The 562,380-nt window shown below is 59.2% G+C and overlaps 4 protein-coding genes across 8 annotated transcripts; 1 reads left to right on the top strand and 3 right to left on the bottom strand.

Moving 5' to 3' along the window:
- Positions 1–64,614: 64,614 nt before the first annotated feature.
- MEGF6 (multiple EGF like domains 6) lies at positions 64,615–102,359 on the top strand. 5 transcript variants are annotated; one of them, XM_060079399.1, is made up of 34 exons: positions 64,615–64,855; positions 71,811–71,933; positions 80,717–80,842; positions 81,763–81,885; positions 83,210–83,332; positions 83,682–83,819; positions 84,856–84,975; positions 85,298–85,420; positions 85,951–86,118; positions 86,481–86,612; positions 87,366–87,494; positions 89,155–89,283; positions 89,920–90,054; positions 90,131–90,265; positions 92,377–92,502; positions 93,090–93,221; positions 93,355–93,483; positions 93,611–93,742; positions 94,280–94,408; positions 94,499–94,627; positions 94,815–94,943; positions 95,318–95,446; positions 95,752–95,880; positions 96,279–96,407; positions 96,575–96,706; positions 96,821–96,949; positions 97,492–97,620; positions 98,618–98,746; positions 99,021–99,149; positions 99,383–99,511; positions 99,598–99,726; positions 100,333–100,461; positions 101,841–101,888; positions 102,214–102,359. In XM_060079399.1, the coding sequence occupies exons 1-34, from the start codon at positions 64,687–64,689 to the stop codon at positions 102,270–102,272; spliced, it is 4,308 nt and encodes a 1,435-aa protein (XP_059935382.1). In that variant the 5' UTR covers positions 64,615–64,686; the 3' UTR covers positions 102,273–102,359. The 5 variants fall into 5 exon arrangements, 4 of the variants coding, with proteins under 4 accessions (XP_059935382.1, XP_059935401.1, XP_059935392.1 ...); XM_060079418.1 differs by lacking the exon at positions 90,131–90,265; XM_060079409.1 differs by lacking the exon at positions 92,377–92,502.
- A 7,777-nt stretch (positions 102,360–110,136) lies between these two features.
- On the bottom strand, positions 110,137–123,868 carry ARHGEF16 (Rho guanine nucleotide exchange factor 16). The gene is made up of 14 exons (XM_060079386.1): positions 123,284–123,868; positions 121,387–121,432; positions 120,104–120,273; positions 118,418–118,474; positions 117,813–117,973; positions 116,616–116,768; positions 116,310–116,439; positions 115,463–115,537; positions 115,044–115,136; positions 113,057–113,208; positions 112,687–112,875; positions 111,735–111,808; positions 111,054–111,155; positions 110,137–110,276 (listed from the first exon to the last, which is right to left on the bottom strand). Exons 1-14 carry the CDS (start codon positions 123,866–123,868, stop codon positions 110,137–110,139), a joined length of 2,127 nt encoding a protein of 708 aa, XP_059935369.1.
- Positions 123,869–148,099: 24,231 nt separating this feature from the next.
- On the bottom strand, positions 148,100–468,616 carry PRDM16 (PR/SET domain 16). Its single transcript, XM_060079376.1, has 17 exons — positions 468,505–468,616; positions 361,699–362,048; positions 309,089–309,139; positions 193,878–194,012; positions 182,793–182,895; positions 176,543–176,756; positions 174,584–174,731; positions 173,991–174,144; positions 167,820–169,233; positions 164,304–164,391; positions 161,282–161,451; positions 160,546–160,623; positions 154,970–155,139; positions 154,512–154,686; positions 150,470–150,697; positions 149,413–149,587; positions 148,100–148,234 (listed from the first exon to the last, which is right to left on the bottom strand). Exons 1-17 carry the CDS (start codon positions 468,539–468,541, stop codon positions 148,100–148,102), a joined length of 3,825 nt encoding a protein of 1,274 aa, XP_059935359.1. The 5' UTR covers positions 468,542–468,616.
- Positions 468,617–514,461: 45,845 nt separating this feature from the next.
- On the bottom strand, positions 514,462–515,595 carry ACTRT2 (actin related protein T2). Its single transcript, XM_060079367.1, has one exon. It carries the CDS (start codon positions 515,593–515,595, stop codon positions 514,462–514,464), a length of 1,134 nt encoding a protein of 377 aa, XP_059935350.1.
- Between the last annotated feature and the right edge of the window lie 46,785 nt (positions 515,596–562,380).

The following is a 562,380-nucleotide window of genomic DNA, read 5'->3' as shown; positions in this document are numbered from 1 at the left end:
GCAGGAGCCAGCTTTGGGGCTGATGCTCTGGTGTTCCTGGTTCACCACACGGACAGAGGCACTGGGCCTCATCCAGGGCTGCATGGCAAGTCAGCAGAGGCGTCCTGACCCCGGCACCTGCTCCGGAATCCACCCACCCCATTCCGGCCCCCTCACACGGCCCAATTTACGTTTGCGTTGATGGCTTCTTTGAGGTCAGTTTCTCTTCGGGGATGAATGAGGAGGTGTAGAACTAGACTCCAGAACCAGAACCGGAAAGCTTCCCATCCAGCTGGCAAAGCGTTTGGCATAGGGCTTTGGATGCCAAGCTTAGCTCATCATTCATCTCCAGCCAGGAATGAGGCTGGATTCACGGTCCCCTCCCGGTGGCGCCTGTTTGTGGGAAGCGCTGGTGCCCCCCCCCACTATCATGGACGCAGAGACCCCTGTGGACACTGCCTGCACGAGGCCCTCTCCTCTGGGACCTGGAAATGCCTCTGGTGCTAATTAATTTGCTTGCTCTCTTGTCAACGAGAAGTGTCTATAAAAATTCAGACGGGGGCTTCCCTGGTGGCGCAGTGGTTGAGAATCTGCCTGCTAATGCAGGGGACAGGGGTTAGAGACCTGGTCTGGGAGGATCCCACATGCCGCGGAGCAACTAGGCCCGTGAGCCACAACTACTGAGCCTGCGCGTCTGGAGCCTGTGCTCTGCAACGAGAGGCCACCATAGTGAGAGGCCCGCGCACCGCATTGAAGAGTGGCCCCACTTGCCGCAACTAGAGAAAGCCCTCGCACAGAAACAAAGATGCAACACAGCAAAAATAAATTAATTAATTAATAAACTCTCACCCCCAACATCTTCTAAAAAAAAAAAAAATTCAGACGGGACGCTGGATTCTTCTCTTGAACCGGGAACAACATTAGCTCAGGGAGCGTCAGAGGCTGTGCTGGGCCGGGACCCTGTTTTCCAGTCCCCTGGGACTGGGCAGGACCACGGAGGGGAGGGGCCACAGCTCTGGGAAAGTGGGAGGGAGCGGTTTTCTGCTCAAGGGACCAGCCAAGCTGGTGGCACACGTCTACCTCCTCCCCACGTTAATTTTCCTTGGTCCGAAGGCTATTTTTTTTTATCATTTCCAGCAGAGAGTGAGACAAAACCATTAACAAGCAGTGTCTTTATTTTTTTAATATTTATTTATTTGGTTGTGCTGGGTCTTTGTTGCGGCAGGTGGGCTCTTTAGTTGCAGCAGGGGCTCCTTAGTTGCGGCCTGAGGGCTCCTTAGTTGTGGCTCACGGGCTCCTTACTTGAGGCTTACGAACTCTTAGTTGCGGCATGCATGTGGGATCTAGTTCCCTGACCAGGGATCGAACCTAGGCCCCCTGCATTGGGAGCAAGGAATCTTCACCATGGCGCCACCAGGGAAGTCCCCAAGCAGTGTCTTTTAACCATGCTTTTCATAAAAGGCTCACCTTCAGGGCTCTCTTCCAGGCCTGAGTGGCCCCGCAAACGCTCCAGATCGGGAGGACCAAGCTGTGTCTGTATCTTATAAGTCAGGCCAGCGAATCCCAGGGTGGAGTCGGGAGGTTTTGCTACAGTCTGGCTAAAGGCCTTGGGGATGGGAATTGGGGCTAAGAAGCATCCTTCCTGAGCTCCAGCTCAAAGGGATCTGAAGCCTTCACTCACGGAGGCCCCGTGGGTTCGTTGTGGGAATCCGTGGGCTTCAATCCCCATCCTACACATGGCGGTGCCCCACGGTGTGGGCTGCATGCCCCTGCTCCACCGTCAGAGTAAATCTCCCCTGCCCACCCCCATGCTTCTTGCCCTTCTCAGAGTTGGATCACTGTGGAGATGCCAGTTCTTCTGGAATTAATGAATACATTTAATGCAATTCCAATAAAAAGTCCAGCGCAGCTTTGAAAGTGCTGGACAAAGGGGCTCCAGAGACCATTGGGAAGAATGATGGGTGAGAATTCCCAGAGTCATTTGCAGGTAAATAAAGGACTGATGGGGAGGTGCTCCAGCCCATCGCCAGCGAGCATCACGGGAGGGTCTCATCCCGGTGGTGCAGGGCAGACGGTAGAACCACTGGGGTTGGAATGGAAAACCCCACAAAAACACGTTCTACTTGCAGCTCGTCTGGGCTGAAGATGCTGTGTTGCATCGGAGGAAGCAGGCTGGCCAGCTAACAGCCCTGGGACAACTGGACAACCCACCAGGCAGAATCTCCCTTTCCAGCACACAGCCAGGTAAATTCCATATGAAATGACATTTGCATGCCCAGATGTCGTAAAGAAAGAAGAACGTATTCATGATCTTTCCAAGCTAAGTGCCTACAGTATTTCTAGGCAAGAGGGGAAACAGCAGTGTGACCGCCTATAGGTTTGAGGACACAAAACTAGGAACTTAGATTGCCTGGAAGAAGCATCGTTAAACACCTTAAGACTGAAACTACAGACCAGGAAAATGTTTGCAGTGTCCGCAAACTGTCACTTTATAATAAAAATGGACAAAGAGAGAGAATTCTCAGGGGATGTTTACTGCATTCTGCTTACTTGGGTTACTAGAAAAGTTGTCTGAGTTAAATCCACTTATGAAAGTGTATTAAATGGGCTTCCCTGTGGCGCAGTGGTTAGGAATCCGCCTGCCAGTGCAGGGGACACGGGTTCGAGCCCTGGTCCAGGAAGATCCCACATGCTGCGGAGGTACTGAGCCCACAAGCCACAACTATTGAGCCCATGCGCCACAACTACTGAAGCCCGCGCTCCTAGAGCCTGCGCTCTGCAACAAGAGAAGCCGCCACAATGAGAAGCCCGTGCACCGCAACGAAGAGTAGCCCCTGCTCGCCACAACTAGAGAAAAGCCCGCGTGCAGCAATGAAGACCCAACGCAGCCAAAACTAATAAATAAATAAAATAGATAAATTTATTTTTAAAAAGTGTATTAAACATGTGTACTGTTTGATTACTTGTTTCAAATATAAAATCTAAGCACGCCCTCATGGCATGTTGGTGGCCTGGGCAGCAACACACACTGGAAGTTAAACGGTCGGATGCTTGACCGTTCCCATGCCCCCAGGGTTCAGGCTTGGGGGGAGACGGGTGAGGGTGCTGGGGGAGCATCAGGGGTGCCAGACAGTCTGCGCAGCTGGTGCTTTGTTTGGGGAGGTGACCTCTATACTGTAGGTTCATGCATCTACACCTGAGCCTGAGCCCTCCCGAGTGTGTGGGGTGTGGTAGGTGTCCTAGGAATAGGGACGTCCCGCAGGAAGTGCCCACCCTCTTCCCACCTGCCTTAGGACCATTCACCTGACAGCTGAACTTGGTGCTGGCCGGGTAGAGGTGGATTACGGTGGTGCCAAAAACGTTTATGCTTCAGGGGCCCTTCCAAGTTAGGGCCAGGAGTGGGGATGGAATGTGCGCACAGGTTATGCATTTTTGTCAAGTTAGCAAAATAACTTCTTTTTACATAACTCGTCTTCAAGAGGGCCCCCGTTTTACGTTTCAGGCCCCACCAAACCTTGATTCCCCCCTGCGAGCAGCTTCCATTTTAACCCACAGGACCCATCTGAATCCTTTCCTTTTTCCCTCCAAGAAGCAGGAGAATGTTCCTAAAGAATGGGGCCCCCTCGGCCCACGTCGGGGGACCGGGCGGGAGTCCCCGGGGTAGCTGGTGAACATTTTAAGCTGCTCACTCATTCATCCAGTGCACGTGTACCCAGCACCCATTTCGTGCCAAGCGCAGCTCTGGAGGGGAAGGGGTCAGGTCTTTAAAGATGGGCAGCGGGTAGACCTCTGGGAAGCTCTCGGGGTTGGGGGGGACTTGCACCCCAGGGTAGGGCCCCGCACTCACACAGGCACTCTTGGGCTCTCTTAGGGCAGGCCCTTGGGAGACCAGGAGGAGCATGGACCAGCCCTGCTTTTGGGAGCCCAGTGGGGGGCTGAGGGGTGAGATTGAGAGGTTGGCACACCGGATCGTGTCGGGGCATCACTGAGCAGGGGAGTCAACCTGTATTTGGGGTTTCAGAAGATGGTGAAATCACCCTGCTGTGGACAGAATTGTGTCCCCCACCAAATTCATACGTTGATGCCCGTACCCCCAGTGTGACTGTATTTGGAGATGGGCCTTTAAGGAGGTGGCTAAGGCTACATGAGGTCATAAGGGTGGGGGCCCTGATCCTATAGGTCTGGTGCCGTATGAGACGAGTAAGAGACACCAGTGCTGCGGTCCTGTCCCATCTCCCAGGCCCACCAGGCGAGCACACACCAGGAGGCAGCGTCTGCAGGCCAGTCAGCGTCTTGACCCTGGGCGTCCAGTCTCCAGAACGTGAAAAACCAAACGTCTGGATGTGTTGACTGGGACACCCCCGAGGGGCCGTCGGACTTGCGGACCTCCGTCTGCTTTCCACGCGTGATCCAGCGGTTTTCTTAGATTGACAGATTGAGTCCAGGTCCGCAGAGCCAGCCCGCCTTGTTCAGTTCCCGGATCTGCAGTTTACAAGGGGCGACTAGGGGCGCTGCTCCTACCCGGACCTCAGTTTCCCCATTTGTACAGCAGGGTGGCAGCAGGGCTGGGCTGACAGAGACCCCCGCCCCCCCGCCCCCCCCCCCGCCCCCGATAGGATGACAGGGGTGTGGGGTCCGGTGTCACGGAGGACTGCCTTAGCAGGGGATGAGGGGCGGGATCCCTGGTGCCCCGCCCCTTGGTCACTCGTGTCGCAAGGGACCTGGGACTTTCATCCGGAGAGGAGCCGGGAGCGCGAACGGGCCGCCGTGGGTGGGTGGGTGGGGCGCCGGGGCTGAGGACCCAAGCGGGGGTGTGGGCGGGGGTGTGGGCGGGGGTATGAGCCGGGGAGGGGCAGGGCCGGGAGTGGAGCATCCGCGCGGGGACGGGCTGTGGGCCGGGGTCCGGGCCCGGGGGCGAGCCGGGGGCGGGGCGAGGTCGGGGTGGGCGGGGTCGGGTCGCGCCGGGCTGTGGGCGGAGTCTGGGCCGGGGTCGGGGCAGGGGGCGTGGTGAAGGCGGGCCGGCCTCTCCCGCGAGGGGCTCGGCGCACGCTGGGCTTTCTGCGCCGGGGCGGGTGTCTGGCGGCGCTCACCCAGGCGCGCAGCGCTTTGAGCTGCCGTCGAGCGCGGGCAGGAAGCCGGACCCTCGCCACCTGAGGCGACCTCACGCTCGGCGGGACCCGGCGCGGCACCTGTGGCTGCGCCCCGTGCGCCCCCCGGGCCATGGCGCACGTGGAGACGGCGGCTCCGAGCGCCCGTCTGGGCCGCCTGTGAGCCGGGGACCGGAGGAGGGAGCGGCGCGGCGCCGCAGGCACGATGCCTTTCCTTCCGGAGGCGGGGGCGGCGGGGCGCGCGGTGGCCCTGGCCCTGGTGCTGCTGCTCCCCGCCGTGTCAGCGGGCGCCGGCGCCCTGTTCCGCCTGCAGCCCGGCATGTGAGGAGGGGGAACGGGAGCGGGAGGGCTGGCGGGACGCCCGGAACCCCGGAGCCCTGGGCGGCTTGATCCCCGGGGCCCTGAGAACACGGGGCTCTTTGCCTTAACTGGGGAGGGGGAGGTTAAGAGACAAGGGTCAGGGGCTGGGTCTGGGGGCGCTTCCGTGGCAGGACTACCCGACCTCTCGCCTTCCCCTTCCTCCTCTGTCTTTTAAATTTTAATTTAATTTAATTTAATTTTATTTATTTTTGGCTGCGTTGGGTCTTCGTTGCTGCGCACGGGCTTTCTCTAGTTGCGGCGAGCGGGGGCTACTCTTCATTGCGGTGCTTGGGCTTCTCATCGCCGTGGCTTCTCTTGTGGAGCACGGGCTCTAGCCGCGCGGGCTTCAGTAGTTGCAGCATGCAGGCCCAGTAGTTGTGGCTCACAGGCTCTAGAGCACAGGCTCAGTAGTTGTGGCACACGGGCTTAGTTGCTCTGTGGGATCTTCCCAGACCAGGGATCGAACCTGTGTCCCCTGCACTGGCAGGCGGATTCTCAACCACTGCGCCACCAGGGAAGCCCCCTCCTCTGTCTTAACTCTGCATCGTGGGTTTGCAGGCTGGGTGGAACCTGCATCCCGCCGAAGTGAGGGAATCTGGGCAGGGTCCGGCCAGGGAGCTTGGAGAAGGCCAAGAGGAAGCAGCCTGTGCCCACTTCCTTCCAAAGCCTGTCTCCTGGGTCCTGGGGGCTGTGCCCGACAGGGGGCTGCTTGGGCTTGGTTTATGTGTTAAACACGTGGGCTTTGGGCCTGGGAGACAGGAGAAGGCATTCAGTACCAGAACGGGCAGGAAGAGAGGGTCAGGGAGCCAGCCAAGATGAATTTAATTTTGAAAGATGATTCCCCAGTGGGCTGTTTAGCGGTCTCTTTCAAACAGCAAATAGATCCTTGTGTTGGCCTTAAAGGAAAACTGGTGCGAAGTGAGCCGGTCTGGAGGAGGAGGGGTGGGGGAGAGCTTGCTGGCAGCCCCCATCCCCGCGCTCCCTCAGGGTGCTGGGCCGGGGGCCTGCAGAGCTTGGAAAGGCTGCTGAGGGGCTGCAGAGGGGCAGCGAGGGGCCCAGGCTGGGGTTGGGGCTTACTGTGCAGGGCTGGCCCCAAGGGCCCCGTGCACCTGGCCATACGGGAGGAAAGGACAGGCTTCCAGGCAGAGCTGCGGAAGGGACAAGTCCACGCCCCCTGGGCCCCGGGTCTTGCTTTACTCCAAGAAGGAAGGTTCCTCGTGGCCTTTTCAGAGGAGCGTGTGGTCTGGGGCCCCGCGTCCCGCCTCTCCGTGTGACTTCTGCCCAACCTTGCTCTTTGCTGTGATCCCAGTGAGTTTAGTTTGTCCAAGGGAAGCTGTGGCCTCAGAAGGGATTATCACGGGGCGTTTGGCCGCTCAGCCTGCCTGCTCTTCACACGGTTGGCTGGGGATGTCCAGAGGCCCAGGCTCCCGGGAATCCCAGGGTGCTGGTCAGGGTGGACAGCTGCTCAGCTGGTGAGGCCGTTGGGGATGGAGGGCTCTGCTCTAAGAGGGGCTTCTGCCCCAGTGCGCTTGTGGGGACCACTGGTCGCCCTTCCTGGCCCCCGGGACTGAGCCTGTTCCCTGGGGTCTGCCCACTCACCCAGGGCTCTGGGAGGCCACTAGCCAGCCTGGGGAGGGCTTTCCACCCGCCGCTGGAGGATTGCAGGAGAGGTCGGCCTTCCTGCTGCTTGCTTTCCCCAAAGCCCCCTCCCCCCTCCTCCCCCCTTCCCCTCCCCCTCCTCCCTCCTCCTCCCTCCTGCTCCTCAGATCCTTCAAGGCTCCTGTTCCTCCTCCTGGGGCGCCTCCCACCTGCCCTCTGGGGGCCTGTGCCCCTATTTCTCGTCCTGGGGCGTCGTCCCTCCACTCTCTGATGCCCTCCTCGTGTTGAGTTCCGTGCCGCCTGCGAGCACACCTTCCCATTCCTGTCTGTAAGCACCTGCCACCTGCCTGGACCTGTGGTGGGGCCGCAGTGGGCACTGCTGGCTGGCTGAACAAGTGGGGGGCTGCTAGCTCTAGCTGCTGGACCCCCGAGAAACCCTGTGAACGGGCCCATTCCGCAGCTTGTTCTGTGCAGAAAGGAGGCGGGAGCTGGTGGACTCCTGGAGGTGCCGGACTTGCCCCTTCGCTCCCTGCACCCCAGAGGGACAGGGGAGGGGCCCTGAGAGCAGTGAGGGTCCCAGAGAGTCCTTTTCCTCGAAGGTCCCGTCGCCTGTGCCGCCCTTCCCTTCACGGGCAGCCCCACCCTCTCTGGCTGGCTTAAAACCTCCATGGTGGGCCTGTGGGGAAGCAAAGGGGGAGGGTGCTCTACGGGGTCCCCCACTGCCTGGCAGCCCCAGGGGTTCTGGGGTCCCGACAGCTGGGACGCGGGAGTGATGTGGCTGGTCCTTTGGCTCCTGCTGGCCCACGTGTCCAGATTCCAAACCAGCCAACGCTTACTTATTTATTTATTTACTTACATCTCTGAAATGAATCTCTGCTGCCGTGGAAGGGTGCTGGCCTTTCTCCCTGGGGCCTGGACTGACAGCGTGTGGGGCTGGTCAATGCAGGGCTGTGGGAGCAGCGCCTGGCCACAGGGAGCTCTGACCAACCTGAGTCTGAGACTGCAGAGCTCGGAGGAGACATCAGCTCACAGCACTGCTTCCCCCTGGGCTGGAGTCCTCTGGGCAGCTGTGCTAGGAAAATGGCCAGTGCTTTGCAATCAGTTCATTACATTGGCCTCTCCCATCCAGAGAGGGACAGACCCTCCAAGCTCAAGTCCCTGCTTGCAAGTAACTCTTGGACCCACTGGCCCTGAGGGTTGGAGCAGCCCCCATTCGCTGAGGCTGAGGCTGAGGTTTCCTCTGGCCATTCAAAGGACCCTGCTCACTGGTCAGGGAGTTTGAAAGCTGAACTGTACTTTCAGTGGCCCGTGGGCCACTCCCAGTATCTGGATCCTGCTTCCCCGTCTCTCCTGGGGCTGAGGCTGTGATGGATGGAGGGAAAGGGCAGGGAAGGAGCACACCTATGGCCAGCTGCCTCATGCCAGGCCCTGCGTTTGCTGCTGGGCACGTGCCTGGCACTGTGATCAATTGTCCACTTGTCTGGTGGGGAGACCCGGGTGTCCAAGAGTGATCTGCCTGGGTCACGGCATCCCTGGGACCCCGGAGCCTGTAAAAACAGACGTGACGGAGACGCTGCTCAGCAACGCGGCCCCCTTCCTGGACCAGGGGTGTGTGTGCAGCCAGGCTTCCCCAGCTGCACAAGGCCAGGTGCCCCGCTTCCCTGCCCCGGTGTTCCCCATCCTCACCCTGGTTCCTTGTGGGCCCAGGAACCGCCCACCCTGGAGGGACGCGTCTCATGCCCACCCTCACCTCCAGCTCCAGGCGAAGGAAGGCCACCAGCCTCCAGGAGCCCCGCTCTGCCCCGGGGAGTGGATGGCCCGACAGCTGGATGAGTACCCCCTCCGCCCAAGCTGTGTTCACTCTGTAGCTGGGAAATTGCCTGCCTTCCCCGCAGATGGGCAGCAGGGTCCATCGTCAGGAACAGAGGGGCCCGAGCAGTGACCTCTGCTCCTCCTCAGGGGTCTTTCCTGTGCCCTCGTCCGACTGGCCTCTTTGTTTCCTCCTCAGCTCTCCCTCCCCCATCCCACTTCCTCCCTCCTTCCAAATGGAAAAGCCAGCTACTCTGTGCTTCTCTGAGGTGCCGGAAAGTTCCCAGAGGAGAAAATCATTCCAGCGCCTGCCCCTCCCCCCTTTAACTGTTTTCAGGGATGTGGGAGCGGGGTGCAACCAGAGGGAAAACCTGCCGTCCTGGAAGCCAGGCAGCCCTGCAGGCCTGGGGGGCCAGAGTCACGCAGGTGCCTTGGGGGGGCGGGGACAGGGTGGGCAGCGGACGGGAGAGTGACCAGAGCACGCGTACCGGAAAGGCTGCTGTGCGGCCTCGCCGTGGTCATCTCGCTGGTTAGCGGCGGCCCTCGTGGCTGAGGTCTGAGGGGTCCAGGAAGGAGGGGGCCCTTCAGAGGAGAGCACCAGCCCCTACTCTGGGGTTTTCTGCCAGGCGCCAACTTCCCAAGCTCCGTGCGGGGCGGTTCTCCTGCTGACCGAGTGGCCAGACCTGCTCCACCCGCAGCACCCCTGAGATGAGGGACCCCTGTGAGCCATGGCGTGCCCTCCCTAAGGCCCTGACAAGGCATCCTGCATGCTGAGCTGGGTTGGCATATGTACGAGAATGGTGGTGACATCCCAGGGGATGTGGGGCCTTGTGACCCAGAGACACAGGGACTTTCTCTGAGCCAGGGTTGTGCCAGATTCCAGACACGCGTGATCTTGTGTCAGGAGCCCTTGAGGCACCTGCTGCCCCCTTTATAGATGCTGAGGCCGAGGTGCAGAGAGGGTCAGTAACCATCCTCAGGCTGCATAGTGGGCTCCAGGCCTGGGTTGTGGGCTCCAGAGCCTGTGTTTGTAACTGTCCTCGGAATGTGTCGCCTGCATCCTCACAGGCCACCCACGGCTCGGGGGGCTATTTCAGGGTCCAGGCCAGGCCCTGCAGCCAGGAGGCTCAGAAGCCATCGGGCCTAAGCCCTCCCCTCCCTTCATCCTCTCCTCCCTGCCCCCGCGGGGAGAGAGCGGAGACTTGATGTCTGCGTGCTGGGCAGAGGGGTGGGTGAGAGTTCGGAGCAGACATGATGCTGCGCCTGCAGCAGTTCACTTGGGCCTGATCTCGGTTTGCAAATGGCAGTTCCTCCTGGGCCTGTCTCTCCCGGAGGCACCTACGAGGTCACCTGCCCTGGCCGACAGGAGCCCTTTCTGTGCCGGCTCAGTGAACCCTCACGACAACCTGTGAGGCCAGTGTCGTGAGTCCTCACCTGCCAGGGGGGCACCCGAGGCTCAGGGAGGTCCCCTGGCTTGTGTGTCTCATGCTTGTGCCCCAGCTTGGGGCGTCTCGGAAGCAGGCAGAGTCGGGGCTAGAGAACGCCAGGGTCAGAGTCAGATGGACTCAGGGTCAATTTGTCACTGTTCCCAGGACCTCCACTTCCCCTGTTTGCAGGGCAGTGGCCTCTACGCTTTGGGGTCTTGGGAGGGTTGGAGGGATGCTCCGGGCGGCGTGGCCCATATGAGGGGGAGGGTCAGACGTGGCCCTGTGAGCCCCTCCCTTTCCCCCTGAGCATCCGCTCCCTCGAGGCCAGGCCTGTGCAGGCCTGGGGTGGGCACTGGGCTGGGTGCCCTGCTACGGGGCCCGGCCTCGGGTCTGGACAGCTGGGTACCTGAGGGTGAGCATGCAGGGGGGTTGGTGTTGGTGACAAGGGTGCTGACCGTCTGTCTGTGTCCCAGGCCCAACGTGTGTGCACAGCGGGAGCTGACCCTGGTGGGCCGTCGCCAGCCCTGCGTGCAGGCCTTCAGCCGCATGGTGCCCGTGTGGAGGCCGGGCTGCGGGCGGCAGGACCGGTGTGTCGGCCACAAACGCAGGTGCGTGCAGGGCTCCCCGGGTCCCACGGGGGATGGAGGCTGCTCACACGCAGAGCAGCATGGACCACTCAGGCAAAGGGGTGGCCGGGCCATCCGGGTCTCAGGGCACAGGCACCGCCCCCGCCCCGCCACTGAAGCCCCACATCTGAGGTCAAGGCCTCTGACACCACCCTTGGGGTGTGGCCGCCATGGAGGCTATTCCCAGACTGGAAGTGCCTGCTCAGCGGCCACCTGGGGCCCTTGTGGGTGGGGGAGGACCCCGTGGGGAGGAGGCCTCTGAGGGGAAGGGAGAGACTCTACGGGACAGGAGGGGACCCTGCAGGGAGAGGTACTGACCACGCAAGAGGGTGAAAAGTGGGGCGCCCAGGCTGCCGAGGTCCTGGCTGGACGCTGCTGCTGCTATCTGACCCCAAGCCCGTGTGAAACCTTTATTGCTCAAGATTTTATTTCACAATGAAACGGAGGAGTGCCTTTGCCTACCTCTCTGCTTTTTATAGACTCGGGTTCTGGCATCTGCCCGGTTGCAAAGCTGGGTGGGGTGGGGTGATGAGGGGATTCCATCGTTGGGGAGGAGGGCTGAGTCCTCCGATGGGAGCGTGCTGTCCAGCCTCTCGGCCAGGTCTTCGGGCCAGGTCTTCAGTACGGGAACCTGCTGGGCCTGCCCCCAGGAGCGGGCGTGGGGGGCGGCCTTAGTTTTAAACGTTTGCTGTATGATTCGTACACGTGCAGAACGGAGAGAGACGGGGCAGTTACGTCTCAGCGTGGTTCTCAGCTGGTGGCGGTTCGTCTCCCTGCTGGCGACCTTGGCGGTGTCTGGATAGTTTGGGTTGTGAGAGGTGGGCTGGAAGGGGGGCAGGTGGGGGCAAGGATGGCCCTTCCGCCACGAAGGTCCCGCCCCAGGGTCAGGAGGTCCGAGGCTGGGCCACGCCCGACTAGGAGGAGGAATCACCACCATCGTTTCCCCAGAGACGTGCATCTTGCAGTCTGTCCTTCCCAGCTTCCACACTCGCGTGGATGTAGGTGGATTTGCTAAACGGGAATCAGGTCACGTCAGCTGCCACCTCCCCTCCCGCGCCCCTCCCCCCAACCTGTGGTGAAAGGGCGCTCTTTTGGAAGCAACCAGAAGCCCTGTGGTCCCTGGGCTGGAGAGGGGAGTGGGTGGCCGTGCTGTGGAGGCCCCTGTGACTGGCCGTCAGACCATTTCTCCAGGCTGGCCTGGGCAGGGCGGGGGACAGCGTTTCCAAGGTGGCTGGTGCCTCAGCTTCCTGGTGGGGAGTCCAGGCGCTGGGGAGGCCATGTGCAGCCGGGGTGGGGGTGTGTGTTCTGGGTCGCGGTTTCCTGGGAAGGCCCGGGAGGGCCTCTGGGGTCCTGTCCTTGCACTGCCCAGTTCGGGCGTCAGGGACCCTCCCAGTTCTGCGGGAGCAGTGCGGGCCCCTGGCTCCGTGGCGGCCACCGTCCCGTCCGCCTGGCTCTGGGCTGGAGCCGGGCTCCACCTTCCTCTGCTGGGCTGTTCTCACTCCAGGTGAGCGAGGTTGCCTCCCCGCCTCAGTGCTCATGGCGGTCAGCGTCCTGCAGCGTTTCCTGGGGTCAGTGGCAGGTGTTTGTGGGGGTCCCGGCCTCATTTCCCTTCCAGAGGGCCCCCGGCCTTGTTAGCGTGTTGTGTGCCCCCCATGACGCCTGTGGCCGAGCCCACCGTTCCAGCTGTGCAAGGTTTCCCAAATGCCTCGTGCAGCTGGCCCTCCAGTGGCCGTCGGGGCTGTGGGCTCCGTCGCGGGCCCGCTCCTCTCCGTCCTTCAGTGACCCACAGAGGCTCCGGCTTCCCCGTGAAGCCCGCCCTGAGCCCCAGCCCTCCCTCCTCCTCGGCCAGACCAGCGTCCAGCCCTCCTTGGTCCGTGTCACTTCTCCTCGCCTATCAGGCGCGTGTCCACAGAGGCCCCAGCATCCCACGTGCTCTGGGAAACACCGGGCACGCGGGTGTCGAGCCACCCTCCTGCTTCTGCCGGCAGCTCCCCTCGGCCCATGCCCGCAGCCGGGGCATGGATGGGGGAGGGGCCAGGCTGCATCTCAGCAGCGAGGGCGGGAGGCCGGTCCCTCCGCTCCCCCCACACCCCAGCCAGTGTGGGTGCAACCTCTGAGGGCCCTGCCGTCTGAGGAGCTGCATTTAGAGGCAGCACGCTCTGTACCCCACGATTTGACCGCACCCCAACTTGCACCAGCTCAGGGTCACCCTCCCTGGACAGACAGGAGGCCCCTCCTCTCTGGAGCTCCCAGGGGGCGGCCAGCAAGCGAGGGCTCACAGTGGGCCAAACCTCGCCCTTGGGTCAGACCCTGTCTGAGCCTCTGTTCCCCGACTGCAGAGCGGGGGCATCAGGCCTGGATTGCAGCTGCGGGAGGATTATGTAACCAGCCACGGGCCAGGCCACACATGTGGCTGCTATGTGGCAGCTGCCATTTCTCCTGCAGCCGCGGTGACTCCCATTTCTGATTTCTGGGCTGGTGGGCCTGCTGCGTGGCCCTGGCCGGGCCATGTGGGGTGACACGGGGCTCTCTCCTGGCCCAGAGCAGGCGAAGTGATACCTGACAGACTGGACGAGGACGTCAGGGGGCTTGCTGCCCCTCTCCCCATAGCGGGCGTTTTCCCAGCAAACCCGCCAGTACAGGCTGCCCCAGGGTGGGGGAGCTTGGGCCATGAGCCCTCTGGGGGGCAGGAAGGAAGCGGGGTGGGGAGGGAGAGGATGCTTGGAGCACGCAGCCCACGTGTGGGCTCCCACCAGGCCCCTCCCCCCGATCCCGCTGCGCTGGGGCCTGGGCTTTGCAGAGGTGTAAGGTGGAGGAGTGGACACCAGCCTGGTAGCCACGCCCCCCTGTCCACCTGGCCCTGCAGGAACCAGCTCCTGGCCGTGGCCAGAGCCCCCATGACTCTCCCATGGGAGGTGTCCCATATGAGCTGCAGGGGGCAAGGGCTGGCTCTCAGGCCCAGTGGGGGCTGCAGGCTGACCCGCTGTCTCCAAGGATCACTAACTTTAGGGGATGCTGGGGAGGGCGGCAGATGGGCCCAGTTGGCCCGTCTTCCCGATGACGGGGAGGAACAGCACGTAGCCCAGGGAAAGGGGAAATATTTACGACGGAAGGGCCCAGACACCATCCGCTCTGCCAGACATTGTCCCCCACTGTGGTCGGTCTCTCTCCAGGCAGCTGGTTTCATGTCCTGCCAGAGTGGGTTGTGCAGAGTCCCCCGAGCTGCCCGTATGCAGTGACATGTGCGCGTTCACACTTCCGGGAAGCGCCCTGGTTGGTTGGTGGGGTCCAGGTCCCCTGGCGGCCACGGGCTTCATGCCACTCCCGAGGGCCAGGAAGAGCAAGCTGGGGGCAGGGGTGTCCATGTCTCCAGGTGTCCATGACCTGGAGACAACAGCCCAGCCCCTCCCGCTGCTCCTGGGGCCTCCAGGGCCCTCGACCCAATTGCTGTTGTAGGTCGCCAGTCCTACAGATGGCAGTGGGCGCGGGGGTGCTGTGCCTGGAGGGTGGGCCCCGGGTTGTCCCCTCCCCTCCTCCCGTTCCTCCGCTCTCTGTCCCTCTCCCTCCCGCCTGCCCCCAACATCCCCTTGACCAGGCTTGTCACTGTAAACACAGGGACCTCACAGCCGTGGACCCCAGGGCCTGTATGAGTTTCCTGTTGCTGCTGTAACAAATTATGACAAACTGGGGGCTTAAAACAACAGGGATTTACGCTCTCAGTCTGGAGGTTAGAAGTCTGAAGTCAAGGTGTGGGCAAGGGTGGTCCCTTCTGGAGGCTTGGTGGGAGGGTCTACTCCAGGCCTCTCCCCGCTCCTGTGATGACCGGCCATCCTTGGCGCTCCTGGGCTGGTGGCGGCATCACCCCAGCCTCTGCCTCTGTGGTCGCCTGGCCTTCTCCCTCTGTCTGTGTCCACAGTTCCCTCTTCTTATGAGGACACCGGTCACTGCACTAGGGCCCACCCTAAGCCAGTGCGCTGGCCTCATCTTAACTTGAGGACATCTGTCAAGACCCTATTTCCAAATAAGGCCACCTTCACGGGTTCCGGGTGGGCATGGATTTGGGGGACTCTGCTTGGGGTCGGGGCAGGCGGGGCAGTTAGCCGTCCATCTTCCTGACCATCACCAGATGGGGGTGGAGGTTGTCTGGGCTGGGGTGTCAGGAGGGGCAGCCAGGGTGGCTTCCCCGGGAGGTTGGCAGGGGTGTCAGGCAGATCCTTGCGTTGCTTCACCCACTCTCCAAAGAAGCAGAAGCAGAGGTTTCCAGAAGGGACCCAGGAGCCCTGGCGTTGGGGTGCAGCTAGAGCGAGGTGGGTGGGGGGCTGGGGGTCAGTTTGATGGGGCTGAGTAGGAGCGGGGCACCCCCTACCCCCCACCCTGGCTTCTGCTCCAGGTTCATGGTTGCAGGCGAGTCCAGGGCTGGGCGATGCCAGGAGAAGCAGGGTGGAGGCCAGGCTGCACTGGCAGAGGTGGCCCTGAATGGCTGGGCTTACAGGGGCCTCGAGGCTCAGGTGGCCAGGGGCAATCTGGGTTTGGGGAAGGGATAGCCAGGAGGCCCTTACCCCTCTGGGTGGTGAGGCCGGTCTCTCTCTGGTGCATGGGCACCACCTTCCTGCGGCCACTCCCCATGCCAGGCCCCAGGCTGGCTGGATCAGCTGCCTATTTCCAGCTCCTGCGTGGGGCTCCGCCTCCCTCTGCTCAGCCTTTGTGAGGCCGTACCTCTCCCATCAGAGCAGGAACCAGCCTTGGACCCGGGCCACCCTCCTCCAGGAAGCCCTCCTGCCTGCTCCCTTCTGACCTCAGGGCCGTGTGCTCACACACTCGGGTCCTCCTGCTGCTGCCCACCGTTGCTTCACCCCCATCGGCCTGTCTCCCTCGGGCAGCCCTTGGTGGGGGAAGGGATCCCTCCTCAGGGATGCCCCAGGACAGGCCCGCCGCCTGCCTCCTTGGTGCACGGGTGGGCTGAGAGCCTGGGGCACGGCCCGCCCAGCGCTGGGCACCTCGGCCCACTGGGCTCATTCCAGGAGCCACTCTTGCTCCCAGGCTGGACACTCTGAGTCTGAGCCCCAGACCCTCGCAGACTGGCTTGGCAATGAGAGCCACGTGTGGGGCACGATGCCTGTCCTGAGGCCGGCTCAGAGCCGGGACCACCCTGGGGGCGGAGAGGGAGCTGTGAAATGGGGACAGTGGGAGAATCGGTCTGGGGGACTGGGTGCGGTGAGAGCCGAACGCATTGGGCAGAAGTGCCTCGAGCCTGGGCCCTTGATGGTAACGCCCCCCTTTTCCCTTCTCTCCTAGGACCGTCTACTACACGGGCTACAGGCAGGTGTACGCCACGGAGGCCCAGACCGTGTTGCGGTGCTGCCCGGGGTGGAACCAGCAGCCCGGAGACGAGGGCTGCCTCTCCTGTGAGTGCCCGCCGGCCCCGCCCGCCCCCCTCCTGCTGCAGATGCTGCAGCCTCCCGTCCAGTCTAACGGGATGTGGCTCCTGCGCAGTGTGGGAGACCTCAGGGCCGCTCTCTTGGCCACTCTGCTCGCCAGAGGCTGCTTGCGTGACATAACGAAAGAGAAGGCCCAGTGAGTCCTCCAGCCCCGACGCTGGCCAGAGCCACCGAAGGAGAGGCTGGCGGGGGCGCCGAGCTGGAGGGTGGGGGGCCGTCTGCTGGTGCCCAAGTGCCCGGCACCGGGGAGGGGTCCGAGGGCAGCCCCGGGACCGTGGGTTGGCGCCAGTGGGCTCAGACGCCCCTGAGCTTGGTGTGGTGTCGGCGTTATGGAGCGTGAACCCCTGGCCCGACTGCCCACGCCCCACCTGCCCGGCCTGCCCACACCCCGCCTGCCCACGCCCCGCGCTGCGGGTCCGTCCTTCCCCTCACCGGCCTCTTGGGCCTCAGCCTCCTCATCTGTTGCCTCCTTCAAAGAGGGAGGTCCTGACAGATGCGGGGGTGGGGGGGGCAGCCCCTGAGCATCTGCACGTGGCCGTGGGCAGCCTCTGTTGCAGACTCGGGGACCGGGGACCGAGAGGGGCTGGAATCGGGTTCTGATCTTAGCAGCTGGCTGTGAAGCCTTTACTTCGTAAAAGGAATGGGCATGGCTTGGAGTCCAGCTGTAGGGTGTTTGGGAAGGGCTCCCGGCCTGTGGGTGTGGGCACAGGTGGGCCAGCAGGGGAGGCTGTGTCCCTCCTCTGGAGAGGTCTGCCCACCCAGGGGTCAGGCCTCCTCTAAAATGGCGCCGTGGCATCTGGACAGGGTGAGACCGGGCTGCACTGTGAGGGGTGGCGGGTCACCGTTCCCCACGGCCGGGTTAACCGTGGGTGGGCCGTTCTGTGCCTGGGGTGGGAACCGGCCTTCAGGGGTCACGTCCCCGCCTGTTCTCCGGCCCCCGGGGGCCCATAGACGGAGGCCACAGACGCCCTTTGTGAGCTCTCGCGGGAAAGGGGGGAAAGTAAAGGGTGTGGCCATGTTTGTCCAGGAGAGGAAATGAGTAATTCTCCCCAGGAAGGGAGGCGGGGGAGAGGACCAAGACGCGCCACAGGAGGGACGGCGGGGGACCGGGTGGACGCCGGCCAGTGGCCCCTGGGTGGGAGTGTCCAGCTCTGACGGCAGCCTTTCTCTCTGTGGCTCTCATCTCTACAGCGATGACCTGTGGAGGAGAGGAGGTGGGGTCTAGGCCTGCGTCCCCCCGGGTTTGTGAGGGAGGGTGTGGCCTCTCGCGCCCAGGGAGGGATGTGGGTGCACCTGCGCGTGTCTGGCCTGGGGTGGGGACCCTCTGGGCTTGGCTTCCTGGGCAGGGGGAGGGGCAGGTGCAGGTCCAGGTTCGCCTGGCAGTTTTCCCACGATGATCATCCGCTGCGCACCCCTGAACTGGGGTTTGGTGACCCTTGGGGTCACCTGTGCCTTGGAATGACCATCCCAGGGTTGGGTGAGGGGAGCGGGAGGGCCAAGGGCCGTCCAGACCCCAGGAGGCCCACTGCGGAGACGGTCCAAGTGCTGGCTTTTCAGGAACGGAGGCGAGCATTGGGTCAGGTCCGTAGTGCCCGGGGTCACGACAGTCTCACCCCAGCCTGGGGGGTCCGTCCTGTGGTTCTGCCTGTGGCCCTGGCCACAGTGGTCGAGTTGGCTCTGCCCTGGCCTGGCCGGCCGGCAGGAGGGGAATGCGGCCACGCCGCTCGGCGGGTGGGTCCTGAACCAGCCCAGGACTGGCCTTTGGGGTTTCTCAGCCGTGGGGAGGGGTCTCGGCCGGGACCCTCCCAGGGCAGCCTGGGCCTTGCGGCTGGCTGGGGACAGGGCTGGCTGGGGTGGTGGGAAAATGGGGGGATCTCGGCGGCTGGGTCAGGCCCTGGGGGTCCAGGTTGTCACATCAACCAGGAGACACAGGACAGGGTCCCCACGTGTATCCTGAACTTGAGGCTTTGACTTTCTTGTTGTTTGTTTTTAAAAATTCATTTTTAGGGCAGGATTTACTTATTTATGTATCTGGCTTTTATCTGGTTTTTTTTAATGATCTATAGGAAGAGCCCCGTGATCTGGCCTCTCGGGGCACACACTTGTCCCCCAAGAGTCTGGGTGGCCAGCGTGTGAGGGTAGGTGGCGGTTCACACGGGGCAGGGCAGGAGCCCAGGATCCTGCCCTCAGCCCCGGCTCATTGGTTCATTTGTTCAATTTTTCACTCATTCACTTGTTTGGTTTTTGCTCCGCTGCCCCCGAGCGCTGGGGATTCAGCGGGACCGGGTGGGTCAGTACCTGCCCATGGGGAGCTCAGGTCTGTCAGGAGGCCAGCTGCTGCTGGCGGACACTGAAATGACACTGATGCGTGAGGATGGGCAGACCAGGCCAGCCAGATGGGCTCTGGGGTGTGGGGGGAGCCGGCTGGAGCCCAGGAAGAGGAAGTGGAGGCAGGGGAAGCAGGAAGGAGAGGTGGGCGGCCAGGGGCCCTTCCTTAGCTGCCCCACATTGTAGCTGAGCCCTTGGCATCACTCTGCCTGTAGCCCCTCAGGGCTAGTTCCCAGCTGGATGGAGCTGGAGCCTTCCAGAAGCCTGGCTCCAAGCCCTTTGTGCATTTCGCACCGGGAGCTCTTGCAGGGGGCACTGGGGGCAGGTGCAGGGTCGCATCAGGCACCGGTCTTGGGGTGGGGGTCTTGGGGTCCCGATAGGTGCCGGAGCCCCCAGTCCCTGGAAAGCCCTGCTTCAGGGGGTCAGGTGTGAGTCCAGGGTGGCTGCCTTTGGTCCCCTCCCGGCTGCATGCCAACAAGCGTCAGGCCTGCAGACGGGGTCACGGTCCTCCGAGACCCTGAGAGCGAGGAGAGGGGATGGTGATGAGGCAAAGGGCTCCCGCCCTCCCTCTTTCTCTCTGTCTGTTTGCCCCTTTCCTCATTTCCCCACTGTCCCCCTCGCCAGCCTGTCTAGCCCCGTCCCTTGTCCCCCGGTCCAGGCTCTCTGCAGCCAGGGGACCCGGAGAGGTAGGCAGGCGGGGGCAGGGCCCTGGGACGCTGACCCCTGCTGGCCCCGCCCCTCTCCACCAGCCACAGTGAAATGTCCTCCCTGGGATGTGACCTGGAAACTGGGCTGCGTGCGGGACAGTGTCAGGCCCCCGTGGTGTTTGTGCAGGAAGCTTCTAATGGTGTTGGTATTCCTCCGAGACCCACTTAGCAGCGTGTGTGACCGGGAGGTGACCGAAAAGAAAAAGTGCCAGCTGGGTGGGGTGCCTGGTGACCAGGGCCTTCCCCAGGACCTGTGGGTCCAGAGCACGTGTGCCCTGGGGGGCCCCTCCTGCTGTTGGGGTGCCAGTCCTGCTCAGTGGCTCTCTGAATTCCATCTCTATCCCAGTCAGGTGGCAGATTTTGCCTGGACGCTCCCAATGTTTCAGCCATGGTCACCCTGGGTCCTGGCTCCCCCTTATCGAAGCAGGGACCCGAATGCGCAGATGAGGTACCTGGCCTGGAGCGGCTCAACCCCCCAGGCACCCTGCACGCGGAGCCTGAGATGGAATGGGTGTCGGGAAGACTGTCTGTAGCTCCGTGTTGAACTCTCTCCATGTGGGCTGGGCTCAGTCCATCAGAGGAGGCCACGGGTCGGAGAGGCAGTGCCCGAGGAGGGGCCGGGGGCTGCACTGGCTCCGTGGGGTGTGAAGAGAGCCCTGGGAAAGGGAAGTTCTGTGTAAAGCACATTAAGCAGGTTCTGTTTTTGCAGGACTTCCCTGAGGCTTTGGTATGCCAATGTGTGCTGCAGGCTTCTGACAGAGACTGTGTAGTGTTCTCCAGACTAATTCTTTCTTAAAAAAGGAAGAAAGAAAAAGAAGCAAAAAGGCAAAACAATAAAACGCTGTCCCTAAAGCATGTACTGGGAAGTGTGTAGGTGATCCATTCGACCAGCGTCTGTGGAGGGCCGATGGGGTGCCGGGCGCTGCGCTTGGGCATGGGAGGGGCCTGAGCAGAGGCTGGTACCTGCCCTGTTCTCATGGAACAGAGGGGGAGGGAGGGAGGAAGGAAGGAAGGAAGGAAGGAAAAGTGAGGTGGGAAGGGGCTGACCGATGGGTTGTGCCGGCTTAGGTGGGGTCTGGGAGGCCTCTCTGTCCAGGGCGTTGGTGGCCTGTGTGATGTGGGTGGTGGGCCTTGCTCGTGCCCAAGGAAGAGCCCCACCGCAGAGGGAAGGGAAGGTTCCAGGCCACAGGAACAGGGAAGGGCTGAAGCCGTTGTCCCCACACCGGGAGCCCAGACCAGCCCTGGATCTGGGTGCCAGTGTCATAGTCAGGGCCCCGGGGTGAGGCCTGGGCTCGGCGCCCCTGCGTCCCACTGTCGGACCGCCAGGCAAGCCTCCCTTCCCTCCCACCTCCTCTGCGGTCCTGCGGCGCTGGGCTTGGCGCTGGGCCTGGCTGGTCGGGGCCTGCGGGGAAGGAGCTGCAGGTAGGCGGCCGTGAACCCCCAGGGAGGGCCGCCCTCGGCTTTCTGGCCTCAGCCTTTCACTTTTCCTTTTCCTTTTCCGTTCTGGATGCAACGCAGCAGCCCTGTGCCCGGCGTGGGAATTTGCAGAGCTGGCATCCCGGCTCTCCTGTCCTCGACGTGGACGTGAATGTCCCCCAGGTTGCCGGGGGAGGGCATGTTGTCCTGCTGTGTCCCGCACACCCCAGGTCTCTCCAAACCGTGAGTCACATCCAGACTGGCCCGGCCCTGTGCCCAGCACACGATTACACACCCACTCACACCCAGAGGGGCTCACCACACACAGCCTCACATACACATGCATGCACACACGTGTGCCTGGATTTACTCACAGGTATTTGACCTACTCACGTGCGTTCACTCACACGTGTACACACATGCTCATGAGTGCACACCTACATGTACACTCACGTGTGCACAATCGCTCACACGTGTGCACGAGCTCCCACTCCTATGGGTGCGCAGACGCCCACACACGTGCTCTCACTGGGGCTATGATGCAGTGGGGAGCACCGGCAATGAGGCGTGGAGGTGCCACCGTCACCCGGAGCCCAGAATGATCCGAGTGCCAGGCGGAGCAGGGGCCAGGTCCAGCCCTTCTGGAAGGTTCTGGGTGCACAGCGCCCACCCCACCCCGACTGCCTTCGGGAAGTGGACGTGATGGGGGCAAGGAAGGATGCTGCCCTGTCCAGGTCTGCTCTCCAGGGGTTCTGCAGCCCAGGATGGGCCTGGAGGGGACAGCGGGCATCTGTAGTCCTCAGGGTCCGTGGCCCCTTGGCCTCCCACTTCTCTTGTTGACCGGACACGGTCTCCCAAAGCCGGTGTGGCTCGCCTGTGCGGCTCGCCTGTGCCCGGACTTGCCACCATGCAGGGGCTCTGGGAGCCGGGCCCGACTCTGGGCAGTGGGTGTCTGTCTGCCTGACTGTCTCCTGGGACCCACCACACGGGGGGTGGTCTAGGCACAGGGCACCGGGCAGCCGGCCTGGAGGGCTTGGCTCTTCCTCAAGCACTTGGAGCCTGAGTGCCCAGCATGGAGCTGAGGTGGCTCCCTCCCTGCCGCAGGGGTCCTAGCAGGGGAGGTTGGAGTGGGACGTGTGATCTGGGCCCCTAGCCCTCGGCCAGCGTTGGGTGGAAGGCCGGCAGGAACAGGGTCAGAGGGAGAAGACAGGAGGGCTCAGGGCCTGCTCTGTCCCCTGGGCTCCCGGGGAAGTGGCCTCCCTTCCTTAGCCACTGTCAGCTTGAGCTGGGCACCCACGCCCGCCCGTGCACCGGCAGCTCTTATCAGCGACTTGGACGAGGCTTAGGAAACGCTGCCCTGCAGCCTGGGCGATAAGGAGGGAACCGCCCCTGTGTCCCCGTGACCTTGAGCTGAGTCAGCCCGCCCTGCGGGGGTCTCTGGGCGGCTTGGGCGGAGGTGCCTGCGGAAGCAGAGGGGCACTCGCTTGCAGGCTGGCTCCCGGAAACACATTCGGTGACCTCGGTGTGTGTTCGCAGCCTGTGGGTGGGTGGGTGGCTTGGCAGGCTGGACAAAGGTGTCAGCCTGGGTCACCCTCTCCTGCCTGTGGTCACTCAGCTTTCCACTAGCCCCTTGGGGGGTGGAGAGAAGGAGCCGTGGTCTCAGCCAAGCCCAGGTCCAGGGAAGTGGTCCAGGGGCTGAACTTGCAGAAACTGAGCCCTTGGAGAGCAGTCGAGTCCCATTTCCATGGCCAGCCCATCCTGGGACAGCGCGGCTGCAGCCGCCACGGCCAGTGGGCTTGATCAAGGTCCGGCCAGGCAGGCACAGGTGTCTCCTGCCTTTCGCCGTGAGAGGAAGTGGCTGGCATCAGGATGCCACTGGCGATGCCTGGACATGGTGTCCTTGCTCTGGGGGCTGTGCTGCCTAAATCTGCCGTCCCGCACCCAGGCCTGGCCAGGAACACCCTCGGGACTGGACACGCCTACAGACCCTCCCAACCTTTGGTTCTAGGAATGTGGGCAGATGCACCTAGCTTCACCCCAAGGCGAAGGCCTGGCCAACGTGCCCGCACCTCGGCTCCCGGTCTGTAACGTGCGGAGATCGTGGTCCCTGGACCTGGGCTGCTGGGGGGCTGTGTGTGTCTTCAGCTCCAGGAGATAGTGTGGAGGCAACACGCTGAGAGCATGAAGCGTCCGTGAGGATATTGCGTTTGACATGTATAAGGGAGTTTAGCCCAAATTTCCAACCACTGATAAGTATTAGGGCTGGGACTTGAACACGGATCTACAGAACCTGAGCTGCCTTGCCCTGCGAAGGCTTCAGGGCGGCGGGAACCAGCGGGGTCTGGGGAGGGCGAGAGCATCCTGTAGCCTCGGAGGACGTGGCCGCCTGGCAGCCATAGACCTTGTGGGCACTGTGCCCCCACCCCCGGGCTTACCTCCACCTGTTCTTGCATTTCTCACACTCGTGGGTTCTGACAGTTCCTTCTGGGGCCCCTGAGGGTCCTGTGGGTTCAGTCCCAGCCAAGGGCCACGAGCGTGAGTCCCCAAACCAGCCCCCTGCCGTCCCCCTGGCATACAGTAGGCTTTCATAAAGTTCATCAAAAACGTAGCTGATGTTAAGTATAAAACACATCTGTTACTTAGCAATCTGTAAATTGTTTTCAAAGCATCTAACGTTCATTTAACACCTGTATGTGGAGTTTTCATGTTTTTTATTCACGCATCCCACTGGGTCTATTTTCCTACCTGCCAGCTCTTTTCTCACACACGGCCCCTCCCTTTTCTCTTCGAGGAAAACAAACATCCTTATATGAAGCCACAGTCTGCTGCTCCTGAGCTCCATTTCCAGGTTTTGGCTGTCCTGTGACTGTCGCCTGTGGCCCTTCCTCAGCTGCGGTGGGGTCTTTTGGGGGGTGCTTGTCCCTCAGGTGACTTGAGTGACAGCGGGAGGGGTGGCTGGGTTGCCGGGGGCATCCCTGACTCCCGCCTGGCCTGGGGGAGGGATCACACAGGGCTGGACCCACAGGTGCTCTGCAGTGATGCCCCGTCCCTGTGCCCTGGCTGCCCGTCCTGCCACTAGGCATGTGTGCCCAGTGCCACCCCGTGCCGCTGGTCTCAGGCTTCCCGCCACGGTAACCCCATCTTTCCCGCGTCCCACGAGCCTTGGGACCACAGGGAGTACCCGTTCTTGGTTTGGGGTGTAGCTTTGTGCATCTTCGTTGTGAAACCTTTTCTTTTTTCATCTAAGGATGTGCTGCCCTGTGCACCCCTCTTGCATCCTGAGTGCCTGCCTTCCCCCCCGAAGGCTTCCTGACAAGTAACTGTCTCACGTCCCGCTTGGCCTGACATTTAATTATCTCTTTACTCATTCATTCAACAAAGTTTATGGAGCCCCTTCTAAGGGTCGGCGTGTCAGTGGCTCCAAGGAACGTGATGGTGATGGAGGCGCGGTAGCTGCCTGCTCCTAGGGAGCCCAGGCCTGGGGTGGGAGCTCAGCTGTCGTCCCTGTTAAGGGCTGGCTACACTCAGAGGTGCTGCGGTGGGAAATGCAGGGCGCTGTGAGCGCTGATTCGGCTGGGGGCTCGGAAAGGCTCCCTGAGGAAGTGATGACTTGTCCAGGTGGACAGCCGCTAGGGTGTGACGTGACGGGTGGCTAGGGGGCTCTGTGTCAGGCCGATGGAAAGCCACAGAAGGGCTCTCAACCAGGCGCCCGTGGTCCGCTTCCTGTTGTGAAGGATCCCGGTGGCTGCAGCGTAGAGAAAGGACGCGGGTGAGCGGGACCGGCTAAGAGGCGTCCGCGGGGATGCTGGTGGCGGTTTTGTCCAGCCTTGAAGTGGAGAGAAGGGTGGGCTCAAGGGGCATGCGAGGTAGAACCGATGGGCTGGCTTTGGATTGGATGCGGGCCGAGTGTGAGGACGGCTCCCGGGTTTCTGGCCTGAGCCTCTCTGTGCATGTGACACCATGTACCAAGTTGGGGAAGGGGAAGGGGAGCACGCAGTGGGTGGCTACCTCCCCCTGAGCTCTGGAACTGACCGCAGAGGTGGACGCAGGCGGGGTGCTGTCCGTGGGGACCCCCAGGCTGGGCCTGCAGAGGCTGCTCGGGGGCAGAGTCCCAGGGTGGGCTCCAGCCTGGGCATCCGATTCCCCCCGGAGGCGTGGTCCGTTGTGGTGGTTTGGGGCTGAAGGTCTTCAGGATGGTGCAAACCTCTTTAAGATGTGAAAAGTAAACACAGCTGGTTTCTCTTCCTCCGCAAAATTGCACAAGTCAACAGGTTTCGGGCCCTCAGGAGTGGGGACACTGGTGCACAGCCCGGGTTGGCCCCAGGCCCGGAATTACCTGTGCGGGTTCCAGGGTCACCGTGCATTTCCCCTTGGCTCCCCTGAGGCACCCGCTTTGTCCCCCAGCCCCCCACTCCCACTGCATTTCAGAAACATCCTCAGGGAGCTTTTCAGGTGTGAGTGAGTGCCAGCTGGGACACCGGCAGGGTGGCCCAAGGGGAGGGACCCCTCCGAGGCTGGGACAGCAGCCTGGTTATGGGACAGAAGCGGAGGAAGAAGCTCCCTGCAAAGACACCCCGTGTCTCCCCCGGCAGGGTCCTCCTGACTCTAAGTCAGGAAGCCCTGGGCCTGGTCCCTCCTCAGTGGCTTTGTGACCCCAGGCCATGTGCTGTGTGTCTCTGAGCCCTGGTTTCCTCATCGGGGCAGTGCCTCGTCTAGGGGGCTGCTTGGACCTGTGTATCTGGCCGGCATCCCCCCCTTGGGCTCTTCCACCATCCAGCTTCTCTCCCTGCTCCTGGTGGGAATGCTGCCAGCGATACAGAAGCTTGCTGAACCTGTGGGTTACGCCGGGCTCTGGGGTGCGTGGCGGGCGTCCAGGCCACTGTTCAGAGTGTCCACTCACCCAGCAAGCACTCTTGAAGCCCTTGGACTCAGGGCCCGGCTGTTGGGGTCACGGGGATGGGGGCAGAGCCCACCTGCCCTGGCCTTGCCCACCCTGTGTAGATGTAGGGGTCATGGCTGCGGGGCTGAGAAAATTGGTGCTGAAGGCCCCCCAGGGGCACCTGGTCCGGCGTGGGTCAGGGTCCCTGCTGTGACGGGGCTGGGACTGCATCTGCACTTCCCGTCCAGGGCCCCTGCCTCCTGGGCCGGCTGAGGCCTCCCCCACACTGTGGCCAGGAGCCGGAGGGGGCTCAGTAGCCCTAGGGCACCACAAGACAGTGGGTTCAGGGTGCCTTGTTGAGCCCAGCTGGAGGTGGGGTGTGGGGAGAGGGTCTGGGAGCAGGGAGTCTCCTCTGGAGAAGGTGGGGAGGCCAGCCGCTCGCAGCCCTGACCTCCCTTCCTCCGCTCCCAGGGGGCCTGGGCTGTCACTGCCCCTCCTCGAGGGTGGGACCAGTCTGGTCATTTCCACCGTTGGGGTCTTGTGGGGAGGGGGCCTTGGCCAAGCTCTCAGCCCCCTTTAGCTGTGGGCTGTTCCCCTGCACCCCGTGCTCTCCACCCTCCTCCCCCGGCCTCCCGCAGAAGATGCCCTGGAGCTCCTTCATGGCCCATTGAAGGGAGTGGGGTTTTTGCCCCTCCCAGGGGGGCTTCACTGAACCCAGACCCTGGGGTGGCCCATGTGTGACCCGCCCTCCCTGGGGGCAGTGCTTTCCCTGAGGGTCCAGGTTCTGTCCAGGCCTTGAGGCCTCACCTTGTGGAGACACTTATGGGGGGGAGGTGTCTCCGGGGACCTTGTGTCCTGGCGGTGGGCTGGGGGTGCCCCCAAGCCCCTGCCCCTCCTCACGCGTCTTCTCCCTCCCTCCACAGCCCAGTGCAGCCCCGGCCTCTGCTTTAACGGCGGCCACTGCGTGCCCAACTCGGCCCAGCTGTGCCACTGTCCCCGCGGCTTCCACGGTCCCCGCTGTCAGCACGGTGAGTGGCGTGGCATCCCCTGCAGGCACCGAGGCCCTGGTGGTCCGTGCGGGCGGGCCAGGCGGGGCGGCGGAGGAGGTAACCCTCTCTCACGGGATGCCTCTGCACCCTGCCGTCTCCGAGCGCTCCCTGTTCGATCGTGCCCTCTGCGGGCAGGGATGGGCTGGGGTCCCTGGGCCGGCAGGGAAGCAGCACGTCCCAGGGGTCCCTGAGCTGCACCCCTGCCCCGCCAGAGGCTCTCGTGTCCTTCAGGTTGAAAGTTGGGGGACACCTGGGGTCCTACCCGAGGGGACCGATTGAGTCAACATAACACACCTGTAGACTGGAGTCTGACACGCTGAGGATCCAGCCTCAGATGCCGAGGGGCGCTGCGGTTGTAGATGGGCTTAAAGCAGGTGCTGGTGGGGGTGGTGCAGACGAATGCCCAAAAAGTCCCCCAAAGAACCCCTGCAGACATTCCTCCTGACTTCTTGGCGTGAGGGGAAGGCGTGAGTATCCCCGGTGGTTTTCTGCTTTGTCCAGAATTTCTTTGCTGACCGTGTAGCTCGCAGGTCCTGCCGGAACAGGGCATAGAGCCACGGCCGTCATTGAAATGAAACACTCTGGACAGTTTCCGGTGCTTTGAACTTGCTTCTGGTGAGCAGCTGGGGGCCTCTTCCAGGGGGACACGGGGCGTACATCCTGCGACGCACTCTTTAAGGCTCTGGATGCCCAGTAAACGACAGGAGGGAAACCAGGAAACTGGGGGGAATTGAGGTTTGTAGAGGGGACCCATGCGCTCTTGCCGTTCCCTGTGCATTCACAAGTGTGTCCCCCCCAAAGCGTGGCTGAAGGCGGGGCTCCTGGGGAGGTGCTGGGTCCCACAGCTCAGAGCCGGGCGCTGACCCAGGGGTGCTGACCTTTGTCGGGAAGGCTCTGGCGGCTCTGCTCATCGCATGCCCTCTGCGAGCCGGAAGGCTCTGTGCTTCCTGGGCTCTGGGCGGCGGGGGGCGGGGGGCGGGGGCTGCTGCCCGGGCCACGGAGAGGGGAGTGCTGTCACCGCCAGGTGCTGGGGGCAGGGGGTCCCTGACCTGTGCCCTGTACCATCCAGGCTCCAAGCCTCAGCCAGGCCTCCTCGTGGTTTTGATCCCGAGCCCCTCTGTGGGCTGGACAGAGGTGACCCCATCCCACACCGTTGCAGACTGGGGTCCAGGCTGGGATGCAGGCGCCCAGCTGCCACACTCCGCCTCTTCTCGGGGTCTTTCATGACGGCCGCAGGTGGGTGTGGAGAGATGCTGGACTGTGCGGGGTCGGGCTGGGAGAGACGTCCTGGCCTCCAGCTGCCTTTGGGGATGTTGCTGGGACTGGGTTGTGGCCTGATGGGCAGGAGCATGAGGACGTGACTCTGCAGCGCGGCCTGTCCTTGGTCTCGTCCTCGGGAAGCAGCCGGGACCCCCGACTAGGGCCAGTCTTTCTATAGCCCCTCGCCTTCCACCCTGCTCCCTGTGGCCACCAGCCCCCACTCTCCGCCTGGTACTCTTTCAGGCGCCCAGCTTGGAGCATCACTGGCGGGCGCTCCCATTGTACTGAGCAGCGCCCCTCCCATGAGACCCTGACCCTCGGTCTCCTGGGCACCAGAGGGTACACGGGCTGGCAGGGGCGCAGTGGGGAGGGCTAGACACCCAGCGGGGCACTTTGCACCCAGCTGGATGGGCGCCTGGGGCAGCTGCTGGGCTTGGAGACCCACCCTCGGTGCTGCGGGGAGGTGGTGGGGCCAGGTGGGAGCCACGGTCTTGCCAGCCTCTTGGGGCCTGGGCTCCAGGCTTGGCTTTGCCTCCAGAGCAGCCCTGCTCCCCACGGTCCCTGTGGGGACGGCCTCTCGGGCGGGCGCACCTGCCTGGCCCTTACCGTGCTCTGCCTGCGTCGCCCCCCGAATCCTCACTTCTTCCGCTTCGTGGAAGAGGAATCTAGGGTCAGGGAGGCCCGGCAGCTGCTGACTGCTCAGAAGAGCTGGGGCTGGAAGCACAGTCTGGCCCAGTGAGCACCTGGAACCTTCCGGCCTTGCAATCTCTGGGCGCGGTGCCAGGTCTTGTTGGGGGTGGAGCACGGTTGAGATCTGCTTCGGAGGAGAGAGGGCTGGATCCCCAGGTCCCCACCCTGCCCACCTCCCAGGCAGGAGCATCTGTACTGGGGGGGGACTGGGCTCGTGACCAGTCTGTGGCCCTCCAGGGTTGGGGGCTTCCTGGAATGGCCAGCTGGGTGGCAGATGTGGCCTTCAGGGAGCAGTAGACAGAGCTGGAGGGTGGCCCCTGGGTCTCCTCCTAGGGCACCATCTCCTGGAAGAAAGGCCTGGTGTTCAAGGGCTGGTGTGCAGAGCTGGTGTGCAGGGCTGGGTGTACAGAGCTGGTATGCGGGGTTGGGCGTGTAGAGCTAGTGTGCAGGGCTGGGTGTGCAGAGCTGGTGTGTGGGGTTGGGTGTGCAGAGCTGGTGTGCAGGGCTGGGTGTGCAGAGCTGGCATGCGGGGCTGGGTGTGCAGAGCTGGTGTGCAGGGTTGGGTGTGCAGGGCTGGGTGTGCAGAGCTGGCGTGTAGGGCTGGGTGTGCAGGGCTGGTGTTCAGTGTTGGGTGTGCAGGGCTGGTGTGCAGAGCTGGGTGTGCGGGGCTGGGTGTGCAGAGCTGGTGTGCAGAGCTGGTGTGCAGGGCTGGGTGTGCAGGGTTGGGTGTGCAGGGCTGGTGTGCAGAGCTGGGTGTGCAGAGCTGGTGTGCAGAGCTGGGTGTGCAGGGTTGGGTGTGCAGGGCTGGTGTGCAGGGCTGGTGTGCAGGGCTGGGTGTGCAGAGCTGGCGTGAGGACTGTGCCCCCTGCAGAGGCTGCCCCTGTTCCCTTCCGGTCCCTCCACACTGGGTTTGGGGCCGCCAGACCTGAGACCTGGCACAGTTGGGCATGTGTAACTCACCCCCCAATTATAACTGATTCCAGTTTTGAAAATAAAAGCCGTATTTTTTCTGGTTCCCCCAAATTCTTTCATTTGAACAAAAGAGTGGGGGAGGGAGAAGGGGACTCTGCTGGGTTGATGGTGGAGAGCAAAGGGGGAGGGGGGTGCTTAGGAAGAGCCCCTCTCCCGCCTGGGTGCCCCCTCCCTCTGAACCTGCCCACCTCTGCCTGCCGCCCCCCCGTCCCCCCCGAAGGCTTTCTGTAGGAGATACAGGAGCACAAAGGGAGCCTGTGCTGGTGGGGCCTGGGGGAGGGGGGGGAGGGGGTGCCCAGCACAAGGCCTCGGTGCAGTCTGTCCAGTGCGGCTGTGCGTCCAGGGCGGACATCGTGTCATCCGACGTGCCTGTGGGCCTCAGGGTAACGTGCCGGACCCCACTCCCCGCGCTGTTTGGTGGGGACAAAGTATGGGGGACGTTTGTGCAGGTGAGGCTCAGGGTGCCCTGGGCGGGGGTGGCGACCTTCGCCCCCCAGAGGCCCGCCCTGCTGAGAGATGTGACGGATGACAGGGGTGGGGGGAGGATGGCCCCATGTTCCTGGGGTCCCCGCATGCACAGCGTGCCCGAGCTCCCGTAGGGGGTAGCGCCCACGAGGCCTCTCCCTTGGGGTGGCCTGGGGTCGGGATGCTCCCCAGCACCGCCGGCCTCCCTACCCTGCAGGCCGGCACCTTTGGGGAGCCCCTGACCCTTGGCGGGCTCCTGCCCGGAGTGAGAGATGGCAGAGGCCTCCCCCGACCCCCCGCCCCCCCCAAGATCTGCTGGGGGTGAGTGCTTCTCATGGCCAGCTGCCCTTGAATCTTACAGGAAAAACAGGCAAGAAAAACGTATGCTTCAGAGCATAGTACGTCTTAATTTATCTTCCTTTTGTATCATAAATGGTGACACAATGGACGCTGGTCATTTCTCGTGACCTGGTCTCTGCTGACCTCGGGGAACGAGAGCAGACTCTGAGATCTGAGGCCCGGATCACCTTAGGTACTTCTTGGTCCAAGAAGCTTTGGCCCTGGTACCCTCTGGGCCTCAGTTTCTTCACCTATAAAATGGGCAGGTTGGGCCCATCTCAGGCAGTTCTGGGACTCACTCCGGCTCCACAGAGCTCTCAGGGCGTCACTGCTGACGCCCAGGAGAGGGCCGGGTGGTCCGGAGGGCTTCCTGGAGGAGGGCCTGTGGGCTGAGGAAGGCTTGGAGAGGTGCAGGTGGGGCAGGGTGGGCTTTTCCAGGTGGGAGAAAGGTGGGGGCAGAGGAACAGAGTGGAGGGAGTCAGTTTGGCCCAGAGGGGCTGGTGGGGATGGACGGCAGGGAAGGTGCAGCCTGGAATCTGAGGAGACTGAGCGTCCCCCTCTGAGCTGGTTGGAATGACCCGGAGCCTGTGCGGCCTGCCCCTCCAGCCCCACCCCACTCTGCGGGGAGGGACCTCGGTGGTCCTGCCTGGAGCCTCCGTGCCCAGGCCTGTCCCTTTGAAGGAGCCTCTTTCCCCACCGGAGCAGGGCGTCGGTGGGTGGGGTCGGGGGAGTGGGCAGGCAGGGCTGCGGGGCTGTGGGGGACCCCGGGCTCTGCCAGGAGGCAGCGGGAGCAGGCGGCCGCCCCTGAGGGCGTGCGGGCAGGACGCAGGCCCCGGCGGGTCCGGCGCTCCTGGCCTTGGCTCAAGGGTGACTTTGTTTCTAAACTGGGATAATTGATTAATGGAGAGGAAGCAGCCCTCCCAGGAGGCCCTTCAATGCTGCCCACTGTGTCGGAGGGTGGGAATCTGACCCCTGGCCCGAGGTCCAGACACCACCGAGGGCTGCTCTTGGCTACTGGCCGCGGCCAGGCTGGGACCTGGCTCTCCTCTCCCTGAGGGGTGCGCAGAGCTGCCCCGCCCGGCCAGGCCTCTTCCTCCACTGTGCCCTGCCCTGCCCCGCTGCCCCTGCCCTGGCGGACAGTGTGGCCTTTGGCTTCTCCACACGCCGGATTTAGCTGCACTAAACCCCTCCTTTTTTTTTTTTTTTTTTTTGCGGTACGCGGGCCTCTCACTGTTGTGGCCTCTCCCGTTGCGGAGCACAGGCTCCGGACGCGCAGGCTCAGCAGTCGTGGCTCACGGGCCCAGCCGCTCCGCAGCATGTGGGATCCTCCCGGACCGGGGCACGAACCCGTGTCCCCTGCATCGGCAGGCGGACTCCCAACCACTGCGCCACCAGGGAAGCCCTAAACCCCTCCTTTGAGGAAAGTTCCCGAAATCTCCAGCGAGCCCCACGCCCTGCAGGAGCTGGCACTGGTATCTTCTGCTGCCTGGGGTGGGGGCCGTCTCTGGCCAGGGGTGGGGAGGGCCTGCTGGGTTGAATGGAGATGGTGGGTGGCTTTGACCCTGCCCTCTGCCCTTGCCCTGCTGACCGTGACAGTCGGCTGGAACAGGTGTGGCCTGCTGCCCTGTACTCGGTGGTCCGCGTCCCTTCAGGGCAGCGGGTCTGCAGACCGCCTGCTCCAGGACAGCCCAGGGGCTGCCCACACACAGAATCCCAACCCTTACAAAGCGGCCGACTCTGGGAAGGGCATTCATGTTCGCTCCGTGAATCGTTAATTACCAGGTTTGTCCCCCAGATCCCACCACCCACAAAGGCGTCTCTGTCTTTCGAGATGACTGTGTCCTCCAGGCCTGCTCCGTGCACAATGGGCTTCTCCCAGGCTGGCTTCTGAGACGGGCTGGCCTTCTAATGACATAATTACAGCAGGATCCACCAAGAGGCAGACCCTCCGGGCCTGGGGGTCTGTGAGCTCGCCCCACCTGCCCCCATGCTTCCTGGCTGGGTTTTTGGTGAATAGGCCGCTCCAGTGCCCCTGCCCAGGAGGGGCCTGCCTTCCGGGCAGGATCGAGGCTGGGTCTGTGGAGAAGGACAAGGCCCCGCAGCCTCCCCTCCCCACGGCTGCCCCAGGCTGGAGTCCCGCCCATCCTCCTGGGTGGTTTCCTGAAAGGACCCTGTGAGTCTGCCCTCTGCCCTTCCCTTGCCTCGGCCCTAGTGCCCTGTCCACACCCCCGGAAGCCAGTCCAGACTCTTCTGGTGAATTGCCCTTCGCTGGGCTGCAAGGGCAGTCCTGGGCGTGGGCTGGGTGCGTGTCCCATTATACAGATGAGACCACTGAGCCCTGGCAGTTTCTGATTTGCTGGGGTCAGTGATGTGCTCAGTGCTGGCACACGGCCTCTTGGACCCAGCAGGGCAGTGCGGGGTGCACGTGGAGTCCCCGCTCGGGTGGGCGAGCCTGGATGGTGTCTGGGGAATCTGTGCGGCCCACGTGCCCTGTGTGGGTCCCTGGACCGTTGCCGCCTCGGGACTGACAAGAGTCGGGGTGCGGGAGTTCCCCGGACGTGTTTGGGGCCGAGGGGCCAGTGCCCGGCCCTCTGGCTGACCTTTTTCTGGCAGCCCGCTGGGCTGGTGAAGCCAGGCAGCTGCCCACTCGCAAAGGGGCTGCGGTGCCCCATTTTCCAGCCCCTGGGCAGCTGCGGTGGGTGGCTTGGCACTTTCTATTCTGGACGCAGGAATGGCTGGGCCCAGACGGGCGGGGCAGTGCTGCTGGCCCTGGGACCCCACTCTGCTGGGAGGCCTCTCACCTTTCTCTGCAGGGGAGGGGTGAAGGGGGGGCTCGATAAGACAAGTGCCTGCCCCCCGAGTGCTCACAGCCCTGCGTAGTGGGGCATCGGGAGCGGGGCATAGGGCAGCGGAGGGGGCTGGGGAGGGGAGTGCGGCATGTGCGGGTCCCTGCACGTGGGTGGCTCGGCCTGGGTACAGGGGAGAGGTCCTCACAGGCCGGCCCGGGGCCCCTGCCCCCGAGAATGGCGTGTGGAAGGGGACTTGTGCACGAAGCCGCCTGAGCCTGCCCTCCGGCCCCGTGTGGACGCGCCGTCCTGCTCGGGCCAAAGGGGCCGCCTTCTGAGGACCCGTGGGGTGTCTGTGACCACTGCCGACGCCACCCCCACTGTGTCGGGCCCCCTTCTCATCACCCCAGGAGCCTGCCGCTTCCCACACGGCGGAGTCTCCGTGGCTGGCGCTCACCTCTTACCCCAGGGCCCTGGCACCTAAATGATTCAATAAAACGTAGCCGCTGCCAAGAGGAGCCCTGAATCTGAATTCCTGGAGAATTCCTGCCTGCGGCCATCTGTGCTCAGGAGCCGTTTCTAGGGCTGATCCTGACCCTGGGCTCAGGTGGCCACGTCCCTGTCCCCCAGCCCGACAGTGCCCTGAGACTTTGTGGAGGGGGCCTGGGGCGGTGGGCCCTGGAGAGCCGAGAGCCCCGGCTCTTCCTGGGCTCCTGGACGGGCATCTCAGCCTTGTGTCCGCTCTGCCCGCCGTGCCTGCCCCCAGAGCTGTCGCTGTTTGGGGGCAAATCCCAGGAGAGGCCCCAATTGCCCACTTTCAGTTCCTGGGGCTGTGCCTGCCTCTCTGTCCAGGGTAATTCGTGAGGGATCTGCAAGCAAGGGAGCTGGCATTGGCCTCCCGGAACCTGCCCGCGGGTCCCGGCGGCTCCCGGCATCCCAGAGCAGGGCCTGGCCTCTGCGCCCCGGTCGGATTGCGGCCTGGCCAGCAGAATGCGCGGAGCCAGGCCAGCTGACTACGGCAGTTAACCGCCGGGGGAGGAGGTGGCGGCGGGCCGAGGGTGCTGACAGCCTGCGGAACTGGTCTCCAGCCGGCGCTGGCTCAGGGGGAGCTGCCCCCCAGCCAGTGTCGCAGCGATCAGTTCTGCTGGGGACCAGGAGGGTGGGGGCGGGTCACCCCACCACTCAGGGTCAGGGCGAGATGAGCCTGTAGGTTAGCCCTCCAGCAGCTCCCCTGGGGTCCAAGGTCTCGGGGAGGACGCCCCAAGATTCTGCCTCCTGCTGTGCATCGAGGTTCCACAGGGCCGGCCCCGAGGCCAGAAGGGGGTGCAGGCCAGTTCCCGGAGCAGGACCGAGCCCAGGTGTCCCACATGTTCGTGTGCATCCGTGCTCTCCCCAGGGGTTGTGGCCACCCCAACCTGGGGACCCCTCGACCCTCCCTAGGAAACCACAGTGCATGTTGGCGTGTGCAGGCCCGTGAACCCTTGGGACAGAGAAACCCAGACAGTTTGGTTCCACGGGTCAGTTTGAAATGTTCTTGGGCAGCGGGCACCTCTGTGTGGAGTGCAGATTCCTGCCTGTGGAGCCCGCCCCCCTCCCCAGCCTGGGCTCAGACAGAAGGGGCGCCCTGCGCTCCTCCCAGCTCCCTGGGCAGCCTGACGCTGCCTAGTGTGGCCTGGGCTCTGCGAGGGCAGACGGCTCTGCCGAGGCTGGCTGGGCCTCGGAGGGACCCTTGAGTCCACTGGGCCTTTCTGCCATCCCTGGGGACTCTGTCTCCGGTGTCCCTGGCCTTGGATCTGCCCTCCTGGAGGTCAGGGCAGCAGGTCTGGGAGCTGATGCTCCCGAGGACGTCTGTCACTGCGTGGGCTGAGGGGTCGGGGAGGGGGGCCCTGCTCTGGCCCATCCAGCCCCAGCCCACGCCGCTGGATCGGCCCCTCCCAAGGGCTGTCCTCTAGGCCGAGGGCAGGGCAGGCTGGGTACAGGTAGGTTCTGGGCGGCTCTGGGCTGTACCCAGGACAGACCACCGCCTCCCGGGGCGGTTGAGCTGCTCTCCCCCTGGGTGGGCCTCTCTGGGTGCCCCTGGGGGATAGGGCCCACGGAGAGGGGAGGTTCCTCGGGACACAGTGGCACAGACAAGGTGGCCAGTACCTACATGGCACTCAGTGCCCAGCACAGGCACCCAGCCCATGCCAGGGCCTTCCTCTCACACCCCTGCTGGGAGGGCGGCCGGGCATCCTGGGCTCACACCGCCTGTCCCTGGGTGGAGCTGTGTGCATGGTCGCTGCCCTCCAGAACCCCTGTGAGAGCTCGGGGACTGGGGGGGTCCGGGTGCACGTGGGCTCGGGGGCGCCCACACTTGCCTGGGAAAACTCCAGCTTGACCAGCTCCCTGCCCTGCTTTGCCGATGGGGATGCTGAGGTTTCTGAGGGGCCGTCCTCCTGCCCGCCCTGCCTCTGCGGGACTGGGTGCAGGGCTGAGCCGGGCGGCCTGCTTGTTGCTTGGCTGAGCTGCTGGGGCAGCAGTGGGCACAGGGGGTGCTGCAGGCCTTGCCGGCCGCTCTGCTCACAGCCCCCCGGCCCTCTTGTCTCCCAGGAGCGCACACAGCGTTGGCTGCATCGTCTGGATTCCCACGTGCGGGGGAAGGTGTCAGGGTTTCTGGCTCTTTCTGCAACTCGAGGCCAGAGGACACGCTACCTTGGCTCAGTCAGCCCCGGGATCTACCTGTTGGATCCACAAACACAGAGCCGTCAGGAAGAGCCCTGAGTGCCTCGGGCCTTCAGGATGGACCCAGCCCATCACTCTCCCCCTGTGCCGGCCTTCCTGGGTAGACTGCGGGGCCTCTGAGAATGGTGCATGTGGCTTCAGGATGAGACCCGGGGCTTGGCGGGGGGCGGTGAGTGGTTTTGACTGTGTCCCTCTGTCCCTGTGGCCAGGGGCTGGGCGTGATGACACCCCCAGGGACTAAGATGGCTGTCCTGGGAGGGCGGGGAAATGCTGGCCATCATGTGGCCAAGTGCCTGCCGTCACGCCCAGGAGGCAGGAGGGCTCTTTCCTAGACGCTGCGTCCATCTGGGAGCCTCTAGGGACCGTGCTGGGAGGGTCCTGGGCAGTGTGCCCTGTGTCCTGGGAGCCTGGCACTGTTGGAGTGCCTGGAGGTTGTCCGCCTCCCCTGACCCTGGGAGGCCGCAGACACACCTGCACTCCCGGTGGGCGTGGGCGGAGGCACTGGGGAGGGGGGCGGCATGGGTACCCGCTCATCCTCATTTCAGAGCCGCAGCCAGATGGGGACACAGGGAGGGCAAGGGTGGGGCTGCAGCTCAGAGACCAAGTCATCCCACCCAGCTCCTGGTGGCAGGTATGGAGGGGCCCGACTCCTACCCATTGCCAAGGCCAGGGCTCCGGGAGCGGACAGACACCCGGGCCCCATGCCTCAGACAGCTGCCCGGTCCCACTCTTCTGAGCAAGGGCATCTCCCCAGGTGAGTGGGGACTTGGTTTCCCCGATGCTGTGAGATGCTGCTTCTGCCGGGCGGCTGCCCCAACCTGAGAACCCGGTCTCCAGGGTCAGAGACAGCTGACAGACATTGTCTGATCCAAGCCCTTCCTTTTACAGACTGAAGTGTGGCCTAGAGAGGGGCTGCATCTGCCTAGGTCACCTCCATGTGTGCTCTGTGAGGGCAAGCAGTCCCTCCTGGGCCCTCCACAATGTTTGGATGGATGGATGGATGGATGGATGGATGGATGGATGGATGGGTGGGCGGATGGATGGGTGGGCGGATGGATGTGTGGATGGATGGGTGGGCGGATGGATGGATGGGTGGATGGATGATGGATGGATGGATGGGTGGACGGATGGGTGGATGGGTGGATGGATGGATGGGTGGGCGGATGGATGCATGGATGTGTGGATGGATGGGTGGATGAGTGGGTGGATGGGTGGATGGATGATGGATGGATGAATGGATGGATGGGTGGATGTGTGGATGAGTGGGTGGATGGGTGGATGGATGATGGATGGATGAATGGATGGATGGGTGGATGGATGGGTGGATGGGTCGATGGATGATGGATGGGTGGATGGATGGATGGGTGGATGGATGGATGATGGGTGGATGGATGGGTGGATGGATGAATGGGTGGATGGATGAATGGGTGGATGGATGGTTGATGAATGGATGGATGGGTGGATGGATGGATGGACGGATGGATCAATAAAAGACATGGGGATCCGTGGCCAGGCCCACCGCACACCTGCTGACACCCTTTTCTCTTCCTCAGGACCTGCTAGGGCAGACAGCTCCCCCAAGGGCCTGGAAGGTAGTGGAGGCGCCAAGGCGGGTGGGTGAGGTCTGACTCCGGCCAGGAACCTGCTACCCACGTGCCAGGGGCACAGGCCCAGTGGGATGGGAGGGCGGCAGCTGGCCCTGTGCACTGAGTGGTGTCCACCCAGGCTTCACCCCGTGAGAGGCAGACGTTGTGCACACAGGACCAGGCTGTGTGTCACCTGCCCTTCTCTGTGCTTGCTACTGGCCTTGGTCCCCAGCTGGTGCTGACTTCTGAGGGCGGTCCTGGCTCTTGGAGCCCCTGGTGGGGTTGGAGTCCCAGAGGCCAGCAGGGAACGTGGGGCCTGGGAGCCTCCCCTCCCCCAGCGGTGGACCCCACCCCCAGCCTCTTAGCCCGGGCCCCGCCCCCAGGGGCTCCCAGCTCTGCCTGCCCTCCCAGAGCCTCCGAGTGCTGCAGGGAGATGCCCAGAGAACAGCCACGGGGCGTGTGGGACCCCAGACCTCTCCTGGCAGGGGCTCCTGCCCTCCCCCTCCTGAGCGCTCAGGGCGGGGCACCGGCGCCCCCTGGTGGCAGCGAGAGGCCAGCGCAGGGGCAGAGGGCTGCCTGGGATCTGCGGTCAACACCGTGGGCGCCGCTGGGGACAGAGAGCCAGCTTCAAGCATTTCCTCCTCCACTCCCTTCGCCAGACCCGCCGGGGATGTCCGATGTCACCTGTGACGGCTGCCGAGGCCTGAGGGACACAAATGGGAAAGGGAGGGTGAGACCCTGGTGAGGGGTCCGGGGGCATGAATGGGGAAGGGGCGGCCTGTGTGCACTGCCTGCGTTCATTCACTCACTTGTTCATTCATTTATCTGCCTGCGCATCACTGAACCCCGTGTGTCCAGGCCCCGTGCCAGGGAGTCGGCTGCCTGCCAGAGGCCCGCATCCTAGTGGGGAGATGACAGGAAGTAAAGAGAACGGGTTCAGGAGTGGTGGCCATGGGGATGGACATCGAGAGGAGGGAAGAGAAAATGATGGGGGCGGCGTGGCCTCTGACCTGGGGCGGGTCCAGGTGGGTCGCATCCAGCAGGGGGAGCCCTGTGGGACAAGCTCGGGGGCCAGCGAGGCCGGCGGCCCCATCACCAGGGCTCTGGTGGGGCACGGCTGGGGGATTATTCAGTGACCTTGCCTATTGCACGTTGTGGAGTGTTCACTTATGTCAGGATGCCAGGAACTTTAAGCTGGGAATGGGAAGCAGGCTCCCGAGTGCCGAGGCTGGAAGCCAGGCAGCCGTGGTGGTTCGTGCCAGGGCCAGACTGGTGGCCGGGGTGACGCCAGGCCAGGGCAGAGAGAGCGAGCCAGTGTGGGGGGAGAGGAGGCTGACTGTGGGTCCAGGCGAGGGGAGGCTCCAAGTGAGGGAAAGAGGTGGCTCCCAGGGTCTGGTCCAGGAGATGCGGTGGGTAGCGGGGGTTCCTGAAACCAGGAAGACCAGGGCGGGAGCAGCCGGCAGGAATGTGGGGCTTCTGTTTAGGCCTCTGTGCCAGGAGGGGCAGGTGTGGCAGGGAGGTGCCCTCTGCCCTGGGGAGTGGTGGGTATCTGGGTGGGTGCCTGCATGAGACCACAGCCGTCCCTTCTCAGAAGTGTAGGCACCACAGGGCCCGGGCCTCCGTATGCTCGGGGTGGCTGCACCCGCCTCCCTCTGGTCTGTGCCCCCATCTCTTGGAATGAGGCTGGACATGCCAGCTCGCTCAGGCCTCTCGAGTTCAAACGCTGGGAGTGTCAGCCTCGTTTCTCCTCCTCGGGGCTGCCTGCAGGCTGGAGGAGGGCTCTTTGCAGAAAACATAGAACTTACACTCAAATCCAGATTTCAAATGAAGTAATCATCACTGTTGAATGTTCCTTCTTTCAGCAAGCATTCTTCCAAAATATATTTGCTGACCTTTACCGTGCGCCAGGCACAGCTGGGGGCTTGCCACGCCGTGGCTGCTGAGCAGACGTGGCCTGATCTCAGGGTCTTTCAGTCCAGGGGGAGTAAGGAGTCCCACCGCCAGAGGTGTGATGGGGCCAGGAGGGGGGACGTGTAGGCTGACCTGGCCCAAGCTGGGGGGGGGGCAGCCGCCCTATGGGGTGGCTCTGTGCTCCTCTGTGCTTACCCAAACCCATTAGTCTGTCTGTCTGTCTGAGCCCATAGTTCTGGGATCCTGTTGGCACCCAGCGTGGGGCTCAACACCGGGGCCTGCAGGGACGCCTCTATGGAGAGCTTTCCCGGTCAAGCCCCCAGAGCTCTTGGGGAGAGCGAGCTGCCCACCTGAGGGTGAGGCCTGGGAGGGGCCAGCTCCCCGATCAGGGGCCAGCCTCGTGTCCTGGGCAGGGGCAGGTCTGGCGGAGGGGCTCCCAGCAGGGCAGGTGCTTGGCTGGCCAGAGGCTTAAGAGTGTCCAGTCCCCCGGTTTCACACCAGGCCTGGCTGAGTACTCTCACCCCAGGGTGACTGGGCTCCCACCGAGGCCCAGCCCCATGCCTGGTAGGGTTCTGAGCTCCGCTTCAGGAAATAATAGAGAAGTGCTAGTTCCCACGCCCTTACCCCCCTCCCCTCCCCCTCCCCTCCCCCTCCCCCTCCCAGTTCTTCCTGATCTTGGCTTAGAAACAGAGAAAGAGGCAAAGAGAGGGCATCACACCCTGTCGTCCAGAGCAGAGGGTGGCGCCCGGTATTGAGGCCATCCATGGTCAGGATTGCACTGGGTGGGCCTCGACTGTGCATGGGATTAGAGTGACTCTGGGGGACCCCACGTGAGCTCAGGAATCAGAGTTCTTGGTACAGAGAGTGTGAGAGAGAGAGAGAGACACACACACACACACACACACGCACCACATGCGCATACACCCACACGCACACACACAGAGGAGATGAGCTGAGAGAGTGCTTGGCTCGGCCCACACCAGCCCTTCCCGAGCCTCACCCCTGCCGTGGGGGCAGCTCAGAAGCAGAGGCGGGCGCCCGGCTGCAGGCCTGTCTCTCCGCCAACGCGTGAAACGTCCCAGGAACTCAGCCTCGGAGGGGGAGTGGAGACCTGGACATTTGGGGAACCAAGGAATGTTCTTGGCTCCCTTCTGGGCCTTTTACATTTTGTCTTGTTTTCTGGGAAACAAATGGAAAAAAAAGCCCCATTCCCACATTTTTGGAGGCTGATTTGTATAAACAGACCAAACCCGATAACTTTCAGAGTAAACAGAGAAACAGTCCGAAGTCAGGCACTGGGTCTTGGGCCGAGGGCAGAAGGTGATGGAGCCCTTCTGGTCCTGCCTGGGCCGCTCCACGTCCTTCAGTGCCTTTAATAATAACTTCATGCTGACTGCCTGCTGGGGTCCTGCTTGGGAACTTTCACGGCCCCCGTCACCAACTTGGCCTGATCTCCCTTGATGCCTGCCCCTCACCCCATCTTGGGCCTTGGTGGGGGGGCCTGGCTGGACTGGCAGTGGGAGCCCCCCCTTAGCCCTTGCGCCCCCTCCCTTCACTGGTTCCCCAAAGCTCCTGAAGCCTGAATCCCCTTCTTTCTCCACGAGCCAGTGGCAGGACGTGCGGCCTCCTATTCTGGAAGCTGTCTCTCCTGCCAGTGGGGTCTCCTCTGCGTGCCCCCCATCTGCTTGAGGCAAGCGCTTTGTGAGAACTCACAGCATCACCTGACCCTGGGCCACCTCTGTGCCTGGCCCTGAGGATACTGAGGGGCTAAGAGCTGACTGCTGCCCTGCAGAGCCTCTGGACTCCGAGAAAGTGTGGGCTCTGGTACAGGAGGGAGAGCCCAGCGGTGAGTGACCTGAGCCGACCACCCCACCCCCGGCCTGCCCCTGTGACCTTCTCCTGGAGGGGACCACCTGGTGACCCTGGAAATCCAGAGCGGGTAAGGCCTGTCTGACTATTTCTAGGTGACCCACTCTTGGTTTCCATGGTTGCCCTGGAAACCACAGATGGGGAGGGGGTCGACAGGGCCCAGCCTCTCTTGGCCCTGGGAAGGAACCCCGGAACCTGGAGAGCTTTCCTCTAGGAAAACCATGTGAGCAGCTCCGCGCCCTGAAAAGCATATTCCTAAGTGAAGAAAGCCCGTCTGAAAAGGCTACACGCTGTATGATTCCAACTAGTGACATTCTGGAAAAGGCAAAACTATGGAGATGGCATGAAGGTGGTGGGTGCCAGGAGCTGGGGGAGGGGGATGAGAAGGTGGAGCACAGGGCCATCTAGGGTGGTGAAAGTCCTCTGTACGATGCTGTCAAGGTGGATGCACCCACAGGACAGCGAGAGTGGTCCTCGTGTCAACCGCGGGCTTCAGTGAATAATGACGTCTCGGTACTTGTCCGTTTATTGTAATAAATGTAGACACGAACGGAGGATGTTAGTAATAGAGAAGGTCGTGTGTGCTGGGGAGATGGGGGCACACGGAGATCTCTGTACCCTCTGCTCGATTTTTCCGTAAACCTAAAACTGCTCTACGAAATAACATCTATGAATTCCAAACAAAAGATGAACCAAACGCAGCCTCCTGAGCCTTTGGGACTGGCCTCGCCTGAGCTGGTCCCGAGAGTGTCTCCCCACTCCCAGGGTTGGGTCGGCTCCTTGCTTGCTTTCTCTGCTTTATTTGGGTTATCTTGGCGTATTGCTTAATGCACCTTCAGAAGCCTCTCCGTCCTTTGTCCCCTGAGGACGGGCTCCGTGGTCCCTTTCTACCTGCCCGGTCCCCTCACTCCTCATGAGCCGTTTGGTTTCTCATCGTCATCGTTACAAATGTTTGGAAGTTGATCTGAAGGGTCAAGCATCCAGGTTCCCCGTGCCGTCCATGCAAAGCTTCTGAGCAAGAGGGGCCCCTTCTGTGGCAAGGCCAGTTTCTCCACCAAACTAGGAGAAACCATCCCCTGGAATGCAGCAGCCTTAAAATGATGGTCAAGACTGAGGTCCCATTAAGGGGCAAGGAGCCGGGCCTGATGACTGGCCCCATCACGCTCCAAGCCCACAGGGTTCTTCTTCACCCTCTGGGTCCCAGGCACTGGCCTTGGACGGAGTTGGGTTCATTCCAGACCTTCCAGGTGCGGCAGTCTTGGCAGAGAGGCAGAGAGAGGTCTTATAAGGTATTCAGTTTTAGAAGGAAATGAGAAAGGAGGCCGAGAAGTCACATGTGTATTTATGAGCCAATGCCAGGGCAGCAATGTCCAGAGAGAGAGGCAGAGACAGAGAGGAGAGGCGATTGCAGGAGGGCCACCCCCCCGGGGCTGAGCTGCCACCAGGGAGGGGCACTGAACCAGGTTGTTTGCTGTCCAGGTGAGGGTGGGAGGAAATGTGTGTCCTTCAGACAGGTCCAGATGAGAAAGCCTCGCTTTAGCCAAGACAGATGATAAATCCCAAGCTTTCAGAGCCAGCAAAGCAGGGTGGTGGTGGTGGGGATGGCTGCCTCGCAGAGTATCCGTCCTGTGCAGGGGGACCCGTGGGACTCCTTTAGATGACACACTCGCCACGAACCCAAAGACAGGGCTTGGCGCTCAGCTATTATCCTTGGAGCAGTGGGACGCACGGCCACCGCGTCTCCTGCACCTGCCCCAGCAGCACCCCTTGGAGAGACCGATGGATTCCTGGGAGCCTGAGTAGTGTCGGCCCTGGGGAAGCTGCTTCCAGGAGGCCTCCCGGGTTTTCCTTTCTGTGCTTCTCCCTTTGGGTTGCTTTCTCGGGCTCCCTCTCCCTGCATCCTGGAAGTCCTCCCTGCCCCCCTGGATGGTGGGGCCCTGCAAGCAGAGACAGTATGTCTCACGGGGGTGTTGGACGCTGGTGGATGCTTGTTGTGGGTGTGGATGAGTGATGTGTGGGCCCCTCATCCCTCTGGCCTGTGCTGAGCTGGGGTGGGGTATGATGGGAATTGCATTGGAATGTTCTGGCTGCCCCGGCTGGCGGACTTCTGAGCTGCAGGAGAGAGAGAACCACCCAGCCAGGTGGCAGCAGGTTTACAGAGCAGCTCCTCCCAGGGCGGGGGTGCGCCTCCCCGGGCTGGCCCAGCTGGGCGGGATGCCCTCTGGCCAAGGGCAAGTTGCAGCCCTGGAGCAGCGTGAAGAATTCTTCTCTAAAGAAGTAGTTTTCTTTCTTTCTAGTTGTAAAGGTGACACATGCCCCATGACTGTATTCGTTTTCTTTTGCTGCAGTGACAGATTGCCCAGACTTAGGGGATTAAGACACACATTTATTATCTCACTGTTCTGAGGTCACACGTCCCACATGGGTCTCATCGGGCTCAAGTCAAGCTGGGGGCAGGGCGGGCTCGTCCTGGAGGCTCTGAGCGAGAGGCTGCCCCTGGCCTTTTCCAGCTTTAGGGGTGCCTGAAGTTCTTGGCTCGCGGCCCCTTCCTCCACGTTCAAAGCCGGCGGCGCCTCTCCCGCCCTCACCTCTCTACTCTGACTCTCTGACCCTGTGATGACACTGGACCCGCCCACATCGTCCAGGACGTGCCCCTATCGCAAGGTCAGCCCGCTGGCAGCTGTAATTCCACTTTGCCCTGTTGGGATCTGGGGATGAGGACTTGGACATCTTTGGGGGCCCTTATTCTGCCTGCTCCAGTAACTAAGTATTGGGAAACAGAAAAAAGCGATTGCAGCCCCGCCACCTGCACCCAGTGGGCAGGCGGCGTTCTGGAACGTTCTTGTACCTGGGAGCATCTGCGTGGTTTGTGCTATTTTCCTGGGGCCTCGTCTACTCTCCGGAGCGTCCCATTGTGGACGACAGGTCACGTGCTGCCCGCCCCGGGCCGAGTGGGTCTTGCGTGTTCCCTGAGCAGTGGGTGGTCCTCTTGGTCGTCCTCCATGGGGCTGCAGGCTGTTCCGGTGGGGGGATGTCCCCTAGCTGCAGAGAGGGCAGTGCCGGGAAGCCTGGTGTGTGTGCTGGATGGAAGCTGCAGGCGTCTTGTCTTTACAGGAGTCTCTCCCACCCCTGTTTGCTCCTGAGCCGAGAGGGGGCAACTGCGAATTTAATTCCCTCCGTCAAACAGCTTTGGACCTTCCAGTTTCCCCGGCGACCTTGTAAAGCGTGTGTGACATTTTCTGCCCCAGGTTGCTCCTTGGGGGCTCTCTGGACTAGGGTGGTGGAGATCAATCTGGAAACAGGCTCTTCACACAGGGCTCCAGGTTACACGGGGGCTGACAGGCCCCACTCCCTGTCCTGGGAACTCCTGGCGGGGTGGGGGGATGAACACTGACCCGCAGGGTGGCCCGCCAACATGGCCAAAAGCAGTGCCCAGACCAGGGAGGCTGCTCCCTCTGTGACAGGCTGAGCCGAGCCGTCTCCGCTGGCCACAGCCCTGCTCCGGCCGGTTCCCGCGGCGCTGGGATCCTGTCTTCCTGTGCAGGAGGGTGGACTGTGGTGGGACCGCTTTTTGAGCTGGGGGCTTGTTTCAGACCATTTGCACCTTGATGGATGTCAGAAGGATGCTGGGCAGGTCCTCCACGGTAACTGTTTCCTCAGCCGGGGGCAGGGGTGGGTCTGCCTTTGGCCATCGGCTCTGGTCCCCCCCCCACCCCACCTGGCCGACTCTTCCCTGGGAGCCAGGGAGCCGGGAGGGAATGTGGTCCCGGAGCGTCTGGGACAAGCTGAGGCGGGTCGTGGCCTGGCAGCACGGAGAGGCGGGGAGGCGCGAGGAGGGGGTTCTGTGTTGCCCTCTGGGGCCTCTGCGTTTTTGTGATGGGCCCAGGCGGCCGCGAGAGTGAGCTGGAGTCTGGCTTCGGCTGTCGTGGGCCTGGGTCCTAGGCCGGGCCCGGGGGCTATGCTGCTTTGGGCTTTCATCTCTGACTCAAATGGAATTAAGTCCCGACGAGGGGTCCGTCCTCTCCGGGGGGTCCCTCGGATCCCCTAGCCGTTCTTCTCTGCATTCATCTCTCGGCCCGTTTTCGGGATGAGGAAACCGAGGCCCGGAGGGGTTTTGCGATGGGCCATGTTCACCCAGCGGCCAGGAGGCCGAGCCAGCCCAGACCCTAGGCTGGGCCCTCGGGACCCCAGCCCTGCTTTGGGCGCTGCCCCACCCAGCTTCTGGCTGAGGGGAGCGCAGGGTGGAGGGCACTGCTGTCCAGGCCTGGATGTGAGGGTGGGAGCCATGCGGCCACGAGGCCAGGAGCCCCGGCTCGTGGACGAGGCCAGGGGAGGCTCACCCCTCGGGCCTCAGGATGGAGCTTGGCCATGCTGACGCTTGTTTTCAGCCCAGCGACGTTGATTCTGTTCTCGTGATCCCCAGAACAAGGTTGGATATCTTTCTGTTGTTTAAGCCACCAGATCTGTGATCCTTTGTCACTGCAGCCCAGGACACTACACCAGCACCTCTGACTGTGGCCCGGACACCCTGGGGCCGCCTGCCTGACTCCAGGTGAATTTACAGCTCCCCTGGGTCAGAGCTAAGGCCCCTCCTGAAGCTCGGCCCCCAGCCCAGCCTGCTGCGGACCCCTCCTCCTCTGCCTGCCTGGTCTTCCCGATGCCCCTGCCTTCCCAGCCTGGTCCTTGCTGGGAGCCACCTTCTCTCCCACAGGCTGATGGCGAGGGCCCAGCCCAGTCCCGTGTTTTGTCGCTGCTTTGTGGCCCCCATGGCATCTGTCCCCCGAGGCTGGCTCAGAGCCCCTGCAGGGTCCTTGCCTCACTTGTCTCGGAGGCCGCACCCCTGCCTACGACATGCAGTCGGTGCCCGGGAAGGGGGTCTCTGGGGTGGGGCGGGGTGCACATGCTCTGAGGCAGGCCCAGACCTGCACTGGCCGGGGTGCCGAGCAGGCGTGTCGGCCTGCAGAGCAAAGCTCACTCAGGGAGCCCCACTTGTCCGGCTGCCCCCCGGGGGCACTGGGGGCGGTGGGGGGAACATTCCTGGGGAGATAGACTCGGCAGGCCGGGGAGGGGGTTCCCCATGCCGGTCCATCTGTGCTGGCCGCAGGGATGCTCAGGACACCCCTGTCCCCAGACGTTGCACCTCCTGCCCTTCAGGGCTTCCCCAGGGAGTTGCCTCTCCAGGCCCCCTGAAGCTCAGGGCCCTTTGTGAAGCTGCACCCCCTGCTCCCCGCCATACACCGAGCTCCTCTGTCTCTGTGTCTGGAGCCCTGCACGGCTGACTCCGGTCCGGCTGGTTTTTGTCAGCCCTCCCGGCTGAGATTTTGGGAGCAGCCCTGACCTGTCTGGGTGACACCTGGCTGCAGGAAGGCAGGATTCTTGGCCTCCTGGGCAGGCAGGGCCTCGTAAATCCTGGCTCCTGACAGGTAGCCTGAGGCCTAGGTGGGCGGACGGGGATGAGGGCTGACTGTCTGCAGAGCCAGGGCCTGGCCATGTCCTGGCCTGGTGGGCTGGGCGGCCTCCCTTTGGGTGGTCTCAGCTTCCGTTCTCGGGGTGAGACTTCCTCATCCTCACAGGTGGCACGGGGATCCCTCGGCCTGCCCTATGCCCTGCCCTGGAACCATGTGCCTTTTCTCACCCACTTCACACCTGGGGGACTTGGAGGCCCACCACTGGCCGTCCAGACCGGGCCGGGCTGGGCTCTGGTTCCAGCCTCGTGTGTACCTCACAGTCACCCTCAGAGCCCCACTGTCACACCCAGGCTGCTGGTGGATGGGCAGGGGGGTGTGCAGACCACCTCTCTCAGGGGGCCCCTCATGTTCCGCCGGGGTCGGGAAAGCATGCTCCACGCTCTGCAGCCCCTGGTGGCCGCGTCAGCTGGAAGAAGGTCAAGGCCTCCGGAGCCCTTGCCCAGGCTGGGTGGCCGCTGGCTACTTAGGGCCTTTGTAGGCCGAGGCAGGGCCCTGTGCCGGGGCCAGAGCTGTCCGGGAGCCGAGGCCCAGGCACCCACTTCCTGCGGCACCGAATCCCTGGAGATTGGCCGTGTGGGGGCCGGTCTGAGGAGTGCTTTTGAAAAATGGAGGTGGAATTCATGCGACATAAAATCGACCCCTTTGAAGTGCGCAGTTCAGTGACATCAAGCACGTGCACAGTGTGGTGTAACCACCTCCTCCACGAACTTCATCCCGAAGGAGGCCCCAGACCCATCGGTCCGCCGCTCCCCACCCGTCCCTCGCCACCCCAGCCCTTGGCTTCCACTCGTCCACTGTCTCTGTGGTCTTGCCTGGTCCGGACGTTTCCTCTAAATAGAATCACACAGTGTGAGGCTTCTGTGTCTGGCTTCTCACCGCACAGCGTGTTTCTGAGGTTCACCTCGCGGCCGCCTGTGCTCCCTTCTGTGGCCGAATGCTGTCCGGCGGCAGGGCTGGACCACGTGGGCTTATCCCCTCGTCTGTCGATGGACACGAACTGTGTCCACCTGCGCTGCTGTGGCCGCGCCTGCACAGGCGTGCGTCCAAGTCCCTGTTTAGGTTCTTTCAGGCAGATGCCTGCCACAGGCTTGCCGGGTCCCGCGGGGACTCTCGGCCTCGTCGAGGTCTTCTGGCGGATGTCCTCCCCAGGGAGTGGGCTGGGGCAGCCGCCTCCCCCTCAGGGCCCTTCAGCCCGGCCTTTTGCTCTGTGTGGGGAGGGGGTGGGTGAGAAAGATGGAGGGCCAGCTCTGGGGGTCAGCGTCCACACTCCACGCTCACCAGAGGCCTGGCTTGAGGGCCAGAGGCCACTCCGCCCTGTAACCTCGCTGCAGAAATGGGAGGAATGCACCCTGGAACCCCCGGAAACGCCGCCTTCCCTCGGGTTGGGGTGCTCCTGCGCTGGTTGCCCAGGAGGCCAGGGTTTTGGGGCGCCTGCCTCCTGAGTGCGTGCTGGAGCAGAGAGCCCTCCACCACCGCCAGGCCCCAGCGGCAGCTCCAGGCAAGGACTTGTCTCAGGGCAGGCCAGGACCTGGCCTTCGACCTCCTGACCTTGCCTGGGCTCAGGCCACCCCTGCGACAAGCTGGAGCGTTGGGCCCGTCAGGCGACCAGGCCACTGGGCTCCCGGTCACCACCACCCCCGCCCCAGACTGGCTTCATGAGCAAGAAAGGCAGTTAGACCCTGGGTGGTTACCTGGGCTGTGTCGTTGCCCCCGTAAAATTCCGGTCCACATGTGATGGGCCAGTGCTGGATGCGGTCCCTGAGGGCCGGCCAGCTGGGTCCCCTGCAGGGAGGGTGGGGCTGCCGGGAGTAGCCGTTGGAATTTGGCTCAGGGTATCCCGTGCTGGGGTCCCTGGTGAACTGATGGATCATTCTAGAAGCAGGAGGTTTGTGCTGCCCGCCACCCTGGGCCAGGACTTCCCAGGATCTGCTCCCAGAAGCCCCCAGGTAGCCCTGGTCTCCCCACCCAGACCTGGAGCCCCAAACACCCGGTCTTGGGGCAGGAAGGAAAGGGGGGTGTCTCTCTGTCTCTCCTTCCCGGGCCTGTGCAGGGAGCTTCAGGCCCCTCTGCCACTGGCCTCCCCGGGGCTTCCAGCCCAGGCCTGGCTGCTGGGCTGTGGCAGTCCCCTGTCCCCCACCCTGAGGCTGGCCGGGGAGGGGTCATTGCTGGCCCTGCCCTTGGCAGGGCTGCTGAGTGTCCTGGGGTACCCACAGGGTGCACAGCTGCCCCCCAGCCCTGAGCTGCCCCCAGCCTGAAAGATGTGCTGTTTACTTTGGTTTTTGAATCAGCCATACCGATTCACGAAGGATGTAGGGAGTCCCTGCCACCCCTTCCCCAGGCACCCACGAGGCACCCGCGGGCACCTACTCTTACAGATTCATTCCACAGCCGTGTGTGGGCTTGTTCTCGGTGCTGGAGTTATAGCGAGGAGGCGACGAGGTCAAGCCCCCGTGCCCACGAGGCTTGGGTTCTGGAGGGGCTGCGGGTCCAGTGGTGCTGGTCCATAGGTGCTATGCATGAAAAGCACAGCCTCTAGCTGCTGGGGGTGGGGAGTTAAACAGGTGATCAATCTCCCCCCGCCCCGCCCCAGCAGGTGACTTGAACCTGATGTGCAGAGTCTGGGCCCTCCCCCGGGTTCTTTACCACTGTATCCCTCACCCCTCACCCCTCACCCCTCACCCGTAGCTGTGTACCCAGCAGGTGGTCAGCAGAGGGGCTCCTCCCTGGCCCTGGGCAGGGTCACCTCCTTCTCAGTCTGGGCTGCCACTGCCTGGGGAGGGGTCACGGGGAGGGCCAGCCCCCTGCCCGCTCCGCTTCTCTCCGGGAGGCCCCGGGTGTGATGTTTGTGCAGTGGCAACTGAGAGCATCCTGTGGCCCCCTGCCTGCCTGGCCTGGGCTGGGCCCCAGGACCCTGAGGCCAGTGGGGCCCAGTTTCCATGCTGAGGCTGGCAGGGTCCAGCTGTGAGCAGATACAGGTGCTGAGCAGCCCCCAGTGCAGAGACACAAGGGGCTCAGCTCAGCCAGGGGGTGGAGGGGGCTGCCAGGGTGCTGAGCCTCGGTACCCAGCATGCAGATACCGGGGGGCAGGGGCAGTGAGGGCCAGGCAGACATGGCGCCCCCAGGATGCCATCCAGACTGCGGGTGGAGGGACACCTCAGGTGCCATTGTGAGTTCCAGGCCCTGCAGCCCACGGTGCTCTGTCAGCCAGCAGGGCCTTTCTGCGGGCGTAGGAGTCCCTGAGGCTCCAGGCCACAGTGGCCCCCTGTCACCGGCATCCATGGGGTCAGGGCAGGGCGCGGCGCTGTGAGGCTGACCCTGCCCTGGCGGTGGTGTGGGGGCCTTGGGGACCCTCCTGTGTCGGCAGCTGTGGGAGGGCGCCCTTGGCCTGCGGCCCCACTGCCTGGCCGCCTGCCCTCCCTGCTGCCCGGGGCACAGCCCAGAGATCAGGACCGGCCCTGGGGCTTCGGGGGGCTTGCACCTGGCTGCTCCCCTCTGGAGCCTGGGCACCCCGGCTCTGACCCCCGGGCTGGGCTGAACCTGGTCTCACCCTGTGTAACTCTCTAGGAATTCCCAGAAAATTCCCGATGTTAACCTTGTGGGCCCGGGCTGACGGCTGCATTCCAGCACCGCCTTTCCTGTGGGACCGTGGCCTCCCCGGCAGCCTAAGCCAGGCTCGGAGCCTCGCAGGGACCCTCCCGAGGAAGTGCCAGCAGAGATGAGTGCCGAAGCCGGGGGCGGGGGGCTTGGCCTTGGGTGGGGCTGCAGCCCCTGCTTGTCTGGGCCAGGAGCCTCCAGGCGAGGGTGGCGCTTCCAGCAACTGCACCGGTGAGCTGCGCTGGCACCTGGCCATCCATGGCCTGCAGCTCATTGGGGTCTCCGCTTGGCTCCGGGTCATATTCCCCATGAGACCAGGAGAGCCGCTGCCTTTGGCCTTGAAAGGCTGGGAGGACAGAGCAGAGCCCCTCAGACCTCGTGCAGGCAGCACAGTGTGGGGCTGGGGGCAGGCAGAGGTGCCTGGTCCCCTTGTCACCCCACACCCGTGAGGTGTTCTGGGAAACGAGGCACCTGGGTCCTCCAGGCCCCGGCTGGTGGGCTCGGGTGTGTGAGGCCATGATGCCACCAGCCCCAGGTGGGTGTCTGGCACTCCAGCTGGCCACATGCCCCGTGCCAGGGGAAGCACCATGATCCTGCACCCACAAAGGCGGAGCAGGGGCAGGGGCAGCTGTGTGTTCAGCAAGGTGGCCTCGTGCTTGGGGTCTCCTGCCTGCTCCGCCCCGCACGCCAGAGCCCAGCGCCCTGTCCAGGCCTGGCTCGTGTGCCACACGATCCCAACAGACCAGAGAGTGGGGGGAGATCTGGGCCCGGGGGTGAGGGGTGGGGCTGTACCAGGTCTGGGGACAGCTGTGAGGGTGACAGTGGGGACTACTCTGGCCTCAGTGCTGGGGGGGCCTGGTTTCCCCAGCAAACCGGCAGCTGGATGGGAACACACGCAGAGGCCATTCTCGGGGGAACTCGGCTCTGTGGGGAGCGGGGCCCACTCCTGTGCCGAGCTGTCCCCGCGGGGCATTCCTGCCAAACCGCACTGGAATGCCTTCGGCCGGGCTGCTGGTCCTGGGTGCGGGGAGGACCTGGTTGGCAGCACAGCCCCCCTGCTGTGGACAGGCCGATGGACACGTGGGAGCTGTCTGGGGGGTGAGGGTGGCCCGTCTCTGCCAGGCCGTGTCATCCTGTGTCGTGGGAGTCCTGAGCTTCGCCTGGCCCCGCGCCGGGCTCACTCGTGTCTCCCCCCTCGCAGACGTGAACGAGTGTGCCACCGGCAATGGGGGCTGTGAGGGCCAGTGTCGCAACGCCCTGGGTGGCTTCTACTGCCGCTGCCCCCCCGGCCACCAGCTGCAGGGAGATGGCAAGTCCTGCCAAGGTAGGTCTGTGGCCCCCCCAGCCCACTGCCACTGCCTGGCCTGCGTCTCAGCGCCCCTGCCCCCCCGGCCGGCCCGCTGCCACTGCCTGGCCTGGGTCTCAGCGCCCCTGCCCTGGCCGGCCCCTGGGGCCGCCTGCCCCCCACCCCGGGCTGCTCGAGGAGGGCCACTCGGGGTCCTGGGTGGTGACGCCCAGCTCCTTGGGGTCCCGTCCCGCCCGACCTCTCCCCACACCTCTGGGGAGTCCACGCCTTGCTCCTGAAACTAGCCTTGGGGGAGTCAGAGAGCCTGACGTGGGTGGAGAGCACCGGGGGGCCGTGCAGGGAGAGGGAGGTTGCTCTGCCCGGGGAAGATGCAGCTGGCGGCGGGGGTGGGGGGGCGGCCAGCTGACTTGCGTGCAGCTGCAGGGCCCCCCGTGAGGGGCGGAGGGCGGGCTGTGTGGCCGGGCTGCACGGGGACACCCTGCCCTGCCAAGGGCTGGCTGAGGTCCTCAGCTCTGGGCGTGTACCACCGCTGGCAGGCAGTCAGCAAAATCAAGAACAGACAGAGGAAAATTCCTGGAGAGGAGAGAGGGGAACAGGTTAGCGCTGAGGCGGGGAGGAGGCGGGGGAGGGGGTGCGGGGGCTCACGCCGCTCCCCGCATCTCCTGCACCCTCCTGCACCTGCGCCGCCCCTGCCTGGCCCCCGGCCCCAGGACTGGGTGGGCAGCTTGGCCCTCCTGAGAGCACAGGGGCTGTGAGCCGGCGGGCATCTGCATTGCCTCCCCAGAATAGCATCAGACAGCTGCGGTCATCCCAGAACACTGTCTCCAGCTTTGCCAGAGGCCAGCTGTGAGCCATTCCTCAGGCTGGGGGCAGCGGTGGGTGGACAGCCCCTGGACTGGGGGTCTGGGCGCCGGGGGAGCCTGCCTGGCCGAGATGGTCTGCGAACGGGGCTCGCTTCTGGCATGTTTTTGTCAGCGGCGAGGCTGGGGGAGGGGGCGAGCGCAGCGGAGAGGCGGCAGTGACCTGTGGCTCACAGCCCGGGACCTGGGGACCCTGTGCCTCTGCGGAGGTGGCCGAGCAGGAGCCAGACGACAACGTCCCCCACCCAGTCCTGCTGCTGGCTTTGGTTTCCCCTTCCATGAAATGAGCCCCTGGGAAGTAGATGACAGAACTCACCAAGGCCCGCAGCCCCGCCCCAGGGCACACCAGTGCAGGTGCAGCTGGGGGGAGGAGTAATCCTCCCCAGACCTGTGTCCGCTCTCCTGTGAGCGCCCCCTAAAGTGGGGGTGGCTGCACTGGTGTCGGGAAGGAATCAGTGGCCTTGAACTTGCCAGGCCCGGGGCAGGCCCCCTCACCTGCCCCCAGCCTCCCCACCTCTGCGAGCCCCAGGGATGCCCGCACACAAGACACGTGCTCCTGCATGGAGGTCTCCTGGCCTTCGAGCCACGGGAGGTGCCCGTGGAGGGTCCCGTTCCCCACCCACGTCTGCTGCTGGCACGCTGCTGCCCTCGCGGCCTCTCTGAGCCTCTTCTGCATCCGGCGTCCCTGCCGTGAGGTGTCCCCAGCCCAGTGGCCTCCAGATTGGGGCTGCGTTTCGGGTTTCCCGTTCCCTGCCCCTTCTGGTCCTCAGCCCCCAGAACCTGCGGCTGGGCAACCCAGCCCCTTGTTGGTGCCTGGGAGGCCCTGGGTCTCCCAGGTCCAGGGCTCATGCCAGGCCCTGAGGGGGCATGCTGGGGCTGCCCCTGGGCTGGGCGTCTTCTGACTTGTGCTCTGGGCTCCCAGTCCTGACCTGGGGCCCAGAGGCCAGAAGCGGTCCTGGAACACAAGTCCACAACTTGGCGACAGTGGAGGGTCAGCAGGCATGGCCTTGACGGCGTTCCTTGGGAGGCTTTGGAATCCCTTAATCCAGAGGGTCCCAAGGACAGGCAAGGTGGTTGCCAGCTGGCTGTTGGCTGAAGGCAGGGGTACCAGCGATACGACCACGGAGGGGGCCAGGCAGGAGGGATTGGCCTCAGACCCTGCACCCCGCTGCGCCTGCCCTTTCCTCCCTCCCGGCTCCTCCCTGGCCCTGGCCCCCCGGGAGCTTGCTGACCCTGGCTCTGCGTGTTTGGGATGGCTGGGGCTCCGAGTCACCGCGTGGCCGAGAGGGCTCTGCTGAGAGCCAAGCGCCTGCTGTTTCCTCTGTCCCCCTGCCAGCCCTGCCGCCCCTGAAATCGCAGCTCCGGGGAGTGAGTGGGGCTCTGGCGGTGGCCGGCTGGCCTAGTGCAAGCAGAGCTGACAGGAAATCAAGATGTTACTGCAGAGGACAAGACGGCTCTGCCGCTCACACGTGGGCGCCGGTGGGGTGAGCCCAGAAACCGCTCCAGTGATGACTCGCCGCGATAAGACTCTGAGCGCTGGCACGGGGGCCTGGCCGGAGGGCGCCTTGGCCCCCGACCTGGGGAGAGTCGCCAGGCCGTGTGTCTGTCATGTTCTAGAGGGCCGTGCATCTGTCATGTTCTGGAGGGCCGTGCTGGGCAGGAGCCGTGCTTCCCTCTGCTGGGGGGTCAGGTGCCTGGGGGCGGACACATCAGCCAGGTGAGGCCTCATGCCTACTGCTGCTCCCCCGGCCACCCCGGTAGGACGTGGCCTCTGACAGGTGCCAACCCTCCCCCCAGACCCGAGGGCAGGTGGGCTCAGACCTGTGGTTTATGGAGGTGGCGGGCCCTGGGGAGAAACGTGGGCTCCACCGTAGAGCTCCCGTCCAGGACCACCCAGCTTTCCATGTCAGCTGCTCTGGGGAGGTCACGCCAGGGTCTGACTCTGGCATCAGCGAGGCCCGGGATGAGCCTCAGCTCAGCGCCTTGGGCGGCTCTGAACCTCAGCCTCTTCCTCTGGAAAGTGGTACTTATAATGCCCTTGCCCCTTAGGGCACCTGAGGGGACGCGGGGGAAATGCCTTGAGGCCCATGGCCCAGCGCCCGTGGCAGGCTTCCCGCTCCCTAGGCTGGCTTCAGGGGGGCGCCAGGGATGGAGAGAAGAGGGGGCCCAACCTGAGCTGAAGCCCTCCCCACCCTGGCCTCGGGCCACGTGCCCTCCTCCCCAGCCTCCCTGCCTTCTCTTGACCAAGGTCTGCAGGGATGAGCCTGGAGATCTGGGGGGACCAAGACCCCCTTCAGGCCTGGGGGGGGCACCCTGGCAGGTCTCCGCCCACCCCAAGGCCCTCCCAGTTCCCTCTCCTCGCTTTCTCCCCCCACTGCTGGCTAGGTGGATGCTTAGTCCATGTGTGAGGTGGGTCCAGTCCTTCCATCGGGCCGGATTGTGTGGCCTGATGACCACAGTGACATTGGAATGGGGAGGACGTTTTTGGTCCCATTCTCAGGGGGAAATTAATCCCACCGGTTGGAGAAAATCAGGGCGTCTCTGTAGGCGAGACTTGAGGCTTGGAGTGGGGCCTCCTGGGTCCAGGCCTGAGGGCCGGCCTTCCCATGGTGCTGGGGGGTGGAATTATGCCTGAGGCCGTTCCACCCTTCCCACCCCTGTTGCCTGCACCCCCCAACCCCGCTCCAGGAGAAAAGGAGGGGCCTGGAAAGCGGGGCGGGGGGGTTGCTGGGCAGGGAGCAGCCTTTGTCGGGTGAGAGTCCTCAGCCCAACATGAAAGCGGCTGGCTCCTGCCTGGGCGCCCGGCTTGTTCCCCCCTGACACCCAGCTCCTCCCTGGCTGTGGGGCATCCAGGACAGAGCTGGGGTCGTTAACGGGGGTCTGTGAGAAGCCCATGGGGGATCGAGGCTTCGAGACAGTGGGGGCGTCCCTGTCTCCCAGCCCCTGGGGGCCCGGCATTGACGTCTGCGTGGCCCCCGCCGTGGGACTGACCCTTCTCAAGGGCGAAAGGGGCTGCTCTAAGCCCCTGTGCTCAGGATGGCGCAGGCCGTGACCCCCACCCCGCCTGACTCGGCCGTTGCCGTGGAACTTGTCCCGTCGGGGTCCGGGTGGGAAAGCAGCGGAGCAGCGTCCGGACCCAACGAGGGTTCTCTCCCACACCCACCTGGCCCGGCTGCTGCCAGGTTCTCACCGTCCCCAAGGGAGAGGCAGGAACGGGGGAAGTGACGGGCCCTGATTAGGAAGCCCCTGGGGCTCCAGCCCTGGGCTGGGAGGGCCGTGGGCTGACCCGGGCCAGCTGTGTTGTCCTGTGGCCATGGGGGAGGAGGGCAAGGGGACCTGCTAGGGACCCTCATCCTGGCGCCCTGGATGGGTGGGTCCTGTCGGCGCTTCCCCCGGCCCTTTGTGGTGGGCTTTCTCTGAGCCCCCTGCTGTGGCAACACTTGGTCCCCGCCCCCGATGGCAAGACCCCCTAAATGGGGAGTTTCGGGAGCCTTTAGGAGGACTCTTGCACTTCCCGGGTAACCCAGCTTCCCCAAGTCAGGAGAGCGGGAAGGGTGGCAGGACCCTCGTGCGGAGGTCAAGAAGGCCGCCCGGGCTGCTCCAGCCCACACTCCGCGCCAGGCTCCGGCTGCAGCCGCCCTGTGTGTACTGGGCTGCTCAGCACTCACACTGCCCCAGAGCCCCCATCTTATAACGAGGAGTGGGAGGCCCAGAGAGGTGCAGGAGTGCGTTCAGGGTCACACAGCTAGGGGGTGGCAGGGGGGAGGGATGAAACCCAGAGCGAGGTCATGGGCCCCCCTGGCCCCAGGCCCCGTCTAGGGGTCGCCTGCCAGCATTCAGGCGCTGGAGCGGGCTACCTGCTCAGTCTGCACGGCCAGCACTAGCAGTGCAGGCACAGAGGGGACATCCAGCAAGTATCTATTGAGTGACCTGCCCTTGCAGATGCAGAGACTGAGGCCGGAGATGTGGCCCGGTGGGCTTGTCGTGCACCTGTGGACCGTGGATCCCGGCGTGAGTGAACTTGGGCCTTCAAAGCCCTGGCCTCATTCCTGTGAGGGCTGGAATCTGGGCCTTCCCTGGGCCGGATCATCTAGCTGGCTGTGCTCCGGACACGAGTGAGGAAGCCTGGCCCCGGGCTGCGGTCTCTCCAGGCAGGATGGCACCATTTCCGACGAGGTGTCTGTGCCAGAGGCCTCCTCTGTCAGAGGTGCTGAGTTAAAAGCTTTTATTTCCCGACTCTGGCTAGTTCATCCCTCTAGTGAGCAGATTCTGGCAGGTTCATTTTTGGTGAAGGCCAAGGCAGGAAAGACAATAGCCCACAAAGTCAGCAGTGAGAGCCAGCCAGGGACGGAAAGACAGGAGGCCTGCCTGGACCCCGGCCCTGGACAGTTTCCTGGGAGGAGACCCCAGGATGTGCAGCCTGCAGACATCTGAGTGGCTACCATCTGGACGCCCGCGGGGCCTGCAGGACTGGACTCAGGGGCGGCAAGGCTGGCTTCTCATTCCTGAGCCTTGACCTAGTCCAGGTGTGACCCTCGGAGGCCACAGTCCTCAGAATTGGGGCTCAGTGAGAGGAAGCAGACACGTCCTAATGGTGAATCTCAACACACCGGGAACCGTGTGGCTGGGGCGGCAGCCATGGGGAAGACGAGCCCTAGGCAGAGAAGACGGAGGGGACCCAGCAGAGGAGTCAGGCTGGACCTTGCCCCCATCATGGAGGCCAGGGCTCCTGGGCCAGGGAAACGGAGGCTCCAGGCAGCCACTTTCCTCCTGAATCGCAGGGGTCCCAGCTTTGCTTCCCAGTGGTCCAGGGGCTGCAGCTAAGCAGCGGGGGCCATAAGGGGTGACTTGGAGCTTGCTGGCGCCCGTGGCCTCAGGAAGGCAGACGCTTCCTCTGTCTGTGTGGCTCTGGAGAGTAGAAGCAGCCCCTCCTTGGCCGGGCTGGAGAGGGGCTCGCAGGCTGGCGGGGTGGGTCGGGCCCCTGCCGCCTGCCCTGCCTCTCCGCCTGGCAGGTAGGTGGGAGAGTTCTCATCTATCACCACTGGTCCCCGCAGGCCTCTTCCATCCGAATTGGATTCTCCTGCTGCCTGTGTCTCTTGCGGCGTCTTATCTCTGTCCCTCCCAACGGTAATGAGGCTGCACCTTCCCCACCACCCCAGTATCTTCTCCAGCCTCCCACCCCCATCCTCTCATCCCCTCACTGCTCCCGACCCCGATGGGCGGCTGGGCTCCCGACCCCACGGAGCCCTCAGCCAACCCCCCAGATCCCATGGTCAAATCCCATCGTGCCCTGTTCCCCGGGGTCTGGCCGGAGCAGCTCTTGGGTGGGGTGGGAGCCGTGCCAGAATGCAGAGGGGAGAGTTTTCCTTCTGCCTGGAGAGGAAACAGTTGAAAAGATCCCTCGAGATGCCTGTACGATGAGACCTGTGTAAAGGCCTTGGGGGAGGTGGGGGAGCTCAGGGCGGGGACTGGAGGTCCCATGGCTTAGAAACTGCTCCTGCACTTTACGTGCACGGTGGCCACATCAGAGCTCCGTCTGTGTGGCAGGTGGCCTTGAGGACTTATGGGCGCCATCAGGGCCTCAGAGGCAAGGAGAGGCCACAGGAGCCCTGCCAGCTGCAGCCTGGGCACCAGGCGGCGTGAGTGCTGTCTGGCCCCGGGTACCCAGCCGGACCTGGCTGCCGCCTCCATGACCCCAGTGTTCTGTGAACAGGTCTGGCCTTTGGGTGAGAGAGGATAGCAGGAGTGGCCAAGGGGGCCCAGCAGGCTGTGTGGGTGGCTGGCAGTGGGCCGTCGATGTGCTGCTTTGTTCAGGCCGGCTGGGCGTCTGCTGTGGGCCAGGCCCAGGCACACGGCTTTGGCCAAACTCCTCGCCTGGCACTTACCTCTCTTGGGCCTCTCCTGCCTCTGCACCAGCAACCCTGCACCTGCCCCCCAAATCCTCCAAGTCCGTCTTCACCCCACGCCCCACCCACACCTGACCGAAGGCCGGCTCAGGCTCACCTCCTCCAGGAAGCCTCCCCATCACTCTGCCTTCACCATCTCCCCTCCACTGAGTACAGCACGAGCTCCGGGCTGTCCGTGTGCCCCTTCTGCGCTCACTGCTCCCAGGAAGCTTGGATGTCCCCAGGGAGAGCCAGGCCTCGGGGGCCGTGCCCGTGGCAGGGTTGTGTCAGCATTCCAGGGCTCAGGCACCCCCCGGGGCTGGACCCGGCCTCACCCTGGCCTTTACACAGCCCAGGGGAGTGAGTGGAGGCTGCAGAGAGGGGCTTGTCATGCGTGCACACACATGCACACGTGTGCAGGGGGCCTCTGGTGCGGCTCCATGTCCTCCCCGGGAGTAGCCCAGGCCTTGGGTTCCCTGGCGCAGGGCAGGGTCTGGACGCCCCCCAGCCGTCTGGTCTCTGGAGGAGAGCACGTGTGACGGCGGCTGCTCCATCCTGGGCTCTCCGGGGGCCCGTGTGTGAGAGGAGGGGGCCTGGCCCCGGCCCGGGGCCGCTGCAGGCAGGAATGGCAGCTGGGCTCTTGGAAACAACCGAGGTTTTCATTTTCTTTCCCTCGGCTCAGGTGAGGGCCCAGGCGGGTGATGGGCTCGCTCTGAGGCTGATGCTGGGACGGCTGGAGACCAGGCCTGGCCTCTGCTCCTGAAATAGCGCTGCGGCGGTGGCCCTGGGACAGGCTAGGAGGGACATTTGGGGGCAGTTCTCCTGGGCCTGCGTGGGGGCAGGGTGGACCCAGGCTGAAAACTGACCTCCTGATCTGGGCTGGGCTCTGGACGTCCAGGGTGGAAGCAGCCAGGAGGGACGTTTGTCCCCGGGGGGCGGGGCGGGAGATGGCGAGGAGGGCTTTTGGGCTGAGAGGCAGATTGAAGAGAAGCCTGAAAGAGAGGCCTCCTCCCAGCACCTTCCTGGACCTGCAGCTGGGGCCTGGTGGGGGCCATCCGATTGCCGGCCGGTCCTGCTCACGGCCCCCGTGCCCCTAGCAGCCACCTACCTGCTGGCTCCCACGCTGCTTTCTCGGCCGTCAGGGTCCTCGAACCAGCCTCTGCCCCCCAGCCTCGAAGCAGTCATGTGACACCCGACTTCAGGTGGAGGCCAAGCCCAGGCCTGCGGCTCCCCCCACCGCCCGTCCGCAAGCTTGCACGACCTCCTTCCGGGTCCTCCCATCCACGTGTGAGCGGGCCCGGTCCGGCCCCAGCCCCGGGAAGTGCCTGGCGCAGAGGCTACTGCGGGTGGTCAGCAGGTGGCCAGCAACTGCTACCCCACCCGGCGTCTGTTGTGCCCATAGACCGTCACCCTCGACACCAGGGCACGGGGGGTCATGGCGGTGACCTCTGGGAGCTTCTCTGAGAGTCACTCCTCTCTCTCTCGCACCCCCGCCTGCCTTCAGAAGCCTTAGTTCCTCCTGAGAAGCTGGAACCCGGGAGTGCCCTGTCCCCCAGCCACACGGGAAGGGCCAGGGTTCCCCCCTCGGGCTGGGCAGGGCGACCAGGCTTGGTCTCCTCCTGTCCCGCTGGAGGGCCTCCTTGTCCCACGCCTTGCCCCCTAGGAACCTGGGGGGAGACATGAGGCAGCCCCCCGGCCCCTGCAGGCATCTCAAGCTCCCAGGCCCAGCCAAGCTCCCCCAGCTCCCGCTCTGCATCCAGAGGCCGAGGCAGTCTGCACGGGCACCACCTCCCTCTCAGCAGATTGGCAGCATGTGGTCAGGTTCCCTAACCGTGTGGCAGGGTGAGGCGGAGGGCTTCACGGAGGAAGTGTCCGTGAGCACCAAGGGACAGATACCACACGGATGGGGGAGGGGAGGCAGCTTGGTCTTGTCCTGCTTCCTGCCAGCCCCAGGAACACGGCAGTTCTGCCCCTAAAGCCCCAGGGTCATGGGCCTCTGGTGGGATGGGCCCAGCACTGAGGGGGAGCCGTGGCATTGTAGGGGCGGCAGCAGGGGGCCCTCGCCCCAGCCAGGGCCCTGGCAAAGGAGCTCGGTGGCCACCCAGCTTGGAGAGGAAAGCTGGAGCCGGCCCGGCGGGTGGAGGGTCAGCCCCTTCTGCTGACACAGACATTCCACCGGGCAGAGACACCCAGCCCAAGTCTCCGCATCGGGAAAGCATTTCCCAAACAGCTTCCAGACCACAGCCGTGGGCCTGGATGTGCTCGGTGGCACCGAGGAGGCTCTGAGCTGCTGGTGGCATTCTGCGCTTGGTGGCCTGCTGCCATCACGGCTGTGCCAGAGTCCCCACGCCCAGCCTAGTGGGGATGGAGGCCCGAAGCCATCTCCCCACCCCCGGTCCTTAAGGGAGGTACTGCCCACGCTCATCCATATCACGAGCTGTCTCGGGCTCTGGAGACCTGAACGTAGCTCTCAGCTGGGTGGGGAGACGTCACTGTTTCTCAGAACCATGTCCTGCCCAGAGTGGGCACACAGGTCCTCGCGGAATGAAGGGAGGGGGTGAGGGAGTGAGTGAAGGCTGGAGTGTGAAGGAGGGATGGGCCGGCAGCGGGGGGAGCACAGAGGCGGAGGAGGCTGGCGCTGGGAGTGAGCGGGCTGGGGAGCTTTGAAGAGACGGGCACCTCGACAGATGCATAGGAGCTCACCGTCCGCAGGCGGGAGGAAGGGTGGGCATCTCGGCTGCTGTAGAAGCTGGGGCTCTGGGTGGGCCAGGCCGCCCAGAGATGGGTGGAAGAGCCGGGATCTGGAGCCAGTACCCCCTAGAAACGCTTTGCCCAGGGTCCAGCTCTGATGCTGGGAGCCCTTTGGTGGCCTGGCCTGGAGGAGCCCAGCACTGAGTTCTGGCTGGCAGTCCGGGGCCCCTGTGGTGAGGGGCAGTGGAAGAGCAGGAGAAACCCCGTGGTGGCCCGATGACTCAGGTGCACCTCCTCCTGCTCGGCTTCTGCCCCCCGCCGCTCAGAACCCACTGCCTCCCAACAGGGAGCCACAGGGCACCTGCTGAGGCCATGTCTCCAGGAGCCTGGAGGAGGGTGCACAATGCGGACAGGATTTAGGTCAGACCTGGGCCCCCTCCGTGGCCCCCTGTCCTGCGTGACCTTGGGCAGGTCATTTCTCCTCTGGAAAAGGACTGTACGAGAACGTCCGGGCCCCCGTGTGCCAAGGGCAGGGCCCAGGGATGCCAGAGGAGGACGCCTGGCTGGTGGGTTCCCATCTGGGCAGAAAGAGGGTTTAATTACAGGCGTGTCTGGGAGGGACACAAAGGAGAGGTGGGCGGGGCGTGCCTGGCGGGAGAGGAGGAAGGAGGCGGGAGGGCCAGCGGCAGCCCCCTGCTGGCCGGTCGGTGCGTGAGGAAGGGTGCTGAGGCCACACCCCAGGCCTCACTGTAGCCCTTGACGTCTTCCAGGGCAGAAAAGTCAGTTTTCTTTACCCAGATTTGAGGTGGCGAAGCATCTGAGAAGACTCCTTGTGCTTCAGGAGCTGCCCCTGGACACTCAACTGGCTTTTGTTTTTTTGGGTGCGCTGCGCGGCATGTGGGACCTTAGTTCCCCGACCAGGGATTGAGCCTGTGTCCCCTGCAGTGGAAGCGCGGAGTCTTAACCGCTGGACTGCCAGGGAAGTCCCTCAACTGGCTTTTTTACTGGCCGATTTCCTCCTTCCTGGCCCCTGTGGACACACGGCAGGGGACATACCTGGCCCCGTTTTTCCTCCCCGTGTCATGTGTATTGCACAGCTGCAGGCCCACAGGCCCCTGAGCTGGTCTCCTCCGGCCCCCTGCCCACTGTACAGATGAGGATACTGAGATCCAGTGGGGGCCTGGGACTTGTCTGTGTCATCCAGCTCTTCGGTGGGCTGGGACCCACGTCTGCTGCCCCCAGACCGCTCTGCTGTTCTCCAGCCCGTGCCCCCTTGCCGTGTGCTGGAGACGGGGTCTGAAGCAGCCCGTCCCTGCCCCAGGAAGGCTGAGGCAGTGCATGACCCCCCTTTTCCCCCCGGCTCAAGCCAGGATGTGAGTTGGAGTCCAGGTGGTATAATAGGGTGGTGGCTTCCCCGGGCTGGGACGAGAGGCCAGAGGAGTGATCGCCGGCCGGCATGTGGGTGCTCGGGTTGGGGAGGGTCGAGGGGTACCAGGGTGGCGGCTCTTGAGGGAGAGGGACAATCCTTGGGTCCCTTGACCCTTCCCAGGCCAGCCTGGCTGCATCTGCCACGGAGCAGGGTTCCAGCACACTGGCCCTGCGACACTCTGCTCTGGACATTGCCGTGGGTCCTGCTGCTCGGCCTGGGGGTGTCTGCCTGGGCGTAGGGCCTGGCAGGGGGTCCGGGATGCCAACTCTTAGTGACTCCCAGTGAAGCGCTTTCCTCGCTGTCTCACAGTCCCCATATAAAGCAGGTCTGTGCTGACCACCCTGCGTTACAGACTTAGGCACAGAGCAGTTCCTGGCTCTGTCGAGGCCACACAGCACCGCCTGCCCCTTACTAGTAGAGCTGGGGCTAGGCAAGGGGTTGACCTGCCTTGTCCCATAGAAAGAAAAGTGGAGCTACACACACGAGAGCCATAAAAATGATTAGGGAGCTAGTTCACCTTTTCATATTCATACCAAGAAAGCGGTGTTTTACTCTCAGCCCACACCTCAAGGGGCCACTTCAGGGAGACTGTCCCCCAGGGCGGGTGCTGACGTGGGAGCCCAGGCCCTGTTGTCCGTTGGTGAGGGTGATCTCTGAGTCAGTGTTTCCCTCTGGTGTCCCTCTGCACTTCCCTGAGGGACAGGGCTTGTCTCCACGCCCCCTGCCCCCTGCAGCCTGGCTGGTGGCTGCACAGGCATGTTTCTGTTAGCACCGTTGGCAAGCGACTGAGATGCACATTGCAGTGTAAACAGTGCTGGCCTGCGTGGAAGGCACAGCTCAAACGGCCACCCAGCAGTGTCTATCAGCGGGATTTATGGAGGCTCCCCTGGGTGACAGTCTGGGGCCCACGGGCTGCGGTGCTGCCCAGAGGGAGGGCAGGAGAGAAGCTCACCCAGGAGGCCTGGGCAGGCAGGCAGGCAGGCCCATTTCTGCACTGCCGGGCATCTGGTGGGTGGGGGATGAGGTGCTTCTGGGCTGCAGACGGGACCCAACAAGGAGAGATGGTGCCTCTCTCCCGTGAGCTCGAGGTCGCCACCGTGAACCCTGCCCACAGGTGGGCTGCGCAGAATGCTAGCTAACACTGTCTGGGGAGATGGAGGGCTGGGTTAGGCGGGGTGCCGTGGGTGAGCCATCTGGGGTCAGCACAGGGCTGCCCGAGATGAGGAGCTGGGGGCCAAGCTCCCATCAGACCCGAATGCACAGGTCGCTCGGATGCACAGCCCTTGTGACCCCAGCAAACTTGGGCAGGGCTGCTTCAGACACATCTGGGACCTCAGGCTGTGCCCCTGAGCAAAGAGGGGTCCAGGGCTCTGGTGCAACCTGGGGCTCAGGCCCCCCCCATCTGCCGTAGGGGTGCAGTGGTCCCCTTGCCCAGGCTCCCTCTGGTACCGACCCTGGTCCAGTGGAGGGCATGGCAGTGGCAGGTGCTGGACACTGGGCTTGGGGGCTGCAGGAGTCTTCACACCCAGGGTTTCCACTACGGTTGTGTGGCCTCAAAGTGCCTCCACGCCCCACTCTCCCCAAACTTTGCGGAGCTCAACCCCATCACGCTGCCTCTGCAGAGCCCCGGGCCTTGCCAGGGTGGCCTCCATCTGTGCTTTGGGTTCTTTCACGTGTTGCTGCCGGGACCCGGTCCGTGCGAGCGCCTATGTGCATGTATGTGCCTGTGCACGTCTGTGCAGGCTTTTGTGTGTCTTGTGTGCATGTTGCACACATGGGTCTGCCAGTGCACGTGTCTGCGTGTCCACGTGGGGCTGCGTGCGCTTGTGGATGGGTCAGGGTGTGTGTCCGGGTGTGTGAGCGAGCGCGTAGGAATGCGTGGGGCGGGGGGGGGGGACCGCCGAAGCCCGTGGGGCGGGAGCAGGGCGGGGCCTGGCGGCAGCGGGGATTTGGCCTTTACCTGCGAGGGGCGGGGGGCGGAGGGAAAGCGGGGAACAGAAAGGCGAGCGAGGGGCGGGGCGCGCCGGCCCACAGCGGCTCCAGCGACATCAGAGGCGCCCGCGGAGCGGAGCGGCGAGCAGAGAGCAGGGGGCGTGTGCCGTCCGGAGCCGCGAGGGAGCGGACTGGCCATGGAAGCGCCCCGGGGCCGCGGCGGGCTGGCGGCGCTCTGGTGCCTCGGGCTGCTGGGGGGCCTGGCGCACGTCGCGGGCACGCACTACCGCTACCTGTGGAGGGGCTGCTACCCGTGCCACCTGGGCCAGGCCGGCTACCCCGTGAGCACAGCTGACCGGAGGCCAGGTGGGCGCGGCGGGCGCTGCGCGGGCGGGCGGGACCGGCTCTGATGCGAGGGCGCTGCTTTTGTTTCCTCTTTAAAGTTTGCGCCCCGGGGCGGCTGACAGCGCGGCTGGAGGGAACGGGGCTGGGACAGGGCCCCCTGTGTCCTGAGTCTTTCGACATTCCTGTCCCCTCTCTGGCCTGGCTGCGGGGGCAGCTGACAGCAGATCGGTCTCTTGACCAGAGGGAGGAGAAACATCTCCCTGCCTTTGCTGGTGGGCACAGGGGCTGCACTCCCCCACGGCGCTGGCAGCTCTGGGGGTTAAGCAGGAGAGTAGGGTAGGCTCAAGAGAGAGGCCCTTGGGTTTCCCTTTCCAGGGTGCCCAGAGCCTAGGCCCCTTGGGGGAGTGTGTGTGGGTGTGGCAGGTGATGTCCTGTCACCTCTCCCCAAGGCTTGGGAGCATGGTCAGCGCAGTGGGCTGCTGAGTCAGCTGGGAGGACCCCAGCAGCCCACGGGAAGCGGCTGCACCCCTGTCCTGGGTCCATCCTGCCTCTCCCTGCAGTTCAGATCTGGTACCCATGCTGGGCCAGCCTCCTGCAGGGAGCTCCTAGGAGTGTCCATGGGATCCATGGAGTGTGGAGTCTGGCAACCTCAGATGCGAGGTGGGGTGTGGTGTGCAGTGAGGCATCACTTGGGATGCTCTGGAGGACACCCAGCTTGGGGCAAGGCTGCATCTCCCCGTGCAGCCTGAGGCCTGGCCACCATACCTGCCACCTGCGCCGGGGCTCTGAAGCCTCAGAACTGTACCTGGGCCAGAGCCATCTGGCCAGCAGGACCAGGCAGGTCCAGAGCGGGGCTTTTTTAAAGAAAAGCAGGGCCAGGATTGGGCTCCCCTCCAGGCCCTCACTGGCCCCTGAGCGTGGCTCTATACGGGGCATCTGGTCTCCTTGGAGATGTGAGCCCTGCTCAGCTGTCCTCTGGGCCGGTCTGTGCCGCCCTCTGCCAGAGGACACACAGGTCACTGAGCTGCAGGGCTGGACTATGACAAAGACCCCTGCTTCCCCTAGCTTTGTCACTTGGCCAGCGGGGGCCCAGACCCCATCCCCACAGGGGAAGCAGTCCTCCCACTGGGTGGCTCAGACAAAGCTACACTGTCACTCCACCACTGGTGGCATTAAATGCTGTGGAACCGTGTGACATCCAAGGGCCTGGTGCTGGGTGGGGCTGGGCAGCGCTGGGCTTTGGGAGCTGGGGGCCCCCACTCTGTTCTGAGAACTGCTTGGGCTTGTGGAGGGACCGGGAGAAGGGCCTGCGGATAATGGGATGCGCTCTCCGGGGTGAGGACCCTGCGGGCATGTCTGGGGGGAAGCAGGACTCCGAACTGGTAACCACCGAGTGGCGCTTTCTGGCAGGATCCCAGGGGGCTTAGATTTTCCTGTAAGTGTGGCTGAGATTTCAGAAGGGGCTTACTTGGGGTGGTCTCCGCAGAGGCTGCATGCTCCTGGGTTCCCAGCAGTGTCATGATGGGTTCCCTGAGGCACTGTCACCAGCGTCCAGCTCGGCAGACACCAAAAGTCCAGCGGGCTCCCAGGGGAGCTGCCCCTGTGTCTGTACAGTGATGCGTCCCTGCGTGCCAGCGTGTAACACAGTCCTCGTCGCCGGGCTGCCAAATCCCCAGTCACACATCTTAGCTGAGGGTAGCAGTGAGACCCCAGGGGCTGTCCTGCTGAACCCCGGCCTGGCTGTTCTTTAAAATAGCCCTGCTCGTGGCCTGCCTGCTCCCATCGGCCAGAGCGCTGTAGCCCAGAGGTGGTCTCAAGGCTTCAGAGCCCTGGGCTCTCAGACAGTGCCCCGGTGCCAGTGGGAGCTGCACGGGGTGAAGCGTCTTTACCCCAGGCTGGGTGTCGTCCCCTGACTCTCTGGAGACAGCCTCCAAGCTCCCTTTCAGCTGGGGGTGCCCGCGCCACCTTGGGGACCAGTCCCCCTCCGTCCTGTCCGGGGGAGCCATCCGTGTGCCCTCTGGCATGGAGAACGGCACAGACTGGCCCAGAGGATGGCTGAGCAGGGCCGATGTCTCCAAGGAGACCAGATGACCGTACGTTTTCTGCTGTAGTTTCAGAGTCCAAGGGGCCAATGCTCGGCCGGGGTCTCAGGGCAGCGGTCCCACGGCCGGGGTCACCAGGTAGAGGCAGCGCGGCATGGTGGTGAGGGCAGGCCTGCATCACGGGACCCAGGGGACTGCCGCCAGCCCCTCGGAGAGCACAGTGGCCCTCACCGCGGGCACCAGGAGGCCAGGCTGGGCAGAGCGGACTTTTGGGAACCTGGATTTCCAGCTTGGGTGGTCTGAGCCTCCGGGACTCTGGAGAGACTGCTAAGATGGTTATTCACTCTGTGTTCATTTCCCATGGCTGCTGGGACACATTACCCCAACCTGGTGGCTTAAAACCACCCAGGTCTGGTACCTTACAGTTCTTGAGGTCAGAAGTCTGAAAAGGGTGAACGTAAAGGTGCTGGCAGAGCTGGTCCCTCCTGGAGGCTCCAGGGGAGCTTCTGTTCCCTGCACTTCCAGCTTCTAGAGGCGCCTGCATCCCTGGCTGTGGCCCCACCCTCCATCTTCAAAGCCAGCAGTGCAGCATCTTTTTCTTTTTTGTGGTTTTAGATACTTTTATTTATTATTGAAGTATAGTTGATTTACGATGTTTCAGGTATACAGCAAAGTGATTCAGTTATACATGTATATATATTATTTTTCAGATTCTTTTCCATTATAGGTTATTACAAGATAGTGAATATAGTTCCCCATGCTATTACAGTAGGTCCTTGTTGTTTATCTATTTTCTATATGGGAGCGTGTATCTGCTAATCCCAAACTCCTAATTTATCCCTATCCCCCTTGCCCCTTTGGTAACCATAAATTTGTTTTCTGTGTCTGTGAGTCTGTTTCTGTTTTGTAACAGAACATATAAGTTCTATTACATATAAGTGACATATAAGTGATATCATATGGTATTTGTCTTTCTCTGACTTACTTCACTTAGTATGATCATCTCTAGGTCCATCCATGTTGCTGTAAATGGCATTATTTTATTTTTTTTTATGGCTGAGCAGTATTCCATTGCATTGGGCCCTCCTTCCTTCCTGTCTCTTATTTGTAAGGCCCGTGTGATGACGTTGGACCCACCTGGATACTCCATGATAATCTCCCATCTCACCTGCAAAGTCCCTTTTGTTGTGTAAGGTTCCAGGGATTAGCATGTGGTCCTCTTTGAGGGGCCATGATCCAGCTGCCCACACCCTCAAAGAGCTGAGCCTGTGCTCCTCCGGTCACAGCATGACCACAGTCACGGCCACAGGGTCAGCGGCTATGGGTCATCGGAGGTGGCTGAGAACAGCTCTGTTCTGCCACCATGTGGCCCGCCTTGGGAGTGGGGCCGGCAGGGTTTCAGAAACTCCGTCCTGCCTTGCTTTCTGAGTGTAAGTCATTTCTGTGAAGGGGCCTCGATCTCAGAGCTGGAGGGACCCCAGCAGAAGGGCGTCTGCCCGAATGCCCTGCCCGCCCATGAGCAGGGAGGTGAAGGGGGAGGCCTCAGATCCTTCAGCCTTCAGCTGCCCCACTGGGTCCAGATATTCAGACAGGCTGACAGCAAACCGTGGACGGGGGGAGCCCTGGCTGGGCCTCGTGGCCTCCCACCTTGCTGGTGGTCACGGTCCCTGTCACTGCCGGTGCCCCTTTGGAAGAGGGGAGGGCTCCTGGGGTGCCGAGGGGCTGGTCCGTGTGATTTAGGCAGAGCCTGGGAGCACCTCTCGGGTCTAAATGTCCCGTCCTCGCAGCAGGAGGACGGTAAGAGCGTGGTCACATGGGTGAGGTTGTGGAGAGGGCCCAGTGGTCAGGGCTGTTGCTGGAGGGGCCCTAAGGATGGCAGCCTGCCCCTGCCCAACCCCCCACCTGCTTTCCCGACTGTCCATCAGTTTGGTGTCTTTGTGGCCCCCAGGCTGCTGGGCTCCCCACGTGTCCTGCTCAAGGACACAGCCCCCGGGGCGGGCTCGCCCCACGGCCAGGTGCCCGAGGGCTTGGGGGTGCAGTGCCTCTGCGGTCAGCCGCTCTCTGAGGCCAGTGTCTGGGGTGAGCAGTGAGAGCCGGTTTGGAAGCCAGCGTCCCCTCTGGTGTGCCTGCTCCGCACCTGCCTCTGGGGCCACGTCTGGGAACGACGGCCCCTCTGTCCTTCTCTCGCGGCTTTACCTGCCTGCCCGGCGAGGCCACTCGAGACACACCGCGACTCAGTCCATCCACCCGCCCCCTCGGACGGCACACGTGGCGCCTCTTCCCCCGAGCCACGCTAAGCCCCTACTGTATGCCCAGTGCTGGGCTCCGTGCAGTCACTTTACTTTTCAAGGACCCTTGAAGGGGTCGCAGAGAGAGGGATCTGAGCTCAGAGGGGATGGGGTCTCCTTTCTGAGCGCCCTCGGATGGCCCGTCCTGCCGTGCCCAGCCGGTGTGGGTCTGCCTACTGTCCCCCACATCACCCAGCTGACTCTCCCACAGGAGGGCCCTGGGTCCTGAGACCTCCCGCCATGCCCTGGGTCCCTTTGTCCCCCAAGACTCTTTGGGGCTCTGTTGAGGGCCGTTAACCCTTTGCCTTCAACCTTCCCCCTGCTAATCATCCTGGTGTCGTTCCGAGGAAGCCCCCCCAGGTCACCGTGGTTCCAAGGAGGGGTCCTCTTGGTCTCATCTCGTCTCTGAGGCAGCCTCGGGACTTGGGGGCACTCTGGGGGTCTCCCCAGGGTGGGTGTGGCTTGTGCATGGGCCAGAGGCCCTGGCCTCCTGGGTTCGTCTGGGTCATTCCTGGAGGGCCAGGCACATGCTCAGGGCGTGGACTGGAGTCAGGATTTCTGTCCGTGGGAAGCACAGCCTGGCAGGCAGGCTCTGGGGACCCTCCAGGAGGAGCCTGGCCGCCGTGCCGCCCTCGCTACCCTTCAAAGGTGTGCACGGATGGCTGGGGCTTTAGGACGGGAGCCTCGAAGGCGGGCGGTTTCGTGGGGACGGCGGGTGAGAGCTGGACAGTGGAGTTGCAGCAAATAGCGTGGACCCTCGGGATTATTAAGCAGAATTAGAGGAACCTCGGCTCCGCGCAGCCCCTGGGAACCAGCCAGGTTTCCACACAGCTGCAGACCTGCCCCTGAAGTCACTAAACTTCCTCCCAGTGGAGCCATGCAGAGGGGAATCTTCCACCCGCACTTTGAGCTGACCGTGGCCGCCCCTGCGAGGCTCGGTCAGCAGTCAGGGCCTCTGTTGCCGGAGGTGCCCCAGGTGCTCGGCTCTTAGATGCTCGGGAGCGGAGCACGTCTGTGTGTCTGTCTCCCCTTTTCCTGGTCTGGGAAGCTGACTGCCCTGTTGGTGAGGCTGGCGTCTGAGAGGTGTGGACCGGCTGAGGACCAGGCGTGTGCTTGTGTCCCCGTGCCCAGGGCCACTCGGTTCTGTGCTGCCCGAGCAGCGGCCTCTTCCCTCCGTCTCTCCGTGTCTCCCGGGCAGTTGGGTCCCTCCTGACGTCAACCTCGCACACAGGTATCTGAGGCAGCCTGTTGCCTCCTGCCTTCCTGCCTGGCCTCCCCTGAGGTCCAGGGTGGTGGACGTGGGCCTGGAGGGAGGGCGGAGGGGGGAGGGGCAGCCGGAAGCGTCTTGGTGTCTCTGCATTCTTGCAGAGGTGACCCAGGCCAGGCCATAGGGCCTGGTGCTTTGGGGTGGAGCCCCTGGGCCTCCACTCCTGGGAGGGTCTTTCTCACCCTCCAGCTTCCAGCTCAGCTAGTGGAGTGGCCCCCGGGCCTTTGGGCCAGCCCTGTCTGCTTCCGGTCAGCGCTTTCCTATGGCCTGAGGCACAGTGCCGTCAGAAGGGGCAGGCGGGCACAGGTCTCCTGCACAGTGGTGGGTGGTCTCAGGTGTGAGGTGTCCTGGAAGGGGAGTGCCCGGGACTTCCACTCGGTCCTGCCCTGGGGCTGTCTGCTGTGCTGGCCTCCTGAGTCGCTGGCACAGGGACCCCAGGCTGACCACCTGCACTGGTTTCCTGGAGCTGCCGAAACAGATACCACAGACCAGGTGGCTTTAGCAACAGCCATTTATCTCTCATGCTCCGGAAGCTGGAGGTCAGGCCAAAGGGTCAGCAGGGCCGTGCTCCCTCGGAAACCCGGGGGAGGGTCCCTCCTGCCTCGTCCAGCTCCTGCGGGCTCCTGGCTTCCTAGGCTGTGGCCGCCTCCCTCCAATCTCTGTCTCCCTGTGTGTCTCCAGGACCCCTGTGTGTCCCCGAACGGGGGGGCCACCCTTCTCCAGTATGACCTTATCTCAGTCCTTAACTAATTACGTCTCAGAGACCCTGCTTGCAGATAAGGTCACACCCTGAGGCTGTGGATGGACATGAATTTGGGGGACATTGTTCAACACAGAGCATACCCCCCATCCTGCCTCACTCAGGCTCCCCCACCCCGAGGCCTGGGCAGGGGCATCTCCCGAGTTGCCAGTTTCTTCTTCTGGGCTTGTGGGCCCCCCGAGGAGCAGCTAGCCCTGCCCTGAGAGCATTTCTGGATTTGGAGTTCGGAAAAGAGCACGGGCTCTGGGTTCAGTCTTGAAAGGCGCTAGGATCTGCCCCGCCCACCTGAGCTTGTCCCCCGAGATCTGGCCGACCCCCGCTGCTCCCCAGAGCCGGCCCCAGAGGTGGTGGCTCTTCCTCCCAGGGGCCGTCAGACGTTGGAGACAGGCCTGCCTTCTCTCCACTCTGCTCTGGCACACCGGCGAGGGTCTCGGCACTGTTGCAGGCAGCGCGGCCTGAGAAGGAGGGTCCCAGGTCTGGGCCCCAACACCTGGGCGGGGGCACTGTCCTGAGAGAGGGGGGCTGGGCTGGGCTCCCCGGGGCTAGTGCAAGGCCGGGGAGAAGCGGGCGGCCTGGGTGGGTTCTGGCTGCTGACCCCCGGCCCCATGTCCCCACGCAGACGTGGACGAGTGCCAGGTGCACAACGGCGGCTGCCAGCACAGGTGTGTGAACACGCCAGGCTCCTACCTCTGTGAGTGCAAGCCCAGCTTCCGGCTCCACGCGGACGGCAGGACCTGCCTGGGTAAGCACCCCTGCAGCCTCCTGGGACCGCTGCCACCTCCCTGCCGGGGCTCCTGGCCTCAGCCATCCCCTGGCCCTTCTGGGTGTGCCCAGGTCTGGGAGGGGCCCGGGGCCCCTGCACTCCTGGGCTGAGAGGCCTGATGGGGCCCCGTGGGGCCTGTCTGCTCAGTGCAGCCGCCGTTACAGTTGGCTCCGTCCTGCTGAGGGTGGGATGCCGAGAGGCCCTTGCCACCCATCGTGGGCCCTGGCCAGCACCACTCACGCCAGGTTGCTGGGGCCCAGGTGGTGAAAGGGCGTGTCCTGGGCCCGGTGCTCTCCATGGAGGCTGGACCCTGGGACCCTGAGCCCTGTGACCTGGGCTGCACCCTCTCTGTAGCCACAGCTGAATCTGGCCACTTCCCCGGGGGACTTGCGTGACTGGCAGGAGCCCCTGGCCCACCATCCTCTCCAGGGCCCTATGCAGCAGGAGCTGTGGTCGTCCATCGGCAGGGACACAGGTCCGGCCGTGCTGCCCCAAACTGGGGAGACTGGGTGCCTGCTGGGTGGTGGGGAAGGCCCGGCCTGGGGCGGGGGCAGCATGGGGCTGCTCTTGGCCTGCAGAGTTGGGCTTCCCAGGCCCAGGTCCCCCACCCCAGTCTCAGGGAGCCTGGGGGTGGGGCTGAGGCTCGGGGGGAAGGGGTAACCGAGAAGCGGGGTGTTAGCCCTCAGTTCCTCTGTGGGGCCTTTTTGCCATGCAGGACGTGCTTGATGGGGCCCCCTGCCGGCACGGGAGGCTCCAGGGAGAGAAGGGGAACGCTGGCGCCCACTAGATGGAGGGTGGAGGGTGGAGGCCAGGCATCTGGCTTTGGGCCGTCCGCCGCCGTCCTGGCTGCTCTGGACACAGGTGCCATGGGCACAGGGTTCACCCTCCCTGCTGGCTGCTCTGTCTGGGAGGCCACGTGGGGGTCATTCTCTGGGGGCTGGGCCAGTGGTCACCCTCACGGGCCGGTGCTCTCTCCCTGGCTATGGGGGGCTGCCTCTTCCTTCCACCCTGCAGGCCCCGAGCGGGCCCGGGAGGGCTCTGAGCAGCATCCCTCCTGCAGGCCCTGCTGCTATGTGGCAGGGCGGCCCGCCAGCCCTGGGGGGCCCTCCCCGGCACAGGCACTCTCATATGTCTGGGCCGCCGCTCAGGGAGCGAGGCAGCTGCCCTGTAAAGTTTCTCTGGGCTGGAAAGTGGAAACAGATGCAGGAATGTTGTGATGTTCTTCAGGACAGATACAGTAGGGTGCAGCCCCAGTTGCTGGTCCCCCAGGTCCCCAAGTGTCCTTCATTCTCCCTTCCTCTGGGGCAGGTTCCCCTTGGAGAAGGGTGTCCCTGGAGGCTGATCCAGGGTGGGCTGGGTGGTACCCACTGCCCCCTCCCCTGCTGGCTCCTTGGTGAGGGGCCTGGGCTGAGACACCTTCCTGTCTCCCTAGGCGCCCCCTAGTGGTGGCCTTTACTGATGGTGGCCTTTACTGAGCTGCCAGAATGGGTACACAGCACGCAAAGGGGAGGGTGCCCTTCAGGGCTTTGGGAGGAATTATGGTGGCCTCTAAGAGTGGCCTTGAGCTGCTGGCTTCCGGAAGCCCAGGAGGGGTGCTCCCCAGCCTTGCCCCTGGCCCCCAACCCAGCCCACCCCTCCGCTACACTGGAGTCCCTCGCTGGAGCCCCTCCCTGGAGCCTTTCTTGGGAGATGCCTGTGCCCGGGGCCCCAGAAGTCTTGATTTGTGGCACTTGCTTATTTTAAAGGGTCTTTTCGAGGTCTGATCCCAGGGCCCCCGGCGTGGCCTGCACAGCCTGTCAAGAGGCTGCTGGGACCTCACCGCACTCCCTGCCTGCCACCCCCAACTCTGCACACCCAGACCACGTGGTGTGCCCCAGGGCCCCAGGAGGTCTGCAGCTCTCTTGGGTGCTGGTGCCCACTTCCTGGTCGCTCCCACCAGAGGGCGCCGTTGAGACCCACCTTGGGCACCAGCCTCTTACCTGCGTCCCATGGCTGGAAGTGCTGGTGTTTGGCCTGGGTCTGTCACTTTCTCTTTCTTTTGACGGCAACTCCCAGCGGGAAATGGACACTGCATCCCCTGCACCCACGCGCAGTCACGCACACTTGTTGGTGAATTCTGCATATCTGGAATTCCTGGGAGCCCACATGTGCAGGGCGGTCCCCAGGTCTCTTGGGAGTGGTGTGGGTTTGTCGGCTTGGGTCTGTTGGGGGCTGCCTTCCCTGTGGGGGGCCTGGGCTTTACTGAAAAGCTTCCAGAGTGGATAGGGGTCTCCTGGTGGCTTCTTCCCAGGCAGAGCAAGAAGCGTTTGCTCTAAGGGCGCCCGGCCCTTCTCCCTAAATGTGCCCCTTTTGGATGCCGAGGGACCCACCCCGGCTGTAGTGCACCTGACCTACTGGTCTGGGGTGGGTAGGGCGGCCGAGCCCCTCAGATCCCAGATGAGGGGTTCCAGGTGGGGGCCCTGCCAGGCTGCTGGACTTCCTGCCTCTGGGAGGTGTGGCCTTCTCCACTTCTGCAGGACTCCCAGGGTGCAGGGCGTGGGGAGGAGCTGGTGGCCTTGTCCGTGGTTCACAGTGGCACCCTCTGAACCCAGACTATCCTAGGGTCTCAGCAGACATTTATGGGACGGTCAGTGTAGGAGCTGTGCCCCTCCCCCTCCCTCCCTTCCCCCACACAGGCCAGCTTGCAGGGCAGACTGCACAGCTGGAGCACAGCTGCTCTGGACCCCTCCCCGGGGCCTACTGGGATCCTCTGGGCAAGGGGAGGGGTGCTGTGAGCTCTCTCGGGACTTTGCAGGCAGGCAGGGAACAGGCCCGGGCACCCCCGCCTTCAGAGCTTGGAGTGAGGATTATAGAGATGCTGGAGGGTAGGAATAGAGAAGGTGCCTGCAGATTGTGACAGTCCTTCCTCAGTACAGGGTGGGAAGGTCCTCTGTGCTGGGAGCTCTCAGGTTGGTGCCACATCATGGGGCCCCAGGGATCTGGGAAGTCTTTAAAGGTGGTAGTGCTTGCGGGGGTGCTTGAAACAGGTAAGGGGAGCCTTGAAACACTCTTCGAAGTTGCCTCAGGCAGGAAGAGGACAGGAAGTGCATCCCTCCCTTGCAAAAGATCTTATGGAAATAAAACACAAAAAGGTTCAATTCTTTTTTTTTCTAAATGTTTTGTTGTTGTTATTTTTGACTGCTTTGGGTCTTCGTTGCTGCGTGCGGGCCCTCTCCAGCTGTGGCGAGCGGGGAGCACTCCTAGTTGCAGTGCGCAGGCTTCTCATTGCGGTGGCTTCTCTTGTTGTGGAGCACGGGCTCTAGGCGCGTGGGCCTCAGTAGTCACAGCTTGTGGGCTCAGTAGTTGTGGCTCACGGGCCACAGTTGCTCCGCAGCATGTGGGATCTTCCCGGACCAGGGCTCGAACCCGTGTCCCCTGCATTGGCAGGCGGATTCTTAACCACTGCGCCACCAGGGAAGTCCCAAAGGTTCAATTTGTAAAGTGAGAATTTGCAGGAAGGATTTTACCATCAGCCCCGAGGCCCCTGAGTGGCTCACATCCCACCCTGGCTGCCCTTGGCTAGCCTGGCCCCAAGAGAAAGAAGCAGAGGCAGCCGGGCGTGCTGGGGCGCTCCATCGCCAGGGTGCCCTCCTGGGTTTCCTCCCACCCCAACCCCCAGGCTCTGGGGGGGGAAGGGCGGGGCCAAGTGAGGCCCAGGGCTGGGCTGGCCTGCTTCTCACCCTGGCCCTCTCCTTCCCCAAACTGTGGGAAATGGGGCTGCCAAGAGCAGTGCTGGGCGGGTGTCTGGGAGTGACGTTTTGGCTTTCCTGCGCCATCTTGCAGAGTGCCCCAGGCAAACCCACAGAGACCTGCTCCCAGTCCTTTAACACTTGGTGCCGGGAAACCCTCCTCTTCTGGCCCAGAGAGACTGCGGCCCAGGGGTCCCTTCTGGACCCTGGCCTTGGACGTGGCTGCTTCCCCACATCCCTCGTAGTGGTGAGCAGCTCGCCCGGGGCCAGTCTGAGGGAGCACAGTGTCACTGGCCCAGTGATCAGAGGGTCCTGTGAGATGCCCCAGGCTGGCCACTTGGAAGAGGTGGGCTCTCCATCCATCTCCTCCTCCCCTCGGCCTCAGGACTGTTGGGCCTTTTGGATGGACGCTGGGGGAAGGATTCTTCTGTCAGCATGCACCCCCTGGTGACCTGGCTGCCCCTGCCAGAGTGCCCTGCCCCTGGAGTTAGGTGGGCCCTACTGAGTCCACAGCACGGGGAGGGTCTCCGCGCCCCTGCCTTCCTGTGGGGTTTTACCACAGGTGCGCCATGTGGCCTCCGGGCAGGTGCTCCCCCAGGCCCGGGTCTTCCCAGTGAGGTGCTGCACAGGGCCTTGCAGGCCGTTGTTCCCCAGCTCCTCGGAGGGGAGGCCGCCTGGGTCCCTGGAGGCTTTGCTGACAGCATGCGGCGTGGGTGCCAAAGCCGCAGGCAGCAGAGGGACGGAGATTGCCAGGCTTGTCTGCAAAGCTCATCATCCCTGCAAACCACAGATGCAGTTCTGGGAATGTCTTCCAGTCCCCTCCAGACGCGGAACAGACTGCAGCTTCTAAAAGGGAGTGTGTCTTCCCTGCCCCCAAGGGGCCACTGAGTCCGAATGGGGAGTGGGAAGGCCAGCCCTGCCTGAGGACCACCCTGGGAGGTCATGGCTGTGCCTGAGACCAGGCCCCCGGAAGTGCAGGCTGCCGGCACCCATGGGTGATGGGAGGGTCACACCCCAACCTGGGGAAGCCAGGGGCAGCGGCCCAGACCCAGCTGGATGCAGAGGCCCAGTGGGGAAGCGAGGGCAAAGTGGGGCCGTGGCAGACGGCCGGGCGGGGGCTGGGGGGTGTTTAGAGTCAGTGAGCTTGGCAGAACCAAGCGGGGAGCAGGATTGGAGCAGCGGCGTGGGGCGGGGGAGGTGTGGGAGGCGGGAGGTGTGGATGACATGGGTTGGGTGCCGGGGCCGCAGAGCCTGGGTTCTCGCCTGCGAGTGCTTCATCCGAGGTGGGCGGGCACTGGGCAGGGCAGCCGCAGGGCCTGGGTCCAGGCTGGGCCTGGGGAGCAGGAGCAGTTGGTGGAGGGCAGTCTGTGATGTTGGGACGGTGCCAGTCCCTGGCTCGTGGGCAGGGCAGTGCATCCACGCTGCGGGTGAACCGTGTCCCCGTGCAGTGTGGAGGCCCCAGCCCGAGGGTGGGCGCGGGGGGCAGGACGCACAAATCAGAGTAGGCAAACCGAGGGCTGCCGAGGGGGGCAGGAGTGGGCAGGGCCCACGGGAGTTTACCCTCCTAGCCAAGCCGGGGACCACCCGCTTCCTGTCCCGCCGTCCTGGCCCTGTCGCCAGCAGAGGGCTTCCTAGAAGGAAGGGCTGCAGGTTGCTGCTGACCCCACGTGGTGTGAGGCTCTTGGGACCTAGAAGCCAAGCCAGTTGAGGGCAGGAATTACAAAACCCTCGAAGCCGCCCTCGAGCCTGCTCCCAAACCGCTGGCTGGGGTTGGCGTCTGGAGCAGAGTGGGCTGGGGGGCTCGGCACGCTGCTGATATACTTGTCCTCACCCCACCGGCCTGCCAGGCACAGCCCCTCAGCTGACCAGCTCGGGCAGGCCAGGCTGCCAGGCTCTGAGACCAGGGCCTTGCCAGAGAAGCCGCCTTGGAGGTCAGCTCTCCAAGCTCCCACCTGCCGCTTCCTCCATGGCACTCATACGCACCTGCTGCTGGGCTCCAGCCTTGAATCCGTGCCCAGGTCCCAGGTGCTGCCACCTGCACCTCCAGGAGTGGAGAACCGCTGGCATGGATGGAGCAGGCCCTCCACCCTGTAGGACAGTTGATTTCTAGAACGTCCAGTTTCCTGCTCAAGGAAAGGCCCCACTCCCCTTGAGGAGCTTGATGCCTCACCACTGGCTCCCGGCTAGACCAACTCCTGCTCGTTGAAGTTGAAGTTGAAGTGGAGTTGTAGCCCAGCTCTGTTAGAACCCACGAGTCCCCTGGCCTTGGCATTTGCAAACTGGGAAGTGAAGGTGCAATAGGCAGCTCAGGCTGCTGCAACAAGTACCACAGACTGGGCGGCTTTTACAACAGCTGTTTATTTTCTCACAGTTCTGGAGGCTGGCAGTTCTGGATCATGGTGCCAGCCAGTTTGGTTCCTGGTAAGAGCCCCTCCTGCCATCCCCTCATATGGCCACGGGGACAGAGACAGAGAGAGATCTTATGTCTCTTCTTATAAGGACACAAATGCTGTTTGATCAGGGCCCCACCCTGTTGACTCCATTTAACCTTAATTACCCTACCCCCAAATACAGCCACATCGGTGGTTGCAATTTAGGAGTACACATATGAATTTTAGGGGGATACAAACATTAATTCCAAACATTAATTAATTAAACATTAATTCCCTTCGGGGCTATGGAAACCCCTTGTCTCCCATTTTCTGATGGGCTGTCAGCTTTGCTTCAGGTCTGAGCCTGGTTCTGATTTGCGGGACCACCCGGGCATGGGTCAGTGGTATGTGGGTTCCATGGCCAGGTCTCACAGTGACCCGAGGGGCCTGGAAGCTTCACCCCCAGCTTTGGGCACTGGTCACGCAGAGGCTGGCTCTCTCCTGAGCCGCACAGCCCAACGCCTGAGAAAAACTGCCTTGTTCAGCTTTCCGGCAATCCAGGGCACAGGATGCTCAAGGTGATGGCATGGGGCTTGGCTTCCTCGTGTGCATAGCTTGGGAGCATCTGGAACGCTGGGACTTGTGCAGCAGAGCAGTGAGAGACAGGCTTGGGACGGTGCGAGGCTGCATGGGGAGCCGGACCCCTCCGTAGCCCCCACCTGCCTGGGGTTTCTCCCCCGGTGGGCTCCTGTGGGCCCGGAGCTGGGTTGCCCTGGGCCCGTCTTGGGGCTCTGCTGTCTGGAAGGGCTGCTTTCCAGCAGGGCCACAGCTCTGTGGGTCGTCCTTGATGCTGTGGTGTCTGCCCAGCCGGCTGCCCTGCCCGGGGCTCCGAGCCCCTCTCTCGATGTGCCTGCCCGGCGCTGCCAGGAAGGGCTTCTGATTCCTATGATGAGCTCTGAGCAGGGATGCAGTTGGTGTGAACACAAAAGGGGCCCCAGGAATGGGCCGGCTCAGGCCATGCTTGGAAGCCTCTCTCTGGAGTTGATGGCAGTGCCTTAAGTAGAGCTATCTCAGGAGAGGCAGGCAGGGCCTCGGGGGTCAGCACAGAGTCGGGGGTGGGTGGCTGGACGGGGGGCCCAGAGGCTGAGCGGGGTGTGAGACGGTGGCCGCCCTGTTTGCCTCCGTTCCACCTGGGACTCGTGTCTCTGTTGCGCCTCCCCGACACGTGGCAGGGCCAGGTGCAGCCAGGAGACAGACCCGGCCCCGCCGCCCTGGCTACCCTCCGCCCCCCAGCAGGGCTGGCTCGGCCCCGGAAGGGGACCTGGGCACAGGCTTCTCACCCACTCGCCCCATGTGGGGAACTGGCAGGATCGTGAGTGCTGTGTCTTGACTTTGGGGGAACATACTTGCTTTGAAGGAAGCTCTGCTATTGGCAGACAGCGTGGCCCTGGGCTGCTCTGAGCCCTGAGGCTGCTCACGTGCTCCGCGTATCGTCCGGCTGCTCCCAGACCCACTGGCGTCAGTGGTGTGGGACGTGCCACTCCTGGCCCCCAAAACCCAGGACAATAAATGGTCTCTCCAAACTCGGGCCCTGAGGCCAGTGGCGCCCTGCAGTCTGTGATGACAGCACAGATGGCATCTGGGGGTGAAGGCCTGCCCCCCGGCGGTCGCAGTGTTTTAGTACCAGGCCTCAGGTTTGCTCTGGTCCAGGCCCGCTGGGCAGTGGTCCACGCCTCCCCAGGGCACAGACAGTAACACATTCTCAAAGCTTTGCTCCAGAGCACAGAGCCTGTCCCTCCCTGACCACGAGGTCGCTACCAGTGACTTGAAGGAGGCACCAGAGTCCAGGTGCCCTCTCTGGGTGCCCAGCCTCTCTGAGTGCCCACCCCCCACACCAGGCACAGCCCCAGCCCATCCACTCAGTACCTGGGCACCCGCAAGAGCCTTGCCCTGTGTGCGCCTGAGCGTGAGCACCTGGACCCCTGGCATCCCGGGAACAGGATGCAGGTCCCTGGCTCTGTGGCCTCACCAAGTGCTGTCCCCACAGCTGCTGGGAGGAGCGGGGACTGTGTGAGGTCAGGTCGGGGTGGGGCCTGGCCTGGGGTGGGCAGGAGCTGCACTGGTCCGTCAGGAGCTGGGGGCCAGGCCTGCAGGTCATGGTGGCCGTCCACGGAGGCCCATGCCTGCCCCTCTGGCCTGGCCTAATGACCTAGACAGTGGAATGTCGGGGTCTTCGCCAGCCCTTGCTGGCCTGCCACCTCCTCCAGGGAGCCTCCCAGCCTGCTCGGACTCTGAGCCCTGGACGCCTTGGCTCTTAGGGGACCCCGGTGTTTTGCATTCTGTGCTGGGTGGGGCTGGGCTTCCATCGGGGTGGGCGGCCTGCTCTGCGGTGCCTCCCTACACCCGGTCCTGGGGCAGACTGGGCCGGAGGATCCAGATTTGGACCACGGCCCTGTGTATCCTGTGTGTGGGCCGAGAAGCAAAGCCAGGCCCACGAACTGGACAGGAACAGTGTCGCCCTCTCAAAGCCCCTGCTTCTGGGATGTGGACAGAAAGGAGGAGGGGCTTGGAGGGGCCCGGAGTCTTCCTGCAGGAGGTGCTCTGTGCCTGCCCGGGGCCAGGCCGCCGTCCTGGGCTGACCTGGCTCCTCTCGGGTCCCCAGCCATCAACTCCTGCGCCGTGGGCAATGGCGGCTGCCAACACAACTGCATTCAGCTCACGGTGACCCAGCACCGCTGCCAGTGCCGGCCCGAGTTCCAGCTCCAGGAGGATGGCAAGCGCTGCACCCGTGAGTGGCCACCAGCCGGCGGGAGGGGGAGGACCAGGGCTGGGACTCCCACTGGGACCCCCGTTCTCCACGCACCCACAGACCTGCCTGGGAACCCCACAGCCTGAGCCCCTCCCTGCTTGGCTGCTGGTGCTGGAGGGGGACCTCAGGGGAAGCAGGGGCCCCCTTGGCTGCCAAGAGGCTGTGGGGCATCGTCCAGCCCCTGCGGGCACCAGGGAGGAAGCCTGTCAGGCTGTCCTCTGGGGTCACACATCTTCGGTGGGCAGGAAGCTCAGGATAGGGGTACAGGGATGAAAAGGAAGGGCATCCTGCATGTCCCCCAGTTCTGAGGCCCACCTTGGGCTTGGCATGGGCACGTGGGTCTCCAGCCCTGGCCCTTGGGCGGAGGGGGCTGCTCAGGCCCCGTCTGACACCTTGCCCTGGGGTCTCAGGACTGCCTGTCATGGAAGGGGGTGCTCTTCTGATGGAGAAGGTAGAGCAGGTCCGGGAGACCCCTGAGAACTGGAGATGGGGGCTGGGGCAGGGCAGGTGCTGAGGGAGTAGCTCCTGACCCTACCCGGCCTCGTGGCTCCCGGGTCAGGAGTGTGGGTCTGAGGGGCTGGAGCCAGCAATGAGGGCAGAGCGGCACAGGGTCACGGGGCTGGGAGTTCCAACAGAAGAAGAGGCACTGGGGGAGCTGGCCGTGAGCCTGCTGCCTGACCAGGGCTGGCCTGGCCGGTGCCCTGCTGTCTTCTCTGCAGTTGTTTGGGGATGCCCGGGGCTAATCTTACCCCTAGTCCACTGCCCAGCCCGTCAGGCCAGAGCAGGAGGGGTGAGAGCTCCAGGTGGGGGCCTCACGAGAGGCCCCGGAGAAGGTCCCCGAACTGCCAGAGCCCCCCATCTCCTGCCTTTGCCTCCATGCCTCCTGGCTGCGACCGTAGGGAGGAACCCATGTATGGACCGGAACGGCGGCTGCATGCACACGTGCCGGGCGCTCCGGGGCCTTGCCCACTGCGAGTGCCACGCAGGATACTGGCTGGCAGCGGACCGCAAGGCCTGCGAAGGTAAGACGCCCTCCCTGCCCTCGGGCTGGTCCAGGTCAGCTGTGCGGGGCTCGCCTCCTTGCATCCCCCTGCACCGGTCTATGGGCGTGGGGCGGCCCCTGTTGTCACCCTTGGCTGACCTGCAATGACGCAGGTTTATCTCCGGGGCTGGGGGGCAGGGTAGGGTGGAGGGTGGAGAGGAGGGACAGGAACCCAAGGAGCTGCTCCCAGAGAGAGTCTCATGTCAGCAGGAAGGCAGATCTCAGGTTGCCTTGTTATTTTTGTATGTTTCTCGTGTTACCTAAGTAGTACCTTGCTCGTTAGGGAAACAGGAAAGGGTGAGGGAGGAGAGAGGAGGAAGCGTCACCGTGACCCGGGTGGCATCCCCGTGTCGGCTTCCAGGTGTCTCTACAGCTTGTTTGTTAGTGGGCACATTTAGCATCACCCCAGAGCCCAGTCGGGCGCAGCTTTTCTAGAACGCGCTCCGACCTCCTGGCTGCATGGGTGTCCGCTGTGCGATGTTTGTTAGTTTCCCAGTCACGGGACTCAGGTGTCCCTGCTCCTCCCTTTACAGGCGGCTCTGGACGAGCAGCCTTGGGGAGGGGTCTGTGCGCATCCCCCGTAACTCTGAAGCGATACGGTGTGTCCAGGGCAGGCAGCGGTCATTTTCCCAGGCATCCTGCCGGATGGCCATCAGAGAGACGGGGCCCGCAAGGGTGGAAGCTTGTGGTTCCATGTCACCACCAGGAAAGCATTTTAGGCATCGTTGCCAATGTGACGGGCACGTCCTAGCACTCTGGATGCAGGTGGCTTCAGAGGGTGAAGTGGGAGACGGGGCTGAGGGTCAGCTTCGTCCCATGGACTCTTAGGGGTGGGACCAAAGCAGTTGTCGGGGACACTGGGGTTTGGGTCCTGAGGCCAGTGCCACGTGGCTGCGGGGAAGAAGCTGGTAGCCTCTCCCTCGATGTCAGCGTGCGCTTTCTCTGGATGGCCCCCCAGAGGCTGGTGGTAAAAGGCCCCTCCTGTGCCCGGCCCTGGATGGGGGGAGGCTTGGCGAGAGCGGGACATGCACACCTCAGAGACCGCGGGCTCAGAGAGGTAGAGCCCCTCGCCTGATGCTGCTGGTGGGGCCTGAGCCCAGACTTCCAGCCATGCCTTCCTCGCCCTGGGAGGGAGCTCGGCTGTACACCTGGAGTGTGATGGTGAAAACACAGGTGCTCAGAGGGAAGGCGGGAGAGGGCCCTGGGGCCCTGGGCCCTGACCCCTCTGCAGAGACCACCTCTGGGGGCGAGTCTCTCAGGCCAGTGGCCCAGAGCCCCCCACCCCCTCCGTGTCTCCCACCCAGATGTGGATGAATGTGCCACGGGCCTGGCCCAGTGTGCCCACGGCTGCCTCAACACGCACGGGTCCTTTAAGTGCGTATGCAACGCAGGCTACGAGCTGGGTGCCGATGGCCGGCAGTGCTACCGTGAGTGGACAGTGGGCAATAGCAGCACGGGGCGCGGAGGTGCCTGCGGGGCCACATGGCTCCCCGGTCCCAGCCCGCCGCGGCTGCCAGCTCGCTTTGGCCGAGGGGCAGAGATTCCTTGTCGATCAAGGGCAGTGCTGGGCTTGGGGGCTGCGTGTTGGCCCCGGGAGGGTGGGAGGAGGACGGGAGACCCCAGGAGGACAGAGGGTTCCAGAGCCCGCCTGGCCCAGGAGCTCTGTGCTGCCTGTTTCCCAGCAGAGTGGCAGCGGCTGGGGCCGGGAGGACCCTGCCGGCTCGGGGTGTCACCCCAGCCCCTGTCCCACGTCCCTGGTGGCGGGTCTCGCCACAGGGATCGAGATGGAGATAGTGAACAGCTGCGAGGCGGACAACGGCGGCTGCTCCCACGGCTGCAGCCACAGCAGCACCGGGCCCGTCTGCACCTGCCCCCGCGGCTACGAGCTGGACGAGGACCAGAGGACGTGCATTGGTGCGAGCCACCTCCCTCCCGAGCGCCCCACCCCCGAGCCAGGGACTTGCTGCCGCCCTGGGTCTGCACCTGGGTTTGCTGCCGTGACGAGGACGCGCCCTCCCATCGCCCCCAGTCCTGCCCTGGGCGGAGGCGGGAGTGGTAGGAGGGGCCTAGTGGGAGGCGGCATCGCGGCCCACCCTGCCAAGCGCCCGCCACACCCCCACCTCTGCTCAGCCACTCGGTCGGATGCCCACGTGCCGGGAGTAGCACCCGAACACGGTGGTGTGCGAGCACGCCCTCTGACTCCCCACTACCCTCCAGCCCCCAGTCTGCCCCCGCAGCAGGCGGGACGGCCCTGGGGCCGTGACCTGTGTCTTGCGTGTGTCTGTGTGTGCAGGACCAGGACATGAGTGCATGTGTGATTGTGTGCGAGGACATGCAACTCACATGCAGGTGTGTATGTGGTTGTGTGCATGGGTTGCATGAAGGTGTGTGGGAGAGCCTGCAGGTGTGCATGGGTTGTGTGCAGGTGAGCATGTGGTGTGCAGTTGTGCGTGTGGTGTGCAGGTGTGCGTGTGGTGTGCATGTGGTTGTGTGCAGGTGTGCGTGTGGTTGTGTGCAGCTGTGCGTGTGGTATGTGCAGGTGTGTATGCCGGTGTGCGTGTGGTGTGTGCCAGTGTGCGTGTGGTGTGTGCATGTGTGCATGTGGTGTGTGCAGCTGTGCATGGGGTGTGTGCAGCTGTGCATGTGGTTGTGTGCAGCTGTGCATGTGGTTGTGTGCAGGTGTGCATGTGGCTGTGTGCAACTGTGTGTGTGGTGTGCAGCTGTGCGTGTGGTTGTGTGCAGCTGTGCGTGTGGTGTGCAGCTGTGCGTGTGGTTGTGTGCAGCTGTGCGTGTGGTGTGCAGGTGTGGTTGTGGTTGTGTGCAGCTGTGCGTGTGGTGTGCAGGTGTGCGTGTGGTTGTGTGCAGGTGTGCACACACTGGTGTGCTGTGGAAGGGTGCACATGTGGGCGGGCGCCTGGGTGCCAGCCGGGCTGTGGTGTGTGCCCCACAGATGTCGATGACTGTGCCGATTCCCCGTGCTGCCAGCAGGTTTGCACCAATAGCCCTGGCGGCTACGAGTGCAGCTGCTATGCTGGCTACCAGCTTGGTGCCGACGGCTGCGGCTGTGAGGGTGAGCGGTAGGCAGCTCTGTTGGCTGGGGAGTGGGTGCTGGTTGGGCACCTGCCATCGGCAGGGCTGTGGGACCTGCCCACTCCCTCCCCGACCTGAGGTCGCTGTCTTCTTCTCGGGCTGGGCCTGCACCCCTGGCTGCTCCCAGCCTGGCCTCCCTCGGGCAGTGCACCCCGTCCCTCTGACCCTGGGGACAGGAGGATGGCTGTGGCGTGGGTATCACCCAGCAGGCCCCTGTGCAGTGGGCAGGGCTGGGGCAGAAGGGGCCCCCAAGACCCTGACCCCCGGAGGACAGGCGCCAGCCGCCCTGGATTTGCCCACAGACATGGACGAGTGCACCTCCGGCCGTGGCGGCTGTGAGCACCACTGCACAAACCTGGCCGGTTCCTTCCAGTGCTCCTGCGAGGACGGCTACCTGCTGGACGAGGACCGCCGGGGCTGCAGCCGTGAGTCTCTGCTGGGCACCACGGGGACCCCACCTTCCCGGCTGGACAGACCCCACTTCTGTCCTTCCTCTTGCTGTGGGACAGGCCGGGGGCAGCAGGGTTGGGGGGAGGGGCCGGACAGACAGGCGCCCCCAGGCAGGGTGTTACTCAGGAGCCCTGGAGTCGGCTCCTGCCCTGCCCAGGTGAGAGGAGGGACATGGTTCCCGGGACTGAGGGCAGCATCCAGAGGGCCAGAGAGCTGTTCCTGTCCCCACACCCACTCTATGCTCAGGGTCCCTAGGGCCAGCATGGGAGCCGGGACAGGCGGGGTAGACGTGGCATGGGTCAGGGCCTCAGAGCCCGGAGCCTCCTCTGTCCTGAGAAGTCGGGTCAGGAGTGCAGCGGGGCTGTCCTGGGTGGCTGGGGTGAGGAGGGGCCCCGGGGTGGGGCTCAGGCCTGGAGCTGCTTCTGGGCACCAAGGGGCAGAGAGTCCCAACCCCGGGGAGGCCAGGGGGGCGGCAGGGGCTCAGGGCCCTCTGTGCTCCGCCCAGCCCTGGAGATGCCCGAGGTGGGCCTGGACGGCCACCTGCCCCTCGTACGGCCCCTCCCGCACGTGGCGATGCTCCAGGACGAGCTGCCCCACCTCTTCCAAGATGACCACATCGGGGCCGAGGAGGAGGAGGAGGCGCGGGCCGAACACACACTGCAGGAGAAGTTTGGTGAGAGGTCGCCCGTCCCCAGGGCTTCTCTACCAGCGCCCCCTCGGCCCGGCTGCTGCCCACCCTGCGGTCTTGGGTGTGAGGAAGGGCTCCCGTGAGGGCCTCGTTGGACCAAGGTGCAGAGAGGCCAAGCTACTTGCTCAGTTTGCCCGGCGCGCCCGGGGCTGAGCCTGGGATGGGGCCACTAGCTCTCTGCTTAGAGCCCTTCCCGGCCCCCCATCTGGGTCCCACGTCTCCGCTCGCCCACGTGGTGCCTTCACAGCCTGAGGACATCCCTTGTGTCCCCTTCTCTGACCTGATGCTGGGCGGGGTCCAGGGCCAGGGGTCAGGCTCTGAGGCCCCTCTCCCGCTGCGTCCCCCAGTCTGCCTGGATGACTCCTTTGGCCCAGATTGCAGCTTGACCTGCGCTGACTGCAGGAATGGGGGGACCTGCTTCCCCAACCTGCGTGGCTGTGACTGCCCCGACGGCTGGACCGGGCTCATCTGCAATGAGGGTGAGGCTGCTGTGAGGGCAGGGTGTGGGCGGGGCCCCTGAGCCCCAGGACCTGTGCAGCACACACAGTTTACGCCTCTCCGCCGGCCCTGGGCAGGGGCTCCACAGGTCCATCCATTCACTCATTCACTCGTTTATTCAGGGTCTCTTGGCTTCCTGCTCCTTGCGAGGCCCTGTTCTAGGCGCTGGGAGACCCCAGGGGCTAGCAGGGCCTGCTGTCTGCCCCTCACAGATGTCATGGTGGGCGGGGGTCCGGCGACAAGCCAACAACTAAGACATAAAGGGGTCTGATGAAGAGCAGTGAGCGGGTGGGCCAGTCATGCCCGAGTCCCAGAGGAGAGAGGTCACCTCCCCAGGCCACGCACCAAGTTGGTAGCCAAAGCACATTTGAAAGCTGCTTTCGCAGGCTCTGTCCAGAGCCTGTCCACTCCCTGCCTAGTGACCCCAGTAGTCTCAAGGGCCGTAGTGACCGTCTCTGAGGGGGTCTGCCAGTGACCCACTCTGAAAGTGCTGGTTGAGAAGGTGGGCGTGTTGGAGTTCAGAGGGAGAGGATGTGGCAATTGATTAGAGATGTCTGCCATGCCTGTGGACAGGGACAGGCAGCATGAGTGCCATCGGGTGCTGCTCTGGGAAGTTGCTTTTGAGCTGGGTGGCTCGACCCCCAGGAGGGTGTCTCAGTGTCTCTGGAGGGGCTTCTGGGCCCCGAGTCCTCCTGCAGGCCAGTGACCCTTGTGCTTCTCTGTGTCCCCTGCAGCTTGTCCCCCAGACGCCTTCGGGAAGAACTGCAGCTTCTCCTGCAGCTGTCAGAACGGCGGGACCTGCGACCCTGTGACGGGGGCCTGCCGCTGCCCTCCGGGTGTCAGTGGAGCCCGCTGTGAGGACGGTGGGTGCAGCCCCTCCTGTGCCTCCAGGGTTGTCCTCTGGGCGGAGGGGAGAGGTGGGCACTACCTCTCAGCTCCTAGTCCCCTTCCTTCTGGGGGAAGGATGAGACCCTTTAGTGGAAGAGGCATTGAGTTTTCTACATCTGATGATTCTCCTGGGGCCTGGCTACAGCAGGTGGTGAGGACTTGTTGGAAGAATAGCACTTTTGTAACAGGAGCCCCAGGGAGGGAGTGAGCTCCCTGTTCCTGGAAGCATTCAAGGAGAGCTATATGATGACTGGGTGGGATTTGCAGAAGGGAGCACGCCTGGGCTGCAGCCGCATGGGACGACATTACCATCCTTTTTAACTTGGAAGTTGCAACATTTCTGGAGGAACTAGAGTCCACATAAGTTTCCCAGGTGCTTGATGCTTTATCTTAAAGTCTTCAGAACTTTAAGTTTCTGCTTCTTTTGCTGGCGAATGTAGCTAACATATCAAGGACTTTGCGCCTTAGCAGCAGATGGCAGCAATCGGTGGACCTGTCCCCAGTGCCTGGGTGGTCCGTGGGAGCGCTGGGGGGCAGGTTTCTAAGTCCCGGGGCGGCCAGGCAGGGCTTTCACCCCCTCCCTCTGGTCACCTTCTCGGCTTGGTTAGCATCCCTGCCTATCTTCCCCTGTGATCTGCCATCCCTGTTCTGCCGAGGCTGAAAGCCCACTGCCTGTTGGGTGCTGTATGTGTGATGGGCCCTGAACGGACCCAGGGGACTGCCGGCAGATAAAGCGCCTGCATTTTAGTGCTTCTGCTCATGACGTGGTGTGGCTCCTGGAGACCGGGTCTCAGTCGGGGTCCTGTGGGTAAAGTGTGCCCCTGCAGGTGAGCTTGAGGACGTTCGTCCCAGTTCTCAGGGGCCCCGTACTAGTCTCCTAGACTCCAGGTGCCCCAGGCTCGTGGCTGCTTCCCCACAGTCTGTGCCTCTGTCTCCCCGTGGCCTCCTCTTCTTGTCTCCGGCCTCCCTCTCCTTTCTCTTCTAAGGACACTTGTTGGGTTAGGCCTGCTCCGACAGTGCAGGATGGCCCCGCCTGGTGATCCTGGTGGATAGGATGTGGACGTACCTTGGGGTCACCATCCAGCTCCCTGAGGCCCTTCAGTAGGCAGGACGGGGGCAGGGCAGAGCTGGAGGGGAGCGTTTTGGGAAGGAATGCCTGAGCCCTGTCCAGGTTGTCCTCGGGCTCCTGCTCCTGGCCCTGGGCCCCCTGAGCTTGGGCCCGTGTCCTTCCCTCTTTGAGGTCCAGAGGTCAGCCTAGGTGACCACCGAGGGACAGACGTCAGGACGCTGCAGGTGCCGGTCAGACGAGGGTGGGCTTTCTTTGAGCGTCTCCCACGTGTGTGCTGGGGACGTGCTTGGTGTCCCCCTCTGGCCGCCATCCAGGCCACAGACCTAGGAGCACGGGCCAGCCAGGGCAGATGGCCGCATCCATGGGGTGCACTTCGTTGCTGCTCTGCCCTCGTGATGCCCTTGCCGCACCCCTCCCAGGACCCTCACTGTCTGGGGTGCAGGGTCCTCAGGCTGCTGGTGGCCCAGGCCTCTCCTGACTCCTGTGCTGGTCCTGGGGCCCCTTGGAGCATCTCCTCGGGCGGGGGCCGTGTCCGGGTGGGCAGTCAAGAGGCTCCCTTCCCCCAGGCTGCCCCAGAGGCTTCTACGGCAAGCACTGTGGTAAGAAGTGCCACTGTGCCAACCGGGGCCGGTGCCACCGCCTCTACGGGGCCTGCCTCTGCGACCCGGGGCTCTATGGCCGCTTTTGCCACCTGGGTGAGTCCCACTGCCCGCTGGCCGTCCGTGTCCGGGGGGCGGGGCCACAGCATGGGCCGGGTGCTTGCTGTCCGCGGTCCAGCTTGTGTTGGACTGTCACCGTTTACAGATGAGGATGCGGGAGCTCAGCAAGTGCCCCGGCTGGGGTGTGGGGTCTGTGGGCTCAAAGCCACGTCCTCTGGACTGCACTGGCCGCCAGGGCGTCTGTCCGGGTGGGCGGTGCCAGCCCCAGCCAGGCTGGTGGGTGGGCTGAGCGTGGACAGGGGCAGGCCTCCCTCGGAAGCTCCAGGACATTCCTGGCAGCAAGTCCTGAGCCCCCGGTGGGGTCACCCCTCTCTGTGTCCATAGACACCTGGGATGGGAGAGGCAGTGGGATGCTGGCTAAAAGCAATCAGACTGCATCCTAGGAGCTCTTTGTAGAAGGATTGTATAGAGGGAGGCAGTGAGGATCCCGAGCGTTTCCTGGCTGGGAAGTGCCTCTCTGAGACCCTGTTTCTCATCTGTGGAATGGGCACAAACCAGCGGCTCTGCGTGGGGTCCCAGATACAGCTCGGTGGATGGGGCCGGAGAACCTGGGCTGGGGAGGGTGGGCGCTCGCAGGGGGCAAGCCCCCTCACGGTTGGTTCTGGGGTGCAGCCTGCCCACCGTGGGCCTTCGGGCCGGGCTGCTCGGAGGAGTGCCAATGTGAGCAGCGGAACACGCGCGCGTGTGACAGGAGGGACGGCAGCTGTGCCTGCAAGGCGGGCTTCAGGGGCGAGCGGTGCCAGGACGGTGAGTGCAGGGCTGTGGAGGGAGGGCCTCAGGGCCGGCGGAACCCTGCAGACCCCTCTCCCCTCTCCCCCTGCAGAGTGCCAGCCGGGCTTCTTTGGGCCAGGCTGCCGGCAGGCGTGCACCTGCCCCCCGGGCGTGGCCTGTGACCCCATCAGTGGCCAGTGTGGGAAGCAGTGTCCTGCCGGCTACCAGGGGGAGGACTGCGGCCAAGGTGAGCGGCCAGCCCTGGTGTGCGGGTGGGGTGCAGGTCGTCTGGTCCGTGCTGGGCGCCGGGCACCGTAAGTGCTGGTCCTGGCAGCACCTTGACCTGCCATGTCCCCACCCTGGTCACGCGGTGGTGACTCAGCCACAGGTCTGCCTGTCTCTGTGCACCCGAGAGGGCGGGAACTCGTGTGTGTGTGTGTGTGTGTGTGTGTGTGCGTGTGCACGTGCACGTGCACGCACGAGCAGGGCGGCCTGGAGAAGGGCCAGTGCCTCTCCAAGATCGTCCCCTCCCTCTGTCACTTGCTCACTCACTCTGTCACAGGATACTCTAAGTGAGCTTTGTGCTGGAAGCTGGGCCAGGGGGCTCCTTCCTGGTGGGTCTGAGCGAGAGCGGCACTGAGGCAGCTGCTCCCAAGGGTGGTGGCTCGGAGTGAAGTCTGGGCCCGAGGTGCCGGCGTGGGGCGCGGGGAGTGACCAAAGGCCCTCCACGTGGATGCCCGGGCCAGGGGACAGCATGAGTGGGCACCAAGCACGGGTGAGGCTGGAGGCTGGGGGCCCCTCGTTTACATGGGGGAGCCCTCGCTCTGAGCAGTGGGGCTGCCGTGGCCGCCGACGGGGCGCAGGCAGGTTGGGACCTCCCTTGGCACACCGTCCTCACCCGTCAGCCGGGGGGCAGGTGGGAGCCGAGGGGGCCTGTGGTGTGATTGGTGTGACCCCGACCGGGGCAGCGGCTCGAGTTCCCCTCAGCCAGAGTTGCCCGACCAGCTGCCCCTAAGCGGCCTGGGGGCCACCGCCCAGCCCCAGCTGAGGGGTCAGTCTCCCCCTGAGCCCCAGCACACGGCAGGCCTGCCTGCACCTGCCCTCTTTGGCGGCCTGTGTGCTGAGACTCGGAAGGGCCTTCACCCCCAGCGCTTCCCTGCTGGTTTTCTTTGTCTTTCTTTTCCTTTTTTCTTTAAAAGCCTCCAGGGCCCCAAGGATGAGCCACAGGAAATGACACACATATTTTTTACAGCAATAATGGGCTCCCCGCTGCTGTTAGGTCTGGAAAGTATTAACCCCCAAACACGTGTCTGCCCCTAGTCAGTGGAGCGGGGGCTCCCCTAGGTGGCGGGACAGCTCCATCTGGCCCCGCTGGGCCTCCCTGCCCGCCCCGGTCCGCACTGCGTGGGTGCCTGCGTGCGTGCGCTGCACCTGGCCACCTGGTGCGTGCCCTGCGCTGCACCTGCGGTCCAGTGGGCGGGCCTGTGCCCGCACAGCATGGGCCCTCATGGCAGCAGTTCACCAGGGTGTGTCCTTTGTCCAGAGCTCATCTCAGGGCCCAGGGAGACCCCAGGCCTGGCACCCGCCCACCCTCTGATACCTCACGCCCCTCAGGCAGGGAGCGACCTCAGTCTCAGCCCCGCTGGGTGTTTGGGTGCTGGGCGGGCTCTGATTCTTTGGCGTGGAGGGTGCCTCAGCCCACCCTCTCCAGGTGCCGTGCTGGCCTTCCTGAGCTGGGAGCTTTCCCTCCAGCAGCACTGGGGCGGCCACACGGTGCTGAGGCTGGCAGGGCCCTCCCTCCACCGCGTTGCCTCCCCAGCCAGGGCAGGTGTGAGGTCTGGTGCAGTGCCCTGCAAGGCCACCAGAGCAGCCACTGCAGCCCTCACAGGTGGGGCGAGGCTCCGTGGCCCCTGCATTCTTTCCCGAAGCCCTGTTGTGGGCCCAGAGCCGCCTGGCCGCTCTCATTCCTGAACATGGGGGTGACCAGCAGGGGGTCCCCAGGGTGCACCAAAGTGGGAGGAAGGCAGAGCCAGCCCTGCGCCCCGCTCTCCAGGGCCCTGGCTGCCCGCCTCCCGAGCCCTGCTGGCCTGTGGTCTCCAGGCCGCCGCTCCCCGCCGCCCCCCAAGGCGGGTCAGCCCAAACAGGCCCCTCCTCGTCCTGCCCTGTGCCCCCCCGTCTCCTGCCCACTCCCGTGACCGCCCTCGTCACCCAGGGGACCGCGGCTGTGTCCAGCAACGCTGCTGGGGCAGGGGGCAGGTGCCGGGGGCAGGTGCCAGGGGCGGGGTGGGGCGGGGCCTCAAGGGGAGGAGGGCAGCTCCTCGTGGTGGTGGCTGAGGCCCCCCCCCGCACCCCCCGCAGAGTGCCCGGCTGGGACATTCGGCAAGAACTGCTCGGGCTTCTGCTCCTGTGAGGGCGCCCCCTGCGACCGGGTCACGGGGCGGTGCCTGTGCCCTCCTGGGAGGACCGGGGCTGACTGTGGGGCAGGTGAGTGGCAGCCTTGTGCCGGGGTCTCCTAACTGCCCTGGGCTGCATGACTCCTGGCGGTGTTTGGGGAGCCCAGCCTGGATCCCATTTGGGGACCCCAGCTCTGGGCTGTGTTTGGGGACCCCAGCCCTGGGCTGTGTTTGGGGAACCCTGACCTCAGCCCTGGAGCCCTGCAGACCCCAGGCCAGTCCACAGCAACTGCGAGAGCTCACACCAACCAGCCTTGGGTCTGGACGTGGGCATCTGTGGCTGCCCTGTGGCCATGCCCACAGAGGGTGCTCGCACTAGGAACTGTCAGCCATGGAGACAGGTTGACCAGCGGCTCCCAGCCCTCCCTGGGCCTGTGGCTTGTCCTCTAGGCACCTGTTCACTCTGGGTGCCCCCCTTTTGCCTGTTGAGCCGTTCTAGGGCAGGGGCTCCGTTTCTGGGGGTGGACGCCCTGTAGCCTGCAGCCCATGAGGAGGCTGGGGGTTCCCGTGCCTGTTCCTCTCCCTCCTCCGGGACAGCTCAGGTGGGAACAGAAGTTCCTGCTCCCCGAGGGGCCCAGCAAGGCCCCAGGGGAGACTGACTGGCTGTGGTGGGGCTAGATTGTCCTGAGGGTCACTGGGGGCTCGGCTGCCAGGAGATCTGCCCAGCGTGCGAGCACGGTGCCTCCTGTGAGCCTGAGACCGGAGCCTGCCTGTGCCGCCCCGGCTTCATGGGCAGCCGCTGCCAGGACAGTGAGTGCCCGCCGCCCCGACCTCGGCCCCACCTGCGACCCCCGTGTCCCACCCCTGTGTCCCATACCTGTGTCCCCCTGCCCCCGGCCCCGTGTCCCCTGGCCCCAGTACGCTCACCCCGCCCTCCCTGCAGCTTGCCCAGCAGGCTGGTTTGGGCCCAGCTGCCAGATGCGATGCTCCTGTGTCAACGACGGGCTCTGCCACCCGGTGACTGGCCGCTGCAGCTGCGCCCCAGGGTGGACCGGCCTCAGCTGCCAGAGAGGTAGGCAGCCTGGTGTGCAAGCATCCCTGCCCTGCCCTGGGGAAGCCTCCGCCCAGGCCCCGGGGAGGGCCCTGGACCCCAACGTGGCTGTGGTCACCTGCACAGGGTGACCCGGCCCCTGTCGCAGCCTGTGACAGCGGCCACTGGGGACCAGACTGCAGCCACACCTGCAACTGCAGCGCAAGCCACGGGAGCTGCGACGCCGTCAGCGGCCTGTGTCTGTGTGAGGCCGGCTATGTGGGCCCGTGGTGCGAGCAGCGTGAGTCCCGGCCCACACACGCACACATACGCACACGCGCCGATGCACACCCGCATGCGCACGCACATGCATACTTGCACGTGCACATGCCCAAGTGTCGGGGACCTAGTCCTGCCCTCCTGTCCCCAGACAAACAGGGAGTCTCCTCGCCTGAGCCCACCCCCCTCCCTCCCCAGCCTGGGCCAGGCTCCACCCTCCCACCTGCCTGGGCCCAACAGAAGGCCCACCTGGCGCAGCAGGGAGAGGTGGGGCCAGTTGTGCCCCACAGGACCCCTGGCACCTGGAGAAGGGGAGAAAGGTGTCTGCTAAGGAACGAGGGCCTTGCCCTGGCTGGGTGGGTGGGTCTGGGTGGGCCTGGGGCTCCCTCCTCCCCAGGGCTCGGGGCTCGGTTCCTAGCTGGGGGACGGGTGCAGAGGCCTTGGGTATGGAAGGGGTCCTCCCGCCCCACAGTCCCGGGCCCTGGCCCAGTGGCGGTGGAGGCCTGGGGAGGATTGGGTCAGGCTCACCGTCCCCACAGCTGATGGTCTGGTGTCTCAGGGTGTCCCCAGGGCTACTTCGGGCCGGGCTGTGGGCGGCAGTGCCAGTGTGAGCACGGGGCAGCCTGTGACCATGTCAGCGGGGCCTGCACCTGCCCGGCCGGCTGGAGGGGAACCTTCTGTGAGCGCGGTGAGCCAGGGTGCAGGCCGGGGTGGCCGGGCGTGTGGGTGGGGGACCCATGACCCCTGGCCATCTCCCATCACCGCCCCCTGCCTGCAGCCTGCCCTGCCGGCTTCTTCGGAGTGGACTGCCACCGCACCTGTGACTGCAGCCCCGGGGTGCCCTGCGACGCCGTGGACGGCTCCTGCCTCTGCCCTGCTGGCCGCCGGGGTCCCCGCTGTGCCCAGAGTGCGTGAGGCCCCCATCAGCCCTGGGTGCTGCCCGTTAGGGCTAGGGTCAGTCCTTATCTGTGGCCACCCTGACTGGTGCCCAGGCCAGAGGGAGGGGCAGATGGACCACAGCAGCCCGGGACCATCTGCTGCAGCCCCTCCTGGGGTCCGTCCCCCCGGCCCCTGACCGCTCCTCTCTCCTGCAGCCTGCCCAGCCCACACGTACGGCCACAACTGCAGCCAGGCCTGCTCCTGCTTTAATGGGGCCTCCTGTGATCCTGTCCACGGGCAGTGTCACTGTGGCCCTGGCTGGACGGGGCCCACCTGCCTACAGGGTGAGCCTTGCCCAGGACTCTGGGGCCAGGCAACCTGCTTGCCCCTCTCTGGGCTGTGCAAGGTCACATGGTGTGGGGCGCGAGGTGGACATACAGCTCACTGGGAATGAAGGGCAGGGAGGGTGGGGGCCCATGCCCCCGCCATGGGGCACCTGGGGCGGGGAGGAAGGCTTAGGACCACACCCTTCAGCCCTGAGCCCCCGGAGGCTGGGCAGGTGGGCCCGGGGAGCCCTGGAGCAGGTCGTCCTAGAGGCAGCCCTAGGTCCCTGCCCTTTGGGGCGGGCCTGCAGATCCAGTGGGCTGGCCCTCCAAGGGTTCAGGCCCCGGGCCTGGCTGGCGGGGATGCTGCAAGTCACTTCTCTCTCCGTCCGCAGCCTGTCCCGCGGGCCTCTACGGCGAGGACTGTCAGCATGCCTGCCTCTGCCAGAACCAGGGCACCTGTGACCCTGTCTCAGGCCACTGCACCTGCCCCGAGGGCTGGGCTGGGCTGGCCTGTGAGAAGGGTGAGCGCCAGGCAGGCGGAGGAGGAAGGAGGGACCCTGGGGGTCTGGAACCTAGGGCCAGCACCCCGGTGTGCCTCGGTGCAGCCCCCTCCCCCTGTGGCTGCCTGGAGTTGAGGGTCAGGGTCCTGGGGTGTCGCCTGCAGTGTGACCAGCCCACTGGACACCCCTCTTTCCCAAGGACACGGGATCCGAGGCTCTGGGTGTGGGAAGCAGTGGCGGGGCAGGGGTGTCCTGGGTCCCAGGGGCATCGCCCTGCTCCAGGGCTGGACCCTCACCGGTCCCCTCACCTGTCCCCGCCTCTGCAGAGTGCCTCCCGGGGTTCTTCGGAGCCGGCTGCCAGCACGTCTGCGGGTGCCTCCACGGTGGCCTCTGTGACCGGCACACAGGCCACTGCCTCTGCCCGGCCGGCTGGACTGGGGACAAGTGCCAGAGCCGTGAGTGGGACGGGTTAGGGCCCCCTCCAGTGTGGCCTCGGCTCACGCCAGGGTGTGGAGGCCTCCCCGGGGTGGGCAACGGACGGGTAGGGGGCAGGGCTGTGGGCTGAGCTCCCGGGGCCTCCCCACTTCCGTCCAGGGAGCCGCCCCAAGCAGCCCCCCGCCCGCCTGCCCGCCTCTTTCCTCGCAGCCTGTCCCAAGGGCGCGTTCGGGGTTCCCTGTAAGAACTGTGCCTGCCGCCGGGGGGCCGCCTGCCACCACGTCACCGGGGCGTGCCTCTGCCTGCCGGGATTGAGGGGCTGGCGGTGTGAGAATGGCGAGCCCCCAGCTCCGCTGGTGCTCCGGGTGGGGTTGGGCCCTTCACACGGTGACCCTTCCGGGCCCATGCCTCCCTGCAGCCTGCCCGCCCGGCTGGTTTGGAGAGGCCTGTGCCCAGCGCTGCCAGTGCCCACCCGGCGTTGCCTGCCACCACGTCACCGGGGAGTGTCCCTGTCCCCCAGGCTTCACTGGGCCCGGCTGTGAGCAGGGTAGGTGACCAACCTGGGCGGGCCCTGGGGCAGTGGGTGGCTCAGGCCGCACGTGCCCCCGTGCTGGGCCCCAAACCTCTACCCCCAGGAAGGGCTCCGGGAGGCAACTCCTGGGAGGCTGCCCGCTCCAGGCAGGGCCGGCACTGACCCCTGCCCCCTCACCCCAGCCTGCCCGCCCGGTGCCTTTGGGGAGCGCTGTGGGCAGAAGTGCCAGTGCCCAGGCGAGAACCAGGCCTGCCACCCTGCCTCGGGGGCCTGTGCGTGTGCCGCTGGCTACCACGGTGCCGGCTGCCAGCCACGTAAGTGCTGCCCATGCTGCCCGCTAGGCCCTCGGGAAGGATGATGTGGGAGGTGGGAGGTCGGGGGCTTTGTGAGCGCCCCCGGCCCCTGGCAGCTGGCCCCTCCCCCTGCAGGGTGCCCGCCCGGGCGGTTCGGGCCCGGCTGTGAGCAGCTGTGTGGGTGTCTCAACGGGGGCTCCTGTGACGCGGCCACAGGGGCCTGCCACTGCCCGTCCGGTTTCCTCGGGACCGACTGCGGCCTCGGTGAGCGGCCAGGGTGCGGGCGGGGGCCGCTCCTCCCTGCGCCTCGGTGGGTAGGCTTAGCCAGCCCCTGACCACCCCCCTTCTTGGGCCCGCCCCCCGGGGCCTGGCCGCAGGCCGGGCTAAGCTGGGGGTTCCGTGAGACCAAAGCATCCCTGCCGGCCAGCTCTGCCTGGCCGTGTGCTGTGCCCCCCGCTCAGGCCGTGTCCACCAGGGGCCGTGCAGAGGCCAGCTGGGCGTCCTGCCGAGAGAAGGGCCTTTCCCTGAGCCAGGTGGGGCCTTTCCAATCATCTGGAATCCTGGCTGGGCTGGCGGGGTGGGCGGGGGGCCGCTGTGACTCACTGTCGCTCGCCTCCGCAGCCCGGCCGGCCCCCAGCAGAGCCAGCGGGCAGGGGGCGTGGCAGCAGGCAGCCCTGCCGCATCTGGGCAGACACGGGACTCTCCCCACCCTGCCCTCTCTGGCCCATCCCGCCCTGTCCCTGGTTGACACGGCAGAGAGGGGGAATCCAGCCTGGAGTGGCCACCCTCCCATTTCCTCCTGGCAGCCTGTCCACACGGCCGCTTTGGCCCCCACTGTGCCCACGTGTGCAGGTGTGGGCAGGGGGCGGCCTGTGACCCCGTGACCGGCACCTGTTCCTGCCCCCCCGGGAGGACCGGCGTCCACTGTGAGCATGGTGAGAGGCTGCGCCCCCTGCTGCCTTGGGTACTTCACGGGTGTCACTCCGTCAGCCTCGGGGGCGGGTGATGTGGTGAAGCCCTGGGGTCACTGGGGGAGAACTGCGTCCCCACCGTTAATCCCCCAAGTGTCCTGAGGATGAGAAGTGAGGGTCTAGCTTGTGTTGACTGCAGTGCCCACTCGGGTCATCCAATAGCATCCCACGCCTTGCCTTGACCTGTGATTCCAAGGCTCAGGCCATCAGGTGACCTGTCCAGTTTCCTGTGGCCAGTGGGGGATGAACCCATTCTGACCCAGAGCCCCCCCCAGCAGGAGGGGGTCAGGCGGCTGTTTCATCTGAGGACGGAGCCAGCCTTCTGGCTGATGTCCTCTTGGGATGGGGTCCCTCTGGCCTTTCTACTGGGCCCAGTGGCCAGGGAGCCCACAGAGAGGGAGGCCTGGAGCACAGCCCATGGTGGGGAGACGGGGCGGTCCCTGGGGACAGTGGTGGGGCTCATGCTTATGATGGCATGCATGGTCCTTAAGGCCCTGCTTGGCCTGGCCCCGCACCCTGGTAGGTCTGAACCCCCTGCCGCCCTCTGGTCCTCATCAAGGGGCGGGTCACACTCCCCTAGGCCCGCAGGGAAGGACGGAGCCATGGGTCAATCAGCATGTGAACAGGGGCCACCTGGGGTGCAGGGTTGCCCAGCCTCCTCTGCTACCACCTCCAGGAAGACTTCCCTAACCCCCTCCCGCCAGCTGGGCAGGCACTCACAGCCCCTGGAGGGCCCTGGTCCCTTTCATCCTGTGTTATCCTCAGCGCGGATCAGGCCCGGCATCTGTGGAGGATAGACGAACGGGCAGGATGTGGTTGTTGTTGTTTCCTGGCGCGTGTGTGCGCAGGGGCAGGGACTGGTTCTCAGAGGCCCGGGGAGTGTTTGTTGAATGACTGTCAGATCTGGGGTGGGGTGCGTCCCTGGGCCAGAGCTCTGAGCAGCGCCCGACTCTGTCCCTAGGTTGCCCCCAGAACCGGTTTGGTGTGAACTGTGAGCACGTGTGCTCCTGCAGAAATGGGGGCCTGTGTCACGCCGCCAACGGCAGCTGCTCCTGCGGCCTGGGCTGGACGGGGCTGCACTGCGAGCTGGGTGAGTGTCTGTCTGGGACGGGGCCACATCGCCGTGTGAGCTGGAGGGTGGTGCCTGCAGGGGAGCGAGGCTGTACCCGGTGTGGTGGTAGTGGGGTGGGGGGCCCTAGGCTCCCGAGGAGGGCCGTAGCTCGAGGGCGTTTGCGGGGGCCGCAGGCTACCGTCGGGCCGGGCGAGGCTGCTGGGCTCACACGGATCAGGCTAGTGCCCAGGGGCCAGCTCTGTGCCCCCTGCTCTCCCGTGGCAAGAGGCTGACCCGCCGGCCTTCTCCCCAGCCTGCCCCGCTGGGCGCTACGGTGCCGCCTGCCTCCTGGAGTGCTCCTGCCATAACCACGGTGCCTGTGAGCCCTCGTCGGGCGCCTGCCACTGCAGCCCCGGCTTCTACGGCCAGGCCTGCGAGCACCGTGAGTCGTGGGGTCGGCCCCTGTCCTGGCATCCGCTCCTCTGCTTTCCGTGTCACTCCCCGCGGGGGCCCGATGAGATGAGGCCTGACCCCAGCTTCGGTGGGGCTCCCGGGGCAGAGGTCCCAGCTCAGGGCCGGGCCTGGGTGGGAGGACGGGGGAGCTGGGCCCCTGACCCGGTCCTTTGCTAACTCTGGGCAAACTGAGTCAGGAGCTCCAACCCGGGTCTCCCTCAGCCTGTCCCCCTGGCTTCCACGGGGCTGGCTGCCGGGGGATGTGCGAGTGTCAGCACGGCGCCCCCTGCGACCCCGTCAGTGGCAGGTGTCTCTGCCCTGCCGGCTTCCGCGGACAGTTCTGCGAGAAGGGTGAGTGTTCCGTGAGCCCACGTTCTCCATCCGGCCCCTCACCCTGGGTACGGGACAGGTGATGCTAAGCCCACTGCCCCCACCAGGGTGTGAGCCAGGCTCATTTGGAGAAGGCTGCAACCAGCAGTGTGACTGCGAGGATGGGGTGCCCTGTGACCCTGTCACCGGCCACTGCCTATGCCCCCCGGGGCTCACGGGGGCCACCTGTGACCTGGGTGAGTCTGGGGTCCCGCTTGGTGGGGGGCATGGGTGCAGGTCTCTGTCAGTGGTATTGACCGTGTTGACGGAGCCCCATCTGTGCCACGTTGTGGCCTGGGCACCGTGCCCAACCCGTCCCTCTGCAGGGGCCCCAGCGTGGAGCTCCTGCTCGGGGTTGTCAAGGCCCGTCCTGCCCTCTGGCCCCCACCTGAGTCCCCGGTTAGCCTCTCCCTTGGGCGTGGGCTGCAGTCCTAGAGAGAGGCCCCAGTTAGGTGGGAAGGAAACGTGCCAGCCTCCCAGACGTGCCAGGGGAGGAGGCGCCGGCCCTGGGACCTCCACACACGTCCTCGTGGCTCTTGGCCGCGTCGCCCTGGAGGGAGCATCCCTGACCGCCAGCTCACCTTCGCCAGCCGGGGGCTGGGCGGGAAGGCGGGCAGTGACTCTGGGCTGGTGCCTGGTGCCTGGTGCTTTCCCACGTGAGAGCTCCTGCAGGACAGGGAAGCTGAGGCCTGAGGTCCTTGCTCCCGCACATTCCCCACAGGGTGGCCCGAAGCCTGGGGTCCCGGCCCCAGGCAGACAGGAGTGGCACTCAGGCCCGTCTCTCCTGCGTCTTGTGCCCTCAGGCTGCAGAAGGGGCTTCTTCGGGCCAGGCTGTGCCTTGCGCTGCTCCTGCGGGGGTGGGGCTGACTGCGACGCTGTCAGTGGGCAGTGCCACTGCGTGGACGGCTACATGGGGCCCATGTGCCAGCAGGGTGAGTCAGGCTCGGGGGAGAGAGGGAGGACTCTGTGCTGGCTGGGCCAAAGGTCACCAACCCAGCGCGGCGCCTGTGGTATCTGCAGGCCTCTGACGGGCCAAGTGTGAAACTTCCGGCCCTTGGACCATGGGGCCGGACTCGGCCGTGGGCCAGCCTGCAGTGCCCTGCTGACTCCAGGCCCAGACAGCGGCTGGGGTGGGCTCAAACTGCAGAGGGTGGAGACCCCACGGGCAGGGCTGGGTGATCCAGCGTGGGTGGGCACAGACACAGCCCACCGCCCCACCCGTTCCTCGCCCTGCGTGTGTGTGAACCAGGGCACGACAACGGTGCACCTGTGCACGTGTGTGCAGTAGCACAGGTGTGTGCTCCGGTCTGTGCACACTAGCACCTGCGTGTGTCCCAGTGTGTGCGTGCCAGTGCCTGTGTGCGCTCCCGTGCGCACGTGTGCTTCACGGCATGCCTGTGCTCCAGTGCATACATGTGCCTGTGTGCACCCACGGGCAGGGTCGGGGAAGGTGCCGTGATGGCACCGTGGCCTCTCAGCCCCTCAAGCCTCTGGGGGAATGTGCTGTCTGCAGGCAGATCTCGGGGTTCCCTGCCCCTCCGGCCAGCTGTGCCCCTCAGGTGTCCTGGTCACCTCCCCCAGGCCCAGCCTGCTCCTGGGAAGAAGCAGCACCAAAAGGTCGTGTCTGCCAAGCGAGGCCAGAGGCTGGCTTGGGGCCTGTGCCGGGCAGGCCCTGAGGTGGGGTGAAGGGGGAGCCAGGCTGTGAGCGGGGATTCCAGTCTGGGCCCCTTGGCTTGGGGACCCCAGACATGGTCTTCATATTGTGTGTGCATCTTTTCGAGCCTCGTCAAGGCAGCCCTGGCCCCAAACTGCTAAGCACCTTTAGGGGGGTCCCACCTCCTGCAGAGGCGTGGGGGTGGGGCAGGTGGAGGCAGAACCTGGGGGGCTGGTGCTGGGGTGAACGCTGTCCACGGCGGCACCTGGTGGTCAGGTATGGTACTGCGCTGCAGGCGTCCTGGGCGGCCTTGACCTTCAGCGAGGGTCAGGAGCTGGGGGTTCACCTGCCTGAGGCCCCGTCTGCTGGAGCAGAGCCCTGCTGGGAAGGAGGACAGGCAGGGCCTCGCTGCCCCCTGTCCTGGAGCGGACCCTGCTTGGTCCCTCCCCATCCAGCCCAAAGTCCCACCTCCCGGCCCCTCTTCCAGCAGGCAGGGCTGGGGACCTTCCTTTGGGGAGCGGGAGAGCCCCATCACTTGCATAGGAGTGAGGCGGGGAGAGGCCATGCAGGGTGGGACTGGGGGTCCCTGCAGGCCTCGCTGCCCCGTTTCTGTTGCCCACCAAAGGGTGGGGCAGTAGCGTGTCTGTCTGCCTTCAGGTGGGCCCTCCCAGTTCCCGGAGACCCCAGCCCCAGCCCTGGGTCCAGGTAAGGGGGCCGGGGGCATCCCCACATTGCCAGGAGGGTGGCATTTGGTGGCATCGCGTGTTCGTTACCAGCAGACTAAGGCCAGAGGAGGGATGAGGATCGGGCACTTACGTGTGATCTGGGCCCCACTGGGTGGCGGGCATTCCAGAATCTGGACCTCGGAGAGGAGGTGTCGGGGGCGGCTGCGGAGGAGCGGCTGGGCTGTCTCCCCGCTCTGTCGGGCTGGCGCTGGAAGGACGGGAGGGGAGTCCGGAGCCCAGAGCTCTGAACACTTGGAGAGTTTGCGCCTGCGCCGGGGCTGACCTGCTCTTCTCCTGCCCTTCAGTGGCTTCGCCGTCAGCCTCTCACGGCCCCGGGCTCAGCAGCAGCGCCGAGAAGCACTAGCTCAGGGGCAGTGCCCGCCGAGGCCTGTCTCCCAGGGGCCGCTGAGAGGACTCAGGGGCCTTGGTGACCACTGAGGAGAGACGCCGGGGGCCGGGACTCCAGCCCTGCTCTTGTCTCCGAGGCCTGGGGACAGTCGTGCAGCTGCAAGGATCGTCTGGCCACGAGGAGGGAGGCCCTGCCCGGCCGGGCTCTGCAGCACCGGGGCACCGGCGCGGGGACCACAGTGTGCAGGAAGCCCCCCGACCGGCGCCCTGGGGCGGGACTGTGGGCAGGTGTGGGTGCAGGTGCGGGTGTGAGGCCCCTGCCCTCGGAGCAGGTGCTTGTGGTGCGAAGCCCTGGGACTGCTGCAGCTCAGCCTGTTTACCTGGAAACAGCTGGGCCGTATTTATGGAAAGGTATTTATGGGCAGCCAGACATGCCCACTGCACCCCTGGGTGCTGGAGGGCTTCCCGCCTCCTGCCCAGCCCGGGAAGCCCTGACTCGGGACTGCGGGGCCTTGAGGAGCCTCTGGGTGGGCGCTTCAGTACCATGTGAAACCCAGTAAGTTAAGAAAGGAGCAGCCACTTTCTCAAGGCCTGTGTGTTCACTGCTTTGTGTGGGCCCCGCGGGGTGGCCTTCTGGGCCTGCCGGCATGAATGCACCTGACCAGAGAGGCCCGTTTGGCCCCTGTGCCCCTCTGGGGACAGGGGGTGCCACACAAGCAAAGTTGGGGTTTATCCCAGTTCCCGGTGCTCTAGAGGGGCATGGTGCCCCAAGACCGAGGAAGCACTGAGTCCTAGAGCCTGCGTGGGGGAAGCATGGCCCCGAGGGGAGGAGGGCAGGGGTGCTGTTGGGGGCACCCTGGGTGCCCCCCTACTCCTACCCCTGCCCTATCTTCAGGGTAGAGCCAATGGAGAGGGCAGGACCCAGATTGTCACGCCGGACACTTAGGTCTGGGCTGTACCCCCTCTCCCCTCCCCTCCAGCACCAGCCCAGGTAGCTGATGCCTCCAAGGGCGAAGGATCTCATGGGGCCGAATAGGGTGGGTTCTAGAAAGCCCTGTCCCCTTAGACAACTAGTGAACAGCCAGTAGCAGAGGAAACCGAATTAATGGGCCACCGTGTTAAGACTCTGAGGTACATAAATATAATCCATACCCTGGAAGAGGTTGGGGATGGTGGTGGTAACGTGATGTAGGAAGAAGCAGGCCGAGAAGGACCAGCGTCAGGACTGAGCAGGAGCGTATGGGAGCTGGAGTCGGAGGGAGGGCGGCAGGAATCAGGCTGAACAATGGGTTTTCCAGCTCAGGACACTCCCAGGAGGCAGCATGGAGGCTGAGAGAGAGAAGATACAAAGGAAAGATCGGTAGAGATGGACAAGGGACGTGTTAACACCCGTGTGCCTGAAGTCCTAGAAAAAGAAGGTAAAAACCATGGACACAAAACAGCAAGTTCTCAGGTCCAAAGCTGGATGATCTCAGATGGAAAGCACTCAAAGTGCAAATAAAACAAAATAAAAAAGCCCTATAGTCCAAAGCACTTAGAGAATAGTAGAGGCAAGGAGAAATCCTGCAACGCCCAGAAAACACAGACAGGCGTCAGGAGTGACATGTGACTCCACAGCAGAAACACGGAAAGCGACAAGATGGTGACGTTGATTTCAAAGTGTTGAAGAAAAGATGTCGAAATTTGAATGTCATGGCCTTGAATCATGTGTCCTGCTAAACTGTCACTGAGAAGCAAAGTGGATGTTTATTCTCAGGTGTCCAGGGCCTCGGTGGGCACCGCGCGAGAACCAGACGTGAAAAATACACTCAGAGAAGTTTCCCAGCGAGAAGGGGAAGTGTGAGGTAGTCACTGCATTTCCCACGTGACCTAGTGGTTAAGAGACTCAGAACAATCACAGCGGAAGCCAGGTGAGGGGAGAGCTGAGGCAGGCGGGGAAGAGAAAGACACGGATATAAGGAAGCCAAACCCTAGTGCAGTTGGAGCTGAATAAGAAACTGTGACCTCCGCAAAAATGCTGGCAGGACGTTTAACTTTCAGATGGGAGGGAATTTCACCTCTCCAATGGACGGCAGGCAGGAAGGAAAAGTCAAGCAGAATAAGAAAGTAGATTAAAGCCTGATTGAAGTTGTTACAGATGATCAAAAATCAGATCCCTAGACTGCATTAAACACACTTTTTTTTTTTTTTTTTTTTTTTGCGGTACGCGGGCCTCTCACTGTTGTGGTCTCTCCCGTTGCGGAGCACAGGCTCCGGACGCGCAGGCTCAGCGGCCATGGCTCACGGGCCCAGCCGCTCTGCGGCATGTGGGATCTTCCCGGACCGGGGCACGAACCTACGTCCCCTGCATCGGCAGGTGGACTCTCAACCACTGCGCCACCAGGGAAGCCCTAAACATTCTTCAACAGCATTTTATTTACGAAAGACATACCTGGAAGGACAGAAGTATATGCGTACAAAGTAAACAGAAAGAAAGCTGGGCCGTGAGTTTTGCTATTTCAGGGTGAAAAGCATCGTATGTGACTGTATGTAAATATACACACATACGTGCACCAACAGTCGAGGCTCAGATTCACAAAGCTGTGGTGGGTGTAACAGGCAGAAATGATTAAACTGGTGATTTTAATATGCTATTTATAAAAGCCAATACAGGGCTTCCCTGGTGGCGCGGTGGTTGAGAGTCCGCCTGCCGATGCAGGGGACACGGGTCCGTGCCCTGGTCCGGGAAGATCCCACATGCCGCGGAGTGGCTGGGCCCGTGAGCCATGGCTGCTGAGCCTGCGCGTCCGGAGCCTGTGCTCCGCAATGGGAGAGGCCACAACAGTGAGAGGCCCGCATACCGCCAAAAAAAAAAGCCAATACAAAAGCAAGACACAGCAATGATAACATTTTAATCATCTTTACACATGTGCTGTGTATACCTGTGCCTATATTCATTTATTTATATTCACATATGTACACATGTATGTTTAAGTCTATGAACTTCACACTCAGTGAATGGAGGATAATGGAACATTTAACAAACCTAAAATTCCGTCTTTGAAGAGTAGTAAAGAAGAATATTCTAACAAGATTGATGATTTTTTTAAACATGAAGCAGGAAAAAAAATACAGAAGATGGGAGGGTTAACTACAGACACAGAGAATAAGACATACAAGAGAATATTAGGAAAAACTACGTACTAGTAACTTTGAACACTTAGCAAAATGGATATGTTTTGGGAAAGTATAAAATGCCAGGATCAGTGTAAGTAGAAATTAAAAACATGAATAAACTAGTAACAAGTAAATGCAAATAGTAGTCACAGCTCCGCCTCCCCCTCTGTCCCCAGGAATACCTGGGACAGGTGTCGGTAAAGGGGGCTGGGCCAGACTTCTGAGACACAGGAACTTGTCTGATGTGAGATGTTCCAGAAACATTAAATAGAGGAAACGCGACTCATTTCAGGAGGCCAGTCCCACCTGGGTTCTACAACCAGGTGAGGGCAGTACGAGAAAAGGAAATTACAGACTCGCAGCACGTATGCAGAAAGCCTGAGCAAACTATGCCAGCGTCTCAAAAATACTTAGAAAAACCCCACTTGATCCAATGGGACTTGGACCTGATTAAAATGAGAGGACAGTTTGACATCAGAAAATGTGTCCACGTGTTTGGGTGACATGAAAAATCACGATGGTCTTGCTAGAAGTAGAAACAGCATTCGATAAAGTTCAGCTGTCTTTCGGGTGTAAGTTCTTGGAAAACTGGGGACAGAAAGGTGCTTTCTTGGCAATGGTCATGTGCTAAGAATGTACTAGTTGAGCAGGGAAAGTGATGGATTCCAGCAAGTGGCCCAGGCCTCCTCGACCCGCAACCTGGGCTCCTGCCTCCCCTCCCTGGCGTTGCTGGTCTCCGCAGCCCTGATGGGACAGCCTGTATTTCTGGCCGTCCTTCCACATTAGAACTGGGGGCATGGGCTCGGCTTGCGTCATGCTGGGCCACCTGGACAGGACCTGGGTTGGGCCCTGTAAACCTCGTGGGAAGAAAGAACAAATTCCCTTAAAGATGGAGAATCAGGTCGTCACTCACTCCTCCTGACCCCAGCAGAGCTTGGAGGACCCCAGGCCATACCATCAGGTGAGCAAAAGAAGTAAGAGGTGTTCAGACCTGCGGGGAAGTGACAGACCAGCCTGTCGCTATAGGAAAGCTGAGAGGGCCAGAGACAGATGAGCACAATTACAGGAATTTGGCAACGTGGGCCATAAAATCATATAGATAATAGGAAATGTATAAAACCTATAAAAATCTGTAGCTCTAAAATACTGCCAATGACCCACTAGAAAACAGAGTACAAAATAGGATCCTGTTCAATGTGGCAACAAACCCCGGAAATACCGGAATTTATCTGGCGAGAAGATGGGTGAAGCCCTTCACGGTTTCAGATCTTAAGGGCCAGAAAGTGAGGATGCCGGCCCCGGCCAGCCCTCAAATGGACTTGGTTCCAGTGACGGGGTAGATGGGTGACAACTGGGGGGGGGGGTTGGGGCCCAATGTCAGGAATCCTGACAAATAACAGAGAGCCTGGAGGTGGTGAGTGGATCTGCACGTCCAAACACTGGTGCACAGCGTTGCTCCCAAGGGGCAGAGACGGCAGTCCAAGGGCTCTACGTGAGGCCTGGGGATTGGGGTCCCCCAGGCACCGTTGGGTCCCAGGGGCCTGGGGGCCTTTGGATGCAGTGTAGGCCCGAGGGCTGGGCCACAATGCCTGTGCCGGCCACCAGGGGCGATAGAGGGCAGCCTGGGCAGGGTGGGGGTGGGGGGGTCTCCCAGCAGGAGGGACCCGTCAGGGATGTTCCCTAGTGGCTGGGAGCAGCCAGATGTGCAGAGAGATCCTAAAACTCAAGTTGAGTGCGGTGAGAACGAGGTCACGGGGACATACACCCTTTATGTAAATTATGTCCCCCTCTCCATAGAGGGAAACTGATTTACGAGGACATTCAGCACATGGGAGGGGGGCCTCCAGGCCCTGGGGTGATGAGCTCAGCTCAGCCCCTGATGCTCCCCCAACAGAGGGTTGGGGGGCCGTCCAGCTGTGTGCCGCCCACCCCTGGCCTCTTCGCTCCCGCGAACCACACCCCTTGTGCTCCCACCTCTCCAGGGAGGGCGGAGGGTGCCCACTGCCCCTCGGGGCTGGGCACTGAGGTGCCCGGCAGCTCTGGGGAAGGGCCCCCACTCCTCCACAGTCACATCCACCCTGGTGCCCCGAGGCGAGAGGGCCCTGTGGAAGGGCTGGGACACCACAGTGTCATTCCCACTGGACCTCGTCTGGACATAGACTTTGCTGGAGTCAGCTGGGGTCCTAGGAAGCCTCAGTGACCCCCCGCAAACCCTTTGACCTCACCAGTAGGCAGAGGGCCCTTGGGCCTCTATCTCCCCACTTTGTAACAGGAGGGGTCGGGCTAGGTCCATTCCTGGTGTCGCCCCCTCCCCATTGGAGCGGGTGTGACAGCCTCCTCCATGGGACCCCCTGTTATCTGGAGGGGGGAGTGTCACTAGGCACCAACACGGAGGACGTCTGTGGTCCTAAGAGAAGCAGCTCGGCAAGAAGGCAGGTCCGAGCGCCCTCCAGCTGGGGGTGGGGAGGGTTCCGGCTGGCCCTGCCCTGGGAGGGGGTCACGATGATGGGGTCATGACACCAGGGCCCACAGGGCTGGACCGCAAGCTGAGCAGAGAGGCCCCTCGGAGGGGCCCCCGCAGGCACAGGTGCTGGGGGGAGCCTGGGCTTTCCTCTCACTGCCCACAGCCCACCCTTCTAGGCCCCTCCAGGCCTCACCGCAGCTGGGGCCCTGTGCTTCCCGATTCTGCTGGGAGGGTCTTTGTCTCGAGCTGGCCTGGTCTGGCCCTCCCCAGGTGGACCCAGCCACCAGCAGCTCTGTCTCCAGTGACAGCCCCTCCCCAGGGTCCCGGGATGTCCCTCCTGCAGGCTAAGCATTCTTAATCTCTGCCTCCGAGGTTGAGGCCCTGCATCCACTTTGCAGAAGGAAACTGAGCTGAGGTCGCCGACCCCAGGTCACTAAAGCTAGGACGTGGCCCAGGGCTTTTCCAATTAACTGAAAACATACCTGGCAACCGATGGGTGGTGGGCTGGCCTGCCCTCCCCGAGAGTCAGGGGTCAGAGGTGAGAAGGAATAGGCGGACTGCAGGCAGCTGGGCTTACACACCGATGCTGCCCACCTGCTCCTGCCCAGGGCACGCACACACATGCGCACACACACACAAACACACACCTGCACCTCACCCTGGTCACTAGCTTACCCCACAGCAGCTCCAGGAAAAGAGCAGGAGTTAGCTCACAGGTGGGAAAATGCAGGCCCCAGATTTCCACCTGTCCAGGAAGTAGGAGGAGCTGGGCCTGATCTCTGGCGACCCCACTCCCCAGATCATGCCTCTTTCACTGAGCCTGGCCCCACGCCATCCCCCCCGACCCTGCAGAGCCCCCGCGCAGAATGTGCCTTCCAGCTGCCCCAGGCCATGGAGGTCACCCTGGAGGTTAAAGGGAGGAGCTGCCCCTCCCTCTGGTGCTGAACCCCTCCACCACCTGGTTCAGTGGGCGGGGCTGGGATAAGCTCCACCCCACCCAGGCCCCTCCCCCTGGCCCAGCGCACTCCTCCACTTCCTCCTGCAGCCAGCCCCAGGGATGGAAGGGACACAGGGCTGGCCTCCCCAAGTCACCCAATTCTGGTCAGCAGGTGGGGATCCACACCCCAGCTTTCAAAGGAAGACAGGGCCCCCGCAGATTGTCAGGAGAACCCTGGGAGCCCCACCCCAAGGACAGCACTGCCTGAGACAAAAGGGCAACGGGCATGGGTGTGGGAATCGGGAGGGCTAGCAGGGGGCTTCCTGGGGGAGCAGACCCGTCCTCCTCGCGCCTGGCCCAGCAGCGCCCTGCCACCCAGCTGGCCATCACCCTCTCCTGGGAAGCAGGACCCTTATTCCCCAGCCCAGAGGCCAGGCCAGCCTGCCTCTCCCCACCTGCGTGTCCCAGGGGATCCTCGCGGAGCAGACCAGCTGGGAGGTGAGGGATGAGAGGACACCCCAGAGGGGTTCCCACAGCCTCTGCCATGTCCCCGAGTCCCCCAGACCCACCGGCCAGGCTCAGCCTCAAGGGGCTTCATGGGGATGGCCTGGCCCATGATGCTCCAGGTGGACAGATGGGGCAGGCCCAAGGACTAACACAGGGCCCAGCACAGGTGACCACACAGAAGGGGACCATTCCTGCCCACAGCATGTTGGGAATTTCTCAGGGACTGGTATGGCCTTCACTGGGGCTCACAAATGTGCAAATCCAGGTGTTAAAGAAATACTTTAATGTCTCAAAGTCACAATTCCAGTGCTGGCACTGCAGGGTCACCTGCTGGCAGCTGGCCCTCCTCTGGGAACATGGGGCAGCCCTGGGTACTCAAGGCTGGGGCAGGAGGGGTGCAGGAGGGAGAGCCCTCCAGGTCATCCCCGCTCTTCTCAGGGCCATCCGCCTCAATCACACACCCATGGCATAACTGCCCTGTGGGTGCATAGGGAGCAGGGCGGGGCAGCCAGGAACTGGGGGAGGGCGTAGCCAGCAAGCAGGCCTTGCTGGGCTCCTCCCAGGGACGCAGCCTGGGGTCAGGGCTGGCGTGGCTCCTGAGCTTGCCAGGAGGATGCTCCCCCTGAGGGCATATGGCCTTCCTCCTTGGAAGTGTCCAGAGCCTGCGCTGCAGCCCATGGGGCCTTGGGAGGCCAGGGACCTTTCAGGCCCTGGGGGCAAGTCCAATGCGCTCCCTGGGGATGGACCCCACTTGTTGGAGTGTGGATCAAAGCTGCACGGCCGCAGCCTGGCCTGGCGAGGTGCCAGCAGATCCGGCTACACGTCCGTCTCCACCCGCAGCCGCTCCATCCTGCGCATGTTGCCCTCCACGGCCACGCGGCTGGTGATGCTCCGGGCTAAGTCCTCAGGGAACCAGCCCGTCTCTCCATCCCGTAGCCTCTCGCCATAGAACCATCCTGGACCCAGACACGGGGCAGGTGAGAGCAGGGTCCTGGGCGCCAAACAGGGGCCCCTGTGTCGGCTCCCCCTCGGAGCTGCTGTTCCAGAAGACACCAGGGCCAGGCATCCCTTGGAGCAGACCCCCCTCCCCGTCTTGCCCAAGGTCACGTGGGCACCTGGTCTTCCATCAGGTGCTCGGCCCCAACACTGGACTCGGGCTGAGCTCACTCCAACCAGCTTGGTCCATCCTGTGCAGGTTGCAGGGGCCACCCTCCCGCTTAGGATACAGAGTGACCAAGAACCCACTTTTTTTTTTTTTTTTTTCTTTTTGCGGTATGTGGGCCTCTCACTGTTGTGGCCTCCCCCGTTGCGGAGCACAGGCTCCGGACGCGCAGGCTCCGGACGCGCAGGCTCAGCGGCCATGGCTCACGGGCCCAGCCGCTCCGCGGCATATGGGATCCTCCCAGACCGGGGCACGAACCCGTATCCCCTGCATCGGCAGGCGGACTCTCAACCACTGCGCCACCAGGGAGGCCCAAGAACCCACTTTTGATCCTGCGACTCAGGGACATTTGAGACGTCCTTGAGGGAGGGTACTGAAAGGGGCCCTGGAATCAGGCCCACTGTGAGTTCATGCAGTGTCTACTTCCGGGGCGGGGGCACTCAGGGCAGCTGCCCATGCCAGTGTGCTCTGGACCCTTGCTGCGGCCCCCAGACTCTCACTCAGCACCAGCCTGCCCGGCCCCTCGCACCTGCCCCACGTGCATCCCCCAGGCCCATTCCCCTGTGCTCACCGTCCTCTTGCTCCAGGATCAGGACCACATCTGCCTGCTGCAGTGTGATCTCGTCTGCCTGCTTGGCCAAGTAGGCCTTGGTGATCTCCACCTGGAGCAGGTCTGGCAGGGAGGGCAGGCATCAGGAGCAGGACTATTCCAGGGAGGCGGTGGGCTGGGAGCCTTGCAGGCCCGAGAGGGCACGGCTCCAGTCCCAACACACCCCCTGTGGCTTCTTGGTTTCATTGGGGCCCAGGGGCCCCCAGGTGTCCCAGCACACGGTCACGTGGCAGCTTCCCTCCGGCTAAAGCTGGGACCCCTCCAGAGGCTGCAGGACCTGCTGCTCCCACTTTCAGGGCCCAAACGCCCAGCACCAGCAGAGGGTGCACCCAGCTTCTAAGGGGCCAGGCAGGGCCCGAGCGGGGTCACAGCTCTACGGGCCAGCCCACTCCAGCTCCTTGGCCTCAGTTTCCCCAGCTACCGAGCAGCAGGGAGGATGAGGCCCTGAGACAGCGCTGGGCCTGTGTGTGCAGATGGACACACACGTACCTGGGGCTGGGGCCCCTCACCTGGCAGGTCACCCTGGGGGCAGGCTGTGGGGTGGACAGAGGGCTGGACAGCACCTCTCCCCTCCAGGCCCATCCCCCACCCCAGGGCCGGGAAGGGGTTGTGAGCCCTGCTGCGCTCGGGGCAGGCGCTTACCTCCTTTGTTAGTGGGGCCCAGCCGCTGCCTCTCCCAGTGCGTGAGTGCTGTGATCCACCGCGCGCAGTCACTCCTGGGGGCAGAGCCCACGTGAGTGAGGCCCGAGGCTGATCCTACCAGCTCACAACCTTTGCTTCACACTCCCCACCCAGTGTGGCACGGTGGGAGGGTCGGGGTGTCCCTGAGCCCCCCACAGGCCTTCGAGGTGGGAAGGCAGTGGGATGAAGGATTACGCTGCCCGGGTACACTTTGGTGAGCTGGCCGGGAGCTGGAGGTGTAAGTGGGCGGCCCCTCTGGTCTCCCTGACCCACTGTGCTGGGGGCCAAGGCACAGGAAGTCACAGGCTCAGGAAGGAGCGGCAGGCAGGCCTCCCCCAGGCAGGCTGACCCTGAGTCACATCTGGCCAGGGACATGGAGTCAGACAGCGGCTGCACCCACAGGACGCAGGCTGCCGTTTCCCGGCGCTGGACCCCAAGTGCCCTGTCCCGTCAGTTTGTTGTTAGAAACACTCAGCCTCAGCTCCCCACCTGGAAAGGGGGCTGTGCTGGAGGAAGTGTGGAGACCCAGCCAGCACCTTTCTGTGTGCTGGTACCCCCACCGTCTGCCCTCACTGCCCTGCATGGCCCCCACCCTGTGCTCCAGCCCCAATGTCCTCCTGGCAGGGGCCTCCTGCCTCAGGGTCTTTGCACTGCTGTGCCTCTGCCGCAGGCCCCTCCCCAGGGCCCCCACCCAGTGCTCCCTCCCCTGCCTTGTTTCTCCTTAGTCCTCTCCCCTTGGACACACAGGACAGTTCAGCCGCACATTTTGCAGCTGGCGTGTCCCCCTCCCGGGAGTGTGAACTGCTTGAGGACTAGGCCGTCCCTGGCACAGTGCAGTGCCCAGAACCCTGGATCAGGCATCCCGTCCCCACGGAGCTCTCAGGACCGCCCCCGTGGAGCCCTCCCATCTTACGCGGAGTCAGAGGATAGCAGGATCTTCCCCTGGCGGCCCTCGCTGTTGTGCAGCAGGGTCAGCTGGAAGGCATGTGGCACGAAGGAGCTGCGGTTGCCGCCCCCCGGCAGAGAGGCCTCCGAGGGCTCCATCTTCTGGACCTGGATGTGGTCCAGCTGGGCGTAGTCCTGGACCACGAAGCTGTCCTCACTGCAGGGAGACAGGCGGTTGGCCAGATGCTGCAGAGGTCTGTGGGCAGCCTGAGGGCCAGCCAGCCAGAAGGATGCTCCCGAGATCTGGCCCCAGCCCACCTCCCCAGCTCCAAGGCCACGGCTGCTGCCTGCTCCCCATCGCAAGGCCATGCAGCCTGGCGACCACGGGCGGGGCCCACCTCTTCTTCTTGGTGACCACAAGGACGTCGTTAAACAGGAACAGGTAGCATGTCGGCCGGCTGGAGAGTTTTCGGAAAAGCCCGGTTTCTTCCACCACGAAGAGCTCCCCGCGCTTCAGCAGCCAGCGGGAAGCAGAGATCAGTGGGAGGGACTGGGGGCAGAGCGGGGACAGGGATGAGTCCCGGGGGGGTGGCAGGGATGTGCAGCCATGGGGACTGAGCCCTGCCTCTGGGAACGGGGTGACCAGGCCTCCCTGGGCTGCACTGAGGAAAGGAGTGTGACTGTCCAGGCCTCAGACAAAGGGCTGTTCAGGCCGCGGACAGGAGCTCAGGGGGCGGCTGCTCTGTGCCTGGCCCGGGCCCAGACCCTGCGCAGCACCCAGGACAGGCCTGTCCTGCTTCCAGCCAGGCCCAGGGGCCCACAGGGCACCTACCGAGGGCTCCCCTCAAACCAGGGGGCGAAGGCTGCTCTGGGGAAGCCTCCTGGCCCACCTCACACCAAGCAGGGGGCTCGGATCAGCTGCTTCTACGCAGGCTGTGAGGAACCCCTGATCTGCGGGGCCACCTCTGGCATCCAGGGGCCTTTGCTGCAAACGGAGCTCCCTCCCCTTCCGCGGCCTAGAGAACAGGCCCGGCTAAGGCAGACACCCCGGCCCCCGCCATGTGGGTCCCATGTTGCCATGGCCGGTGCTCAGACAGCCTCCCGCCAGCAAGGCTGGCACTCTGGCGTGTCAAGCCGGAAGGGGAGGGGCAGGCAGGGCAGGCATGGTGGGGACGGAGCCAGGAGGCCCTGCCCACCAGCCTCTGCTACCCTGACACGCCCCACCAGACACCCCACCCCTCCTGGGGCTCTGAGCTCCCGCACCCCGACCTGGACCAGCTGCTCTCCTGCCCTCATGCCCTCCAGTTTCGAGACATGGGGGTAGAGGGGTGAGATGCCCGCTCAGGGGTCAGCCAGGCCCAGGGTTGGGTCTTTGCTCTGGTCGGGGGCATATTTCACCCCAAACGTGACATCTGCTGCCCGGCCGAGGAGAGGCTCAAGACCCCGGCCAAGGGTGTGGGCTCGGTGGGTCCGTGGCCGTCATCACCCAAATGCCTGCTCTGTGAAGTCACCCTGATTCACCCCAAGGAGCCTGCTGCTCTCTCTGCTCGGCCCTCCAGCCCCGCCCACGGAACTGGTTCCCATCGGCTCCGGCCTGCCGGGCCGCCTCTGGGGGCTAGAGGTCAGCAGCTCAGCCTGATTGATGATAAGCTGAGGCTGGGCCCACAGAGCTGCCCCAGAGACCCTCCGAGTCTCCTGACCACCCGCACGCCCACAGGGCTCTGCTACAGCCAGGCCAGTGGGGGGAGGGGAGAGCAAAGGCAGTGGGGCGGGGCAGAGGCTGCCTCCAGGCCCCGATTCCAGAGAGCAGCTCCCACTTTGCAGGACGGCCCACCCGAGTTGCTGCTGGGGCAGCCCCTGGACAGCACAAGGATGGGCTAGTCTGTAGGATGGTGGGGGAGCCGTGTGGGCAGAGGTCTGAGCTCTGCCTGCTTGGGAGGAGCTGGAGGCTGCCTAGACCCCCGCCCCCAGGACCGACAGACCCATCCTGGCCCCAGCGGGAAGGCTGAGCTGGCCCTGAGGTCATCCAGCCCCTGCTCCCAGCACAGCTGTTGAGAAGCCTGGGCCCAGGCTGAGTCCTGGCTCCCCCTCACCGGCCCCGGGGTCTGCCCTCTGCTGCAGCTCTGGGGATGGGGGGAGGCCAGAGAGAGACCCACCGCAGGCAAGGCGGCGGTGGAGCTGAGACCTGAGGCCAAGGGGCACGCCCTCAGGTGGGAAGAGGCCTGGAGAGGTCGAGGCAGAGGCCCAGCCCCAGGCTTCACCGGCGGGGGGCGGGGGGGCACCCCCAGAGGCCTCTCTCCAGCCTGCATGCCGGGGGGCGGTGACCCCTGGCCGCATACAGAGCCGGGCCTGGGGACAGGTCAGGGGCCGGTGGGGCCCGCCTACCTTGACCTTACTGAAGTCCAGCTGTGTGTGCAGCGTGTACATCTGCTCCATGCGTTCCATCTTGTGGGCCCCCTCGTTGCACTGCTTCACCAGCTGCAGGACGCGCATGCGCGAGCAGGTGCTGAGGGCCGGCCCACAGCCTGGCGCCAGACCCCAGCCCCACCCCATCCAGCCCAGCCTGGCCACCCGCGGCAGCGGCCCTCACGGCTGTCCTGGTCCTTGCCCCGCCCCGGGCTCACCGACTTTGTGAGCGGCCCTCTCTCTGAGCCTCAGTTTCCCCACCGCAGCATGAGGAGCTCGGGAGGGACCGTCTGGAAACCCTCTCTGCCCTCAGGGCCTCTGCCGACGGGTGGCCGTGGGGACAGAGCTCGGGGCTGGGCTGGGGCTGGGTGCCGCCTCCCCTCCCCTGGACCCCTCACCTTGCTGATGGCCTTGAGCGCACGGCTGGCGGCCTTGTATCTCTCGGGGTGGCCCTGAGTCTTGAGGCAGAGTGTCTGCAGGAAGAGACCAGACGTGAGAAGCCACAGGTAGCCTTCTGCACCCCAGCTCAGGGGCCTGCCTGGGGCAGGGGCTCCCCTACCAACGCCAGAGCCCCGGTGGGGGCGGCACCCAGTCCTTGGCTCTGGTGCTCCAGCCTGGGAGGCCCCCGAAGCCTCTGTTTCTCCACTTCCCAGAGGGCCCCAGAGGGTCTGATATCCTGTCTGCCTGGGATGCTGACCCGCTGAGCACAGGCCACAGGCTGTCTCTCAGAGCTCAGCTGGGCTCTGCCATGTGTGGGCTCTTGTGTGCATGTGTGTGTATGTGTACCTTTCACCCCACAATGCCCTCTGCCCCATGAGCTGGCATCTCAGAGCACAAGCCACTCCAGGAAGCCCCTTGGAGCCCCTCTGTCCACAAATCGGGGACGGTGACGGTGCCTGGGTCACCCCAGGCCCACGCCCAGGACAACTGGCCGAGGGTAGGGGGAAGCAACAACCCTGACTGATGCTCGGCAGGGGTCTGGGCAATACCGGATCAGACTCAGGACATGAACGAACCCCGTAACCATCAAGTCAGTGAACAAAATCCACCAAGTGCTGGAGCAGCTCCCAGCAGAGAGAGTTCTACGGGCAGCGCTGCTGCTGACAGCAGCCATGGTCACTGTGGCGATTAGAGCCGTCTTGTAATTGTCCTCATAACCATACAGAACAGATGGAGCCGGGGGGAGAAGGTCAGGAGGGAGTAATGCTCTGCCTGCAGATGGACCCCGGGCCACCTCCCACTCACGTCCGTCAGGAGGGGCAGCCGGGTCACCCTCTGCATGGGCAGGATCAGGAAGGAGATCATGGGCAGACCCCCGCACGCCGGCCGCTGCTCGATCTCCCTCAGGGCCTCTCGGAAGGCGGCGCTGCTGCTCCTGCAACAGAGAAGGGGGTTCTCAGCTGCAGCGGGAGGCGTGGCCCGTCCATCAAGAGAAATCGGGCGGAAGCTGCAGAAGCCGGGCTGCGAGCAGCAACGTGCCCCGCGACGAGGGGCCGGATCCTCCCGAGGCCACCCCCGCCGGCCCCGTCCCTGGCCCTGGGGCCGGCTCACGTCAGCCGCTGCAGGGCGCGCTGCTGGTAGACCTCGTTGGAGCAGTAGGAGACGTAGGGGTGGAAGTGCCGCTCGGCGTGCTCTTCCAGGATGTCACTGATGTCCTCCACACACACCTGCGCCTTGTGCCGCCGCTCCAGGTCCTCGAAAAACCTGTGGAAGCGAGGGTGAGGCCCAGGGGCTGCTGGGCTGTCCATGGCCCTGCACATGTGAGGGCACACGCACACACACGCACACAGCAAGGCTCCCAGATGCACCCACGCCAGGTGCTGGGTGGGTCAGCTGCTAGGGCCCTCCCAGGAAGACCCCAGGACAGATCAGCTCCTTAAACCTGAAATAACTGGGCACGTACCCATGGCCAAATCCAAGGCCACTTCCTGCTAGAGTCTCGCAGATTCTAGCCAGCATCATGGGGAGCAGACAGGTAGGACAAAACATTTGCCACTTTGACTGGATTCCCTGGGACTTGGGTCAGAATTGCCAGCAGCCACCTGGAGCCCCGGCCGCCTCTGCCCAGCGCAAGGCAGGGGCAGGGGTTCTGCTCCTTGCAGGTGATTGGGGTCTGACACCTGATCGTCTCCCATGCCTCACCCCAGTCTGCAAGGGAGCAGGTATGGGACCCACCCCCTCAGGTTAGGGAGGGGACGCTGAGGCTCAGGGCAACGCCAGAGGGTGTTATGGGGTCGCCTAGGGCGCAGGGCAGTGAGGGGCTGGACCCACACAGGTGCTACCTGGACCTCGCCCTCCATGGGAGTAAACACACACATACACACACACATACTTGCTGCCACACACGCATGCACATGAACACACACACACACCCAGAGGCCCTGGCAGGCCTGCAGCTACACACTCGGCCCCTCCTCCACCTCCTGGCCCTGCAACCAGAGCCCTGGGCCAGGCACCAAACACCTCGGCGCGGAACACGACCCGGGGCTGCAACTCAAGGCCGCCTCCAGCCTGCTCCGTCCCGTGGGCACCTCACGCCTTGTCACTGGCCCTCTGCGCTTGCACGTCCCCAGGGCCGGCTCTTGGTGGCCGCAGGCCCCGTGAGGTTCTCGCGCTCCCTGCCCCCCAGGGCTGCTCCAGACCGTCCATCTGCACTCGCAGACCAGGGTCACCCAGAGCCCCAGCCTTCCCACCCTCGAGAGCCTGCGCCGTCAGGTGCCGGGCCAGCGGGCTGGTCCCAGGCCTGACCTCCGGCTGGCGCTCAGGACGTCCGTGATATTGGAGAAGAGGTGGTGGTGCTCTGTCTGGGTCATGGTCGCCCGCAGCTCCCGGGACTGCAGGAACTCGGCCACCAGGATGCCGAGGCTGTGCTGGTACGAGAACTCGGACGTGAGGATCTCGAAGATGGCCTGGGGCAAGAGCAGAGCGGATGTTGGGGCAGCCGTGCCCGCCAGGCCCTGCCCAGAGCTGCCCTGCCACACACAGGGCCTGGCCCAGGGTGCGTGGGTGACAAGTGCTCAGGCCACGGGGATATGATCGGGGGGCAGGGGGCAGGTCGGGACTCGGGCCCCCTGGACAGGACGCTGGCTGGGGCTGTCAGCACAGCCGTGGGGAAGTCCTGGGCTTGCACTCTGGCTCGGCCACTGAGGAGCTGTGGCGCCGGCAAGGACCCCCACCCTCGCCCGGAAAGTGGGCAACGGTAGCCCCCCCAGCCCCCACCCCAGCCAGGGCATCAGCCATCGCTGGGTACCGGGAGGCAGCTAATGGGTGAGTGGGCGACGTCGCCATGGCTGTGGTCCCCGCGCCCCCCACCGCGTGTCAGAAGCAGGGCCACGCCCCCAGCCCCCCCTCACCTCCTGCCTCTTGTGCTCCTCGGTGGGCAGCTTGTCCAGGATGCCCGACTCCACCACCTGAGGACGGCACGGGCTCGAGTCACGGGAAGCTCATCCTGCCACCGGACCAGAGACGGAGCCAGAGACGCCGGGCTGGCTGGGCAGAGCCGCTCCTCGTGGGACACCTGGGACTGCCGAGCTGGCCTGTCCCTGCTCAGTCCCCTCACTCAGGTCTCTCTTCTCCATGGACACCTCCCCCCTCAGAGGGGCCCTGGGGCAGCCAAGGAAGGGCATGGGCGCCCGGAGGGAAAGGCCGCTCCAGGGGTGGGAAGGGGTCTCTGTCCCACAGAGCTGCCGGGGGCTGGGAGGTGGTGGAGGGACTCAGAACCACCCGGGGAAGCTGAGGGGCGTGCTGAGCGCAGGGCCACGACTCGGGCACACCTGGGCCAGGTGAGTGAGCACCCTGCCCGGAGGTAGGGGTGACGCTGTTCCAGCATGGCGCGCTGCCCCGCTCTCCACCCCTCAGGCCCCCGGCTGCCCCGGCTGGAGCGTGGCTCACTCGGCCACAGTATGCCTGCCGAGTGCCCGCAGGGCCTGCCGGGGGCGACCCTCTGCAGGACCAGGGCCACCCGATTCGTGCTCCCCGCCCCCACCGGGCTGGGCGGAGGCTGCCAGCAGCGCCTGAGCTGGGAAGGTAAATCCTACGCCTCATCGGACCCAGAGGCTTGGCCGAGACACCTGAGCTCAGGTGACGGGAGCAGAACCTCCGGAGGCGTTTCTAGGATAAACTGTCCTGGATCCTACCCCCAACCCCGGAGGTCGCGCACACACACCTCCGGGCATGCAGCTGGCACCTGGCAGGTGGGAACACATGTGCACTTCTGGAACTTTTCGTCTGCCTGCCCTAACCCCCGCCCCGTCTTGGGCCCTCCCTGGCCGGCGGCCCCATGGCATGCAGTGTCCTGGAGCTCTGTGGGCGGTCACGGTGCCTCGGCCCCTCTCCTGCCCCACTGGATGCAAATGAGGAGGCCTCTTGTACTGCAGACAGAAGGAGCAGCCAGATGCCCCTCCCTGCTGCCCACCACGCCCACAGCCCACACTGCAGCCCCGTCCCTCGGCTCCCAGGGGACGGGGTCAGGAGTCTGTCTGCCCCACGGCCAGCTGCGCCCTCCTGGGGTAGCGAGGGCTGCCTCCCTGGGTACCTGCTTGGAGCACCAGCGCCTGTGTCCCAGCCACACTCTCCACCAAGAACCCACAGCCCTGCGGGGCAGGGACCAGCCCCGTTTTCAGACGTGGAAGGTGAGGCGGCACCTGGCAGTGGCACGCAGCTCTGGCCAGGCCTCTCCCCTCCCCTCTGGCCTCCTCACTTGGACCCTCCTGGCACTTTCTGGGCACAGCGCCCTGGGAGGAGGTCCCCTGTGCCCCCAGCTCCCTACAGGTCAGCCTGAGCAGGGAGCTCAGGGAGGGTGAGGGGCTCACCCGTGGGACGACCGTCACACACACACAGATGACACATGCCCCTAACCCCTCTCCCCACCACCAGCGACCACCCCCACGGGGCCCCGCAGGGCAGGGCAGCTCTGAGACACCAGGAAGACCCCCCTGCCGGCTGGGCGCAGACGGGGCGTTTCCAGGAGGCCCCTCCCCTCACCGGAGGACCACCCACGGGCTCGGGAGAAGGGCCTCTCCCCGCCATCCCGGCCGCACCTCTGGGAGCTGGCTCCAGGTGACCTGGGGGGGCCGGTAGCTCTTGACCACGATGCAGGCATCCACCTTTTGGGTTCCGTCAGGGCTGGAGGACTCATCGAGCAAGTCATCGTCGGACTCGTGGCTGGTGTTCAGGCCTCGCTCCCGGATCTCCTGGTAGAACCGGGGATCTGGGGAGACGGGGTGTGCGTCACCTGCAGGCCTGGGGGCTCTGAGCGGCCCTGGCCCCCCGGGAACCCGCACGCTGAGTCCTCCCGAGGAGGCCCTGAGAGCGTCAGGTAGTACAGGGACCCCCAGAGCAGGCTCCCCTCGGGCCGGCTGGCTGCCATGGCTGAGCTGGCCGAGCCCAGGGCAGGGGTGGCATCTCCGTGTAGAAAGTGGCACCTTCAGACCAGGGCTGAGCCCACACATCAGAGAGTGGCACGGGCCCAACTGCACGGCCGTGGGGAGGGGGACCGGGCCGCGGCCGTCCCCAGGTCGGCCGAGGGCGCTGGAGGCCGCCTCCTGAGAGCCCCCCCAACCCGAGGTGAGGTTTCCCGCCCTCCGGCTCTGCAGTGGCCACGCGCTCAGCAGCCCCGCTGGGAGGCTGCGTGGCTTGGGAAGGCTCTGAGGCAGCCCCTCCTTGCTGCTCCTTCCCGCCCTGGCTCCGAGACCTGGGGCATCACTGCTGCTGTCCTGGGGCACGAGGCCCGATCCTGAGGCCTCCCCGCGCCCGGACCTGTGGCTGTCCACAAGGTTGGGGCTGGCAGGGAAGGAGCCCTTTCTGGCTGGGGTCCCTTACACACACTGGCTGCTCCATCCAGGCTGGGCGGGCACCTACCCTCCAACCCCCATGGGGTCCTGCCGGCATCCCACCCCTCGGCAGGCTGAAGGCACTGCTCCGGGCCCTGCCACGGCCCAGATGTCACCCACAGCCCCTGAGACTTTAACACTGGATCCCTGTAGCCTATGTGTCTGCACCCCAGGCCCAGGGCCCTCTGCCTGGCCTTGGTCCCACCAGCAGGGCCTGGCGCACACAGTGTGTTTGACAAACATCTGCTGAGAGAGAGTGTGGAGGGGAGGCTCCGTCTGCCCGCGGCCCCTGGACAGCACAGAGTCCAAGGGAACTTTCTAGGCCCATCAGAGCTGCAGGGTCGGACGGGCCACCAGGCCCTCCAGTCCCCGGGGGGAACCCATCCAGCACGTAGTTCTCCATCTCCCACAGGAGGCCCAAGTGAGACCAGCCTCCCCAGGGCCCAACCTGGCCTCAGTGCCGCCCGACGGCGCCCCTTGGCCACACTCACCGTCCTTGAAGGAGCCCTTGTGTGCGCGTTTCCGCCCCAGCGTCTTCTGTGCAGAGAGACCCAGAGACACGGGCAGTCAGCAGGGAGGAGGGGCAGCGGGCAGCAGTCCCCGCACCTGGGCCCAGAGACCAGACCCTCCACATGTGACGCCACGCCCAACACGAGGGGCCTCTGCTGGGCATGCAGAAGGTGCTTAATAAACGTCGGCTCCACGAGGAGGCGGGGCCCCCAGGCAGAGGCCAGGGCAGGTAGGACGGAGTGGAATGGGGCTCAGAGCAGGCAGGGCAGGTGACCAAGGGCTGGGCAGGCCCAGGAGGGCTGCCGAGAGGGGATGCTCAGGAAGGTGGGCCCGGAGGGAAGCCGAGGCAGCATGGGTGTGGCTGGGAGATGGCCTAGAAGGGACACTGGGCTGGGAACCGGGGCCGCACGAGGGCCCCACGAAGCCGGGACCTGGGGTGGCAGGAAGAGCAGAGCCTGGCAGGTTGGCGTCCAGCCCCAGCACAGGCCCGGGGTCCCAGCAGCTGCTGGTGGGGCTGCAGGGGTGAACTGGGGGTGGCAGGGCTCTCAGGGCCCCATACCCTGGTCCTTCCAGTTGCCACTAAGAGCCCGCTTCCTTGGCTGGGACACCATTTCCCCTGACCCACAGGTGCACGGGTTCCAGGAAAGCGGGAGCTGGTTTCTCAGAACAAGCTGGAGCCTGGAACTCCCCGTGCTGGTCTGGAATGTGCGGTGCTCCCAGGCGCACCCGGCTGCTCCCTGCAGCCTCTCAGGGCGCTGGAGGCCACCTCCTGAGAGCCCCTCAACCCTGCTGCTCTCCGCACCCCCCAGCGTCCCCACCCCTTCCACCTCCAGGCCCGGGCACCTGCTGTCTCCGCAGCCCGTCCTCCACCTGGCTCCCATCCTGTGTCCACGCCTCTACTTTAACCCTCTCTTTTCCGGGACCCCTGCCCCTCCCCAGCCCTGAGCTCCTGGGGATCCCCACCTCTGTGCGCTCTCAGCACCCTGAGCACCCCCAGCCCAGCCCACGGGGCCCCACCACCCTGGGAGCTCTCCTGGGGCCTGCTCACTGGGTGCGTGAGGCCTCGGGAAACGTTGGCCGGCTGCATGTATCAAGCATGAATGAACAATGGACCCTGCAGGCCTGGCCCTGGGTGGGCGTGGAGGTGCCGCGGTCCAGGCTCTCCGGCGTGCACGGCAGGGGCTGTGCCCTGCCCCGCAGTCCAGGGGTGTCTCTAGCCCAAGGACAGTGGTCCTCCCTGCCCTGCCCCTCTGCACGCTGGGTCACCAGCATTCTGACAGGTGGTCTGGGCTTCTCCCCAGATCAGGGCCAGGGCTTACGGTCTGGGCAGAAGCCCGTGGTGGAGGAGGCCACCGGGACGGCAGCTGTGGGCGCAGAGCGCCCTGAGCCGGCGGTCAGACAGGGCAGGGAAGGAGAGCGTGCTGGGGAGCATCCGGCTTCTGAGCTGCCACAAGCCCTCCCGAGTCCCCGATGGGGGCCCCTCGGCAGACAGACCCCAGGCCAGTCCATGCTGCAGAGCCATGACTGAAATCTGTCCTTCAGATGGGCTGGCGCCCCCTCCGTGCTCAGAGGGACTTGGAAGAAGGGCTGGTTCCTCCCCGGGCTCTGCTCTCCACTGTGGCTGAGAGCTGGGGTCCTGGGCAAAACCTTCGATCTTCCTGAGCCTCAGCTGCCTCATCTATAAAATGGGGACATTCACACTCTGCTCACGGCCTGACTGTAGAGCTTAACTGGAATAAACCCTCCCAGGAGCCTGCACAAGGTGCGCGGCTGCATGATGATGTGAAGGTGTGTTCGGGCCCCTTCCCTGCCCACAAGCTCCTGAGGCCCCTTGAGGCACGGCCCCCGCCCCGTTGCCCAGGCAGACGAGCCCCCTACCTTATTTTTGGCCGCGGGCCAAGCAGGAGGCTGGCTGGGCTCCTCGGCCAGAGCCTGGATCTTGGGGCTGAGCTGGACGGGGCCGCCCTCGCCGCCGGGGGTCCCCAGCCCCTTCATGGCCGCCCGGTAGGATTGGTTCCTCAGATTTCGTCTCAGCATCCCCCCAGGACCCGTGTCCACGTCCATGTCGTCCAGGGAGAAGCTGGGGGCCGAGAGGAGCTGGGGGTCCCGCCGGGCAGCCTCTTTGCTGAGCATGGCTGCCCCAAAGCTCTGATGGCGGGCCGGGGTCTTAGCCTTGCTGGACACAGCCAGGCTCCGGGGGATCAGCTGCTGAGTGCCCATCTTGAGGGCTGCCGGGCTTTGCGTGCTCAGGACGATGGTCCTCAGCTCCTGGGACTCAGGGGACGGCGACGGGGGCACCGGGGTGTCAGGCTGGAAGGCGGCATTGCTCCTGCTTTGCAGGGAGCCCCGGACCATCGGGAGCCCGGATGATGGGTTTCCCTCGGTGTCGAGCTGCAGCTCTGAGTGGAAGCGGTATTCCAGGAGCTTCTCCTCCAAGGAGCTGTCCGAGTGCTGCTGGGACATGCTGAGTGGCCGTGGGGACCTGGGGGAAAGGACAGAGGTGAGGGCAGCCCTGCTGCAGCCAGAGCCCAAGGTACGGCTGCCAGGATGCGGTGCTCAAAGGCTGGCTTCGCAGCCAGGAGCTGAGCTGCTACGCCCTGTGCCTCACTTTAAAAATCTGTAAAATGGGTACAATAATAAGCACCCAGCTTCCTGAGGATGCTGGGATAGGTGGGGAGCTCATACAGGTAGCGCTTGAACAGGGACCTGGCCACCGAGGGGCTGTGTCACCGGTGCCGAATAGAAGGTTATCTGTGAGCCTCACGAGGAGCGGCTGAAGGTTTAGAACTTCATACGATCAAACCGTAACATGGAGAGAACTCACTCCTTTAATTCTTTCCCATTTACTTTTTTTTTTTTTACAACTTTATTGGAGTATAATTGCTTCACAATGGCCCATTTACTTTTAATAAGAACAAGGATAGCCACCACTTATACGCTTCTTATAAATGCAGAACGTCTGAACGTTAAAATTACAAGGGCCGGGTAAGGGTGGTAGACTTTTTCAGATGGAGAACTAAGATTCTAAGTCACCCACCCAGGTGGCCCCACTGGGAGGGAACCTCAGCTCAGAGCTTCACCGCGGCGTCCCGTACCACTTCCCCTGCGGACCTGGGGAGGACCGCGGACCCAGGAGTTTATCCAGCAGCGCTGTGGCGGGGGAGGGCACGCCCTGCTCTCTCCCACCTGGGTGCACGCAGCCGGAGGGGGCCAGGCCTGGGATGGTCGGCGCCACCAGGGACCCACTGTCTGTCGTCCCTGGACCCACCCGGCGGGTTCCAACCCGAGCACACCTCACACACACAGCCTTAGGTCCAGGTGCTTCCCCCTGGAGGTTCTGAGCTTCAGCCCAGGAATCCCTCTGACAGGAGGCCGGGAAGGTCTGGCCACATGGGGTGGCCTAAATCACGGCACAGTGGAGGCGACTCAGGGGCCCCCAGAGGCCTGGCTCTCCGCCCGCTCTGCTGCCCCAGCTTCCAGATTCTCGGCTAAAACCATCCCAGGAAGGTGTGTGCAGCCCCGTCTCCCGGGCAGCAGGAGCTGGAGCCCTGGCCACGCCCACAGCGGGAGGATGGCCCACGCATTCCTGGGGACATTCTGAGTCCCCAGGCCGAGGATGGCAGCAGCCATCCCAGGCCTCCCTGGGCGCTGGCAGCCGTGGGTGGGTCCGCACCTTCCTGGGTCACCCTCCCCGTGTTAACTTGGCTGCACTGTACCCAGGCCTGGTAGAGAAATGGGTTTCTTACAGGTTTCCATCGATGCAGGCCAAGCAAATGCACCCCGGTGGGCATGCAGGAGACGTCTAGCTCCTGAGTCCTTTTTTCTAGCCACCGTGTATTTCCCATGGGGGTGGTTTACACTGTAGGACATGCAGGCGGCACTTAGAAGCCCACACGGAGACCGTGGTGCCTGTGACCCCTGCCCGCCCCATCCCCTCCGTCTTCCTCCTTCCTCTCCCTCCTCCCCGTCTCAGGCCCCAGGCTTGAGTCGCCTCCTGTGAGCCCAGGTCCCAGACCCAGCCAGTGGCACATGTCCTCTCCCAGGAGAGGGCAAAGGCTCTTCCGGAGCAGGAAGGTGCCGGACGGAGCCTGTCAGGCCAGCCCTTGCTGGGTGTGATCTCAGTTCCAAACAAGGCAGCCGCACCCACAGGCCTGGGGCGCCACCAGCCCGGGACCCAGGCCTGAAGGAGAGGGGGCACTGTGCCAGGGGCGTGGGCCACTGCCCTGCTTTGGCACGAGCTCCAGGACCCGGGCCCGGCTGGAGCCGACTCCTGGGGTTGCAGCTGTCGCAGGACGCCTGTCTTCATCCTCCCACTGCTTAGCTGATCACAGAGCTACCTGGGCATAGGTTCAAAGGTCAAACAGCACCAAGAGGCTTATCATCCAAGATAGGCGTCCCCTCGTCCGCGCCACCCTGTCCCCCACGAACCACCACTCCTGGCTTTTCAGCTTTCCCCCAATTTCTAAACAAGCCCCACTTGCTATTTTGAGATCTCCTAGCCTTGAGCACCACCCACCCTCTCCTGGCTGTGTGAATGAGGCTCCGCCCCCGGCTCAGCCATGCCCGTGGGTGTTTGTGTTAGCCTGGCCCGCCTGGCCGCCCTCTCGTTAATAATTCTCTCTTGTTTACTGGCTGGCTTTCTTCCTGTTAATTTTCCCCCCGTGCATTCCAGCGTCCCTGCCCTGGGCATCTGGATCGTGGCTCCATAGGGTCCAAGCATCAGTCCTCTCTCCCCAGGCCCTCCCTTCCCAGCTCTCAGGGCAGGAGCTCAGCCCCCTGACCCGCACCCGCATCCTGGTCCTCCCCTTTCCTTCCTCCCTCCCCACTGAGCTTTGGCCCACCCCCTGGCACCTTCCCAAGGCAGCGTCACGGGAGGGAGACCTCTGAAAATGTCTTCTTTATGCCTTTAGAGTTCCACTGGAGATTATCTTCTTCCAGGATGGAGAAGCCTTCTTCCCTTGCCTTCCAGCTTTCACTGCCGAGACATCCGACGCCAGTCTGACTTCACCTACTTGGTCACAACAGGAGGCTCTCTTTCCCCCTGCTCTGCTTTACCACCTACGGGGATGGATCCACGTTCAATCCCTGAGCCACAGGCTTGTGCATCCTTCCCACCTGTTTTAGGTCCGCATGTTTTCCAGTGCTATTTCTTTGATGATTTCTCCCACCTCCGTTTGCTCTGGTCTCTTTCTGGAACAGCCTTTAGTGAGAACCCCTCATTTCCGACCTCTTCTCTCCTTCTCCTTCATCTCTTGTGGGAGATTCCCACCTTTCCACCAAACGATTGCTGTTTTCATGGTCCCACAAAGAGCTCTCTCTTGCTCTTTTTGCAGAGCAGCCTGTTCTTGTTTCACGGATGCCACATCCTCTTTCAATGTCCCAGTCAGCTGTCGGCTCCTATTTAGGAGACAGGCATGTTCTGGTGGGAGACCTGTGTGCCCTGTGAGCACACACACGTGAGCACACATGTGAGCACATGCTTCTGCCTGGCAGGCTCTTTGGGACTCCCCACAGGGTCCATGTCTGGAGGCTTATCCTCCAGCCAGCTGGCTCTAAGAGCATCTCTTTCAGCTTCCTCACAGGATGCTGGCCCTTGCCTGGTGTCCTGCAGCCAGTGCAGGGGAGGGCTGAGAGCACAGACTCAATGGCGGCCATGTTGTGTGGGCAGCAATGCCATTGAGAGAGAGACCAGACACCTTGCAGTGACCACTCGAGCCACAGAGGCAGGTCTGCTGCCCAGCAAAGGCAGCCCTGGGAAGCTCCCCCACCGATGCCCACGGCAGCGAGGGCCGCGTGCTGTCTGTATGTCCCTCTGTCTCCCCGACGAGACTGTGCGTCCTTCAGGAGCAGGGATGATTTCCTGTTGACGTCCCCACAGACAGTTGGGCTCAATTCGCAAACTGGTGTGTGAACGCTGATATCGTGGGTACCTGCCTGGCTCTGCGCTCCCTGGAACTGTGTCTTACTGAAGAGGCCTGGAGGTTCCATGTGAAGCACTGACCCACTTGGTACTTTGCTTCAGGCGAGCCGAATCCACCAGGGCAGCTCCACAGGAGCTTCTAGACCCATCTGTGCCCCCTCCTGGGTGACGCCCTGCTGTTTCTGCTCAGGGTGGGCTGGGGAGGGTCCCTTACGGCTGAGCCCTGGGAACCACAGCTTCTCCCTTTGCCGCTAAGCAGCCCTTCCTGGTGTCCCCAGCACACGTGCAGGGGTGGGTAAGGGACAGGCGGGGCTTGGGTGGGAGGAGCGGGGGCTGGGAGTCCACAGGTAGAGGTTGGGGAGGTCTCTGGCAGCCTCAGGTGACCCGACCCAGCCTGTCCGGTCCTACGTTGCACTTGGCCCTGCGCTGGCTCTGCATTTCACGCTGGCCTGGCCCAGAGGGCCCCTTGCAGCCCATCACCCCTGGAGACCTCGTTCTGCCTGACAGATGGGCTTCCCAGGACCCCGGCAGGCTCAGCACCGTCCCTCCCGCTGCCCTGAAGAGCACAGCCCTCCTGGCCTGGGCCTGGGGCTCTGGTCGCAGCAGCTCTCACAGCCACCAGGACCCAAACCGCACCAAGTATGGGACCTGCCACCCCTTGGGTGACGTCACCACAACACCTCCATCTGTCGAACGTCTGTCCCTCTAGGTCCAGCTGACGGGACCCTGCCTGGTGGGGCTCGGCCTCCCTGGCACAGTGCACACGACCCCATCTTTGCTCAGACAAACTTGACCCACAATGATGGCCTTGTGCTCGGGTAATTCTGCCCGGCCTGGTTCCAGACTTGGAGTCACATGGAATTTGGGGCAGGATTTGGCTACGTAAACCATGCAGCACGTAGCAAACAGTTCTGTCTGCAGGGTGGCCAGGGGCAGCTGGGGGCTCTCAACCAGAGCAGCTTGGCCCCCCAGGGGACACTTTGCCGTGTCCGGAGACATTCTTGGTGGTCACAGCTGGGGCTGAGCTACCAGCCTCTTGTGGGCAGAGCCCAGAGACACTGCTCAATACCCTACAGGGCCCAGGACCGCCCACGACAAGGAATCATCTGGAACAAATGTCTGCAGTGCTGAGGTAGAGAAGCCTTGGTTCAGCTAACTGGAGATTCACCCGCCTCCCTGGGGGTTGGGAAGACGGCCTGGCCGCCCTCAGCCCCGGACACAGCCTGGCAGTGGGAGGGGCAGTGGCAGGTCTCGTGCTCCTCCCACCCTGAGCAAAAGCCTCCTGCTGTCTTCTTCCTATGATGCCTCCGGGCACCGGCAGGCTCAGCCCGCAGTGCCCACCCAGACAGGCCCACCCGTGGTTCCCACTCCCGGCTCTGAATCCAGCCGCCCCATAAACCCAGCCTCCATGCCAGGCTTGGCTGGCACACACAGTGTTTCCCCAGAGGAGCTCCGGATCAGAAATCAGAGCCCTGACTCCGCCAGGTAGCCTGGGTAGGTGACCCACGGGTGTCCTCTAAACACCTTCTCTCCCTGTGTGTCTAGCCCCTCAGGGATCTTCTGGAAGGCAGGCATTTCCCTGCTCTGCTAGGTGAGGAAACCAGGGGCAGAGGGAATGTGACCTGCTGAGGTCAGGCTGCCGGTCAGCGGAGAGCTGGGCAAGGAGCCAGGCCCTGTCCTGACCCAGATCACTGCCCCAGTGGGCCAGCTGGGTGAGTGGTGACTCTCACTGGAAATAAAGATGCTGGTACAGGCGGCCGGTCGCCCGAGCGCGGCAACTGCCACAGGCGAAAGAGAGGGGCAGCTGAGATCCATTCAGAAACTGAAACTAGAATTCCAGGACCCAGCCGCGGGGAGTGGCCGTGCCCATAGGGTCACGCACAGACTGGCATCTCAGGGGCCCCGCCGGCAAGCCACGTCACGCCACCTCACTCTGCACCTGGTTTCCTCTCGTGTAGGTGAAGAGTGTCTCCTGTGTAGGGTGAGAGACACCCCCCTGCCCCGAGCCCCTGGGGAACCAGAGCCCTTGTGGAACAGAGATGCCCCTGCCTTGCACAGATTCCTCCCCTGCAGGTGCCCAGGTAGGAGGGGGAGGGGCCTCCGCCAGCTCACTACCCCTGCCGGGAGAGCTTGGGAAAGCCCTGGGCAGTGCCCGTGATGTGATGCTGGCTTCTGCGGCCCATGGACATCGGCAGGGCAGTAACCAGAAGAGGATCCAGCTGCAGCTGAGTCAGCACCCTCTAACTGCTCCCATTTCACGGAGCAGGAAACTGAGGCCCAGAGGGCTTAAGTAACTTAGGTTACACAGAGCCGGGATTTGCACCTGGGGTCCCCGCCCTTAAGCACTAGGCAGCAGGGGTGCAGGGTAGACTGGTCGGCCTGACAAGCACCCACTGAGCTGCCACACCAGGAGGTGCAGACTGTTCACCTCCAGGTCGGATGCAGAGCTCCCGGCCGCCCCCCGACCCCGTGCCCGCAGCTGGGCTGAGGTCCACACAAATCTCAAAAAGGATCCTTGCTTCCCGGATGCAGAAACGGAGGGTGGGCAGCTAAGCCAGGTGTCCTGGCAGTAAACGGGACCCACAGCTTTGGGAGCCGAGCCCCGCCCTCCTCCCTTCCCCCTCCTTCTTAGCGGGATGGGACGCCGCACACCAGGACCCCTCCCTGCTGCCAGGTCTGCCTACTAGAGTGGGGGAGGAGTTTGTTCCCAGTTTGATGTGGGGAGGGGGTCCTCATTCTTGGGGCTGCTACTCCTGGTGCCAAAGCAGGTTTGGGCAGCAGATTCTCCGGAGTTGCTGGGAGAGTCGTTCCGTGCGCACCCTGACCCACCTTTTCAAAGATCCTGGGGCTCCCTAGGGTCTCTCAGCCCTGATGCCCCAGTGGGAGCTCTGGCTGCAAGTCCCGTCCAGGGCGAGGGAGTGTCCCCTAGGGCTCAAAGGAGGGGGGGCCAGGGAGCTGGGACGCCCGAAGCCCAGGGGAGCGGGGTGGGGGGGTCAGAGGTCAGGGGCTCTAGGTCCAGCCAGGCTCTGTCCCCTCCCACAGCCCCCCTGGGCTGGGCAGCCACCGCGGAGGCAGGCAGCCGCTGAGTGACGCGGCCCCCGGGGCAGGGCTTGCGGGAAAAGTGAAGCGGAGGAAGGGCGCCCTCCGCCTTGCCAGCCCCTCCCCAAGGCTCATCCCCACCACCTCGCTCACCCGTCCCTTCCCAGGCCCACCTGTCTCCCAGGCTCACCTGTTTCCCCGTCACCTGTCCCCCAGGCTTACCTGCGCCGCGGGGCGGAGGACGGAGCTACGAGCTCGGCGGCCGACGTGGGGCCGGTCCACCTCCAGGCTCTGCAGGCCCCGAGCTCTGTCCCGGTCGCTCGGTCCCTCCCTGTCCCCGCCCCCCCACTTCCTGTGCGGCCCTGCAGGAGGCGGCAGCGTTCCGGCCCCGCCAGGTGGGCGGCCAGGTGGGCAGGGCACGCGCCAGGCGGCTCCGGCTCCGAGTGCTGGGTGGGAGGGGCCGGTGGGGCGCGCCCCAGGTACCTGGCTGCGCAGCCTGCGTCACTGTCCCCACCTGGCCAGCCGGCGCCCACGTGACCTGCAGCCGAGCTGGCTCGCGCCTCCGAGTCCCGGTTGGAGTAGCCCTTCTGGGACCGCCCTCTGCCCTGCGCCCTCCACGCCCACTGCCTCGGGCCTGGCGTCGCCTGCCAGGGTGACGCCAGGGCTACCCGGCTTCACCCCACTGCGACCCTGCATTTCTCCTTACAGGCCCGGCTCTGTTGCCCCCTCCTCCAGGAAGCCCTCCTAGAAGCCGACCAGCCCAGCGGGGAATCAGAGGTTTGCAAGGCCTCCACTGCTGCGGAAATGGCCCCACCTTCTGGATTCTTTGTAGAATGGCGGCCAGAGGGCAGCCCAGGAGCTCTGGCCGCCTTCAAGGTGTTTGGTTTGTTTCCATCACCCCCATTCTACAGATGAGGTTCCTGAGGCCTGGAAAGTAAGGCGCTTGCCAGCCGGCACAAAGCTGAGTCTGGACTCCAAGCCTGCCCTTTCTAGGTCTTGTTTAGGGTGGGTCCCCTGGGCAGAGGCTGCAACAGCCCCCCAGCTGGGGTTTCAGGAATCAGGCTTCCTGGCGCTGCAGGAGATGCTGTGGGCAGGGACAGGCGGGTTTCCACTCTGAGCCTGGGCTGACCTGCCAGTCAGCCAGGCAGGGAACCCCGCTGCCATCCGACCTGCCCTATGTCACCATCACCCCAAATCCCAGCTCACACCAGCCCAGAGTGGCAACAGTGGAGCCGGCTCTCAGCCTACTCAGGGACTACCCGTGACTTCCTCCATCAAGGGCAGAGGCCTCAGCTTCCCCATGAGGCCCACCCCATGGCCCACACTCTGCCTGTGCAGCCCCCAACTTCCCAGCATTCCCTGCTCTGCAGGGGGAGAAGGCAGCCCAACCCAGGAGACCTGCAGCACCACCTCCTTGTGCGAGGAGCATCCTTCCTGCCCCACGGAGCCAGGTGAGGAGCTTTGGCCCAGGAACCTGGAGCAGAAACTTCTAGAGCCATTGCCTGTGCCTGCTGGGTCCCCCGGCCTTTGCTTCCTCCAGGAGAGGGTCTCCAGCCCCAGAATGAGGAGCCGAGTGGGGCAGAGCCACTGCCGCTGTTGGAAGCTCCTGACACGGGGGCGTGTTTGTTACAGCAGCACAACCTGCTGGAAGCTGGTTGATGTTGATGCCTTCCTCTGGGGCCAGCCCAAGGTTCGTCTCCAGCAAGCCTCCTCCTCCTTCCTGCTTTCCTCCTACTTTACTCTTAGGTATTTATTGAGCAGCTACTGTATGCTGACTACTGCGCAGGGCATCAGAGATACAGCCATGAGCAGAAGTGCCATGATCTCTGTCCTCATGGAGCTCCCTGTGGGGAAAGACAGACAAATGTAAAATGACAGCCACTCGGGGTTCCAGCAAAGACACAGTGATCAGATCTGGTGGAAAGACCCCTCTGGTAGTTGAGGAGAGTGGAGGGTGGAGGGGCCAAGACAGATACCCTGACCCCCAACCCAGACCAAGGAAGCTGATATCATGCCTCTGCTTGAATACTTCCAGGACGGGGAGCTCACTACCTATCAAGACCAATGATTACATCGTCCCTGGTTTTCATGTTCTTCAGTCATTCTTTTTAAAATTTATTTTATTTATTTATTTTTGGCTGTGTTGGGTCTTCGTTGCTGAGCTCAGGCTTTCTCTAGTTGCAGCAAGCGGGGGCTATTCTTCATTGCACTGCGCGTGCTTCTCAGTGCAGTGGCTTCTCTTGCTGCAGAGCACAGGCTCTAGGTGCGTGGGCTTCAGTAGTTGTGGCACACGGGCTCAGTAGTTGTGGCTCGCGGGCTCTAGACTGCAGGCTCAGTAGTTGTGGCGCATGGGCTTAGTTGCTCCGCGGCATGTGGGATCTTCCCGGACCAGGGCTCAAACCCCTGTCCCCTGCATTGGCAGGCGGATTCTTAACCACTGCGCCACCAGGGAAGTCCAGTCATTCTTGATATGACACAGAATCCAAATCATTTGTCATCCTGGCATGTTCCCCCAAGATGCTTCAAAATGTGCGAAAATCCCCCTTAAAATGCGGGGGGAACACCCACCTCCTCTCTTCTGGATGCTATTCCTCTGTTAATACAGCCCCTTCCTGCCACAGCCCTTGTATGTTCATCCCACGGCACAGAGCCCAGGGCCCTGTATACAGCAGGTGCTCAGCAAGGGCCTGGTGACTCACTGATGTGACCTGAGATCCCAGGACTCAGCCCTGGAGGTGCTGGGTGTCAGCCCCCTTCCCACCTGTCTTCAGGTCCCTTTTCCAGGAAAGGCCCATGGCCAAATGTGCCACCCAGTGTGATTGCATTTGAGCCCCATGCTGGGCTGTGCATTTGGGTGAGCTTCCAGCCTGCCACAGTCCCTTCGCTGACCCCAGGGGTTGGCACGGAGGGCAGGGTGCAGGGACATGCCAGCTGGCAGGTCACAGTCTAGCCTGGGGTGCATGCCCGCCCTCTCCTGGTGCCGCCTTCCCATGGCTGATGGCCCTGTGAGCTTGCTGCTCTCTGCAGGGCAAGGGGGCACCGCAGGCTTGGGGGCCTGGCTGGGCATTTTCGTGGGTGTCGTGGTTTGCAGGGCAGGCCTGCTGGGCACACCTGTGGCCTTCCCAGTCCCTGCCTGACATCAGTGCCCCCACCCCCGACAGTCGGCCCTTCAGCCGGGGCCTGGCTGCCTGTGAGTGGGATGGTGCCCCACAGTCTGCCAGGTGGCAGGGCCCAGGCTGGCCACAGGAAGTGCCCACCAGGGCCATCGGTCCCATCTGTGTGTGTGTTGGGGGGGTGGGGGCTAATGGCTGACCCCTGTGGGCCGAGCCCTCGGCCCTGCGGCCACCTAGGTTGACAGACTGCTTCCAGGCAGCTCCTGGGAAAGGTGGGCACCTGCTGCCCTCCAGAGGCCATAGTGGGTACTACACCCACAAGGCCCAGAAAGCAGGTGGGAGCGGCTGGGGGAGTCTGGGAGGGTCTTGGCTGGTGGGGAGACCCAGGCCCCGTGGGTTCCCGACGGCTTCCTATAAAACCTTCTTTCAGAACCTGGCTTGGTCACTGCAGAGTTAATCCCCACCCACCCCTCCAGCACCCTGAGTCTGGCTCTGCCCCCAAACTGGGAGGCTTTGGGGGCCATCTCTCCATCTCCAGCTGGCTCAGTGTGTGGTTGGGGACAGGTGACCCGGAGCACGTGGCTTGGCCTGTCTGGGGCTCTGTATGCTCAGCTGTAAAGTGGATATTTGATGAAGATGTGAAATAACCCGCAGTCCACGCTCAGGGCTGGCGGCTGCAAGGAAGCAGCTCCAGAGACCGAAGCCATCTGTGTGGGGAGAGAGAGGGAGGGCTGGCCGCACGGCCCTCCTCCTCTTGCTCACCTGCCAGCAGGGGCGGGTCTGTGGAACTCTCCCACCCTGTGGCTGGGACCAAGGGCATGGGGGCCGGGTCAGCCCAGAGCAGATGGCCCTTTGGGATGGCGCCCAGGCCCCTCCTTCCCTGCCTTGGGCCTCCAGCCTGGCTGTGGCCCTCACTGAGTGCCGAATGGTGCTGTGAGGTACACTTATTTGGAAATAGGGTCTTTGCAGATGTAATTTAGACAAGAGCATACCAGATTAGGCCAGACCCTAAATCCAATGGCCCTAAATCCAATAAAAAGAGGGAGATCTGGACGTACAGACAGAAGGAAGAGGGTCAGGTGTCGACGGAGACAGGTCGGAGTGATGCGTCTGCAGGCTCAGGACGCAGGGGATGCCGGCAGCCACCAGAAGTCGGAAGAGGCAGGTAGAATCCCGTCCTAGAGCCTTAGAGAGAACATGACCCTGCTCACACTTTGATCTCAGACGTCCGGCCTCTAGAACTGGGAGAGGATGCATTTCTGTCATTTTAAGCCCCCGGTTCGTGGTCATTTGTTGCGGTGGCCCAGGAAGATAACCGACTGTCTCCTGTCTTGTCTTTCTTCAGGGCTCCTCTGCCTCTGATGAGCCTCCTGCTTTGCTGACTTGTTTCTGTCTTCTTCTCTGCCTGCTGGAAAGCACACTCCATGGGGTGGGGGACGGAGTGCATCTGCTCGCCCTCTCCCATGTGCAGGGGTGTGTCTGTGCCTGGCCTCACTGAGCACCGTCCAGCAGGCTGTGGGGAGGAGGCCAGGCGGTGCAGCCCAGGAGTCACCTACGTAGCCGGCCGGAGCTCACCCCGTACGTCCAGGCCTCCCCACTAGCCGGGGGAGATTTTCAGCTTTGAGAACTGAAAGGTAGAGGCCTTGCGAGGGTGGCTGCCATGTGGCCCTCCCTCCCCCTCCCCCATGGGAGCCTTGGCGGGGACATCACAGTCCCATCATGGGCTGGGGGCCTTAGCTCCTAGCGCCAGGGTCCCGGGGGTGGAGCCTGCACTGACTCCACGTAAGATGTGGGTCAGCGGCGTGCCTGGCCTGCCCAGCACTCATGAAAGGAGGGCCCTTCCCCCTCTGGGGTCCCTGACGGGAGAGGATGTGGACCCCTGATCCCATGGCTATCGGGATTTCCTACAAAGAAGCTGACTGTGGCTCCAGGGCTACTTATGGCCCAGGAGGTCTCGCTCTGAGTCTTCCAAGCTTTTGCTCAGCTGCTGGGCCACAGCCCAGAGAGGCAGTATCCTGAGGCCAGCAGCCCCCCAGGAGGCCTTTGGGTCTGACTGTTCCAGTGCCCAGGGCTGAGGACGAGCCAGGCTGCCAGGGACGAGTGGGCAGTGCCCGCTGCCCTCCCTTCCCTCCTGGGGCCGCAGGGAATGTGGGGGGTGGAGGGAACGGGCACAACAGCTCTCCTTTCTTCTCCGGCCCTGGCATCCGGCTGACCCATCCCTCACTGCAGGGTCCCACGGGTGCCCAGTCCAGCCGGCGGGCAGCTGGGAAAGGTCTCGCTGACCTCGGATGGTGCAGCGGCTGTGAGTGGGCCTGAGGACAGAGGCTCCTCTGTGCTGGGGGCCTAGAGTCCCAGGCCGGGTGGGGTCTGCAGAGGGGCACGGGGGCGGCTTGGGGGCCAGGGTGCCGAGCAGAGCTGGCTGTCTCTCTGGTCCATGGGGGTGGCTTTGCTGAGCAGGACGCTCAGTTCAGCGAGCACACGGTCACTCCTCTTGTGCCCCAGGTAGCAAATGGTTGTTACCTCCTGTTAAGCACCTACTGTGTGCTGGGCCCCCGCCTCACCTTGAATTCTTACAGAAATTCCCTAAGGTGTCAATGTCATCATCCCCATTTAATCCAGAGGTCAAGTGTTTGTGCTTTGTCACCTGGCTTGTGAGTGGCCCGGCCAAGATGAGAGCCCAGGTCTGTCTGACTCCAAAGCCCAGGGCCCCTCTCATAATTAGGGACATTTTCAGGTTTCCAAAGAGGTAAATAATTTTTTAAAATGCATGTATCTGCTCCAATTGAGAATTCAAAACATTATAGACATTTTGGCGTGGATACATCTCCCACCATAATCAATAGAAATCTGGACAAAACGACTAGAAGCAACCATTTTAAGCTTTGGACAGCAGGTGGCTGAGAAGAGTGGGGGGAAAGGAGCCAATGAGCTGAGCCCCACGACTGCCCAGCTTTCTTCTAAAAGGCAGAACCAAGCAGAGCACAGTGACCTCACTGAGCTGAGGGGACAGAGATGGGGTTTGGGGAGGCCGAGGGGACTGGGACTTGTGGGCAGAGCCCTGGAGGGGAGGCAGTGATGCCGAGAAGGATCTCCAGCCGAGTCTGGTCAAATGCTATGCTGTGCATGTGTAGAGTGGGATCCGGGAAGCCAGGCAAAGAACAGCTCCTAGCATCCACGTGGGCTGAGAGATGCTTGAAAGCCAACTACCAGGATGACAAGGCCTCGTGGACCCCATGGCATTGGATGGATATCAAAGAAGGCTACTTCTTGGGTGTAGGGTAAGCTAACCCTGGGGTGAAGGCTCTTCTACACCTGACATGTCAGAGCTTTGAAACAAGACTCGCAGAGACCAGGCTGGCCTCCAAGTTGTTAACTGCCCTTTAGCACGAAACTCAAGATTCTTAAAAGAAGGCCAACAAGATCTAGGGTCTCAACAATTTTGCATTTATAGCCTCCAGCACCCAATTAAACGTTACTAGACATGTGAGGAAGCAGGACCATGTGACCAAGCAGAAAAAGCAGCCAACAGAAAGAGACCCAGAAATTACAGAGACAATGGAATTAGCAGACAAGCATTTAAAACAGATATTATGGTATTTAAAATGGATAACAAACAAGGACCTACTGTATAGCACAGGGAACTCTGCTCAATATTATGTAACAGCCTAAATGGGAAAAGAATTGAAAAAGAATAGATACATATATGTGTATAACTAAATCACTTTGCTGTACACCTGAAACTATCCCAACAGTGTTAATCAGCTATACTCCATATAAAATTAAAAGTTTTAAAAAAACCAGATTTTATAACTATTCAGAGGATATAAAAGGAGCCTTGACCATAATCAAAAGAGAAAGTGTAATACTGAATCAAATGACAATTCTAAAGACAAAAATATACAAGATATGAAAATTTAAAAATGTACTGGATGGAATTAACAGCAGATTAGACACTACAGAAGGAAAGATCAGGGAACTTGAAGACAAGACAACATATGCTATCCAAACTAAAGCACAGAGAGAAAAAAGCCTGGGAAAAATAAGCAGAGACTTGCTGATCTGTGAACTGATATCAAGAAGTCTAACTGTATGTGTAATCAGAGGCCCAAAATGGTGAGGGGGAGAAGGTTTGTTAATTTAAAAAATAGCTGAAAAATTTCCCAATGGGATAAACCCTCAAGCCCACAGATCCAAGAGCCTCAATGATCTCAAAACAGCACAAATACAAAGAAAATCACACCAGGACACACAACAATCAAAGGGCTAAAAACCAATAATAGAAAATCTTGAGAATAAAAATGAGAATAACTGCTGATCCATATCAGAAACACTGCAAGCTGAGAACACTGGGACATCTTTAAAGTGACGAAGGAAAACAAAACTGTCAGCCAAGATGTCCATTTCTAGCAAAACGTCTTTCAAGAATGAAAGTGAAATCAAGACATTTTAGGACAAAAGCTGGGAGAATTCATCACTAACAGACCTACACTACCATAAATGTCAAAGGAAGTTTTTTGGGCCATAAGAAAATGATAAGAAATATAAATTCAGGTCTGCACAAGGCATAAAACCCACTGGAAATTGTAAATATGTGGATAAATATGACAGATTTTTTTTCTGTGTGTTTTTTTTAAGATTTTTTTTGATGTGGACCATTTTTAAAACATCTTTATTGAATTTGTTACAATATTGCATCTGTTAATTTTTTTTTTTTTTTTTTTTTTTTTTGGCCCTGAGGCATGTGGGATCTTAGCTCCCTGACCAGGGATCAAACCCGCACCCCATGCATTGGAAGGTGAAGTCTTAACGACTGGGCTGTCAGGGAAGTCCTTCTATGTGTTTTAAACAGATTCTTTTCAAGATAATAGACTATTTAAAGCAAAAATAATGACAGTGCACTATGGAGTTTTTAACATATGTAGAAGTAAAATATAATAAAAACCCAAAAGACAGGAAGAGAGCATAGAAATATGCAGTTGTAAAGTTCATATATTTTACATGAAGTGATATACTGTCACTTGAAGATAGATACTGATAAACTGAAGATAAAGCCCAATCCAATATTTAATAATAAAAATCTCAGCCATATAGGAATAGAAGGAACTTGCTCATCCCAGTAAAGGCCATCTACAGCTGACATCATACCTGATGGTGAAAAACTGAGACTTTCTCCTCCATCTCTGGAACGAGGCAAAGGTGTTCACTATCACCACTGCTATTCAGTGTTGCTCCTGGCCAGAGCAATGTGACAAGAATAAGCAATAAAAGGCATACATTTTGGAAAGGAAGAAGTCTGTTTCTCTCTCTCTCTGTGTCTCTGTCTCTGTCTCTGTCTGTCTGTCTCTCCCCCATCCCCCCTCTGCCTCCCTTGCTTCCCAGAGGAAACCACTACTTTGAATTTGGTGTTTATCCAACTCATGCATGTTTTTGCTCTTTTCCTACACATGTGTGTCACCATAAATAGTCTACAATGTGTTTCCTTGAACTTCTAAACTCTGTAAATTGTAGCAGGCAGAAGGCCTGTACTCATGGGCTCCATGCTGGGTGGGTCCTGGCAGGGCTCGGGCAGCTGAGTGTTGGAGGGGGGGCCCACCCCAGATGCCTGCAGCAAGGCCAGGCTGGGGGCCCCGAGCTCGGCCTGGGCTCGGCCATAGGCCCCCTGCTCCTTCCATCCCCTGATCCCAGCCTGGACGCCATGGGGGAAGGGCTCCGCCAAGGGCAGGCTGGATGGCCTGGGGGCGGGCACCGTGGCGGTGGGGACCAGCCTCACCAGCCTGGGCAGAAAGCGCTTGAAGGTGCTCCAGGGCCTCCAAGACTTTGAGCTTCGTGAAGGACCCTTTCCTCAAGGCGGGGGTGGGCGGGACACACTTTTCGAAAACTCATTGAATTGAGCTATAATGTACATAAAACAAGATTGCCCCTTTAACATGTACAATTAGATGAGTTTTCAACAAATGCATTGCTGCATAAACACGATCGATGGGGAACCCTACCTCACCCCAGGCGGCTTCCTCACGCCCGTGGCAGTCCAGCCGCCCTCCCCAGCCCCAGCCCCAGCCCCAGCCCCGGGCACTCACTGGCCGGCTCCTCCTTGCTCAGGGATCCTGGCGCCTGCAGCTTCCTCCACGGGGCCTGGTGGGGAGCGCTGGCTGTGAGTTTTGTTGGGTGCATCAACAGTGGCTCCTTTACTGAGGAGTGGAATTCCTTCCTTGGGTGCTCCACAGACGGTTTTCAGAGACAGACTATGCAGACGACGGCCGACCAGACATGAAAGAGGACTTAGACCTCTGCCCCACGATGGAGGGGAAACAGCTCAGGCAGCTGAACCAGAAGCCCCAAACCAGTCGGCCAGATCAGCCAGGACCTGGTCAGGCCAGGCAGCTCAGTTTGGTCCCTGCTTCCAACTCAGGACCAGCCAGAGAAAGCCAGGTGTGACCCCAACCAATCCCGTGGGGCGTCCCTATTATAGTCAGTGCCTTCAGATCCCCCAGGCCCTCAGCCCCCATCAGGGCACACCCAGAACCCCCCCTGTCCGCCATGAAGCTCCCCCACTCCTCTGCCCACCTTTGAGTCTCTGCCAGCGCAGGCCTGGCCAGGTCAAGCTATGAGTAAATGGCCTTGGCCTCTTTTCATGGAGGGGGAGCTTCCTTTATTTCCACGGTTTACATACTCACTCACCAGTGGATAAGCTTCGGGTTGTGTCCAGCTCAGGCTATGATGAATAAAGCTGCTGAGAACAGGGACGCACAGAGGTCTGTGTGACGGCATATTTTCAGTTCACTGCCTTTTAGAGGCCGGTTCCTGCTCTGGATGGACTCTTAAGGCCTGGTGGGCTCAGCAGTCTGGGGGCCACAGCTGGATCCCAGGAGAGAAGAGCTGACCCCTCCCTTGGGGTTTTGGGTGGGCCCCAGGCCCTGTGCGGGGCCTCAGCTGGTGCCCGGGCTTCCCCATCCTGTAACCTTGGAAACCCCGCTTCCCTTTCCTGAATCGGGTGTGAGTTTGGGGGAGGATGTTGCCAGGCGTTGCTGAGCAAATGCTCTTCCCTTCATGGGGACCGCAGTCCGGGCTGTGGCTGGAAGCCTCCTCCCACCCCAGAGTCCCCCTCTGAGCATATTCTTCTCCTGGGCACCTCTCTCTGGTCCCTTTGTCCCCACAAAATCCAGCCTGCATCTGGCCATTTTACCCTGAATTAGGACACTTCTCAATTTGGGGGAGACTTTTGCTGTCCCAAGACATAAAGTTAAGGATTCTCAGAATAGCTTCTCTGCAAATAGCTGACAGTCTCACTTGGCCCAAAATGAATCTGAAGGGGAATTCAAAAGCATCTCTTTTCCCAGAAAACAGATTTCTCATTGACACATTCTTCTCCTGTTGATTTTTCTCCCCTTGTTTCCAAAATGGAGCTTTCTTCTCCATCCTTTGTGTCAGGAGCTGGGCTCCAGGGAGACCGAGTCTGCTTGTCGGCCTGTTCTGTGTATCTCTGCTTTCTTTTCCTCTAGGGTCTCCCTGACAATAGGGCTCTTATCAGACAGGCTCGTGTCCCGGGATACTCCTCTACCCTCAGCGGAATATGGAGAAAGGCTGCTGGGCTGAACAAAGATGGGAGGGCTGGTCCCCTACGGCAGCCCAGCTGGGAGCTCCGGCAGGGTGTGACGGGGTGTGCTGGAGACCAGCACTCAAGCTTTTGGAGGTGTGGCCATGCATCTGTTCTGTGATTTACATCATTTGTCCTCCGAGAACGGAAGTGCATTTCCCAAAGGGTCTCTGTGCCCGGAGCTCTGGGGCGAACCCCACACCTGAACATGGGCTTCAGATTGCAGGATGTCAGTCAAACCAGGGAGAAAATCACCTTGAAATGTTTCACTGATTCCCCCAACCAATCCCTCCCTGGGAACATGCACTTACTTGACTGTGTGAAGAAAGTAAAAAGGCTCAGTGCCCAGATTTAGGTCCAGGAGTCCTGTTCCAAGATCAAGTGCAGTTCCTTCCCTTTGGCGGTTCCTGGCACTGCTGTTTAGGGACACGAGGCCTTTCTCCCTCCCGTTACCTCCTCAGAGTATGTTCAGACCCCTCCGGAGGCACTGGAGGTCCCAGAATCCATGTTGAGTGAGGGTCCTTACAGCAAACCATCCATCCATCCATCCATCATCCATCCATCCATCCATCCATCCACCCATCCATCCATCCACACATCCATTCATCCATCCCCGCATCCATCCATCCATCATCCATTCATTCCTTCATTTCTTTGTTCAAGCTGCCTTCTACTGAGTGTTTCAAGCCAGGCTTTGGGGATGGAGACATAAATCAGGTCACTTTCCATCTTCACAGTCCCCAAATCCAGTGCATGTAATAGTTTCTGACTCTGTGGACAGAGAGAGGCTAACGGGCTCCTGCATGTTCTGGGAGCCTGAGATGTCATCTGTGGGGGAGACTCTGGACCCCAGGCACTTGAAAGCCATGGGGAGAAGGGAGATGCTGCCCGATTTCTGTTTGACATGAAATCTTGTTTTCTTCCTGCCTTAAGCGTCTGGGGGAGGACCATGGGCCATCGTGGCGTGGGTGGGTTGTTTTGTCAGAGAGGCACCTCATCAGGCCTCTTTGGGTGAGGAGGGTGCCGCCCACCTCGATCCGTGCTCTGGGGAGGATCGGCCACTGGTGTGAGCGTGCTCGGAACCTGAGAACCATCTCCTGTGGCTTGAGTGGGTGAGGGTGGTGTGTAAAGGGGGGACAAGGAGCTTTGGGGATGGAGAGGAGGCCGGGACTGTGGGCCAGGGAAAAAGTTACCTGTGGGATTGCTCAGGTGAGTCAGCAGTGGAGGTCTTGCTTATGAGCAGGTGTCAGGCCACATAAATGTCGCCTGCGGAAGCCCCACCTGGAGATGCTGGAAGGCCGGCCACGGGTGTCGACTCTCCAGGGAAGCTGCCTTTGTCCTGATGACCCTCCACCACCCAAAGCTCCCAGCCGAGGGTTTTCCAGGCATGTCACCTCCGGCCTGGCACCCTCCAGGTGTGTCCACCTCCAGGCAGGGCTGCCCCTGAACGTGCCTGCGTTGGAGGAGTTGGGGGGTGCGGGGAGTCTGCCAGCAGGAGGTGGCAGTGGGGAGTCTGGGAGAAGTACAGGGACCCGGGCCAGGGTGGGGGCTATTTGTATGTGGCAGGCGAGGCTGGCCCAGAGGCTTCAGGCCTAGAGGACACCTGAGTGACACTAATTAACCTCTGTGTCACCAGAAAGTAGAGTGGAGACACCCGTGGGTGAGAGGGTTTGAGGACCCCCCCCCCCAGGGTGGTCCCACAAGGCCTAATCCGGCACGGAGCATTCACCCTTTGTAGTTTAACAATTCAAGGCCTCTCGGTCAGAGCAGAATCAGGTTGTGGGGCCCCTGTGAAGAAGGTCGCCAAGAAGGAATACTCAGAAGGAGGGGTGCCCTGAGGGCTGGGCCGGCTCCCCCTGCAGCCTGGGCGTTTGCTCAGCCTCTGTCCTTCGGCCGCCGGCCTGTGGGGCAGGCTCAGGTCTTGTTTGGGGGCAGTGTGAGGGGGGCAGGCCCAGCTGCTGTGGAGGGCTGGCTGGAGCGGAGGTCCACCCTCAGCGGGGGCAGATTTGGGGCTGGCCTTCCACGATGATCTCCTCCACCACCAACAGGCCCTGGGCAAGAGTTCACGGGGGTAGTCTCTGGGGTCAGGCACACGTGAGGGTGGGCACACCAGGAGGGTGCCATGCCTGGAGGTGGGCCCACCTGGAGGAGGACACACCTGGAGACCACCGCTCTCACTGCAAGGCCATCCAGGGTAGTTGGTGCCCTCTCTGAGCTTGTTCTTTTCTGGAAAACGGGAACAGCAAGGGGACCTGCCCTGGCGGTGGTGTCGGGAAGATGGCACAGGGGGGTCTCCATCAGGACTGGTGGAGAACCCCGCCATGCCCCAACTCTCAAGTCCGTCGTCCCCCGCCCTCCCCAGAGGCCTCTGTTCTCCCTGAATGAAGCATGAGGGCGCGGAGGCTTAGAAAAGCACACAGATTTATTGCATATCAATCTCATGTATAAATTCATTGTAGCATCGGAAAGATTACATTTGGTATACAGTCCTAGACTACAGCATCAACCTCAAAATCAGCTTCTCCTAGGCTTCATCTTAAAGACGTTTCTCTACACAAGTACATTTGTCTTTATCACAAGCATCAAAATGAAATCTGCAGAATCGCTCTCTGAATGATTCCTACACTTGGTGTCTTTTTTATTTCCTTCTCCCACAATGATTTCCGTATGAATTAAGAACTGCATCTTCCACGTGGGCAGTTCGGGACTTCTAGTCTTGAGGACGTAGACCCTAATCACATATTCAGTAAGTGCATCTACGGGATTTTCCTTTTTGTAAAAATTTCACGAACAGACACGATAATGACTGCTACACACGAGCCATGCACAGTTTACTTAGAACAGAAGCAATTTACAATCGGGGGACGTGGGACACACACCAGCCTCCTTCTCAATGGTTTTTTTTTAAAAAAACATTATATGAAAACCAGACATTTACATTTGATTTCTTTTTCAACATTATATAGCTCTAAAAGAAAAAAAAGAAACTGAATCTGTAATGTAACAATGGTGAAGGGTGACACGGATGCACAGGTTTGGAGTGTCACCAGCGTACACACACAGATGCTTTCAGTGCCGTATTCTGACACGGGGCTCAGCTTCCCTCGTCTGGAACAGAACAGAGGATGCAAAATGCACGGAAAGGAACCTTTAGGGTTACTTTGTTCACAAGTGAATTGCACATTTGGAAACTCAAGCTGCCTTTTCATTTCAACTTCTTTTGTTTTTTTCCAAAAGTGGTAATATGAATCAGTGACAGAAAAGAAATAAAACAAGAACACTGGAATGGCAGGAGAAAAGGATCGCTCCTTGGAATAACGCGAGGACGTCTTAGTCACAGTATCACTCATTGCTACAGAGACACAGTTTCATGGCTTTTGAGACCCGGCTGACCTCCACCGACCAGGAGCAGCTGTATCTTCGCGTCCCCAGCCGGGAGGGGAGCGAGGTGCCCGGCTCCCTGTCCGTTCCCCTACCCCGGGCAGCAGTGCGGGGTGCTCTCCTGGGGGGTGCTGCCCCTCGCCCCTCCCCAAAGACAGCACAGTGAATACAGCTCAGTAGATTTCAGTCACTTGGCCAGGGGGGCCGGGGCACAGGGGCTCCATAATCCAGTGCTTCGAGGCTTCGGGGCTAACACGAGGGATGTGTATTCAGGCAAGTGCTTTGTGAACTGAGGAAGCAGCCAGGACAGAGAAGGCCAAGGGCCCTCAGGGTTTCCAGGGCCGGTCAGGGTCTGGACACACTGGCTGCACCCTTGGCTTTGTGCAGGAAGGCCACGCCGGACGGGCAGTCTCTCAGGCTCACCCCGTCCATTCATCCAGGGTCCCAGGCCGGATGCAGGAACGCACGCCCCTGGGTTCAGATCAGGGGGCTTGTGGGTCCCACTCATGAAGGGCTGGCTGGCCAAAGCCCTGGGATCCTATCCGATGGTCCTGGGAATGAGAGGGTGTGGGTCCTCGGGGGACTGGGGTTTGAGGGGCGGAGGAGGGAAAGGTGAGGGGGCTTCCTTTCGAATTTCCATTTGGGGGTAAGTGTCCACAGTCCAGAGAGGGAAGCAGTAGAGGCTGGACTGAAGGGCCCTGGCCCAGTGGGTCACCTAGTCCACAGCCCTGACCCTGGCCACCCGCCCACGGACACAGTGGTCAGCCAGCCAGCTGCCTGCTGCGTCTGTGCTCCAAAGCTGGGATCTCGGAACTCTCCAGCCCGGGCTCCCTGGCTCCCAGACCCCAACCCCAGAGGGTCCCCCAGCACGTGGAGGTGTCTGGGCCTAAGCAAGCGGCTGGTGCTGGAGCCCCGGGGGCAGAGAAGGACCGGAGAGCGGGCAGCTCGCTGTGGTTGGGAGCAATGCTAAGCTTTGAAACCAGGCTTCACGGACACACCAGGCATAGGAAGTGGGTGCTCTCTTTGTCCAGGGGCACAAGGACAGACCCCACCCCACCCCCCAGGCCGACCAAGTGCTCAGGCCAGAGGAGAAGCTGGGCTTGCTCTAATCGTTTTCAGAGGGACAAGAAAATAGGACTTCAAATGTGCAACCGGGGCTCTTGGGGAAGGGGAAGAAAAGACGGAAAGGGAAGAGATAATATTTAAGATCGCCCACCGAAGTCCGACCGTGACGGTCACAGAGAGACCAGAGGTGAACGGCAGGGCCGGGCCGCAGGGAACAGACCCTCGGGTCTCCCCCAGCCCAAATGTCCTGTTTTGGACTGAGAAAGTCATATCGCAATAAAAAGCACACACCTTATTCTTTAGCAGAAGAAATCATATAATTTGGGTTTACAGAAATGGGGAGTTGGTATCTGAGGTTGACTTTTCAAAGGGGTCCCATCTCGGCGGAGGGGAAGTTGGAAATTCCTACACACCAGCCAGGTCTGGCCGAGGCGGGTCGAGGATGCCTCCGAGCAGGTGTGAGCCGTTGAGTCTGCAGATCCTCATGGGTGTGGCCACAGCCCGTCCTCCACCAGCAGCTTCTCCGGCTGCCCCGGGGCAACCTTCCAGCCGGCGCCCACGTGCCAGGTGCTCTGAGCCTGTTACCTCGACTGGATCTGGGAAAGGCCAAAGCCCTTTCACTGGGACCTGCAGGTCTGTGCGCTCCCGGGGACTCCCCACCGCAGGTCTCCAGCGCGAGGCTGGACCCCCAGTGCCCAGGTGGACGATTGTCTTGGCCTGGAGTGGCCGGACGGTTGGCCACTCCACAGCCGTTTGTATTTTCACACTTTTTTGAGGGCAACTTGGGAGATTTTTTTTTTCTCTTCTTCTCAGGATGCTATTCTTCTTTTTATCTTCCAAACAAGAAAAGAAATAAATAGAGCACTTGTCTTAAATGCAGCTGAAACTCAAATTTAACAGAAACACATGATTGTCTGGAAAACGGGCAGCAGGATTTGTTGGGCGGGGGACGCGGGGTATTTGGCACATTCAAAACGGCCCCACTCCCTGGGTATTGATCACACATCACACGACCTTATTACACGGTTTTGGTCCTTCACTAGATACTTATATTAACATTATTTCTTCACAATAAGAATGTCTAATGCCAAAAATACTGTTAAGGAAGAAATAAAATAAGAAAAGAAATGAATTAGAAAAAATTACAAGTTATATACAGATTAAGGTCAATTCCATCAGGGAAAACAAACGATTACTCGAAATTGGCCCCTATGGGAATAATTTAAAGCCCATCCGAGTGGAGAAGTAGCCTGGTCCCCGGGGAGGCGCGTCCCCACAGGGCTGTGCTGTCTTTGCTCTTTGCAGTAGGTCACGTCTGGACACCCTTCGTTCTGGAGCCGGGTCCCGCCCGCCAGGAGCCCCCACAAAGAGCCAAGTGGCAGTCGTGTCCTGGGGTGTCAGGTGCACGTGGAGCTTGGCGGCTTGGAGCAAGGGAGCCTTGGAGTGTGGCCCCCGGTGGCCCCCGAGGAGGCCCGCTTCCTTCCCCTTGTCCGTCTGACCGGGGGTGGGTGAGGGTGAGGCCCGGAGATCCGAATGTGACCAGCAGGCCCTGCCTTCTGAAGGATGGTGGAGGGCGGGCTGGCGTGGGGTGGCCGAGGCACAGCCCTTGTGGGGAGAACATCAGGGGCCCAGCCACCGCTCCGACCTCCCCCATACAGTTGGGCGTCTGGATGGGGGCCACGGGCACGAATCACATGGCACACAATGACAGGCACAACTCCGAGTCCCAGCCTTGGGCCAGCCCAGGACACTGTATCTGATTCCCGGACACAGTCTGAAACTGCTCATGGGAGTCAGCCCCCCAAACTCAGTTCTGCCCGGGGGGGACCCCAGAATCACCTTGGCTTTACAAATATGGTCAGAGATAGAAAATTTCTCCACATCTACAGTATAAAGAACACCCCCAAACACAGTGCCGGCTCCCAGGCAGGTTTGGGTTCGCAAATAAGCTGAGATTTCAAAGCAATGCAAAATTACTTTTAAAAAACCATTGGCAAGTCATGTTTTGATTTTTTCTTTTTTAAAAATACTGTCTATTTTTAAAACCACATGCTTAAATAGACTCTGTCGTCAATAAGATTACCAAAAGGGTCATTCTTGTAATCTTCATTATAAAAATCATCTGGGCGATTCCCTCTTTAGAGCACACCCAGCTGTCCGTTCCCTCTCGAGACACCACGCGGGCGCCTGGGAGCGGCCCGCCGGCCTCAGTTTGGGGTTCAAATCCCGCCCTCGCCCACGGGCTTGACTCTGCGAAGCAGCCCCCCTGCGCTGCGCCTGGACACTGTGAGCTGAACCATCTCGAACGCCGTCCTCAAGACCAATTCTTAGAGCCGGTGAAACCCTACGACGGCTCCAAGGACTCCGGGTTCTGAGTTTTCGTTGGAAAAGTTAAAGTTGGACCGTGGTGGGGGGCACAGACGCTGAGAAAAGACGCAGGTGACGAGGGGTCTCCTCGGCCCCGGGCCGCTCCGGCTCCCCGAGGCCCTGGCCTCCATCTTCCGCAGCTGGGATTTCTGTCGGGATGTCGGGGGCCCGTGGTGGCCTCGCTTGGACTCTGACCCCAGCCCTTCGGGGGGCGGTCAGAGGTGGTTGATGGGATTGAAGGCTCCGGACTCTGGCGTGGCCCCCGTGACGTTCAACCAAGCATCCAGAGGACTCTGGGAGGAGGTGTGGAGAGGAGCGTCCTCGGAAAGGGACAGCATCATTGCGTACGCCTGGCGGGGGGGAGGGCAGGGCACACACAGGACGAGCAGGTGAGCCGTGCGGGTTGCGGTCCTGCAGACCCCAGGCCGGCCCCGTCCCCTCCCGGCCTCCCACCCGCTCTGGCTGGCCTCAGCTCCAGGTAGATGAGGGCAGAGGCACGGGGGGCCGGCCCACAGAGGAGGAAGGCGCGGTGGGGGGAGTTCTGTCAGGCGCTTGTGCAGAGTGCCACCAAGACCCTCAGCCTCTTTGGGGCACATCCCCCCTTGCAGTCGCCTCCACATCCCCTGGTGATCACACGCGTTCCCAGGCAAGCGTGCTCTTTGGGAGGGACTGGGAATGCTGGTAGTTATCACTCAGACCCTGTCAACGAGGCTCCGGCCCTGCCTGGTGGGGCCTGTCCCCTGTGGATGACCACGGTGGCAGAACAGAGATATTCTGGGGAAACGACGTGCAGTGTTTCTGAGACGTGCCTCTGGCCTGGAGCCCGGCTTAGCCCACAGGGCGTGAGTAGACGGGAGTGGGGGCCGCTCAGAGCAGGCGGGCTGGGGGGATGTCCACCCGAGTTCACGCTCCGGACAGCATTAGTAAAAAGACGAAGACAGACACGCAAACGGCTTTTGCTGAGGCTCAGGTGGGCTGCAGAGAGCTGAGTGAAACCCCGAGCCCCCCAGACTGGAGAGAAGCAGGAGGCAGGCTCCTGCGACACCTATGCTGAGGAACGAGACGTGCCCAGCCAGCCGGGTGCCCGCTGACCCCGTCACAGCTGCAGCTTGCCATCCTGACCCCCGACGGGGCAGCGTCCCTCGAGAAGACCCTGGGCTGTCCTCATCCCTGCTCGGGTAGAGGCAGAGGGAGGCCCATGCAGCCACGAGGGCACCTGCTGTGGACGCCTCCCTCCAGGGACGTGAGGGCCGGGACCCACGTGTCCGCGAGCACTGCGTGGGGAGCACCCCCGTGACGGTCCCGCTTGCGTTCATCTGCCCTCAACCTCTCCCTGCCCCACCCACTTGTGGGCAAGGGCAGTCATCTGGGGGTCTCTCTAGCCGAGGCAGTGGGCACGGGAGGTGTCCCCCAGGAAGACATGGGATGGCCACAGCGAGAGGTGAGGCTGTCCCTGGTGGAGGGGCGTGGCTGCCGCCTGCCGTCCAGCCTGGGGAAGGCGAGGGGGTGGGCTCTGGCGGGTACCTACCTGGTTCTTAGCCTGCCTGTACAGGGTCTGTTTTAAAGTCTCAGAATCTAAGGTGGAATTAAGCACATCTTTAACTTCCAATGCTTCCTCAGCTGCTCTGCGGAGATCCAGCCCCTTCCCAAAAGTCGGCATCGGCTCCAAAGCCAACAGACCGCCTGGTCGCTCCTCAACACACCTGCACCAACGACCGGAGAGGGGCCTGCCGTTAGCCGGCCTGGCCTCTCGCCACCTCTCTGATGCCCCACGGCTGGCTCCGTGCCTGCATGCACACCACGGCATCTCCACGAGCCACATGCACGAGGAGACAGACACACGGACACACGGACACCTGGACGGAAGCCACACGGATGCAGGAGAGCGACAGAGGGAGGGCACGGAAGGAGGTGAGTACGTGCACACACGGCAAGCAGCAGGCGGGGCGCTTGGGTCTCAGGGATGGGGGGCAGCCGGGGACGCCTCGGTTCCCGAGAATCCGGGCAGCTCTGGAGAGGCCCGGGGCTCCTGCCCCCAGGACTCAAGGGTGGGAGGAAACGGGCCATCTCGGAAAGGCCTCCGGGATCTACGGGCCTCCCCCAGGAGGATCTTGGAACGCCGGCAGCATCACCGGTGCCGAACGTAGGCGGCGAGCGGTCGGGACCTGGGGGACGTGGCTGTGGTCCACCTGCTTCCAGAGCTGTGGGTGCTCAGCCCCCGCCCCTCACAGCCCGCTGGAGGCCAGATGTCACCGCTCCGGGTTCTTCCGCAGCGCCGGACACGGCCCGTGGGTCCAGGACCAGCTCCCTCTCAGCCTTCCCCTCCCCCACTCTGCTTCCGGGCCTGGGGAAGTGTGTGTGTGTGCGTGTGCGAGTCTGGGGGGCTGGGGCCCTGACCCCCTTTCCTGGGGCCCGGCCTCACCCTTGCCTGCACACAGAAGTCCCTGCAGTAGGAACGCCTGCTGGGAAGGAGGGTGAACCCCGCTGGGCGGATGGCAAGTGTGGGAATGAGGTCCCCCCACGGTGCTCGGCCCGGCCTGCCCGGGTCCCCCGGCGCGCAGGCCCCCCAGGGGGCCGGCGCCCACCTTCGGGTGTGGTCGAAGCCCATGGCCAGGGAGGCGGGCCCGTCCTCCTCGTCCTCGTAGGCGCCCTGGGGTTCCGGCGTGGGGGACACGGTGTCGTCCTGGGACTTCCCCGCCAGGCTGTCGTCGTCCTCCTCCAGCTCGTCCTCTTCCTCCTCTTCTGCGTCCTCTGGCTTCCCGCCGGCCAGGCCCGGGCACTGGGGAGCACCGTCCAGGTCCTGGACTTCCGGCCTGAAATGACATGGACGGAGTTGGCCACAGACGCCCAGAGGCCAGCGGGTCGGCACCGGTCGCTTCAGCGCCTCTGCCTTCCCTGATGGCCCCCCGCCCCCTTCGAAGGCAGCCTGCCCCCCGCGGTCACTGAACCCTCAGAGCCGGGGTCCTGGGTGGCTCTTGCGCACCCTCGGCCTCGGCTGCCATCCTTGTGGAGTGAGTGACTCAGGCAGAGAAGGGGGACTGCTGAGGGCTGGGCAGGGGCTGGGCAGGGACCGCTCGGTGGCAGGGCTCCTGTTATGCCAGCGAGGACAGCGGGCCACTCAGGGGTTCAGGGAAGGAAGCCACGGCCGGCCCGGTGGGGAAGGGCGCTCTGGGCTTGGGCACCGCACAAGGGGCGCCCTCGGGGAGGCTCAGAGCACGGGAGGGCTGCTGGCCCAGCCCTGATGGATGCTTGCCCCTCCCCCCCCGCCGTGAGGACACGAGGAAGGGGCGGCCCCTCCGCAGATGGAGCGTCTGGGATCCAGGGTCCCACACCACGCGGACTGGGCTGTTGTCAGCGATGGAAACCCGCCAGGGGGGTCTCTCCTGCAACCCGGACCCCACCTCATCTCCCTCGGGGTCCCTGCAGCCGGGCGAGCCTTTCCCACCCTGGGTCCTCATTACTGAAAACAGAAAACAAGCAGTGAGGGAGACGGTGCTCATTCTGTTCAGAAAACGCCACCAGCTTTGTCTGGTTCGTCTGCAAGTCTCTGACCAGGGGCTGTGGCCACAGGTGGACTGGGCCCGAGGCCATCTGGGCAGGGGGTCCGACACGTGGCCGGAGGGGGCTGGGGAGGGCGAGGCACGCGCTTCCGGAGCCCGAATTCGGGGCCCCCGGTCCCCACTCTCCTCCTGGACCTCACACAGCCCACGAGGGTCTGTCCACTGCTGTCAGGGGAGACTCGGGGTCCCACTCGGGGCACCAAGGAGAGAGGACACGTTCCCCCCGAGTGGTCACCACCTCCAAATGCAGAGAGGGTGGGGGGCCGGACTGGGCTGGGGGAGACCCCGACGGCTCTCGGCCGTCCCTGTCTTCGCTTCTTCTCTTTCCACGGGGAAGTATGTGGATGCTGAGAGCTGACCTGCCCTCCAGGACCCCAGCACGTTCCCCTTGTCACCAGGTGCACGCCCGTCCACCGTGGTGAGGACCCCAGAGCCAGGTCCTGCCTCCCACTCTGGGTCGTGGCAGGGTCCCCTTGGACAGGGCTTGCCATGTTGGAGCCCACACCCTCCCAAGGACGTGAGAACAGGCCCCACGCTGAGGGCTGATGCACAGCGCAGGTTGGGGGCCCTGGGCCCCAGGGCTCGGATCAGCGCGAAGCCCTGTGTGTCAGTTAAGCAAACCTGAGCTCTCTGTGCAGGTTTACACATGAGCCCCTCTCTGTAGGAGCAGCAACCTTGAGCGCTTTGTCTCTGTGTCCCCAACCCCGCCCTGCACAGAGGGTCTGCTCATTGGTGGGAGGCCTGCATCAAGCACCAGAGCTCACTGGGTGGGTACAGGGGCGGATACGGCGGGGACAGAGTGGGGGGTCTGGCTGGAGACGGCTTCAGACAGAGAGGACACCAGGACGAGTGTCCAGGCCTCCACACAGCTGCCTGGGGTGGGGGAGTCTCCCGGAGGCCACCGTACCAGAGCAGCACAGCCGCGGCTCAAACAGCGGGGATCCATCCCTCCCTGTCCTGGAGTCTAGATGTCCCAGATCCCGGTGTCAGACAGGGCTGCTTCTCCTCCCGGACCCTCCCCTGGACTCCAGTGGTCTGCTGGTGATGCTTGGGACTCCTTGGCTTGTGGGCACATCACCCGACCTCTGCCTTGTCCTCACACGGTACCTCCCTGTGCGTGTGTGTGCCCCAATCTCCCCCTTTTCTAAGGACACCAGTCCTATTGGATATGGGCCACCCGACTCCAGTAAGACCTGATCTTAACTAATTACAACTTAAGACCCTATTTCCAAATAGGGTCGCACTCTGAGGTGCTGGAGATTAGGATTTCAACATAGGGATTTGGAGGGGAGAGGATTCAGCCCAGGAGTTTCTGGGATTGTAGGGCCAGGAAGCCTGGCAGACCCCGAATTCTCACTGATGGTCAAGAGAAAGATGCTGTTTCTGGATGATGTTAGTATTGGCCCCTAATAGGACCGCCAACGTCCTACCGCTTCCCGCATATCAGCCGACAAACGTCAACCGTGACCACGGTCTCCATTTCCAACAACGATGTGCAGGCACCTCCAGTGGCTCCCGGCTCCCGGGATGCAGCGTCGGCAGGCGGGGCCAGCCGAGGGCCTGGGTTGGCACGGTGGCTCTGCCCTGGCTTTCTGAGGAACGTGAGGCCAGCCTCCTCTGAGCCCCACGGACCACCCCCCAGGGGCCCTGGTTGAAATGTTCTGCTCCGTGGGGTTAGGATGTCGCCATCCCCTCTTCCCTCTGGGGACAACCCCTCTGTCTGGTGGCTCTCCTGGAGTGTCCTCCTCGTGGCTGAGAGCTGGGCCTGTCACCCAAGCCTGAGGTGTGGGAGCCACCCAGCACGGCCGCCCACCCCAGGGAGGATGCCCCAGGCATGTCCTTGTCAGTTCTCGTCTGGCTTTGCCCTGGGCACAAAGGGAGAGTCTTCAACAGCCAGGACGTGCCTCGTGGCCCGGCCCCTGGGTGCTCAGGTCCGTGACTTTCTCTGAAGGCGGAGATCACAGAGCTTGAACCACGGACAGCTCTCAGAGCCGTGGGGTGCTGTCTGAGCACAGCTCCGCACCCCGCACGCCGGGAGCAGATGGCAGGGGCTGGGTTCCCATGACACCATAGTGTGCGCCCAGAGTCAAGGATGGACATGGGCACTTCGCTGGCTGTGGAGCAGGCAGGGCTGCCCCCAGGAGTGAGGTCTCCACTGCCAGCCAGGGCTCTGGGATGTGCAGCCCATGGCCAGCCTCTCCCACGTCCCCTCCTCTGAGCCCACCCAGGCGCCAGGTGAGATCACCTTCCCGGGCATAGATTCGGGACTTAGCAGAGCCAGAAACAGTCCAAGTGTCGTGTCATGCCCACTTGTAGATTCGACAGGTCTTTTTGGTGCCCCTGCTCTGCACTCAGGGGCACTAGTGATGTGGGAACAGACAGGATCTTGGGGAGCTGGGTGTCCTGGGGGACCCTCGTCACCTTGCTGGGGATGGGTGGGGAGGGACCCGGGCCCTGGGGCCGCAGAGCCACAGCCCACCCACTCCTCTGGGCCTCTGCCGAATTAGGGGAGCACATCCCTGAGGACTCTTGGAGCTTGGGCGTCTCTGATTCTCTGCCAGCTGAGCCCTGGAATGGAGGTTATGCAGAATACCCTCTGTATCCTTGAATTCCCAATTCTGCTGTTCTTGTGCCTCTGTGTGTGTGTATTTAAAGGGGTAGCACTCCTGCCAAGAAACCTTTTGTGCCTGGGATTAAATAAGAATGTTCTGGAGTTTCAGAGGCACGGGAGACCTCATGGCAGGAGCTGTCACCTGGCCCAGGTTTGGCTGCGCGTCTCTTAACCGTAAGGCCAAACTGTGCCATTTAGGCCTGTGTGCTGGCACTGCGCTGAGTGTGTGACACATGCCATCAGGCCAGGGTGCTTGTTCTAATCACCCTCTGCAGGTGGAGAAACCGAGGCAGAGAGGGGCTGGGATGGACACCGGCTGCAGAGCCCACGGGCCTCGCCCTCTGCGGTGGGCCTGGGGTCCTTGGTGCTGGGACAGGGGACCCTGCTGTGGGCGTGACCATACAGGTGACCATGCAGAGTCCAGACCTTCCTGGGGCCCCGGGATGGATTTCTTACCGTTTGTCTGTTCGCGTCGTTGCTTGGTTCATCTCGCTGTTGGCAATAAAGTTTCTGATTTCTGAGAAATAGGAGTCTTCCTTCTCATCTAAAAGTGCGTGGTGGTCCGACTCGGAGGCGGGGGAGGAGGTGCTGGTCCCCAGGTGGTTCGTGAGGACCCCCGAATGCTGGCTCACTGCAGCGAGGGGGGGCATCAGAGGAGGGCGTCCCGCAGCTGAGCCCCTCCCTCCGTGGCGCACCAGTGCTGGGGCGGCAGCCAAGGAGGGTGCGCATTTGGGGTGCTCTTAGGGACCCCACTTCTTAGGAAAACCCAAGAGTACAAGATTCTCCGTAATGAAAACGGTTTGGGGGGTGACTGCAAGCTCTCCCACAGAACTAGCTTGCGTTCCCTTCCTGCCCCTCCCCTCCCTCTCTCCCCACACCTCCCCCTCGCCCCTCCCCACCGGCCAGACCCCCACCTGGTGCGTGCTCGTGCTCGTGCTTCTTCAGGTGTCTGTCCAGGTTGGTCTGCTGCCCAAAGCAGCGGTTGCACAGGTGGCACTTGAAGGGCTTCTCCTTGTTGTGGATGTTCCGGACGTGCCGCTGGAGGTTGGAGGAGATGCTGAAGGACCGGTCGCAGTACTTACACCTGTAAGACACGGCGCCTCAGCGGAGCCCCTGGCCTTGAGGAGACCCCCGAAGCCACTGGGAAGCGGTCCTGGCAAAGCTGCCCCTGGAAGCGGTGCTCCTCCCCAGACCCCTGGGCGGTGCATGGTGTCGGACTGCGCCCTGAGCAGGCGGGGGGGGGGGACCCTCTGGGGCCTGTGCCCCTGGGTGGGCAGCACCGGGACCCTCTGGTGTCTCCCCTCATCTCTCGCCCTCTCTGCTGTCTGGGTCCACCCAGCGTGGAGGCCAGGGCCTGGCGGTCCACGGCAGAGGGCGGCGTGCTCCTGGCGGCCTCACGGGGGCACCCGCGCACCAGGAAAGATGATCCTGGCAGGTTTTCCTGGGAAGGAGCCCAGACCCGCTGCCTGCAACCTTCCTCCCTGGTGAAGAACCCTACCCTGGCCTGGTCCCGGCCCCTCTCCACAGGTCCTTGGGCGGACCGCATCTCCCTTGGGGCCTCAGCTGGCCAGTCCATTAGCAGGGTGCGGGGGCTGCCCCAACTCTCTCGAGCATCCTTCACTGCCCTGAGGTGAAGAGGGCTCCCAGCCTCACCCCGTCAGGTGGCCTCCGTCCACAGACCCCCTTCAGTGGGGGGCGCCCTCAGCCCCTCTGCAGGGGCACCTGCTGCCAGGCTGCACGGCCCACTTGGGAAATTAGAAAAAGACGCTCTTCCCTCCAGATGCTTCTGTTGTCAGAATATCGTCGTGGCCCCCCAAGTTTACCAGAGCAAAGCGCTTTACTGACGGGAAGTTGCCATGAGGCACGATTTGAGACGCCTACCACGTGCAGGTCCCTGTGGGTGTGGACCCTCGTGCGGGCACAGCCTTCACAACCACCCTTGGAGGCCCCGAGGGCGGGGAAGGGGAGGGTGATCACCCACGGGAACTGACAGAGAGGGCCTGAGCAATACCAGCAGTGAGAAGCGAGAAACAGAGAGAATGAGAGAGAGAGAGAGAGAGAGAGAGAGAGAGAGAGAGAGACCTGGGGCCGGGGGACGGAGGACCCACAGCCGCCAGCTCTGCAAACAGTGCCACCTCCTCCTGGCGGCAGGAGTCCGGGCCAAGGCCGTCCACCGCTCCCACCCACTCTGCATGTCCAGCTGGGCCATGGCAGAGGGACTCCGGCTCAGGCGTCTCCAGTCACACACGTGTGTGAGCATCTCGGAGTGCTCTTGCACACGCATGTGGCTATGTGCACGCTTGTGGGTGCGTGTGTGTGTGCACACATGCTGGTGGGCACGCTCGTGTGCACCTGGCCTCAGAACTCCTCCAGGGATGCTCGTCCAAGTCTCAGAAGCACAGGTGTACCGAAACATCCACCCCTGTGCTCAGGTCTCTTTCTGCTTTGGAAACGAGCTTCCATGGAGCGACAAGCAGACAGGTGAGCACGGCAGAACGCTGACTGGCCGAGCCCTTCAGGAGGCAGAGTCTATGCAGCCAGTGCAGCGGGGCGTGAGCTCGGGACATGAGGTTCACCCAGAGGGCGTGGCTGGAAGGCGCGGGGACCTGTCCTGAGGACGCGGCCTGGCATTCCTACAGTGGCCGGTGGCCGTGCTCCAGCACAGCGCACTGGTCATGAGCACTCAGTCATGTGCACGGGGACGTGCCTGAGGACGCTCTGGGGCCCTGGCTTCCCATCTGGGGCCCGGCTGGCGGGGGCCTTCCCAGTGCCGCCCACCAAAACCCGAGGTGCCCGCCTGACACTTGACATTCAGAGGCTGGCCCTGCCCGGGGAGTCAGGGCAACCTCAGCGTTCCCAGGGCCCCCGAGGAAGGAAGCCTGAGGCCCCCACTAGCCGCCGCTGGGACCCAGGAGTTGAGCTTTCCCTGCTCGAAGGGGTGGCAGCTTTATGAAGCTCTGTCCTGGTAGGTTGAGAGGCTCCAAGTTACCCCCACCTCTCCTCCTGTGGGATAGCCCCCGGGGAGAGGGGCCCAGCTAGAGGGAGCCCCTGCAGCTCCCCTGGTGTGATTCTGGGGCTTCATTTACTCAGTTCCAGAAGCTTCCAAATTCTGCCTGAGGCCAGGCTAACGCTGGCTCCCTCCACAGCAGATGGGCTAAGAGCCATCCGTGATCTACACACTGACCCCCTGGGCTCCCCCTGAGCCACCCTCAGCCTTCTCTGCTCCTAGGTGCCAGGCTGGCCTGTTGGGCCAGCTGAGCTGCCTCCGGGCCCCTGGGTGTCCCTGGGACGTGGGGCCTTGGTCCTCCCACAGCCTCGTGACTTGGACCCACGTCCTGGCTGCCAGCACCGGGAAGGTGGCTATCTTGTCTTTCTCAGCCTGCGGGGCCAGAGCAGTTGGGCTGGGGCTTGAGCCCTCTCCCTGGCTGGGCTGCGTAGAGATGCTCGGGTGTCCTCTGGCCTGGCGCTCCCCTCTCAACGGTCCAGAAGGGAGGACTTTTACGTCCCAGCCTGCACCGCCTCGCTCCCCCACTCCGCCCGCAGCACACCCCCAAAGTTACAGAAACCCTCCACCCTCAGTGGTGCCAGGCTCTCCTGTAGGGCAAGTGCAAGGCCAAGCTGGCCCCAGCCTGGGTCTGGGCGTTCGCCCCCTGCCTGTCCAACAGGCTTCACACAGGCTGCGTGGTGCACCCGCCTTGGTCTACACAGGTGCCTGCACACTCAGCCTTCCTTCCCTGTATCTTTAGAAATTCAGGGACCCTCTGCAAGCTCCACCAGCGGCCGTGCATTATCCCAGAGCAGTGGGAACCCTGAGTACGAAACAGGATTGGATGAGGAGCTCATCACAGACCTGAGACCTCCCACCCCCAACCTCTGTGGGGCTGGGAGGGGCTGGGGAGGGCAGCGACGCATTCACTTTGGTCACAGAGTCCTGAATCTGGCCCTCTCCTGGTCCTAATCTAAATAAATGGCCCAGAGAAGTACATTGGAAATTTAGGGGACTGGTGAGCCCAGGGCTGCGAGGGAGCAGGGCTCTCAGAGCAGCTGGGATTTGCGTCGTAAATAAGCTGACAAGTGGCTAGTGAAATTTATGGCCATGCTGTCTAAAATAACACATCATCGCGCTCCAGCAGGGGCGGGAGAGCAAAGACCCGCTGGCCACGGCGGCGGCAGGAAGGGCCTTGAGGGGACCTTGCTGTGACCGCATCCGCCGCTGCCCTGGGAAAGCCAGCCGCGGTAGAGACCCAGCACCACGTGGGGAGGGTGAAATGGCCCTCGGGGGGCTGGCAGCCTCCTCCCCGGGCCACACCAGCCATCACAGGGAGAAACGCCTTTGGTCTTTGTAAAAGCCAGGAAAGGAAAGAAAGAAGAGATTTTGAAACCCAGCCCTAACAATAAAACGAGCAAAGAAAGGACACCTATAGGCCACCCGTAGCCCCAACGGAAATGGTAACAGGACCTTGCTGGGTGCTTTGACTTAGCACCGTTAGCGAGACGGGGAGCCAGGGAGGAAACGCACTGCAGATGGGGAGGTGAACATCCTTAAAGCCGGAATCCCAGGTCCTGCCAGGAGCCCACGGCCAGTCCACGAGCGCTCGCATCCAGAGTGTGACTCGAGGCCCCCCACCCCTGGGCAGCAGCTGGGGGGACCCCTGAGCACGGCAGCTGCCAGGACAGATGAAGGAAGCGGCCTCCCTCGTTCCCAATCCAATTTTTATATCTCTCCTCCCACATCTCAATAAGCCCTCCGGGCTGGAGCTTGAAGGAATGTGTCTTCAACTTCCCCTCGCCCCGCAGCTTCACCCAAAGATCTCTAAGCCAGGACACGGGCTGGGCCGGGCAGAGGTGTGACCTCCTCTCCAGCAAACGTATCAGTCACACTAAGGGGTCTGTCTTTCTCTTGCTTGTGAGGGGTCCCCTCCCAGACGGGCCTGTCCGGGCACACACGCAGCACACACACGTGGGCTCCGGGCAGGCGGCGGGTGGTTTTCATCAGACCTCGCCTGCGCCGGCAACGGGCTTCTGTGGACAGACCTGCACGTTTTCCTTCTCCAATTCAAGCCCTTCTGATTCACAGAGTGAGCCCAGAAGCCTCGGTGACGTCACAAGCACAGTCCCACACCCCAAACTCCTCATCGTAGGCTGCCTTGAACCAGACGTGGTCAGGATTTGCAGCGCAAACTTTCAAAGCAATCATTGTTACCCACGTCGAAACTCACAGATTGGAAAGAGCAAAGGAAATCGATGAGAATTAAATCCTTCTATAAACACGGCCCCGACCCCCCCCGGGGCTCTTACACGCAACACTGTCCAGAAGTTGGTTCTCCTTTCAGAAAACACACATGGCTCCTTTTCAGGGAGGGAACCTGGCCAAACCAGCCTCTGTTAAGTTGTAAGTCACTTTCTGAGGGGAATGGGGGGCTGTGTGTTGTGGGCAGGCCGAGGGCACTGAACAGATGACGTGAGCTGACGCTTACCCGGCCAGGACAGGGCATGGGGACTGTGACACTTGCAGGGGTCCCTGTGTGGCCGCCCGGCCAGCTCTGTGCGGCGGCCAGAGGACAGGAATCTCATGTTGCCAACTTAAAACCACACCAAATCCCCTCCTCCTGGTGGCTGCTGTTCACCAGACAGCCCAGAACGTTGTCCCGGCATTGGGACCAGCATTTCCCCAATTTGTCTCATGCTCACCATTCCCTGGGACTCCCAGGGTTCCCCGGGGTGGGGTCCCCCAAAGCCAGGACACTACCCTCAGCTCTTTCCCTGCCCGACAAACGCCCCAGGGACCAAGGGGAAAGGCCAGAATGGTAAACCACCACGGCCATGATCTCAGACCCCTGGCAGGTCAGGGGCGTCCCGAAGCCTGGGGCTCCAAGTCTTAGAAATGGGGTGGTGTCTCCACTAGTTGTGAACCCGAAATGCACTGGCTCTCACACCCCCCAGGCGCTTGTGGCCACACCTGTGCAGGCAGGAGCCCAGGCACCGCGGAGCGAGGCTGGGGGCAGAGGCGGCGTCCGTCCAGGGTGGTTGGGGGGATGTAGGAATCCCTCAGGACGCCCCATGCTTGGGTGAGACCCGAATTTGCATGGAGCTCCTTTTCCTCTGAGACCGGCCCACCCCGCCTTAGGCGCTTGCCCTGGTCCCCTGTCCAGGGCTAGGTCAGCGATGGCTGCCGGCCGTGGTGAGGGGAGCGGAGGGGGGCTGGGTGGTGGTGAGGCTGAGGCTCCCCCCGCCAGACCACCCCTGGGCCTGGCTTCTCCGCTCCAGTCGACACCCCAGCGGCAGGTGGGAGGGTTGCTCCTGGGCACCCTTCTGGGTCGGTAGATGGGAACCTTCCGGTAGCCTAACCTTTACGACGCCCCTGGGCGCAGGATGGCTGAGGGGCCAGGAGGGAGGGGCGCAGGAAGTGAGATGGGCAAGCATGCTGGCTCCCACCCGCTGCCCTCCCTGTCTGCCAGGAACCTGCACCCCCTACCGGGCGGGCTCCTACCTGTACGGCTGCTCCCCGGTGTGTGTCCTCAGGTGTCTTGTGAGGTTTGCTGATCGGGGGAAGATCTTGCCACAGTACCTGGAGTGGAGGGGTGGGTGAGGGATGTGTGAAGCAGACGCGCCGCCAAGACCCGGGTGCCCAGGTGCTTTCCTGGTGCTGTTTCTCCCACACCTGGGGGCAGGTGGCCCGCCTGCACACCCTGGATTTCAGTCCCTCCTCAGTCCCGGGGCCCAGCTGAGCCTCACAGAGAAGCTGGACTCGCACCACAGGGCAGACGGCACTGGCCCACCCTGGCCCGCTCGGGGCCGTCTCCCCCCGTAACCCCCCCGCTGCCAAGCAGTTTCTCAGCCCCGGAGCCCGACCTCGGCCGAGCCGGCAAGGACTGGCCTGCACAAGCCTATGCACCTGGGGACGGACCATGTCTCCCCAGCACTGGGCTCCCCACCGGCCCCAGAGCTGTGGTTAAACACTGACCACGGCGCCTCAGCCTCCGGCCTTGCGAATTCTGACCGGCTGGCCAAGGTTGCACTTTCTTGTGCTCACAGGAGCACAGCTTGGTGGGGGACACGTGCATATCTCTGGGGAATGACGTCAAGGGAACAACGGGCCATCAGTTGCTACCACGCTGTACCCTGGCTGAGACTGAGAGCTTTCTCCTGCAAGTGCAGGCACACGGGCCAGCGTGGCACCCATGGCCACTTTGCCGGGGCCGCCCCAGGGGCTCTCAGCGTCTCACCTGCACGTGTAGCGCTCCTTGCCCTTCCTGAGGATGGGGTCCGAGAGCGTCGGGGGCGGGGACCGGAAGTTGAAGGGGTGGGGGGGGAGGGGCTGCAGGGAGCTGCCGGATTCCGCCTTCATGGCCGCGAAGCTCTCCAGCTTCTCAGTCATGGTCTCGATGGCTGACATCTGTTGGCAGGAGAGCGGGAGAGACTGTGGGGCACCCCCGAGCCGCCCCTTCTCTTGACGCGTGGGAACCCGCCCCCATGGGCATCTGGGGGTCCTGGATGACCGAGCATGTCATGGGCCCCCAGGACAAGGAGGTAGTCACTGGAACCCGTGGTCTCCTCCTTCTTCTTGACCACTGGGCTGGGTCCTTTCACTTTCTGTGGCCAGCCCTGCTCTTGTCCTTGCCCAGAACGCTGTCACAGTCCAGGGTTTAGGCTCGGGGAGCTGCAGCTGACCTTCCCCAGCCAACTTGTGCTGGCTGAGACGTGGGTGATGCAGGCTGCTGACACCTGCAGTCACACAGCCCTTTACTTTGAAACAAGCCAGCAAGGGCCTGCTGGCTCGACCCCTGGCCAGCACTCCTGATGGCTAGTTTGGGTTAAAGACAGAATTACATCCAAGTTTTTTCGTTTTGGAGTGGTGAAAAATTGATAGCTACCTGAATCAATTTCAGGTTAAAACATGAATCACGAGCCTGAGGCGCTACCAGCACCTAGTGGCAGCAGGCCATAATTGCAGGCAAAGTGCTAAAAGGAAATTCAACAGCCTACGGGTGGATTCCACTAACTAAATGCTCGGAATGATAACTCCAACGTGACACAGCACAGGACACGGTGACACAGGCAAGAGGGGCTGCCTCTCTGCTCCTTGGAGATGCCAAGGCATTGCCTGGGGAGGAGAAGGGAGTCACCTCCTCCTGGCATTGGTCATTTCCAGCTGGCAGGCAAGGTTCTGATCAGAATCCCAGGCTGCACCTGCCCTGAGGCCCTGGGGCTGGGGGACAGGAGAGGGGAGGGGGCTGCACAGGCCTCAGCAGTACTTCTCTCCCAGAGAGTGCCCGCTGCAAGCCAGGCCCCGTGGGAGACTGGGATGAGACCAGAAAAGGAAGAGCTTTCATTATGCCCCGAGCCCCTCAAGGTTTAGGCAGGGGAACAACCAACTGGTTACAATAAAACACCAGAAAGGGGTTTACAAACAGAAAATGGGGTCCATCCTAGTGGCTGAGGCCTCCCTTGACCCTGGGCTGCTGCCTGGGCCCTGGCCAGCTCCACCCAGTTGCAGGGCTTTGGGCCTCGCCATCCTTGTGGGGCAGGCACGCTCCCCATCAAATGCACATGATGCTTCCAGCCATGGGTGGCCCCACCCATCCCCACTGATGTACAGATGGACACGGCCTTGCCCCTCAGCTGCCGTCCAGCCTCTCATTTAGCCCCTCCATGGCCTGGACGATGGGACCTGGGCATACAGACTGCTGTTCATCTGCTTGTGGGTCTCAGTTTTAGCCACAGCCATGGGAGGCTCTGGGACTCTCCACCACCCCAGACTCCCCAGGACCGCAGAGATGGTGAGGGGCAGTGGGCTGGCAGGACTGCCTCGCCCTGCACCCCATACACCTGCACGTCGGGCCTCAGCAATGAAAGGCCCTGGCAAGGTCCTGCCAGGCAGCTGACCAATGCAGCCTGGCGTCTTCGTGCAGTGGTGACCCCTAGACTTTGTAGAGGTCACGAGTTCTCCTGTCCGAGTGATGGTCTGACCTCAGACCATTTAATCAGGTGACTTACTAGTCCTCTCTCCCGCCCCCACCCCTGGCTCTGGGCCCACGGGCAGGCAGCAGAGGTGGCAGGTGGGGGGAGCGGGCAGCAGGGACAATGGGCAGCCGGGCCCCCGCCAGGCCCCTCTTCCTCAGGCCTGGGAGGGTCCGGCCTGCCTGGCCCGCTCCGCCTGATCAGATATTCCCGGCCGAGCTCCCGCACAAACACAAACACAGGATGTGCCTGGCTGGCCTGCTGGCTTTTTCCAGCCAGTCCCGAGGAAATCAGGGGAAGTTCTTAACCAAACTCCGAGGCCCCAGCAAGACAATGGGAGGCTCTAAGTTTAGCTGTGAACCCAGGCAGGGCACAGGTTCCACAAACCGGGGGGTTTGTCCCAGGCGGGAAACTCGGAGCAAGAGAACAATGCCCGGGTCTGGAGTCTGGGTCCAGGCCTGTCCCACAGCTCAGCCCCCGGCCCCTCCGGCTGGGAAAGGGGAGGCCCGTGGCTCTGGGGAGGGGCCTGGGCCCCAAGCAGTGAGGACAGGTGGGCACCAGGGCAGGGAATCAGGGGCACTCCGCCGGCCCTGCTGCTTACCCCTACTTCTGCCACCTCTCTGCGCCCACCCCTTGGGAGGATGCGGCCAGGGGGACACAGGAGTGCCTGTAGGCTTGGTGGGGTCTGCGGCCACTGCCCAGACTTGGGGATTCTCTTTCCCAGACCCCTGATTCTAGTCTTGACAGGCGGTCTTTCCACCCTCTGCATCCCCGGGTGAGGGCGGTCCCCCTGCCCCCTGCCCTCTGGGACGCCCTGCCCTCGACGTCAGTCCCTCTGCTGCTGTCCTGCTCCCTGCCTCTGCCCCCCTGCACTCAGGCCCTTCTTCTCCTGCTCTTTTCCCTTAAAGATCCCCGAGTCCCTCGTACCAGAGAGACTGCTGGCATCCACACCTCCCTGGCCCTCTCGTGTCTGTTCTCCCTACATTCAGAATTCTTGTGTTTGCTCCATCCAAGCTGCTGCCCACTGCCCCATGCAAGTTCACTCCCCCTCCTAGAGCTTGAGTCACAGGTCAATGGGGCCCCTTGTGGACCGGGGTCCTTGGCTGCCTCTGAGGGACCCACAGGGTGCCCCCACAGAGGACCACCCTCCTTCCTCACCTGTCCTGGCCCTTCCCATCCTCCCCAGCCTCAAAGGGACCTGTGGGTCTGCAGGGACGGGAAGCGGAGACCCGCCTGGGGTGTGCGCCTTGGCCCGTACGGACCTTGGGGCTCCTGGCTGGGCCTTACCTGGGGGTGGAAGAGCAGTGGGGACGGCCGCAGGTACTTCTCCTTAAGGGCTCCCACCGGGTCGGTCACCTTCCGCTTCTCCACCCTGCTGGACAGCAACACAGAGGGTTACGGACCCCACCGAGCGGCCCAGCGCTGCACGGGGAGGGGCTGAGACCCCCGCCCCTCTGGGCGCCCACCTATGCCCCATCGGTCACGAGGTGGGGGGCCACCACAGTGGCCCAGCTTCCATGTTCCCTGTGGCTACGTCTCACCTGACGCTGTGGGGACGTCTGTGACCCAGCCTCACAGTCGCCTGCCCGAGCATGAGCTCCCATCACCACACCCAGGTCTGGACCCCTTCGAGTCTCCCCAGCGTCCGCCCCCCTCCCTCCCCCCCCCACCAGCTGCTGGCACCCAGGCACGTGATGAACGCTTGATGCTGGAGCCAGGAACCTTCTGAAGGGCCCGCGTGCACCAGCCTCTGCCAACTGGCCTGTCAGTCCAGCGAGAGCTCCCCGAAGCAGAATGTGGAGCACATGGGGGCTGCCGCCTACACCCCACGTCCCTCTCCCTCCTGGCCCATAGCACGGGCGCTCTGCCCAACTGGGCGGATACACGTGAGTGACCGGTAGGTCTCTATCCTGGGGACGCTGCAGGGCCTCCCCGCGGCAGCCAAGCAGGATCTACCTAAAACCTCAAGATAGCTACTGGAGGTGACAATTCTAGAACATTCCCCAAATGCCAGGACAACTGTCAGTCACAAGCGGAGGAGGTGGCCATCCCTCCTCTCCCTGACCCCTACTCTACTGTGTCCCAAGGACACCTACCTCAGTTTCCCCTGGGGGGGTCGAGATTTACAAAGTGGGATTTGGGGAGGCTTGCCACTTCCCCACAGGCAGCCACAGCTGCGGTGACCCACCACCTCGCTTGCCCAGGGCCACGCTCCCATCCCTCTTAGGCTCAGCTCTGCCCCCAGGGGACTGGCTGGGGCCTTGACCGGAGCAGGACGGGGATGGCCGCAAAGACAGGGGCCCAGAGGCGGGAGCACCCACGGAGTGCAGGCGGCCACAGGTGACCCCACCGAGACCCCAAGCCGGGTCCAAGGGGAGGAGGTGGTCTCTACGTGGGAAGTTGGCTTGAGGGGCACCTCGCTTTACAGGGCTTAGCAGAGGCCCTGTTCAAAGCTGGACTGAGTTGGCCTTTCAACAAGGCCCCCTGGGGGGCGTGGTGTGGGCCGAGAGGAAGGGGCCCCACGTCGGGGGGGTGTTAAATGTCTTCTTCTGCCTTTTCCCGACTTCTGTGTCTAGCGACAGCCCAGCGGGCTGCTCCAAGCGACCCCCGCCAGCTGACCCCACAGACCCCAGTGGACACGTGCTCTTCCAAGGCGCGTGGTTTTTGTCACCACACCGTCCCCAGCCCATCTCGCAGAGATAGCAGCACGTGGTGGTGAGAGGGGCTGGAGGGCTGGGGGGTGGCCAGCCTGGCAGTGTTAGGGTTCCTCCAACCTGGTGGGGGAGGATTGTGGGTATACGTCCACAGTCACTGCCGGGGCATGGCCTGTGGGGAGTTTCGCTGGAGTCACCCCAGAGCCATCCAGGAGCTGAGGGGACCCTGTCCCCTAGCCCTGGGCCAGCCTGTTAACAGGCAGTGACAGTCGCCCACACCTTCACTTGGAGGTGAATCTTCCCAACACCATGAGTGTTTATCTTGACTGGGCTTGGGGGGCGGTGGGGAAAAAATTTGGAGCTAATCCACTCTCGGGCATTTTGCTGGTGCCTGTGTACAAAGTTGGCGGCCAGGCAGCCCCTCCACCAGCCACTGTACTCTAAATCCTGAGGGCAAGAGCCTAGCACATGCCGGGTCTCGGAGGAGCTCGGACAGGACCCGGGTTGGGGGCGCCTGTGGCCCGTTCCCGCCTCGGGGCCTGACTGGCTGCTCCCCAAGCTTCCAGGAAAAGGCCCAAGGCCCTAAACCAGGCCTGGAAAGGGGAGGCAAGGGGCACAGGAGGGTTGGGGTCCAGGAGGAGAGCTGGGAGGGGGTGGACAAGGAGGCCAGGGACTGAGCAGGAACAGTTAACCGAGACTCTCTCGCAGGCCTGCTGGCTCCAACTCTGGAGGCCTGACAGAAGCGTCCCTCCCTAGGTCTCCAGTCCTGCCCCCATCCTGTGCACAAGGGCGGCTCCTCCCGGGGGGGGGCATCCTCCCTCAAGCCCCAGGTGTCTCCTGGCTCCCCGTGGGTCCCGGAGATTCTCATTCTAACTGGCAGATGCTCCCTGGGCCTTTGATGGCCATGTTCGCCCCAGAAACCCGATGAGCCGCTGTCAGCAAACCATCCATGGATGGCGTGTTCTTAAAGAAAGACCCAAGGGGGGCATTTTTCATGTTTCCTGTGATGACGCCAGCAGGACCTGGCAGGAAACGGGACCGGCAGCAGACACAGGCCGGCCAGGGCCCCGGGTGAGCGTGGAGGGCGGGGACCCGAGTGGGCGCCAGAGGGCGGGGACCCGAGTTGGCGCCAGAGGGCGGGGCAGGAGGCTGGCCCATCACCCTCGCTGGCAGCTCTGCCATCATTTCTTTCCACTGCACCTTTAGCAGAGGTGACCTCACCTGCACACCCATCCCCAGGTCCTGCCTGGCCCCTGGGGAATAGCAGGCACGCAAGCCCTCAAGGCGGCCACATGCTCCCTGAATGTCCGTGTGGACACACTTACGTGTGTGCACACGGGCCCCTCCCACACAGAGCCGTGGGCCTGTATCAGGGGCTGAACCAACACGCCTGCCTGCCTGCCCCTCCAGGCCCCCTCCCAGACCCGTCCACGGGCACAGCCCCCTCCTCAGGGCTCAGCCTGCCCAGCACCCCCGGGACACGTGTGGTGGGAGGTCAGACCCCTCTCACCTAACAAACCCACCTGATCAAACCGTGCCCAGAAACCGGGGAAGGGGATTCAATTGGCCCCTCACTGGGAAGGTACCAGGGGAATGGGACACTGGTTTGGGGCAAACCTTCCAAAGCTTCCTCCTTCCCTCCTCTCCCTCCTCCCACTGGGGACCAGCAGCTCCTCCTCTGGTCTCCCCTGGGCCACCAGAAGCCCCAGCCGTGGACCAGCCACAGGGAAGCAGGGGGAAAAGCCAGGAGTGTCATGGGCAGAGTCTGTCCAGAGAAGGTGGCTGGAGCCTCCAGCACGTGGATGTCTGGGGTGGAGCCTGAGGGCAGGCTGTCGGTGGGGGTGGGGTGGGGGGACGTATGGGCTCGAGAGAGGACGGCGGGGGTCTCCCAGCGGCTGTCAGCGAAAGGGAGCCAGGGGTGCCCAGGAGACCCCACCAGCTGCCCACCCCAGGAAAGGGCCGAGCCGGGCATGGGCCCCAAGGGGCACGGACACCCCAGAGCCGAGGCGCCTGCTGAAGCCGCAAAGGCAGAGGAACGAAGCCCTGGGGGGGCAGGCGAGAGCGTCCCCTCCCGCCGCCGCGCCCGCCTGGCGGCCCACCTGGGTGGCGGCCCCTCTGGAGAGCGGGTGAGGGCGGGGCAGGTTATTACCTGTAGATGGGGTCCATGAAGAAGGGCGACGGCCTGGCGTAGTGCAGGGACGGCTGCTGGGGCAGCTGCGCCGGGCACGCCTTGGGCGGCCCCTCGCCGGCCCCCAGCCTGCGCTCGCCGTACACGTGGTTCTTGCGGGGCTCCCGGGTCCCTCCGTTCTGGCTGGCCCGCACGCGGCTGCCGATGCTCAGGTCCAGCGGCTGCTCCTCGCCGGACGCCGGGGCCGGGGGCGCCTTGGGCGCCGGCAGGACGGGCTTGGCCTCTTTGGGTTTGGTGGTGAGGTCGAAGGGTGACTCGGCGCTGGGGCCACCGGCCTTGAGGGCGTCCCGGGGCGACTTTGGCTCGGCCTTGACCAGCAGGCTGTGCGCGAGGGCGCGGTCTGTGAAGGGGTACAGGGAGTGGGGGAAGTTGGGCAGGAGCTGAAAGGGGAACACGGAGTGGTAGGGCAGCGTGCCCAGCGTCTTCTCCTGCATGCCCATGAAGCCGGGCCCAAAGTACTTCTCGGCGATGGACGCGATGGCCTTGATGGAGTCGCCCGCGGCGCCCGACGCTGTCAGCAGCTGCTCCTCGGGCGGCGGGAAGTAGTGCTGGGAGTAGAAGACGGGCACCTCGCCCACGCTATTCGGGGCGCCAGGGGCAGCCACGCCGCCCCCGAGCTCGGGCTTGCCCTCGGCCGCCTTGCCCCTGTCCTTGGTCTTGTCGCGATCACTGTCCACGTCGCTGTCCAGGTCGGAGCCCGTGCCCGTGGTTGTGTCCAGGTCGGTCCCGGTTGTGGTGTTGATATCCTCGAAGTCACTGCCGTCGGACAGGTCGCTGCCCCGGGGCTTGAGCTTGTGGGCGTACGCGTCCTCCAGGCAGCTCTCCGGCTTCTCCTCGGGCCCCGCGGCCGCCGTGGCACCCTGCCCGCTGCTGCCGATGGCGGAGACGAGGGGCAGGGCCGGGTTGCCCATGGGGCTGGGGAGCTTGGCGTCCTGCGTGTGGTTCCGGGGGCTCTTGAGCAGCGGCATGGGAGGTAGCAGGGGCGGCCGGGGGTACAGGGACGGAGGGAAGACGCCCGGGAAGCCGGGCGTGAGCGCGGGGAAGGCGGGGGGTGCCGTCGAGAAGGGCAGACTCCCCGGGTGCGGCCTGGAGGGGAAGTACTCGTTGAAGCCCAGGCCGGCGTGGTTGAGGCTGGGGGCTGGCCTGGCCTTGTCCGTCACGGGGCTGGGGGTCAGGGGCAGGCCCGGGGCGAAGACGCCGCCCGGCGGGTAGTGGTTCCTGCCCTCGCAGAAGCGCCGGTGCTTGTTGAGGGAAGAGGTCGTGCTAAACATCTGCCCACAGTCCTTGCACTTGATCTGCGTGCGGCAGTCGGCGTGCATGCGCTTGTGGCGGCACAGGTTGGAGAACTGCGTGTAGGACTTGTGGCAGACCTCACCTGAAACGTCAGCAGAAGCGAAGACCGGCAGCTATGAAATGATGGAAAACCTGTGCTGCAGGGTCCCGGGGGGGGACCGGGGCGCTCTGGCCTCGGTGACGGGGAGCAGCATGCGCTTAGGTACGTGAGCATCTGTGTGTGTGTGTGTGAGCACATGGGCATATGTGTCACTGTGTGAGAGTACCTGCATATGTGCTCACATGTGTATGCGTGCATGCATGCGCATACACGTGTCAGTGGGCACATGTGTGCTTGTGTACACACGCATCACACACGAGTGTGCATGTTCACACACGTGTGTACATCGTAGTCATACACGTGTGCCCACACGCACGTGTGCACACATACGTAGAGATGCCTGTGCACCCTATCTGGGACTGGCCTCTGGTGACCAGCACGGATTAGCGAGGACACTCCCGTGCCTTCCCTGGGGTCCCTGGGCCAGCCTGGGTAGGTCTCCAGCTGCCTCAACCTCCTCTGCTGGAGAAAGGGGCCCTGCTGCTCTTTGTGCCCTCCTAGCCCCCATGAGTTTGCCATGTGGCGCCAAGGCCTTCAGAATCGTTCCCAGAGATAGACAAAGTCGTGGCACACCATCACGTCTGCAGCTGCACCAGCCGCCCAGAACGCCCATCCACCCTCCCTGCCATGTCAGCCACGCTGTTCCAGCAGCGGCGAGGGAAACACCGACCCCCGGGCTAGGTCTCGCACTTTGTAAAGTTTAAAATGCTCTCAGCTTTCTGCCCTCTTTCTGTCCCAGGCCCTGTGACCTGCACCCAGGACAGGAAGGCCTCAGGAGGGACCGGCCCCTTGGGGTTCTTAGTCCTGGAGGCTGGGCTGTGGGAGCACGGGTCCTGGCTGTGTGAGGTCACCGTCTGGGGGTGGCCTGAAGGTGGAGATGGGAGGGGAGCCACGTGGAGAGGGCTAGTTCCACGTTTGAGAAAATCGAAACCTCTCCAAACTGGGATGGAGAGGCCACAGCAGCTTTGGTTGCCAGACGCTGGCCTCTGCTCTTAACGGGAGAGGGTGGTGGCGTCCGGGGCCGAACGCCAGGACCCAGAGGCCCTGGGGACCCAGTCTCGGCCATTTTCCCAACGGCCTGTGAGTTGAGTGTCGGCCAACTGCCCGTTTTTCTTTCTGCTCTTGTTTTTCTAACCAACAAGGGAGGAATGAACACACACACACACACACACACACACACACACACACACACACGCACACACATTGTGTGTGTCTCTCTCTGCAGGACAATTTGCTTCTTAAATGCAGCCCCAGTGGAAACAATGATTTCAGTGCGCTTCTTGCTCACCGCACACTCTCCGCTGCCTGATGTCCCGCGACTCCAGCTGGGAGTGCTGGCCTCAGACGATCGCGTTCTTTAATCACAATATCTATTTATATGAACGGCTCTGCCCTCCTGGTCGTCTGGCTTGGCGGGACGTTTTCAAGGCTGAGGGGGAAGAGTACTGCCTCATTTGATCAAATCTGCCCATTTTGGGAGGTGGCTGGTGCAGAGAGGCTGCTCCACAGATGCTCTATAAATACCCACAGGCCTCTGCCAGCCCGATGGGGAGAAAGGCCGCTCCCCAGCTCAGGGCACCTGGCCAGACCAGTGATACCTTGCTGTATCCCCGGCCCCCGAAGAGGCTCTGTGACACCCTCTGCCCCGCAGAGCAGGCCTCTGTGGCACCTCGTGAGTGGCTGCTGCCATCCCGAGCTTGGAAACTGGCCTTGAGCAGGCTCCCATCCAAGGCGGCTCTCAGGAGGGGCCCCTGGGGCCAGTGGCCATGCTTGGGCATAGGGAGCCTGGGACCCTTGCTTCCCACTCACACGATAAAGGGATCCTGCAGAGATGCTGGGGCTACAGAGAGGCCTCTGGGAGACTGAGGTCCTTGGAGAGGCAGGTCCTGGCCCTGGGAGGGCTGACCGCTGGCTTAGAGCCGGTGACGGGAGGTGGCTGCCTGCAGGGGCTGGGAAAGGCCTGGGCAGCCCACATTGAACTGGACGTGGGACCAGCGCCTGGTGGCTGGTGCCCCAGGCCCTGCTGGGATGCAGAGGGGCCCTGGCCAGTACTTATTCTGATCAGCAGTTTCTTCTCCTGTAGGGTATGTGCAGGGATGCACACATACACATGCACACACATGCACATGTACATACTCACTCCTAAGAAGGTCCTTTCTAAAAAGTGCCCACAGGAGCCTGTCTGCCTGTGTGCACGGATACACCCTCGCCCCGACCCCTCACACTTGAGTTTCCCTATGCAAGACACCCCACCAGGAGATTATGCTGCCTTGGGCTGTGTGGTCAGTGAGGCTGGGACTTGGGCAGGTTTTGGTGCCCATCATGTGTGTTGTGTGTGGGCGCCCAGGGGCCGCCCAGTGGAGGATAGAGTCTGTGCACGAGTGACCGGCCGCTGTGAGCCCTTGCTCCCCCAGTGGCCCATCTTTTCTCAGAAGCGCTGTATCATTTACCCTCTGCTCATTTGTTCGCAGTTTCCTTTCCAAACCTGACTCCCTTAACTGTGGGCCAAAGGATGCTCTGCCCTGGTCGAGAGGATGCGCAGGCTGACGTTCACATCTAATCTAACTTCTAACATTTGCATCTCCCTCTCATACATGGCACCTGGCCAAGTTTGGGGTTTTCTCTTTCGCTTTACCCCCTTGGCCAAAAGCCAAGGCCCAAGGTAGGCACCGGGCACAGACGAGAGGCAGAGGGCTGCTGAGAGCCGGTGGGGCCCGTCCAGGCTGCCCCGTGTCCTCCCCACCTGCACACAGAGTCCGTGCGGGCAGCGGAAACGGTGGGCTTGGACCCTTCCCGACTGCTGAGGTTCCAAGAACTTACGTTGTGACTACAATCCAACAAGACTTTGCAAAGCCCATTTGCACGCCCAGAGAAGCAATGACTTGTAAGCCTGTGTGCAAGTTTCCTTTCCAAGCTTGCTGAAAAGCTTAGAAACCTATGATAGATGCACTCACGTGTGCTTCCTCCCACAGGGGGACTTGCTGGGATGCTCATCCTGGAAGCAGGATATGCACCAGTCCCAAAGTCCCGGCCCCCAGCCTACTCCCACCCAGCTCATTCCTTCCTGGCCCCTCCCAGAAGGAATGGGCCCTGCCCCCATCGAGACTCGGATGCTCTTTCCAGGGTCTGCAGGTGAAAGGGGTGGTGGGTAAGAGGAAGATGGCCCCAGTGAGGTGGCCACCAGGCAGAGCGCTCTCTCCCTTTGCTTCCTCGACCGAGGGAGCAGGTGACCCAGGCAGGCTGGGGGCTCAGTCACCTCTAGCAGGATAGCTGGAAGCTTGGGCTCAAGGCAGTGGGCAGGAGGGGGGCACAGCCTCAGCTATTCAACAAAGGCCCGAGAAGCCAGTCAGCATGGCCTCTTTGGGGCAGGAGTCCAGCCCTGCACAACCCCCAAGTCGGTGAAAACACCCAGAGCCAAGTCTTCAAGCTCCCAGAGTTACCCCTGACACACACAATGACGTGCTGGAGCCCGAGAGGCCCCAGGCTGCCCAGTCTGGGGTCAAGAGCCAGGTCCCTTGAGCTGGAATCCGGGCTCTGCAGCCGAGCCTTGAGGGCCTGGTCATTTAATGTTTCCACGCGTTTCCTCCTCTGTCAGTTCCCTTCAGTTGGACATAGAGCGACCCCGCTCCGGAGGATTTTGTAAGGATGCTGTGAGGTCATGTGTGTGAAATGATGGCTCAGCACAATCTCGTGTGGACAATGAGTCAGCACGATGCTGGTGTGAATGATGAGTCAGTGCTGTGTTGGCATGAACAGTGACTCAGCAAAACCTCGTGTGAAATGAGACGGTGAAATGCTAGGCAGAGAAGAACCTTCCATATCTTCCAAACTCTGAGAAACAGGGTCATGCCCCCGCGGTGGCCCACCAGAATCCCAGACCCAACCCCTGTGACCTCTGACCCCTCTCTCCCCAAACGCACCCCAACCTCAAGGCCTCTGTGCTCACAGCCCCCTGTCGCGAGCCCTCTCCCCAGGCACCCCCTTGGTTCACCCCCATGCCTCCTCCAGCCCTCTGCTAGGACGCCTCTCGCCCAACAGACCGTCCTAACCTCCCAGCACGTGGACAGGGCAGCACCCACCTGGACACCTGGAGAGCCTCCTGACCCTGCACTCCCGCCTCCCCACCCCCACCGTGATGTGCCTGTCACGTGTACCGTTATGATCTGTATGGCTTAGCCTCTGTCTTCTCCACTGGCAGGTAAGCTCCATGAGGACAGGGGTCCAGTAATTTACGGCTGGCCCCTGCTGCCTGGGCCAGGGCAGGCACACAGCCCGGGCTCCCCAAAGGCCGCTGGGGGGTGAGCAGCAGACCCTGGAGGGCAGCACTGGGACTACCATACCTGCTGGAGCTCAGGGTGGCATGTGCGCGCGGGAAAGAGGAGGGGCGTGGGGGACGGGGGGCTGCTGGGTCCTTCTGCAGGACCCGGATTTCCTCACCACCCGCTGCCCACCTCTGGCCACTGGAGGGGCGAGCGAGGGGGAGGAACCAAGGAGGGCACAGCAAGGACGGGCGAATCACGGAAGGAGAGGGTGCGCGGGAGCAAAGCGATGGTGAAGCGGCAGCAGGAGGGCAGCCAGGCCTGGGCTTCTCGCAGCAGAGGTGTCAGCAGCCGCCACGAGTGTTTTCGGGACAAACGGGGTCCCGCGAGAGGGGAAGAGCCTGGGGGTTTCAAACCTTGGCCTGACCCCCAACCTCCCCCACCTCACGGGCTGGAAGCCCAGGCTGGGGGGCCACTCACATATGAAAGGTTTGACGGTGCTGTGGATGTGTTTGTGCTGCTTGAGGCCCGAGGACGTGGCGAACGTCTTCCCGCAGTCGGGGCAGGCGTGGGCCCGGGCGCCCACGTGCTGGGAGCGGATGTGCCGCTGCAGGTTGCTGGGGTCCGTGAACACCTGGGGACACAGACGCCGCCGAGTTACTCCCCACCTGTTGCTTGCTGCCCTGCGGGCCTGGGTCTGGCCACGGGGTGGGGGTCTCCCTGGCTACTCTGCCTCTGCACTGAGCCTGGCCCGGCGGGTGGCCCCCTGCATGGCTTTCAGTGAGCCGTCAGGCCTCCCTTGCCTGTGTTTCTTCAACAATAATTCTCGAGAGAACTGTGACCCTGAAGATGCTTGAGACAGGAGCTCAGAAGCGTTCTTAAGCTCCAGTACTTTGACCCATGACGGCCTGTCCTGCCACGTTGGCAGGAACCCAGAGAGGACCCAGGTCTGGCCCCGGGCCCTCCCCAGCTGTGCTATCCAGCCCACTTCCTCTCTTCCCCGAACGACGACTCAGGGGCCCGTCACCTGCACCTCGACAGTAGGGGCGGGACCGGGCTCGCGACCACGTTACCTTCACACAGTTTTCACATTCGAAGCGCTTGCCGCTGTCGTGGGACATCTGGTGGCGGATGAGGTTGGACTTCCAGTTGAAGGCCTTGGGACACTGGTCACACTTGTACTCTCGCTCCTCTGTGTGGACGATCATGTGCTGCTCCAAGCTGCGCACAGTGGACGCGGGTCACCGTGGGTCCCCCACCCGCCCACTGCCCGGGAGGGAAGGGCCTCAGCCCAGCGCGGCCTGTTCCCGGCAGCCCCTTGGGGCCCCTGCCACTGCCTCCTGCTCAGAGGGCAGAGTTAGGTCTGGCAGCCGGTCTGTCTCTCTCCCGCCTGGACAGGACAAGGGGATGGACGGGAAGGCACGGCCTTCCCACGTGGGATGGGGGGGGGAAGCCAGTGCGTGGACAGAGCTCGGGCCCTCACCCAAGACCACCCCCCAGGCACCCAGCGGCAGGCGGGGTCCCAGCTCAAAACAACCCTCACCTTGACGCTAATCTCGGGCCTAAGCAAAACGGGGTCTGGGAACTTCCAACACTGCCACGAGCCCCAGAGTGGGGACGAGGCCCAGGAGACCCAAGGCCACCCCTCTGAGTGACCTGGGGTCGCTCGCCGGCCAAGCCAGACTGAGAGGCTGCCCGCCACGCACACACCATGGAGGTCAGCGGGGAGTGAGGGCCGGGGTTCTCCAAAGGAGATGTGATAGGCGGGGCGGGCACAGCTGCTGGGCAGGGGCTGCTGCACTTGGACGAACCAGCAGCTTGGAGCCCCCTCCTCTCGGGGGACATCCTGCTTCTCCTCCTGTCCCAGGTATGACCGTTAATCTTCATGAGCAAGGCAGCAATACATCATGGCCCGTTAATTACGGGGCCCAGCCATCCATTTAGATCAGAAACGCCTGGTTCTCGAGCACCCGGCAGATTGTAGCTTTTCCCCTGTTGTTAATTGTGATTTATGTGTTTATGTAAAGAAAACACGGACCCTCTTGAGCGGCGCTTACCGCCAAGGGCCTCAGTCGGGATTTGCCCAAACTCTTATTTTCTCAGTCATCCGTTCAGGGTGGAGGGTTTCCCGTCCCCAGGGGGCCGTGACGGGATTGGCATCAATTCTCCGCTATCCCACAGCCAGTTAGTGACCTGATGGGGTTTTACTCTGACTTTGAAGGGCTGCCCTGGAGGGTATTCTCAGAGGCAGAGGAGGGGCGCACACTGGGAAGGTCTTCACTGGTCCCTGGAACACTGGGACTGCCCAGCCTGCTTCTCCCCGCATGGGTCCCCGGGGCCCTGCTCCCAGGGGCTGGGGAGGCCACGTCCAGCCATCACACAGCTGGCCTGGCATCTGTGCCCACGTCTGTGAAGTCTCCGGGACAGGTGGGGGGGCCCAGGGGAAGCAGAGGCTGGAGCCTGGGGTGGGGGTGAGGGGACCCCTGGGGGGCCCTTTCCTGCTCCTGCCCACTGTCTGAGAAGTGTGTCCGAGGGCCAGGCACTCCAGGAAGCCCCTGGGCGGCCTCCCCCAACCTGGTCCTGGACCTCACCACGGAAGTGGCCCCGGGGCCTGACCCCTGCACGTCTGGGCGCCTGGCCTGTGTTCCTGACTTCCTCCACGTCTGTCTCCACAACTCAGCCCTGACGCCAGGATGGTGGGGCCGGTGGTGGCTCAGCCTGGTGACTTGCGGCTCCTTCGTGGATGGGGGGCTCAGAACAGTGACCACCGGTGGCCTCCAACCGCCAGCTGGCGGGCCTGCTCTGTCCCCAGGGGCGGATGAGCAGGCCAGGGTACCTGCCCCTGAGATATGTCTCCACCTGTCCTTGGAGCTTTGGGCCTGTCAGCCTGGGCAGGCCTGAGGGGTCAGGGGTGACCTCTGCCCTTCTCAGGGCTTCCTCTGTGCCCCCAGGGCCCGCCAACCCTGCCGCCCTTGACTGGCTCCTGGGGGCGGGATGGGGCAGGGCAGGGGCGGGGCGGGGCGGGGCGGCACCTGTACTTGGTGGGGAACATCCGCTCGCAGTCCTTGCACTCGTGGGCCTGCCCGTCGCTGCCCCCGCCGCCCAGGCCCTCGGGCTTGAGCTCGTCGGCCAGGCCCTCGTAGAGCACGGCCCCCACCGAGCTGCACGCGTACTTCTTGTGGCGCCGCAGGTCCAGCTTGGACGGGAAGAGTTCATCACACGCGTCGCAGCGGAACGTGGGGTCCTCTGCGAGGGAGAGAGGGCGGGCGGTGGGCAGGCAGCCCTGGACCTGCCCCAGGCCCACCCCAGGCCCGGGGCTGCAGGGGGTGCCTCCCTCACCGGCTGTGCCCCCTCCCGCATCCTCCCCGCCCTCCTCCTGGACCTGGGAGAGGCTGCCCCGTGGGACACGGAGGCGGCAGGGACCTGCCTCTGCCCCACAAGAAACACCGAGAAGCGCTGGGCCCCGCCCCGCGCCTCGGGAGCAGAGAAGGAAGGCTGGCCAAGCGCTTTGTGTATGAATCAGAAGAAAGACGGCACGGCTCCAATGCGTATCATAAACGATTGTCGTCAAGGTCAAACAAATAAAAGGGAGGCGGCTATTATGAAGTTTACGAGGGAGCATCCTGAGGACCCTGCCAAGCCAAACAGCTCAGAGCATGAGTCCCCAGGGAAGGACCTCCGGGCCCATCCCCAGCCCGTGACCGCCCCGACGCAGCTTTTCCCTGGAGCAGGGGTCCCCCTCCCTGCCGAGGACCACCTCGTGTTCCCCGCAGGTCTGAACAGAGAACCTGCGTGAAAAGCTCCAGCACAAATGAATCGAAAGGTGTGCTGAGTGGCTGTGTGAACACGTGTGTGCTCCTTGTGCACGGGTGTGCAGCTGTGTGTGCACGGGTGTGCACGTGGGTGAATATCTGAGCACGTCTGCCTCCTTATCAGGGCACCTTCGCATGGATGTGCAGGCATTTTTGTGCATCTGCACTCGTGTTTGTGCTGGTGTCATATGTATTCCTGTGCACGTGTGCGTGTTTCTGTCTGCCGCCACAGGTGTGAAAAATGTGCGTGTCCGTATATCTGCACACTTGCACGCAGGTGCATGCAGGTGTGCCTGAGTGGGCACATCTGCATTTGTGCACGTTTGTGTGTTCCTGTGTGTGATTACCTGGCACACGTGAATGGATATGTCTGTGCACACGTGTGTTATGCGTGCACACGCACATGCATATTAAGTATACGAATTCGTTTGCATGATTGACCATGTGTTAAGTGTGTTGGGTGTGCATGTGTATACGTGAGTGCATGCACATTTGTGTGTGAATATGCACTTGTGTGCCTTTGCGTGTCTGTAAATTGCGTGCAATTGTGTGTGTGAATATGTGTGCATGGGTTTGTGTGTGAATGTTATGTGATTGTACTTGTGCGCATGAGTTAGTGTGTTTGTGTGAACGTGGGTGGGTATATGTGCATTTTTGCGTGAGTGTGAGTGTGTGTGTGTGTGTGTACTTGAACAAGGACCTCTGGGCCTGGCAGTGAGCAGAGCCTTAACCTTGGGCTGGATGCTGACTGTAAGGGCCTGACCCTAAGGGGTGCAGAAGCCAGGGAGGTGGGGGAGATGGGGGCAGGCAGAAGGGGTGGTGCCCCCTCCTCGTGGCCAAAGGGCCACCATCAACATCTCAAGACAGGGGGCAGCTCTGCAACCTGGGCCTGTGGGCTGGGCGGGGAGCACTGCGGGGAGGACGGGGGGATGGGAGGACTCCTCAAGACTGGAAGCTTCCCTGAGCCTGAGGGCGAAGGTACTGCTCCCAGCGTCTGGCCACACCCGGTGCCCCCACTGGTGGGTACCCATAGCCCCCCACGCCCAAGGGGGACACTCCTGTGGGACCCGTCTCTGAGATGCCCCCAGGCCTTGGATGACGGCCTTGGACACACACAGAGGCAGCTGTCACCTTCCCTGGGTGACAGGGGAGAGCTGCGGGGGGGAGAGGAGCCTGGGGAACGCGTGTGTGGGGGGCAGGCCAGGCGGGCCCAGTGCTGGTCAGACACAGCCGAGTCCCAGCGTCCTGGCCTGCTCGCCGGCATGAGGCTGCTGTCAAGAAAGTGCGTGAGCAAGAAGGGGAAAAACCAGCTCATGCTCAGAGTCTTGGGAATCCAGTTACAGCCCCAAGCCCCGCTCTGGGTGCGGGGACCTGAGCTTAACTCGGGGCTTAGAAGGCCCTGCCCCCACCCAGTATCCCAGAAAGGCCATCCCTGGACCTGCCCCTGACACGTGCTGAGCCACAGAACAGACTGGAAGGAGGCAAGAGGGCCAGCCGGTCCTCAGCAACCACAGAAGCCCAGGATGGAGGGCGGCCGCGCCAGTGATGCTTGAGCCAGCGTTTGCGAACACAAGGCCAGCAGGACCACGGCATCCCCACCAGCGGGCAGCCCCACTGGGCAGAAGGAATAGGAGGCGGGGGGTTAAGTCAGAGAAGATTCTAAAACGAGGCCCACTGAGGCTCTGGGCCGGTCCTCGGGTGCTGGGGTGGAGCCCCAAACAATCCCGGGAGGGGGCCGGTGGACAAGGAGGACGCACATCACAAACTAGTCACCTGGCACGTCTGCAAGACGCTGCCTCTAAAACAGGAGGGAGCCGGAACGCTGCTTTCAGGGAAATGGCCGCTGTGACGTGGAGGCGGGGACCCTCCACGTGGCAGGCTCCGTCCCGGGAACTTTATACGGTGTCCCCTCCTCCGAGCCCCGCATCAGTCCGCATGCTTTGTCACTGGTAAATGGAGGAGGCCGGGGGAGGCTGCCTGGGGAGGCTGCCTGGCTCCCCCCGGGGCACCCAGAGGGGAGGTGTCAGAGCTGTGTACGTGGAGCCGTCGCTCTGCTGGGTGCCCAGGGCAGGCGGTGGAGTCCCACCTTCCCGCTGAGGGTATAAGCAAGGCACCCCATGTGGCGTGCGTGTGGGCACGCACTGTCATCCACCCGCCCCCGCAGGCCTTCCCTGTCCTTAGAAACATGGATTCCTTTCCACTGGGTCTGAGTACCAAGAGCACCATTTTAGAACAGAACCGGATGCTTAGACCCCGCAAAACTACTCTCGTGGGCTTGTTCGGACTTCCTGGGCTGGAATGAGGCTGAGGGGGGCCCCTCCCACCAGCATCAAGATGAAGTTAGAAATGCCAGTTTGTATCTTACTCTTTCTGGACCCACCTAAGAACAGTCACCAAAGTTGAAATTTGCAAACAAAGACAAGAAGAAGAGCCAGCCCCACCCATCCACAGCACCGACCAACTTATTTTTCCAGTTTGGATCTGGAAGTTGGATTTCAGTGAAAATTCAGCTTGTTTCTCCCTCTGAAGGCATTTGAGGGCGTCCTGGAGGCAGTGGAAGCAGCCGTGGGGGGCACCCTCTCCTCCACGCCCTCATCCCATCACCAGCGCAAGCTCGCTCCTGTCCAGGGACAGAGCCAAGGACAGGACACGTCCAAGTCTCGCTCACCTGTGCCACGGCGTGGACAGGTGTCCCAACGACTTCCACGCAGGTAAAGCTGGCATTGAATACACACCCAGGGCAAGCTGGACGGGGCAAGAAGGATGTGCCCAGCCCACGTGGTTTTCACTTTCCCAGCACAAGCAACTCCATTTTAAAGAAATACTAGAGTATGTTACACTCTGGTTACATTATGTTTATTGTGTTGTATTGCTATATGGTATGATATTATATTATGCCTGTCTCACGCTTTATACACAATACAATGCATCCTCCTGATCTTTTCTGGAGTGGGGGAAAAGTTAATAAATTTGAGCCTTTCTCAAAAGAAAGGCATATTTGAAAGGAAATGATTTTCTTTATTTTCTCCCAAGAGCAAAGAGTTCTCCTGAAAGAGACATCTTTCCCCTCTCCCTTGAAAGAGTAAAAACAAAATAAGAAGTCCCTGGGACTAATGAATCTGAAAGTGGCTTCCCTCTGTTCTGAATCACTTGTAGGTAAATGGGAACTGAATTTCTTTACAAAGCTGCAGCTTCGAAAGAGCACTGCCAGTCCCAGGTCTGCAGGACCGGTGCTGTGTCCCCCAGCGAACTGGCAAAGCAGCCCCCACCCCCATTTCTTCCATGATACCTGGACGTTGTCCTGGCAGAGCCCCGGCCCCCAACAAGAGCACGCAGAATTGTGATTCAGAACTGAAGTCTCTTCATCTAAACCTGGGGAGGCCGTGGACCGGGGCTGAGGCTCTGTCTTCTACCCGAACCAATGTAAACCAAGGCCATGGCGGCCTGATGTTTTGTCAAGTCTCAGCCCCACGTCTCTCTGAACTTCTATCGGCAACTTTTCAAGGCAAAGCAGGAATGTAACAGAAAAATACATCAGTGCCTAATGGCTTCAGGGAACCCAGGGGGACACAATTATGTGGCATCTACATGCTAATCTACCAGACTGGAGGCTCAAAAGCCCTCAAGAGCACACTCCAAATTCCTGCCGTGATAAGGGGCCCACTGCATTTAGCTGGGGCTGGGATAAAAGATTTTTTATGATAATTATCTTAGGAACATTTTTACATTCTCTTTTTGTGTGATTCAGAGTTAACTGGGCGCGGGGTGGGGGGGTGCGGGGGGGATACTGTTGAGAGGTGAAGGAGTGATCTTGACAGCAAAGGGTGTGGAAAGTCAAATATTTGATGTTGGACTATTATGTGTGGAAAGCAATGAGCCCACAAACGTCTGATAAATTATTAGGAAAATGTAGACCCAGGTTATTTAAGATCGGGCGTTGGAAGGGGGACAGGAATCAAGGTTTTTAAAACCTTTTGGAAGAAAGACATGTCATCGTACAAACGAAACCCCATCACCGAGCGCACTCCTTGGGTTAGGCGGATTTATCTCTCTGCGTTCTTGTGCATTATCTAAGATTCACAGGTCTTTTCAACAATTATTTTCAGTAAAATAAGACCACCCCTGTGCTAGCCAGAGCTCAGCCATTCTTTTCTCCATGGCCTAATTAAAAACAAAGTCTAGAGGAGAGCATGCGTAGGGCCGTCTTGCAGCATCGTCCTTCTGTGGAGATACAGCCTTTGGAACACCTCACGGGCGCAAAGTGCCGCCCCACAAAGGTGGGCCACGCTCGGGACCAAAAAGGTTTCTCTGCTTCCTGCTAATTCCAACGCCCAGCTCCCTGGCCTAGCCAACCTCACCCCCGGGCCATGACATTGGAGCAGTTCCTTAGAGAAACCTGCAGTAAGTGGCATTAATCATTAACCCCTGGAGTGTTTGGAGGGGAGGGGAAGAAAGACAGGAAGAGAAAGACCAACCTCCCCCCTTTCTCTAGCAGGAATGGAATCATGAGCTCCGGAGATGGCCAGAAGGAGAGGCTGCCTTTCTGCTCATTTGTGGGGTCTCATTCAAAGAAGAAACACGGTCTACTCAGCAGCTGCACTTAGGGAGTTAACGGACCAGCTGGTACTCCATTGCCAATGCAGCTTCCTCCAACTGGACTTTTCCTCAGCGGCTTAAAAACTCTTCCAGAATCCCAAGGCTTAACAACGTGGATGAAGGAAAAGAAATCTGGATTTCAGAAATCCGAGCTTATATGAGACTGTGATTTTCTCAAGCATCCTCTGAGATGTGCCTGAGCACGGATGAACAAGGAAGGGAAGTATGTCTACTGGACAAATGCCAAGTGACCCACCGAGAGGGAAGGACATTTGGGACGCTTCCCGCAGTCCTGCTGAAAGAGCTCAGCGGCCGCCGTACCACCGCAGAGCCCACCGAAGCCCTAAATTTTCCCTCTCACCAAATACGTTTTCCCTTAACCTGTCTCCAGGACTTTTTGCTTTCAACTGCAGATGGGCGTTACTTTCAAAGACACTTACGGCATCAGTGCCCTCTCTTAAATGAGACCGAAACTTTCCCCTGGCACAGACGCTGGAGGCAAAGTTTTCCAAGCTGCAAAATGGTTTTGTTTGTTTTTAAGTCATGTAGAGAACAGGCAATGCTGCAGCTGCTAATACTAATGATACAGTTTTTAAAAATCCCCTTGGACTCTACCACTACAAAGCTGTAAGGCGGCACGACACTCATTCACACGTGCTGTCTGAAGTCCTCTCGAATTCAGGGTGTGGCCCATGCAACTCAAGGAAGGAGAAAGCAAAGCGCTTAGGCTGAGAAGTTGTTAAGAAGAGGCTGGTTCTCTCATTTGGGGTCCGGGTGGTGGGCCTTGGGCAGCAGCCGGGGGACCCCCGGCCCCTGTCACGTGGCCCAGAGTGCTGGGAGCTCCAGGCCTGTGCTCCTGTAGGTGGGGGCTTACCATCCAGGCTGGGGGGCACCGTCCCCAGGGAGTACGAGCCTTCTTTCACGTGGACCAGCAGCTCTTCTCCTGGCTCAATGTCTTTAATGACTTTATAATAAATCTATGATGGAGAAACCAGGGAGAAAGGGTCAGCATTGTCGGCCTTGCTGCTTTAAAAGCCACATCGCGCACACCCAGCCCGCATGCCATTGACACTGCTCATTGGGGAGGCTGGCCCGCTGGGCACTTGACCTGCCTTCTAATTGCTGCTAAGAGGTTCCCCTTTGGAACTTGACAGAATACACTCAGAAGGACTAGAGTCTATTTTTAACTTGTTTGATCCAGATTTTGGATATTGATAAAAGGGGTGCAAAAGGAAATAGGTGAGGATGAGCCCCAAAGTTCCCAAGCAGGGCGGGTCCTAGAGGGAAATATTAGGAAAAGTGGATCTTTTCATCAGGAGTGGAGCCTGGGTTGATTCCCAGGTTCCTTTTGTCAGTATGTATGTAAGACACCCTTTGCCGTCTGGGGCCGGGGTGGGGTCTTCAGGGGGCTTGAGAGTGAATTTGGATGTTTACGAAAGTGACTATGAACGCAGACGTGGCCCGATCAGCAGGTGTGAGTCTCAGGTGAGTGTGGACGCCACCTGTGCCTGCCGCAAGCTCGGTGCCAGCAGCTGTTGGCGGTCTGAGATGGGGGACACCTCTGAAAACAGAGATGGGTCGGGTGGGGCCCAGGGTAGAGTCTGCAGCCTGGAGCAAGCTCTGAGGGTCGTCCAGCCTCAGTACTCCGAGCAGCCCCGTACCTTGCCAAGGGGTCCCCTGAAAAAACACCGTCTGCATGGGAGGTGGCAGCCACGATCTGGAGAACCCCAGCCACTCAGAAGGGCAGCATGACAGGGCCCATCGGGGGTGGAGCCCAGGGACCAGGCTCCAACAGCCTGGGGGGCTTTGGGAGAGGATGGGGCCTTCCTTGCCTTTGCCAGACCCTACCTGGGAGCCCCTTCCCTCCCTGGAGACCAGGGACACAGCTCCTCTGGGTGGGGGCACCCACTCCTCACGTGAGCAGGGCTGACACCAGGAACCCTGCATCTTAAATGTCAGGCAGCAGGGTGCATTTCTCTCAGGCCAGTCCACTGCTAGCATGCTGGCACGTGGTGTTTGGGTCTTTCTTCAGATAACAGGAACCAAGGAGCTTCCAGGAGCCCAAAAGCTCGGCCACAGGACTGGCTGGGGGGCCAGAGAAGGACCCGAGACGAAGTCCCTCTGCCCTGGGAGACCTGGGGGCTGAGGCTTCTCCAGGCCATTTCCATCCGAGGTCCTCCAGCACCACCCTCCCCATGGAGGACCTGGCGGTTAGGTGTCAGGCCAGGCTTCCCAGAAGCAGCTGGCCTGGTTGTGGCCCCAGGGACTGAGCTGGGCACCGGCCTGCCGGTCTCCCTCCCCCTGCCCCCGGGTCCCGCCCTGGGGAAACATCTGGAAGGCTGAGCTTCCTCATCTCTGGTGGGGCCCCTTTCCCCCTTTCCCCCCTCTCCCCAGGCCAAGTCCAGCTTGGACGCCCTCACAAACTGCCAGTCTCGACTAATTGCAGAATGACACCAATGTGGTCTCAAAGGGACAGCAGAGCCACACTGCGTCCCCAAACGCCCAGCCGAACGCTTGGACTGCGGAACTGCACCCAGTAGAAGAATACGCACATGCGCAGATGGCTTATCAATGTGCAGAGTTCCTTTCCCTGTACTCGTTAGTAATTTCATTTGGCAACTATTCCCTGGCACATCGCTAAAATAATGATGAGATTTTGAAAATGGAGACTAGAAACTGTACCATATTACCTTCTGTAATTAAATCAATTGTTATTAAGCTCCCAGTTTTGTATTACTTTACCTAAAAATTACACAGTGGCTGAATCATTGTTTTAAAAAATCAGATTCGAGTCACTGTATTTTAAAATCGGACCCAGAGTGAACCCCACGCTTCAACAAAGCTCGGAGGAGCCCCTGAGCCATCCCGGGGAGGTGAGTCAGGGCTTATTAATACGCAGGAACGATCGCACTTTCATGCCGGCGGCGGTGAGCGAGCGCATCCAGCAAGTGCAGGCTTAATGCGCCCGCGGGCCGCTGAGTTCCTGCGCGCAGGCTGGGGCGGGCCCGGCAGCGCGGCGTCTTCTCGAGGGTCCCCGTTAGAGGGCAATGTGGACCCGCACGCAGCATCTTTCCCGGCCGCGCCCCCCGCCAACCCCCGCCAGCCCGCGAGGGCCAGGGACGCGCGAGACCAGCGGTGCTCTCAGACCCGGTCCCGGCTCTGCGGCGGCCGCATCCTCCCGCGGCCGGGATGCTGGGCTCGTGCTCCAGCCAGGCTGCCGGGGCTGGCGCGGCCCGCCTCCCTCCTCCGCCTCCCCCTCCAACCCCCTCTGTGGGCCACCCAGCCTTCCAGGACCCCCACCCCACCTCTCCGAGGGCCCTCGGACCTCCAGCACCCCGCCCACCCCTCACTGGGAGGCTGCCCGGGTCCCCTCCCCCACACCCCTCCCAGCTCCGAGGGCTGCACGACCTCCTGCCCCCCTCCTCCCACGCCCCACCCCGCTCCGACCCCCTCGGAGGCCGCCTGGCCTCGGGGGGAACCGACCCTTCCCAGTCGCCGCCGGAGGGTCTAACGCGCTGGCCGTGGGATGCAGTTTTGTGCGCAGCGGGCACCCCCTCCCCGGCCTGGGACCCTCGGGGCAGCCGCCCGGGCGCCTAGCAGGGGCCGCCTCGACTTTGAGCCGCAGTCGGAATTAATCGCTATTAGCGCTGATCGCAAGGCCTGGGGCGGGGCTGGGGGCGGTGGGCGTCCCCGACCTGCCTCCACCTTGAAGACGGGGCGCGGCGGCGAACCGGAGACCACTCGAACTTTCCCAAGCTCAGCCCGTCCGCCTTTGCCAAGGGCGCCGGGGTGCGCGGGCCGCCCTGGTCCACACAAAGGCCGCCCGCGCTTTTACGACCTGTTCCCAGTGGCACCAAGGTCTTATCAGCCAGACGCGCAGAGAAAGACCGGGTTCCTGGTCTGCGGGGTCGGGTGACTTCCCGGGACAAAGGCCGGGCTTAGGTGGGACTGAGGCCTGGGCGGTCTCCTGGCTTACAGGGCACAATTACAAATTGCGCATTTACTGTACCGGCGGCCCATTCCGTTCGAGGCCCGTAATAAATTATTATTGCAGCCCCTTAAACATTCCTAAAGTCGCTTTATAACCTGCCTTTCATTGTGTGCCCCTCCGTGGGTCATATTCAGACCCCAGGGCCAAGTGGGCATCACGGACGGGCTGAGTCCTAAGGCTCTGCATAAGAGTGAAGACAGAAGCCTGTTCCCCAGGGAAGAAGGAGCCCTGGCCTCGGATGCCCTTTCGTTCCCAGGCTCAGGGCAGTCCTGCCTTTGTCGGCATGCGAGTACCCAGGCCTGTCTCTAAACAGCAGCATCCCTGCCACTGTTTAAACTCGCCTCAGTCCTTGGACTGTGTGGCAAGGCAGAGCTGGAATTTTCTCTCTGGTTTCAGGATCTGAGGGCGGGGGCCGGCGGCGGGGGGGAACCCACAGCAACAGCTGAGTTTACTAGCGCCAATAAATGTCTGCTCTAAACGGCTTTAAAAAATAACAATGCCAAACAGACCTGATCCCAAGTTAAGTCCTTGTTCAGCATTTCAGTTCTCTTTGGAGCAGCGAGACCTGATTGAACACGGGCGGGCGACACCAGCAAGGGGGCCTCGGGATTCTAACTGTATTTATCCTGACCTGGCCTAGTTTCTTCCCCTTTTACAACCTCGAGACACAAAGAGACGGCTTCTGGTAGGTGAACAGAGCTGGGAAAAATAAGTGGCCACGTTCTCAACAAAAGACGGAGAAACTGCCTGAGGAAAGTTGGGTTTCTTACGGGCCACATTCAGCGAGACCCAGCCTTTTGAGAAAATGAACATCGTTTTCTTTTCCCCCAGCAACATTCTTTAAGACAAAGAAATATTTCAAATTGATGATGGCTGACACTTTGGGATATTTTCTCCTTAGAGTTCCTTAAGTTTGATTCTGTTTTTAATACCAAGTCAGTTTCACAAGGATAGACACTATTTTCAAACATGAAGACTTACACGTTCCACAATTTTTATTCCTCCTTACTCTTAGAATTTTAAAATTTGAATAGGTGAAAAACTCCATCCAACCTACACTGGGTAGAAATGACTAGACTGCAGACTTCCAGCCTGTAGGTTGAATTCAGGCCAAAGCCGTGCTCTCCCCTCCCTGGAGCAAACGGTTTTCTTAAAAAACATGAAAGTGAGAAGTGAACTGGACCATGTTTCCCCACCACCCCCCACCCCCACCCCACCAACCAGTTTGAGAAATTTTAAAGGCATATTTGAGTAAAATAGGTAAAATCTCTTTCACAGTGCTTATCTTAAAAAAAAAAATTTAAACCTCTCTCCATCCTGGATTTCAGAATTCACTTGTGCTTGCATTTGTGAAGGCTTTCGGTGTGGTGCACAAGGGGCTTTTCACGAAAGAGAAGCGCACAGCGAGGGGAATTTGCATTGCTCTAAGATCTTGATGAAAAGCAAATTCGCCCAGTGGCCAGTCTGCCTTGGGAGAGAGGAGGCGGGCCTGAGGGTTATCCCTGGGCGTTTTTGGTCTCTCAGCATCCCCAAAGTGGTGAGGTGGCTCCCAGCGCCGCCTCATTGCTTCAAGACCTTTGGAAGTGTCACCATGTTTCTTCATTACTTGCTGTCCCCAAACGTGGACCATCTCTCTCTGGGAAAGTTGTGGACACTGGAGTCCTGAGGCTGGTGGAGGGGTTGAGCATTTGGAGTTTAAAAAACAGCCCAGGTGATGCTCCAGGATGAAGCAGGAAAGCAAGCGTTTGGAGCTGCCGAGGGTCTGGGCAGGTCTTTATTTCCCTTTGCCTTCACTGTGGCAACCTTTCCCTGACTGTTTCAGAGCGGGGTAGGAGCAAGGGGACGGCCAGCCACTCTGGGTTCCTTCGGCACTACCCGCAGGCTCCAGGGACAAGCAGACAATTCTTTCCTTAGGCCGAGAGAGGGGAGAAAGCTTGTCGTCTTTGGGATTTGCCCCTTTCCTCTCTTCCCAAGTGTGGCTGAAGCAGTTTGTGCCTAAATCTTTACTTTTTGCTGTTATATATTCTGTCACCTTCCCAGCAGTTCAACATTAAAAAAATCTCTCTGTATATCTCTTCTTAGTTGTACAGTTTGTACCTGGATGTTACAATTATATTTGTTATCTATGAATTATTATATTTATATAAATATAAAAATATATAGTATACAGTTTGTACCTAGATTTTGTTTATATATATATATATATATATATATAGTATAAATGGTTGGTCACAGTTAAATTGTCTTCATCATTCTTAAGTGCCTTCTTCTAATAAAGTATCCCACTTAATTAAGAAGAAAAAAATATAAATTCTGGTAAATGATGATAGCCAGTATCGTGAATTGATACCTTGCTCTTTGCCCCAAACGGGGTCAATTTGCTCCAAAGAGTAAAATGCAACAGCTTTCTGACTCAAAACAAATTTGCTATATTTTTTAAGTCTTTTGTAAATTGGTTAAGAAGGGCTAAAATGAATTCCCCATCCTTCTCATTTTCAAACGGAAAATTGTATCTAATTGTTTGGAAGCCGCCATTTAAACCGGCCCATCCATTTACGATTTTTAATTAAAAAAAACTGTGGAGGGCGTGATGGGCTGTCCGGCGACAGGGCAGAGCAGGGCGGTGGACGTTGCCTGCCTGTCGTTTAAAATCCTAGCCCTGGCAGATCGCTCGCCCTGACATGGGGGCAGGCGGTGGGGGAGGGGAGGTGGTCCACACCGGAGCAGAGGAAATGAAAGCAAAAGAAAATGCCTTGAGCTTTGGCCCGGGAACACCAGGTTCTCATTAGAAACAAGCGTTGGCTCTCAAAGACAGGGTGCTGCGTGGTTATCCGTTGGCTCATCTGCTAATGAAATTCCTTTGTTTAACACACTCTGCGAAGGAGATTAGCCTTTGTCTGCTTCCACTTTGGGGAGACTCGGCCCCTCTGCTCAGGCTGAGCCCCTCACTTGCCCTCGGAAGGTGCTGGCAGTGGTGGGTTTTCCTCATGCCCGGCCAGCTCCGGCAGTGGGGGTGCAGCGCCGGCCTCGCAGCCCCTCCGAGGTGTGCTGGGGGCTCCGACCCCCAAGTCGCGCTCCCCAACACGTGTGTGTGTGACCCCAGCATCATGTGGTACCATCTTCAGCCCCACCGGCCACCTGACCCCCGGCCACCGCCATCCTTGCCCTGCTGAGGCAACGTGGGAACAGGAGAGGGAGCTGGGCCGCGCACTGGCCTCTTCCTGCCTTTGCTTCCTCGGGTTGGCACTTCATTTCCAAGCTCCTGTTTTCTTTCTTACCATTAAAACAAATCCAAGAACAGACCCTGTCTGTGTCTTCTGAAACATCTCAAACCAACTTGTTTGCTCATAATGGTGGGAGAAAGAACCACCAGGGGTGATCTGAGGGTCTCGCGTTTTCCAAAAAGAAAAGTGGGAGTTGGAGGATGCTGGGGCAACGGTCGAGCCTCCAGGGTGAACCAAGCCTCCCATGGGCTCCTTGCCTTCTCTTCCTGCTAAGCTGGGAAAGTAAATCAAAGCACCTCAGGCTCTACAGCTATGGTCTGACGACCCCCCAAAAATCCCAGAGCATGACATGTTCCGCCACAGCTGTCTGCTGTGGATGTTTTGTTCCTAGCACCTGGGCCGCCCTAAAGCTTGTGTGGCCTCAGGACCGCCTGTGGGTTCTATGCAGTAGCAAACCACAAGTCACCTTTAGGTGACGCGCTGGGTTCAGGGGGACATTCACAGCCCCCCTGGCCTTTGCTGCCTGGGGCTCACCCCTCCAGAGCTGCACAGAGGAGGGCTGAGGCTGGTGCTGAAGCTGGCACCCAAGAAGCAGGAGTGACGGGCCGGTCACCTCTCCCCGAGGTCTGCTGGGGCAGAGACTGCTTAGAGCCACAGGGCTCCAAGAGGGGCACAGATGAGGACCTGGGGGAGGGGCCCTGAGCACGGCCCTGCAGTCCCACGGCTGGGTGGGGGGCACGTGGTCAGTGGCCTGAGTGTCTCCGGGGAGAACAAGGCCTGACTGGATGGAAGGAGGCCGGCTTGGGGGGCTGCACTGCCCAGTGCCTGGGCTCCCCGAGCGCCCACGATGCAGCTGGAGGGCCGCCAGCCGCTCAGAACCTCACAGGGCATGGGGGGTACGTCTGTCCCCACGGCCCGTCTGGCCACCGGCCAAGGCCGTGCTGGGCTGAGGGGTATGAGACCCCCTGACCTCAGCTCGCTGCCCCATGTGGGTCTCTCCGGAGGACTCGGGACCATCCAGGAGGTCCGTCCAGAGCTGCCTCAAATCCTCTGGCCGCTGTGGCTTCTGGAACGTTCTCTTTAAGACACCCTCTCCTGCCTGGTCTCCTTTGTCCTCTGGACATGGGGGCTCAGGTCATGGTTACGAACTTCAAGTTAGTGCTCTTCTGACGGAAGTCACTTCTCTACAGAATACCATCTGGAAACACACTGTTTCCAGAAGCCGTTTTTATGGATCTGAGATCTTCAGCCCGGTTCCCTCCCTGTGTTTGTGCTGTGTTGGGAGGAGGTGGTGTGTGTATGTCTGTGTGTGTGTGTGTGTGTGTGGTGGGGAGCAGAGAGAGAGAAAGGGAAATTGTTCACTTAAGTGTGTTTGTGTGTTTGTATGAGTGTGTGTCGTCGGCGAGGGGGGGAGGGGGAGTTCCCTAAGTGCCAGGAAATCCGGGTGGAAACTCTTGGGATTATGGAAATCTGAGAAACCCCATTAATATCGTGTAATGTTTCCTTCTCAAAGAGAGGCCTGTCTTCAAAAATCTTTGTTTTATTATTAATATTTCAGGGACGTTTTTATTCCAGCTCTACACAGGGTCAAGCCGGCCGCTTTGCAGCAAGCTGAGTTGCCAACGGTCAGGACTGGGGGACGGAAGGAAAGACTTTCTGCTGGGCTGCGTGGCCATCTGAGAGAGAGCACGTCAGCTTCTGCGAGACTGTCTACAAAATAGTTTGAAGTCTAGCACACCCCTTTCGAAAACGTATTTCTAAAATTCACTTCATTCAAACCAACAAATACTGAGAATCTATGTGTATTTCAGAGCAGTTTTCCTATTATTATTACAGTTTAAAATTGTGTTATTTCTCAAAGGAAAATAAATCCCACCAATTGCCCATCTTCCTTTGAGATCTGGGACGGGGCCGCCCCCTCACACCTCTTGGCTCCTGCTTTCCTGGGGGTTTGGAGGCCACTGCCACGCCGTTAAGTTTGGAGATGGGGACATTGGCGGGAATCTCGGTTGCCCGGTGCCAGCAGGAATCACCCACCATGGTCCCAGGAGGCAGGGCAGAGTGTCCTCTCTCCCTTGGAGGATGCAGGGTTTGAAAGGCCCTGGGTGGAGAAATTTGACTGCTTCCGGCCATTTCATTTTTTTTAAAATAATTTTTTTATAGATTTATTTATTTATTTATTTTTGGCTGCGTCGGGTCTTCGTTGCTGCGCGCGGGCTTTCTCTAGTTACAGTGAATGGGGGCTACTCTTCATTGCGGTGTCTTCTCTTGTTGTGGAGCATGGGCTGTAGGTGCGCGGGCTTCAGTAGTTGTGGCATGTGGGCTCAGTAGTTGTGGCTCGCAGGCTCTAGAGTGCGGGCTCAGTAGTTGTGGCACATGGGCTTAGTTGCTCCACGGCATGTGGGATCTTCCCGGACCAGCGCTCGAACCCGTGTCCCCTGCATTAGCAGGCAGATTTTTAACCACTGTGCCATCAGGGAAGTCCCCAGGCCATTTCACTGTTGCTTTTGCTTAAATAGGCACTGAAGTCCTCTCCAAGCCTGTGAACTAAGACGGGGATAATAAATCCCCCATTTTTAGGCTGTTAGAAACATCCAGCAGGCAAGGATGAAATTCTGATGTTACATTGGGTTTAAGTATTTGAGCCAGGTATGGTTCCGAATGTAGGATGGAGCTTGGTAAGCACTGGAGGATAAAAGTGGGGTTAAATGAAAGGGAACCCATGAGTTTAGGGTATTCCTATCCACTGGTCCTGAAGAAAGAAAGAGTTTGCTGCAAAGTAGTTAATTCCATTTGGACCCTGCGTGGAGCTGAAATAAAAGCTAACCTGAAATATAAATAATAAAACAAAGATGTCGGAAGACAGGCTTCTCTTTGAGAAGATGCTACGCCTGCATTTTCAAAAGCTTGCCACATAAAGGCACCTACCAAACATTTCTTTTTTAAATAAAAAATCTGGATCCGTCATTATTTTATGCTGCATCTCACAAAAGAGCAGTCCTGGCCCCGGCCTCCTGGTATTTTTTTCACTGCCCCTCGTTTCCCAGACACACAACCAAGGACACACGTTCTTTGCAAAGACAGACAACGGAAGGACCATCTTCCCATGTGCCTGAACCCCAATTCTCCTTCACTCACATTTCACGTTCGTCTGGAAGGGGGAAGTGTCTTTTCTTTTTAATTTTTATGATTATTCTTTTCCTTTATTTCCTCAATATATTTTGCAATTAAAAAAACCCTTTTTTTTTTTTTTTCAAAATATTGGGTTCTCAGTGGAAGCTGTAGTCCTCTCAGTAGCAGAGGTGGATTTGAGCATCACCAGATCGTGTCCAGTGGAGGGAGGGCTGCTCGGTCCAGGCTGAGCCCCACGGCCGGGGACGGGGCTGAGCAGATGAGGGCGAGGTGCTTGGCAGCTCACGCGGGTCCCGGGGCCTCCTGGGTGTGTGCTGCCTGCATTTCTTTATGCAAAACTGTCTCTCTGGGCTTCCTTGGTGGCGCAGTGGTTGAGAGTCCGCCTGTCGATGCAGGGGACACGGGTTTGTGCCCCGGTCCGGGAAGATCCCACGTGCCGCGGAGCAGCTGGGCCCGTGAGCCATGGCCACTGAGCCTGCGCGTCCGGAGCCTGTGCTCCGCAACGGGAGAGGCCACAACAGTGAGAGGCCCGCGTACCAGAAAAAAAAAAGTCTCTCTAAAGGCAAGAGCCTCAAACGGCTTTTAGAGGTTTGCACTGGCAACTCGAAGCTGCACCCTCTGTTATGTGGTCTCCACAAACTTTTTTAAAGCAATGGAATCCTTTTTGCAAATGAAATCTCACGAGTAACCCCAAGACCGAAGCGAAAGCAGACTCCTCTGATGGAAGCGGCTGGGCCCCCAGGCACCTCGAGGAAGCTGTGCCCTGGGGACCCAGTGAAAGCGTGGCCTGAGGGGCCTGGCTCTGAGCAGAGTCTCTGGGGGCCACTTGCAAAGTTGTAATTAAAGACATTAAAGGACTAAGGCTCCTTTGTGGTGGAAACTCCGAGTGGCATCTTCTGTCCTGATTGGTTCCTGATACTGGATGCCTGCAGCCCTGGGCTGGCACGGACATGGAGCAGTGAGAAGGGTCCAGCGTGCCGAGGGGAGTCTTCGGCCTCTTGGGGGCTGGCAGCAGAAGCCAAAGCATCCCTTGGCCCTGGTGGGGCCTGGGCTGAAGTCAGGACCACGCAGCTCAGGAAAAATATCAGTTGGCTCCCAGCAGGGCCAGGATTTTGTGCCAAAACAGGGCTAGTCACCTCTGCAGGCTGGCTGGGCTGCCACAGCTATTCTTGGGGGCTCTGGGCAGCTGGGGCCTCACCTCAGCCTTCCAGACAGCCAGTGCGGACCCTTCCGGGCAGCTTGGATAAACAGCCATTTAGACACGATTCTCAAGGAGAGGGGTCCGGTTCTCCACTTCTCTCACGGGGGCGGCGTTTGTCGGAATATGGACCCTGAAGTTTCAGACCCTGCCCGCTCCTGGCCATGTTTCTTCCCATAAGCCATCATCTTTTGGCTCTCAAGCCCCGTCAGCCCCGGAGCAAAGGCTCTGATGGAGCATTCGGGGGTGTTGCTGAGTTTCCGGAAACTCAGCACTGGCCAAGTGTCAGATAGCCCCCTGCTGCAGGACGGGCTTGGTAGAGATGTGGCTAACCCTCCACCCTGGTGGCTCCACTCCCATCCATCCTGGCGCCAGGGCCCCAAGGACAAGGCTTTGTGCGAGCCCTGGACCTACCTGCTCGTTGATCTGACACATGGTGAGGTTCTGGTCGTCACAGGAGCATGCCACGCGGATGTACTTGAGCCAGCTGCCGGCCCCGGCCTGAGTAGCGTCCATGCAGAACTTCCCACTGCCCAGGTCTTCGGAGATCTGCCCGGCAAGAAAGAAAACCAAGAAAGGTCAGAGGCATCCTGTGCGCTAGAGCTGACACACTCTACGTTTGCCCAGCAAGAGAGTCTGCTGTTTGGGTGCAGAGTAGGAAGGCAGGCCAGCCTCTGGACATCAGCCGACCCTCCGGGCATCAGCCAGGCCCTCAGCCCACCAAGCCCACCGATGCCCAGGAGTCTCCGGGAGGGAGCCCGACGCAGAGGTAGGAGGACGGCCCTGTCTATTCTCACCGAGCAGATCGCTGCCCTGGCACAGCCATAAAAGTGCCACCGGCGTTGTGAAAACTCCCCAGCAAGCGGCCCCACGTGTGAGAACGCAGAGGCCGCTGTGTCCGAGGGCAGAGCCCTCTGCTGGGAGCACTGGGTTGGGCTGGGGGTGAGCGGTCTCGAAGGTGAAGTTGTGGTCGGGCTGTGGCTGCGTGCGAATCTCGACGCGTGTGCGCCTGTGTGTGCACGTGTGCCAGCATGCACGCTCACAGCAGCGTGCATGTCGCCCTGCGAGAAGGAAAATCATTTGGTTTTCCTAAAAGTGGAAGTTTCCATCTGACGCTGGGTGTTTGCAGACGCCCAGCCGGCAGAGGCCCCATGGGCCCGACTGGCATCAGGTATTTTGCTGCTGCTCTTGTGTCCTGAATGCCCTCTGACAGGCAGAGGCCGGGAGCTTCTCCAGCGTGCGCACCTCTGAGCAGGTCGTTTCCCAGAAGACCGACCTGACTGCTGTCCCTGCTGAGAGGGGGATGCCCCAAAGCCGCCGGGCGCCGAGGTGGACGCTGCAGGCAGAGTCCCTCCCACCTGCTCTGATCAGTGCCTGCTCAGGGGCCCGAATCCAGAGACGTGGAGGCCAGTGGCATCATGGGCCAGCTTCCTGAGCAGCTGAGCTGGGAGGCTGGGAGGGAAGGAGGGAGGGGCTGAGGCCACCACCACATTGAGGGATGGAAGTAGGTGTCCAGGTGGTCGGGAGTGTCCAGGTGGGCAGGGGTATCTAGGTGGGTAGGGGTGATGGGAACAGGGTGTCAGAAGGACTCAGTGAAGTCAGGGCAGGGGGTAGTGACATGTCAGCACAAACAGAGGAGACCGACCCCAGGTGCATGGCCCCTGTTCCCCTGGGGGGTCTCCCCAGTGCCACCTGATGAACAGGTAAGGACCCAAGAAGGGAGGGAGGCTGCCCCTGAGGCCTGGAGAAACCCACTTCTGGCCAGAGAACCAGGATGCTTTGTAAACAGCTCAGGTGCCTCCCAAACGCCCATGGACACTTTCTAAATGGCCCAGGGTCCCGCCCGGCCTCTGAGTCAGTGAGGCTTCAGGAAGCGGCCGCCTTGCTGTGGGAGGGCCTAGAACCCACCTCTAGTTCTCCTGTGCCTCCAGACCCCACGGGCCCCTGGAGCCCACGGCAGCCCCATACTGTCATGATGAGTCTCTGAGCGGCCACTGAGCTGACCTGGAAGGGGCTGTGAGCGCAGAGGCCTCTGTTCTGACGATTCTCCATTTTGGGGACTTCAACCAAATGGCCCTAATTCTGAAAGAGCACCTGGGCCAGTGTGGCCACAGGGAGGCTGCCCGACCCAGCCTCTGGTCCTTGGCTGCCAGGGGTGAAGGGACATGGCCGCTCTGGGCCCCATCGGGACGCCACTGTGGGCTTGTGGGGGGCAGGCCACACGGGAGAGGTCCCTCTCCTGATGCTAACGCCTCTCACAGGCCCTTTCTCTTACCTCTCACCCCCAGTGCAGGAAACCTGCAAGAAAGACCCACCAAGCAAAGCTGTGGGTCGTGGCACCGTCACTCGGCGAGGCACCCGGCCGCCTGGCTCCATCACAGGGAGGAAGAGGGGCTGGCTGGCCAAGACCCAGGGCCCCACCCCCCCCCCACCCCATCCCTGTGCCTCCCACCCAGCATGTTCACAGGTGGGTGTAGGCGGGCGGCTGGCAGTCTCTGTCTCTTGGCCTGTGTCTCTCGGTCTCCTCCTCCCACCCATGGTCCAGTCTGGACTAGCAGAAACGGTCGGTGATGCTGTGAGCTGTCACGACCAGCGCAGGGGGGCCCCCACGTCTCCCGTCCCCCCAGAGAGCGTGCTTGACCCTGCGGTTCTCAAAGGACGTGTGGGGTTGGCCAGAAAAGCGCGGGAGGCCGGATGCCGGCATGGCCCGTTGCCTCTCAGTTCCGGTAGATTCTGCGACACTGCAGGGCAGCTGGAAGACCCCCGGCTCATCCCCCAGCCCCACACCCGAGCCCTGCCTGACCTAGGAGCAAACCCGCACTTCTGCCGGCACAGCTGTGGGCACACGCACAGACCCGCCATGGCAGCACAGTAACTTGTGCGTGGCCGGGCCCCCCCCCCGAGCGTCCCCTCTCGGCCCTCTGGGAACGGGCCTCTCTCTCCTCCACGTGACGGCCCTGCAGGTATTTGGACACGGCCCTCGTTCAGCAAACAGCTCCAGGCCTCTCAAGTGCGTCTGAACGTGGACACAGCCGGTGGCTAACCTGCACGGACACTGCTCTGGGGCCTCCGGCCTGTGTCCGTCCTTCTTGGGGTGCAGGGCCCAGAGTTCAGAGGCAAAAAATCCTCCAGGGCCCCCCTGCCCAGCTCCAGGGGATGTCGTCCCTCTCTGGTGAGCAGCCCCTCCCGGGAAACATCCCTCCTCCTCACCCCCAAGGACCTGGTCCCCCAGCCCCGACCATCTGGACCACTGCAGGGGGGCAGCTACTTCCTGAAGGTCCCTAAAGGTCCGGGGGCCCCTTCTCCCTCATGGGCACCCTGGCTGGCTTTCTGGGTGACAGAGGAGGCCTTGGTTAATGCCTTCCACCCACAGAGACCAAAACTCTCCCTCGGAGTGGTAGCAGGGAACGGCTGACCTCTCCTCCCGGGGAGGCACGAGAAGCCCTGGTCTTGGGGCCCTGAACCAGCCATGCGGGGCCAGGTCGGGCCGTGGGCCTCACCCCGATGCCAGGACCACGTCTCTCTCCCGTCTTTGTGTAGAGAGTCCAGCCCTGTGGGGCACACTTGGGCCTACCTGGATGATGGAGCCGGGGCAGGGGGCAGGGGCGGGGGCCGCAGGCAGGAGCCTGGCCTGGAAGCTGCTGCTTTTCTGCTTCAGATCAGAGAAACACTCCCAGGAGTGGGCCTGGGCCTCGGGCCAGGTGGACAGGGTGCCGTAGGCTTGGCCTCTTGTTTGGGGCGGGCCGTTTCTGATGACAGACGGGGAGAAATGGGAGCAACGTTTGTCTCTCTCTGGCCTCCTTCCCTTCTGTCTCTGGCCTTCTCTCCAGGGTCTCCGCCGTGGCCAAGCTGGGGCCTCTGGGGCGCTCACACCATGAGCCGTGTGGGCTCAGGTCTCTTGGTACCAGCACTATCCCTCCTTCTTCACTGCGGACCTCCCAGGCAGGGGCTGTTATTGTGCATTTTCAGGACACGAGACGGAGGCTCCAGGAGCAGGGCTGGGCCCAGCCCAGGGCCCCCACATGCTGTCTGAGCCGGATCGAGGACCAGAGGGAGGGTCTCCGTCTCAGGTCCAGGACGCACAGGACTCGGCACGCCCTGGGATCCAGAAAGCAGGCCCGGGCCGTCACAGGTCCCCCCTCCCGCCTCTCATGGAATGAGACTTTCCAGGGCCCATAAGGACGGGTCATGTCACTCTCTGCCCAGCTCAGCAGGGCCTGAGGCCTGGTTTGGTCTGTGCTCAGAGCCGCGCCCCAGGAGGCCAATACAGGTAGAAGTGGACGGAGCAGGAACGGGTGACTGCAGAGCCCCCGCCCCAGGCTGCGAGCTCGGTTCCGCTTCTGCACAAGGCATGAACCAGGGAGGGTGTGACGGAAGGAAGGAGGTGGCCCAGTTGCCCCCTAACCAACCTCCTAGGGCAACGCAGGCAGTGGCCTGGAAGCTGCCATGGCCTTGGGGCTGGGTCTCTCTGCATATCTGAGGTCCGGCCCCTCTGCCTGATCGCATCCAAAGCCTGGCTCTGGGCAGCTTGGGGCTGAGCCTTGGGGGTCCCGGAGTCTCCAAAGGAAGCTGCCCTCCTGCCTGCTCTCCCCGACTTGGCCTTCCAGGCCTCTCCACCCCTCGTCCCCCCACCAGCTTCCCCAGCTCATAAATCACCCCCACCAGAAAGGCCGAGTTATGAAGCAAAGGCATGGAAAAACTCTCTTCACCTTGACAATTTTCTTTGCACATCATTTGAGGTTTCCTGCACCTTGAATTTCTGGGCTCACTGCTGGGCTGCCCTCTCACGTTTAATGGGCATGGCCAGCCTCTGGCCATCTGGGGTGTGCGTGCTGGCGGGAATGCCAACGCATCTGTCGTCAGCTGCCTAATGGGTTCCGGGCAGGCGGGAAGGAATGGGCCTGGGAGCCGGTCCCTCGGCCACGCGTCCTGCCTCTGCAGCTCGGCTCCATGGAGGGCTGGGCCTAGTGTCCGCTTCCAGCTTGGGGAGGACCCAGGGGGCAGGTCTCATCCTTCTCACCCTGACCCCTTCTTTAAGCTGATCCAGAGCCACGAGCTCAGCCACCAAGCTGTGTGGGGCTGTCCTACCCACATGAACCTGCACGTGAGTAACACACACACACACACACACACGCACACACACATGCCAAGATTTATGGCATCCACGAGCAGCTGAAACAGAAAGTCCATTCTTGTGATGGAAGGAGGTGGGGGAGAGGCTTTCTGGAAACACCTCTGCTGGGTGCAGATGCGGAGCCTGGATGAGCTCGTAAATCCTCTGTCCTGACTCTCATTATGGGGCTCTGTGGTGACATGAACAAGCACCAAGGAGAAATGTGGCCAGTGGGAAGGGGTCGCACGGCTGCCCAGCAGACAGGAGTCCTGGCAGGAGGGTCACGGGGCCCCACCTGCTCAGGCTTAGAGGAAGGTCGGGGGTGGGGGAGGAAGGGGGGGAGGAAGTGGGGGGAGGGAGGGAGGGAGGAGGGGGAGGGAGGGAGGGGGAGGGAGGGAGAGAGGGAGGGGGCTGCTTCGAGGAGGAACTCATGGACGCTGTTCCTCCAAGACGGAGGCCAGTCTGTCTCTGAAGCTCACGGCGGGGGGTGGGTAGAGAGAGCCAGTGTCCATGGGGCTTGTGCCCAAAGGAGCCGCGTGGGGTTCCTAGGACATCCCTGCTGACCGTGATCTCCGTGGGACAGTTCCAGGGCATTGTGAGGGGATAAGGGCCGGGGTCCCTCGGTCTCAGGGACCCAAGAGCACGGCCTAGGATGGAGATTCTGCAGAGGAAGCTGAGTGCCCGACAGGCTTGCTGATGGTGCAGCAAGGCCATGGCCCCAAGACCCTGCCTGGGGGAATCCACTCATGTCAGCGATGGGCAGAATCTCTCAGCTTTAGAGCCAGACCCCAGAAACCACACTCTATGTGTTCAGGGGCCACAGATGCCTTCAAAGGTCAGACCAGAAATCACTCACACACCCAAGTGCTATATAAACACCCCCGGGGTTCTCAGATCCTCTCCCCTCAAAATCCTGACACCCAGGTGCCCCGGTGCTCCCTGGGGTTCACAGACCATCTCCCACAAAACACCCAGATATTCGATGCTGCTATGTTCCCGGGGTGCGCGGCCCTGGGGGCCCAGCCTGGAGCCCAGGAAGCAGAACTCACTGCCGCTGGACTTTCCTCTTCCCTCCCCATCTCCTTCTTCGGCCCCTCCTCCCCTTTCATCGGATTCTTATTTTACGTCTCCCTGTTTCTTCTTTTCCTCCTCAGGCCAGGGGCTGCACATGAGAGGCCAACTCTCCCAGCAGCGTCTGTGCAGTTTGCAGAAAACCAAAGGGTGAGATGGCGGCAAAGCGGAGAGGTTTGGTCTGCTCCATGCATCGCCTGGGCTGGAGCAGGACTTAACATGCCTGATCTTGCCAACTGCACCCAGGGGACAAGAAGAGAGGCTTTGGCGAACGTGGGCTCTGTGGGCTATTCCGAGGGTCCCTGGCCCTTGGTGTGGCCTGAGCACAGCCCTGCTCTTGGCCCGAGTCGGGTGTTTGGGGGCTCGGCTTCCTCCCAGCCTGTCCCGTCCATCACGGCAAGTGTGCAGGCTGTCTCATCGGCCATGGGCCATAGCCCTGACCCATCAGAAATAAATGGGCAAATTGGTGATTGAAACTAGTGCCCTTAAGTCTGCAGGGAAATAAATGAATGAGAAACTTGCTCAGACACAGAAACCCCTCAGGGTGATCGGCAGCCAGAGGGGTCTGAGGAAACCTCAGGATCAGCAGCTGAGACGCCCCTATAGGCAGCCTGTGGGGTGGGTGAGAAGCCTTGCAAAGGGCTGAATGCCCCATCACTGTGGGGATTCAAGGACCATCCCTTCAGGGTGCTCCAAAGGGAGACCGGATCTCTGACCATAGGTGCATTTCCAGCCCTGACATGAATTCCGAATCTGACAACGTGGGGATTTTCTGGGCTCCAGCCTCAATTCCCCCTTTGGAACTAGAAAGCCTCTTTCCTGCTTTCCAGCTGCATGGAGGCCTGCGGCTCCTTGCAGGGAGAGCACCCACCATAAGAAACACTTGGCTTGTTCTTGGTAGCTCCTTGAAGACACCCCGAACAGAGCCCCACTCCCACAGCTCTGCTGGCTTCAAGGGCACGTGTGCTGCGGGGCCGTATTTGTGGCCACGATGGCTGTGGGCACCTGCTGCTTCCCCGGCCGTCTGTACCTGCCCATCTGCTCTTCAGAAATGTGCCAGGTTGGGGGTGGGCTGTGCCCACTACAGGATGAAGAGGGTGCTGGTCAGAAGCAGGGCCTCTTCCTGGGTCTGCTGCGTAGGTAAGAAGCCCAGACTCCTGGCCAGTCGGGAACCTTCCGTGGGCTGCCCGGGGCCCCCGAGAGACAAACCAGCCCTGGCAGTGAGTAGGAGAAGGCCCCCAGCAAACAGGCTCCATCCTGTGTCTCCTCCTTCAAGAATCCCTCTGCCCTCAGTGCTCACAGCAGCACCACTTACAATACCCAGGATGTGGAAGCAACCTGAGTGCCCGTTGACGGAGGAATGGATAAAGAAGATGGGGCATGTATGTACAATGGAATACTACTCGGCCATAAAAAAGAATGAAATCATGCCATTTGCAGCGGCATGGATGGACCTAGAGATTGTCATACTGAGTGAAGTAAGCCAGACAGAGAAAGACAAATATCATATGATATCACTAATATGTGGAATCTAAAAAAATGGTGCAAATGAACCTATTTACCAAACAGAAATAGAGTCACAGATGTAGAAAACAAACTTACGGTTACCAGGGGGGGAAAGGTGGGGGTAGGGATAAATTAGGAAATTGGGATTGACATATACACACGACTATATATAAAATAGATGACTAATAAGGACCTACTGTATGGCACAGGGAACTCTACTCAATACTCTGTAATAACCTGCATGGGAATAGCATCTAGAAAAGAGTGGATATGTGTATATGTATAACTGACTCACTTTGCTATACAGGAGAAACTAACACAACATTGTAAATCAAGTATACTCCAAAAAAATTAAATTAAAAGAAGAGAATCCCTCGGCCCACCTGTGTGTGGGGCTCTTGTATCACAGTCCGGAGGTTCTTGGGGTGTCCCCAGAGAGGAAGCCCCTGGTCCCTGCAGAGAGCCTGGGCCCGGCCTCAGCCCCCAGCAGGAGGGGGCCCTCCTCGCAGACCCAAGCCAGCGGCTGAGCCACGGGCTGCCGGGCGGAAGTCCCTGGCCCCTCTCTCAGTGGGGTGGTGGGCAGCCTCGGCCACCCCCAGAGGACACTTTGGCCCGGAGGCTTCATCTTCAGCATAATGCTGGTAGTAGATGGTGGTACAAGACTTCTGTGGCCTTTCTGGGGCATTTCTCACAAGCACTGAGATGGGAGTTCAGTTGCTGTGTGGACACCAGGGTCAAAGCAAGAATTTCAGGCTGAACTTGGACCTGCCAAGGAGGGCAAACAACTGCGGACCCCAGACCTGGTCCCAGATCCCTGGCCTCCCTTTTACTCAACGTTGAGGAGATGGCTGGTGTCGCCAGGGCAGCTCCCTGCTAGATGGGTTCTTGCAGAAGTTTCCATCCCCAAGTAATACAGGTGCAAACCCCTGCCCTGGCACTGCAGTGGGGGACCCACGAATGTCCTATGGAGGCCCCTGTGCAACCATGCAGCAGGGGTTCCCAAAAAACACCAGCACAGACGGCCCAGCCTTGCCCAGCTCCAGCCTCAAAGGGTTCTGCTTCTTGCTGGACCACATCTGGTCCAGCCAACAACGGCTGGACCTGGGGGCTGACCAGAGAGTTTGACACTCAGGGAAGGGTAGAATCATGAAAAGCCATCCAGGTGCCAACACCCAGGATGGTTTGGACAGGTAAAGTCTATTGGTTCAGAGAAGCCTCCCCAAATCCTGGCCCGGTTTGTAAAGTCCCCCCCAGCTAGCAAGTTCCTGGCCTCACCACAGGCTGCAGGCCTGCCCCGCTCCCTGGGCTGCCATGGTTAAATCGCTAACAACCCAAACACATTTTCAAACCCTGATCTGATTTGAATTTGGGTCCGGAGCAGAAGTCTCTGAGCCTAAAGTCTGCACATAAACGCAGACTCAGCTGTGACATTCTGAAGTGCCACACTTGTGTTTGTTTCTTGATCATAAAAAAGAATGGAAAAAAAAAAAGCCCAAACACCCCAAACCAAATGTTTATGGCAGCATCTTTGCGAGGGCCGAGGCGGGAGCCCGGGGGCTGCCCACAGGAAGCGGTTTCTCTGTCGTTGACTTAATGCGAGGCCCCCGGGAGGTGTCACATTCATAACCTTTTTCTGGCCACATTGATGGTGACAAACTGCAGAGCTTGTGACGGGGCACCCCCCCGCCCCGCCCCCTAGCAGGTGCAGGAGGAATTCCCACAATGGCTTGGCTGCTGTAGATCGAGGGGTAGGAGTTTCCAAAGAGAGCAAGCATGCTCCCTGAGGCCAGGCGTAGGGGGGCTGCTGGCACCCTCTCTTGGCCGGACAGAAGCCCCAAGCATGGGAGCCGAACGCCAGGCTGAGGAGCCCACCAAGGATACCCCGGGCTTCCTCACCCACCTCTCTGCCCCTTGGCTGGGATTCTGCTCCCTCTGGCCCACGACCTCAGCCCAGGGCCTTGTGACCCTCAGACTCTCTCAGACGACCCCGTCACCGTGGACAACAGCCAACACAGGCTGCACCTAGGAGTGACGTCCAGATGCAGCCCTCAGAGAAGCAGACACATTTGGGCGGAGGAAGGCTCAGTCTTCCCCCTGCCTTCCTCTTAGACATCCTCTTGTTCTCTGGAGGGCAGTGATGTGCAGAGCCTGCCCTGGGGCTCTTTCCACCCCACCCTTGGTCAGGAGGAGGCCACTACAGACCGCTGACGTTGCCTCACTGCTGGCCACTGCTGAGTCTCATTACTGGGTCCCTAGATGCTCCCCTCCCTGAGGGGGAGCCTCTGTTGTAGCCACATTTGTAGATGAGGAAACTGAGCACAGAGGAGTGAAGTAACTGGGCTAATGTTGCACAGCTGGAAAGGAACAGATCAGCTGGACACTGTGCACTGGCTGCCTGTCTTGCCCCTTTTATGACTTGTGGGGACCACATATCCTGGCCAGTCCTCCCCTTCTCACCTCTGTTCTTCCTGAGGATGGTGGCCAAGAGCAACTGAAGCTTCCCTAGAACCTCACCAAGGACAAATGTTCACACAGGGCTCACTGAACAAGTCCATGGAAGGATGGATGGTGGATGGATGAGTGGATGCTTGGATGGATGGATGAATGGTTGGATGGATGGATGGGTGGATGGATGGATGGATAGACGCATGGGTGGATGGACAGATAGATGAATGGTTGGATGGATGGTTGGATGGATGGATAAGTGGATGATGGATGGATGGATGGTTGGATGATTGGATGGATAGATTGATGGATGGATAGATGGATGGATAGATAGATGGATGGATGAGCAGATGGTTGGATGGATGGAGGGATGGATGAATGGTTGCATGGATGGATGGATGAATGGTTGCATGGATGGATGGATGAATGGTTGTATGGGTGGTTGGATGGATGGATGGTGGATGGGTGGATGAATGAATGGATGAGTGGATGGATGGGTGGATGAGTGGATGGATGGTTGGATGAATGGAGGGATGGATGGATAGATGAATGGATGAGTGGATGGATGAGTGGATGAGTGGATGGATGGATGGATGAATGGATGAGTGGATGGTTGGATGGATGGATGAGTGGATGGGTGGTTGGATGAATGGAGGGATGGATGGATAGATGAATGGATGAGTGGATGGTTGGATGGATGGGTGGATGGATGAATGGATGAGTGGATGGATTAATGGATGGCTGGATGAAAGGATGGGTTGATGGATGAGTGGATGAATGAATGGATGGTTGGTTGGATGGATGGATAGATGGATGAGGCACAGAATTCCCCCAACCTGCCCAGACACTTCTGGCTTTCTCCAACTCCCAAGGTGAGATATAAGGATACATTCTACCAAGAGTTGTAAAGGTGGCAGAACACGGGGACACCTCTCCCAAGAGGACTGCCCTGATCCCAAACATTGGTGTGGGACCCTCTGAGGGGCTCTCACGTCCCCTGCCCCATCACAGTAAGGATGATGGTAGACCGTGGTGGTCCTGTCCACATAATTTCTTTCTCTTCCCCTGCATGCTGAGGGCTTCGAAGGTTTCATCTGGCCGATTCCCATGGCCAGGCTACAGTGGGTGCTCAATAAATGTTTGGGCGACAAATAATGAGTAGGTGCCTCAAGACAACGGAGAACTTCCCCCAATATTCCATAGGCCTTTCCCCAAGGGTCTTTCTTTCCTCACATCCCCTTGTTGCATTCCGGACCCTTTTCCTTATTCTCCCACAGATTCTGCTGAAGGACATACAAACCCTCCTTTTAGTTGCTCTCCCTCTCTGGAAATCAGAGTTGCAATTTTTCCTAGATCCAGTGTTACAGTGTTTCTCTCCTGTGCACAGAGTTGCAGTGTAATTTTCCCCGAAGTCACTGTGGCAACATCCTCTTTCCAGGACAGAGGCCAGGCTGGCTTGTCTATCTCAGTACCCCATGGGATCTGGCACACAGTAGGTGCTCGTAGAAGGTCTGGCGGTGGCCAGGACGCATCCAGCAGGGTTATATTTAGTGCCTCCCCTGCCACTGACTCAGTCCCTCCAGGCCCATTCTTCTTCCTTCTCTGGGGGACACGTCAGTCTGGAGAAGCTCCGTGACTCATCGCCTCTGTATCAGGCCTCATGTTTTGAAATCAGCCCCTGCAAATAGCTCCAGTCTCAACGGGACGAATCTAAGCCCCATCACGAGCATTGCTCATTGCTCTTTGATGGACAAAAATGGCCACGGGAAGAGCTCCTGGTGCGGACGGCGTCTGAATGCCTGGCTAGAGGCCAGCTCTGGTTTCCTCCCCCAGCGCCCGGGTGCCACATGTGAGAGCGCTGGCCGGGGCCTGGGCCTTGGTTTTGGCTTTACAGAGAGAGGAGGCGTGTTTCTCTCTGAACAGTTGGTTGTAATCGCTCCACTTCCTAGGATTCAGCCGTCATCTAGTGGCTGAGTGGGGAGGGGTCCTGGGGTCCTGGAACTGTAACCCAATGGGCTCATCCTTTCTCTTGCCCTCAACCCTCCTAGCCCACTGGACGTGGAGTGTTAAGAGTCTGGGGTTGTGATGTCATTTTTCTGGAGCCTGTGGTCTCCTTCTGGATTCCTCCATTCTCGGGAGCTGTCATCCTGGCCAGAGGTCATCGAGTTGCTCACTGATGGACCTTGAGCCTCACGCCAGGCCTGCTCTTGGATGTGAGCTCAGCCTGAGATGTTGTCCTGGGAACCCAAAGCCGGCTTCCTTCCCAAGCTGTGGGCATGTTGGGTCAGACCAGCAAGTTTGAAAAAGATTCATAGGCAGAGGTGAGGCAAAGTCAGTCCTGAATGACAAATGGAACCAATTAAATTCAATCGCTCTCCTTCCCTCCCCGTGTTCCAGCCAGTTCCTACAGCCAGTCACCTTTGACGAAATATATTAAAGGAATTAAGAGTCTGTCCCCCACAATGATATTACCTGGACCCCTTTCAAGTCCACACCAGTCAAGTGCAAACATCTATTCAAGCCCAGGAAATAGAATTGAAACGGTTTATTAAAAATCTAATCACCAGCATTTCTATGACACAAATGCTTCTGAACAGCACCCACCAACGCCACAGCCCTTCAGGGGCGGCACAATGCAGCCGATTACCCAGAATTTAAATGGGGGTGTTTAGGAGCCTTGGAACATTTTAATAGGGATCTTTCTTTGTGGATTCTGCTATTGTATTCTTCTCTTTGGAAAAAGGCAAAGGATGGGAGGACACATTTTCTTTCCTCCTTCGCTTATTCTGGCAGATCTGTTTCCATTGATGTTGTCAGGACGTGAATAAAATCCATGGGAAAAGGGAACACCCCGCTTTGCTTAATTAAAGCAGCGTGGCTCGCCCGGCTGCTGTCCTGAGTCGGGACACCTCCCAGGTGACCGGATTGCAGCTCTCTCAAGATGAGGGGCTGCTTGCGTGCAGAGACGGCTCCCTTCTTCCCCAGGGTGGAGGCGGCTGGGGCCTCTGTCTCTGGGGGAGGGGTGGTTGGTGGTCTCCTTTGCAACTTGGCTCCCTGGATCTCCGGCTCCCGCACAGACGGGCAGAACAGCTGTGGGTACAGAAGGGTTTCCTCTGAAGCCTTCCTAGCCAGCCGCAGGCACCCAGAGCTTGATCACAGAGTCTCCAGGGGCCGAGACCCCCCCAGACTTCCTCCAGGTGGACGTGCTGCAGACCTGGTCTTTGGTGTGACTTCGGAGCTGGGAACTATGTCCTGGAGACTCTTTGCCAGAGGTGCCCCACGTGGTGACTGGCCTCCAGACCCACGCGGCAAGGTCTGGGGCCGCTCTGGGCAGGCAGGTGGTCCTCAGCCATCCCTGGGAGGTTGAGAATGCTCACCGAGCTGGTGGTTTCCCTAAGTGGCACACGGCTCTTCCCCTCTGTCAGGGCCTGGGCTCTTTTCTAGAAGGTTCCCGGCCTCTGTGAGGAGATTCAGCCCTTAGGGATGTCAGATGGAAAATGTCCCTCAACCCCCTTTTCCTTCACCTCTCACTCTCTAAACATACATTCCTTTACTTTTATTTTAAATTCTTTTTGTTTAGTCTTCCTCTCCAAATGACGACTATTTTAAAATTATCTTTTAAGGAAAAATAATCACTTTGATTCTTTCCCAAGTGTTCTTTTTTCTTTGAAGACGTGTGTTTTTTCCCCCTATTTAGTGCCTAATTTAATTTTTTTAAAAGTAATGAAAAATATAACAGAATCAAAACATTTAAAATAAGTACACTCACTTCCTAGTCCACTAATTCTTTGTTATATCAACTATGAGTTACGAAAAATAAGTTCGTAAATGTAATTACTTTAAAATGCGTGACTATTTCCACTTTTGTCAATATTTTACATTTATGTATATATTCCATGGTGGAAACTCTCTCTGAAGACAGTATCTCCTTAAAAGCTTGAGGAGCACTTTAGAGGCACAGTCAATAGCTGACATATAAAGTTGGAGTACAGGCCTTTGGAATTTGGCTTCTCGCTGGTACAGTACAAGGACCAAGGTGTATTTGAAAATGAATCTCCAGCTGGGTAGGCCCCATGTTATAGCATCATGGTGATTTTCTTTAGACTCATATTTACAGAGGGGCCTGATTCTTGGGGTGCCCTGCATAATAGCCTGCAGGGGCTGAGAGGGCATCAGATGCATTTCTTATGCATTGCTTTTGTGACTGAGGACTCTGGGGCTGATCCTGGCAGGGCTGGGTGGCAGGTCCTGCTTGGGGTCCTGGGCTGTGACCCCTTGGATGCCATCTCTGGGAAAGGCACACCCTGCCAGGTCCGGGCCTCTGCCAGCTGCACCTTGGGGAGGGCAGGGCAGGAGGCAGTGGCACGTGGAGATGCGGCCTTAGGGTGACTGGTTGCTTGGCCGGGTCCACTGTTGCTGTGGCCCCAAGGCACGTGGGTGTGACCCCTCACAGAGGCAGCTCTGAGTCCCACACCCAGGACAGGGTCCCTGCACGACGGCTGGGGAGAAAATCCACCACACGAGGGTTTTCTGTAGAGGCTGGGGGAGGAATATCTGGATTCACATGGAGCTCAGACGCTAGGCTATTTTCATGACCAGCTCCCTTGCAGACAGTAACTGGGTTTCATTTTGGGGGTGGGGGTGTGTCTCTCCCGCTTGCCAAGGCCCCTCTCACTTGAGGTTGGCTCTTTCTCCTCCAGCGACTTGAATAGGACGAGCTTTTTTCCTTTTCGTGTATTTGGGTGGAAGAGGATCAAATTAGGTTTGACCTTCATCTCGCGCGGCTTCTGGAGGGCCGTCCGTTCACGGGAACCTCGGGGAGTAAGCAGTCTCTTTGGAGAGCCCGTAAGTGGACACATGGCCCCAAGACCAGGGCGCCGCGGGGCTGCATGCGAGTTTCTGGGCAACGGACACGTGGGTGCAGCTCTCAGGGAGGTGCTGGGCTGGTGGCCCCGTCAGGTCCCTGCGTGTCCCAAAAAGCCACGTGGCTGTTGGTGAGCCAGGCTGGTGGTCAGCCGAAAAGGAGCTTCTCCCGTGTCCCCACCCTCCTGGCAACAGATTGCATTCTCTGCCGGTGGAGACCTGCCCAAATCACGCCCCGCCGTGCAATGCACACGCACAACCTCCTGCCACTGGAAAAGGAGAGGCGACCCCCCGCCCCACGAGAGCTAGATCCCCAAGCCGCAGGCACCCCTCTGCTCATCGAAGGGCAAACACCAGAGATGCCTGCTCCTTCTTAAACGGGTCGACATCTCGAAAACAAAGCAGAGCAAAATAAAACATGCCGGTGCCACCCCTCACTCCCCTCCCCCTTGCCACAAGGTTCCCTTTGTGCCCCGGGAGCCTGGGTTGGACCCGACTGGGTGTTCGAAGACACACTTACAGCCTGATATTATGCAACAGGATGGTAACCGCACATTCTAATAAAAAAATAAACTAAATAATAATAAACATTTGACCTAGAGTAAAGATCTTTCACGAGACGCCCTCATCACTTTTCTGCTCCGACCTCAGTTTTTTCTGGACCGGCTCCAGGGAGCCCGGGGTGGTGCGACAGCCTTTTTCTTGGAGGGAACAAAAGGTCTTTTTTAGTCCTAAGGGCTGTCAAGTTTATCCAAATATTCTCAGCTTACTACTAGCCCCTTTCTGAATTGATATTTCCAATAAAAGGACACTTTGTATCTTTAAGCCACTCGGCCTGCCGAGCGAGGATGCCGAGGGCAGGGAAGCCCGCTGCACAGCCCCTTCGGCCACTTCCTCGGAGACAGGCGGGAAAAAGGAGGCCCCAGTGTGATGGGGTGGGAGTGGGCTGAGCGCAGGGGTCCAGGCTGTGTGCCGACGGACGGAGAAGACGGAACGCACAGAGGGTCCCCCCTGCACCACACCCCGAGCCACGGCCCTGCGTCCTCCAGCATCTGTTCCTGTTTTGGCCAGGCCCGTCTAGTCTGTGATCAGCTGCCAAGCACGTTAAGTCGTGAGCACGCTCGGTGACGGAGGGAGAGTTCGTTTCAGCCAGGCTGAGCTGTGCTGTGCCAGGCCTGTGTTCCTGGCGGTCAGCTCTCCGGCCTCACTGGAGCCCACCTTTCACGAAAGGCAAGGGCTGTTCTTAACACTGACCGGCTCCACCCCATCTGCCAGACCGCCTTCCACTAGCCAGCCCCGGGGCCTGGTCTGGCGTGTGCGTGTGCATTCGAGTGCGTGTGTACAGAGGATGTGTGCATGTGTGTGCATTCGAGTGTGTGTGTACGGTGCCTGTGTTCATGTGCACACGTGTGCACTCCATTGCATATGTATGGTGCATGTGTGCATGTGCATGCGTGTGCACGTGAGTGCACATGTGAGCATGTGAATGCGTGTGCACAGTGCACGTGTGCACCCCCACGCGTGCGCTCACCCTTCAGAGTGGCCTCCGCAGCCCCACAAAGGGCACTTCCTTCCCCCCCAGCCTCCTCCAAACGGCTCTGATTAGCGTTAATGATAATTCTCATTAATCACCTTTGGCTGCTGCAGATGGAAGCAAGGCTGCGGCGAGGTGACAGGAGCCACTTAGGCGGTATTTACGACTTGCGAGCACAGCGGCAGCACCGGGCCCGGCACCTCTGGCCCGCGGCGACATCAGGGCTGAAACTTGGGGCGGCCGGCTGCCCAGCACAGGGCCTCAGGATGCCGCCAGCCCCAGGCCCCTCCTCCTGCACAGGGTGGCAGCTCCTTCAGGGCCGATGGCGGAGGGAGGGGGCCTTCGGGGAGTGGGCAGCCTGCCCCCGGGCCGAGGAGGAAGCAGCAGCGGCGGCACGCGTATCTGCCAGAAGCCGCCTCCTTCCTTCCCGAGGACAGCCGCCCCCCTTCCTCTCCCTGACCCCGGGGGGATGGTCAACTGCTCTGGTGTGCGCTCCCTTGGACCCCGGCACACATTCCCCCGCGCAGGGGTGGGACTGTGTCTGCTCCACTTGGGACCCTCGACAGCACACAGTAGGCGCTTGGGGGCTGAGCGCGCAGTGGGAGGGGCTACATTGCCCTCCCAGGAACCTGACCGGAGCCCGCACCCGACACCCTGGAGCTGCCATCCCGTGCCCTCAGTCATTGCCGAGCCCGGGGGACCTTGCAACTCAAATCACTCATTCCCAGACAGACCACAGAGAACCCTCCCTCCTGTGACTCAGGGTTGCCTCCAGGGGACCCCCTCCTCGTACAGCCCCATCCACCGCGTCACCCCCCACTGAGATGCACCCAGTTTATTCTGGGGACCCCTGCGCGTTTCCTGTTATCTCCCTTGTATGTCCACTCGCAACCCTGCCCTGGGGATGCTCCCTGCGGGGTCAGACGGCAGTGGCACAGGAGTGGGAAGAATGGTGCTGGTAAAGGGTCGGGCCGCCCTAAAGCGCTCCACTTCCCTCAGGAGCAATAGAAGTGTCTTTCTCGGGGCTCTGGGGGCAGGGGGATCGGCCCTACTTGTCAGCTTCTGGTCCCCCGGCTGGACCATGATAATTAAAACTGTGCTCCGGCTCTGGTTTCTATAAGGCCCACCTGTCCCCCTGGGCAGCTGGGGGAGGGGGGAATAATTGCCCAGGCAGCAAATAACTATGTTGCCATCAGTGGGGTTTAATTTTGCCCTGGCACCAGGGGGCCACATGCAGGGGCACAGGGTCATTACTAGGCTGTTGCTGGGGGAAGGGGCGGGCAGCAGTGGCCCCAGGCGGTGACATTTTGGATGTAGACATTTTCGTTAAGGTCAGGGTTGAAATGGAAAAGGAGCCATTGCCGGGACCTCTCCAGAAAGTGCTGGATGGGTGGGTATGGCTGACAGATGAGCAGCTCTGATCCACTGTGCTAACCTGGGTCCTTCGAGGCTGCGGCATCGCCAGACCCGTCTGTGTTCCCGTTACAAGGTCAAGTTGAGCTCTGCGAAAGCTGCTCTGCAGGGCTGTTCGGGGTCCACTTAATGACAAACCAGGAACCCCCGAAGAGCCATTAAACCGCCTCCACCCCAGACCTCACACCGGGAGGAAAAACTTCTAAAGCATATGAACTCCCACGCCACGCAGAGGACAGGGTGGGTTTGACCGCTGTGCCCTTCCAGAAGCCCACCTGAAGCTCTCGGAGAGCTGAAGCCATATAGCAGCCTGGTGGGAGCGGACGGCTGGGAGAGCATCACTTAGACCGTCATCTGGGAGCTTCTATGCCCATGGCCGCGTGCAGCCTAAACCATGCCCCGAACCCATGGAGAAGATAAAGGAATTCATTCACATTTCCAAAGACCTCCAGGGCTGGTTCCAGTGGACGTTGCTGATGTGGGTCCTTCTGGTCCCTAATCCAGTAGCATCTGCTTTCAGTTCAGTGGTTTTTACTGGGGGCGGGGATGGCATGGACCTGGGTTTTGTTTTGTTTCGGGTTTTTTCCCTCCCCCTCCCCCTCCTCCTTCACTGCTTCTCGTCCTTTCTCTTCCTCAGGATTTTGGTCCCAACATGGAGCTTCATGAACATCTCCTCGGGGAGTCTGTAATCACTTCCTGCCACGTGCAGGCCGGTGTCGGAGCTTGTTGGAAGGTGGCCTTTTGCGGGGGCGCTAGGGGAGCTTATTACGGATTTTTTTCTTATGAAATCCATGGTGGGTCACACTCTCAGGAATGAAGACATCTGTGAATGACACTCAGGCCCCCTGGGAAAATCCAATTGCTTCACCGAGGGGCAAAGCAGCCTCGTGTGAGGCTTGGGGTGGGTTTTGAAGCCATGGCTGCCCGGCCTCGCCTGGATTCCTCGGCTCTGAGCTTTCCTGGGCTGTCAACCCAGTGATTCCTTCCACAGTGGGAGGAATTCCCCAGAAATGAGGCGTCCCCTCGGATGTTTAATTCAGGACGATGTAGCGTGTCCATTTCACGTAGGTGGTTAAACTAGTTGTCAGAGGAGAACAAGAGTGGACAAACCGCAATTAATCAGACACGAGCCCATTGCCCACGGGCTGGGCAGCCCCTCTAACACGGACGGTGCAGCCTCGCACCTCGGGCTGGGTGGGAGGTCTGAGGCACCTGCCTTTGGTGCCTGACTTGTGAAGCTCAGGGGTCCCTGTCTTCCCTTGGGGGAGCAGTCACGAGGGGGCCCTTCACTGGTCCCTGAATAATGCGGCTACAAGTTTTGGGATCTTCAAGGGCCTGCTTTCCAGAGAGCTCTGAAGGCACACAGTCCTGTTCCTTAGAAAGATCTCTGTATGTTTATATCTATCTAACCATCTACCTACCCACCTACCTATCTATCTATACTTTAAATCATGTTCTCAACACCCTTTGCAACCCAAGGTGAGGCTGTGTTCGTAGCCCCATTTCCGTAAGTGACCGGGGGCTGGTCTTCTGGTGACCGTCCAGCCCCCGCCCTATGTCCCTGCTTCCCTGCCAGCCCCCATCTCCTCCCCTCCAGGGAGGCCCCTGCCCACCTGCACAGCCACGCCTCCTGTTGAATTCCTTCCCTCCTGTGGCAGGACCCACAACTTGCGCTGATGCACACCTGTGTCCTCTTCCTGGTTCTCAGGGGAAGGACTCCCGGGGCGCCCCGTGCACAGGGTGGGCGAGCCCTATGTCACCACATCCCCTCTGGGTCACGGCGTTTTCAGACAAGATTGAGATAAGCACTACAGACGCCCAGACAGGGACTGAGGCTTTTGCTAGGAGAGGGCGGCCAAGCTCACCAGAGCCAAGATGAGGCTACTCCAGACCCTCGGACAAAAGTCCACCCGGAGGTGGGACTGAGTCCAGAGGGGGTGCCTTCCTTCACACCTTTCCATCGGTGTCCCGGGGCTCGCTGGCCACCGTTTGGGCCCATTTCCCAAAGTCCAGGACACACCCGCCTTGTTCCCGCCTCCGAGGAAGTTGGGGTTTGGCAGGGGTTCTGCCCGGATGAACGTCAGGGTGGCACCCGGTGAGATTTGGACACCCCGTAGACCAGTGTGTGGCTATGTTCCATGAACCCCCCCTCCCCCCCCAGCATTTTTCTTTCCTTAACCAAACAATGATTTTCCTGGGCGACACGCACCTGGGTGGGGTTGTTCTGTGTGCTTGAAACAGGGGCTCCCAACTGCCCGCAACATGGAGAAGTTCTGGGTAGCTAACACCCCCTGCTGGCTCTGGTCCCACAAGGCGTCACCATCCACAGAGACCCCGTCTCGGTCCCCTCACCCTGGTCTCCCACTCCCTTGGGGCGATGGGTGCGGGTGAGGCGAGTGGGCTGAGGTGGGGCCCTGCGGCGTGAAGCGGATTGTGCTTCAAAGGCAGGGGCTTCTGAATGGGCATCCGTGGCCCTGTCCACCCACCGGGTCAGAGCTGAAATGTGGGACGAGGGACGCTCTCTTCAAACCATCCGCACTTGAAAAAGGCTTTTCACACGGCTCAGCGGCACACGGTTCTGCAGACACTGCCCTGATTGTTGTCAGTGTCTTGGCGCAATCGTCCAGAAGTGGCTGGTGGAGAAAAGGAAAGTGCCCAGAAACCCCGGCCCGCAGCCCTTTCCCTCCTCCCTGCAGGGGGACAGTGCCAGCATGTCTAGCACTGCTTGGGGGAATTTCCAGGGATGTTCCACTTTGGACAAACGGAGCAGTTTGGTCCACAAGGGAACTGGGAGGTGCGGGGCGCTGGGGCCGTCACCTCCTGTCACCCTGGGGCAGTCTCCCCTCCCATCGTGGCCCCTGCCCTCGCGGCCCCGTCGGACGCAGCGTGGCCCCACCCTTCCCCCTTCCCTTCCCCCAGAAACCGGCGAGGATGCCCGAGCGGCGTCTCGTGCAGACAGCCAAATCTCCAGAGGTCAAAGGGGGCGCCCTCTCCAGCCCCTCATCCCGGAGCCTACGCTCAGGGCAGACCCGCTTCTGCGGGGGCTGATTCTCAGTCCAGGACCCCAAAGGCCAGGGCGATGGGGGCCACCACGACCCAGGTGAATGCCCCCCACTCGGTCGTCCTTGGCCTCCGCTTCCCGTCGGGGGCCTGTGCCCGCTGGAGAGGAGGCTGCCTGCCACAGGGCACGACGACCCGGTCTCAGAACAAAAAGTAGCTCAGGGTCTGGAAGGATCGGCTGCTTCCAGAGGTGACCGGCCACCCTTGCCTGCAAGTCCTGTCCACCACGTTTGGGCACCAGTGGAAACATCCCCCTGGACTCACGTCCCCGGTCCACCACATCTGGTCATCATTACAACGCGGTGTCCTGGACGATGAGATAAAAGATGCGTTTGATTCAAATATGTGACAATCAGGGGCAGGGGACCATGACCGTGCCAACAGGAATGCATGGCGTTAACTACATTCGCCTGTTGCTTCTCGCTGGCCGTGGAGCCATCAAAGGGGCCCCGCTGCACCCGGAGGGCTGGCAGCCTTCTCGACTGAGCCAGCTGCGTCTTCAGGGGCTGCCTGGCTGCACGTGGTCATGGCCCCTACAAAGGCACACGCTCACGGCCTCAGTTTTCTGAGAGACCTTCCACATTCCACATCCAAGGCCCCTGTCTGATGCCAGCTTCTAAATAAACACACCTTCTTGCAAGGGTGGTGCTTCGAATGGGGGCTTGTTTCCAGGCTTCTGGCTGTCGCTGTTCCCTTCAGTTACACGGACACGGTTTCTTTTTTTTTTCCTCTGGGGGAAAAACGTTAAGATTGCCAACAGTTTTCTAAAGACCCTTTAAAGGAAGACCCGGGGAGATGGAGCTGTGAAAGTCGGTGAGGGTAAACCATGATGACAGGTGGAGTCGGGGGTGAAATTCGAGCCCCAGAGTAACTGCACGAAGAGATTCCTTGCAGATGGCGCGGACAGCCCTGCTTCAGGGAGGTGGTGGCGGCCCCTCCGACGGGGCCACGGGAGGCTGGCTGTTGGTGCCTCTTCCGGGGACCCTGTCTCCAGCCCTGAGAGCCTCAGGGGACGGAGGGGAGACCCTCATGGCCTTGAGATACACGTGGTCAGGGTGGCCGTGTTCGTGAACTTTAACACCAGGGATAAAGGAGTCCTCCTTCCCGGGACACCGGCCTCCGCTGCGCGAGGGTTTGACTTGTGCCCCCGATTCTCTGAACGTAGAAAAAGATTCTGAGTTCAAAAAAATGTATGCATAATTCAAGACTCCAGTGGGCAAACGGAGGCGGCCTACGTAGCTGAAAGACGACCCTGATGACCGTATTCGCTGCAATTGTGGTAACGTTCTTCTGCCGACAGTTCACGGGGCGCTGGCCCTTGTTCAAGGCTCCACGATCCTCTACTGTCGCACCAAGGGATGTCCATTCCCCTCAAAATGGTCTGAGCTGGGAGTGAGCCCACCTCCTGGCTTGTCATGAATTATCACGCACGGAGACTGTGCAGTCTCGGAATACGGTGGACATCAGACCTAATGTCCATTCGTTGGGTCCTATTACCTTTGGAACTACTTGCGCAAGCACGGCGGTGTTTGCTTCTGGCGCCCCATCTGGTCTGCAGCCCCTCGGAGACCTTTACCCTTGTTGTCACACTTCTAAAGATGTTCGAGGGCTTTCAGCAAAGGTTGGGGGCGGCGAGAGGGCGGTCCCTCCCTGCCTCTTCCCAGGGCTCCGCCCTCAGGCCCGCAGCTCTCTGAGGCCACAGCAGGGCATCCGGAGGCCGGCAGCCGGCTATTTCCTACGGCCGCCAAGGTCTTCTGCCTTCGAGCCCCTGGCTGCCACCCTGCCCAGGCTGAGCCTGTGAGAGGCGGGACCCGGAGTTTCACAGTGACTTTTACCCTCGTTCAGAGACGTGGGACAAACTGCCCTTCAAGGTGGAAAGTGGCCCACTGCACTGTGTTCCTGTTGTCCACACTGACCCAGGCAAGGGGCCCCATCCCTGTCCTGGCCCTGGGGACAGACTTGTGCACGAGGGCAGGACATGGGGACCGTGGACACTACTGTCACCTCCTCCTTCAAGTGAAAGAGCTTCTGTGTACTCAGATTCTGGCATCATCCGAAGAGCACAGCGAGATTTACCCACCCCGCGCCTTTCTGCAGCAGCGTGAATACGTGTTAACGGCTTTGTTCCGTTAGGATCACAGACTCAGCAGGTTTCTCCACCTCACCACTGGGGACACTGGGGTCCCATCACTCGCTGCTGGGGGTGGGGTGCCTCCGGGGCACTGCCGGCGTCGAGCAGCACCCCTGGGCTCTACCCACCAGCTCCCAGCGGTGACAGACAGAAATGCCTCCGGATACTGTCGATGGCCCCTGGAAGGCAGAGTGGCCCGCGGGGGAGAACCGCTGGTGGGAGGCACAGCTGTGGAGGCAGGAGGGGCTCTTTGCCATTGCTGCCAGGCTTCTGGGAGCCTGCGGCGGGGTCAGCAGCGAAGCGCCTCCATCATCAGAATGGGTCTGGGTGAGATACCCCCGTGAAAGGCACCTGCACCTCTCCTAAGGGCACCGGTCCAGGGCCCACGGGGAAAACTGCTTCCTGGATCCAGAGAAGGGAGAAGGCGGTCTGGGCGGGGCCTGGGGCTCTAGAAAACTCTGCAGGTGAGCCGTGCGGAGGGGATCCGCCCAGGCACCTGGTGGGTTTTCTCAGTCCTGCCGCACCGACCGCATCAGGTTGCCCATGGCTGATGCCTGGGGCCCAGGATGGGGAGAAAGCTGCGGAAGCTTCTCCAGCTCAGCCTGGGCTGGTGTCTTAGGAAGAGACGGCCCTCCATCTGGTGCGTGCAGTGCCGAGGGTCCTTGGAAGGAAGTGTCTTATCGATTCAGAAGGCGCAGGCCCCAGACGGAGAGAGGACGCTGCCTCTGCTGGGCCATGGGCTGAGTGGGAGCCCGGGGACGGTTGGGCACAGGATCTGGCCTTCCTCCTGGGCCCAGGCTGTTTCTGGAGCACAAGCCACTCCTCTGTGCCCAGTGCCCAGCTAAGGATGGTGGTGGATCTCGCTGGGTGGGGTGAGGGTCCCCTGGTGTCCCCACGCTGGGTCTGTGTGGGCAAGCTGCAGCCAAGACGCAGGCTCTGGATCCGGGCCAGGCGCTGGCCGGCATGTCTGCTCCAAGTCTGGAGGGATGGGAAGTGGAGCCGCCCCACCTGTTTGGAGACCAGCATCCCAGCCTCCTGGACCCAGGGTGGTGGCACCGCCTCAGTTCCCTGAGCATCCCTGCAGTGTGGAGACTTTCTCCGCTGGGGGTGGCCCAGCTTCCAGGACCCTGCCTCCGAATCTGGGCATCAGGGAGAGTGGCCGACTCTGTCCAGCAGTTGGGGCAGCGCCCCCCGGAGCTCCCGGCTCCACCCCCTCCAGCTGCCTGATCTGCCCACGTGACTCCACTTTCCTTGCCATCAGCGAGCTCGTCTGTAAAATGGGTATAAGGGCACTGCCTCCCTCGGGGGCTAATCTAAACCTTAACCAAGAGCACAGATGGCACCTGGACATAGCCAGTGTTCAGAGGGCTGGCTCTGCTGCCACTGTTTTTATTTCTAAACGCTCTGCAAGCGGTCAAGGGGCAGGGGCAGGGGATATCGTCCTCTGGATTTCTCTCCGCCGTATTGCCCTGCTGGAGAATGAGGACTTCAGACACCTCCTCCCCCTCCTGTCTCCTCGGAGGGGCTGGGGGTGAGCCCTGACGCAGGCCTCCCTCCGGCTGATCAGACGGCAGCCGCACATCCTAAAGTGGACAGCCACTCGCGTTTGCCCAGAGCTGCTCCCCTGGCTGAGAGATGACGGCTCGGCGGAGAGGGGCTGGGGGGCTTTGGAACAATTCCACAAATACCAGACACGCTGGGCCTGCTCAGGGCTGGTGCGACGATCCATCTGCCCGCAGCATGCTGATGTGGGCAAGGAGATTATTTGCTTAAGATTAGGGAAGTTTTGCTAACGCCACCATGGGAGTTATGGGAAGAGCATACGACCCTGTTTCCAGAAGAGCGTGGAGGGGTCTTGGGCCCTGAAAATTGCACTTGATTCAAGGCATCGGTGGCAGCTGTCACTTTGTCACCGACAGGCCAGTTGTTCTTGTCGGGAGGTGCCCGGAGGAGCTGGTACTCTGTGTCTTTGGCCACGTTATTCTCTGATCTCATGGCCGGGGTGATGGGGCAGGGGAGAATTGGGGATCGCAGGCGCCCTGATTTCCAGAGGCGGCTCGTGGCCTGGAGTCTGGGAGGTCAGCCCGGCATCCTGTCCAGTTCTGTCCAGGGGCCTAGCTTCCTCCTGCTCTCCTCTGCGTGATCCAAGGGGCACTCAGGGTCCACAGTAGAGCGAACGCCACCCTCATTTTATTGCCGTGGCCTCATCCTCCCTAATCAGGGTCCCTCCCAGCCACCCCTTCAAGCAAGAGCTGCTGCTGGAAAAGCCTCTGAAACCGATTTCCTACGAGGAAAGAGAAAGAGCCATGACGTCCTCTCTCCCGGGCCTCCTGCATCCCAGCCACGGGGAGCAGTCTCTGTGTGGCCTGTGAGGTGCGGAGGGGGCTGCGTGGGGCTCCGGGCGCCGGCAGGGCTCCAGCACCCAGACCCTGGGGCACTCGCAGCCTCACGCACACCCCGGGGAGGCTCAGCTGGATGGGGCAGTTGAGCTCTCATTTGCCGGGCACAGAAAGGAGACCAAGATGCTCCCACCCAGCTGAAGTCATGGAAATGAAGGTGTGGGGTGCTGGAGCTCTGTTTGTGATTGGAGGACTGCGGGCGAGACCAGGGGCAGAGCTGGCTGAGGCGAGGCGGTGGGTTCAGAGGAGAGCCCGCGTGCGGTTTCCCCGCCACGGTTCAGCCCTGTCGCCCTCGGCCCACCCCTGCTGGTCTCCCACCCGCACCCCCTTCAACCTCAGCCCCCCTCCCTGCCTCAGGACCGCTGACCCCAGAGCTCCGCGTGCCCCTCCCACACCTGCAGGTCTGGGTGTCCTGAGGCCCTTGCTCCAATCCCCCACAGCTGGCCCCCCCAGCTGGTCCCACTGCAGTGCCCTTCTCCCTCTGGTCATGCTTCCCCAGGCTGTGGGATGCCCGCTCTGGCCAGCCCAGACCCAGCCGTGCAGACCTTCCTCTCGCCTTGGTACACACGGTGCTTGCCTCCTGGGGCCCCACCCGCACTTTGGACGCGTGGCCTTGGCCATCGAGAGGTCCCCGCGCTGCCCAGCCCATCTGGGTATCAGACACGCGACCTCCTGCCTTCTCTATCCTGAACAGTCCTTGCTGGCAGGTGGGTCAGGATCTCAGAGGTCCTGGTCCCAGCAAGCACCGTGACAGGCAAAGTTGCTTTCTCCTTAGATTCCCTCCCATGTCCTGTAACTCGTAATACCTGGTCACCTGACTTTGGATTAATTCTTATCCATTTACGGTGTTGACCGGAACAGTCTCTGGAGACAAGCACCTCAACTAGGAACCAGCTCCATGAGCGTGGAGAGCCCCTGAGAGCCTGGAATTCACTGGGCTCCACATCTCTTGGGACCCGGTGGCCAGGCCAGTGGGCTGAGCAGCCCAGGCCTCAACTGCGTGTGGTCGCCAGCCCTCTTTGGCCTCTGGAAAGGCCACAGGGCTTGCAGGGCTGCCCTCGGCTGCTCCGGGCGGCACTGCCGGCTCAGCTGGGAGCCGGGACATCTTCCGGGGAGGGGGTCCACGGTTCGGGGCAGCACAGAAAGATGCGGACCCTGGAGGCTGGAGGCCTGGCCTCAGTGGCCACCAGCTCAGCTGTTCTCTGCGTGTCTGGCCGTCCCCAGACCCCTAGCAGCCTGAGCTTTGGTCATCTACGTCTCTGCAGAGCTCACGGGAGGCCAAGAGGATGAACTGAGGAGGGAGGGTGAGCAGCTTTGCGACTAGAGTGTTCCGCCCACGTGGTCCAGGTCACCCGTAGATTAGGACCTTGGCCTGTGGTCACCTCAACACTTACATGGAGTGTAAGTGGCTGACCAGTGAGAATATCCTTGAAGATGGCGTTTTGGGGCAACCCCCAGGACAAACGCAGGAGGCCGCCGCACGGCCTCACGCTGGGCACCCCTGGGCCAGGTCCACGTCCACGGTGTGACCGGAGGTGCCCTGGGCCTCCCCCGTCTGCCGTGCGGGCACCCTGGACGCCGCTGTGCAGGTGAGCGGAGCCCGTGCGCTAAGTGGATCACAGCAGATTCCCCACCGTCGTAAACTTCTAGCACACCCCACTCAGCGGCATTTCACACGTGGTTAACTTTTACGACAAACTCCAGGAGGAAGCGGGATGCGGAGCAGAGGAAGGCGGGCGGGTCCCAGCCTGGGGGCGAGGGGGGCTGGTTCGGGGCCAGTTTGCGAGCTCTCGGGGCGCACGGTGGCTGCCTCTCCCGCCTCGTTCTGGTTCCTCCTCGGGGGCTTCCCAGGCACAGCCCTGAGCCCGGCCCCGCACAGCCCCCAAGGAGCCCCCGGCCACTCCTGGGGATAAGCCTGCAGGCTGAGCGCCCCAGAGCCCGCCCTCTGCCCGCACTCAGGTCCCGCCGCGGACGCTGCTGTCCCCTCCCCTGCCTTCCATCCCTCTGCACAGGACGCGGAACTTTTATGTCTACCAACTGCGGCCCGACCTCCACCCTGAGCTGTCCATTGTTCATTAAACTGGGCAGAGGCCCTGGTGGGGACCCTGAAACTGGGGGGTGGGGAGTGGGGACGGGGGCTAATGTCTGTTTTCAATATGCGGCCAATCACGGCCTCTTTTTTTCTGTTTAGTATAATTTTATACTGGGTGGATGTATTTAGGGCCTGAATGGCTTGACAGTGATGATTAATACCGTGCATTAGGAGATTCCAGAGCAAGTATTCGGGGGCTGGCTGAGCAGCTCCGTTCTCATCAGATGGCCGAGCCCGCAGGCTATTAAAAGCAGCAGGAGACCTTGAGGCTTAATCACAGAGGCTGGGCCCGTGGAGGGAGAAGAAAGGGAAAGGAAAAGAGAACAAATGAAATGATAGAAGGAGAGGGAGGAAATGCTACTGGAATCCCGTCCCCCCACTACGCGCAGCCAGCGGGCAGGGGGGCCGGGGGAGGCAGTGAAGGGGAAAGGACTCAGGAGGGCATTTAGGGGGAGAAAAACAATTAAAAACTGCAGCCACCGCCAGAGACCACAACTCTGTGATGGGAAGTCTGCAAGGGGCGGCGGCACTGGGTTAGGGGAGACAGAAATAAATCAGCCGGTGAGCGGGAGGCACGGCCCTGAGCTCGTGGCGGGAGAGGGCACCGGAGGAGGTGGGCGCTCCGCTCGCCGGGTCCCCCTCCCGGAGGATGGCCACGTGCACCTTCCCTCCCAAGAGTGTCCCCTTTGGATGCGAAGCGTGGGGTCATCCTGCTCTCGGGATCTGGAAGGGGGGCCAGGGCAGGGCTGACGTTGGCACATCTGGGCCACCCTCGGGCATCAGCTCCTCCCGCTCCAGGAGGCTGGATACCAGGTCACAGCACCGTCGGGGCCCCCTGCTCGGGGAGAGTGTGTGCCTGAGTCCCCATCAGGGACCAGAGCCCCACAGAGTGGGCTGGGTGGGGCGCTGGGAGCATGGTCCAAGCAAGGTGCTATGGTGCAAAGTAGGACACGGCGTGGCCTGGCGCTGGGAGAGCTGTGGTCTGGGGACAGCAGCCAGGGCTGGGGAGCCCTCCTGTGCCTCCCATCTGGGAAGAAACCCTTCCTGATTGGAAAAGGTGAAGTTCCACGCAGAGGGAGGCTTGATTCTGTCCGAAAATGAAGCTCGCAGGAGCATTTTCAGAGCCCCTCTGTTTGGCGGGGGAGGAAAGGGTCCGTTTTGAGCCAGAGGAGCCCCGCCCAGCAGGGACCTGCCCCCCTCGTCAGCACGGGGCGTTGATGGACCCAGACCCTCCAGGGCCAGTGCGGGAAAAGATGAATAAAAGACAGTAACAGTCCTCTGAACTTTTACATCAAAAATACGGGTCGCCGGCCTAACTGAGGTCGGAAGTCAGGGTGCTCCTTGAGGACTGTGTGCTGGCCGGCGGCGGGGGCGGGAAGGCGGGGAACCAGCAGCCCTGGACCTCGCCAAGCCCCGTGGGCCTGCACTGCCCTGGGCACCCGGCTTCAGGATGGGGGCGGGGAGGTGCCCTGGGACCCCACGTGGCCCCCACACACAGTTTGCTCCCTAAACCCAGCCCAGGCGAATGTGCCTTCCGGTCCAAATCTCCAGGTGGGCCTTCAGACTACCTGTCCTGGGCGGGGTCTCTTCCACCTGAAAGGCCGGGGGAGGGGGCACTCGTGCCCATCCCTTTTGTGGGTTCCCTCTGCCTGCCCATTGCCTGGTGGGCTAGGGTGTGTCCGGCAGCAAGCAGCTGCCGGTCAGGGCCGTCGTGGACCCTGGGGGGCACGACCCTACTCGGACACCCCCAAGTCAGTGGACACGCCCCTCCCCCATGACGCCACACCTACCCAGAGAAGGACAACCGCCCCAGGGCTCAGGGCCCCCCCCGGTCCGTCTGGTCTGGGAGACCTGCCACACCAGCTCCGCGGTCCCCAGAGGGCAGCCTACACCCCACCAGGGGGAGGGGGCCGTGCAAACGCGCAATGGCACAGACAGTTCCCGCTCCCTGCTGGCTATTTTTGGAAATGGTTTTCTGATTTGTTTTTCTCCCAGGCTTCAGAATAAGAAGAGCTGAAGTGGAGCCCTGACACCTCCTTCAGAGCTGGCCCTACAAGGACTGGGGCCGTGGGACCCGGAAGGGCCAGGACTGGCCGAGCACCACCCACCTGGGTACAAAACGCGTGTGAGTCCCAGAAAGAAGAAAACACCGGGCGCTACGTCGGGAAGACACAGAGCTCTTGCCAGGGAGGGAGCCACGGGTCTGGGCTGCCTGACTCTGCTTTCATGTTGGAGAGGCCCACGGACCCCCAGGCCTACGAACCCGCAGGCCTACGACATGGGCCCTACCGAGGGCGCTCACTGGTGCAGCCATCCCGAGGCCCTGGACGAAGCCCAGCTGTGCCTGAGACCCACCAGGGTGGGGACACCTCCCTCTGCTTCCGGTGTCCCTTCATTCTCCTGACGGAAGCCCACTCCATCCACAGCCCAGTGTGAGGGGCCCCGGAGCAGCCTGGGCTGCTGGCGTCCTGTGGGCCACGCCAGACCCTTGGCGCTTTCCCTTTGCACAGACACACACCTCGCCTGGGCCGGAGCTTGACACTCAAATGCTCACTGAGCCCAGACCCAGCCTCTGGCCGCGCAGACGAGGAAATGGAGATGGAGAGTGGGCGGGGTGGGGGTGTCCATCCAAGGGCACCCAGCTCCAGAGTGGAGGGGCCTGGCACCCTCATCCTCTTCTCTGGAGGACGAGCATCTCAGGGTGGAGGCAGGCCCCTACCTTCTGTTCTCCCTTGGCGCTCGGCGCTCGGCACTTGGGGCTCAGGGCCGGGCCAGGCAGAGAGCGAGCCCTGGGCTGGACTGAGCCGAGCTAAATGTTCATGGCAGAGGGCAGCTGAGCAGACCCAGACCCAGGCCACTGGGGCCGCCGGGCTTTAGGCCCCTCACTCCCCACGCCCATCACAGCACCTGGCAGCACCCGGGCCCCACGAGCGTTCTGAAGAGCAGAGAACCGCCCCCCAGGACAGATCCTGATGGCACGTCCGAGACTCCCCGAGACAGGGGAGCTACCCTTGACCTGGGAGGCTGGAGAAGGCACAGCCTGACCCAGCAGCGAGCCGGTTGGGGCTTCCCCTTGGCTACGCTGGGACAGGGACGCCTGCTATGTCCAGGATGGCTGGCTGACATGAGTGGGTGCTGGGCACCGACGGGCGGCGACAGACGGCTTGCTTCCCGCGGCTGCCACTTGCTGGGGCCTGACCTCCAGGTTATCAGGGGCCGCAGCCTGGGCGATGACCTCATTAAGCGCGGTGGCCACGTCAGCACCTTTCTGAAGCCTCTTTTATCACTCACAGCGTGCCGGGGCGGCCCCGTCGGCACCTCCTCCCTGACACGGCTCTATCTTATCTCCCTCGGGCGAGGGACCCTCACTGGGAGCCAGCGAGCAGGTCTGGGAATGCCACGTCCAGACAGCCCGGCCATTGGCCCCCTTACAGGCGGGGGCAGGGCAGCGCCTGTGGACTGCGGGTTTCTGGCTGGCAGGATTGTGCAGAAACGCATTGACTTCTGGCTCCTGAAATTCAATAATCATTACGGCGATTATGCGCGCGAAGCCCCAGGCTTTTCCTCCGCAGTTCTGCACACGGTGCCGGCCCCCATCACTCCGCGGCTCACCTGGGCCCAGGCCCGGTGGAGAGGAGGGTGACCGTCCCTGGGAAGAGCCCAGTGGCTGGTGTCAGGAGTCCTGCCTGGGGCGTGGGGGCACCCAGCGTTCAAGGCCACCTCCCAGGAGGGACTTCTTGAGTCCCAGGAGGAGGGCTTGCAGAGCTGGCTCGTGCGCCCCCGCCGCCCCGCTGCGCCCCGCCCCGCCCTCCGCACACACTAGGGCTGCCTCTGCGAGGGCAGCCGTGCCGCAGCTCTGATGAAGGGGCTCTTTGTCCCCTGCCCTTGGCCCGAGAGTGGAGGCCCGGCGCTGAGGGCCGCCCCTCCTGCTGGCCTCTCTTCACTTTCCTTTCGCTTCTCCCGGGGCCTCCATTCGAATACTAAAAAGGGGCCCAACCGGGCAGCGAACGTTTGCCCCAGAAAGCACAGGCCTGGGCCCGTGTTGATGGAGGGCGCTGGGGGCCAGGTGGCAGGGAGAGCCCGAGCGAGCGGGTGGCCCCCCGCGCAGCCAAAGCCAGCCCAGAAATGCCTGGGGGCCCCTCAGTGCTCCAGTCGCACCCACTCCGTGTGGGAGCTGGGAGGGGGGCTTTTCTCCACCCAGCAGTCCTGCAAGAGCCCTGAGCAGCCTAACCTGCAGCTCGGGTCCAATCTAGGCGGGATGAGCCACTGAGATACTCAGCTCAGGGTCCAGATCGTCAGGGGAGCTCAGGGCCTGGCACAGAGGACCCTGCGGCCACAGGGGCTGGGCTCAGGAGAGGCTGCTGTGCAGGACGGGGCGCTGCCCCCCCTGCAGGGGGCCCGCGGGGCCAGTGCTTGACCACAGAAAGTGTTGGGGCGTTTGGGGTGGTGGCCAGGCCCAGGTCTAGGTTGGGGCAGGCGGCAGCTTGCTCGCACTGGGGCCCTGCTTCTCTGCCCGGGACCTGCCTGTCCACAGTGGGGACACCCGGTGTCCGAGAGGCACCAACTGCCCATGGAATGGTCAGTGACCCTTCCCCGTGACTCAGGCTCAGCAGCCGAGCCCCTGCCTGAACCCTGCCCAGCACGGGGATGCTCTGCCTTCCCGCTGCCCCACCCCAGCTGGCCCCTGGCTGCGTTCACTCCACAGGCACTAGATGAGCACCCACTGTACGCAGGGCTCAGCCCAGGGTGCAAAAGGGAGAGGAGTGGACCCCCCAGAAGCAGGAGGACAGCACTCATCAGTGGGACTTCAGTCACGTCCCCAGAACCAGGCCCAGACGTGCACAGCCTCTAAGGGTCTCTCCCTCCTCGGCCTTGTTTCCCACCTGGAATACAGCCCAAGGTCCCTTCCAGCATCTGGGCTCACTCCTGGCTGCCTGGTGCCTCCCTGCACGTGCCCTTGGGGTGGAACCTCGTGTAAGATGATAATTCTAGGGCCAGTGGCATGGGAGCTGTCCCCAGCCCCTCCTGCTTTTCCGGGGCCATCGTTTTGGGCTCCCTCCATGCTCCCGGGATGAGATTTGGAAACTGGATCTTTTGAGGTCCTCGAGGAGACCACAGGGAGGCTGTGAGACGTTTCCCCAGGCCCCCCAGAGCCCAGGCCTCCCGGCCAGTGCTGAGCACTTTGGGAGGATCCGGTTGCAGCCCAAACCCCTGAGACAGATGTCACGGGCATCTCAGACGAAAACACGGATGCTCCAGGAGACGGTGGCAGAGCCACACAGAGACAACTGGCAGGACTTGAGTCAATCCAACTGGCCGATCAAACGTTCTGTCTGTCCAGCCGCTCCCCACACGTGTGCAGCACGGCGCTGGCTGGACACCAGGGTCGGGCGTGCGTCTGTACCACCAACCCACACCTCAAAGCAGAGGGGGTGCTGTGCGCAGGCACCAGAAGAGACCCCTGGCCTGGTGCAGCTGGGGCAAGAGCGGACACTGGACACCGTTTTGAATTTGCTTGGAAGACAGGGGAGTGGACCTGCTGGCCATCAAGACGTATCTCAGGGAGGAGATGGCTTTGGCATGGCTGCCGGGAGACCGGGGTGGGTGGAGCTGAGAGAAGGAGACCCCGGGACAGAGCGGCGGTGGGGAGGGTCATGCAGGACCCTCGGGCGTCCTCAGAGGAGCACAGGCTCCCCAAGGAGAATGACGGGGAATCCAGCTGGGGGCACATGGGGGGAACAGCAGCCCCTCCTGAACGTCTGACTGCGATGCAGATGGTTGCCACCTTCCATCGGGCAGGCCCCAGCATCCCGCCCAAGACCCGGCACTCTCCTCGGCCCCCTTTGCCAAGACAGCCACATCAGCCGTCCGAGGCTCATCCGCTGGAAAAGCCAACGCCCCCCGCACACTTCACACAGAACTCGAAGCACAGACACCTCTGCTGACGTGCTGGGGGAGGGCACCACCCCTCACCACCGTGGGGCAGAGCTAGAGGGAGAAACAAAAAAGGAAACCTGATAAACAGTTTCCATATCCAGCATTTTCCACATTCAATTAGTTTTAAATTAAATAATCTCTCCCTAGGAGAAAAAGGAAAGTTCCCGTTATGCTCAGCCCTGCCAGGCCTCACAAAGCCCACATTGTGGGGCCCTGGTGGAGAATGAGTCTCCTTGGAGCCCGCCCCTCAATGCCCCCTTTCATATTCACGCTCACAGGCAGCCCCTCATACTGCCCCTGCACGGTGGAGACCCTGGACCACAGCCACATGGCCTCTGTGGGGCTCTTGTCAGCTCCCGGGAGCCCGGGGGGTGGGCACCGAGCAGCTCTGGGTGGAGCGAAAAAGCCGCCAAGAAAAACCAAGCTACAGGAGGCAGCATGGAGAGGTGGCCGGGACAGGGGGTCCCGCTCTACCCGAGTGACTCATTCAGAGCCAACAGCTGGAAGGGCAGGGGTTTTGCAAGCAGCCCGTTGGCATTCATGGCCCGAGTGCTCTTGCTACCAGTTGGGTGTCCTTAGGTGAGGTACTTAACCAGTTTGAGCCTCACCTTTGCCAGCTGTAAAATGGGAAGGCTATGTCCCCGGGCTGTGGTGAGGATAACGGAACAAGGGCACCCGGACATGCATGCGGGGGCCCTGGAGGCTCCAGTTTCAGGGATGGCAGAGTAGCTTGTGTTAGACTCACCCTCCTGCAGACACAAATATACACTGTGGACAAAATAGTAAAAAAAAAAAAAAAAAAAAAAAAAAAGATCCGAAGGCATTAGAGGTGGAGTAAAAGCCTTGAAAGAAGTCCGCAATTCACTGGCTTTTCCCTTGAGGCCCCCACCCAGTCCACTTGGCACAGGGCAACTCGAACTCCAGCAGAAAGCTTCAGTCTTATTGAATTTGGGTGTCAGAAGCTGGGGTTGGCGGCTGCCAGAGCAGCTGGACATCGAGAGGGGGATTCCTAGAGAGGACCCAGCCATAGACAGGGGACCCTCGGTGTGCATCTAACCCTCCAGAGCTTGGGCTCACCCATGCATTGCCCATGCGTGGGGCATACTACAGGGAGCACAGGGGAAAGCGATGGCTGGAAGGCCAAGAGGGCTGAGTAAAGACTTCGGCTGCTGCCCACCACAGCAGGGGAGGGAGAATCAGGAATTTGGGTCTCGTCCACTTGGAGTGGCTTGGTGAACACTTTTAATTTTCCATTAAAATTCTGGGAGGGCTATGCTTTTAGGGTAAAGCCTGCATCCTGAAACTAAGAGCAAAATTGAAACAGACACACCCTAACCAAGTGTTAGTCAAGCTTCTGCAAAATGAGCTCAAGATGAGCAGCTGGTAACTGAAAGGGCTGTTAGAACAAAAACCAACACTCTCTGGAGAAAGATCACAGAATCTAAAGTTTCTACAATGTATCATCTATAATACCGAATTCAATAAAAATTTTAAAATTGCTAAGTGTACAAAGAAATAGGAAAATGTGACCCTTAATCAAGGGAAAAATTAGTCAAGACAAACCATCTCTGATATGACCCAGATGTTGGCATTAGCAGACAAAAATTTCAAAGCTGCTATTGTAAGTATGTCCAAAGACTTAAAGGAAAATATGACCAGAAGGAGTGAGTAGATAGGAAATGCCAAATGGAAACTGTATAAAGAACCAAATGGAAATTCTAGAACTAACAAGTCCCTGGATGGGCAAGTTGGAGACGGCAGAAGGAAAGGTAAGTGAACTTAAAGACAGATCCATAAAAATTATCTAATCTAAACAAAAAGAAAAAAAATGAAACAAAATGAACAGACCCACAGTGACCTGTGGGACAATATTTGGTATATGTGTAACAGGTCCCAGAAGGAGAGAGGAGATAGGAGATGGAGCAGGAAAATAACAAAAGAAAAGCCTGAAAAAGCACTAAATGCACAGAAATTTAAAATATCCACTAATCGAACAACTCAGCTAAGGAAATGAAAAGGCAAGCCAAACACTGGGAGAAAATACTAGCAATATATATAAATAACTAAGGAATTGTATCCAGAATATATAAAGATCTCCTAAAAACGAATCAATAAAAAGACAAAAAATCCAGTTAAAAAATGTGGACAAAAGACTTGAACAAACATTTCGCGAAAGGAGTGACAACCAAGGCTAATAGGTGCATGACATGAAAATATGCTCAAATATCCTTAGTCATCAGGGAAATGCCTCCTGAAACCACAGTGAAATGCTTCTTCATACCTGCTAAAATGGTTACAATTTAAAAGATTGACAACACTAAACATCACAGAGAATTGGAGCAACTGGAACACTCCACCATCGCTGGAGGGAAAGCAAAATAGTTCATCACTTTGGAAAACAGCTTGGCAATGTCTTATACATTTAGTCATACATTTACCCTATGACCCAACAATTTTAACTCCTGGGTAACTTACACAAGAGAAATGAAAACTTAGGCCCAGAAAATGGTTTGTACATGAATGCTCATAGCAACTATACTCATAACAGCCCAAATCTGGAGATGACCCAGAGTGCCCATCCACAGGAGAATGGATATACCTGTGATCTATCCATACCATGTGATACTATTCTGTGATAACAAAGAATAAACTTCTGACAAATGCAACAACATGGAGGAATTTCAAACACTATTACGTTGAGCAGAAGAAGCTACCCAGGAGTACAGACAGACTGTGTCAGCCTCCTTTTATGAAGTTCAAAGACATTTAAAACTAGTCTAAGGTGACAGAAATCAGAAGGGTGGTTGTCCGTCTGCCCGTGGGCAGTATTGACGGGGTGGGGGGGGGCGCTGAGAGTGACGGTAATACACGCCACCTCGGTCCTGGTGGTGGTTACATCAAAGTCATCCAAGTGTACACTTGTGACTCGGACAGTTTATCATCGTACACCCCACGTACGGGGGCTGTGAGGCCGGGCCACCCGGGTTTGAGTCTCCATGGGAGACCGTGCAAGTCTTAGACCCTCTGAGGGCCTCAGGTCTCCAATCAGCACATCAATCAACAGTGAGGATTGTGTTACAGTTGAATGAGATACTCAGGTCAACCCCTAGAACAGAGTTGGCACCGAAGAAAATGAGCTTGTTAGCGCTTGCTGCTTTTTGTATAGGGTGGGCTGGAGGCCCATTTAGCACTGAGAGAGTTTTCAGCATGTTCAGGAGCCATGGACGCTTCACCCCGTAAGCTGCCTTCAGGAGGGGGGAGGGGATTCTCTTCGGAAACACTCGTGAACTCCCCAAGGACGAGGACGGTGTGCACTGGGGATTCCAAGGGTATCTCTGGGGTTGTGGGGGAGGGCGTCGGGGGGAGCCATGCAGACCAGGGCGGCCCTCGGAGTCCCCTGGGTGTGCTGCTATGGCGGTCTCTTCCCTGCTGAGCGAAGAGGCTGCAAAGCATCATAGTAATTTTGGCTGGAAGTGGGGCTCACTCTGGTTTTGAATTGTGATATTTCCAATCTTCAAGTTAAGAAAGTGTGTGTGTTTTCTGACATCCTGGCTCCCCCGTTTTTTGTCTGCTCCTCCTGGCGGGCCGCACCGGCCAGGCCAGCCTGATACACGGATGGGGACTGTTGGGCTCCCTGGCCTCCCCGGCGACTCTCCCCTAGAGGCGGCCTCCAGGGCCGCACGCGCCTCCCTAGTTGGACTGGATGCTCCCCGAGTCTCCAGCCCCTGCTGGGCTTGCGGGGCAGGAGTGAGTTCCCGTCGCTGCCTCTGTGGCTGCCACGCAGCCAAGCCTTTGCTCCCGACGGTTGGTTCAGGCCTCACGACGTGAGACAGGATGGTGTCTCCTTACAGCAAAGGGGAAGTGAGGCTCAGATGGGGCCACTTGGCTCATGAGGACGTGAGGTCACACGTGACCTGCTCCCCAGCCTGGGGCCTCCGGCCCTGCCCTGCCCGGCCTGGTGTGAGGGTGGCCTGACGGGGTCTCACCGGGCACAGGCTCGCTCACCCCAGCACGGGCTGGGTGGTTCCGTCCTGCGGCTGCCCACCCCCAGGGCTGGGCTCTGCCCTTCTGCCCATCCGGAGGGCACAGGGCACCGTCCTTCGGCCACCGCGTCCTCTGTTCCCGGTCCCTTCGGTCCCTTTGGCTGTTAATTCCATAAAGAGGCCATTGTTCATCTAGATGGTCTTTACAGAAGCACGTCCCCGGCGAGGGGAAACATTTAGTTAATAATTTAACACTGTGCTGTCTGCTGAATTTTCAGGCCCCCAAATAAGATCGATGAAGCTAACAATCGGCTTATTGAGTTTGCCGGTCGTTTCCTGAAGACACAGCCCAGCGCAGAGGGATGGTCACGGGCCGGGGAGTCGGGGCAGCACCGTGCAGGGAAACAAATGTAGATGGTATTGATGCGAGTTGTCAAAAATAATTGTTTTATTTTCCCTGGGAATGTTCCAGATACCCCCGGACGCGCTGAGCCGTGACGCTGGCTCTCGAGAAGCAGGAGGCTGGTGTTTGTCGCCATTTTGCTGCCCCTCCCGAGATGTTCATCCCATAAATGATCGTTATGTTACCATCCGTCTCCAAAGTGTTTCAGGAGGGGGCAAAGGGAAGGAGAGGCAGGGACCCGCACCCCCTTCTGTTGGCCTTGCAGGACGCTTCCATGTGCCAGGCTTGGGGGGCTTGCCTCACAGGGTTGGGGTGTCCGAGTCTGTCCAGAGTTTGGGGGAGGCTCTGGGACACATGGAGCCAGGGCAGCCTCGTGGGCATGTCCACAGCCTGGAGACATGGGAGACCGTGAGGCTCGGGCAGGGGGGGCAAGACCCCAGTCAGAGCACAGCCGCCACGGCTCTGCTCGGGACCCGAGGGAGGCCCCAGCCCAGACACCCCCCCAGCCTTTTACTAGAAGAAAAGGGGGATCATGCTCTGTCCATGAGGACCCTGGATGGCAGACTGCAGAGCATCTCTGTGGAGCACAGCTGTCTGCCCTGGGGACCGTCCGGCAGCCCCGGAGAGCGAGGGATGCTCAGGGAGCATAGGCTCCCCAGTCCAGAGCCTGCCTAGCAGTTTTTCCAGCTCCAACCTGCTGCCCAGAAGAACCACATCTTCCCACAGAACGAACGGGGGAGACTGCCTGTCCCCGGGACCCAGCCCCCTGGCTGGGAGGGCTCCTTCTTCTGGGAGTGGACAGCTCTCGTTGCTTCCGGCAGTCGGGGGAGCACGCCGGGCAGGCAAGGGGGGGCTCAGCCCCATCTCCCACATTTCTTCGGGGGGCGGGGGCAGGAGGCATCAACTGAGCCCGATGAGGTTGTCACCTTCACTGTCACTTCAGGAGGCAGTGGGGTCCGCGAGAGCAAGATGATGGCCTCTCTGAAGCCCCACCACCACCTGTCTGGCCTCCTTGCCCATGTCCCTTTGCCAGAACAAAACCTTAGGGTCCTCTAAGTCCCAGCCCAAGCAGCACCTCCTCCAGGGATCCCCCGAGGATCTGCCTGGTGGAGGTGGACACCCTCTCCACCGTGCTGAGCCCTTTCTAGGGTCCTGCTGACCACCTAGGATGGTCATCACTTGTCCATCCGTCTGTCCATTCATGTTTCCACGGCACTGATGCACCAAGGCCTGCTGTGTCTCCCTCCAGGCAGGAGCCAGGGATGCAAAGATGGGTGGGACACCTCCTGTCCCTGGGAAGGCTGTTCCACTGGGGGCAGTGTCCCACAAAACATGGCTCGACTATCAGCGGCTGGAGGACAGCATGGCCAGGAAACTGTGCTCCGGGAGGAGAAAGATCAGGAGACAGCTCTGAGTGCCTGGAAAGGCAGGGCCTGGGAAGGGCAGAGAGGGGTAAACTGTTCAGAAGCCACCTGTTAACAGCCTTCAAGCTGCAAATCTCCCCAGGGAGAGGAGGGCTCCAAGGCTAATGGTCACCCTCAGAATTGGGGTCTTCCCCCCTCTGGTGTTTGGGGGAGCTTGGCACAGTCCCAGAAGAGGGGCAGAAATGCTTCAGTGGCTGCCGTCGGATGGGGCTCCACTGCTGCTAGTCCTGTGGGCTCCATCAACCCTCGCTGGCTCCAGATGCACCCCCCAGCCCCCAGCTGGTGCATGTATGCACGTTTACATGCATGCGTGTACATGTGTGCCTGTGTGCGCATGCATATGTGTACATGTGTGTATGTGCCTGTAGGCCTGCGTGTATGAATATGTGTGCCTCTGTGCATGTTCATGTTCATGTGTGTGCATGTGTGCTTTGTGGGGCTGTGTGAATGTGCACACGTGTGTGCACACACGTATGTCTTATGTGTGCAGGTGTGTACGTGTGCCTGCATGTGTCTGTGCATGCACGTGTCACATGTCTACAAGGCTGTCTGTGCACACACTCCTGCATGTACACATGTGTGTGCACATGTATCTGGTGTGTGCACGTGGGCACGTGTGTGTTTTGTCTCTTCCCCTCCTCCTCCCTTTCCAGCACCAAAGCTCAGGGTCTCAGGCTCTAGATCCCCGGGTGAGAGGGGGTGGAAATGCAAACCAGTGAGAAACTCTACCTCCTGGGCCACCTGGCATCCCCAGGCAGAGGGCAAATGGAAAAGTGTCCCAAGTCATCGTCTGGAACCCAGAAGGCTGTGTGGTGTGTGTCCACAACGTCCACTGCCCTGGCCTGGCAGCGCCCAGGTCCTCAGCCCCAGAGTGGACACGTAGCCATCCTCTGGCCTCTCCACTGGGAGGGCCTCCAGCTAAGAGGTCCCTGCCCTCAGAATCAAGGACCCTGCAGGGGTGTCTGGGGAACCCAGCTGGGTCTGGAGGTGTGCTCTGCCCCCAAGACTGCAGCTTCAGCAATCAAAGTCCTAAGAACTCAAATGAGGACTGTTCTCCTGAAAGGAAGGGAGGCTGAGGGCTCAGAGAGGCAGCAACCGGATGCTTTTAGCACAGGCGGTGCTGGGAGCGCTCAGAACATCGGGGGAAGCACGTGCCTGCTCCCAGGCAGTCCCCGCCTCTCCTTCCTTCCAAATTAGACTTCCCAGCGGGTGTGCACATGTGCACACACACACACATGCATGGATGCACAGACGTATGTGGGTCCACCCCCCCCGCCACATGTGCACACAGGCATACAGAGGCACACGTTCACAGATGCACACCCCCCGCCCAAGCACACATGCCCTCATGTACGTGCCTGTATACACATGTACACACACATGAACACCCTCCCCATGATCCGGGTGTGTCTGGAAGCCCCCCTGCAGCAGTTCAGCCTGGTGTCGGGCCCTCCGTCTTCCTTTTCCGGCCACCGTCCTCCAGACGGTGTGTAACTGGTTTAGTAACACTTGGGGGTACCTTTGTTTAGACCTGTCATAGTTTCCTCTGCCCGCTGCCCTACGGGATCAGGGAGTCAGGAATTCCACGAGGGAGATTCACAAGGATGTAGGTCCTGAAGGCCAGAATGAGATCGGTGCCGACCCAGCTCACCAGGACCAGACCCAGCCTCCGCCACCCCGAGCACTCGGTGGCCTGGCCCGCACGGCCCCTGTGAGCCTGTGAACCTAGCAGGGGCTGCAGGGGCACCTGGGGCAGGGCGGGCAGGCAGGGCCCAACACGGGCCACGCTGGCGCTTTCTACCAGGATGTGGCACGGAACACGGAATAATGGTGGATTTTGAAAAGAGATGTTTTACTTTGGAAAGTTTATTTGCAGATTTATGTCCGAGGGCGTGTTTTTTTTAAACCTTAGCCAGAGGTTAGATTTCAGATGTCCTCTGACTTCTCAGCTTCTTTGAAGTCCTGTTTATTTGTTTGGATTGGCCAGCCAGCAGCTCAGGCACACAAACCCTGCTTGGTTTAAGGCCTCGTTCAGCGCACATTCGGACACGCGCTGCGCTGGTTGTGACTGGGTGAAGATCGCGCCCTCGACGGGTGGCTTTCCCGCGTCCTCTGAGGTTTCACGTGGTCCTTCACTCTCAATAACATTCTTTCATCCACTTTCCAAAGCGGAAGCTCTGAGAACGGGCTGCCTGGGAAGCGAGCTTCCTCCTGTGGGACCTGCCCCGCGCAGGCACGCGCCCGCCACCTGCCTTTGCAGAAAGATGCTCGGTGCCCAAAACGCAGCCTCTTCTCCAGCCTCTGCATAGGGCGCTGGGGGCTTCACGCACCGTGGCTCCTTCTGGTCGGGGCTGCAGCTTGGCGTGAGCCCGTGGACCTCTCCGGGGAAACACCCGGCCCCGCTCCTCCGGCCTGTGCTCGTGTCACGGTGGGGCCGGGTCTCTGGCCCTGAGTGCACAGGGCACATTTCTGCTGTTGGCGGCCACACTGTTTTTTGGGGCTGGGGACGGAAGCTGGGAGCGGAGGGCACAGGTCTCAGCTGCCCTCGTCTGTGGAATGTGTGGAGTTTGCTGGGAGTGACGAGCTGGCAGCCCACTTCCCTGTGGTCCCTCCGGGGTTATCGTCCACGGCAGAGCATGCAGTGAGCCGTGGAGACCTCGGGTGAAGCTGGAAGTGCCCAAGGTGGTGGTGGGCAGGGGGTGGGGGCGCTGAGTCCAGGCGGCTCTCAGCCATCTCCTCCCACGCTGGAGCCTCGTGGCCTCGGCTTCGTGGGCCTGGTGGACTTGGTGGGCCCGTCCTGTGTCCAGCCTTCTTTCCCAAGCACAGGAGCTGACAGAGGCTCCAGCAAGCAGAAGGGGTGAGGTTGGACGGGCTAATATTTGATGGTGAACCTGGAAACCTCGGAGACACCGTGGTGACCAGAACTGGAGGGTCTGGCCTGGCCACCTCGACTTCGGGAATGACCTGAGTGATGTCTAAGTGCCCTTCAGAGAAGGGGAGGGCCGGCTTCTGGGCTGACCCGCTGCTCTTGGCATCCCTCTTGGGCTCCGTGGCCTTGTGATGGGAACCCCTGGGCCCGGGGCTGGGACCTGGGACTGGGGCTCTTTATGGGGGAACTTCCGGGCCTTGAGATGCTCCCTGTGTCTGCTCTTGTCACTGTGACCTGAGCTTCACGTCGTGTCGGGCGTGGAACCACAGAGACTCCCATCCTCACGTGTAGGATTGCTCTGTGAACCTGTGTCCATCCATTCGACAGCTGAGGAAGCAGACACTCGGGACTGCGGGCAGCCTAGTCCCACAGCTTGTAAACAAAATGTGCACCAAGTCAGTTAGACTCTGCGCCTGGGACCTGGACCGCGATGGCTTCTGGCAGAGAGAAGATTCCAGAAGGTTCCTTTGGAGGAAGGCACTCCAGGGGCAGGTCTCTCATCCTTAATCTTGCAGCTCAGGTCTGAGCCCCCCATTCCCATAATCCCAAAGTGAGCTGGGAAAGCAGGAACTGCTCCAGAGTCTGTGTCCTGGGGTGCACCGGTACAGATGTAGCCCTGGGACCCATCCTTCTCCATCCAGGCTGCTGCACCTGGTCCTGTGAGCCTTCCTCTGGGGAGACCAGCCCCTCCGCTGCACACAGGGTCCAGGGCCTCCCAAGTCAGACCCCTACACTGCCTTGGGGGGACCCTAATGCTCCTGCCTCATTTGCTCTGGCCCCCACCCCAAGGGTCTACCAGCATCCCCGGAAGGACAGGCACTCACATCCTCAGGACACCTCAGCCCTCCTGCCCACCACTTCTGCGCCAGCCTGGTTACACTTTGTCACTATAAGACTACAGATCTTCCTTGACTGATGATGGGGCTATGGCCTGATAAACTCATCATAAGTTGAAAATATCCCAAGTCAAAAATGCGTGTAGTTCACCTAACCTACCAAACATCCCAGCTTAGCCTCGCCTACCTTAACCATGCTCAGAATACCCACGCTAGCCTACAGCTGGGCAACATCATCTTACACAAAGCCTATTTTATAATAAAGTGTTGAATATCTCTTGCACTTTACTGGATATTGTACCGACAGCGAAAAACAGCATGGTTGTCTGGGTATAGAATGGTCATAAGCGTATCCATCATTACCCTTGTGATCTCAGGGCTGACTAGGAGGTTTGGCACTGCCTAGCCTCACAAGAGAGCATATGCCCCCCACCGCTACCCGGGAAAAGGGCACAATTCAGAATTCAAGGTACGGTTTCTGCTAAATGCACATCACTTCCGCACCACCAGAGAGTCAAAAAATGGGAAGTCGAACCATCATAAGCAGGGGACCATCTGTAGTAGGTAGATCATAAGACCCAGCAATTCCATGTCTAGACACGCACCCTAGAGACCTGAAAACAGGTATTCAAACCGAAACTTGAACACAAATGTTCGCAGCAGCACTGTTCACAATAACCAGAAGGCAGAAAACCCCACACGTCTAGCAAATGAACAGATAATCCAAACGTGATTTATCACACGATGGAATATTATTCAGCCATAAAAAGGAATGCATTCCTGACACATGCTGCAACCAAAATGAGCCTCAAAAACACTGTGCTGAGAGAAAGTAAGCCAGACACAAAAGGCGGCATAATGTGTGATTCCATTCACAGGAAACGCCTAGAAGAGGGAAATCCATAGACAGGAAGTAGATTCATGGTTGCCAGGGGCTGGGCAGTGGGTAGGGGAAGTGGCTCTAGCGGGTACGGGGTTTCCTTTTGGGGGGATGAAATATTCTGGAATTAGAGGTGACAGTTGCACAACCCCGTGGATGGACTAAACACCTCTGAACTGTACACTTTAAAACGGTTAAAATGGTAAATTAATGTTATGTGTAATTTGCAACAATAAAAAACCCAATTCTTAACACTTCGGATTGATTTAGGAAAAAACAAAAAACACCAAATTGAGCCTCATAAAGAGCTCCAGGACCCCATCCTCTTCAGCCCGCCTTTCTCTCCCTCCCGTGGACATGTCACACCACTGGACCCTCCCAGGCTGGGGTGTGAGTAGCCCGGGGGCCCCCAGGAGCCTGTTTTCCTGCCAGGGTGGGGAGTCACCCTCCCCGCCGTCCAAGGTGGAGGCAGGAGGCTGCGAGGCCCCGAGAGGAAGGACGGGGCTCCAGCTCGGCTCGGCTCACGGGAGCGAGGCCTGGCCTTGCTGCACCCAGCGGCCCGCGCCCGTCTGTGGGCTCCCGCTGCAGCCCCGCCGGCAGAGGCGCCATGATTGCTTGTCTAACCAGAGCTCCGCCTGTAACTACAGGGCCGCCTAATTGAAATGTATGAGAAACAATTAAGAGTAATTGGAATCAATTAATAGATGATTTTCTTGGGAACTAGTACACAATGTGCGGCAGAATCTAATTACAATTTCCAAGTGCACACATCTCCCCAATCAGGAGCGAGCGTGTTCCGTCGGCGGGCGGGAGAGGCCACCTCTGCACGAGGACCGCTGAGCCGGCGGGTAGGGGGGCAGCCAAGGCTGGACAGAGGCGGGCGGCCCCTCCCGAGCAGGTGGGTCTCCAGCCTGCCCACTGTCCAGGGGGCGCCCGCCCAGCCCCACGGCCAGGCTTTATTTTTCAGGGATGCGGTTGAGCCAGTGCCCGGGCGGGGAGGCCACCCTCCCTCGTCCCTTGAGACTTGGGGACATCCGTGTCAAGTGAAAAAAGACCCCAGGCCTGGAGTCCCAGAGCCTCTCTGCAGGGGGGCTGGGGTGACAGCTCGCCGCTGTTCCACGGAGCAGGGAGATGGCAATGAGGGGCCAATTAGCCCAGAACAGAGCCTCTGGGAGCCCAGGACGGGGGACCCAGGGGTGACGCTCCTCAGCCTGTGCCAGAGCCTCTGCCCAGGGTGCCGGGCAACAGAGAAAGGCCGTCTCTGCCCGTTCCCACTAAGGGGTGTCCGGGCACCACGATCCCGCTAGGCAGCTAATTAGGGGATTTGGACAAATGTGTTTTTCCTTCAGGATCTGGCTTACTTCTTAAAGAAGAGGCCCAGAGAAGCCCTTCCCCCACCTCCCTCCTCAATTTTTGTCATCTTTTCAGCCGTCTCTGAGCCTGGACACAAAGCCTGGAGCGTTCGTTCGTTCGTTCGTTCGCTCCTTCCTTCCACAAAGGTGTCTGCGCACCTCTGGGCGGGGGCTCCGGTTTGGGGGATTCCGCTGAGGGGCCACGCCCTCTGAGGAAGTACTAATCAACAGACGGGGGATAAAGGGGGTTGACAGGACCCCCACGAGCTCCTTACTCTGGGTGGTGGGGAGAAGCAGCCCCATCAGGCCGGCCTGGGGGCTGCTTGGTTCACAGGGCTGAAGCCCACCCAGGCAGGGGTGGAGGCCAGGGCGGGAGAGAGCCCGTCCCTGGGGAAGGGTCCCCATGCTGGGCCCGTTCCAGGCTGGCGGGCAGAAGCATCCTCCTCCTCTCCTCCAGGCTGGAGCCCGGGCAGGCGGTGGGCGGCGGCGCCTGTCAGCGAGGGTTCAGCGTCCTCCTTATCAGATGCAACCGGGCGCTGCTCGCCACTCCCCCCGTCCAGCGCTATTCTCCCGCATTCAGGCCCACTTCCTGTGAGCTGAAAGCCAAGCTCTGGGCACAAAGGGCTGGCTCTTATCTCCTCACCCCCTGACCCCAGGTGGGCACACGAGGCAGCTCTAATTTCTGCCCAGAGCCGCAGGTGACAGAGTCTCTGGAGTGGGGTGTGGGGGCGGGAGTGGGGGTGGGGAGTGTCTTCAGCCCACCCGCAGAGGAGGTGCTCTGATCTGGCCCAAGATCTGTGGGTCTTGCGAGGTCCCACTCTTCCTCACGGTCGTGGTCCGAACGTGGGTTGGAAAAGACTTTCCAGGCACAAGGCCGAATGTAAAGGAGACAGAATTTATTAGAGGGAAGGGTCGCGGCACCACACTCACGTGCTTCTCAAACAACCCCACCTCCCCCTGCCATAATCCCCCTGGTTGTTGGTTTTCTCTGATTGGACCCTTGTGCCCCACGCAGCCAATTGACACTCTATCTGCTCCGCTGTGGAAGGCGGGAAGAGTGCGTGCTGCGGAGGGGGCTTTGACCGGGGGGGTTGGGGCTGGGGGCTGGCTGGGGACAAGGCCGAGCCTGAGACCCCAGGATCAGGACAGCGACCACCAAGAGGGTGGGTAGAGACAAAGAAAGCTCCACACTTTTTAGAGTTAAAGGGGATCGAGGCTGGAGGGGCTGCTTGGAAGCAAGAGACCAATGAACGTAAAGGGATGAGAAGAGACGGGGCCAGGCTGGGCGTCTGCAAGGTGGAATGTGTGCCCTCTGCTCAAGGTCACCACCGCTGGCATTCGGGAGACTGAGGTCTGCAGTTCTGGCCAGGCAAGGGTTAAACACTGCCGCGTGACTTGACAAGTCCAAGGTGAAGTGGGTGGCCAGAGTCTCAAAGGCATCCTTAACCCCTCTTGGCTGAGAATTCTAGCTGTTGTTCTCCGGATAGACCCTCCCATGTCACTTGTCTGGGGAACCAGAGATGCTGGCAGCCAGGCGGGCTCGCGCTCTTAAAGGGACAGTGAGCCCTAAACCTTCCTACCGAGGGAACTTCTGTGGTTCCCCCAACTCAGCGCCTGGTGCGTTGCTTCTCAGCTGGGGGAACTCCACCCAGCCCAGTGCAGATCCCAAGGATTGCCTGCTGGGTGGGTGCAGGGTGGGAGCAGGAAGAATGGCTGTCATTATGGGGGGGGGCACTTCACCACAAGGAGCCTCTCCAGGGTCCCACACAGGCTAGTGCTTCCCTGTGGATGCTTGTTTTCCTACAGCCAGAACAACTCCCAACCCACTGGGCTGGCAGTGGATTGAGTGAGGGCCCGCCTGAGCTGGTGAGCCTCTGCCCTCCCTGGGGGCCTCCCAAAGACGGGAGGGCTATGCTGGCTGGTGGCCACCTGCCTTGGATCCTCCCCAGCCTCCTCGGGTCTTAGCAGCATCAGGCAAACAGGGCTCCTGCCAGGGCCCCCTCCTGGTGAGCCCCTTTCTTGCTCTGGTTTTCCTTTCTGAGGTCAGGGTAACTCTAGACAGGCTGTTCAGTGCCTCAGCCACACCAAGTCCCAAGGGTCAAGGGCGAGCCGTCTGTTCCCTGCCAGGCCCTGTGAAGGCGCAGCCTTGACAAGCCAGCAAGGTCCCTGCCCTCCCAGCCCACCGTCCAGGGCATCATTGACCCCACTCTCCGCAAACCAGATGCCCAAATCCAGACAGGGAGATGCAGTGGAGGGGAGGTGGGTTGGTGGGTCAGAGGGGGTGTGCTCTGATGCTTAGCCCTTTAGACGAAGAAGCAGGAGGAAAGCCCCCGCCCTCAGACCCTCATCGCATCTGCTTCCCACCCCAGAGCCCTGAGCCCAGGACTACCCCATCGCCGAGAATGTGGGTCCCCTGCCTTACACACAGACCCCCAAGCTCCCGCCTCCCTTAAGGTACAGCCGGAGTCCAGCCCCCAAGCCACATGCTCCCCCAGCCCGCCCCAGCACACGGCCACCAGGAATAAAAACACTGGGCTCCAGAACGGGCCCCTGGGTGAGGACGAACGGGGGAGCAGTCTCCCAGGCTGTGCCATGTGGGCTCCTTAGAGGCTGAGGCTGCAGCCACGCCCACAAGTGCACCCCGTCCCCTCCAGGCAGACCAGCTACATCCAATCTGGGGTCCCCCCTTGCATCGGCTCCGTCCAAGCCTGCAGCCACACCTGACTTGAAGGAAGTGCGTTTAGGTGCCTTGGTGGACAGCTTGGGACGAGGGGAGCCAGCTGATGGGGGTGGGGTGCACGCTCATCCTCATTTTCCCACCAGAAAACGGGCACAGGGAGCAGGCCCTGGAGAAAGGGGGGCACAGAGGCTCAGGCAAAGTGCCCGTGAGCCCGCCTGGCTGCAGAGCCAGCCCACGGGTTCCGGGGCCTCTGGAGTCCCCACCAGGCTCCGACGCCTGAGCCTGGTGCCAGGGTCTGGTAAAGCCCACTCCCAGTAAGAAAGCCTCTCTGCCTGGGACCCTCTTTGTCCCCGAGGAGGGGCTGTACAGTCTGGGGGGGTCCTTGTGACATGGGCGCCCACCGTGTCCCGTTGGCACCAGGCAGGACCCCGGGGCTGCTGTCCTTTGAAGCGGGAGGGTGTCTGCGTGTTTCCTACCAGCCTTTGCAAGAACCCTGCTGCCGGGCGAGTGATGAAACCTCCAGGCAGGCCGTCAGCCCCCAGGGAAGGCAGGCCGTCGGCCCCCAGGGAAGGCAGGCCGTCAGCCCCCCGGGAACGCAGGGTTGAGACAAGGGGCTTCGGGGATTTTGTCCTCCTTCCCCCACCGTGACCGTATGGGACAGGTTTGGTTGTCGCTGTCATCTGGTGGGCAGAGGCCAGGGATGCTGCCAACACCCGACCCCGCAAAGAACAGCCCCCCAGGACAGATGATCTGAGCCCAATGTCAACGGTTTCCAGGTTGAGAAACCCTGACAAGGAAGCAGAGTCCCATAGCAGCTGTGGGGGTGGGGCTGAGCTGGGGAGTTTCTTGGAGTCTCTCCGGGACCAGTCAGGTCACTGCCCAGCCCACACAGATAACCAGCCCCCCAAGGCTGGAGATGTGGACCCAGAGGCAGCCCCCAGGCTCTCCTGTTGGGGTCCCATTTCCAGAGTCCCTGTTCCTGTTTCCTAGGAGTCCCCAGGAACCCCCAGAGGTTTCCAGCTTGCTTTTTCCCATGAAATGTCTTTTCTGCTCAGTGGACTAGGGGACCCTGTGCCCTGGGCACCCTGGGTCTCACCCCCACCCCTGCCATCGTTGAAATGGGGAGAACGGACCATCTGCTGGGACCTGGGCTGCGAGGGGCTGCCTGGAAAGGTCTGCCGAGAAGCAGGGTTCCCTCTTGAAGCTCAGAGACCCCCACGTGGGGCTGCCCTGACCCTCTCACTTCCCTTCCCTCTGGAGCAAGTGGGCGATGGTGCCCAAGCATCTGGGGACCTCGGCGCCACCCCCAGCACCCCCCATCCCCACCACCGTGACGTGGCTTCTCAAACGCAGCCGGGCTCCAGGCCCCAGATGTCTGCGAGTGGCAGCCGTGTGCAGCCGCGAGAGCCGACATGAGGTATCAGTAACCAGATCAGCGCCCGGGTCAGATAACTTACTGTCGGGATAAACAGAATTCCTGCCGGGACCCGCCGCGATTCTCCATCCCATGTGTGGATGTGGGGACGGGGCGAGGGGGTGGGGGTGGAAAGATGACTCCAGGTGTGCGATTCTGGGGGTGGGGTGAGGGGACCGAGGGGACGGATGTCCGAGGAGACAGGGAGGCACACAGGTGGCTGTGGCCCAGGCAGGGGCTGGAGGCCGGAATCCCAGGTTGTCCTCGGGAACGACCTCCCTGACCTGGATTTGGGCTACTTTACCCCTGAAATCTCAGGACGTTCTGGGAGGTGGCTTTTAGGGGACTCTGCTGAGTGACAATTCAGAAAGAAAAAGAAGGAGAATAGAGACAAAAGGATTTCAAATTCCCAACGTCAGCTTTGCAGAGCCTCCCAGGGCCTGCCTGCAGCGCCCTCAGGCCGTGTCTTCCCTCTGGACTCAGGGGAGTCTGGTCCCGGCCCTCCCAGGCTCCCAGCCCTGTCCGAGAGGCCCTCTCCTGCCAGGGTGGGTGTCTGCAGAGGCCCACAGCAGCCTGGGGGGCCAGAGAGCAATTTTCTCTGAGACTAAGGAGGTGTTAGGCCCAGAGAGGCCGAGTATGTCCTGGTGTGAGCAGGAGACCCCCTTCTCTGTGCCACTCCCGGGGCCCAAGCGGCCTCCCCTGCAGTCTGGCGCTCTGGGAGGCCGGTGGGAGGTGTGGGAGCAGAGAATGCTGGGAGAGACAGCCGTCAAGGGCCTGTCTGGTGTGTGATGGGACAGGCGGCCATGTCCCCTTCCTCTGCCCTGGGCTCTGGCTCCCAGGCAGTGCAGAGACCTTCTTTCTGCTCCTCCGATGAGCTCTCAGGGGGCTGCACTCGTGTTTGGAGATGGGGTGATGACGGAGCCTGGGGGCTGCACCCAGGGAGGGAAGCCCGCCCTGGCCATCAGCCATGGTCAACGGGCCTCTGGGAAGGGCCAAGGTTCCAGCGCCAACCCGGCAGCACCCACCCTCCCCGAGAGCTGACCGTGGTCCCTGCAGTGGGTTCAACAGTGTCCCCCTAAAACCCACATCCCCCCAGAACCTCAGAACATGCCTTATTTGGAAATAGTGTCCTTTATTCTGGGGGCACAGTAGGGGCCTCCACCTCCATGCAGGGACACTGCCCTCCACCCCCAAGGGGTGTCCCTGCTTTTGTCCCCCAGGGAGAGTGCTGACCCAGTAGGACTGCGCCGGCCCTTCAGCTGTGCCTGCCGGGTGGCCTGAGCCTGTCCCGAGAGCCAGGGGCCACCAAGGCCGGTATCCTCTTAGCTGCCTCGTCCTGCTCTGAGCTTCGGGCTGGGGGGAGCGGAGAGCCAGCTCCGGGCTGGGGCGTTGGCCGCTCCCAGAGCCGGGGCTCCCCTCTGTGTGTGTGCAGGAGTGTTTGGAGGCCAGGGTCTGGGGAGGGGCGTAAAGTGCTGCCCCCACCGGCTGGCCGGGGGCTTTGCCCAGACCTCTGGAGCATCCGTCCCTGGGGGCACTTTCCCAGGGACTGGGGTCCAGGCCCAGGGGACAGCTGACTGCCAGGCCTGGACTTGGTGTCACGCCGGGTTAAGTCACATGTGGCCCCAGGATCCCTCACGGGGTTGAGAGCAGAGGGTGTGGGAGTGACAACAGATTCAAGGGGACAAGCCCCGTGGATTCAGACCCACCTACTCCCGGTGTCAAGTCCAAGGGCCCCTCTAGGGCCTCAGCGCTTGGGAGGGGTCTGCCTGCCCAGCTGAGAGGCCATGCCCGGGAGGGACACGACGGCCTGGGGGAGACTGTCTGGCTTCTCGCCTGGGTGATGAGGTCCTTTCAGTCTTTCTCCAGGGAATGAATGAAGGAAGGAATGAATGACCTGTCAGGTTTGTGTCTCACCACCACCCGCCTGCCGTTCCACACAGCAGCAAGGTGGGGCGTGCGTGGGGAGATCGGAGGTCATAGGAAGAGGGTGGGAAGGTGACCGTGAGGGTCCAGGATGGTGACAGGGTGTCAGAGGATGTGGCAGGGGTGACCTCAGAGAGGGGACAGCGAGCAGGTCGGTGTGGGGGCAGCCCTGCAAAGCAAGTCCCTTTCCTTGGGGTTCTGAGCTCCCCCCAGGCCCCGCTGGGAAGTCCTGCCCTGTACCCACTTTGTAGAGTGGCCGGAGGGGCCTCCGTGACCTGTCCTGTTGGCACGGGGTCCCCACCAGGCCTTGCTTCTCTGGCCGAGTGTCCAGGCGTGGCCACCCCTTCGGGCTTCTGACTCGAGGGTCATCCTTCAGCTACAGACCTTCTGCCCTCCCCAAGATAAGGTGGGGGGGATGGAGACCCCCCACCTGCCGCCCTCTCCCCCCACCCCCAGCAGGCCCTTTCCTTTCCATTTCCTGGGAAGAGAAGAGGCTGGTCCTGGAGTCCCTCGCCCAGCCCCGCCTGCGGCCCCAGCCATCAGGGGCTCTCTAAGCTGAAAAGCCTCTTTGACATCATTACATAAGCCATCACATTGTTACCGGCCACGCCAGAAGTTGTAAATACTCGCGGAAAAAGCCCTCTTTGTTGACGAAGTTCTGGGATGTGGGGCCTTGCAGTTTTTACTGCTTTGGATTAAGGGCAATCAGGCCTGATAGAAAGTGCGCAGCCCGGGCACTTCTGTGCCCCTGATGGGGCTTTTTATGACCGCACGATCGGCTTCCAACGCCGGCAGCAGGGGCCCAGGGATTCCCTGTCCCAGGGCTCACAGGCTTCCCCGGTAGCTGGTGGCAGGTGGGGTCACCCCTGGTCCATAGGAGCTTCCTTCTCCCTGGGCCCCTGGGGGATCCCAAGACAGAAGCCCGCAGCAGGAAGGAGATGCTTTCCTAGGAGGTGGGCAGGTACAGCTCCCATTCACTCGCAGCCCAGGTTACGCCCCAGCTCCGGCTGTGTGTGTGGCTTGGAGGTCAGAAGCCCGGAGACACCCTGCCCAGCTCTCCTGAACTTTCTGATTTTCCCTGAGTTCTTCCAAGTTCAGGTGGCCCAGCTTTCAAAGTTGCCTTGGGGATGGCAGATATCTTGTCACCCCCAACCTCACGATTTCCCGCAGCCGATACCAGTGAGGGACAGGGCTGCTGGTGGGTGCTGATATCTATATCAAACTTCTTAACCTCTGGAATATTTATCTCTTCATGCCTACAAATTACTCTCTCTCTCTCTCTCTCTCTCTCTCTCTCTATATATATATATATATATATATATGACACCAGACACCTCACGGAATCCCAAGCTTGAAAAGATGACGGTAGCATCTCATTTCCCACCAAAGGCACGCAGCGCTCTAGCAAAAAGCTCACGGACGACTGTGGTCCGGCCCCCGTACGATGCCGGGATGCCCCAGAGCCAACACACGAGCCCCTACCCGGGAGCCCGACAGCAGGTCACAGTCAAGTTTCCCACGAGGCGGGGGGCTACCCAGCCCCCCACACACGTGGGTGCCCTCGGCACCCACAGGCCCACTCAACCCCACCACCGCTTGGAACACGGTTTGTTTCTCAGCATCGTTGGAAACTCAGGAGAACCACTGCCAGGTAACTGAGCCACAGCCAGAAAGGAGAAAGTCCAGAACACAAGCAGCCCCCACGTTAAAAACTACAGTGCAATTTTCTTTTGTTTCTCCCCAGGTCCTTAGCAGGGGGCAGGTTCTGAATGAAGAAAGCAGATGAACGGACACGGTGCCAAGGGACCGGCGTCTGGGTGACGAGACCCTGTGCCCATCCAAGAGGGCCGCCGGGGGAGGGGCACTGTCCCGGGACCCGGCCCGTGGGGCTGGAGGCCACGGGCCACCAGCCTGTGACATCTGGGCCCGCCCAGGTCTGTACAGCGGGAAGGAGCCCAGAAATCAGCAAAGGCCCTGGGGTGTGGCATGGTGCCCTCCCCACCCCCGCCCCAGCTCCGAGGTGGGACCCGCCCACAGGCCGCAGGGGCTGGAGCCGGGTATGTCCAGGAGTCTCAGTTGTTTTAAATTCTGTTTCTACAAGGTGCGTGGGATTTATAGGCCCCTGAGGGAAGAAGGTGCTGTAACTTGAGTCCATCAACAGACCGTTTATCCCGGCCCGTTTGTTCTGTCTCCGAGCTCTGGAGATGCCCCGTGAGTGGGCATGCGATCTTCACAGAGGCCCACACACCGCACACGCCCACACGTGTACCGCTCACTCCTGCTTCACACCCACAGCCAGGGTCACTGGCACACGCTCCCGCCCCACCACACGCACGTGCAGGCGCAGACACACAGGGAGTCCCCCGACCCCTGGTGCAGGCCTCACGGAGGAAGCTTCCCCACGCTTCCACGTGCTTCTGCCCTCACACTCCCCCTCCCCTGATTTCCCCGCATTCTCTTACTTTGTGAAACCCCAAGGTGCCCCTGTAGTGTCTGACTTGTCCCCTTGGGGCAGAGAGTAGGGCCCCCTGGGGAATGATGTACACTGTTACTCTGCGGGGCCCTGCCTAGCTGGGGTGGGGGTGGATGCCACATGCAGGGGGGCAGCTGGCTCTGTCCCCTCTGAACTGTGACTCTCCCTGGGGCCTGGCTGGTAACTAGAAGCTCTTCCTGTCACAGCCAGGGCTGGGCAGGGCTGGGCAGGGCCCCTGAGTCACCTGGGCTTGGGGAGAAAGCTTTGGAGAGATGGATGGAGATCCGAGCACTGGGTTTTATCTCAGCAGGACCACTGTGCAGAGCTGGGGAGCGTGGCTGCTGCGGGGCGGGGCGGGGGGGCAGTGCGCACATGTGAGGTTGCCTCTGGATGGCAGGTCCGCACGACCATGCCCGCCCCTGCCCCATTCACGGTCAGATGCAGACTTTGTGTCCTGAGGTGACAACAGCAGTGACCTGGGCCCCCTGGAAAATGCGCCTGTTCCCTGAGAACTCAGGTGCCCAGCACCCCGCAGGCCCCGCACCCTCCCGGGAGACAGCCGCAGCTGGACGCTCACCTCGCACACACGTGTGTGACCACACGCACAACCCCATGTACCTTTGGGCTGGCCCATGCAAAGGCCACTGCCTCATACTCAAAGCCCCAGGGGCCTGTAGGGTCTGGTCCCTCACAGGCGGCAATGTATTTTCCTGTCTTGGCCCAATTTAGGTTTCTTTTAACTTGGCACACTTGTGCATTTTATTAAGGCACTGCAGTGCAGCTAGATGACAATAGAGGGGGTGAGAATATGAGCGTACACTTTGCATTGCGCTGCATCCAGGAAGAAGGAAGCAGGTCTCTCAAGAGATGGTACCTGGCTGTCGTGGCAGAGTGAGCGCTAGGCTCCTTCCTCTGAGGGCAGCCTTGCCACTCCCTCCCTTCCTAGTCACCTGTCACGTGTGACCAGCGCGTTGCTGACTGACTGGGGTGCTCAGCTGTGCTGTCCATAGGCCAGAAGGTCCATCAGTCTAACCCAGCTGGTCCTGCCTTGCTTTCCTGCAAGTGTGGGCAGAAGATGCCAAAGCTCAGTGGAGAAGCCATGGAAAGCCATAGGAGGAAAAGGTCCCTTCTCAGGGACAATGGCTTCTAGTGCCATGTGGGCGAGCTGGGGTGGCACTGGGAAAAGACTCCCCCCCAGAGCGGCAGCAGGCTCTGCCCCCACTTTGGGGAAGCCAGTATTACACCTCGGCCTCAGTTTCCCCAACTGCCATTGAGGCTGGAGGTCAGACAGGTGCTCAGAGCCCTCCCTACCCTCCTCCCAGCCCTGGAGTCAAGGGCCAGCCAGCAAGACGCCCGCCCCCCCAACCCTGGGGGGCTTCGCCCTCGCTCGCCCCACAGTCTCCCTCGGCCTCGGCTCGGCTGGGACCAGGAGGCCCGTCATCCACCCCTGCCCCAGAGGCCGACACTCCCAGGCTGGAGGAGGCTGGACTGTCTGGGGCAAATGCCCACGCTTGTCAGAAGAAAACAGTGGCTGCCTCTGACTCGCCTTCAAAGGTCGAGGTTCCTTGCTGGCTCCTGCACAGGGAGGAGGACCCGTACGCTGGACCTGAAGGGGCCGCACAGCCTAGCCTCCGCCCAGCTGTCCTCCCGCTGGGCCTTGGGACCAGCTAGACCCCCGATGGCTGCAGTCCTCGTGCTTGCTGGACACCACCCTCCATGGGTCCTGAAGGAACAATCTCCTCCCAGCTTCCCCGACAGACATCAAAGCGGGACTCACGGGTCAGAATTCCCGGTGTCACTTCAAATGTCACGGCATGTTTGTAGCCATTTACGGCATTAAAAATGTAAATGAATTAATTATAGAGCTCGGGGCCTTTACTTTTCATTCACAGCTGCATTTTTCTAAGGAAAGTGGGGAGAGTGCTGGCAGCCACCGCAACTCTGTTGGCGTTTTGATTACTTTTTATTGTTACAAATCTTTCAATAAGCGGGGGAAAAACACCCTCTATTGCTTTTTGGCATGCCTGAAATATCCAGATGATGCTCGGAATTTATAAATTTACTTTGTTACTTGCAATTTGGAAATGTGGTTATTGAGATTCCCCATCCTTCAGGAGAGTTCAAGGCCATGAGCGTTTGTCTGGCAAGGATGGAACTAAGAACCCCGAGTTGGAAAAGAAATTATACACATGGGCCTCCCCACACACACACCACATACACACACACACACGCACATGTGCACATACATACACACACACACATATTGTCTTGACACTTTCTTCCCCACATTTTCTGGTTTAAATTGTAGAAGAATAAGAAGAAAAGTGACATGGAAAAAAGTGAATTTGAGCCAGATCCTTTTCTTAAAACACACACACACACAACACCCCAAACCCCCAAGAACAGGAACAAGTTTGCGTGAGCTGTAGGTGAACAGCCGGATAAGACGAAGCAGAAAAGAGCTCGAAAGATGTTCTTACTGCAGTTATTAGAAGTCCTATATGTGTCTTCCCTTGTAATTGAATTTCACCGCATAATTTAAGAAAAGCCACACACAAAAAAACTTGTAGTAAAAAACTGGGGTATAATTTTCTTCAATCAACTCTGGCTCATGACTGCAATTACCCCAACCCTTTGCGAGCCTTGCTGTGATGCTCCGGGGACGGGCCTTGGAGCCGCCGTGGGTGGTGTCCTTTCATGTGCCTCTCAAACCGTTCTTTATTGTAAGGTTTCAAATTAGCGCTAGCAGCAATGAGCAAATTTGATAATTCGATCTCAAATTAGTTAATGTAATGTGCCAGTAACCACTAACTAGTGTATTACAAAGAGGAAAATGTATCTTTTTGGAGTAGGGATATAAAGTTAGCCAGCCTGTCATTTTGCCTTTGGAAACTTTTTGGGGTCTTTATTAAAAGGAAATAATCCTATAAGCAATGTGCATCCCTCTCGGCACTGGTGGTGTACGGGGGAGGGGGGGAGGGTGTGTGTGGGCGGCTCGGGGCCGGGATGCTCACCCCACCAGGCCTGCCCTCAGAGGGCTTCCCCAGTGTGCTGGGTCTTGAGGTCAAGGCCATCGGAGGTCCTGGGGAGGCGCTGAGAGGCAGGAGGGATCCACCTCCATGGCAGCTCCACTGTAGGAAGTCAGGTCCTGAAGGGAAATTCCGGTCAGGACCAAAGCAGGATGCTGTAAGGAGCCCGGGGACACCTAGCCCTGGAGACTTCCCGTGGCCCCACACCTTAATCCCAGGACCCCATCTACCCAGGCCTGCACCCAGCCCAGGAATGGAGCCAGCCCCAAGAAAAGGGAGCCCTTGGCGAACATGGCCCTGGGTTGTCCATCCCGGTCAGCTGGGATCCCCCCTGGGGTCAGTGAGGGTCTGGCTACGAACATCCCCCTCCTCATCTCATCCCTGTGGCTCCCGGGTCAGGGCCTGCAACATCACAGGAGCAGGCAGCCTATGGGCAAACACCCTTTGCAAGCGGCCAGAGAGATAGTCTACCCAACGGTCACACTGTCAAACCAGACGGGATCAGGAGTGCACGCTTATCCAGGGCATCAGGTGCTTTCTGTGCACCCGCTGTGGAGAGCCTCTTCTCTGTGTCTGGGTTATTATATATGTCACTGCTTCCCGGCTACACTGTATCCCTCCTTCCTACACACCACATCCCTGCTTCCTGAGACACCGCATCCCTGCTTCCTGCGACACCGCATCCCTGCTTCCTGCGACACCGCATCCCTGTTTCTGCTACCCTGTCAGCTCCCTTCCTCTTCTCCGTTCCCCACTCTCCTGGTTTCCTCCCAGAACTTGGTGTATATCGTTGATATTTAATAAGCACCTATGCCTCCCTGGAAGCTGGATTGGTGTGAGTTGAGACATGAGGGATTCGAGCTCTTTCAGGCTGGACCTGATCCCTGCCTTGGGAAACGCAGGTTTCTCTGGAATGAGAGGCTAGCTGCCCCCTCACCCCCCGCAGCATGGGGTAAGCCCAGTAAGTAAAGTGGGAAAGCAGGGCTGGAAAGACTTTCGAAAGCTCCACCATGGCCCTGAACTTGCTACTTTAATCAGACCTGAAAGGTCCCTCCCGCCCCCACCCGCCCTCAGTCAGTGACAGACGACTCCGGCCTGAAACGGTTTAAAAAGGAACAGGAGACGCTCTTTATCTCTGTGGCCTGAGCCCACGTACTCCAGGAGAGCCCCAGCCCCTGTCCGGCTGAAAGCCACGGCTTGTTCTCTCATCTGATGGATGAAAGGAATTTGGAAGCCTGATACTGTCCCTGGAGATGTCATTCAAATCCTCGGATACCTTCTCCAGGCAGGGCCACCACCACCAGCCTACGCATCCCTTCCCCTGCCCCCCAAGCATCCTGGACCCTCACCTCTGAGCCAAGCTCTAATCAATAGAAACTAGAATGACGGGGGGCGGGGGGGGGGGGGAGGGAGGTGTCTCCGATTGGTAGCCAGGAAAGTAAAAACATGATTAGGAATGAAGTCGCTGGGGATGCTCTAAATTGGGGCTCTTTGAAACCAGCCTGGGCAGATCAGCTTTCCTTCATGGGGGGATTTCTTGTCAGTTCTCATGTAAAGGAAAAGGATGAAAAATGCAAAAGACAAAGCTTGGGACCCCTCCTCTGCAGGCTGCATGGGGGACAGCGCAATGTTCTCTTGGCTCATTAAAAAAGTACAACAAAGAACAAGAACTGCTAAGTGTTTCCTCTTAAAAAGAACAAAGAGAAGCCCCAGGTCTTAATGGTTCTTATTGGCAGCTTATAACTGTGCCCATGTCCTTCCGCTAGGAGCTCTTCCTTGCCCGTCCTCCTTGGTTTTATTCCAAACTCCCCCTCCACCGCAATCGGCCCCCCCAATAATAATTCAAACAAACTTTAAAAATCTATAGATGCAGCATTCCAGAGTGATGGATTTGCCCCTCTTCCTGAAATTCAAATATAAATCCCCCAGCCTTCTGCAGAGTAACCATGGCAGCTTGATTTATTTGGGCTGCTGCAGAGTTGCCCTGTAGACTTTCAAAAACTTAGAAAGGCAAAGAATGCAGGGAGAGGGAGAGGGAGGGAGGGAGGGAGAGGAGAGAGAGAGAGAGCGAGGGAGGGAGAGGCGCTACCGCGAGGTCCCTGCCTGCCTTGCTGGAGCTGCCATCCCGCCTGAGAGCAGGGGAGGGAGGGGATTCTGTTCCGAGCAATCCCATGCACTCAGTCAATCCGTCTTTCCCCGGATATGGCTAATCTGCACATTTCTCTTCTTGTGTGATGTTACCATCGCTTTATCACAAATGGGCTATGAAGACATTTGGAGCTGCTACTGTTGTGATCTATCCAAGATGAATAGGGGCGAAGGCTGAAATAAACTCCCCGTTTCCTGTCCCATCTGTCTGCCAGACTGCGGCTGCAGGTCAGGGCCATCCTCCCTCCAGGCTGGTAATTGCCAAAAAACGAAACAACTGAACCCAAACCAGAAGATCAAAGAGCTCAGGAGGAGAGGAGGAGGGGGGCACTTTGCTGAGAACACGCTGGCTCCGGGGGCGAAGGCGATTAGGGGAAACAACAACACACACCCCAACCTTCTTCATTAACAAAGCGAGGGACAGGAGAGCGGGCAGATGGCGTGTGCTCCTGCGATGGAGCAGGGTCCCCCGGCACGGGGGCGGCGGGCAGACGCTCGCTCCGCCCTCATCCTGGCCACCTCTGACCCACAGGCTCTCGGTCATCTGGTCATCAGATCAGCCACACGTGCAAGTAAATCCTCCAGCCTCCGTGGAGAGACATGATCTCCCCTCCCTCCGCCCCACCCCACCTCTGCCGCCTTCTCTCCAGGGCCGATTTGAAAACCATCTTGGGCACACCACCCAGGGCCCAGACACACTGTCCTCCTGTCCCCAAACATCCGTCCCCTCCCACCACCTAGGACGTTCTGGTCACCGTGCCCACCACTGGCCTGGCCACCCCGGGACCCAGGTTTTCTGTCCTTAGATGTAAGCAAAGGAGGGGTGGCCAGGTCTGTTTTGTGGGCCCCAGGCCCCGTGTGGAGGGAGGGTGTGTTCCTGCCAGAGGGTCACGTGCCCCTGAACACTGTGGTGGCTGGACCTTGTTTCTGGGGTCCCACACTTGGTGACTCATTAATTACATTTGATATTCAAGTGGACGAAACTCCGCAACCAACCAACGTTTCCCCACCACCACGGGCAATAAATCGTAGCTGGGAGTGCTAACAGCGCTCACATTTACTCCTATTAATTCTTCCTGTTTCTGAATGCTGGGTCGGGTCCAGATTCGCTGCATTACAAGCTTTCCTGCTGGAGAAGCGAGCGAGGCCTCTAGGCTGCGTTCCAGTTATAACTGGCAGCTAATACCTTCACACATTCGCAAATCCCAGACCCGCCGGGGCAGGAGGGAGCTCGGGGTTTGCTGGGGGTCAGCAGATTGCCGTGCTCGCAGCCCCTGGGAGGCGATTCCAGCCCTCGAGGGGGCCGGCAGAGTGGGTCCCATGTAGCCCCGAGCCAGGGTGAGGGGCTTTGCCAGTGCAGCAGGCCCCAGTGAATGATTTCTAATTTGGGGGAAAAAGTTCCCATATTCCCATTTTCATTTTTCTTTCTACTTCCTTCCTCTCACCTGGATTCTGGGAGGGGGTCGGGGGACCAGCAGGGCAGAGGGCAGCGCGCTCTCATCCTGAAATGCTCCTCGTTTCCTGACCTACCCGGGGCGATTTAAAATGTCACAGGTAACCAGGCTCTTGCCTCACAAGGGTTTCTTGTCAATTCAGCGCCGAGCGCTTGGATGTTATGCTTCCCCTTCTGACTCAGGGCTTCAGGGATGATGAATCGTTACGGAGAATGTGGTCCAGCTCCGGCGGCTCCGTGGGCAGAGTGGGTCTCCCTGAGTGTTTCGGAGGCAGCTAGCAGTTAAATTCCTTTCCAACGACTGCTCCCGCCTTAGGGTCTAACCCCTCGTGGGCAGAAAGCCAAGGATGAGGCAGCGGACACCACACCCGGCCACTATCAGCTCATTCGGAAAGGCAGCCACGGCGCTGGAGCACAGGGCAAAGGCCCGCCGGGTCCCTCAGCCGTCACAGCGTGGCCCCTTCACAGGAAGACGCGGGCCTCCCAAAAGCCCCACGGTTGACAAGCACACACAGTGCCTTTGGGCTGCAGGCCCGAGGCACATGTGCCCGTGGGTGCCCACGCGTGTGCGCCTGTGTGTTTTGCAAAGCATGTCTCCCCGGATGTCAGGATCACACGTGTTCAAAATCCAGGCGCACTGTTCAGAAGTTATTTCTGGAAAAATGTTGAATCTCATAGCAGCAATAAAAAGAAAATACTGCCTCAGCCAACATAAATGTCTATTTGGAACATGCTTGAAAAGCATGGGAATATTTGTGTAAGTTTGAAATTCCAGCCTTCGGAGGGGAGCAGCTTGGCCGTCAGTGGGCTACGAGGAGGAGGATGGAGGGTCCGTTTCCGGAAGCCCCGCACTGAGCTCGTCCATCTGGGGGCCTGGACCTGCTGGCTCTGGGCTCCCGGACGGGCCCACGGTGCTTTCCACCGAGGGAACGATGCCGACGCGGGACACGACTAAGGCGGGGAAGTGGAGCTTCAGGCACCATTAGCGAGGGCAGGCTCCAGCCTCCGGGACCGGCCTCGGAGGAGGATGGGACAGCGGCCTCTCGCCCTCGGGGTCCGGTGGTCCCAGTGCCTGTCCTACTGCTTGTCATGCTACCTAATCAGCCACACCCCTGCCAATCCCCACCCCGACGGCTTCCTCGCTGGGGCCCCGCACTGACCCCTCGTCTGGCACCGGGTGGGCACGGGAATAAGCAGAGAAGAGCCCGATGGCGGCAAGGATGCTGGTGGCACTGCTGCTGCCTGCTGAGGGCCTGAGATGGGCCAGGCTGAGCACAGGCCCTTTTGCGCATGATCTCATTCAGCCCCAGTAGAACCAGGGGTCCTGAGAGTGGTCCCAGTTCACACAAGGGGAGACAGAAGTCAAGATCAGAGCCCAAGGCATCTCTCCAGGGACAGGCAAGCTACCAGCCTCCTAGGTCTGGACATTGCTGGCCAGGAGCTGACATGTGAATCTAGGGAGGGGCCGGCAGAACAGACACTGGTTGGTGGCTTGGGCAGCCTCTCTGGACCCAGGGGCAAGGGTGGCTCTGTCTGCAAGGCAGACATGGGGGCATGTGGGAAAGACAGTGAACTCAGCTTCCCTGATGGGAGGTGGGAGAGAACCTGGGATGAGAGACCAGCGTCAGGGCTGCCTTTGGGGTCAGGCAGACCTGGGCTCCCACTCTCGCCCTTCCTGGCTGTGCCACCTGGGGGAGCTTCTGGACCTCTCTGTGCCTCAGTTCACCCATGCATTAGAAGGTCAGGTGAGGGTTAAATGAAGACAAATCTGCCACGCTTGGCCCGGTCTTGACCTGTAAGTGGTCCTTGCCGATTCCTTGTCTCTCTCCCACTGCACCTCTGACTTCCCTGGGACCTGCCCGCTGGGCCCAGGGATCTCAGCCCAGAAGGTTCCCCGGAGCCAGGATCGTGCCTTGGAGCCATGGGCACGGGCGAGGTGGACACCATCGGAGGGGCAGGCTTCCAGGCAATTTGGGGAAGAAATAAAGAGTCTCTCTCTCTCTCGGCCTGGCTCCTCCTGTTTGTTTCCAAAAGTGAAAGAAATCAAGAGAGAAAATGTAGACATACCACGCCTACTTTTTGGGAAAAACAACAAAGATGCGTCTCTGGGGGGAGTGGCGCTAACACTGCAGGACTGTTGCAGGAGGTCTGGTTCTCATTAGCGGGAATGACTGCCCAGTCCCTGCACAGTTTGTGGCGCCTGCAGTGCGGGTTAACCCTTCCCGCCTCGCCACCCTCCGCCACGCGAGCGCGGTGGGCATCTCAGGCTGGGGGAGGGGGTCTCGGGCCAGGTGCAGCCGAGGACCCTGCCGCCAATGACAGCTCACACTGGAGCTTGCACACTCACGTGCACATGTGTGCACACACATGCATATGCATGCCTGCACACACTGGGACGCTTCTCCCTAGGGCTAGCTCATCTGAGGTTCTGCAAAGAGTCGCCAAAATAACTGAAGGGCAGGAGGGAGTGGGAGAGAGGAGGGGAAAGGTCAAGGGTGGCGATGAGGGGGCCGAGGCAGTCTGGGTGGGGTCACACCACGTCCCCTCGGGTGAGAAGAGCTTGCTGGCTGGGCTTGTAGAGCAGGGGCAGCCATGGACATTGGGGACCGAGCGACCCAACTGATCGTGACTCTGTCCCTGGGGAGCCTCGACCTCACAGCCCGGCTTGGCCAGGACCCCTTGGCATCCCAGAGGCCCCTGAGGCTGTGATGTCAGGGGTGGCTGGAGCTGCGAGGAGGAGGACGGGTGCTAGGACTCCACCAGGCTGCCGTCACCTCACTTAGCCAGGGAGAGGGCATGTGGCAGTATGGCTGGGGGCTGGGGTCTTCCTGGGGAGATGGGCGGGGGGACCTGGCTCACTGTGGGCTCCTGCCTTTGGGTTCACCTCTGAGCAGCCTTTGCCTGTATTATCTCAGTCAAGCTGTCCCAGGACCACTATGGAGGGATTGTTCTTGGTGATGCTCACTTTACAGATGAGGGTGTGACTGTCTCATATCCTCAGCTGGGCAGGGGCAGGGTCAGAGCCCCAGCCTGCGGCCCTGGTGCCTGAGTGTCCAGGCACCGAGCCGTGCTGTAAAGTCTCAAACCAACAAGGACCTGCGTGTGTGACAGTACCCTGGCTTCCTGTTTTAAAATGTGCCTTCCAAGTGGAAAATGATTAAAATACAGTAAAATCCACTTGGTGCACAAACGTGCACACACACTCAGTGAGATCGGGGTCTGGGGGTCCTCTCACCGGGGGTCAGGCTTGCTCCACTCCCACCCCTGCGTGGATCCCGTGGTCAGAGGGGGAAAGGCTGCTCTCAGGCTTTCCTTGGAATATGTGGTCTGAACGTGGTGCTGGGTGCGCCTTGCAGTTGCTCTGAGGGGCCCGTGGTAGAGGCGCCCCACTAGGCATCCTCGGCCCCTATGGTGGTGGTCGCTGTGGGGGACAGTGTGCGTCCAGAGCCGTCGGCTTCAGCCTGGTGGGGCCTCAGGCTCGAGAGTCACAGCAAGCTCACTTAAGGCACTCGGTCCCCGAGGAATATGGGAAGGGAATGATGATGGTGATGATGGTGATGATCATGATGATGACGGTGATGATGATGATGGTGATGATGGTGATGATGGTGATGATGATGCTGGTGATGATGATAGTGATGGTGATGATGGTGATGACGGTGGTGATGATGATGATGGTGATGATGATGGTGATGATGATGAAGGTGATGATGGTGGTGATGATGATGGTGATGATGGTGATGATGATGGTGGTGATGATGATGATGATGATGAAGATAATAATGGTAACAGTTTTGGCCTCCATTTATTAGGCACCTTCTCCATGCTGAGTGCTGCTGCTATCTATTTACTTTCAGCCCTCATTGCTTCCCTAAGATATTTTCTAAGATGTGACGTACATCCACAGAGAAGTTAAAAAAATTGCCCAAGGCCACAGACCTGGGTCAGTGGGTGACCCTGAGAAGCCATGAAAATGCTCCCCATGTCTGGGGACACTGTGGCCAGACCACGCCTCGCCCTGAGTTGGGAGGGGAGGAGCCAGGCTTGGGTGTCGCACCCGGAGCAGAACTGCACATCAGGGCAGCAGGGGACGTTTCTGATGATGAGCATCAGGGCTCTTCCTGTGAGCCTTCCACCGTCATTGCTCCAAGGAAGCAGAGGGCAGACGCCCAGTGGGCAAAAGAGGGTACACCCGGGGGAGCCCCTGTCACAGGAAGGGAAGTAAAACGCCTTCAGAAAGGGAACCAGGTGCTGGGCGGGGGGGCGGTGAAGGGCAGAACCCAGGTTTCCTCAGGTTCTCCCCATCCTTGGGGTGAAAACCTGGGGTGGGGACAAGTAGGGGCCTGGAGACGGCACAGATGGGATTTGGGGAATCGAGGTGGGGTGGGGGCATTGCTTGGTATTTCCCAAGGAGGAGCCATGGAAAATTAAACCCGCAGAGAATGTCCAGACCACCTGGCACTAGCCCCCCCGGGCCACAGAGCGGGGCCAACTCCACATTATCTCCTGCACCGCGTTATCTCTCGTGGGTCCCGCCATCACCCCGCAGCATCACTGTGTATCACGCTGCACGGCAACCCAGGTGCAGTCTTACCACCGTTTGTAAGAGAGGAAACTGAGTCACGGAGACGTTACGTCACCTGCCACTATCATGCAGCCAGGAGGCGGCAAAGCCAGAAGACAAGCCAGCAGTCTGGCTGGAGCTCAGATCTGCAGCCTACCCCTCAATGGGAGGCATCCGGGCCTGAGTTCGCTTCTTCCTCAGGGTAGTGAGAGGATACAGCAAACCCCCACCGTGAGCTGGGGGCTTGGCAGTTATGGGCGAGCTGCTCTCTAAGAAAAGCAGGCAGCAGGACCCACATCGCAAACTCGAGAAGGGGCTGCAGTGATTCGTACCCAGAATGGAGTCCCTCCCCCGGACAGGGAGGAGTGGAAAATCAACCCCTCACCTCAGCCCAGCATACACTGTACTCCCAGTTATGGTCTCCTGGTGGGGAGCAGGGCCCTGCAGGCCACCACTGGGGCCTGATCCTCGGATGCCACCCATCCGCGTGGTGTCCCACGTCCTGGTTTGCAGGAGGCTGAGGGGTCTCCTGGGACGTGGGACTTTCAGTGCTAAAACCGTGGCAGTCCTGCGCAGACAGGATGGTTGATTGCCTGCCGAGGCCACGCAGCAGCGCGCCATCAGAACCATAGCGCTGGGCAGGGGGAGGAAAGACACCGCGGGGCTAGGGACGGGGCGGACTGCCCAGCACTCAGTGGGGCGTGCACAGGACCACACGACGTGGTCCCCAGGACCAGAGACGGACGGGGATCAGGAAGAGAGGTTGGAGCCCCCGGGACTGCTCGGGACTGTGTCTGAGGTCGAGAGATGCTCGCCTCTCCCCTCCCGGGGTGAGGCGGGTATTTGCAGGTGACCCCCCCCTCGGAGAAGGTCACCCCACAGAGCACAGAGCAAGACACTTGTAGAAGGCCGAGCGATGCCAACCCAAGACGGCACCCCACGAACTGCACCTTTTAGTTGGTGTATTGTTTGGTATGTGAGTTGTGTCCCAATAAAGCCATTTTTAAAATGCAGTTTTTGCACAGGGCAGTCACTTTTCTGTGAAATCTTTAAAACTTCTCTGAAACATCCTACACCCGTGTGCAGTGGATTTTCACAGAGACAACCTCCATCTGTGACATTCCTCTGTCTCTGCGTGGCCGCGTCCAGGTGTAAAGAAAGTCCAGCCTTTCAGAACCATCAGGGCCTGAGGCGTCTGAGGGTGTCCAGGTAAGAGAGGGTGTGTCCCTTTCAACCCCTCAGCTCTTTTATACGGACGATTTCTAAAGCAGGTGCCCTGTTCCTGACCTTCTTAAATAAGACAGCATGCATCGTGTGGCTCTCGTTATACCTTGGATGTGATGCTGAGTTGCCCCCCTCCAAGTGCACCCCCGTGGTCCTAGGATGGAAGATGGCTGCAGTCTGACCACCGGGGCGAGTGCTTCCCTTCCACCTCTGATTTGCTGGAGGCGCAGACCTCTGGAAACCAAGCCGCCTGGAAGTGTGGGAATCTGAGAGAATCTGGAATCTGTTCTGAGCGGGCCCCTCCCACAGCAAAGGAGCACCGTGGCAGGGACACCTCTGCCCTGAGACTTGGCCACTTTGCAGAGTCTGCAGTGACCTGGGCCTTACTCAGCATCCAGCACATGGACTTGAAGAGAATGGAAAGGGAATCTCTCCAAGCTTAGGCCAGTGGCCAGCACCGGTGGGAGAGCACCAAAGTGCTCCGTCCATGCATGAATAAATAAACGGCTGGGGAAGATGGAAAACAGGCTGGCAACTGCATTTTCTTACCCAGAAGGGTTTTCTTCTCCGTCTTGGAACCCAGCCCTACTCTAAGAGGTGAGGTCATTGGCTGCTTGGCTTCTTCAGGGGTGAGGCACCTGTGTGACGCGGGGCTGCGAAGCTCGAGAGGGCACCCCTCCCCATCTCCAGCCATGAGTCCTGCCCTCACGGTGGGCTCCGGGGCCTGATGTCATGCTGCTTTGCTGCCATGACAATCAGCCACACCAAAGGCTTGTACTGCCTGACGAATTTCACCCAAAGTCAGGAGCTACATGTAAGAGGCCACGAGCAAGGGAGCAAATAGATAGAAAGAAAGAAGGAACTGAAGATCCGCTTACACCTAAGTATGCCACCGACCAGGCCCTGGACCCTTAAAACCAGACACCAGCCGGCGGCACCGAGAGGGTAAGGTGCTCCTTCTCTCCGGCCAGCCAGGGGCCCAGCTCTCCTGGGGTCTTGCCGTGCGTGCGCTCTGCACGCAGTTCCTTACAGCCCCTCGGCTGGAATTGGGCTGTTTCAGTGTCTGCGGGAAGCTCTTCTGGGTGGGCTCTTTGTATTAATGGAAATATTCTTGCACAAAAGGACCAAAATGCTTAACTGCTGCTTGGAAGGCGGGCAGCCTTCCGCATCCAAAACTGTTTCCAGCTCAGAGCATCTCAGATGTGCATTTATTTACCACCCATCCCGGACAAGCCTTTCTCAATAGGGTCCATTCTGGGGGGTCAGAGTGCAGAGGCCCAGAGGGTACCTGTGCTCTGAGGCCACCCTGCCTTCTCTAGAGGATTCAGGGCCTTGCTGGACAGCTGGAGGAGGGTGGGGGTACAGGAGGGTTTGTCCAACTCCATCAGACCAGCTCCCGGGGCAGCTGTGTCCTCTGTGTTGTCCCGAAGGCACACAGAGGCCCACCTGGGGTTTGGCAAGGACCGGGCTCCGTGTGGTCCTCCTCGCTTGGACAGCCAGGCCAGGGCAATGGCTCTGCAGCTCAAAGGTGAAATGCAAGGCTTTGTTTGCACAAAATGAGTGGGCATTTCTATTGGTGTCAACAGACTAAGGCCTGACAAGAGAAAGTTCCATGGGAAATGGCCTTCCTCCCTTCCTGCTCGTTCAGAGGCAACAATGCTCACACAGATGTGCCACCTCCACCCAAGTCCTTGGCTGGGCTCCTGCCCCACTGCCCCCAAACAACTAAAAGTTGGCCTCCTGCACACCCCAGCGCTTCATCTCAAAAAGCAGCACACACAGGATACACGTCACACCCGTGGGGATGCTACCCTCAAAGACGGTGACGCCGAGCGTCAGGGAGCATGTGGGGACATGGCACGTGGTGCACTGTCTTCGGAATAGTCATACATGATGCCGCTGTGGAAAACAGATGATGGTTCCTCAAAAAGTTAAACATAAAGTCCCCATATGACCCAACGAGCCCACTCGTCAGTATACGCCCAGGAGAAATGAAAACAAACACAGGTCCACACAAAAATGTGTGCACGCACATCCATAGCAGCACCATTCACAATCACCCAAAAGTGGAAACAACCCAAATGTCCATCGATGGTGGGATGGATAAGCAAAATGTGGCCTGTCCCTACCGTGGGATATTATTCTACCATAACCAGAAAGAAGTCCTGACACATACACGCTACAGCGTAGACGGACTCAAAACATTACACTCAGGGAAAGAAGCCGGTCACAAAAAGGCCACATGTCGTAGGATCCCATTTATCTGAATGTCCCAAACAGGCAAACCCATAGAGACAGAAAGTGGATTAGTGGTTTCCAGGGGCTGGGGTGAGGGGGGATGGGCAGTGACTGCTAAGGGGTACTGAACCTCTTTTGGGGGTGATGAAAATTTTCTAAGATTAGATGGTGGTGATGGTCCCACCACTCTATTCTCAATATACTAAAACCCAGCAAATTGTGCCATTCAAAAGGGCTGAGTTTATGATGTGTGAGTTATATTTCAATAAAACTGATCTATACACGTCGTAAGCTGATCTGTACACACGTATACATGTTTACATTTACACAGCTGATTCTCATTATTCACAGATTCCATATTTGCAGATTCATCTACTTGTTAAAATGCATCTGTGAACCCAGACTGACCATCGCGGGGCTTCCCGTCACCCTGAACGTGCGCGGAGGGGAGGACACGCGGGTTCTGTGTCATGCACGTTCCCAGCCGCGGCTGAGTGGGAGACGCTCTGCCTTCTTGTTTTGGCTCAGACTGTTATCAAGCTTCCTTTTTGCAGCCTATTTAGTGTCATGTGTTTGGCATTTTGTGGGTTTTGCTGGTGATTCTCTATGTAAAATGACCCCAGCCTGGAGCTGAAGTGTGTCTAGTGTTTCTGAGCACAAGAAGGCTGCAGTGCGCCTGACAGAGGAAATGTGTGTTGGATAAGCTTCCTTCAGGCGTGAGTGACAGCAAGTGAGTCACTGTTATCTATTAAATTCTGGTCTTTAAACAGAAACACGTAAAGCAAGTTATGTATGGATTGGCTGATGAAAAGGTAGTGACCAGAGCTGGCAGGAACCTAGCCTCCAAGGTTCGCTAGGAGCACTGGGTCAGTGTTCTCAAAGACAGTGTTGGCGGTACTTTGTAGAACTTTACATGGATAAAGAAAGTCGGCTGTATATACACGGGTGCTACCTGCGTTCTCATTTACCGGGAGGGCTCCCCAAATCTGACCTGAGCTATACCTGTGTGCACCCAACGGCCAGGCACGTGCTGAATGCCCACCCTTGGGAGGGCCCTGAGCCAGAGGAGTCTGATGGCAGCTGGAATAATCAGTCTTGAGGACACTCAGGTGGCCAGCTAATAAGGCCACTGGGAAACATGGGGCATGCGTGGTTCAGGTGTGACATGAATGTCGGGAGGGAGTGCCCTGGACGCTGGGCCAGTTTGGGACGTGGCTTTGCTTGGGGGAAGTAATAACCCACCAGACAGCCTGGGGGAACCCATTCTCTGGCTGGGCGCCTGTGTGTCTTTGCTGATTGGCAAACGTGCCTGTCCTGACCTGCGTTAACTTTGCAAGCCTCGGGCAGAGTCGCAGCTGAGGCTTGAAGAAACCCTTGCTGCAGGGGGCCGTGTCCTGCCATCCCATCGGGCTATGCACTGGTCACCGAGATGCTGTCCTTTGAAAATACAAAGACCACGGAGGGCTCGATAATCAAGGGGCCACTGAAAGTGACCGAAGCCAAACTTCCCTCTGTCTCTAGAGCATGTATCCCCAACCATGAAAGCATTTATTTATTTTTTTTACTTTCGTGTGCTCATTCATCGGCAGGTATTCCTTGAACCCTGTGAGGGTTCAGGCTCTGGGGTCAGTGCTGTAGCCTTGTCTCCGAGAAACCTGCTCTGTGGAAGGGGGCTGGGAACAGGGAGAAGCAGTTAGTTGTAGGGATAAGGGCAGAAAGCAAACAGAGGCACCAGGAAGAGGATGAGAGCAGAAACTGGAAGACACGCTGAGGACCAGGCACAGACCTCGGCAGAGTCGGGCGTGAGGGACAGAACCTCACCCAGTGATCCGTGTACCCCAGGTATAGGGCACCCCACGGGCACCAGTGAATGGGTCATTGCTGGAAGAGGAAAGGTGTTCACGGAACTGGAAGGGGGTGAGGGGTCTGTGGCGTGAGCAACCACAGGTGCTATGTCCCCAGCAGCAGAGTCAACGCCTTGCTGGGGGTGGCGGGGGTCTGGGCAGGAGTCTCAGGAGGACAGAGGGGGGCCCTTCATCCCAGGCGGCCCAGCTGGACTGGAAGCAGAGCCAGCCCGTCATGCATGTGGTATGAGGGTTCCGTTGGGTACAGACACCTTGAAGCTGCAGGAAAGGCTTGCAGGAGAGTGAAAGGGGAAAGGGTGACCTTTTGCCCAAATGTGGCCACAGCAGCATGAGAGTGCCTCTCCTCGGTGCCCCTGACAGCTCCAGAACCGGCATATCCGTAAGACCTCTTCAGTTCTACACAAGCCCCCAGAACTGGGCCCCGGGGTCCAGGCAGGACCCCCGGACCTCCGTGAACAGAAGGGCTGGAAGAGCGAGAGTTTCCCAGGGGAGTCCATCTCTCCCAGAGGAGCTGTCTCACTGCCTCTCTAGCTCACACGGAAAGAGCTGCCTTGTGTGAATTCAGGCACTGAGGCCAGGGGTGCCACGTGGCCAGGCCACTGCCGAAACCATCTGTCGACAGCCTATGATGTATTAGGAAACAAAGGCCCATCCTCCAGAGCTGTCCTGTCCAATGGGCTCACCATTTACATTGAAGACAGTAAAGGGAAATCAAATGAAAACTTCAGAGCCTCAGCTGTACCGGCCACATTCTGCGACTCACGGGCCACATTTGGTTCATGGCTACTGTCCTGGCCAGAGAGGCTCTAGACCACGTCCATCATCATAGACAGTCCCCTTGCTCTAAGCCCCTGCCGCTGGGGTCATGCCTTTGAGGAGAAAGGACAGCGGATGCTCTGAGCCACGTGAGCGGGATGCGAGGGGGAGAGGGACGTAGGGCTCGGACACGAGGGGACGTGCCTCCTGCAGCTCAGGGGCTGGTCAACAGCTAATGTGAACCCACCTAAAGGACAGAAGAGGCTCGGTCACTTTACACTCACCCCCGAGCCTTGGGAGATGATGGGCTCCCCACATCCGGCCCCACCTGCTTCTTTCCTCTTCTGGCTCCTGCAGGCCCCCTCGTGTGGGCTGGTGACACGGGAGCTGCTGGTGGACTTTGGATGCCATTTGGCGGTGGTTCCCTCTGGGCTGTGTTCCATCCTGGAGGGCTGGACCCTGGACTGACTTCCTTCCTGGTCTCACCTCCTGGTCCCCGCCCTGCCGCCGCCTTCCTACCTGGGCCAGCCTGCCTCTGACTCCTTCTGCTCCACCGCTGCCTGTCAGGAGGGCCTAAGGGCAGGGGTCTGGCTCTGGTTTGATGCCGAGAGCCTCGGCCCCACTCTGATCCTTTCTGCCTGCCTGCCCTCATGCCATCCCCAGCCCTCAAAATGCACGCCCCCCCCAAGCACACATGGATAGGGCTCCCTGGGTCCGAGACACGGCCCCAGGCACTGGGACAGGTCACGAAGAGGAGAGGGATGAGGTCCCATAGGCCCCGGCGCCCACGAAGGCAGGGTGGGGGGTCCGTAACGGCGAGGCGGCCCCCTGGAGCACATCCGCCGGGCAGGTTGTGGACGGGTCAGGATATTCAGAGTTCAGGGGCCGTTGTGGGCTTCAGTCCCAAATCTGCCCCGCACACTGCTCTTCCCCGTCCTTCAGCTTAAACGTGGTGCTGGAGTGATACGTGAAACATGGTGCTGGAGTGATACGGGAAACATGGTGCTGGAGTGATACGGGAAACAAACATGGTGCTGGAGTGATATGGGAAACATGGTGCTGCAGCGATATGTGAAAAGGTTCTTCTTACAAAAACACCGACCCTCCTTCCCAAGTGCTATCGTTAATGCTCTGGCCCTTCTCCCCCTCAGGTCACCTGTGGGCCTGCGGGCCCTGCACCCGGCCACCGTGAGCACCCAGCCCACCCGCCTCTGCCCTCGGTCACCCTTTACGCATTTCTCTCACCCCTGCCTCCACCACAGGTTCCTCGGGGGCAAGGCCGTGGCTTGAGCGAATCACCCCGTTTGCAAGGGCCACACTGGGCAGCGGGAGGCCACCCCCTTGGCTCCTTCGAGGTCCCTCTCGGACCGTCAGAACCTGGGGTCCATCTGCACGGGGCCCGATGGCATCTCAGTGGGGGTATCGGGCCAGAGCCTTGAGACCACCGGAGCTAGTCAGCCGGGCTGAGCACTGTCCCCCGCAGACGGCACTCGGCCCCGACGCCGCAGGCCCGTTTTGACACAGAACTTGAGGGACTGAGGCCAGGGGCTAGGATCCGCGCAGCCCGTTGTTCGGTAGGGCTTGAAGAAGGCCCCCATGCTTCGGGGTGGGGGGGGCCCGCGCTCAGCATCACAGTGGAGCTGCCTGAGTCCCTCCCCACTCCCCACCCTCCGCTGCCCCCAGACGCGCTCCTGCTGCCCGGCCTTCCTGTGGGCCGAGGGTCACGCTTCAGTTACCCCAGGTCCCTGCGACCACTGTCGCCCTTGGGAGAGACAGGAACTTCTCCATCAAGGAGGGTGATTTACTCTCCCCTGGGGCTGCATGAGTGGTGCCTTCAGCCTAGAGAATTTTGGAAGAATTTGGAGAAAAAAGAGCCCAACGCCCAGAAACCCAGACTAAACAAAGCCTCCAGTGGGCGAGCTGCGGTGCGGGCCTGGGAGCGGCCGCATGGAGGCCGGGGCCGCTGAGTTCCAGGCGGGGCGGTGCCCCAGCCCCAGAGGTGAGGGTGAAGGGGCCCTTTGTTCCTCGGGCACACGTGCAGGGCTACCTCTAATGAGAGTGGGAGCTGCACAGCTGCATCAAAGGATGTCCCATTCCCCTGCCCCATGGTGACCATGCTCCCGGGGGTCCGAGTAAGGGGCACTGGGGGTCAGCAAGGGTCCCAGATTCGAGCGTGCCCTCCATGGGACCCTCATGGGAAGCCAGAGGCACGGGTGATGGGAAGAGCCCGACAGGAACTTGCCACCCTTTCTGGTCCCTGTGATACCCTCCTCCCTGCTCTCAGAGCGGCTGCCCTGGTGGGGAGAGGGGAGCAGAGGCCAGTAGGCATCAGGCCCTCTTGCCTGCTGTCCACGTTCATCCTGGGTACCATCTGAGAAGTGTCTTCCCCACAGCAGTCAGGCCTGTCCTTCTACATGGGGGCCCAGGCCTCCCGCATCAGTGGCTCTATAGAGGCAATGACAGCGGACACAGGGCTTCCGGGGGGGTCGGCCAGAGCTGGGGTTCCTAGAGAGGCAGCTTCCTAAAGGCCAGTCCCTGCCCCACAGGCAAGAAAGTGCCTCAGATAAGCCCAGCAACACCACTGAGGTCAGAGCAGGAGGGCTGGGCACTGACCCCATGGGCTTGATTGGCTGTCTGGGGATGACCCAGAGGCCTCTGGGGGCCCTGTCCATCGTGAACCTGCAGGCAGGGTGGGAGCGAAAGCCCTGAGTTGTAGGCTGGAGACCTCTGGGTGTCTTCTGAACCTGCCAAAGGTGGAGCAGAGATGAAGATGGAGAGAAGGTCCAGTCTGCCACCTGCTTCCTCCACACGGAAGCAGCCCCTCAGGGGCCTCGTGGAGAAGGCCCGGGGGGCGTACAGCCCTCTCCATCCTGGGACGTCCCACGTCACAATGCCTCTGGGCCAGGCTCTGCCCCGACACGGAAGTGCTTTCCACCTGCAGCGCTTAACCAGTTTACCTGGATCTCGTCACCTGCCGCCTCCCTCAGGTGGGCACGCAGGTGGGATGCCTGGGCCCGAGGGAGGCAGGGAAATGGTCCAGCCACGGCTCTTGTAGGGAAGCCAGAAGCCCACACCCTATCACAGGAGCACGCGCACACGTGTGCGCGCACACACACATATGCACACACTTTCTGAGCACCTGCTTGGAGCTGTGGGTGGTGCCCTTCAGAGACTCCAGCACCTGCAGGGCCGACGTTAACTGGGGGATGATGCGAAACCCACTAGAGACGGAGCAACGGCCGTACTAACTCCCCACTGCCCAGTGACCGCGGAGCGCCCGCACGGACGGCGCGCAGGATTCCTCCATAAATCCTGTTCAACAAGCTCTTCACAATGAAACACCCTACTATTAGCCCAGACAACCACTTACTCAAAACAAATACTAGTCGTGAGCTGAGCGCAAACGCGGTCCCCAATGATCACCGGTTCCTGGCCTGGGCACTTCAATCTCTCTATTTATGAAACAATAATGGAATTCTATTTAACGGCGTGGCGCCCGGGTCCGCCGCCTCTGATGAGTTTGCATTCCAGCTTTGCCCCTGGCGATCAGCTCCTTCCCATTACTGCCTCGTCCTGCTTCACAGATGGATGAATCACCGCTCAGATAGCAATACAACCTTTACCCACGTATTATTATCAAAACCAGGGTCCATGGCGATTTTCAAAGGTTTCATTCCGACACAGCGGATGGGCTGGGGATGGAGATGCAAATGCGGACCTGATTACCATACCCCCATCCCCAGAAGCTGGTGGTGTGACTCTGGGCTTCTGGGAGGCGAGGGAGCCGCCCGGGACACCTGGCTTTCTGGAGTGCTTGGCTGAGGCCCCTCCCTCCCTGGATGGGACCCTGCCCTCCCCCGCCCAGTGAATGCTGGAAGGTGCCAGGGGTTCATTCAAATGCCTCTGGGCCCTGGCCCCATGTCAGGCATTAGGGTGGGATAGGGGGTCGATGGGATCTGGTCCCCATCTTCGTGGGGTCACCGGTTCTTGTGAAAACCCAGGCATTAGATCATCCCCTGTGCTGGCAATTAACTGCAGAAAGACAAAGTCCAAGTTCATGCGACGGAGCTGAACGCTTCCATTTGGGACAATTGAAGTGAAGTGAGCTGGAACCCTCCACGCCTCCCTTGTAGCACTCACCACCCCTTCAGTGACCTGGTCCCCTGGGCAGCCTAAAGATACTCAACGTGCTGGTGGAGGATGTCAGCCGGGGCCGCATCTTTGCCTCTGCACAGATGCCCGGACACCTGTCTCTGGGGGTCGCCCCGGCCCCGCGGGAAGCCCGGCAGCCTTGTTCCCTCCTCATCGTTCTTTTAGGGGATCAGGCAGCTTGTTTCCCTTTCCTTTCTCTCTCAACGCCACCGCCCCCCTTCTTATCTCCCACCAGACCGCGCGGTCAAGGGTGAAGGTTACGTGTGTGCTACTCGCCAGGAGAGCTCTTTTCAACACTCGGGGAAGCAGATAGCAGCGCAGCCCGGGCGGACTCAACTTGCTCAAGTGCTGTTTATCTTTTCGTGCCCTCTGCTTCCCGCGGGTGGAGACTCTGCAGGCAGGGGTGGAGGATCAAAGGCTCCCCGGATGTAGCTGGACGCGGCTTTGATTCACAGGGGCTAAAAATGCACGGGTTTAGAAAGGCCGGTCACCCCCATCACCTCCTCGCCTGCTCAGTCTGGCTCTGTGGGGCAATAATGTGGGTGTTGATTAACAGGCCTAAAGCTCGGCCACAAGATTCCTTCTGGCACTGCCCTTGGACAGAACAACTCCGCATGTTTTCCCCTCAATAAATCTATCATGTGTGGAAGGTCATTAGCACGACCTTGAAAGGCAAGTGTCCCGCCAAGACCTCTTCAGCCCAAAGACTCTGGTCTCCAAACCGGCCTTTCTGGAACGATCACGTGCCTTCTCGCTGGGCTCCCGCTGCCGTGTCCAGCTTTGGGCCCCCCGGGAGCCCCTGTGCCGGCCATGGAGGGGGATATGGGCCCAGGAGGAGCACCAGGGCCGTTCCGGGTGGGTGCCTGGCAGCGGGAGGCCTCTGTTACCTTCCCACAGGGAAGAACCTGGGAGAGCAGGGCTTGGAACTGGACTTGTTCCCTGAATCCCACCCGCGTGGACTCACCCTGGAATCGGGATCACCTGCAGGGCTGACTCACAGCACCAGCTGCACCCCGGGCCCCACTCAGAGGGTCTGGGCTGGACCCTGAGAACCTGCCTTTCTAACAAGGTCTCCGGTGATGCTGAGAGCTACAGGCTCCATGTACTACATGTGTGGCACTTATTTGGAACTTACTTAAAATGGGCACTGATTCAACTGATCAGCAGTAGGTGGCTGGGGGAGGTCCTGTCCCGTGCTGGCCGGTGGTCAGTTTACGTGAGGAAATGGGGCACTAAGGGAAAGCCTGCGACCCGCGGGCTGGGATAAGCACAAAAGCGCACGATATCGACTGGACAACCCCCGGGGGCCGATGCTGACTGGACATCCCCGGGGGCCTGTAGCCGTCCCTTTACCTCCTTTAACCTGCACAGGTTCCCCAGGTGTAGATGAAGAAACTGACGCTCAGGGAAGTGGGGCCCCTGAGGGGTCCGCAGTGGGCTGGCGCCGCGTGCAGATGAGCGTGACTCAGGGCCTCTCCAGGGCCCCGTGTGGCATTGGTTGGCCCTTCCATGGGGACCCCTAACTACTAGGGCGGCCTCCACCCCGGCCGTCCTCCGCTCTGGTGCGCTGTGTTATCACTGCCCCAACAGGAGGCCGAGTGGGTCACACTGTGCTGCAGACCTGCTTCCTCCACGCCTGCCTTGCAGCACCCCGCGAGGTCCCCGCGCTTGCCGGGTGTCCCTCCTGCCTGTCTCCGCGTGGCTGGGGATGGGGACGGCCTCTCCCAGGCCCTGAAGTCAAGAGGCCAGGCTGCTCCTGTCACACCGTGGGACAGTTAATAAGGCCCCTGATGAAGGATGGGGATGCGTTTCTGCACCACTAATTTCCGTAACTATCGCTCTTTGAAAGACAGCTTGGGGCTTGGGCGCTCTCGGCCCTTCCAGACAGAGCTGTATTATGTGGCCAAGTTCAGGTTTCGTATCCCGTTTCAGGGATCTAATGGGGCTGCCTCGGAAAATTTTGCAACATTTTGTGATCCACAGCCCCCGTCTTGAGTTTCTTCCTCCGCTGAGCGTCCTCCTGGAGCCCAGTTCTCTCCTGGGTGGTGGGGATGGCATTCCCTCCCCGGCACGGAGCCGACTCGGGCCGGTGGTTACCATCGGGAGGGCCAGCGTTCGGGGAAAGGTGTGGGATCACCCCAGACCAGTCCCCACCTCCGGAGGGGCTGCCAGACTCGCTGGGTCCAGGCCCAGAATGGTGTGAAGAGCAGGAGGGAGGGAGGGATGAGAGAATCACCTTTGGGATAGCTGGGTTCTGGCTGTCAGGGTTCCATCCTGGCCCTGTGGGGACCAGAGCGTGTTCCAGCTCGCTGTGCCTTAGTTTCCTCATCTGAGAAACGAAGATGCTGAGACCCCCGCCCATCATGAGGAAGAAAGGGGTGACACGTATGTGCAGGGGCCTCAGTGTCTGCAGGGTTGGCAGGCATGCTCTTTTATTAATCTTTCCCATTTTCTACTCTCAAATGCCAGGACCCTGTGTTCTCGGGGACCCTGCCCTGGAGCCCAGTGTCCTGGTCAGTATCGTCAGGATGCTGACTGTCAGCTCCGGGGACAGGCTTCCTTCACACCCAGGCTGGCGCCGCCTGGATGGGGTGGGGTGGGTTCAGGAAGTACTGGACACAGAGATGGCCTGGGGGCCAGGGGACAGGAGTCAGGGCCGGGTCCTGTGAACTTGTGAACAAGCGTCTGCTCGGCACTTGCAGGCGGCAGCACAGATTTTGGCCACTTCACCTGCCGCGTGGGGTCCGTCCCATCCTCCAGACTCCTACAGCCGGGCCTGGGGCTGACTGTCCAGGCTGGGTCTCCTCGGGGTCTGTCTGCCTGCAGCAGCCTTGTCATCGTTGCTGGGTCCCCAGATTGTGGGGACTTGTAGACCTGCAGGTTCCCCACTGACCCCCCTCCCCACACACAAAGTGTGTAGGACGCAGTGTGTCTGGCGCATATCCCTGTGTCCTGAGACCGCACGTCCAGTAGCCTGGCTCCTTCCCACCTGTGGTCCCCAGTTCGGGTGCCTCCCCTCCCCTTGGTGGTTCTCCACCTGAGCCCTGCAGCCAGTGACCAGTGAAAGCGGGAGAAGGAACCCCTGAGGCCCAGACGCAGCACTCACACCCTCCTCCCCAGGGATGGGGGTCGTCTCCCAGGGGTGATGGAGTCCAGGCCGAGGGCCAGCTCAGTGCCCCGCCACAAGGCCCTGAAAAGAGGTGGCCCCAGGGGGAGTGTGCCAGCTCTCCCCGTCAGGCCCTCCCCACTTTGGAACTGCAAAATCCCAAATCTGCTGGGCAGTGGCCAAAAGCAGGAAGAGAACACCTGTCTTCCCCTGTGGCGTCGGCTGAGAAGGGGCGTCCTGGACCCTGCCCGCCAGCCCGGCCCCTGCTCCTTCCTACAGCACGGGCCCCGGGCAGGGAGACAGGGAAGGCTGACCGGGCTCCTGAAGGGGGAAGCCCCCAACGGGCCAGGCCTTGGGGGCTCTCTCATCCACACGCGGAGACTCAATCACTAAACGCCCTTCAGCACCAGCTATGGGAGGCCGAGGGGACCCAGAGACAGTAGGCAGGCGGCTCAGTCCCACGTCACTATGGCCACTGCTGGGCTCCAGAAGCGGCACCTGCTCTGGGCCCTCGCTGGGCTCAGCCCCAAGCCCGGTGCTTGGGGCCGTGACTCGGACTTCCCAGTGAGGACCCTGGGTTCAGAAAGCAGACAGGGGGGGCACTTTCCTGGCGGTTCAGTGGTTAAGACTCTGTGCTTCCACTGCAGGGGTTGCGGGTTCCATCCTTATTCGGGGGACTAAGATCCCACATGCTGCACGTTGGTCAGAAAGCAGACAGGGGACCCCCGAGGTGGGCTTTCCCTGCGAACTGGGGGTGCAGAGTCTAGAGGACGCCTTCTCCTGGAAGCCAGTACGGTGGTGAAGAGCAGAAAAGGGAGTAGGAAGGGGGTCCGAGCTGCCCCTCAGCCCCGCCCCAGAGCGGGAGGTCCTGGGGACCTGCTGGAAGCTGACCCCGGGTCTCTGCTCACGGCACTGGACTGGGGGCCTGAGGGTCACAGGTCAGTCCTGGACAGCCAATCCCCCGAAATGCCAGAAAGTTCACCATGTTCTCCCTGAGGTGAGGACCGGCTGGTTCCCCGGGGATTCAGGCCATCGTGGCCCAGAGTGGACACTAGGGACCTTCCGGGCAGCCTGCTGGCTGTGAAGGCTTTGCCTCTTTGCCCCTGTGGCTCCGTACAGCCCTGGGCAGACGGCTTTGAGTTCTAGCCCTTTCCGCTTGCTAGCAGGCCAGCCGGGCAGCCCTTTGTTTCCCTCTCTGGAGCGGGGCCTCACAAGAGTGCGCATCCAGCACACAAGACGGCGCCAACACGGAAGCGGATCAGACAGCATCCCTGGCATCATCTCCGGCATGGGAGGAAGTGGGGGCGTGGAGGTGTGCGCACACCCTGGAGATCCCCAGGCCCTGCGGTGGACGTGATGCCCAGAACCCTCCGACGGGAGCCCGGGGGCCCAGAGGGTCGGCCGGCACAGAGCAGGCGAGGATGCCCACCAAGAGGAAGGAAGGGAAACTGGCACCCCTCTCTGGAATGTTCCGGAAGGCTCATGTGACACCAACCCCGGTCTCTCTTCCGTAGGGGGACGCCCCTGCTGGGCCTGCGGGTGGGGTGGGGTGAGGTCGGGCCATCGTGGGGTGGACTGCAGATCCTTCTCCCGGACCCGCACACACTGCCTGCTTTATCAACACGTGCTTTTCATTACTACAGGACGGAGGGTATTTTGGTGTCTGTATCCACTTGATTCAATTACGGGGACCACGGTGAGGGATATCCCTGCAGGGGACCCGGCGAACGCTCCAGCGCCCGTGGACGGGGAGAGGGGCCGACAGCAGGGGAGGCGTGGGGAGGATGCTGACTCGGTTCCTTCCAAACTCCTGTAATTGACTTTTTAAAAAATGACATTAGCATTTAAATGGTCCCATCGTTATGAGGGTGAAGGTTCACTGGAATATGATCAATTTATTGAGCTCTTCAAATGTTCTCTGATATTTATTTTCGGATGTGTCACGCCGCAGGGCCTTTCCACCCGCTCTTTGATTAGGTTGCGAGTCCGCACAGAGAGGCTGCCAAGTCCGCCTGCAGGGGGTCTGAGCTCTTCCCGCCGAGGTGTGCCTGCCTTGCACCCCTCCCCGTGTCGGGGGGGCACCATGCTCTAGCGGTCAGCTGCCCGGCCCACCTCCCCTGTCCCCCTGCCCACGCGCCAGCTGCCCTGGGAGCACCGAGGAGGGAGGTTGGGTGCCCCTGGGCTTGGGGTCGTGACACAGCGGATGCCGACTGGGGTGGGTGGAGGATAGAGCCCCGCCCGAGCCCGGGGCCAGGGCCGGAGCCGAGATTTCTGCCCAGAGCTTTGTGAGTGGGGACCAGACACCAGCTGCAAGAGGGTCGCTTTGTGGCCTGGGAATGTTTTGCCAGAATTACAGGGATCAGGTGAAAATGTAAAATGACCTAAAGGAGAGCCCGCGGAACAATGGGACGCAGGCAGGAGGGCAGAGCAGCTTTCCCAGAGACACCTGGACAGGTAATCAGAACGTCCAGGTGGCCGGCTGGAGGGGAGAGGCGCTTGCCCTCTGTGGGATTGGGGCCAGGGGGACAGGTGCCCTGAGCCAGACTTGGCTGGATGGCTGCAGTTCACACACCCACATCCTGGGTTCCCCAAAAAACCTCACCAGGACATGCTCTGGGCTGGCCAGAACTTGGGGGGCCCAGAGCGCTGGCTGGCCTCCCTCCCACGCCGTCCAAGGTAACCTCCGCTCCCGAGGCTCCGAGCTCTGCATGTAAGGACTGCGCTGGCTGGAGGAACCTGCCAGCATCCGCCACCCAAAGCCCAGGGTCTCTGCAGGAGCACATCGCTCTGGGGCTCATGGCAGGGAAGGGGCCATGTGCCACCCGGGCACACTGGGCTTCCTTCAGAGGCTGCAGACTGCACTGCATATGCCAAGTCTGCTTTGGTCCTTTCCTTGCTTTGCCCTTGGCCCTGGGCAGAACCCTGCATCTCCGTGGCTCACGTGTGATCTCTGAAGTTCTCTAGATAGAAGGTCCTTTTGAGGAACTGAACTGCCGGCGTGGAGTCCTCCCGCCCTGGCCACCATCCGTGTCCCATCACAAGGCCACGAGCTTGGTCTAAAGGCCACTGTCTGTGTCAGGACTGTGTCCCCATTCTCCCAGGGTGAGGGTCTCTCTGGGGAACCCAAGCTGTCCCGGCTGCTTGACACCAGAAGAGGACAGGGACCCACATGCCAACAGACCACAGCACCTGACCACAATCCCAGCAGCCTCTCCAGGGCTCTGGGGGGTTGGCTGGAGTGGGTGGGTGGGATCTACTCTCTGGGCTGGGTTACACGCCCCCATCGCCGAGGCTGTGTCTGTCCTCCGCAAATTGATTCCCAAGCGTGTGACTCGTAAAATCCCAGCGGACAGCACTGATCCCACGTGCCTTGGCAGTGCTTCCAGGGCGGTTACAAATCTAAACAGTCTGAGGCGTGTGGAGCCTGATTTTGTCAGCCCAGGGCCATGTGCTGGCGTGGCTAGGAGGTTAGCGGGAGCGGAGCAGTTTGGAAACGAGGTTCGGGCTGCTCAGAGGCTCCCACGAATGCAGAGCTTGTGTGACAAGGTCTTGACACCCCTGGAACCTGGAGGGCCTCCCACGGTCTCTCCAGAACCCAATCTAATATCTCAGGAGAGCGTCGTTGTCATGAGCACAGGTTGGTTTGTGACTGCGTAGCCCCCCTCCCCGCCCCGGCCCCCAGCCAATCTGCACCTCCCATGCTGTCCTGCTGCTGGGGGACCTTGGTGCCCCCAACCCTCGGGAGGAGCCTTCGCTGTGAATCCCGCCCTGGCAAACAGCCCTCCACCTCCGGAGCCCTCAGGGCCCCCGTGCTGCCCACACGGCTCGTCTGCCCAGTGAGGCCTGTGTATGGGGCTGGCATCCACTTCTCCAGCCAGGAAAACCAGACCGACGCTCCAGGTCATAACTGTCCCTGCAGTGAGTCACTAGAACAATGAACAAATTGCTTCCGAGGGAAAAAAAAAAATCATCCATTTGCCTCCAGGTGGAAAACTGACACTTTAGAAACCAAAAAAACCCAAAAACAACAACAACCCCAAAACCCTCCATAAAGCATCTGAAGATGCTTATTGAATATGATATCTGAACACACAAAGGCAGTTTCGAACCTGGAGAGGAGACGTTGTCTCCCCACGCTGGACAGGAAAGCCGTATGGGCTGTTCTGTCCCTGCTCGGCTGCTGTGCCACCACGGAAGGGCCCGAGGACCCCAGCACCACAAAATGCTGCACCGAGAGATGTGAGGGTAAGCCCGCCCACATCTCTCACATCCAGAGATGGAGGTGTGCCCCCATCTCTGCTGCTTCCAGAGCTTTCTGAAGTGCTTTTGCTCTCGACAGAATTCCAGGCCACTGGGAAACCAACTCATCATTTTGGCCGTATCTTCAATTGCTTTTCTACGAAAACTGACTTAACAGAAGGTCCATATGCCTCTGCCTCCCTCCCATCCCCAGGTAAACACAACCATTTAAATGCTCTGAAAAACACTCATGCTGCAAGAACCACACGGTTTATATTAAAAGTCAGATGGGAGCTGGAAACGCTTGACTCTTTATTTTAAAGGTTCCCCAAAGGCAGATCACGTCTGGGGAAGCCAGGGCATTTGATGCTGGTTTGCAAAGGCTTTCGGGGCTGCCGGGCTTTGGAGACAAGACGTCCCCCAAGCCGGCGATAGAGGGCGCCTTCACCCCAGCGGCTGGCAGCCTGGTAGCAGCCCCGGCCCCTGTGGGCCTGGGCCCCCGCTGCAAGAGGACCACCCCTCGGGTCCCCCCAGGCCACCCGCTGCCTACCACACGGAGCAACTGGGTCCCACCAGCCGGGCGAGCTTGGGGTCTTGAGATGCTCCTGCACCCCCAGGAAGGGAGTTGGGCTCTCACCCGAGTGTCACCCCTCAGAACTTGAGTTGTGTGCCCCCTGGCCAGGCACCTCCCTGGCGGGGACGTCTCCCTGTGGTGGCATCTCGGGGTTAACGGGCACCCACGCCCGGACCACTGGGCCAGATTCCTCCAAAATACGGTGTAGGGAAGGATAGAGGGAAGCCCACCCGTGCTGATAAGGTTGTCCCCTCCACCTGGTCCCGCAGGGCTTCACCTTTTCTCTAGCAGAGGACATTACAAAGACCTGGGCTATGCTCACTGAGAGATGACCCAATATCCAGGGAAATGCAGGAGAAAATAAAGGGAAATCACCACCACAAGCTGCCCTGATAGGACCTCGACCCTCAACCGGACCTTGGGGGAAAGATGCCTCCATCTCGGCACTCCCCGGCTCCTCCCACGCTTCAGACAAATAAAATTTGGCCTGGGGGGACACCAGGGGTGGTCAGTTCACCTGGGAAGGGAATGAATCCAGGCTTACCAAGAATTACACACGCAGCAACTCAAGCCGTAATAACCAAGCTTTCAATCGGCAGACTTCCCAGCCCCACGTGGACACAGGCCACTGGCTTTCTCTGCAGGTGTTTTCCAGACACAAGACCGGGCTCCAGGGGGACCTCAGTGACCTTTACTCCTAAGACCCTCCCCCGTCTCGTAGGAGGCAACCTTCCTCCTTGAGGGTGGACAGCCTGCCGTGGTTGCTGGGAGGGGCAGGGCCGAGGGAGGGGCCTCCTGAAACAGAGGCCCTGGCAGAGTCGGCCCAGCCGACAAGGCATCCCAGGGTCCAGGGTCCCCCAGACTAGCAGGGGTGGCCAGTCACCAGCCTGAGTGCCAGAGCTGGGGGCCGGGTCTCTGGGTCAAGGAGCCGGCAGCCTCTGCCTGGCTCAGAGACAGCCCGCCCCCCACCACAGCCTGCGTCCCCAGGGGAAGTGCCAGAGCCTGGCACTTACCGACCTCTCCATGGAAATGTCTGCGTGCCAAAGCCAGCCCCAAACACATTCCTCGTCTAGAACATTCTGAGAATACACGGAGCAGCCTGTTTATAGGTAGGAGAGGAGAGCCAAGTTGGATACTAGTTTCAGATGCTTTCCGTTTGCAAGTCCAAAGGGGCTTCCTTGGTAAAAGAGAGAGTGGGTGGTTCCATGCCAGGGGCTGGGACTGGGACCTGGACAAATGCGGGGTCGATGAATGCACGTGAGGAAGTGATGGTTAGAAAATGGGGCCCTCTGCTGAAGGCCACCTCCGAGGACCTCTGGCCGCACAGAAGGCCTAGAAGATGTGTAAACCCCGTGGGAGGTTCAGGCTTGCATCTCAAGGGGGCTTCAGAGCCCCTGAAAATGTTCTGCCACAGAACTTGCACCAGGATCACATTCCCAGGGTACCCACCCTGCTCCTGGCTCCGTGCATTCATTCAGAAAGTAACCACTGCACACCTACTATGTTCAGGCTGGGCTCTGGGGTCCTGGAACTAGCTAGCAGTGACAGAAAAAGATTCTGCGGTCAGAGCCACGTCTGAATCACCAGGCTCTCGGGGGACCCTGCACATGCCACGGCTCTGGGTTCGTGGCTGACTTGGCCGCAGTCTGAGACACCTCGTCTATACCGGCAGGTCCCACAGGCGTGTCCTTAGGTGGAGACGGAGGGGAACCAGCAGGACAGAACAGCAAAATTCACAGTTAAAGAGAACACCTGGGTACCCGGCAGCATTGTTCTGGTGACCGGATGCCAAACATGCCCGATTCTGCATCCAGTGCCCCCTCCCCAGCCCGTGCCCAGGGCTGTACATCAGCATCACTGTACCTCCTCGGCTGCCCGGGAGGCTGATGGCATTGTCCCCACTTCACAGGCGAGTGACTTAGACTTGGAGAGTTTGGGGACTTGCCCAGTGTGGAGCTGCCAGCATGTGAAGAGCTGGGGAAGGTGTGTGGCAGTGTCCCCCGCCCCGCCACCTCCCGGCCAGAGCCAGCCCCCCTGCTCTGCTACTGGAATTTCGGAAGGAACCACCTTGGTGTCTTCAATTGCACCTCAAAATCCTCCCCTTTGTTTCCAAGTGATTCATCCAAATTCTGCCTGACTCCCTGAGAGATTTTCCTTCCCTCCCGGCGTGCCGAGGGAACCCGGCCCTGGTTCCTCCTGGACTTCTGGTTCTAAGAGTGAGCACGTGACCCCGGGGAAGGCCGTCCACCCTGCTTCCTACTTGAGCCAGGAACTCGTCCTGCCCAAGCTTCCTTGTTCTTAGTATTGATTTTTCTCAACGCTAAACGCTTGTTTCAGACCTCAGCAAAGGTTTTGGTTGGTCCCAGTGGATACTGAAGGAACAGTCCTTGGTGGGGGTTGGGGAGCGGCTGCACCTGCACCCCATCATGTCAAGACAGAGGGGGTGATGGGAGCCCTGAGGTCCTAACGTGGATGCTCCCAAATGTGGGGCTGGACGCTGACAGTGGGGAGGCCGCGGGGAAGGGGGGAGACTGAGAGAAAACCACTTCCTCTGCACGCAAGAGATGAGCCTGCTACAGAGCTCTTCCTACCCTCCCAGGTCCACCTGCCCAGGTGATACGGGGGTCCCTGAGTGATAAGTGACATCCTCTGAGAAGGTCATCAGTCTAGCTGGCTGTCCAGTGATGCTACACCATCACCCCCCGACAGCCACTGCAGAACCTAAAATGCAAGAGCGCTAAAGCCATAGGGCAATAGCCCACGGCAATACCCCAGGGTAAGTGGAAGAGGCGAAGGTCTGAGGTTGATCTCGGCTGTGAGTACGCAGACTTGATAAGTACGTGTGTACACGCCTGCACCGCCCTTGCCCACACATGCACACGCAAACACCTGTGCGCACAGGTAGGCACGCACCTGACCATGGACACACATTCAGCTACTGCTGGCGGCCACTCACGGGCTTAGTGCTGACAGTGAAATTGAGTTTCTCTTCCTAGAGCTTGGATGTTTGTCTTTATAGTTTAGCAGAGGAATCACGGGTAGTTTTGATTTTCTTATTTAAACGATCTTTGTTTTTTCCCCTGCCTGCTTCACAAAGCATATACGTTATTATCATGATTGGGAGATAAGTCAATATTCCTTTGAAGAGATTTAGGATTCCACAGGGTTTTGTCCTAACGGGGCTCATGCTTTCCCAGTGACGTAATGGAGAAAACATCCACCCCCTCGGCGGTGGGCGCCTGGTGGCTCTGTGCTGGCTGGTCTTCTGGGTGACACTGCTCAGGGGACATGCTAGGCACAGGCTGGCTTCCCTGTCACCTCCCCTGGTGGTCCCCGGCCTGACCTTAGCTCCAGGCCATGGACGGGCCTTTGGGCGGGCTTCCCTCTGCGGGAGCCTGGGCAGAGGCCCCTTTGTCCTGCCCTCCCTCCTGGTTCCTGTCCCCCTCCCTCTGCCCATCCCTTCCCTCTGCGCTCCCGGGCCTCCCGCAGGACCCACCTCCCCAGCCGCCCCATCTCCTCGGCCGGAAGGGCCCAGCCGGCAGACTTCAGCCTCTTTCTCAGAGGTTCTTGCTTTCCACTGTCTTTTCTCTCCGCTGGCCAGAGACAGAGCTCCGGCCAGGGCAGGTCGGACGAAAGCCAGCCCAGGGCACGGGCTGAGGCGCGTGGAGCCGAGGGGCCTGGCGGCTGTGTGGGGGCAGCTCCTCCGAGGCTGCCTGCACAGCCACCTGGGCGGGCGGCTGAGACCCGTCCAGCTCAGGCCCTCTGAATGCCCTGCGCTTTGCCTCTCTCTATAAGGGTCTGACACGAGGGCATTTACCCCATTCCAGCTGTGCCCCGGGCCTGGCCTCTGGCTGCGCTAATCCCTGCTCTGGTCACCTTGCACCTGCCGGACAGAGGGCCCTGCCCTGCCGCTCGGACCCAGGTCGACACACCACCGGCCCTTCTCGGCGGACAAGCAGGGCTGTGGGGCCCCGGTGACCACAGGCCCTTGGGCAGGGGCGGTTCCCACCACAGCCTCCCCATCCCCACGGTTCAGGGGCCCAGAGCCGCTCTGATGGCCACTGGTGCAGCTTCCACACCTGCTTTCTTTGCAAAAACAGCACAGAGGGAATGCACAGCCTGGCCCTGACAGCAGCGAGAGGCGGAGGAAGACACACAGAAAGCACACTGTATGCCCAGGTCTCCCCAAGACCAGCTGCAGCTCTGACAGCTGGGGCGTGAAATACAGGGGCGGGGTTGGAGAGCCTATGGGGGGCTTTGAATTGTTCCCGCCCGGAGGCTTTGGGGAGCCTGGCCATCTGGAAATGGGGGTGCCTGGGTAGTTTGTGCTGGGTTTCACCCTCCTCTCCTAGATCTCTGTTTTTAGACCAGCGGAGGTTTTCTGAATTGAGATGCATCTCCTGAAACAGTCAATTGATTGATGCATTTGGAAAAGCTCCCGGGGGTCAGTATTCTATGGGTCACTGAGGACGCAGACCTCAAGGGTGGGCCTTGCACTGAGATGCCCCCGGCAGCATCCGGCCGCAACTCCGTAGCTGGTGGTCCGTTCGCGGCCGCTGGGCGCCCTGGCTTACTGTGGTCGCCGACGTGACCCCCAGGCTGTGGGCAGGTGTCTCGTGCCCACACAGGGACGTCCCAGATGCGTCAAGCTTGCTGACCATTGTGCTCTGTGTGGTGCACGGCGGGGGCCTCCAAACGCCACCAGGGTTGCAGTGGTCAATTAAGTGCTGCTGCGGGGATGTCCTGCTCAGACGTGAAATCACACGGGCCACCTGCGCTCTGCAGGCTGCTGGTGGGGTCTGACCTGCGGCAGGTCTTTATTTCGTCCCCCGTATGGCATCCAAACAGCAGGAGGTTTGCGGTGCTTGTCCTATGAGGCGGCACCAGGCCATCCCTGGGAAAGGACATCGCGCTGGGAGGTGGCCCATGGGAGGGAGTGGGATGTTGGGGGAGACCCAGCGAGGCCTCGAAAGATTTTCTCTGCCACGGCAGGGAACGGGTCGAGGACCAGGCAAGGACCACGAGGACGGAGAGGCCGGCTATGCCGGGGTCTTGGGGCCCCTGGATGGTGGGGGGCGGGGGGCCATGATGACCAAGAAGAGCATCTTGATGTGAGTCAGGAAGTCCCCAGACACACAGTTCCTGAGGACCCCGGAGTCTGCATCCCCAAACGCCTGCTCTGGCCTCTCTCCTTTTTGGGTTACAGGACTCCCTGGCCTGGCGGCAGCATTGGTTCACACACAGCTCCCAGAGCCTGGGGCTCACAACCTTAGCAGGGCGAGCGCCTGCGTGCCTGAGTGTGTGCACATGCGTGTGTGAAGGGACTCACCCCCCAGCTCCGGGGGTCTCCCGATATGCCCAGGCCCCAGTGCTTGAGACATGTGCACCCACCCCGTCCCTAAGCCAGCCAGAGGAGTCCCTTCACCGTGCCCCTTTGTCTCTGCAGACAGGTCCAGGGAACAACACACCTAGGAGAAGCCTGAGGGGGGTGTTCTGCGGAGGGGGCGGGACCTGTGTAGGGCCCCCGGGGGGCCGTGCCGCTGATCTGCCCTCTGGTCTCCCAGCCGCCCTCCCAGGTGTGCAGGGCGGATGCCAGTGCCCCTGTGGGGAGAGGGCCAAGCCCATGGTGCTGGGTGGCGTCCCCGGTAGCACCTGGTCCAGGGCAGCCGGTCCCAGGGATGGGGCACTGTCTCAACCTTCCAGTGGGTCCGACGGAAGGCAGACACATCCGTCTGGCCCACGCCACCCCGGCTGTGGGCCAGCCCCTCCTGAAGCCTGGTTCCTGTCTGTCTGCCGGCCGTCGTGTACAGTGACCACAGGCAGCAGGTGACGAATGGCCGATGTCAAGGCCTGTCATGCCAACGGGGCCCGGAGGAAATGCGAGAGGCTCTCAGAATGGCTTTATGACCAACCTGTGGCCGCTGAGATGATCCATCACGTCGATCGGGGCAGGCAAACACGGGAGACGAGAGGCAGATGGCGGCCTGGAGGCCGGGGGTCAGTGCTGGGCGGGCGAGGGGCGGCCTAGGGAGGACGGCGTGTTGAATGCTGAGCTTGAAGGCTGTGCAGGCCCTGTTGGCTCACGCTGGCTCCTTCCATGACCAGGCTGGCCTCGGGGCCCTGGCAGGGCGGCCCAGGGATGGAAAATGCCAGATCAGCACGGCGAAGGGATAGTTTGGGCGTGGGGGGCGGTTCCCTCCCCGGGGAGGAATCAGAACCTGGGGAGTTTCTCCGCGATGGCTTTGTTCACAGACCTGGAGCTGGCGGTGGAGACAGGGGTGGGGGCCAAGCCACTGACCCCCTGGAGGAGGCCCTGATGCTTCTCCGGGACCCAAGTCCTGAGCTACCTGAAGGCCGGGTACCGGGGACAGCACGGGGATAGACATCGCAGGAGTCGGGGCAGCCGGTCTTCCTGCCAAGGTGAGTCAGGGTTGCTGCCTGGTGTCCGCTTCGCACAGCCGGTTGTGCAAGGCCAGCTCCCTGGGCAGGGCCAGCTGCTGAGTTTCCAGATCCTAGCAGTTGCCCCCTTCCCGGACGGGTCCCAGAGAGTCCCGTGCAGGCGGGTGCTCCCTCCGCCGAAGCGTGGTTTCTGGGCCATAAGGGGGTGGCTGCTCTGGGCCCAGGGCTCCCATTGTGGGCGAGTGCGGAGAGCCTTGGGGCCCGAGGGGGTGGGAACGGGGCTGCCACTCTCGCTGTCCAGGCCGGGATGAATCAGACCTTTCTTGGGGAAGTGCCTCCTGCTCAAGGACATTTTAGTCAGACATAATTGCTAGGAAAAATAAACCTGCCTTAACAGAAAACAGCTTTCCAGTTGTTTTTTTCCTCCTTGAAGCCTTTCAACTCCGGGTTTTGGCAAGTCCTGGCTGTGGGTAATTGTCAACACCGTGCGGTGTCCAGAGACCAAAACCAGGGAACGGAAATGGCACCCGCAGCTGAGAGGGACCCGGGACGTGGCCCTGCAGGCACGCGTGTGCTCACGTGTGTGCACACACCCTCGCCGAGCACGCTGACCGCAGGCAAAAGGGGACTTTGTCTTGGCCACAGAGCAGGCGGCTCGGTGCGCCTTGGAGGCTCTGGTCCCGAGCAGGGAAGCTCCCTGGGAGCGGCCGGAAGGGCCGCTATGGTGCGCAGGGCTCTCCCGGTTTGGGGTGACTTCCTGGCTCTGGCTCCCTGTTCTCATGCCCCCCCCACCCTCCCGCCCAGTGAAGGTCACCCAGATTACGGGAGGAGCCCCAGCAGCATCCTTCCTCAAGGAAACTGGATGGAGTCCCCGAGGGACTTGGAAAGCGGGCAGGGCTGGTCCAGCATTTGGTCCACGGCTGCGTCCCAAACTGTCCCCTGAAAGAGCCCTCCCAGTGGCAGGACGGGGTGATGGGGCCGTGGTCAGGAGCAGACAAGCCTACCGCTGGCACGTGTGATGACCGCTGGTCTGTAACTGCCCCCCTGGACGGGCCCAGCTGGACCCTCCTCCTCCCTCCATCTCTGTCACTTTTTAGGGGTCCTGCCAAAGGGGCACGGGGGCGATGGGGGGCCAGGAACAGGCAGCTGTGGGGAGGGGTGCGGGCCGGGGGCGGGGGGCCCAGGGGACAGGACGCCCATCACTTTGTCATCACTGACGTCCCTTGTTCATTTCCAGGAACTTGTTACAGGCGCCGTCAAGCCCACGGCTGACAGGTTGATGTTACTCACTTGGCTGGGTTCTGGAAAACTCAGGCTCATTTGCCAGGCAAAATTAATGAGAAAAGAAAGACTTTAACGAGATAATAGTCTATGGCTTCCACTGGGCCAGTCTCCCCGTGCGTCGCGGAGCGTTTCATGTGAAATAACGCTGCACTCAAGGAAGCTGAGATGGGGCGCTGCTGGGTGGGCCCTCCCTGGTGGGCCCTCCCTGGCCCCTGGCTGGGATGTGCGGGGCCCCGCACCAGAGCACCCATTTCTAAATCTCAAGCCCAAAGGAACAGATGCACAGCGTTTGTGCGAGTCCTGCACCCGATCCTCGACCCAGGCCCAAGGCCCCTTCTCTTTCCTCCCTGCCCCCCAAAAACACAAAGGAGAAGAATGGAATGGAAAAGCCAGCAATGCGGCAGCAAAATAAACCTTTCCTAATGGCTACCAAACTTGCTGAGTGTCAGTTAGTTACTCTGTACAGAGTCTGTAATAATCCCGCAGCTCGGAGACAAGGCCGCTCTCTGGCAGGAGCCCCTGTGACAGGGCCTGGAAGGCAGGTGTTACTGTAATTAGCTATTGTTTGACTATGAAAAGTCAGGGCTGATTAAAGCCACTAAGCACAAGTGCACTATTTTGTTTCAAAGAATATTATGAACTCCACGCTGGGGCCCTTTCAGAGAGGGCCTCCCTTCCGCAGCCGGCAGTAATCAAACACGAAATCTGCATAAACCTTCAGGGTTTAATTCAAGCAGAGACCTTTCATTAGAAATATGTTACTTTATGAAATCTGGTCGCCAGCAAGGGGAGAAAAATGTGACTTCTTAAGAAGAGTGAATGGCACCTCTTTAGTGATTAACCCGAGATTAATGGAAGTCCCCACTGCTCGGCCTAAGTCCATTTTATTGCTAATTCATTTAGGTACCATTTCAGATATGCTTGATGAGAGTTACCTGCCAGGGCGACAGGTTTTGGCAAGCAAGGATAGCCATTACGGTCAAATCCCAAATACACTTTTTATTAAAGACGTTTTGAAAAGTGTCTTGTATTAGTCTTTTTTTTCCCCCCCTTTCTTTTTGGGGGACTTTCTATTTAATGTACTCAATTAGTTAAAAATTCGGATCCTGATTCGTTAATCGGAGATGGATGTGACTGCTTCACTTTTAGCGGCTCCTTCCTTCCTTCCTTCCCCAGCGCTGAGTCCATGGCAAGGGTGTTGCACTTGGGACACACACCACCACACATGTGCACACGCTCAGGCACACTCACCCATGTGCGCGTGAGTACACGGGGCACACACATGTGCGCACACGCAGAGTCTGTCCACCCACACTCACGGACAAATGACCCCCCATCCACACATGCACACACACGTGCATGCACACACTCACACTTGAACACACGGGGATCAGAGGGCTCTCAGGGCATCCTGGGTAGGATCACAGTAGACGTGAAAAGGGGTCCCCCCACTCACCACTTCTGCCCCCAAAGCCCCCTCCCACGGCAGAGCATCCATTGTTCTTCTGGCCACTGGGACACCTGGGAGGCAGCCCCCACCCCTCTGTGAGCCCCTTTCACCCGGTTCAGAAGAAACAAGGGATCAGAAGGGTGCGAACAGGGTTAGGACCTGCTAAGCCATGGTGCCCCCCCAAGTCCTGCCCTTGGACTCCTTTCTGCTTCTGGGGAGGGCGCTTTGCCCTGTCTTGCCATTCCAAAGGCATCCCCTCCCATGCAGGCCCTGGCTGCCCCTCTGGAAGCAGCGGACCCGGGCTACCTGCCCAGGCTCAGGCGATGGCCCGGCTCCTCCCTCCACAAAAGCACATTCTGACTCAAGGGACATCCCTGCCCCACTCCCAGGGGATGGGGATGGGGAGTCACAGCCCCAAGAAAGAGGGTGAATCAGTGTACATGGGCTTCTCTCCTGCTCTAATCTCTTCCCCAGATTTGACTGGAGTCTTGGTTTATATCAAAAGGGAATCGAATAATACAGCAAAGAACATGGAATCACGGAAAACACTGCTGTCGACAACTGTCGACATTTTATCCTGTTTGCCTGGAGTCTTTCTTTTCCGTGGCAGGGACAGAGCTCCCCGGGTAAGGGGGCGTCCTCCTCTGGCCGGTACTCTCGGAGGCCTGAGGGTTTGCCCACTTCACGTGTCATCACGCCGTCCCTGGAGCTGGTCCCAGGGACCAACAAGGGTCTCCACACTCCAGGCCCCAGGCTCATCGCAGTGGCCCCCGCTTCCAAATCCATCACCAGCACGTGGCTGCCTGACGTGGTGTCGGGGCCCTGCCGCGCCTCCCGTCACCCTGCCCTTCCTTGTGTCCCAGACGGGCGGGAGGACCTGAAACCTCCCAAGTGCTGCTGCCCATGCTCTTCCGGACGGCCGGCCTTCGCATATTCTGTTCCCCGCGAGAACACCCTTCCTGATGGTCTCTGCTCCACCCTTTAGGTCCTGCCCCAGCCGTCTTCACCGGGAAGCTTCCGCAGCACTGCCCACAGCTGAACCGTGAACTTGGTCTCCGTCCACTGCCCCCAGCACCGTGAACTCCGTCTCCGTCCACTGATTTAGGTGAACCCAGACTGAGGGCAGGGCCACACAGGCCACGCGGGCGCACAGAGACGTGGTCAGTGAACAAGTGGACGGATGGATGGATGCAGGGAGACCCCGCCCCACCTTGGACGCGGTCCGGAGGCTGGGGCCACAAGGCTCATCCCAGGAACGCCGCGGGCCTCGCCTCCCAGCGCTGAGGGCACCCTGTGGACGGTATGTCTGTCTCACACCGTGTGTGGGGTCCCCCGGGTAGGCGGCAGGGGTCTCTCTGTCCCTGCAGATCCAGTGAGGGGGACAAGGCATGGAGAAGGGACCCCCGACTCTCTCAGAGGAGATGCAGGTCCTGGCCACGCCGTCACGGCCGCGTGTTCGTGGGGCCCTGGCTGCGTGCCCTGCTCAGTCCTCCGTGCGAGCCCAGGAGGGTGACGTGACACGACCCACGGCCACGGTCCCCACTGTCTGGCCGGCGAGACACCTGAGGCTTGGGGTGCCCACCCCCGTCCCAGGGCCCAGGCCTGGTCCCGCTGCCTCTTCATGGGCACAGCTCACACGGCCACTGCCCTAGAGGGCACGGGGATGGGGCCACTCCTCACCCTTGGGGCTGGGGGCACAGGGCAAGGAGGAGGCCGTGGCCTTGCCCACCTGGTCCAGGCCTGGAACACTGGTCCCACACCCATGTTAAGGCAGCCGCCCCGGAGCCGGCTTAGTGCCTCCCAGAAACCCGGCATCACATCAAGAGCTTTTGAATTGCCCTCAACTAATGCACAACTGAGGACATGCAGCCAATACACCAGTTACTCTAAAATCCGCACCTGTGTCCCAGGGGAAACATGACGATCGGTGGGCCACGGGGGTCTGAGCCCCCAGAGCTGGTGTGTCCTGAGCCCCTTCCAGGATCCCAGCCTTGCGTCAGCTCCCTGGGGGTCAGACCCCGTATGGATGGAGCAGCAGGGTCCCAGGGGAGATCAACAGCTCGGGCTGCATGACGCCGGCTACGCATGCGCTCAGGGGAGAGCCCAGCACCTCTCCTGCTGAGGTTTTTATTCCTGAGTCCTGAGAACTGCAGGTGAAAATGCATCCAGCCCCTGATCAGAGACGGGGTTGGGGGAACCCAAGATGCACAGGGTCCAGTTGCTCAGACCCCCTGCAGATAGGAGCTGATGACGCGCTCCCGGGCCATGAAAACAGTCCCTGTAGAACCTGCCCTGAAGGAAACTATAAGCCAGATACTCCAGGGCTGGAGCACTTCCTGGGCGCCGGCCGTCTCTGGAAGCTTCCAGAATCTGCCACCCTTCTGCAGCCCACGAGGGCACTGGGTCCCAACCTGACCAGTCGTGGTCAGACAGCTGCCCCCAAAAGAGCGAACAGGCAAGCGGGGGCACCTTCGTGGGGACTTGGTCTCCTTACAGGGGCCTCGGCTGTCACGTGACGGCGGTGGGGGGGGGGTAACGAGGAGGTGATTGTCCAGCCCATCCCACCTGCAGGACAGGGAGTTGAGGATGGGGTGTGTGTGGAGGGGGCAGAGAAGAGAAGGAGACTCCTTATGTCCGAAGGCAGGGACGGGCAGACCCAGGTCAAGGTGAAGCCAGGGTCACTTGGCCTCTGAAGCAGAAGCACCCTTTCCCTGCCACCCAGGTCCACCGCCCGCTGACCGTGACGGACGGCCTGGCCTCGCCCCAGAACCGAAGCTGAGAGACACGGCCCAGGTTCCGTGCAGTTCCAGAGACTGGTTCCACCTGCTGGCCTCCGTCTCCGGCCGGTTCATTGGGTGGTAAGTTGATTTACGGCCACAGGCAGCTGTGAGGCCAAGGCTTCCTGGCAGCAGGGACTGAGCCTGGCCCTGTCCCCGGCCGGCTGCAGGACCTGGGTGACCACAGCCTCTCTCTGGGCGGAGCTCCCAAGGGCTACCGTCTTGTTGTCATTCTTGGATTTGGTTGGCAGTGACTTGAGAGTGAATTCTTTACCCCAAACTTTTGCCGTTTGCTGTTCTCCGAGGCCCATCAGCCATCAGGGTGTCCCCGCCTGCTGGCACCTCTAGGGTCTGTGACGACCACAGAAGAGCCCTCCCACTGGGGGGTAGGATGTGGGGGGCGTCCTCCATAATTTGGGGGGATGCTTTCGGCTCCTTCCTCTCAGATGTCTGGCACAGGGGGATTGGGCTTTTGATTCTGACCTTGAGACTTCCAGGACCCCAGAGGGGCCTGGCTGCCCAGCCACTGCCCTTAGAAATTAGAAGGACTTCCCCTGCACTGGTGGGGCTGGTGGGGCGGGGAGGAAGGCCACACTTCCCCAGGCCTGTCTATCAAGGCTCTCCACTACTGCCAGCTACTCCGCTCCCTTGAGCCCGAAACCTGCACCTGTGTGTCTCTGTTCTCCCCCCTGAAAAAGCGAGAAACATGCCCAAGACCCCCATCTCTGAGACCCCCGTCTCCGAAGGGTCTAGCAGGGTCTGGTGGGCCTGCTTGCCAAGAAAGGCTCCTAGTGGGTGGGAGCCTTCAGTGGGTCACCGGGCCCCTGCACCTCACAGGGAGGGTCTCCAGCCCCAGGGCCTTTGCACCTCTGGAGGAGGTCCATGTAGTCAATGGTTTTCCCCCAGCAGGAGGCAATACCCCCCCCGCCCCCGCCGCCAGCCCCCCAGCCAGCCTCGGAACCAGGGTGAGGCTGGAGATGAAAGCCGAGCAGCTGGGATTGGATGGGGAAGGCAAATGCCTCCCCTCCCCCAAGGCACTGGGGGACCTGGGGGCTGGGGTCCCGGACCAGGTCATCACTGACAGCCCTACAGCTTCCATATTCTAGGAAGATCAGACTCTCCTAGTGGCCCCAGTGAACTCTTGGGCTGGGCTGGGCTGGGAGGTGGAAGGTCCACCTTGGAGGACCCTCTAGTGCCCATACCCTTTCCCCACCCTGGTCATACTCACTGGGAAGGTGAGCACTGTGGAGGCTGCGGTTTCTGCTGAGGACCATGGATTTTTCTTTAGGAAGGGACAGGCTTTCTCTGACCTGTCCCTAGTTGAGGCCTTGGGGCCGCCCACCGGCCAGGGCTGCCCACCACAAGCTGTAAGTCTCCAGTGGGGCTCCCTCACCCTCAGAGCCCGCCCTGCACAGCCGGGTATCCTGTCCTCTGACACCCCATCTCACGGTTCTCTTTTAAATGCACGTGTTAATTATCTTACCACTGCTGTAATTTCTCCCTGTAGTCCATTAATTAAGGGGTCACATCTGAGAGCATGTTTACCCAATAAGCTTTCTTTTTTAATTATCCTAATTGCTTGGAGACTGACAAAGACCCTCCTCTTCCCCTCTGCTGGTGGATTAGCGAGTGACAAACACACATGCACACGCACACCCCACCTGACGCTTGCCGGGGGGCTGGGCCTGCATCCACAGTGAGGTCAGGGGCTCTGGGTGGCCCTGTTCAAGCCCCAGGGCTGCTGGGAACATGGGACCGTGGGGCTGGCAGGTTCGCACCCAAGGCCTGCTCACCACGTGCTCACACACGTGTAGGAATGGGAGCCACGGCTGGTGGCTGTCAGAGGGCCTGGGATCCAGGCTAGCAGGGGTATGGGCGCCTGCTGGCTGTGTCCTAGGGTCAGGGCTGGTCAGCTTGTTCTCACGGACATTGTCTGTAAGCAAACCCGGCCCTGATCTAAGCAGGGCCTGAAAAGACAGCTTGGTCTCCTTGTAGGACTTGCTTAGAACCAGTGTCAACGTCCTTCATCCTATGAGTGGGGTTCCCTGTGGGCCAGGCCAGGCCTCGCCTCCCTGGTGGAGGGGCTGGTACCTGCTCTACCCCATCCGCAGAAGGGGGGACAGGAGCTCTGGTCACCCAGGGGTCAGTGGGTCCGCCCTTCAGCCACTCTGCGGAGCCCATTCTCATTCTCAGAGCAGCTCTGGGTCAAAAGAGTATGGACACCGGGATGTAAAATGGGGCAGCCACTGGGGATACAGTCTTGCGGTTCCCCCACAAAGTTACCCAGAGTCACCACAGGATCCAGCAGGCCCAGTCCAGCTATTTACCCAAGAGAATGGAAATCAGGGGCTCAAACCCTGGACCCTGGGTCCTGGACCCTGGAACAAGCACATTCACTGCAGCCCTAGTCACAACAGCAAAGACGGGGCAACTCAGATGCCCATCCGGACGAACGGGTAAAGACGTGGTGTTCCATCCACGCAGTGGAATCTTTCTCAGCCACAAAAAGGAACGAAGGACTGACACAGGCCACGACGCAGGTGAACCTCGGAAACGTGACGCTGCGTGAAAACCTTCAGACGCAAGGGCCACGTCTGTGACTCCATTTATACGAAGGGTCCGGAACAGGCAAACCACAGACGGAGACAGAGGTGGGCTGGTGCCGGGGGAGTGGGGGTGGGGGACGGGGTCCCCTCGAGGCTAAAACGAGGGCCTGGAACTAGGTAGGGGTGGTGCCTACACAGCCTCACAAATGCACTACGTGCCACAAAATTGTTCACTTTAAAGAACGGATTTGTAAGTTTTGTGAATTTCACTTCAATAGAAAAGAAAAAGAAGAGGAGATGGCAGCCTCCCGCCCCCCACTCTTTCACTTCTTTCACAGGGGGCTGTCCAGCAACGATGGACCTGCGTCTGCCAAGGTAAGCGCAGGAACCCAGGGCAGAGGGGGTCCGTGCACTTGTTCTGCGGCGGATACGGTGGAGGGGTGTGCGGTGCTGGCGTCCTCTCCAGGCATCCGGCTGTGCCGGGCAAGCCCGCCCATTCCTTGCAAGTTTACGTCTCTTTAATAAAGATTAAGATGTCAGAGGGCCAGCCTTGCACAAAATCCACTTTTATTAACTTCTCATTACCAGCTGAAGGGTGAAGCCCATTTCTGAGCCTCTGAAGCAGCAAGAAGAAAATAGTTACTAAACGTGCGTTTAGGACGACCGGAGCGTACGGCCATTCTTGCTGACTCAGCGCGTGCGCCCATGCCTCCCCGGCTGGACTCCAGTTGACGGGGACCTGGTGAAAAAGTGACCTCGTGGCCTGACCTGGGCTGGAGCCACTGGGCTCGGGATGCAGAGGGAGGAGGCCGGAGCCTGGCTGGCCAAGCTGGGTGGGCTCACATGAGGGGATCACAGAGATGAAGGGCCCGGGGCCCTGACTGGGAATGGGTCCTGCGGGGCTCAGTGGGCACTGAGTTCGTGGTGCGCTGCGCGAGCTGGACCTCGGGTCCCTCCAGATGGGGTCTGGGTCATCTCCCCATTAACCACCCGCAGCTGCCATCCTTGGCTCTCGGGACGAACCCCACCGTCCTCCTTCTCCAGGCGGCCCCTGGGCAAGGCTGTCACAGAGCCACTGTCATGCCCGTCATTTCAGGGCCCCCAGACCAGGAAGCTGGTCCTGTTGACTTCACCCCCTCTCTCCAAGGCGACTCAGCAGCCCTTTCCCAGGACCTCAGGGGGGTCCCCTGGACCACAGGTCCCTGGCATCCCAGCTCAGGGGACAATGCTCTTGTCCAGGCTGTTGGTCACGCTGTCCGTAGACCAGAGTCAGTGTGGCTCCATCTTGCTGTCACTCTCAGCACCAGGGTTCTTCCCCACTCTCCTCCCCCTGCTCTCAGCTCCAGAGCCACCCAGCTCCCTCCCAGCCCATCCGGGTTCCCATTTCCCGGATGGCCGCCCAAGCCCCAGGCTCCCCTGTACTCAGAGGTCCTCTGGGATGTTCCTGGCACATTTCAGGCATAAGGTGCACCAAGTACCAAGCTAACATCCCCACCTCCACCTGCCCCACCCCTTGCCCAGGCTCCCCCTGCCAATGGCCCCCCAGCTACCCCCACAGGTGCATTGGCCTCCTCGTGGCCATATACTGATGCTTCTCCCTCAAAAATACCCCAAATACATCACTTTTGTCACCTCCCTGGTCCCTCCCATGCCCAGCCATCCGCACCCTGGAATCCCTACAGCCCCCTCCCCTCGGAGCATGCCTTGACTCACCAGTGCCCGGGACGCCCAGCCTGGTCTGTGGTACTTTTGTTAAAACATCCCAAGCAGAACGAGACAGACGGGAGGGGGCTCCACGGGCAGGGGCCTGACAGTCACAGCTGCGGCTCAGGGCCCAGCTCTAGCCCCGTGCGCAGGAGGTCCTCAATAAACATGTGCCACGGGAACAGCTGAGGGGCCACGGGGACGGGGGCCACGTGCTAGACGGCCCCTCGGGAGCTTTGGGCAAAGTCTCACCACCGTGTGCCCGGAAGCCTGGTCTGCAGAGCGGGCTTACCCATCCTATGGGTGAAGCTGTGTGCCGGGGACCATGCTGGGGACAACACCAGGGACAGTGCCAGTGCAGAGGAGGCTCTGCCAGATTGGTCCCCTGAACCAGTGAATGAACGGACGGATGTTGACTTGAGGTCCCACCAGGCTCTGCCATCTGACCATCGGTTGCTCTTCCAAAGGATGTTGAAGACTTCTGCGCGTTTCTCACTTAAACTATTTAAGGAGCTATTTCCCTCAATATCAGTCTTGCCCAAGCAGGCTCTCTGCGGAGCGAAGCAAGAGGTTTGCCAGGGAAACAGCTGCTGCCCCCAGAGGGACCTCGAGCCGTGTTTTCAGGGAGCCGTGGCAGGACACAAGGTGGGGACCCACTGTTGTTGGCGCTCTGGCTGGATTTTGGGGGGGTTCCATTGGCGGGAGCCAGGTGAGTTGGTGCCGGCCCTCAGGGCCAGGGGGCGGAGGCCCAGTGGCCAGCAGCGGCCTTGCCCCAAGCCTGCAGCGGGACAGCAGGAGCAGCTTTCCCACCACCTGACAGGTGGTCCCGTCTGGCCTGGACGCCCCGCAGGAGAGCAGCGTTCCCTACATACTTGGGATTGTCCCGGAATTCCGGCCTGGGCCTCATGTTCCCACACCTGCGGCAAGGCTGCAACAAAGCCTGGTGAGAGGGGAGACCGGGCCTCGGGGCAATGGGATCGTCACGCCGGTCAGGGTCAACCAACCACGTTCTCAGAATGGCCTTCCATCCCTGGGCCTTCGATGCAACTGAAACCCAGGCAGAAGCAGCTCCGGGTCCGGCGGCACACCCGGGGGAGCGCGGGGGACACACCTGGGGGCAGAGCGCAGCCAGGCTCCGAGGGGACAGTTGAGCGTCTGCTGGCAGCACTGGAGCGGAGGCCGCGCCCAGAGGAGCCGCCGTGCGGGCAGGGCCCCTGGCCTGGGAGCGTTCCCGCCACAGACACACCCTCCCGCCCGTGGGCAGGCAGGCTCCACTGGGACTGCGGTCCATTTTCAAGGAGCGCGGCCAGCTTCAAGCCCCTTCCGCACCTGGCAGCAGCTCGGAGGGTGTGGACAGACTCTGAGCTGCCGTGGACTGAGGACCGAGCGCAGGTGCACTCCTATGGCCTGCTGTTTATTATTATTACTGCTGTCTTCGTGATCGCTTTAGGGCTTCCCTGCAAAGAGCACTCCTGAAGGCTGGGGGCTTGTCTCTGTGGGTTCTCTGCAAGCTCTCCTCTTCCTCATGACCCCTTGGCAGGGAGGCCAGCCCCCCGACATTATCATCCAGTTTTGGGGACAGGGCGGCCGGGGGCAGCCGTGAGGGAATAGAGGCTGGTGGGGGCAATGGGGAGGCCCCGACGCAGACTTTCAGGTCTGCGTCACCTCTATGGCCCCGTCAGGGCCTCGCAAGACAGGCTCCTTCTGGCTCCGCCTCGATGGGCTCCATCAGTCCATAAACGGGTGCTGAACCCCTACCCCGGGTTCCCAAGTGCTGACAGAGGGAGTCCTGGGTCTTCAGGGTCCAGGGACCGCCCCCCTCCCCCCCACCACCCCAGGTCAGCCATGCACACGGATGGTGCAAACAGACCCTTGTCTGTCAAGGAGGGGCACATCATATTGCTAAGAGCACAGAGCCAGATGAGCTGAGCTCAGGCCCTGGCTCTAACCTCACAGCTGTGTGACACTGCACAGGTTACTGACCCTCTCTGGGCCTCGTTTCCTCGTCTGCAGAACTGGTTCTAGCTGATCTCGAGTGCTGATCCCACAGCCAGCCTTTTGTAGCAGGTGTAAGTGCCCGAGCTCACTTAGTTCTCTCTTTCCCCAGAAAACTACGTGCACAGAGCCTTCGGTTCAGCTTTGAGCAGCAGGGTGGGTGGCTTGGAAAGGAAAGGGGACAGAGGGGTGGACAGCACTGTCCCTTGCCATCCTGCCGCCTCGTGGCCCAGAACGGCAGCATGACACGCTCCCTTTGACCAAGAACCCAAGCAGGCCACGGCCCAGGCCCACCGTCGGCTGAGCAAACCCGCGCCACGGGGACACTTCTGAGTCGGGGCCAGGGGGGCTGTGAAGGCAACGCCAGCTCTCCCAGACTCTGCCTCGACCGCCAGGCCAGCCAGACCGTCACAGCTCCAGCCTCAGTGTGTCTGTCACCTGCAGAGGCAGGCAGGTCACCTGGGAATCTGGCTCCCAGGAACCAGCCCCGGGCAGGTCCCCCCCAACCCCGAGGGCCCGGCTGGGTGCGGAGTGTGGGTGGGCGGGCACTGTCCTGTGCCCCGTCCCCGCCCAGCAGGCACTCAATACCCGGTGCTCCAGGCCCTGTTTACCAGAGCCGGGGAGAGGGCCTTTCGCTGCTGTGTAAATAGTCTTTCCAAAGGCCTCTGCTTTCTCACCCGTCCAGCTTTCCAAAGGCACATTATGAATTCGCAGGCTTATCAGAAGGGCCGTCTGGCAGTTAAAAGATGTTTCCACGCATTGTGAGGCTGCATGGAAACCGAGTCATGTCAGCCCCAAGGACAAAGGAACTCAAGTGTTTGAGACGCAAAAATATTTTGACCCGACTACATCATTTTTCAAAGGAAGAAAGTAATTCGCAGCTCACAATTCACTTGCTATCTCACAGGAAGTCCTGTATTTCTTATTAACTCCCCAAGGCCTGCTTCTCTGGGTGAGAGGTCACCGCGGAGGGCCAGCGTGTGAGGGGCATTTACCAGTTTTCTTTCCGTCGCTTCCGGTTGTTTTTTTTCTTCTATAGGGCTGCCTCCTGTTTGCGAGGGACTAGCCACCACACTGCTCCGAGCCTTATCTCCAGGGTTCTCCCAGACTGGGCACTGGAGCTGGGCACAGAATGTCTGCCCTGAGTTGCCAGGTCGGAAACCAAGGCCCCGAGAGGTTAAGTGACTTGTCCCAGGTCACGCCCATGATGGTGGAGCCAGTACAGGAATTCCTGTGGTCTGGCTCCCTTTGTGGACATCTTCTCCTGGCTCTTTGGTTCCCTCGTGGAATGATGGTGTCTGGTGGGACCTCAAGGGTCCATCACCATCATTGTCATCATTATCAGCATCACCACCATCATCATCATTACCAGCATCTCCATCACCATGGTCACCAACATCACCATCCTCGTCATCCTCACCATCCTCACCGTCATCATCATCACCATCTCCTTGGTCTCACTCTGAGCCCTAAGCTTGTGCCATGTGCTATTTTAAGTGTGCTTTGCACACAGTAACTCATGTAACCACTAAACACAACTTTGGGGCAGGAGCTATTATCATCCCCATTTTACAGGAGAGGAAACTGAGGTCCTGAGAACATAACGAAGTCCTCTGACAGCCTTTTGCCTTCCAAGAGGCTCTTGCCGCCACCAAATCCCCCCAGCCCCCAGAAAGTGCCGTGGACAGCCCTTCGTGTGGGCTGCAGGGGCAGCTCGGGGCAGGCTGAGCAAAGTGCCCTCTGCCTCTGAAGCTGTGTTTGGGGGCCTGGCCCCCAGAAGCACAGGAATCGGGGCAGTTCAGGAAGTGCTCCCCGTGGCAGTGCAGGGCACTGGATGGGGCTCCCAAGGCAAAGGCTGTACCCCGGCCCCCGAGAGTGAGGATGCAGAAGAGGGGCCAGGAGACACAGAGCTCCCCTCCCACCACGTCCTGGGGGCTCCCAAGGAGGCAAATGATGTGTCGTGTTGGGAAACCACGGGCCCAGAGAGGGGTGAGGGCTTTGAGGAGTATTACAGTGACACTTTGGGCTCAAAAGGTGATTATGAAGGGAGAATCACGGGTGTTTAATAAGGAAGCTGGGGTGAGGGACACACGCGTAGCATCTGCTGTGCTAAGGGGAAGGGAGACAGGACGCGGCAGCACGGCGACCGGTGAATCCACCCAGGAGGGGCAGCGGGAGCTACCCCAGGCCGAGCACCCGCCCTTGTGCCTGGTTCTGGGGACACACGCTTTCCCATCAGACACCAGGGACGGCCCAGAGGGTGAGCGGCGGGCTGTCCTGCGTGATGCCTTGCTGGGTCCCCCCGGGCTTTCAGTGGGACCAAGTGTGCCGCCAACGGTCTGCGTGGCCTTGGTGGGGATTTGCCTGTCTGAACCCCAGGAAGATGAGCAGCTGCCTCTCAGGGTTGCCATGAGGGCCCTGCACTCTCCAGATGCGACCGGAGCTCGTCACCTCTGCCAGGTTCAGGGACACTGCAGTAAGCAGGCAGATGTGGCCTCTGTTTCCCCGGGTCCTGGCCCCGACGTGGCCTGACTTTGCTCACAGGAGACACAGTCGCTGCGCCCCGGGCAGAGGCCTGTCCTCCTCACCTGCTGAGAACCTGGCATTAAGCCCCATCCTGGGACCTGCCGGTCAGCGCCCACCCAGACCATCCTCCTGGGTGAGCTTCGCAAGAGACAGCCCTCCCCTGGGGCCGGTTCTACCTCTCAGGGGCCGCATGTGGGCGACACGGGACGAAGATGCCCACTGGCCCCCAGTGTGCCCGCTGGTCCAGACCTTTCTGAGGCTAATTTGATGTTTTTCTCTACCTTGCCAGTTCCCTTTTATTGTACCTCTGCATTTCTCGTCCAAAACAGAAATACAAAGGGAGGAAATCTATTCAGAATTCCTCCTCCTCATTTTATTTTTGTAGCTCTCCAGGGTGCCCATGCTTCAGATTCCCTTCCGATAATTATCTGCCCTTTCGGGGCCTTGGTAACCCAGAGCCTCGGGCTTGAGTGGCAAGAAGCAAGCGCTGGCCTGGCTGCGGCACACACAGGACATCCTCGGGGACGCTGAGACCCGCAAGCTTGGCCCATCCCCTTGGCACCCAGCGCGAGTCTGGAGAAGCAGATTTTTATTATTCACTTTTGTCTTTGAATACCTCTCCTTACTCTCAGCTGATCTATGATGAACAGCACGTCAGACTCTTTTTATGTGATAATTTTCCATCCCCGGCAACACGCACATTTCTGTGGCTAATACTCTGAATCTTGGCCATTGCTCAGAAATAACAGAGGCAAGGTTCCAACAGAAAATAATAAGTCTTGCTTTTTATGACTTAATTTATCAACACTATACTGGAGAAACATCTTGTTAACTGGGTAAGAAGAAACTGTTCGCCAACACGGCCCCGGCTGATGGGAGTGGCGTCAGCTGGAAATGATGCATCCCGTCGGCAAACGGAGAGCCAGTGCTGAAGGAGGGATCATTCAAAGAAGGAAATATTAAGTGAGAAAATGATACCCTCACGCCAAATCTGTTAGATTAAGAATCCCGCTCCTTCTGGCGTGAATCAATTTGTTATCCTCACAATGTTCCCCTTTCTATAATAGAGAACACAAAGGAGAATTGCCCAGAAATATGACTGCTTAGAATCACCAACCTACAGGGATAGGGCCAAGGCCATGTGACAAGATGGGGGCATTTCTACCCAAAATGCACAGAGCAAACAGCACAAGAAGCTCTTGGAAGCTTGCCCACCACTAGGAGGAGTGTCTGATCTGGGACATTGCAGCTGGGCATCACCAGGGGACCAGGGACCCCAAGAACAAAGCCTGTGGCAAACCATCTGCGCAGGCGATGGGTCTCAGGACATGAGCCGTGAGGGCAGAGACCTGGTGGAACTCGGCCTGGTGTCTCCAGCACCTGGGACAGCGTCCTGCACACAGTAGGTGCTTGGTAAGTATTTGTTGAGGGGGTGAGTGAGTGAGTGAATGAATTCAGGGTGTTTGGAGACGATGCAGAACCAGACAAAGCACCAGGCATTCCCTAAACGAATCAGTCAGGGTGAGTGAGGTTAGGCCCCAATAACAAACAGTCTCCAAAACGCAGAGGCCTGACAAAAGCTGCATTTCTGCCGCAGGCCTGGCGCATTCACAGGGTGCCTCTGCTTAATCACCTCAGGATCTATCTTCCTGGCTACAGTTTCCGAGGGCACAGAGCGCTGGAGGGTATCATGCTAGCCGCTGGCCACTGAGCTAGAAGTGACCTGCATCTCTCACAGCCATTGGCCTGACAGCTCATCCAACCACAGGGCAGGCAGAAGTTCCATCCTACCTCGGTCCCAGAAGGCACAGTCAGACACGTGGGTGAACAGCACTGAGGGAGCCCACACGAAGGCCCGGGGGGGAACCCTGGACTACAAGGAGTTTATAACCTAACTAACAGGAATGCTCCCTGTGGACTGACCATGGTCACCTCAGTGTTAAGTCCTTTGCCACTTAGAGTGTTGCTATAGGACAGGAACTGTATAAGCACTTTATGTGACTTCACATATTTAATAACTAAAATACCCCATATAGATGTTAATTTTTAAAAATCACCCATTATATCACCGCAAAGAATGACAGTATTTTTGTGTATTTCCTTCCAGCCTTTTCATATTACGTGTGTCCTTAAATGTGAGTATATATTTTATGTAAGATGTGTGCGTGTGTATAATATGCCACTTTCTGAAAATCCTTTTTTTATTTTTATTTTTATTTTTTTATTTATTTTTTATTTTATTTTATTTTTTTTCTTTTTGCAGTATGTGGGCCTCTCACTGTTGTGGCCTCTCCCGTTGCGGAGCACAGGCTCCGGATGCGCAGGCCCAGCGGCCATGGCTCACGGGCCCAGCCGCTCCGCGGCATATGGGATCCTCCCAGACCGGGGCACGAACCCGTATCCCCTGCATCGGCAGGCGGACTCCCAACCACTTGCGCCACCAGGGAGGCCCTGAAAATCCTTTTTTTAAAGAAGTAATAACCCTCATCTTTTTAGAGCAGTTTTGGGTTTATAGGAAAATGAGTGGACAGTATAGAGATTTCCCATGTACCCCCCCACCGTCTCCCCTGCCAACAGCTTCCCTTATTACTATCATCTTGTATTAGTGTGGCCACTTGTTACAGTTGATGAGCCAATAGTGATACATCATCTTTAAAGCCCCTGATTGACACTAGGGTTCACTCTTGGTGTTGTGTATTCACAGGTCTGGATAAATATATGATAACATGTATACACGAGTACAGTATCTTACAGGGTCGTTTCTCTGCCCTAAAAATCCTCTGTGCTCCCACATTCACCACCACCCCCAACCCCAGACAACCACGATCTTTTTACTGTCTCCATAGTTTTGCCTTTTCCAGAATTTCGTAGAGTTGGAATCATACAAGTGTAGCCTTTTCAGACTGGCTTCTTTCACTTAATAATACGTATTTAAAGTTCCTCCATGTCTTTCTGTGGCCTAAGGGCAATGACGATTATGTGTGTCACCTCCCCCTCCTCTCCTGCCATCCCCACCAGAACAACAGGCCCCACGTACCGTGCTGGATAAGGAAGAAACTGGACCCAACCATCAGCTTGGAACCAAGCCCAGCCGAGCCCAGACTAGATCAGCCAACTTGCAGACAGGTGAAGAACAATGAGTGTTGTTTTAAGTGTTAAGGGTTTGGGGTGGTTTGTTACACAGCGTCCTTGTGTAATAGCTGACTGATACACCAACTTCAATTACTCCAGCCCAACCCCCTCTCGCTTTTCTCTGAGTTCAATCGTATTTATTGTTCAATCATATTTACCCCAATTCCTGAAGGGTCTGGAGGGCAATACACAGTACAACATGAGACTTAGGAACACTTGCTTTGGAGTCTTGTGGCTGGCCCTGGAAAATTCCTAGCCTCCCCACCGAATCGTGTGGCCTTAGGCAACTGACAAACTGTCTGTTCCTTAATTTTCTATGCAGTGAAGTGGGAATAATAGTGCCTGGGGGTGATCGGGGGTAAATGAGCCGATGTGTAGAAAGAGCCTGGCAGGCTTCTGTAACGACAACACTGACCATGAGAGCAGTAAGAACAGCAGCAGCGCCCGGCTCCCAGGGCTGGTGTTCAGGAGGGGACAGCCTCGCTGGGAGCAAGAGAGGCTCAATTCCACTTCCCCACAAGCCCACCCACCCGTCTGCTGTCCTTCCTCCCCAACACCCACTCCCCCTGCCTCCCATGCATCAGCACAAGGTACAGTCAGCCTGCAGCAACATGGGCCCGGAAGCTGCCTTGGGAGCTGGGGCGGAGGCTGGGGGCTCAGGGCCAGGCTCTGACGGACCCCGCGGGACCCTACCCCCACGCACCCATCTGTGCTACACACACCTGTGCCTCACACACCTGTTGTACACACATGCAGGGAGACACCTCACATCTCAGAGGAGTCATGAGCAGAGGTGAGCTGAGAGGCGGGTGGACCTTCCGCGTCCCCGAGCCCGGGGCAGGTGCTTGTCAGGACAGCAGGCAGCTTCTCAGGTGGGATGGGGAGGACACGGCCTTCCCCAAGAGTTTCCACCTGCCAGGCAGGCCTCGGAGACCCCCAGACGCTGGGAGGATGAGGCCCTCCCCGCTCTAGCCCAGGCCTGGGCCGAGAGAAGCAGTGGAAGGTTCTGTTCCCCACTCTCGGGCCTGGGGGCCGCCCAGGGCCCTGCCTGGAGACCACGTGCCCATGGCCCCCCTAGACCTTCATGGGGGACCCTCAGAGGCACGAGGGGACCTCAGGAAGCCGGCTTTCTCTGGAGGCCTGGATGTTCCGCCTGCACCCTGAGAGAGAAGTGACACGCGGCTCGAGGTGACCGGCCGTGGGAGGGGCCGAGGGTCCACAGTACCCGCCCGCTGCCGCCCTTTACCCTGGAGAGGTACGGGCCACCTTGACACCGTGTGTGTGTATAAAACCAGAAGTCAGCCTTACACCCAGAACGAAGACCCGACGGCAGGTTTTGTAGAGCAAAGGTGAGCCCTGTGGTTCTCCCTGTGCTGCAGGCAGAGGACACGCCCACGAGCCAGCAATGCCTGCAGAGGAAGCTCGTGTCTCCTTTCGAAGCAGAAGGCGCTGAGTAGGCCTCAAGCTGATATATTTTTCTCTCTTAATGGTGCGGCACAATTTAATTAACTCACCATTGCGCCCACCTGAAGGTGACAGAGTTTATTGACACCGCCATCTGGCTCCTATAAAGCCGGTAATGTAGACAGTAAATCCTCTTCATTACCCGCTGCCGGCGGAGGCCACCTCTCCCTGCCACCTTCCCCAGCGCCGTCCTGCGAGGGCCGCCTGGACACCCCAAGGTGCTGGCGCGGTTTCCAGGAGAGTGAGGCAGGCACCACGCCTGTAACCTCTGACCCGCTGCAGGTGGTCCCCTGGCCAGGGCCACCCAGGGCCACGTGGGCCCCCTTGTCCCACACCAGTAACAATATCAGTAACAGTGGCCACAGGCCCCAAGGTCCATTCAGCTGGCCCAATTTATCGCTATCCTCCTGATGCCCAGGCCACGCAGGGTTCTGGATTATCATTTCTCCATTCGCAGGGGAGGAAACAGAAATGCAGAAGTTCAAGTTCAGGGCCTAGAGCCACACCATCCAGGGCAGAGCCAGGTTCAGAGGGCCAGAGGTGGGCTGGGCGGAGGCGACGGACCCAGCATGGCCTCCCGACCCGGGTCTCCAGTGAGAAGGAAAGGGTCCTTTGTCTACTTTCCGGGTAATGTACCTTTTCAAGTTCTGAATCTGTCCTTTGAAATCAGTGACGTTTTGTCTGCCCTTGCTTGAGGTTTGGGCAGAGAGTGTCAGCAGGGTGGGGGAAGGGCCTGACCACAGAGATGTCACCTGCTCCCCATGCGCCCTGCCAGGAGCTGCTGCTGGACTCCAAGGAGGGGGGTCCTGCTGGCCGGGCTCTGGCCCCCTCACACCCACCTCCCTCCTCCAGGACCTCCATCCCAAGCTGCAGCCCAGAAGCCTTTCAGAAGGTTTCACCAGGGATGCTTCAGTATGAGAAAGAAAACCCAGTTCATCGCTTTCTCAGCAGCAAAAACAGAGGGAAAATTCACCTCTCATTCCTCCCAGCCCCCAGGCGAGGGTCTCAGGGTTGGGTGGGTCCATCTGCTCAACGTGCCCCCCTCTGCCTGCTCTGAGCCCCTGCCCCACCCCATCCAGCTAAGACGAGGCCTTCCTCAGACACGCAGGTCTGCAGCAGGTAATAAATTACTCCGGAGGAAATTAATTACCTGCATCTCTCCCCAGCTTAATCTGATGGTTTAGGCTGACTTCAGGGGCCCTTAGGTTGGGCTGGGGGTGGTAAACTCAGCTCAGTTGCTGGGGGAACAAAATGCAAGTCCAGCCTGGAGCTGCCTGCGACTCGCCCTCGACACCCTACTGCTGTTTGCCCATTAATCACCCTTATCTGCCTGGGAGGGGGCCACAGCGCCACGGCCCCCCAGAGGGCAAGTTCAGGTGCTGCGCGGTGGCGAGAGGGCAGAGTCCACCCGGGACGGCTGATGTGGAGGCGGCCAGGGCTTCCAGGCTGCGGCCCCTCCCTCAGGCTGGATTTTCTGCTTGCACCCGAGCCACCAGGGTCACGCCTAAGGGCCTCTTCAGATAAGCGTCTACAGTTGTGAAAAAATGAGGCCTCTGGGAGGGGCAGGGGGAGGGGCAAGAGCAAGACGCGGGGCTGGTCCCCAGCGGCTGAGGGTCCCCAAGGCCACCAGCCCAGAGCTGCTGCGGGAAGGGGACCGGCGGAGGCAGGGCTTTCCGACTTTCTGCGTCTTGGCCCCATTACACTTCTCCACTCGGCAGCCTTTGATTCAGCAAAATCAAGGATGCAAACTTCTTAGGAGTACTTAGTTTCCATGGCAACCGAAGCTGACCTCAACATTATTGTTCTCAAGAGGGGACTGACTTTACTATATGTTCATTCACTGAATTAATGGACTCCTGGTTCTTTTATCAGCAACCCCGAACAAAGGAAAGGGAAGCATGTCTCCGAAGGGCTTTCAGCCACTGTCCAGCCTTTGTCCGGGGCTTACCGGAACGAAGCAAGTCTATCCAGCCCGAGATTATCAAAATCAACTTGGAGCTGTCTCCGTGGCAGCTAAGCACACTTTGATTTCATAAAGACATAACCGATCCCACATGCAAATTATTAATTGTGAGCCCAGGCCTCTTAGGGCTTGGGACTCTGCTGTGATTTTTGTCAGGAATCAAGGGCGTTGTAGGTAAACTGCAATTGAATTATAGCACCTGGGTGGCTCCTGAGCGTTGCTGGCTGGGGGGTAAAGAGGAAAAGAAAAGGATTTCTAAAACTAACCTCGCTGGCACAGGCAAAGCATAACAGGAACAATCAAGCTTGTTCTGGTCCCAGTGAGACCGGCTGACCGCGACGCGTGCTCACTGGCCCTAGCCCTGGGGCCTTGGGGCTGGAGCATCTCCCCATCTCTTGTTCCAGCCACAATCCTTCCTTCCCCACCGGCCTTCCTCACCCTCCAGCCACCTGGAAAATACCTCTGCTTCCTCCAGGAAAACAATGCAAAGGAAATAAACCACATGAAGAGACACTGATCGCAAATGCCTGGCCCGAAACCCCCAAGGCACAGCCTGGTCGCAGCCTGGTCGCAGCCTCCACGAGACCTGGGGTGTGTGATCCTCTCAACTAATTGCTGCACAAAAGACACTTAGCAGCTGCCTGTCCATCTCCACTCCCACCTTCTCGGGTTTCCTGGCTCCCCATCATCCTTTATTAGCCTTCAGGTCCCTGGGGAAGGAGCCAGGAGTCCTGGGGCGCCCATTACCAGAGGCATTGTGCCCGGGCCAGGCTATATAAAACATGCACGTATAACAGCCCAGTGGGACAGGCCGAGGTCCTCACATCCAAATAATCATTTCACGAATCATCATAATTATCAATCAATCACCCTATTTGGACAGTGCCAGGTTGGGCTATCGGATGACTTTTATGACCTGTAGCATTTTGTACGGAATAACAGAGAGAGATTGATGGACCTATCCTGGTCCCTCTCCAGCAGTAGGGCTTTATTAGCTCAGCTTATTTTTGACTCTGCTTCAAAGCCTCGGGCTCCCCACCCCTGCCTGGGGTGGCCACAATCTGGGATGCTTCTGAAGACGCACCTTTCCCAGTCTGGTTCCAGCCCCACTGATGCGAACTCTTGATTCATTTATTTATTTTGGAGGGGCGGAGGCAGCGTGGGCAGAGAAGTGGGGGGAGAGAAGAAAAAAGGAAAAGAAAGAGGTCACTTCCCTCTTCATTTTCTCCCGGTTGTACTGTATTAACACGTCCTTCCTTTTCAAGATGGTCAAAGAAAACAAGATAAAGCGAGACAATGGGACGGCTGTTGGGGGCCTGGTGCTTCCCTTCATATCACCAGAGAGATTGAATCAAAATTCTTCTAGCTGATACCATCTCCCCGGGTGGACCACACTCTTGTTAGCGGATAAATTCAAGCCCTCCAGAAAGTCAAAGAATAAATTTAAGCCTTTTGCCAAATGTCTATCCTATTGGATTTTGATAAGACGGCCATTGAGTCTTAATAATGTCTTCCATCCATTTTCAGCGGGCCCTTAACACGGCTCTTTATTCGTCCCCAAAGCCTCTTTGCCCGGCCTTTTTATTACGGGCTCTGGCGGGCTCTCCAGGGAGCCAGGCGACCCGAGTGATGGATGGACAACTCGCTAGATTATCTCCTGCAGATGTTGGCTCTCCAGGAGCCCCGGGCTTTCCCTCTAAGTAAACAGAGACTAAAGGGAGTGGGCGGGCAGCGAGCAGTCCCAGAGGCCCCGGCCCGAGGCTAGAAACGGTGACCAGCCCGACCTGCAGCCAAAGTGACTTCTGGGGGGAAGTGCGTGCGCAGCCCAAGTGCACACCTGGGCGAGCGAGGGGCAGCCAGGGCACCAGCACGGAGTGTGAAAGCTCTGGGCTGCACTGCGCACGTGGAGATGGGGCTCCGGCAGGAGGATGCAGGAATGCAGAGACGGGGGTGGGGGGGTGAGGTGGGGAGGGTGGGAGGGACGAAGACGGATGCGTGGCACCGCAGGGGGACCCAGGGGAGACTGGGGGACAGAGGGACATCGGAGGCCAGAGGGAGGCGGGAGACCAGCGGGGGTGGGGATGGAGGGGACCGGAAGGAGGGGCACAGGAGAGCTGGGGGGAGGGGGATGGAGGGTTCTCAGGGGCGGGGCCAAGCCCAGTGCAGGCTCATAGGCTGCGGTCGCTGTCACTCCAACGTGAGCCCCGCCCTGCGCCATAGACCCTGGGTTCAAATCCCGCCTCCACCGCAGAAGTAGAGGCCGCTAGCCTCACTGGGCCTGGATTCTGTCCCCTGTAAACTCTTTTTTTTTTTTTTTTTGCGGTACGCGGGCCTCTCACTGCTGTGGCCTCTCCCGCTGCGGAGCACAAGCTCTGGACGCGCAGGCTCAGTGGCCATGGCCCACGGGCCCAGCCGCTCCGCGGCATGTGGGATCTTCCCGGACCGGGGCACGAACCCACGTCCCCTGCATCGGCAGGCGGACTCTCAACCACTGCGCCACCAGGGAAGCCCCCCTGTAAACTCTTGACAGGTGGATTCCACAGACCCTTCAGCAACCTGCCTCTTTAATACTGAGAATTTATAACCACCGCTTCCTACAAAACATCACTGTTTCTGCATCTCCTGTGTCAAGCCACTGATTGAATTAATTAGCCTTAGTTACATTTCACCAACGCACGCCAATAAAGAGCAGGAAGTGTGATCCGGTTAATCCTAAAGATGGAATAAGTGATGCTCAGAGGTGTCAGCCGACCAACCCAAGGCTGCACAGCCTCCAACGCGGCCCCGGTGTCTCTTAAGGCCCCAGACGTGCACGTCTTTGGAGGGGGAGAGCCCTGTTCAGCCAGACATGAAAATCCTAAACCACAGGACTGATAAATGGGGTCTCCGTCCCATTACCAAGGAATTCGCTAAATTAGTCCTTAAAAAGCACACTGAGGCACGTGTGGTCCTCTTATGTAATAAGCATATATGCATCTCCACAGCTGTAAGTGACACACCTGTTGGTAACCTGCACCTTCTATTTGGGACGAAGGTCAAGGGAACGCTGCGCTGACAGTCCTCCGGCCCCGCAGCGGGAGCCCGGCTGCCTTTGCACCCGAGTCTCTCTCAGCCCCTCCCTCCCTCCCTGGGAAGTGACCAGATGGCTCCAGACACCAGGCTTCGTTTTCGATCATCGACCAATGTGACCTGGGTCCCTGGTCAGACGGCACCTGCACCCACCCCGTGAGTAGCTCTTGGAAGGCCGTCTGGACCACGGTAGCCAAGGCCCGACAGCCCCGCCGTTTGTAAAAGGAAAGGCCAATCAGGGGATGGCCCTGCCTCAGGGAACGGAGGATGTGCCAGCTCAAAGGCGTCCTTGCCTCCTCACGACCTGAACATTAGACCCGACCTTTCGACGTTCCGCCTTGAACCTCGTCCCCAGGCCGTCCCACCTCTAACCTCCAGCCGGGGGGTGTCAGCCCGTCAGCTGCTTCTTTGTGGAAAAGATGACTGTTCCACGTTCTCTCTAGAAGTTAAGAAACGCGCTGACTGCAGCCCCTGCTCGTGGGAAGTAGAAATACACGATCCTCTGAAATGTGGGGAAGCTGCTTCGGCTGCTCTGCTACCTTAGCCTTTAAGAAAACATGAGTTCATTCCCGGAGACGGGAAGGGGGAAGGGCTGCTGTTGGGATTTACTTCGGAGCCATCAGATGCGCTTCAAGGAAGAGAGGCTTCAGGCCCCCGGGCAGCGGGACAGGGAGAGGACACCTTGTCCCAGCTCTGCTCAGACAAAAGGGTCCCCCCGGGGCCAGACACAGACCACGGTTATGGAGACAAACGAGGCCAGAAGGTCACCGCTGCCAGAGGTCACCCCTTCACGAGGTCACCGCCGGGTCAGACAACGTCCCCCATTGCACAGTTTTCTCCGAAATCAATGTCTCCGGGGTTGACCCCGGCGAGAAGGGCATGGCCCCCATCCCTTACGGATCGGCCCCCCCAGACGGTAGCTCCCCCTGAGGCCTTGGCTCTAACCAGCCAGCCAGACACAGGGAGAAAGTCACAAAGTTTGGCAGAACCAGCAAATTGCTTGCTCTTCACTTCCAGACCCAGAAAGGAATTTTCCTGATGACGGGAATGCACGCTCAAGCGGTGGCGTTGACCCTCCCAGGAGAGGTGACAGTGCCCCGTGAGCACAGCTCCGTGATTCCGACATTAAGAAAACCGCCCTTGATAGGAGCAGGGTAGCCCCTGGCTGACTCATCGCCCCAGCCGCCCATGCTGTGCTTCCCGACGCGGTCGGGGTACCAGGAGAAGATGGACTCTCTCTGCTTTGTCTGGGTGGCGCCTTGAAGCCCAGATGCCAGGAGAGAGAAGGCTATAGTAATCCTACTGGAAAACCCAAATACCGCATCAGCTACCGTGTGTGTGTGTTGGTGTGTGTGCACGTGTGCGCATTTGTGTCTCTGTGTGTGCACATGTCTCTGCGTGTGCACGTGTGTCTGTGTGTGTATTTGCATGTGCATGTGTATGGATGGCCCGAGTTCTATGGACGTTGAACTACATCTGATGAACGGCTTCTGGGTTTTGGAGGTGATTTCTGCATCCCATCCCTCTGCTGTCTGTCTCACGTGCAGGGTGCACACGCAGGAACGTGACTGCCTGTGGATGCCTGCTTTCCTCTGGGGGCGTGTGTATTTTGGGGGGCCTAGTTCACTCTCTGAACCTTTTGGAACTAATGTTTGTCAACCGGCTGTTACCCATCACCATGGGATGATGCCCACGTTAACACTTTCTTTCGCTTGATGGTTTGCTTATTCAATGCCGTGCCTGAGCTCTCTTTGGAGGCTGAGTACTGCAAGCGGCTTTGTTGAATCTGCAGCCAATTGTGTGTTTTTTCTCTCTATATTCTTTTCACGTGAGTATCCAGTGGAGATAGTTAAATAAACACAATCTGCCTTTATTTAATTTCCACACGTCAGCCTGGCCCGAAGCATTCCCACAGGTTCGGGGCTTGCCTCGGTTCTCCGGAGCTAGGATGGTTCCGTGAAGTGAGCCCCTGCTGCTACACGGTGAAAACAAGCATCCGTCCTAATCACTCGGGAATCAGCATTCTGCGCACACGCTTGACCACAGATAACCCGTCCTCGGGTGTACACTGGACGGGAGGGGAGAAGGCGCGGACCAGCTCTCCTACCTTTTGGATGCAGCCCTCCTGGGACGACACCTCTGCGTCCGTCAGCATTTGCTGCAAAACAATTTGGAAAGGGGTTGTTAGTTTCCAACAAAACGCGGTCCTCAAGCTACGGTGGGTTACACGTCGTGCGAGCAGAGCAAGCGTGCTCTGAAGTAACACGGGTAAGGCGGGTGGCTTCTTCAAGATAAGAAGGAGAACCGGGATCCTCTATTCCGACCGTTTGTTGCACAGGGATTTGTTGGGCTGGAGCCGCCCTGTGGAGCTGCTCAGCCTGGTCCTGTAGTGAGTGGGTACAGACCCACACGGAGGGTCCTTACTGCCTGCTGCACGTATGAGTAGGAACAGTCCAGTGGGGGCACCGAGATGCTTGAAATGTGTAACAGGCTCCCTCCTTGTTTCCTGGGGTGAGCTCCTGCCCCAGCAGTGGGCGGTGGCAGCACCAGGAAGTCCTCCCCCGGCCCATGGGACACAGGCTTGGGACAGCGAGGAGAGAAAGTGCCAGTCGTTCTGGGTCTTTCTTCCACCGGACAGCTTTGGCTTGGAGCTTTCCTTGGCTCGGCTCTAAAGAGCTGTAGCATTTTGCCTGGCTGGCATCTCCTCTTAACCACCAAGTTCCACTCCAGAGGGGTGGCATTTCAGCGACGGGTCCCAGAGCGCTTTCTAAGCTAAGCAAACCGACAAATTAGCTGTATCCATGGGATTTTCCCTTCTGGGTCACAAGTACCCTGCACAGACACATACATAAATTTGTAATGTCATTTCCATAAGAATAGAAAACAAGATGGAAACGAATATTTGGAAAATAATAAGAGAAATGGGGTCAAATCCAGGGGTTTTATTTCCCCTCCCCTTAAAATGACACTATTGCCTTTTCAAATGACAAGCGTGGAAGAGGGTGCCCGCTGGTGCCCACGCAGGCCAGGTCAGAGGACCAAGACGCTGCGTTCCAAAATGCTGGCAGATTTGCCCAGGCTCAGCTGTAATAACAATAAGTCATATTTTTAAATGTTGAGAATTCTAACCAGTTGGGGATTTTATGTTTCTTTTAATAGATTCTGAAATTGTGGTTTGGAATGCAACTAGGAGTGAAAACAGAGAATGAGACAGAAGAGGAGGACACGGAGACACCGGGGAGGCTCCTCAGGAGAGCCAGCTGGAGACCAGGTCACTAGTTGCTCTGTCCCCGCTGGCCCGGGCTGGACAGGCCCCGGGAGAGGCCTGGGGGCTGAGCTCTGCCAGCAGACGGGCTTGTGTAGCTTCCCTCTACTCTGTCTGCTTTTCACTCCCAAAGCCAGAGCCTAGAGGGCTGGCTGGAGGCTGGGTCAACGCCGGGATAGGAGGAGAGAGAGGCTGACTGCTTGGATCCCAGGAAAGCCTTGGTGTCCAGGAAGGGACCGTGCTCCCCGGGGAGGGAGATGGACCACTCTCCAGCCACAGGCTGCCGGGCCTGCACCTGGACCGGAGACCTTTGCCAGCATCACGCAGAACTGGGGGTCCGAGCCCTGGCCCCGAGTCCTGTGATTCACCAACATGCCCCTTACGAAGGGGCGGCTTGAACCAGAGGGAGAAAAGAATGTGTATTAATTTTTCTAAGCCGCGCAGCCTCCAGGGCCCGGGACAAAACCGCGGAAGGGGAGCACGCATCCGAACGACTCCCCTTCCTGGGTCCCGTCCCCTCATGAAGGACAAAGGAGGCCCCTACCCAATGCCCACCATCGAGGAACTGGAGCCTCACGGCCCAGCCATGCCGCTTCTCATCACCCTGCTGCTGTGACTCGTCCCAGAGAAGGGGCCTCAGGGACCCTCCCAGGTGTCACGAAACCCGGCAAGCGTGCTGACCACCAGGCGACTGTGCTGAGGAAGGTGACAAGCTGGCCTTCTCAGCCGGGCCCAGCTCATCCCATGCCCACGCGGGCCGTGCACTTGGTTACGGGCCAGGCTCGCCGTTGATTTGGGGGCACCTGGAGAAGCCACCCTTGGGAGACCAGAGAGCCTTCAGGGCTGTACCTGCCCACGGCCTGCAGGCCTGTGCTGGCGGCAAAGCTCTGGTTGTGGGTAGAGAGACAGATGTTCAAACCGCACCTTCCTTGAAGGTCAAGACGCCAGCACAACACACCAAGCACAGCACAGAACCGGGCGGGGCCGGGTGGGACCAGGTGGGACCAGGTAGACGAAGGTCTCCAATGCTCCTCGGAGCCAGCCCCTTGGCTCCCTTGGACAGGCCTGGGGTGTGGGCAGTTGAGCTGCAGGACCACAGGTGAGCAGAACGGAGCCCCACACAGTCCAGTGATGCAGAGAGAGCTGGGGCTGTTAAGCCCAGCCTGGCCGACACCCCCGTCCAGAGGAAGCCTAACCCTCTGCCAATGACTCCAAAGAAAGCAGCATCCTCCTGATGGGGAGTGGGTTGCAGGACCGCCCCGTTCCGGCAGCTTCTGCATGCCCACCCCGATGTAACGGCCCTCCTTGGTAGGTGTGCCCGCCATCACCTCTGCTCTTCACCCACTGCTGACCTCAAGTGCAAACCCACCCCACGCACCCCTCCTGGAGCCTCTGCTCTGGCCTTCTCCCCGCCAAGGCCGCCCCTTTGCTGAAAAACCTCTTTATTTTGCTCGTTGAGCCCTCGGCACACGTGCTGCTGGCCGGCGGCTGCTGGCAGCGGCGGGCTCTGCTCTCAGGCCCGTCTCCGCACCGGCAGAAGGATTAGGTGTGTTTTGATTCAGCAGTTTAGCCAAAAAAGTGAGGTTTGACCTGGAGCATTTGCTTCTCTCCTGGGTCTCGGTGCCAGGATTGAGCTAAGTGGGGTTGCTCAAAGCATCTTTTTTGACTCTTAAAATAAATAGCCTCTGTTCTCCAAAAAGTCAGCCCAGAGGAGACACACACACAGACATCCATATGCTCACAGCTCCGGAGTTCTGGCGTGTCCCCCGAGGGGGCTAGGCTTTCTGCTTGGTGTCACAAACGGATCCCAGAAGGCTTCTCTCCCTTCAAAATAGTCTGTTATGAAAGGATCTGAAAACATACCTACAGGAGGAAACCCAGACAGAGCCCCGACCTCGCGCCTTCCAAAACCAGAGAGAAGTGAATGAATTCCCCACCCCCTGCCCAAGTCTGGCCTGTGGTCCAAGAGGTCACCAAACGTTCTCGTTTACCGACCTCTTCCTCTTGGCCTTGGAGCCCAGGCCTCTCTCTAACCTGTTCCTCGCTGTCCACTGCTGAAGTCGCCTTTTCCACCCAAAGAGGTGGGTGTGTCTGCGTCTAGAAGTGGCTACAAGCTGATTCCAAGGCCCCTCCCCTTGAAGAGGCCTCCAAGGGCCGGGCCAGGGCCGTCTGCGCAGGTCACTGCTCAGGACTGTCCCAGGAGACAGGGCTGGGGTTCGGGTTTGATAGAGGACCCCCTCCCATGCCGTCCTGGCTCTGAGCCGCACTCTGCTGCCCTCCGGGAAACTGGGGGACACAGTCTGCGCAGGCAGGTCCAGACGGAGGCTGGTGCCGCCTCCCCAGCCCCGTGGTCAGCTGCTTCGGACTCTGCATCACCTGCCCTCTGAGGAGGGTTTCAGGCCCAGCGAAGCAGCGCCCTGAAATGCACCCAACGCGTTGCCGCTCAGAACTCATCAAATCCCCCTGCCCTGAGCTCATCTTAATTCCTGCAAAGAATGCCCAAGGCCTCACGTGTGCATCCTCCCTTCCTGGGAAGACAGGCTTTTTAAAGAACAATTCTCATGCTGAGTTTTCTGACCAAATCAAAGTCCTACCATGACAGCCACTTTCCCTGGTAGAAATGCCGCAGTGACCGCTGATGGGCACAGCAGCAGCGTGGTGACAGGAGGACAGCGGGGGCTGTCCAGGCCCCAAAGGCGGATCCCCCGTCCTTCTCATGGCTGCCCCATCTGGGTGAGAGCTATCGTTATACCGGTTTTACAGGTAGGAGCTGGAGGCTCGGGAGTTGCAGTGACAGAGGGCAAAGGCCAAAGAGCTGCTGGGTGCTGGAGGCTGCGTCCAAGCCCCGGCCCCCTGATTCTGGAGGAACGGGGGGCCACTGGGTGGTGTGTCCGGTGGAAAGGAGCCACACGCCGCCGACCCGTCCGACAGGGACTCGCACCTGAACCCCGGCCAGACCATCTCCCTGCCAGGCCGGCCGTGTGGCCTGGGTGGGGTCCCGCTGGCAGTGCCCCCAGGAGCCGTCAGGGCGGTTAGTCACTGGCCAGCCCGCTCTGGCTCCCGAGCAAAGGCTCCAACGGTGTTGACACAAACTCTTGAGCTCTCAACTGGGAGTGGGTCACATTTATTTATTTTTTGCATTAAAAAAAAGAAAAAAAACTCAGCTTAGCCGTGTTTGAGCTACAGAAATGATTTTTTTGAAAGGCGCCTTGGACACTGTTTTTCACTTTTATGCCTAAACAGATACTTCTCAGTTCTTTCAAGTGAGATCTTACCCAATGAATGGAGACTCTCTCTTTACTCCTAAGAAAAATATTTACACAGTCAAGTATGGCACGGAAAAGGACCCAGGCTCCTCCAGAGGGCCCGGCCCGAAACGCATCTAGGTCTCCTCACGCTGTTTACATTCCCAGCCCGGCATCTCCGCCCTCCCCTCCCCAAAGGCATTTCCCAAGCCTCCCGCTTGGGACCCTGAAGTCGGGGTACTGGGAGCGGCCCCTCCTCGGGGTGGGACAGGAGAAACCAGCCCTGCTTGAGGGACAGCCAAGTCCCACCTTCTCTACTTTTTCTGTTCGCCAACAAAAAACCTGGGCCCCCTGCAAGGGCTTTATCTAGACTCGCCCCAATTCTCCCGGATCACCCCCAGACCTCCACCCCGGAGTGGGGGCCTCTATGTCTCTTGACCTCTGTGGAGTGTTTCGGGGCCTCATTAGCACAAGCTAACGAGGGGCGGACGGCTTTTCCTGGCCCACACTTCCCTGCATGGCCCCAGCGCTCTGGGCATGGTTTGCCCGCTGTCAGATGTGCTGAGAACACTCTGTTTGCTGGCAGCTCCCAGCCGTGGGCACGCGCCCCTCTGCTGGACACCCTGTCCTGCCCGGGGCTGTCGGGTGCCCATACCTCCCCTCCTGCAGGACAGACGACTGAGTGAGTGAACGAATCACGCCCTCTGAGTCCCCCAGGTTTATGGTCTAGTCTGTCCTAGGTCCCCTTCACAGCCTCCTTCCAGAAGCACCCGCTGGGCACCTTTGGTCTGCCCTGCCCCACGGAAGGTGCCTTGGAGACATTTAAAGAAATCTTGAAACCGCGTTGATTCCAGTGTCAGCTACTTTGGGGAAGAGGCAACGGCTGAAGCCCACCCGCTTCTCCAACAATACCGACGTGAACAGGGACCCCCCTCAGATGGTAGGGGCAGAGGTGGGCAGATGAGCTGGCCCAGAGGACGGGAAGGGGCCGCCAGGTTCAGAGAGGTCCTGAGGGCCCCGCTGCCTTGGGCGTCCTCAAGTGCCAGGCGGGGTTTCAATTTGCCTCTGAGGGTGAATATGGATGCCGGTGCTGGCCAGGTGGATGGTTGGGGGCCGGGGGCGGGGGGAGCACGGGAGGAAGGAGGGTCTGCAGGAGGCAGGCAGGGAAGGCGGCCTCGTGTAAGCCCTGGATGCTAAGTGGTGGCGGTCCTCAGGTCTTCCCTGCTCACCTGCCTGTTGACACGCCACAGTGGGCTCCGGGGGCGGGGTGGGCCCAGAGCTCAGGCCGCAGGGCGCCGGTTCCCCACCATCAGCTGGGGGACCTGTCAGAGGCCACCCAAAGGGACACAGCGAGATAGCAGGGAACAGAGGGCCGGCCGGGCCGGGCGCCACGGTGGGCTCACATTAGGCCTTAGAACTGAGAACAAGCCTCTGAGGGAGAGCTGCCGTCCCCCTCTTTACAGATGAGAAAGGAGCTCAGAGAGGTAGAGTAACCTTCCCGCATGTGCACAGCTGGCGAGGGTGGACACAGACGTCCACCCGCAGGGATCGAGAGTATGGGGCCCGTGGGGCGGGGGCACCGACAGAGGGCAGGGCTGTGCAGCCCCTTTGCCAAGGAAAGACCGAAGGCAGCCCAGGTGTGGACCTGCCTGGCCTCTGACCCCTGGTCACCCAGGCATCCGACAGAGCAGGGTTCCCGCTGCAACCGTCTTGCCGATAAAGAGCCCAAAGAAATAAGGGCAGCTCCACCAGCCCCAGGCTCCCCAGCTTCCTTCCAACCCACAGGCCACCCTGTAACAGCCCAGCACCTGAGCCGAACTCACCACGAACACTCCCCCGGCAGACGGCAAGTCCCTGGTCTTTTGCTCGGAATCACAGGCCCCTCAGAGCCATCTGGATGGGGGTCCCACCTGTCATTCCCACCAGCTCCTGGCCTGGGCAGCAGCCCACCCAGGCCCCCAGGGCTGTGACACACGGCCCCCTTGGCCTGCCACCACTGTGACCTTGCCTTGACCCCTGTGTCTGATGCCACGGGGACATGGACGCACTTGGGGCAGGGTTTGGGCTGACCACCTTCCCTGGGGGCGGCAGTTGTTCTGGGGGGAGGGGGTTGTTTGCAAGGACCCCTGCTCCCCCAGGACCGCCCCCCCTTTCAAGAGAGAAGAGAGTGCAGGTCACGCCCAGCTCAGGACACCCAACCTCTGGCCGAGCCGTTCCAACAAGGCTCTGAATTCTCCCCCAGACCAAATACAGGTTCCTCACACACTGGGCAGCTCGGGTCTCAGAGCCCAACCCCACAGACACTGCTCAACCCTTTCTGTCACCACTTTCTGAATGGGGTGGCCTGGGTCCAAATCTGACCTGGCCTAGGAGCCCCTGCCCTCTTGTCCTGGCCCCAGCAGGAGCTCGTTCCCAGAGCTCCTACCTGGGGGCTCGTGTCCAGCTGAGCTCTGGACACAGAGAACAGGCTGGTGGGCCGGGTCATGAGGGAGCTTGGGTTGGGGCACCGACTAGGCAGGTGCTGGCAGGAGGAGGCCGCTGGGTCCACACTTGTGTCAGCAGCCGTGGCACGGGCTCCAGAATCCCCCTCTGCCAGGCAGTGAGCTGAGGCCTGAGCCCAGGTCGGGCTCCGCGGGCCCTTGTCCTGAGGAGGTGCGTGTTCAGTGTCCCACCTGGCCTCAGGCGACAGCTTCTTCCTCCTGCTTCCGGAAGATTCATGTCCCCAGAGGAAGTGCACGTAAATCCTAAGAGCTGGGTGACGTGTGGCACATCCAATCAATGGCTCGTGACGGCCATAACTTTCAGCCTTCGGGAACCACCGGTGCGTCCAGGGGCCTCGCGATAGCCAGCTCCAGGAGGTGGACGTGCACCCCCGGAAACCAGGAGAAGCAAAAAACAGCTGTTTGTTCCTGGATCTGGTACCAGAGCTTCCTCCTGAGGGTCTGGGTTCAAGAGGAGAAAGCCAAGAGCTGGAAGGAGCGTGTGGACTCGGGAGGCCTCAGACCCTGCAGGAGAGTCCCAGCTTTTCTAGAACGTTCTTTCACATTCCAAAAGCCCAGCGTCCCTGTGCGGCCGACCCTTCTGCGGCCCCAGAACATTGCTCATCCATCGCGAGTGTCAGGCGCGTGCAGGACCGGCTTCCCGCGGCTTCCCTGCTGTGCTCCAACCCGTTGGCTTAAACCAACACCGGGCTCTGCCCATCGCAAACCAGAGGTGGCTCTGCCCACGCACGTCTGAAAATACGTCCTTCTGGGACCACTGCGGGCCCTGCATGACTGGCTTCCAGACCTTCTGATAGCGCTGTACTCCAGCCTCGCCCGGACACCTGGATGACAGCCATCTGGAGAAGCCGCCTCCGAGACACTGCAGCCCGGGGGACTTTGCACCTTGGCGTCTCCCAAGGGGGAAAATAAATCACAGGTCAATCATCGGTTCTACGTGCAAACGTGCACACGTGCACATTTGTCTTTTATTCTCAACCCTTTTTAGTTATAGAAATAACCTGCATATTGACAGAATCATATTGACGCACTTCAACTTGACCCCGCTCATCGATAACTTGTTTGTTAGATGATCCTTAAAAATCGTAAGTGAAGAAAAAAGGGGTCATGGACCTCCAGCAATGGCTGCTCGACAGATGCAAGTTTGAAAGTCCAGAGACCCAAGGCTGGGATGCGGATGGGGCTGGGGTGATGCTGAAATGTGACGACTCTCTCCCACCCCGCCCCGCCCACCGTGAATCCCCTGGGATTTGGGCTCTTCTTGGGCTGTGAATTCCCACCCCTCCTACTGGGGCATGGGGTCACCTTTCATAACTGGAAGGTGGGCGGGTCAGAGGTGATCACCCCACATTTCAGCACAGAGTTGAATTTCAACTCCCATAACAATGTCAGGGTAGTGCTTTCCAGGGACAGAGAAGTGACACAATGTGAAAAGGCAGCCACCAGTGGTCCCTGTGCCCGTGGGGGCGATGACCTGGGGGACAGCAGGCCTTTCCCCATCAAACTCTGGCCTTGTCTGATCCTCAGCCTTTAATTATTCCACGGATCCACTCTGCAAACATTGGAGGACCCTCTCACTTTGGGGATCGCAAACGTCCAAGCCAGAAGTACATTGTTTCGAATCCAGATTATAATACTGTAGCAGTGACAGTAGTGACAGCCCAGTGTCAGCCCTGCGGGAGGCACACTGATCTCTACTAATCCCCACTTGCCAGCTAAGCTCAGAGAGGTTGAGCTGCGCACCTGGCGTCACACAGCTGGGAAGAGGCCGAGCTGGGATTCCAACCAGGCCGCACTTGAGCCATCAGGCTGCGCGGCCTCCACAGATCTGGCTCCATCTGGGGAGCGGGTCGGGGGCGGGCATCGTGAGGAGGAGGGAGGGAAGGATGATGAGAAAGGGACCTGGGCTTTGTCTCCTACAAAGGATGCTTCCAATCTGGGGGGAGGGGCCAGCCCTGCAGAGCCCGAGTGCCTGGGCTTTGGTCACAGCTGCCGTGCTAACGTGGGGTCGGTAGGAGGTGGGGAGCCGCCCAGCAAGAGCTCACACTTTCCTAATGGGGCCCAATTACAGCAACAGCTGTGTGGAGGAATTCCGCACTGATCCGCTGTGAAAAATGGGCAGCCTTTGGAATCTTAGAGCATCCTTGCAACTGCCATGCAGCCGGGAGCCCCCAGGGCCCGGATCTGCTCTCTGGGGGGGCAGGTTGAACCAGCAGAGCTGGGCCAGGCCACCCACTCCCACTCCGGCTCGAATTTCCAAGCAAACCCCATGCCGCCCCCCACCCCGCTTCTGCTTTTCCAGCTCAGGGTCAGGCACGTTGGGGATGAGGGAACTCGGGAGGACTTCCCAGACTAGGGAGGGCCCGTGGCTCAGGCCGCCTGCCCTGGGCACGCCTGTCAGGGCTTCCGGGCCAATATGGGGTGTCCGCTGGACCCTCCTTCCTCAGGGGCCTTGGCAGGGCAGGAGGGGGCACAGGGCAGCACAGAGAACCCCGGTCCAGAGCCGGCTCTCCCGCCCTCCGTACCCGTGTGCCCCTGCTAACCAGCCTTGAGTTGCTCACCTGAGAAAAGGGGGGCACACACGTCGGAGGCTGGCGCTGTCCACGGCACCCCCTCCTGGGGCGGGGGAAAGGGGAATAGCCTACAGTCAGGGTGCTCAGAAGCCACAGTAGGGAGGAAGAGGGCTACCTTGGCCTCTGGCAGGGTCGGCGGGGCAAATCTAGCCTGTGGCCTGTGTCCATGTGGCCTGTGAGCTACGAGGGCCGTTACATGTATAAAGAGTTGTGAAAATAAAGAATATGCAACAGGGATCGCTTGTGGCACAAAAAGCCTGCCATGTGTACTGTCTGGTTCTCTGCAGAAGCCGCATGTGGCCCCCCCAGCCCAGGGCGGACACCGCCACCAGAGGAGGAGGTGGGAGGTCTCGTGTCCTTGGAAATGCGGGCACGATGCCTCCTGAACCCTCTGTGGGCACGGAGGACGGGGTGGGCAGAGACGGCTCCCCGTCCCAGGGCAGCTTTGCTCAGTGGCCAAGAGACGGGACAGCCAGCAAGCCGGGTTCCCAGAACACCTGATCCCGAGAACAGCTGCCGCGCCCGCCCGGCCCCCCGCCCAGAGCGCATTCTCAGCTGCAGCCTCCTGCCGGGAAGAGATGGTGTGAAATTGGAAGCAGTTTGAAACCGCTCCGTGCCTCGTCTTTCTTTCCTTTCCTGTTTGTTCTCCAACAAGAAGTGCTCAAAGTTGTCATGAAGGAAATCTCCAAACACCCATTGGGATGTCCACCTCAAGCCCCTCAACATCCCGGTGAGACCCCTCAGGTGGGGAGACCCTTCCCAGGGGGCAGGTCTGGTGGCCGAGAGGCCCTGGTTCACTGAGGTTCCGGCCTGGGGGACCCGGAGCGTGAGGGTGGGGGACACATCTTCATGACACTGGGGGACCTGGGCGCCCTCGCCAACGCCTTCTGGAGAGCCCCCTGGCTCATCAGGAATGGGCCGCAGGTTGTCATGGAGGCCGTTCTGGCCCTCGAGACCTCAGCTAGGGAGCTTGGTGCCCGAAACTGTCCTCTGCCGAGTTCACTTTAGCACGACGCTGGAGGGACCCAAGGATGTGCCTGTGTCACCTCGGGCCACAGTGACACCCCCAGAAGCGTAGAGAGTGACACACAGACACCAAAAGCACCTGCTGACCGTCCTGACTTCTGCACAGAGTGTGATTTTACGCTGCATCCCCTCTTTCTAACGAGTCCCCAGCGTGCGAGAGGTCACGTCAGTGCAGAGAGCACAAGTCACTCCCCTCTGGCCCCCGCCCGAGGTCTGAGATCTGAGGTCTGGATCCCACTGCTCTCCTGAGAGCCGGCGTCCAGCAGCCAAAAGCCTCAGGACACGTGCACACCCCTGCTGCCTTCCTTCCTCTTTGTAGTCCTGAAAGCAAAGCAAGAGCTTCTTCAGTCCTTCTCTGGTTTTCCTGCGACTGCCAGAGGTAAGAATGGGCAGCTGGAGCCCAGTCCACAGACCCTGGAGGAGCGGCGTGGGAACAGGCCCCCATCAGACCTGTAGCAGGAGTGGCTGCAGGCTCGGGCCACGTGGGGGGAGCTGGGGTGACACTCTGGTGCTCGCTGCCATGCCTGTCACTTTAACATGACAAGGTCACCCTCTGCCTGCGGGATGGACTCAGAAAACCGACCCCCATTAGCGCCAGAGGTAGAGTGGGCACAGGGGCATGCGTGTCCCCAGGGCCGTCTGGAGGGGGGTCGGGAGGGTGCCTGGGGGCCCCGCGGGCTATGAGCCTCTCCGGTCCTGCCCCACAGCTCTGAGCTGGTCTGCAGGCCGTCGGCGCTGCCAGGGAAGACTGTCCATGCAGCCCGTGCCTGGGACAACATGGCCTCAGGGAAACATTGACCGCGTTCACAGAAATATTCTTGGGGCCAGACGGATTTTTAAAACTCTATTCTTGGAGCTGGGAGATTTTGTGCGGCAGCATATAATTGATTTGCTCTTTCCAAAGACTGAGAAGAGAGCTGAGGTCTGCCGGGCGGCGAACCACACAAGGTCTGTGCGAGTACCGCCCGTGGGGGGCAGGGGGTGAGGGCAGCGTGTCCCACACCTGGAGAGAGACAGGCAGAGATGGGGGAGATAAAGAGTCAGAGACAGAGAGAGACAGAAGGAGAGAGAGAGGTGGAGGGGACAGAGACAGAGAGAGATGGGGGGAGAGACACAGAGAGCACAAGCAGCCCCTGGAGACCCCTCCCGGCAGGGGCCCGGGAGAACCGGGTTAAGCTGAGTGGGGAGGGCACGGGGACAGAGAATGGGGTCCCCCCGGCAGAGCTCAGCAGGCCTGCACCGCGGAGGTGGACGGCTCCCAGACAAAGACCACCTGAGCTCATCAGACACGAGCATCACACCGGCACGTGTGCACAGCCTCAGCTGGGCCTGTGGCTTGGCCGCTGGGCCAGCCTCCACCTCTCAGCACTTGGGGCGGAGAGCGAGATGGGGCCCCATGTTGGGTGCCTCACTGCTCCTCCTGGAGGGCCTCGCCCCTGCCCCCGGCCCCCGGCCGGCTGGGCAAGCCCTGCATCCTCACGCCCTCCATTTTTGGTTGGTTGGTTTGGTCTAACGGTCTCGATTACGGCACATTTGTGAACTTAAAAGACAGATTCCTCTGAGTGGAGGCTGCCCGGCCCCGCAGAGTCAGCCAGCAGACTCAAGCAGACTTCTGGGCCATTTTCCTCCCCCAGTTCCACACCCGAAGCAAACATATCTGCGTGCCCTGGTCGGTTCGCTTTCCCTCCCTAGACACCCCGTGCTTTTCCAGGTTTCTGCGCCTGGGAGAGGCCCTCGGATTTGGACAGATGCCCCCCTCAGGACTCTTTAGAAGAGGGACATCCCAGCGGATGGAATCGGTGATACCAGCTGACGGAGGCAGCCTCGTGGCAGGTGATGCGTTCTTGTCTGGTTTTCTTGTATCAGAAAAAAGGTTTACTTGTATGAAACGATAAAACTTGGGATACAGCAAGGAGGCCCCATCTCAAAACAGAGGACCGGACAAGTAATAAACTTGACCCCTGGGTGCCTGTGCGGGGGCGGGGGCCAGGACGGCGCGCCAGCCCCAAAGCCGACCGCAGAGCAGCACCTGCCCCCAGAACCCCGGGGCGGGCAGCCCGCTGGAGGAAACTCTCCACAGCCAGCAAGGGAATCTGGCCTCTGCGTCTCACCCAGTCAGGTCCCAGAGCTGGGCCCTGAGTCCCCGATCCTGGGGTCCGATTTTGGGCGCACGGGTCCTGATTTCCTTCTGGCACTGGCCATGAGCGGACACGGCAGGGCTGGCCACGGCCATGTCCCTGCTCTCTGGGCTGTCTGCTCTCGGAGCCCCTCCACTCAGCAGCTCATGCCTGAAAGACACCACAATCTTTTTACCCAATTTTCCAGCTGAGTTGACTGAGGCCTGTGAAGGTCAAGGAGCTTGCCCGGGGTCACTGAGTAACACAGCTAAGCCTCTGGCCTCAGGACAAGGATGCGGGACTCTGGTTCCTGTTCCTGATCGCTTCACCGAAGACTCTCCCATAAATAATAGAAATAACAGGGCTTCGCTTTTCGTTGGAGGATGAACTCCCCAAAGCACCACCAGGGCTGTGGTCAGCACACACTGCCAAGCCCTCGTGGGGTGCAAGTGGGCGCAGGCATTAGTTTGTCGCAGCCGTCCAAAGGCCTGGAAAGAGAGTCTGACGCTCGGTCCATGCAACAGGGGCTGATGAGTCACCACTGACAGTTATTAGCCTATTATTAGACGTATGAATTGCCTCTTTCATACCACATGCCTATCCTTCAAGTGCTTTATTAACTAACATTAACCAACCCAATTAGCAAAAGACACTGTATTTGTGTAATTAGTAACTTGAGGCTTTATTCTGTCTTGCTCTTAAAGAGAAAAGGCATTGGATGCTGATTAGCTTACACTGTACAATTAGAGAAGAGGTCGGGGCTCAGACGGAACGCTCGGATCCCTGGGGTCCCGTTAAGGTACCCGGCCCTCCAAAGACCCGCGGGGGTTTATGCTTGTGGTGTTTAAGCGTCTCCAATTGCTTCCTCTTGCATCCAAGCCCCTCCCTGCTGTTGGCATGGCCTTCAACGTGAGGAAGGGGAAATATTTATTTTTATTATAAACGTAGAGGCCCAAGCAGTGAGGAACCTTGTTATTAAACCCTCCAAGCCCAGTTCTGCAGAAAAGCTCAAAATCCAACTTTGAGTATTGATTGCAAGGTTTTTTTTTTTTCTAATCGGACGCCAAGAGGAACTCAGTGGGGAAAGATGTGTCGGGGCCGGCCCTGGAGGGCAGCTCCTCTGTTTGCGTCTCTGAGCGAACAGGCCGGTTTCAGAGGGGCCAGATGTTCTAGCTAAGAGCTGCAGGCTGCAGGCTGCGTGTGTGCACGCCACTCAGGACTTGAGAACCGGGCTCTCATCCCGTCTGAGTGATCGGGCTGCAGGGGGTGCACCAAGAGGGCCCCGTGTTGGAAGTGACCATGGTGCACGGGCCAGGGGCCCTTCTGCACTCCCCATGGGAGCTCCAAACTCCATTTTTTTCACTTATTTTCTTTTAAGATTTTTTTTTGATGGAAACCATTTTTATAGTCTTTATTGAATTTGTTACAGTATTGCTTCTGTTTTATGTTTTGGTTCTTTGGTTGCGAGGCATGTGGGGTCTCAGCTCCCCGATCGAACCCACACCCCCTGTGTTGGAAGGCGAAGTCTTAACCACTGGACCGCCAGGGAAGTCCCCTCAAACTTTAGTAGTTTGTGAACCTGCAGAGCAAGCTCTGTGGCTCTGAGTAACTGCCCCACTAGCTTTTCTTTTATTTGTATTTATTTACTAGGCGTGCCGGAAAACTCATAACCGGGGGTTGCTCGGACCATCTTCCCGCTGACCACCCTCGAGTTCTGGACGGGAAGGAAGATGGCCTCTGCCTTCCTTCCCGGCACCTGAGCCACCTGAACGAGGGAGCTGGTGTTTCACCAAAGCATCCTTGAACCTGCCCAGCTGACCGGCACCGCCCACACCCCCAGGCCGAGCCATCTTGAACATAGCCGCGTCAGTGATCCAGGCTGGCTGTCCTGTCACCCCTGGAGCACAGAGAAAGGCAAACCTCCCGCACCAAATTCCATTGTTCGACAGAGGCGACAGTCACCTTGCAGGGCCTGGCGGTGCGTGCGGCCCGGCTGCCCTGCCCACACGTCTGGCCGCCCCAGGAGCTCTGTCCCGGGATCCGACACTTCTGGGGGCGGAGCTGGACTTCCTGCTTGCAACCCAGGTACTCGGGCAGCGAGCAGACCTCCCTGACTTCATTCCAGGGCCCGTTTTAGAGGGACAGAGCCTTTTTTCAACTCCGTCAAAGTAGGATTCTCAGGCTTTTTTCATTTTTTTTTTTCCATTACTTCTCAAAATGAAGTTCAAACGCTTTAAGTCTGAAAGGCTCATCTCTTTTCTGGTCATCCTTGCTTTTATTCTCTGCTGCCTGTTCTCATGCACTTGCGCGCACACATGCGCACACGCGCACAGACACACACGGACTATCTGCCCATCACAGGCAGGTGGGCACGAGTCCGCCGGGTGCTCACGGAAGGCAGGACAGACGAGGAGACCTGGGTGCAAACACTGCAGAAACCTCTTCAAAATATTTGGGTTTGTCAAAATCCCAAACCGCTGTTGCCAGGCACTTTTCCCGCTAGTGTTTGAGCCCTCGGGTATTTTAAAGGAAATGAAATCCGTGTGTTTCTGATTTATTTATACTTAACTCATCAAAATGCTGTTTTAAAGCACTATTTTGTGTCCAAAATGCCCTTTATGCCTTTTTTCCCTTCCAAACGAAAAGCCGTGTTTTGCCAAGTGTATATGACCTTAAACGCTAACATATTCAAGGCTCTTTCGAAAATCAAGCTCGTGAAGTCCAAACAGACCTGAACTGGAACCGACGCCCACTGCCCCCAGACACCCAGCTCCGGATGGGCAGGCGATACCTTTTGCCCCCCCGCTTTTAGCTCTGTGGCTCTGCCCCAAGCAGGGGGTCCACCTGTCCCCACCATTGGAGTCCGCTGGTGCTGTGTCCAGTGGGAAATGAGCAAATTTCCCAGAGACGAGAATCCCCAGTTCTGGGGTTTTACAGGTCCTCCCAGAGCTCTAGCTGGCCCAGCTCAAGGTCACCTTGAGTGTGGCCCCTGCTTGCCCCGAGGACAAGGGGGCAAATGCTCCTCCCGGGAGAGGCGGGGGCTCCTTGGTCCTGTGGACCCCCAAGTGACGTTTACCCACTCGTCAGGGTAACTGCTCTGCCTTACCGCCCCGCCTTGGACCTGCTGAGTGCGGGCAGCCAGGTGAGCACACAGTTCTGATGCCGGTTTAAACCACTTCAGACCAGGACAATATTTTCTCTCCACTAAGAGAAGAAAAAGGTGGCGGTGTCAGCCCTGAGCGGGTGCAGGAGGGGAGGGAACAGAGTCCCCCTTGCCGGCTGGGTCACTCAGAGGGGGACAAGCTCAGGCTTCCAGAGGGATAAACAAATGCAGTGCTAGCAAGACTGTCCCCTGACCTATAACACGGGGCTCAAGTGTTGTGCTTTGTGTGTGATAGATTCTATTTCTGGCCGATTTCATGCAATGGAGTTCAATTATGAATTTGATTGCTTTTTTTTGTGCACGATATAAAATCCTTTATCCTCACAGCATTTAATTGTGTTCCCTGGCAGATTTGGTATTCATCATGGCCCTGCTGTCCCCAGCCCCAAAGATAAACCATCCAAGGGGCCATAAATGTCCACTCTGATTATTGATGCTTTCAGGGAAATTGATTATCTATTTGAGGGGCGGAGCAGGCTGATGTATTACTGCCTCTTTCCCGCACACGAGAGCTTCCCTGAAAGACAAATCTCTTGATTGGTGCAATGGATTTTCTGTTATATTTAACATTTTCCAAAGTGATGCCGTTTTATCTTACTATTTGGCAAAGGAGGTACAGCTTCTGACGGAGCCGGGAATTCTCCGTCATCTGCTCGCGGCATTTAAAGTTGAGAAACGCAATGAGACGCCACCCCAGAGCCTGGTGGGGGTGAGAGGTGCTGCTTCCTTATTCTGGTTGCACATCCTCTGTCCCACGGCTGCGGCTGAGCGCCGGGGCCCACGTGACATTCGCATCACATCTCTGATTTACTGAGACATGTGTTCCCGGGGTTGTGACATTAGTGTGTGGTCCGAATATTCAGAATTCATGGAGTCTTTTCCTGCAACCCATGGGAAGAAAAGCAGGCTTTGGAAGAGTTTAATGGGATCCAAAGGAAAAAAAAAAATCCAAGCAATTTTATTCTAGATTCAACACCACGTACTTTGATGGCCAGAATGGCTTTCTACCTTTTGTCATAATTTTTAAAAATGCGTAGGGGAGGAGAGTGAGGTGCTCACACACCTGTGCGGGGAGGTGCCGCCCGCTGGGCTGGGAAGGAGCCGAGTCCAGAGATGAACTTCGGCTCATCAGCATCGCTTCTATTAGTCAAAAGATAACAGGTGTTATAAACGCGAGAAACGTTTGCCTCCGCGAAAATCAATAGTGACTCCATAATCAACATTGTGATTAGCTGTACCCTGGTCACGATTAGCCCAGGCTGTGTTCATGCGATAATTCCCTAACGGCAGAAAGAGGCCTTTATTTTGGCAGCGGCAGAGGCGGGGGATGGGGGTCATTTTAGCCTCATCCTGGCCCTCAGCAGATGCAGCGCACCTGTGGGCAGGTGGTCCCACGGCGGACGCCCGGCTCACACTCACTCCTGGGAGTCCTGGAGCTGTGCCTTCCATGGCTGATCTGAACGCCCCTCAGGCCTCCCTGGGCCTCTCTGAGAGTAGCCAGCCCCAGGCTTTGCTGGCAGGGTGGGCAAGCTGCACACTTTCTCCAGTCCCCTTTGGATGCAAAATGCCTCATCTTCAGGGTTTGGAAACCACCAGTTGAGGAATCACAGGTGGGGGCACCTGAAGGCACAGAACTGGCAGTGGCCACGGTGCTGAGGGCTGAGCTCTGGTTCTCACTCCCAACCCAAGGCCCCACCCTGGAAACACCCAAAGACTTTGCAAAATGCCGGTGCCTGGGCCCACCCCCGTCTCATGAATGTCATGGGTGTGGGCCAGGAGGGCGCGGGCATCGCAGTTTGTGAAAGCTCCCGGGTGATTCTGGAGTGCGGCCAGGGCGAGAGCAGTCCCAGCCCTGCACGGGGTCTGGGAGCAAGGAGGCTTGGCGGGGGTCTAGAACATCCCAGCAGGCTCCACCATCTGAAGCCCACCAAGAAAGGAGGGATGGTGGACGGCGGGCTGAGAGCTCCCACCCCTCATGGCGGAGGGAAGGAGGGAGAGCTTCCCAGAAGAAAGAGGAACCCAAGCATTGGGCCTGCGTGGAGCCTTGGGAAATGCATCCCAGGCCAGGACGGCCTGAGCAGCGGCCGGCAGGCTGGGGGCCAGATCGTCCCTGCGGGCAGCGAGGTCTGTTGTTCTCGGTTCTTCCACCGGGCTACTTGCTTTGTGGAGGGTGGGCCCCATGGGACCTGAGTGCAAGGTCATGGCGCCTGACGCTGAGGTTGGCCCTGTGGGTGCCTCTTCCCTCCCCACTTGGGGCACAAGCACCAGGCCCGCAGGCCCCTGTCGGGGAGCAGTGAGTTCCCTGCCACCCAGAGCAGACCCCGGGGTCCAGGGAACAGAAGCGTGAGAAGCCATCATCACGAAGTTTCCTGTGCTGTCCTGTCCCCTGACAGGCTTTCCGCACAGATTTCTCCACACCACGAAAACTCACAGAGAGGGGGTCCCGGGTGCTGAGCCTCAGAATGAGAGGAGAGTGATTCTCCATGAGGGACTCACGTGTGCATGCGTGCACATGCATGTGTGTGCGTGTGGGTGCATGCCTGTGCTTTGTGTGCATGTGCACACACGTGTGTCCCTGCTACACCTGTGAGCACACGTGCATGTCACGTGAGCTCAGGCTCCGGCCGGCTCAGGGCCTAGTGCGAAGGGGCCGGATGCACATCGCCCATCCTGCCTCTGTTCCTTGGGAAGAGCGCTGTGTGCATTGTGCATCTGAGGCCAGGCTTTTTCATGATTGATGGCCTGAGCAGTAACTCTTTATTTTTAGTGAAGAAAATACAGTGCTTATAGACTGGGTCCACTCGGTACAAAGGGGTCCCACAATGCAGGCTCGGGCATTCTTCCCTTATTTGCACAAAGACCATGCATCCAGGCAGCTCTTTGCATCTTGCAAAAAAAAAGTTCCACATATATTATCCAGTTTGATTGTCCCTCTTAGGCTGTGAGGCAGCTCAGCGAGGTTAAGTGACTTGACTGAGGTCACACAGCAGTAGAATGCACCAGTGCCTGGGGGAACCGAGTCCAGGCCTCTGCTTCCGTCAGCCAGAGGCTGTTTCCCTAAGGTCAGAGTGAGGCAGAGGCAGTGGGGCCCTGCTGGGACTTTCTCCAATGTCTCCTTCTATCCTAGTGTTGCACACGGTGGTCTAAAGCAGCGGCCATTCCAGGGCCGGCCCCTGCCTGAGCCGTCACCACTGTCCACCTAATGGACCTCTGGCCTGTAAGATGCTGCTCCTCAGACAGTGTCCTGACCGCAGGGGTCCAGCGTCCTGGTGCAGCGTGGGTGCTCAAACTGTGGAGTGCGGAGTGGCTGCCGGGTGCTGCCTTTGCTGGGATCGTGGTGGTTTTCCCAGGGCTGGGCCGGCTCGGGCTAGCTGTCCTTTCTCGCCCAGGCAGCCTGTCTCTAAGAGGTCTCAGCAAGGATCTCCTCCATGCAGGGCAGAGCATCGGCCTCCGGGGAGGTGAGCAGACAGCCTCCAGGCCTCCAGACCGCTTGCATCTCTGTGCTTCTGTTTGCCCGGCTGTAGCAGCACTCCGTCCACTGGAACAGCTTCGAGGCTGGGCCCTTCTAGACCATTCCAAAGTTCACCATCCACCTGGCCTTTCAGGTGGAGGAGCACCACGGGCAGCCAAGGTGGGCAGCAAGACCTGAGGCCGACAGTGCGGCTTGCTCAGCCAGAGGCAGCTGGTGCAGCTCCAGAGTCGTCCCAGGCCCTGGTGACCTGGTCCAATGCCCACCGAGTGGACCAGGGGCGGAGGACACCAGGGAAGGCCTGCTGGCACCTCCTGGATGGGCCCTGCAGGGGTGTCTGAGCCAGCTCAGGCCATGAGCTGCCCCAGCTGATGGCTAAGGTGCCGAGGCCTGGCTCCACATGTGTGAGCCGGCGGGGGTGAAGGGCAGGATCTAGAGCCTGGACGCACGGAGGAAGGTCCTCGGATGGAGAGCCGGCGCAGGCTGGGCTCCGAACAAAGTGCCTGCACCGCCCCCCCTTCTCCCGTGGGTACTGGGGATCGTCTGTGCAAGGTGGGGCTCAGGTCCGAGATGCAGGCAAGCTTGTCCTGCAGAGGACAAGTCCGCCGCAGGCTCTCGCTGTCCAAGGTTACATGGTCAATGGTTTTCAGGAGAGGTTCATTATTACCTCGTTGCCGAACATCTGTGGCCAGCACGGCCCCCTCGCCGGGTCCCCAGGGAGCCCCCATCCATCTGGATCCTTATTCTACACCGACTTCATGGATCCCGAGGTCCTCGAGCTCAAAGGGGGTTGGCTGTTCCGGGTCCTAAGGCTCACCCACATCGGGGAGATGGTTCCCGAGATTCCAGGGGGAGCCCCCCACCTCCCCCACGTCCCACATCAGCAGCTGAGGGCAAAGCCGGGTACGAGTCGAGGGTGGTGGGTTACGGTGCTCTGGCCGGCAGCGTCGAGCTGGCCCCTCTCCCGGGCCCGTTCAGTTATTAACCCTCGTAGGACATTATCTTGCACCGAATCTCCCGGGTGCAGAGCTGTGGCCGGGCTCTGGGAGAATGTTATCGTCCTGTTCCCGAGCACCGCAGACAGGCCTGGGTGATCATTAACCCGGCTCCTGATTCCCTCTGTTCTGAAGATGAGCCTGCCGCTCCCGGCCAGCCCCTGCCCTCTCCTCCCACGCTTGGACCCCTTCCCCCGCCCCAGCTCCGAGGGGAAAGAATGGGAAAGCAGGTCCTCCGGGAGCTGGCACGGCAGACAATGGGTGTCTTGTGTGAGTAATTTAGCGCTGTGGCCAGTCAATCTGGTTTCTGGGCCCGCTGCCCTGACCCTCTTTAGAGAGGCTCGCTCTCCCCGGCACAGTGTGAAACATTTCCTTTCACTACACTGACACTCTGCAGATTGAGACATCAGCCTGGTCCAACTGCAGCAAATTAGCAATTTTTCTTTTGCTAATTGGAAATAAAAATGTTTGCTGAGGGAGCCGTTCGTCGGCATGCGGCTTTCGGTTTCTGTGCACCAGAAGGGCAGCGTTGAAAACGCGTCCCGAGAGGCTGCCCACCCCGGGGTGCCCCTCACCGCAAATCCTCGGGGGCCTCAGGGCTGCGGTGCGTGGACACGCCCCTCCCTGGCAGCTCACCTGGGACCTGGGCATCCCTTGCATCCCGGACCCGTGCCCTGGAGGAGCCGGGCCCCGGGGCTGCTGCCCCCACTTCAGAAAACCATTAGAATTGGGCAGGTTGCAAAGCTGTCGGGTGAGAAAGCCCTTTGCCGGGAGGAGGAAAGCAGAAAATCAGGGGTAAAGAGCCAGGCAGCCTGCACCGTTCCTAAGCACCCAGCACACCCCGAGAAAGCCAGCTGGGTTATCTGACTTCTGAATAAGTGTGCAGAGGACGGCACGCCCTTGCCCCACCACGCACCCGGGAAACGCCGTCCTCTGGCCTCCAGGGGACTTGAAGCTTCAGACCCCCTCAGTTCCAAGGGTGGAAAAGAGCCGGGCGCTTAGGTAGAAGGGGACGGACGGAGACTCCTGCCGGGGTGGAGAGAAAAGGAGGCCTCTTCTGCGGATTGGAACAAAGAAAGAAGAGCCTCAGGGAAGGCCCAGAGCATCCCTTGCCGAGGAAAGTGGTCCAGGACCTTCGGATCGAGCGAGGCGATTTGGGAATCTGCGTAGAAACGGACCCCCCCGCCCCCCGAGGCACCCGCATGCCTTGTGCCCGTGAACGCATGTGAGCCTCAGGGCGGCCGCGTGCACGAGTGCATGCTGTGGACCGGCGTCCAGCCTCTGGGATCCACGGTGACCCCGGATCCCCCGCAGTCCCCAGGGTCTCTCAGGAATCAGGCTGTCGGGCCAGCGCCTAAAGGGTTACCGTGTTCCCCCTCCCTGTTTTTCTGATAAAGCATTTGACAGCCATGCCTAATAATTCTTTCTGCTGGGTTTTTTTTCTTGATGTCTTTATGTGAATATGAAGCCAGAATGAAAGGCTTTGGGGGACCCCCACGAGAGAGGAAAAGCATGAAACAGGGGGGAAGAAAGACGGTGCGGGGGGCTCCCCGCCGTGAGCCAGGCATCTCCTTTGGCAACCCGCGACTTGGCTTCAGAGGTCCTTTGTAAGTGGAAGCGAGTCTTCTTCACTGGGCCACGACAATAGGTGTTTTGTCAGAGGGGGCCGGGTGAGGGAATCGCGGCTGCAAGGGGCTAGCCCCCGGGGCCTGCAGATGTTGGACGAGGGATGATTTATTGCTCCAGTGTCCTCAGTGGCATTTGGCTACCTTCCCAGACCCCAAAGTCGGTGACGGAGGAGGGAGGAAGGCGAGGGGGAGTGGGGACAGGGAGGCATGGCTGAGGGGCCCCCTGACACCTTGGCTGGGGGGGGACGGCAGCATGCCGGTACTTCAGGGCAGAGGAGAGGGCAACCCAACCAGTCCCAAACGAGCTTACAGAGAACTTGAGGAAGCCAGGCTGAGGCTCTCAAGAACATTCCCACGTTTAAAAAAAAAAAAAAAAAAAAAAAAACGCTGCACGGGACGCGGCGACAGAGGAGCCATGACTTGGGTGTAAACGGTTTGCTCTCAGAAGCCACCGGCCTGGCCGCGGTGGCTGGCGCCCCGTCCACTTCCTGCACTGATGCGGTACCAGCCGTGTCCTCGCCCGGTTCCCCAGTGGCCGCCTGTGTTCCGGCAGCCAACAGCTGGCGTCAGTTTCACCCGAGCAAGGAGCAGAGAGCAGCGGTTCTCCTTGGGTTCTGACCGGGCCCAAACCCGAGAGGCCGTAAACCCAAGTCCAACCAGGAGGGCTGTGCCCATGGGGCCCCCGCTCCCAGCCCAGACCAAGTAAGTCTGGAGGAGGCGGGCAGGGGCAGCCCGGCAGCCTCGGCATGGTTTCCCGAACCAGGAGCCTCTGAGCCGCCTGTGTGTCCCCATCGCCACACCCGCCCAACCCCCATGCCAGACCCCGCTGAGCTGGCACGCCGGACACCGAGCCAAGGAGGCTCTGGGTTGTTGCCAGGGAAAATAAATTGCTGCCGGACAACTCACTCACAACCGAAAACCGCAGCTTCCTCGTGGAATCCCGCGTGGGGGAGAATTCCATTTTGGGCCTCATCCCGTTTTGGAAGGAGTTTTGAAAATACCAAAACTTGGATCGAGGAGCCCTGGGGGGGGATGTTACATAAAAACATCGTCATCCCTGGTCCAGGGCCGGGTGTTCTATCTCCCTCTGACCTCGCAGCACTCCAGCCGGCAGCGGCGTTGGACACCGAGTTTCATTATATGTGCTGGAGCCAGCACGATCCCGGCTGGTGGGTTCGGGCCGTCAGGGGCAGCAGGGGCCCCCGGAAGGGACTGGGAGGGGCCAGGAGGCAGGGTGGGTGGCAGGTACGGCGGACGGTGGGCGCTCGTCGCCGGACCGGCCGTCAGCAATCTGTCAGCTCCAGTGTGCTGTTGACAGCCCGGCGGCCACAGTCCCACCCTCTGCGACATCAAGAACTATTTAAACGTCTTTAGCCTCAGGTTCGGGCCCGGGCCTTCGTTCCACAAGGCCAGACACGGCCTAACGACAGTGTGGACTGTGGCTCCTCTTCCAGGTCCCGGGAGACGCAGAGACTCCCACCTACACGGTCTGCGACAGGCACGCAGTCCGCCCACCTAGGCCGGGTCCAGCAGGGAGAGCCACCCTGGAGCCCCGCTGGGCCACACGGCACTCTGAAACCCACGGGTTCCTGGATGGAGCATGCCGTGCATGTCTCCTCCAGGTGGGCTGTCGCTTGGAGAGGCTTCAGTGCTCCTTCCGAGGAGGGGGCCCGGGCTGCAGGGACCCACACGCATGCTCTGAGTGGCCATCGCCATCCGGCTCTCAGCCCGTGGCACTGATGTGTCACCGCGCTGGCACGGACGTGAGAACGACTCTGGGCTTTTTTGTTCACTGGACAGAATTTGGACACAGCCCGTCCAGCGTCTTGAGGGCCTGGCAACTGCCACATCAGCACAAATATCCCCCCCGACTTTTCCCTGGGATATGCAGACACATTTTTCCCATGGAAAGAGAGTGTGGCCTTTGTGAGGGGGGCACGGCCGGCCCGGATTACAGTAAAGATTAATCCCAAACAAGAGACAAGCAAAATAGACAAAGAGCATCATACACTTCACTTTTCAATGGATGTTTTCATAAATGTATGAATAATTTAAATTATCATTGCCGAGTATTTATTCGAGTGTTTCAGGGGGAAAAATGCCTCCTCTTTTTTCTCCCTCGATTCTTTTCATTTTTGTCTCATCTCTTTTATGTGCTGCATAGGCTGTTTTCTTGCCATCTGAATCGGGCCGGGACAATGGGATGTATGAGGCTGAAGGGCCACGGAAGAATGCCGCCCTTGTTGGCGATGCCGTGCTTGACGTTGATTAATGAGGGTGCAGACACGGGCAGAATCTCTGAGAGCCCAGGGGAGATCCGAGGGCCCGAGGGCGCCCCAAGGCGCAGGGCAGGGCGGGCCGGAGAAGGCCACGGCCATCCCTCCACGCCCAGTGGGAAAAGGCCGCGGGGGGAACCCAGCACTGGAGGGTCCTCTGAGGACAGGGCACCGGGAGGGAGCCCAGGTCCTCCATCTGCTTGGGGAGGGAGAGCAAGCCAACATCAATGTGCTGGGGACACCGGGCCGTGCAGCCAACCTGCCCTTGCCAGCCGGCTCCCACCCTCCCAGACATGCTGTCCCCCACCTAAGGGGGGCTGGCCCGGAGAGCGTGCCTCCGAAGGAGTCACAGTGGACCGTGGCCACGGCTAGGCCTTGATGAGCTTCCACGAGATGCGCACTTTCTCCCTGATACGGTCCACGCATACCTGCCAACCCCAAAACGGGTCTGGCCTCTTCTGTTCTGTTCTATTCCACTTCACCCCAGTCCATCCCCTCCTGCCCTGTTTATCTACTTATTTTTGTAATAGGAAACAACCCCTGCACCTGACTCCTCGACCGTGAGCTCAGGACGCACCATCAGGACCAATGGAGGTGACGGTCAGCAGACGGGATGGTGTCTTTGTGTGGCCTCGTGATGACAGCCCAGTCGGCTGAAATGAATACCTTCAACAACCCACTGTGTAATCCGTCTACACAGGCCCCGGGGCTTAGCTCTGCCGCAGCTGACCTCCCAGATTGAGGGCCCGAAGGGAAGGTCCAGGAGGCGGACACCCAGGGCGCCATGCCAGGATCTCCGCCGCTGAAAGGGCAGGTCTGCAGCAGAGCTTGGGCTGGGGTCCCCTTGGCCAAGGTCAAGATTGTTGCAACCCTCTCCCCGGCTGCGGCGTTTCTCTTGCCAGGGCCTGACACGCTATGCGGATGAAGAAAAAGCCTGGAGACAGCGCCCACCTCTGAAGATGCTCCCACTTCGGGGGCCACCGATCTGGCCTCTGCAGGATGGTGTCACGTGACTCCTGCCACGGCCTCGGGGCCCAGCGAGCCCGACTGGGGCTCCCGCTTTGGGAATCAGCTCCTAAAAGCCGCCGTTGCTCTAGGCTCCCTGACAAAGGCGTTGTTGCTTAGACAGAGAGAGGTGGGGCTGGGAGTTGCCAGGTGTGGGCCCTCCTCAGGCCTAGAAGTTTCTGGTCTCCGTTGGACAGGAGAATGAAGAAGACGCCTACCTAGTAGGGAAACCACTTCCGCCGCTCATGCTCTCCCTTGGGAAGAAACATTTTACGGGGAAACGTTGTCACTGGGTGATGCTGGCCACCCCGCCCCAGGGCCGGTTGTGCATCGCGCAGAAAAGGGGGCTGCGATGGCATGACCGTGGGCTCCAGACCGACGTGACCAAGTGACCACGAGACTCAGACACGTGCGCAGGCACAGCTCCCCTGGCCGTTCCGTTTGGCTCGCCGGCCACTCCCTCTGCTCTGCATGCTTCTGAATTAATGGACCGGGCGAGCGGCCTTGATAATGATCTGGAATCGCAGGATTAATGGGGGGCGGCGAGGTCGTGTGGGAGGGCGCCCGCCTGGCCTTGTGAGTCCTCGGTCTACAGCCTGGCTGTGACCTTGTTTGTGGGTGACCTCGGGTGGACACGGCGTCCCGGAAACCCCGCTTCCCCACCTGGACAGAGTGGATCCGATTGGGAGCTGCTCCGCCTCCTGGCGTCCTGGGGAAACACTAGGCTAGAACACGAGGTGCTTAGAGCACGCCACAGACCAAGCTCGCATGTAGCGACCCACACTTCGGCCCAGGCCATTCCTCCGACGTTCAGATGCCCGCTCCCTGAGGGAGGTGAGCACAGACTCCCTACAGGGGGCCTCACACCATCACCCTCCGAGCTGAACTGCAGGGCACCGCCGTGGCACACTTGTGGCTTCCCAGCCGGTGACAGCCCTGAGTGGCAAATTACAGCCATCACAATTTTATAATTACAGCGGCTGACGACCGGGGCCCTGCCCCATGCCCCCCAGCAAAGTATGGGGGGTTGTGTCAGCAAATTAAGCAAACATGGTTATATCTACAGCTTGATGGATTTGCCATGTTTAATTCATAAAGATTTGAGTGTTTTTCTTTTTTTCCCTCCCTATTACTGGCTAATTTGGGGATCCAAAAATCTGTGTTTGTTGGTGCCATTGGCGGTGGTGGCCCCTTTCTGGCAAAGCAGGCGCTGCCAGGGTGGAGGATGGGGTTGGCGGAGGCTTCCGCGAGGCCTCCCAGGGAAGCACGTGGCAAGTGGACGGAGGGAGGGGGGCACCCCTTCCTTCCTCAGGTGACATCGTCCTGCTGCAGGAAGTCCCTCCAGGTCCCCCGCCAGCAGCTGTTGGTTACAGCTTTTAAAACAGTGCTGCCGGGGCGGGGGGTGAGAAATCCAGTGAAGCAAATGCCCGCGAACCCCGTCCCAGGAACGAGGGAGAGGATCCCTTACAGGGCCAGGTACTTAAAAACGTCCCCCTTGACGCTGAGCTTCAGGGGGAGGACAGAGAGCCAGGGGCGGTGACAGAGCCACAGGCGTAAGGGCCACGGAAGAGCAAACGTTGGGTGGGAGTCAAAGGGACACTGCCTGGTTAATTTTAATTTGCGTGGAGCCCATATATTGGGGCAAGTAAGGCAGCAGCGACTCGGGGCCAGAGGACAAGCCGCCCTCGCTCCAACTTTCAAGACTCCGGAAGTGCAGGGATTTGCAGCCAGGACCTCGGGGTGGGGGGGGGCACCTCACGAGGATGGAGGGACGGATAGGCTTCGACCCGCCTAGTGCGTCCGCATCAGGGGCCAGCCCTGCCCTGTCCCAGCCTGGACTCCCAGATTCCTGCGGTGTCCCCACCTCAGGCCACCCTGCCCCCACCTTCCACTTGGGCTAGGGCTGGGGTTGGGGGGGGCATCGAGATCACCTGAAAAGGCAGACCGAGGGTGACCCAAGCCCTGAGCCCCGGCAGGGACAAATGAGAAGCTTAACTAGTGCAAGACGGCATAAAAGGGAGAGGGAAAAGGAAGAACAAAGCTTCCGCCAATTTGCTCTTTTGGGCTTTGTGAAAACTGGCCCCTTTCCCAGCGATCACCCCCATTGAATGAGGTCGAGCGCGCAGCTCTTCCGCAGCTCTGATGGGTTTTCACGGGGTGGTGAATGGGGTGCAAATTAGCGGAGCCCTCGGGAGGCTTGTTACTGTCACTCCCAAACTGACGTCCAGAGGCAACGTGAGCACTAATCAATCCACAGAGCTCGCCCATTATCGGGGCAAGGTAGGAAGCTATTTACTGTCTTCTCTTTCACGTGTCGTCCATTTTGCCCACTGCGGCGAGGCGTTCCGAGTGGACAGAGCAGCAGATGCACACCTTCGCCGCCTGCACCCTCACGGTCACGCTCAGGCCCTGGCTGCCAGTCATGGCACGCAAACATGCACACATTCAAGTATGCACATATGCACAAGCACACATGCGTGCATGCACATGCACACACACCCAAGCACACCCATGCACGCACACACACAGGTTTGCACACACATGCATGCATGCACACATGTACACACAAGCACACGTGCAAGCATACACACACACATTCAAGTACATACACATGCATAAGCACACATGCATGCACGCACATGCATGCACGCACAAGCACACATACAAGAACACACGCACATACAAGCACACATACAAGTATGCATGCACACACAAACACATATACAAGCACACATATATGCACACACAAGTGCACACATGCCCACATTTAAGTATGCATGCACGCACAAGCACATGCGTGTGAGCACTGCGTGCACACACAAGCACATGCATGCACACACAAACATGGATGCACATACATGCACATACAAGCACATGTACAAGCATATACAGAGGTTTAAATGCATGCATGCACATGCACACACAAGCACATATGCAAGCATACACACACGCACCCATTCAAGTACACACACATGCATAAGGACACATGCATGCACGCACATGCATGCACGCACAAGCACACACACAAGAGCACACAAACACACATACAATTATGCATGCACATGCATGCACACACAAACACATATACAAGCACACACATATGTACACACATTCAAGTATGCGTGCACACACAAGCACACACAAAAACATGGACACACATACATGCACACACAAGCACGTGTACAAGCATATACACAAGTTCACATGCATGCCCACACACATGCACACACAAGCACGTATACAAGCGCACACAAGTATGCACACACATACACCAGCATACATACAAGTATGCACACACGCACACACATACACACGCGCACACACACCGTGGAGGCACCTGTGCCATTTCCTGCAGGTTCATTGCTCTCCAAGAACCAAGGCTGGCTGGTGGCTGAAATGCTGAGGTAAGCAGCCGCGCGGGTGGAGTGGGGCACAGAGGGTGGCCAGCCCTGTCTTCCCACTGCTGTGGCGAATGGCCTCAAGCAGTCCCCAGAAGAGCAAGGACAGGGCTGGCCCTGGGGGACAAAGTCCGCCCATCTCAGAGCAGAAGGAACAGTGGAGCCAAACCAAACTTGTTTTCAATATTGAATCCACTGAAGGCCCCAACTCAACCAAGAGATTTCATTTTAAGCTAAACCCGTCTTTTCTTAGGGGCCCGCCTACTGCTCATTTAAAAATAGATCAAGTCCACGGCTTTTGAAACTGGTAAACTAGGCCTTTAGAAGAGACACACAATCAAGCCGACCCTTTATTCATCTCGGGGTTGAGGTGGACGTTTCCAGGGAGGGACTCACACTTATTTCTGATTGTTCTACTTAGAAAGAAATCAGTGCTGACAATGCGACCCAGGGGCTCACGGCGACCAGCCCGGTACCTGGCAGGCGGCAGCCTCTAAATGATACACACACCTAAGGAGTGACTGAACAGGTGAACAAATGTCTAATGAACCAATAAAATGAGTAAATGCCTGATGAGTAAGTAAACCAATATACACTAATAAGTTAATAAACAAGTATCCAAGTGAATAAAGGAGTATACATCTAGTGAATGAATAAATAAGTATCTAATGAACCACTAGCTAAACACATATGTATCTAGACGTCAAGAATAGCCCTTTCCAGAAGATGTGGTGTGTGTATACACACACACACACAATGGAATACTACTTAGCCATAAAAAAGAGTGAAATAATGTCATTTGCAGCAACATGGATGGACCTAGAGATTATCATACAGAGTGAAATAAGTCAGAAAGAAATAGACAAATACCATATGATATCACTTATATGTGGAATCTGAAATATAACATAGAGCTTCCCTGGTGGTGCAGTGGTTGAGAGTCCGCCTGCCGATGCAGGGGACAAGGGTTCGTGCCCCGGTCTGGGAAGATCCCACGTGCCACAGAGTGGCTGGGTGCGTTAGTCATGGTCGCTGAGCCTGCGCGTCCAGAGCCTGTGCTCCACAACGGGAGAGGCCACAACAGTGAGAGGCCCGCGTACCGCAAAAAACATAATAAATTAAATAAATAAATAAATAAATAAATAAAATATAACATAAATGAACTCATCTACAAAACAGAAACAGACCCACAGACATGGAGAACAGACTTGTGGTTGCCAAGGCGGGAGGTGGGGGAAGGATGAACTGGGAGTTGGGATTAGCAGATGCAAACTATTATATATAGAATGGATAAACAACAAGGTCCTACTGTATAACACAGGGAACTATATTCAATATCCTGTGATAAACCAAAATGGAAAAGAATATGAAAACGAATGTATATATATGTATAACTGAATCATTTTGTTATACAGCAGAAATTAATACAACATTGGAAATCAACCATACTTCAATGAAGTAAATTAAAAAAAAAAAAAAAAAAGAATATCCCTTTCCAGCCCCTTGAATCCAGGGCACACATTCAATGGCAAATTCTCCTGGATTTTGATCCCTTAAACTTAGCATATGGTATCTGTTCTTTAGACCATGTCTAGGAAATATTTTATTAGCCTTATCATGTGGCTTAAGCTACTGAAAGTGGACCTGAATGTCAGACACACACGCGTGCATACACACACACACACACACACACACACACACACACACACACACCTCTGAGAGTCTCCTATGATGCCCTGGACTAGGCTGCCTGCAGGTCTGGGCTCTGACCTAGATTCTGAGTCTGCCCAGCCTCTTCCTGTGTCTGCAGGATGGGTCACCTTCCTGGGCCTCAGTTTCCCCATCTGTCACAGGAAGAACATTCCTCATGGCAGTAGCTCAGAGCTGAACGGGTCACAGAGACAATGTCACCCGGAAGCCAGTCCTACTGCCCGCGCAGTCAGCCAGCCGCAAGCCCACAACAATGAAGTTTAACTGCAGAAGTATATGCAGCATATAAAGCACTATTTTCTGATAGAATAAATCAATATATTCATCTTCTAGACATTCACACCTGGGTTACTTTTGAAAGTAAGATGATACTAATAATCGCTGATTTTCTGTGGCTGAGAAAGAAAAGTAGCCTTAAAGTGTCAGAGGTCCTTCTTGTAAATGTCTCTAGAAAGTGCGACACTATTTCCTGTGTGAAATAAGGACTTTGCTAATGGGCCGGCAGGAGAATAAATGATAGAGAACGTTTTGGGACTCCTCACTAGCCAGGGAGGGTAGAAGGCAGCTAGTTGCAGCTACTTTTCTAGAACATCAGCCTCAGCCAGATCCTCTTTTTCTGCCAGTTTGGAAAATTCTGAAGACAGTCCTGGGCCGCGAGACACATCTGTGGCCCAGAACTCAGGGAGGGTACTGCCTGGGGTAGGTGGGGCTGAGTCTCCTGGGGTCAGTTGCCAGGGCAAACTCCAAAGCAAAAGGTGCACTTGCAGTAAACTGGTGTTGCCAAAGGCTCCTGACCTGGGGTCCCAGGAAGCTCACCTGGGTGCCCAGCTTCCCCGCACCTGGGGTGCCTCTGGCTGAAATGTGTGGAGGGAATGCGGCCCCTACAGCCACTCCATGCTCAGCGCTGCTGGTCTGGCCCCCGAGGGAGCCCTTTATGGAAGTCACCTCCCCAGGAAAAGGGAGCCTGGGTTGGCTCCAGTCTGTCCAAGGTCATGACGGGGCAGATGTGAAGGTCGGGACAACCCGTCAGCACCCAGGGACGGGCCACGGTGGAGCTGTATTATCTGCTGTTGAATGCAGCGTGTTGCCTGGACTCCTGTGGTTTTAAGTGTGACCATGCTTGGTGAATCCCAATCTAAGGTTTATTTCATGTCCTTAACTTCCTGTCCCTTTCCTACTCAGGCACGAGACTTTCCCAGATCTATGATTCATTTTTCTTGTCGCTGGAGTCAAAACGCTCCCATACTTTTGACTAAGACCTTCAAGGCCACCAGATGCCACACAATGTCAGTCCTTCCCTAGCGAGTGTAGCCCCGATCATTCCCTTCTGAGTCTCTTGGAATTCCCAAGATGCCCTTGTGTTTGTGGATTCCCCAGAGTTACGCCCAAGGCCGCTCCGCAGCCCCTAAGCACAAGGAAGGCTGGAATAAGTCACGCCGACTGTGGAGATGCCACCCCGACCCGCGTAAGAGTGTGAATGCCTCTGATGTGACAGGAAAACGGCTCCGCGAAGAGCACCCGTTCCTTCCATCACCAGGAGCCTCTGCCTCTGCGTGGGGGTCCTGGCGGGGAAGCCACGGTGGCGTGTGTCCAGGTGACCCAGGCCGGCCACATCCCCTCATGCCATCGGAGCCCCCAGCCCTGCCTCCTGGCCCTGGCACAGCCCCGGGTCTGGATGGGCTGGAGAAGCCTCTCCAGGGCCTGCAGCCTGCTCAGCCATCCAGTGGCTGGATCACAAGCTCATCCCTGTTCAGGGCCGGACAGAAGGCTGTCCAAGGGGCAGGAAGAGGCCCCTCCCCTGCTCTCTCCATGTCTCAGCTGGGGTCTCCTGGGTGCCTGCACTGCAGCCTGGGGGCCTCCAAATCGGCCAGACCCTTTGAATAGAGAACAGGTGATGCGCAGGCCAGAGGCCGTGTGGACGAGACCCCCAGCCTGGTCCTGAGCCCACTAGCTATGTCACCTCCGGATCCTGCCTCAAAGGGGCCGATCGCACACGTTCCTCTCCTGATGCTGGCCACTGGGCAGGAACACGCACACGGTAGGAGATCCAAGGAGGGTCAAGGCAGGACGGGGCTTGAGGCGTGGGTCAGGGCAGAGCAGGACGCAGCTGGCGCCTGAGCCCCCTGGAGCCTGTAAGCCTCGCGGGTCCCCTGTGGGCACCTGGTCCTGGCAGAGAACAAAGGTCTCAGAGGGCACCGCAGGAAACTTCCAGAGGAAGAAGCTGGAACAGGGGGCTCACAGGCTCCTACTTAAGTCCTGTGGTTCTCAACTGGGGGGGGTCCCACTGCCCAGGAGACATCGGCAATGTCTGGAGACACCTGGTCGTCACAATCGGGCTGGGGGTGCTCCTGGCGTTCAGCCAACTAAACATCCTGCATCGCCCACGGCAGGGAGTGCCAGGCCCCAAGAGTCAACGGAGCCAGAAATGCCTTTGTGGGAGTCACTCCACTTGCCCCTGCCCCCCCTTGGGCTGGTGCCCCTAGGACAGACACCCTGACTGTGGGGACCCCCACGGGCTGCAGAGGGACCGGCCCTTTGAACGTGGGACGTGCAGGGCAGACCATCCCCTCCACAGTCCTGATCACTAAAACAGCCCGAGGGGCTGGGATCCCTGTACAGACAGGCACGCTGAGGCTGGGGGCGGTGGTGGAGTGACATTTTCCAGGCAGAGCCAGGATTTGAATCCAGGGCTGTGGAAACGGGTCTTGAGGCCACGCAGCCTTAAGGCCAGTGAATTGGGAAAAGGGCCTTCCGGTTGCTGTTGCCCACAAGCAGGGATCATGACTAAATCTGAAGGCACCTGCCTTAAAGCAGCGTCCGCGCCTACGTTAGCTCTGCCCAGCAACCCTGAACTTCAAATGCACTGGCTTCCCCCTTGAAACTCTCAGTGGAAGCACAGTGGCCTCTAGGGAAGCAAACCTTCAGTATCTGCACCAAGAGCGGAGGCCAAAGGCACTGAGACCGTACAACTAGCTGCTCAGAAGGAAACTGGCCTTACATTTAGGTCTTTAGTCCATTTTGAGTTTATTTTTGTGCATGGATGGCATTAGGGAGTGTTCTAATTTCATTCTTTTTTTTTTTTTTTTTTTTTAGCAGTATGTGGGCCTCTCACTGCTGTGGCCTCTCCCGTTGTGGAGCACAGGCTCCAGACGCGCAGGCTCAGCGGCCATGGCTCACGGGCCCAGCCACTCCGCGGCATGTGGGATCTTCCCAGACTGGGGCATGAACCCGTGTCCCCTGCATCGGCAGGCTGACTCTCAACCACTGCGCCACCAGGGAAGCCCTAATTTCATTCTTTTACATGTAGCTGTCCAGTTTTCCCAGCACCACTTATCGAACAGGCTGTCTTTTCTCCATTGTATATTCTTGCCTCCTTTATCAAAGATAAGGTGACCATACGTGCGTGGGTTTATCTCTGGAAAACATAGGCAGAACACTCCATGACATAAATCACAGCAAGATCCTTTTTGACCCACCTCCTAGAGAAAGGGAAATAAAAAAAAAATGGGACCTAATGAAACTTAAAAGTTTTTGCACAGCAAAGGAAACCATAAACAAGATGAAAACACAACCCTCAGAACGGGAGAAAAATATTTGCCAATGAAGCAACTGACAAAGGATTAATCTCCAAAACATACAAGCAGCTCATGCAGCTCAATATCCAAAAAACAAACAACCCAGTCCAAAAATGGGCAGAAGACCTAAACAGACATTTCTCCAAAGAAGATATACAGATTGCCAACAAACACATGAATGGATGCTCAACATCACTAATCATTAGAGAAACGCAAATCAAAACTACAGTGAGGTATCACCTCACACCAGTCAGAATGGCCATCATCAAAAAATCTACAAACAATAAATGCTGGAGAGGGTGTGGAGAAAAGGGAACCCTCTTGTATTCTTGGTGGGAATGTAAATTGGTACAGCCACTATGGAGAACAGTATGGAGGTTCCTTAAGAAACTAAAAATAGAACCACCATATGACCCAGCAATCCCACTACTGGGCATATACCCTGAGAAAACCATAATTCAAAAGGAGTCATGAACCACAATGTTCATTGCAGCTCTATTTACAGTAGCCAGGACATGGAAGCAAACTAAGTGTCCATCGACAGATGAATGGATAAAGAAGATGTGGCACATATATACAATGGAATATTATTCAGCCATAAAAAGAAACGAAATTGAGGTATTTGTAGTGAGGTGGATGGACCTAGAGTCTGTCATACAGAGTGAAGTAAGTCAGAAAGAGAAAAACAAATACCGTATGTTAACACATATATATGGAATCTAAAAAAAAAAAAAGGTTCTGAAGAACTTAGGGGCAGCACAGGAATAAAGACGCAGACGTAGAGAATGGACTTGAGGACACAGGGAGGGGGAAGGGGAAGCTGGGACGAAATGAGAGACTGGCATGGACATATATACACTACCAAATGTAAAATAGATAGTGGGAAGCAGCCACATAGCACAGGGAGATCAGCTCAGTGTTTTGTGTCCACCTAGAGGGGTGGGATAGGGAGGGTGGGAGGGAGATGCAAGAGGGAGGAGATACAGGGATCCATGTATATGTATAGCTGATTCACTTTGCTATACAGCAGAAGCTACCACAACACTGTAAAGCAATTATACTCCAATAAAAATGTTAAAAAAAAAAAAAAAAGGAAACTGCTTGGGCTCCTCTGTCCAGGGCACTCACACAGTAGGGGCACTTGGGGGGTGGAATTAATGAAATGACCTTGCATTTTGTAATTGCGAATTTCTTTCCCAGTCATAAAAAGGGGATAAATGCGCTGGGCTAGAACTCTCTCTGGGAAGTTCTTTTGGAGACTCAAGCTGGCTGGGCTGGCACCCTGGCCCCTGTGTGGACACGTCCACCTGCCTGAAAGCCTCCTCCACCGACACCACCCTTCAGGCTCTGGGTCCCGACTTGGCCGGTGGCTCCTTTGCCTCCTGTGGGCCGTGCCTGCCTTCCTGGGAGCTGGCATACGGTGGAACACACAGGTGGCGCAGTCTCCTCCATGCACCCCCGTGTGGGCTGCTCAGCGACTCAGAAGGGTCCTTGCTTCCTGGACCAGACACCAGGCTCGAGGAGCCCCTGCAGAGGAGCCCCTGCAGGGGGCTGGAGTCCCCAGCTCCAGTCACCTCGCCTCCACTGGGGTTGTTTCCTTACTGCTGCTCAGGAAACAGACTGATGGTCCACAGGATAGTAAACGGTACACCTGCCATTTCCTACAGCAGCCAGGTCTCTGGGGGTCGGGAGCCTCTCGTCTGCTCTGAGGTGGGCAGTGTGGGCTGCCCTGCCGAGGGGCCCTCCCACTCCCCACGCCAGACACGCAAGGGTCCCCAGTGCCTCGTTGCCAGTACACGTGTGCTTGCTCATCCCCAAGGGCACAGGTCCAAGCCCACCCAGCAGCCTGTTCTGGAAACAGCCTCACTCAGCCTGGGACTCAGGCATGGCTGTGCTCTCTCCCCAGCTTCCAGCTAAAGCTACACAGTAAAATCAGAGACCGTCGAAAATGCTCGCGCTCTGCCACAGTCCTGTGCTGAGGAGCTCGTGAAGGTTCCGGAACGGGGGTGTGAGGCTAGGCCCTGAGACACCTTGAAAGGGCCAGGACTTGCCGTCTACATGGGCATCGCTCTTGCAGGGGCACCTGGAAGGCCTCCCCTACTCCATGGACAGGAGGGACACACAAGCCCCAGTGAGCAGTGGCACAGCCAGACTACCCGTGACACCCCGAAACGAAGCCAGAGCGCCAACAGCCCGATTCCATTCCTAAACACCCACTCTCGGGCACTGACCCTCCGGGACCCCCTCACATTCACCGGACAGCCCTTCAGGGTCAACACAGGAGAGGGTGTGACCAGGCTCAGGTCTGTGGGGGTCAGTGGGCTCTCGAAGGCCACCATCAGCAGCTCTGTGACCCCCGACAAGGCGCCTTGCTGAGAAACGTGGGACAGTGGTGCTGCTTGGTGCCGTCAGGGACACGAACGAGGTGGGGTGCTGTGAACCGGTCCATGACTCCAGGAACCCCTGGGGAAAGCGGGCATCATCGTGGGCTGGTCAGGGCCCAGTTGGACCAGGCAGGGGTGGCGGCTGTGCACCTCACTCTCTGCAAAGCCCTGGAGTCTGGAGTTGGGGCCCTTTGCATCCCCCGGGCTTTCAGTTCCCCTACGAGACGGTTAACTGTGCGGGACCCCGAGATTCCGGCCGCTAATCCGGCACATGCGGCCTGCACTCCGAGGGTAGAGTGGGCAAGGGGCAGCCGGCTCCCCTCGCCGCGGGGGACCGTGAATAGCAAATCAGCTTCTCCAAGCGGGCAATTACCAGGGGCCGAGCCAGCCTGTCCTCGGCTCCCCCCGGAGGCACCCCAGCCCCCAAAACCTCACACATACCACTTTCCTTTCATCTCCTCCAGGCCGGCCTGATAATCAGATCCTGCCTCGTTCCTAATCCTTATTCTTCTTAAAAAATGGATTAGGAAAATCTCATCTGGAAAATTAATTAATGTGTGAATTCAACAAATATTTACTGAGCGTAGCACTTGGTTAAGTATTTATTTTTTACATAACTTGTATGTTCCCCCCTCTCACTTTTGGTTGGCTGGTCAATTTTCTGGCTGGTCCATTTCTGTATTTCACGCGTTTAATTGCTACTTCCAATAATATTATTCTCTCATTCAACTATTAAGATATATTCTCGCATACCCAGTCGGTCACCAAAGCACGTATTAAACCTCGAAATTTTAAGTGGAGGCAGAAATCAAATGGCCTTGCCGGACGACTGGGGTCAGGCGTCCTTGGCGGCCACGGCCCCGCTAACCCGGGTGACACAGCCCATGGTGCCAGGGAATCACAGGAGACGGGGACTCTTTGGAGGCCCTTGATGAGTGCCCAGCGATTGTGTCCACTGTCATCCCACCGCTGGCACTGGGGATTATTTTCAATGGCCCATTTTCCCGTCCCCCTAACCCTCCTGTCACTGGCTGTAGGTAAGTACACCCTCCTAGAGCAGCCCCCGCCCCCAGCCAAACAAAAGTGAACTGGCCTCCTCTTTCCCCAAGAAAGGAAGCCGAGCCTTTTCATGGGCTGTGAATGGGGCCCCTCATTTAGGCCGCATTATACCCGGGCCTTCATTTCCCCTTTCCTTCTTTCCCGCATTCAGGGGGGTTCTGACTTCAACTAATTCAATAACAATCCCGCCAGGCCTTCCCGGCTCCCGGCTCGGGAGCACATTGTCTGGGGTGCAGTCTTCCCCTCGGCCGGGTCCGCTCTCCAATTAGCCAACTGCTGGGCCTTCAGTCCCTCCCCGCTCCTCCCTGCCAGCCTCTCATTTTTAACCATTTCCTTTTGAACCGGACTGCGGAGGGCCCTTGGGGGAGAGCCTGGTGCCGGGTCGGCCGACCCGGGCTCAGGTCACACTCATGCTGCAGAACCGGCACTGGCCTCACAGAAAACGTGAAGACCAGGCGTAAGTGGGCAGCCAGGCTCTGCTGTCCCGGCCTCAGCCCACGCTGTCCTCCTGGGAGGGCGAGGTGGCCGAGGCCTGCGGGTGCTCCTGCAGCATCAACACTGCCTCGGGGCTGTAGGGGCTGGTTTGGGATCCCGAACAGCTTTGGTCCCCATGTCCACTTTCTTCTGAAGTGTCCACACTGCATCTTTGACCCCCAAGCCAATCTCTCCTGCTTGAAGAAAAAGCGTTCCAAGGCCTGCAGGGAGCCCCGTTCCCTCTGTTTTTTTTCCGTTGCGGGTTCACGGACTTCGTACGCACAGGCACACGCACACGCGCACACACACGACGGGGCTCAGACAGGCGGGTGTCGGAGAGTGGTCAACCCCATCCCATGTTTATTCCACCGCTGTAACCTTCGAACGAAAGGAGTTGGAATTGGCTAAAAATGTCAACCCTGGGCTCTGACTTGGGTTAGCAAAGTTGTCATCGACTAAAGCCCTCCTGGGTCCCCACCCCTCAGGCTCCCAACGCAGGCATGGTTCCTCCTGGTGTCACGAGGAGACCTGGCCGGGAGGGTCTGGGCAGCAGCATCCACGCAGGGACGCGGCACCGGCTGTGTGTGCCCTCACTGGTTTCTCTCCTACAACACCTGGGAATGACTCAGCCCGGGTATTTGTTCTTTGAGGGTCTCTTATGAGCTGATTGTGTCATCCTCCCCGCAATTCATAGTTGAAATCCTAACCTCAGCACCTCCTAATGTGACCCGATGTGGAAATAGAACGCTTACAGATGTAATTAGTTAAGATGAGGTCGTGCCGGGGTGGGTGGGCCCCGGGGACAGATCCTCCCTGAGAGGCTGCAGAGGAACCATGGCCCTGCCGACATCCTGATCTGGGACCGCCAGCCGGCCTCCAGGCTCTGAGAGTGCGCGTCTGGGTGAAGCCGCCCATCACGGGCACTTTGCTGCCACAGCCCAGGGCCCAGTGCAGGCAACTCTGGGTGCAGCAGCTACCTCCTGACTGTCACGCGCCCTGTGTTCAGAAATATTCAGTATCCAATCGACCAATTGGCCGATTTGCAAACTGCCGTAGAGGGAGAACTCACCAAGGCCGCTTTGGCCGTCACATCGTTATTGTCCAAGTCCTCCTCATTTGCTAAATCCAGTGTCTGAGGAGTTGGGTGGAGGCGTCTGAGTTATACCTACTAAAGACCCCGCCCGGCCCTCCCGCTTCTGTGTAACTTCCCGGAGAAACTTGGGGAGCAAAGCAGGATGCAGCTTTCTGCACCACTCAGGAGGAGGTTGGCGGGGAGACGGTATGCATGTGCCTCCATGCATCTCTGTGGCTTCAAGGCTGGTGAGAAGGCCATCAAGGGGGGCAGAGCTTCTGTGCGGAGAGACAGCGGCCAGGTGCTGGGGCTGGAGCTGCTGAGGGACCCATGCTGACCCTTCGGTCCAGAGGATGTACCAGCCTTGCCCATCCCAGGGGGCAGACTTTACAGGAATATGTAAACGCAAAGGTTGCCATGTGGGGCCCACGCATCTTGGCCTGTGTTTTGAATGTATTGAAAATAGGCATTTCTTATTTCCAAGGGGTCCCCTGAAAGGGGCACCATCGGGTCCTCCAGCGAGGCAGTTTGCAAGGCTGAGAAGACTCATGTGCATTTCAGCTCACAGTGGAAAGAGAGAGAAAGAGTTCTACGGAAAATTTAACCACCATGTGGTGGTGGAGGGACATCCAGTGAAAAGTTGCCCACTTTTTTTTCCCCCAGATCCAGCAAAGAAATCTCTCCCCCGCTCTCCACTTCCCCACCTCTTAAAGACCAGAGTATTCAAATGACACGTACCTTCGGGACAATTCACTTCGATCCTTGCTTAACAAGTGGAGAAACCGAGGCCCAGAGATGGGGGTGGCTGCTCGGGTCTCTGTCCACGGCACGGCTCCCCCTCGCCTTGTGGCGCAGACATCTCAGTAACCTGTATGTTGCCTCTTAGAAAACCTCATGAATTTATCTGATGTTTAAAAGGAACAACAATAAGAAAAGGCTGGACGCGGCCATTCTAACCCTCATCTACTCAGCATTAATGGGGGTGATGCCATCCTGATAACAGCATGGTAGGTCCTGGCTGTCCTGGGGTTTTGAAGGCACTTGAAGGTAAAGGATCCAAGAACTGTCCCAACTCGTGCGGGGCCAGGCAGCCAGCAGCCTTGCCAGGTCTCCCTGCATCTCCCCGAGTCTGCCGGATTCTCCCAGCATGTGGGATGCATCTGTTTACTGGAAACAGGTGACAAGAGCAAACCCCAGTCTGGGAGCAGGAGTCTGACATCCTAGGGGGCAGCTGGAAAGCCCTCCCGACCTCCGACCTCCACCCGGGAGGCACAGGGCACTGGCAGGGCACGGGGGTGGCTTAGCACAGCCGAGCCCCAGAGGGCAGTGGGCCCCTCACTGCAGGGAGCCCTGGCTGGTGGACGTGTGACTTCCGTGGACCTGGACAGGCACAGCTAAAGCAAGGAAGCCAGAGGCGCTGGGTCGGTGCTGTGGGCTCAAGCCCAGGGTGCAGAGGTGGGGAATCCTCTGGACCCAGCGCACCAGCTCGGATGGATTGGGAAGCCACACTCAGTAAAGGCAGAAGCACGAGCGGGTAGGAGGTGCTGACCCAGAGCAGGACGTGCCCCATCCTAGTGGGTCCAGCTGGAGAATCAGCCTCCCCTGTCCCAGCACAGAGGGCCCACCCGAGGGAGCGGCTGTGAGAACCGTGCAGCCCCGATGGGGAGCAGAAGCCCAGGGTCCCCAGGCCTCCCTGGGCCTGACCAGCCAGCTGATGGGGTGAGCCCATCTTCAATGTATTTTAGGTTCCAAGGAGGATTAAATAAGGAGGTCAATCCAAGACAGACCTTCAAAAGTTGGGGAATTCTGGGGCTTCCCTAGTGGCACAATGGATGAGAGTCCACCTGCTGATGCAGGGGACACGGGTTTGTTCCCCGGTCCGGGAAGATCCCACGTGCTGCGGAGCGGCTGGGCCCGTGAGCCATGGCCGCTGAACCTGCGTGTCCGGAGCCTGTGCTCCGCAACGGGAGAGGCCGCAGCAGTGAGAGGCCCACGTACCAGAAAAAAAAAAAAAGTTGGGGAATTCTGGTGTTGTCTTCGGACTGTCAACGGGCCCCGGGTTCCCGCAGGAGCCTCTCCGGTTGGGGCCTGCTGTGGACTGTACGTCTGTCTGGCTGAAGCAAGCGTGGGCGAAGTCAGGGAGTCCGGGCCTGCCAGGGTGTCACCGAGAAACTAGTGACTCTACCAACCTCAGTCCTGCGAGGCCCTTTGAGGGCTTGCTGCTCCAAGGGGCCGTCCCACATCCTCAGGGCTGACTCAGAAGCCCCAGTGAGGACCAGAATCCAGACCTCACCAGGGACTAGTCCCTGAGGGCTACGGGACTGACGGGGGAGCAGTAGAGGCGCTGGGAGCTCAGCTGGCCCAGCGGCCCTTGGACAGGCCAGGCCCAGGCTGGGCTGCCCTCCTGAATGCCCAGGCCAGTTCCTCGTGGGCTGGAGATTCCACCTCTCAGCCCTGGTGCTGCGTGTCCTCCATCCCCGGACGAGCTTTCAAGTCAGTGCCACGAACGTCACCCCCACGGCGATGCAGGCTTTACAGACAAGGCAAGTACATTCCCTTCAGCATGGCAGCCCCTACGATAACATCAGTGGAGTTTGAAGGCTTTTATCAAAATGCAAAACAGACCCCTTTTCCGTCTCCCTCCTCAAAGAAAGGCAACGAGGTCCACGCTCCCTGAGCTGCCTCCCCAGCGTCCTCGTGGTCCATCCCTGTCGTCGTCGTCATCCTCCCCCTCTTCCCCCTCCTCCTCTTCCTCCTCTATCCATCCCCCCCCCACCGGCCTCTCATCCCTCACTCGCTCTCTTCCCGTCCACCTGTGAGCTGCCGCCCCAGAGCTCACCGGCCTCCCCCGGGGGCTCCGGGGCTGCAGCCCATTTCATCACCATTATTTTTACTTAAGTCCAGCGTGGCTCATACTTTGTCCACGAGGTTTTACTTCGGCCCTGAAGGAGGCCAGGGCGGGGGGCTTGGCCACCTTGCCCAGGCCCCACCACCTGCAGGCCTCTCCTCTCTGGCGAACCCCATCCTTCCCCACGGCAACGCACAGCTCCCGTCCCCGCGGACCCTGAGGTGCGCCATTGAGAACGAACCAGCCGGGCGTCCTAATCCCCGTCCACCCCCACTTGGCAGTGCTCTCCCGGGCCTCCACTGAGTACCGGCTGAAAGGAAGGCTGATAAATTAGTCTAGAGGGAAACAAGGCGGCTTCTACTTGTAAAAGGTCATTGCGACTTTGTTCTGGGTGAGGGTTTATCTCAGCTGCCGCAGGGACAGACAATGCCTTGGGCCTAAATGGCAGAAATCTTAGCTCCACTCCTGAAATGACTGTGCTGATAAGCCAGAATGGACTTTAGAAAGATCTAAATGGGAAAGGAGTGGATGTAGGTATTTTTCAACATGATTGAACAGGGATGACACAATGGGATGTGCAATTAAACTGGGCATTAGCCCAGAAGGCAGGAACGCAGACTGAAAGCCAGACAAAGGTGCTCCCCGTGGCCCCCGCTCAGGGCTGGTGATCCTGGCCCTGCCCTGGCCAGCCAGGCAAGGGGCACAGCTGGGATAGAAGGACAGCAGGACGGGAGCCCCGCGTGCCCTGGGCGCTGCTGTGGAGGCTGGTGCCTCTCTTCAAGCCAACTCCCTGGAAACACAGTGGCACATGTCACAGGTGGACAGGCACACAGGTGAGCAGGGACCGGCAGGCTGACTCCTGTGATGATGACAGGGCATCCCGTCTTAGCATCTTCCCATGCGGAGGAGCAGACACGACCACCTGCACCAATGCGCATCCTGTCGGCTGACTTAAAACTTCACCTTTAGGACATTCTCTTCACTGTGCTCTAAACAATATGAGGGCAGGGCGGGACGCTGCCCCAGGACACTGGCTCCGGGGGTCCCGCGGGGCCTGCTGCCGTGCGCCCAGACTGACCTCTCACCCAGAGAGGCCATCCTGGCCTGACCTGGCCTCGATCAGAGCAAACCCAGCCGCATCTCAGTGCCCAGCAGGGCCCCAGAGAGTAGAGGGAGCCCTGCGCCAGCCCCGAGCAGAGCAGGAGAGGGTGGCCTGCCGGGGGACCCTCCGGCAGTTGCTGCCCCTGGACGGGTGGTGAGTGGCTGCATCACCCTGGTTTCTGGCTGAGGCCGAGGTGGCCTGTGACACGCTGAGAGCATTCCTAACCTGGGGATGACCAGCCTACAAAAATTCCCAACTCGAGAGAACCTTTGATAAGCAGGTCTGGCTGGGAGGTCCACATCCTTGTCCCGTGACCCAGGGAGACCTTTTATGGCCTGAGAGGCCTGGGATGCTCATCTGACCCAGCAGGGAGGGAGGCCCAGGGAGGGGGTGGACGATGGGCCAGCCAAGGCCGTGCTGGGGGTCCCTGGGGAGCCTCCTGGCCAGTAGCTGCCGGCTCTCAGGAGGGGCCACCCTCCCGGCCCGTCCTGGTCTCTGCGAGGCCGCTGCTGGGAAAGTACTTGAAATAATCTTTCCGTGTATATGAGCGACACTGCAGATGCCTCAGTCTTAGCAGGTGGGTCCCACCACTTGCTTCCTGTCTGGGGAAGGCGGGCTCAGCCCTGAGAGCCACCCCCACTCGGCCGGTGGTATAGGTACAGACAGAGGAGGCTGAGGGGTACATCTGAGCCACTCCACGCCTTACTGGTCCCCGTTCCCCTGGAGGAGCTGGGGCCTGGGCCATCACCCACTGGACAGGGTGGTGGGGGTGGAACGCCCACGTGGGCTGGGGGCTGCTCTAACTGCTGGCGGCTGGCCCAGTCTCCGTTCTCATCATGTGTTGGCTGCATGAACTACAGGGGCAAGTGGCAAGGCAGAAGGATGCTGCCTGGGGGTCCCCTGTCTGGTCCCTCACCCCTGTGCCAACTTACCATGAGACCCTGTGGGACCCCCTTCCCTTTCTAGGGCTCGGGGTTCCCACCTGCACAGTGAGGGGGAGAAATGGTGATGCCCCAAGTAATCTCCAGGCATGACACAGACGCTCGGTGCCCGGGAAGTCCCCCCAACCTTGACCATCAGGCCGTGCCCTTGGGAGGGGCATCAGGTCACTGGTCAGTCTCCAGCGGGCTCCCCTCCGGAGGACAGCAGTGTCAGTGGCCAGCTGTCGGGATGCGGGTGGGATCGCTCTGGGGCCCCTTCCCGGCCTCACCTGCCGCCCAGAGCTCCACCAGGAGGACAGTGGGGCCGCCGGGCTGCGCCTGGCTCCGGGGTTGGGGGCAGTGGCGGAGGGGCGTGGGGGCGGGAGCAGGGAAATCCACAGTAAGCCCCTTTCTTGGGGCTTCCACCTGGGAATGGAGACCTCCCAGTGGCCCCTCTTCTACTGCTAAATAGAATGCAGATTCCTGGGGACCCCTGTCAGGAATTCTAATCCACTAGGTAAGGGTGGGGCCCTGAATCTGCATTTTGAAGGTGACTGGGGGATCCTCAGCACGATCGTTTGAGAACCACAGCTCCGTGGGACACAAACCTGAGGTGAGCAGGTGGAAAAGATTTCCTTTTAGATTCCTGCACTTTGCGCCTCACAGGCTGACGGCCTGGGGTGGGGACCCTGTGGTTCCTGCCTGAGCACATCTCCCCCCACCAGCCAGGCCCCAGGTGCCCTGGGACCAGCTCAGGATCCTGGCTCCAGAGAGGCTGATAGCTGTCTCTGGGGTCCAGAGAATTCCACAGCGGGGCACCCGAGGGGTAGACGCTAATGCCTGCCAGGCCCTGCTGCGGTCCATCGGGCTGGGATTTGGGATCTACTTACAGACGGAATGAGGACCACGGAGTAGAAAGCGCCTTGCGTGGCCAGCGTGTGCACACAGCAGGTGCCTAATGAATGAATGCCAGGCCTTCCCCTCTCGCCCACGCTTTTGGGCCACAGAGCAGCTGCCCGCTCAGCCTGCCCCAGCCTTGCCAGTCCTGCCCGGCACAGGGACCCAGGTGCCCTTGTCATGGTCGCTGAACGTGTGATCCCCATTTCCCTTAAAGAAAAAGGAGGGGGGAGGGCAGGAAGAGGTGACACAGCACCCCATTGTTGCCGGCTTTCTGGGAGCCAGTGGGATAGGCTGAGCCCAGGTCCCCTGGGGAGGCTGAGCTGCCTCCCGGAGGAGAAGCCATCTTGCCCGCCTTCCACCTTCCCACTCGCTTCCTTCTGACATCCCCGAGGCTATGTCAACGTCTCTGGTTCACAAGCAGCCTGTTCCAGGGTAAGGGCGGGCTTGTTGTCACTGGTGTGAGTGTGTGTGTGCTCCTGTGTGTATGTGTGTGTGTGTGTGTGTGTGTGATACAGATGGTAAAATACCATTTAAGAAGTTGGTATTCATGGACGTCTCTCGAATATGAAAAGAAAATATTTATTTCCTTTTTCGCTTGTGAATCAGAATGCTCTATTTAAAGAAAGTACCCTCTGCTGGACTGTGGCTGAGTTATTACCCCTTAAGGAAATAAAGAAGAACTACCAGGGAGGTATTCTTAGTCATTCTCTCTCCTTTTTCCGAAAATTCCTTATATACCCGTGCCTCAGAGCTGGCCCTAAGATACTGCAGGATTTCACGGCATTCTTGGGCTAAAAACGTCTGGACCTGATGTCATGGTGCTTGGGACAGACGGCAGAGGGTCTGCGCTGGGAGCGGTTCCCGAGGAAACGAGATGGCGCGGGTTTCTGTGTCCCCAGCCCCGCCGCACAGGCGCACCCAGGCCGCCCCACCTCGGCCCCGTTCCCACGGGACAGCCCCTCTCGTCGAATTCGGGTTCCTGTTTGACAGCCTGGGAAGAGGTCCCCAAACCTGTTATCATCCAGGTGTTTCCACAGGGTGCGAACATTCACTGGGCGGCAGCTTACGACTTCGGACGCTTTGTGAATACATCTTACACCTCCTAAACGCATTCAGAAAATCATTCCAGAGGGACAAAAAGACCCTGCCATGTTTCTAGGTCTAAAATAAAATTCCAGACCACGCAGAAGGAGAGTCAGTGTCAGGGGTGAAATAGCCTGCTGGGCAGAGGAGTGCAAAGTAAAGGGAGACTCCGGGCTCCCGTGTCCCTGGGGGGTGGGATGCTGCCGGGATGGTCCCAGTGTGTATCCTGGTGCCACGGAGAGAAAGGACAGAAAAGATTTGGGACTGAGAATACCAAGCCCTGTGAGTAAGGCCGTCAGACCAGCAAGAGGCCCAGCCTTTACAGCAGAGACCGGTCGTGGCCCCCTTCCCCAAACAGGCTTTCCCGCACGGCTGGAATTCCAAGAGTAAACACAGCAAGATGGTCTGAGAGCCAAATACAAAGAAGCAAAGAAGCACGCCTCCGGGCATGGCCGCAAGAGCACTTGCCGCTCCGGCTTCAGGGTGAAGAATGCACGGAAGAGGCTGAAGTGTGATCCTTGTGTGATCCTTGCACCAGGATGAACGTGGAAGAGAGAGGGTAGGAGGTGTGCTCTTGTGTGTGTGCAGCGTGGAGCACGGCCACCTGTACTCGGGCCGCAGGGGTGGCTCTAGGACAAGCCGTTCCCTGTGGTAGCATCGCCTGCTGAGTATCTGGATGCCCCCAGCGACCCAACCCAAATCATCCCCCTTGTCTCCCGGGGCCCCTGGCGCAGATGCTGGAGGTCTGGAAGGATTCCCCCCTTCTCTTTCTTTCCAGACTGGCTATTCTCACCCCCACGGCACATTCTAATTTCCTAGAAGTTTTCACAAACCCAGTGCTCAGGGAGGTTTCTTGGGACTTTTGGTTCAAAACCAGAACAGTCCTGGGCAAAACAGACATGGCTAGTCCCTCATCTAGCCGAAGCCTGGCATCTCTTGGGTGGGGTCTGGGCACCTGTTTTTCTGACGCTCCAGGTGATTCCGTGTGAGGCCCTCGGGTGGAGACCTCTGCTCTCAGGTCTCAGACACCCGGGAAACGTCTGAAGGACAGTCCTGACCTTCAAGTACCAGCTGTCACATTTTGCTCTGTAAACTTGGCAGATGCTGTCTAGAGCCAGGGCTTGCCCCTCCTCCCAGGCTGCGTGACCCTCCTCTCGGGGTCACCTGGAGCAGTGGGGGGCTGCTGAGCCCAGCTTTCCTCTCTCACCGTCCTGGGGCCACAGGTCCATCCACGGGGTGGGCTGGGGCTGAAAGAGCCGGGGATTCTGTGGCTGTCGGCAGTTCAGGGCCACAGAGGTGCCCACTGGCGGGACACCGGCTCTGCTTCCACAGGACTGCTGGCGAATGACATGCCTGCGGGTGCAGACCAGCCGCTGCTGTTGCTGTTTCTCCTGGAGGATGAGCACTTCCTTCCTGAGCCTTGGGGACTGGCCCGGCCTGGCTGTAGGGGCGCTGGCTGCCTCAGCCCTTTTGAGGCCGGACGGGCGCCCACAGCACCAGGAGGTCAGTGCAGGGGGCAGGGCGCTGGGAAGCTCAGGCTTCCGGGGCTACCAGGTGCATCCAGGATCTTTCAGGTAACAAGTCCAGCACATGTGTCTGTCTCCAGGTGGATGTGATTTCTCGTCTGGTCCTTATGCAGCAGGGACTAGAGAGAATTGAAGCTTGTTCCCAAGAGCCTCGGGAACTCTGTCCCGGGGGTAGGTGGGTGCTTGGTTATAACAGGGGTCACTGCTGCCTGAGCCCAGGCCTTGATGGCCTTGGGGGCAGGGAGCCCCGGGGTGTTGGTGAATCATGCTCACATTCAGGCGTGTGGTAAGTTCAGCAGGAAAGAGGACAGGGTCCTTGAGGCCACAGCATGAGGGTGTAAATGCAGGAGAAGAAAGAAGTGGAGGCCCGTTCGCCACGGAGACTTGGGGCTCAGATTGCGGCCAGCGCTGAGGTGCCCACGTGACTCCCGGCCAGGCTGGGGCAGGTGCCAGGGCACAGAGGCCAGCCCCACCCAGGAACTCCTGGCCCTCCCCGTGTCACACTGAATTTGGTCTCAGCCAACCTTACATTAATAGCAATGTCTCAGAATCTGAGCGTGCAGGGCTGGGTAGCAGCTTTTGTCTGGAACATCCCCTGCCCTAGCATCTCTGGATGTGCTGGCAGCCCGTGGTCCTTGGGGGTGGCCGGTGGGTCCTGGCCCTTGCCCAAGCCATCCAGGGGGAGCCCTGGACCCCAGAGGAGCTGGCTTGGGGGCTGTGTGTTGGTAGCAACCGAGAGACAGGGCAGCCTGAGACCTTGGGGCTATTTCCCCTGTGACCCTGGAGCTTCCCACAGGCCCTGGCCCAGACGTGGCCATTTGTTGATTGAGCAAATGAACATGTATATTAATATTCAGGAACCACAGCCAAGGGGATGAGGTAATCCACTCAAGTAAATTCTTTAGATAATTGAAACCCCATCAATTCACGTTAACGTTTTCCACCAGCTCCTTAAACAGAGGCAGACGCATTTTTTTTTCCGACAGATGATGCTTGAGTGCCAGCTACAGGCTGGGCAAAGCTCTGGGCACCGGAGAGCCTGCCTTTCTGGGGGAGACAAGTGCTCCACCAAGAAACAAGCAGAACCGGGTGCTTTCGGTGTGAAAATCGCTCCCGCCACCTCCCCGTGGAGACCTGAACGGCTTGCCCCAGCCTGGCTGCACAGCTGCAGGACCCTGCCTCGGGGGCAGGTGGCACCTCTGAGGAGAGGGCTCCACAGCCCAGCTCCCTCTGGGCTGTCACTCGCAGCCACCTCTTAATTAGCAAGATAAACAGCACGATGATAAATGTCATGATTTACTCAACAAATGATCAAAATCATTGTTTTTCAGACCCCAGGGCAATAAAATGCAATCACTGGGTGATTTATTCTGGGCAGGGTGAGTGGTGGCTGCCTCAGCGGGCAGGCTGTGTCTGGGGGGAGGGGTCCGGGAGTTCGAGCATCCTCCCGGGCACGAGGACAGATGACCTCCCTTTGAGATGGAGCCCATGGGGGCCGTTTCCACACACCCCACGCTCCCATCTGTGTCCAAGGACGGGCTGCCAGGTCCAGGGAGCTCGCAGAGCCCGTCTGTGCTTTCTTCCAAAATGACAGGGAGTCACTTCCTGGTGTCCCCCAAAGCACCCGGTGGGAGTGGGGGAAGGTTTAGAGTCATTGAATGTTCCTGACGCCCACGTGGGGAGGAAGGCAGATGAACAGTGGGAGGAGGGTGCCAGCCACGGGGCCCACACGCACCTTCCCATTTTGCTCAAGTAAAATTGCTACGTGAAACAAGGCTGCTCCTGCCACCTTGACCCTGAAGATGCCAGGTCACTCATGCTGTCCCAGCAGGGATAGAAGCATCGTGTCACCAGAAACCGTGTGCACCACAAAGAGAGAAAAGGAGATGGGACCCTTGGATTTTAGTTCAATGGAATGGTCCGCGATAGGACTTCTGTTCTCTGAGTAGAAAGAAAATTGTTTCCATGGTGTCCCAAAAGGAGGGTAGGAATAATTGGTTTGACCTTGATTTTCAGCCCGTCCGCCGAGGGACACCCACCCTGTGTCTGCGAGGGGCTGTCTCTGGACCCCCCTCTCCTGCAGGACCCCAACACCAGACCTCACAGGAGCAAACACACTCCGAGCCCGGCCAGGCCACAAAACGCTCCCACCACCCTCCACCCCTCGGGGATCCAGATCCATCCAGGATCTTCCTCAGAGTTCCTTTGCCACCTTCGCTAGAATGTCATTTACCTGTTCTTTCTTCTTCAGGAACTAAATGCCATGTACATTGTAGTAAAACCAAATCAACCTGATCCATGAAGCTTAATTACCAGCATGAGACTGAACATCGACACACACAAAATTCGGGACCGGACTGTAGGCCTTTGGGTGTTGTCCCTGGGACCTGCCTCTGACGGTCCTGCATCTGCCCTGGCCTCCTTGGCTGTGGCACTTAGGCCCTGACATTCTCCTAGTGATTGTCTTGGTCCCCAGGCCTGCTCTGGGCTGAGCTGACTGCAGGCCCGGGGAGAGCGTCCCAGCAGGAGCATATGAGGACGTGGTCAGCGGCCTCACTTTGGCACTCCGGGGTTCGCTGGAGGCCCTTCTGCGGTCCGGAGCCACAGAAAGATCCAGGCTCTGGAGCCTGGGCTTTCCGCTCCTAATCTCGAGCCCTGTTTGCAGCAGAGCAAAGGCGAGGACCACGCCTGCCCTTGACGGGGCAGCAGCCGGCCGCTCCTCTGGCCCAGACGCTGTCACACTCGAGCAGGACACAGAAACAAAGTGACACATCGGTCGCCTGTTTCAGGATGCGAGTGAGGCTCTTTGATTTCCACCCCAGAGACCCATGGAGCTAGAAAGAAACCACTCGACCTTATGATTTATCACAAGCAAAAGCGGGTTCGCCCTGATTTTCGGGGTGCCTGCTTCGTCCTCCCCCTCCTTCCAGCCCGATTCTGCCCTTGGGGCTCCACCACGATGATGGTGACACAAACAACTGCTCACGACCGCACTGGACGGGACGGGACAGGAGGCCGCGAAGCCCAGAGCAGGTGGTCAGGGCCCGAACTCGCCGAGGAAACAAAGTCAGACCCCGCCGGTGCGTCTGGAACACTACGTGAGGACGTGGACTCGGGGCAATACCTGCTGGCGCCGGGGTGGGGGTGGGGGCGGTCAGGTCACGGCCCCGGAATCAAGGCGCTGTCGGGGGCGGTGCCGCGGAGGGGAGCGTTCCCGCACGTACACGGAGGACAAGTGATATCGCAAAGTCAACAGGCACCACCGGGCAGATAACAGCCACGGCCCGTACCAGGCCCGGCACCCAGGGCGGCGGCGATACGGGCTGTTTCTTTAAAAATAGAGCAAACAGAGGCCTGCATCGGAGCAGACAAGAACCAGGTTGTCTCAAGGTCATCCATCGCACTACCCTACGTAGGGTCCGTTTACCCTGCAGCATCTGAAGGCGCCTCCTAATTCAACAGTCCAGGCCTTTCCAAGCACGCGACACAACACCCCTAAATTCCTTCCGAATAGCCAGGCGGGAAGGACAGGACAGGCCGTCTGCAAAAAGCCACTGAACAGCCCAAACCACTTACCTGTCACGTTGTCTGAAGATGCTCTCCTCGGCCCGGTGAGGGCCACCCTGTGGGTCTCTGAAGAGCACACGACCTGCCTCCAGGGGGGCCGCACCTCCCACCTCACCTTGCTCCCACCCGGCCGGCCACTTCTGCAGGTGACCTGACCTTGAGAGGCACACACGGCGTCGGGCGCCTGGGGACAGCAGGGGACGGGCTGGCCTGCACGGTCCAGCTGGCCAAGCTGCGGCCTCCCCCACTCTAGGCTGCTGTGAATTCTGGCTGGCCTGCTGTTCCGTCCATCTGGTCAACACACTACCCCTCTAGACCTTCAAAGTCTACAGAGCTCAGGCTGTCAGCTGGCACCCGGTAGGGGGCTTCTGTGTCCCCTGATGTCTACACTCCATGTGCTACCACAAGCCACACTCCACCAGCTTGCTGGAGAGTGGGGGCGTCCTGCATTCGGGGCACCCCCATGTCCTTGTGAAGGGCGTGGCGGTCTCAGGTCTGCAGCCACTGCCACCAGCACATGCACCGACTCAGGCAGCCTCTTTGACCTTTATGGAGGGTTTCCAAAGCTGACGGGCCCGGGGGAGATGCTCAAGGGCTGCTGGGGGTCCAGGAGCCTCCCAGGGGTTAGGAAGAGGCCGAGCACATCTCTAGGGAGCAGCGGAGGCTCCAGGGCAGCCTTCCAAGCCCTAAAGACTCATGAGAGGGGAAAGACAGTCCAGATTCGCCCCTTGCTGTACACAGAACGCCGAGACACACAGTTTGGGAAGTTCTCCAAAGCCACGGAGCAGCTGCGGGGAGTCGGCTCCCCTGACCCCCGCTGCCCTGGTCTGCTGTAGGGGACACGGCTGCCGGCCACACAAGGCCCTCTTCCTTCCTTGGACAGCACGCCCCTTCCTAGAACTGACCTCCATCCAAGCACTTTTGGAAGTTGTGAAACACCCAGAAGGAATCTGGGTTGGCATTTGCATTTTCCATCCAGGCAGGGTCTCTGCCAAAAATACCACCGAACATTGGCCCCGTGGAGCCAGCAGAAAGGCTACGACCAGAGGGGAGAGCGCTTCTGTGGGGCCCACGGTCCTTCTGAGACCACCTTGAAAACCCCCGCACTGGGGCCCAGCGACGCTCGTGGCCCGAGCAGGATACCTCCAGTGGGAGGGCCGCCTTTGGGGGTGTCAGCGGCCGCCCCCCACCTAAGCGGCCTCCCTCTCCTGACCACACACGGGCTCCAGGACCATCGAGCCAGGCCCAGACCGTCAGGGAAATGTAAACCACAAGGTGCCCCTCTCTGTCCCCGCTCATCTGAGAAGTGCGGGCTGCCCTTAGGGGGCCAGCTGACCCGGGCGGCCCGGCAGGAGGCCCTCGGCAGGGACGTGCCGGGAGCATCTGTGGCAGCGCGGCCACCAGGCACGTGTTACGAGCTGCCCCTGGCTGCTCCTGCCGGGAGGTGGGCCCGCATCTGAGGGGCTTTCCCGGGAGCAGAGAGTCCTGCTCTGGGAGAGTCCATCCATCTCTGAGGTTCTGCCGAGATTGCAGCCTTAGCACCTAAGATCCAGACGGGAAGCTCGGGGGGTTTAAGACATGAGCTCATTAAAGACACATTTCCGGGAAGAGAGCGGGCACAGCGGACGGGGGCTGCCAGGCAGCTACGAGGCCCTCTGGTGTTTTCGGAGTCGCGTCATGCAAGCCGCAGGATAAAATAAGCCTGGGAAATGTGACATTCGAACGCTCTCTCCTACCCAGCCTCCTGCCCCCGGCGGCTCAGCTCACCCGGCTTTATAAATAGATGGAACACGAGATAAATGGCCGCGATCAATCACCCAGCACGACAGAGCTCACCTCCCAGCCGAAGTCCACCTCCTTCAGCGCGGCCCGGGGCGCCACCATGTACGGGCCAAACCGCTCCCCGACCTCCATCTTCTTCTTGGCCCAGATCCCCAGGCCGGCCCCGGGGATGGAGGACTCACGGAGCTCGAAGTCTGGTGGGATGGGGATGTCCTCAGGAATGTAGACGGGGGCCTCGTAGGGCGAGCCTTCCTTGGGGGTGAAGTCCTCGCTGGTGGGGAAAGGGGACGGCGGCCCCATGGGGATGGGGGACATGATGCTGTCCTCGGTCTCGTCCTCGGCGCTCTCACCAGCCAGCAGGTCGGGGTCCTGCCCGTACATGTTATTTACAATGTCGCCGTCACCTGGAGGAGACAAGGCAGTGTCAGGCTCTGCAGCTCAGCTTCCCAGGGCTCAAGGCTTGGGGACCCCCTGGGACGTGGGACAGAACAGCACCAAGGGCGCCAGAGGCCCAGGGGTCGCCCGGCCACCACCCCTGCCTGGGAGGCACGACCTCTGCTAGGGGCTCCCAGGGGACTGTTCCAGCAGCGTCTTGGGGAGCAACGCAGACCCGTGGGGGGCTCCCCGAGGCCCCGGTGGCCACCCGAGGACACGCTGGCCTGTTCTGCGTTAGGACAGGAGGGAAGGAGGTGCCCACACTCCACAGGTCGGGGGCGGCGGGGGAAGCCGACACAGCAGACACCCAACCCGGGGCTGATGGTGAGGCACTCCTTCTGGAACCGCTTTGTGTCTGCAGCCTTGGAAATTAGGGAACGGGGGCAAGTGCCAAGTTCTTGGGAGGACTCAGAATTTGGGTTACTGTGAAATTTACCCCAATACCTGGGCTGCTCTGGGCAGCTCAGTGGGGCTGGCTGGGCCCTGGGGATAGTCCCTGGAAGTTCCCGACGAGCCCATGACAGGTTCGGACAGAGGCCTGCTGAGGTCATGAGTGTGGGACCCAGCTTGTCTGTCTGCTGTGGGCCTTTCTTCGGGGTCCAGCCCAAGAGTCAGTTGGTGCCAAAACAGGGCCACCTAGAAGTTCACCCGAGGGTGGCCGAGGCACAGAAAAGATAAGAAAGAGTGGGCGGGGGAGAGACAGGGCAAGCAAGCAGGTCCAACAGCCAGGAAATCAGCTTCACTCCTCGGTATCGACCCGAGAGCGGAAAACAGGGAGGCCGATGGGTGAGGAGGCCCAGCAGGGTTAACCCACAGCCCCCCAAGGGAGGAGCAGCCTCCAAGTGTCCATCAACAGATGAGGGATCAACACGTGGCCCATCCACACAACAGAATATTTATATTAGTATAGAAAAGAGAATAGGATCACTGACACAGGCTGCAACAGGGGTGAGCCTTGCAAACAACCCTCAGAGTGAAGGAGGCCGAACACAAAAGGCCACATGTCCTACGACTTCATTTATGTGAAACGTCCGGAAAAAGCAAATCCACAGAGACAGAATCCATGTTGGGGGGTGAAACCGAGAGTGACCGACTGACTGGCATGTGGTCTCCTTTGGGGGATCTGGAACCAGATGGAGGGGGCGACTGCACACCCTGGTGACTGTGCCCCGTGTCCCTGAATGGTGCACTTTAAAAATGGTTCCTTTTTGTATGCTGTGAGTTTCACTCAATAAAATTAAAGAAGTCGGAGGAGAGTGAGAGGAGGAGAGGGGAGGCCCGGGGGTGGGAGGCGCGCGGGCGGACTGCTCGTGGCTGGGAGCCTGCTGACCTCTGATCTAGATGCTTCTGTCCAAGTCCCTCCTTCTGGGACTTGAAAACCTTAGAAAGTGACCCAAACGCTGTGGTCACTTTGGCCCTCGTCTCGCGGCCCCCTCCCTGCTCCTGAAAGGGTCGTCTCCAGGGAGAAGGGAACTTTTCAGTATGAGTAAAACGACCTCAGATCCAACGGAGAAGTAACAAAATGTTTTCTTTCAAAAGAAACCAGTCTTAAAAAAAGGGGGGCGGTGGATAACACTTATTTAATTTAGCAGTATTCACAGAAGTAATTATTATGTTTTATGTGGCCAACGGTTCCTTTTTAATTGACTCGTAGGATCCTTTCAACAATTCAACAACAGAACGGCAGCTGTTGCTCCCCCATCCTGGGGACCCGAGGCTGTTTAGGTTTGAAAGAACACCCCGACCCTTCCTGGGGCCACGCGCGCACCAAGGTGTATTGCGGGGATAATTAACATGCCACCTTATCATGTGACCTGGTGACTGCACAGAGCTCCCAGCGCACTCAGGTAGGACCCCGCAGCGCGCTCCCTGACCCCTCCAGGGTCTGATGCCTTTGCTTCCGGGCCGGTGAGGAGTCCAGCTCTGTTCGTGTGAGGGCCCTGGGCAGAGAGCAGGGACATGTCCCTGTCCCATGCATATCCATCTCAGGGCTCTTTTTGTTTTTCTGGGTTGTTTTTCGTTTTGTTGTGTTTTGTTTTCTTTCTGTTTGAATTCGACTTCCCAAAACTCCTCACCTTCTGGAGGAAAATCAACGCTTGAAGGGCACGTTTGATTTACTGGCCAAGCAAACAGCTTAGGAGAGAAAGGTGGTGTTTCCTGCTGATTAAAGGAAGGCTGTGCATCGCCCACCTCCCACCCACCGCAGTCACCAAGGTTAAGTGATTGCCCGGAGCCGCCAGGAAAGCCCAGGTCTCGTTCGGCTGCCCCACTGCTGGTGGGGAGGGGGGGCCTCTGTTTTCAGACGTGGCTGAGAGGAGGCCTAAGGGTGCGCAGAAAACATCTGGAGAAAAGGAGGCACGCTGAGCAGCCCCCCAGGCCCTGAAAGAAGCAGGAAGCAGCTCGGATGCTGCTGGAGCCCTTGCAGGACCAGCACAAACTGTCCCCCCCACCCTGGGTCTCCGAGCAGCTGGGAGCCTGGATGGAAAGCGCGTCCTCCCTCGGCCCAGTGCCCCAGCCGGACTGCCCTCGGGACGGGTGGCCCAGCAGGAGCCCCTCAGCCCCGGGCTGGCGGGCATTTCCAGGGAGGGGGCATCATTGCCCCCGGTCCCCGCCCCCTGCCACCCAGGCCTGTGACCACTGTCACATTCCCAGCCAGTGCTCTCTGGAAGGGCGGAATGCAGTGCCAGGAACATGAGCTTTTTATGACCTTGGGAATCTAGGCTGTGCCATGGCATGTTATTTACTCATGAGGCGACCGAGGTCCTTCACTGGGGTTTTGTGGTAGTTTCAGGCTCAGGGTTCATGACTGAGTCTGTCATCCCCAAAGTTTCTCCTGGGAGATCCACCCAAATAATAAAAACAGGGAGGAGAGGGGAGGGGAGGGTGCAGGCAGCGACAGGAGGAGGAGGAGAGGCACGGAGAGACCCTGAGCCGCGGCCACGGCAGTCAGGCCACAGGGCACCTGCCACCGGGGCCGGGTCCCAGCCAGGGCGGCAGGCTCTTGGCGGGTTCATGCCAAAAGCCCGCTGGAGGCTTGTCTGCCCTCTCTCACCCAGATCCCTAAAGCCGCCCCTCCACCCCCAGAGAGCCCCATCCAAACATCAAACCCACGGCCAGGATTTCAGGGTCTGGAGAGAGAGAAGGCCCCCAGTGAGCACCACTGTGCCCGACTGGCCGGGGGCAGAGGGTCCCTCCAGTCCCGTCCGTGGGGCTGGCAGCCCTGCCGTGGCTAAACGAGCAGTATCTCGGGAGGGGGGACATAAAGACCCCCGGCCCTTCCCTGAAGCTGCAGCTCCTGGTTGCTTGTAACCCTGGAATCAGGCCGACTTAAGCCTTGATCTGCAGCCGGGGGAGTGTGAGGCGGGCTTCTCTGAGTCACTGTGTGTTTTGCTCTGCATCCTCCTTTATTGTGTGGCGGGGTTTGTAGGAGAAGCCCTCAAACCACGCAGGGCACGGGGAAGGCCGTGGGCCGCCGCCAGGAGCCGGGAGTGAGTGGGTGGGTGTGTGGAAGAGGATGCGTGCATGCATGTGTGTACATGTGAGCGTGTGTGAGTGCGTGCACGTGTGTATGTAAAGAGGGGGCAACGGATCCTGACAACAGGCTCGAGGCGACCTCAGCCAGTCCCCTGCCTCCGCACGGCCCTGTAGGTGGCGGGACATGGCTGCCTCTGCCCGGAGACGCCCAAGAGGAAGGGAGGAAAACGCCCCGTGTGGGGGCCGCCCTTCCACCTCCACCAGGGGGGCGGCCAGGAGGGTCTCTGGGGGCCGTCGTACTGTAGTCTGCAGAGAGGTCAGGTGTCAGGGTGGACAGAACACCACGTGCTTCTCGGAAGACTGGCCGTCATTGGAAGAAGAGGCTTCAGCGTTCCTTCCTAAAAACACCTGCACGCAGCCTCCTGGGCCAGCCCTGTCCTGGGGCGCAGACCCCAACCTCTGACCTGGCAGGCTGCCCCTCGACACCCCCCTGGTCCAGGTGGAGCGTCCCATTTGGGGCGGGGGTGCTACACGTCACCCCACAGACACCAGGGCAGAGGCACCAGGAACAGGGGACGGTGTGCTTGGAAGAAGCTGTCTGGGCCCAGAGGCGAGCTCAGCCTGAGGACGGCTGGGCCTCACCCCACAAACGCCTCAGAGCTTCCTCCCCTGCACCCCCAGCACGTGCTCTGAGACCCTCTTTTCCTCCCCCAAAAGAGAAACACGCTCCATGCAAACCAAACACACAGGAGCGCCTTGGGGTAAAACTGAAAATGCATCAGGTCTGGGTCTCCTTCCCGGTTCAGTTGTGTGTCACCCTCATCACTGGATTTAGAAACGTAAGTGGGTGTGTGAATGTCACAAGAAGGCAAAGTGGCTGCAGAGGCTCCTGCGGGGTGACACGTGGCCTGGGGGCCCAGCCTGCAGGACGAGGCAGCTTGACCTGTGGGCCCGAGCACCCCCTTCCCCCAGCAATAGCCTATGCAGCAATCATCTCGGGGTCGGTGGGTCAAAAGCAAATTACCCTCAGCCAACTTGATGCTGACTCTGGATGGGGTGTGGGGGGGACTACTACCCCCCAACAGGGCAGAAGATATCCTTACACGAGTGGGAAAAGAGGGACCCCTGGACCCCCATGAGCCGAGCTGCCCAGGAAGGGGACTTGGGGCACCACTGTCACACCCATGCTGGTGGCTGTGCTGGACCTGGAACTCGGTTTGCTGAAGGAGTTCTGACGGGGAGGACAGCCCACGGCGGAGTCCACCCAGGTGCCGAGAGGTCACCTCGCTGTCTGCCCTCGGCCTTGGCCTGCTCGCCGTGGACCTGGGATGCTCGGCCCTGCCCAGTGAGGACTCGTGGGCCAGATGGCCGCCTGCTTCCGGGCTGCCACCTGAGGTCCTCCCTGCCCTCTGCAGCCGGCCCAGTCACTCCACAGACCCCAGCCCCGGAGGCTCTGCCCCCTTCTCAGGCCTCAGAGCCAATGGAACCGCTTCCTGTGTCCATCCCCAGAGGAGGACCAGGCAGCCTGGCCTGGACCGGCCCCTCCACTATCAGCTGGCCACCCAGGAAGTGGCTGGGCTCCCGGAGCTGACCCCTTCTCCGTGTAAATTAGAATAAACGCACCTGCCCTGGGCAGTGACGGTGACATTTGCGAGAGTGGTATGATGGCCAGGCCCTGGCTCAGGTCTCCGTTGGCTCCCCCGAAGCTGCTGGCCGCCCACATCTCTTTCCAAGATCACGTTTGGGGCTGAAGTTTGTTACAGACCTCCTCCTCAGTCAAGGACATGCCCAGGTCGGGTCAGGCCCCCTCGTACATTTTGTGAGCCACCCCCTTCCTGGAGCCCCAGGAGGCCCAGCACAGGCCCTGGGCCGGGAGGCCCCTTGGCCGTGCTGCATCCTGTGACCTCTGAACCACAGAATCCATAGCCTCACCTCTCGGAGGAGTGGGGTTCTCGTGGGAGACCTGCCTGCCTGGCAAAGACGTAAGCCGGGTCCCACAGCGCTGACTCAAGGACACACGGGGACTGGGCACCAAGGGACACTTCTTGAGTCAGACAGAGTGAGGTGGACGCTAAGCTGAACTGAGCTGGAAGCTGATCTCAGGTGTGGCCCCTTGTCTGAAGGAGCCCAGGTGCGTTTAGGAGATAATGACAGATCCCAAATGCCCCTGGAGACAGGACCATACGGCGTGGCGTCCAGCTGGGGGTCAGGCCAAGGTTCAGCAAGCTCCACATCCAGAGCTGCCCATGGGACACAGACCAGCTGGGGCAGCCCCCAGAGCATTGCCCAGAAGGACAAGTCCAGTCTGAAAGGCAAGTCACTGGCAAAGGTGGGGGGGGGGTCTTCTGAGCATCCACACTGCCCGCTGACAGCCAGAGCAGGGCAGCCACGGTGCAAACGTGCAGGCTCCTGACAGGAGCCAGCTGAGAAGGCTGGGCCTGGGGGTTTGAGAAGCAAGACGGACTCAGCCTGGATGTGGGGGGCGTTCTGCCCCTCTAGCTCAGGGGTTCTCAGAGCAGGGTACCCAGACCAGTGGCACTGGCATCCCCCTGGCGCTTCTAGAGATGCAACTCCTGGGCTCCACCCAGACCTGCCCGACCTGAACCTGAGGGGGGCTGGAGCAGCCAAGTGTGAGAACCACTGTGGGAGCTCAGCAAGGGGGAGGGGCAGCCGGGTCTGAAGTGCCCCGAGGATCAGAGTGCATCCGGGGGCATGGGACTCAGCACAAGGGGAGCAAGCCGCCTTAAACCTTCCAGGAGCTTCTCCCTGGCAATCTGGACCAGCACCCAACTACACGGCCCCGTTTCATTCATCCCTGACCTGTTGCAAGTAGCCGAAAATATGCCACTCAGCAGGAGAAAAGTGACCGTCACTGCATCTCCGGTAACCCTGCCTTGTCTGCACCTCAGACTGTTTTCCATCAGAAACACTTGGAGGAAGAAGTCTTTGTTAAAGGAGCCACATCCCGGCAGAGCTCGGCCCCGGCCTGGTTCATTCCACCCACCGCACACCCCTCCCAGGCTGGACAGGAAGGTGGGGTTTGCCAAGGGCTTCCCAAGGACATAGTGAAAGCCTACCCTTGCCCGGCTTGCAGAGCAGCCTCCAAAGGGTCAGCCGCAGACATGAGCTGCTTACTTTTATTCACGAGTTTTTTGGGGTGAAAGGGGACAAGAGCTGCAACAGCATGTCCAAGTGTTCCCCCTTTCCTGGTGTCGCCGGCAGGGACAGGACCCACAGGCCGTGCGGGACACACTCGGCTGTATCTCAGTGAGATGGGCTGGGCCAGGCCTCTCCGGCCTTTTCAACGGAAGCCTCCTACACAGAGGCCACCAGACACGGGGCCGAGGACCTTCAGGAAGTGCCCTCTCCAGGATCTGTGGGGGCCCAGGTCTGAAGTCCCTGTCGTATCAATCAACAGCAAGGACCCCAGACCATGGCCTCTCCCAGGGAGAGGCAGGCTGGGGCATGGCCACCCTCCATCCCACGGCCAGCTCCAGGTTTGAATGTCCAGGTAGTGATCAGTTTCACCAGGCCTGTCAATGCAGTGTTTAAAACTTACTGTTCAAAAAAAATTTTTTTTAAGAATTAAAGTTACTGTTCAGTTCAACTTATGAAAGGAATATGGTGGTCGAGGCGAAGCCGGGTGGAGAACAGACAATCCACCCGGTCACAGCCCTGAGACCTTGGGCAGCACATCCCTGGTTGGCCACATGCCCATGCAATTCGAGGACCATCCCGGAGAGGCTGCGAAAGCAACCTGGGGACCCCAGGTGGGCCTGGTCAGAACACTGTCTGCCTTGATTCTGCCCGCCTGTGTGTGACAGGTGCTGACAGGGCTCAGGGAGCACGCAGCCAGCACCGTGGTTACTCTAATTCCGGCCACGCCCCAGAGAGGAGGCAGAGATATGACTTCACCCGTCTTGTACATCGTGGAAGGGACGCTCGGGGAGTGAGGACTTGCTCAAGGCCACACAGTTAGTCAGGGCCAAGCTGGGAGCGTTTAGACAGTCCTGATCGAAAGCCCTCAGACCCTGTATCACACAGCTCCAGTGCTCCCACCCCTGTGAGAAAGCACCTTAAAGAGTGCCCAGCCTTTAGTGATGGCCTTCCTCGTGTCCACAGAAGATACATAGGAAATGAATGGGTAAATTTATGGGTGGACGGTTGGGTCGATGGATGAGTAGATGAGGGGATAAGTGGATGGACAGATGGATAGATGGATGAATTCAGGAATAAATACATGGATGAATGGAGGGGAGGGGGGATGGAAAGATGAGTAAGAAGATGGATAAATGGGTAGATGGATGGTAGATAGATAAATGGTGGATGGATTGATGGATTATGGAATTGTGGTCAATGGATGGTGGATGGATGGATGGGTGGTGGATGGGTAGTGTCATAATGGTGGCTGGTGGTTGGTGGATGGATAGATGGTGATAGAATAATAGTGGATGGATTGTGGATAAATGAATAGATGGTAGATGGATGGGTGGACTGATGGATGGATGGTGGATGAACGAATGGTGGATGGGTGAATGGTGGATGGATACTGGGATGAATGGTGGATCAGTGGATAGGTGGTTGGTGGATAGATTGATTAATGGGTAGATAGTAGATGGATGGGTGTATAGTGGATGAATGGATGGATAAATGGATGGGGGCGAGGACAATCTTGAGGGCAATTTCTAATGACATAGATGGAAAGCAGGAATCCTCACCACCCACCCCCCGACACTTCTTCCCTGAGATGAAGCCCCATTAACAGGAGGCTCAAGTCTGAGTGGTTAATCTGAAGACAATACCTGGACTTGCTAGGCCCAGACCCCACCTCTTGGAAGAGGGCTGGACGGCTCTGCTGCTCGTTCAGGGCTTCCCTCCCTCCACCCACGCAGGGTGGCATGCCTGGTCCAGCAATGTAGGGGTCGGGGGGCACATCTGTGATGCCGGGGTTCAGCCGCAGGCCTGCCCGGCCCTCTCACCTTCCACCAGAGCCTTTTCGGAGAAACAAGGTGGGCCTTTGGTTCCCATCCTCTGACTTTTACTTCTTGAATCAAGCAGAGAGGAGTGCTGTGCACCGTGCCCCTCAGAGACCCCCCAAACGTCTTCCCCAGAGCCTGTAAGTCCCCGTGGTCTGTGACTGTCACAAGGCCTATCTCAGCTGCGGCTGGGGTGGGAGGGGAGGGACAAAGGGGTGAGCGCACTCAGGTGAGCCGGGTCTGGGGGAGCCGCCGGCTCAGGTGGTGAAATCAGATGCCCTGATTTCTAGTCAGGATTTCGGTGCAGCCACCTTCCCGTCCAGCACAACAGGCGAGGGGAAGCCCCCTCCTCGGTGGGAGGGTCCTTGGGCCACACCCGCACTTCCGGAAACGGTTTGCTAGAAAGAGAAACCTGGGAATTGACAGGGTCAGTCTTGCTATTGTTCTCGAGCTTTTAATCAACCGCAGCCACCACGGCGACCCCTCCCCCAGCCCTGGACCTTGGCTTTAAGACAGGAACTAAGAGTCCCCATTCCAGGAATGCCCCTGCCCAGGGCTGCGGCCACCAGGGGTCTCACCACCTGCCCGAGCTGCCCAGGGCTGTGGCCGCCGCGGGCACCTTGGCTCCTGGCCTCCCCCTCGCCCGTCACCGCTGAGCTAAGCCCAGAGCAGAGCGCGGCTGTTATTAATGCGGCAGATTAATAGCACCGGCAGAAGACGTTCCTGCAAACATGCTAAATATTAATAACAGTCGGTGGCCGTTTATATTCCCAAACCCACTCCTGGGACCTTGCCTGCAGGGACCAGAGGCAACAAGCCCCAGCTGCCAGGCTAATGGAGCTGTATTGTCATCAGGGCCCGGAGAGACCGGGAAGGCGCAGGGCCTGGGGTCTCACTGCCCTGTGCCAGCCACTCCTGCGAGGGCCCGAGGTACGGACACCTTCCCCCAAAAGATGCAAGCTTCCCCCTCCTGTCCCCGTCCTGACAAGATGGCAACCACTTTCCTGGCTACTGCCACACACGTGAACTTCTTTTGTCTCAAACCCTGAGCTGGCGGTGGCAGGTCCAGGCCTCTGACTTGGCTGACTACTCCACCGGCCCCCACTGCCTCTGGTCACCTGAAGGCAATCGGGAGCTGGTGTGACCCCCAAGACGTCATGGCTTGAACTGTGCCCCCAAAAGAGATGTACTGGTGTTCGAACCCCCGGTACCTGTGGATGTGACCTGATTTGGAAATAAGGTCTCTGCCGGCGTGACCAAGCTGAGGTCATTGAGGTGGCCCTGACCCAATGGCTGGTGTCCTGATAAGAAGAGGGGATAGAATCACACAGAGAGACACCCAGGGAAGACGGCCACGTGGTGACCAAGGCCTCCAAAGGGGAGACGGTAAACGTCTGCCGTTTGAAGCCCCCAGTTGAGGGCACTTTGTTACAGACACGAAGGCGCAGGCACAAAGCACAAGGCTGGAGGGCCCTGACCAGCCACAGTACGTGGCCCCGGGGCCGCCGTCACCTCTCACAGGGTCCCCCAACAGAAGCCCCCCGCCTGCCCCTCTGTTCTTAGTCTACCCGTAGCACCGAGTAGCAGGTCACCGTCTACCCATTTTGCAGACGAAGACACTGAAGCCCAGAGGGTAAAGCAGCAGGTGAGGCCCTTGCCCCATTCACCACATGAGTCTCCAGCCGCTGGCTGGCCACTGCCAAGCTCGGCGGACCTCAAGGTCAGATTCACCTCCCGGGGTCAGCCCCGCACGTCTGGGAGAACCACAGGTGGTACAGAGGTGAATCCAGAAGGGGACCCAGAGGAGCTGCTCCTGCCGCCCTCCCCTCCCACACGTGAGGTCGGCGGGTGGGCCCTGGGCGAGCATCACACCCACCCCATGCCCCTGGGGCCCCTGCGCCCTCCTCAGCATCCTGTCAGCAGCCTGGCCCCCATGCCGTGGACCGCCTCTGAGACAGCTCCGGGAGCCCGCTGCCCTCGGAGGCCCCACCCCAGACCCCCACGGCCCAGCCGAGTGGCCACAGGGCTGTGAGGGGCTCTGCCGGCAGCCCAGACCACCTGGCCTTCCTTAAAGCCGGCGCATGATTCTAAGACGATTATTTCTCCGCGCAATGCTCGGGGGACTCCGGCTCCGGCGTGCCTATTTCAGGCCCCGCATCCACTATTTCCTCCCCGCCTCCGTTGCCCCGGGCAGGCTCTGAATGACTGCGATGCCACTGTAATTTTGATCAAGGCTTGTTCCCGGTCAAAAGCCTCTTTGTTTCAGAGAGATGTGATTTGGCCTTTTTTCTTCCTCTCCTTTATTCCTTGGTTAATATACCACTTCCCTGAGCCTCGGGGGCAGTGAGGTAGCCCACGGATTGCTCAAATCTCATGTTTTTCTTCTAAATCACCGCCGACTCTCCCTGGCCCCTGTGCTAAGCACCGTGTGAGCTGGCGGCTCAAGCAGGGGGTGTCCCCTAACCCGTCACCTCCGAACTGTTAATGCACCAGAGGGGCCCCGGGCCCCAAGACGCCCCCAAATATCAAGGGAGGTAGGCTCTACACACCAACTCTGTAACCTCACATCTGGCAACACCACAGTGTGCTCTTGTAAAAATTGAAATAAAAGACGCATAGCATAACAGTTACCGCCTTATTTATAAGTGCACAGCTCAGTGGCATTAAGCACATGCGCACTGTTGCGCAAACATCACCACCGTCATCTCCAGAACCTCCTCATCTCCCCAAACCGACACTCTGCCCCCATGAGACACTCACTGCCCACCCCCTCCCCCAGCCCCAGCCCCAGCCCCACCCTCCTACTTTCTGTCTCTGTGTGACTCCTCCAGGGACCTCACAGAAGCGGGATCACACGGAATTTGTCCTTTTGTGTCTGGTTTATTTCACTCGACATCGCGTCCTCAGGGTCCATCCACGTGGGAGCAGGTGTCAGAATCTCCTCCCTTTTTAAGGCTGAATAATATTCTGTCGTATGGATGGACCACATTTTGCTTCTCCGTCGTCTGACGATGGACACTTGGGTTGCTTCCACCTTTTTGGTGATGGTGAGTGATGCTGCCGCGAACATGGATACACAAGGGTCTGTTTGAGTCCACAGTGCTTTGAGAATCACCGTAGCCCACAGGACAGAAGGTTCTTACAGGCTGTTCGCCCAAAGTGAAACCAGCTTCTGTCCGTCAGCCCCTCACCTAGATCCTGGGCTCTCCCTCCCTTGCTGTCCTGGATGATTCTCAGGTGCCATAAACACAGACAGGCTCTCCTTCCAATATGTTTACAGATGTTCTCTGGACCTCAGCCCCCACCCCCATAAAAGATGGGTACATCCAACCTGCCCAGAGGTTCAAGGTATCAGCGCACCCCGACGTGGGGACACTGTCATCGCATGGTCGCCAGGGGCCCCACGCTGGACAGGGCGCACCAGCTGCCGGCAGGGCCCATGGCATCGCTGGACTCCTTCTTCCTCCAGTACCCCTCTGTGCCCTGCGGTGCCCACACGCACTCCTCAGGAAAAGGGGACCCCGTTCTGCTGGACAGCACGGCCTTGGAGGCTCCCCAGTGAATGGGGCTGTGCTCTCTGGGTCTGGGGGGCTGCTCTGGGATTTGGGGTTTGGGGAGATCCTCATCCAAGGCTGGGCTTCAGAGGCAGCTCCTCCGCTGGAGGGTCCCCGGGCCCCTCCCCTGCTCAGCCAGGTTTTCTGGGGCCTCGAGGCCCAAGGGCTGTGGAGTCCTGGACCCTCCAGACGGAGGAAGGGAGGAAGGACCCAGAAGGGACGTGGCTCAGGTGCCGAGGGCAGCACGTGGCCAGGACGGGCGTGGAGAAGGGATCCCCGCAGCCACAGGCGCGCTGAGGGGTGGACCGGGGTGGGGACAGTCCCCTGGCCCTAGTCAGCCACCTCTGCTGGGGGTTTGGGGGGATGAGGCCGAGGTCCCGGCCCTGAGGCAGGAGCGTGCACCCGGCGGCGAGCATCATCCGCTGCGTTTCCCCCGCCTGCGCGGCCCCGCCGAGGAGGAACGGGTCAACGCCGAGCCAGCACCCTGGCCACGCCACCACACTATTTATAGACACATTTATCTCCTTAGTTCCCACCGACCCAGCCTCTGCGGCTCCATTCACAGGCCACGCAAGCGGACAAGTGTTGCCCGTAACAGAGACAGCTGAAGAGAGCGGTCCAGGGGTGCCTCCCTCTGCCCCCCTGGGGTGCCCATGGGCTGGGGTGCCCGTGGGCGTGCAGGCGGGAGGGGCCAGGCTCTGGGCAGGGTGGGTGGGGAGGACACGGCCCTGCTTGGAGATGCCGTCAGCCGGATGCCTGGGAGGCAGAACCCTTTCCCCCTGGGCCTCTGCTCCGCAGCCTCTGCTGCCATCGGAGCAGGCTTGGCGCTCCCAGCAGCTCGGGGTGCTCCAAATGCGAGCTGGGCCGGAGGAGGGGGCCGCCGTGTCCATTCGCCTGCAGCCCTGGAGATGGCGTGGCCGGTGGTGGGCGAGGGGTCCCTCCCTTGAGGCCAGCTGGCTCCCTGCCCTATGCTCCCTGCCCCCACCCACCAGGGCTTGGGGGATCCTTAGGCTGAGCCCCTCGGAGGTCAGGACTGGGGGCTCAGGGCTTCTCAGCTCCTGCATGGAAAGTGGTGCCTTGTTGGGCCTCAGCTCTCAGGGGGCCGCGAAGACCCTCCCTTTGTCTCCGCCCTGACCAGGCACCTGCCCCCAATCCCCTCTGCTCTCCTCTCTCAGCTGCCCGGACAGTAAGGGGCTGCAGACGGGAGGGACGAGCGGTCAGCGGGGGGTGCCCCGTCCTCCGGGCCACAGGGCCAGTGGCAGCCACAGCACCCCTCTGGCAGCCTCACCCCTTGCAGACCCCGGGGGGGGCTGCCCACTTCCACACACACACACACACACACACACACATACACACACACACACACACACACACACACACACACACACACACACACACACACACACACACTCCCACCCCAGACCAGTCTCTAGCTTTGGCCGCCGCCGACACCCACCCTGGCCCTCCGGCCACTTTCTGCCCTAATCAAGACGTTGATGGTTTTAACCATCAAATAAAGTGCTTGACTCCACCGAACCCAGCCCCCAGCTCAGCAGCGCTGCGGCTTCAGTTAGCAGGCCAGTGGCGAGAAAAAAAAGAAAGAAAAAAATTCATTAATTTTTATTAACAGGGAGAGCCATTTGCTCCCTGTGACAATATTTGACTTGTCGAAATGATTTTCACCTCTGCCATGAGGTGGGCGCTCTGCACATACATCACCCGATTACTCGGAGCACGCTGGCCGCAGTCATTAGGCAGTGAATTAACGACAACCCCACCACTATTAATCACCCTGACAAAGGCGTAAGCTCGCTGCTGACCCGAGCGCGGCTGGCCCGGGACCTGCAGCCCGAGCAGAGGCCCGTGCGGCTCCGGGCGGCCCCAGAGGCTGGAGCAGGTACCAGGCCCTTCCGTGCCCGCCCCCCGGCATACTGACACGAGCTTGGGGGTGCCAAGAACCGGGGTTTTCTTCCTTGGGGACAGTGTTGTTTTACTGTCACCCTCCTCGTCCAGGTGGTGACCGACATCCACGTGCCTGCCGGGAAATTCACACCCGAGACTTGATCCCCGAGACACAGCCCAGCACTGAGGTCCATCATTACCCCCATTTTATGGATCAGGAACCTGAGGCACTGAGAAGCCAGGACCTGCCCACGGGGTGGCACTGGGACTGAAATCCGGGTCTGATGAGCTGCGGCCTCTGCTCTGGCTCTGACCCCCGTGACAAGGTCTCTGATGCCCCCAAGACAGCTGCTGCTGGAGGTGGCATCAGGGAAGCTAGTGGGGGTTTTCTTTGGTTCCTGATAAGCTTTACAAGAATATTTTCGGATTGCACATGCTCAGAATGGCAGGGCTAACTGGGCAAGCCTTAGAAATCTGATGTTCATGAAGTTTATTGGCTCCTAAGGTCCCAAACTATGGGTTTTTTGGAAAAGGATGAGCAGAAAAGTCTCAGGTAGTACAGGAGATGCCCCAATTAGATGAGGGAAAAATGAGGCTGGGAGGGACCTGAACAGGTGGGGCTAGGAGACCCCAAGGCAGGGACATCGCAGACCGGTTCTGGGGATTTCCGTCTCACGAGAACAGCTCAGCTCTGGGCTGTAGACCCACCGGCAGCAGCCTTGAGTTCCCCTGAAACGGTCCCATTGCAGGTCCTTGAACCTGAGGCGTCGGCCCCCAGGGAGGAGGATGGGCAGAGGGTCTGGGCAGCACCCCGGGCTCTGCGTTAGCTAGACGACACGCCTGCCTTCGTAGCTTCTCTGCAGAGGGGAGCGATAGGCCCACCTGTCAGAGTCCTGGTGGGACCAGTGACGTGACATCTGAAGAGCACTTGACAAGGGCCGGGCAGGTGGCAGGTGGCCCAGGAAACACTGCCCCTCCCCTCACTCCCTGACACCACTTTAACCATTTTCGCACATTAATCCAATTAATCATCTCTACATCTTAAACCAATGTCTTCCCATTAGCCCAGCCGTCAGATCTGTATTTCAGTCTGGTCTAAACCAGAGTTTGAAAGCCCGGGGGGCGAGGTGGGGGGGCGGGGAGGAGGGACTAACTCCCGACCCATTTGTCTTCTTTCTCTGGACTTCTCATTTTTTATGCTTCAGCAAATTTCCTAATTTTCCTCATTAGCGACTAATTCACAAGTCTCAACAATCTTTCCACCTGTTCCTTTCATCGTGGTGCTTGCGAGATGGGAAATAGCCCCTTGCTCACTTGTGTGACGCTGGGGCCGCTTCCCAGCAGACATGGGGGTGGGGCCGGGCGGTTCCACGGAGGCGCAGAGGGACCGAAGAGGTGGCACCTTCTGTGCCTCCATTGGATCCCCAGGGGACCCCTTGGTGACAAGCACCTGCTCCAGCTCCCTCTACCTCGGGGCCTCTCCCTAAACCCGCCTGCCCCGCAGCCCACGGCCCGAGCTCCTGGGGCACCGGGAGCAGCCCACGGGCAGCTGGCTCCGGATGGGGTGTTTCTCAGGAATCCCTGTCTCGTAAGGGTGAGTGGAGGCTGCATGCAGAACGGACACCCAGGGCTCTGGGTGAGTATCCTCCTTATTTTTCTCTTGACAGTATTCTTGGAACACTGCCTTCTCAAGCTCGCTGCTGGTAGCAGTAGTCACGCAGTGTAGACCAGCACCGACTGGGCCCTCTAATGTGCCCTCAGCTCCGTCCGAGGCGGCAGGCAGGAGAGGCAGATGGAGCGCTGGTGAGACGGTGTCCGACCCTACTTACCGCATCCGGCTGTGTGTTCTCGGACAGGTGCCTGCAGGTCTCTGGGCCTCGTGGCAGCATCTAGACAGCACAGTAACACTGGTGCCTGCTTCTTAGGGCTGCCCTGAGAGTGAAATGAGCTGACACAGGCAGGGGGGCTTCTGAGCACGCTGGACACCAGAAGAGTTGGCCTGGTGAGCGTCCCACTCCACAGATGAGACCTGAGGTCACTCAGACAGGCCAAGAACCTGGCCCAGGGTGACCTCACGCATCTACCTGCCTCCAGCCGACCCTCGGGGAGGCTCTGCCCAGTGCCCACCACCAGCAGGGCCCCTGGTCCCTGGCAATGCACAGGGGTTTCCATGGCATCAGCACTTTCTGTTCTAAGGAGAAGCCACAGGCCACTAGTGACGCACTCTCGCGGAGCTGTATCCCCCCGCGAAGGCCCCCCTTAATGGGACCCTGAGCCCAGTGGCAGCTGGTACATTTGAACTGGGTCCACCGCGGGCCTGGGGACTCACTGTCCTTTTAAGAATTACCCAAAAACACACTTAGAAAGCCGCATAATGGCCCATCGCACCTGGAGTGGACCCCAGGGCATCTGCAAAGTAACCCCCGTAATGTCTGCCACCAGCCACACCGGGAGGGCAGACTGTCTGGCTTCTCAGCAGAGTTCTCTGGGAGCTGTTTCTCGTTATTTGCTTGCATCAATTTGATTTTCTCTGCTAAGTGGAAGGCTGTGGAAAAAGCTGGGTTTGGAAATCCATGATTTCCTGGCAGTTAATGAATTTCAGCCAAACGGAAAGCAAGGTGAGGCTCCATTGTAGCCTCAGATCCAGACACAGGAAGGACCAGGGGCTAAGAGGAGGCTCCATCCTGCCATTCTGCCCCCCCTCAAAAGCCCACAGAAGCCCCTCTCCAAGGCGCTTCTCAACTTGCATTTTGCTGAGTGTTCAACATACCTGTGGTGCAGCCACAGGGAAAGGAAGCTGGGTCCACATTCCCGAGTCCAGGTGAGTCCCCAACCCTGAGTCCAGGTGAGTCCACCCCTGAGTCCAGGTGAGCCTATCCCTGAGTCCAGGTGAGCCCGTCCCTGAGTCCACATGAGCCCCCATCCCTGGATCCAGGTGAGCCCATCCCCGAGTCCAGGTGAGCCCATCCCCGAGTCCAGGTGAGCCCGTCCCCGAGTCCAGGTGAGTCCATCCCCGAGTCCAGGTGAGCCCACCCCCGAGTCCAGGTGAGCCCGTCCCCGAGTCCAGGTGAGCCCATCCCTGAGTCCAGGTGAGCCCACCCCTGAGTCCAGGTGAGCCCATCCCTGAGTGCACGTGAGCCCACCCCTGAGTCCAGGTGAGCCCACCCCTGAGTCCAGGTGAGCCCATCCCCGAGTCCAGGTGAACCCATCCCTGAGTCAAGGCGAGCCCCCATCCCCGAGTCCAGGTGAGCCCACCCCTGAGTCCAGGTGAGCCCGTCCCTGAGTCCAGGTGAGCCCATCCCTGAGTCCAGGTGAGCACCATCCCTGAGTCTAGGTGAGCACCCATCCCTGAGTTAAGGGAAGCCCAGGTGAACCCCTAAGCCCAAATGAGCCCAGCCTCTGAGCCAGGGGTGTGGTCACCCCAGGAGATTACCTGCCTGTGATCAAGTCTTCTTGGGGAAGGGCTGAGCAGAGGAGGAGCCTGGAACTTCTGCCCCCAACCCCAGCCTGAGCCATGTCTGAGCGTTTCCTCGTGTGCTGGGCCACCTCGCAGAGGCATGACCTTTCCCCACAGTGTCACAGATACGGGGGCCGGCGGGAGGTGTCTGGAGGGCAGAGATTCCCCCCCATTGCACGGCTGGGGAGCAGGCCTGTGGTCCAAAATACCAGGGGGGGAGAGCAGGTCCGTCAGGGTCCCCTGTGCCCCGGCCCACCCGACTGACCCCCTTGGGATCTGGGCAGCCCACTGGAGGCTCAAGGCAGTCCCACAGCCCATTTCCCAGTAGCCCCCAACACGGCGTCTCCCCTGGAATTGCTTCCCCGCATCTTCTCCTGTCAACACGGCTAGGCCTGCACAGGGCGCCGCTGACACAGGGCCATGACCTCATTTCTCTTGCAGGTCACCTCGCTCACCCCCGCCCCGTCCAGGCCACCCGCTGCCACCAGCACTTAGCTAGCAATTCCTCACACTTCCAATCCATCCTTTCCAGACACACTTAGCTGACTACATGGCCGAAAACTTTTCTATCCGATCAGCAGATTGCGTCGTGGCCAGAGGGAGGCCGAGGGCAGGTTTCCAATTTGAAGAGCGAAAGCGTTTCGCTCACACGGCGCAGCGGCTGCGCCTCCGATGCCCTAACCCGCGAGGCCCCGACGGCCTGCGTGCGTGAAAAGCATTCTGGGAAGCTGCCGGCCTCCTCCCCGGCTGACACTGATCGTGTTTCTAAAAATTAAAACGAGGCAGCAAAATCCTTCCGTTTAAAGAACTCCGTCTTCTTGAATTGCCGGTCACGCTGTCTGCCAACCCCAGGACAACCTAAAATTACTCTAAATCACTTTTCAAACCTTAGAAAACCACGAAGCAGAATGATCTCCTGTGTTTATCACACATTATACTTAAGCTATTGGCCGGCCGTCTGAGTGGCATAGAAGTCACAGGGGGGCGGCCTCTGGAGTTTGTAGAAGACATGGGTTGGGGGGTTAGGCCGGCGAGGGCCAGAACCACAGATGAACTGCACCCCACAATCGAGTCAGAGGGGTCGGCGAGCTGGCTGGACAGAGGGTGGGGGTACCCAGGTGCCCGCAGCACCCCCAGGTGGCAGGGGCCACAGCCTGGCCAGGCAGACCTCTCCCCAGAGGCGCCCTGGGGAACACGGTTCCATGCGGGATGCATTGGGCAGCCATTCATTGTTGTGGGTTGGACAGTGTCCCCCAGATTCACGTGTTGGAGCCCTAACGCCCAGCATCTCAGAGTGTGACCCTGTTTGGAAATAGGATCAGTGCAGATGTAATTAGGGAAGTTAAGATGAGGTCTTAGGGGGGCCTAGTCCCATAAGACTGGTGTCCTCATAAAGCGGGAGGTTTGGACACAGACACACACAGGGAGAGGGCGTGTGAAGGCGAAGCAGAGCTGGGGTGAGGTGTCCACAAGCCGAGGAGCCCCAAGGATCACCAGCAAACCACCAGAGTCCAGGGGAGGGGCCGGGAGGAGGAACCGGCCCTGCGACACCTGGATCTTGGACTTCCGGCCTCAAGAACGGGAGAGGCAGATCCCTGCTGTCTGAGCCCCTGGTCTGGGGTGCTTGTAGAAACCCACACACCCACTAATCTCACTGATGGGTTTCACTTCACATCTTTGAACTGAGCATCCACTGTGCACGATGGTCCAGGGCCTCATTCAGGCCGTCAGGATGGACACGTAGTTTGGACAATCAGGGTTTGCCGAGTGAGCTGCCCGTGTTTCTTAAAAACACCCTCTGAGGCTCGGTGCTGGGGGCTTCCACGAGCACCCCCTCCCTAAAGCGTTCTGGAAGCTGTGTTTGCAGGTCCCCAGGCCCTGCCTCTTGGAATGGTGCTACACTACCCTTGACGCCTGCCGCTGTGTGTCTGAGACTATAAAACGAGGACAGGCTCTCCCCCACCTCATCACCGCCTCTGAAGGTTAAGGGACAGCAGAGCTCAGAGCCACGCCACACGTGTCTACACTTTCCGAATCGCTCATCTTATTTCCCGACTCACAGCCGGGTCTCCCCAAACTGCCATCGGGGTTATCCCCTCCTCGGCAGGTGTGGGTCTTCCTGTTCGGCTGGTTCACTGCTGTCCGCCCTGAATTACTCCCTTCCCAGGGGCAGGGTCATTTCTGTCCGAACAGGCTGCTCACAAAACCAGGGTAAACGGACGATGAGTAAATGCACAGAGACTGGGACCCAGGCAAGGGCACTGCACTCCCGATGGCTCTGCAGCGCTGCACATTTGGAGTTCAGATGATTTCGCTCCCCTGGGATACACTGTTCCATCCTAAAAACATAAGCCAGCACATCCATAAAGACAGAAAGTAGAAGAGAGAGTGCCACGGGCTGGGGGAGGGGGTGGGGTGACGGTTTAATGGGACGGAGTTTTTGTTGGAGACGATGAAAAAATTCTGGGACAGAGAGCAGAGAGAGGTGGCAGCCATATGCGCACGGGGACGTACTTAATGTGGCGAATCACACACTCACTGATGCTCAAGATGACAGCTCTGATCTGTTGTCTATGTCACCGAAATTGGAAAGTTCTGGGGAGAAGCTGCTCCCAGCACCCCTCCTCCTCCTCCCCATCTCCACCTCCGGCTCCTTCAGAAGAAACCCCGCGTCTTCCCCAGGTCACACACTCGCTCTCCCTCTTCCATACCCAGTGACACGCGTCTGGGGACCAATCGAGGACGCGGTGACTGCATGGGACGGGGAGGGGCTTGTAGACCCAGGGCGGTCCCTCCGAGCCCCTCGTGGAGGAGAGAGACCCCTCCACCCGCCTCTGGAGAAGCCTGCCGGCCCTGGAGCCTGGTGACAAAGTGCCTTCCGAGCAAGGGGACAAAGGGCACAGCCAGGAAGTGATTTTAAACCTAATGGTTCCCGTGTCTTTTGTTCAGCATCTTTGGGGCGCCTGGCGGGCCTGCTCACACTGCATCCAGTGAAAATCGCAGGAAGGCCGATGTCTGGGATCTCGTAACAGGGGCAGCGCCTGGTCGCGGATGGGGCGAGCTCATGTTTTTCTAAGACGCCGAGAAAAATCCCCACGCAGATGTCTGATCGCTCCAGAAAGCAGGCATGCTGACAGCCCCTCTGGACCGCGCTGGCTGGGCTTGGGAGCCATCTCTGGCAGCCGGGCGGGCAGGGGACACTTAATTGTGGGCCGTTCGCTGGCAGGGAGCCCTGCCTCTTCCAGGGGCAGCCAGCATGGTAATGAGACAGTTTCTATGGAAATGAGCTTATAACTATTCATTTTCTCCCCATTCCCGACCCATCCACAAAGAGGTTTTCCAAAGTGACCCCCATTTTCCTACCCCCGACATCTCCTCACGCCATCGCCGAGCAGCTAATCAGCCTGAGGAGAAAGGAGAGAGGAAATGCAGGCCTTTGACAAGATGTGGGAAACCCCTCGGTCTGCACTCGCTGTGTCTGTGACCAGCAAACAAAAAGCCCTTGCCGGCCCCGCAGCCAAGTTTCCAGTAAACTTTTCCCTGAGTCCTCTGAGCGCGTTTTGTGTGTGTCTTCTGGTGGGATCTGAAGCACGCCTTTGCCATCTTTTGAGAAACTCTGCAAACCGTCCTGTTCTGCTGGAACGTTCGTGGCTGGCCTCCCTCACCTGTCGCCCCATCCCCGCGAACCCCTGTCTTTCTTGGGACAGAAAAGGGCCCCAAGGGGGAGGGGGGTCAGGGTACCGTCAAGTCCGGTCGCTCACCCCCTTCAGGTGGTCAGGGATATGGGGAAGGGGGGCTACCAATTTCATCACATTTCCTCTCCCTTCTTAGGGTCTCAGAAACTAGAGGGACAACATCGTCGTGGGGAGAGGAAAAGTAAAAGAAGGGAAGCCACCAACCCACAGGGGAGTCTGCCTGAGACACGCCGCAGGGGCTCAGACCTGGCCTCTTCCTGGCTGTGTGGTCTCAGGCCGACACTTGATCTCTCTGAGTCCTGCCCCCCATCTGGAAGTGGAGGTGGGCGGGCCTCCTTGGTCATCACTGACTATTGAGGTCTCGTCACCTGCTGTACCAGGTACGGCCTGAGGACACTGACCGAGAGGGGCGTCCTGATCCAGGCTCTGTCTGTGCCTCACCTACGCCTTGGGCATGGGGAAGGTGGACCCTATTTGCTCCTTGGGCCCCGGGGGGGCTCCCTGCCTCCTTCCCTTGAGGCCTCCTTACTCAGGTGGGGATGTGGGGGCGTTCCTTGAGGGCCTCTGTACCGTCACGCCTCCGAGATGCCCGAGGGGTGCCTGTGCACACAGTAGGCGCTGCACGGATGCTTGCTGAGCTCATCCCTCCCTCAGGGAGGGTGGGGCGTGACACGGTGTCCCAGGTTGACGCATCAGCAGGTGATTTTGACACGGGCTGAGCACAGGAGACCCAGGACTCCGGGCAGGTGGTCTGGAGTCCTACACCAGCCACTCACTGCCTCCCCAGCCCCCCCAGATGCCACACTCTCACCCAGGGCCTGACGCCCACGGGCCCCCCAGCTCCATGTGCAGGTATGAGACCCCTGGCCACGGGAAGAGGATGCCCGGCTGCCCCGGCCAGGCCCTCGGTGAGCACGCGAGGAAGTGTGAAGGTTCCACCCTGGGGAGGGCATGTGGGTCTCAGCAGATAAAAGTACAGGACAACAACAACAACAGCAACAACAACAAGTACAGGACACTCAGTCCTGAACTGCAGGTAAACAACAGGCAAATGTTTACTCTAAGTGTGTCGCATGCCGGATGGCGGACTCTCTCCCACCCACTCACCCTGGGCTGTGTCTGGGGCCGCCCCCAGGTACAAGTGGGGCTGCAGCCTGGCACCCAGCTCCTGCAGACCAGGGGGCTAGATGATTAAAGAAAAGTATTTAACAAACCCTGACACCCAGACTCCTTCCCCCACCCAGAAGCTGGTCGCATCCATTGGATCAACTTCTCCAGGCCTGGGTGTGGGGAGGGTGCCTTCTCAGCTGTTAAAGAAAATATCAGTTTTAAAATTTAACTGACTCAGCAAAAAACCTAAACTACCAGTGGCTTAGGTACAGGATTAAAACACACACACACACACACACACACACACAATTTTAAATGCCTCTCATTTAAATAATTGTAGTACATTTTAAACAGAAAAAAGTTTTTAAGATCCAAATTGGGTCAGTTCCCTCTTTTGGAAAGTAGCCCCCTTGAGGACAAGACCCAAGTTTTACTTTGTCTTGTGTTTCATCTTTGCTGCAGTCAGGGTGCCTCTCAGGGTACAGCCAAGTCTTTTGATGGAGAACGTGGACCATTAAACGGAGAGGAGACCCCCTCCCCCTCCTGAGACCCTGGCCGCTGGTGGTCCTCGCACACAGACCAGGAAGGTTTGGATGCCAAAGATGTGGGGGAATTATGATCTCAGGTCATGTGTCGTGTGTATGAAATACTTTATATGTATGACCAAGGGGTTTCCCACATCTTGTCATAATTAATTTAATTTATAGATAACATACAGACACGTAATTTATGTAATTTATATATATTATATACATATATCTATATAAAAAAGATAAACACACAAGACTGAAAATGTAAGCAAATATTATCTCTATGTGATGGGATGTGAGATTTTCATTTAAAATATGTGCTTCAGTATTTTCTACGATGAGGATTCATTATATTTATAATTTCATACTTTTTATAGCATGTGACAATTTATGTTAAATGTTTAGATGGGAGAACAGAGTTCTCCGTGCAGAAGCTGCTGGGCCTGTGGCGGCAGGGGGCTGGACAGGAGTGGGTGCTGGGCCCCTGGTGGCCTTGGGAGTGTCCTGCAGCATCACCAGCCCGGAGACTGCCCACCTGGGTGTCTCCCAGGACCCTCTCCGCTCGCAGACAAGTCTGAGCCACCCACGCAGAGCCTCCCGGTACAGCAGCTGACAGGGCGCCCCGTCAAATCTGGGAACTCTTCAGGAGGCATCTGTTCGGGCCATACGACCCTGCCCACAGAATAGGCCCAAGACTCCCCAAGTTTTCTGTAACACACGAGCCAGCATTTCTCTGCCATCTTGATCTCTGTCTCTGATCCAGCATCTCTTTTCTGCACAGGTGGACCTGGTCCCTCCAAACTGGACCTAGCTGAGTCTCGTGTCAGTGGGAATCCGTGCCCCCTCCCGCCGTTCTATTTCGAGTGCTGTCAGTGCAGGGCATGGAGCCTGGGGTAAGGGCTGCCAGCTAAAATGCAGTAAATACAACCTAAAATGCAATAAATACAACAAAAAGCATGCTGTACTTGGGGCGTACTTCTATTAAAGATCATATGCTGTTTATCTGGAATTCAAGCATAACTGGGCATCCTGGGTTTTCCATCTGCTGATTCCGGCCCCATTCTCTGGGGATCTGATGTTGGCTTGGGCTCAGCCATTGCAGAGGGACCTCCCTTCTGTACTTCCTGCTTTGTGAGCCCCACAGGCCGACCGGGCAGGTGCTGAACCCCCTGTCCTGGAACCTCAGTCTGGGAGACCGGGTGGCCATGCCAGCCCCAGGTGAACATTTGCCTCTTAGACCCCTAGGCTGCGCCTCCTGCCCACCCCAGACCCAGTCACCACCCAGGGACTCGGTGACCTACGGCACGGCGCCACGTGCAGACCTCACAACCTCGGGCTCCCAGGTATCATTGGTCCCCCTCTGGACACTGTGGGAACCACTGGTCCCTTGAGGCAGCTGCAGTCTGTCCCCCCTGGGCTCCCGGAGGCCACGTGGATGGTGCAGAGACCCCCGCAGATGCCTGGCTCCCAGAAGCAGGTCTGGGAGGAGCCGGGGTGGTGGCCCACTGACCACAGAAGCACTGAGGTTCTGCACGGGTCCAACACTGTCTGCCGCAGAGAAAAATCACCCCAAACAAGTATCTTTCCCTCTTTCCCATTCCCATCAGTTAAAACCCATCCAAGTGCAGAGCTCAGGCCCTCAACCGGAGGAGGGAGACGCCGGCAAGCAAAACCTCCAAACCAGAAACACATTCTTGCCTCTTTTGGAGGGGGGTATTGATTTGAATGGGGGCCAATTCTTCTTGTTAATAGCGGTCATCGACCTAAACGGACCCAGCCACAAAAGCAGAAGCAACGGCTACTTTTTTTTCTCTGCAGAGAGAGAGATGGGTGAGGATTCTCTGCAGGAATCCTCTTTATCATTTCTCCTCCAAGAATAATTGCCCCCAAAGTCACCCCAAATCAAACTGATCACAATTAACATTCAAACCGGCCCCAACCAAACGCGTCGCAACTGTTCTGCCACCCCGGGCCCGGCCCCACCTGTTGCTGGCCAGCAGAGCCCCCCATTCTATCACAGTCCAAGTAGGTTATGTGAATAAATGGGAGGGGAAGTCAGCGAGATATATTAGCTCTGTGGGATATTCGTCATCTCTCTGTCTCTCCTTCTCCAGGAATATCAGTGATGAATTTGCAAATGGTTCTGGATTATGACAGAGCGCTTTCTCTCTTCTTTATTTATCCCTCCTCTGAGCACCTTGATCAGAGGCCACAGTGACAAATGCATGAATAAAAGGCAGAGACAGTATTTTAGCAACGTGTTGTAAATCTCCTTCGACGCATTATTAATTTAAGGAAGCCCATTACACCAAACAGCTCTGAGGAGGAAGACAAGGGTAAGGGCAGGAACGGCCCCGGCACTTGAGGGTCAGTGAAAGGAAAGGAGAAACCCAGCTGTGTCCCCGAGCCGAGGTCGGGCTGGTCTCTCACCAAATCCCCGAAGCCTTCAACCACCGAGGTTTTATTTAATTGAAAGACGAAACATTTGCTTCCCACAAACGCAAGCACATTTTGCAAAGTGGGAAATGGCACGGTCTGCAGTGACCTCATTCTTCAGAGATGGGACGGCGAGGCCCATGGGCTGCAGACAGCCGGGTGGGTCAGGAAATGCTGGTCCCTTCTGGAGGGAGGAAGGAGGAGAGCAAATGGGGGAGCTCAGGCAGGGCACAGCGCGCCGGCAACAAGGCAGCACCACCATGAAATCCGGGCACGACCCAAGAGCCGGGCAGGGATGCCGAGAGCCTGAAGCCAGAGTCCCCCCGAGAGGATGCTAATCGGGGCGGCAGGCACAGCGGTCGCATCCCCACCCAGCAGCCTGGGTTTTCTTCCCCCATTTTACTTTCTTTTAAAACCCTCCAAGAAAGGAGCCGCGGGTCCCGGCCCATAAACGAACTGTTGCCCAGAGACCCGGGAGCAGCCTCTCCCAGGGACCTTCCTGGGAAATTTGCAGGGAGACCACTAGTCCTGCAACCTGGGGGTCCCTGGAGAAAAGCCAGGACATCCTGGAGGTCAGGGAGGCCACTGCCCAGCTCAGGCCAGGATTCCCATCCCAGAGCTCTGGACCCCACGTCGCAGACCTGCGTGGAGCCGACGGGAGCTCTGGGGTCGGGGAAGAAACAGCGTTTATTTCTAGAAGGGATGAAGGAGGTGGCTCGTGAAGACCCTTCATCCAGCCACACAAACAATTAGTTTTTGGGATTTGTTTGTGGGATTTTTCAACAACAGAATTTGGGTTTCTTTTTCTTTTGCTAAGACTGATTTTCCAGCAGTTTTCATAAGTGTTCCTCCCCGGCCCTGCCCGACTGCCCTCACCCACACTCGTCCCCCGGGGTTCCTGATGTAAGGGAGTGAGGGTGCCTGGGGTGATGGCTGGGGTGCGGGTCTGCACTTGCTCTGCGTGCCCTCCTCGGCCAAGACTGGCACCAAGGTCCCCCGACGGAGGCATGAACTGGGATGCTCCGGCAATGAACACGTGCTTAAGGACTTGAGGACACCGGGGGCCCAGCTGGGACCTCGGGGGACACGGAAGTGGGAAGGGGGGAGAAGCCCCTGGAAGCCCTCTCAACCTGGAGCCCGGGGTCACAGGACGGCCGGGTCCTGGAGCTGGACGGGCCACGCCGCCGATGGCTGTCCGTCAGCCCCTTCTGACAGCGCCCCACGTGGCCTCTGTGTCCCGGAAGCGTCGAGCCACTTCTGGAGAATGCACAGGTGACCCTGTCCCCTCCTGTAAATGCCTGCCCAGGTGGGACAAGAGCACCCACCAGAAAATGTCCGCCCTGCTCCCGAGGGAGAGTGCGCCAGCCTGCGGTGACAGCCCCCATCAGCCCATTTAGGGACACGGCGGTGGATGCCGCGCAGATCCTAATGACTCATGCCAGGCAGAGCCCCGGTGGGTCTGCGTGACAGCGCAGCTGCTCGCGGGAAAGCAGTGGCTCTAACATGAGAAACATACAGACAAAAGGGTTCACGGATGGGGAGAGACAGGATTGGAAGGGGGCGAGAAATCCCAGGTGGATCTGACTTTATTTTTTGTTCATCAGCCTAATTGCATCGGAAGCTGTGACTTTCTTTAAAGTGGAGCTCGGGGAAGGAAGACTCCCCGGCAACACGTTAAGTCAAGGTGCCCGAGTGTGGATCTCCGCGCAGATATGCATGTATTAATTTGAATTTTGAAAGACAATTGTTGCATGGTATTAATATAATTGCCAGTTATAGAAACGGCATATTTACGGAGTTTTCTCTATAACCGTGCACGACGCACCGCCCAACAGTGACAGTTTAATATTCAGCTGGTGTTTACTTAGCATATGACTGTTAATCAGCGTAAATTAAATGTGTACTTGAAACCTCCACTTAAAGCTCTGCTAATTATTTTTTGATCCAAACAGGACGGCCTCTTCCGGAGGGGGAATCGGGCTCTCCAGGACCAAACATCGGTGAGAGAAACTGCTGCCAGCGCTGCGGATCGGCCTCCAAAAGATCCAAGGCAGGTTCTTGCAGGCGTTTTCCCCGCAGCAAAGGATGGGGGCTTTCCCCGTGAACCCCGCTCTGGTCCAGCCCGGTGGCCAGCCCCGTGCCAGGGACCCCAGCCTTCCACCCAGGAGAGCTAACTGCTCGTTGGCTGGGTGAAGGCTGTGCGTTCCATTCTGCTGAACTGCTGAACTGGGACCACGTTCCGGGCACAGGCAGTGTAGCCTGGACACACGCACGGGCACATGTGGATACACGCATGCACACATGCACGCACAGCCCGGGACTCCACGCTGTTTCTGGCGCCGCTCCCAGCCCGTGCCCCTCACCCCACCCCCCCGCAGCCTCCACCCCACTCAGCACTCACCTCTCCTGTGAACACGAGGATGCGTGCGGGCCAGGAGGAGGGCAGGGAGGAAAGAGAGGGCAGGCCCGGCAGGAAAGGCTGGGGATGGGGTCTACTCCCTTCTCCCACTCAGAAGAGAAGAGGCAGGCACGAGCACCGCCTGGGAGCAGCCCTGGCCCGGCCGTAGGCCTCAGGCTATCTGGTCAGCCGTTCTGGGCTGGTATTTCCTGGACATCTCCTGACTAAAGGCCCTTTAGAAACAGCCTCTCTTGGGGCTCTCCTGGGGCTCAGGAGTCCTCCAGCCCTGGGCTCGGCAGGGAAAGAGGGGCCCCAGTAGGAAAGGTGGCATAGCAGAGGACCAGCCTGAGCCTCTGGGCAAAGCTCATTCTGCCTGAGAACGAGAGCCTGCTGGGACACTGTCCTTCATCAGGACGGTGGCCTTGGTGCCCTGGCTGAGTCCTGGCCACCTGGGTGGTGTCTTCGCAGCCCTCTGCAGGGGGCCTGGCCTGGGGGTTAGGATGCACATGGACAGCAAACAGCACAATCCCGAAGACCACTGGCCCTTGCTCTCAGAGACCCCAGGGGGAAACATGGCTCCATAAATAAGTGCGTTCAGTGCCGTAGAAGGCGCCACAGTGGACAAGGGCCCACTGTAGAAAGAGAGGTCACGGCAGGACCCCCACATGCTCCATACCTCCCCTGAGCCTGCTTCTTTGTCAGAGATGGGGATCGAATAGTGCCTGTTTAGAGGCCCAACAGGCCGGAACAGAGACGGTGCCTGGCAGATGAAGGCACTCAGTACATCTCAGTGGATGGGTGGACGGAGAGAGAAATGGGTGGACACATGGGTGGATGGATGAAGGATGGAAAGATGGATGGATGGTGGGTGGATGAATGTCTGGAGAGAAGGATGGATGGATGATGGATGGTGGATGGATGGATGGGTGGATGGATGGGTGGGTGGATGGGTGGGTGGATGGGTGGGTGGATGGATGGATGATGGGTGGATGGATGGGTGGGTGGGTGGATGGATGGGTGGGTGGATGGATGGATGGGTGGGTGGATGGATGGATGGGTGGGCAGATGGATGAATGGATGGATGGATGGGTGGACGGATGGAATGAGAGAAAGATGGATGGATGATGGATGGTGGATGGATGGACAGACAAGTGAATGGTTGGATGAGTGAGACAGAATCACCCTGAAAGCCTCCTCCTCTTGTCCCTTCCTCCCGGACTCAGGGGAGCTTTAGACCATGGTCACCTCTACTCCAGACCAGACAGGGGGACGGGGTGCCCCAGGGCCCTAAGCCCACCTCCTGGTTAGGGGACACACTGTGGCCCCATCTGCTGTGTCCAGAGACAAAGGCAGCGGGACCGCTGGATGACAACACAGGGGCCTGAGGTTCTGGTGACGATGCCATGACCAGGGGTCAAGGGTGACTCCCACAGAGTCACAGCTCCTCACCTGAGGGCTGCCCCTCCCACCTCCCCACACGCCCCGGGGGATAAAGAGCAGGGTTCTGCTTAGGCTGCAACGTTGTGACTGTGAACCGGCTTCCCCCAAAATCTTTTTTTCTCCCATTTGTTTGGAGTTCAAGTCCGGGAGGACGCCCAGATTCCCTGGGGGCGGAGGGCAAGTGTGCACGCACGTGCTCGCAGTGGGCGTCTGTAGGGGCCGGAGAGTAAACGCCTCCTTCTCAGACAGCCTGGGGCCACGTGTCCACATCAGACGAGGAAGCACGTTCTGGGAGGTGGCCTGGCTCCCCCAAAGCCCCTCCACTAACCAGCGGAAGCCGGGGGTGCAGACTGTGCCCGTGTGGTTGTGTGCTGGACTCTGCAGACGTGGGGAGGGATGTCTGTACCCGTCCTGGCCGTCCAGGGTGTGTTGTCTCCTTTTAGGAGATGCCTATCCCCTGGGGACACCACACCAGTGGATCCCCAGCACTCAGCGTCTAGCATGGACACACCCAGCCACACAGGCCCCTTGCCAGCATCTCTTGTCCACAAGCGGCAGAGTCTTAGGAAACATGTGGGCTGCTGGCCCCACGGAGCACTGAGTGTCAACCCCAAGGACCAACATCGGCCAGACCCCAGCAGGAGTCTGTCCCAGGCCCAGCGGGAAATGGAATTGGCTTCCAAGGTGACAGCGGCCCGAGGGTGTCTCAGACACTGTGTCTCCCCACACTGGAGTTGGACGGTCAGCCTCACTGCCCCAGGCTGGACTCTCTGTCCTGAGCAATTCAGTTGCCCAAGAAGTTAATTAATATGAACTGTTGGTTTCTCTCTTCCTGGTGAAATAAAATCCGGCAAAGTCTTGGCATAAAAATGGTGTTCCATGCCTGTGGGTCGGTGGCCACTTGAGTACCCGCAGATGCCAGCCTGGCCTTTGAGGCCATTGGCACAAACCCTGGACGGCTGGGAGCGTCTGCCCTCCCTGCAGAGGGGCTGCGACGTTGTCTCGGGACAAGTCCTATGTCCGACTCCCCAAGGACCCCGCACCGTGGGATCCACAGACACAAACCACTGGCCATGAGTGACACCACAACCGCAGAACCGTGGGCCAGACCACAGAACCTCTGGATGGACAGGACCCTGGAGGTTGCTGTGGCCGATGTCCCAGCAGCCTGAAGGGGACGCAGGCATAGAGGGCTTCAGGGATTTCCCAAACTCCTACCGGCCCCTAAGCCGACATTTTTTGCAGAAGGGAGAGCCAATGTGTGGGGGGATATGGTGACTCCCCACTGATTAAAAAACAGTCGCTGATGCCCTGGCTTTCTAGAGGACTTCGGACACGTGCTACATAAAGAGGACGGACTTGGAGATGTTGTGGGTACTGGTGTCTCAGGGGAGCAGGGCAGCGAGTGAGGGGCCACGGGTCCCGTGAGCCGGTGGTACTCAAGCCAAGACCCCTCTGGGTACCAGGGCAGGATGAGTCCGGTGGGACGGCAGTGTCGAATGCCAGGGAGGGAGAAGGAGCTGGGGCTGAGCGGGCCTGGAGGTCGGTCCTAGCGCTGCCTCGGGGCAACCCCCAGACCCCCTGCCTCGCCCACCTGGTGTCCAGGTACATCCTGCTCTCAGGTGACTCCCATCTGGATACACATAGGGCAGGTCAAGGGGTACAGACTATGGGACTGGGGGGAACTGGGACCGCCGAGATCCCAGGCCCAGCCCCAGAGAACACCCACACCCCGCTGGCTGCTCGACTCACAGGGCTGAGGACGCGCCGGCGTCGCCCAGGTGATCAGACTCCGCGTGGACCCACTTCTCTCAGGGGTCCAGCCCCAGCGGTGTCGGCTTCTTCTCTTGGTGGCTCTAAACCCAGAGGAATGCGGTGGAGCACCTTCCACAGGGGGGTCACGTCTTCTTGCTACAAAACCCAGAATCACTCACAGATTCGCTCCCCCATGCCACCCCCCGGCTCGGCCACAGAAGGGACAGAAAGTCTCGGTGGGCAGGCTCTGTTTTCCCTTTTACAGACCAAAATGAAACCGAGGAGTCCTGAAAACCACTCAGTGTTCCAGTTCCACTGGGAACAGGACCCGGGGAAGCCGCTACTCGGTGCTTCCGGAGGAAGGGCTCTAGAGAAGCGGGCAGCCGAGGTCAGGAAGCCGTGCAGAGCGGCCTCTCAGCTCTGCCCAGCAGGGAGCCCTCTAGACCCCCGAGGCTCCTTTTCAGCGGCCTGCTCTGCTGCCCGGGGAAGACGCCCTCAGGATTCTCCTGGAAAATTCCATCTCACAAGAGAGGTCCTTGACCCAGATGGTGTGACCTTCCCACGGAAGCCTGGCCCTCTCAAGGTCATTCAGAGTCATTGCACTCAACAGCCCTGACCACAAACAAACCTTCCTGCTGCAGTCGGAAAGAGGGTTTCTGTCCTCAGAGCTGCTTCTGGGAGCCCGAAGGGCTGCTTTGGACGCTCACAGGTGAACTGAATGTTCCAGCTCATCCGGGGTCATCACAGTGACCCCCGCCCACCCCCCGCCACGGGTCCTGATTGTCCCACAGCCTGTCACACACTGAACTCACAAGAACGATTTGTCAGAAGAGGAAGCAGAGAATATTCCATGAATTCCAATCAGTAGAACGCAACTCCTCAAACTGTCCTGAAAGACCTGGCACTTATGATGACCCCAGAGGCACTTCTTAAGCTTTCAGAGAATTTTGAGCCTACAAGGTTCTTTCGTCAAATGGCTTAAATCTGAGCAAGCTGAGGCTCAAAGGAGCGGGGAGGGACTGCCCAGTGTGGGCCGCGGGCGGTAGAGCCAGGGCTGGCCAGGGCATCCCCCATCAGGTGTGCAAGCGTGGGGCACACCTGTGCCGTGGTCCCGATGCTGGGGGAGGCCCCCTGGATCTGGCCCGGCCACACCTGGAGGAAGAACAAAAGAGTAGACGGCGGTGCACTGGGTCCAGGGAGCGCGTCACAGACGGCAAACACGCCCCAGGCCTCCTCCCCGAGCGCTGGGGTCCCAGAGACACGGGCCTCTGATTAGACACAGTCACCTTCCTGTCTGGCTCCTGGGTGGGGACGACTCAGGATGAGGGGGCGTCAAGAAGGCTGCAGCCTCCTTGGCGTCGCCGGCAAGGGCGGGGTGGGGGACCCAGCAAACACTGAGCCCTTTGCAGAGGACACTCTGGCCAGAAAGGGACTTCTAGAACTCCGGGGACAGCTCAGCCAGGACACTGCACAGCTCACCTGAGGCTTGAAGACCTGGCATCCATGGGTGCCTCAGAGGCCCCGGGAAGGAGCCGACACACAAGAGGACAAGCGGGCATCTCCTGGATTCCAAAATCCAGAGCACTACTCCCAGGGCAAGGGCTGCCTGCAAAGGGGAAGCCCTGCCCCTCAGAAATGGGAGGGAAGTTCAAGGAGGGGGTGCCAGCTGCTCTGGGGGAGGGTGACTCACAGCTCCCAGCGTGTCGGCCCAACGGTGCACGTCGGGAGGGCCGGCTCCCCTGAAGCCCCAGGCCCCTGGCTTTGCAGGGCTGCCTGGTGATGGTCAACCCTAGAGCGAAAGACCCGGAGGGGCCTCCACCCGGGATGCTGCTCTGTCCTGGCACCTGGCCTGCTCCCAGTGGCATGATGTCACCCCCAGTACTCCTTCATTTCCCTGGGACTCCTGCTTCTCCCTCAGCCTGGGGCCCCCAGCGTGAAGCCATGCTGACGCGCAACCAGCCCCAGCCGCCCACAAGTGCACGAGCTGCAGGTGCTATGCCAGGGCCTGCATGAGGGCATTCAGAGCAGGGAGGGGCGGGCATGAGGGCCTGGAGAGGAGACTGCCCCATCGGAGGCCGGAAGCAAATGCGGCCCATCTGGGTCTCTCCGATGGCGGCTCAGAAGTGAGCAGGAGAAGAAGCTCACAGAGCAGAGCCAGCCCAGAATCAGAGCTCCTCAGGGTAGCAGGTGGCCCAGGAAGCCAGCATCTGAATGGAGGGATGTTATGGAACGAAACAGGAAGCAGACCCTGACACATACACGGTGAGCCCTGCGCTGGGTCCGGCTGCAGCAAGTCGGCCCCCCACCACCGGGGGAACATGGAACCTCAGGCTTCCGCTCCTGGCCTGAGACCCAGGCTCACGGATGGACGCCAAGGACCTGCCAGTGACCTGGGACCCGGCCCCCATGCCTGGCACCTCACTGGCGAGCAATGCTGCCATGTGGGCCAGATGTACCTGGGCCTCCCTGAAGAGCCACAGATCAGACTGGGGCCCCATCCTTCACTAGGACACTGCAGGGCCATGGTGATGGACGCCAGCACCTGGAGCCCGTTGCTTAAGGAGGAGAAGACAGGAAAAGAGCGAAAACCAGAGAGGGAGGGACACAAGGGCAGTCCCTGGCCTGTATGGCCTCCGCTCACCCATAGCCTCACCTGGGCCGGCACCGCGGAGCAAAGCGGGGTCCCAAAGGCATCGGCATTTCCAAGTCTGCCTGAGTCCAATTGCTGGACAGTGATCGGGGGGACAGCAGAGACATGAGTGGGACCAGGGGGACCACGTGGCACACCAAGGCACACGGGTTTCCCTTCCTTCTCCGGGTCCAAGATTATCCAGCACGAGGAAGCATCCTCACATCACTGCTTAGAAGTGAACACACCACACACACACAAGTGCACAAGCACATGTACACACCTACACACACGTGCCATCCTTGACAGCAGACTGCACACTAGTTCTAAAGCACATCATTTTTATAAACAGTTTCCAGTAGGATTCTTGAATGCTTTACATTGTCCCTCAGAAACTGAAGGGGGTTGGCTCCAGGAACCCTGCAGATACCAAAATCCTTGGATGCTCAAGTTCCTTATCTAAAACAGCATAGTATTTACACATAACCTACGCGCTCCTCCCATACACTTTAAATCACTGCTAGGTTGCTTCTAATACTTAATATGATGTAAATGCTATGGCAACAGTTGCCAGAGCCACACAGAGTCAAGTTTTGCCCTTTGGAACTTCATAGGATCTTGTTTTCAAGTATTTTCAGTCCTTGGTTGGTTGAATCAGCGGATGTAGAAGCTGAGGATATGGTGGGCTGACCGTCTGACTGTGCCCCGATGGTTTGCCTTTCTCAGAGATCAGGGGGCACCAGCCGAGAGGCCCTCTCAGTACAAAGTCGATGCTCACTCCCTGGCTAGTGGAGCCCCCATCTCTGCCAGAGCAGGTGAGGGGGTGTGGTTGCCCCCAGGTGTGCAGGAACCGAGACTTTGCTGTGACACAGAATCCTGACGCCCCAGTGCATATGTCGGGTGGGGGGGGTCTGAATGTTTTCCCCACCAACAAACCCTTTCCTGCAGAAGCCTGCATCCCATGGACCTAGAGACCTAGAGATTATCATACTGAGTGAAGTAAGTCGGACAGAGAAAGAGAAATATCGTATGATATTGCTTATATGTGGAATCTTAAAAAAAATGATACAAAGGAACTTATTTACAAAACAGAAACAGACTCACAGGCTTAGAGAACGAACTTATGGTTACCAGGGGGGATGTGGGGGGGGCAGCTAGGGAGTTTGGGATTGACATGTACACACTGCTATATTTAAAATAGATAGCCGACAAGGACCTACTATATGGCACGGGGAACTCTGCTCAATATTCTGTAATAACCTAATTGGGAAAAGAATTTGAAAAAGAAAAAAAAAAGAAGCCTGCATCCCCATCCCATCCCGATCCTCAGAGGCCTCAGGAGGTCCAGACCCAGCCGAGAGGCCATGGGATCCCCCGAGGTGGTGGTCACATCCTTCCTGATGCAGGGGGCTGCCTGACCTCTGGGTGACAGGGCTGCCCACGTGCTGGGCGATAGGGGGCCAAGGCTTGCTCGGACAAAGTAGACCATTAACTGGACCCTGGCTAGACCCATCGCACTCTCTCTTTTCTCTTTTTTTGCGGTACGCGGGCCTCTCACTGTTGTGGCGTCTCCCGTTGTGGAGCACAGGCTCCGGACGCGCAGGCTCAGCGGCCATGGCTCAGGGGCCCAGCTGCTCCGTGGCATGTGGGATCTTCCCGGACTGGGGCACAAACCCATGTCCCCTGCATCAGCAGGCGGACTCCCAACCACTGCGCCACCAGGGAAGCCCCATCGCACTTTCTTAACCCAGTGATTGGGAGCCCTGGTGGGTTGGGAGGACCTCGCCACATGGCCTAGACCTGGGCTGGTGAGCTGGAGGCCCCTGCCCCCTGCTTGCAGGTAAGATCTCTTTCCTGGAGGGTGGGGGTGGGAGATTAGGAGAGGCAGGATGTGCCGGGGCGCAGGGGTGCAGCCCCCTCCAGCCTCGGCCCTGACCACGCAGGCACTACCAGTGACGCCTGGGGAGGGTTGGCGAGTGCTGTGCTTTGCGCAGGAATTTTGATTACTTGACTCTGCTGCCCAGAGGAAGGGAGCCCTGGATGTGGCTGGATTAGGGTGACCTCGGGGAGGGGGGAGGAGACCTGGGGAGAAGCTCCCTGGACGGCGGGCCAGGTGGCATGGGGATCCCAGGGGTCAGCTCCACAGATGTCTTTGAGGCAGAGGCCTCTGGGTCCCCCCAGGACAAGGGGAAGAACTTCTCCTTTCTCAAGGTGGCAGCCAGGTGAGAGGACTCTCGGGGTTGCTTGCTGGCCATCCCTGCCCCGGACGGGGGTTCATCTGCCTTCATCTGGATGGAGAGAACAGACACCTGGCCCAGGTGACTCAGACACGTCCTGCCTTGACCTTCTGGCCCTGGGGCGTCCTGGAACTCACAAAACTTTGGGCAAAGGAAGTGCCCTTTGCTGGGAGCTGCCCCAGGCAGATCCCGAGTCTTGGCCTCAGGCAGGTTGCCAAGCCCCGCTGGGGAAGGGGGCTCGGCTTCCCCGTTTGTCAGCGGGGAGGTCGCTGCAGCCACATGGTTGGGGTAGGACACCAATGGAATATTATTCAACTATAAAAACTAAGGCCTTAATCCTCACAGGCAAAGTCAGCTCTCAGGAGAGAGTCTGCAGCTCACATTAAGAGGAGCTTCATCCTTTCATTCATTTGCTTATTCACTCATTCTTAACACTCTATAATACATTTGCATTTTACTAAGACTCAAACTATAGGGCAGGACCTCAGCCCTCCTCTAACCATCCTGCTTGGGGCCTCCGTCCCCTGGGCCATCTGCCCAGCTTCCCCGCAGGCCTCCCCTGGAGGTCTCGGTCTGGCCTGGCCGCCGCTGTGTCCGGCCTGACAGGGTGGAAGTGGATGAGCATCTCAGGTGAACGAGAATCACGGGGCAGGGCTGGTGTCCCTTCTCAGCAACGAGGACACCGAGACAGGAGAAGCTGGTCCCAGAGCTGCACCCACCAGTGAGGACTCATCAGCCCAGGCTGACCCCACAGATGGCCAGTGCCCGTGGGAAGGCCGGGCCTCACACTCCCTCTCACGGACTCAGCTGCCCACATCCTGGGGCCCCAGCACCTTCCTCTGTGGGCAGTGGCGGTTGGGCCTCGCCTGCTGGTCCCATGGAGGTAGAACCAGCCTCCAGGGCTCAGGGGCATCCCTCCCACAGTGACGGGGCACAGGCGGTAGGAGGGGCCCGTCGCCCAGGACTGTGGTGGGCAGAGGCCTGCAGTGCCGAGGGAGGGGTCCTGGCACGCCAGCAGGGGAGACCCCTCCCCTAAAACAGGCTGCCTGAGTGTCTGCTGTGAGGACCCTGGGCTGACGCCCCAAGGACACAGACCAGTCAGTCGGTCCCCTCGCACGCTCCGAGCTGCAGACACTGCCCCTCACGCTGGTTTCAGATTCAGGAGGCTCAGCCCTTGCCCTGAACCTCACTGCTCAAAAAGGAGAATCCCAAATGGTTTCAAACCCTGTTGTCCTTTTGTTCCACGAGGAAGAGAGACAGGTGGAGAGCCGGGCTCCCACGGGCAGTGGGGAAGCCGGAGCTGCTGCCCGTCCTGACGCCCCGACGGCGGGCAGGTCCACGTCCCCTCTGCCCCACAGACCGGCCCTCCCTGTGCGCCTCACCTGAACAGCCGGTGAGACCAGGGCACTCGGGCCGAGGGGTCCCCCTCTGCCCCGTCCCGGAAGGGCCTCGAACCAGCCACGTGGCCTGGCAAGGCCCCGATACAGCGACACACGCTCTCTTTTTGCTTTTATTTAAAAAGACAGGAGGCTGAAAAGACAGAGTGCAGGCTTCTGCGTGTGGGCGTGTGTGCCCGTGTTCACCAGCCCCCGTGTGATCTAATGAGAAACATAGCCGGAGCCTGCATCTGAGCAAATGTTTAGGATTCCCTAACGGAAAAGCTGCTACCGATGGATCGGGGTGCCGCCGAGGAAGCCCGGGAGCTGGCCGGGGGCGCGTGATGCCAGGTTACCCCTCGCCCGCGGAGACTACCCGGGGCCCGGCCGACGAAGCACTTTGCCCGCAACACTTTGCCGCGGCTCTGCTGGCAGAAAATTATGTGAATGTCCCAGTTCCCCGTGTTGATGCTGCGTACATTGAGGTAAATGCCCACTCTCGGGGGAGCGTGCGGCTCGGGGGCACCGGCTCCAGGAACCCCCCAACACCCCCCGACGCACAGGCTGTCTGTCCTGATGCCCAGGCCACCTGAGGACCACACGCATTTTAGCTACGGCCTCCGAACGTCTGCTGCTGCTGCTGCTGCAGAGAACGCGCCCTCCTCCTGTGCATCCCCGAGACCCAGATGCAATTTGGAAAGCGAGATAAAGGAGGCGGGCAGCACTGTGGCCGGAGCTGACCCGGGCAGCCCTCACCCCCGCGCCCGGGCGGGGCTCCCACGCTCAGCCGGGCAGCAAGTCCCGAGCTTGTTCACAGATGTTTTCACTCGGTTTTGTAAATGTGCTCCAGGTCTAAGACATCGCTGTTTGTTCTAGAAATCAAACGGTCTTGCCTGGCTGTGAAAGACGCCTGGCCACCACCCGCCTGAGCCCCTCCCCACCCCTTCCTGGAGGACCAGACCGGTGAATGCACCGGGGCAGGGGGACGCAGGGGGCGGGGGATGCCAAGGCTTTCGGTTTCTCCCAAGCTTCGTCTTACAATGTGCTCCCCGCTCCTGCAGGCTGAAGGTCTGCTTTTGGTTCAAGCCGTGGTGTCTGTTCCCACAGCGGCAAATGCACAGTGTGACCCCGAATTCAAGGAAGCACTTGCCCCAGTTGGACCCAAAGGCCACCGGCTCCTGGGGGCCAGGAACAAAGTCCCCTTCCATAGCGACACAAACCTCCGTCACAGGACGCCTGAGCCAGGCCAGGTCTTTGCTCGGCCACAGCACGACCAATTTCAAGTGCGGTCACCACCACGAAGCTAAGAGGGTGCGAACGGATCTGAGTCTCAGGAAAGTGCTGATGCGTCCCACCGTCTCTGTCTTTCTCCTTCCCTGTTTCTCTGTTTCCCTCCGGCTCTCAAAAATCAGGACTGGCAAAGCACAACAGAATAAGGCTATTTATTTCCACAAAATTTATCATCCCCTGAAAGGGCCGCGGTGGCCAGGGTATTATTTACGCCTTGTCGGGACCCACCCTCCACTCCCTCACTCACATCCTCGGCATCCGGGTTTGGGGGAGGGGGGGTGGGCAGGAGGGTCCGGGGAGAGGCCAGGCCTGGCTTTGATATCTCACTGATAACGTATTGTACAATTAGATCAATTTGACAATTTCCATTATGGCTGATAAAATATTTATCGAGCCTTGGAGATGATGTCTGGTCTCTGCACCATTTGTTCTGCTAATGGGGGGGCAGTGACGAGGCTGCAGACAGAGCTGGGAGCTGGGTCCTCATCCCCTCCTCCCCATTAGGTTTGCAAATTGCCAGCACCAGTCGTAAATTACCACCCAGCCCAGCGAGATTGATGCCAGGCTGACAGGGTAGGTAGGTGACTTGTGATGACATTGTTTCATGGAAGCATTAATCATGGCAGAAAGAGGAAATACCCTCAAATTGGCCCATAAGTCTAAATATTAAGGAATGAGAAGCAGGCAGCTGGAGGATGGTTTTAGCAAGAGCTGGAAATTGGGAAATGAAAAACATTTTCTATTATTTAACAAATCATCTTAATAATTCCCAGTGTTTTTGCTCGGAGTTCCGGGGAGCCCAGCCTGCAGGGACCAATCGTGCCGTGCTCCCTCGCCATCCCCGATGGTTAATAAAATGTGTCGGCCTCCAAGGCCGCCTTTGTAGCCAGATTTCCACGTTGGGGGAAAGGGGTGAAAATCGGGAGTAAAAGCACGTGTGGTGCCACAGGCTGGGGCCGCCTGCCTGGCCGGTGCCTCCACAGCAGCAAGCCTTTCTCTGAGGTGATGGGTGTCGGATGCAGCGTCGCTCAGGCCAAGCCCATCAGAGAGCTGCCCTCGTGCTCCGAAAACTGAAGCGGGGGGGCTGGATGGGTTGCGGGGCTCGGGATGCAGGGAGGGGTGCTCGGCTGTAGTCCCCACCTACAACCCACCATGCGGGGCAGCGAGCGTGCCCCACGTGCTGCTTCGAGGCCACGAGTGGCCACACTGGCTCGTTTTTACAGCGCTGAGCTGGGCTGTGCTGGTGAAATATCGCTGCAAAAGATAAATGGCCCTTAATGAATTGCCCTTAAGTTAGAGAGCCGATGTGGTTTTAATGGCAAATGAAAAATAAACACACCAATAAGTGAGTGAAAACGGTGGTCCGGGGCCGGTCCTCAGCAGAGACGGGTGGGGGTCGGAGAGGTTGGGGTCCGAGCCCAGACCCTTGGCCTGTGCCCTCCCGAGGCTGCTGGGCTCATCCTGAACTGGGGGCCCGCTGGGAGCCCCCGGTAGCCACGTTTCTACTCGGAAGGCCACAGTGCAGAGTAATTAAATTAAATTGATGCTGTCCCTGCTTTGAGGCCACCCTTGATTTAAGGCCAGAAAAGGAAGCAATTAAATTTAATAAAAACCAGGTTCCTAAACAAAGATACAAGGCCGGAGCGCCATCCGGAGACTGGTCCGCCCGAGGGGGACACTTTGGGTGCTGCCGATGTCGGCTTTAAAATAAAAGACATAATCTCCTCCCGAGCCTTTTGCTAACACGCTGCTCTGAACGCCCGTCCCGCTAATGACTTTGTCAAACACCAGAGCCTACAGTCCTTCTCGGGGTGGAGACTCATCAGCAGGCCGACTGCAGGGACCCGAAGCCCGCGTGTGTCTGGCAGGCGTCATTAAAGGTGGACCGTGGGGGCTCAAGGTCAGGGCGCATGGTCCCCCGGGGGACGTGCGAGGGGACGGCCGAGATGGGGGATGTGAGGAGTGGGAGGTGCAGGCGTCCTGGCAGGCTTCCTGCTGAGCCCCCAGCGGTGTCCGCGCTCCCGGGCCCCCCACCTCGACCACACTCAGCCCAGGAGCCCTCCCTGTGATGGAGCGGCTCCCGCTCCTGCAATAGCACCAGAGGTGGGGTGGGGGGACCGGAGCGGCAGTTTCTACAGAAGTTCTCCACTCGTGAGAATGTGAGAAATCACAGCCCAGCAGGGAGAGGGTGAACCACAGCAGGACAGCTGACCACGCCAGCCACTGTCCATGGTGGATTAACGGTGGCTGTGAGCTGGCCCTCCCCTGTGCGCCCCCCCGCACGTGGCACTGTGGGACCACGCCCCGGAGGGGTTCAGTTCAGGCGGGTCTGGGCTCAGCTGGAGCCCTCCCCCCATCACCAGCTAACTGCTCTGTCGCCTCGCCCTCCTGGCTGGGCGACCGGCATTTGTAAAGTGAGTCTTCTGCTATCAATCTGCTGCCTGCTTTGGGCAAAGGGGCAGGTGATTCATTATTTAAACATCAGTCCCCGCACCCCAGGGTCACCAAGGGCGGCGCAGCCCTGTGCTTCCAGGATCCTCACGGAAATGGACGGGCTCTGGGGGGGGTGGGGTGTGGTGAGGAGGGAGGCCGGCGGGGCTCCAGCCAGAGGGCGGGGGAGTGCCTTGTGCTGAGTTTCCCTGGGGAGGTCAGGACCCAGGACGGGCAGCAACAGTTCCAGGCAGGGCCAGAGCACAGGATATCGCTCTCCCCCGGCCAATCGGCCGGCCAGCCCCTCCGAAATGAGGAACGCAGAGAAGTGCAAACGCGCTGTGTTTAGATTTACCAGCCAGGATAAGTCACGGGAGACACACTGCATCTCTGGGCAGCAGCTCCGAAGCCGTCCCAAGAACAGAAGCTCCATTATCTCATCCTAAAGGTCAAAGTTGAACGCCCACAGCACCGGGAAAACTAGTCGAGGGGGAGGTAAGAGGGCAGCGCAGGGGATGGCCCTTGTCCCTCCTCCTCCCTACAAAAGGACGATGAAACAGCAGCAAAAGGAGAAAAATCCCAAATCCACCAGCCAGCCCCAACCCGGGGCGCCAGCTCATCCCCCAAGGTTTTCCAGCTGAGTAACCAGATGGCCATGTGCCCCACCCCACCCCATGTGTAGCTGGAAGGCCTGTGCCCTGGCACCTGCTGGGCCAGAGCAGAAAAGCCTTCTGGAACTTTCCGGAACTTTCTGTGCCGAGTTCTCCCACCTCCCAGGGGCTGATGCTGTTTTCTGAAAGGAAGGGTCTGTGACAAGAGGTCAGGCCCTCTTGGTTGCTCTCAACTCCCACGCAGGTCTAAGTGCCAGGGTGACGCACAGCCAGGGGAGCTCGGCTGGCTGAGTGTCGGCTTGTTGGCTGGATGGACCCAGGCACCCTAAGGAGATGCTGAAGATGCCGCCTGCACCTTGAAGAGGACACAGGACAGAGGGTCCAGAACATGCGTGGCTCTGAGGGTGCAGCCATGACTTGGGGCAGACGCGGGGTGCGAGCCGGTCTTCCTGGGGGACAGGACAAGCACAGACCCAGACACGACCTCAACCGGGCGGCCTGACTGTCGCCCCAGCACCTAGCGTCTAGCATCTCAAGGCTGGCTCAGCGAATCATTCTCGTAGCTAACTGGTGGGTTTGGCTTTCAATTCTCTAAGAGATGGACGCAAAACAGCTTAAATGTCAGGTGATGTCGAACTTGCGGCAAGTCCTTTGGATTTTACACGAAGCTCAGGATGGATGCGGCCTCACCCTTTTCCTCCCTGAACTCCCAGATTTCAGTTTTCTGACGGGGAAGATGGAGTAGGGGTTGGGGGGGACACACAAAATTACTTGAAAAGAGGTTTAGAGTTTCCCCCCTTTTCCCAGCAGGCTCCACCCTCCCTGCTGCCCACCTGGACAGTGGCCCTCACCCCCCAAGGGGTCCTGAGACATCTCAGCCCAGAGACCACCAGGCCCTGCCCACACTGGACAAGCAGGGGCTGCTGCTGGTGTCCCTGCTCCTAGTGGAAAATTACAGGGGCTTCTGCGAAGCAGTGTTTTCTTCTGCATCAGGGATATTTCCATGAACCCACTTTGTAGGAAACCTGATTCCCAGCTGCTGTGTGGAGGTGAGAGGGGAACTCAGCGTTCATGTACTCGAGAAGGAAGCCTTCTCGAGTCTTTCTTTGTTCATCACAGGAAGTCTCCACCCTCCTCCACCCACACGAAGCCACCTCCTCCAGGGAGCCCTCCAGGGCTCCACATCCACCCCGACTCGTAGCACCTCCCTGGCTAGCAGGCCAGGCACCCCGGGAGGCGGCTTCACTGCCAGAACATTCTGGGATCTTTGAGAGAAACATCCTAAGGACTCAGCCTGGGTGGTTGGGGACAGCACGGGTAGCGTCCTCCAGGCAGCCACCACTGTCCCCAGAACTTATCTCACACATGATGAGGCTTTGCAGGAGGGAGGGGTCAGCTTTGCATTCCTCGCTCCCTTCACGACAGGCTCACGTCTAAATCTGCACCGTGTGACCCATCTCACATGCTGGCTCTCGGGCCAGGTGGCTGCGAGGTCAGAGAGAGGGGAGAGGGGCCCGGGGGCCGGCCGAGGGTGCTGCTGCAGATACGGGCCTGCCCTCGGCCCCTGGATGCCTGGCCTGGGAGCAGCCGGCAGCAGGGGCCGTCCCAGGTCTGATCTGCACATCCCAGGCTGGGGCTGAACTCCACCTGCCTGCACGGCCTGGTGGCCTCTCTCTCACTCAGTTTCCTCATCTGTAAAGTGGGATAAGACTCCTGCCGCTGGCCCTCCCATCCACCCCATTTGCCTGATGACCTAACCCTGCGAAGAACCCCCCGCCAGGTCTGAGACCTCCCTCTGCACCAGCCCCAATCCAGAGCTCCCCTCGGTGACTTGGGCCAATGCGAAGGCTGCAAACGAGTCTCCGGCATCCCAAGCATTGGGGTTGCCCCATTATCCATCACAGGACAGGAAGGGGTATGGACTGCAGTCTGCCCAAAGGACGGGGCTCTCGTGTTGGGTGGCAAGGAGCCTGCAATCGTCTACACAGCAGTGTGTTTGCCAGGAGTGGGAGGTGGGGACGAGGGGGGTGCAGGCAATGCCTGATAGGCCTGTTTCTCTGTCCACACCCAGTACCGGGAGCCACTGCTCAAAGAAACCAGCATCTATGGCCTGGGACAGCTTGGGGGCCCTCAGAGCTGGCCCATCAGAGCTTGTGGACACAGGGATGCGGCAATCCTTGTGCCCAAAACTAGGAACCGGCTTCTGCCCACTCTGCAACCCATAGAAACAGTGACAATAAGGCACTGGGGGGCAGGGGCCCCGGACACAGCCAGGCCTCGGTTCAAATCCCGGCAGCGAGCGCTTTGGAGACTGTGGTCCTTGGAGAAATGCCCCCTGTCTCCCCAGGCCTCCGCCTCCTGTGTCTGTAAGATGCGTGGCACGCTGTGAGGACACTGGATGGTGTGTGATCCCCGGGGGGTGACGCTCAGTGCCTCCACCTTCCCTGCCATCAGCCAGCCTGTGTGGGGGGCAGCCCCTCTGTGCCCAGCCCCGCCCCAGCCGGTGTCCTGTGGCTCTAGGGACAATACCAGCAAAACAAGCTCGTTGCACCTGGACGTTTAATTTCAACTGCTGTTTAATGAGAGGAGATGCCCTGGTGCTCACTCTCCAGGCTCACCACCCAGCACCCCAGGAGGGCCCCTGCCCCCTCCCCAGACCCCACCTTCCCTGGGCCGCTGGAGGACACTGAGGAGAGTCCTAGGGGACGGCACTCGGGGGACCCAGCCGGAGAGCCAGGGGAGGGGAAGGGAAGGATCAGCAGGGGTCTGGCTCAGGGCTGAACAATGCCAATACCTGCTTCTCGGGGTAACCCAACCCTATAATTACGCTGAGCCCCGGGGGTGTGCTGGGGCCACAATGCCAGTGCTCGGAAGGAGGCCGGGGAAGAGACCCTTCAATTGTCACTGCCACGCCGGGCACATTGCGTCAGGTGTGCTCCGGTTTCCGGGCTCACAGCTGGCGTGTTACCTGCCCACATGGAGGGGGAGGGTGCGGCTGGAGCACAGAGCCCGCCAGGCTGGGCCCCGCTGGCCTTGGCCGTGGCTGCTCGGGCTCCTGGCGCACTGGACGTGCTGTGACGGCCCCTTCCCGGCGGCGCGATCTCATTGTTTGCCCTCAGATAAGAAATGGGGGCTCGTGTTTTCTTTGCTTGAGAAAATGTCGGGCCCAAGGATGCTGTCTGCAAGACAGGAAGAGCTGGGCGCAAGGGAAGGGCCGCACTGGCCCACCCTTCCCCCCAGGTGCCCCTCTCCAGGGTCCCCACCTGCTCTGGGCCCAGCCTCGGGGGACACAGGCTGGGGGCCCTCCTGTTTGGCGCCCGACTCCCAGGGTCCTCCAGGTCAACGTGGGGACCACGGGTTCACCCTCCTTCCCGGGCAGAGCGGGGCCCGAGCCCTGGGGGCTCTTCCTTGGTTTCTGGGGTGCTCCGCAGCCCCCTCAAACAGACGGGCAGCCCAGCTCTGCCAGGAAGATGCCCGTCCTCCCTTCCACCCTGACCTGGCAGGAGGCCGGTGTGAGGACGTGGGGCCCCGGGCCCCAGCCTGTGGGTGGCCGGCAGCTTGGCCGTCTAATCCCCCGCTAATGCGACCCGATTCCCTCCACCAGGGCAGGTGGGTCCCGGGTGTCCCGTGCGGGCTGCACCGTCGGCCCCTCCACCGAACAAAAGGCCGCCTGTTCGCTGCCTCTGCCTCATCGCGGCTTAAGGACATTTTTGTCATTTTTGACCAGCTAATGTCTTGAAAAAGAAAATAAGTTCTAATCGCTTTAAGTTTAATCTTCACTGTTTTGAACACTCTAGGTGCCGATGCTGACTTTCCTGGACCAATTAGGTCCAGGCGCTGCAGCTCACAGCTCTTTTCCTGCCCCCCACCCCCCGGCGCCCGCAGTGCAGGCAGAGGTGCCCTAGTAGTTGGCGTCAGCCGTGGATGAGACCCCCGCCCCCATGTCCTGTCCAGGGGACCCGTAAAGCGCTGCCCTCTCAGGCCCGACTGTCCGTGCGTGGTCCCCGCCTCCCGGCCACTGCTCGGGCTGTGCCCTCTGCCTGGCGTTCCTTCCCTCTGCCAACAGCTCCTCTGCCAGCCAAGTCCTCGTCTTTAAGAATCAAGATGCGTGCCATGTTCCAGGGAACCTTCTGGGCTGCCAATCTCCTCCCCCGCTGCTGGCCTCCTGGCCCTTCCCACACAATTCCCATTATTTGGGCAGAGGCTGTGTATGGGCCTCCCTTCCCATCGGCCGTCAGCTCCAAAAGGCCAGGCCTGGGACACACGCATCTCCTGTCCCTGCACCAACCCGGGGCCCATCATGAGCCTGGGTTCTGGATGTCAGATCACTGGCTGAATGGTTTCATGGGAGCCATTACCCTTTCTGCAAAATGGAGCCAACGACTCCGTGGGTTGTGGGTTCTGTAGAAGTCACATGAGATCACACGCAATGGCCGGGTGTCTCCCGGGGGCACTTGGTAAGGCGAGGGGAGGGCGCGGAGTGGCGGGTGCTGGGGGTAGCAGCTCAGTACCACAGGCTCTCAGTGGGAGGACCCCCACCCCCAGGTCAGTTCCAGCAAAGTCTTCCTCTGGGGAGGCCCTGGCTGCTCCCACCCGAGGGCCCTGTACCAGGAGCCAGGAAAAGCCAGCCCCGCGAAGCATTCCAGTGCGTTTCATCTCCTCCCACACCCAGTCAGGACATCCCGCTGCTCTGTGTGGCGAGGGGACAAGCGTGGCCACCACGCCAGAGCCTCATACCCACCCGCCCACCCACGAGTCAGACGCACAAGGGCATCGGATCACGGATGCAGCCACACCTGCCGCAGGTCTGAGGGTCCAGCCTCTCTGAAGCGTGCTGCTGTGGTGTCTTCTGTAAACATTCACACACACACCCCGCCCCCAGGGCAGTTAAACACTGCTGGGTGCTAATTACAGGCCCGTTTTTCCATAAATTGGGGGCAGGAGCACAGTATTTGTTTGCAAGACGCAGGGGCCCCAGGCGGCCTTGCCAAAGCCACCCCGTGTCCCTTCAGGAGGCAAGGAATTCCTAAGCGGAGGCTCCCGTCTGTCCCACCAGGCTCTCCTCAGAGAATGCGGGCCCAAAGGGTCACTTTGCTTCAAAGATAAGTCCTGTTTCAAACGAACCATCCTCTCTCTCTTAGGAAGTGGCAGGCGTACGGACAGGATGGCTCAGAACGTTCTGGCCTCCCGCTGGCTCCAGGGAAGCCAAATCCGGCAGAAAGACAGGGGGTCGTGGTGGGAGTAGGTGGAGAAGCCCCCTCTCACCCTTTCCCAGCATCTGGGGTCTGAGGTGGTGAACTATGCAGGATGCAGCCCATCTGCTTCTTGGAGCATGTGTTCTCCTCCTCTGGAAGGTGTTGGAAAGTTCCAGAAAGGCCTATGTGGGCTGGACCCTTAGGGCCCAAGGTTCTGACCAGGCCCAGGCTTCCTGTCCACCCCCCAGCCAGCGGCCTCCTCTCCTTTGTCTGCTGGCCAGAGGAATCTGGGCAGGGACCAGGGCCTGTGTCCAGGTTCTGACGTTTCGTAAGCATCGTCGAAATAATAAGACGATATAACGACCGCACATTTCTCCCCGCTGTGTGGCCACATTGCCCTTCGTCCCAGTTCCGAAATTTGCCCTCGCCCTCCTCGGCGCCCCGCCTTCCAAGCTGCTCAGGCTGCAGAGACCCAGCCCCAAACTCTGATAAATAAGTTTAAACCTTTAAACAGTGCCCTTAATGCCCCATTGTGCCCTTGATTGCTCATTCCCCAACTATATAATTAGCACATAAAGAACTCTCTCCTCCAAATTAAATGGCAGTAATTGGGTTTTTTAAAAAAAACTAATTTAAACCCTAAACCCTTTGAAAAAAAAAATTGTCATTGTTTACATATTAAACGGACTAGCATTTTAAGTATTATGGGGCTAATTTAACAGGCTTATCTAGGACGTGGGCCACAGGGCGAGGCCCAGGAGGAGGAGGGCCGGCAGCAGGAAAAGGGCCTCCCCTCTCACGAGGAAGGCGGGGTTGGCGGGGGGCGGCCCAGAACCCCAGGGCAGCCCTGTCACCGCGACAGAGCTCAGGGTCAAGGTCACCTTTTGGCCCTTGCTGAGCTGGGAGCTGCCCCAGCCTGAAGCCACCTCCCCAGGGCGCCGGCACAGACCAAGGGCCAGGGGGCCGGCACTTTCCCAATGGCACAAAGACATTTGCTTATTGTTTCTAGAATTGCCTCATTACATTTACTTTCTGCATTGGAGTCAGTGGAGGGGGTGTAAGAATTTGAATTAATTTCACTTCGAAATATTTTATTTTCACGCTAAAAAGTCCTTTGAAGTAAACTGAATGAGAAATGGGCTGGGACGGCTATGAGTGAAAAGACAAAACTTTTTGAAAACCTTTTTCTGAAAAAAAAAAAAAAACTTGACTAAATGGAGACACATATCACGTTCTTAAATGGGAGGGATTAAAAATCATAAAGTTTTCTATCCCCTGAACGTTAACCTAAAAATGGAATAGATGACTAAATAAATCTCTGTTGTTTAACTTGAAAAAAATGACTCCAAAGTTTATCTCGTGGTTGGGGGGTGGGAATATAAACCTGGACGATGACAGCAGATGTTTAAAAGAGAAGGGGACCCTTGCTCTTTCACGAATTTGAATATTCAATATATGGTGCAAAGAGAATACAAATTAAAAAAAGATAGTTGAGAATTTCGAGGTGGGGTGTAGACAGGAGGAAACGCAGAGCGGGGTCAACCACACACTGAACAGGGCAGCCTGGAGGGTCACAGCATCTTCGCTGCCTCCCAGCAGGACCAGCCCACTCTCTCCCTCCGTCCCTCCATCCCTCGAGCCACGCATCAGAACAGCGACCGACAGGTGCAAGTTCCCAACGCACCCTTGGAACCCACGAAACGGCCGGAAAGAAGCAAACAAGAAGATCTGCATCATGTCACGCAAGGTAGACGGTGTGAAGGAGACCGAGGGGTCCAACTGCACGAGGGTCACAAGTTGACATAAAATACAAAAATTCTGCACCACAAGGGAAGAGGTACCAGCTCCCGACAGAAGGAAGGTGAAATCTGTCTGTCATGGGCTCTTGAAAATTCAGAAGCTGAAGCAGAGGGTCTCCAAGGGAAAGGCTGGCAGGGGGGTGGGCAGAGGAGGGGACGTTGAGTGTCAAGTCCCAGACATGCCCACTAAATCGGTGGGTGTGTTGGGGTACCGTCCACCGCTGGGGTGGCTGTGAGGAACGAGGCGCCTCGGTTTCCAAGCCCAAGGAAGTGCCCAGGCTCTGACCACACAAGGACTCAGCCCCGCTCCATCTGGAGCCCGGACACTTGCTGCTGCCTTGGGGGTTTGTTTGTGGTTTGCCAAGGATATATGGGGATGGGGGCACAGGTGGGCGTGGACTGACCCTCGTGGCCTCCAGGGAGAGCCCGGCTGCCCACAGGCCCCAGGGACCCTGGGGTCAGACACACGGCCTGGGACTCAGGGGACCACTTAGCAGTGGGTGTGTGTCTGGGGTCTCAGCACCTTCAATCTTTCTTCAAATCATTCTGGAAACAGTTCTGCCAGAACAGGTCCTCTGCACGTGAGCGCAGCTGACCCTTGGTGGGTGCAGATGGCTGTGACCCTCCCGCGGCCCTAAGGCCAGGGGCACAGGGGGCTCCCCGAGCCCAGGCTGGGCTCCGTCCTTCCGCAGGCCTGCTTTTTGTTCTCTTCCTTTATCGTTTTCATAGAACGAGGATCTTATCTCATCAGGAGAAAACTGCCAATAACTATGATGTAATGTATTATATTAAATAAATTATATGTAATAGAATAGAATAAACTATATTTACATATGTATACTGTACATGCGTGTATACATACATGTACATACACAACACAGAGAGAGAGGAACAGAGAAAGAGAATTTGTCAGTTTGGGGCAGGGCAAGTCTAAACCAAATCCTTTTTCTCTTCCAGGAGTTTCTGCTCTGCAGGGTTTGGGACCCAGTGCCTATGGAGCGCCCCCCGCCTGCGGCACAGACACCCTCAGGCTCTGTCCTCAGGCTCTCCCACAGCCATGGGGAGAATGGGAATCTGCCACAAAGGCCCCTGGGCTCCCATCCAGTCCTGGCTCTGCCCGTGAGCATCAGGATGGGTCCATGTGGGTTTCAAATGCATGGGTGCTCTGAGCCTGCTGCCCTCTGCACTGGTCGCAACACACAAGGGTGCACACGCGTGCGCATGCACACACCCCAGGTTCCCCCCGGCTGCTCCATCAGGGCGTGCAGACGGCCCCCACTCCAGGAAGGAAGTGGTCAGCAGTGACAACGCCCCCACCAGCCCCCCTCGGTCACCCTCCCCTCATTTCACACGGCCCTCCCACTTTCCAGACAGGACATCAGGCTGGTGACAATGGTGCCAGGCAGGGGCCAAGCAGACCCCAAATCCCAGCAAGGCACTGGCGGACTGAAGACAAACGTGACATCTGTCTGTCCAGCTCGTTCCCATGGAGCCCAGCTCGGGAACGTGGGCGGCCCGGTGCTATCACTGCCCAGAAAACACCAACTGACCGCCAGTGTGTCACTGCCAGCATAAAGGAATGAAGAAGCAATCCCATAGTAGTGTCAAGCCCGTTTTACCTAGGACAAAACAGGACCCAAAGTGGACTTCATGGCCCCAAAGTTTTCCGGCACGAGGCACGCAGGGTCGAGAGCTGTAAACAGATTTGCTGCCTGTCACGCTGGATGCTCTTTGCTTCCCTTTTTCTAAAGATAATTTTTCTACCAAATGCCAAGTACGCGTGGCAGACAGACCAATCTTTCTTTCTATGTTAAAGCACTCAGGAGGGCTCTTTCTCAGAGCTGATCCCTCAGCGGAGGGGCTGACCAGGGGGACCAGAGGCTTTGATTCAAGCACAGTCTGAAGTGGATAGAAACATACCGGCCCGTTTCGCAGAAATTAGCAATCTAGGCAGGAAGCCGGGGGAAGCGTCCCAGATGCCGGGAGCTTCCCGACAAGGGCCAAGTCCAGAGCCTGACTCTCAGCACAGAATCCCTGTGACCACCCCATCCAGCTTTCTGGGCTCCTAAGTGAGCAGCCGGGGCTGACAGGCCTCCCTGGACCGGGGTCTGGTGGCCACTTCCCCGCTGCTTCCACTCACAGAGGTAAACCTGCCTCTGCCCAGGGGAGCCGGCCAGCCCTGACCCAGGTCCCACCATCCCCTGCCCTGCAGAGAAAGGGCCGGGTCTCGCACACAGAGGGAGTGCAGTGGCCTGGAGCATCTATATTTGCTTAGCAGCAAGTCTTCCAAAATGAAACCAGAAACCAGGTCTAATCATTTGAGCCCGATAAAGATTCCCCAAGTGCCCAGGAATCCGGGCTGCGCCACGCTGGTAACCAGCATCCTTTCTCTCCAGACCCACGGCTCCTGCAAGCAGCAAAATGAAGTACATTGGCTGCACCCACAGAGTTGAGGGGTTGGGGGGATATCTATCTCACGAGGGCATCGTCTGGGTAAGATGATATCTGATGTAGCAAACAAGAAAAGCAAAGTTCAAGAAAGCAGCACAGATCAGCTTTTGGCCAAGTTTGTGCACGGCTGTTATGCATTTTAAACCACCCGATGCCAGATCGTAGCAGGCTCCCCTTGCCAGAAACCAGGAGGGTCAGGCAAGGATCGCAGAGGAGCTCAGAGATTTGTCTTTAAAAAGCACGGTGCTGAAATCTATTTTGAGTTTTGCAAAACAAGAGGCCGTCGGGCCTATCTCCCTCCCTCCATCTCTTCTCTCTGACCTTTCCCTTTTCCTTTAAAGCTAGCCTCCCAGCCGTATTCCCACTGCCGGCCTCCAGCTCCAGGCCTGGCTGGGCTGACCAAGGTGTCAGGACAAGATCCCAGCAGCTGTGTCCAGGACCACTCGCTGCCTTGCCCGCTCCCAGCTCCAGGGCTTCACAGGGCTTCCCAGACGAGTCTGGGTGAAGCAAGCTTCCAGCCCTCCTAAATCTGCCAGAACACATGGGGAGGGCATCTGGGGACTGCGAGCAAGTGCTGGGCCTGACATCGGAGAACCTGTGCCCCACCCCTACCCCATGCACCAGCCACACAGAATCAGGAGCCTTTCTGGAATGTTCCTTGCACCTCCCTGCCTCTGCACCCTTGCTCGTGCTATTCCCAACACCAGTCTGGGCTGGGACCCTTACCTCCTCCCCTCCCTCCGGAAACATCTTCCCTACAGTATAGGTTCCACACAAGGCCCCAGGGGCTGGGGCCACTGGTCTGCCTGTGCTCCCGCCCCCCAAGCCCTCCATCTCCCACAGAGCATCGGCCAGCGCCCCTGGCCTCCCAAAGCCCACCTGGGGACCTCAAAGCCACACCAGGTGCCAGAACTACTTGTTTCTGAAGGCACCTCCACAAGGGCAAGAGAATCTGGATGCTGCCCGCAGGTCACTGGGCCTGTCACTCACTGTGCAACTGTCATCCGACCCTCAGGCCTCACCATATCCACCTGTACAATGGGTCCACTAGGGCAGTCCCCACAGCACAGGGAGGAACTGAGCCACTGGGAGCCGGGAGGGACTGGCAGAGGAGGACGCACCCTGGCAGCTGGGCTAGGCTTGCCTGGGGCCCGGCTGGGCCGACACTGTTCCCAGGCACAGCCGGGCTGGCCGGATGAGGCCCGGGGACCTACCACCACCTCTGCCGGCCGGAGGAGCTGGGCCGGAGAGGGAGGCCACAATGGGGCCCTTTCTCCCCTAGTTGATTGAGACAGTTCAGTTGAGAATATTTAAACAGTTGTACATTCACAGATTGCAGCGAGGGGCGAGCAGACCTAAGGAGGGAGCCGGGGATCAATTGCATAATCAGATAACTGCCCGCTCCCCGGGCTTTAAGCGAAGATCAGCCACTCAGACCTCTAATTCCTCCTGCTAATTAAGCAGCCTGTTAATTGCTCTCGGGGCTTGTAATGCCCGTCATTATGGCTGTAACAGCCCGCTGACAGCAATGGGCCTGAGGCTCGGGGCCCACAAAGGAGCCCAGCCTTTAATGAGTCCCCAGAGCTGGGACCCCGCACCACGGGCCGCGCCTCCCCTGGGTGCCTTGCTCCCTCGAGGGGCCCGGCACGGAGGGGTCAGCGCCCCTCACGCTGACCAGACGGAGCACAGATGCTGGGACTCGCCAGGGTGGACAGCAAAGGAGAGGCACCTGGAGCCCCGGCTCTTTCTTCCCTTGAGAACCCTGCCCGGTCCAGGGACCCGCGTGACGGGTCCCCCAAAATTCACAGCTCCCTGAAATCTTCTCGAGCACCAGCCGGGTCAGTGTGGGGCCCGCGTTTCCCGAGTGCACGTCCTGCTGTGCCGGTCACACTGCCCTTCGGAGCCTCCGGGCAGCAGCTGAGCGGCCTGGAGCACGTGGCCTCACCACTGGGGCCTCAGTTTCCCCTGTGTGACCTGGTGCTGATGGTGCTGACCTCAGGGGGTCACAGGAGACCTGGGGGGCTGAACAGATCCCAGCCAGATACGACACAGAGGTGGCCCAGCCCCTCCTTCCACCCTCATCAGTGGGCACCAAGCCCAGTCCCTGGGTCAGCTCTGGGAGGCTTTCAGGCCCAGAGCCCCAGGCCTGGGCTATGCAGTAAGAGCTCAGACCTGGCCCGAGAGATTTCAGGCCCCCGAAGCCTGCTGGCAAAGGGAGGATGGGCCTTCCCGAGAAGGTACATTGCCGGGAGGCTCCCATCACAAGCCCTGTTGCCTTTGGCCACTGAGGCACCTGAGCAAGGCTGAAATGTCAGAGCCAGTAGGCACAGAGAAACTCGGCACAGCTGTGTTCGGTTTGGGTCTACTGAGCGGGTTTTTTCTAGAGACCCACAGAGAGCCACAGAGAACACCAAGGGCCCAAGGGACTGGGGGAGGTGAAGCTGGCAACTCTGAGCACAGGGGTGGGGAGGCTGGGGTGGGGATGCAGGGGTGGGGATGCAGGGGTCGGGGTGCAGGGGTGGGGATGCAGGGGGGGTCGGGGTGCAGGGGTGGGGATGCAGGGGTGTGGGTATAGGGGTTGAGGTGCATGGGTGTGGATGCAGGGGTTGGGGTGCAGGGGTGGGGATACAGGGGTCGAGTTGCAGGGGTGGGGATGCAGGGGTCGGGATGCAGGGGTCGGGGTGCAAGGGTGGGGATGCAGGGGTTGGGGTGCAGGGGTGTGGGTATAGGGGTTGGGGTGCATGGGTAGGGATGCAGGGGTGGGGATGCAGGAGTCGGGGTGCAGGCATGGGGATGCAGGGGTGGGGATGCAAGGGTGGGGGTGCAGGGGTCAGGGTGCAAGGGTGGGGGTGCATGGGTGGGGGTGCAGGGGTGAGGAGGCAACGGTCGGGGTGCAGAGGTGGGGATGCAGCAGTGGGGATGTAGGGGTCGGGGTGCAGGGGTCTGGGTGCAGGTGTGGGGATGCAGGGGTCGGGATGCAGGGGTGGGGATGTAGGGGTCGGGGTGCAGGGGTGAGGATGCAGGGGTGGGGATGCAGGGGTTGGGGTGCAGGGGTGTGGGTATAGGGGTTGGGGTGCATGGGTGGGGATGCAGGAGTCGGGGTGCAGGCGTGGGGATGCAGGGGTGGGGATGCAAGGGTGGGGATACAGGGGTCGGGGTGCAGGGTGGGGATGCAGGGGTCGGCTTGCAGGGGTGGGGATGCAGGGGTCGTTATGCAGGGGTGGGGAAGCTGGGTTCGGGGTGCAGGGGTGGGGATACAGGGGTGGGGAGGCTGGGGTCGGGGTGCAGGGATGGGAAGGCAGGGGTGGGGATGCTGGCCTGCGTGTGGGCATGGCACTGCCTCCTTCCAGGGCTTCTTCCTTCCTTGCAGGTCTGCCCGGTGGCGGGGCTGCAGACCCCTGGGCTGGGCACAACAGCCAGTGTGGGTTAGACATCACCATCTTGCTAATGTCCTCCTGAGGTCTAGAGGGTCACTGCGGTGCCAGGAAGCAAAGCAGGGACCCAAGCCCTCACTCCTCCTTCCCTGCTCGGGGGCCAGGCAGGATGGCCCAGTGGCATAGCAGACAGGCAGGGCCTGGAATGCGGCGGGCGGCTGCTGGTACAGAAAGGGGGTCGGCCTTGGCCCAAGCGCCCTGCTGTGGCCTCTGCCTCTGTCCTGCCTGGTCCACTGTCTGCTACTGGACAGTGGTCACTTTAGAGGTCACTCGTGAAGATGGCCCCTGGTGAAGGTCACCACCGGCCCAGCCAGGCCAACAGCAACCCAGAGAAGCTGCAAGGGCTCAGAAGAAACCGGGCTTCCTGCCAGGGCCCCTGCATCAGCTCCATGGGGTGGCTGGGGTCTCACACCTGATGCTGGGAGACCACTCCCAGCCTGGGCACCAATGGCAGAGACACAGTCCTGTCGGAAGCCTGAGGAGGCGGAGCCATGTCCTCCCGTGGGGTGGGGGCTCCTTGGCCATGACCGTGGCTGGGACTCTGGCTGTGAGCGTTTCACAGACGCTGCCTCGTGCAGCCTGATGAGGACATGAGTTCTTTTCTCTCCCCCAAATGAGGAGGGGCGGAGTGACTTAATCCACATCTAACCACCCCCTTCTCCCAGATCCCAACTGAACTAACTGGACCCGTGGCCTCCAGGGAGCGCATGGCAGGGCCTGGACTGGCTGCCCCCCGGTTCTAGCCACGTCCACGTCACCTAGGAGGCGGACGCTGCTCTCTGAAGGGAAAGGCAGTAAAGAGGAGGGTGGGAGTTCAAGTCACAGTGTGGCGCCTCCTCCAGGAAGACCCCGTGGGCTCCAGGCACTCTCCCCCCTGCATCTGGGGAAAGCATTTTACCTCGGCCTCCTACCTCGCTTGGGGGTTTACAGACTTGACAAGGGCCTTGAGACACACTGCCCTTAGCTCCCCCATCAACGACGATCTCCTACAACCGTCTCGCCAGCTCTCCCAGGCTCCCCTGCAGGTGTAGGCAGACAGGCTCCCAGACACGGCCAGGTGACATCACGCAGCCCCTGGTCTCATGTGGGAGGGGAGGTGCCCGGCGCCTGGGATAGGGTTCCGAGCTGCTTCACGGTAAGCGATTCAGGGCTGGGAATCGCAGAGGGGGAGGCAGCAAAGATGGGGAGCCCCCGACTGTGTCCGGCTATGGCCACAGCCGACACACAAAACCTGAGTGGACCCTCCTCCACGTCTCGGCCGTGGCACCAAAGACGGCAAGTGGCCCGGAGGGACGGATGGCCCCTTCGTGCGGTTCACTGCCAGAGCTCCCGGCCCACCCTGCACCCTCCTGGGCCTCGGACTCCCCTCGCCCCTCCTTCCAGCGGTCCTTCCCTGGCTCAGCGTCTGGGCCACTGGGAGGCTGGGAGCCTGGTTTGAATTTGCGTGGCCGGGGCTGGTTCTCATTGCCGGCAGCCGCCTTCCCAGAGCCCCTACAGGAAGATTCAACCTGTTCAAAGTAGAAATAAAATAAAATACAGCGGCATCTCTCCACCCCTTATTAAATTAAAAATTCTGGCCAGTAAGGGAAACCCCTAAATTTGATTTCCTTTCCTGGACTGTTTTTGGTGGCGGGGGTCAGAGTCTGGAAGAAGGCAGGACTGTGGTATTTGCTGGGTTGAGCCGGTTCATTTTTTTCACTCATGTAATGATCCTTTCTTTCCCCGGCCTGCACGTGAGTTATGTCCACTCTGCCCAAACCCGTCCTCCTCCACGAGGTGCTCGGCACTGCCAAGGAGTCCTGGGCTGGGCCGGCCCCTCCGAGGGGCAGTCGAGGCTTCTTGAAGGTGTAGGAGAGCCGACTCCTCTGACCAGACACCTGACCCTCCTGAAAAAACCTGCAGACACTGGATTTTCCCGGATCAGTGCCTTTGGGGGTTCACTCACCGCAGCAGCCACATTTGACCGCCTGGGGGAGGAACAGACGTGAGGCTGTGCGATCAGACAAAGAGGATGATTTGCAAAGAGTTTCGGGGCCAAGGTATCAGGAGGAGATTAGAAAGAGTCAGACGGCCTGGTTTACTTTTTCCCACATTGGACGGAGAGGTGGGTGGGCAAGGTGGGCAGGGGGTAGTCCTGACTGTGTGCCGCCACCCTCCTGGCCGCCGTGGGGCCCCTGACCTCCTCGGCATGTGCAGGGAAGCGGCCCGCGGTGAGCAGGGCTCCCCTAATAGAATCCATATTCTGCCGGGTGCGCGTTTAATATAAAAGATCTGGCGATACCCACCGTCCGCCCTGCTCTGGTCCCACTGAAAGGCCTTTGTTCGGGGAGATTAGAGAGGGATTTGCTTTCATTTTTCACGATGTTTCACTCACTACATCACCAAGGTTATTGACGTGGCTGCAGCCCCTCCTCCCCTCACAGCCCGCCCAGTCTTCGCATTCCAGGGGTCTCTAGAGCCTTGGGGACAGGGTCCTGGCTGAAGGGACGCCTTCCCTGGGCCGGCTGCGTCCAGCCAGGCTGCAGGCGGCTGTCTAGGCCAGGCCACCGTCCCCCAGAGGCTGCATGGCTGCCCTCCGTCCTGCCCCGTGTCCCTAACCAGGCCCGTCCTCCCCTCCTGTCCAGACTCACATCTGTTTCTCTGCATGTCCTGGCCATTCTTCACTGCCACCCTTTGTCCCCGACTCCCGGGTCCCGGCCGGGGCCTGGGACACACTTAGGCCGAGCATCGGGGCCTGAAGGCTGGCGGCCGCACGATTCCCGCAGGTCTCGACAGAAACGGTTTTGTTCCGGTTGGGGGCCTCTGCGTTACGGCTTGATCTTACTGTGTTTTGTTTTAATTAAGAGCTGATCTTTTTCTGAGCCCATTCCTGAAAATAGCTCCATGTTGCTTTCCTCCAGGACATAAGGCTTTTAAAATAAAAGTCTTTCTTAAAAAACAAATAATGCTGTCCCCCCACCGCTCCCAGGGTCACTTTCACGGGCAGATGCTAGTGCCGGAGCTACTGTAGCCCCCGGGCCCTGCTGGGAGGGTGGGCTCCTGGGGCCCAGGCCAGCTGAATCCAGCACGTGGAGGCCCGAGGCCGCCCTATGGCCGGCGGGCTTCACGGGGAGGCTGGGCCCCGGGCCCTCCACTGCCCTCTGCTCGCAGCCTCCACCCCCTCCCCCAGCCCGGCCTCCAGAGCCCGGGCACTAATTGCAGCATTTTCCTGCACAACAGAAAGAAAGAGGAGAAAACACCCACTTATGTTGTCCCAACATGAGATTCTGACATGTTAACAAGTTTATTATATCCTGTTTCTAATCTAAACACAGAACGAGTTCTCTCTGCAGAAGTGGGAAGTCGGCCCTAACGGTCTCTGGGGCCGCAGCCTCCCTTTGCTCCTGGCCCGGGCTCGGCCCGCTGCCCAGGGTCCCCTGCTCTGCCCGCCGGGGTCACTCCCACGGGGCCCTCCGCTCCTGGACAGCCCCCAGCACCTACCCAGGCTCTTCCCACTGAAGGCTTCAGAGGCCCCAGCCCACCCTGTCCTCCCTGGGGTCTGCAGGGCTCGAGGAGAAGGGGCTGGCAGTCAGAGGTCTGAGCTTCCCTCTGGCCATCCGGGTGGTGATGACCCTTTGAGGTCACTCACTAGAAGTAAAGGACAAGCATGCCCCAGGGGTGATCTCGGTGAGGAACAAAGCCCCCAGCTGCCCTCCAGCTCCCGCTGTCCCATCCTCCGGCCACACCCTGGGCAGGGTGGGTGTCCTTTACACCTGCGGAATTTCACACCACTCCTCAGCTTTCTTTATGTTTTGTCCATCTCCTGGCAGTTGGGGTGGACAAGGAAAACAGCTCCCTGAATGCAGTCCAAGCGCATCAGACGCATCCCCGAACCTTCCAGCGCCCGGGGAGGGGTGGCCGCCAGACTGTGAGTGGCGGTGGGGGGTGGGGGACACCTGATATTTGTGGAACAACATGATATGGGACCAGTGAGGAGACATCCTACAGATTTAATCCATCCCCTTAATTACTTGGATTTCAAGCTGCGAACTGATAAGAGCCCGGCGGCAGGGGCTGGCCCATCATCGTCTTCCCACAGAGGCTCAGAGAAGCACCTGTGGACCCAAGCCAAGGATGGGCAATGGACGGCTTCAGCCACCGCCCCGCCCCCAAGCATGGGGCCCCACATGCAAGAGGGGCCGCGCCCCAGGTCCCCCAGCCCTCGGGGAGAGACTACCAGCACCCGCTGTCTGGTGGGGCTCAGATTCCAGGGCAAACAGGCAGAGCTGCCAGCCAGGAAGGTGGGCTCCCTGCTCCCCTCCCCAGAGACTGGACAGCAGCTGAGACCACCAGGCAGGGCAGGGGTCCTTCCTTCCTGCAGCTCTGGGGGCTGCAGGGAGCGGGGTGCACCCCTCCCCCAGGCTTCGCCCTCCCCCACGGCCTGCAGATGGGCCTGTCAGCTGCTAAGTAAGAGACAATCCAGCGTGACCAGAGGGCAGGCCTTTCTCAGCTTCTGGAACAATTTTCAAACACTTAACTCCATGGCTTACATTAAGGAAAAGGATCAGTCATCAAAATCTCATTGTGCAGGCATGAAAACCTGGCACCCCCTCCGTCCCCCATGTTCCCCAGTCCCGGTCCTCGGGTTCCTGCCAGCCCGGCTGCGCTGCCCCAGAACCCCGGCCCCAGCACACTGCCCTGCCCAGCCCAGACCCCTGGGGGCTGCAGAAAGGACACGGAGCAGGGGGGCCCCCAGGGAACGTGCTGCCACAGTCATAGCCTCCGTGCGGAGGCCTTGGGCCCACTGAGGCCGCACCTCGTCCCGCTTCCCCCAGCCCTGCCCAGACCAGCGGGGAGGCGGGGGCCGGACCCAGAGCCCCCCCTCACCATGTGCTTTCAGTGAAATGACTTTCCGAGCCGGGGTCCGGAGGAAGGTAATTAACCAGACCCCAGAGGGCTGAGCCTGCAGTCGGGTCACCTGCCTGGCCACACAAAGAGCCACCACCGGGCCATGCCGGGCTGGCCACGGCACTCCACACGCACCAAGAGGCGGGGCGGCTTGTTCTCCTACACCTGCACCTCGAAAGGAAGCCCCGCTGGGGTGAGAGGGGCGGCCGGCTGCTGAGGAAGGGCAAGCAGGCCTCAGCCGGGCAGGGCCGGCCACGCGACCCCCCGGACCATGGGCGCCCAGGTGGAGTCACGAGGCCAGCATGTTTGGCCACAAAGGCCCTCGGCTGAGAGAGGCACTGACAGCAGGGTGGAAGCGGCCCGGGGCGGCCCAGGGGTGTCCCGGCCACGCCGCTCCCACCCCTCTAGGCCAGCCAAGCCGGTGGTCGAGGCCCTGCCTTGCCTGCCTCACGATCAAGCCATCCTGAGAGCTGAGATCGCGCAGATGCAGTGCCCCCCTCCAGAGCCCCGGGCGGGCCGGGCAGGGGCTCTTCAGTGCTTTCTGAGATGGGAGTCCCCAGTGCCACCCCGCCACAGAGGCACTGCCCGTGGCCGCCTGTCCACAGGCCTGCACACGCACGCCAAAGCACATGCGTGCACAGATGCTCACATGTGTGCGCTCACACACGTGCACATGTATGTGTGTGCCTGGAGCAGGGCCCCTGCGTGTGGGCCGGGTGCTCACGTCCCTTGGGGGCCCCCTCCCCACTTGAAGCCTCCTGCCCAGTGGCTGAGATCACGCCAGCCCTGCGGTCCCCAGGACAGTTTGCTGCCCACCCATGAACGCCATCCTGACACAGGCCAGAAAGCCACGCGGGAAGGCTCCCGTCTCCGAGTGCGGCTGGAAATCTCCTTCCCCAGGAGCGTGGAAGAGTCGGAGGCCTAGGTGCCAGAACCCGGGCCCTCCTGTAGGTCAAAGGAAAGCACAGGAGCCTGCTTACAGCTCCGGGAAGAGCAGCGAGTGCTGGGTTTATGGCCCCACTGAGGAGTCAGGGCAAGGGGAGCTCAGACGCCTATAAAGCCACCCGCCCTACAAGCCTACAAGGACTACCCGCCCTACAAGCCTACAAGGACCACCCGCCCTACAAGCTCCCACCACAAGCATGAGGCCAGCCGTGCCCAGGCCCAAACACGCACGTGCCCTGGTCCTCTGAGCCAAGCCGTCCCCCGGCCCTGCTCCCCACGCTGGAGATGGCCGAAAAGAGGCCAGAGAAAGACCCAGGCCTTTCCGTGAATCACTGGCTGGAAAACAGAAGACAGTAGAACGGGCCTGCACGGCAGCCGGCGGCAAGGTGGCTCTGATCTCCCCACGCCCACCTGGGCCCCACACCTCCCCCCGACCGGCCGCTCTCCCTCGCTGCCCGGGGGCCGGTGATGCTGGGGCAGGATGGGAGCTGGCTCCGCGGCACACCCCAGTCGGCTCCCAGTGGCCCTGCCTGGGCTCCTGAACCCCTGGTTCCAATTGGCCCCAGCCCTACACGGTCTAATGCGACTTCCTCCTCCTACAGAAGGTCACGGCCATGACCACAGGAACACGGGGCTGACCCGCCGGGCCCCTGCTGCCATTTGTATTTAAAATGGCCTTAAACCTAGCCCGCCCGGGGCAGCCCTCACAGAGCTGGGTGTGGAGAAGGAAAGCCCAGGAATGAATCATTCCAAAAGGATGTGAGCTGGCAAAGCCGTGGCTAAAAAAACTAAGAGTGAAAACCTTGGGGGTGGGGGGGCGGGGTCTACCCCACAGAGGACTGTGGCCCCCGATAGGAGACCCCGGCCAGTGCGCGGTTCTGGGGGAGCCTGTCACCTCACCCCCGCAAGCGACTGCGGGATGGGCCTCCTCGTCCATCTGGCGTTGCAAACTCACTCATCCCACACTCAGGATGGGTGCGGGCCTGGAATTCCTGGTGGACCCCAGGTGTGAGTGGTGTCAAGACCGTGGTTGTTGCCTGGGCTGTGGCCAAGTGAACGGCACTTTGCTGGGCTCCATTACGCACACGTGCACGTCCATGTGTTTCTTCTGAAGGGTCTGGTGCTGAGTTGTGTGACAGCCAACAGAAGCCACGGTGACCTTTCCCTCCTGTTAGGGGTGGCCCTCAGGGTCAAAGCCCTAAGCCGAGTCACCTGCCGGGGTGTGATCCACGGGCAGAGCCAGCCTGGGACCCAGGTGTGCCAGACAACCAGACCAGTGGGAAGCTGCTCTGACCTGCCTCTTGCCCTGTCCCAGGTCAGTCCCCTGGCGGGGAAACCCCCATCATATCTGACCTCGGCTTGAAAAGCCCTGGGGTCGATGGGCCCATGTGGTGTCTGTAATCAGAGCCAGGGCTGGGGGCCTCATGGGGCAGCCTCTATCCCAGGCAGGGAGAAAGAGAGGCCTGACAGGGCCTGGCCAGGGAAAACAAGGGTCCACATCCCGGGGTGAGCAAGCCCAGACTAGGGCTGCTGCCTGGGAGTGAGGTCAGTGGCACCCAGGCCAAGCTGCCATCTCGGGGGTGAAGAGACCAGGGAAACGGACAAAGCATCCCTCCCCGGTCCCCCTGGCACCTCCCCCACTGCACTGCTCACACGCACTTCTGTCCTTGGCTTTGATTTTGGTTTTGTATACAGTAAGTACTCAACACAGGTGGAGTGAACACCCCAGGGAACGGACACAGTGAGTGAGCCTCTCTTGGGTAAGCTTCTAGCAGGCAAGGGCGCCTAGGGGCCCAGGACCATCCCCTCTATGGCTCCCAGGACCATCCCTTCTACGGCTCCCGAGGAGGACTTGGCCTGGCATCCTCCGGGTGGGGGCCCTGGCCACACACCTGCCTGAAGTTTGCACCTGATGTGGAGCCCAGCCTCCTGGGGAGCCACTGGGAAGGGAGGGGCTGCCACAGAGCCCCCCAGGAAGGCAGCCTGGACAGCGGCTCCCAGTACTGGACACGAGGTAGGAAGGCCACACCGCCCAGTCCCCAGGGAGACCAGAGAAGAGACAAGTGGAGCTTTGGGAAGCCCCAATATGGGAGCAGGCATCAGCAGCCTGGGCGCCCCTCCAGCGCACTCCCCCGCGGCTGGGAAGGCGGGCAGGGCTGGACCCTCGGGCACCCCCTCACCCCGACATGGACTTGCGGCGAAGGTGGCGCTGCGGGTGGCGAGTGTGGACTGCCGCCGCCGCCCCTTTGTCCTTGGAGCGCGCCTCACGTGGCCCGCCTGACGGTATTGATCCCTCAGAGTGCAGAGCCCGGCATGCCATTAGTCCAATCTGCTCTCAAGCTGACACAATCCCATCATTTGTCATCTGCCCTGTCCTGCTGGGTTTGTTTAGGAGCTGGGGGTATTTGCTTTATCTGCCACTTTCCAAGCCTCCCCCCACTCCTTCCCTGACGGGCGTTTACGGGGCCACCACATTCTCACAGCCCCCCACCCTCCCCGTGGGGACAGTTGTCTGGGGCTCCCCCTCGCCCCTCACGTGAGGGTCCCGTTAGCATGGACCCATTTGGCCCCATCATTCCACAGCAAGTGTCTCCCAGTGACCCAACGAAACGAGTCCCACCGTCCTTTTCAACCGCCATGGCAACGGCGAGCACAGAGAGGTGCTGCTCTTGACTCAGGGTCACACAGCAAGGAAGGGCTCAGTTGGAGTTGAGAGCCGAAGTCCTCAGGCTCCAAAGGCTGCATGAGAGACACCAGGGGTGCCGCCACCCCCCAAGCACGGGCTGGTGGATGGGTGGGCAGGGGTGTGACCAGAGGAGAGAGAGGCCGGGGCCAGCTGTGCAGAAGGGACCCCTCTTCTAACCAAGGGTCCGAGCCGTCCGTCCGGCATCTCAGCGTCTGCAGGAGCCTTCTCTCTCCTCCCCCCGCTCCGACTTCTGGGCTCTTTCTCTGGTCCCCCAAGGCCGTCCTGGTGGCTGGTTTGGAGGCGGGAGTGATGCCTGGTTGGCGGGGCTCAGGGGCTAGATGCTGACTGGGGACAACAGTGCGGATGTCCTCGTGGCCCAAGAGCCCAGCAGCAGGGGCAGCCAGCTTTCCCTGAGTGTGACTGTGTGACTGTGTGCGTGCAAGTGTGCGAGGGTAAGGGGTGTGTGAATGTGTGCACTGTGTACATGTGTGTGCACGAGAGTGTAAACGTGTGCGTGTGTGTGCTCGCGAGTGGGGGTAAACGCTGCTGTCTTCAAATGACACTGACACTCTGACATTTCAAAGGAGCATCTAAAAGCCAGTCTACGTTCTAAAAACCTGGCAAATTTGTTGCTCAACTTCCTCCACACATTACTTGGTATTTAAAAACAAAATCAAACAAAACATTGGCAAGCGGAGGCAACTACTCCAATGTTTGTCCCTGCGCATCCCGAGTGTTTAAAATAAAAGAAGGAGAAATAGGAAATATTCTCAAGTCAAACTCTAACTCTTTACATCCCGAGCCCCTGAGCTCAGAGACAGCGGAGGGTGCAGTGCTGACCCCTCCCCCACCCAGACCCCGGCACCTGCAGTGCAGGGAGGTGCTGGGGGGTGTCGGCACCTTGGGGGCATCCAGTGGGTAGGGGCCGGGGATACCCCTCAATGACCACGATGCCCCAAACAAGGGATCGTCCCGAACAAAGTGCCCACGGGGTGAGAAGCCGTGCTGCAGAGCTGCCCCTCCCGCCCCTGCTGCCCCCCCCCCACAGCCCGCCTCCCTGCCTTGTTCATAAAGCCTCTGTTCCAACCCACCTCCCTCCTTCCCCTCCTTCCCACACCTTAACTGAGCACCTACTGCATGTGGGAGCTGAGTCTCTCTGGGGCGTTGAGCCGCCATCACAGCATCTCTCTTCCTCCCACCCTTCCTCCCCACCGTCCCCTAGGCCCCCCTGGCCTCCCTCCTCCGGCCACGGCAAGACCACGGAAGGCAGAGCTCGGGGTGGGGGTGTGCGGGTGGAATGTTCTCCGCCCTCTGCAGAATCCAGACACCCAGACCCTCTCCAGGGGGGCCTCGGGTGGGAATGGGTACAGCTGTCCAGACGGACCCCAGGGAGCGGCTCTGAGTCAGTTCTCAGGCAGGCTCGGGTGCTGGGCGACCAGGGTTGGTGCGGTCCGGGCTGCAGAGGGCCCGCCTGGAAGTGGGGGACAGTCCCGATCTTCTTAACGGTTTGCTGAGTCTGGAGTGAGTGGTGGGCCCTGGGCTGTGCCCTTTGCACGCCTGACCTCATAGTTCCCAGGGTCCCTTCCCACCAGGACACCCCGCTGGCTGCCCCATCCACCCAGAGGGAGCCGCCGTGCCCTTCACCTCCCTGAATGGCTCCAATTAGGGGCACTGCAGACTCAGATAGATTCGTCAATAAGGTGTGACTTCCCCCTTAGTCACTGGTGCCCGGGACCAGAGCAGCTGCCTGGCCGCCGGGGAGGGGACCATGGGGGGCGCAGCGTGGACAGTCATCGCCGGGGCCCTGGGCGTGGGGTTCGAGCCGCCGGGCGCTGAAGTCATCAGTAGCAAAAATAAACACCCGGGCGAGAGGGGCCGGGCCCATAAAAGCAGGCGGTGCGGCTCTGGAGCGCGGAGTGTTTACGAGCCCGCTGCCTCCCCGCCCCGTCCGCACGCGGGGCTCCGGTTTCATTTTATTTGGGGAAAACTTCTACTGCAGCAAAACAGTGTTCATGACTAAAGAAAAGCAGAACGCGGAGGCCGGGCACCGCGGCCGGCCTGATGCTCAGCGCTGCGTTTCCTCCGAGCGGGAATTCAGAGACAAAGGCGGCTCTTCTCTCCGTTCCCAGTGCCCTTTGTCGCCAGAGGAGAAACGCTGGCTTCCTCAAGGTCTGTTTAATCCTTTCAAGCGATGCCCCGGATCCTACTTTGCCTTTACCTAAGACCTTCTTGGTATTTCCTTCCTATCCCCCCCAAAAATAAAGGAAAAAAAAAAAAAAAGAAATGACAAGGAAATCAAGGAACTTCCCGAGCTGGTAAGCGCGGACGGGGCCGGCAGAGTTTTATGAAAGTCTTTTCTATTTACTTCCCACCTAGATAAGATCTTAATCACAGCCCCCAAATTATCGGCGCTGACATTTGTCGAGGCCGGGCCGCTCCCGCCCGCGCTGCCCATCAGCCTTTCTTCCTGCCCCCCTTTCAATGCGAGTTAATTTCGAGAACATGATTTATCTTGCTGGGCGAGCAGCGCCGAGGCGGCCCACCTCGACAAAGGGCGGGCTGGGGAGTGAATTGCAGCCGAGCTGTCCGGTGATTGGGTTCCGTGGGGAAGTAGAATAGGCAGCAGTATGTTGCCTGATGTGATGCTGGGCCTTTTCAGCCCGCAAAGAAAAAAAGATTAGGCTTCTGACGGCGGGGCTGACAGGCGAGCTCGGGGCAGCAGACAAAAGGCCGGTACCTGAAAGCCGGACCAAGCCGTCCCCCAAGGGGGGGCGTGCGCCCCAACCCGCCTCCTCTGCATGTGCTCAGGCGGCCTCAGCGCCCTCCACTGACCGCTCCCCACCTCGCTCTTGCCCTCTCTCCCTTCACCCTCCACCCCCACCTTCCCTTCTCCCTCCCCTCCTCCCCTTCCCCTCCTCCCCTTCCCCTTCCACTCCCCCCTCCCTTTCTCCCTCCCCCTCCTCCTCTTCCTCTCTACCTCTCCTTTCCTCTCCCTCCTCCCCTTCTCCCTCCCCTCCTCCTCCTCCCCCACCCTCCCCCTCCCCCTTCTCCCTCCCCTCCTCCCCTTCCCCCTCCTCCCCTTGCTCCTCCTCCCCTCCCCTTCCACTCCCCCCTCCTCCTCTTCCTCTCTACCTCTTCTTTCCTCTCCCTCCTCCCCCTCCTCCCTCTCCTCCTCCTCCCCCCTCCTCCCCTTCCCCTCCCTCCTTTCCTCTCTCCCTCTTTCTCCCTCCTCCCTGCCACCCTCCCCACCCTCCCCTACAGCCCCAGGTCCTGCAGTCAGGTCACTGCCTGGCTCTCAGCCCTCCGGACAAGAATCCCACCTCTGTGTGCAGATTCCTCCCCGTCACACCCCCTCAAGAGGGAGAATCTTGTTCATCCTGTCCCCACCCCACCCCCCAGCTCAGGGAACACACAGGCCTGTGCAGACCGACCCCCATGGTCCGCCTGTCCCCCGGGGATCTGGCAGGGCAGGCTTCGAGCGCGGGCGCAGGGTGCAGGGTTCCAGCTGGGCCCAGGGTTGGGGTTTGACACTGGCTCAGGTGGCTGCCCTCGGGATGCCCAGGACCCTCCAGGGCACAGCCAGCATGGGGTCCTCCCCCCATCCCCGCCCAAGGCCTCCCTGGCCCACACACTTGAAGCAGACCCGCTGGCCCGGGGCTATGTCCTGGCCAGCGCCCCGCCACCATCCTGCCCAGACACCATCAATCTCTGGCCTCTCCTGATTTTGACATATCTCCCCCCTGGGAGCCGCAGGACGGCAAGGACTGGGCCACCGTTCTTGTCCACTGGCCAGCCCGTGTACTGACTCCCAGCCTGTGTCCACTCTCATGACCCGCACCCCCCCCCCCGCCCCACCACCGGGTCCTTCTCTGGAGGTGACGGTGCTTTTGGACCTGCTTCCTTGGAGCTCTCCTGCCCAGTTAAAGGTGCTAAGCCTGCCGTGTCCTGAACCTTCCCGCCAGGACCACAGGAATCCCACGACTCAGACACACCATGCTAGGGGAAGGAAAATTCACACCAAGCCAACCGTGACTTCCTGACAAAAATAAACCATCTCTTTGGATGTCAATTTGCAGGACTGTGAGAAAAGGCCTACTTTAGATCCACCGTGGTCACTGAAATACACTAATTTGAATATTATGGAGACAGAAGAGCCTTGGGTGGCACAAGCAGAAGAACTCTGGGCAGGGGGCTCCCAGGCCCACCAGTTTCCGTCTGCACAGCCCTAGGCCGCCTGGAAGAGGTGTTGAGGTGGATGGAGCCCGGGATCTCGAGGAGGCCCCAGGACCCAGCACAAAATCATCCTCTAAGAGGACAATGGGGTCCCTGCCCCAGCCCAAGTGTTCACAGGGAAGCCGGGCCCAGGAAGGCAGGCTTCTTATGCCCAGCAGAAACCTGGGGGTGGGGGGGATGCCTCGCGTGCTGGCTCCAGGCCAGACAGAGGGTGGGTCCCAGCATCATGAAGTCTTTGCCTCGTGTCAGACAGACCAAGTTCACGGCCGGACCGGGCACAGGCCACGTGCCCGAGAGCAGGTCAGCCACGCCCTCCCCCAGCTGCTTCTTCCCCTTCATGGGTGGGGGTGGGGGTGAGGATGAGTGAAGGAAACACTGCCTGAAGCCCCCCCGCGGACCTAGCGCTTGCCTGCACGGTGGCTGTGCGGACGATGCTGTGCTGCTCCTTACGTCAAGAGTGGGGGTGAAGGCCGCAGTCTCAGGCGGCCACCTGGAAATGGTGAGCCTGGGACTGCGCTGCATCTGGGGGGACGATGCCACCACCCGGGAACGGAAGCCAGTTTCTGGGGTGATGAGCTTCCCCCCAAAGCTCTCATCACAGATGCCATGCGGATGGTGTTTGGGGACATTTGGCTTTGGAGACCCTGACTGCAGGACCTCAGATGGGGCTAGAGATCCTCCCTCCCCACCCCCTCCCCCGGGGTGAATGCCACGCTGGTCATTGATGACCATGGTTTCCTGCCCTGATGCGAAGCCGTTCCCCAGGCGCTGCTCAATTAATCCTTGGCCGAGGCCCCTGGTCTAATGGCTTGCGATGCGTCACTTGGCCCCCCGGGAGCATTAAGTATGAGACAGTTATTAAAAGACAGTTGACTTCTGGGAGCTCCGTGGAGCGGAATCATTTTAGCATCTGTTTAGAGAGCCACGCTGGGCACTGGCACCAAGGAGGCATGAAATCACAGCCCCGAGTCCCTGGGGTTACAGGGGTGTGGCTGCTTCCAGAGGTGCCATCCCTTGGCTAATAGTATAACAACAACAGTAATAATGATAATGCATACAAGTTCGTATCCACAGCATTCAGTCTCACCCGAGAAGCTGGCCGCTCACCCACCTGCAAACACTGATGAACTCAGTAAGTACCCATGGTCCCACAGCAAGGAAGACCTGAGACATCCAGAGAGAGGGTAAAAGCCCTGGCCTTTCTAGGGTAGCACACACCTGTATTTTCAATATATGTGACTTTATTTTACCCCATTTAAAAATGTTCTGACACCTTTTGGAACAATCCATGGTGATCCTAGAGTGATGAGGCCTTGCTGCCCCTGATTTCCTGTTCCAGTGTCCCCTCTCCTTAGGTTCAAGAAGAGAACCATCCTCTTGGGCCCGGCCCCCAGCCTCGTGGCAACTCAGTCTGGCCTGGAGCAGCTGCCCGTGGCTTCTAGATCTGTGAGTGCAGAGTGAGGCTGTGCAGACCACGCTGGGCCTCACAACCTCTCTGTGACTTGCTGCCCTCTAGCTGCCCTCTCAGGGTGGACCTCGGTGCCTGGCACTGTGTCCACTCCCATCCACGTGCCTGTGACTAGTTTACAATGGTTACGGTGGCAGTTCCATCAGGCCCTGAGCATCGGCCGCCACAGGGGCCAGCTGACCCATGGGAAGGGAGAGGAGATCCAGAAAGCGACCCTCAGTTTGGTCTGTGACCCTGCAGGTGACCTGGTGACATCTCAGATCACAGTCTAACACTGCCACTCTACAAACCAGTTCAGATAGTGGCTACCCACGTGGAGCATAAAATAAAGTTAGGTCCTGACCTCACACCATATACACAACCCCCAGTAGAAGGATTGAGGGATTTAAATACAGAAAGCAAAACTTCAACACTTCAAGAAGGAAGTGGGGGAGGATCTGACCTGGGGAGAGGGAAGAAATTGTTAACTAAGACACAAATGCACCGGGGACAAAAGAGAACACTGATCGCTCAGGGTTCCGCATGCTCCCTCCCTTATCCAACAAACCCTGCCTCCCTGCATGAGGTGGGCGTGTTCCCAAGCAGTACAATCAGTTTGTCTGAGCAGGAAAGAGCTTGGCAGGGCCAAGACCGCCGTACAAAGGCAACCTCAGTGCAGGTGCCTGTGTGGCTCTCCTGCACGGTCCCGGCCCCCCACTACCCCTGAGTGCAGGAGGCACACGCACACGCTTATGACCTCGTGGGAAAGCCCAGCCCCGGGCTGGCCACACGGCTGCTGCGTGGCCATGGGGGCTGGCACTCGGCCAAGCCCAGGGGCAGAGGGTGAGCAGAGACCTTCTGGGGGCTGTCCTTGGGGAAGCGCGTGGGGTTTGGCCAGCAGAGCTCCTAGGGATCATGTGTATCTCTAACAAGGGAAGGTGGTTCTAAGGTGTTAGTCCAGCAGGGAGGACAATAGGGGCTGAAAATCCGCCTGGGGCCGCTTCCCATAATTATCGTGATACCCTACCAGGGTTGGCCACAAGCACAGCCTGTCGGGGAAATGGGCTGAGACCAGAGGACTGAGCCCAGCAGGTACCTGAGCCTCTGCTGGTGTTAAGGAGATCTGCAGGCTCCCTGTTGAGCATTAAATGATATATACTTAAAGGATTGCTCTATTTACATTAGAATTAGTCCAGCAGACTGACACCAAGGAATTGCTGGCTTCCAAATCCCAAGGCCGGTAATCCCCATGTAAGCCTCCCCCCACCCTCCCCACCCCCCCACCCCCCCACCCCCCGTCTAAACCACCTGGGCCCAGAATCACGAGTCAGCAGCTCCCCAGGGCTGGCTGGCGGCCGGCTCCCAGTCCTTTGCCTCCGCACCCCCACCCCCCTCCAGGCTGGGGTAAAAGCCAGTCTGCAATCCACCAGATTGTCCCCCCCAAGACCAGCAGAGCGGGGACCCTCCCAGCGGTGGGTTTCAGCAGCCCCACAGGGTGACCCTCTCCCTGGACGCCAAGCAGCTGTGCTCTCAAGCACATGGCACCTATTCGGCTATGCTCCCCACAGCCCTGCTTCCTGGGCCCCAGGCCCCTGAAGCCAGAGCAGCAGGGTCCCTCGACGCCCATAGGGCTCCTACTGTCTCCGGCCCGACGAGGTCCGGGCTGCCCACTCCAGGCCACAGTGCCAGGCTTGACCCCAGGCCACCTGACCCAGGGCCTGCCCCCCCACCCCCGACCACTGAGCAATCCTGCCCCTCTGACCAGGGCAGGGACGGGAATCTGCTCCCACTCTGCTTCCCATCAGCTGGGCTGGCAGGGCTCTGCTGGCCCCCAGAACAAGCTGTCAGGGGGCTGCGCCTGCCCAGCCAGCCACATCAGACCTATAGGCCCAGCTCGTGTGGCCCACTGGTGCCAGGTCGGCGATGGCTCTGCCTGCCATGCTGACCCAAAGGCAGGGGCCGGACCTGCCCCTCGGTGTGGCCCCGCAGGCCGGGCAGGTCAGGACAGAAACCTGGGGGTGTCCTCCCTGCCCACAGCCTACACGCAGCCCTTCAGCAGCTCCTGTAGTCCCAGCACCTCCCAGTCCTGACCTTGCCCACCCCCGCCCCTCCCCCTGGCCTGACAGGCAACCTTTCACCTGCACCCACTCAGGCACCTCTATTCCCTGCGCTGGAGCCCGCAGGGTCTTTGACACATAAGACCGGGCTCGGGTTACCACCCGTGGGAAGCTCCTCTGGCGAAAGCTTCCGTTACACCTCGAGCAAAGCCAAGCCGTGCACCTCCTGCAGGCCACCCACCAGCCCTCCTCAAGGGCTCCCCCACTCCAGCCCCTCCAGCCCCTCCTGCAGCTTCTCCAGCGCGTCAAGCTTCCCCAGCCCCTGGGGGCAGTTTCCTCCCTCGGGCAGCCTGAGTGTCTCCTCCAGCCTCCGTTTCCGACCGCCCGCCTTCACCCGGAGAGCCCAGGCCTGGTCATCCTCTGGCATGAACACATTTGCAGCCCGCTGGTGGTGCCCCTCCCTGAGGGCTGCTCACCCTGCATTCCCCACGCCCCGCACTCGTGCCACGAGAGGAGCCGGCTGGGCTGTCCTCCGGGATGGGTCCTGCCCCAACCCTGCGGGCCGGAAACTGGGGACAGCAACCCCAGGGGTGGAGGCTAGGCTGAACTTGCAGGCCGTCCCCGCAGTGGGAGCCGAGGTGGAGCCCCAGGGGACACACGGAGGACGGTCCAGGCAGGGAAGGGGAGAGGCTTGAGGCCGTGTGGGGGGGTCCCTCTCCTGGTCTGGCTCCCCTCCTGGACGTTCCGTGGCCAGCTTGGCCCGCCGCCCTGAGGATCTCACCCATTTCCGCCCCTTCTGGGGAAGGGGAGGGGCAGGGGCTGGGCCAGAGGTAGGGGAGGCCCCGGCCCCTGTGTCTCCGGGAGGGACCTGCAGCCCCTGGAGGGGCTGATCCGCATGCTGCTTGTGGGCCGAGCTAGGAATGTAATTACCGAGGGGGCCGCGCTTGCCCAGGAATGCATTTGGAAGGTTACCATAGGAATCGCTGGCCTATTCTTCCCGTGCGGCCTAATCACGGTCATGAGGAAGGGATTGGGGACAGGCCGCGGGTTACACCCAGGAGACGCGGAACAAAGCCCCCCCCGCACTCGCGCCTTAACCCTTTGGGGTCCAGACCAGTGACCGTGGGCGGCCCACACCCTCCCGAGTCAGGTCCAAGCACGCCGCCCCCCACTGTGCTTCCAGAAGAGTCCACTGGCCAGGACAGCACCCAGAACCGTCCAGGATGTGTTGCCCACCCAAGCGCCTGTCTTTGAATGGACAGCAGGAATGAGGGGTGTTCAGGCCAGAGGTGAGCGGCCAGGGCCCTGCTCTGGGCCGGGCCGTGGAGGAGTCCGGATGGCCACGGTGGACAGGATAAAAAGGACACGGGCCCTCGGTGCCCAGAAACACGGGGATGTGGGTTTACCCCGGGGGCAGGGCAGGCCTGGAAGGCTGGGCTGGGGGAGATAGCGGGCAGCGGGAAGGAGCCAGGGTGCGGCGGCGTCCAGGGCGCCGGCCCCCCGCTGCCGGGTGGAGAGCGCGTGGACCCCATGCCGGCTCCCGTCACTCAGTGCCGGCGGGCGGTGGGGTGGCCCTGGCTGTCTGGGGAGGCGAGCCAGCCTGCCCTCCTTCCCGGGCACCCCTGAGCCAACGCCTGTGGTGCCAGCCGTTCCAGAACAATCTGTCGGGTCCCGCCCCCACCCCTGCACCGCCAGTGCCTTCCTTCTGATGGACTTACACTGACACCTGCCCCCATCTCTCATCATGCCTTCCACGAGCATTTATTGAGTGCCTACTGAATACCAGAAGCTGCTAGGTGCCAGAAGGGACAGGAAAACCATCTGGGGGGGAGGGGCGGCCACAACCTAGAAATGCAGGGTTAGGGTACCATGGCGGGGAGGGGAGTGTGGGCTCTGGAGAAGGCTTTAGGAGAGGGGTCTGCATGGAAGAAGAAGCAGAGGTGAGATGGGGGTCTGGGATAGGCCATGAGCTCCTGCCCGAACGTGTGGGAGGGGTCAGCGGGGCCAGCCCTGCGGAACCTGATGGCAGTCCCGGCTCTTCTCACCTGCCCAGCATCGGCTTCCTTGTTCCTGCATCCCTCTCCCCGAGGGGGCTGAGGGTCTCTGGGGGTCAGCTTGGGCATCCCACCCTCCTGGACCCCTGACGGGTGCACACAGCCCTGGGCAGGTGGGTCGACCAAGGAGAGAAGGCAGTTCTCCCCCAGGCTGTCCTCGGGACTGAGTCTCAGGCCCCTGCTTGAGGGCTCCCTCCTTCTGGAGGCGACTACACCGTCCCGGCCCCTCCAGAGCTGTCCATCGGACACCCCCCATCCTGGGATGAGCTTCACTCGCTTGCAGCAAACATGAGCTTCTAGAAGGGCAGCCCCGGTGCACGGAGGCTCCCGCCCTCCGCCACCTCCCAGCAAGGACTGCCGTCCCTGGGCTGCCTCTGTAAGGCCCCGCTTGCCTTCTGGAGGCCGCCTCCCAGGTCCCCACAAAGCCGCTTGTTAGCCGGTCTTCTGAAAAGACCGGAGGGGAGAGCGTGCGCTCGGCCCCCGAGCCACGCTGTTCTCAACAGACCTCGGGGGACCCTGTCTCCGTGGGATCCGCCATTCAGCGGTGACCCAAGGAGCTGTGTGTTGTCAACACGCCTTCACCGGGCCAAGGAGCAGCCTTGGGAAGAGGAAGGCAATTTGTTTGTGAATTTTGCCCTTTGTTATGGAAAGCTGTTGGGTTTTAAAAAATTGTAAAGGTTTGAACCGTTAACTCCCAGGGCAGTCCCGCCTTGCGGATGGGGAGGTTTGAGGATGTGTTTATTTCTTTAAAAAAAAAAAACAAAAAAACAAAACCAGAAAAACATACAGAATTGTTGTTAAGTAGCCGTATGCAAATTTCCTGGGGCCTGTTGATTTTATTCTCTTGAAATCTTATTGAAAAGGCTCAACCCCACAAAAATGAGAAAAATTGTGCCCTCCAGTCAAGCCCTGATTTCCATGGACATTTCTCAGGTTCAAGGCCTCTCTTTTAAGCTCTTTTGGCCTTTCAAAAAGGAGCGTTTGTGCTAATTGCACATTTCTCGCCCCCTCTCCGCAAATCTGCTCACGGGCCGCCCAGAGGCCCCGATCACGTTTTGGGTCTGCGGTCAGGGCACCCCTATGTGAGGCGTTCCGGCCTCATCCCCCACCAAGGGCCTGGGCGATCCTGGGGGTCCATTTGCAATCTGGTTTCTGGGGGTGTGTTGGAATATCATCACAGACAATGGTGTTCGGAGAGGCAAACCAAGTGCAGTCTCAGGCCAACGCAGATCGTGGGGAAGGGCATTGTTTCAGGTCGAATTATGACCCCAAAACTTGTATGTTGGCATCCTGACCCCAAGGCCTCAGAGCGTGACAGTATTTGGAAATGAGGCCTTTACAGGGGTGACTAAGGTAACATGGGGTCGTAGGGTGGGCCCTAATCCCATGTGACTGATGTCCTTATAAGAAGAGGAGATAGGGGCTTCCCTGGTGGCACAGTGGTTAAGAATCTGCCTGCCAAGGCAGGGGACACGGGTTCAAGTCCTGGTCCAGGAAGATCCTACATGCTGTGGAGCAACTAAGCCCGTGCGCCACAACTACCGAGCCTGCGCTCTAGAGCCCGTGAGCCACAACTATTGAGCCCACGTGCCACAACTATTGAGCCCACGTGCCACAACTACTGAAGCCCGCGCACCTAAAGCCCGTGCTCCACAATAAGAGAAGCCACCACAATGAGAAGCCCGCGCACCGCAACAAAGAGCAGCCCCCGCTCGCCACAACTAGAGAAAGCCTGTGGGCAGCGACGAAGACCCAACGCAGCCAAAAATAAATAAATAAATAAATAATTTTTTTTTTTAAAAAAGAAGCAGCAGAGGAGATAAGGACACAGACAAACACGGGGGGACGACCAGGTGAGGACACAGGGAGGAGACGGCCGTCTACAGGCCGAGAAGAGAGGCCTTGGGAGGAACCAGCCTTGCCTACACCTGGATCTCAGACGTCCAGCCTCCAGGACTGGGGGAGGATAAATCTCTGTGGGTTAAGCCGCCCTGTGTGTGGTGCTTTGCCAGGGCCGCCCCAGGAACCCAGGACAGGCTCAGTGAGGGGCCGGAGCCACCCAGCCATCCTCTGCTGCCCGACCCCAGGGTGAGGGAGGATGTGTTGGACGCATCCGGGCCCCAGACCGGGATGAGCCTGCGTGGGTGTCACCACCGCACAGACACGACCCGGTGGTTTCTGGTCTGAAGGAAGGCGGGTATTCGGCGCACACGTGTACTCTCACTCCACTGTGATGGTATCCCTCATGTCCAAAATTACTGGCCAGCGGGGCACGAGCTCATCTAAAGTAAGAAGAAGGGGAGGAGCCGGGGGGGAAGCCGAATGTCCTGGAAAAGTCTACGTCGGACGCAGCTGTGCTTCGCAGGCCGTCCTGCTGCACGAGCTCCCGCTCTGCTCTCAGCTCATGAAGTTCTGCAATAGGAACCAGCCTGCTCGTTCAGGCGATGGCTGGGGTCCTCCCTCCAGGGAGCGGGAAGCGGGGGTTCCAGAAACATCTACAACAGAGCCTCAAAGCCCATGAACCTGGGAAACTCCACACCCAGCACAGAAAACCCCGATTAGCACTTCCCCAAACACCCAGAGACCAAGACGCGGGGCATTCTGAATCCAGAAGTGCCTTCCAGGAGAACAGCCAGAGGTCCCCCGCCTGCTGGTCAGAGTTGGGGACGGGGCCTTGAGGGCTGATCGCAGACACTCTCAACCAAGACCCCCCATGCGACCCGAACCCTCAAGCCCAGAGGTGTCCACCGGTGACAGCCTTCGTTCCCGGCGCTAGGTCATTCCACGACTCCGTCTCGGGCGACTGCTCTGTGTGCAGCCAGCCCAGCTGAGCCTCCAGCGCCAGGGAGAGGGACAGCCCCGGGGGCGCCCCTGCAAGCCCTCCCTCCCTGAACATCTCCCCAGCCCTGCAGAAAGACGGCCATGGGCACCTCGCTCCACCACGGATCGCCTGGGCGGCCTGGACACATGGCCTCGCGCCAAGTTCTGCATCTGTATAATGGGCATTACCCGGGGATGCTGACAGCAATTGAACGAGGCATCACTGTGGCCCGGGGGTGCCCAGGGGCTCTGGGGTCCCCAGGGGGGTCTCCTACTCCTCGTCCAAACCCATCTTGTTAATTAAGCACCCCCGTGCGGTTCAGGTTTAAAAGGAGCCCAGTTGCTGAAAGTGTCGGGATGCTGCCCCTGGATCCTGCCCCGCTGCCTTAGATGCAGGGGGCGGATGGGGCAGCGGGGGCCGGCCGTGCTTTGAGGACGGCCCCTAGCCACGGGGTCTCTGCCCCCACCCATGGCTCCACTGCTGGGTCCACCTGGGCTGTGCAGGCTTGGAAGGCACAGGGATGGAGTGGCTTCTCTAGGAAGTTCCAGGTGGCTGCGGTCAATGCCTTCTCAGCCCTGAAGACCCCTGCTGCTCCTCTCCCACCCCTGGCTCTCCCTCTGACCCCACTGAGCTCACACCCTCTCTGGGGCCCTGCCCTGGACGGCTCTGCTGGGGACCCCAGGGCTCCGGGCCTCCTCTCCCCAGTGGGTGAGGTGCGTGTCCCAAGGTGCAGTGGGCACCTCAGATGGAGCCCACCCTCCCTGCAAGGAGGCGCCACCCCACACAGCCCCTTCCCGATGGCACCGACTCCAAAGGTGCCCGGACAGACGCATCCAAACACGTCCGCTCACGCTGCGGAGCGGCCGCCATTCACACAGATAAGCCCCCTTAGAAACGAGGGGGGATTTAATTCAGCGTCTGAGTGACAGCGCGAAGATTTATCCCCTGCCCAGACAATACAGCGCTGGGGCTTTAATCTCCCCCAGACAATGCACTGCGGCTCGGCCCTCATCGCAGGCTTTTCCCACGATGCTGGTGATTAGCCGAGGTGCCCTGGATGAAGCACTATCTCTCGGGAAGCGTGTCTGCGTCTCCGTCATCCGGGCCGGCGGGGAGGGCGGTGGGGGGAAGGTTGAGTTACTCTGGGCACCATCTCTGTTCCCCCAGCCAGAGGGGCGCGGCCAGGGTCTTCCCTCCCTGGCCTTCCCGGGTGCCCGGTGGGCCCAGGTGAGCCCAGGTAAGTGCACACCTGAGCAAGAGGCTGCTTCCACTCTGGTCACACCCCCGCAGATGGTGCAGCTCGCCCAGGGTGGCCTCTCCCCAGCTGGACACCTGCCCAGGTCCTGGCCCTTTTTAGGGGCCCCGTGGCCGATGCTTCCCCCCTCCTCCTCCTGGAAGCTCCATTCCAGAGTGTCAGCCAGTGACAAAGTGACAGGGGTCACCTTGAAGAGAGCTCCTCCCTTTCCACCGGCGCAGCCTCATTTGCTACCTCTTGGAGGGGCTCCAGCCCAATCACCAGGACCACCTGTGGTGTCTCCCCTTCCCTTGGAGGGCGAGGACCACGTTTATCCATCATCTTCCACCCCCACAAGCCAAGCCCAGGCCGGTCCATGGACAGGGTCAGCCAGGATCCCCCCTCCCCCCACTCCCTTGCCCTCTGAAACGAACGAGGAGGCCTCCCACTGACCTAGGCGGGCATCTCTCCTCCTCAAGGGAGAGTTACAAGGGCGCTTGTTCCCGAGCAGACAGCATGAGCGGGGGCTCTCAGAGCGCCCGCCCCAGAAGAGCTGGCCCCGTGCCCTTCTCCAGGCCTGGGCGATGCCACGCGGGAGGCACCTGCGAAGGGCCCCGGCCACCGAACGAGGGTGGATGTCTGCGGGGCGTCCGTGGTCGCGTGCGGGGGCTGCCCCCCATCACCTCTCCTTTCAGCAACCCCACCTGCGGTGGAGCCGGTGGACGAGAGCTGACGCTTTATCTCCTTCACTCTTCCTTGCGTGCCTACTATGCGCCACGGCCCAGGTCTCCGGCTCCCCTCGCCCATCACCTGACCCCACCCCCTGCTCAGCCATTGGACGCAGGGACCCCAGGAGCCAGCCCAGCCCGCAGGACCTAGCCCTGGGGTCTTTCAGAACCGGGCTGCAGAAGGCCCCCCCATCCCCACCGGTGCCTTCTCCCTCCCCCCTTCCCCTTCCCCTCCCACGGCCCCCTTCCCAGGGAAGAAGCCCCAGGGAGGGGCTTGTCTACATGGACCCGCCATACCCTGGAGAGCCTGGCCTTGCAGAGACGGCGCCCGCCCCGTGGCTCATGGTCGCCACGTGCCCCAACCGCCTCACTCCACACACGTGCAGGGCCCCCGTGGTCCGACGGCCCACCGCCTGGACGGTCCCGCTCAGCCCTCGCCCATCTCCCGGACACACGTCCCTCCACGCAGGGCCAGGGAGGCGGGCGGCCCAGCCTGGGGCCCTGCGGCGGGGGGACGCACCGGGCAGAGAACTTAAAACAGTAACAGGAGAAGCTGGTCATCCTCTGCCTTCTATTACCACCACGTGCAGCTACTCCGAACACACTCAGGGGTCCAGTGCCCCTCCCAGGGGACTGTTAATCCGGGCGTCCCCACCAACACGGCGGCGACACAGTCAAATGAAAGCACCAAAAGCTTCACCCGCACGGCGCCCTCCTCCTTGCCAGCCTGGTGCTCTGTGTGCAGAGAGCCCTGCCCCGGCCGAACACCCGTCCTGAGGTTGGGACTTGGGGCCGGCTGTCGTGGCTCTGCCATCCCACAGATGGCGGCACGCCAACCGAGGTGGAAGTCAGCACCGACCTCAGCTGTGCAGCAGGAGGAGCCACAGCAGTCCCCCTGACGCCCCCACCTGCACTTACCAAACCACCTGGGGGTGCCCTCTGAGTCTAAAATCCAAATCCGTGAAACTGTCCAACGCAGAGGACGGCAGTGCTAAGTGTAAAGGTTATGAAGACGGGGTTTCTTCCCTTTTAGGAGGAGTTGTTTTAAAGGTAAAGAAATGAATCAAGAAAACCATGATCGTGGGGACTTTCCTGGCGGTCCAGTGGTTAAGACTCCAAAGCTTCCATTGCAGGGACACAGGTTCGATCCCATAACATCCTGCAGGCCGCGCGGCTCGGCCAAAACCAAAACAAAACCAAACAGAAAAACGTGATCGTGATAATTACCGGGTTGTGACTAAAAACGTTTTTGTCACATAAAGGAGAGCAGAGTTAAAAATGACAGTCGTGGGTGTCAAACTCCAGGACGTGAAGCTGCCCCGCGGCCACCTGCCCACGGCCCGCCACCTGCAGGACTGGCTTGGCCTCATTCTCGCCAGATCCTCCTGACCCTCCAAGCTGGCATTCGGGGACCCCCCAGCCCTGTGCCCCCTCTAGGGGGACAGCTGGGCCTTGTCCCTCTTTCCCACCATGATGGTCACTCCCGAGGCCCAGGGCACCCTGACAAGTGCCCAGCACACAGTGAGTGCCCACAAAGGTCAGCCAAGTGGCTCATCCCGACGAAGGGGGGAAATGGGGTGTCTGGCAGGGGCGTGACCTTGGCCTTTCCCTGGGCACAGCCCCCAGGAGGCCGGCCACACCTGCAGAGCTGATCCTATCCAACCCTGCGCCCTGCGCCCAGGCCCCCCTACCTTGCTTTGGGAGGCAAGGACCACCCCCAAAAAGCCACCGGATGCAGGAAGAGATGCCCTACAACCACCCCCCAGAGGGGTCTTCCTATCAACAGCCTAGCCTGAGCCAGTTCCTGGAATTTCACTGCAAAGATGCTCAAATTGAAAAACCAGCTGGGGGTGTCCACCTGCCCCTCCCCTCGCCCAGGCTGGCAGGTGAGGGCCTCTGACCAGGTGCTCGGCAGGCACAGGTGGGTCCCCTTGCTCTCCCTCCTCAGTGAGGCTCTGGCCACTCACCAGCACGTGCCAAGTGCCCTTTGCCAGGTACCAGAGTTAACAAGGGTGAGACATGGCCCCTGCCCTCCAGGGCCATACGGCTGGGAGTGCAAGGAAGCGGCTTCTGCCTGGGCTGGGTCAGAAGAGGCTTCAGAGGGCAGCCTCTGTCCACCCAGATGAAGGCAGGACTCTTTGAAGAGCTTGTGAGTGACCTTGGCCCACAGGGAGGCTCTCTGCTCCCCGAGACCCGGCTCTCCTCCTGTCCTGGTGAATCCCTCGTTCCCGGCCAGTAGGGGCTTTGGTGGGAGGCACCCGGGCAGAAGTGGCCATGGGGACCCAGAGGCCCCTGCATAGGCATTCAGGGGAGGTGGCCAGCAGGGAGCCCCTCCCACCCAGCCTGGGGGTGAAGCTTCACCCATCCTGCCCCAGCCTGTGGTAGCACCAGCCCAGAAGAACCCGCTGGGCTGTGGCTGAGGAAGGGGAGCCTGGGGAGAGATCCTCCCACCTCCGGGCATCCGACCTCGTTTGGGGAACCCAGTGCAGTGCAGGGAAGCTGCAGCCAGTCTGCAGGGCCCTCGGCCGGGGTCAGGGACATCAGTGTGACTCAGGGCAAAACTCACATCCCGGCCTGGGTGTGCCCCTTTACAAACTGGGAAGCCCCCTCGCCCACGAGGTGAGCACAGACAGCAAAGGAGGCTTGGAGGAGTTTCTAAGCCTTCAGGGCATGGGGCCGGGTAGGGGTGGGGGGCCGTTACCAAGACCTGGCCCCCGGAGGGGCAGCTCAGACTCCCTTCCCGGAGAGTTGGGGTCCTGGCTGGAGGCCGCCTGGACAGAGTGGGGGTGAACTCTGCTGTGGATGGGGACCCTGCCCGCATGTCGCAGTGATGAGCACCGACAGGAGGAGACCCCGGGGCAGGCGCCGCAGAACCCCCCACCCCAGGTCTCCTTGCAGCCCCGCGTTGCCACGGCGGCTGCAACAGACCCAGGAGTCCAAGCACCTTCCGCTTCCCCACCGGCCTCCTGCCCTGTGAGCCACGTGCCTGGACTGACCCGGGCATCTCTGCCAGTGACCAGGCACATGGCCCGTGCTCCCCACCAGCGCCCTGGCCGCTCAGAGGAACCTTTTCAGACCCTTTCCGCTGGGCCTGTGGCAGCCACTGCCCCAGTCCCCCAGCACGGCGCAGTGGCCATGTCTCCAGGACCCCCAGAAATTCCCCCTGGCGAGACTGGGTAGCAGCACCGGGACGGAGGCCCGCTGGGAGCTGGGAGTTTTGGGGGTGATGCGTTTTTAAGATCTTTTCAACTGTGGTTCGGGCGACAGTGTTTCTGTGAGATGAGAGGACCCTGGCCAGCTCCTGCCTGATTCGTGACCTCCAGGGGAGACCGAGGTGCAGAGATGGCAGCCTTGCTGCTACCTTAGAGTTCCTCCTGCGGAGGAAGGTGCACTAGAGCCCGGCTGAGCCTAGTTGCTCCCAGCTGCCCCGCCCGGGGAGCATCCTCACCGCCGTCCTGTAGATGAGGAAATAGACTCAGGTCAGGAAAGTTGCCCAAGGTCTCTCGGCCAATGAAGGACCCGTCAAAATCCTGAGCTTTTCCAGCCAAGCCTCACCCTGTCCTTCGGCTCATCCAGCGACCCTCATGCCCTGACCTTGACCTTTCTCGTGACCTTGGCAACGCAGGCGGCTTCTCTGAATTGCTCTCTCCTCACGGGGGGTTGGGGGGGAATGGGAGGCGGCATCGTTGACCCCAGCCCTGGCCTCACGTTCCCCAGGGACACACACCTCGAGTGCCCTCAGACAGACGCATCTCTCCCAGGGAAAACCTGGGAGAAGGACGGACTGAAGAGGCGGCCGGCGGGAGGAGGACGCAGGCGGGGACTGGCATGGCACCCTTTTAAAACGCGGCACCAAGTAACCAGCAAATGGCCCCGCTGGTCCATCTCAGTGGGCTGCAGGGCAGAGGGCCCACGATGGGGGCAACGGGGCTCGCCCTCCTGGCCACTCCAAGGGAAACCGAGGAAGCCCAGCGCCCTGCAGGGCACTCACCTCTCTGCCTACTCACCATCCGCCCCAGCTCCGAGGCCCAGCTGCCTGCTCCGGAAGCTTCCGAGCCTTGCCAGCCCCAGGCCCGGGCCCCCTTCCTCTTCCGGGCCCCAGGACGGCGCTGACCGTGTGAAGGCAGGGATGGGACTGAGGGAGGCTGGGAAGGTGCACGGGGCCGGGAAAGAGGAAGAGGCCGGACCAGAGGGGAAGTGCGGGCCGGTGAGGGGCTCTCGCCCCCGCCGAGGTGTGGGTTCTAAAAGCAGACCCTCCCCTTTCTAAGCACACGTCCCCGGCACCCCCTCCTCCTCCAGTGACCTCATTCTTTCCCAACTGATGGTCCGACTTGGCCGGGGCAGCCGGGCAGGAGCAGCAGCGAGGGGGTCCGTGCAGGGTGGAGGAGAGAGGGGGCCCTTCCCCTCCAGTGGGCAACTCGGGGCGCCTGGTCCAGGGTGTGGTACGGCCGGGTCCACCACACACCCAAAGTGGACAGGTCGCAGGACACAGCAGCTGAGAGGCCGCAGGCCACCCTTGCCCAGGCGGGATGGGAGGGCAGGTCAGTGGCGCTTCACAGGGAGGTGGCCCAGGGACAGAGGTCACTGGGCCTCTGTAAAGCAAAAGCGGGGAGGGAGGGTGGCTTCCCCACCTGCCCGCCCCCCTACCCTGACCCGGGTTCCATCCTGACACCTCGTGACTGCCATCAAGTTCTCTCTGCCGAGACCAAAGGATCTTCTATTTAAACCATGGACCATGGAGTGGGGGACAGTGTGAGGAGCCCCCAGCCAGGCACCCCAGGGCACCCCCTGAGCAGATGGTGCGCCCCCGGACACCCCAAGTGGAGAGTCCACTCCTACAAGTCCCCTCCCCACCCAGCCCCTGCTGTCCCCGGCACCTGCAGGGCCAGCCCCGCCTGGAATGGGCACGGGGTCCCCGAGGGCTGTCTGGACAAGAAGGCCCAGCCCAGGCTTCGTCCCAAATACAACTGCTGATCTGGAACCTGTACCGTCAGCAGCAGCTGGGGCCACAGTGGTCATCCGGGCAAGCCCCGTCCTCTCACCGAGGTGGAAGCTGTGCCCAGGGAGGCCCTGGGCGGGACCAGAACCCAGCCTCCCTTCCCGCGGTTCACTGTCCGGCCTCATGGCCTCTTCACTGTCCTGAATTAACTGCAATGTTCCCCAGACTCTGGGGTCTTCCTCCTCCTCTCCCAGTCCCGCTTCCCCGGGATGGAGGGGCTGCTCTCAAGGGCACACGTGCTGCTTAGCTCAGGAAGGCCCTGGGAGGGATAAGGCCTCTGACCCCAGCCCGGCTGAGGCCTGGTCACACACTTCGTCACACCCCAAACTACTGAGAATACACCCGGTTCTCAATCACTCTGCTTTCTCTTGTGAACCCCAGAGGGTGAGCCCAGGCCCCTTCTGGGTGGGCAGCCACGGTGTGCTCAGACCACACTGACCCACCACAGGGCTCCTGGGCCGAGGATGAGAGGGCTGCTGCCTCCTCACCACAAGCGGGTGGACGGGGCAGCGGGAGATCCCTGACCGCCCGCCGGCACAGCTCCCAGCACCCCGGCCGGTGCCCAGTAAGGATGACCGTGGGGACCCCCAGGGTCAGCACTTCCCCGGGCCGGAGAGGCAGCAGAGCAGGGCCTGGCCGTCTGTGCAGGGCACTGTGGGGACGTGGAGGGGCCTGGAAAGGCAGAGACCCCAGGCCCCAGTCTTGCTCGGGTCCTGGTTTTGTCTCACCCAGCTCGGAAAGCTCCCCAGGCTGATGCAAGACACCGGGGGTTCCGTACCTCCCCAGCCCAGGGAAGAGCAGGACGGAAGCCCCTGGCCCTGCAGATGCTGTCCCTGCCCCCTTCCTGGCCCACGGGATTCTCGCAGCGGGGGTGGGGAGGCGTATGGCCTGGAGTCCCCACAGGGACAGCACCGGCCGGGAGGTTTCCACGGGGTCCCTGCCCACTTGAGCGGGAATGAACAGGCAGGCGGGATGAGCCAGGGGTGTCCAGAAGGCGCCGCATCCTCCATCAGCCGAGCCCGGGGATGCCAGTGTTGGCCACTAAACCACACCCATAAGTGAGCCGCTCCAGCATGGGCGCCATCCCCCCAGCACGGCTCGCCGGGGCCCAGTGTGGGTGATGGCTGCCCTCTGCAGGGTCCAGGCCGGGCACTGAACCTGTCAGGGGCTGAGGAGCACCACCGCCTGGATCACAGCCGCCCTCAGATCCCCAAACCTCCCTCAGATCCACGGATTCGGATCCTGAGACGGGAGGTCGGAGAACCCACTGTTTACTTAACATGGATTTATTTTTAAGTCAGTCCATTCTGAAAGTTCCACAGCTGCCCTAGATGCTTAGAAGCCAAGTGGAAGCAGCAAGGCAGGCTGGGAACCTCAGGTGTGCATGGACCCCCCGCTGTTCCAGGTGCCCTCAGTGACCCAGCACCCACCCCACCCACGAGCCCCGGGCCCTGGCACTGTGAGTTCCTCCTGCCCTGAGCACTCAGATGTTGGTTTCTAGGTCACCAGCAACCACAGACCACACTGGCTGTGGCCACTGCTTTTCCCCAGACCACGGCCACTGGCCAGAGCCACAACTTCTGTTTGGCGCTTCCTGGAACACAGCAGCCTGACCACCGAATCACACAAGTCCACATTCTGCGGTGACTTTTCAAAAATTCTCAGCGCACAGGGAAATTTACCAAGAACTCCCTCCTTGACCCACCCGCTTAGCCAGGCTGGGTGTGCCCAGGCCTGCCAGCCCACCCCAGCCTGGAGCACCCCCGTCCTGCCCTGTATTTTGGAGCCTGTCTGCACGGCCCGTTGCTCTGCTATGGTCCAGGCAGGGGCTGACATTTGCCCCGAGATTCAACGGGCATCTAACGCTGTCTGCCTCTGACCACAGGCTCGCCTGGGCCCTGGACAGGACTGGGGGTGGGTGAGAACGCCCCTGCCCCAGCCAGGTCAGGAGGAGCAGTGACCAGGGGAATCATGGGCAAGCTTGTCAGCCAGGGCTCCCTGCTGGTTCTGGGCCATCACAGAGCCGAGCTGTCACCTCCAGAGGCAGGAAAATTCCTCCATAGAACCCAGAAAGCCCACTTGGCCCGAACTTCCAGCCACCCGCTGAGTCATTCTGATCACCCACTTCAAAGGTGCTGAGACGGTTACAGCGGCAAGCCTTCACCATCTTCCCTGCGTTTTAAAGCTTTTGCCCTGAGACATCACAGCCCCCCTGAGATAAGTGGAGACTGGCCCCACCCCGCCCACATTCCCAGCCCGGGGGCAGCCTGGGGACCCCGAAATCTATCAGCCCCCCACCTCACAGCACAGTGCCCAGGCAGGGGCTGCCCGGCCAGAGGGAGGAGGGCTCCACGCCAGGTGGCATCCCACTCGGGACTCATCTAGAACCTTCTGCAGAAGCCCCGGTGGGAGGCCCAGCCGTCCCGACTGGGTTTCCGTTTCCCACTCACGGACCATAGGCGGTGAGCGTCGATCAGGATCTCTAAAACTAAAAGGCACGTTTTACCCTGGAAATGAAAAGGGAACTCCGAACAAAGCTCGCAGACTGCCCCTTGGCCAGGCCCGCAAAGCCCTCTCCCCGGACGCGTCGTGCCCCGGGTGCTGGCGGCCAGCTTGGAGGCCTGCAGGGTGCTTCAGGAAGGCTTAGGACGTGCGGTGGGAAAGGTGGCTGAAAGCACGCAGCACCCTCTGCCTCGAGGTCCACTCTGGGACCTCGCACCACACCGTCTCCACTGGGCCACCTCTCCCATCCCCTTAAGGGTCTGGGCTCAGCTCCAGAGCCACAGGATGGAGGTTTGGACTGTCAGCGTGGCCTCTGGGCTGGGGGGAGCGCCTGCACGTGCACCCCACAGGGGGACCCGTATGTCAGTGCTTGTCGGCCACTGGCTCAGCCTTGTCCATTATGTCGGGGCCAACGTCCCCTCCCCAGGAGGCCTTCCCAGACCCCCTGCCCAAAGCAACTCTCCCTGCCCGGCTCCTCATCACCCTGAGTTTCTCGGCAGTTCTCATATCTGACCAGTTGTCAGTGTGCTCGCCCTGGGAGATAGGTCCCCAAGGACCGGACTCTCCTGCCCTGTTCTCAGCCCTGATTCCATGGCTCACACAGCAGTGGCAGGTGGCGGCCACTCGATAAACCTGTGACCACTGAAAGCAGATGGCCCTGCCCAGAGTGCCTGCCGTGTATGTCTACAGCTGGGATGACACCTTCCCGTGCGTCTGCAGGAGGGACCGCACAGCCCGTGTGTCCACGGCGGGGATGGGGGACAACAGGGCAGGAGCCTGAAGGCCTGGGCCACCTGTCTGTGGGTGGCCATGTCCTGCAGCCCCTTGCCAGTCTCCTGGAGACAGGGGAGAACAGGCAGGCTCTCGCAGGAAAGCGTGGGAGGAGGTGTGGCCATGGCCGCAGCCTATCTTATTGACTCCCACGTGGATCCGAGCATTTCTGAAACTGGAGGAAACCAGGAAGAGGAGCATTGGGAGAAGCAAGAACTGGCCTCGTGGTGCCATCCCCTGTGGGAAGTCCAGCACAGCCACGTCCAGGCCATCTGCACTCCCCCCTCCCCGCCCCTGTCCACCGCAGTGAGTGTCATGTGACCAGCAGGCCTGGGCCTTTAGAGCTAAGAGCCCCTTCCTGACCGGAGCCCCGACTTCGGGGCAGCCTTAGGTGGGGGAGCGAGACTTCTCAAGAGGCCACGACCAGGCCTCCTTCTCACTCTGCTGGGCGTCTGTGGACAAGAAGAGACTGCCGCTGCCGTCATGGTCTTGGCCTGTCCTGAGAGCCCCATGTCTGGGAGTCTCAGAGCCGGGGTTTCAGGGAGGAACCCGGGGAAGCTGCCCTGTCCGCCTCCAGGCTCCCCGCAGGCCCCACACAGGGGTCGGGAGCGGAGATGGGCACCCCCAACCCTGGGAGCCTGGCGAGCTGGGCACGAAGGCTCTGCTTTCAGCCCAAGGGTCTCATTTACATCGTGTCCCCCTGCTCCCAAGCAGGGACGGCTCTGCTGCTTCGGGAAGACGGGATCAGGCGCCCAGCTTAGTCTCCGGGGAACGCAGCTACAAGGAGAAACACTTTCGATTTGAGATTGGGGTGCCTCAGCCAGAGGCCAAAGGTGGGGAGGATTTGGGGTTCCAGTGAGAGGTTGCCGTTTGCTTCAGAGGGAGCGGGGAGCCCCCAGGCCATGCCCGGGGTCCCCCCAAGCCGAAGGTCCCAAAGGCCACCCTGTGGCACAGCCCAGGATGAGTATCATGGGTGTGACTAGCCCAGCCTCCTCAGGGTGCGCCCCTGGCCCACCTCTCGAGTGGACACGTGCCTGGCGGGGGCACAAGGGGCCAGCCCGGCTTCTTTGGGCAAAACGGCCACTTGATTCCTGAGGGTTTTCCACCATTACAGGGGCTGCCCCACGTCCCCTCCAGGACAGCGATGTCTCTGGGCTGCTTCCGAGATACCAGCGGCTCATCCACCCTCTCCTGGCGGCAGGGGGACGGGCCGTGCCTGGAGGATCACCGAGGGGTGGAGGAGCTGGATTTGAACCCAGGCCCGTCTAGTACAAAGCCTGGGTCCCTAACCGTCTGCCATGCCCAGGGGCAGCCCTTACCTTCCTGACCCCCGGGCTGTAACTTGGTGGGTACTTTTATCCCACTTGCCCAGTTAGGCTGTGAGCACGTGGACAGCCAGGAGAGAGCTTCCTAGACATTTGGAGAAGCAGAGGGACCCCGTCACCATCACTGAGGAAATGAGTGGATGGACAGGTGGACAAATGAAGGGACTTTGAGCCCTGGTCACAGTCCCTCGGGTGCTCTCCAGGTGACCAGCAGGTGCGGGAAAGCCAACACGAGCGTGTTCCTATTTTCACTAAATCAAAGAAACGCCCATAGGGAGTGGAGTGGGGCCTCGGGATGAACACCGGGATTAGGCTGGGCCTGGAGAAGAGGTGATAAAAGAGGGGAATTTGCCCAAACGCACAGGAGAGGGTCTGGCCTGTGCCTGGCGTGCACTTCTGCCTCGATAAGGAAACTGTTGTATAAAAAGACTGATTGACCAGCATGCATTTTCTGGCCTGGGGACATTTCATCTCTCCTGTACAGGAACATAGGCAGCTGCTGTGCTGAGAGGGCCTCCCGCCCACCAGCACCTCCCGCCCTATCAGTGAAGTTGGCTGACCCCCTCTAGCTCCAGGTGGGTGGACAGGCTCCTCTCCAGCCCACTCTGTGGAGGATGCAGGCCCAGGCGGAGGCGGCTTTGGTGCACAGGGACACAAGGCTGGATAGGAGAGGAGGCCCAGGGCCCACACGTTTCAGAGGGTGATGCTCGGCTGCGATCTCAGCCGGGTACCACGGTGCAGGCAGCAAGGATACAAAGAGCTATGGGGTCCATGCACATCTTCTGGCAGGGGCGGCCCTGGCACAGGTCACCTCTGTCTGTCCATGGCAGGGCCACGCCTGTGAAATTCCCTAAGGCTGTGGCCCCTGCCAGGGGGAGGACGGGTGAGGTGACAAGTGGCCAAGTGCTGCACGGCCCTAGAAACACCTGCATCTTCCAGGTGCACATGGGGAGAGGGTCTCTTAGTCCTTCTGGAGAGGGACTGGGGTTCTGAACTAGAAAACCATCCCAGAGCGATGGGAAAAGGCAGGGGCTGCTGAGTGGGCAGCACAGAAAGCTGCCCAGGGCTTGGGAGCTGGCATTCAGGCACCGCTGGCCTCATTTCTTCCAGGGAAAACTCCCCTGTCCATTCTCACCCAAAGGACGGGTCATCCACCAGGACTGGGCAGGGGGAGAGGGTGGGCATGGGGGGGATCTTCCGTAAATGCTTTGCATGCCCCCACTCACTGCCACCTCAACCAAGAAGCAGCTGTAAGTTTATTCAAACACATGAGAACCCACGTGGGGAAAAGGCCGTCTGCGGGGGGCGGGGGGGGGCTGCCGTTGGTTTCCGGATCGTCCTCACTGACTCCGGCCCCCAGCTCCCTGATTTAATGCAACAGAGACCCCAGAGCCCGGCCTCCCATCTCTTCCAAGAGGGGTTTTCTCAACCAAACAGAACCGGCGTGTACACACTGCACCGACAGCAGCAGCCGAGGTCACGGATGGAGTGGCAGAGAGAACGTATGAAATAGACGGTCCCGTTAGAAGTTCCGACCTCATAAATCCCCGCCGCGCTGCTGGCTGGCTTTAGAAGGTGAGAGAAACAACATTACAAAGCGAAATGAGGGGAGAAAAAGGAATGTAGCATGAAGGCCAAAGAGCAGGGAAGTCACAGGGGGACGGGGGAAACACAGCTCACGGAGAAATTCAGTCTAATCTTTGCACAACCGCAAGCGGGAGGCCGGACCCCAGTGCCACCGACAGAAACGTGCCTCCCTCCCTGGAAAATTGATTTGTCAACAACCAGTGACTCGTCCAAAGGCATCCCAAGGTTGTTTAAAAAAAAAAAAAAAAGTAACGATGAAAACCCCAGGCAACGGCTTGCACGACGGAGAAACGTTTTTTGAGCAAAGGGGATTCCAACCGTAATGAGCCTGATGGAGGGATGGTCTGGAAAGGTCGGATCTGTAACGTCCGAGGGCACATGGGGCATCCCTAGCTAAGAATTTGTTTGCAAAAAAAAAAAAAAAATCAAAGTTGGTTTAAATTTCCTCCTGTGATCTAAAAACTCCCTCCCACAAACCCAAGAAATGTGAATTTCCTCATTTGGGGTTGAGTTGCCTGCCAAGTGCCAGGAAGGACCCTTGACTTGACCCCGATGTGGACGGCGGTTCCCCACTGGGACCCTCGGGCCATGTGAGTGGCACAGTGACCCAGAGGGTGGAGCCGGGGGGGCATTCCCAGCACCGTGGCTTCTCGGGCCCTGACGTGGGGTCTCTTTCTACTGCAGACTGGCTGCCCAGGTGGGAAGCCCCCTCCCCATCCAGCTTCTGTCGCCAGAAGACGGCGGCCCTCCAGCCTCCCACTCGTATGGGTGGGTCGGCTGACGCAGGTGACCCCCTTTAAGAAGCAAACCTCACCTTACCCTTCACCTCCAAAGGAGCAGGCGCTTCCAAGGAGGGGGCGGGCTGTGTGCAGGTCCCCCCCAACCCCGGCCACGTAGCGGAGTCCAGTCCCAACTGCAAACACGTGGTGCTGGTCTGCAAGTTGCTGTTGCTTTGGACCTCGGCTTCCTCTTTCCTTCTTTCTCCCCCCCCCACCAACACTTTTGTTAGAGGAGAATATCATGTTTAGATTGCGGAATTCCATCACTTAATTGCTTCACTACTGGAAATTTCAGGAGGGTTCTCATTTTTCGCAGAAATCTCTAGGCGCAAGCACATTTCTGTAGATCTTTTGCCTAATTAACAGCAAACTCATAAAAATAAATAAATAAATAAGGCAAGCACTGACAGATTACGCAAAGAACCCTTCATTTGCTCCAAGAGGAAGCCTCGACAGTGGGAGAATTCGGTAAAACCTCCACCCGAAACGTCTCGGGAGAGGACGGAGGTGGCTGGGCCTGGGGTCCGGCCCTGGATGGGAGGGTCTGCTCTGCCCAGGCTCTGGGGCCCGGCGCTCATGGGTTCCACCCCACAGCGCAGCCGGATCAGCCCCCTCGGCTCTCTCTCAGGCCTCCTGCTTCCAAACGGACCAGCATGTCCAGATGAAAATGCAGCCTGGGGAGGAGGTCAGGCAGCGGGATGGGGTGGGGGGGGAGCCAGGCCAGTGATCGGGGCTCGAGGTGTCTCTGTTCTGAGGGTGTGCAGGGCCGGGGGCATGGGGAGACATCTCATGGGGCGGCCTGGGCTCTGGGGGAGCCTTCCTGAGCCAGAGGGCCAGGCCTTGCAGCACTGGATGGGGGCACAGGGTGAACTTTAGCTGCAGCATCAACTCCAGGCTGAAGGGATGCTGAGCCTGGGGGGTCAGAAGCAGTGACCCCGGAGTCCAGACCAGCCGTTCTGGTGGTGAGACCCTGACATGGACCTCACCGGGCAAGTGCCCTATAGTGTATAAAGACCCCCGTATGCACAAGCGTTCCCTGAGCAGGCCTCCCTCAGTTTCCCCGTCTGCCTTCGCCCTGAAAAAAGGGGAGCTGAGGTGCGTGAACACCAAGGCGCTCGGGGTAGATGGCTGCCCAGCCACCCCAGGCCACCATGACCTTCAACGGTGCCTGTGGACACTCCTAAGGCCACCCTGAATCAGGCTAGAGGAAGGTGCCGGCTCCGTGCCCAGACCAGCGGGTTTGTGGTCAGGTGCAGAAAGCCTCAGAGCCCCAAGGACGCGAGAGCCCACACGTCAGTCAAGCCACGTGTCTGGAGCGCCAACTCTCAGGGCCTGTGCCCACCTGGGGCCCCACAGGCCTAGGAGGGATCCCGACCGAGGCCTCCTACAGGCACCCTGAGAAGACCTACCGTGGACACTGCTGCGGCCCCTGCCGGGGCCCCAGGAGGCAAGTGAGCCCAGGGGAAGGATGCTGATTTCCAGGAGGGACAGGCAAGCTGGTCCTTGATTCAACCACAGGCCCAGAAGGTACGGGTCACCTGTGTCCCAGAGGGAACCCTGAGCTCAGAGAGGCTGCGTGGCTCGGGTCTCAGCTTGCGGGAAGCGGGTGCGGGATTCGGGAGGGGTCTGTATGAGCCTCAAGCCTATGCCCCCTGCCCCCTAACAGCCAGATGGTGAGCCCTGATGCACCACCCAGATGGAGAGTCAGGAAGGAAGCCGTCCAGCTCCTGATCCGGCCGGTCCCTCCTTCCTGCACCCATCCCGGAGCGGTTTGGAGTCACACTCAGCGTGTTGGTCCTCCCAGGCCCTGCCCTGCAGCAGACCAAGCCCCTCCCTGGGCTGTGGAATGATTCTACCCAGTGAGGCAGAGACCCGCACCGCTGCGGCTTTAAACACCCTGGGGTCCTAAACCCAGCATCCCGCCGAGATGCCGGTGTGTCTTCCAGACGGCGGTGCCACCTGCCCGGGGTCCACTTGGACTTGCGTTCTAGAGTCAGGAGTGGGTCTTGGGCACCAGCCCAGAGCAGCTGGATGTGCCCATGTCCACTGACAAAGACGGGAATGATCTGGGGAGAGATGGGGCAGGAAAGGGGGCCTGGAGGTTTGGCGGAAATAAATCCCAAGCAGCCCAAAGCCCAGCCAGCCCTTGCAGCAGGTGTGCGGGTCCACCTGGTGCCTCCACCCAGGAGCCCACAGGCTTCCTGACTGCAGCTCACAACGGGCACCCAAGAGCTCCCGGCCTGAGAGGCGTTCCGTCTGCCCTCCCCACAACAGCTGCATCCACTGGGCCCCGCACGGTGACTCCCCCCGAGGGAGGCCCGCGAAAAGCCCTGTCTGGAAAGTAAGATGCTGCCCGGTCTCTCCAGACTTTGTTTTTTGAAGAGGGCAGGAGCCCCGGGTACGGGACCCGACAGACGCGGTCTGGACTCAAATTCTCCAGGGCGAGGGTAGAGCGGACGGAGCCTCCCTGGCTCAAATGTCCTGGGCCAGCGGCCTCCACTCTGGGGCCGCACCTCAAATTTCGGCGACAGAACGGCCACAGAAAGCAGTCCGCTTTATCGGCGGCTTGCGCGAGCTCTATATTGCCGTGGCCCATTGCCCCCAGCATTCCATGCCTCCCAGGGGGGGGCAGATAATCCCACAAAGGGCCTCATGCCAGAGCCCGACGTTGCAAAGTGCTTTCTCCAGCCGCTGAGTGCTTTTGACTCCATCAGCGAGGGGTTCGCAGGAATCTCCTTACTGGGCCCCAGGGTTCAGATCGAATGTCCCTTTGAAAGGGCCAGAGGGGACCCTGTGCCCCTGCTCCTGGGTCTGCGTGACACCAGATCCAGCCCGTCCTGGCTGGGCTCTTGGAGGCCACTGCTTGTCCCACCCCGGAGGGTAGGGCCCCCAAGGCCCCAGGGCCTGTGGGGAGGAGGGAAAGGCCGTCCCCTGGCCCGGCAGATGCCGAGACCGTCTCTCTTGCAGGGAGCCCACAATCAGTGCTCGGACTCACCGTCCCAGCCTCCCTGTCCTCTCGCTCCGTCTACAGGACTGTGGGACCACGGAGGCCCAGTGACAGCCCCCTGGATGAGGGTCCCCTTCACCTGCCCAAGACATGTTCCTCTCCGTGTCGATGTATCAGCCTCCTACATCGTGCAAGACTTGAAAGCAGAGCCTGGCTCATGCAGTCATGTCTGTGTGCATGGAGCACTCTGTGTATGTGTGCACAAGTGTATGTGTGCGTACATGTGTGTATGTGCGTGCACTTGTTGCATGTAAACACTGCATTGTGTGACTTGTGCGTGTGTGCCTGTATGTGTATGTGCATGTGCACAGGTTGCATGTACCTGTGGGCATGTGTAAATATGTGTGCACACACATGCACTTGTGTGGCATATGTGTGCTATGTGCATGCACGATGCAAGTGTGTCTTATATGAGTGTGCCAGTGCACGTATGTGCATGTGTGCCTGTCCACACGTGTCGCAAGTGTGTGTGCCAGCTCATGCATCAGACTGATGACAGCGAGGCCCCCAGACCCCATGGTTCTCTGAGTGAGTCCTTGGCATGTCCCCCTGGACAGTATCAGAGCCACAGTCTCGGGGTCAGAGCATCAGCTGGATAGCTAACGGCCCAGCGAGGAGAAACTCTTCCCCCCTTTCAGCTTTGGGACCCGCCACTCGGCACCACAAATCCCCTGGAACTAAACCAAGCAGGAGACCCCAAAGGACAGGGTCCGCTCTAATGCCTGGAGGGGATGCGCCCCCCTCCCCAGGGCAGGAAGCTTGCCACAGCCCCCAGCTCAGCCCGACAAAGACACCCACCCGGGTCACGCGGAGAGCACAGCCGCCCCAGACAATCCCCAGCCCTCGGCATGACAGTGACTGGACGCCTCCGCCAGGGCCCAGGGACCGGCACGGAGACCCGCCCAGTGTTTCACGTTCGTCTGCTCTGCACTCATCACAATTTGTCCGGACGAGTTTTTTCATCTGTAGGCCACATCCAGAGGTCCCCCGGGGAGACTGCTCAGCCCCACACAGTCACACACAAATCTGCCTTCTGCCAGGTGCAAGAAAATTCCAGAAACCCAAAGTAGCTGCTAACAGTGACAGCCTGGATCCTGCAGAGAATAACAGCAAGAATAATACCATGCTCAAGCGCCCTGCAGATGTTATCCCAGCCTTCACTCCCCATCGGGGCCTGGTTCCCCCAGGTCACTTGCTTACGGGCAACCCTCTTCTCCGTCTCCGCTGTGGCCAATGGTGGTTCCAGATGAGGACAGGCCATTGTCCCTGTGACACAGGTCCAGCTGGCCTGGAGGTGCTCCTGGAGACTGCAGGGCCCCCCAGCCTTTCATCGTGACCCCACTCAGAGACCCCCCTGCCCACCTTCTCTCCCCGCCGGTAGCCTAGGACCCCAAGGCCAGACTTCCACCCTAGTGGCCAACGCTCAGCCCGCAGGTGGGCCCACCAAGTTCCTCTGGTTCGGTCCAAGGTCAGCTAAGGTGATGGAGCTGCACATCCCGTTGGAATTTGGGAAGTGAAGACCAAGAGTCAACCCTCTTCGGGCCCAGGGCTGGGAGCTGGTGGGATGGGGTCGCTGGTGATGTGTGCTGGGGTTTTCCCCACATCCCCGGGAATGCCCTGGCTTCATGGCCCAGTTCTGCCTGCTGGCCAGGGGCCCTGAAGGCCTCTATCTCCGGGCCAGGCAAGGCAGGGAAGATTCGGCTTGGTTTTGCTGTCACAAATTCGGTGAGTGTCGGGGACTTCTTTAAAGAGGAAAGTCATCCCGGCCCCAGCCCTTCCCACGCACCCTGCGGCCAAGCCGTGCCCACTGCTGGCGACTACCACCCCGGGACGGGAACCAGCATCGTGGTCACAGTTTCCCACGAGGCCCAGGTCCTGCCAAGCCTGGCGCGGGCCTCGCTGAATCAAGGCATCTCCGCACCCCCAGGCCCCGCAGGTGAGGCCAAGTATTATGCTCTGTCTGGTGGATAAAGAATCAGGGGTTCTTTGTCAGAAAACTCAAGGCTGCGTTCCTCCACACCCGGCCCTCCCCTCACTCTGCCACGCCGAGTCTGTGGGTCAAAGGGGGGTGTCTCCCGGGGGAGGAGAAAGGCCCTGGGCTGCGGTAATGGGCTTCTCACCCTCGCCGTGGCCATCAGCCCCCCTCCCGTTTGAATGAGGGTAGTCTGTCACAATCGGGAGGCAACCTAAAACCCCGGGTAAACGGAGACCTGGGTTCCTGATCCAGGCTGCCGGCCGCAGGGACCAGTGGCTCGGCCGAGATGGGCCTGCTCCGAGCCGCCGCCGTCATTAGCAGATGCGATTCGATAACCAGCAGCAGCCCTGAGCAGCTTTATCTAACCTTCGGAAGGTAAGATTAACACCTTCGATGGAGAGAAAGTTAAGACTCGGGGCCCCTTCGCTTTGCAAGTCTGACTCCCAGCCGTGAAACGAGAGCCCCCCTTGGGCCAGCGATCTGCCCGGATATTTCTGAGCAATCTTAATTTCCACTGTTTTTTTTTTTAAGCCCTTTTGTTCATAAGGACACTCAGCCAAACGTGAGGCCGCCAAAACTCCACCCCCCACCCCCCACCCCCCGCGGGGACACTCTCCAGCACACACACGTGCTCAGTAAAGACGCGTGGGGGAGCCGAGCGTCAGGGACCCAAGCCCCCCATCTCACCCGGCTTATCGTCAGAGATGCCGCGTCTCCACAGGCTCCGGGGAAACGTGAAAACCTCCCATTGGCCCAGGGTTACTTGTTGCTACTCTGATTTCACTTGCACGGAAGGAGACAGGGACCCCCGTTCCCCTGGCCGGAAACCTGTGAGAAGCCCCTTGGTCAGGAAGGGCACTGGGCCGGCTCAAGGCTGCCTTGGCTCCGCTGGAGGAGCGGCCGGTGGACGCTTTAACAAGCGACATCAGCGCGGTGGACGGCATGGACTTCAGGAGGGCAGAGGACAGCACCCGGCACCCTGTCGTGGGGCTTATTCTTAAAGTCACGTCAAATCACTTCCAGGGAAAAACTGATCTGTCTCTGATAGCTTTTCCTCCTGCTAACGTGATAAATAAATAATTAGCCACATTGTCGGGCTGTTTCATTAAAGAAAAGGATGGCTGGATGGGCCGAGATAGAGAAGCCGATCAGAAAGACGGAGCCCGGCTGTAAAAAACCACCCCCCCAATGTTTTATGACACCATTTGTATTCTGTCAGTCACAAGCTTTATGTTCAGCCCAAGCTGGGAACTGAATACCCTATTCAGAGAGGTACTCACGGGCGTGTTATTGCAATTTAATATTTTCGCACACAGACACATCATTATCTCGGAACCTGACACTGGCAGCATAATTCTGTAATTTTTCAAGAGGGCCTAATTTTTCTAAATGTGAGCGTGAGGGCCCGGGATTATCTAAACAGCCCCCGCTCCCCTTTGTTTCTTCTCAGGGGTTATAAACTGCAGGAAAGTGCTCACACATCGGCCTCTCTGCACCTTTGAACTTCTCCCGTCTCTGCTCACACTACAACCAGCTTCAAACGGCTCTGGGCCGGGAGGCCCGGCTGCCGCAGCCCCCGTTCCAGACACCGCGGGGAGCTAAGTGGCGTTGGACGACAGGGAAGTGAAGGGGTCTTTGCAGAGCACAAGTGGGCAGGGAGGTGCAGCGCAGCTGACAAAAGAGAATGGCCTGAGGGTGCGTCTCGTTCAGACAGCAGACCCAGGCTTGCCCACAAGTGCCCGCATACGTGTGCACGCACAGCACACACGTGGATGTGTCCGCACGCTCCCCAGAGACCACCGCGGCACGTTGTCCAGATGAAGGGTGTATGTCAGGGGCCGCATCTCCCTCAAGCTGCATCAGTTCTGGCCAACAAAATGCTCCCCGGCTTTCAGGCAGTTCAAGAATGCACTGGCTTTTCCAAGAATGAGCTGAGAGTGATTTGCGAAGAAGGCCGGCTTCCCGGGAAGGCATCTCGGGACGAGCAGGTGGCAGCGAAGAGGAAAGTGGCACAGCCCGTGCCCCACGCTGGTTGCCGCAGCCCCAAGCAGCTCGATGTTTACTGAGCAATCGACATTCTCTGTGTCACAAGCTCCCTCCCAAAAGGGACCCTGGGGGCCTTCAGGCAGCCTGGCGTTCTTCTCCTCACGGACACTGCAGAAATAGTAGCCAGGACCCCACCTTGATCTAACCCTGACAGCAGCAGGGCAGCGTGTGGGGAGAGGGGTGACCCATAGCCACGTCTGAACTTGGGGGCTAGGAATGGCTGTCAGGTCAGCACAAGCCGGTGACGCTCATTCCAACACAGTGAGGACCTAATCCTCTCGCTTTCCTGGAACCAAGGGTGGAAGCGGCCTCCGTAGCAAAAATATAAATTCGAGGGACATGGCCTCACTCTGAACCTTCACAAGGAAGCATCATCTGAGGGCAAAACAGTGCCAGGGAGCAACAGGGGCCCTGGCTCATCCACGCCAGGGAGGGAGGAGGGACCCCAGGGCTCTCCTGCGGTCAGCACTCGGGCTCCCCCAGTGAGCGTGATTTTCAGTCTTTGTTTCAATGTTTTAAGGACGAGGTGACCAGGCATCTCTGAAGAGGCTGTTACAGCCCATTGAGCAGATACAAATGTCTGAGCATTTTTAAGTGCCCGCCCCTTCCCCTCCGAGAAGCAGCTAGACAGAGCAGCTTAGATGGGAGACTGTTATATGAATCCATATCTCAGCATAACATTGACTGCCAGCACCTGAACACAGATACGGGACTAAACTGTGTCCCAGGAAAGGTTCCCGGTCCTATTCAGTTCCCATCCGTCATTGCTTGACCCAGGCATTTCCCTCCTGTGCTGAAACGCTGGAGGTGCCCTGCCTGCCATTGGTACTGGAGAAGCACTGCACAAATTTCATCTGAGCCACTGAATTTAAGGGCCAGGGGGCTCACGGAAGCATCGACAGCTATGGAAACCTCCTCTCTGGCATCCCTCCCTCCCTCCCTCCCTCCCTCCCTCCCTCTCCTTCTGGCCTTTCTAACTTGAACTAGAGAAGTTGGTTGGGAGTTCTGCCACCCCTCCATCAGCACAGAGCCGGGGCTCGGGAGGCCCGAGAGAGCTTGGGGCCTCCAGATGTGCTGAGCTGGGGGCAGCCTTCCGGCTCGCTCCCTTTCCAAACAGTTTGAACACAGAAGCCCAACCCCCAGGTAAGGACCTGCTGGCCGGTGAGGGCCAAGAGTCAGGTGGGCACCTGTGACTGCCCAGGGCGCGGTGACATCACCACATCGTCCTCCAGGTGGGCCGTCCCAGGCAAGCATCCCGCAGCTGCCCGGGACCCTCAGGCACGTCTCAGAGCCCGGCACACAGTAGGCCTACGGACAACGTTCAGGGATGAATGGACGGATGGAGCACAGCAGCCAAAACAAACAGAAGACCTGAGCCTGCAGGACGCGGGAGGCCTCTGGTGAGAAGAGAGCCGGCAGATGCCACCAGCTGTTGAAACCCCGAAGGCAGATGTGAGGATGGAAGAGGCTTAGTGTGGCTGAGGGGCCAGGAAGGCGGCTGGAAGGAGGAGCCGGCTGGACGTCAGGGGCCAAACAGACCCCAGCACCTGTGCTCCCCGGTTTGAAGATAAAATCACAAGCTAAGGACCGTGTGTGCTTTATATCCTGGCTGAACTGGACGGCCGGAATCGAAGTATCAAAGTGGATGCTTTGCTGTGGCCCCGAATGGTCCCCACGGAGGCAGGTGGCCGTGGACCAACAAAGCATCTCCCCAACCAGGCCCAGGAGGTAAAAGTGACACTCGGTTCTGACTGTCTTTCTGCCTGGAGAGGGGTGTCCTGATTCAGCCCCACCTGGCCCGAGGACCCTCGCTTCCCAGGCAGAATCACCTCCCCGAACGCCATGGTCCCTTCCAGAACCTTCTGTGTGGTCATGCCTGCCTGCAGCCAGGGAGGAAGCACACAAGGCGCAAAATACCCACGCGTCCACACCCTGCAGCCCCTTGACCGAGTCACAACTCACTTTCACTCTCCAGAATGGCCCCCCCTTCCCCAGCTTCAAAGGCAAGGGCTGGTGGTCATGAGCCGAGGCAGGCATGGCAGTCGGGAGGGGGACGCAGCCCAGCCCAGCATTGGAGTGGATGGAGTGTGGACTCTGGGGACTGAGAACTACATCCCGCCAAGCCCGACCCTCGAGCCGACTCTGGGGTGAGGTCCCCCTGCAGCCTCAGGAGCGGCATCCACGGGGCCTAAGGGCAGAGTCTTGATATTTGCACCAAGCATCCAGCTCTGTTATTCTTTCTAAAGTAGGAAAGTGGACAAAGCCACTCATTTCTCAACTCGGCAGACCCTGAAAAGAAAGCAGACCTCACGCCTGACAACCACCCTGGGCACATGGATTCACGGTGACTCGGCCTGGTCCCCAGAGCCAGGGGTCTCAGGAGATCCAGCCTGGGCCCTGCCGGCCCTGCCCCTCCAGCCATGGCCATGAGAAACAGGAGGGGGCTTCAGACCCAAAGAGGAGGTGCCGGGGTCTCCCTCATGCTTCACCATCATTCCACATCAAAATTCATTATGGAATATAAATTTTACGTCAAAAATCAAATCTACCTAAATCCATCCAGGGGAGTCAGGAGGCTAAAGGGCAGGGTGATAGTTCTTAATGTGGCCAGAAGTGCCCAAGTATGTTTCTGGAACCTTCCTAGGAAACCCCTGCGTGCGTCCCGGGAACCCCTCTCCTCCCACTTCAGCGGGACAGCAGCCCTGGTGCCTGGCTTCAAATCGAGCCGCCTGGGGTCTTTTCTTCCTGTTAATTCCCCTTGGCATTGCCTGGGGCTGGGAGGGAGACAGGCCCCCAGAGGAAGCCCATGACGCCAGCACAGGGACAATGACAGTGGGCACAGAGGCTGAGCCGGTGTGTCCTGCCCCTCCCCACCCCCACGCTGGGGAAGTAGAGGCTTTGGAGCACGACTCAGGTCTCCTTGAAAAGCATCTCAGAACCAGGAGGCGGCCGGTCCGAGGAGCCCTGCACTATGCCCACATCCTTCCCCCCAGATGCATCTGAGCATCTCTAGCCACATACCTGCGGGAGGGAGGAGCAAGCATCCTCCATCACCGGCCTCATAACTGCAGAACAGCTCAGGCTGGGCCAGGACTTGCGTGGGTAACTCGGCTCCCAACACGCACACACTGGGGCTCACCCCCCTAACGCACCCCATGCTGGATGGGGTGCAGACCAAAGGCACACACCTTCCTGGAAATTTGTGACCTGCTGAGAAGCGGCACAAGTCTGGTGACCTAGTTCATTTTGCAGAATCCTCACGTCAGGTTCAGAAAGTGGGTGCTCGGGGTGACTGGTTGTCTTTTCGGAGATGAGCAGAGCAAGGGTTGACCCCACTTCCCCAAGTCTGAGCCCGGGAACACCGTCCATGGAGTGGTTTTGCTCCCATGCCTGTAAAGCCTGTTTGTGGGCCTCTCCTCCCACCTGGGGGGCCCGGAGGGGAAGGCTGGGTACGCTAAGGGCTCTGCAGCATCTTGGGGTCCCCTCTGCCCCGAGGCGAATTTTACATGAGCCTGTTGCTGCGTCAACCATTCCACCTCAAGGGCAGGGTCAGGTCAGAATGAAAAAGGGACCCGGCACTCATCAGATTTGTTTAAATATAGGCTCCACTGTCTCCTCCCTGAAAGATGCGTGTTTGGGGTTGAGAATGGCACACGCGTCAGATGGAAAATGTGCATGGGGTAATGTGGAGCCTTATTTGGAGGAGATAAAATATTCACCAGGACCCAGCCATGTTTTAAAATGATTATAAATTATTTTAACAGTGCATTTGCAAAGGGTTATAAAAACAGCCATAATATATTTTTTTCCTTAGATTCTAGAATTACCAGTGTGACAGCTAATGCAATAATGATTTGTTTCAAATGCCAGTGTTTAAGCTGTATAAAGCTGATTTTATACATTTTTCCAGTAGGCCGCATTGTAGTTAATGAAATTAAACACACCAATCGCATTTGTCCCCAGGGGACGAGGAACTGAACACACCACTGGTTTATTTTTTTATTAAAATAAATTGCAGCCGGCAAGATGGACTAATTGCATACAGAATTGAAAAAGAAACATTCCATTGATATAATTAAGCCAATTTTCATGGACAGAAATAGTTATGGTGGATATAAAATAAGCAAAGCCTTCACCAGAATCTGACTTTCTTCCTTTTTTTCCCCGCAGAATGTTAACTATTAAACAAATATGTATCTCGGGCCAGCACACTCCTATCTGCGGCCCCAGGGCATTGTTCCCCGGAGTCCAGGGAGAGGCCGCCGGCCTGGCCAGAGCGCCTTCAGACCGAGGAGGATTGGATGGTGAAAGCCGGAGAGAGGAGAGTGGTCAGAGCAGAAGAGGCCACCCCCGTTGCCCTGGGAGCTTGGGAGCACTGTCCGGCCTGGAATGGCCACCGTGGCCCTGGCCCTGGCTGGAGCTTGTGAGGTGCCCAGACTTGAGGAACAGCGGCCGATTCCGGGCTGGACCTGAAACTGCAGCCACCGGCTCCTCCGCCCTGTGGGTCAGGTCCAGGGCCACAGCTCCTCCTCTTCCGGATTGCCTGGGTGGAGGGGGGAGGATTATTTCCCTCCAGATTTGCGGTGGGGGTGCGGGTAGGGGTGCGAGGGGGGAGCCAGCAGGTCCTACACCTCCTGCGTTGGCTCAAGGGAAAGGCAGTAAGTGGCGTGCAGACGAGGCCAACCCCTGGTCAACACTCCAGCTCTCCTGCACCTGTCCTTGGGAGAGGACACCCAGAGCCAGGGGCTGGAGACCCTAGCAAGGCCTCTGCCCAGCCTGCGTGGGGAGAGCAGAGTGGAAGAGTCCAGTCCCGGGTGGAGAAAGAATCCAGTCTGAAGCAGGCGAGTGCACAAGGCACCCAGTTGCATTCACAAGCTGTAAGCACATGGATGTCTTACTTGCTTTGTAAGAACAGACCTGTTACAAGCTGACCGTTGGCCCTGGGAAAATGCTTAAAACCTGACACATTAAAAAAATAAAATAAAATAAAATCCTCGGAATTAACTGCAGCCTGCAGTGCCCTGGTGCGGGGCGGGGTGCTAAATAAGAAACCCTGGAGGGCTTTAAGGAACATTCAGTTTCACCATTAACTTGCTGTGTGATCTTGCCGGGTTATTTGACCTCTCTGTGCCCTGGGTTTCTTACCCAGAAAAGTGGCGCCGGCTAGCCACGCTTTATCCTCCTCAGGGTCAGTGAACGGGGTGGGTCATGCCTCCCAAGCAGACCATGAGCACCTTTACGGGACCGTCGCCCGGAGGCTGCAGCGGCACGGAAACATGGGCAGCGGCTCAGGCTGCAGCCCGCCCGGGCCTCCCCGCAGGTGCGTGCCAGAGTGCACGGACCCCAGCGGCAAGTTCAGCGAAAGGCAGGGCTCGTTCCTGGAAAGCCGAACCCCCAACCCCGCCTCGGTTTTTCCGCACCGGCCCGACGTAGACCCAGCCTTCCGGGCCCGCTGCCGCGTCTCTCCCGGCCCAGGTCCGCGAAGCGACTTGGAACCGCACACGGCCTGCAGCCCGCAGAGTCTGGGCGAGGGTCAGCAGTCGGGAGGGATGAGGAGCCCGCCCTCCTCGTTCCAGGAAGCCTAGGGAGGCGGGGACCCCTTGGGCCAGACTGCGGTCCTGGAGGAGGAGGTCTGGGCTGAGACCAGGGGCTCGGCGAGGCCACCGCCACCGACCCGCTGCGCGGTGTAGACGCGGGCGCTCCTTGCGCCGCGCCGTAGTTGCCGCGACTTTGTGCGCAGAAAACCTCGGGCCGCGGCGACCATCCGCTCAGCCTGGGGACCCCCGGCCCGGCCCGGCGCGTCTGGAGCCCCGGGCAGCCCGAGTCCGCGCCCGCAGCTAGGCCGGGCCGGCTCCCTCCACCTCGAGAAGTTTCTTGCCCGCGCGCGCGGGGACGGCGCCCAGGCTGTTCCTATAGTCCTCCTGCGCCGGCTACGTGAGCTGCAGCGTCCAAGACTTGTTACACGGGTTTGATTCAAAACCTGATAAATTGTATTTAACGCTATTTGAAATTTTTAAACGAAATTATTCACAAGATTTTTAATCCTGGACAATTTTTGTTGAAACTCTAATTATAGGTCACCTTAATTACCAGCCCAGCCCCCAAGGATCCTTAATTGCCTCCTAATTGAATAAAACAGGGGGCTAATCGCGCCCACGGCGGCCCAGCGAGCTGGCGCGCCTCCCCCAGGGACTGGTTGATGGGACCCCCGGGCCAGCCTCTCCGCCCGCACCAGGCCTCTCAACAGAAGCGGGGGACTGGGTCCCATGCCCTGAGCTCTCCCCAGAAGGGAGACGCCTGGTGCGTAGGGTGCCGCGGGTGGGGAGGGTGGAGGAGGACCGGCCCGCACCTGCACCACACCAGCAGCCAACGGGAGCAGTCGGGCGGCCCTGAGCGGCGCAGGGTGACTGGGGACCCCAGGGCAGAGCGGGTGCCCTTCCCCCAGGGAGCCCATCGGGAGGTCACTCCATGAACAGGGATCCTCCCTCCAGCGGGGCCTCGGCACCCTGGCACGCCCGCGGGGCCCCTGGCAAGCCAGAGCCTTTGGACCATCCGCGCACCGCCGCGGGGCACCTGGCCTTGGCCGCCAGCCCTGCACCCCGCCCCTCCACCGCAGCCTCCGCGTTTTCGCCCGAAGCGGGGTAAGCCGCCAGACTCCCGCTGGACATTTCCTGGCGCTGCTGCCCTACCAGGCGTCCAGATGGGAGGCTGCTGTCCGGCTCCTGGGAGAGGACGAGTGGAAGAGGCAGGCCTCCGCCCTCCCCCACCCCCGAGGGTGGGAGAAGGCTGGGCCCAGCAGAGCTGCAGCCTGGCCTGTTTCTGCTGGGGAGAAGGAACAGGCTGGCAGCTCAGCCTACAGCCAGGCTCCCCCCACCCTGTCACACACATCAGTCTCCAAGGAGGCGGACAGAGCCTTCATCCAGCAGAGGCAGTGCCCTCACCCACACCCCAGGGGCTAGGTGGCAGTCAGCAGCTGTCTGGAGGAGACTCTTCCCAGGCCTGAAATACGCAGTGTCTCGGACTCTGGGGTCTGTCACCTCCACGGGGATCAGGCCTCACGGGCACTTCCATGAGGGCCCTGGCTGAATGCTGTTTCGGGGGCACATCCTTCCTCCCACAGGGTCCCTACCTGCCCACCTGGCTCCCAACAGCGGCAGAAACACGAAGCTTTTGTGTGGCATTTCATTTTTAAGTGTCGGGCAGGGACGGCCCCATTTCCCCACCAGCCAGCAAAGCCTAGCCGTGTGTGAGGGGACCCTGGCCCCGACCTGTCCTCACCCTGCTCAGGCTTCCCAGGCTCAGCTTGAGACGGAGGGTTTCCCAGCAGCTGATCTGTAGCCCTGGCCTGAGTGCCCCAGTGTCCTCTGACCTTACAAGCTCAACTCAGCCCCCAGTGTGGGCCCCAAAGTTGCTACCAACTCAGCCAGCACGCAGACCCAGCGGGAGAGACCCCCTGGAGTGGGGTCCCGGGGAAACACAAAATTAGAGCCCCAGATGCACCCTCTAGGGCAGCCCCCCAAGCTCTGAATGGGGGGTGTGTGTCACACCCGACCCCCGACCTGGCTGTCCTTCCATGCCTGGCACATGGCTGCAGGCACAACCAAGCCCTGCACCCTGGCCTTGGAAGCATGACCTCCTTCCCTGCTCCCAGCCCCCTGACCCTGGCTGGGATGTGGCTTGGAGGGAGAGGTTCTGTTGGTGGCACCGGGTCTGCCCCACTGCCTCGGATTCAGGTAATGGAGTCAGGTCCCTCGGGACGCCCACATCTGCTTAAAATATTGTCCAAAGAAATGAAATTTCTCAGTGGATCCAGTGATCTGTGTCGGGCAGGCAGCGAGGTCCCGTGCCTGCCTGGGCCACCTTCTTGGGGAGGGCTGGGGGCAGCTATCCTGGCTGTGGAGCGCAGGCAGGAGGGGTTCCCACCGCTCGCTCCAGTGTGGCTCCAGCTGGGTCTGGGCCTGACAGCCCTGCGCCGCGCCGGCTTTTTCTCAATAAGGACTCCCAGGAAAAGAAACCCTGTGCTCTGCCCTACCCTTGGGTCCAGTTCTCCCGCCTCTGAGCCGGGCTGCAGGTCGCTGCCAGGCACCCATTCTAAGGCCCTAGGCAGAGCCGGGCCTGGAACCTTCCCCACCTGTCTGGCGTGGAGTACACAGAGAGCTGAGGGCCAGACGGGCAGCCCGCGGGCGTGGGACGCTCGCAAGTTTCCGCGGCCGCGCCGAGCGCCCTGAGCCGGCCTCTCGCTTGCAGCGAAGGCCCGGCGAGAATTCGGCCGCTTTCCACTTTCTCGCTCCGGTTTCGGGCCCTTCCTCCGGAGAGCCCGACCCGGGCAGCCTGCCGCCGGGGAGCCGAGTCACTGAGGAGATCCGCGGTGCACAAACAGACCCCGACACGCACACGAACACGCATACTCCGCGCGCCCGCCGGCGGGCAGATAGCACGCGCACAAGCCACCGAACGCGGGGCCTTGTTCGCACCAAGAGGGACCAGAGGTCACGGGAGGCCGGCGAGGCCGAAGCCACGATCCCTGGGCAGAGGAGACCGGCTGGAAATGGGCGCTTCAATGAGGGGCCCCGAGCGGCTGCGGGCGGAGTCCAGGGTCGTCCTGCGGAAGCTGGGAGCTGCTTTTCCCCCGCGGGCCCGACGCGAGGCCTACGACTCGGGGGGAGGGGGCGGTGCGGCTGAACCGGCCGAGCACCGAACCGAGAGGGTAGGACTTCTTCGGAAAAGTGCCGCGAGTTTCGCGCCCCCCGGGCTCACGCTTGGGGGCTCGGCCCTGCGTGCTGCGAGGCCCGGACGGGCAGGGTCGGGCCCAGGAGGACCGGACCGGTCGGCCTGGTGGTCCGGCAGGGATTCCCCATGGGAGCAGGCCGGGCGCCCCTTCTGCGGGTGGGCGGGCGGTCGCGGAGGAGGGGGCGGCGAGTGCTGGAGGAGCCGAGAATGCTCGGGACGGCGCTCGCCGCTTCGCTGCAGCCGGGCCGCGGCCGGGCTTCGGGAGCCGCGCTCGCCGGGCCGCGGCGCCGCCGCCCCCACCTGCCCGCCTCTCGGGCCGCAGCCCCGGGCCCGCGGGCCTGACACCGGATGGCGCCGGCGGCCGGGGCGCGGAGGGTGCGCGGGCGGCCCCAGGCGCGGCGGCGGGCTGTGGGGTGGGCGGCGAGCGCACCAGGCCGGCGGCGAGGACCGGGCTGGCGGCGGGCTGGGTGCGCGGAGCCCTGGGCTCGGCCCGAGACGGAGCGAAAGAGAAAGTAAGACCGGGGACCGGGCAGTCTCGCCGGGGGCAGCTCTGTCCCCGCCGGGCCTCGGGGCGGTGCCAGGCGAGCGGGCGCGGGAGTGTCCGAGCGGGGCCGAGGTCGGCGGCGGCGGCGGGGAGGAAGGCGGCCCAGTGGGAACTCTCCTGCCGGGAGCACCGGCGCCGGGGCGGCCGCGCGGGCTGCCGGAGTCGCGCAGGAGCGCCCGCCGCCGCGCGGGGCACCAGTTGGGAATAAACTTCACGACCATAGTTCCAAGCCCAGGAAAACGCCTCCATTTTGCTCCCCCAGTGGCTGTGGCTGTCCTGCCGTCGCCACCCCTGCCCTTGCGCCCGAGGAACCGGGTGGGCGCCGGCCCGCGCCCCCTCCTCCGCCCCCTCCCCGGCTCGGGGTCTCCCTCCTCTGCGCCCGGCTGGCGGACGCCAAAGGCGGTGCTCTAGCGCCCACTATTTCAAAAGCCCGGAATATGATTTGACCAGGACTGAGAGCCACTCGGAGAGAGAGGGAGAGAGCGAGCGAGGAGGAAAAAGTTGCTCTCCCCTTTCGTCAACTTTTCGCTAACTTTCGCTTTTCGCTCCCCTCCACCCCCAGCCCTCCCCCTCCGCCCCCCTCCCCGGCCCCCACCGCGCGCCTCGGGTTCCCGGGCCCGAGCGCTTGACACGGGGGGGGGGGAGGGGGTTCGGCGAGGAGGGGGCCGGCGCCTTCGGGGAGCGCGCGGCCCGGGCGCCCCGAGCCTCCGCGCCGAGCCCGGCCGCCCCGGAGCGCGGGAGGCGGAGCAGCCCCCGGGCCGCGCGGCCGATCCGGGGGCCGAGAGCCTGAGGCGCGCCGGCCGCGCCCCGACGCGCACCCCTGGCCCGGGCGCCCCGGCCCCGCGGCCCGGGCCCGGCGGCGCGGCGCGGCCGAGCGCGGGAGACTTACTTTTGGCTAGCTTCCTCGCCCTCGCCTTGGATCGCATGGTGTCGGCTCGCGGAATCTCTCTCCTCCTCCTTGAGTCCAGAAGCAGCTACACACTATCTTCATCTCCCCAGCATTGTCAGTTTGGACACCTTCGCACATGCGCACAGAGCACTCAATCTGACACCCCTCGCCGGGGCCAAAAAAACTTTGCAATGTATTCATCATCCTCATCGTCGCGCCGCCGCCGCCGCCGCCTCCTCGGCGCGGGATTGGGGGGCTCTCCTCGGCCTTCCTGGTCTTCACCTCACTTATCTCTCTCCCCCCCCGCCCCCTCCCTCCCCCTTCCTCCCCCCTCCCTCCCCCCTCCCCTTTCAGCGCAGCTCGGAACTGGCCCTTTAAGAAAACATTCCGTGCTCGGCGCTCCCGCCTGGGGCCCGCACCCCGGACACTTTAAAAGGACCCAGGTGGCCCCGGAGGCGAGGTGACTATTCGCCCCCCCCTTCCCCTGAGTCGCGTCGCGCTGCTGCTCCCGCCCCAGCTGGGGCCGAAGATGGAGTGGCGGCGGCGTTTGTCCTCGAGACTTCCTTGGATATGGGGGCAAACGCGCCGACAGTTCGGACGCGGGTCTGGCTGGTTTTGCTTCGTCTTATTGCATTTTATTACTAATTAAAAAGCTTTGCGTTCACCGTCGCCCCAGCCCGCTTTCCTGCTGGCTCTCCCCTCCGCCCCTGCCCCTGGCCCGCGATCGCCCGAACCCGGCTCCTTCGAAGCCCCCTTCGGGCCCCGCCGCCCCCCTCGGGCCTCCTCGGCCCCCGCCCCCACCCCGCCCCCACCCCTTCGCCCCCACCCAACCGCTCTAGCTTCGGGCTCCGCGGCTCAAAAACAACAGCGGCAGCGCCGCCAGCTCCGCGCTCCGCCACTGCCCGGGCCGGCGGGCGGGACTCGGACCCGCCGCCCTCGGTCCCGCACGGAGCCGCAGGGAGCAGCGCGCCGGGCTCTGGGGAGGCGGCGCCGGGGCAGCCGTCCCAGCGCCGGGCGCCCTGCACCTCGCCGCCTCGGGCGGGCCCCCTCTCTCCTGCCTCCGCGGCCCCAGGTGAGTACCCAGCGGCGCGAGCGCCCGAGCTGGGCCACCTCGAGCGACCGGAGCCTCTGGGGACACGTCCCCCTCGCCTCGCGCGGCCCAGGTGCGTCTCGGGCGGGAGAGCCGGCGAAGGAGCAGGTGCCGGAGCGCTGGCGGGAGCCGACTGGGCGTTCCTTCTGCCCCACAGCCCTCAAATTCGGAGGGGCGGCGGCGGAGGGGCAGGTTGGGCGCAGGCTGTGTGTTCCGGGCCCAGGGGCCTGGAGGGGACGGTGAGAACTGCTCACTCGAGTATGTCTGGGATTCGAGAAGGAATTGGAAGCAAACGGAGGCGCTGACCCCCGCGCTCTTTCAAGTACCAGGGCTCTGCCAGGCTGCGGGACTTGGAGCTGCCAGAGAGTCTCCCTGAGCCGGGGAGGGGTCGTGTGCGCGGTGCGGGGTCTCTGCCGCCCTGGGTGGGCTCGGGGCCGTGCCCCTCCCCTTTGTTGTGCAGTGAGACCAGTGGCGCCTCCGCTGGGACCTACATTCGGAGCCCCGCGCCCTCGCCATAAAAGAGGTGAACTGGCAATGTCCAAGGAGCTGCCCCCGAGACCCCGGGGTCCTAGCAGAGGCGCCCCGATGCCGAGGGGCGCATGGCCCACGCTACCCCAGAGGAAAGCCCGACGGAGCCGGGCTTGTCAAAAGCCAGCGGCGGCAGCGCGCTGGGCCTTCCTCCCTAGCCTCTCGGCCGTCCTCAGCCGCTTCCCTGCCGGGATTCGAACCCCGACGGAGCCCCCACTGCTGGGGGGTGGGGTGTCCAGGCTTGTGCCCGCTCGCTTGCTGCCCCGGACGGAGAAGGCGCTCTCTGCCCGGCCGGGATGCCCACTGACCGCCGCCTCTGTTGTTTCCGGCCCTCGGTGAGTGTTGCCTGCGGTGGCGGCCCCGAATTCACCGTCAGCTCAGTCCCCTGGCCCGCCGCCCTCCGAGGGCCTGTGGCTCGCCGCCTCCCCCTCGCCGCCTCCCGAACCCTGACCATCTTTCCTCAGGGACTGGGCAGAGAACCGCCGGGCTCAGAGGGTCCCTGGGCCTTGTTGCCAGGCCCCCCGGGGCTTGGAGGAGAGTCCCCACGGGGGGCTAGGGCATGGTTGCAGGTCCTCGTGGGCAGAGCCCTCTCAAGCCCAGGGTGTGTGTGTGTGGAGGGGTCGCTGGGAGAGGCAGGAAGGGAGCTGGAGCCCCTGCCCTGGAGCTGGAGCCCCCCCCCACCCCGCTCTGGAGCTATCTCCCTCGCCCAGCCACAGCAGGCTCCAGCAAGGAGCAGAACTGCGCTGGGGCGCTGGCCAGAAGAACACAAACACAGGGTCTCCCTCCTGCCTCGGCACCCCAGATTCTCCCAGCCAGGTTAGCTGTGAGTCCTGCGGGGGGAATACAGTGGCTCCTGTGAAGCCCTCCCACCTGCAGAGAGAGGGAGTCCCTTCCGCACCCCGACCCCCAGCTTAGTACTGTTTCTCCCACCCAGGTGGCAGCCAGCAGGACCCGAGGTCAGGAAGGCCCAGCCTCTTCTGGGGGTGCCCCAGCTCACTCAGACCTTCTCTGTGCTCCCTCCCTCAGCTCATCAGGTGATTAAAATTGTGGAGCAGCCTCCAGACTCTGGGACTGCACCCTTGCCGGGGCCCAGGAGAGGGGAGGGCAGGCGTCCGGGGAGAGGGCCTGGCTGTGCTGTCTCTTGCCGCTGTCCCCTAGCGCCCTGGAGGGTGGGGAGGACTACAGCTCAGAGCCTGCCTGGCGAGGGGTAAGCTAGTGATCAAGGATGACCAGGAAGACAGCCGAGGTGCCGACACCCCCAGGGTGCTCTCTCGAATCAGCCCCATCAGCTTGAGAAGCCCGGGAGGGCTGTCCCCAAGGCCATGGCCCTGGCCAAGGTTAGGTCCCGGCCTGGCCAGGCCCTGCCCCCGCGTGGTGAGACTTAGACCTGACGGGGAGCAGGTCAGGCCTCGGGGAGAGTCCTGAGGAGCAAAAGGGTGGAGCAGGGAAAATCAGATGCAGGTCCTCCGGGGCGTCCAGCTCTGTGTCCTGCCCCACCGCTGACATTAAGAGACTTGGGGAAACAGGTTGGGCCGGGGGGGGCTCAGCCAGAATAGGGCAGTTTTCATTTCAATGGTACTAAAAGGTTTAAAGGCTGCTTTCAAACTGAGCTAAGCTTTGGGGATTCTTGTGGCCGGCCCAGAGCTGGGACCTGGGGACTCCGCACTGGGGTGGGAGTACACAAGTGTCGCCCACCCTGTCCCTGGTGCCCTCCTCAGGGGCTTCTGTCCCTGCCAGACTGTCCAAGGCTGGTGACGTGTGGGTCGACCACAGTGATGTGCTCTATACCCTACGGAGTTTGGGAACAGACTTCAATGCTGCGGTCTAGGGGACGGGAGGGGGGACTTTTACCACCAACTTCTCCCGCAACCTAGAATGCTGCTTCAGGCCAGAGCTCAGCACACTCCCAGCCTCACCAGCAAGCAGGGAGGTGCAGCTGGAGACCCAAGACCAGATGAACTCCTTTGGGAAAAGGCTGGGCTTGGGAGAGAGCAAGTGAAGCTGGTCCTGCAGGGCTATCGTAAGCCTCATTGTGGGCCCCAGGGCTCCCAAGAAGCCCATTGGTAATAAACCACACTGGGGTATCCTGCACTCCCAGCGTCCACACTGCGGGGCTAGAGGGTCCCTTTGCTCGGCCAGGAAGGGGCCCCATGCCAACTGGAAGAGGCCGTGCCTATGGAGAGGAGGTCCACATCGTGAGGTCTGTGGGCCTGGAGGTGCAGGGTCAGAGCCGTCCAGCGGCCCAGTCCAGGACCTCAGGCCCAGGGGGCCCCTCTGCAGACTGTGGCTGCGGGGTGGGAACAGGCAGCCAACGGGCCAGATGCACTGACCCCGCTAGGTTCCCGCTGCTTTCCTCCACGTTCCCCTCTGTGTTCACTGAATGTGGCCACTGGCTCCAGGCACTCAGTCTCCTGGCTCCATCAGATGACAGGTCGAGTTCTGTTCACCCTCCAGTTTCTGTTCGTTTACATGGGGACTCCTCTCAGGAGCTCCGGAATTGCCCCAGGAGGTGTCCCGACCACGAGTCCTCGCCCCACCCCCGACTTGGGGCCACTGAGTCAGGCCGAGATGGGGGCCTCCCTCTCTGGGCACATTCTGCCCCACACTAGGTAGAAATGGCTCCCATTTGAGCAGCGGAAGGAGACCACGCGGGATGCTTGGGGACAAGCAGTATGGTTCCCACTGCACACAGAAAAAAACGGAAATGGTCTCTGTGGCCAGCAGGGGACCCAGTCGGGGACTGAATGCAGAGGGCTTGCAGCCTGGGGTGAACAGTGTTTGGTCCAGCATGGGGTGGGGGGCACAGGCAACCCACAGAGCCCTTTCCTCCCCAGCCGGGCCTCCACACTGGCCCCATGGGGGGTGCTGCCCCAGCACCGCACCTCAGCCCCAGACTGGGACCACAGGAGCCTCCCTGGACCCTGGGGTTAATATTTTAGACCTCCTTTTGTCCCTCTTCCTACCCCAGGCCCAGAGACACTCGCTGTGACCCAGGTAAGTTTAGAGGCCAGAAGCACACAGGACCTGATTTCTGGCCAGCGAGTTCAGAAGCTATGTGGCGACTCAGAGCGGAGGCCTCCCGGCACCCACACCCAGTCCCTGGTTCTGGAGTGGGTCGCAGAGAGGGTTGGGGACGCTCCCAACCAAGACTTCCCAGGAATGTGAGCCACGTAGCTGATTTCGAACAAACCCCAGATGTTTAGAAGCCTACTTCCTTCTCAGGCAGGAGGACGCTCTCTCTTGTAGACGGGCAGCCTCTTGGGAGGGCTCCGGTGATTCCTCTGCCGGGATCTTGGAGTCCTGGCTAAGGCCACCATCTTGCAGGAGCGCAGATGCCCGTAAGGGGCACCTGGGGTCTGCCACGTGCTTTGGGAGGATGTGATCAGGAGTTTTGTTTTCTTTTTTTTTTTAATTTAAGAGATGGAGGCTGTGGGCTTGAACTCCCTCGTTTGAGCCAGGTGGGAGTTGACTCCAGTATCTCGGCCCAAACCGGCACCCCAAGAAGCGCAGGAAGTCCCTGGCGACTCGTTCCCCCGCAGCGCGCAAAGCGGGCGGGACTCAGCGGCTAAGTCCCGGGGCTCCAGCAACCGCGCGCGGGCTCTGGCTCCGGCCTCGGCCGCCGAGAGCAGTAAACGGAATCGGTTTCCCACGCTTTCCCTCTCCATGCCAGAACTTTTCAAAACCCGCTTAAGAATTCCGTCGTCCAGTTTGCGCGGATCCTGAGCCTCGCGTTCACCCCGCCCCGCCTGGAGAGAGGACCCTCGCGCCGCCCGCACCCCCGGGCCGCCCGCCCGCGCACGCGGGGAGCAACTTCGTTCCCCTCAGCGCCCTGGGCCTGCGGCGCGGGCAGAGCTCCGCCCCGCAGAGGTGGCACTGCGGTCGCTACGGAACGCTGCCCGCGTAGACGCGGCCGCCGCCTTCTGCTCCAGGTTCCGGCTGCGCGCAGGCAGGGCCCTGGCAACAACGAAAACGGAGAGCCGCGTCGCTTTCCGGGCGTCCGAGTCCCGGGAGCCTCTGGGTGGGAGCCCGCCCTCCGCGTCCCCAGACGCCTCAGAGCCGAGCAGACTCCCCCATCCACACCTGGATTTGCCAAGCCCTCTCCTCTGCGTCCTCTGAACCTCGGTCCCTGTCCCTACACCCCGACCCCGTTAGTCTGTAAACCAAATTTCGCCTTTGGTCCTGCCGCCTCCTCCCGACGTAACCGTGGAGGAGGATTTCTTCACGCCTCAGTTTCCCCATCTGTGCAATGGGGCAAAATACTCCTGCGCTCCTCCCGGGGTTGATGTGGGATTGGCAGGGAGAGCGCAGGATGGAAAACGCCGGCCGGGCCCAGCGCTGCCCACCTTTTGGGGCTCAGAGGTCGTGCCCAGACTGGAAGGGGCCCAAGGTTGGTCTTGAGCGATCGCTGCCCTCCCCCTTTTCTCCCCCCGCCCCCACCCCCGAACTCCCCTCTCCCCGGAGCGGTGGCGGAGGTGCGAGGGTCCCTCTCGGCGCCCAAGCGTCTCCAGTCTCCGCTCTGTCCCTGGACAGGGTTTCCCTCGCCCTGGGCGGTTCTCTCAGTTTCCTTTGGGGCCCGGATGCAGGGAGGTTTAACACAAGAGGCCCCAACTCTCGGGGTGGTACCGCCGGGCACCCAAAACCTCACAGAGGGTGGGTGCTGGGGATGCCGGGGGAGGCGGGACAGGCGATAGAAGCCCTGATTCCAGCTGAGCTCGCAGAAGGGAATTTGACCCCGTGCCTCCTCCCCACGCCGCGAGGTGTCGGGCTTCTGGGCGGGGCCCTGGGGCACGACCTAGGGCTTAGAGATCAGCCTTAAACTAGCCCAGCTAGTGGTGAGGGAGGGGATAGGGAGCTAGGCGAGCGCGGGGAAGGGCACGGCCTGTTCAAACCGTCCAGGCTGCCCACTGCTTCTGGGCAGGACCAGTGGAGGATGGGGGGGTGGCCAGGGGGCGCCAAGTGGACACACCCTCCCCAGGTCCCCTTGACCTGCCACTAAACCAGTAATCGCCGGCGGCTCTCTGAACCGGCAAGAAAACGGAAGAGACCAGGACCGCCCCAGGCAGGGAAAAAAAAGTACCTCTTGTGCTGAGTGACCGGAGGCTGATGGAATCAGTTGGGGATTCCCGTCCCCTGGGGCAGGGCTGGCTGCTTCTGCCCCTGGCGCCCAAGCCCAGGACTCGGGGGCTCTAGGAAGGGAGCAGGGCACATGCAGTTCTTGGCGCCGCTGCCCCTGCCGGGGCTTCTCCACCTTCTCTCCGTTCTGCGAGGGCAGTGGGGCTCCCTCGCCCGTGCTCCCTCTCGAATCTGCTCGAGGTTCCCCGGTGAAGGATGAACGGTGGCCGGCATGGCGGGGACAGGCTAACACAGGGCCCTGCGCCTGCGGCTCAAGCAGGTCGGGGTCGTCCCTGAGGACTAGGGTAGCAGCCCCTCACTCCTGGGGCGCCCCCCCATGACGTCAGTGAATCTATGATGAGTGTCTTGCCGGGTGAGGGGCAGCAGGGGGGTTGCCTGGGCACTGCCCTCACCCCTCACCAACACAGGACGCCTCCCCTGCTCCCCCGAAGGACAAGCAGACTGCTGGGGGGAGGGGGGGCAGGAGGCGCTCAGCTTAGTCAGAGCCAGCTCCTTCCCCATTCCACCTGGGACTCGGGGTCAGCCCCCACCGGCCTCCTGGGCACCCCCATTTCCTGCTGTGCAGTATGGGGTGCTGTGGGCACAGCTGCCTGCAGGGGCGGAGCCTGGCACCTCCTGGGAGCTCTCGAGCCCTTGGAGAGGGGACTGCTAATGGCAGGGGTCCCTGCACCCTCTGACCCCTCCTCTCCCAGGACCAAGGCCTGCTCCCAGGGCTCTGAGTGGGATTCATGGAGGGCAGATCCTCGCTCCCTTGCTAGACACAGAGGGCAAATCGGGCCAGGACTGAGGACGGGGCTCCCGGGAGCTGTGGGTTCCCCTCGCCCTGCAGCTCTTAACACACTCCCAGAGTCAGGCCTACCCTCTTGACCTTGGTCTGGTCAGAGTGGAGGCTGTCCGAGGGCCAGCTGGTCTGTTGGCACCTGCCCTCAGTGCTTCTCACAGGTCGCCACCTGCCCCCTGCGAGGCCAAGGCTCTCAGACTGTGTGCAGACCGAATATCATTCATTCATTCATCGACGTATGGCCAGAGGCTCTGGTAGGGCTGGTGCTCCTGGAACTACAGTCTCACAGCGCAGGCTGAACGTGAAGCCTGTTCCTCCAGCAGACCTGCAGCTTGGAAAGCATATTACCCTCCCCTCCCCCGATCCCCCCAGGGTCCCAGTGCCTGGCCACACCTGGGAGTGTGCTTGGAGCTCAGTGAATGAATGAATGAACGAACGAATGAAGAGGGCTGAGTGAGTAGAAAGTGACCCCGGGATACCTGAAGGCTAATTTCAGCCCAGGAGGCCGAGGAGGCGCGGGCAACCTTCCAGGCCATGGCAGTGGAGGCGCGGCCCTGTGCTCAGTGCCCTGTCCTTCAGCTGTCCTGATTCAAAAAGGGCTGCCCTGCATTCAGCAGCCTGTGCCAAGGGACAGGGACGACACAGCAGTGAGCAAGCCACCCAGGTCCCCTGCTGCAAGGTGCAGGGTTTGCAAAATGGAAGCCCACTTGCTCTGGGGTGGGTGGGGTCAGTGGGATGATGGAGGCAGGGGACAGTGGCAGAAAGAGCATCCTCGGGGGACATGCGGTCTCTCCACGGGGTTCCCTGGCCTGGAGTGATGGAGCCCGGGTGGTGCTGGGGCTCCTGTACCAGGCAGGGTGCTGGTGGCCTCCCAGCTCACTCCCGTCCCTGGGCGGCATCACAGTGCGTGTGACCCTCATGATAACCCCACACCGTAGAACCACAGTCAGGAGAAACTGGTGCTCAGAGGTGCAAGGACTTCCCACAGAGGTGGGACAGTGGGAGTCACCTGCTGGACACAGATCCCTGTTCCAGGTGACACGCAGCAGGACGTCTTCAGGGTTTGCGGAGGACAGACGGACGCACCGCCGTGGAGGGAGGCGTCCTCATCCGGGACCTTTCCTGGGTTTCATGTGGTGCCAGGACCGTGAGCTCCAGAGGGGGCTCTGGCCTCTGGGTCACCACGTGCTCCTGACAATGACTGTGTCCAGAAAGACTCAGCCACTTGGGGCTGGTATTTTCTCAGAGTCCAGCTGTCGCTGGGAAGTCAGGCCAGTGGCTGACTGCCAGCATCCCAGGACCATTCTGGGGCCGTCCCCGGGGCGCAGACCAGTGGCTTCGGGTGCCCAGTTTGGAGCTAACATTTAGAGCAAGTCAGGCTCAGAATCTGGGCTTCTAGGAAGAAATTTCCAATCATGAAATGTGTCATTTGAGAAAATATATGTGTCAGTTAAGTGTGTGCTGAGCCTGGACCACATGGGACATGGTTGTTCTAATAAACATGAATAAGCCAGTTTTCACATTAGAGGAATAACAGTTTTGAGTAGAAATGTGGCTCTTTTAAAAGAGGTTAATTAATAAACAGGAGGTAATTGTTCATGGCACATGGTGGCAGAGGGTAATTTTCATTTTAGAGTAGAGAAGGGCCAAATGCCCCCCCCACCCGCCCCCCATAAACTCTGATTTTTTGTGTAATAATCACCTTGGCTTCACCTCCGCCTTTAATTTTTACAGCTGGAGCTGTTTATCATCGCTCCAACTTTCGCTAAAAGGGAAAAACTATCACTTAAACAAAGCCATTGAAAACTCAGCATCATATGTGGATTTCTTAACATAAATAAATCATACAAACCAAGATTTATGTTCTCCAAATGATGTCATTCGCTGAAGGCTGCCTTCCCAATCAAATCAACAGTTAGTGACTCTCCTTTTGTGTGTGTGCTTTTTGCAAAATAAGAAAAGCTGCTCTGGTATCTTCATTGCTCTTTTTCTCTGCTCTGCCCAGGACATCAGAAAGGTTTCTCCCTGGATCAGCAGGACTGGGTCTAAAAGGTGACCACAGATTCAACGCCACAGACTGCATTTCAAGCCTTTGTTTTTGAAACCTCAGTTCTGAGTTGAAAGACTATTAAAGCTTCCTGAAGGGTTTGTTCAGACCCCAGCAGAAGCTGAGGGCCCTGTGCATCTCCCAGAACCTAGGATGAGAGTCATCACATTGAAGTGAATGAGGAAGATGAAAATCACCACCAGTGATGCATCCGTACTACAGAGGAGTGTTCGGCCACAGCAGGGAACAAAGCCCTGACACAGACCACAGTGGGCATGGACTCAGTGAATAAAGCTAGTGAGACCAGGCCACATACCGTACAATGCCACCTACGTGACATGTCCAGGATGGGCAAATCCATAGAGACAGAAAAGAGACCAGTGTTTGCCAGGGCTAGAGGAGAGGGATGTGGAGGTGACTGCTTCCTTAGCACAGGGTTTCCCTCTGGGAAGATGAAAATGTCCTGGAACTAGATAGCCCACTTTAAAACAGGGAATGTCATACTATGTGAATTGTATCTCAATAAATCGGTTATTTAAAATCACTACTGAGTGTGTATGTTTCAAAAACTTTATGCTCTTAAAGCTTTTTCAGTTTTGAAATGAGCATGCAGATGGATGAGTGTGTAAGATGCACGTGCATACCTGCAGGGTATAACGTGAGCGCTGGCCCCAGCTCCTGGGTGAAGCATAAGCACGTGACCATTTTCTTCAAACTCTCCGTGCAGCCCCCTTTCCCTAATTGTGCCCCCTTCCCACCAACCCAGAGGTAACCACCCCCAGGTTTTTGTGTTCACCATCTCCTTGACTTGATTTCCAGCTTTATCATGTAATATAGATCCTGAAACTGTGAGTCCAGCCACAGAAGCTTACTCAAATTGAAGTGAGTGAGGAACATTAAGACCATCAGTAGTGGGTACGGGAAACGTGGTGAATCCAAACTGTGACATATTTCTCAGGCAGTGAAGGGAATGAAGTCCTCACACCTGTTGCAGCATGGAGGGCCCTTGAAAACATGATGCTCAGTGAGAGAAGACAGTCACAAAAGGCCACATATTGTATGACACTGTTGATATAAAGTGTCCAAAATAGGCAAATCCAGAGGGACAGAACACAGATAAGTGGTTGCCTACCTGTGGAAGGAAAAGCAGTGGCATCTCAGCAGGTGAAGGTTTCAAGAGATGAGCCAGACCACAGTCCAGCTCCAGCCCCCGGGCCTTGACAGGAAACACTCTGTTGGAAGCCAGCAGGAAAATAAGGCTGACCAAGGTCAGGTGCCCAGTGATCGCAGTGTGGGTGATATATGCGTTCAAGAACACATGTTCATTGTACACCTACTATGTGCCAGGGCAGCCATAACCCCAAGGATATAGCAGTGACTGAAACAGACAAAAGACTCTCCCTCCCCCACCAGCTCCCTTTCTCATGGGGAGGGAGCGATAAGCCAGATACAGCGGGTGGAAGGCTGCACTACTGTGAGAATAAGGAAAGAGGACAGGTGAGGGTTTGGGGGTGAGGGGTGTGCAATTCTCAATAGGGAGGCCTGGGGAAACTTCCCTGAGGTGGTGGCATTTGAGCAGGGATGAGAGGGAGTGAGAAGGGTGCCATGTGCACATCGAGAGGAACAGCATTTGGGCAACGGGAACAGCCAGTGTGGAGCCCAGAGGCAAAAGCACCCAGTGCTGGAGCAGAAGGAAGGAGGGAGAGGAACAGGAAATCAATCAGGGGGTAGTGGGCTGGGGGAGGTCGCAGACTGAGGCTGTGGCTGGAATTAAGATGGTTAATCAGCTGACCTCAAGGTAGGGAGAGCATCTCCTGGGTTACGTGGCTGGGCCCAGTGTCATCACAAGGCTCCTTAAATGTGGTAGAGGGAAGCACAAAGATTCAGATGGTTTTGCTGGCTTTGCATATGGAAGGGACCAGGAGCCAAGGAGAGCAGGCAGCCTCTAGAAGACAGAAAAGGCAAGAAAATCTATGCTAGAGCCTCCAGAAAAGAAAGCAGCCTGACCAATGATACTTTGATTTTCACCCAGTGAGACTCACTTCAGACTTCTGACCTGCAGACTAGTAAAATGGTAAATCTGTGCTGTTTTAGGCTACGTTACAGCAACCACAGGAAACTCATACGGGGGGGACAGGGACCTCATCCATCTGTGGTGAAGACAAGCTGGGTCAAGATAAAGGCCTGAGCCAGCCTCTCCCAAGTTAATCCAGAGGACAGTGGCTGCAGGGATGTTGGTCATGGCCGTCCTCACATCCGGTTCCTACTCACTCTGCTCCCGTGTGGACCAGTTGCCCTTGACATCCCACCCACGGCCACAAGCCTAGAAGCTCTGGTCCTTATCCCCTAGGGAATGCCTTTGGATCTCCTGCTCCCTAGTGCTCGTATTTTCTTGGCTTACTTTCTCACATTTGTGGAGCACATCCTGCAGTAACTTCTGATAAACTGGAAGATACATTTCATTTTTAGGACCTCACGTGTCTGAAAATGCCTTTATTCTTCCACCACCCGGAATGCTAGCCTGGCTGGGTATAAAATTCTAGATTGGAGATGACTTCCACCCAGAATTTTAAGAGTTTTGCCCCACTGTCTTCTTGCTTTGAGGGTAGCTGTTGAGAAGTCCAAGGAGATTCTGTTTCCTTATACTTTGTACATGACTTGCTTTTTTGTCTTTGGAATCCATAGACTCTCCTCATGGTCCCAGGTGTTCCTCTGTTTCACAATGATGCACCTCAAGCGTCTGATTTCATCCACGGTGGGCTCTTTCAAACTGGAAGCTTACGTCCTTCAGCTCTAGGAACGTTTCTTGAAACGCTTTGTTGCTGATTTTCCACTGTTTCCTCTGTTCTTTGCTTTTGGAAACTGATAGTTAGCATGAAGTCTTCTTCTGCCCATGTGGTCCGGGTGTCCTCCTAATGGCTTTGTACTGCTTGTTTCAGTCTCTGCCTTTCCTCCAATATCTGCTGATCCTTGGCTGTCTGCCCATGATCCAGAGGGTGTAGTATAGAGCTGATTGGAAGATCTGAGAGGGCAGGGGGCTGTTGCCTTTGAGATTCACAGAAGGGTGGTCCTGGGAACCCTTGGTGACATCATCCTTAGGGACCAATCTAATTTCCAGTGATTGAGGCAGGGGTCTGGCCGCCAGTCTTCTGGGGTTCACGTTGGGGTGAAGACAGGGGTAAGGCTGCCTGCATCCCAGGGAATAGAACTTGGGACTTTCCTGGCATGGGGGAGGGGCGGCTGGAGGGGGAGGGGATCTAGGACTCGAACTTCCTCACAAACCCCTTTCACGTCTGCTCTCCTGACCATAGTAGCCACTTGTGCACCCCTCATTTAGGGTTGCTTTTATGGCCAATCCTGAGATTGGGGGTACTCTCTGTCCTAAATCTGGTAAAATCTCACACTTCCACTCTCCATTAAGGGCTGTGTCTCTTGTCGGTGACCCGGTCACCGCGGCTCCATGCAGTTCGGCTTTTAGACATTTGTGGTTTCTCTGTCCTCTCCACCTCGTGGGTAAATGTCTTTTAACATCGCTTTATTGTGGTTGAAGTGGGTTTGCAGTGAGAGGACTGTTACATGTGTTTAATCTGCTGTCTTAACTGGAGACTTTTGTGTCTCTTTTAGAGAAGCTGTGTCCATTCTTAGGTCTGGGCCTGGTACTATGCAGGGTCCAGCCTCTCCAAGTAAGCTTTCCTGGGTTCTGATGGGTTAATTCCCCAGAGCCTCCCCCATGGCACATTCCAGCAAACAACACTTGATCCATGGAGTCTGTTGTCTCCACTGATATGTCCTGGGGTGGGGGGACCTTCAGGGACATCAATTGAAATATTAACAGCAGTTTTCTCTGAGTGATGGGATTTCAGGATATTATAACTTTTTTCTGTTATGCTTATGTGCATTTTAATTTTTCTCCAGGCAGTATATATTAGTTGTGTAATTGTTACGATGTTTAAAATTAAGAACAAAATCCTATCTGTCTTTTGAGAGCCAGTGCAGACATCCTGGATCTTCTCCTGGTCCCACTGTTGGAACTGCTCCCTCACTGCATGTGTGAGAGGGGCATTAAATACAACTTTATTTTCTAAAGATTAACTTGATTTCTAAATCAGAGCCTCATTTCTATCAGGGTGTGGAAGACTGGGACACACCCTGAGCTTGTGACTCAGTTTCCCGGTTGTTTCAGATGGGGGGAGGGGCATCTGAGCTTCGAACCTGGGGGGAGGGGGTGCAGGGGGGCAGGAGTGAAGGCTCTGGGGAGAGCTGCCTCTCCCCACCCTGTGACCTGTTCGGGTCTCAGTTTCCTCACCTGCGAATGTGAGAACAGCACCCACCTGTGGACTGTTTTGGGGTGAAGGTTGCTGATGTGTGTGAAGGGCTGAGAACCCTACACAGAGAATTTACCATCTCAACCACTGTTAAGTGCACAGCTCAGTGGCATTGAGCACATGCACGCTATTGTACAACCATCACCACCATCCGGTCTCCAGAGCTTTCTCATCGTCCCCAACTGACACGCTGCCCCCACTAGACACTCACTCCCCACCCCTCCCCCACCTGTGACACCCAGCCTTCTCCTCTCTGTCTGGATGTGGTTCCTCTAGGGACCTCACATGGGTGGCACCAGACAATATGTGTCCTTTTGTGCCTGGCTTATTCACCCAGCACAGTGTCCTCGAGGTTCATCCGTGTTGTAACAGGCGTCAGCGCCCCCTTCCTCGTCGGGGTGCCTGTCACCGCAGAGTGAACTGGACCGCCCTGGGTCACCCATGCGGCTGTGGATGGACACTCGGCTGCTTCCACCTTGCCGGGCTGCTTTCAACAGTGTTCTTCTGCATCTCGCTTGTGGCGTGGGATTGCTTTTGCTCCTTTGCACGGGGTGGGGGAGTTGCAGCCCTCTTCGGGGGCATCTCTGGGGGTGCAGGCACTCCATCACGTACCTCTGTCTTCTCCCTCCTGACTCTGAGCTCCCGGAGGCCGCACGGGGTCTGATCTGATTTGCCCCGGTCCCCAGTGGGTGTGAGGTGGACACCTCCTCCGAAGCCCCCACTCATCAGTGGACAACTTGACCTCAGAGTCGAGATTCTACTCACTTTCCAGCTGGGGCTGGACCCCAAGGGGTGCTGAAGACTCCAGCGGCTCCCAGGTCAGGTCCTCCCCTCGTCCTGGACCCCAGGAGGACACGGCGGGTGGGGCAGAGCCCTGCCGGGGAGGGGGAATCGGGGGCTCTTTGCTGAGGGCTTGAGGGCAGAGACTGGCCTCCATCCACACACTTACAATTGGGTCTGTCACCCCAAAGAAGGCTATGCTGGCCAGAGCCAGGGGCGCGGTCCCAGTGTTCCTGGCATCTCCCCCCAGCACCCTCTCCTACACTCTCCACCCCAGGCCAGGTCCTCGGCCTCAGCAGCCTCCAGGGAAGGAAGGCTGCACCCCAGACCCCAGCCTCCCCTGAAAACAGTGACTCTTGGAAAACCTACGAAAACGAGGCTCCTTCCAGGCACCAGGCATCGGGATGTTTACAAGTGCCAGGGTGAGGTTCGCCTGAGATGCACGATGCGGGCATCACAAGCAGAGCCAGCGGCGGCACGCCTGCAGGATGCAGGAGGACTTTGTAAACACAGGCAGGAGGCGCCGGGGAAGGGTCCCTGCGGTGGAATCAGCCTTCCAGGACACCGTGTAGCCACCGGGGGCCCACAGCAGGGTGGGCTCTGCACAAAGCCACCCAGAGAGCTCCAGACTTTCCATTCCACCAGGGGAGCCCTCCCTGCACATGGACATGGAGGATGCAGCCCCTTGGGCACTGCAGGAGGGGAGTTTACCAGAGCTGCAAGGCCATCTCCCCCAGGAAGCCCTCCTGACCCTCTCCAGCCCAGTGGAACTTAGCTCCCATTCCTGGTGCCTCCAGGACGTACATGGGCTGCAGTCTCGAGCACAGGAGCAGCTGGGGTCCCGTGGGAGGGGATCACAGGCTGACACCCACCCTGCTGGCTCAGAGAATGGGCTCCAGCAGAGGCCCCAGTGGGGCTGTGTGGTCAAAAGAGACCCGAACAGAGAAGCACATGGAGGCAGGCCGCCTCGCGCTAAGCCCTGGAAGGATGGGGTGGGGGGGCTTCCCCTCCCTGTAGCAGGATGGGTCATCTGCCCTTCCCTGCTGGCCACCTGGTGCTCCTTCACCATCCCCCGCCCTCCACACCCGGTCCTCCCACGCCTTCTCCAGGACAGGGGACCGGGGACTCCACAGGGGCTTGGCTCCCTCCAGGCCTGGGGCGCCATCGCCTCCTCCTGCACCACCCTGAGTGGAGCTGGCTCCCCCCATGCCCCTGCTTGTGGACACATGAGGACCCCGAGGGTCCACTCATCAGGGCTGCCAGTCAGGAGGGTGCCATCTGGTGGGACCCCTGGGCCTGTCCCAGGACACAGGCCTTATTCCCCACCAGCAAGGGCAGCTATTTTCCATTCACAGTAACCAGCTGCAATCTGTACCCTCTGCTGCCGCCTCTTCCAGGCTGCCCCCATCTCTCACCTGCACTCTTACTGCAAACGCCTCCTGCCTGGTCCTCAAACTATTATCTCCCCCCATACAACTCTCACGGTGCCACTCAGGGAGGGGGTGGGCTTCTTACCTGTTTTACTTCCCTTTATTCTCCAATGCCTGGCAGAGTGTGACACATGCGAGATGATTGATAGTTTTGGATGGATGGATGGATGGATGGATGGGTGGATGGATGGATATGGATGAATGGATAAATGGATGGATGGATAGATGGCTGTGTGGATATATTCATGGAGGATGGATGTACAGATGGGTGGATGAATGGGTATATGAAGAATGGGTGCATGGATGGATGGATGGATGGACCACCTGCCCGATGAATGAAGGAAATTGAGTTTCATGATGGAACTGGGAATGAACTGGGGAAACTGAGGCCTAGCAGGGGGTGGGGTGGAGCTTGCTCAAGGTCACAGGGCACAAAGGCAACAGAGCTGGCCCAGGACCCCAGACCTCTGTTCTCCCTGCCCAGCTGCCTGCAGTGATACGTTTCACCTTGACAAACAAGCGGGACCCATGTGTCTGCCATTGGCCCCAGGGGAGCCCAGGACCTACCCCTCCTCCCCTCTGTCCATATGCACCTGCAGGAAGCACAGCTCTCCCATCTGCCCTTCCTGGCCATGGCACGCTGGGTGGAGGACCCACTTGGGGTTGCTGATCAGAACAAATAAGATGATGGGCTTGAAGGGACCAGGCGAATGGTGGTCACATGGCACCTGTGCCCAGCCCCTTCCAGACACTCTTCCCTTTGCCCCTGTTCTGCTTAAACTGCTCTCAGCATCTCCAGAGACCTCCGAGTGGTCCACGCTCCATCCTCATCTTCTTTGTGTCCCTGTAGCATTGCACATGCATGTCCAGCTCACTCCTAAAACCGGACACCCCCCCATGCCCCCAGCCTTGCTGAGACCCCTCCCTGTGACGGGCTCCTGGGTCGGCAAATCCTCAAGTCCAGGATGCTCCATGGTGTGCAGGAAGCCCCAGGGGAGGTGCCCTGGGATGTAGGATTCTCCCATCTGTCCACCTTTCCTGCACACCATGCCCCTGCGCAACACGCAGCCACATGTTTCATATGACCACGGGCACAGCCCAGGCCCAGCTCTTCCCAGCCCCACGCTGACACATTCTCCCTCGTGTGTCCCTGGGCCTCTGACCTTGCCCGCCACGGGGGCTAATGATGAATCTGGCTGGGCCTCTCAGGACCCTCCCAGGGTCAGGGTCTTGGGACCATCCCTGAGGCTCACCGGCTGTCATCCTGGGCTGGGGTTGTCCCCAGCTCTGTGGGGCATGGCACAGCCTCCTCTGGGGTCTTTGGCCCAAGAGGGGACTCCCTGACCCATCAAGGTCCCCTGGAGGGCGACCCCAGGCTCTCTGTAAATGAGGTGCTGCAGAGAACAGCCGCCCTGGGCTCCAGGGTTTTTATGGGTTTGCCTTAAAGATTTTATTTCCAGAAAAAAAACGAAAGCAATTAATCCAAATTACAGAGTAGTCATTTGCAATAATATTTGCTTTAAATACATGTATTTTTTTAAACCCCTAAGCTGTGAGCCTCCAGTGAGTTCGAGGTGAAGGACACCTTGAAATAATTACATTTTTTGCTCATTTTATGTTGTGAAAATGGCTTAGTCGGTTTGGGGAAGAATTGTAAAATGGTCAGCTAACTCACTTATAAAGGCAACGTTATTTTTTCTCCAGATTCTGCCAGAATAATCACGCTGCCTCAAAGGTGGATTTCTTCCAAAGGCACCTCAAGCGCTGGTCCAGCTGCCTCTTACCCCAGCCCCAAGCGGCCAGGGTATTCCTGCTGGGTGGCATCAACAGACCAGGAAGACAGGGGTCCAGCATGGCGGGGTCCATGCGCTGGCAGACACGCCAAACACCCTACTCAGGTGTGTGGGAGGAAAGGGCCCCAGGTTCACCTGCTTGCTTTGTCTCAGTGATGATTGGGGAACTTGCCCACTGGGATAAGCGCAGCCCAGAGAAAGGGCAGCCCAGCCCAGCTAGGACCCTCTGGCCAATGACCATGAACGGTGAGAGGCTTAGACACTTGGAAAATGAGAATTCACTAAAGGATTAGATTGTGCTCAGTACCACATCAGTACCTTCAATCACGCTGGGTCAGAACACCTGGTTTTGGTGACAGTGCAGCCCCTGAGCACCCAGGGACCTTGGGCAGGAGCTTTCCCATCTGTTTCCCCAGATATTTTATCATCCAATGCCTCCTCCCCAGACTTATGACTTGTAGATATGTTCCCCCAGGATTTGGCGTGCCTTTTCATTTTCTCAACAGTGTCTTTTGGAGAACAAACTTCTTAATTTTAGTAAATTAAAATTTTAAAATAAAAGAATATGAAAAAGATTACATATGTGTATAACTGAGTCACTTCGCTGTACAGCAGAAATTAACGTGACATTGTAAGTCAACAAAAATTGACTTCAATAAAAATGTTTTTAAATTTATAGTTGTACTTTTGTTTCTGTCCTGTTTAAAAAAATCTTTGCCCAACCCAAAGCTGCTAAGATTTTCTACTGTGTCTTCTCTAAAAGTTTTATAGTTTCAGTTCTGTTTAGATCTGGGATCTAGTTTGATTTTGTTTTTGTGTGCAGTGTGTGGTAAGGGTTGAAGTTCATTTCTTTGAGTATGGGTGTCCAGTTGTTCCAGCATCATTTGTTGAAACGCCTATGATTTCCCCAGTGAATTGCCTTGGCAACCTCATCAAAAATTAATTGACCAAATATGTGTGGGTCTCTTTGTGCACTCAGCTCCATTGATCTATGTATTCATCCTTCCATCAATGCCACACTGTCATGATCCCTCTAGCTTTATAATAAGCCTTGAGATACCATACAAGTCTTCCAACTTTTTTCTTCTTTTACAAAATATACAATGGAATATTACTCAGCCATAAAAAGAAATGAAATTGAGCTATTTGTAATGAGGTGGATAGACCTAGAGTCTGTCATACAGAGTGAAGTAAGTCAGAAAGAGAAAGACAAATACTGTATGCTGACACATATATATGGGATTTAAGAAAAAAAAATGTCATGAAGAACGTAGGGGTAAGACAGGAATAAAGACACAGGCCTACTAGAGAATGGACTTGAGGATATGGGGAGGGGGAAGGGTAAGCTGTGACAAAGTGAAAGAGGGGCATGGACATATATACACTACCAAACGTAAGGTAGATAGCTAGTGGGAAGCAGCCGCATAGCACAGGGAGATCAGCTTGGTGCTTTGTGACCGCCTGGAGGGGTGGGATAGGGAGGGTGGGAGGGAGACGCAAAAGGGAGGGGATATGGAAACATATGTATATGTATAACTGATTAAATTTGTTATAAGGCAAAAATAAATAAATAAAAAATAAAAAAATAAAAAAAAAATTGATTAGGTTACTTTAGGTGGATTGTGTTTCCACATAAACATTAAAACTAGCTTGTTAATTTCTATAAGAAAGCTTTCTGGGATTTTTTTTTTTTTTTTAGTGTTATTGCTTTGACTCTACAGATCAATTTCAGGAAAATTGTCATTCTAACAATACCAAACCTTCCAATCCATGAGCATGGTATATCTCTCCATTTATTTAGATCTTTAATTTATTTCAGTGATAATTGGTAGTTTTCAGTGTATGAGCCTTCACGTTTTTTTCTTTTGGTTAAATTGATTGTTAAATACATAATTTTTATTCTATTGTAATTTTTAAATCTTCCATTTCCAATTGTTCATTGTTAGTATGTAGAAGTCCAATTAATTTTTGTACATTGAACTTTTGTACATTGTGATCTTGCTAAACTCACTTATTAGTTCTTGTAGATTTTTTGTAGTTTCCTTTAGATTTTCTACATAGATAAATATGTTATCTGCACCTCTTCCTTCTTAGGTGAACACTAGTAGTTTGTGTTTTTCAAGATATTTATACTTTTCATCTTAGTTTTCAAATGTATTAGCATAAAGTTGTTCATAGCATCCTTTATTATTCTTTTATTGTCTGTAGGCTTGGTAGTGATGTCCCCTCTTTTATTTCAGGCATTGGTAATTTGTGTCTTTTCTCTTTTCTTCCTGATAATTTTGGTTAGAGATTTATCGATACACATTTTCAAGAACAGGTTTCGGTTTTATTGATACTTCCTGTTGTTTTCTATTTCACTTATTTTCTCTCTTAGCTTTATATTTCCTTCTGCTTACCTTGAATTTAATTTTTCTTCATTTTATAGTTCTTACAGAGGGAGCACAGATTATTAATTTGAAATTTTTTTTCTTTTCTAATATAAGAATTTAATGTTACAAGTTTTCCTCCAAGCACTGCTTAACTGTATCCCACAAATTTAAAAATATTGGGTTTTCATTGTTATTCAGTTTTAATTATTTTCTAATTTCTTTTGTGATTTATTTTTTGACTCATGAGTTATCTAGAAGTGTGTTGGTTAGTTTCCAAGTATTTGGGGATTTCCAGATATTGTCTATTACTGACTTCTAGTTTAATTCTCCTGTAGTCAGAAAACATATGTTGCATGATTTTAATCCTTTTAAATGTATTGGGACTTGTTTTATGGCTCAGAATATAGTCTCCCTTAATGACTCTTTTATGTGTATATGGAAAGAATGTGAATCTGAATAAACCTTTATTGAAGTTAATATAGCAGCTCCTGCTTTCTTTTGGTTGGTGTTTACATGGTGTATCTTTTTCCATCCTTTTAACTTATCTATTTTGTTTTGTACTTAATGTGAGTTCCTTGTACACAGCATATAGTTGGGTTTTGATTTTCTTTTAATCCAATCTTACAATTTCTTCCTTTTAATTGGAAGGTTTAAACCATTTACATTTAATGTGGTTATATATGTGGTTGGGTTTAAATATACTATGTTACTATTTGTTTTCACGTCTCATTTTTTGTTGTTCTTGTTTTCCTGCCCTCTTGAATTAAATGAATGTTTTCAAATATCCATTTTACCTACAATATGGGATTATTAGCTATACATCTTCTCTTTGGTGATTCCTGTAGAGTTTATATCTTTACATCATTAAATTATCAAAGTGCTTTCAAAGAATGTTATACCACTTCACTTATGGTGTAAAAACCTTACAGTAGGTTTCCCCTTTTGTTTCCATTTCTTCTCTTCTGTCCTTTGTGCTATTGTCATAAATTTCACTTACTTATAAAACTTTTAATACCTTGTCATTATTTTCCTCTGAGAAGTTAATTATGTTTTAAATTTTAAAAATTCAAATTAAGCACTCTTTTATCTACACACATATTTAGCATTTCTAATATTCTTTCTCTGTGTAGGTTCATATTTCCATCTGGCATAATTTTTCTTTTGTGTAAAGAATGTTATTTAACATTTATTGCAGTGCTAGTCTACTGACCATAAAGTCTCTCCACTTTAATTTTGACTGAAATATTATTTTGCTGTCACTTGAAAGATATTTTTCTTGGGTACAGAATTCTAGGTTTCTTCCTTCAGTGCTTTGAAGAAGTCTCTCCATTGTCTTCCAGCTTGTGTAGTTTCTGACAAGAAATATATTTATATACTTATCTTTGTTCATTTGTACATAATATATCTTATTCTCTGGCTGCTTGTAAGATTGTCCCTTTATCTCCTTAGCAATTTGGTTATGATATACTTGGGTATGGTTGTCTTATTTTTTTCTGCTTGGAGTTCATTGAGATCCTTGGATCTGTGAGTTTACAATGTTGTTGCTGTTTAATGAAATTTTTAATATTTTCAGCAATGATTTCTTCAGATACTTTCCTGTCCTTCATCTCCCTCATCCCCATCAGAGATGCTGATGACATGTATGTTAGACTACTTCTTATTATCCCACTCATCACTGTTGCTCTGTTCATTTTTTCAGTCTTTTTTTCTTTATATATATATATATATATATATATATATATATATATATATAACTTTGGATAATTTCTCCTGCTCTCTTAAAAGATCCCATTGATCTTTTTTCTTTTTTTAAAAAAAAATTCTGTAGCATCTAATCTGCTTTTAATCACATTCAGTGTATTTTTCCATTTCAGACAATGTATTTTTTCAACTCTAGAAGTTCATTTTGGGTCTTTTTAATCTCTTCTATTTTTCTCCTCATCATATTTATGTTTTCCTCTGCCCTTTTGATGACATAGACTATACTTAGAATAGCTGATTTAACATTCATTTATTGTATTTCTATCATCTGTGTCATGTCTGGGTCTATTCTTAGTTAATTGGCTTTTCTCGTGGTGATGAGGCATATATTCCTGCTTCTTTTCAGGCCTGGTAACCAAAAATCAGACTATTATTTTACTCTTCAAGGAGTTGCAAAGGAGCACACAGAGTTTCAATATACACTTTGCTCATCCTGTCCTAGTGTTAACACTGTATATCACCCTGGCTCAGCTGTGCACGCCGGGAGGTTCATCTTGGCACAATGCTTTTGACTTATCTCTGCACTTCATTTGAATTCCACCAATTGTGAAAATGTGGGGGACTCTGGACCCATCTCTCAACTCACCAGGAGATCTGGGCTCGGTTTAGATTCCCTTCCCTGCACTGAAGCCTGGAAACTCTGCAGACAGTGAGCTGGGGCAGGAGGAGTTACACACTTATTACAAACTCAAACAGACACAGTGCCTCACACCTGTCTGGGACAGATGATACATTTTGAGGAGTGCCATGAAGCTCCAGGGACCTCCCATTCAAGGCCACATAGTGTCAAATCCTGTTACCAAAGACTTGTTCCTTTCTACTTTAAAAAGAAGAATGAAAACCTTCAGAACCTCACTACTGCTGTATTTCCTGAGGGAGGAAGGCAGGAAAAAAATGTTGGTGGAATACGTACCTGCTGTGAGGTATGTTTTTCACCTACCTCTCACTGAATCAACCCTGTCCCCTGCACACACCTGAGACAAGCACCACACTCTACTTTGACCTGTGTACACACCTGAGGCAAGTACCACAATTCACACCTTGTTCCCTTCACACATCTGAGCCAGGTACTGCTGTACCCATTCCCCAGGTGAGGCCCCTGAGGAGCCTTTCAGGAGTTCACCCAGACCTCAGAGTTACTGAGTGCAGGCGTCTTTCTGGCCTTCCCTCCAGGGAAAACTGTTCACTCCTTCAGCTCCTCCAGTGCTGGGGAGAAGGCAGAGCATTGGGAGGGCGGCAGGGCCTAGAGCTCAGAGCCCACCCCACACTCGCCTCCTTCCATGAGGCTTCCTGCCACTGCTGAGCCATGCTGGCCTCAGGGAGCAGGTCCCCTGATCTTCTGGCCCCTGATGAGCTCCCAGGTCTTTCTTTGTGCCCAACTGAGATATTAAACAAGGAACTTAAGGAAGACTTTGAGATAAAATGGGCATGTTTCTGGGAAAATACAAAATGTCAAACCTGGCCCAAGAAGAAATAGAAAACTTAAATGGATCAAAATTGGGAAACAAAGTCCTTACCCTTCTCAAAAAAGAGCTGTATGCCAAGACAGTTTACAGGTGAGTTCTTGCAAGGGACAGATAAGTCATATATATATATATATATATATATATATATATATATATATATATATATATATATATATTTCTAGAAAATAATAAAAGGGGTAAGACAACCTGTTTCATTTTAAGAGACAGGTGTCAGTTTGGTGCTACATTTGGATCAGGTCAACATAAGGAAAGGAAGTAAAGGCGTATATAAACACAGACAGGAAAATCTTGAGTAAAACATTGGCTACCTGGATCCAACCATGTGTTTTAAAATACACACTCACCAGAATAGCTAAAGTTGAAAAGACCAAACCCCACATGTTGGCGAGAATATGCAGCAGCCAGAACTCCCATATAGTGTTGATGGGGTATTTTGGGGAAAGATACGGTGGTTTCTTATAAATCTAAACATATGACTACCCCATGACCCAGAAATCCCACTTCAAGTTGTTTACTCAAGAGAAATGAAAACATGTCCACAAAATGACTTGTAAAAGAATGTTCATAGCAAATTTATTCATAATGTCAAAAAAAATGGAAACATCCTATATGTCCATCAGTGGGAGGATGATCAAACCATCCTTGTAGCAATGAAATCAGTTGGACCCCGATCCACCCAGAGACACAGCGAACCCCAAAACCTTCATGTCGACTGAAAGAAGCCAGACACAAAAGGGTACCTACCACGTAATTCAGTTTATGTGAAGTCCTGGAGCAAGCAAATCTAATTAGGATGAAACCCTCAGAGCTCTGTTTACCTCTGGGGAAGCAAGCAGGGCAGGAATGTGAGGGAGATTTTTGGGGTGACTGTTTTGCATCTCCTGGGTTTGGGTCACGCCCAGGTGAGTGCATTTGGCAAAGTCATTGTATGTAAATTTTACTACAAAAGAAATAAAAAGGACCTTGCAGGAATATTAAACTCTAGTTAAGGATATACCTGCTGCAGTATTTAGGGGAAAATGAGCTGAGGTTTGCAACTTACCTTGAAATGCATCAAAAAATAAATAAAATGAATTATTGGATAGATAGAGGGAGAGACGAATGGATAGCTATGTGATAAGGAATGTTTTGCAAAATATTAATATAAATGGTGTAAAACATTAGTACATTTTATTAGCTGTATATTAATCTCAATAGCAGGTATATAGGTAGGTGTTCATTGTAAAATTCAACTTTTCTATATGTTTGAAAATTTTTGTAATAAAATGTTGGGAAAGATACATCATGATCAAATATTGTTTTATCTTAGGAATGCAAAGATAGTTTAAATTCAGAAAATTGATCAATTCATATTAAGGGACTAAGGAAAAATTAACAGGTGCAGAAAGAGTGTGTGATAGAGGTTTATCTCTTTCTGTCTTTCTAAGGGTGCCCAGAGAACTGGGAACAAGAAGAAGCTTTCTGGGACTTCCTTGGTGGTGCAGTGGTTAAGAATCCACCTGTCAAGGCAGGAGACACGGGTTCGAGCCCTGGTCCGGGAAGATCCAGCATGCCGCGGGAGCAACTAAGCCCGCGTGCCACAACTAGTGAAGGCCACACACCTAGAGCCTGTGCTCCACAACAAGAGAAGCCACGGCAATGAGAAGTTCGTGCACCACAATGAAGAGTAGCCTCCGCTCGCCACAACTAGAGAAAGCTTGCGTGCAGCAACGAAGACCCAACGCAGCCAAAAATAAATAAACTAATTTAATTTAATTAAAAACAAAAAGAAGAAGAAGAAGCTGTCTTAACTTGATGAAGGTGGTCTTCAAATAACCTAGAGCAGGTTTCTCATGTCATGGAGTTTGGAAGCACCCTTTTTGCCATCAGGTACAACACAAGGATACCTGCCCCTCCACCACCATGACTGCTCCGTGGAGCTTAAGGGTCCTGACACCTCAGTCAGACACAAACAATAAATAAGCATCTAAGAATTGGAAGGAAGGAATTGACCTATTGTTATTTGTAAGAATAAAGATAGAATAACCACATAAAAAGAAAAACAAGAAAGATCATCTATATAACGGTCATCCATATAACAGTCCTAGGTAACTAAGACTAACAACATCAGCAACAACAAAATAATAAGTGAGTTCAGTAAGATTCCAGATTAGAGATCATCTTACAGAAATCCTAGCGTGCCTCTGCACTGACCACAATCAATTAGAAAAAGTAATAAAAAATAAGATGCCATTCACGTTAGAAGCAGCGTCTCCCAGGTACCTAGGAATTAGTCTAACAAAGAATTCACAAGGCTTTTCGGGGAAATGCTTGATCTCTCTTAAAAAGCATGAAACACGATGGCTAGAAGTGAGATGGACAGGACGACTCAACATTGCAGAGATGGCCGTTCTCTGTTTCATCTTTAGAGTCCATTCCAGTCCAATCAAAATCTCATCATTGTGTTCGGAGGATCTCATTAATTTATTCCAACATGGACGTGGCTGAAAATAGTTAAGAAATTTTTGAAAAGAAGAGCCAGGCTACTGAACACTAGACCTCTACAGAACTACAGGAATAAAGCAAATGAAACAGAGCACGGTGTGAGTGTGGTGTGGAGGGTGACCACGGGTGTCCACTCTGGAGAAGGGACAGAGAGTGGCATGAGTGCATTTGGAAAACAGACTCACTGTGTGGAAAAAAAACAACCCCTTGCACACGTGCTCTTCGGCCAGATCAAGTCCTGGGTGTGAATGATAAAACCACATCAGTTTTATTAATGGAAAGAAAAGTGGGGGCGATATCTTTGTCATCGTGGGGCAGTAACGAATTCTTCCATTAGACCTACATCTTTCCCTGTAGCTGGAAATTAAGGGATTTGGCTCCATTGAAATAAAAGATTTAAACAGATACAAAAATACAAAACAGATAAAGATATCTGTCCAGTGAAGAACACAGTGGGGAAAGTTCACAGCATGAAGAAGTTACAGCTAAAACAACTGAGTGATTAGTTCAGAATATAATCTGAATTAGGACAAGCTACCGCTGAAAAAACTCAGAGAAGGGATAACTTTAGTGGCCAACACATGCGTGGAGGTTTATCAGACGAATGCAAATTTTTAAAAAGATTTTCCGCCTCACACCCAAGCAATTTGCAGAAATTTGAAAGTCAAATAATGCCCGGTGTGGGTGAGAATGTCGGGGGGACCCCTGTCCTGTAAGGGGAGGGGTGGACGGGTTGGGTGTCCAGAGCGGAATCAGTCAGAGCTTAGTGAAACTACTCCATCATCCGTCGCCCACTCCAGGGTCCTGCTCCCGGGTCCGCGCAGGGTGCCATGGGTTGCCCGTCTCAGGGGGACAGTGGGTGTCCACCAGGGGTGGGTGGGAGACAGGGAGGAAAAGCCACGGAACAGCCAGAGACAACGGTCTGGGGGTTGATGCTGACAGGTGGGTAAATCTTTAAAACCATGCTGACGACTGGAAAGTACATGAAGCCATGTGAAACCAACAGCACAGGAGCAAGTTAAACACACAACACATACACACACGACACATACGCACGTGTACACACCACGTGCAGCACAGAGCCCTGGAAACAGCCCCCTCCTGCCCCCATACCAGGGGCTGGAAACTGGGGGCTGTCGAGGCAGAGATGCCCCCTCTGGGCTCATGGCGTTAGCAGCAGGTGAGGTGTCAAAGGGAACAGCTGGCCCCAGTGCATCTCAGCAGGTGCCAGCTTGGTCATAGACCATGAGAAGACCTTCCCTCAGCCTCCCAGCCACGTCCCCCGGCTCCAGGCCTGGCTCCCCTGGGGCACAGAGCCCTGGGTCCTGGCTCTTGACCTGTCCAGGCTTTGAGCTGGGGGAGAGGCGAGGGGCAGGGGACTTGGACCATGAGACCCACCCCCACTCCCGAACGCTGCTAACTGAGGCTCCAACTGGTCCTGATGGGGGCAGTTCCAGCAGGTGCGGAGGGATCTGAGACCCTCCCTGTTACTGGATGTTCATCCTCACCTGCCTCACCCCTCGGTCTATCTCTCAGCCAGTTTCCTACACTTTCTAGCTTTTCTACATTTTATAGATGAGGAAGCAGAGTCACAGAGCGACCAGATAGATGACCTTCCTGCGGTGACAGAGCTGGTGACGGCAGCCTCGGGTCCAGAGCTGTTGGACCCGAGGCTGCTCACCAACCCCATACCTGGTGCTTAGCTGATCTCAGCCACCTCGGCAGGTAAGGAAAGTGGGGTCACCGGGGACAGGAAGGAGACCCCGGGGTCTGGAAGCAGCGGGTGGCACGGGGGCCAGGGCCGCGGGTGGAAGTCGCCAAGAACTTGGTTAGGTGTCAGGGGTGGGGAGACTCTCACTAACTCTGGGCTCGGCAGGCCATGGCCGAGGCTCAGAGGAGTCCTGTCGAGGAGGGGGTCCTGCGCGGGATGGGTTCTCCCTGCTCTGCTGTGGGCCTGGGTACCTCCACGCCCGTCCTCCCCACCCCCAGGATGAGGTCCTTGGACTTGGTCTTGCTGAGAGCCAGAGCCGCCAGGGCCTGGTCACTGAGTCCTCCCACAGGCTCAGGCACCCCATGCAGGCGTGTCAGGTCCCCCCAAGAGCCCGAAGCATTACCTCGGCCCCTGATGGCTGCAGGCGCCCAACCAGGCTGCCCGGGCTAGAGTCCAAGGCCTCGGGGATGAAGCATGGCTGAGGCTCCAGGCACAGCTGGCGGCCACCCCTACAGGTGTCCAGCAGTGACCCCTCCCCAGGCTCTTAATGGTGTGGTTTCCAATCTCTCCCTGTGCTTTCCCCTCCTGGGCATCACCGAAGAGCTCAAAGCACACTTTGGCCCTTGAAATGTGTTCTTTGTCGGGAGACTTGCAGCTCAGCAGCGGGCAGAGAATCCCGCTCCCTTGCCATGACCCAGCTGTGCTTCCAGAGACGGATCCGCTCCCCTGCCCGCCCTGCCAGCACCCCAGGCAGGGGTCTGCACGGGGCCAGCCTGGGCCCGGAGGTGAGGAGCCTCGTCTGGGGACCAGCACTGGAAGGGACCAGGTCTTCATCCAACCCCTTGACTCTGTCCTAGGAAATAGCCTCTGTCTTCCAGCTAAAGGTTTAGGGCCGAAGGTTTCCTTACACCCGAGGCAGAGAGAAAAGCATTTAGAATAAAAGTGGTTGTGTAATCCTGGCGGAAAGAATGATTTCGGTCTCAAGTAATCCCCAGCAGAAATGCTGGAGTCATTTCAGACTCTGGCCGCACACGCGCTTCAGCTGGGGAGGGGGCCAACTGGACGAGGTTAGGAGGAGAGAAGCCGCAGGACAGCAGGACAAAGTGAGTCCTGGAGTCATCTCACCGAGTCTGGCTTGGGTTTCCTTCTCTGTCTTCGCATATGGCTTCCAGGAAGGAGGGTCTGGACTCCTCCTGGACGGTCCGGGCAGTGAGATGTGAAGTCCAGCCTCATCACACCACGTGGCTCTGGGCCGGGGGACCCCCGCTCACCCACCCCTCGGCCCCCCCGGCTGATTGCTGCGAGCGGGCCCCGTTGCAGAAGATGCTCTGTGGAAGGGATGGAGGGAGACGGGCTGGGACACTGCTCTTCAGATCCTTGGGCAAGAAGCCAGAGCAGGTGCCCCAGGCTCGTGGGGTCAGGGGCAATAGGCACCCTCAGGCGCGCCTCCAACACCCGTCATGAGAAGAGCCCTCTTTCTCTAAGCAGCTCTCTCCTGGAAGCTTTAGATTCAAGAAGAACAAAGCAGGGGCCACGCTTACCGGTCCTGATACCTTTCTTCCGGGCTTGGCCCACGAGGGGCTGCCTCCCGAGGGGTGAGACTGAGCTCCTGACCGGGGAACCCTCACCCCACATTCTCCCCACAGCCCCTTCGCCCCTCCGCCCTCAAAGCAGGTCTGCAGACCAAGCGCCTGGGCATCACTTCTGAGCATCTCCGGCCACCGCACCCCCTCCCCATGCCCGCTCCTCCCAGGGCCGCCAGGCCTGGGGCAGAATCTGGGTGGGAACACGCGGTCGGGTCTAAATACCAGTTCCTGTCATTCCCCCGTGGGCGCCCAGGCTGGGGCGGTCCTGCCACCCTAGGCATCCCTGACCTGCTGGTGCCCCAGACGCCCACAGTGCGCTCAGGGCCAGATGGGAGGAGCCCGCCGTGTCTGTGCTTGGTCGCCCCACGTGCTGCCCTGATGCAGTGGGACCCTCAGCCCCCGCCCTGCTCTGCGCTTGTCGGGGAAACCCTGCCTCTGCAGGATGGTTCAGGCCAAGGAGTCCACGTTTTTACTGTCACTGGCTGGTCATGTGCATCTGGCCTGCAAATCTCGGGCACTTCATTTGCATGGCAAGGAATGGCCATCCGGGGCCCAGGTGCCGTCCGGGCCAACTTGGATGTGGAGCTGGTTGTTGTTGTGGGCTTCACTCCATGTGTGCGCACCTGTGTGCGAGTGTCTGTGTGTCTCTGTGTGTCTGCGAGTGCACGCGTGTCTCTGTGTGCACATGCACACACGTGTGTATATGTGAGCTGCACGCCTGTACACACACGTGCACATGTGTATCTCTCTGCGTGCAGATGTGTGCGTAAATGTGTATCTGCATGTGTGTATCCCACCGCAGCCTGCAGCACACATCCACACAAGTTGGGAGGCCCCCCAAGACACAGGAGGTGACAGGTGAGAGGACCAGGGCTCAGGGTCGGGGCCACTGGGTCCTCACAGGCATTGAGGCCAGAGTCACAACCCAGCAACTGAGTCACCGAAGATCCACCAGCCAAAGGGATCACTCAGTTCACCTGCTCCCCAGGCCCACAGCAAGTTATATTTGTGGATTGCCTTCAACAATAACAGTGATTTTCCCCTAAATCCGGGTTTGGTTTTTGCTGTGGTTTTGTGGCAGAAATTAAATTTGTATTTGTGTTCTGAAAGCTTGACACCTGCTTCTTATCCACCAGCTTTCAGAAAAGCAAGTTGGTTTCCTATGTCTTGCAAAGGGGCTGAGCCACATGGTGTGAGGTTCATGTCAGTGTCACGGGGACTCGGCGCAGAGGGCTGGAGCCCAGCCCCTCCCCGGACTCCTTGGTGGCTGGACATCACCTCCTGTGTGTGTCCCCCTCGGGCACAGGCACCTCTGGAGACTCAGTGATCTGAGTGCAAACGGGAGGAATTTGGTCAGTGCAGGCACAGGGGCCACATGTCCACAATGCCCACAGCAGAGACACGACCCAAAGTGCCAAACAAAGCAGGCTTGGCGGCCTGTGGTGAGCGGGTCTGCGCTCAGCAAACAGACCCCGCCTCTGAACCCAGGATCCAGCAGCCCTGCAAGGTCTGCCCAGCTCAGGCCCCAGGGCTCTGCCGGGGTCCTCCTGCCACCCCTGCGTGGTGGGACACACTCAACAGCAGGGGAATTTTGAGCAGAAAGTGTGTTGCACTAAATGTCATAAACAGTTTCCATTGTGTTCTGTATTAGTAAGGGTCCTCCAGAGAAACAGAAGCAATAGGGGAGGTGTGTGTGTGTGTGTGTGTGTGTGTGTGTGTGTGTGTGTGTGTGGAGAGAGAGAGACCGGGGAACTGGGCAGCTCGAGCCCGAAGGCCGTCTGCACTCCTTCCTGCTGAGGAAGGTCAGTCTTGGTTCTAGCCAGGCCTTCGATTGATGGGGTGAGGCCCTCCACAGTCTGCAGGGCAACCTGCTTCACTCAGAGTCCGCTTAGATGTTGATCTCATTACAAAGCATCCTCCCAGCAGCATCTGGCCCCATGTGGGACCTGACGTCTGGTCTCCATGGCCTAGTCGAGAGGACACAGAAGATTGGCCATCCCAAGTCCTTGCAGACGTGCCGACACGTGAAGAGTAGAAAACATGCTCTGAGCCCCACATTCAGCACTGAGTTTCCCAAGAGTTGACAAGCATGCTGACCAGCCCCGGGAGGCCTGACCACCTGGCCTGGGGCCCTCGGGCTTCACGGGCAGGAAGAGCCTTCGAGGCTGAATCCAGGAGGGTGGCCCCAGAGGGGAGAGGATGGGGATGCTTGTGCCTTTTCCGGGGAGGACCTGGTGTTTTCCTCCCGTGGGCTTCCAGAACCCTCTGGAATGACCAGAGGAAGAGTTTGAGCCGCAGGGAAGCTTGGGCCCCAGGAACTGGGGCTGGGACGGCTCGAACTCCAGACCCTGGGAACAGCTCACAAAGGCAGAGATGCTGGGTAAATGCATCATGGATGCGTCTTTCTGTCAAGGGCGAAAATCTTTGGTTTCCGGTGGCACACACCACCGTCTGTCTGCACATCCATGAAGGAAAAGCAGAGAACTCTGGGTTGGACGGAGAGACACGGACGGAGGGGCCAGGGAGCCACCCTGGACAGGTAAGCCCACCTACCGTAGGTGGACAGGGAGGGAGGGGTCTGGGAGCCACCCTGGGGAGGTACATTCCCCTGCTCCAGGCTCATGAACCCCCTCTGGGAGGGTTTGAAAGGGGTCCACAGAGCCTGCCAGCATCGTTGCATCACCAGGGATGTCCAAGCTGCTGACCAGAGCAACATAGGGAGAGTGAGCCGGCCCCGGACCGAGAGCCTGGGGGTGGCACCTCTGTGATGATGGCTGGACCTGGGGCCAGGGCTCTCCATCAGGGGACATGACCTGGATGCAAGGAAGACCACTGGCCTCCCAGTGTCTTTGCCAGGGCTTCCCCAGGTCTACGGTCACCTCTGATGATCTGCCCACCCCTTGCAGCCCAGGAACCACATCTCCTGCAGCAGGACACGTCAGGGCTGGCTTGGGTGTACAGCCAGGGGTGGGTGGGTGCATTTCTGCCCCCGCACACAGCTGCTGGTCTGGGAGGGTCTTGTGTTCCAGGCTCCCCTCTTTCTGCTAAAAGAGGACAAAGGTTGCTTGGGCCAGTTGCCTCCCCACTCTGAGAGGGGACCACCCAGGGCTCTGAGCACGGAGGCTGAGGAGGCTGGGGGACAGTCATCAGCTGTGGTCCTTCTATTGCCTGGTGACCCTGCTTGGAGCTGAGATGCCGGGGCCCCCACCAGGACAGTGGTGTGCGGGGACCAGCGGGGCGGGGCTCTGATGGGGAGTTGTGGCCGCTCCCCCCCAGGGCTCCCCGCCGAGCTTCCGGCATCAAGGTGGAGAGTATCACACGGAAGGAGCCTCATTGGCCAAAGTCTCTGCAGCCCCAGCGGGTCCCCGTGGGACCCAGAGCAGTCTCTGGCGCGGGTCCGAGGGCGTGCTGCTTCCCGCTTCCCCCGGGCTTAGAAACGAGCTTCTCGTGGGCTCACAGGTTTTTCTGGTTAAGCTCCTTACCGCCCACAGGCACAAGCCACAGCCAATATTCTCAGGTCTTTATAGAGTCTTACTTCCACACTTTCTGATGGATGCTCCTGGGGATGTTTTATGTGACGCACTCTCGAGCCCCTGTGAGATAAAAGGCCTGCCCTCCAGCGGGATGGAGTGTCTCCTTCCTTCCCTCATCTGTCTTCATAAAGCTCTGCTTCCTGGCCCAGCCCGCCTCCCGCGTGGGTGGAGGGTGGTGGCTGTGCTCATTGCGGGGACCACCTTGGCCTGTTCTGCCAGGACTCCAGCCGGGGGCGGGGAGGGGGGGTGCTGCTCCCTGCCCCCCGGGGCGGGCAATACCTCCCCTGAGCCTCTCATGTTGCCGCAGAGAAGCATTGGCCAGAAAGCAGGGAGCTTCCTCTGTACAAAGAGGGCCCTGTACGAGGGTACGAGCCCTCTCTTGTCTGCACCTCCTCCCTGGGCCTCCCCATCATCTTCTCACTCGAAGCCTGGACCTGACACCCTCCGTGGCGGCTGGGCATTCCCCCTACTTAGCCCTCCGTAGGGCCCATTTGGGAGCGTCCCCCATGATCCAGGTCCTTACCAGACTTAGGGCACCCTGCTGAAAGGGATGGCGGGGTCCCCGTCTTCCCCAAATCGCAGGTGGCACCTGACCCTCCGTTGTGAATTTACAGGCTGTGAGCCTGGGGCCGGGGCTGCCCTGGCTCCTGTCGGAACCTCCGGGGCCCACTTGACCCGGCCCGGAGTTGCTGCTGGATGAGCAAGTGTTAAGTGAACAGACTGGACCCGAAGCGTCCCTCGGGCGCAGAGAAAGGAAGGCAAAAGCCTCTCCATCCGTGCCCCCCAACACGGGGTTTGTGGGTGAAATGTCCGCGTCTAGCGAGGGGAGGGGAGAAGACTCTGGAAACGCCACCCCCGTCTCCCCCAGGGTGTTGGGGTGACCCTGGGGCCAGGCTGGCCTCAAGCAGCCTCTCATAGCACAGACCTCACAGCACAGGCCTGTCGCGGGGAGGCTGAGATCCGCGTCCGGCCCCTGCCCCGCCTCCCCGGCCTCCCTCTAATTGGGCCCAACGATTTCACACTCTGGAGCTGGACGGTGCTTGTTTTGGCTACCCGAGCGGCCCATCCTCACCGACCCCGGGTTGCATAACTGGGAGGTATCCACTTACTCGGGCTGACGCCTCTCGCCGAGGCCTGAACCGGGGCCGCGGTGGGCGGACCAGCCTCCAGTGCTCCCTCCCTGCCAGGCGTGGGGTGGGGTCCCCCGTGGTGACCCCCGACCCCATGGGCAGGCTGGCAGCGGCAGGCGGGGCCCCCAGCTCTGGGGTCCAGGAACGGTCACCTCTGAGCAGAGTTGGCTGACGTGGGTGGCGGCAGACCGCGGGGTTGCCTCCACCCTCTGACTGCATCTCTGCCCAGCGTCATCCCCGGCCCTGCCAGCACTTAGGGCCTCTGGTCAAGAGACAACTGTGGGGCGGGGAACCGATCCTAGAAACGCCCTGCCTGGTGTCTTGGTCCCTGGCCAGGTCCCTCGTGAGTAGCGCCTGGTGCCCCGGCTGCAACCCCTGTGGGCCCTGGATGTGGCCCAGCTGCCCACGTGCAAAGCCATGCCGAGGTCCTGGGCCCTTACAGCCCATCCACCCTCTTCCCTCGGCTCCTGCCGCCAGAGGTGGAGTGAGGGAAACAGGAGATTTGAATAATGGGAGAAAATTATTATGTCTTCATGTGAGCTGGAGCCCAGCCCTGTTCCCTGTGAGGGTGATAACCAGGGACGCCGTGTCTAACGTTTCCGAGCTCCGAGCCAGGGCCGGCTGTGACAATAAGAGCATTGTTCCCAGTGCCGGGCATTGTCACCGGCGCAGAACCCCAAACGCATGGGATCGGCGCACACGGGGAAAGCAGGGCGATGAGGCAGGCACGGGGCATCCCCAGAAAGACGAGAGCCGCGGCGGGGCTGAGAGCAGAGGAGGGGGGACCCGGCCTGCTGCTGACGGCGCTGCCTGGGGCTGCGACAGGGACCGGTGGGAGGGTCCGGGGCACCCTTGGTGGGGGGTGGAGGTTTTCATCTGTAACAAAACTACGAGGCTGGAACTGGTTCTGCCTCCCCTGCCTGAGAGCAGGCGAGGGGCCCAGGCATTCGGGACCTGCCTTAGGAGGTCACCTCTTGGGACGAGAGCTGGCACCGTGCCAGGTCCCAGGGAACCAAGAACCACCACCTTCTGGGGAGCCGGGTCGTTGTTGCAGAGCCCCTGCCCCGCCATGAGCATGCGGCAGGGGTGGGGCGGGAGTGGGTGTGACCAGAGCCCCCCTGGACCTGGCAGGGACAGGGGCCCCACCCCCAGGGGCCCACCGGCCAGCTCAACACCGTCGACTCCCAACCAGCCCAAGCGCATGCCTGCCATTCCGGCTCAGATGACCCACTCCCCCCCGAACATTCTAGGAAGGATCGGAAGAGCGAGACTCAGCCCCCCTCAGCCAGCGCTGGCCTGCCTCCCTCTGTCCTGCTTCAGGCCGGGTGGGCAGGAAGTTGCGGGCAGGGGATCCCGGCTCTCAGTGCCCTCTGGGCCTGCCCCGAGGCCTGGCCCCTGTGCCCCTTCCCATTATTTGCAGCTTCAAACACACTTGCTTGTCCCGGGACAGGTGTCCACTCTGGCCCGTGCCCAGGACAAGGTTGCGGCCGGCAGCAGATGCCGCTCCTCAGAGCACGGCCTCTCTGTGCTGACGCCTGGCCTGCGAGGGAGGAGACTGAGGCCGGACCCAGGCCTCGGCGGGACTGTCCGGCTCTGGGCTCCTGCCTGGACCCCTGGGCTCTCCTGGCCCGGGGCCTGGGCTCTGATGGCACCTGCTAGAAGCACCAGGCTTTGTGCAGCCACGCAGCATCTCCCACAGTCCCATGTCGACTCCTAGCTGGCCCTCAACGCCCCCCATTGCCACCCCTTTGAGCTGGGGCCCTGGGGCTGCACACGTGGGCCTGCACCGCCAGGGCTACCACTGCCCAGAACCCGGGGCACCAGGTGGCTACACTGGTCCTTCTGTGGGCCCCTGGCAGCCTGAGTCCAGCACGTCCCTTCTGAGGGTCGAGACGGTCAAGCTCTTCTGTCCCGAGGTGCCTAGTGTTCCCAGGGCGGCTGGGCTCCCCTCGGAGAAGGGTCCACCACCTGGGCCTTCAGAGGGGTCAGAACAGGGTGGGGCGGGGTGGGGGTGTCAGGATGGGGCTGCCCTGGGGAAGGGTCCCAGCTCTGTGTCTTGCCCCCGGGCCTCCTCCCAGTGGCATCGTCTCCACCAGCATCCCCCGATTCTCTCGTCATCTCGATTCTCTCGTCGGGCTCCTGGAGTGCAAGGCTAAACTCTTAAGCATCCGTAAATCCCCCTTGCGTGGAAGCTGGCAAGCTGTACAATATTCAAGCTGTCCACAGCTGTACCTCACTTCTTTACCAGTCTCTCGTGCAGACAGGGGCCCTGAGATCCCGCCATCCTAGGGCCAGAGGAGCCCCGTCCACACGCTGGGGAAAGGCAGGAGTGGGGAGAACACAGGGGTTGCAGGGCGACTCAGGGCCTGAAGGTGCCCCCCTGCCCCACCCCTACCCGCACGCAGCTGTTGGCTGTCCGGCCTCAGGCCCCGGCTCCGCGGGAGAAAGGACCCTGTGGAGGCTCAGCCTGTCTGGACAGGAGCTGGGACCACCCCCCCACCCCAGGCAGCCCCCTCTGCCCGAAGGCCCTGGGGAGAGCATCCCACGTGGGTCTTCAAACCTCAGGGCAGAGTCTGGGGGCGGGAGGGGCACCAAGCCCGGGCCTCTGGACACAGGCTCTGAGGTGTTCGTGGTCTGGATGGCACCTGGTCCATGCAGGTGGCAGGCGCTGCACACAGTGGAAACTGCTCAGGGCTCTGGGGCCACCGCCACTTCGGGGCGGGGGTCTGCATGCAGAGCCTGCTGGCTGCCGGACTTGGAAGCCCTCCCGTCCTTCCCAGGCTCTGGCACTGTACCCTGATGGGTCCTTCACAGCGCACAGAGGCGCCGGGAGTTGGATCCAAGTTCACATCTCTGCCCGTGGTCCCCTCCCCTCCTCGGCAGCTGCATCCACCCCCAGGGAACAGAACAGCGTGGCCGCTCCCTGCAGGCTCACCCCCTCGGGCAGGGCGGGGCACGTCCACGGCTGCCATGGAGACCCTCAGAGTGGAAACTGTTGGCTCCAGGGATGGGCAGTGTGGGCACAGGGCTCAGGGGTTACTTCCAGTGGATGCTCTGCCCACCCCACCTGAAGGTCAAGGCCAGGACCCCCTGTGCCCATGGCTGGTCGCCGTGGCTCTGGGCAGAGGCCAGAGTTCAACCGCAGGGAGCCCGCTGGTGACCAGTCCTGCCTGGGAGAAGCATTGTCAGGGCCCAGGGATGCACCGAGCTCCTCAGAGGTGACCCACCACCTGGAGGGTGGACCACAGCTGAGCAGAGAGGAGCCCCCCACGGAGCAGGGCAGCCAGGCAGCTCTGGGCACGTCGGGCAAATCTGCAGCCGCCGTCATGCTCCCCGGCAGGCCCAGTGGATGCCTTGGCTGCACGTGGCCCCTCTGTTAGGATCGGCTGTGAATTCGGGGTCCTCTGTTCCAGGTGGGGTGGCCCCTGGGAAGGACATAGCCACACCTGTCATACTTTGTCGCTTCTGGGGGCTGGCGGCCTCTCCTTTGTGCACTTAGATGCCCAAGGGCATCCTCAGCTCAGCCCTCAGAGGAGAGTCCCTTCTCCCACAGGATCCTGGCACCAGTAATGTCTCACCTCCCAGCTCAAGTCATGCGGAGGGACAGGCACTTGTCCTCATGGACATACACAGTGGCCGTCACAGCCTCCAACTATCCACAGTGAGGCCTGGGGTTTGGCTGAGAGGTGGAGGACCCTAAAGCACCAGGTCCCCCCAGACTACTGCATCATAACGACCCGATTCTCTCCAGGACTCATGGCTTCTCCATCAGAGGCTGGGACCACTGGAGCCCCTGGTGACAGAGGTGCCTTCAGATCTCCTCCATGACGTCCCAGGAGGTCACTGTGCCATGGAGTGGCCGATGGGGTGTTTGCAGGAGCACACCTTCAGCCTGAGTCCCACACCACGGCAGCACTGCTTGTGTCTGGTTCCCACCATGTCACGTGATTTGGGGGGTACTCCACAATCATGGCCAGGATCTCTCATGGAACCTGTTTTTGAGTCCCCTGCAGAAACCTGTGCCACTGTCCAGAGTGGGAGCTGGACTTTGGGGGGAGGGTGGAGTGGAGCATCACAGCAGGGGCCACCACAGAGTACGGGGTGGCCCTGATCACGGTCCACCCTCAGGGCACAGAGGGGCCTGGACTTCAAAGTCATACCACTGGCCTTCAAGATATGAGTGGTCACCTCTGGCAGGGCTGGGAGAGAGGCCCTCGGCGGGGAGATGGAAGGCCTGACATCATCTTGGCCCCACTAGGGATACTGGCGGGTTAGTCTTACTCAGAGCCAGGGTTATGCTCAGGCACAACTGGCCTCTGCTCTCCATGTCCTCCTCTCCTGTCCGTGAATTTTGAACCTCAAGCAGAGCTGGCCGGCCTGCAGCATTCTATCCCGTCTTGCATCCATTTGTTGTTTCACAAAAAGATCTGGTTCAGGACGAAAGGGATGGGAAGGTGTCTGAAGAAGCTTCTGTCAAGATGTGAGGAGTGGGAACCCATCTCTTAGAAACAGGAAAACTGGCTCAGTTCACTCCTTGGCCTCCTGACAAGCAGGGCCTGAGGAGCTCAAAGCCAGAGAAAGGCTTCTCTCCCCTCCTCCGGAACTTAGCCCATGCCGTCCCCAAGCCCTGATCTTTCACATTAGACATCTCCAGGTCAAAGGAGGGGTCAAGCTGTGGATGGGAAGGCTGAACTCAGGGCTACTTTATTTCTCCTCCCTCATTAGCAGCAGCCTAGCCTGCCTGACACTCCCCTGGAACCTCCCACCCCCCTCAAGGAAGCCAGAACAGTTTCAAAGCATCTGATATGGATTCTGTCAGGGAATTGGGGAGCTACTTTCCCTCTCTACACCCCAAACTGAGTGCTGAAGATGACCTAGAGGAGAGAAAACCACTATTTTCACCCCCATACCCACCATCATGATCATCATCATCACCACATCATCATCACCATCATCGTCACCACCATCACCATCATCACCATCATCATCACCATTACCATCATCATCATCGTCACCACCATCACCATCATCACCATCGTCACCATCATCATCACCATCACCACCATCATCATCGTCACCACCATCACCATCATCACCATCATCATCATCACCACCGTCACCATCATCATCATCGTCACCACCATCATCATCGTCACCACCATTACCATCATCACCATCATCATCATCACCATCACCACGATCATCATCATCACCACCATCACCATCATCACCATCATCATCATCACCATCACCATCACCATCATCATCATCACCATCACCATCATCATCATCATCATCATCACCATCATCATCATCACCATCACCACGATCATCATCGTCACCACCATCACCACCATCATCATCACCATCACCATCACCATCATCACCATCACCATCACCATCATCATCACCATCATCACCATCACCATCATCATCATCACCATCACCATCACCATCATCACCATCACCATCACCATCATCATCATCACCATCACCATCACCATCATCATCATCACCATCACCATCACCATCATCATCATCATCATCATCACCATCACCATCATCAGCACCATATCAGCAGCAGTAGCAGCAGCCACCATATGAGAAGCAGAGTATCCTTTTTCATGTTTTATTTTATTTTATTTTTTAATAGCTCTATATTGGAGTATAATTGCTTCACAATACTGTTAGTTTCTATTGTACAATAAAGCAAATCAGCCATATGCGTACACATGTCCCCATATCCCCTCCCTCCTGAGCCTCCCTTCCAGCCTCTCTATCCCACCCCTCTAGGGAAGCAGAATCTTGAATAGAAAAAAAAAAGAAGAGGTTTTCGTTATTTTCTTTAAGGTGTAGTTTGGCAACCAGGACAGTCCTGGGTGGAGACCAGTGGAGAAGGAGCCCTGGGCTGGGAATCTGGGCGGAGCTCTGCGCCCAGCTCCCTGAGCCTTGACGTTCTCTCCTGTGAAACAGTGATCCTGAAAGGGAAAGTGTTGAGGGTGGGTCCAGTGGCCTCTCCAAGTTCGCCTGTGACCGTCAGGTAAGATGGAATGAAAGAAAAACATTACCCGGGAGCCCCCTTCCTCCAGGTCCTCCCTCGTACAACTAAACGTCCTGGTCGGAACACAACAAGCAAACACAGGACGTGTCTGGAAGGCAGGAAGGTGGTAGGCTGCTGAGGCCTGAGGATGTGGGGGGCTCCCTGGGCTTTCTTATCATCACCCATATATCCCCACAGGGCACCACAGAGGCCTCCAACCCCAAATCTCTAACAGGCACAGACAAAACACTCCAAGTAAATCCTGTTCCCCTGGGCAAAGTGTGACCTAACAATAGAATGCCTTTGGGGAATGTCCTTCTCCAGCCAAATGCCAAACGCCATGCCCCACCCCTGTGGTTTCAGTGGGCAGAGTGGAGAGTTGATCTAATGCACCACTCCACCCACTGCCCACCTCCAGGGGCTCCAGTTCCCCTGCTGGGGTAGTGTTGGTGGGGTCCAGGGATGGCCTGAGGCCCAGCCACATCCAGCAGCAACGAGACCGGATGAGGTGTTGTGGGCAGCGTCTTGTCAGCCCTGCTTCACCCCCACCCCTTGTGTCTGTGCGGTCCTGCAGGGGTCTGATCCTCCGCCTCACCCAGCATGAACACGACGGAAGGTGGCAGGGGGAGGTGAACTAGTTGACACTCTGCCTCCCCTCACCTGGTGTCCCCTCCCCTGGGGTCATTTAACCCCCACTCAGGGGCAGCAAGGCAAGAAGGGTTCGTGGGGCTGAGAGGGGAGCTGAGCCTCCACCCCACCTGTCTGTAAGAAGGCTGTGTGAGTAGTGACCACCTTGCTGCGGAGGTGTCAGTGGGGCCCCCTGGAAAGCTGAACACACCCACACACCCAGCCCTCATGCTCCACTGCCACAGGGGGACTGCCTGCCACAGAAAGATTAAATAGGATCCAGAGTTTCAGGATATTCCAAATGTCCCGGGTAAAATAAAAAATCACTTATCATACCAAGAGCCAGGAAATCATAATGTGAATGAGAAAAGACAAACAGCAGATGTGATTGTCAGAGCAGATGGAGATGAACCAGATGTTGAGGTTATCTAGGCAAAGGTTTTAAAGCAATCATCATAAAGACATTTCAGCAAGCAATGACAAATTCCCTTGAGACAAATGCAAAAATGGAAACTCTCAGCAAATAATTAGAAGTTATAAAAAGAGAACCAAGTGGAAATTATCAAACTGAAAAACATAACTCAATAAAAGTGTGTTGGAAAGGCTCAAAAATAGTGTGTGATGACAGCGGGTAGAATCACCGGCTTTCACGACAGGTGAATAGAATTTACCCAACCTGAAAACAGAGTAGACTGGAAAATGATTAACAAAGTCTCAGGAGCCTGTGGGACAAAAACAAAATTGCAAACTTTGGTATCCTCAGAGACCCAGAAGGATAGAAAAGAGAGTAGACTGTAAAAATATTAGAAGAAATAATAGCACAAAACTTCCCAAGTTTGACAAAGGACATGTCTGCAGATTCAATAGGCTGGATAAATCTCAAGTAGGATAAAGCCAAAGAAATCCATGCCAAGACACATCATAATTAAACTTCTGAAAACTAAAGACAATGAAAAACTCTTGAAAGCAGCATGAGAAAAATAATACATTACCTGTAGGTAAACACCAATCAAATAATAAGATTTCTGATCTGAAACCGCAGAGGCCATGGAGAAGGAACCAGAACAATATTCTTCAAGTGCTGAAAGAAAATGGTTAACTGTGAATTCTATACGCAGCAAAAATATCCTTCAGGGATGACGGGGAAGTAAAGACATTCTCAGATGTTGGCAACTAAGAGAATTTGTTGCTAGCAAACCTACCCTTAAAGAACTGCTAAGGGAAGTTCTCTCAAAAAAAAAAAAAAAAAAAGGAAATAATAGCACAGGGCCAAAAGGTGGCTTGGAACTCCAGAAAGGGCAAAAGAACATGGGATTGGGTAAAAGTAGTGGTAATCGTATTAGACTATTCTCCTGAGTTTCTGAAATCCTTTGAGGGTTGAAGGAAAAACTTAAGACAATTCTATTTAAAAGTTGGGAGGGTAAAGAGACCTAAATATACTTCACTCCAAGTGGTAAAAACGTTATTACCAGTGGGTGGTCGTGTTTACTTGTTTACTCAGAGCAATCACCAAGAAATCAATACAAAGCAGTACACTCAAAACCTTAGCAATTGGGCTTCCCTGGTGGTGCAGTGGTTGGGAGTCCACCTGCCGATGCAGGGGACATGGGTTAGTGCCCCTGTCCGGGAAGGTCCCACATGCCGCGGAGCAGCTGGGCCCGTGCATCCGGAGCCTGTGCTCCACAACAGGAGAGGCCACAGCAGTGAGAGGCCCGCGTACCACAAAAAAAAAAAAAAAAAAAAACAAAACCAAAAAACCTTAACAATAAATCCAGATGGAATCCTAAAAAGTGTTCTAGGAACCCAGAGGAAGGGATTACCGAACCAGGATCATTTGCCCAAAGCACAAGCTAAACGCTGAGATGCCGAAGTTTGCAGCAGAGAAAAGGCTTATTCACAAGGCAGCCAAGCGAGGAGATGGGAGAATCAGACTCAGACCAACCGCCCCCCGCCAAAGGCTGGGGGCTTGAGATATTTATGAGATAAAGAAGCAGGGTGGGCTTAGGCATGGGGAAAGGTGATTGCAGGTCAGGAAAAGGTGAGGTACACGGTGTTCTGCGCAGGCATATCTGAGTTACATGCTTCCTCATGGGATGTGTGTTCAAAAAGTATGATCCGAGGGTGGAGTTTTGGGCCCCCTGACGTCAAAAGGTCACTCATCGGACACCTGCACAGGCCCAGTTTTAGGGTCAGTGGTCCCAACTAGTCTTAGCCGGCTCGAGCTTGAACTAGACACAGCTGACTCCAACCTTCTGGCAAACAACTCGGGCAAACATCTTATTGTTTGGGCTACATGAATCTTGGAGGGTATGCAATTTGCAATAGCATCATTAAGTGAAGGCAGGCTACAAGCAGAGGGATTTTTAACAAGCTGTAAGACTAGCCCAAGAATTTCTGTTAGTCACCAGTTTCTGTTAACCCTATGGGGCACGGTTTCAAAGGTGAGAAAAAGGAAACAGAGGAAACAGGAAACAATAAAATGGCAGACTTAAGATGGAACATATTACCTTAAATGTAAACCGTCTACAAATGCCAATTACAAGACAGAAATTGGTGGATTTTTTTAAAAAACAACCCAGCTATATGCTATCTTCCAATACACTATATGCACATTTCAAATATGACATAAGTAGTTTGAAGGTAAACACATGGGAAAAGATACACCAGGCAAACATTAAATACACAAACACGCACAATTTAGATAGATGGGTTTATTTCATTCTGGCTGAATTTCTTCAGTAAAATTTCCTAAAAGTAAGATTTCCCCTCCTTCTGTACTACCTCTCATTCCTTCCTACCTTCCCCCACCAACCCGTGGTGTCTACCCTTCTGTTCTTTTCTTTATGGCTTATAACCCCATAAAAACACATATTCACTTATATATGTACATACCAACGTGCACAGGTATACACGGGAAAGTACCATTGCTTTCTTTAACAAAAAAGGGGGGATTCATTTTATAAAGGCACCTCTGTATTTTTGTTATTGTTGTTCTGTATTTTTTAATAAAGTTTGTAATCCAATGGACACACAAAACAAAACTGCGTTGAGAAAAACAGTTTCATAAATTAGTAAGTGTTAGGAAGTTGGGGGAGAGGTCAAGGTCACAGGAAGAAGGGAAGCCAGTCTTTTGTAGAGTCTTTTTGTGTGTGTGACACTTCCTAATTGCGGGAGCAGGGACTGTGCTGTAAGGAAGCGCACTTGTACAAATGAGTGACAATACAAAGTCTGAGTATGAAAATAAGATTTTCTCTGAAAACACATTTTTGGCACAGATCTTTTTAAAAATGTATGTCGGGGAATTTGATTTTTAAGTTAGTATTATATATATTTATATATATTATATATTATATACACACACATCCCAAGTTCTGCATATTCCACCAAGAGAGAAAATCCTTCCGTTTGCTCTTTTCTGATTGTAAACTGTACATCCTGGGTCAATCAAAAATGGTGGCGGCAGGTGAATTAAGAGAGGTGACATCCAAATAAGCAAGGGGAAGGGAGGGGTGGAGACAACACAGCCCAATGAAAAGTTCCTTGACCCCAAGGTTTCAGCAGAAGCTTGAAGTCCTGCATGAGAGTCTGCGATGTGTGTGCGATGTGTGTTCACGTACACCAAGACATCCAGAGTGTCACAGCCTGTCTTCACTGTGAAAAGTCCAAGTCACCAATTTAGTGCAAAGGCAGTTCTGTTTTGTTTCTTAAAAACAAAAACAATTTTTTTTGAAGAAAAAGTATTTATTTGCCACCTTTACAAAAATATTTAGGCACATAATTTTCATATTATGTCACCTGATTTACATATCTCAATCCTCGGTACCTTTTAAACGCACTAAAATGGTCATTTGGTAAATAGAATCTGTCTTGAAAAAATACTGTGATAGGCCAACATTTGTAGACAAGCTCAGTTGATCATCAGCATGAGAAAGAAACATTTATGAACAAAATAATCTCTAAAAACATTTTTGTTGGGGCTTCCCTGGTGGCGCAGTGGTTGAGAGTCCGCCTGCCGATGCAGGGGACACGGGTTCGTGCCCCGGTCCGGGAAGATCCCACATGTCGCGGAGCGGCTGGGCCCGTGAGCCGTGGCCGCTGAGCCTGCGCGTCCGGAGCCTGTGCTCCGCAACGGGAGAGGCCACAGCAGTGAGAGGCCCGCGTACCACAAAAAAAAAAAAAAAAAAACCATTTTTGTGAGACAAAAAAATCGAACCAGTAGATTTCTTTTTAAAAAGTATTTTCAAAAAAGCAAGCTTAAAAAAAAACCCATCATAGAATACCTCCTCATACCATGATGAAGTGGCATCCTAACAGTAAGAACTAGAAGGTAGGTTTAGAAAACAACAATGGTGCCAGAGGTTCACACACACCAACTGACAAAAGCCTGGACACAGAGGCAGCATGAAGTTGATGCATTTAATTCGGAGAAGGGAATTCCTGCCCACTGCCCCGTTCCTTTTCTCCAAAAAGAGGAGAGAGAAACCCAGCCTCAAGGTGTCTGCAAGTTCATTGGTTGGTGGTCTGTCCTTGGGCTAAATGTCAGGTGAACATACCGGCAGCACCACTGCCCAGGGGCATCTCTGTATTTTCCACTTCTCTCCCAGTAATATTTTGAGAGAGTTCCACCCCATCGATGCGGAAAAATTCCCTGTATGCATAATTTATTCAAATGTGATTTTACTGATGGCCATTAACTTTGTCTCCAATATTTACCCCCAAACAGTGCTATAAACATCTCTGAAAGTAGAAACAAATAGAAACATCACAGTAATCAAGCCCTGATTCTTCAGCTCCCCCTGGGAGCAGGCTCTTCGCAGAGCCTTAAACAGATGACAATTTCTGCCGCTGACAGGTCCCATGCGCCCAGGACAGGGGGTGCATTCCACTCAGCTGCCCGGCCCCATAAAAGCACAGTGATAGCCCTATGGTGCTGTCCCAGGGGAGGATTTCGTGACCTCAGAACAGGGCAGCATTCCTGCTTGTTCCTGCCCCCACTCCCGACCCACCTAAGACACAGGTTTAAAATGCAGAGTCCAGGCTCTGGGCAGGAGGCCTTGGCCCAAAGGCCCCTGCTTTGGGCACAAACTCTACAGACAGACACTCAACTCATGACCCAGGGCTTTCTCGGGAGAAACAGGGCTGGGGGACAGAACCACTGAAAAGAGATTCACCACCAGGGTCAGAAATTATTCTGGTGCCCCCGAGAATGAACCAAGCCCGACACGGCCAAAGACTGCACCGTTTTGTCCTTTACTGAATGTCCCGCGATACCAAACGGTGAGCTCACTTCCCACGGCAGCCACCCTGCACGCAGGCCCCTCAGAAGCACCTTCTCTGAACCACGGACTTCCCAAACTCCTTGAAGTCCACAGAGGTGACCCACATCTGCTTGAAGCTGCTCAGGGAGGTGATGATGGAGGCGCCAATCCACGTGGAGAAGCAGCGGTCGGGCGGCGCCGTGACCTTGATGGGGGTCCCTTTGGAAGCCGCCTGCTCCAGCTCCCTCAGAAGACGGCTATCCAGCCCCCGGAAGAGCGTGGTGCCCCCGGACAGCACAATCTCCCCATAGAGCGTCTTCTGGATGTCCGCATCACACTTGGTGATGCTGCAGGAGACCATTTTGGAGAGGCCCGGGTTTTGGATGCCCAGCTGCTCGGGCGAGAACAGGGCCTCGGGCGCCTGGTACAGCTGGTCCCCAATAGAGATGATGCTGCCGTCGGGCAGCTTGTACTCCCTGAGCACCTCCTCCGACCGCCGCGACAGCTCCTTCTCCGGCTCCAGGGCCACATAGCAGAGCTTCTCCTTGATGTCGTCCACCAGGGCTTTGTCCAGCACGCACGGGAAGATCCTCCCGCTGGCCAGCAGCAGCTGGGTGAGGTGCTCCGTGATGTCTCTCCCTGCCACGTAGAGCTTGGTGATGGCGTGGGGCAGGGAGTAGCCCTCGAAGATGGGGACGGTGCTGGTGACCCCGTCCCCGCTGTCTACCACCAGGCCTGTGATACAGGCCGAGGCGTAGAGGGCCAGCACGGCCTGGTCTGACAGGTAGAAGGCGGGCACGTCGAAGCCCTCAAACATCACCTCGGCCATCTTCTCCCGGGTCTCCCTGGTGTTCAGCGAGCGCTCTGTCATGAGCACCGGCTGGTCGCTGGCTTTGACCCCCAGCTCCCACTCGAAGAGATGCTTCCAGAGCTTCTCCATGTCGTCCCAGCCTGTGATCAGGCCTCGCTCGATGGGGTAGTTCAGGTGTAAGACCTCGTCCCTGTGCAGGGCCTCTTGCCCCACAAAGTATTTCTTCTGATTGGCCCCCGCCGAAGGCATCTTGAACTTGGGGTGCCCCACGACAGAGTGGACAATGTGGCGGGGGCCAACCTCTCCAGACAGGCCTGCCTTACAGAGCCCGGACCCATTGTCAAAAATGACAGCTGGAGAATCTAACACGTGTGGGTTAAACATGCCTGTGGCACCCTCATCCGCACTTCGCCAAAATGAAGATGGAAGCCTCCTGGGCCACTTTGTGATGTATGAGGCTCCTCTGGAAGTTTCGAGGGCACAGGATTCCACGGTTCTTGGGGCGTCTCCCAGGCAGGGCTAGCAGACGGCTGGTCCCAGAGAGCCCTCCATCCCCACGCACCGATCTGCTCTCCTCTCAGGAAGCCTGGGCTGCTGAGGCCTTTTCAGGAATGACGTCCCATATGTAACAATCCAGCCAAGGCAACCATTGTCCTCAGCCAGCATCAGAGGGCCTTTGGGGGTGGGGGCTTGGAGTCTCTGCCCCTCCCCCACCTGGTGAGACTCCAAAGGGGGAAGTCCAGCTGTTCCCGCAGGCCGTGTTGAGGAGCCTGTTGTGGAGCCTGGAACCAGCGAAGCAGCCCAGCCTGGGCCAGCCCATAAAACTGGCATCTCTGGCCCTCTGTGTGGAGGGAGCTGCTGTTTGGAGGGTGACAAACACACTTCTCTTTGTTAAAGGGGAAGACCAAGCACCAGGCAGAGGTCCAGGTTGGAGGAGCAATGCCCAGGGCTCCGACACAGCAAGCACTCAGAACATAGTTTTGGAATGCAGACTCCTCCAGGAAGCTCTCAAGGATTTCTCTTTACCTCATGAACCTTGATTCTGTCTCCCAGGGTAGCTGCTAAGCAGAGCCCTCTGGGCCTATTGGCTCTCTCTCAGGGCACATGTACCCCTGCTCTGGCTTGAGGTCAAGGGCCCTCCTTGCTCTCTGCAGCCCCAGAAGTGCTGTCACAAACAATATCCAGTGGTTGTGGGTTGGGAACCCAATGGCCTGTGAAGACAGGGATCTGAGGTTTCATCGGGGGAGCAGCCCTGATTGGAGCCCCGGACAGCTCTATTTTGGGCCTGTGACACAGTTAGCCAAGCCCTCTGAAGCACTGTCAGAAGTGACCAGGTCACCAAGTCTGAGGCTGAGAGTGAGGCCGGGAGGGCAGTGAGGCTGTAGGTTTAGCCAAGCCCATGAGGGCAGGGGGCGCCCACTCATGCCTCCCGGAGAACCCCTCCAGCAGCCCTGCAATCACACTCTGGGCTGGTTTCCAGCTCAGGAGGAGAAACTGGGAGGGAGCTCAGACTAGGGAACCAGGGCTGACGTTTTTCCTGAGGAAGGTGGAGCCGGTCTTGGAGAACAAAATGCTAACCTGGTGTCTGTCACGTGTGAAATCACCCTCCAGGCCGGCTCCTCCCCGACCAGAAAGCTTTCCCAGGAGACCAGCTCCCCTCCAGGTCCCCTCACCTCCCTCTGCGGGTGGCCCTCTCTGCATGTCCAGCTGGCCCTTCTAAACCCACCAGCAAAAGGTGAAAAAGTGTTGTCATGTAGGGTAGATGCACGGCGTGGGTGTGTGTAATAGACACGTGGCGTAGACCAGTGACATGGACGTGCAGCTTTCGGGGAACCCCTGGGGCTCAGCCTGGGGGGAGTCAATAAAGACTTGGTATTACTGAGATTCTCCCACAAAGGACACCTCTACTTGGAAGTGGAATCAGATGCACGCTGGGGTTGACGCTGAGAGAAGACGCACCCCCCAGCCTATACAGCCCAGAACCACAGCTACCACTGTGGGGGCCTCTAAGATTTGGGGCCCAGCACTGTGCCTGGAGGCTGCTGGTTCCGAGGACGGAACCCTTGGGGGTTCCAGCCTGCTTACATCACAAAAGCCCTAGGCTTTGCTAGAACTTTCCCATTGTTGCCAAACACTCCCTCCTGATGGAATCAGGAGGAGTGTGACCTCAAGCTTTTTCAATTTTGGCCCTAAAAGTGGCCCACGTGGGTGGTGATGTAACCATGATGGGTGCAGAGGTCAAACGCAGGGGCGGGGCCCTTCAGTGTGTCCTGAGGGCTCAGGGCTGGCTGGGGCAAGGCCATTTGCAGGGGGACAGAGCAGGAGGAAGGACAGACGTTCATGCAAAGCTCGGACTGACCAGCTGGGTCGGGGGGTGTTCTGAGGCCTCACCGCCCCCCGCAGCTGCGACAGCACAATGTGTAACAATGTCCCGGGGCAGCCGGCCAGACCTGGTGCAAGTCCCACGGGCGCACGCAGCCCCCTCCCCGTTCTCCGCAGGCCCGGCGTGCATGACAGCCAGCAGGGCAAGTCCAGGCCCGTCCACCCATTGCCAAACCTGTAGCGGGCGGTTCTCTGTCCCCCTGTGACCGCTGCCCATCCCGGACAAGCTCAGCCCCTCGAGGACAGAGCTGTGAAAGCAGGGCCATCCATCAGGGCTGAGGCTCCAAGCAAAGCCATCCAAGGAGTTGCAGGACCCCTTTTCCTAAGTGTTTTCACTCTCCCTGATGAGCCTGGGAGAAGTGCAGCCCTTCACCCTGGGTCTGGGACCCCAGCCACTCCTGACCACCCACGACGGTCACGGCCGTCGGGTGCCACACGCCTGGCAGAGCAGGCCCCAGAGAAGCGGTCACCACCTTGCACTTGTGCACTTGAGCAAACCAGCTCTCTGCTGGCCGCTGGGCCAGCTCCCCTGCCGCTTTCCTGCATCTCCTGTCAGAGCCCCGCCCCGGGCTGGGGAAGGCTTCTGCATACCGATATAAGTGTCTGAACCGGTTCATAGACTGTCCATCACCTGGAAAGGCAGGAAGGCTCTGAGGACCCCACCCCCAAGAAGTGGGATACTCCCTGGGGGGGGGACACCACGTGGGCACTGAGAAAACCGGTGGGTTTATGAGCTACGTGACGATGTGTTGGTTTCAAGCTCGCCCCGGGACAGAGGTTCCACTCCGTGGTGCCCAGGTGCCCGGGAGCCTCTGCTCAGCCTCCTTCCTCTTCCCTGTCTGCCGCCCGTCCCTCCAGCCACCTGGGTCAGGACGTCTGGGAGGGGCCGTGCGCATCTCGGTGCAGGTGTCCACGTCGATGGCCACAGCTGTCCTGGCCCCTTCAAGGGATGCGACGTTCTGAGCATTCTCTGTGTGGGGGGGTGTTTGCTATTAACCCAGGGACGGTTGCCCTCTCCCAAGCCAGTTAGAAGCCTCCCTCCGGAGCAGCCCTGCCCCCACCCCATGCCGGCCATGCCTCGTAAATCGCTTGAACGAGTTTATGGGAGAACTGGCCATAACTCCATCTCCCTCCGCAGGGCAAGGCTCACGCTGTGATTACTCTGCAGGGCACTTGCTTCCGTCCTGTGCAGGAAGGCTCACTGGTTCTGCCCCAGCAGTCACACCCAGCAGCAGCCCCCCAGCTCCCACATGGCCCCCAGGCCCATGCCCTCGATGGGAGGTGGACAGTGACTGGGCAGCCTTGGGTGGCTGCGAGGCATTTAGACTTGGGAGTGGGTAGCCCTGGGTCAGCTGGGCACCCCTGCTTCCCACCGCCCTGGCAACTGAGCCTGGGCCACCCAAGCCCTGGGCCAGGTCTCCCTGTCTGTCCCGTCGTCCCTCATTCCATCTGTCACCGACGCCCAGAGCTTCGGCCGATGAGTGACCAGCAGACTGGACCTATTAGTGCTAGCTGGCATCTGGTGGCCAGATCCTGCTTGCTGAGGGCCTGGGCCCGTGTGAACCGGCAGCCTGAAGCAACAGGGCGACTCTGTGGTTGGCAAGATGGGCACTTCTCAGGCAAGAGAGAGGACAGTGTACATGTGAGAGGGAGCTTGTGGGAGCCCAGGGGCCATGGGTGCCTGCAGGTGCCCCTGGGAACGGTTTCTCTTCCACCTCTTTGCCCCAGGCATTCACAGAGGAGCCCAGAGCCCTGAGCACTCTCCCTGGGAGCCTAGCCCCTTTGAATCTCTGAGATGGAACTTGTATCTCCTACGCACCCATCCATTTTTCCATCCCCTGTCCATTCATCCATCTACTGTTCATCCTTCCATCCATTCACTCATCCAACCACCCACCCACACATCTATCTATCCATCCACCCATCCATCTGTCTGTCCATCCATCAATCCATCTATCCATCCATTCATCCATTCACACACCCAGCCAACCATTCATCCATCCATCCATCCCCAATCCATTCATCCATCTGCGCATCCATCTACTGTTCATCCTTCCATCCATTCACTCATCCACCCACCCACACGTCTATCTATACATCCACCCATCCATCCATCCATCCATCCATCCATCCTTCCATCTACCCACCCAATCCATCCCTCCATCCATCTAACCTCCTATTTAATTATCTCCTCTCCTCCCCTCCCACCCGCCCTCCCATCCACCTTTCCTTTCTTAATAGATGAACTGGGCATCCGGTCTTGTCTCTGTCCACCTCCTTTCTTGGTGACCTTTGGGCTTCAGCAGAGTCTTTTGGGTCCCCACAGTTGCCAGCACAGCACCCGTGAGTCCTGCCTGCTCTGTTGTCCTCTTCCAGCCAGCTGGGGCAGAAATGACACCCCTAGGTCACTCCTCTCCCAGCCTCCCGTGAGGCTGGCTCACTACACTGGACTGGATGGGGCAGGCCTGGCCCACCTCGGCCACCGGGACACCAGTGAAGCTCGGTGTTCGTGGCGCAGAAGGAAGGAGCTGGCAGCCAGCTGACATGCTCTGGGGAGCCTAGTAAGGCGGCACTTGGTGGGGCCATCCACGGTCCAGCATCGCTTAGTGGACACCCCACTGAGTGGTCGAGCGACACAGACCCATTTGGGCGCGAGGCCGTCTGAAGCCAGACCACCAGTTACCCCCACCCCGGCTTTTTGCCCCTCACTCTCATGGAACCCTGGTCCTGAGCACTCAGAAAAATTTTTAAAAGTATATTTTTGTTGGAGAAACTTTGGAAAATACAAGAACAGCATTACAAAGCGGATAAAAAGTACCCCTGACGCTACCTTGCTAAGCCCTGCTGATATTTCGCTACACTCCTCGGGGATGAGCTGTAACCACAGGCAGCCTCTTCCACTGGACTGCCTCGTGTCCGTCAACATTCCCCCCATCCTGCGGGTGCACCCAGAGTCTTCCCACAGCTGCTTCTCTGGGTCGGTGCTTCCAGGCTGGGGCCCGCAACCCTCCCCACCCCACCCCGTGGGCTCCCATCCTTCCCACCCAGCCTGCCTCACTTTCCGCGGCGACGGCTGCTCAGGCCCACCCAGAGCCCTCCAGCAGAGCCCTGGGGAGACCCCGTGCAGGGCCGGTTGGCGGTGGGGTTTGTCTTGCATTCCAGGAGCTCTTGGTCATGCACTGAATTGGGGGTGCTGGTGGTTCAGGGGCCAAGTGCCCCCAGGGCTGTGGGAGAGGATCTGAGGCTGACCACCCCTCGCCTGTCATAGTGGGACCCCTGTGGGTGTGTCCACGGCCCGAGGGCAACGGCTTTCCTTGTTCACTGCTCATCTGGGTGGAGGCGGGTTGGGGGTGGGCAGTGATGGTAGGAGAAGGTGGAGGCGCCTCAGACTTCACCTGGGGCAGCTTCCCCTCCTCCTTCTAAGTGGGTCTCACGAGGCGCCCCCCACGATCAGAGCCAGCAGCAGGCTACCTGAGGGTCAGACCTGCCCCCTGCCCCAGACGCTTCAGCAGACGTCAGCTGGGAGGGCCGCTGCCCTGCAGAGGTGCCCTGTGTGACCACGGCCTCCTGCCGCTGCTCCCAGCCTAGCACCGCCGGCATTTCCCCAAGGGCCCCCACCTCGCAGATGGGCAAGAGCCTGACCCACCCCTAGTTGCAGGTCCGTGGAGGGGGCGGCGTGGGGCTCCTTCTCTGGCTGCCGGCCTCCTGCTCCCCACCCTGGCCCCAGCGCGTCCCCACCTCCCCGCTCACCTGTCTAGTCCTCTCCCTGCGCAAGCTCACACACCCCCTCCTAACCGGTGCTGTGACAGGTCCCTGGTCATTTCGTTCCAAAGTAACAACAGGCTTTTGCGTGCCGGTGGGCGTGAAGGGTGGAGGGCCCTTCCCGGCCCCTCCCTGTGCGTACTGTTTACTCTCTGGCCGCCTTATGGTAGTGTTTGCTTCTGCGGCTTGTGGGCAGTCATCTGGGGTCAAGGGTGCTGTGACAGGCTGGCCCATCAAGCCTCATAAGCATCTAGGCTGCTGATGCCGTGGAGACCGGTCACAGCTTCGGAGGACACGCACCTCTGTGGCCGGAGGGCAGGGACCAGCCCCACCCAGCCCCTAACCGGCAGGAGACACAGCAGGTCTCCCTGGACAGGTGATGAGCCCCACCTGGGCACATGCTGGGCAGAGAGGTGGACCCTCCCCTGGGACAGGTGTGACTGCAACCCCAAGACTGAGGTTTTGGGGATCCAGGTTCTGGCTCCAGCAGGACAGGGGACCCCTGCAACAGCTCCAGGGCTCTGCGAGGGGCCCACGGACCTCGGTAGGCTGGGAAAGGCAGCCTCTCAGGATCACCTTTCTTGATGGGGCTGTTGGGTGGGTGTCAGACATCAGGAACTCTAACCGCGTGTCAGGGACGTGGATGCAGGTTTTTTGGCCTTCCCAGCACAGCCCACTGTGGTCCAGAGACCCGGGACTGCCACCTGGGGGGCTGCCCTCATAGCTCAGCTGCTATAACTGAATACCCCAGGCTGGGCGACTCACACAGCAGACACTTAGTCCTCACAGCTCTGGAGGCTGGATGTCCGAGATCCGGGTCAGTTCCCGGCAAGGTCCTGCTTCCTGGGCTGCCGCTGTGTCCTCACGGGGCCGAGAGGGCTAACTCTGGTGAATCTTCCTCTTGTTTTAAGGGCGCTAATCCCACCATGGGCCCCACCCTCATGACCTCATCACACCCTAATCTCCTCCCAAAGACCCTGCCTCCAAATACCACTCCACTGGGGGTCAGGACTTCAACATAGGAATTGGGGGTTGGGGGAACACATTCAGCCCATAGCAGGGGCTGTCCTGTCTATCCCTCCATGGAAGGGAGCAGGAGCGTTACTCTGAGGGCAAGATTGCCCGAGGCCAGGCCATCAGCAACTCAGCACTCACAGTCCACTGGCCGGTTCTCGGAGCCTTGGCCTCACCTAACTACTTGGTGTCACCTAACTATGCATCCAACCTGGATGCAGAGATGGGCAGAGAGAACCCAGACATGCTGAGATGCCAAGCACATCTGCCCAGGAGGTGGGTGGGGGGTGCAGAGGGGAGGGGGAGGTGGTCCGAGGAGAGGGCAGCCACAGGGCCGGCCAGGGGCCTCACCTGTCTCCAGAGGAACGGGGGACAAACTCATGGGCAGTGCAGTCCTCTCTCCTCCTGGACTTGGAAACCTTGGGGCCCCGTCGTGTCCCCTTCTGGGACAATGCATGTGCATGGTGTGGGCCATGTGCACCCTGCCCACCCTGCACCCTGTCAGAGACAGCGGAGGTGGACAGACTGGAGACAGCCCTGGAGCTGGCCTCTGGTCACTGCTGGGCAAGCCCGAGAGGCTCCATCAGCCGGGGCAGGAGAGCGACAGCCTCGCCATGCACTCCATCCCTTTTGCTTTCATTCTTCTGACTTTGCTCTAAAGGTAACAGGCTTTTGACTGGAAACATTACAGCAACGGACCCTGTAAAGTGGCAGAGGAAGACCCCTCCTCACCACCTCCCCCACTGATGTTTCTCCAAATGTGGCCACAGTCACCACTGGGTCTGAATCTTCCAGATGTTTTCTAGGCACAAATACCTATGGAAGCACCCAGAACTAGGCTTTTGCTGTAAAATGGATGCAGCCACACGTGCTGTTCTGCCCTCTCCTGAGGAGTATCACACCCTTGTCCGTGAGCCCGCAGAGCGCGGCCTTGACCTTCTCACGGCCGCTCAGTGACTGTCATCCACTTGACCTAATTCGTCTGTACAATCTCCACTGAGGTTTTTCCATTTAATAATTTTTCAGTTATTGAGGCTTTTTCAGATTTTTTTAAACTATCACAAACGAAGACATGGTTGCTATTCCCCGCGTACCCCTCTCCATGTGCTTGGTGTGGTCGAGGGCCAGACTCTGACTCAGGACCACGCAGGGAAGTCTGCACACGTTTACAGCATGGAGGGAGCTACCGGGGTCTGAGGCCCCATTTTTTTTCATTTAATTTTTATTTTATATTGAAGTAGAGTTGATTTACAATGTTGTGTTCGTTGCAGGTGTACAGCAAAGTGATTCACTTATACATACACATATATTTATTCTTTTTCAGATTCTTTTCCCATATAGGATATTACAAAGTATTAAGTAGAGTTCCCTGTGCTATACAGTAGGTCCTTGTGGTTTATCTGTTTTATAGATAGTAGTGTGTATATGTCAATCCCAATCTCCCAATTTATCCCTTTCCCCACCTTCCCCCTTTGGTAACCATAAGTTTGCTTTCTGTGTCTGTGAGTCCATTTTATAAATAAATTCATCTGTATCATCTTTTCAGATTCCACATGTAAGTGATATCATATGGTATTTGTCTTTCTCTGTCTGACTTACTTCACTTAGTATGATCATCTCTAGGTCCATCCATGTTGCTGCAAATGACATTATTTCATTCTTTATGGCTGAGCAATATTCCATTGTGTGTGTGTGTATATATATATATATATATATATACACACACACACACCCCACATCTTCTTCATCCATTTATCTGTTGAGGGGCATTTAGGAAAATGCTCAAATCAATAAAATCAGAAATGAAAAAGGAGAAGTTACAACTGACACCACAGAAATACAAAGGATCCTAAGAGACTACTGCAAGCAACTCTATGGCAATAAAATGGACAACCTGGAAGAAATGGACAAATTCTGAGGCCCCATTTTTGAGAGATGATGGAGCAAGTCCTAAAGGGTCTCTCTGCTTGCCAGGGGTTATAAAACATCCATGTGGAAAGTCAGAGGGGGGCATGGTTAGAATGGCAACACCTGCCATATCCATCTCCTCCGGCTACTGTGACAAAGGACCACAGCGGAGGGCCTCCTTACACAACATACACTTCTTATCTCACGGCTCCACGGGTCTGGGATCTGGGCGTGGCTCAGCTGGAGCAGTGGCTCGGGCCCCTCATCAGGTGGCCGGCCAGCTGCCGGCCGGGCTGCGGTCTCATCTGAAGGCTGGGCAGGGAGGTGAGGAGGGCTCTGCTTCCCAGCTTACACACGTGGCTGTCGGCAGGCCTCGGTCCCTCGCCGCGGGTTTCTTCCCAGGAAACCTCGCAATGACATGGCAGCTGGCTTCCCTTAGAGCAATCCTGGGCGGGGGAGGGGGGACACCCAGGACAGAAGCACCTTTATAACCTGATCTCGGGAGTGATGTGTCATCACCTCTGCTGTTTCAGAAGCGAGTCAGAAGCGAGTCAGCCCAGTGCCGACCAGGGGATGGTGTTACTAAAGGCACACGTGCCGGGAGATGGGGTCATCGAGGGCCATCTTGGAGGCTGCCTGCCTGGGGCACTGACCAGAGCACCAGGACCCGAGTGGAGGGTCGCCGGTGGGCAGCTCAGACCCCAGCACAGCTTCTCCAGCCTTGGTTTCCTCAGCTCAGCAGGGATGTCCCCTGATGTCTGGCAGCTCAGGGCACTGATGGAGTTTGAGGGGGAAAAGGGTTTGCGGCCAACTGGGGAGAGCAGGGGACACAGATCAACTGGTGGGAGCACCCTGGCTGGGAGCCGCCTCTTCTGGGCCCCTCCTGGCAGCCTCGCTTACGTAAAACACCGCCACGGCCACTTCTTATTGCTTCGAAATGCTATGTCCTGACCTAGGACATCCCCAGGGGACCTAGGGCCCCCTCGCCCCCCTCACCCCCCCACCCGCACCCCTGCATCCACCAGCCGCCCAGGCCTCCCTGGCCCCAGAGTCTCGGAGCTGCCCGCCACACCCCCACCCGTGCGGCCCTCAAAAAAGAGGTCTCCCGCCCCCTGCTGGCGCCCCGCTGGAACCGCCTCGAGATCTGGGACGGTGGCGGGGGAGCGGCAGGGGGCGGGGCCGGCGCTCGGGAACAAAGGAGGCTTGTTAGCTTCATGCAGGCAGGACACTGGGGGGAGGAAAAAAAAAATCAATGTTTGCTAAATAGGAGAAAAAAATCACCCTGCCTCAGTGGGGAAAAGGTTTATTTTCAAGTGTATTAAAGTGATTACCCAGAGGAAAAGCGGAGCAAATGAACAAGTGTGTAGAGTGGTGAGTCGCCCGTTTTCCCAGGGAGCTCGGAGGAGCAGGGCTTGCACGCTGCCCACCCCCCCAAGCCGGACACGGCCAAGCTTTCGGTTTTAAATAGTTTATAACATTTCAGAGGCAGCGTCTAAGTGAGGGCCGTCCCTGGAGAGGCCCTGCAGACCTCTGCATTTAGCCAGTGATAAATAACCCGGAGCACGCAGGGCCCGGAAGGATCCCAGATTTAATTCAAATAATTTAAAATCTAATGTTGAAAGAGCTCTTTGCATTCATGGGCCGTGCGCGTTTCCAGCTGGAGAAAGAAAAGGCTTTGTGTTCTGGGTGGGGGCAGGGTGACAGGCTGGAACCCAAGGTTCGGGGACTAACCTTTTTACCATGTGCTGCTTCCAGCCAGCTAGCCGACATTTTTCATATTGTAAGTGGCATCGGTTCTGAAAGCCAGACGTGGGGGAACATGTTTTATCCTCTCCGTGGAGTTTCGACTCCAGGGGAAAGGATTTTTGTCCGCGGCGAGGCTGCTTCCTCGCAAGCCCATAGTGAGAAGTGGAGGGGCTGCTCCTTCTCCGAGGATGCTCGTCCCTCCCCGACAGCTCAGGTTTATAGATGGAGGTGTCTTGATGTGGACACGGTCCCCCGCGACTGCATACCTTCTGGGGCCCCGTAGAGCAGTCCCCATCATGGTGGGGGGCCGAGACCCATCCAAGGAGGGAGCCCCCAGTTGGCCTCACCTCCTTCCGGCCTGATCCACACATCAGGAACGTGGCCGGGGCCACCAGGAGATGGGTCCCAAGAGACTGGAATCGTGGCTGAGACAGGCCGGAGGATCCACGCTCAGCTTTGAAGGATGTGTGCACCTGTGTGTTGTGTCACGGTCACCCCAAGACTCATGGCCACCAAGGACCTCAGAATATGACCGTGTTCGGAAATAGGGTCTTTGCAGATGCAATCAGATAAGTTAAGATGAGGTCATGTTGGATTAGAAGGGGCCCTAGATGCAATGATTCGTGTCCTTGGAAGAAGCAAAAACAGAGACACACAGGGAGACGGCCACGTGACAGCAGAAGCAGGGGTGATGTGTCTCCAAGCCAAGGACAGCTGGCAACACCAGATGCTGGGGAGAGGCACATAGCAGATAGTCCCTGGAGCCTCCAGACGGAACCAGCCATGCCCACACCTGGACTCAGACTTCTGGCCTCCAGACCGCGGGAGAACACGTTTCTGTGGTTTTAAGCCCTCAGCAGTGGGGTTTTGTTACAACAGCCCTGAAGATTCACAGGACAATGGTCAGAGGTCTGAGCTGTGTACCTGCAACCAGCATCCATCTGTTGACATTATGTAAACACAGGTGCCATGATGGGTGACAAAAAGCATCCCCTTTGTGAGCTGCTTCCCTTGCCCGAGCTGCTTTGAGGCAGTGCCGGGTGCCCTGAGCCTGCGGACACACCTCTGCAGCAGCTTTCCCTGTAGCCACGGAACGTCGGTGGGGATGAAACACACCCAGCAGCTTGCCTTCCTAAAATGACCCATTTCCCCTGTCCTGACTGTTCTTTTTCTTTTTAAGAGGATCTACAGGACCTTCTCTTAAAAGGTACCCAAAAGGCAACCTCTCATGTTCAGCATTCGTTCCCAGCTTGGGTGGCAGACGCCCTGGAGCATCCTGGAGGAGAGGAGGCTGGAGGAGCTCTTGGCACAGGGAGACATCCCCCCATCTCAGCCCCAGGCCGCATCTCACTGTCCCCCCTGGCGGCGTCAGACTCTGGGCAACTGGCCACAGATCTAGGGTGCCGGGGGCTGGGGACAAGATTTCTGTACAACTAAACACTGCTGGCCTATCAAGAGGGAGACCTTCCAGGGCACTCAGGAGAAGCCTCCCTGGGCAGAGCCAGGATCATGTATCTGAGATCTTGGTGGTGAGTATGGGGGGGAGGAGTGCCCTCCAACCACCAGGGGTTTCCTGACCCAAGGCAGGGAGAACTGCACCCCCGAGCCCCCTCCTCCTGTGCTTTCTCTGCCTGACTCCTTCCCGGCTGACAACCATCTCAGTGCTCAGGGAACGGCAGTCCTGGTTGGTGGGCACAGCAAAGCACCTGGCCAGGCCCGCTGCCGCAGACGGGGAAGGGTGGTGAAAATGTACGGATCAGCTGGTGTCGTTGCCGCTTCTGTCCTTCAAGCTGAACAAAATCCACGGCCAGACTGCGTCCAGAGGCCTGAGGCCAGCTGGCCCTGCCCACTCCCCACCCTCACCGTCCTCTAGATCCTCGGGGTCGGGGGTGCCTCTTCTCCCCAGTTTGGGGACAATTTCCTCCAAATTTCCAGATGTCTGCACAAAGGCTCAGGGGAGCCTCATGGACCACACTCTCCACCTGTCCTTCCCAACAGGGTAGCCACAGCCTCCTGTGACCGTGTCCATCGACAGGCTCAGTGCCCCAGGCCACCAGACGGTAGCCACATGTGGCTGGTGGCTGCCAGGCTGGACATGCCAGCGCAGGCCTGCCACCAGGGCATGGAGGTCTGTGGACAGTGATGTCTGGGGCCACACCTTCCAGGATAACCCCTGAGCTCCCCGCCCGGCGTCCCCCGACGTGGTCGGTTAATCAGGGGTGTGCCCCTGTGCGGATTTTTTGACTTTAGCCTCGGTTGGCAGAGGTGGGGTTACCACCTGCAATAGGACTTGCATGTACTAAGCCTTTTTCTTTGTTTATCTGAAATGCAGATTGAACTGGGCATCCTGAAATTGTATTTGCAAACCTGGCCACCTCACTTGCGTGCGCCCAGCTCACAGGCATGGGTGCTAAGCTCTCCGGGGTGGGTATGTTCGTGACTGGTGTTTTCCTCGTAGGAACCTCAGACACGCAGCAGCACTGAGTCAAGAGCTTGCCCCCATCCCGTCGGAAAGAGGCAGACGAGGGAGGAACGTGAGCCTCGGGGAGCCAGGCTGGGGAGAGCTGTGCCCCCCGGGCATCCGTGCCAAAGACATGCCTGGAGCTTTCCAGAAAGGAATTCAACCTAAAAATGGAAACCGGCGCCCCTCCCCCCTGCCCCCGCCTGTCTGTCCAGACTCCCAAGAGAGGGACCACTGGAAAACCAGCGGCAGACACTTCAAACAGTCACACCGCACTCGCCGTTCTCACAAGGGCCGGGAGGTAACCATTACCCGTGCTCGGCCCTTATCACCACGTTCCCAAGCAGCTCGGTTAGCCTGAAACAGCCAGACCCAAGAGGCCCGGGAGCTCGGCAGGTGCCAGGAACCCGGGACAGGGTCTGCCGCCCTTGGGGAGAGCAATGGTCCCGCCTCCCCTGCCTGTGTCCTTCAGTGGCCAAATCTTCGAGGATGTTGTTTCAAAAGATTTAGTGCAGACCAGGCCAGGGTCCCCACCTTGCCCTCCCACTGCACCACGGCATGTACCGAGCCCCTGGCTGAGCGTGCTGGGGCCGTTCGGCGGGGGAAGCGGGGTGGGCAGGGGGCGAGGTAACAAATGCACGTCCAGGGGGTGTCGGAGCCGGGTACGCGGCGTGAAGAATATGAAACAGAGCTCGGGACGAGTGGGCCGAGGGACAGGTGGTTGCAGTTGTCTCCACGGAGCCGAGGCCCCGAAGACACGATAGAGGTGCCACAGGGGAGCGGGCAGCAAAGCACTCCAGCGTGACGAGGGGACAGCACGGGGCGGGCAAAGGCCCTGGGGCAGGTAGGACGTCATCATCCCTAGATCTCTGCTGACCGTTAAAGACTGGCTCTCAGGCTTCCCTGGGGGCGCAGTGGTTGAGAGTCTGCCTGCCAATGCAGGGGACACGGGTTCGTGCCCCGGTCCGGAAAGATCCCACATGCTGCGGAGCGGCTGGGCCCGTGAGCCATGGCCGCTGAGCCTGCGCGTCCGGAGCCTGTGCTCCGCAACGGGAGAGGCCACAACAGTGAGAGGCCCACGTACTGCAAAAAAAAAAAAAAAAACTGGCTCTCTGATTCGGGGTGTTTCCCCATCAGCCTTGACCTAGTAAGTAAAGAGGTCCACGCCAGGGGAAGCACCACACCCAATGCCAGCAGATGCCGGGGGTGGCCAGGATTTGGGGTCAGGGCTGGGCTGGGCTGAGGCGGCCTGGAGCCCAGGGCTCAGGTCCCCTTGCCTTCAGCCCTTTCTCTGTTTTGTGTGGCCACAGCCGGGGTCCTCTCCACAGAACGTGGCCGAGTGGCCTGGCCTTCCGAAGAGGGAGGCTCCAGGGAAAGCCGTCGCCCCCAGTGAGAGGCCTGAGGGGCTCCATCTGTAATGGCCAACGTCTCAGCTTTGTCAAGTGGCCCCAACGCCCTGGCTTGAGCCCCCCCACCTGTGGGCCGGGGGCAGGGCTGGTGGGCCTGCCGGGGCTCCTCTCCCAGCCTGAGCGTCCGGCTGCGCTGGAGCGGAGCTGAGCGCCCGATTCACGCTTGCCTCCCAGGAGCCCATGAGCATCTCCGCAGAATGGTGGGCAAAGGTGGGGTTCTCTGTAAGTGGAAGTCATTTTGGTTATTCGCTCGGCCTCGTAAGAGCGGATCACTTCCCACGGTGATGGCTCTGAGGCGGACACCCTTGGACATACGTCTTCGCACAGGGCTGTCATCTGCTTCTTAGGATCAAATCCTTGAGGTGGGATTTCTGGGTCGGACTCCCCCTAACCACCTGTCTGAGTCAGTTCAGGCTGCTTTCTTGCTGTGTCCAGACATAGGAGATGGGGCGGAAGGGAGACAGAAAAAGAGAGAGAGTGCGTGCCCTGGTCTCCTCTTCCTCTTCTCAGGGCACTAATCTCTGCATGGGGTCCCACCCTGGTGGCCTCATCTAAACCTAGCCACCTCCCAGGGGCTGCACCCTGACTCCCATCACATTGGGAGTTCGGGCTTCGACACTTGAATTTGGGAGTCACAGTGCAGCTCATAGCACAGCGCCAGCTGCAGAGGGATCGAGGCTCTAGCGCTGCCCCCTGCAGAGGTGACACTGGAGGACGTGGTGAGGGGAGGCTTCCTCAGGCAGAGCTTTGGGTGGAGACAGAAGCGGTCCAGGGGAGGATTTACACGAACTCGTGGGCCATGGTGAACGGCTTCATGAGCTGCTCGGAGGACTGGGAGGAAACCGACTAGAAGAGAGGGGACGAGCAGTTCTAGGGAAGAGGCGTTTGGATGGACCTCGAGGAGGGGCCAGAGTCACACGACGATGTCCACCAGGGGCACCGAGCAACCCCGTGGACAGGATGGCCGGACCAGTCCTCAGGCAGCCTCTATCCTTGGCCATCCCTGTTTTGGGCAGAGTATTCATGGACGAAGTAGACAGAGCAATAGAGTTTGAAGCTACCGTCTGGACTTCTTCTCACTGTGGTTGATGTAATTCTACTATTGCTGTATGTCCAGCTCTCAGTATCAGGGGCTGACCCTAAGTCCCTGTCATGACACCACAACATCCCCCGAAGATACCAACCAGCCACTCGGTGGCCACTTGGTTACATGGAACCATTTCCATGCTGGAAAGTCCAGGGACTCATCCTGATGGATTGTGTTCTAGGTATGGGTTTGCTTTTCCTGCACGTGGGATCTCCTCGGACACCATAACCAAGAACTGAGAGTGTCCGGTTCAGTAACAGAGGGTCTTGAACCATGTTGCCTCTGACCATGGACCTAATGGTCCTACCATGTACCACACCATCCAGAACTGGCCAGCCTGGTAGAGGGATGGATGGGCCCCTGTGGTGCAGCTCAGAATGATGACATTCTAGAATGTGGAGTGCTATTCCTTCATTTAGGGGTTGCTCCTTAAGCCGGGAACAATTGTATGGTGCTGTAGCCACAACTGGTTGAACACATGGACTTCAGAACCAAGTAGACCACAGATGGTCCCTCTCACCATCACCCCAAGTGACTCACTTTGGGAATGTGAGCTTCCCATCCTCACACTTTTGGCTCTGTGGTTTCCAGAAGAACACATTTCCACCAGGGATTACAGTTGTAAGAGTCCCACAGAATTTAGGACAGTTCCCTCTAGTTATTCAAGCCTCACTGTACCAGTAAAGCAGCAGACACAAGAGAGCCATTGCCCTGGAAGGAATAATTGATCCTGACCATTGGCTGGGGGGAAGGGGGACTGCTATACAGTGGGATAGGGAGGAACATGCCTGGCTTTCATATGATCCACTGAGATCATTCATATGAGCTTTGGGACTCCAGTGCCCAGTTTTAACTGTAAATGGGCAAGTACAATAATTATGGCCTTAAAGGGCAGAGTAACTAGGACCTCTAGTGGGTCCCCTCAGTAGTCAAGTCAGCTAGACCTGGAGGAGAACTAATTCAGGGGAGGACAGCTAGAATAAGGAGATGATGAGCGTCAGTTTTAGTCTTGAAACCCCTACCCAACAGCTGTGGGGCTGTTGTTTATCACAGTGACTGTCTTATAACCTTTCCCAGGAATTAAGACCAGGCTCATGGAGGACCTGTGGCTGGATGAGGTGAACTTACTGTGGGAAGGAGGTGACTCTGAGGCTGCGAGGGTGAAATGTTGTAGACCCTATTGGGGCCCCTCTCAGATCCTCGATCAATGGCGCCATCTCCCCATTGCCTGAGTGCTGGGTGCTAATGGCTTATGTTGCCTCCTTCTGATAATTGCTTTCAGGTGCCCTAGAAGTTATGGAAACCCCAGGGGAGAGTCCTGGCCAATGACAGTAGTGTATAAAAGGAGAGACCTTGGTCTCTGCAGTACACTCTATGTTCTGGAGCCCAACCCCTTATGTTGCAGAGACTCTGCTGAGACCACAAGGGACCAGCTCTTTCCCTGCCCGCTCCTGCCCCTCCCTTGCAGGCTTTTGCTGGTTAACATGTCCCTGATACACACAACTACAGCCAGGGTCAGGGGAAGTGGACTCAAGGAAGACACTTGAGCCGACCCTTGCTGCTGGCTGGGCGACTAGAATTTTCCCTATGAAAACTGTGTCAGGAAAAACCATGGTAATCCCACTATGCACTCCAGAGTAAGAAAATCCTGTGTTCAAATCCCAGATCTGCAACTTCGTAGCTCTGGGGCCATGAGCAGCTCCCTCCCTTACCCTCTTTAACTTTCATTCTTTGTAAAGTGTGGAGAATAATGGAAACCCCAGGAAACTGAAAGGTTTAAATGACATGGTGCCCATAAAACACTTAGTAAAACATCTGCACATGGGTCAGCACTCAGGGCACAGTGGTCACTGATGACACAGAGATGATAACGATGACGGAGACATTTGGTTCTACCACATCAGACTCCACCCTCTCACTGGTCTCTCTAACAATCAGATTTGAGTAAAAACAGGACCCCAGTCGTCTAAATGCCTGGAGCTTAATCCCAGCCACTCTGTGGCTTTCTAAATTTAGAGCTTATAAAATTACTACGTGGTTGGAAAGAAGGGAAAAAGGAAAAAAGTGGAATTGTGTGAATATACATATTCAAATGCTGGGGTTGAGGGAGATATGATATTTACGTCCTGATGACTGGGATATTCCCAAATATTTTTCCTAAAAAAACATCAACCCTCTGAACAATTCCACCACCTATTCAGTCCTTAGACTACACATCTCTCCCTGCTGGATTTTGAACCCCATTAAGATAGATGCATTCTTTTCACCAAGGGAGACTCCTTGGTAATCTAGTAATCACCCTCATTCCCAGGCCATAATGTTCCTTTATAGAAATAGATCAGCTTCCAGGAGTACCAAATTCATCCTGATCTCTCCCAGGGCATCCCCTCTGTCTTAGTCAGTGTTAACTGCTTAGCAGACCACCACAGGCTGGAGGACTTATAAAGAACAGACATTTATTTCTCACAGTCTGGAGGCTGGAAGTCCAAGGTCAAAGTGCTGGCAGATTCGGTGTCTGGTGAGGGCTCACTTCCTCATCAATAGACGGCCATCTTCTCGCTGTGTCCTCACATGGTGGTAGGGGTGAGGGAGCTCTCTATGGTCCCTTTCATAAGGGCACTAATCCCATTTATGAGGGCTCCACCCCCATGACCTAATCACCTCCCAAAGACCTCACCTCCTAGCCCCATCACATTAGGGTTTAGGATTCCAACGTATGGATTTTGGGGACATTCAGTCCATAACACTCTTCTTCTAACATCTCCTGGCACCTGCTGTAGTGAGCAGACAATCTCCCCACTGAACTTTGGTCTATGAACCTTCCACTATTTCCACTGACAGGGGAGGCTCCTGAGTCCCTAACAATAGTCCTGGAAGCTCTAGGCTGCTGCTTCAGGAAAAGTAGGTCCCTTTATGGATACAAAGAGGCTCTGGGACTACAGAAGGCTCCCTTAGTCCTAGCTGTCAGCAGCACCCTAAATAAACACTCCCCTCTCATCACATTAAACACCTCCTGTGAGGACCACAGGTGGACTGGATGGTCCTGAGGAACCCTGGACCCAGGTCAGACTTTCTCATCTGCATGCAAGATAATTGTACTCACTGTCTTCATCATGGTTCAATGTTTCCTGCTTGTACCTATTGCATTTTGGTAGTTATATGTGTATGTTTATGTGAGCGGTAAAATAGAGAGTGCTCCTTTTTTTCCCTAGGAATATTCCAATCAAGATAACCTGAGAACACTTCTGAATAAAAAGTAGCTTGGAAATGCCAGGCAAATATGATACACATCTTTTAAAAGGAGAGCTGAACTTGCAGAAGAGTAATGGAAATTTCCATGACCCAAAATATTAATTGAGGGGAGCTAACACTGTGGCTGCCTGGGGGCTGGCTCACAGATGCTGGTCTTGATAAGGGGCTTGAAATGGGCTCCCAGAACAGGGGATGGAGCCCATAGGCCCCCAAGGGGAAAGTGTTTGGACTGAGACTTCTGCATGAAGCCGTGGTCCCCATACAATCTCAGTGAAAGGAATGAATATGAACAAGATCCACCTAGTGGCACACAAATATTACAAGAAAGCTTGTCATGCTTTACCTTGACTGAGATGGAAATTTTTAAAATCTGAAGAGAAGCATTTTCAGAATGGCGGAGTAAGAACCTCCAAAACTCTGCCCCTCCGTAAAAGCAAGGCGAACACTTGCAAAAATGACCAAAAACAACTTTTTTAGGACTCTAGAAATTCATCTAAGGCCTCCAATAATTTGAAGAGCATTTCTTCAATAAAATGGTTGAATCTTAAGAACAGAGAGCTTTGTGGCATTTTTAACTTGCCCTACCCCATTCCCTTCTCCCAACAGTGTGGTGGCCTTAAAACCAACAGCATGTCAGTAACAATTGCTATAAAAAAACAGCAGCCCAACGGGCACTTGGTGGGGGAAGTTCCAACATATTCCTGGGAATCTAGAAATCCACGTACATGTGCAAGGGGGTGCACATGCCCAGGAAAAAATCTGAGAAGGCCCTAATCTCTCACCTCCAGCTGAATTTGGGGCTCTGTACAAGGAGGAATTGAAGGCTAAGGCAGAGTAGTAACCTGCCTGCTGGAGCACTGAAGTGCCCTCATCAAAGTCTGAGAGATTTATTGATCAATGGTATTCAAGGAAATCTCTGTCCAAATATTCATTAATCACTAAGCAAACCAAGCAGACTCTTCAGTGGCCACAAATGGCAGAGAATATAGACTTTATAGAATTTGTTCAGGAAGGTCACTAAATAAACAAACAGTAGCAACAGCAAAAACTCTAGGGTGACACGAATCTAATTTCCAGACTTGTCACACTATATTATCTAAAATGTTCATTTTTGATTTTTTTTTTTAGCCATTCCATGCAGCTTGTAGGATCTTAGTTCCCCCACCAGGGATTGAGCCCAGGCCCTGGGCAGTGAGAGCACAGAGTCCTAACCACTGGACCACCAGGGAATTCCCCAAAATGTTCACTTTTCAACAAAAAAATATGAAACTTGAATAGAAACAGCACAGTGAGGTCAATAAGAGAGGGAAAAAAAGAGCAGTCAGTAGAAATTTCCTCTGAGGAAGCCCAAGCATTGGACTTACTAGACAAAGATATATTTTTTTAATTAATTTATTTTATTTACTTATTTTTGGCTGCGTTGGGTCTTCATTGCTGCACGTGGGCTTTCTCTAGTTGCGGCGAACGGGGGCTACTCTTCATTGCAGTGCGTGGGCTTCTCATTGTGGTGGTTTCTCTTGTTGCAAAGCACGGGCTCTAGGCACACAGGCTTCAGTAGCATCATGCAGCCTCAGTAGTTGTGGCTCACGGGCTCTAGAGCGCAGACTCAGTAGTTGTGGTGCACTTGTTTAGTTGCTCCACGACCTGTGGGATCTTCCTTGACCAGGGCTTGAACCCGTATCCCTTGGATTGGCAGGCAGATTCTTAACCACTGCACCACCAGGGAAGCCCTAGACAAAGATTTAAATCAGCTACTATAAATATGTTCAAAGAACTAAAGGGAATCATGTCTAGAGAACTAAAGAAAAACATAAGAATGACATCTCACCAAGTAGAGAATCAATAAAAAGGTAGAAATTATTTTTAAAATAATTAAAGAGAAATTCTGGGACTTCCCTGGTGGTGCAGTGGTTAAGAATCTGCCTGCCAATGCAGGGGACACAGATTTGATCCCTGGTCTGGGAAGATCTCATATGCCATGGAGCAACTAAGCCCGTGCACCACAACTACTGAGCCTGTGCTCTAGAGCCCATGAGCCATAACTACTGAGCCCACGAGCCACAGCTATTGAGCCAACGTGCCACAACTACTGAAGCCTGCGCACCTAAGCCCACGCTCCACAACAAGAGAAGCCACCTCAATGAGAAGCTCATGCACCACAACGAAGAGTAGCCCCTGCTCGCCACAACTAAAGAAAGCCCACATGCAGCAACAAGACCCAACGCAGCCAAAAATTAATTAACTAATTATTTTAAAAAAGAAATTTTGGGGTTGAAATTATAATAACTGACATGAAAAAAAAATCACTACATGGGCTCAAGGGCAGATTTGAGCAGAAGAAAGAACCAGTGAACTTGAAGTTAGGTAAATTGAGATAATCCATTCTGAAGAACAGAAAGAAAAGGGAATTTAAAAGAATCGATAGAGGCCCAGAGACCTGTGGGGTACAATCCAGCATGACAGCACACACATAATGGAAGACCCAGAATGAGAGCAAGAAAGGGGCAGAAAGAAATTTGAAGAAATAAAGGCCAAAATTTCCCAATTTTGATGTAAAACTTTATACATCAAAGAGGTTCAGTGAACTCCAAGTAGAACAAACTACAAGAGTTCTGCCCCAAGACACATTATAGTCAAACTGCTGAGAGACAGAGGCAGTGTTAAAACAGCAAAAGAAAAGATGACTTTCCATGAGACACTTTAAGTCAGAAGACAGTGAAATCACATATTAAAGCACTGACAGAAACATGCTATCATCCAAGAATCTATATCCAGAAAAACTGACTTTGCATGAGACATTTTAAGTCAGAAGGCAGTGGGATCATATACTCAAAGCACTGAAAGAAACATGCTATCATCCAAGAATCTATATCCAGAAAAGCTACCCTTCAAAAATGAACAAGAAATTAAGACACTCCAAGATAAACAGAGTGAAACAATTCGTCACCAGCAGACCTGCCCTACAAGAAACACTAAAGGAAGTTCTTCAGGTTGAAATGAAAGGACACTAGACAGTATGTTGAATCCACACAAAGAAATGAAAAGTACCTATAAAGAGAACTACAAAGGTAAACATAAAAGATGGTATAAATGTATTTTTTGGTCGTAATTATTTTCTTATTCTATTTGATTTAGAAGACAACTGTGTACAATAATACTTATGAAACTGTGCTGATGGGCTTAATATGTATAAAGATGTAATTTTTACAACAATATGGCACAAAATGGGGGAGTGAATAGAGGGAGCTATATAGAAAAGCAAAGTTTGTGTATACTATAGATAATAAATTAAGTTGATATTAATTCTAACTGGCTTACAATCATTTAAGATGTTAATTGTAATCCCCAGAGAAAACACTAAGAAAATAGAGTAAAAGAAGCAACACTAGAAATAAATTGGCACACAGAAAGCACCTATTTTACACAAAAGGAAGTGGTAATGAAGGAACACGGGAACAAAAAGGACATAAGATATATAGAAAACAAACAGCAAAATCAGAGACATAAAATTTAAATTATTTGAACTACACTTAATATAAATGGATTAATGCTTCTTATCAAAAGGCAGAGATTGGTCTTTTGAATAGATTTATAAAAATCATGATCTAACTACACACTGTGTACAAAAGACACACATAGTTTGAAAGTAAAGGGGTGGGGGAAATATACCATGCAAAACAGAAATCAAAAGAAAGCCAGAGCGGCTATATTCATATCAGATAAGACAAACTTTAAGACAAAAATGGCATGAGAAACAAAGAAGGGCATTTTCTAATGATAAAAAGAATCTGTCAGGAAGACATAACAATTATAAACATATCTTTCTAAAAACAGAGCCCTGAAATACATGAAACAAAAACTGATGGGATTGAAGAAAGAAACGGACAATTCACAATAATAGTTGGAGATTTCATTACCCCAGTTTTGATAATGAATAGACCTGGGAAGGAGATCACCAAGGAAATGGAAGACATCAAAAGCACCCTAAGACAACTGCACCTAACAGACATCTACAGAACACTCCACCCAACAACAGCAGAATGCACGTTCTGCTGGGTGCACATAAAACATTCTCCAGGGGAGACCATACGTTAGGTCATAACACAAGTCTCAATAAGCTTAAAAGGACTGAAATCATACACAGTGTGTTCTCAGACCACAATGGAATGAAAGTAGACATCAGTAACAGAAGAAAAATTGGGAAATTCACAAATATGTAGATATTACACAACACACATGGATCAATGAAGACGTCACAATGGAAATCAGAAATTACTTTGAGATTGATGAAAATGAAAACACAACATACCAAAGCCTTATGGGATACAACCAAAACAGAAAATAGCAAGAAAGTTACAGCTAAAAACACCTATATTGAAAAAGAAGAAAGATCGCAAATCAATAACCTGATCTTCCAACTTAAGACACTAGAAAAAGAGGTGCTAACCAAACTTAATGCAGACAGGAAGAAGGTGTGATGGTTAATTCTGTGTGTCAACTCGATGGGCCACGGGGGGCCCAGAGATTTGGTGAGATGTGATTCTGGGTTTGTCTATGAGGATGATTCTGGAGAGGCTCACATCTGAATCAGTGGACTCAGTAAAGCAGGCTGCCCTCCCTGAAGTAGATGGGCCTCATCCAACCAGCTGAAGGCCTGAATAGAACAAAAAGTCTGGCCTTCCTGTGAGTAAGAAGGAACGCCTCCTGCCTGACCACCTTCAAGATAGGACATCAGTATTTTCCTGCCTCAGGCTTGAACAGAAACACCAGGCTTGAACTGAAACACCAGCTCTCTCATCACTTCCTGGGTCTTGAGCCTGTCAGCTCTTGGAGCTACACCATCAGCTCTTCCGGTTCTCAAGTTTCTTCCAAACATTTAAAAAAGACCCCTGCACAAACTATTACAAAAAATTGAAGAGGGAATATTTTCTTTCTTTTTTTTTAAATAAATGTATTTATTTATTTATATTTGGCTGCATTGGGTCTTCATTGTTGCGTGCAGTGAGCGGGGGCTTCTCTTCGTTGCGGTGCACAGGCTCCTCATTGCGGTGGCTTCTCTTCGTTGCGGTGTACAGGCTCCTCATTGCGGTGGCTTCTCTTGTTGTGGAGCACGGGCTCTAGGCACATGGGCTTCAGTAGTTGTGGCACGCAGGCTCAGTAGTTGTGGCTCACGGGCTTTGTTGCTCCACAGCATGTGGGACCTTCCCAGACCAGGGATCGAACCCGTGTCCCCTGCATTGGCAGGCAGATTCCTAACCACTGCGTCACCAGGGAAGTCCTGGGAATATTTTCTTTCTATGAAGGCAATAATATCCTGATACTAAAATCAGACAAAGACATCCCAAGAAAAGAAAACTAAGCTAGAATCTAGAAAAAAGACTAGAATCCTTTATGAATATTGATGTAAAAACTATCCAAAAATACTAGCAATTTGAATCCAATGACATAATATAAAAAAGCTTATACACTATGACCAATGGGAATCTATGCAAAGAAAGTAAGGCTAGTTTAACATATGAAAATCAATTAATCTAATACAGCAAATTAATAGAATAAAGGACAAAAACAACATGATCCTCTTAATAAAGGCAGAAAAATCATTTGACAAAATTCAACACCATTTCATGGTAAAAACACTCAACAAACAAGGAATATAAGATTTCCTCAATCTTATAAAGAACATCTATGAAAAATCAACAGCTAATATCATACTTAATGCTGAAACTCTGAAAGATTTTCCTTAATATCAGGAATAAAACAAGGATGGCTGTTCTCTCATCACTTCAGCATTGTACTGGGGGTAATTGCCAGGGCAATTAAGCAAGAAAAAGAAATGAATGTCATCCAGTTTAGAGAAGAAGCAAAACTATATTTATTCACAGATGACATAGTCTTGTATATAGAAAATCCTAAGGAATAGGATCTATTAGAACTAATAAACAAGATATTTGTAGGATACAAGATCAATGTACAAAAAGCAATTATATTTCTATACACTAGCAACAAACTCTCTGAAAATGAAATTAATAAAACCACTTCATTTATAATAAGTAGCTTCAAAAAGAATGAAATCCTTAGGAACAAATTTAACAAAAGATGTTCATGACTTGTACACTCAAAATTCTAAAACACTGTTGAAAGGAATTAAAAACCTAAATAATGGAAAGACATTTATGTTCATGGATCAGAAGACTTAATATTGTGAAAATGGCAATATTCCCCTAATTGATCCAGAGAGTCAATGAAATCTCTATCAGATTCCCAGTTGGCTTTTTTTTTAAACAGTAATTGACAATCTTATCCTAAAATCCATATGCAAATCCAAAGGAACCAGAAGAGTCAAAACAACCTTGGAAAAAAATGAACAAATGGGAAGGAGGTGCATGTCTGAAGGACACAGGAACCAATCAAAAGAGCTTTCAGTGGCCAAAGCTGGAACAATTTGAGGAATATAATAAATAATAATGGTATTAGGTTAAAACCCAGAGGGGAAAATATCCATGGGTTCATAAACAAATGATTAAATAGATAAATAAATGTGGGAGAATAGGCAACTCTTCTGTTCAGAAACATTTCAATTAATAAATGTAAAATGAATGGACGGAAATTTAAAAATCATCATTAGAAAACCACAATAATCATTGCTGTAGGCAGGATCCATCAATAAAAGCTAAAATTAGTAGTTAAAAGTTTAAGGACAAACAGGATTTTGTATAACCTCAAAGTATTTCCCCTCAAATATTTCCATTAGTTACAAATGGAAAACAATAACTTTACAGTGTAAAACCTGACAGAGACCACCTTATCCAAGAGGTCAGGGTTAACATCATCTGTCCTAAGATATAGCGACATCACTGCTCCCTGACAGCATGCACTGAGAAGGATGTGGCATTTTTGTGGCATTCTTTCCTCAAAATGCCAAACTCCACGTAATCATGAGAAAACAAAAGAAACTCAAGTTTCTAGACATTCTTCTAAATACCTGACGTGTACTCTTTAAAAGTGTCAATGTCCATGAATGAAAAGGAAAGACAAGGATGTCACAGATTGGAAGAGACCACATGCCAACAGACCACTGTGGATTGGATCCTGGAACAGAAAAAGCACATTGGTAGAATGCTGCTGGAATCCAAAAGAGGGCTAGAATTTAGTCTTTTTTAAAAAACTTACTAAAAAAGAAATATAAACATCAGCAAAAATCTCTTACCATTAAAGATAATGCAAAATAGACCCATGAAACACACCATTAGAATCACAACATTTTAGAGGGTAGTCTCCAAAATATTCAATAAATAAAAATTCCAAATCTAAACACTTTCACAAAATACTAACAAAGAAATAACACCCCCCAAATCATTTAACAAAGCTAAACTCACTTTGATAGTCAAGAGCAAAGGCAATACAAGAAGTGAAAATTATAAGCTAAATCCACTTATGAACAGAGATTTTTAAAAATTCATAAATAATACAGCCAAAAATTAAATTCAGCAAAATGAAACATGCAAACAGATAAAAGAAAAACTATCATTACCTAACTGGGTTTATCAGAGCAATGCAAATAGTTTAACATTAGAAAGTTTAATTCACATCAGTTACCTTGACTAGTAATTAGGCTTAGGTTTAAAGCATTTGACAAAAAAGTCAAATACACAGTAAACACATAAGGTTTAATTCTCCCGGGATGGATAGAGGCCATCCACAGCTAGTGTGGCAGTTCCCTTTAGGAGGTTGTCTGAGGGTTCAGGCTCTCTCTATTTTGTCCTCCCCACCTCTAAGGTGCGCCCCTCAGCTGTCTGACCCAGGAAGATTCAAGACCACAACCACATGTCTATGTAGGACAGAGGCCACAAGAAAGATCAGAACATCCTTATGTGCACAATCCTGAAATTGTCCATTCACTTCAACTCCAATGAGTCAAACTGTTGTCATGACTACAACTAGCTTCAAGGGAGGCTGGGTTGTCATTCTGGGCAGTCATCCACTGAGCTCACAACCTGCAATTCTACTGTTGTGAGAGAACAAATGAATTTCCATCTACTTATTACACCATCTCAGAGCCCAAGCTGTGTCAGTGATGTGTGTTCCTCTCCCTGGATCTGTGTAGAACACTGGGAGACCCACCATCCACCCCCGATGCAGCCAACCCACAACAGGGTGAACAGGAACTTAATTTCAAGTGTGATTAAGGTGGCAAATCAGTAGATAGGGAAATTTTTCTCAGTGGGCCTCACCTACTCACATGAGCCCTTCAAGGGAGCAGCGCTGTTCTGGGGGAAGAAATTTGGAGCCTCTTCCATTATAGAGAGCCGTTATACGTGAGGGACAGTCTTCATTGCTGGCTCTGAGGTTGGAGGGGGCCACCCGGCAAGGACTTGGAGCCGAGACCAGACCCTGGCAGCCTGCCAGCAAGAAAACAAAGGCCTTAGTTCTGCAACCACAGGGAACTGATTTTTGCCAACAACCATGAGCTCCAAAGAGGATTCCAAACTTCAGAAAGGAACATGATCCAGATGACACCTTGACTACAGTCTTGTGCAACCCTGAGCAGAGAATGGTCAGGCTGTACCTGGATTCCTGACCCACAGCAGCTCTGAGACAATAGGTGATGTTCTCAGCCACTAAGGGTGTGGTATTTGTTACGCAGCTTAGAAGACTGATACACATCCCATCTCTGTTTACAACTTCCTAGCTCCATGCTGATTTCATCCTCATCCTCACGGACTCAGGGAGCAGAACAGAGCTCAGAAACAGATGCATACTTACAAGGACACTTGCTTCTGATAAAGATGGTAGGACAGAAGAGTAGGGAGAGGATGGTATTTTTAATCAGTTGCACTGGGTCAATTGGATAGTCGTACAGTGAAAAAATGAAACTTGGCCCTTACCTCACACCATGCAAGAAATATATATTCTAGGTGGAGGGCAGCTCTAACTGGGAAAGGAAAAACAATAAAGCTTCTAGAGGGTCTTGTGGACTATGTTCATGACCTCACCAGGCCAAGACTGAACAGGGCACCCAAACTGAATTACGTGAAATGAAGGGATTCTATCCATTACAAAAGACAATTATGGGAGTCAAAAGAAGCAAGAGCATGGGCCAGGACCTCTGCAGCAATGTAAGTGACAAAAGGATGGCTTCTGGAATCACAGGGAAAGTGCACGGATCAGTAAGTCTCAGCAGGCAATCTTACAGAAACACGGGCGCAACTGAGCCAGGCTCTTCATGAAGGTGGAGCAGCAAATGGCCAAAAAGCATGAAACAATCTCAGCCTTTTTAGCCTCCAGGAAAATGCAAGACCACGATAAGCCATCCCGGCTTGGCTAAACTGGAAAGGCTGACAAGGCAAGTCAGCAGGAACAGGGAGCAACAGGAACCCTCCCGCGTGGCCAGAGGGGCCCACCGCAAGTTCATGCCCAAAAGCAGTGGCACACAGGTGTATCCACAGGCATCCACAGGATTGTGGATAAGACCCTTCATCAAAATATCATAAAACTGGAGACAGCTCAGTAGTAGAATGGATGGATAAATAATTCATTTAAACAAGCGAATGCTTCAGGGGAACAGAGGCCCACCAGCACTTACACCCTGCAGGAAACCACAAGACTCACCCACAGAATATGCCACGTGGTCCCTCCTGCCTGAAGTTCAGAGACACAGAATGAATCCACAGTGTCATGTCAGGATAGTCGCTACCTTTGGTGCTAAAGGTGGGGTCGCGACGGGAAGGACCCGAGGGGGCTTGTGGGGTTCCAGAATGTTCTGTTTCTGGATCTGGGTACTGAATACACGGGTGTGCCCACTTTGTGAAAATTCACCCAATTGCACATTTACGACTTTTGCATTTTTTTTCTATATGTATGTTGTCTTTTAATAAAATGTTCATTAAAAAAAACACAAGAGGAAGCAAAATGACAAAGGATTCCAGTAGAAAACTGGGTAAAAGCTATCAGGGGCTTTTACAGGGCCGGTAACACGAATGCCTTAACTCCTGGCAGAGATGCTCAAACTCACGAGCCCCGAGGGAGCTGCTCATCAAAGCAGGAGTGACAGGCCCCCAGAGCCCAGCCGGGCACCGGAAGAGGTCTGGTGACACCAGTGCTGGGGACCTCTGTCACATCGCCAGCAGCTGGAGGCACCCGTGTTGATGCAGCGCCCCCAAGCGACCTGGCAAGTTTCGCAGGTGAAGACATGCCTTCCTGGCAATCCCGCCCTTAAGAAGCTCACCTGTGGGTGTCAAGGAACCTTTGCAAGAAGGTCCATCTTAGCATCATTCACAATAGCAGAACCTGGGAAGGGCCCTGGATGCCATCCCCAGGAGAGGGGGCGAGCATGGGGGCGTGGGGCTCACACCCACCGACCGGCATCGTCACACGGCAGCGCGGCCACGGCGCCGGTCATCCCTCGGGGGAGCCGACGCCAGCATATGCCCTTCAACCAACACACGAAGCAGAACTGAGTGTGTGACCCTGACAGGAGGATGCAAGCCAGGCCTGGGGACGGTCAATGCCACACCGAGAGATGCTGGGGGACACAGAACGGGATCGAGGGCCATCCGTGTGACCAATGTGACAAAGGCGGTGTCAGTGTGAGTGGGGATGGGGGTGGCATGTTATCCTCCATACTTTTTTTCTGTGCTGGAAAGATTCCATGCTTCTGAACAATCCTTTGAAGAAACCACAGACATAAGAACAATGGTGGCCTCAGAAAGCACCGCGACCCCCTTCTCCCTGGGGAGCCTCCCTGCCCCATCGTCCACCCTTCTCAGCCTGATGGAGATGGCACCTCCCCGGGCAGACCCGTCCTCCAGTCCCCTTGCTGATTTCATACCTGGGGCCGCAGCCACAGCCGGTCTCTGGGACACGGTTTGCTCATCTCCCCCAAGGGATATGTGTCGTGGGGTAGATTCCTAAAAGGGTGTTTCGGTTCCCGAGGGGAACAGACCTGAGTTCTGACCCCAGCTCCCCAGCCTGTGCTGACTTCCTGGGCCCCTCCCACTGCCCGCACCCAGAGGATCCCCGCAGTGAGGCAGGCAGGTGCGTGCTGGCCCGGGAAGGCTCTGCCACCACCAGATGGGTGATGGGCTGAAGGGCCCTCATTCAGCCAGATTCAGGGTACAGCTCCCTGGGCCATGGTCGTGGTGACACTGACCATCCTCATTGTGACGCTGGGCAAGTCCTCTGCTGCCCAGACAAAGGAAGGCCTGGCAACAGGACCCTGAAGCTCGCAGAACGCTGGGCCCGGGTTCCCACAGCAGGGACCTTGGGCAGGGGTCACAGGAGGGCCACCACCCTGCTTGACCTGCATTTCCCTGGCCTGGGGCTCTTAGAGGGCAGGAGAGGAAGGCTAGCCAACCCCAAGTTAATGGCCCCTGACTCTCACTTCCTCAGGTGTTAAGCCCCCCTCCCCTCTGCCCACTAATTATCTGGAGGTTTTCCAGAGCCCTGAGCCTGAGAAGGGATTTCTTGGGGGTTTTGGTTTGGACGGGGAGAGCCTTTCCTGCAGGAAGGGCCTCCAGGTGCCAGCCCCCAGCTCCAGACAGAGGACCTGTTCTTCATCTCCCCTCTGTGCACATGCAAATTGGATTCACTGACTTCCTGGTCCTTTTGGCCTCCATTGGGCCACCAGCCACCAGCACAGGCCACCCAGCCACCCCATAGCCCATGTACCAGCCCACAAGACTGTCCCATGTGCACCCCAGAAGGGAGGGAGTTCATGCACCAGCTGGACACTTAGTAGGAGCTGAGTAAGTACTAACTGAATAGATAGACATGTGAATGGATGGATGGACTTGTGTGTGGGCGGATGGATGGGTGGATGGATGGATGGATGGATGAATGGATGGGTGGATGAGTGGATGGATGAATGGATGGATGGATGGATAGATAGCTGGATGGGTGGTGGATGTGGGTAGATGGATTGCTGATGGGTGGATGGATGATGGATGATGGATGGATGGGTGGATGGATGATGGATGGATGGGTGGATGGGTTGGGTTCTACCTGAAGCCAAGTTTTCCTCCTGAGACACTTGTTTAGATAAATCCTACCAACCACTCCCCCAGGCTCTCAGGAGTACTAGCAAACCGGAGTCCTCGTTGGCCAGGAAGCCATACTTGGTTTAGCTTTTGTGACAGAAACCACACCTTAAGGACCTGAGGCAGCTTCCAGACCTTGATCAGCTGGATCAGGGGTGCTTTGACGGGCTGGTTGGCTTCAGGGCCCCTGTCAGCCTCCCTCTTAGCAGTGTTCTGACGTTCACCCTGGCAGGATGGGGCAGGCAGGTGAGGGACACCTTAGGACAGCAAGGAGATAGGCTCTTCCCAAGTCCCAAGAGGAGCTGGGAGCCTCGGGACTGGCATCTTTCTCTGAAAAAGTGGAAGGCATGACAAAGCCCATTCCGCTCAGCAAAGGACTGGGAACTCTGTGTAACCACCATCAGCCGTGGCTCAGGAAGTTTCTTCAGGATGGGAAGACAGCTAAGATATTAAAAGCAGGAGCACTCTTGGAAGAGCAAATGCAGGAGTTTGCGAGGCAACAATGCATCGGCGGGGACACAAGTGGTGTCTGGACGGGGAGGCTGCCTAACTAAGGGGAGGCCACGTCTGTGGGACCCTTGGTCTTGGAGCAGGCCGGGCAGATGTCTGGGAAGGGCGTGGATCCTGAGGTCTGGAAGGGCCTGAAACCTCAGCCCAGGGAAGAGGCAAGAGCAGTGTCCACTGGGACACAGTCGGCCGAGTGGTGGGGCGTCTTGACTGCAGCAACGGCCTCTCACCCTTGGAGGTTTGCTAAGAGGCCGTTGCCGTCTCTGTGCAGAGTATTAGTGAGTTCTGTATATGCCAATAAAAAAATAAAAGCCACTATTAAAATGAACCCCTGGCACATACCTGGTTTCGATCACAGAGGAACTGGCCTTTTGCACTGGAATTTGCAGCATCTGTTCCAATTAAGCCTCGCTTTTCAGCTTAAAGATATTAGCCTGATCACTCATGTTCTGTTTGGACATGAATAGCGCATTGTCTGCCCCGAGCAGTGCTGCAGCCGTGCAGACACCATTAAACAGCTTGGCGGCCCAATTAGAAGTGGAGGTGGGCTGGCGGGGGTGGGAGCGGGGATTGACCACCAGGGCCAGGCTCCTCGTGGACACAGGTGGGGGGACAGCTAACGTGGACCATGTGTGGCAGGGCGGGCTCTGCGACAAGCACAGACTTAGCCGTCTTGACGCTGGTGTGCCCTGTGCCTGAGCAAGGCGGCCAGAGCAGGGAGCAGGCAGCCCCCTGTGGGGCCTGACAGATGGGCGTCTGGGCAGATGCTGCGACCCAGAGTTCTCACGGGAGACCCGGGCAGCGTTCACGTCCGTGTCTGCCAGCCTCACACGAGCCCCTCCCTCCCCTGGTGGCACATGAACATACTCGCACACATTCACACACACTCTCACATTCTCATTCACAGGCTTTCACAGGCACATACACACACACTCACATGTACACACACACACACACTCTTACTCACGCATATGAAACTGCAAGTGCCACACCATCCCCACTCCCACCCCCTGTGACCAGCACATTATCTTATGACTGCCTTTTTTTCTGCTTAAATGCCAAACTTAGGAAACATGTCTGGGCAAATTGAGGGGTCCAGTCAAGAAGAAAGGGTGTTTGAAAAGATGGATGGATAGATGGTTAGATGGGTGGATGGATGGATGGGTGGATAGGTGGGTGGATGGGTGGATGGATGGATGGATGGATGGGTGGATGGGTGGATGGGTGGATGGGTGGATGGGTGGATGGATGGATGGATGGATGGATGAATGGGTGGATGGGTGGATGGGTGGATGGGTGGATGGATGGATGGGTGGATGGATGGGTGGATGGGTGGATGGGTGGATGGGTGGATGGGTGGATGGATGGATGGGTGGATGGATGGATAGATGGGTGGTTGGATAGAAGGAAGAATGGATGGATGGATAGATGGGTGGGTGGATGAGTGGATGGATGGGTGGATGGATAGACAGATGGATGGATGGATGGATGGATGGATGGATGGATAGATGGATGGGTGAGTGGATGGGTGGGTAGGTGAATGGGTGGATGGGTGGATGGATGGATGGATGGATGGGTGAGTGGATGGGTGGGTAGGTGAATGGGTGGATGGGTGGATGGATGAATGGGTGGATGGATGGATGAATGGATGGATGGATAGATGGGTGGGTGGATGGGTGGATGGATGGGTGAGTGGAAGAAAGGATTATGCATAGCTGGCTGGATGGATGTGATGAATCTATGTGTGTATGTATGTATGTGTGGTGGATGAATGCGTGGATGGACGGATGGATGGATGAGGAGTAGCTAGGTAGGTAAGTAGAGCTATGTGATGGAGGATACTAGAAGCCAATACAATGGAGTGGGATTCTGATTATTTCCTATTTCTTCCTCTCACTTCCTAGACTCTCCACATTCTCTATAGCAAACACACATTACTTCCATCATCTGACATAGACAGAGATTCCAACACTAGTCCTCTCATTCCAGAGACCAAGGGGGGAAGAATTCTGATGCACCAAGAAGCTGGCCTGTCCTTGCACTTGGTTTTGAAACAGAGGGGCCTCTCTCTCCTCTGGCTCGGCTGGCGGCCGCTATGACATCATCCCTGTGGCGTGTAACTTGAGAAGCGTGTCAGGAAGCGGTGGGACTGATTGATCACGCGTGCTGCTGTCCTCTCCCAGGAGGCCTCGGGGCAGGTCCGATGGGCAGCTGGCCGTGTCTCTCAGCTGTGCTTAGGCTGAGAGCTGCATCTTCACCCCACGGGCAGAACTCTGCCAGTGAGCCTGGGAGGATCACATTTCAGACGGGCTGGCATCAGGGCACATCCCTGCTAGGGTTGCCCCCCCATCAGCCCAGCCCCTTGGGTGGGCTGCAGTTGCTGCTTCTTCTCCGGACTAGACAAGACGGATGGTAGGGCAGCTGCGGGAGGCTGGCCAAGGCGTCAGGGCAGCCGTGGCTGGATGGCGGGGTCGGGAGGTGGACAGGGTCCAGGCAGCCTCAGCCACACGCTGGAATGGAGACAGCCGTCCTATCTGATTTCTGTCTGAGGCCACATGAGGAGCAGGTGCATTTGCGAGGCCTGGGGAGTGTGGGTTCTATCAGGGTTACTCCTCGACGCCTTGGTGCTGAGGCTGCAAAATAGAGTCTCCGTCTGCCCCGGAGGGTGGTGTAGGAACAGCATGAGAGCTCAGCTCCATGCCTGGACAGGAAGGGACCGGCCAGGGGTCCTGTCTGGCCCCCTGGGACAGGACTCAGAGCTCCCATCTCTGGTGGGTTTTGGGGATCACGTGGATATCCCACCCCTGGGACGGAAAAATCCCAGCAGGAAGGCTGCATGAGACACTCTCCCTTCCCCCCACTTCAGTATCGTTTCTGTACCCCCAGCGGGCGAGACTCATGCCCAGGAAATGGGCCCCTCATGACGTGGGAGGGGTCTCTCCTGAGGTCCCCTGTTATTTTTTATCAGGCAAGCACTCAGGACACGGTCTCCCAGCTAGGATACCCCAGAATCCCTCATTGCAGAGACGCCCACATGCCTGAAGCTTGCAAGAGCATCCTCTGTAATCTCGGAAGTGCTGGGGCCAGGTCCTAGGGGGCGATACCTGGGCCTGGAGAGGGCCCCTCACTGCCCAGAGCCCCCCTTCATCCACCTCAGGGTCTCCAAGGCGACTGTCTGGAAGAACCCAGGAGTCAGCCTCTGCTTTGAGGCATCTTCCAGGCTTGCCAGGGAGAATGGAAGGCCTGCCACCGGCCCCTGTGAATACCCTTTGGTGTTTTTTGAGCAACACTGCTAGACACTGGGCCCGAGTCCCCACAGCCAGCCGGAAGAGGGTCTGACCACCTGGCAGAAGGGCCGAGCCTGGACCAGGTGCTGTTTCGAACCCTCACAACTACTCCTGGGGCCAGAAATCGTTCTTGTTCTCATTCCCACCAGGGGGAACTGGGGCTCAGAGAGGTGAAGCAATCTGTCCAAAGTCACACAGCTTTTAAGCAGCAGAGCCAGGACTTGAGCTGAGCAGGGCTGTTGTCTCCCCCAAACACCTCCTCCATGGCATCAGGTCGAAAGGTCCAGGCCGGGCCCACGGTTCCCGCCCCACCGTGGGGCTGGCCCACTGTACCGTATTAGCTAATGCAGTGCACAGAAGATGTTAAAGAAAAAAATCAATTTATGATAAAACTGGCATCTAGTTCAGGGCAAAGACAATTACCTTTATGTTCAAGAGAAACGGGGAGAAAGCACTTATTTAAATTGCTGTCTTATAACTACCCAGGGAGCTATTTTCAGACACTGTTCAATGTTTTTTCTTCTTTTCCTGGAGAAATCCACCTTCTCTCTGCCCTGTGTGTGCCAGGCTCGGGCTGGGAGGACACATGTCTGCAGAGCCCACCAGACCCCCACCTGGCACTGGCTGTCCCAGGAGAGCCCCCTCCCAAGGGCCGGGGCGAGCGGGGGTCCCCAGGATGCCTTTCCAAAGCTGTTGAAAGGTGAACTTTGGAGGCCTTGAAGGCAACGTTGCCTTCCCTCCGTGGTATGGGGAGACGGGTCAGGCCCCCCTCACCAAGGCAGTTAAAAAGTAAACACAGCCCCCAAATCACGTTAAATATGTTATGAAAACACACGGCAGGCGGTGTGGATATTAGGTCATTTCTCATAAATATTAATACCGGAGTTTTCCAACGGGCAAAATTAACGAAACAAAGATGCCTCTTCACTTGCAACCTCATATACTAGACGTCCCTGGAACAGACCCAGCAGGGAGGGGAAAACCAAGTCAATTCAGCCCAAAAAAAGGCTTCTCTGCACTCGCACGGAGGCTGCCAGTTGAGGTTGGCAGGAGGCGGGCTCTCCAGAGCCTGGAGCTGACCGGCTGAGGTGGGCGATGCTTCAGTGAGAAAGGGCAAGCCGGGGCCAGGGCTCCATCAGGCCTGGGAGCTGCCCCTCGGCGGGCTTAGAGCATCTCACCCCCGGGCCCCCAGGCGCTTGCTCCCACCCTGTCCGACCGTGTGTGGAGAGATGCTGGTACAGTGCCCCCTTTCTGCAGGGAGTCTTCTCCCAGGCTCCCTGGACCACCCCTCAGGGCCAGGGCCCCATGTATGGGGCTGGCCTTCCGAAGCCCCTGGTGAGGGAGTTCATGACTTCACCTGCATGCTCGCAGCAGCCAGACTCTGCGGCCTCTCTCTTCGGGGTCTGTTCACTGCGGTCCCCCTGTGTGGGCTCCAGGGTGTCCTGCAGGGAGAGGGCCCGGACGCTCTGCCCTCTTCTCTCCAGCCCGTTGGCCCAAAGGAGGCTGGGAAGGAGCAGAAGAAGGTAGTCTGCAGTGGCCACGTGGGCTGGTGCTGGACGCCAGGCTCGCTCTGATTCTCCAAATGCAGCCGTCGTGGTGGCTCTGCACCAGTAGCTGCCGCCCAGCTCAGCCCAAGCGGATGGCAGCGAGGGAAGGACTCCGGAGGGAAGAAAACCTCATCGTAAAAACTAAAACGCACCTGCACGGACTGGCCGCACGGTTGGTGGAGGACCCCAGCAAGCCTCTTCGTCTGCAGCGAGGGCCACGGGAACACCGGTCCAGGGGCCTTGCTGCCCCAAAGTGGGATGACCCTGGAGGCCCCATGGACCCACACACTGAGGCCGGGCCTGGCACCAGCTGGGACTCAGGTGCTGGAACCAGGTGGACGTGGCCCAGGTTGTGTCTGTGTCGCCTGCCCGCCTGGAACAGGTACCTAGAGGCCCTTCACCTCTGATGATCTACTTACTTTTCATTTGAAAGGGTGGTTGTAAAGTTCGACCACTGAACACATATAAAGAAAATATGTTCATGATCAAGTGGCTCAAACCAGGGGACCCGGGGGCCTTTGAAAAGCAGCAAAGGAAGAGACGTTTGGAAAAGATGCGTTGTCTACAGAAACATGAACACGAGGAGGACAGCAGGGGCCCTGTGAGGAAGACAGTGGGGAAAGTCCTGGAAGGGAAAATCCGGCGAGCTCAGAATCCCACACCCAGTGAGAACAGCTTTCCAATGCAAAAGCAAAACAAAGGCCTTTTCGGACAAACAAAAGCTGAATGAATTCATCCCTGGCTATAACTCACACCACCAGCAACATTAAAGGAACTGAACAGCTGAGAAACTTGACAACAGGATGAATCTCAAAGGGATCCCTCTGAGTCAAGGAGGGTCCACCCTGAGGGATTCCATTTGAACAAAACTCGAGGAAACACAAACCAAGCTGTAGCGGTAGGAAGCAGACCAGCGCTTGCCCGGGGTCGGGGGTGGGCTGGCGAGGAGGGGAGGTGACAATAGGACACAGGGGGACTTTGGGGTGATGGGTATGGTCAGTCTTTATTATGGTGATGGTTTCACAGGCGTATACCTATGTCAAAACGTACAGTCACATGTTTTAGATAGTGCAGCTTCCTGTATGTCAACTATACCCCAATAAAGACCTCCCTTAAGCTGTTATAAAAGAACACAGGACAGTGCCTGACATGTGACAGGACACAGCCTGTAAATGCTGACATTGCCCCAAACCATTTACGAGGGGGGGGGGAATAAGTGAATGAATGAGCTCACCCTCCACCAGCTCTTGTGTGGGCCCATTTCGCAGATGGAGCCCAGGCAGGCTGAGGGGCAGTGGCTGGGGTCTGGCCCGCCCCCAGGGCCCTCCAGCAGAGGTGCGCCCTTATCCCAACTCCACTGCTTGCAGGAGCCCCCTGGGAGCCTCCCTCTTGCTGGGTTATTTTTGGAGCTGTTAATGACTCTGCTTTCCTTTCCAATGACCTCAAGTGTTCCACTGCCCCAGACCCCACCTCCTGTGCCGTGTGCCCAGAGCCCGAGGGCCCCCTCTGTGCATCACTCGCCCTGCCTTGGTTTACTCTCCTGTGTGCCCCTTACCATGGCTGCTGCCCTTGGATGAGGTGGTCAGGAGAGGAGCAGTGCCCACAGGTGTCGTGCGGGTGAGGGGAGATCCGGGGGCCTCCGCCCACCAGCCCCAGCTTCTGCGCTGCCTCCCAGGCCAGGGAGCAGGGTTGGAGCTCGCCTTGGACTCTGGGCCTGGGCCGTCCGGCCTCTGAGGACTTGTCAGTCGCCTTCCCTAACACTTGCGGGGAAAATGCACGCAGCATTTTATTAGCCCAAAGCCACTTTTCCCCTTGATTTCCAAACCCCTGTGTATTTATAAAGGAAATTTAATCGGGTTGTTTTTAATTCTCTCACACTTAACTCATCAAAACGCTATTTGGTAAGAGTAAGAGCAGACCAAGGGCTTCTCCGGAGCTGAGGCCCGAGGGCTGCACAGGGCTTGCCAAGCAGCCGGGTCCACCCTGGAAGGACACGCGGGGCCGAGATGGCGTTTCCTTCAGCAGAGTTGTCTCCTGCCCTGAGGGGCCGGGAAAAGGTCCTGCAGGGGCATAGAGGGGGTGGCCCTCCCCAGCCAGCACGACCCCCCCTTCCATCGAGGTTCTGGAGAATCTTAGAACATGGATCCAGCACCCCAGGTTCAGCCCAAGTTTGGTCAAGCCCCCAGCTCTGAGGCCAGGGGGTCCAAGGACACAGAGGGGGACGTGGAGGCTGTGCTTCTTGCCCACCCGATGGCCCCCTTCAGACAGAAGGCGTCCCCAGGAAGGAGGGAAGTGGTGTCCACAGAGGCCCGGCATAAGCCTGCCCTCAGAGTCCAGGAGGCCGAGCCCAGTGGGTGGACATCTCTGTTGCCCGCCGACAGCCAGGAATGCTGGGCAGCCATGCGTCCAGAACACAGCGTCCATCCATGGAACACGCTGTCCACAGTTGGTGAGAATTCGGCCCTGCTGACCTTCCTTCTGCCGGGAGAGGTCCAGCTGGTCATGCCAGGATGGGAAGGAGACAGCAGGAGCATCCTCCCCAGCCAGAGGGCAGGGGACACCCATGAGTGTCCGAGAGAGGGACCCAAGACAGCTGGGCACCAACACACCTCTGCCCTGAAGTAGCTGCCAAGCCGCTGGAAATGGAGTGCAAAGCGTTAGCAAGCAAAGCACGGGGTAGCCCCAGGCAGAGCAGAGCAGGGTGGCCAAGGAGCCGACAGGTCTGAGAATCCAGGCGTCCCGGCATGGTTTGCGGTGTCGGGGGTGAGGAGGGCTGGGCAGCCAGTCGCCGGGCCCAGCAGAGTCCTGGTGAGGACAGCGGAGGCCCCTGTCTTCTGGGCACAGCCCCGTCTCTCCTCCCCTGGCCTGGATGGACACCCTGACACCCCAGTGGGGGTGGGACACAGGCAGGAGCAGGTACTGCTGGGCTCCCCCCACACGCACGCACACACACACACACACATGAACACACACACATGCACACCCACACACATGCACACCCACACACGTGCACGCACACACACATGCATGCACACACCCACACATGCACGCACACACATGCATGCACGCGCACACATGCACACACACCCACACACGCACGCACATACCCACACATGCACGCACACACCCAAACATGCATGCACACACATGCATGTGCGCACACATGCATGCACACACATGCACGCGCACACACATGCACGCACACACCCACATATGCATGCGTGCACACACATGCACGCACACACACACTCCTACTCAGACAGTTCACACCATGATGCACTCACGCTGAGGTTCCCTGGCCCCGCCTCCCCCAGCTGTCCTCCACTCCACCAGCTCCGCCAAGTATGCAACTTGGGGGGGGCACCACCTCCTGAAGGGCCGAACCCCCTCCCCTCTCAAAGCCTACTGGTCCCTCAGTGTCCAGCCCTGGGCTATCCTCCCTTCTCTTCCTTGTCCTCCAGAGCAGAGGGGTGAGGGGAGATGCTGGGTGGAAGAGTCCCCCACCCATGAGGACTAGGCAGGGGCGTCTCAGGGCTGGTGCTGCATCCCCAGCACTCCCCCAGGCAGGAGGTCCAGCCGGGGCTGCCATGCAGGGTCTAGGGAGTTGGGAAGACCCTGACACCCCGCCCCTACCCCCAAGGAGCCCAGAGTCGGCTGCCCTGGGCCCCCGCCCTCCCCACTGCTGCCCAGTGACTCCAAAGGCTCCTCAGGGGTCGGTGGGCGAAGCTCAGACGCCAGCTCGGTGCTCTGTCAAGGGGGAGGCAGGGCTCTGACAGGTGGCTGCAACCACCCCTGGGGCAAGTGTGGACCTGTCGGCCCAGCACAGGGGAACTCGGGGTATGTGGAGGACACCTGTCCTCGCTCCTCAGCCCATGGCCCCCTCCAGCTCCCGGGTGCCCTCCTGGCCCAGCTCGGGGCCTGGCTTGTGCAGGGCCTGGGGACCTGAGGACAACCCGGCTTGACCCTGCCTGGGAGCTAGGGCTTCAGTCCAGTGGGGAGGTGACCGGTAGCCCAGCAGTAATAGTCCCGTATGGCCAGTGCTGGGACAGGGAGGGACAGGGCCCCAAATCCACGTGGGGCGGGGCCTGGCGGAGAGGAGGACAGCGGGAGGACGGGAGGGGCTGGTGACTTAGTCTGGGCAGCAAGTATCAGCCAGCCCTTCAGCATGCTCCAGGCTGGTGGGCAGCACAGGGTGACGGGCAGCCCTGAGCGGGATGCGGGGTCTGGCTTGGGAGGACGGAGTGCCAGCAAGAGCCCGGGGGTCCCTGAAACCCCTCCAAACTCTGGAGTCCCCCAGAGCAGAGGACAAGCCCGTCACGCTTGTGGGCTTGTGAGCAGGCCGACTTCTGGGTTTGCTGTCGTCTGTCTGAGATAAAACAGGCCCTTTGGAAGGAGAACCAGCCCCCAAGTGATAATCCAAACAGCTCCCCTTGGCCCTGGGGCTTCCTCCGACCAGAGGGTGCTGGTGGGTGAGGACAAGGAACCAGAACAGACCCTCCAGGCTGCCCACCGCAGTTGGCTGGTCCCACACAGGCCCCAGGCGCCCTGCCGCCCAGAGACCTGGGGGTTCCTCCCCACCAAAGCAAGTGTCCCAGGTCACCCCAAAAGTGGCCCTGCCTCAGCCATCAGGAAGTTGACCTTGGTCCAGCCCCAAGGGTCTGTGTCCACCCACTGAGGAAGAAGGTGGGCAGCTCTGGCCAGGGTACTGGGCAGCTGGGCCCTGGGGGGCCACCGTCCATGGCCAGCCCGACCCGAGGGGTGAGGGCGGGAGGTGGCCCTGCAGGACACAGTCATGGCCTTTCTATTCCATTTGATTTCGCCTCCTCGGAGCGTCCGTCCCCTCTCTCCCTAATAGAATTACTCTTATCTGCAAGTGATTTAAACTCTAAGGTTTACTGAAGATTTAAAGAGTGTGAACACAGTTGGAATGTTTTAAACTAACAGTACAAGTTGCATTTTAAGAAAATAATTAACTCCCAAGGGAGGTGTGGGTTTTGGAGCAATGACAGACTTTCAGGGCTGCCTTCCCTATATGGAGTTTCCAAATAATAAAATATCTTTGATTCCCTGCTGATGTCAGACGAGAACCTGTTAGTGTGCAAGCAAACTGTCATTTTTTTTTAAGAGGGCCCATTAGCGTCTTAAAGACGCAGGAGAGGCCTTCGCGGAGGGCACAGGGTCTGGGGAAAGCCTGTGCAGAGCAGCCTCAGGGCTCTCGGGGTCTGTCAGCCACGCGCCTTCTCCTACAGGGTCCCAGGCCTCTCTCCTGGGCACACAGAGGGCCCCGTCCCCAACCAAGGGGCCGGGCATCGCCTGGTGAGCCCCAGGTACCGTATCGGCCACAGCGCCGTGTCCCCTAAGCGCAGCGGCAATGCTGCCCATCCAGGCCCAGGGAGGGTGCGAGTCTCCCCAGGAAGGGCCCAGCCCTAGAGAACTACAGTGTGGGCTCTGGGACCTGGCCTTTGGGAGCAGCCCCTCGGGGATCCACCCCTGGCGTTATGCTCACACTTGACCTTGTATAACGCCCGGCGAAGCACTCTCATCAGATTTCCTTTGCTGCTCACGAAACCCGGAGGGGGGGCCATCCCATTTCGCAGACTGGAACCGCAAGGCTCAAGGAGGCTCAGAGCTGCTAAGAGGGGCCCAGTACCCAGGAAGTGTGTCCGCAGAGCCCAGCCAGGGCTCCCTCTGTGACCCCCTTGTCCCGCCCTCTCCAAGTCTGGGCTGGCAATGGGTCCCGGCCTTCTCACCGGGTCTCTAGCTCCAAGGACAGAGTGCAGGCCGTGGAGTTAGAACTCACTGCTGAGCCCAGGCAGGAAATACGAACACTGGTGACCTGGAGAGGCGAGAATGGAGGGAGCAGGTTGGACAACCAGGAGGGGCCTCCCTGCCACAGTGGCAGCCCAGTCCAGGGCTGGTTCACACTCCCTGGATGGCCTGTGGGGAGTACCTCACGTGATCCACCCCCCAGCCATCCCCAGGGTCACGGTGCCAGGAACTCAGTCAACATATACTCATTGTGCGGAGTTTGCATCAGGCCCCGTGCCGTCCAGGAGCCTCCATGTGGGGCACCTGACCAGGTAAGCGTTGTTGCCGTCACCGCTGAGAGCCCGGGGCTGGTGCCTCCCCCGCTTTAGCCAGGGACAGAGATTGTAGAGCCTACAGTGTAGACCACCGCCAAGGACAGGCGGTCCTGGGGGCCCCGGGAGAGCCGGTCCCTTCACACAGCATCCCTGGGCTCTCCTGAGGCCCTCGGGCCATATCTGGAGCCCAGCAGCCCCAAACCTTCTGGCAGAGGCAGGGGGTGAGTACAGACATGCTCCTGCACACGATTCTTAAGATGCGGTCAGAGCATATGCTGGGGCAAGGCTAGCAGTCCAGCGGTCCCCACACCCTGCCTGTGCCTGGACCACCTGGAGGGAAGCCCGGAGGGTCGGTTCTGCCCAGCCCCCCTGAGGGAGGACCTCGGAGAGCTCTGGGCCGTCCTGCCCTCAATCCAGTCCCTCCTCGGAGGGAGCAGCTCCTGGGGTGGGGTCCGAGGGGGGACCAACCCCTCCCCGCCCAAGTCCCAGGAGCAGGCCTGCTGGGAGGGGTGGCAGGTGGGGAGAAAGAGTTGCCATTTGTCCAGTTCCCTCACACCTCCTGGCAAACCTCTACTTCTCAGGAAAAGTTCTTTCTGGTAATTTACTTGCAAAACATTTGGCCATTAACACCCAGCCGAGAGTGGATGGCGGGTCACAGACTGTTAAATTCTCCACCCCTGGGTCCTGTGGGCCCCGTGTCACACTGCCTGCCACTCCCCTCCTGCCAGCTCAGCCTCAGCCTCTGGTGGGGCGGGGGGGTCCCATCCTCAGGGGCCTCACAGAGAGATCCTGGCCCCTCGGCCGGGGGCCTTTCCGGCCGCCCATCAGGAGGACTCCACGTCCTGGATCGTCTGTGAGGTCACACGCAGCAAAGTATCCCAGGCTCACCTGGACGTCTGCACCCAGTGGGGATGGGAGGCCCGGGAACCCAGGATTCCAACCCCACACAGCCAGGTGGGCACCCCCGACAGCACCAGCCATGGGTCACGACCCCAGGAGAGACCCCTTCGCATCAGGCCTCCGTGAGCCGAGTCTTTGGGGGCCTCATGGGAGCCTTGGTTTCCAGGCATCCAAGGGACAAGAAGATGTGCCCCCATGACCTGGGGGGCAGGTGTTTCTCTGCCAGCCCCAAGGCCTCACTGCTGGGCTGCCCAGGGAAGGAGAAGACTTCTGGCAGCCAGACACCCCAACACACCTCCCATGGAGAAGGAGGGCAGCCAGAGGCGGCGCCTCCCCAGGCTCACAGCAGATGGCCACTGTCCTCCAAGGTCAAGTTCAGTCACCTATGTGTGGTGGGAGTGATGGATACTCAGATACTCGTGGTCCAGGCTGGCCCAGGACCCTCCCACCTCTCAGCCCTTAGCCCCCTCCCCCCAAAACCAAAAACCACTGGAGAACACTAGCGCTGGGTGGTGGAGAGCACAGCTTCAGGGGCGGGTGGACGTGTGTATCCGGGGAGAGTGGGGGGCATGGCCTCACATGGGATGTGTGCCCGTGTGCCTGCATGTCCATGCGGCCCTGTGTGCATCCATGTGTGCGTGCATACGGGGCATGGCGTCACACAGGCACACACATGTTTTGGTGAGAAAGCAGATCAGCATTTTGGGGGGAGGGGAAAGGGAAGGAGAGGGAGTCCCAGGAGCCCTCGAGATTAGGCATGGAGTGGTGGGCTCAGGGGTCACGTTTCCCCCACACACACCACTGCACCCCGAGCCTGGTCCCGGGCCCCTGAGGGGACATTGGGCATTGAGCACTGTTTGGGGACCTTCATACTCACTCGGACCCTGGAGACAGAACTCAGAGCCCACTAGGGAGGCACTCAAGGTCACACAGCTGGGAGGGGCATAACCAGGATTCAGCCCTAAGCTGGGGGCCAGGCTAGCTTCCAAGGAGGCCAGGGACCACCCCCCAGACTGTCACTCAAAACCTTGGCCCACCAGGGCTTGGGGACATCCCAGGGATGCAGGGACTTTGGGGGCTGCTTTTGCAGGGGACCTTGTGTGACCCCAGCCCTGGCCTCGGAGAGGTCAAGGCCAACAGGGCAGGAGTTTCACCCCCAGGAAGGCTTGAGGCTCAGCTGGGCTCGCCCACTGGTGCCGTCTCTGCTCGGGAAGGCAGAGGGAAGAGCCCTTCCCCCTGAGAGATGGGAAACTGAGACTCAGAGAGTGTTGGTTAGGACTCAATTACAAGTGACAGAAACTGCAACGCGAAGCAGCGTCAGGCAGACACACCGGCCCCACGGCTGCAGCTCTGCCTTGCAGGGTTCGCGGCTCAGACAACGCTGCCAGCGCCAGTGGCTCTGGGGTCCCAGCCTCCGGGAAAGACCCTTTCCAGACCCCTCAGCCTCCTCCCGCCACGCCAACTGGGTTTACAAAGACCTGTGCGGCGCACCAGAGAAGCTGCCACTATCATTAAGGGATTTAACGACAGCTTTGCCCAGTACTGGGGATTTGTTATGTCTCTCATTACCCATTTTACCAGGCACAGTGCCCCGCCGTGCGGCCCCGCCTGCAGGCTGCCCTCTCCTCTGCCGCGTGTGACCTTCATTAGAAGGCGTTTTATGAAGCCACCGATCACAGATCCTCGGCCAACGCACTGCCGGGGCTCGCGGGCATGGTCTCGTGCCCTGGGTGGCCGGCGAGCGCCCGCGGGTCTCTCTGCCCACCCTGTGTGCCAGGAGAGGGTCTCTGCGCCCGGACCCTGCCCCTCCCTGAAGCCCCCAGCGGGGTGAGGGGGGCAAGAGTCGGGACAGACCCCAGCTGGCAGTCTGCCATAGCCATTCCCTAGGATGTGTGATCCCAGAGGAGCCCGAGCCTCCGCTCTGAGGCTCAGCTTCCCCGGGAGTGAGGATAAGCAGACAAGTGACTTTCAACTTATCTGAACGGTGGGATTCTGTTTGCCCACAAACCACCAAAGAGCGTAAAAACAAAATGAAGGCAGAAATGAAGCAGATTCTGTAGAAGCAAAACTTGGCCACCCTGTACCCACCCCAGGAGGACTTGGAGCCCCCCCAAATCCCTTGGGGGAATCAGAACACAGCCGGAAGCCATTGGGCCCGAGGCCTGTGGGTGCCCCCAGGTCTATGACTTGAGCCGAGGGCACTGCAGCCCCACCCTGCCAGCCAGCCTCGGGCACTGGGGTCCTGCCAGCCTGCAGGGCCTCCCAACTCCAGGGCCCGGGGACGGCTGCAGGAGGAGTAGCTAATTCCAAAGGCTGAGCTCCAGCTTCCAGCGAGCAAGTGCCACCCCCTTCAGTGTGTCTTCTGAGAGCTCTTCTCTGAGCTCGGGCCACCGTGGACACCCCCCGGATGAAGCCTCCGTTTACAAATGGGGAATGTCACCTCCCTGAGGGGCAGCTGGAGGCAAGGCCACTTGTAGCCGAGGTTAATTCCTGCCAAGAAGTTTCCAGACAAGCCAGCTGACAGCTGGAAGGAGCTGGGTGAACGGGGCATGGGTGGACAGGGAGCCCCTGGTCCTTCCGGTTCCAGAACCAGAGTCCCCCTGGGCACTGACAACAGTCCAGATTGGCCACCCAGGCCTGGATGGTAGTGGCCTCCGGGTGCCCAGAGACCCCTCCATGTGGCCAGGGATCCTGGGCAGCCACCAAACGTGGATCCCATTATGTGGACTCTGTGAGCTGTGTCCACACCACAACGACGAGGGGCCGGAGCAGGGTTTGTCGGTCGCCGACTCCCCTGCACCTAGCGCAGTGCTGGTTCTGAAGCTGCTGGTGAATAAGTGGCTCTTAAGAACTCAGTGGTGGGGCCGGGGCGAGGGCCGAGGCTGCTGTGTGCACGGCAGGTGTGCAGAGAGGAGGGCGGGGGGGCCGTACCCTGGGTCCCTGCTGCCACTGGGCCTCCAGGGCATAAGGACATGCTGGACAGAGGCAGCAACCACTTCGCCCCTTATTCTGGAAGGATCCCCAGGTATGGACACCTTCCCTGAGGTCACCTGGTCTTCCCTCCCTTCCCCAGACAAAAGGCCATGGGACAGGAATCTGCCAAAGCCAGGAGAGAGCGGGGGACCCAGCCCAGCTGTGACGAGCTCCCCTCGCCCCCCCAGAAAGCAGTGAAGGCCTAAATCAATAATAAAGGCTGCCGCTCCGGCACTGCCTCCTGGTCAGGTTGGCCATGGCCCGGCGATCGCGCCCACAATACCCCGCATTCATTACGCTCCTTAAAAATGGTGTGCTGTGTCTGGAAAACAGGAAGTGGCCGTCAGTCTCCCGTGTAAAAGCCATCTGAGGCCCGTGGACCAGGCATGTTCTCAATCAGGAAGCAGGCAGTAAATAAACATTTATGTCCCGCGGCCGCTCGCACCCGCCTGCCCCCGGGCTGCAAAGGGGCACGGAGGGCGGAAATTTGTTTAGTCCTATAAAAGCACAGACCGTATATCAATAGATGATTAAAAATGGAAACGTGGCTGGCTAATGGACGGTATTGATTTTAATAAGCGTTAAGTACATGGAGTTCAAAGATAAGGGCTGGCGGGCCATCTCTCCGCGATCTGAGAAAGTGACTCACTCAAGGGAAAAAAAATCCTCTTTTCCAAATTGAAACTTTCACCTGGCACGTGAGGATCTGGGGGAGTGGTTTCCAAATCGGCGTCCATTTCGGAACATCGAGTGTGACCTGAATGACGTATTAAATTATTTCTGCCCTGAGGTCGAGCACGCTGCCCTCCCAACAGC

The sequence above is a fragment of the Mesoplodon densirostris genome, chromosome 2 (assembly GCF_025265405.1).
Source record: "Mesoplodon densirostris isolate mMesDen1 chromosome 2, mMesDen1 primary haplotype, whole genome shotgun sequence".
NCBI classification, from domain to species: Eukaryota; Metazoa; Chordata; class Mammalia; order Artiodactyla; family Ziphiidae; genus Mesoplodon; species Mesoplodon densirostris.
The sequence above is the reverse complement of the archived record's forward strand: the minus strand, read 5'-3'. Positions and strand labels throughout refer to the sequence as shown.

Excerpts from the sequence above, each read along its gene's own strand:
- MEGF6 (XM_060079399.1), top strand. The coding sequence starts at position 64,687 with ATGGAAGCGCCCCGGGGCCGCGGCGGGCTGGCGGCGCTCTGGTGCCTC. Across the intron at positions 96,950-97,491 it reads CGGGACCGACTGCGGCCTCG|CCTGTCCACACGGCCGCTTT; the intron begins GTGAGCGGCCAG and ends TCCTCCTGGCAG. Across the intron at positions 98,747-99,020 it reads GGGGCTGCACTGCGAGCTGG|CCTGCCCCGCTGGGCGCTAC; the intron begins GTGAGTGTCTGT and ends CCTTCTCCCCAG.
- ARHGEF16 (XM_060079386.1), bottom strand. The coding sequence starts at position 123,868 with ATGTCCCAGCAGCACTCGGACAGCTCCTTGGAGGAGAAGCTCCTGGAA. Across the intron at positions 118,475-120,103 it reads CCTGGAGCCAGCTCCCAGAG|GTGGTGGAGTCGGGCATCCT; the intron begins GTGCGGCCGGGA and ends TGCCGTCCTCAG. Across the intron at positions 111,156-111,734 it reads GGGCCCCACTAACAAAGGAG|ACCTGCTCCAGGTGGAGATC; the intron begins GTAAGCGCCTGC and ends CCTCCCTGCCAG.
- PRDM16 (XM_060079376.1), bottom strand. The coding sequence starts at position 468,541 with ATGCGATCCAAGGCGAGGGCGAGGAAGCTAGCCAAAA. Across the intron at positions 160,624-161,281 it reads AAGGAGCGCTACACGTGCAG|GTACTGTGGCAAGATCTTCC; the intron begins GTGAGACGCTGA and ends CCTCCACTCCAG. Across the intron at positions 149,588-150,469 it reads GGCTTCGACCACACCCGAAG|GTGTGTTGAGGAGCGACCAG; the intron begins GTGGGCGCCGGC and ends TCGTTGGTGCAG.
- ACTRT2 (XM_060079367.1), bottom strand. The coding sequence starts at position 515,595 with ATGTTTAACCCACACGTGTTAGATTCTCCAGCTGTCATTTTTGACAAT.